Genomic DNA, 576,716 nt, shown 5'->3' with positions numbered 1-576,716 from the left:
TGTAAGCCTACCTTCTCATTAGCTTATTGTTGCTAATTGCAATGCAAACTTTTATTTTTACTCACTGTTAAGAACACTGGCTTTTCATTAAATAATGCTATTGATCAAAGTTTGAGGACCTGGCCTAGATTCAATCCCTCTAAGAACAGGTCATAGAAGAAGGGCACATCAGACTGGGCTCCCAGTGGGGAGAAGGAAATATGTAATGACTTTTTTGGGGAAATACAAGCAGTTCCACCTGGCTCGGGTTCATTCTGTAGAATCAGGCAGAGTAGCAGGTGACCTGCCTCAAATTCATAAACTTAGCCTTTAATTTTCAAGGGCATACAAGGATCTGCATTTGAAAGCAGTCATCTGATGTTTAGCTTCCTGACACCACTGTAAGTGGCTGTGTTATATAAAAAACCTCAGAGAGATATAACTTGGTGATATCCAATGTTTAGCTTTTTCCGACACAGATATACCTGTAAAAACAATAAACTTATTATTCCAAGTGGGATCACAGCAACTGAAACAAAGTCTTTCATTGACTCATTTAGACTGGAAAGGACCTATAAGATTGAGTCCAACCACTAACCCCTCACTGCCAAGGCCACTGCTAAACCATGTCCATAAGTGCCACATCTACACACCTTTTAAATATGTCCAGGGATATACACAGCCACTTCCCTGGGTGGTGATTTCCAAGCTTGACATCCCTTTTGGTGAAGAAATTTATCCAAATATCAAATATAAACCTCCTCTGGTGCAATTTGAGACCATTTCCTCCCATCCTATTACTTGTTACTTGGGAGAAATGACTGACACCCACCCAGCTCCATTCAGGTACTTGTAGAGAGCAATAACGTCTCCCATAAACCTCCTTTTTCTCCAGCCTAAACAACTGCAATTCATCAGGCTTGTGCTCCAGCCCCTTCCCCAGCCCTGCTGTCCTTCTGTGGATACTCTCCAGCACCTTGATACTTTCTTGAAATGATGGGCCCAAAACTGGACACAACACTCGAGGTGTGGCCTCACCAGTACCACTTACGGGGGACAATCCTTGCTCTGGTTCTGCAGGCCACAGTATTCGTGATACAAGCCGGGATGCCACTGGCCTTCTTGGCCACCTGGGCACACTGCCAGCTGTTGTTACAGAGACTTCTTGTCCCATGATGCTCCCACATCTGGTGCCCAGACTGGACAGATTAAAAACATAGGTCATCACACTACTTTTCTTTTAAGTGATTTCTGTCCTTTTAGTTACATGCTGAACCCAAGTAAATAGTGGCCTTGATGGCAGACACCAAGGTCTGTCATCATCACAAGGAAAGTTAGTATGTCATCTTCATGTCAAGGCAATATTAAAAAAGAAAATGCACACCTCTTTTTTTGATGTTATTTGACATGTAAATGAGTATAGCAGTGACACTTTTATGTTTTATTTATAAGACATAAAGCAGAATTAATCTTGAGGGCTATTCTGAAGTATTCAAACAGCATTTTGTTGAAGTAGGCAGTCTACTATCATGTTATAGAGCACAAAATAGCAATATCTACCTTAAAATGTTCACTTGGAATAGCATCAGGATTCAAAATAGCAAACCTCTGGCTCGAGTGATTCCATTAACAGCTCACTTGTCACTTCAGTATGAACTGAGTTAATTTCTCTTATAAAAACTTCTTTTTAGGAAAACAAAAGGTCAGAGAAGAAGAATTGATTCAAAATATATATATTCCCAATTGTAGTTTAGAGTTTATATGTTTGCTACTTTTATTTTTACTCATTTATTCTTATTTTTATGTATTATTTTATGTATTTAATCTCCATTATTGCAAACCTGAACTCAGTCTAAATGATGTGCAAGCATCTTGCAGACTTTTACTACCCTAAATGCAAGAGCAGCTGCTGAATATGTCAACTAAGCCAAATGGAAGCAGCTGTCTAGATTCCACTCCTGGAAAAGGCTACTGGAAAGGCGGCTTATCAGAAAAAAAGAGAAAATCCCATGATATCCAGCTTTTATTCTCTGAATGATTTTTTTAAATCCTACACTGCAGTACAGTGGAAAAAGAAGGCTTACTGAATATGGGGTTTCAGAGTGTCATCATGGAGAATAGCTTTGGTTGGCATGGGGCCTTGGGAAAAAATGGCAGGCTGCATCTGGCAGGGGCGAGGCAAAGAGCAAGAGGCGAGACAAAGACTAGGATAGTTAATGGGAGATTGGGCAAGGAGATTGTAATCTGTAGTTGTTGGAGATGTAAAATATGCAACCCTAGAAGCTGAAGTTGGTAGCTGCTGAACTGTTGGTTTGTAGCAGTATATAAAGATGTGCCTTGTACAATAAAATTTGGCTTTGCATGCACCCGGCGAAGTCCATGTTCAATCACCAACACTTCTCCTCCATGCAGGCACCTTAAAGACACGTGCATGAGCTTCCAAACTAAATCCTGTACTTGCGTGAAACAAAGGAAGAAGCAGCAGGTGCTGAAGAAAAGCAGGGGATTCTGTGGCTCAGTTTTGCTCTCCACTTGGGGAATCACAGAATCCCAGAGTCCTTTGCGTTGGAAGGTCTCTTAAAGATCATCCAGTTCCAACCACCCTGCCATAGGCACAGGTGTGGTGCAGGCACACCTGTCACTAGAATTGGAAGAAAATTTACCCATGTTTACCTTTCCTCCTCCTGGATTTCAAGCTAAGATGAAAAGATCAGCTGGTGAAAGCTGAATTTTGGAGCTCACAGAACTAGGAATAGGAGTCTCCAAGGGGACCTGGTATGTTCTTTCAACCTTTGTAAGATCCTACAGCTGCAGCTCAGCCCTGTGCAGCCCAGGCACAGATGCCAGGTTGGTCCATTTCAGCATCCCCAAGTCTTTGTGGCTTCCTGTGCACCCCATGACTTCTGAATGCATTCTTGAATTACCAGCTACTGCTGTGCAGGAGATGGGAACACAGTGCTTGGAACAGCCTGTTTGGCTCATTCTTGGGTTTGCTGCTCCTGACTAAAGTCATAATCAGGAGTATATGCTGATGTAAATGTATAGCTGACCACCAGTGACTTTTTATGTAATGTCTAAAACCTGTGTGACTGTTCAGAGACTCTAAAATCCAGAGGTGAAAATTACAGCTTTGGCATTCAAAAATCCTAGAAATTTTGACATCTGAATTTTCTGGTCAAGGATTTGAATGCCAATGCGGAAATTACAAAAATATTAAAACTTGTTTTCATGGGCAACCCCTTTTAAATGGCATCAGTAAACTTACAGGGGGCAGGGTATGACACTGGGGACAGACAGTACTTGGCAGTTAATGGCTTCAGATGTGGGAGATTAAATTTTTGCCCGGTTTCACCCAGTAGTTCAAGTTTTCCCAAGGCTTTGTTCAACTGGTCATTGCAGATAACTTTCACTAGATGCAAAAAGATGTAACAGCAGAACTTTTGAAGAATGTGCCGTAGGGATAGGGAGAAAACAGCAGTCTGTTTACGTGTAATAGCGCCCCGATACCCAGCCCCATCGCCCTGCAGCTGGCTGAGGCGCTCCTGCCACTCTTTGACAATGTAAGGCTTGGTGCCCCCAGCCACGGCCACTGGGTGCCTCCTGGACACTCTGTGCCCTGTGGATTTTCAGGCCTGCGCCCAGGTGGGTCTGGAGCAACTGATGCTGAGGTCTTTTTTGCTTCCTTTCATACAGGATGATAGCCAGGTGCAGCTGCTGTCCATGTCCATCTTCCGGACTTTGATGTCTTTTGTGGAAGAAGGAGGAAAAATGCCCCTGAAGACCCAAGTGTGCAGGAGCCTGGTCCCACTCTTTTTCCACTGCCATGATGAGAACCAGCATGTGGCAGAGGTGAGGACTCGTGGGCTGCTCTGGCCCCCCGGGAGGCGGCTCAGCCTCGTGGGTGCCTCGTGGGCTGCAGCCTTCTCCTGGCCTTAGCACAGGGACGTGGGTCCCGTGCCCTGGGGTGTGGTGCCATCTCTGGGTCTCTGCTGCTCTCCAGGCCTCTCAGGCAACGCTGCTTTGTGTGGCCAAGTTCCTGAAGAGGAGGGGTTTCAAAAAGCCGCTGAAGAAGCAGCAGCTATGGAAGTTTGCCGAGTGCCTGGTAAGGACGGCCAGGAAGCCCCAGCTGCAGCCTGGAGAAGCCCCCTTCCTGCAGTGCCCAGTGTGTGGAGCTGGCAGCTGTGCCCCCGCCCAGTGCTGCACCCAGGGGCGCCAGCCTGCGCCCCACACGCTGCTCCTTTCCCTGGGCCGCGCGGGCTCTTCTCCAGGCTCCTCTGGCCCCGAGCCGGGTGCCGATGGAGCCCTGGCCGCGCTGGGCTGTGGGGTGGGGCAGCACGGTGGCTCCCCGGGCACCACCCGGCCCTCGGCCCCCTCCAGAGCCTGGCTCCAGCGGCTGCTGGCCAGGACTCAGCGCTGTGCGGGCAGGGGAGGCCAGGGTTGGGCGCAGGGAGCGCCCGGCCAAGGGGCTGAGCCCACGCCAACCCTTCCCTCCTGGCGCTCTCTGCAGCTGGCAGAGGACAGGAGCCGAGCGGCCAGGCACCTGTACCGAGCCGTTGAGTACGTGGACAACCCGCAAGAGCCTCTGCGAAAGGCAGCCATCAGGTTCCCTGGTGAGCCACGAGCCCGGAGCCTCTCCCTGCCCCGCCACAGCTCGACCCCAGCCCCGGCTGCTGCCCCGGCAGCGGGACCCAGGCCCAGGGCCGTGGAGCCCCGCCTGCCCTCGGGGCCGCTGCGGCCCTCTCGCAGCCGTGCCCTCGGGCGTCAGGATACGGCAAGGGCCCGGGCTGAGCCCTGCTGGGGGGATGAGAGCCTCTGGCCACGGGGCCGGCAGCGCCGCTGTGAGGGAGCTGTCCCTCTGGGGCCGTGACCGCCTCTGTGTTCCCAGAGATCGCCGGGCGGCGCTTAAGAAGGCACTCGGCAGTTTTCTGCTACATCTGGTAAGGTGAGTGAGGGCAGCGAGGCGTCACCAGGGCTTTTCAGAGCGAGCTGCAATCCCTGGGCAGGGAGCTGCAATCCCTGTCCTGGCTGCGGAGGGCTCTGCTCCCTGTGCGGACGAGGGGCAGCGTGGGCAGAGCATAGAGAGGTTTCAGGGGCATGTGGGGCACCTGTGGCCAGCACCTTTGGGCTGATCCCGTTGGTTGCTCCTGCCTGGCCATGACAAGAGTGGGCTGCGATGGCCCTGGCAGGGGGCTCTCCTCGAGTCCCTGCATATCTGGGATCTGACCGTGGCTCTCTTTCTCTCTCTTCCAGCCCTTGAACATATGAGGAGGGACACCAGCCCTGACATCAGAAGCCTGACTCTTCAAAACACTGTGTGACCTCGGAATAGCAGACACCGGTCCATACCCTATATTCCAGAAGTTGCAAAATTGACTCTGCAGGGCATGGGAGACACAGCCTCATTTGCTGGGCCTTTGCTGCCTGCGCTTCTGGAGCTTTGCAGAGAGCTGATCTGGGAGGCTCTCTCTGCTGGGGCCACCTGAGCCAGCAGGAATTTTCCTTTTCTTTAAGGTTTTTCTTTTCTTGTTTTTATTTTCTTCTTTTTCATTTTCTATAGTATAGAAATATAGAGTGTATTATAATACGCAGCCTCTCAGGATCTTTCTTTTGGGGGCCAGTATTTGCAGGGCACGGGGGAAGAGGGGAAAAAGGGTGCCTGTGCTCAGCAAGTTGCCCGGGTGTGCAGTGTGGAAGGGAAAATGGCCAGAAGCCCCTTGGCCTTTGGTGGTTCTGCTGAAGCCTTAACAGTGCCGACAGAGCTGGTGGGCAGGGGCTGGGGCTGCGGGGATCCCTGCGAGACCGGTACCTGGAGATGGCCCCAAGCCCTGTCCCAGGCAGGAACCGCCATCTGTCCTCCTGCCCGTGCGTTGCTGGCTGGATTGCTGAGGGCTCTGAGGTGCCTCTTTGTAGAGGGATTCCTTATGGAACAAGGGCCTATGATACCCCTGGAAAGATTGGACAACTCAGGGTTGCTAAGGAAAAGCCCCTGGACAGGCCCCTGGCTGCAGGCAGGCCTGGAAAGGACCTGGCTGCAGGCACCCCTGAGAGTCCTTGGCAGGTTATACACTGGTTGGCTCCCCCGCTGATTAGAGGCTGTCTAGAGGGACTGGGCATGAATCTTTGCAAAAGTAGATATAAGTTGGCCTAGTTGAACAATAAAGGGAGAACGATGCTTAATTGTATCGGTGTACGTGTCATTTATCCGGCCAGCTCTCCGGACTCAGTCCCTAACACCTCTTGATCCGGCTCCTCTGGAGCTCCGTCAGGGCTGAACCGCTGCCAGGCACGTTGGCCGGGCTGGGTGAGATCCTGAGTGGCCAGGGTGGTGGGAGGCTGTGAAGGGATGAGGTGCTGCGGAGTCCCTGATGGGACAAGGCAGTGGGAAGGCATGAGGGGGATGTGTGAAGGAGTGGGTGGCTACAAGGGGACAGGAGGCCCCTGAGGGGCCAGGGAGGTGGGAAGGCCTGAGAAATTGGGTGTCAGAGGCCATAAGCAGCCTCCAGGCAGTTGCCTCATTCCTGCCATCTGGATGCTCTGGCGCTTCCCTGAAGTGTCTCTCATGCCTGCGGCAGAAGCCCTCGAGGCTGGGCCTCAGCAGGAGGTGGGGAACACCCCAAGGTGCCCAGGCTGCGCTGGCTGGGGACAAGGTTGGCAGGGGGGCCCTGTTGGGGCATGGCCACTGGCTGCTGCCAATAAGGGGCAGTGGGCAGAGGCAGGGCTGGCGGCCAGCCCGGGCCCCCACGGCTGCCCAGGCCACGGAGCTGTGACCGAGGCGCCCCTGACACAGAGCTCGGGGCCCGCACAGCTGCTGCCACCATGGGGAAGGCGGCGATCTCTCCTCGAGCAGGGCTGCCGAGTCGCTGCTGCTGAAGCGGCTCTGGACGCCACGGAAACAGCAGCAGAGCGTGCACAGGAACAGCAGGAGCCTGAACGCTGGCACCTGCTCAACAAGGCATCCGCACCAGCCGGGATGCCAAACGGGGGGATACTGTGGGCACAGCTGCACATGGTTTGGCAAAAGGCTCCAGCAGAATTGGCCACAATGGCTTTCTCTTGACTTGCCAGCCTCATAGCAACACTTGGCAGCTTCAGCTGCAGCCTGTACCCCTGAATGACTTCAGTGGCCGTGCTTGAGGGTAGACTCGCCTTCCACAGTCAGGTGTCCCAAGGCAGCGGCATTGGTGCCATGACAAGAGAGAGACTCTGATGGGACACGAGCCCCGTGCTGCAGCTGCCACCCCTCTCTATGGGGATTCAGAGTGTCGCCACGGAGAATTGCTCTGGTTGGTGTGGGGCCTTGGGAGAGAATGGCGGGCCAAGTCTGGCAGAGGCAAGACAAAGAGCAAGAGGCGAGACAAAGAGCAAGAGGCGAGACAAAGACTAGGATAGTTAATGGGAGATTGGGCAAGGAGATTGTAATCTGTAGTCATTGGAGATGTAAAACATGCAACCCTAGAAGCTGAAGTTGGTAGCTGCTGAACTGTTGGTTTGTAGCAGTATATAAAGATGTGCCTTGTACAATAAAATTTGGCTTTGCATGCACCCGGCGAAGTCCATGTTCAATCACCGACAACTGAATCTGATAAAAGCAGATTTCTGGTTGAGATCAAAGCAGAAGTACAGTCAGAGTTGGAGTAGCAGAGTGCCTCTTCCAACAAGCTCACTTGATGGAAATATCTCCTGTATATTCACAAAATGGTCTGAGGAAAAAGAGCTGATTTCTGAAACAGACTGGACAGTTGAGAGGGAAGGAATTGATTGCTCATTGAAAAATATCTCTTTCTAGGCAGCACTGTAGCAGCAGCCTGGCTGGTGGCAGGACAGACAGACGGCTGCACATCCACCTGCAGACTGAAATAATTATATCACCAAGGATTTCTGAGTTACAAACAACAGCACAATACAAAAACAGCAACTAAAATGTACCCTCACACAATTGTACCAACACATTTTTATAGGTGCTTTAGCTGAAATGTGAGCCTGGCATAAAGCACCCCCAGTGTTTGTGATTACCAGCTGGCTATTACAAGAGACATATATGACTCAACATTCCTGTGAATCCAGGACTCACCACCACTCCTCAGCATTTTCAAATTTGTAACTCAGTAAAACAAAGCCTATGAAACTCTGTCATCAGCTCTGGCTGATACACTTCACACACATCTAATGTACCATATGCAGATTTCCTGACATCCATCAAGTTCTCTGAGACTAAATAATCCTGTGTGCTTGTGTATGCTGTAATCAGGACTGACTTGAGCTTCAAAGTGAAAATCAAAAGTGCTACAAGAATCAGTGCTAGAATGGCTTGATGGAGAAAAATATCTCAGGATATGGAAGACCAAGCAGAAATATCAATACAGTAACATACGAAAAATCTCAACTGCTCAACACATCATGCTTCAGAGGGTTCTCAAATAACACCTTTGTGGTATTACACAGGGCCTGGTGCAAACTGGGTTTAATGCAGCCATGTTGAAGGACTATGATTTCCTAAACCAGAGCCACCTTTTACAAGGATCTGATTTGAACCCTTGCAAAAACAACTACTCTGCAATTTTCTGAAATTTTTTAATGCAAATTATTGTCATCTACAGTTTGGTCATGGATAAAACCTTCCTTCTTCAAAGCATGCTGCTCTGCTGCTCTTCTATTCTTGCTATTTTGTTCTAAGAAAACTGCAGCTGCCACTGTGAATACATTAAGGCTTCATAAAACATCTGTCCTTAAATATCTCATCACACTTCTCCATAGACAAATATGGCATAAAGCCATATTTCTGTTTTCATTCTTTTCAGCCATGTCAGCTACAGATTAGCAAATTCATACAGACATTTTGTGATAAACCTGATGAATCTTGTTACTTTTGCAATAACTTTCACTTCAAAGTGCAATTGCAAAGCACCCAAAAGAAAGAAACTAGGAATAAAAATTAGCAAAGCAGACATTATATTTCTGCATGGTTCCTAACAGTTAAAAATGCAGACTCCTTTAGGATTGCATCAAAATATTAATGTTTATTTCCCTTTTTTATTTCCAGATGAGAAGTTGTTTAGAGATTCTCCTGCAGAAAGCCTCTAAAAGGCAAGTCGGGAAACACAAAACATTAAAAGGCTGGGTTTTATGCCTCATTTGAAGCAGCAACACAATATTAAAAGCAGCTGAGTGCCTGAAAAATTAAGGATTTACAAGAAAATTACTTCAATCAGTTACTGTTTAAAAGACAAACAGAGATCAAAACATAAACTAGATTAAAAGCAAATATAATCGGTCCATTTCTATGACTGCTAACATATAAAACTTATACAAATTGAAGAAACACTGCAAGTTTTTCTACAAAAACAAAGCAAATTTTTCTAAATCTTGTCTAGTATTTCCCTGCAAAATTAGAGAGATTTGACAGGAATTCAGCCAGTTCTATAATGAAAACATTAATGTGCCTGAAAATCTCAAAGAGAAACTATCCTAATAACAAATTTATAGCACATATCAGCAGTTCTAAACACTGTTCTAAATACACCAACTAATAACTTCATTGTTCATGACAATGTGTCAACAAAATTACACTTAGTAACGGAGAATAACCACAGACTGAAACAGTAGGGGAACGCATCTGAATTTACCATTTGAAGGATGTGGCATATGCCCACCAAAGGCCTTATCCCACTCACAGTCCAGAATGACCTACAGATTCAGCTTTAACCTTTCTAACATCCCTAATGAAATAAACTTAGCAATAAGGGGGAGGGGGAAGTTACACTGATCGTGCCATAATCAAATCTCTCCTGATGGGAGAGAGTTTTTAAAGTCCTTGCTAGGAGTTCCAGAGACAAACGGGACTCTCAGCCTTCGCTGCTTCTTGATAGTTGTTTATTAAGTCTTATCAGAGAAACAGAGTCACTAGTGTGATCCAGACACGACACAGAGCAGAGAATACAGGAGAAAGCCGAATTATCAAGATTACACGGCCTTTTTAAAGGTAAATCAACCAATGGTTACTAAAAACGTACATTATTTTTACTTTTCTACCAATTATTTAGTAACACAGACAGGAACTGCGGAATTCTTTGTCCAATCATCCCAAACTACTTTTACTGCAGAATATGGAGTAGTAGAAGAAGAAGAAGAAGGTTTGGAGAACAATAACAATCCTCCATTTTTATGTTTTTTGCTTTTATCTATTTATTACATTAACAAACCCAAAACCTCTAAATTTTTCACCCTGTGACAATCTTACATAGTAGTCTATCACCTAATTTACACTAGTTTAGTTTCTAGTTCTTTTCTAATAGGAGGCAGTTTTTTCCACGGACAAAAGCTGTGTTGTTCTGGGGGGTGAAACCCCTCAAAACAGGCAGAGAAATATTATCTGCACTCTGGATTCCCACAGGAAGAAAAAGGAAAAGGGGGGTGAGGGAGTTACCCACAGACCTTTAAAAATGGATGGAAGCTAGTGAAGCTAGTGAACACAAAATCCTCCAGTCCCCTGCTCAGACCCAGTACCAAGACTGCTAAAAGCAGTAAGTTCCAAATGTATTTATAGCAACCCCATAGGCAACTTTGTATTAAAGAAAATGAAAGAAACAAACAAAAAAGAAGAGAACATAAAAAGATAGGCAGATTTAATGTTCTTACAGAAGTAACCTTCTAGTAACCTTCTACCTTGGTCTAGCTGACATAATCACTATTAGCTATTGTCAGTGCAGAATACTGATTTAATGTGGGCTAACGTGTCCTGTACCAATGTCATTTATGTCCTCTTTCTTCCTTTTAATTTTTAGAAGATGTTTCAGAATTGATGACACATGGCAAGAATTTAATGAGACTTTAATTTAATTTCTGCTGTTATAACTACAAAATTCAACATTTGTCATCTTTTAACTGATCTTAGTTATGATTAAAATGGTTTCTAACTTAATTAGATAATGATAAAAATACTTCATGTATTTCACAACAGATTGATTGAAATCACATTTTCTTTTTCCTCTACATAGCAGAAAAACCAAAGCAAGACAGCATTCTCATACAACTGCTGAAAAGGTTTCTCTTCTGGATTTTTTTACTTCTCTGTCCATCTATCCCATCTTCATGGCCACCAGCTTCATCCTAACCCCTTGCTTTTGCTGGCAGTGTTGATCACAAGAGTCAGAACCATAATTTCCAGAACACAGTTTTCAGATGGGTTGTCATTCAATACAAGGAACTAGCCATGATTAAAGGTTCCCACTTCCTAGTAGAATATTCCCACACCATAATGTGAGAATGAAGAATTCTGTTTCTTTCTCTTCAGCATACTACATCTCTTCTTGCTTTCCAACAGTGAATTTCACACTCAATTCACTCAAAACTTCAGACAAAACTATTCTAAACACTTTCTTCTTTTGCCAAAAAGTAATAAATTTTACCTCATGATGGTCACCTACATTATGTATTACAAAAAATCCCAAAGACAAGAAGTTTAATATGTATTGAGGGTGGGGAGCGTCACTGAAAACTTTTTTATAATTTTCTTGGGGCAATTTCTTGTGTTCCTCCTTTACATTTAGAATAACGTCTTTGGTTCTAAATAAAACATGCAGTAAGGTGAGTTACCTCTTTGGCAGACCAGATGGCTAATTTATATATGAAATGTGATTTATTAAGCTTTTTAAGTACTTCCAGAAGCTCACATAGATTCCATAATATATTTCCATAGATCTCAACCATGAAGGACAGGCTATGGCCCACACACAGGAATAAACAGGATACTGTGACATGATACACAGAAGTAGTCAGGCATAAATCAGAAAATGATTCATAGATACAATTTTCTTCCATCGGTAGTAAAACTCTGAGTAGCTTCAGTTAAAGTAGCAGGTCTAAAAAAATCAGGACCAGAACAGTATTGCACACCATTTAGATACCTCTCCCTAACTGATTTTTGCCTTGAAAAATGAAAGTGCAGGTATGATTTGAGTATTTAGAACTGCTGTAATCTGTTGTCCAATCTCCTCTGTCAGAGGGTAAGAGTACTCACATGTGGTCATTAAGCTACAGTATCTCACCTAAAAGTTAGAATTCACACAGTTGACAAGAAACTGTAGTGCTCAGGATGTAGGTCCTGATATCCAACATTCAGCTGTAAGGTGATTTACATCACAAAAAAAATCCAACTATAAATTTCTATTCCAACAATGTTCCCCGTATTGCCAAAATGAGGAAGTAATAATAATTATAATACACAGCTTCTAAACAGCAAGATAAGTGAGTCTCCTTTTCCCTCCAATTTGTACAGGTCCTTTCACTGTCATGCAGAAGCCATCAACAGTAACTAACAGATTTTGGATAAAATTTTCACAAACAACTGCAAAAATTACAACATGTTAGAAAACCAGATGCAATGTCTGTGGGAACATCAAGACTTTCAATACTTCAATATTCCTCTCCAAAAATTAACATTCAAAATTGTGTCCAGTACTTTGTGCGTTCTGTCATTTAGTACCCTGTCATGTGAAACCTCAGCTTTGCTGAAAGAGATCTTTAATACCTTCTCTTCAGCCTTCCACAGTGAGAGCTCACTTACAACTGCAGTCTTTCCTGCAAACAATAACACTAAAAGCACAAGGCTGACAGCTCGGTAAGAGTAGGTGCCTGTCATATGCAATGACAGATAGTCATCCATCCACCCATCTATAATGACAGAGCTTAAAATTATTATTTTTAAAAATCATTTGGTGGTGTTAAAATGTCTTACAGAGAAGGAAACATATTTTTAAAAAACCCTTAAGGTTAAGAGCCAATTAAAACAGAATTCTTTACAGTACACAACTTTTCTCAAATTCATTTGAAAAGCCAGAACTCCAAGAAAACACACATTTTCTCTCCTGCTTTTGTGAGCCTGAAATGTGTTTTTCCTTCTCTTCTTCATAACCACAGGAGTGATCAGAGTGAAAGTAATATTATATTAGGTTGGCCTGTCTTAAGAACCTTGATTATTTCCATCAGAGTCACTGTTAAACGGTACATGTAATTAACAGACAAGATGTTCAACATTAGCATTAAGCTACAGTGGTTTTGATCTGATTCTTTGCCCATAAAAGAACTAACAGTAGGCCTCCCAGCACTGGTCAAAGGGCACAGGATCACCCTAATAAAAGAAGAAAAACTTTTTAACTAAGGAGTGGTGGTGTCTTCAGTCTATGTTGTCACAGATGAAATAACTGATCTTAAAATATAATTGTGTTTGGGATGTATAACACTCTCTTTAAGACAATGGATGGAGCAACGCCAAAATTCTCTCTGTGAAGGGAATAAAAATTCTGATCATGATTTTAGTAAGATTTCTTTGTAGAAAAACAGGAGCATTAACGCTAAGAATAATATAAACCTGTTTTGGGGAGCAAGGTTGAAGAGGAGAGTATTTGGGCACCTAAAAGCAAAGAGGTTTTAATCTCAGCTCCCTAGAAAAAAAAATACTGCCCTACAAAGCCACCAATCTATCAATGATTTCACTTACCCTGCTATCTTTCATCACAGCTTCACCAGCAATATATGTAAAGAATGTTATAAGTAATATAAGTGAAAAGTGGAGAGGGAACTTTAGATACATCAGAAAGATGAAAACCTACAACATTAGGAATATGATTTAGGTCAGCCAAAAGTCCTGTAGTCATATTTTTCATTAACAGATATATCTAATATATACTAGGATATATAAGCTAATATGGAGATGCTGATTTTGATCAGAATAAAAGAAAAACCATTACTATATTTTAGTCTATAATTAAAAATAAAATTTGAGGCTTCTGCAAATACTAGCAAAGGCTTTTTGTGTATGTGGATGTGTAGGGATGTGTGTGTGCGTGTGTGTACTACCCTTGGTGTCTTAAGTCAGGAATAAATGCTCATTTAAACTAACCATAAATTGGATTGTAACAATGACACTCCTATTTCAGTGTACTACTTTGCCATAAGATGTCCATGACTATACTACACTTCACTGTGTGGTAGGAAAATAATATTATTTAACATTTCAGTATCATTAACGTTGTTTTAATACTGATAAAACTTTGTACCAAAGCTCTGAAATCTTAACATGGAAGCCCACTTTCAGATATTTAACTAAGTAGGTTGTTCTCGCAGCTGAGAAAACTCCACTTTTTCAGACACGGGTGTGAGGCCAAAATTGTAAAGCACAAATGCCACATAGACACCTGGTGTCCAGCCCCTATTTAAATATCCAGCTTGAATTCATGGTGCAACTAGAGGTATTACATTTTAGCTACCAATTCTCATGAAGCACAATTTCATTTTCAAGAGCTTACACCTTCTATTGAATTTTATGAAAGCATTGAATAATATTTAGTTATTTTTTAGATACTTGAATTTGCATTAACTTAAAAAATAAAGAACTTCAACTAAAGAACAACAAGAAAGGATTATCTGAGTTGGGAAAGATCAAAAAAAGAAAGATTAGAATTATTTTACAAGATTTAATAATTACAGCACCTTTGTAGCACTTAGCAAATGCACAATGATTCTGATTCCCTGCTCAAGGAATCATATAGCCTATAGTCACGGCAGATTTGCTTTTCACAGTTGGCTGTCCCAACAAGTTCTGATCAATTAATAAAATCTCTCTGTGATGTTTCTTAAAAGAAGGTACCTATGGGCAGTTGTGAGTGTCCAGGGAACAGGGACTGAGAGATTTATGCTAATGAAAACTCATTCTAATCTTTAACACCCTTAAGTGAGGATTTACATGAAATCCTCTCCTTAATGTTTTAATTCTAAGCCAGGAGGAACAAATTCTGATCCATGGTGTCCATGACACAAATTTAATCCATTTGGAGATCAGGATTCATCACACCTACAAAACACTAACCATGTTACAGTGTGGAACAGCAAAACTTTCCTTAAATAGCATTCTTTGGCAAAAAATTTGACATCAGGCTGTCTGAGAACCTTTAAGGCCTTATACTAGTTTAGTCTATTTTGAAGGGAACCTATTGAAAATATAGCCAATGGAGCCTGACAAATTGCTGATCTACAATAACTTCTGTTGTTCCACAAAGACAATAAAGCACTTCTTGAAGAAATCATCTCCTTGTCACAACCAGCATGGCATTAGCATGGTGTAGTGTAACTGTACTGTGTCACTGTAAGAAATGAGTCTGGAGGAGACTGCCACAACTCAGCATTGTCACATAAACAGAGCACTGTACCGCAGAAACAAAAAATTTCTGAAGCAGAACACATTTGGTATGTTTGACACTTTCTTGTCCTACTTCACACAACCAATCTCCTATAAAATGTTTCAGTGCTGTCCTGGGTTGCAGTGTATTCTATTACCATCCTCATGAGGTGTTGAAATCACGTGCGGCAGTGTTTCCTTGCCTCCTCCCCCCAGACTATCTTGCTGTTAATTGCCCATCATTGTCCTGCCGCCTGACTCAGAGATAACTCCCTCCGGACTATCTTCTGTTAATGAGCCTAATCAACACTTTGCCTCATGACTCATTACCCCATTGTGAGATGCTCCATCCAGAGGGAGGAACCAAGCATCCCATCGTGGATATAAGCTGAGACTGAACACCAGAGACAATACCTTTCCACTGGATTTCCAGAGGACAGGAGCTACACAGCCACCACTGGACCTTCTGAGGAAGAGCAGACCCTTTTTTCTACAGGATCACCACTTCAGAGGACTGCTACCACCACCCTGCCTAACAGGGACTCAGGTTGTATCTTGACTCTGTCAGTTTGAACCAGTGTTTTCTTTTAGTTTTTTCTTTCCTTTTCTTTAACTTCCCCATTAAATTGTTATTCTGACTTGGTGCCTTCCACTGGTTTGTTTTCAAACTAGTACAAGTGCTCAAGTGAATGCTTACGCAAGAGTCTGAAGCTTCACTTTTCATAGAAGTACCATAGTTTGAAAACAAGTGCTGAAAAAATTATGACAGCTGATGGACTTGATGAATTAAACTAGCAGAGACTTTAGAGGTGATTTGTGGGTGGCCTTTCATAAGTAGGTGTGTTGCAGGCCACAGTATCTAGTATGCAATACACACGAAGAATACATCTATAATTCTGGTTCTTTTGTTTTCACTAGGAAGGATCCGAAAACTAAACTAGCAATTCCAGTAGTTACCTAGAAGAAAACACTGCAGGCAGTATCATGAGAAAAAGGGTTGCCTCATAGTACATGTCACAGGTCTCCAGGACCCAGCCTGCATCTCAGAAAAGAGATTCAGCAGTAGTTCACCTAGAAAATAGCTACAGTGAAAGCCCAGAGAAACTGCTGCTGTACTGCTTAAGTCGCCTGCTTGGTGCAATCAGGTTGTATCTCATGTGCCTGGGATTGCCACAAGGCCCCCAAGGCTCTCAGTCTGTCAGGGTCTCCTGCTGCAGGATGCCTGCTAATCCATACAGGTATATTTACTCCCTCACATTTGGGGTTCTATCTCTACCAGATCACCCTACACTTTCTACAGTTGACAGAAAAATGCAGGATTTTACAGTGGGGAATTCTCAGCCCCTGAGCCCCTGCCACAAACATGATAGCTGGGAGACCGTCCCTCTCTCCATAAACAATACCAGGAGTCTGTGCAGATCCAACAGCCCGGCCAGCAATTACATTAGGTGATAATCCCTTTGTTACTTGACGCCTGTTTGCTGATGTGTCTGATGAGGTGCACTGATCATGGACATTGTTGACCTGGAGACACATCTGTCATTAAAATTTAAGTGCCTAGTTAGTTATTTTAGAGGAAATTTACTCATATGAGCAAAATCAAGGCATGTAGGGGGATCCCTGCTCTCTGCTACAGAGAATATTACGTTCTCACCCCTATATTTCTTTGAATATGTCAAGTAGTTTTTGTATTCAACATAAGGCTACTATCAGCATAGGCATAATCTGTCCAAGATAATTCAGCACAGTGCCAATGTGAAAGCTCTGAAGTTTTCATTATCATATTTTGGTGATTAAACTGCTGCAAAGATCAATAAAACAGTGGGTCTGCTCAGTTTACTGAAAAAATTCGAAATATGTTAAATGTCCTATATTGTCTCATTTTTTAAAATTAAACTGCAGAAAACAAATCTAGTATTGGTTGGCTCAGAAATGGATATAATGATGAAGTCTGTAGTGCAGGTAGATGAGAAGTGTTTGCCTAAATATTTTCAATTAAAAACATGTCATTTTCAGAGCTAAAACACTTTGTGAAAAAGAAACACTAACTGATTTCTTGGTTAAGAGAAGTGGAAAAATATCTATGGGTATCCAAATAGCTTATGCTCTTTTTCAAAAACACAGAAAATACTATTTCTGGTTAGAATTTCTTTTTACGTCTGTAAATATAAGCTTAGAATATAAAATGAGGATAAGTAAAGAATTTAATATTTCAAAGTAATTTCAATTAGATGTTTGAGGTTTCCTGACTGCATTTTTCCACAATGTAAGTTCATTAATGTTTTAAAGGGTCCAAATTTCATGATGAGAAAGAAGGTATTTAAATAGTGAATATTTATAGGGATAGAAAAACAATTTCCTGCCCTGCTGTAAAGAAATTGTTTTTATTAAAAATTGCTTGGCTTGCTTTAAACCATATACAAAATCATGCTTTTATTCAGTCTAATTAATGCATCAGTAAATAAGAACTCTATCTCCCCAATCAAGACTTTTGTGGCATAAATGTTATCTGCAGGGGAGAAAATTGTCCCACAAAATCGCTTCATTTCCAGCAGGTAAGTTGCCTGTAGAGTATCTTATACACAAAAAAGCCTTTTAAATTTCTTGTCTTTTGTACTTCTGTAAAATGCACAATCACTGGGAAAAAAAGGTGGAGAGAGATAATGACAGGCAAGCTGGCAGGAAAATTTCTTTTCCAAATCCAACATATTTGGCAGGCAGGTCTATGGAACACACATATTAGCTGGCACTTATATTGGAAATCAGAAGAATGTTCTGGTAACAAGCACAATCTTTTATATTCTGTCAAAGCCCAATATTTATTTTGTTCAGCCTGATCACCTATTTCTCACTTTCTGTTATTATTTCCTGAGCCCTAGCTAGAGAGTCAGCTGGTAGACATAGCAACATTAAAGCCAGGTAGAAGCACTAATGAAAGAGCTGAAAACAATGACAATAGCATCAGAAAACACATGGATTCACTAATGAAGAAAAAGCATGGCTGCATTTTCAAATAATTCCTGATTCATTTAATAGCATGAGAAATTTAGATTTTAGAAATAAAAGGCCAGCTCCCTGCAATCCATAGGTTAATACTTAATCAGCCCAAAGTTCTCAGCAGGAATTTTCCCACATGATGGTAATGATCTCTATTAAAGACTTGGTGGATTAACTACATGGATTTTTAATCATGTCATATCTGTCCAAATCCATATGGTAATTTAATTTGTGTCCAACATGCTATTTTCTCCCTCCAAATCAAGCCTTTTTCCTCCAAATAATTTTTCTTTGATCTTTTCACTACCATTAAAAAAAGATTTCTATACTGGAATCTTCCACCACTGTCTGCACTTGACAGTGTGCCACCCACACAGTTTTGTGCAAGTGTTAAGCCTACAGTATTCATAAGCTCTCTAAACTGTGATTCAGAATATTTTCTACAGCAGATGTTTTTCCTTGCCTCTGCTTTCATATTTAGTAAGATTTTTTAAAAAATAAAAAATCAGCACATATTAAAAATAAAGATGATAGAAATATAATTGCAGCCAGCTGAAGACTGGAAGGAAAACCTCCATTCAAGGACATCTAAACAATCAGCATCCAGGTCTAAGCCTAGATGCCAAGAAGTAAGAACATCTTCTAACCCCCCATTTTTACTTCCACTGAAATGATTAATTGGGTGGGGGCTGTCTGATACACATCTTCTCTGTTTGCATTGCTCCAGTGTTTTGATTTGTGTATACAATGAGTGACCTTCTGTGTACAAATGAAATAATCAGAGATAGGCCAGCATGTTCTATGTGTGCAGTAACATGCATGAACATTTGAATTAGCAGGTGGGGACAGTGAAGCTCCTGCTGTGATAACATGTGCCCTCATGTGATAACAATTTGTTCACCTTTTTTATATGATTAATCTTTTAGTTTCCATTGAACTCACAAATGTTCAAAGACTATTTACTTACTGCACACACTTCAGCATTCTCGAGTAAACATGGTCACAATGCACACATCACTTTCTTCTATTTTGAGGGCAAAGGTTGTCAGCAAATCAGCCAGATTCTGTTGCAGGGTAAGCTTATGGTCTAAGACTCAAATCTACATTAAAATATATTGGAGTAGGGCTTATATATGTCACTATCTTACTTTTCCACTGTTTCATAACTCTGTTTCGTTAATGTATTGCTATATATCAAATTCATCCAACAGATACTGAATTTACTAAATAAATTCAGAAACTCATGATACCACACCCAGTGCTGATTTAAACAGTTGCAATTCATTAATAATAGATGTAGGAAGTTAGCCACTAGTATGTGACTTAAATTAAGTTGTCCTACTCTGATTTCAATATCATTTTTTATAATCAAAGATATAAAAATTTCAGCCCTGGAAGTAACATTATTTCTTATTTGACTGTACATTTTTTACTGAGGAACAAACGGATCTAGAGAGTTAAAATGTAAAGAACTACAAAGCAATCATTACTTTGCTATACTTGAGATCCTAATTTTAAAAGTCAGCCTTATATTCAGGTGCACTCAGTGTGAAAGGGAAGCATTAAGGCTTGATTGATTGTGAACACATTAATACCTCTGTTATGAGAGGTGTTTCACTAACATCCTCTCATGCACACTTCACATCCAGACTGAATGTTAGTGTGAATAGAATTACAAATCCAAGAAAAATAGAAACTTCCCTTTTAACATTTGATTTTGGTTTTGGTTTTGTTTGGGTTTGTTTGTTTTTTGGTTTGGGTTTTTTCCCTACTTCTTCTTCCTTTCTTTCACACACACTCAAAAGCTTGGAAGAAAGAAAAAATACTGCATGCTTATTCCTCCCATAAAATCTGAATTTATGAAAGCTTGAGATTTAAAAATAAAAAATACTCAGGGATGTTTCAATGCATCTTATTTGATGCAAACACTGTTTTACATACTATTATGTAACATTCAAGAGGGACACAGGTGAAATAAACAAACAGTGCTTCGAATATATCTTGCAGTTCACTGACAGACTGCCAGGGCCTGCAAGCAGATTATGGAGGAGGCAGAGCCAGGACCTTTACACCAGTGCACAGCAGTAGAGTGAGAGGTGGTGGGGATAAACTGAAAGAGGAGGGGTTCAGGCTGATTGTAAGGAGGGACTTTACCTCTGTGAAGCCATCAGGTAGTGAAGCAGGTACCCCACAGAGCCTGTGCCATCTCCCTCCATGGAAGTTTTCAAGACAGAACAAAGCCCTGAGCAACCTGGTCTGAGTGGATGCCTAACCATGCTTTGAGGTTAGAATAGATATGTCTGTAATTTAATCATTAGAATAAGATGCTATAATGGCAAGGTCCTTCCTTTGCAGTTGTAAAGATCTGATCAAAGTTTTCATCTCCATACACAATTCAGACTGTAAAGAGAGGCAATTCTCCTACTGTATTTAGCTTTGTTACAACCTCACCTGGAGTGCTGTGTGCAGCTCTGGGCTCTACCATTTCAGAAGGATGTGAAGGTATTCAAATGCATCCAGAGGAGGACAACAAAGCTGGGGAAAGGGCAGGAATGTCCTATGAGGAGCAGCAAAGGATTTTGGGCTTGTCTAGCTTGGAGAAAAGGAGGCTGAGGGGTGACCTCATTGCCCTACAACAGCTTCCTGAGGAGGGCAAATGGAGGGGAAGATGCTGATCTCTTCTCCCTAGTATTCAGTGATAAAACACATGGGAATGGTTGAAAGCTGTGCCAGGGGAGGTTTAGACTGGACATTAGAGAGCACTTGTTTACTGAGAGGGTGGTCTTGCATTGGCTCAGGCTTCCTAGAGAGGTGTTCACTGCCCCAAGCCTGTCAGCATCTAAGAAGTTGGATAATGCCCTCAATAACAAGCTTTCACCCTTGGTCAGCCCTCAATTAGTCAGGCATTTGGACAAGATCATAATTACAGGTCCTCTCCAATTGAAATATTCGACTGTAATTCAAAAGGCAAAAGTTGTACTGGTCTAGTGATCTTAGCTAGGTCACTAGACCAGTACAACCAAGACACACCAGCTTGTACAGCCCACTTCACCCAAAGGAATGGTTCCATTTAGCATCACATCTGGTCACTTTTGCCATCCCAGCCCAAATAAATAGACACCCATTTGCAGATACCTCATGCAAAACAGTCCTTAGCACAAGTCCAGAATGAGGCTTGAGTCATAACAAGAAAAAGTAATTGTTCTGCTTCATGTATTTCCATATGTAATTACTATTACAGACCTGAGCTGAAGGCAGTTATACAATTTATCTACAATTTTTCTCCCATGCCTTCAGTGTCAGCCTTAATTAGAATCCAAGAGCAACTGACTGCATTTGATTTCAACTGCAAACACACTCTGTTTTGGTACTGACCAAGTCCATTCATGTCAGGGAGCTGCATAATTATCCTGGAACTGTAATAGAAAATTTAAGCTTGAAGTCCCAATTGGACAACAGGCAGCTGATACATCCATATAACTGCATTACCTGTGGTCATTTCAGATTACACTAGGTGCTCTTCCTCTCAAAGACACCTTTCTGCCAAAGACATCTGAATATTTATTTGCCTAGAATTATTCAGAGTGCACACTATATATCATCTTGCTCATGTGTACAAGCTGCTGAACTGATACCTTAAAATCCTAAAGGGACAAAAAAATAAAATAATTACTATAGAAACAAGTACTCCTCAAAAGTGCAGTAACCAGCAAAAAAATTATCATTTCTTCTCATTCATGCTCATATGAATTGGCTATGCAAACGCAGGAGTAGATATTTATTCATAATGATTCTGCACAAGCTGCTGTGAAATAAGCTCTAGAGAAAGAGTAGTGAAGCTGAAGTTCTACAAGAAAATCTCATATCTTGTATATTTTATGTCTCAGTAGAGTTACCACACAGTAATGACTAGTAGAGAACTGCACAGAACAGCAAATCTCTCGTGAATATTTCATCAGGGATGTCCATCTTAGAGTTCTTAACGAATTTGGGACAAATGTGTTAAATTAACTTATAAAGTAATATCTGTTAAATGTATTTCAGAAGACTCACTCTGCTTGCCTAAATAAAAAAAAAAAAAAGGACATTAGTGTACAAAACTAAGTCTAGAAGCACTATTCACATTAATGGGTAGTATTTTGCTTGGCTAATAAGCACATGACTACTCACTGGCTGAAAAGAAACCGTTTACCCTACATTTTTTGTACATATTTCAGTTTGGTGAAATAGAATAAAGATATTAATCTGATGCAACGGAAAACAAAAGCCAAGAAAGTTGTTTAGACTAGTAAAATTTTCTGAAGTGGATACAAGTCTCTGTGAGAGTTTGCACTAATTGCTGTCAATCTGGTCTTTTTTACTGCTAAGCTTTCATTTTCTCTCAGAGAGAAAAAAAAAACCAAAAAAACACCAAAACCAAAAAACCCCAAACCAATTCATTGCAAATTTTTCATCAGAGAAGACTTGCCTTTCTCACATAACTGTGAAGCTAATCAGTGTACTGATCCTCTAGCAGGCCATGTCTTTCAGCCCCAACAAAGAGCAGACAATGGCTACTAAACTAAGATTCCAGTTTGTTAACCAATTATCAATTAAAAGCTACTCCTTATCAAAGTGTAAGACAAATAAGAAGGTATATTATGGCAAAACATTATCCTGACAATGGAGTTGAAACCACCCAGCTTTACACTGGTTTTTTTGTATTATTACACTTAAACACAAATATAGTTGCTATACAATTGAAAGAATAGGGGTCCCATCAAGACAGAAGGATCTCATAGGGTTAAAATATTGCTTCATTCCTATGAAATGATATTTTAGAGCTTCTCTTATGACACATAGTCTGGGTTCTGACTGCTTATATTCAGGATTTTTGTAGAGCAAAAAAATCAGCAAGTAATTAGGAAATTACCACTGCAATTATATGCATGGGAATTTGAAGGCAAAATACAGTCAGAAACAGTAGCTCTTTCTTTCCATCTGCAAAAGAATAAAAGGTTTTTTCACAGTGCTGGAAAAGTCTATATAAATAAAGACCTGCAGCAAAACCAATACTGCTGATTAATGCTCTTTTAAAAATTTATTTTTCAGAAGGCTGTCATTGTCTTAAGCCTTCTCTTACCAAAAAGGAGCTTCAAAGCACAATGAGGAAAAATAATAAATGTACATGTCTCAAAGAGTGAAGGAGTCCATCTTGCTCATTGTGATGAAAAATAAAGATTATTTTAATAGCTATGCAGAAGGATCAGCATGGATCTAAGCAGGCTACTGCATGTCAAGAAGGAGTATTGTGATGCTTAAGTGTGCCCTATTCAGGCAGCCAAAATCGTGTATCAGTGCTTTTGCTCGCAGCAATTATTCCCATCAGTGCAAAAGCTTTGAGAGCTAAGTACTCTACATCTTCATAACACTACCATAGGTAACAACAGATTAAATTACCAGCTGCTTAATTTCTTACCACTGAGATAGAGGCTGGCATTCAGGCTGTAACAACATGATATCCTAGAAACTCACACAGATTTACTCTCTTCAGTACTACAGAATGTGCTTCAGTACTCAATCTTCCTTTCACCATGCATGTCAGGAAAGGTTCACAACTCCTACTGCTCTCTGCATTCAGTCCATGCCTATAGGAATGGACCACAACATGTATGGGCATGTCGTTGCATATTTAAGGTATTTCCTTCCATACCTACTCCATACCAGTGTGGGAATCTGAACACATTTTGCACAGGAAGGGACCATATGGGCTGGGTTTGTTTTGCTCTTTTTTTTTCCCCCAGAGCATCTCCTAGGGACAACAGCTTTGTGCCTACTGCTGTTCAGAACAGTCCGTCCCAACAAAAAAAATGACACCAAGGAAGAATTGTTTACTGCCATACACAAGAATTTTCAAATTGAGCTACTTTTAATGAAAGCAATTTTAATAAATATCAGCCAAGATATTTAAACTGACAAAAGCATGGCTACAAAATTACTGAATTTAACAACACATTTTCCTGAGATTAAAAATCAATTGGTAGATGCCAAAGGGGGAAAAAAGTGGTGACACATATTGCAACTTTTTATGACAGATGGTTTCAAATGGATTAATGAGGTGAGTGCTGAATTTCTAGGTTGTGGTTAGTATTTAACCTCCAGCCAGCACACACCTCCAAGGTTTTTATACCTGAGTGGTCAAGTGGCCTACCTAATTGACCTGATAGAAACACTGTTCTAATTTGAAGAGTATCTACCAAATGAAAAAGAAATTAACAAACACTGGAAAATGGGGAGAGGAGTAGAGAGACCTTGTCACAACATTGGTATAGAAACAGAAATGCAATACTTTGTTTTCCTTCTGAGAAGCTGAGGACAGACGTACAAACTACACGAGCTCATTTTGTGCTGTGTCAGTCAGGAAGAGCATTGCCTCAGGCTGAGGGAGGTAATCCTGCCCCTCTACTCAGCCCAGTGAGGCACATCTGGAGTGCTGTGCCCAGTTCTGGGCTCCTCAGTACAAGACAGACATGGAGCTCCTGGAGCAGGTCTGGGGGAGGGAAACAAAAACGGCAAAGGGACTGGAGTATCTCATGAGGAAAGGCTGAGGGAGCTGGGGCTGTTCAGCTGAGAGGAGACAACTGAGAGGGGACCTCATCAGTGGCTGTCAGTGTCTGCAGGGAGGTGTCAGAGGATGGACCAGCCCCTGCTGGGTGGTGCCGAGCAATAGGACAAGAGGCAATGGGCAGAAATTCATGCACAGGGAGCTCCACCTCAATATGAGGATGAACTTCTTTACTGTGTGAGTGACTGCACTGGAACAGATTGACCAGAGAGGGTGTGGAGTATCCCTCACTGGGGAGATATTCCAGAAACATCTGGACACAATTCTGTGCAATGTGCTCTAGGATGGCCCTGCTCAAGCAGGGAGGTTGGACCAGATGACCAACTGTGGTCCCTTCCATTCATTGATTTGTCTGCAATAATGAGTCTTCTCGCTGCATTTAGGATATCACAGAAGTTACTTGCTTGATATAACCAGCAGACATGGCCTGTCTTCAATACCTTCATTATCTCCTGACTTTCACTGTTCATTTGGTTAAGAAGTTACAGTAAAGTGTATCACACTACAGTAGACAGAACCTTTCAGACATTAAAATAAAGCTGAAAAATAGTTGAAGCAAGACCTAAAGTCAGGGTTTGTGGCTAAATCAGTTTGAATTTGGTTTATATCTGTAGAGTTGTTACTTAAACACTTCACTGTGATCACTAATACTCAGTCGTTTATATTTCGAAGAAGCTACTGGAAATGCACTGTACAACAGTATCTATAGGAGTTCAAAGGTGAGTGAAAGCAAAGTCAAATGAGAAATAGTAACATTCTTGGAGAAAATATTTACCATCCTAAAAAAAATAATTATCAGAACATTCCATTTCACTATCTTCCTCCTGCATTTATTCTTTTCCTGGAATATAGATGAAGACATTCTGAGGTGACTTACTCTTATATTGAACATCCTGCATTTCTCTGGCAAAATGGAAAAAACAATGCCTAGTCACACACTCTTATACTGTAGCTATTTACACAGTATCTGCTTCACAGAGTCTGCCGAGGCCATGGCATATCCTAATCTTTAAGTGTATAGGGAGTGTTGCTTGACCTCTAATGAATTAGGAAGAAAGATATGAAGAAACAAATTACTAATTTAATAAAAGAAAAAAAAAGTTAATTAAGAGGATAACAAATTTCTTTTGGTTTCAAAATTCTTAAAAAGAATACTGCCAAGTAATCTGTGACAAAAAGAGAGTGATACTCCTAATTCAAACTGCAGTCCATATATCTGTATACCACTCTTTACAAAATCTTTATACAAAGCATTCATTTCTATCAAAAGCTATCACATAAATTGTTACATAACATATTTTTAAGTCTTTGAGAAGAAAAAAAGACACATGTGCAATATACTTAAATACAATATATAAAAATGTTCTATATATGTTTAGTATTTTATATCAAATGTATTTTTATGTGAATAAAATGCAGACTATGCTCCTTGATGACTAGCAATATCCACAGCATTTGCCAGATTTGTCAATTGTGCTCTGCTTGAGCATATCCCAGGTAGATATTCAAGAAGTAAAATAATTAGCCAAACTGGAATACACAGTGATTATCTGAAATGGTACTTAGAATTCTGCTCTAATAAATGTGATGAAGCCCTTAATGACTTCGTGCAGCAAGGGGAGGGGAATTGAAGAAGAGAGTTTGAAGCTGTTTTCATTATGAAAACCGACAGCTCTTGGTTCCAATTTCACCCCAAACTGCCATAGAGATTAATATTTTTCTTTCAAAGCCACATTTTTATAAGAGATTACATTTTCCTCTGAAAGCAGAAGAGCTCCAATCAAAGACATGCCCATTCGTTGTTGTCAACTTCTGCCTAACTGGGCTGAAAGCCTACTGTAGCTCTGCGGATCTGTGACCTGCACTTCACTCCCTCCAGGCACTATAAATAATTTCCATGGAAACAGCACTGAAGAAGATATCTGCAAGCCAAGGAGATATCTATAGCCTTTCTGTTGGATTTATGTCTTTTATTTTATCCTCTACATTTTCTCAGTTAAACCAACATTAAATACATTTATTTTATAAAATACATTACATGCAACACTAAAGTTATAAAAGAAATGAAAGTTACAGGAGGAAAAAAATAAAGGAGATTCCTACTCCACAATATGTATGCATCTATAGATTATTTTTATATCCAGCATTTCCCTTTGTCCCAAGAAAACAGTACATTGCATCTACATTGCACTTTTTTCACAAAGGGAAGCATTCTCCTTTAGTCATAAGGCATGAAGAGGTATATGATAATATCATAAGGTATTTAATGAAGAGTGTTGTAATTCACACCTTGATGAGGCTGAGAAGAAGTAGATATATGTGAAATCACAGCTGAAGGGCTCTGAAACAGCCACATCAGACCACAAAGGGAGGAACTGAATATAGTGGAATGCACTGCAGTCTTGCCAAGTGCAAATCTGCAGCTCTTCAGGCCTGGATGCCAATTCCCAAACAGTGAGAATCAGCTAACTTCAAAACCATGGGAAGTAATGCTCAACAGGGGATTTAGTAAGGATAATCCAGAAATCTACTGGATTGTGTTCCCCCACGTTCCTCCAGTCAATGAGAGGACATGTTTATGGGAGGTGTGCAGCACTCCCTCTTTCTCCTCCTGGCCACAGGAATACCGAGGCTTTAGGCCCTCCCTGCAAACAGTACAGCCTGGATTGTTTTCCCTGTCTACTGAAGCTGCAGATGACTAGTCCCAAATTATAAGAGTCTCCTTACTCCAAGGTCAGTCTACAGATATGGGAAGAAACAGAGAATTTCTCTCCTTTGACTGGGCTTGTGCAACCTGCCTGTAGCTTAGGGGACGAAGGAAGCAAGTCAAAGCATCAAATGAAAACTCAAACACAAGCATCTAAGGAGAAAGAGTAATCCCTGCTCTGTTTTGGGGTTTTTTTCAGTATAAAAATAACTGCCAGTGAATGTAACAATAAATTTAAATAATTGTTCTTAGCTCTGTTACAGGTATTTTTGGAGCTGCTTTTCCGGTCCATATCCCTCCTGTGGGGTCTGGTTTATCCTCACACAAGTTTTGAGGGCTGACTATGAGGTCTTCCTTCATTAAAACACATCGCTTACATTCTTTCCCATATATTTGTTCTCATAGGAAGAATTCATACAGTTCATAGTAATATCAACACTAGGATCAAAAATAACAACTCAGGCTCACTGCTCTAAAGCAAACTTTTTTTTGAGGAAAGGTTGTCTACTATTATATAAACCCTTAGCTGTAATCATCCTGTAAGGCTTCGCTCTGTATTATAAATGCTAGAAAAATACTTGAGAAGCCAAGACTCTCTTAGAATGTTTTGATCCAATGAAGTTTAGAAAAATATCAGATAGAAGCTATTTCATCATAAGAAATAATTGTATTTATGATAGCTACTGAAATCCAGATTCCTTTTAAACTCAGGCTTGACAGTTTTTAGGTCCAGTAGTTAGAAGAAAAAGAGTATCAAGATTAGAAAAGTTATTTCTTGTTCACAATCTAAAATATTCTGAAGGCATTTTTTTTCCAGATTGTTCTCATATACCAACTCTAACTGTCAGAATTCTCACTTTAACTACTTAAGATGTAACTTAAGTATTTAACATTATGTATACTGCTTGACTTCTCTGTGCCTTTTCTTACCATGAACTAAAATGGAAGGTTCTGACTTGGTTAGGAAAATAGTTTTTGACAGTGAAAGAAAGGAAGCAGTAGAACAGGTTGTCCAGGGAGCCCAAGAAGTCTCCAGACTTGGAGATCTCAAAAACCTGAGGAACCTACTTTGACCTCTGAATAGATTATTCTCTGAGAAGTGGGTTGGGCTGGATGCTGTGTCCTACTCAGCCTGTATGACGTGAGTCTGTGTATACTTAAATGTATAGATTATGAAGCATTCCAGACTCCAGACTTTTAATTTTTTCCCTATAGTTCTGATTTATGAAATGAGAAAAACATCCCTAAGATATAGAATAAAGACACTCAAAGTCTCTGGCATCTTTGGAAGAGAACTGGCAGATGATCACAAACATGTCATTGTGACAGAGGTGCTACTTGACTCCTGCTCTGTGGTGACTTCCTGTAAATACTTTCTTCAATACAACCCACCAACCACCCAAAGCAGTTGTTTAAGTTTTGACAGGGCAGAGCACAGTGTTGAGATTCACAGTTTCAATTCAGAAGGGATAGGTAAGAAATAGTATGTATCAGTCTCCTTGCAGTTATTTACACCCCTCAGCATTCAGAACTTCCACATCTGTTTGCATTTATTCTAACTACCTGTTTGACAAAGCTGACCTACCTGAATAATTTATCTCTCAAGCCAAATGCAACACTGATGCATAAAGTTTAAATGAAAAACAAAAACTCCAGGAATACTCAAGTTATTGGAGTCTTTAATTACAGGTCTCATAGAGAATATCTTTCTCTTAAACAAGGGGGACACTGCTTTGCTGGTAACTGCTTAAACACATTCCTTAAGCCTTTCCTTCAGCAAAGCTACGTGTATTGTTAATTTTAAGCTGCTTTTTCACTTCCAAAGCTATGGTGGATGAAAACCCACTTCCTCTCAGCACAGTTGCTGGTGCCTCACAATTTGTACCTCTGGTAATATACATGTAAAATCATGACTGCTAGCAACCCACAGGTACCTGCTACAGGCTTCACACCTCAGCTGTGGGTTTGGAATGGCCTGGTAACTAGATGACACATTTTTAGTCTCAGATGATTCTCACCTTCTACAGATATTAAATTTTGTGGTGTAATTACTAAAAAGTCTCTCACAATCTTCTTGCTCTCAGATGAGTACTCAAATCATCTGGGATTAGGCTGTAATTAATTATGAACAGCATTCATTACAAGTGCTTCCACTTTCATGAACAAACCTAGTTTTTGCATTGGGTTTTGCTCCTCATAGCTAAGGTTGGGCTAAACAGCCTTTAGTCAGTGATCTCCTCCCATCATAGCACAAGTGGGTCACTGCAGTATCTTAGAAAGTAGGCTGCCTTCTGCATTATTCCTAGACACAAGAAACACTTAAGACGTCAGAATTCTCCTGTAATTGGGCATATCATAAGCCTCAGGCTCTTACTACGTTGTTTTTACAAAGAACAATATGCTGCTACAGTCTTGAATTGCAGTGTCTAGGATTATCTTCCAATTTGGTTTAAGAAAAATGATAGCTAAAACACTGCAGGGGGGATTTAAAGCACTTTTTTTAAAAAAGTGTGAAACAAAAAGATTTATTATATCGCTTTGCATAGTTAAAAAGTGCTTCTGCAAATAGATCATAGGAGTTCAGTTTCTGAGGACATGCAGTATCTCAGAAGCAGTGATATGTGTATATTCACTGAAGCAGAAGCCAAGCATTGTTTACATAACTCCCAAAAAAACCCCTAAAAAAACATAAAAACAACCCAAACACACAGAAGCCTTACTTTCACTTAGATAGTCATACAGCTGCAGAGCTTGTGCCTTTGCAAAAATTGATGTTGAGCACGGATATTGGGTTTGTCGCCCTTAACACTCCTTAATTTTTGTCTCGTCCTGCCCCCTGGTGGGAGCATAGGCCGCGGGTCTGTTGGTTTCACATTTCTACAATGCAACCCCAAACTACACTGCGTTTCTTACATTGCTATTTGTGATAAAGGATGTGTGTCACTTAACATACGAATTATTTAATTGAATAATAAGGGAAATTAAACAGTATTATTATTTAATAAAATAATCTCTTTATCAAAATAATTAAATAAAATAATTGCTTTATCTAAAACTTAAAAGATCACCAGCAGAATATTCACATTGCATTAAATATTCTTTCTATTCCAGAGAGATATTTAATACTTATGAGTATGAAATGAGAATGGATAGTAAATTTTATATACATATATTTATATATAAACATGCAGTGTTTATTATTCAGTGGTGTTTTAGTTGGAGTTCAAGATATAGCAACATCTATAGCATGAGAGTTTCCTCACTTAAAGGTTACATAAATTCCTTTCTTTTATTTCTAGAAGGATCAACAAAGATGATAGCACAGACCTGCAGGGGGTTACAGTTTGGTAGTTGAAAAAATACTTTCGATCTAACAGGTGGGAAGAAAAAAGCAGAATCAAAGGCCTTAAAAGTATTAACACTTGCCATCCATTTAACTGCTGCAATTCTACTCTCACTGAATGATATCTTCTAAGAGTTGCAAACTAAGATACTACCAGAGCAAGTAAATGCTAATTTTAACCTCTTTAGCACATTCTGCCACGTTTAGATTATTTTTGACACTCCTGTATTGCAACCTCAATTCCTTCATCCCATTTCAACTCAAAACAGTTCTGTGTACTCTTAAACTCATTCAGGTAGCCAGGTCACCCACTGGCCTTTCAGGTGTCTCTTGTCCCAAAACCCCAAGTGCTGTAGACACTAATGGTTGTAGGCAGCACATTCTGCTCTTGTCTACACAGAGCTGTAGTGGAGGTGGGAAAAATCATTCAGCCTCACTCAGTTCACCAAACTGACAGTGAAAACAGCAGCACTGCAGTCTCTGAGCACACCTGAGCCATTGAGGTAACAATGTTTAGCTGGGGTGTGACACTGGAGTACACTCCCCATGCTCCAGGAGCCACCACTGGCATCATGATAAACCCGATCAATCTCAGCAGCAGCCAAAGCCCTGTCCACCCCACTTTCTTCAGGTACATCTGTGGTGGTGCCACTCCTTCCTGACAACATCTGCCCAAAAACAAAGGGATTCTTACACCTTTCCTTGGTTTCCTACTGCAGAGAGCAAGAGTTACTTTAGAACATGTATCTATATATGCAAGCTGATAGAAAAGCTCAATCTTGTTTTCACCCAGACAATACAAATCAGAAGTTAGTGTGAAGACATATGTAAGAACAAAACATCAAAGTAGCAGAAAATATCAGAAACTGTAGCAGAGGTTTTATGATTTCCACCATATATTTTGGCCTGGGTTCTCAGCTGGTACAGAACAGCACAATTTCCACTGCCTTCAATAACAGTTTTGCAGTAACCAACAATCCAGCTATGTGTGATGGCTTAGGGTGAAGGGAGATTAGACATCTTCCTGCAGTTACATAACAGTTTGCCTAAATGGTGAACTTACAAGTTGCAATCAAATTGGTCTACCCTGCAGAGGCGTGTGAAAATGCCTCGGGTTATGTGTCACAGAACTACATAATGTCCCTGACTGATCAAAAACCCGGTAAGAAACGGTAGGTTGCAGAAGAAGATGAACTGCCAGCTGCAATCTAAAACCAAAACGTTTAAAGAACAATTTCTTATGACTGTGTATCACCACAGCACAACCTTTTCTCTACTTAAGCATCCAATCCAGACTAATTTGTGGTGAAACACTTAGGGACTATATGTCTTTATGAACTCCAAATACTGGGGTATGAAGGATTGTGGTTTTAAGGCTGTCTGATAGCTTATCTTAATTGTGCTCTAACCACACAATTAAAACCTGATGAGATCTCAGTTTGGATAAGTTCAGTTAAACTGTCAAGGGTACAAGTCAGAGCTGTAAAGCCTAATTAAAAAAAAAAAGAAAGAACTTCACTCTTTTTACATTGAAAAACAGAAAGGATTTTGGTTCACCTCCAGTGACAGTAATTGATTTAGCCCCTGATTTATACAATTTATATTCTCAATCATTCAGATGAGGACCTGATTCTGCAATCCCTGTTTATGTCAAACAGCATATACTCAGTGAATAATAACACTGATTTTAATATTGTAACTGCACACAGGAAATAAATAGGAAGCTTTGTGAGGTGAGAAAGTATCTTTTTGTTTTTTGTAATACTTTGAACATACTACCATGCTTAAAAGTTGTTTGGTTGGGCCATCTACTCCATAAGTAGTTTACTTGACATGATCAGGGAAGAGGCAGATAGTCAAACCCTGCCTACTTACAAACATCCTGGGAAGCTGGAGCAACCTTCCTGAAGTGAACTAGAGATAGCACAGGTCTGTCCCATCTCTAGGCTGCAGAGAAGACTCCTCAGGGCCCAGCCCATGTTAAATTCTGTAGGAGCTGTATGTGGAAATTTTAAAAAACCATTTGCTCTCACATTTTTTTAGGCTGTATCACATCTAACATGTTGTACTTGACAAAGTAAATTGCAAATATTTGTTTTCACTGTAAAAATAACCAAACTGTAGCTAATTAAAGATCACACTGCCTTTGGAAAAGCAAACAGAGTAAGAGGAGGCTGAGGGTTATTTGTACTCAGGCCAGTGACCAGAAACTGTGACTAAGTAAAATACTTCAGTTCTAGTACAGGGCCCCGCTTTGTGTTTTCACTGCGGGCTGTGGTCTGTGGCTGGGCTCTCACTCCCCGTAGCCTGAGGGGCAGTGAATTCACCTTCCAGAAAAACTCCCGGCAGAGATTTTGTGGCAACGCCTAGTGGGGATGGTCAGGTTGACTATCTCATCCAAGTGCTTTAAGAATTATGACCAAAAAGTGAATGACCAGTTCAATAATGAAATATCATTAATACTTTTATATTTTCTGTCTCCTAGGCAACCACTCTTTTTTGTTTGTTTCAGAAGATTTAAAATACAAACACACGTATGAAAAGATTTAGGCAAGAATACACATTATTTCCTTCAGAAGGACACGTGCTCTCCCATGCCCGAGATATTTTTTTTGCCACGGCTTGTAGCAAGCAAGCTCTAGAAAGACATTTACATCACCTCATCGGAGAGACTCGAGGGAACCTGCTGGCTGCGGTATGGAGCTCCAATTCCAATTCACCGCATGGACCTGTGCTCCGCGGCCTGGTGCACCGCCTCCTCCCCGCCTCCTCTGACCTCGGGGGTTGCAGGGCTGTTTACCACACTTTTTCCCTCACTGCTCACCACTTTGATGGCATTTTCCCTTTAAATGCTCTTCCAGAGAGGCACCAGCAGCTTCCCCGAGGGCTCGGCCGTGCCCGGGTGCTGCGGAGCCGGCCCGGCCTCCCCTCACGGCGGCCGCCCCTCAGCCCCGTGCTCCAGAGACACCCGGGACGGAGAGACGCGGTACAGGGAACATTCAGGGCACCTTCGGGAGTCCAGGGACGTGAAACATGCACCGCTTGCCAATGACAAAAGTTTTCTGGTTTTCCTTGATGGTGAGTGCCCGTTTTCCCCACTCACAGAAGGGCCTTTTTTTTAGGAATTTTCTGAAATTTTCGTGATCCCTTACACTTCAAGGAAGTTGAAATTGAATTCTCCATAGTGAAATGAGTCTTTGCAATCTTTCACATTCCTAATCACATCCCACCCTGGCTAACAATTTGAGCTGGTCAAAGTTGCAATGAAAGAAATACACCACCAGCTAAAAAGCACTTGCATGAAAGAAATGAATGGAATTTGAGAAATAAAACCATTCCCAGGTGGCAGCTGTATTGCCTGTTAGCAGCTAAAGAAGCACCAAAATTTCCAACCTGGTTCTCCTAAAACAGTTTTTACTCCGAGAGAGACTGTGAACTGTTGGCTTTTTATCTTAATTCAGAATGAAAAAAATCCTTAAAAGAAAAAAAAAAATCACTTGAATGTTTTCCTGGAAGAAATGTCCATTTTCCAATTTCCTCTCTCCTTTGAGCAGTCTCTCTTTGCAAAAGCACTTTTATCCCAGGAGGAAATATTTTAATGAAATATGTTTGAAAGGCATGGTCATCACCCAAAAGACACAAACACACGTCTTAGCTTCCCTGATGAGCAATGTAATTCTCCTCTCAGGTCAGCAAAACGCTAACATACTTCAACAGAGCAGTAAACACGCTGGATGTTTCTTTCCTCTGCTTTTCCAGCACACATTGCTGGAAAAATGCTCACAGCTCACTTGAGAAAATGCAGGTAAGCAGGACAATAAAAGATAAGTGAATATGCAAACAGGAGTCTAATCTCTTATCTGTGACCTATTGATAAACTATAAAATAGAAGCTTGGAATTAATTGTTAAGGGTACTCAGTATACTAGGAGGGGGAAAAAACAGCCTTGGATCAAATTTTCTTCTGGAAGTTGCCATATAGAGAAAAAACCCTCCATTGTGCAACCAAATATTTTTTAATCTTTGATAGATTTTTAATATGGTTAACACATAAGGTCTATAAAGGGCCATTAAATCCTCTAATTTTATATTTAGAAACTCATAGAATTTCTTCAAAACCGACAATAATCCATTTTTTGCTTGAAAGTTCATCACCCCTTTCCTGGCTCCTTTTAGTCATTAATACCTCTAACTTACAAAAATTTCACCTGAAACACTATAAACCCACAGCAATATAATCATGAGAGCATCCTTCTTTACTGCAGCAGGATTACAAATAGGAATGCTCCTCCTAACATGGCTGTAGAAGTGCAGTCCAGCTTCTTAGCACACAGGGTTAAAGAACTGGTTAAGAGCTTTTGCCTGGGTTTTATAAGAGAAATCATGCTTTATAAATCATGTGTGGCATATCCCCTTAGAGCTGAGAGCTGTCAGGAAGCCCAGTTTCCTTTTCCTACCTTCACCACATATACCATTATTACTGGTTTTATCTTCCCACCAGTACTGAAAGTCTCTTCTGCTGCTCTGGTACATTTATCAGTAGATTTAAAAAGTTGTATTACATGAAAATCTGGACCTTCATTTAAGCAAAGTAATAGGTAAATTTTATACTTGCATTCAGTTACAAAAATACATCTATTTTTAGGAAGTAGTTTATATAGAATCACAGAATATGCTAAATTGGAAAGGTCCATCAACGCCAACACTTATGCCTTGGGGTAATATCATTCCTTCATTCCTGCGACTTCTTCAAGAGAAAAAAAACCATTTATACTACAGTAGTGATTATATCCCCCTAAGAGTGTCTGACTCTGCTAGGCACAAGTAAATGCATGAAACAATAAAGTCACTTCCTGCCTCAAAGAGGTACACTTTAAGCATACATGACAACAGATGGAGAAAACCCTGGAGTATTAATATTGCATGCACCAGAAGGGATTATTCTCACTGTGCGTGAATTAAACTGTACGCTGTTGCTACTTGTACTGAAAGTCCTTGGTCCAATACCACATCTTGCAGGACTGGAGGTGGAATAAAATTTTCTTTCAAAGTCTGCAGATTGAGTGTTCCCTCCCACACATTTCATTATACTGCTGTCAGGGTTCATTCTCACTGGCATTGTCATTTTTATCTTGAAAACGTTTTCAGATTGCAAGAGGCTGCAATGGAAAGAATCACTGACACAAATTTGGCATGCTTTTCTGTAAGCAGTAGAAGAAAACTCTGCCTGCATTGCAGGCATGATAATCAGCATATCCCATGGGTAAGTACTTGCTCCCCTCATCTGAAAGCATCACAGAACATAACTGTACCAACAGTCATCACTTACTTTTGTGTCAGTGCACCAGTGGTCAGCAGCAGGGGAAAAGGAGAACTTAGTAAAATCTAGAATATTGTCTTTTAATATGCAATGTCTGGAGCATTTCTGCAGCAAACTACTGACCTGAAAGTCCAGATGGTTTGTAATCTGTGCCCTTACAAATGATTTTTGCTCTCATCAAGCCACTTTAAAATCTGTAATGCTGGTCTCTACTGAGAACAGTGTTTGGCATATCTGAAATATTGTAGAGTGGGTTTCATTTTGAGAAGCTTGTTTCTTCTTCTGATGCCTAATACATTTGAACTTGCATAGAAGGACTAATCAGACCAAAAGAATACTCTGTCATAGACTGTGTGTGGACCAGATGTGCTTCTGTTGATGTTGCCGAGAGATTTTTCCCAATGGATTTGAATTGGGAATATGAAGAGGCCATATGGCAGCAAAGATAATTTACATAGCACCTTTTATCAACAAATATTACAAAGGACCCTGCAAATCACCTACTGTACAGGAAGAATTTCACTCAGAACTGAAATACAAATACCTTTGGGGTAAAACTTGGAAATACATAATAGCACACAGTAAGGCTATGAAACAGTTTCTAATTAGTTGTGAAAAATGAAGTGATAGAAAACTGAAATGGTGAGAGGAGCACAGGTGGACAAGTTCCAATTACAAATCAGTTGCAGTCCTGCACAGTTTTACCCTATATGTGAAGTAATAATTTATGAAAAGTAGTTTATTCCTTTTGATAAATGCAACTCTGATAAAATGATCTTCAAATATATACACTGAAAATAGAACAGAATTCTAAGTGGATAACTTCATTTTAGTTTTGCAGACATTCACTGTACATATGCAGAGTAAAGGTGTATATATTATCTTGATCTCGCTGTCCCAGAAGGCAATGTGGCCAAGAAATGTTATACTATTTTTTGCGTTTGTTATAGAAAGGAGTTTGGGAGGCTCTAGACATTTTCCAATGTAATGAATGTCTCTACTGAAGTAAGAATAATCAAGAATAAACAGTTGTTTCAAATACAATATAATTTTCTTTCTATCCATCTTGGGGAAGATGAACAGTAGGAGATAGAAAATGTGATAGATTGCAATATGCAGCAGGGTCAGCAAAGAACAGAGTCATAATTTTCAAATGAAACTACGTTAAATTCCTTAAATGAGGTTTAGAAAATGTTACCTTCTTTCAACCTTAATTCCAAGCTGAACCTTGTTTCAGCCCCAAATCTGTCTAATGTTCTGTAGATATATTCATATTATGTTTATCTGCTGTAAGAAGGCAATTCTAAATGCTGCTCAACAAATCAAATAGATATTAAGTAGACATACAACATAATTTATGTTGTATATTTATAGAGCTCCCAGAAGAACTTACTACAAAATCATTCACTGCACTTAAAATGAAATTGGAAAAATAGCTTTATGTAAAGATATTTTTGAAACAAGAATTTTCAAAGAATCCAGAAAGTTCAGGTGCCAGGTCCAAGCTTTTGATTTTCTAAGAACTTCTGTCTACCCACACTAATCCAGGCCTGGTAACACAAAGTCAGAGCAGTCTTACTATCAAGTTTATCTTCATAACCTAGCCACAGCAGTCCTTCCTATCCCAGAAAAGATAAAGACAATGTTACTGATTCTATAGCAAATGACCAGCAGACCTTTTCCTGGTTCCAGCACTGCAGTGTTTCATAACAAAGAGTGCAATGATTTTCAGCATAGCCAGGTGACAGCTGCAAAACTTTTGTGTATTAAACTAGCTGCTAATTAGGAGTAAAGTGTTTTCTTGAAGCTGTTCAAACTCCTAAAGTTGAAAGTGACAAGATCTGTTGTTCAGATATTCCTGTTCACTTCAGAGGATTAACAGCAGAGAGAAACTTTACTGCAGACACACCAGTACTTGAAAATTATAGATTAGGAAAGACACCAAGGATTTCATTAATAGAACTGTAGATCTCTGAGGCGGAGCAGCACAGCCATGTACTGAGGTTCTGTGTGCTTACCCCTGACATACAACTAATTAGAATTGCTGAAAAATGGGCACTAGCAGTATCACTCCACAATTATGATGCCCATTTTCATGGTCATGCTTTGTTCACCCTCCTGATGGCAGTACCTACAATCAGAGATGTAGAATAACATGAACACAGAGCGTTCTTACCCCCAGGAGCAATTTTCCTTTTTTTATTTGTATAGTCATATGCACTAAAAGGATGTGAAAAGACTATCATTAAACTTAAATATGTTTAATGGCACCACATGCTGACTCAGAAATTTCTTTTCTCCACACCCATACAAGCAGAGGGCCTAATTGCAAATGCTTTATTACTGCGTTGATAAATGTACCGTATCATTCATTCCTGTTCAGAAAAATTTCACACAGCCTTTTTTAATACAATGTTGTAAAGATCAAACTCAGTATATCTATTTAGAAGAGCAATCTTAGCTGTAGTAAAAGTAATAATAATAACACTTACTGTACTTTAGATCTTCAAAGCACTGTATGGATATTAAGCAATTTGTCTCTCTTGGCAAGGATTTTAGTTTGCATTGGACAGTAAGTAGCAGCAGGTACTTTATTTCTTCTTTTTCTTTCTTCATTATTTTCACCTTCCTGTTTTATTCCACACAGGCTAGAAGAGTGTCACTTCTGTGTATATTGGAATTCTAGAAATTCCTTGCTATTGCTACAGAATGGTTTGAATTTGCTTTTACCAGCCAGAGCAACCCATCAGACCCCTATTATTTGTAAGATCTCTCAGGAACAGAAATGAGAGTCAACTTTCTTCTGAAGCATGCTCTCTTGCCATAAAAATGGAGCTGTCCTGGGTAGGTTTCACAAGGAATATCCTCCTTTTTTTTCCTAGCTCAAATGCCCTTATTTACTATCACAGCTAATAGAATAAACAAGATCTTGTCTTTTGCAAATGCTGGGGTAGAAACTCACAATGAGTGCAGTTCCAAGGATGGTGTTTCCACAAATACAAGGATAAGTATTATTGTTCTTAGTGCTTTTCAAAGTAGCCCAGTGAAGCAGGGCTTGACAATCTCTGCTTTCCATAGGAGACTACCTCCTTTTTAGGTGGCAGAAGTGCAGTCAAAAGAGCCAGTTCTGCTTAGAAACTAGGGTCAAAGGTACAGTAACTGAGATCTGTAGAGCCAGAGCTGTCACAGCAGCAATGAGTTTGCCATTCCAGAAATCAGTTGAGCTTAAAACATATTGCACTCCAATTCCACCCAGAAACTCAGAAACTGCTACAGTCCCCATTCATCTTTGCAGCACCTCTTCTTTCTGTGAATGTTCAGCATTGTAAAGTACCCCTGTCCTTGAAATTTCTGATTGAACCCCAAGGAGACTGAGGAGTCTGCAGATGTTACAAGCATTAATTCAGTGGTCTCTGTCGTCAAAAAAGCAGTCAATGTTTAAGTGCATTACAGTCATTTATCTTTTGTTTATCCAGGAAACTATTTCTATAAGCTTGTGAAGGGAACATTTTCAATAAACATTAAAATAAAAACATTGGAGCAGTTCGGCTTGTGGAACTTCTCCCAAAATTGAGAATTACCAACAGAGGTGCAATCTCACTTCTAAATTGTATCAACATAGATGTGAGTAATGTTCTCAGCAGCTGTGAATGTGCTATGACTTTGTGTTGCTTCAGTGTCTTCACTTCCTATCTCCTAACAGTATGTGTCCTGGAAGTGCTCTGCCACATGCTTGCTTCCCCAGGACTGCATGGATATATCTGCAGAAGCAATTCTGAAGAGTTAAAAACCCAACTCTCTTCTTTCATGACCAGTAGATCTGGAGAAAGCAATCCCTGCCCAGTGATCAACTTGTCCTTTGCCAATACCACTAAACAGTGCTCCAGGAAGAAGCAGGCTGATATTTTGCCACAGAGACAGTACTTTTCTGTCACACAACAAAAAAAGACATTAGCTTCTTAGATGCCCAAGTCAATCATCTTTGATTCAGACATGTTGTTAAGCTTTTCCCTTGAAAAAATAACATGCACATGGTTTATGTTTCCTATTATACCTAGAGATATATTCTGAATTCTCCTTTGGAGCTTCAGTAGCTATAGATTAAGTCCTGATGACAAGAAATTAAGAAAGTGGAGGGTAGGACTTGCTAGAAGAATTTATGCAGCTGAGGACAGAATACAAGACTTCAGGGTCTGAAAGTGTGAAGCAGAACTGTTTATCTCTGATGCCACATAGAAAAGATTTCTGAGCTGATTTATTGCATAGCTTTTGAAAGATCAACACAGTTACATAGAAAAAAAATTTTCTTCTTTTCAGAACTATAAACCTATAATTCAAAAGCCATTGCTGAAGGGGAGGATTAGATTAAAAGGTTGATCCATGACTCAGTTTTCAAGGGCAGGTCTCTTGCTACTTAACCCAGGAATTTTCCCAGTTTTCTGTTGCATTCTATGCTGCCATCATCTGGCTCTTTTCATAAAACTTGACATTTTCTAAATCTCAGTTATCTCCAGGCCTGAATTTCTCATTGGGTACAAATCTTCAACGCTTTCCATTATGATCTTTCACAGTAAGACTTCACCTTTTCTCAAGCAACAAGCACCTCTCTGCAGCTACCACTCCCAGCATATTTACCCAGACTTCTGGGCCAGGCATCCAGCTCCCTAACTGAGCACTCAAGACAGAGGGAGGATATTAATTTATGTGCCTTTTCATACTCCAACATACTATTCTGATTCTAAATCTCTTCAATCATCTAGCAGAGATTTCTTGATAGCAAACCAGTTACTTGTAGCATGCCAGCCACCAGCATCTATCATCAGACTATGCCCTCCTAACTTAGGGAATGCAGACGTTTGGTCATGGAAACCTCTCCTACAGTAAAAGGGTGTTACCAACTCTCCCAGTGATTTACTTAAGTATACACAGGTTGTTTACTTACTCCAAAGCAAATCTTATCTTCTGCCTGATGGGGCAATGATAAAAGGTGACAGAACTTTCCAATCAGCTTACACAGATCCAAGGCCACACTGCTTCCAAGACATCACAACCTTCACCTCCTTCTCATATGTCTGGCAACCAGAGTACTGTGTAAAGATTCAGAAACATTCTTCTGGATAAACTCTGGATTTCTGATGGCAGGTAAAACTCTGAGGGAACCATGAAAGCATTGGCACTAATGCAGACATGAGGAAGAACAATACATGCAATAAACTTTGCTTCATCTTTAAATTTCAGCATACCACTGGGTTCTGAGGAAAGGCTATTTTCCTTGAGCATTTCCAATGCTTGGCTTTTTACCTACTCTGATCTTCCCAGGAGCCCTCTGTCTGTGCATGCCAGGCAAAATCTGCCTAGCAAAACACGCTCAGCTGCTTTGTCTTCCTGTTAAAGGATTCACCTAACCTGTTTTGTAGGTAACAAGGACAGGAGAGCAAGGTTGCCTCTCTGCTGCCCAGCCACACCCCAGTTCCAAGTGCAAAAAAGAAGGATGCTACACAGAACATTTCTGTCGTACATGAACTGCAAACAAGCAAGCACAGCACATCCCTCTGTCACAGCACACATCAATCAAGGCATGCAGTTCTTGACAGGATACTAATCAATCACCACAGGGAGACAGCAGCATGGGGAGACATGCCAATATGTTTTCCTTCATTCTTTTCCCTGAAACAGGAGAGGCAGGTTAAATAAGGCTCTGCTGGAGCTTATGATGCACATTTTGCAGGGTATGGGAATTACTGCATACAAAGGAGACTTTGAGACCTATAAATTAGAATGAACAAATCTTGGGGCAAACCAGAAAAAAAGGGCATATTTACATAGGGACTGTAAGAGGAGATGAACCTAAAAAGAGAAAAGAAGCCAGGAAACTTGGTCTTAGAAACATGAAAAATGGCTGCTTGGTTTTAATTTCCACATCCAAATCCTAAGAAAATCTACAGAGTCAAAACTGAAATTAAATAGACACTTCTTTAATGAACAAAGTAAAAACATGCCTAATATTTGGATATGCAGAAGCAACCACTTTTTTTGCCTGAGTACTAACTTCAAATGGCAGTGTGCTGGAATTTACAGGTTCTGTATCAGCTATTTATTTTTGTAATGACAGAACAGAAGTGGGACAAGGTTGCTGGACAGCTGTATCAAACCTCCATTCTGAATTCAAATCTGAATTGGACCTGAAGCAATTCAGGTCTTGAGGACCACTGCATGCCTCCCTTAAAAATCTTCACTGCTCTAAGTACTAGATGAATGTCTCCTTATGCATCCTGGCAGAACTGGGCTGAGACTTTCAGATCCACTTGGGAACTGGCAGAAATGGAACTGGGCTCCCAAGGTTTAAAAGAAGTATCAATCCTAATGAAGCAACACAGAAGGTAAATATGTACATCTAAAAGTACTCATGTCAGCACAGTTAAATACTGGAGGCTTGAGGAAAAACATTTCATACAGTTGCTGGTAGAAGAAATGCAGACAAACTCTATATTGGCCCTATATAGCATTGTATTTATTTCTTACACAACCAGTTTTCCTAGCCTTGACTTGTGTAGCTGTAGAGTAAGAAGAAAATAAAGAAGCAAACCATGTAGAAATATGTGCCCTGTGTTCCTCACTCAGGGATTAAACAAAACAAAGAATGCTTCATTTCAATTTTCAAGCAGTCTGTGTTTCTGAAGAGTGCTGATGCCCTGTGAAATCTGAGTGAGGCAGCATTAAGACTGTACACACTGTATTCCTCCTTGCTTTATTAATAAAACAATAATGAACTCAGTGGTGCAGAAGCAACAGTACATGCTGCTATGAAGGAGACCTCAAAGCCCACTCAGCTGCTTCACTGGTGTATATTAAAATTAATGAGTTTCTGCTGCAGAAAGAAAGAGGTGTCCTTACAGGGGAATGAGATCTATGATCTTTATATCATAGCACAACCACTGAGAAGCACAGAAATCTGCACAGCTCAGTCTCAGAAAATAAATTTCTTTTTACAGGAGGAAGGTGAGGACAGGCTGAATACACTTGCTGTACATATTGAAAGAGGGGATAGGATAGTTTTTCATTTGCATCTTAAGCACCTTCCCACTAGTAAAAACTGGATTAAGGCTCTCTTCCTCCCCCCACCCCCATTTTTATAGCTGAGAGAGAAAAACATTGGCAATATTGAATGCCAACCAGCAGCTGAGGCTGCTAACTCAGCCAATATAACCACAATATTTAATAGCTGTCAATTAAAGAGCCCTGAAATTAAAGAGCCTGTGTATTTATATATGGGAACATATATCTGGAGGTCAGCACATTTCATTAATACTTTTGTTTATGATGTCCTTCACCGTGGCTTCGAGCTTTTAATGCTTTCCAGTTAACAAAGCAAAAGTTTGAAGCAACTATTAGATTGGTAAATAATACAATTTTTTAAGTGTTGTTTCATTAAGACAGCTCGGTTTTATTCCCAGTTCTTCAAGGCTTCATTCAATTGCAAAGAGGAGTTAATAACACACTGCTACTATAGCATCTCTGTGAAGCTTATTTCCCACTTAAGAGCTCCAGTGAGAAACAAAAGTTACTAGTGTGCTTCATATCTGAAATGCACATCAAGTATTTTGTGAGCTCAGTTCAAGCCCTTTGCTTGAACTGAACTTGTAAGTGGAGAGTACTTTTACCACAGATTATCCTAATTCTATAGAATAATTGCCTCAAATATTAAGGAGGATCATTTTCTTATCACTTCCTTTTCTTAGGTGCTACAGATACATCGACGTCTGATACATTAATGAATGCTAGCTTCAACCATAGTTTAAAACTACAGTCACTAAATCATGATAAAATTCAGAAAACCAGGATCAACTCAAAACTTCTCTGAACTGTCCTGTAAGTATTCCTATTTAATGAGGATATTTGATCTCAATCTATTCAGATTTGACTTTTATGCACTTTCTGTTCCAGACTTCATTGCAATCTACAGAGAACTGCTACAGAGCAGGGAAAAAAAGGGATGGAGAAGGTGGGGAGGCAGGAGGGGGACACAGACAGCACACAGGGTAGATAGACTGGACTGAACAAAAAACAACCAACCAACCAACAAACAAACAAAATACTCACACCAAAACCAGACTTGAGGAAGCATTAACAATTCAATTTCCTAATGTGTGGCTATGATTTACACCTAAAAATCTTTGCTATGTCACTGGTGTTGAACTTAGTGTTTTCCACAGTATACCTACCTCAGTCTGCAAACTGCTCCTGTTCTAATTTAACCAAGTTCAACATATTAATAGTATCATCTAAAAGCAGCTATTTTGTTTATCTCATTAAAATCCAGAAATTTGCTACACTGCCCTGCCATTAAGTCCTTGTCAGTCCAGAAGTATTCCATTAGGACTGCATGAGTTCATTAATGAAATACACTTTTCTTTTAGTCTCGCTACAGTCAAGCTTTATCAAAAACATACTACGTGAAGAAACATGGTATCTGAAGACCAGCCTCTATCACTTCTCTTTTGGAGAATGTTTTTGGAAAGTCAAGAAAGAATACGGACATGAAAATCTGCCAGAAGACTCCAGACCTGGTTATTTATGTGATGTAAAGAGAGGATGATCTATTTTGTCACTTGCCTATTGCTATCGGGCAAACCTCCCTTTGTGTCTCTTTCGTCTCCCCTACTTTTGTAGATGGGGCAAGCCTGAACTTAAGCTCTAGAGAGTACCTGGGGAATACTCTGATTCTGGGGATAATTTGAACCCAAAACCAGCTGATTCCAGCTTGTCCAGTTTAAGCAAAGCACAACCTCAGCACTGAACTATCTGACATGTGTACAGTAAAATCTCAGTCTGGGCTCTGGCAAAGAATTGATTTCCTTCCCTCCTAATACAGAGAAAGTGCAATTGGGTGTGTTGCCCCACAGAAGAGTAATTGTTAAGAGACATTCCACAAGTACTTTCAAGGCCAAAGAGCCAGAGCCCACGTCTGCTAAAAGGAACCATAACAAGAAGCCAGAGGCCATGTACATATCAGCAAAGACTGGAGTTCACTAGAAACAGAACTGTGCAATGAGACAGTTGGTGCTGATGACCTGCTACCATGAATATTTCTTTAGGGTTTATCTCAAAAAAACCCCAGATCTGGTCCCACTAGGGACTGAATGCAGTCAGTGAGCACTGAAAATGCTCTTGGAAAACATTGTCCTTTCAGTTTAATCTGAAAGACATCCAATAGAGCACCCCAGCACTGCTCCATGATATGAATGAAAGCAGATTTACCAGGAACAAGCAGATTAGCTTCAGAAACACATTCCTGATCTGAACTATACTACGAATCTAGACACACTGTAAATTCTTCTGTATGACATCCTAACAGCACAATATGCAGAGGAAAAAAAAAATACTTTGTACTATGCCCAGAGATGCATCCCTGAAAAGTGGAATCAGGATGCATCTTCCAAAGTGAAGTGATGCTACGTAAAAGACAGATAGGCAAGCAATTTTTTTAAAAATCAAAGATAATGGAAGGAGGCAATTTAAGGTAATTCTACTCCCTTTAAGAGTAAAAATTGCTTTTACATTTCAATCAAATGAGATCATCTATGCAGCATAATCCACAGAGCAAAGCACTGCGCAGTGTCTCCTCTAGTGTCTTGCATGTTTCTCCAGTGACATTCAAGTGACAGAAAAAAGATCAGCATTTTTTACAGGCTTAAGACCTTTGACACTCTCAGTTTATCTAATCACACAGAATTAACCAAAGGTATTTTGACATGCCTCAATGGAAATAAAATTCTTTTTATTCAGACAGAAATTAAATATAGTAACAAAACTCCAAAACAATCTATTCTCAGCACTCTGTGAGAGGCTAGAAGACAATAGCAATTTGTATATATTTGTCTGGAAATGTTTACAACACACTTAAGAATTTCCTTCTTAATTAAGGAATTTCAAAGATACTAATGTCAATGGTGATCCGGTGCCAAATGAAACACAATTTTTATCCACTGCAATTTCTCAGTTCTTAATGGTCATGGGTAATATTTGCAAATCTTTAGAGACTTCAAGTCAAGCTGTGAACTTGCATTTCAACATTGCAATATTTTTACCCAATTTTAAGAAAGTCTAAATATGTGCAGCTCTTAACTGATTTAGGTGGCACTACATGAGAACTACGTATAAAGTTGAGACATCGCACACTTTGTTGCTGCCTCTCAGACCTGGCCAGTAGAACAAAAAATAATGAAGCATAAAAGAGCTGCCCTGGGCTGTTCAGTTGCTTTTGTGTTCTAGTTAAACTGAGCAACAGTAAAAAAGATGATACCATAACAGAGAAGGAAAAGGTGTTCTTTTGCTTTGAAGTGGTTTTGGGTTAAAATTCAGTAGTAGCAAGAGTCAAAAGAAAGTAATCAAGAAATTATCATGACATCTATAATACTGTGTAGCAGTTCTGGGAACAAAAATTACCTCTTCAGACAAACGAAATTCCTGTAGTCCAGCAAATAATATTAATGTCAAGCGACAGACACTACTATATCAAGACAAAAGTCTCAGTATAACGTAAAGCCAAAGTGGTCAGTGATCCTTAATGTACATGTGTGCATAGTTTTGATTGTACAGCACTGACTGCATGATTCTGCTTTATGCATCACATAGGCTCAGGCATTTCTTTCATGAATAAACACCAAAAAATTACGTTATGAAGGTAAATTTTCTTATCAAAACCTGACAGTTCTATCTCCTCTTTGTCCAGTCTTTTCTCAATATTTGTGTAAGTTCATTAAATTCTCATTCTGGTTTTAATGTCATCATTCAGGCATTGTTTTACTCAAATTTGACCAAACCATTCACAGTAGACCAGAATTAAACCTTTGTAACACTTGAACATGGCACGCAGTAAGTCTTTATTAAAAATATTTATATAAAGGATGCATAAAAATTATATAATTATATCATTCTTTAACTTCTGAGCCCCTTTTAAAAAGGCTGATAGGCTTGTAAGAAAAAAATAGTTCCATGTGTGTATTTTTAGAGATCATTAAAAAAACAATTCCAGAGAGAAATATTCCAAAATAAGATGTAATGCTGGAAGCGGCAGCGGCCGCCAGAGGGAGAGCCGGCCGCGCCAGAGCCCAGGGAGCCGGGCAGGACGGGGCTGGCAGCGACTGCAGCAACACCGCCCGCACTGCAAACACACGCGCTGCTGACAGGCCGGCAGGACTTCAAAGCAAAGAACTCTTTCTAAAGAAAATATTTGAAAAATTACAGCATTTGGGTTCCTATGCAACCTAAAGACGCAAATCTTGAATAAAGGAGTTGATACTCAGTGCAGTTAAAGATTAGTCTTTTAATCTCCTTTAAAATTATTTCCTTACTAGTATTTAACATATTTTTCTTATCTTTTCCTGAAGAAAAAATAATTTGGGAAACACAGGAGAAGAAAAGGATTTGTAGGAATTCTACCAGGCCAAGTGAAGAAAGGACACCTACAAAACTGTATTTTCCAGTTCTTTTATGTTTACCTACCCAAAAGATGAGAAGAAGTCAAGAAGGAAAGCCAGGAGGTGGTACCATGACAGAGTTCACCAGCCTTCAGTCTCTGCTGGTAGGAGGCCAGGACTCTGACTAGCGAGCCTCAAAAGCCTGTAGCTCTCCCCATCAGCAAGGAACAGACCTTCTTTCTAGCTGGTAACCTCAGCCATCAGGAGTTACCTCTGGGAAATGGGGTACTCTGCTGGCAGAATACAGCTTGGATCAGCCAAGTTGTGTGGACTTGGTCACAGATTGCCACACAGCTGATGCTCTGTGCTAACCAAAGCCCGTGCCAACCTACTTTTACTGATATTACAAAACATGTAACAATATCCCAGCTGGCCTTTGAATATTTCCACATGGCAGAGACATCCCACATCGCCAAAATGGAAATAATTAAAAAGATCATGCCTTTCTGTTGTAGTTAAGAGATTTGCCAGTCCCTGAAAACTCTACTGCAAAGGGCTATGGCCCCTCACATTTCTGACCTGTTCACAATCTCCCTGCTTCCTCAGCTCTATGTTCCTGACATACCTGTTTAGGGAAGCAGCTTTTCCAGATTATTCAATTTGTCTCATATACATCTTGAGTAGTTCAAAATGAATATTCCTTTGGCTAAATCCCCTGCAGATTTGATGGAGACATTTGCTGTTATGGAAGTGTATGTTGAATCCTGCGGAGTCTGAGGCTCAGAGGGCATCCTGTCAGAAACAGAGCCATGTTTCCTTTCATTCTTCACACACAACTAAATGGATAAATCGATGTGTCATGAAACTTGACACAGGAAAATCCAACAGGTGCCATGAAATTATTGCTTTCAAAGCAGTTTTGCATGAAATAAAATATGTATTGATTACATATCCAATATAGCATTCTCATGGTATCTCTAAGAAAATTTAGCATTCTTAATCACAGAAGTTCCATTTTAGAATGCATTTGCTGTGATTTTTCCTGAGTACTGTCAAGACACAGTTTCATTTAAAACAGTTCATCATATGAAAGTTTATAATTTTTTTTAAAAAACAACCTTTAGCACCTGCCCAGCATTTTTATCTGTTTAGAAATTACAGTAAATCACAGTCTTTACCTCCCCGCTAATTTAGTTAGGATATGTCCAGAACAAAGGGCCACAATAAATGCCAAAGTGAGGGCTACACCCACTTATAAATCACACAGCCCCAGGTCTCTGAGTTAGCAGGTTAAAAATTTACTAGATTATAACTGACGTACAACACAACTAGGTCCCTTCAATGATAACTGATTTATCAGAGGAAAAGCCTTTAGCAAGTATTCCTTAGCTCACCATGGACATTTCTAAAATATCTGTTTCCATCTGTTTATCTTAGCCCCCAAAAAAGACTTCACCTGGATAGATATGTGCACGAAGAAAGCACAATAACATAGCATCAAAAAGGATTTAAAATCTCGGACTGCTGCTTCCAGTCCTCTACCTTGTTGTCAATTGCTAAGTGGTGGTGATAAATGTGACATCAAAATGCAGTCTCACACTTCGGTTTCTGAACATCAACAACAAAAAAGGTAAGGTCACAATTTCTTAAAAACTTTTTAGGCTGCATACTGCTCTTAAGAAATGTGTCTATCAAAATCTGCCATTACATAGTAATTTGATCCTGCTCTTCATTCTGCTTTTCTTACTTACTAAAAAAAAATTTCCTAGTTTATACATCTACAGTTATGATATGGATCTGGAGTAGGAGTTCTTGTGCTTTCAGATCTGGGAGGAAAGGACAGAGAACTACTTGTATGAATGCACTATAATTTCAATGCCTTTGTGCCAGCTCACAATGGATGAGTATCTATTTCAAAGGCAGAGCTACACAAATCTCAAAATGTATGTGTGCCTGTGACTACAGATATTCTTGAGAGACAAGGAGGAAATGGTAAGAGAGGACAGAAAGACAGATGGAGAAGGAAGAAGACAGGGTTATTGCAAAGTAGTTGGATTTAATCTAAACTTTGTAAACCTGCTTCTGTGACAATAAATAGTATTAGAGAGTGACTTTGAATACATAAAAATACGGTGGTCGCTGTGCTGATTTGGCCATCAGCAAAGCAGCAATGCATAGCAATAATCCCAATTTACATGGATACACAGACCCTGTGGTTTGGCCTTAATTTAAACCAGACTTTTTCACTGTCAGAACTAGAATAATTTATTTTCATATGCAAGTCTAATTAGCCAGTTGTAGTTTAAACATTCTATATGATCAGGAAAAGCATTAAAAAGCACTGTGAGGAGAGCCTTCACCAAGTAACAGATATATATGTACAACAAATGTATAAACAAATACTACTTCTTTGCTCTGTGCATATTCCTCAGAGCTATATCCAGCAATTAGATTGCCTTAAACATCCCCCACACTGAGTTTCCTGCTGTTTTATGGGATGATTCCATTATCAGAAGTCACATTCTCATGAAGATTTTGTCTGACCTAACTTCTAAGTCCCTAACCTCCATAAATTACAATTCCTGCTCAGCTTTTCTCACTCTCAAAATTGGTTATTTCACCTTCCAAACACTCTAGCACCTTAACCTTCACTTTAAGTTGCTGAAAAAAGGTAATTTAAATCTTCTCCTTCTTGCCTCTCTAAATTATATCCTCAGATTGAAATAAAAGGACAATCTCAATTTTCTCTGTTGTATTTTGCCCCTCCCCTCCCTAGCCCTGACCTATCTATAGATGCCTGCACAGACAGAGCTCTTCTTTTGCATGAAGGAGACATTTACCCTGTTTACCCTTCTGTCACACTCTGCTTTAATAGTGATACACAGAATATTCATTTCGGATTTAAGTCTCAGAGAAGAAAATTAACCACAGTGATTTTTTCCTGCTTGTGGTAAATTATAGCCTTGGACATTCATTGTTTTGGATCTGTTTTGGTAGAGATATTTGTCTGTATTAGGAAAATATGCAGATGAATTGGGAACTGGTTTAGAAACTACCAAGTTTCTTACATGCTTTCACTCTACTTGTTGGTGTTCATTATTTCATTTAAGTCATAACATAAAATATTGTGTTTTTTCCTTAATATGCTAAGTTACAAATTAAATTAAAGTGTTCTCATGTGGATTACCTAGGAATGTAGAATCTCAGTTCCAGTGTCAATCAACACACCATGCACATCACAATAGAAGTATCAATGCTTACACAAGGCATCCAAACACACTACATGAAAGAACACAAAGATGAGAAAGGAAAATCAAAGCTGATTAATGTGGTATGAATTCTAGGACACTTTGTTGAACTCCGAAATCTACCCTACTTTTACGGTGAAGCTTGCACATGGAATTGGTAGAATGACACTCTTCTACAAACTTCTAAAAAATATTGCCATGAAATTAGTTTAATCTCAGGATACCTACATCAACAAAGGATTGCTCTGCTAACTTCCTGTAAGAGGTATTAAGCAGATGCAGGTTAACATAGTGAAGATTTTTATTGACTATGGTTTTAAAAATATCACTTATTTTAAAAATAACAACACATCCAACCTCAGGCACAGAGAATGCTGAAATCAAATTCTGGCAGCTTCAGTCCAGCAAATGGCCATTGATTTCTATAGCCTTTTTTTCCTGAGGAAAGGACATCATTAAGTTGTCTCAGTATTTGTGTGCTTCTGTTGACTAAATATCATGGTAAATTCCTCTCAGAAATCCATGACCTAAACAAATATAAAGGTTTTCCAGATTTTCACCAGTGGTCTAGTGCCATTCCTTTTCTAGTTAGCATCAGAAAAATGTTTTTTATAAAAAACCTGGTGGGACTGTGTCAGAAGTGACAGAACATGGCTGTACAGAGCAAAAGGCAGAGGGCAAACAGCAGCCCTGCGATTGCCTGGCACTGTCCGTGTCACCTTCAACCTGTGACTTGTACAAATCAGTCACAACCAGCTCTGCAACTGATAGCAAAGTTTATCTGCACACAGGAACCTGTAGGATTTCACTAATTCAACTGCTTGGAAGCAGGAAAGAAAAGGCATAATAGGTCTTGCCATGAAAGTCTGAAGGTAAAAGGGCTCAGGGGAGGGTAGGAAGGCTGGGTGTTGAGGGGAAGTCTGTGCTGACTCAGAGTGACAGCAGTAACAGCCAGTTCGACTGCGGTCTACCAGTGCACACAATTTCCAGCAGCGCTACGGAGCAGGACTCAGCAGTGGTAATCACAGCTCAACACCTTTCCAGCTGTTTCCAGGTGGTATTTTCTGTAACAAAACAGAGTAACTTCGTGGAAGCATTTGAATCAGAGTAAACTGGTACTCACAGAACATGAGAGATGCTTCTATTTATTTAAAGACACTTCAAGTTTTGAAATTCCAGTGGGAATTCACAATCTGCAATGGAAATACAGGGTGAGGTTCTCCAGTACTACCCATTTCCATACATGCCGAAGGACAATGTGACTCCTATCAAACACTACAAAGGTGTGGCTATAGGGTTTTTCCTACCTATAGCTTTCTACATGTAGCACCTAACCTTCACTTGTTATCATTTTAGAAAGTATTCCTTTGCTTATGCTAAAGCCAACACACTTCTCCTATTCCTTTTAATTCCTGCACACCTTGAAGTACCTTTGTCCATACTGATTCTTAAAGAGGTTCCAAGAGCCAAGTTTCCTGGAAGCTGATGGTAGGCAGTGAGTATGAAAGGGAAGCTGCCAGTGAGCAGTTCTTACCTATTAGCCATTAGCTAGGGAGACTCCCACTCCATCTGTTGCCTGAGAGAGATTTCAACAGAAAGATTACCCAGATTTGATAAGGAATATTCTCAGCATGGGAAGGACTCATGCTTAGTAGGTGGTAATAATATCAGTCTAACATTTAAAGTGTGTCAAGCAGTGCAAACGGGTTAAAAATATTTCATTATGGAATCATTGAGGTATAAATTAACCCAGTGGTGCTATGCTGAGAGTTTAATTCTCAAATTCATATGTAATTTTCTACTTTGGATGAGCCAGACATTGATTGAAATAGTCAACATAGACCTGTGAATAAATGAAATTATGGAAGAGGAGGTGAAATTTTTCTGGGTTTACTTTATAACACTGTACTTACTTTCAGTCTATAATATAGTCCCTGAAATGAGCATACCAAAGCAATTTTCAGGCAATTAGCTTGTATGAGAAAGACTTTGGAGAGATCATTGACACAGCAAACACTTGACAGACTTGCCAATGAATGTTCTTAAGAAAACAAACACATTGAAACTACTGAAGTGCTTCGACTTCTCAAAATGTCTGCTGGGGTCCAGACATCAAGTCCTGGATGACTTGTCACACACTATTCCCACAAAGCAACCATTTCTAGCAATTACATGGTCTATATGTATATGCAAATAAACTTATATAAAATAGGACTTTTTACTAGCACTTTCACTAGCTCTTTTCCAACAAAACGCCACATGAAAGCTACAGAAAAGCATGGGTCCCTTTGTAATATATATATGTAAACAGAATTACCATTCAGTTAATAATCCATTTCCATTTTCTAATCTGATTTTAAGACAGGGAGATCACAATATCTTAGTATTTAACAATGAAATGAAATCTGGTGTGTCTAAAGCTTGTTATGGAAAGTTGGAATATTTTTTACATGTCCATTTACTTGTAACTTCATTTGTGCAGTTCTATTTTTGAATGTGCAAAACTGCCTTAACTATACAGTTATTCCATACACTAGGTAAATCTGAGAAATAACCCAAGAAAGAAGCATTTTCTATGCTGAACAAAATACTGTGTATCTCTGGCTGCAAATTGCAGAAAAGGAATAAACACAGTAGCTGTGATTTTTTTGGGAGGTCTGAAAATGCTGCCTAGAGAACAAAAAAGGCCAGATTTGTAGACTCCTGAATCTGTCAGAAAAATTAAAGAAGACTTCTCTTAAATAGGTTGCAGACATCTCTGTCACTGTGGTTGCACCCATAATACCTGACCCACTCCCAGTTATAGAACAGGATCAACCATCTAGAAGTATATCAGGCCAAAGGCTCAGAGATCCTTGTACTTTAACAGCTGTACATAGCCCCTGAGCCCAGTTCTAAAGTTTCTGCTGATGACTACAATGGAATTTGGGTGTGAATCCATTCACCTTCAATTCCTCTATCTAGAATGTGATAAGACCAAGCCAACAATTCAGGCTACAGTTGTGCTTATACTTAAATGCCTTCTTTTCCTGTTTGCCACATTTCCTTTTTTAAAAGGCCATCCTGTGGGAATAAAGAGCTCAAAAGCAAAATGAAATAATAACGTTTTGCATTTCATAATGAGATGTTTAGAGCACTCGTCTTCCTTCACATTATCAAACATTTTTCCAGCTCACAGCTATTTCAAAGATGTATTTGAGGTCTGGGCACAAACAGTGCTTTGTTTCTATATTTATGGTAAGATCTCATTTCTTTGTATGTAAAGATTACAGATGTTTTCCATTTTCAAATAGATGGCATTGCAACTTGCTTCATTCAGAAGAAAGTTTCCATTCATCTGGAAACAGCTAATATTGGCAGTGCTAGCTGAAAAAACAGTAAACTGGAAAATACAGCAGATGTTACATGAGAGAGAATAAAGTAGGAAAATTAACAAACATTTTTCTCCAAGCCTGGGCTTGTCCATCAGTTAGTTTCACCATGATGGCTGCCCAAAAGCAAGTACTTGAAGGCAAGTATTTTTCTGCTACATAAACTGGAATTTCTTGCCAAGTATTTGCAACTTGCTCTAGGTTCAAGTGATGTGAGTCAGTTCTGTTGAAATCATTATAGTGTGGTGCTAAAGGTGGGGTATTGGGGAAAACTACCATGGGGATTATCAGGTACAGAAAATGCAACCCTCCAAGAGAAAAGCCATCACAAGGAGTATAAAGCAGCTAGTGGAAAAAAATCTGAGCATGGGTTATGCTCTTCCTAGTGGGATTATACAAACATTTATGCAAACAAGTTCCACTAATTTTTGTATCAGCTTAAGATACAGATAAAATAAGTCCCTACATTAAGAGTTAGGGGAAAGGAGAAAATATTTTTCCCTTCTAGTGACCTTGACCGCAACTGAGGTGAAAGATTGCAAAGACACCAGGCTACCATGACTTTTTACACACAGCAGAGAGGATGAGGTAAAGAGACAGCAATCTAATAGTAAAAGGAGCTCTATGAAGTCTTTTGGGCATTAAGAGACCTTTAAATGCAATGGCAGAAACAAAACATTGTCACAGAAACACCTTTTACCCTAGCTGACCCATCTCCTCTTTTTCCCACAGCATACTGATGGGCCTAGGCATGATTCTTAATTGTTTCATGAGATTTTTTTCATGTTTCACTGAAAACTGAGAAAAGGCAAAACCACTTCTTTGCAAATGCAGCTTTTGAACAGGCAGCAGCATGACTCATCATGAATAATGAAAAGCCACACTAAATTCTGCAACCATTAGAGATAAGCTCTCAAAGGGGGATCCTCTTGTGAGATTCAGCACAGCCTTTATACTCAGAAGATTGGGACTTAGTACAGTTAAAACTCCTCTGACTGCAAAGATACCCAAAGAATGAATTTGGCCCTGGTTTTTTTGGAATGTCTGACTAGCCAAAAATGAAACCCAAAAGGCTCAGGAAATGCCGGGGTAATCTTATGCCCTTTTCCCCTCATACAGCAAGTGTAGAGCTCCCAGCTGACTGAAAAATACCCAGAGTGATGTGTGTCTTGACTGTCATTTTTCAATGCTGCTGCTGCTAGAAATCAAAGATTTATGTTCAAAAAGAGCTTTTTGGCAGAAATTCCCAATTGTGCTGCAGAGTAATTCAATGTACTGAAGCACATCAATGCAGTTTGTTTTGTATTTGGACAGGGGGCAAATACAGTCCTCTATAGACTTAATACTTAGCTGCCATTTCCCATATTCTCTATCTCCAGGCAACAAGCATGAACTTGAATCTGCCCAGACAGAATTTGTAATTATATGTTTTGAACTACAAATGCTTAATTTCTAGGTGCTCTTTACCTTCTCAGCTCCTGCATTGAAGAGATTACCATGCCCTGGGACTGCTCAATTGAGTCCAAAGAGAGTCAGCAAATTCCTAACAACAAGATGAGACTTTTTTCTAATGAATCCTTGTATTTCAAGACATTGTTTTGCACAGTGAAACATCACTAAACTCTGTCTATCAACATACTACTCTACGTGAGAATTAGAATTCAGAGGTGCTTAAACTAGTAATAGATGACCACTGTTTCGGCATTTGCATTGTGATCCATGCAAAACTGAGCATAAAGATGGAGAGAGTCCATTCCCTAAGTGGAATTTTTGCTTGAAGTTCAAGAACTTTTTTTCAAAATAAACACTTCCTTTTCAAGATGTTCAGAGTACACAGAAATTACCTTATTGAAGTAAGAACTGCAGTAAGAAGAGATTAATTCCCATGTACATGGAGCTTTTCAAGGGCTTCCAAGTAGAGGCTAAATCACGTTATTACTCCCAGCACAACTCTACAACATCTCTCAAAATAACAGACAATGATAATGTTCCTCACAAAGTCAATGCTAGGGGAGTAAAGATTGTATTTGTATTTGCATGCATCTTTACAAAGACACTCACAAGAAACATTGTTTAGAAAACTACCCCCAGGGGTCTATGAATGAGCCAAAACCTACCTACCTTAAGCATGCCACTGAAAATGACTTCTAGCTTTCCAGGCAATTTTGAGCACCACAAGAGTAATGTTCCTTTGGCTAACTACCTCAGCACAGATGAGGTGCTAAACCCTCTGGCTGGCCCCTCCATCAGCCCAAGCTTGCAATATCTCAACGGATGCTATAAAGAAATTGCATTGCACAGCCAGAACCTGCTTTAATAAATTTGATCTCTACAAATAATTAAACTACTCCCCCCCACCCCAAACCCCAGGAGCAAACTTTGTGCTGCACCACAGAGGACAAAAGCTCTTTGGAACCTCATGCTGCTTGACAGTCCCCGAAGCTGCTCAGACCTGATTCTGTGCATTGCTGACAGAAACTTGAAGGTTTCACATCAGTTTTAGGGGACTTAGACTAGACGTGAACTGGTGAACAGACACAGAGGGTCAGGCTCTATAAATTGGGGTTCCATAAATTTCAGGTTCCATATATTAAAGTCCTAGACACATTGAGTTGTTAATAACAATTTCCCCGTGCTGCAGGATGGAAGGATCACAATCAGTCACTATGAAGTGTGTGCTGGTACCCACATGTCTCACAGTCATGGTGTAAAGCACCTACAGACACTCCCTTGGCAACATTAGTTTAATCCAGTATAGAAAGCAAAGGGGATTGCTGGTATCCTCAGAAAGAACCATTATCACACCAGGACTTCAAAAGAGAACAACCCTCTCTTACATTAGATCCCATCTCAAGCAGTGTCTTTCTGCTCTCAGTGAGTTTCATGCATCTGATGATTGTGTCACTGTGTTGTTTCCACACAGCTACTGTGTCATCTCATATTTACCTGTCAGAACAAAACACAGCCCTCTTTCATAGGCAGTGAAGATGCCAGGGTCTGATGGAACATGTCTAGAATCTCCCCACCCACCACAGACAGCCAAGCTCCACAAGCCTTACAGGTTCATCCCAGGAGGAACGCCAGTTTCTGTGTTTCCTTTTTTGAAAGTGCTTCCTTCGCTGCAGCTGAACACGTAATACTAGATGTGTTGTTGGTTAACCTTCCCATGCTCTTACTTCTCCTGCAAACAGTGGTTGGTTGGTAGAAGTTTACTCTACTACTGTTTTTACTGATGCCACACCAACTCCTGATCTATGTCCCTCCTGTAACTCAATTTCTTTGTCAGAATGAGGTATCAGCTGAGCAAGCCCTGCCTCATTCCCAGTGTGGGAGCTGAACTGCTGATCAAAGAGCTTTCAAGCTTTGTTATTATATACCTGATGAAGGCTAGACAAAAGGCCAAACTATAGATCACAAAACTGCTTCTTCAGCAACTTACTTTCTCGTGTATCAGTTAACTTTTTTCCTAGTGTTCATCATGATCTCTGAACCTCATGATCTCTTTCCTGGCTTATGTGTTCTATTATAATTAGATTTCTCCCAGAAGTTCAAGCATGATCTATTTGAATGTTTCCAGAGGTGTTAAGGTACATCTCAGAGTTAGTCATTGACATGAAATTGTACCAAAAATAAAATTAAACCAAATTAATCAAAAGCAAGTAGTGGACTTCCTGTATGCTTTCCTAATTTTTTCTTTTTCTGGTCTGAAATACTCTTTCGGGGGTTAATTTTCCCCTCATCTTGCTCATTGTGAGTACTACAGCCCAGAGAAATGTCCCACTATCAATGATCATTCATCAGAAACATCAGTTTACTCTCATATTTTGTGTGTTTGGAACCGTGACACACTATGTTCTACCCTTCCCATTAAATTTTGTAACCTTTCAGGTAGCGAAATGTTCTGCATCTATCCCAGACTGGAAGGTACTGTTAGGAAAAAACACCATGAACACCCCAAACCAGGCTATTGTCTAGAATAAACACAGACGGGTGAGCTAGAAAAGGAGTTATCTAGTTACAGCTAAAGTTAAGGGAGTAGAAGGCTAAGTAATTCCATCTAGTTTCACGTGAGCTTTGGTTACAGTAAACTTTGAATGATGTTATGTTATTTAAAGTATATTAAACATGTTTTCTAGCAGCACACTTCACCTAGCATTGATAAGGTCTCTAACATCATCAAAAAAGGTAGCACACACAAGGTATCACAGATTCAAAGCCAAGACTTTTATGAAGACCCCTTTCACTTTCTTAGTTTATGAGCTCACCACTGGCACCACTGCCTGCCCAAATGTTTGTAAACACCCAGTACGACTGGACCACAATATGCAACACTGGTGGTAAAAGACTGCACAGACTGCACTCTGCCAGTGGTCAGATCTCTGAGTAAAGGAGCAGTTATTTATAGAGATACACATGTAAGAAGAATATCTGTATTTATGGATTTTACATTCCTAGATACACTTCTTAGTAATATGCATGCCTCATCACCAAACCAAGTACCATCATCTGTTGATGCATGACGTCAGTCTGGTTGCTGATTTAGAAAGGGCAGTAAGATGGGATCATAGAATCATTAAGGGTTGGAAAACACCTCTAAGATCAGCTGAACTATAGCCCTCTGTGAAGATAGTCAGCCTGCTACACTCAGTGTCAGCATGCAATGAACTGAGAAGGCAGCCAAGCCACACACAGAGACCTTTTCTGAGAGGGACTAAATCACATGACAGGACCTCCCCTTGGCAAATCGACAGGGCCAGGCTGCTTTTGGCAAGGACAGCTACTCCTGAAAAAGGATGGTAATGGCGTAAAATGGTTAACATAGGAGACTGTTCAAGGGCAAAGCACATTTGCTAATGATGACTCTAGTACATTAGCCTGCTGCTGGGTCCATGCCATCCAAAATAATTCGTTAAAAGATAAAGTTCTGGAGACCAATAATTCACAGAGGCCTATTGCAACAGAAATAAATTAGAACAGAGACACGCTTTGAAACACAGGCAGCTTATACTTCATGGTGAGCACTTGCTTATGAGTTCCAGCGTTGTCAACAAAAATCAAGCAGCTGCTTGCATTCTCTTCTGGGCTGGGCTGGCCTGAATTTTGGTAGCACAGTTTTAGCAGTATTTCTTTATTACCGTGGTTGGTTGCAATTGTTATTTTGCATGGACATCTATAAATCAAAAGGCTGTTCAAAGTGATTTTTTTTCCCAACATTTATTTTATCAAATGACCAACTATCATTTTAGGTACATTCCAAATTCAAACATCATCTAAATTGCTGTGCAAGGAAGAGTCCATATTCAGCAATGGCACACTTTTCTGGGAGCTAGGAAAGTGCCATTCTCCCCATCTGTCAGATGGGAAGCAGGAAATACACAGAGAAGCAGGGCTGATTTTCCTGACTTACACAGATTCATTCACAATTCGTCTTGGCTCATGAAAAAACAGTGAAAGGACACCATCTTTATACTCACATTTCTTGATTCATGGCACCAAAAAGAATGGCAAATTCAGTCCCTATTTGAAAATCACTGGTTCTGGGTTATAAAAGTGTACTGCTTAAAATGTACAAAGTGGATTCAGCAACTGTCACGTGTCTTGTAAATATGTTCTGTAACTGGTACAGTAGGGCTGTAGATGATATTATAATACTGAAAGCCAAATAACCTTCTACCCAGGATAAATAGTAAACTCTGAAGTGTTAAAATTTTTAAGAATTTCTTCAGGAAATGTGAAAAGTCAAAAGGAAATTGAAAAAATATCAATAAGAAACCTTTTTAAATTGCCCTTGATAAGGCCATTTTTGTATCATCTAATCAGTCACTTTCCTGAGCATGCTAAGAAATTTCTCAGGTTTTGTCATAGGTTTCATCATTTTGCTTTTGTCACTGCCCTGGAATTATTGTCCCTCTTAAAAATCTCTCCTCACATGCAGTAATTTCAACTTTCAACACACCCAATCACTGGATTTTGTTATCATTTTGCCTTTTACTGCCAAATTTCTGCCAGTAAGAAACTGTGTCTTTCTGAAGAACCAATTAACTTTCTATTTAATGAGTTATACTCATTTTACAAAACATATTTTCCATTAAATTCTTCTATTATTCTTCTCATAACATTCCAGTCAGATTTCAGTATCCCTCTTGAAATATTTCCAGCAAAATTGGACAATTTATTCAACAGTTGCACTCATTCCCAAATCAGAGGAACTTTCAAACTCTTCACAGTATTAGCCTTTCTAGTTACAGGCTTGCTCTCAGAGCTAATATTCATCTGGTGATTCAGTATGACTCCCAAGTTCTCCTTGGAACCTTGAGGTGACAGAGCATGCCTTAATCTCAGGAATTACATCCGTCCTAAACACACAGCCCTGCTTTTGATAACATTTTTACACATGTGAGCCTTAACAAAAAGAAATAAGATTCACTTTCTTACAATTACAAAGCACATACAGAGCAGTTTGTCATTTCTGAATTGCAGAGGACCACAGCAAAGGTCTATTTGCCATGTGCAGGCATTATTGTCAGTGAAAAAATATGAAACACTGCTGAGGAAGACCCTTCATGAAGAAGTCCAAAGGAAAATAGAAATCTTCAGCTATTCCTACATAAGGCTTTGTTATTGATATGAGCTTTGTGAACCAGAGTTTGAAAGGAAAAGCCCAAAAGCCTTATTTAGCAATCTAACTTTTGTAATTAAGTAGATTGGAGGCAGATGCCATCAGAGACTCCCTGTAAACTTCTGAAGTGCTGAAATTAACCCAGACATACTACTAATTTAGCCTATAGTTCTGGAATGCATGACAGATCTGAAACTTTATTAATCATCCCACATACACATGGAAAGAGAGAGCACCTGGTTCGTAAATTGTTGTAAATCTTTTCATTGCTCAGGAGGATCCAGTTATTTTGAATGATTAAGTGACAAAATAATTAAATAATCAAAGTTGTACAAACCAAAGCATTAAACTAATTCCTATCCCACCTTCATTTCTGAAACTGAGGGTATCTAGATAATAGAGGTAAACTGTAAATTAAAGAGATCAGTCATTGTTCTCATTAGCTAGGATTGTTCCTGTAAATCAGGCAAAAGTTTGTTGGCTAAAAACTCAAATATTCAGGAAAACTAAGGAAATTAAAGTCAAAACTAGATTTAAAAAATACAACTAAAATGATAATGTAGGAAAATAGATTGTAGAATCTAACTATTTTAGAATTCATTGACAGGATGGAAATAGCATTAAAAAGGGAGGTAAAATGGAACAGAAAAAGAATTCCAAGATGTTATTTTAGCACAGGAGGATTTGTGTCAGCTTCTAGCCTTTTACCAAATGTTTTTGACAAGCTCTACTGCAGATAGCTTTTACCTCCAGGAATTAGAAAATCACAAGTGAATCAGTACATTCAAGAAAAGGTTAATTAGAGAATTTTCTGCAAGAGAAACAAGAAGAATCAACAGTCAGGATGTTTTTCTGATTGAAATCTCTATGTAACCATAATAGAATCCCACTTGCTTGAGTCATGCTTATGATCTTCCGAAGTGTGACCTAGATACCGCTTCTTGTATTATTCATGTTGTTTCCACAACTGGCATTTAAATTTCACTAACTCAAAGACAGTCCTATACTACAAGCATTATACACAACAAAACCAAAAGGACCAGTATGTAAGGAACATTTTCTGAATGTCTTATGAGCACTTAAAGCTGCTCAGTGGATTTCATAACTGCTTGTTAGGGACAATTAAACGGGGAGATTCAAGCTGTGGTCAGTTTTCAGCAGCCGGTCAGTGCAGACGGTGCACACCGGGAGCTGTCACCCTGGACCTTCTTCAGCAAATACTGACAGAGGTAGGCAGATTTGCCCAGGGTTTATGGGATTAATATAGGATAGGAGAAAGACTGAGGATTAGGGTAATGTCTAGCTGAAGTAGGAGGAGGAGGTGGAAGGGGCTCTCACAAGGTTTTTTTGGAAAGCAGGTGTTATCAGTTTGGAGAAAGTACAAGCCAGGACGTGAGGTATTGCAGTCAGTTCTGCTGAAGATATCATAATAGTAAGGCAATTAAGAAAAAAGGTTGCAGTCAAAGGAATAAGGACTTGGAAGAAGAGTTACTTTGAAGCCCCTAATGGGAGCCATCAAAGAGATCCATTCCACCACCAGCATTGTCAATTCTAATTGCTAATTTGCATATGGCAGCACAGAGATCAGTGTTAGATCAGCTCTGGAAAACCCCATTAGTGCCAGTATAGGACACTCACACAGCTCTGTGAACCCCCAACATAATTTTTCAGGTCAAGTCCCTGAGTCACTACCTGAATGTAGAGAAGCTAACTTAATCATAGATAGGAGTTGTGGTCATAACCTGTAGAAATGTCTCCCTTTCTAGTCTGTAGTTTTCTTCTTGAGAACTCATGCACATATTATGGAATTGTTCCAGTTAGCTGCAGAAAGCCAGTGATCAGATCTCCCAGTAACAGGAACTTGTTCCCAAAGTTCCCTGAAATCAAATGGTTACTAAAAATTCTTTACTGCTTTTGCCAAGAACTGCTATCTCCCAAGAGATCTCTCATTTGCAGAAGTTGTTCAATGGTGGTAGAGGGATACTCTTAAAAAATGCAAATTCATTTTATTTTTTTAACCAACCATGATACAACAAGGATTCAAAATTAAAACTTGAAATCATGGCCTGTATTTTATTGAAATATTTACAGAATCATGAAATTAATGACAGTCTAAAAGAGTGTATAAGAAATATGCCTATTTGTTTAAAAGGCTTAAGTACTCTAAATAAGACACATATGAAGTGAAACTGTGACAATCATGAAATACATTCCATGCACTTAAGCTGGTAAAATGAATCACTTCAGAATAATATGACACTGATGTAGAACATTTCTTAGAACTAAGGAGAGATAAGACCCCTCAACTGTGTTTAGGGTCCCATTTCCTTCAGACAGATCATTAGGGTCCTCCAAAGTGCCTCCCTCTGCCAGCTGGAGGTCTAAATTGGTGTTAAAGTTTTTGATCCATCTAGCTTTAGCTCTTCCATTTCTGAGCTACAGCATTAAGCAAACTAACAGCAAACCACTGCAACAGTTACTCAGATTTATGGTATAAATTCCAAGCAATGCTAATATAACTGGCTGTCTCCTAAGAGAATCAAGTACTCATATGAACATACCAATTACTTCATACAGGTGGAGAAAGGGTATTTGCATCAAGAATGTTCCTGAATCTCAGCAGAAAAAAATATACACATATAAATAAATTCATTATTAACTTCTACTGGTTTTTGAAGTGTAGATATCGATACTACTTACACTGATATATGGTGTTCCTTCACTGAAAGGACAGACTGCTGTGCCTGCTACTCATGTTTTGGTTCTTCTCCCATTAATGACAGTCCACTGGATACTGAGAATATAAAACTTGTCATACGAGCACTGGGCAGTCATGACAAAATGACAACTCTTACTTACAATCCTGAGCTGCATTAGCCAAAATAAGAGAACAGACCAACAAAATTAGAGGATGATAGGTGTTAACTAGAGTGGTTGGAGTGTTCCTGATTTTTCTTTCAAACACCAACATTAATTGTGTCCAATTCAGTGTGACTATAAGCAAGAAATGTGGATTAAATTTCTAATTCAAACCCCAAGAACAGGTTTCTTACTGTCTCCTAGCTGCATCAGCTGTATGTCTGACAATACAGCTAGATCCATTTAGCAGCAAGCTATTACAATACTCGGTCAAATGAGAAATTACCTAACAAGCCCCTTTTCCAGATTAACACAGTGCATCAAACCCTTTTCAAACAGTCATTTCACCTATAGGCTATACACAATGGCATTTCCAAATTTTCAAAGATTTTGTTAAAACAGATTATTAAAATAGTATTTAACTCCAGCCTTTGCAGGCCATCACTCTCCAAGAACATTTGGACAGTGAGAAACCTATAAAGACCATAATGAACCTCTGAACCAACTACAGATCTTACTTGCCAGGCTGTAGAGAAATTTGCAAAGACCCTCTTCAGAAATTATATCTAATGAAGCAGTACCATCAAGTGCAGATTAGCTTGGCTTTCCTTAAGTCACTGGGTAAAGAGCCTATTCACATCTTAAGAAGATATGACTAGAAAAGAGCTTTTGTATTCCCCCAAATATTCATTCACACAAGCAGACTGTTCTTTGCAATCATGAATGGTAATAAAATATTAACCTTTGATCTGCCAAAGTGTTTCAGAGGCCTATTTAGCCTCCAGGGGGGAAGAGAAGGAAAAACAGGAAGTTTCCACACACTCTGTTAAATAGTCTGTAAAGGTAAATTTACATTTAACAGTTTATCTAACAGCTTACCACTGTTTTCCCTTTCTTCCTACTTGTCCCTCCTCTTTCCTTTTCCTTTGCATTTTCCAGTAGCCACAGTTTCACCTTCTATGCTCTCTCTTTACCACATATTGGCACTCATCAGGCTTCCCTGGGCAATGATCTGACTCATCAGCACGGCAATATCCACCTTTTAGCTTGGTTAGTTCTCAGCCAGCCGAGTTAGCAGATTCAATGAGTAGACAACCACGTTAACTGTGGAAATATGGGATATATAGACAGAAGCAGGATGCCTCCTGTCAGCACCACAGAGCCAGTATATGGGTTCAAACTTCTCATGAAATTTCACCATAAGTGAATACCAAGCAAATGGTAGGACTAAGAGGATCCACTTCAGATTCAGGTGAAAATAAGGACAATAATATCCTTCTGATGAGAAAATGTAGCTATGAAACAGGTCTGAAATCCTGACAATCAAGACAAATCTTACAAGAAAGATAAGGAAACTGTATTATACCAAGCTTTTTGCTCCTAGTTAATAATCACCACTCAAAGGTAAAGGGTTAAGTAAATACACAGTGCTGTGAGAAGCAGTAGTGAAATATTTGGATCTGTTGAAAAATATGAGTTGGTGACATATTGTCACAGGCATCCGGATGACTCCTCAGGTTCAGCTGCTTGAGCTGCATCGCTTGGCACTCACACAGCTGCCATCAGCCGGCCAGAGCCCTGTGTTATTGAGATGACCTCCCTGGCACTGGGAACGAGCAGGGGACAGCTGATATTAACAGTCTGAGTGACTGACAAGCTGAGAGATTTTTCCTCAGCCGCTGCTTCCAAATAACAAACTCCTCAGCAAAAAACAACAGGTCTTCACTGAGGAAACTAGGCCTGTATTTGCAACACGCATCATCTGACATAAACAATCTTATCACCTCTGCTAACAATAAAGTTTTGTACAATCTTATCATATTTGGCTTTTTTTCCATTAATACTTGGGAAGGCTTACGCAAAACAAATTGTATGTGGGATATTTTTTGCCCACCCACAGCGGAGGATACTGAATATCTGGAAGCACAGGAAGGATTGCCAGAGTCTGAAGTCATCATGTTTTCACAGCAGTTTCAAGCTTCAGATAAATAGCTAAGCATACATGCTTATCACACATGTCAACATGAGGTCTCTCATGGTCCCTGGACCACCCAGTTAAGGTAAGCCTGAGGCCTGCAAGGTGGCTGATTTCATCTCTCTGCTGCCAGAAGTCACATTTCCTATATCTTTCTCCTCTTGCTTCTTGTCTCCCCATCAGAATTAGAGTTCTTATTCCCTAATGCTACTGTTCCTGTCATCTCCTATTGATCCTATTCAGCTCACTGACACAGTGGATATTCATGGATTTGGGGGTTTAGGTTTGTTTCCAAGTTTTCTTTTAAATTACTTTCCTGACAGATTAGCAAATATAATTGCTTCACAGATTAATCAGATGAAGGGAAGTGACAGGGAAATGTGGCTGGAAGTGTGGGAGAAGAAGGCAGTAATTCCTCTTTGCTCTGCTGGGAGCTATCAGATAACGCTCATCTCGTCTTGCAGAAAGTCTGAGCTCCAGTGCTACAGGCACAGACTGGTTAGGCAGCTTCTCAAAGGAGCAGCGTGAGAGCTCTGCCCATGCCTCAGGAGAAGGGAACCAGCTGACGTAACCCACACAGGCTGCTGAATGGCTTCACCACCTCCAGTCTTGTCCCTGCCTCTTCTACACCACACCCTCCCCAGCTCCAGCTGCAGAAAGAGTTCTCTCAGAAAGAATTCCTACTTCAACTCATCTTCTAGAACAAATTATCTGTACTTTTAAGGCTTTCACCAGCAGTACTTGGTACAGTGGCACTGGTACACCTGGCACTAAGTGTTCACAAAAATATGTCTGCAAGGCCCTAACTTTGCTCTGCCATCTTACTGAGGTCTCTTAGACTGAAACACCATGACTGTTCTCTTTGTGTTCCCCAAGAGCATCAGAAAATAAGAATCAGAAGAATATGAGGGGTCATTTCCTTACTATGGACAGCACAGTACCTGTTTGGGGTTTGTTATTTTCCCCAGGATTTGGTCCTGGTTATGGGGTGTTTGTTTTCACTTAATAAAACATAACCAAATGATGGAATAACTAAAGCTGGTTCTCAGAGCCCTGCTAAAAATTCTCCACACAGTTGGCTGGGTAGGATTTAAAACTGCCCTATTCTTAGAAGCACATATCTGCAGCAGTTGGAAAATGCTAGGTTGCAAGCAATGCATTCCACATGTTTAAGACACCGATCCTGAGTATTTCAGATTCTTTGTGGGTTTTTTTCAGTTTACGTTAAAACAAACAAACAAACAAACAAACAAACAAAACCCCAACAAACTGACTCCCCCTCCAGCCCCCCCACCAAACCACCACAAAATGAACACAGTCCTACCATTTATCTGGGCACCTGAACACATTCTACTACGAATCTCCCATTTGATATCACCACAGTAATTACACTTAATCTATTCATTGAAGTGTGATTTTTAAATGAGACACAACAGAGTGTTTTAGAAAGCCTCCCACATCCAGAGGTTCATAAAATACATGAGACTAAGAATTGACAACTCTGGGAACATGAAGAAGGCTACACAAAACATGGTTAACTGATTAAAAAATAATCAATATACTTCAACAAAGTTCACTGAGTAATTTTAGAAAAAAGGGGCAAGATGTTCCATATTTAGAACAATAGCACTTTTGGCCAGGTTCAACCGCGCACGTAAGATACACCCCTAACACAGAAGAGACACCTGAGCCTGTGCTGCATTCTAAAACCACTCCACAGCATTGAAAGATGCCTGAGCAGCAGATGTACTGTAAAATATGATTTTAAAAATAAGTGTGTTAAAAAAACCTGAAGATGATGACAAATAGCTTTTTCTTTACTTAGAGTTTCAAGAATTAATATATTTATAGTTATGAATAGCAACAGGAAGGGAGTTGTACCAACTGAAACATAATAGTCCAAGGCTTTTCCTCCCAGAGATTCGGGGGGTGTGTCTACTCTAACAAGTAAATGAGGTGGAATTTAGCCTCAAAAAACTGTATAAATCAGATATCTGGATATTGTTTTGCTTCAGCAAGAAAACCCAAGAAATTCATTATGTTAAAGGACTTGGCTAGTAGGGCATTACTTCTCCAAAATTTGCCTTCAAAGCATAATTTAATCCCTCCTGAGAGCTGGCAGATGTTTTGTTATGAACTTTCTTTAAGATCCTGAAATATATACACTTTTTAATAATTTCAAATATATAATTTGATGGTGGGACATGAGCCTTATTTAGATTTTCAAACTTCTATTTCTTGTTGGTTTATTTTCTACCTGTAAAATGCAAAATCATGGTTCTAGCTGGAGGAGATACTGTCTCTCAATCAATTGAGGCATCCCCAATAACAGACTTTTGGGTCAATTGACAGGACAGCTGCAGTAAACACTTTTATTGAGAGACCTTCAACGAAATTTATCTCCTCTCTATTCCTGCTGTCAGAGTGTCAAGGCTACATGCAGACAAATGCATAGAGGCAGTACATTTGCTCACTGTAAGAATATAGAATTCCCTTTTGTACTGAGTCCAAAACACTCTTTTCGTGTTTCAAACACAACTACCAAAGGCAGCTCATCAGGAAGCAAAATTATCAAACTAGTTAAGATGAACAAAATGTGAATTCATGAACTCGGTGAACACTCTTTGCAGAAAGCATAGGCTATGTTTTCAGCTGATAACAACCTAATCAACTCCATTCACTTCAAACTCACTTTTTGAAAAAGCGAAAGCTTCTTTTTCCTTTCGTTTAATGCGTTTCTTCTCAGAGGCAATTGTTTGCTACAACAATCTATATCTCATTGTACCTTAGGTTAATTATGTGTTTCAAAAGAAATCCCAGTACAATGAGCAAAAGTAGAAGTGAGGCTGATATTGTATGTAGATCATGGCCAGGGAAAGCCACTACAGTTCTGAAGACCACTCCAGGACTCAGACATTGCTCCAGAAATGAACAACAGAACTTGCATTTTCAGCTGTGAAAGTGCTTCTGTGGTCCTTCTAGATTTTGGCTCATGATGTTGCATTCTTCTCCATTCCCATCCACTTTTCTGTAAGACTTCATAAGGGAACTCTTTCACCTTGTGCTGTAGATTTTCATCATTATTCCTAAATTAGGTACACAGTGCAAAAAGGAAACGAACAAAGAAATAAGTGAAGCCAAAAAATCCAATCTGTATGACTAATTATAATTATATGATACAAAAACATTTTCTGCTTCACTCAGAGAATCTATTCTACCAAAAGAAAAACAAACTTTTTCTTAAAGTTGCAGAATAGGTAGGTAGTTTCCTCTGGATATGTTTCTGGCAGGCAAGTTCTGAGAAACCTTGTTCCAAGAATCCTGAGGACTGGAAACACAGCTGTTCAGATTCACTGCTCTACCCTTTACTCCATGGATACTCCTATCAGTAAGGCAGGCTTAGGGGGCAGACAAAATGACAGCTGGTCCATTTCTTCTCTTGCACATAAATCCCATGCAGAATAGGATTAAGATAACTGGAAAGCAACCTATTGACTGAACAACAAATCCTGCCTAGCTAAGGGATATATATGATTTAAACAATTTAAAATATTTAAAGTGGGTTTCAAATACTTTCTTAATAATTGTCACCTAAAACCAGAAGCAACATTCTAGAAACCTTCTTCAGGTTACGTCAATTTACTGGTTTAGATTAGGGGAATACATGTTACATACTTTTGAGTCTGTAACTAACTCCCACAAGTAGGAGTTTTAAAAACACTTAAATAATTTTCAATGATAAATTTAGGACAATATTTTAGATCATAAGAATTCAAAGTAATGCAATCCCACTGATTTTAATTTGATCTTGAAACACAGATCTAATTCCTCCACCCATTGAGAGTAGATCCCATTTATATCAGAGTACCGATTCTGGCCCAAACCAGATATCCTTACTTCTGATGAAATCACTTGCTGCTTTAAATATTTTTAAACATTCTGAAGTCCATATACACACTTTAAGATGAACTTCACAGAAGACAAAGGTAAAATAAGTTGGTTTTGGTTGGGTTTTTTTTTTTTTTTCAAAGTTTAGTAAGTTAGGCTATACTAACTTATGAAAGCTTAAACAGAAAGACTGTCTCTCTATTGGCTTCTGCAGCAACAATATATTTATTTTCACAGGGTGGTTGAATTTATTCTCAAATTCATAAAACAAACTCATTTAAATTCCCATGTAATCTGTCTCTTGATACACCTAAATACACTTGCCTTTGAACTTTGAGTTTGCTTTAATGTGGTAATTTTTAAAACTTCAGGTGCTGACCAAATGAAACATATATTAATATTTAAAAAATAGAAACAAAATCTTCACTGGAGAATAAAAATGGGGTCTTTGCAAGTTTGAACAAAACCTCAGGGTGGATCAGAGTATAAACAAAACATTAATGAACCCTTAATCCCCAGCTGCAGAGGGGGAAAATCTGCTCTCGTATACAGAGTGATGACATACTAGAAAGGTGGAAACTGAAATTAAATATTGATTTCTATTGAATTATAAGGCTGTAATTTCACCATCAAGTGTTCAATTCTGAAGCATCTTAGAATTTACTAATAACAAGCTTGATTTGCCACTAAGATTCAGGTCTCTGTACCAACATGTAAAATGAACCCCATCACCAAATCCTGCTGAGTTTAGTCATGTCAGTGAACTAGCAGTAAAAATCCAAACCTACTGACTGACTCTTCTGCTGGTGTCCTTACAAAGACTTGAGTTACATGATACTGAATGTAACAAAGGGATTCCAGAGTCACATTACATCTTTATGCTGTTTGATTTGCTTAGAATCTTTTCCACAACTAGATTTTACTAAGGCAGTTCCACTTGTTCTGCAAGTTTCCTAGATTGATTTTGGGTGGCTGACTCTCACTCAGGTAAATGGAAAGGTCAAAATGTGCACCATCTCTTAAGGCACAGAATGCTGTTTTCAGCAGAAGTCCGCAGCAAGTCAGCTGAATAAAAATCCAGCATGAGAGCCACCAGCATTTTAGATTCATCTTGGTAACACTGCAGTGATGATCCTGAAATCCTTACTTAGACAAAGCTTCCCCTGAGTCCCAGATAGCTGACCAGTAATTGCACAGATTAACACTTACATTTAATGAAAGACCTGACTGCTTAAAGTTTATCTTACTTTAGGTTAGCAGTTCTAAAACTCTTCCAGCTATGAATATAGCTTTTCTAAAAATTTCATCTACCAAACTAAATTGAAACTGCCATCTCAAAAAAACTCCGTGCCATCTCCAGGGCTAATATTACAACAGGTTAAAATATAAGGGTGAAATAAGATTAATAATTGAAATAATAAACTTTATAAATTTAAATAAACTTAATCAATTTTAAATATCTGTATATTACCAGAAGCATAGAAAAAGAGAGGAAAGAGAAATAGAACCATTATAAAAGTTTACTTCAGCCGTGGTCCTGTAAGAGTCTGTTTTGGGCATTTAACAGTTAAAGAAGCAGGGGCATGCTAACCGAGCACATTAAAACAAAGAGTTGGCAGCTCTTGAAGGAAAAGGGTTTGTGCTCCACTGTTCCAACTTGTCAGTCAACTCATGCCAGCACTCTCCTTGTCTGCCTCTTCTCCACACCCTCATTACATGTATCTGTCTGGACTGATCTGCTCATCTGTTCAGGGACTCTTCTGACAAGTCAAAAATTCTGCCTCTTTCTGCTCTGGAATTGGATCAAATCACCTCAGCTTTTTTTTGTAGCCCCACCAGGAGGCTTTTTGCTTATGGTCTCATTCTCTTTGCCTTCACTACTTGTCTGTTTTTGATTTGTAGAATGGAGGAAGCCGAATTGCTGAAAGAAAGATTCCAGGCCATAACAGTAAGTGCTCATGGTTATAATTCATTATTAAAAAAAAAAAAAAAGGCTTAGAAGTAATATCATTAATGAGCTGCTGTGTATTTGCTGAATAATGATTTATCCCAGGACAGAAAAAGAAAAGACTTTATGTCTGCTTGAAATTATTACTTAATAGTGCTAGTTTATAAGATACTGCTTTAAGACAGCTAAGTTGACTGTACTGACTTTATTATGGGTTGTATTGCACTTTAAAATTAAATTCAAAGCAGTGAAAGTGTGTGTGAAAATCACTACTGGACAGTCTAAAACACACATTACTGTCATCATACTGAATGTTTGCCTGAAGGTCAAAAGGCAGCTAGAGAATTCCAGAACAAATCAATTTTCACATTTCACAATGTGAGATTAAAGATTTTTCATTTGAACTGTGGAATTAAATACAATTTCTGAGTTATTGATGATCTGTCATAAGTATTGCTGTCTGAAAAGTAAAAAAGGACAAGCTTGGATTAAGCAAATTCCTACCTGTCAGTTTTCAGAGGAAGGACTCAGTGAAGTTTATGCTGAGGACATTAGAAAACATTTTCAGTTTCTCTTCTAAAAGGAAATCTGAGTGATGATTTCTAGTGTATGAAAGGAACAACTAAACTATTTTTAAAGTAATACAACCTGATGTTATAAAAAATGGCTGAATCCAAATTCTCCTCTGATTTGATCTCCATTGAAACTTACTTAGTTACAAAAGGCTTAAACTGAAACAAAATTTGGCCCTCTGATATAAAAGGAAACCTCCAGAAGGATCATTTACTCTCTTAGTTAAACACAAATAAAGGAAACAAAGGTATTTGTCACATTCTTAACATGATAGATTAGTTGGGAAACACTACTAGCAGAATAAATGGTGGGCAGAATTAAAAAATACTTTACCAGGATCAAAATAAATTTTAAAAGGCATAACTGGAAATCTACAGGAAACTAATAGGCCAGGTTTTAATTCAGTTAAGTTTTACTATGGCACTTGATAAAAGCCAACAGGACCATTTATTGTATTTACTTCAGACCTGACACAAGCCCACAATAAGGTAATTTGAAATGTTTTAGAGGGTTTAGAGTACATTTATTTGTTTAACTGCAATGTTGCCTGAACCAGGGTCATAACCTGGACTTTGTCTCTAGTGTATGGGCTCAAAAGATAACAACTGTTTTGGCACTCCAGAGAAGCCCAGGCCTTGCAAAGTTTTATGCTCCCTGGGAGCTAGGAGCAGGAAGAGGGCAGCACGTTTGTCTGATGAGGCTCCTGTGAACATACTCAGGTTGGCATCCTCCAGGTGCATCTTTGCTTCCAAATGAATACTGGAGAAGTATTTTTTTAAGAAACTGGGGCAGCCTCCAGCATTTTGCATTAGAAGAAATACGAAATCATATTTGGGTTCTGCCTATGACTTCATTTATTACACTTCCTGTGTCAAGGAGCTATTTGCTCTCTACTTTCATCAGTCCAGAGCATTTAATTGAAACACTCTGAGTGTTCTGACTGCAGAAAGGAGGTAGCCTAAATAAGGTGAAGTTATCAGCCTTTAATCTGCAGTATGAGTTGTCTAGGGAAACAACACACTGCAGTTACAATAGCAAGCCCTCAGTGGGTCTGGGAAGGTTTGTCTCAAGGAACATACCTGGGAATTTCAAGTGCTACCTACCGGATGTTTGCTGTAAAGGATCTAACACAGGATAGCAAGGGGCACTCAGCAGTCAACAACTGCACCTGCACTAAACCTTATTGGTTTCTGTTGTTAAATACCTGTCTCCTTGACAGCAACTGGCTCTCACAGAGCCAGTAGGATTTTCAAAGTCTTTTTCAAATCTTCTCCATGTAGCAAATAAAAAAGGAAAACATTTTTATTGTTTTTGTTAGGGATGTTTTTGTTATTAAATATTTTGATGCTCCCATGGCTCTGGAAAGGAAACTTTTTCCTTTGTTATGTAGCTACCACCTACTACTGGTGTATATAGAACGTAAAAAGTAAAAAATCAAATGCCTCCATTTTGTTAGCAAGACTTCCATACCGTAAATATGAAAGCTTTAATATTTTTGATGCTTAATGGGTTTTAATACCTGGAAAATTATATGAAAATAAAAATACGTTAGCTAAAACATTAGCTGCTCCATGGAATTTGACAGTATGTGGCATTTTCCAGGGGACCAAGATCACCACCTTTGGCACCACTGTAGAACACTGATACAAACTAATAGACTTGGCAGACAAGATATTTCACAAGGCACTGCTCTATGGATGCAATTCCCTTTCTTTCAGACAGATCCAGTTTAGAACACAGTTCATTTCTATGTACAAAAGTCAGGAAAGAGTCCCACATGTTTCAGTAGGAGTGAAAATTAACACCAAGTCTTACCTTGCATTGATGCACAACAGAAAGGAATGGCCGAAGATGCTCCTTCATAAAAAGCAAATCCTGTTCACATTTAAAAGAGCAGTAAGAGAGGATTCAAGGACTTCTGCCAGCAACATGATTATCTGCATGGGCACAGCACAAAGTTTAATAGAATCATGGCTCCCTTAGCTATCCAGGAATAAACATTTATTCCATTAGATGTATAGTCAAAGCTTCATAAAGCAAGACATGATGTGCAGACAAAGCATAGCAGAATAGACTGTAGGAAGTGTTCTAACAGGTTTTTAAAGTTATTTTTGCACACGAGGTTCAAAAAGATTCCTCATATTTCTTGGCTTCTAGAATTAGACTAAACTATATAGATATATAGACTAGACATATAAAAGACAATCTATTTCAACCTATTTAATCTGGATAACTGTATAATGGATATTTAATACCAACCAGTGAAATTAAAACATTCTAGAACACCAAAGGATACAAGAAGAAAACCTTCAGGGAAAAAGCATTGGACATGAAAGAAACACAGACCTCTTAAAAAAAAAACATTCAAAAGTTTCTTTACTGAATAGGTTCCTTATTATATAGTTAGTTTAGAATGCACTAATTTATGCCTTTATACTCAGATTTCTTTCTGCACAGTAGTTTATGTACAAATACTGATTTCAGACTGCCCAAACTCTTATTACACCTCAACTGGTACAAAAAGAATATTCAAATTGACTTAGAATATTTTTTAATCATATAAACCAAGTAAAAGTTCATTCTCTGGCTAAGAATCTTATCCAGAACTTTAGTAAAGACAAAAAGAGTTTTCCTTAAGAATTGTTATAATCTGTAAACACAAGCTCTTGTCACACTGCTCATCTAATGATTTACAGGCCATTTATACCATTATATCAGTAATATTTCCTAAGTAAGGAAAAGTGTGAAGATCAGAGACCAGATACTATGTCTTCCAAATCAGGAATGGCCAAGAAAAATCCAGAATGGCAGCTCTAGGATAAAGTCTCTCACAAGGGAAATGGAAGAAAAATTACATATTGTACTGATCCTAAATCAGTAACTTTGATAATTGTATTAAAGAGCATTGGCAAAACACAAAACCACTGCACAGATGAAAATAGCATTTGTTTTGAGAGAGAGTCCCACCTATTCTGTTTGGAGTATTAAAAAGGCAGACAAACACCATCAAGGAAAAGTTGTAAAGTGTTTATAAATAATTACTGTACTTAGCAGACTGCGAGAGATCAGTGACACTCTGATGTTCACCTGCTAAATCCCAGCATAGTACCAGTAGTGCTTGGCCAGCCTTCCTATCCTTCAGCAAAGTGTTCTTAGAGCCTGTGGTCCCACTGCTAATTTCTAGTTTCCAGTAACAGTGAAGTGATTCAGCCAAGCATACCACGTCTCTTCCTGTTTCCAAATCCCGGATCCTAGGGAAATGGTGGAGAACAACTCCTGGCCTTATGTCTAGCATTTCCTTTCTAACTTTCTCCAGTCCTTACACACAGCTGGGTCCTCGGGTGGGCTGAAAGGGCACGGTTCTTCCTCTGTTTGTGAAGAAGTTAACTCCTTCCTAAACCATACTTTTCTGAAAGCAGACTCTTTAAAAAAAAGCTATCACTTTTTTAACAGAATCAGGCTGTTCTAATTGAAAGGAAAGAGAGATTAGCTTCCAGTCAACAAACATTACTGCATAGGGCAACAGAAGATTCCATTTACTTCCCTAAAATATATCAAGAAACAAGTACAAATATTTGTTGATTGGCACATGGCAAGAGAATAGCCAATTAATACACCTTATTAAAATTACTTTCCTTTGGCATGATTCCTTTCCCCCTGGCTGCTGAGGACACAAGGTACTAAATCAGTGTTTGGCTGCACACAGAGGAGCCACAAGGTTACCCCATGTGATAATGCTATCCAAAAACAGGAGAGGCTCAAGTATTGCCAGCGTTAAGACATTTTTCACCCATTTCCTTTTTTCTGTAATCTGTATATAAAAAGGATTAAGGTGGCACAATGATATACCAGCACCACTTGAGATTTTTCTTCTAAAGATCCACAGCCATGAAAACAGCCTGTGCACAGGCAATTTTTTTTTTTTTTTAATTGAGAGGTAGCAACAACATATATGAAGTATCTTACATTTCTCTGTTCTCATACTTACTATTATTTGACTAACAAAATAAATTTCTATACCTTTGTTTATTTCAGCTATTAGCCACAAGATATGTAAACTCAGTGCTGGATTCACCAACAGCCCATTTCATTTAGTGATGTATCACAGTTGCTCAGTGCAGACTCTTTCCTCTCCTAAACGATGTGTGGGCTGCCTTAGGAATTTTGGTCAGGACCCATTTTTAGTCTCACCCTGCATGTACAATTCTCAATGTACTCAAATGTACTTTCTTCCTGTTTTCATCCCCTACCCTTCCCAATCATTTTTATTTTGCATCATCCCTCCTTTGTGGTCATTAACACATTTAAATGTACTTTGGAGAAAGAGCAGTGGAAACCATAGCTGTGTAGGATCAAGTTGTTGCTGCAAAGAATTATGCACTGACTAAGCACCACATGAGCTTTAAAATAAGGCTTTATTTGCATGGATTGATTTCACCCTACTGAACAACACATAATAATTTTATTAACAAGTAATTTCTCTAAACAAAGTTTCACTGTTCTTAATTTGTAGGACAAAAGAAAACTGCAAGAAGAAATTACACAGAAACGCCTAAAAGTAGAAGAGGAAAAAATGAAACACCAACATTTAAAGGTAAGTAAAGTGTTAGATTTATGCAACTAAAGATAGCCTTGAGTCACACAGCATGAATAAAGGTTGGGGGATTTTGGAATGCAAATCTTCATACATTTAAGTTGTGCTTTTACTGTCAAATTTTCACAGCTTTCTGGAGTCTTGCCAGGACTCCATTTGACTTTAATAAGCATCACTCTTTGAAAAAAATTACACTGTGGAGCTAATGTTACTTGATCACTTTCATGGCATAAAATGAGATCATAACCAGGAAAAACTCACAGATGAAAATTAAGCCTCACATGTCAGACTGGGTGTGTTTACTCCCTAATCCCACAACAGCAGCCTCACTTGGTTCAGGGTGCAGCACAATCATAAGGTCTAAGTGCACTTTTTTCCCTATTAAAAAAATACCCTATTTATTTGGCTGTAGGCTTTTTTCAGCTTGTTTAATTATTCTTTAGTAAAATAATTAAAATAATTTTGGCAGTACACGTCATTTAGGGAGATAAGACAAAAATCTATGCTTCCAGAAATATGCAAGACTTGGTATTTTCCATACTCTTCATTATGTGAGCAGATAAACAGTTTCAAGGAAGATATATTGAATCTAACACCAGGAGCATGGCGCGTCTCCTTGAGCAAATGTGAGAGAAGCATATTTAAAAACAGACTCCTTTTCAAAACAGACACCAGATCCTGAGCTTCATCCACCCTTTTCTTTTGTGTCAAGCCAAAAAACTGAGAAGCCATGATAAACTAGTTCACTGGGCCAGGCAAGCCAACATACAGCCAGGCCCAGGTTTTATTGGAAGGTAGTTACTCCAAGGACAGGCTTGACCATTTGTGTAACATCTTGTCTAAAAGGGAGGGGAATATCTTTTCCAAGTCCTGTAACCTTTGAGAAGCAAACATGTGACTCTATTCCTCCATCATAGTACATGGCTACATTGAGTACTGAAAGCTGTATTTCAAGTTTCCATGTCTATAAATCCAGATGACTCTTTTGCCCTTCTCTATAAAGGGATAAACTGATCTGTTCTAGACAACCAGCTAATCCTCACTAGTGCTGGGTGCAGACAGAGCCCTAGGGCAGTTTCCTTACAGACCTAGTACATGTTTGTAGCTAAAATTAATAGGTACAATGGAGTTTTAAAAGTTAAGAAATCAAAAACCAACCTTGCACTTACTCTGAAGAAATTTTATGGAGTTTTTAGAGGCTAAAACAGTCCTGGAAAAATACTACTGAAATGGTTTTCCTTTGGAAGAGAACAGAGGATGTGATTTCTTTGCCTGTTCTATGAGAAATCATACAGATATCACACAGAAAAGATTTTAAATTAAATCAGTCCTATTGCATTTATGAGGCAAATCAAGGATCTGTTGAGGAAGCTATTCACTTGGAAAAGAAGGTTCAAGTGTACATTTAAATACTATAAATATATACTTACATACACATGTATGCTGTATAAATACATACATTATTTGGAGCACACAAAATGTAGACTACTTTTCCCAACTCAGGAATAAGACAAGCACCTAATATCAAATACAACATTAGTACATGAACATCTTTTGCTTGATGCCCTAGAAGCTTTGTCCCTTAATGAACATTCATGCTTCAGACTAATTCAGGTATTCCAACGGGGTCAAACAACAAAAGGATCCAGTGCATAAATTGCTTTAAGACAGATTTAGACTTCTAAAACATTTAAACACTACAGTAAATTTTATTGAGGGATTATTTCCCCAGCAATTCAGGTTGATTTCACTCATTTATACACATACCAGTTGTGCATGGTGAAGTCCAGAGCTCCGTGATCTATTAGTGTAACTCACACCTGTCCCCTAGGAAACTATTGCAGGTTAGTAAATCTCACTGCCATAGAGATGTTCTTGTTAGATGGATAACACTATCCTGTTCCTCATTTTGTCCTTCCTATTTATAACCCTTAGCAAAAGGTTTATTAAAAGGTTGTTGCTTTGGTTTGTGGGGTTTTTTTTGATTGGAGCTTTTTTTTTTTTGGTATGTTTTTTGTTTGTTGTAGGCTTTTCTATTTTAAACTTCCATTTTGTAAATAGGAATCCCTGCTCTGGCTTCCCAATGACTTTGTTTGCTGTCCCCAAGCAAGCTTCCAGAAAGACAGAGATGAGGCATCATAACAGATCTTAGTTATCTGGTAGAACTGGAGAAGGAACATTTATTCCCTGCATGAGCACTTCTATCACATGAAGTGATGCATGCAAGCAAATACACCTATGTGGACAGGGCTTCACACAACTGTGAGGGGTATTGGGGGCTGCTAGTGCGGGTACAGGGGAAATTTCATCAAGCATTTCTAGATGCACCAACAACTAATCCTTCCTCCTATCTGGAATCCTTCTCACTGAGGCACAAGGGAAAGGACCAGACAAAATTGTTTTAAAAGTGCAGTCAGCACTGATTTGCATGTACTTTCTAAGAGCTTTTACAGTTTAGCTTATTAAGTATCAGGCTTCTGACATGCCTGAACTCCACTAGTGCTACCTTGTAGGTGCTGGTCACACACCTCCTTCTTCCTCTGGTAGTTAACAGTGTTGAACCACATTTTTTTGTGAAAAAACATGAAAGCTACTTATGCCTTCCCCAAAATGTTGTAAGGTAAACTGCCATACCCCAGGAGAGCAAGACCCACAAACTCAAAACACCTTTGCTTTCCAGTGAAAGATGAATCTTCCAGTGTTAAGCCAGCCTTGTAAAGGATTGCAGTGGAGTTATACCTGGAGCACACACTGTAAATTATTCACAGAATTTGCAGAATATTGTCACAGTACTTTTGATATGTCCCTGAACCACAAAACAAAGTGATTACTTTCCAGCCTTTGGCCCTTTCCAGGGTTTTATCTCGTCACAATGTATACGTATCCCTTTCCCTTAACACATGGAGCCTAACGCAAAATGAAAGTGCTTTCATGCAGTGCTATAACACATGCACAGCCTAGTTTTGAGCTAGAGACACTTTGTCATGGAAGGAAATGCTAGAGAGCAAGAAAAAAAACCTGTCAGGCCCAAAGCAGCTGCTCCTGCACTGGCTTGTGTCGCTGCTTGTGTCGGAACAGACTTGAAACAGTGTTTTATTCAAAGGCTATTTCCAAACTACACAATGTGTCATTCTTTCAAAAATGGCTAATTAAATGAAAAAGATTATATGGCATTTAGTTGGGAGTAGCAGCAAACTGCTCTAGAAACATGCAAAAATAACACTATTGTGTTACACTTGTATTTAGCATGTTTGTTTTCTTGGGCCTAACCTACACATACAGAAGCATTTGCTGATTTCAATTGATGGTATCGGTTTCTGAGGTCTACAGTGCCAGCCCTGCTGTAAATCTCACAAGGAATTATACATTTATTTCTGGAGACATCAGTCCTAGACTAATACAGTTCCAACCAGGATGACAACCTCACTTTTCTAGAAGCCAGACTTATCATTAAAATCTAAACAGCTTGATAGAAAGGGAATTAATAACTATGTGCCCTCCAGCTTGAGAACACAGTATGTTGTGGTCAATAAGAGTTGTGCCAACACCAGACTACCTGCATCTACCAGATCATGTATCACTATCCTATTAAAATCTGCATTTATTTCATTAGAGCCTAAGACACAACTCTCAGGAAGTGCTGCCAAGTGATTCTACAGCTTGAGTCAAGGCTCAGGACATCAGTTTGGAGCAACCTGTTTACCAAGATTTCCTAGAGTCCAGTGTTGAGAGAGACCAAATGCTGTCCTGCAGGCTAAGGCAACTGTAAACATTGCTCTTACATCCCACAAGTAAAATAATAAAAAGCACCATGGAGTGCACAGACTTCTCAACAAGCCTGTTTTAGACATACTTTCTATGACATTATATGTCAAGTGGAAAGTAGCTTCTAACTGCAATCAGGTCCTACATATATATTCCTCTGCCAGTTGGGCCTCAGTAACAACCTCATGGAAAGTACACAATAAATAGAAAAGTGTAGGAAGCAACAGTTTAAGTGACCCAACACAGGATGCAGGCAGGGATTCCAAAAGCCCCTGCAAGCAGCACTGAGGTCCATGTAGCCTTCTCACCAGTGCTGGCCACACTCTGCCTCAAGCAGCAGTAGTAAAAATTCAATTTAATCTGCATCCACATCCTGCAATTAACAAAACCATATGGGGCAAAAAAAGCAAAAACGTAACATGGAAATTAGACAGCTCAAGGAATCTAAATTATAACTGGAACATTCATGTTTAATTAAAGACTTTATATGTGTGCTCTTTTTTTGCCTGTTGAAAGAGTATTTCTATGGAGTCCCAACTCCTTCCCCAAGGCAGCAACTGGATTTATATCCCTGAGTTAGACTGAAAGGAGTAAAAAGGGTGCAAGAAAGTTGGCATGATTTACAACTTTTAGCCTGCAAATATGAAGTTATCTCCAAGAATATTTTTCTTTTTTTTCACACCAGGAGTATTTTTGAGAGCTCTGAAGACTTTCAGGTACCACCTTTCATAGTGTAAAGCAGTTATAGGAAACAATCAGTCCATACAACTGTATTTCAGAATTTGAAAATACAGCTGAGAGAGATACCCTTACCTGTGCACATGCAATACAGCCATTTGTAAGCCACCACTGCACAGAAAGAACTTCACAGGCACTAATCAAGTCAGGACCTAAATACCTAAGCTCTGGATTGCCCCTACAACAGCAGCTCTAAATACATGGCAGGTCTGCTGAAACACTAACCAGTCACCAGCTGCCCATGCTCCATTTTTCCACTGCCCCTCTTACCCCACACATCTTCACCAGTTGAAATGTGAGTTCACGATCATAATTACACAAGATCCTTGTAAGTTCCAGGGGTAGCATTGCATCACTAACTCCCTAGAGATCTCTTACTCCTATACAGTCTTATTTACAGAAACTTTTCATCTTTTAAATCTCCCTTCAGAAGTTATGCAATGCCAGGACCCCAGAAATCAGGGCTATTGAAATAAAACAACTGTGCTTCTGACTGGAGCCTTTCACATGAGTCTGTTATATGTAGGGTTGTACAGCTGGTTTGCTTTATTGGAGACACACACCCCACTGGATCCACTTACCAATATTAATTTATTGTGGATAGCAGCTGACATACTCTACATTTTTGTTGGATGAACTAATAAAATGGGACATTGTTCCTAAAGATTTTGGTTTTTAAGCCAATCTCGAAACGCAAAAGTTGTTTAGTATTTCTCTTCCAGTGGCACTCACTGCAGTCAGATTGCCTTATGCTGGATAGATCACAATGCTGTGGATCACATCTGTGGCATCAAGACAGGTACAGTAAAGGGCTGAATACCCTAACATTCAGCATTCACTTACTTGTCTATTTTTTCCCCATCAGAAAAAGGCCTTGAGAGAAAAATGGCTCTTGGATGGCTTTAGTTCTATGACTCCAAAAGAAGAAGAAGAAATGCAAAAGCAGAATCAGGAGGACCAACAACGGACTCATGAGCTGGAACAAGACATTTTCAGGTAGGGAAGTACCCCTGCCCTTGTGTCTGGATTAAAATGGTTCCATCTTAAAAGTCCTATCTTATTTTGGAAAAGATGAAAATGTCAACAAGTGCTAAACACACACAGAGTAAAGCAATCTTTGTCATGTTTTCAACTCAGTTAGAATTAGAGAATACAAAACACAATTTTCATACTTCAAATTGTAACAAATTGCAGAATAACTATATTGCAGAGGACTTGTTTCTCTAATTCCAGATATCCTTCCCATGCCTTATTCAGTAGGTATAAGCCACAACATATGGGGCTTGTTCTGAGATAGCAATTGTTGAATCAGAACTTCAAAATAACAATAAATTTTGAAAGTTCTTCAGTTTCTCTAGGTCCTGGCACAGCCTTTAATACCTGACTTTCACCATAACAGCACTTCAGAGCAGTACAGGCTCCCTAGCCCCATTAGTAATACTTATCTTCACTTTTCTATGTGTTTTGTACTCAATTTAGTCCCAAAAACCTGCTATAGTAAAGGCCTTTTTTTTACCTTTCATTAGAGTTGTTTCTACAGATCTCATTGCCTAGCGCATCCCTATCACACAGGGCTAACATTAAACTGCAGAGACAGTCTCATGAATGACTCTTATTTACTATGAACATGATTCCAGGTGCTTTTTAGCTTCAGTTAGCACCTCCCAAAGTGAAGAGCTGTGTATACACAATCAGCTCCTTCCCTGGGTCCAGGTATATTGACTGGTACTACCCCTTAGCACCCACAGAAAGGATGAAATGTTCCTGTTCCTCTAGATTCTGGAAAGTTTCATCATCCTTTTTCAAGTCATCTTCCTCTATTTCAATTCAATAGCATTTTCCTCTCTACTTTTCTTTCACTGCCATCCTACACACACTCTTTCAGTAAAGTTGACACCAAGATTACCTTCTCTGGTGATCTCCCATCCTCTTCCCTCCTTGCTCCATCTCTGACACAGAAAATAATTCTCTTGGCTGACAAGTAGCAGCCTAGTGGTAGTTTTTCCTATAATTATGCTGACTTCTTGCTCAAAAGCACTTTTCTCTGCAGAACACACCTCTGTAGGATTCACAGTTGCAGTGGTAGGAGGTAGACAGCATGCCCTGAAAAGAGCCCAGAAAGAGCTGTCACTTGGAAGGCATGCAAGAGGGCTCCATACAACAATGTGATTGCCAGAAAAGAACAGCATCTAGGGCTAGAATGGGCTAAGGACCAACAAGGAAATGGTGCTGAGCAAGTATTTCCCCATCAGACCACTGGAAGTTCAGCTCTTCTCTAAGTAGTAAGAGGAGAGATTAGATTCAAAGTCCTGTTGATTGTGAGAAAAGCCTGAGCTAAGAATTTAGGCAGCTTTATTCACATGTCTTTTGCTATAAATTGTATTTCCTACCATTCTCCAACAGCTGTTTAGCAAGGGACTCTAGAAAAACATCCATGTTGCCTTTCAAATAGCATTACATCTCATTTATACATATCCAGCCCAGTTTCAAACCAGCCAGTGGTGATACAGAAACCTAGGAATAAAGTCCACTAATAAATATAAAATATGCACCATCCAGTACTTGCACAGTGCTTTTGGTATGCCACAGATATCACCAAAGCCAATCAAAGCTTGTCTGACCTTTGACCTGTCCTGTAAATCAAACATTGCTAAACCGGTCATGTAGACATGTCACACAGTAGAAATAACATAAATAGAGAGGCTCAGCAGAATTCTTTCTTCTAAGCATCTGACTATTAAAACTCACTTGATTCGGACATAATCAGTTTACTCTGTTGATTACTCTGTATGTGTTTTATCTTCAGTTAAAAAAAATATGAATCACTTTGAACACTTTTGGATTACCCTTAGACCAGTTTTTGTTTCTTTCTGCTGAGAGGATTTGCAATTGTAGGCAGATTATTTGCAGTAGTGGCAGGGGCCTTGCCATCACCCTCCTAAATGGGACCTCTGTTTTGAAACATTCTCTATTTGGGTGTCAAATTGAGCTGGTGTATGTCTGCTAATCAGTTCAGATTTGAACATTTTTTTTACAAAAGGGAGACTTCCATTCTTTGTATCAATGATGAAACATAGCAGTGTTTAGCAAGCAACCTGAACCACCTTGCAGACAAATGGCTGAATCCTTTGGTTACAGACAAAAAATTGCATTTACATTATCTGTCCTATTTACCCCCTTTACGTGTCAGAAGCTTCAGTGAGCCAAGTAAGCACATCCTTGGTCAGGGTACAATCTGAATGAAGGATTAGGAGTCCTGTTTTCTCACTTAATCTTCAGCTAATAACACTCATTCTTGATGGAATTAGTTGCTAAACAACATATTTAAAAATGCAAAACAACTAAGGTCTATTCAATTGCTTGTAATGTGATGCATGAAGGCAGACTCAGGCTATACCCCAGAGCTGCTAAAGCATTTGACTCACCTCAAAACTTGTGAGGACTTGTTAACCGCCTTTTACCCTCAGTCTGGAATTCTTCAGGGTGGTATCTTCCTATCTGCTTTTCATTTTTAAGCTTTTTTTTTTTTTTTTTTCTGGGGTGGCAGTGATGCCAACTCCAGCAGATCAGCTGGTGGCCAGCAGCACCCAGGCAAAGTCCATAAATTTTCTTACTTCAGCTGCTACTTTGGCAGAGAAATCTTCCATTTAGTGTCTTGACTTCTAAGGTTTATTCTCTCATCCACACCTCCATACTACTTATTTTCACCTCTCATATAAGAAGTGCTACTCAAAAAGAGAAGGACAAATATTCAATGGATTGATTTAATACAGTAGCTATGTCATAATTCCATTTCTCTCCAAAAAAATGCAGCACTGTACAAAAGGTAGCTTCTTGTAACTGCTAGAATAGTTGCTAGATCCTTTCAAGACAAACTGTGATATAATTTCATTAAAATGTCATTGATTTAGAAGTTTCTAAACATTTAAACACCCCAGAAAAATCCTGGCCTAACTTTTCAACTGCATGATATTATAAGGGCTTCAATTTCTTTGAAATATACAAATTGCATCTCTTAGAAGTTTTCTTTCCACAAATTCCAGTGTGCACACTCACAACACACTCTGAAAGTTAACCATAAAAATCTGTTTTTGAAAGTAAAACTGCAAAAGAGATACTTAGAGTCTAGATGCAATTCCCATCATATGGGTATGAGAATTTTTCTCTAAACCCACTGAGCATTGAATCAGGTCTCTTAATTACCATATAAAGTGGGTGTTCATATGAGTGCAAGAGCATCTATAAACTTTATTTCTTGATCACCCAGGTAAATATATGGTGTTTATAATCTTTGATTTATTTGGGTTGTGTTTTCTCTTTTTTTCCACTTCCCTTTTTTCAAGTATCTCCAAGATCTTTCCTCCTCTTCTTTCACCTGCATGTCTAGGAGTGTTTAGAGCCAAGACTGAAATAAACCCACAGTATAAGTTAATGATTTTTCAGCTCATTATGCTTTTGCGAGTTTTTAAATGATTTTCAAATTATGATAATATTGCGATCAAGTCTCATCTAAAAAATGCAACATCTCAAGAGATTAAACAAAGACTGTTCCACAAGAAGTGCCAAAACATGGCACATGGTTATTACTTACTTTTATAGCTGTCCAAAAATATTCATCCCCTCATAAAAATTTTTGTATTTTAGCACTATAATCAGTACCTTTGATCAGGGCTCTAAAGCTGTCTTGGAGAGCTCAGGTCCAAAGATTTAGCAGCTTTAAAATATTTTTTTAGCTTTTACTTTCATCCGGAAGGTATTTTTTTTTCACATCTCAGTTCTGAGACCTGTGATACCTTTGTATATCAAAAAAAGGACGTTGTCACCAACAGATAAAAGTCCACATAGTGCCCCATTAGTGTAGCTCTACATATCTGAGTTTAAATAGAGCAAGAGCCATAATGTTAATTCATATTCCTCAGCCACACAAGGAAATCAATAATGCTTATGTGTCAACCTCCATTCAGCTTTTCTAGTCTGATTACTTTAAAGGGATGACAGACTTTAATCACTCATGGTGATTTTGGTGTAATATTGTGCATCCTAGCACATAGTAAAGAAGTCAAAATACAAAAATACAACACTTTTTTCCCTCAGTGTTATAGGCCAACACTTCTACAACCACATCTGTAACTTTGTCTCAGATCATCTAGTTGTGACTATTCTGACTTCGCTCAGCAAAACATGGTATCAGTTGCAGCTGCCTTAGGTCTACAGTCACTGATTTCCAGCATGGATTCAAAAGCTCCTTCAAAAAAGGAAGGCATATTTCACTCAAATATGGATGCTTTCAAAATTCGCTTTTTTTTCCTCAAGTTAAAAAAAGTTCTTTTAAAAAGAAGCAGGAGACTGAAGTTATACAGCATTAACCTACAGCATAAGACATTCAGTTCAAATCTGACTTCAGAGTTAAATCTGGAGTTAGATCCTAGATCTTCATGGAAAAGTGACCTCCCAACTACTCAGCTAATAAGGCAAATTCTATCTAAAACCCAACAAATACACACTTATGCAGAAAGGAGCAGTCTTGACTAGAAAGAATAAAAAAATAGGATACAGGACACCTGTTTAAGTCACTGCCTTAACTCAACAAAGAACTTGACTGAGATACTTTACAGGTGTGCTTTAACCCAGAACAACGAGCATAGCTTTCTCCCTGTCTCATAAAGAGATTAAATTTTTTATCCTGGACCTTTCTGTCTAGAAGTGTTTGTCATACACTAAGAAAATAAAAACTCTCATCAGGAAAAAAAGATACTTTAATCATTGTACTCAGCTTTAACATGCAAAAAATACAACATAGACTTAACACATAAGGGTAGGGAAGGGAGCTGTAACATATATACCTACAGCAAGTGTCGAAAGCCCAAAAGAAATTTTAACTCCTGAGTCTCAATATTCCTTGCACATAACAATAAAGGTTTTTAAAAGAAAATAATTAACCTATCAGCCAAAACCTAACTGGCAAAATAGTTCATGTTTACATGTGGAAGGCTTTGTTTGTTGTTTGGTTTTGGTTTTTTTCTTTTTAAATGAAAATACTATTTTACACGTATTTCCCAATGTGTGTGAAATTATAAGCTGACCTCATATAAGAGCAAAGTTTGACCAGGTAAGTAGAACCAGCCCTACTAATGTCCATATTCCCAATGCATCAACTCTACAATGTTGTCCTCTGCCTAATATTAAATCAAATGCAACTGTGATTGCAGACTGGAGAAGGAAATTGAGGCTCTGGAAAGAAAAGAAATGGAAGTCTCAGCTAAGGAAGAAGCCATTTTAAAGAGACTGAAGTCTGTTGAGAAAACAACAGAAGACATAATAAAGGTTAGTGCTATATTATTCCAGAAATAGAATTTATTACTCAATCATCATCATAACCAGGGAAAGGGGAACTAGCTGGATCCCATGAGTGGTCACAAGCTTTTATCTTAAGTGACAGCAGTTCAAACACCAGGGGTCAAGATGTTACATTGTTTAAGTGCCCATACCTCTCTATTTGCTTATTTATGGGGGTGGGGGAGTGATTCCTACCTTTACTCAATCTATAGCACATCTCCACAAAACAGCATTGCCACTGACACCCGGCAACTTTGCATCTCAGCCAGAGACAGACATAACAGGTACAGACCAGGTACAGACCTGGTCTACTCATAGTCCTTCAGGTGATGTGCCCAGCTAAGCTGCATCATGTTCTCCCCCGACAGAGGTTATGATGAAACACAATGTTATCAGTCATTAGTCTTTGTCAAAAGGTCATTTTAATATTTTCAAATCATCTTAAATCATCTCAAAAAATACAGCGATGAAACTAAACTTCATCTCTCCAGTTGTTCTCACATACACACACACACATTCTCTAAAGATACACAGGGAGATAGGTAAAACTGGAAAGCCAAAGTAGAACCTTTAAAAAAAAAAAAAATCTTTGAAGCCAACCAGGTTGGGCCACAGTGGGAGGCTAGGTCACTATTTAAACATTTGATAATATTTTTGTCCTTCCCTGTTTGACTTGGAATCATATCAGCAAAAAAACTCACAGAAATTTCACTTTCTCACTCACCATGCTCCAACTGAGCATGTTTCACTTTTAGCCCCTTCTCTGTATGAAGCTGCACACACAAAAGGTTAAAACTATCAGGGAAACCAAAGCACTGTCTAGTTAACATCTTAAAAGTAACTATCACTTTTATTGTTAATGGTTCTCTTTCCCACCTAGTCTGTGAAGACTGAAAAAGCAGGATTTGAAAAAGGTACGTTTAGTCAAAAGAATATTTTTTTAAAAGGTCCTTGTAGAAGTAAGTTAAAACATACTAATGCTTTGTGGATCTGTGGATCTTCTCTACTCAGAGGCAGCAGACTACATATATGCCAGCATACCTGACCTTCCCAAGTATTTCAGACCTTCTGCACTGAGAAGTACAGCACATGCTGATACTGATGATGAAGAAAAGAGAAAAGGTACTGCTTATTAGTAACTCCAGAAGGTGTCAATATGTACAAAAGCTTCCTATATATTGAATCTAATACACTTTAAGCAAAGAATAGACATTACAGATATGAGAGACATTCTCATTTAAGATGTGTTACCAGTTATGTCATCAAAACTGAGAGGTGAGGGAGTGGTGTAAGATATGTGCCACTGAGAATAACACCATTGACACTTCTTTCCAGTGCTTCATTCCTCTGCCTGTCATAACTAAGTACAGACTCCCTTCATATCACTCATTTCACATTTTCTATCTGCACTTACAGCTGTTGGGCAGCTAACAGTACTCTGGTTATTTTCCAACTACTACAAAGCCTCCTAACCCTTCAGAGTGCCCAAGACTCTGGCATCGCAGCACATTGAGCTCTTTCAGCTCCTACTGTCCAGCATAATGCCAGGGGCCAAGGTTAAGTCTGGATTTCTTGGTCTATCCTATACTGAAAACTGTCTCATCAACAGCTGATTTTTTCCTCACAGAATTAGATCTAAATGAAATTTTGTTTCCACGGGATAAAAGCAGACATTCAAAATGAGAATCTAATATAGTAGTTGTGTATGTGATAATTTCACATATTAAATAATGCATTCTGACAGATGTTCTCTATCACTGTCAGAACTCCTGTATTTCTTGCAGCTACTGCATTACCAGTTTAAGCACTTGTTTCTTTCAACAGCATTGTTTGCCATGGAAATTAAGGTTGAAAAAGACATGAAGACAGGAGAAAACACAGTGTTATCAACAATACCTCTTCCCTCAAAGGAATTTAAAGAGACAGGAATTAAAGTCTATGATGATGGCAGGAAGTCAGTCTATGCAGTATCCTCAAATGGGAGCACAACACAAAATGGGATGGATGAACTTGCTCCTGTTGAAGTGGAAGAACTGCTACGGCAGGCAACTGAAAAAAATTCTCAGTCTCCCACAGAGTACCATGAACCTGTATTTGCAAACAAATTCTGCAGGCCAGTTACTCCTCAGAAAGACAAATTAGTCCCTGGACCAAAACCGGAAGGCACTGACAAAAGAGAGATGAATGGATTTAGCAATCATCAGACAGAGATCTCCCCCAAAACAGAGCCCTTTATGGAGCAAAATAAAGAGAATGGGATTGATCTTCCAAAGGTAATACAACCAAAGTCTCCCTCTCCAGTAATTTCCCATTCAGAGAAGAAAGTGCACACTAATCATGAAAACAGGATGATTCATAATGAAGAAAGAAATGCTGCACATGAGGAATTAAAACCTTACCAGAATACAAGAGAAAGACACAGTGAGACAAGGTTTTTAAATCCCTGTCATCCTAATGAAACATCCCCTGCACCTCAAGATGAGGAAGACGTTCGATACAACATTGTCCAGGCTGTACCTTGTTACGTGGATGAGTCTGAACCAGTGACAATGGTTTTCATGGGTTATCAGCGCATTGATGATGACGATGCAGAAGCAAACCAGAAGTTGTCCCAATATGATGGAGTTATCCGTGCAGAACTAGTTATCATTGATGACGATGATGAAGATGACAGCAAATCTGAGAAACCAGCATATCATCCCATAGGCCATTACAGTCAAGTTTATCAGCCACCCAACAGAAAAACCACAGAAGTCCCACAGATGAACCCTGTGAGCAGTCTGGGTGCAAGCCTGAACAAGGTAGCCCACAAAAATTCCATTTCCCTGCAAGAACAAGAGGAACACTTAAGCTCACCGACACACCATGCTCATCTTCACAGCCAGATGTCTGGAGATGGTACAGAAGATCCCTCGCTAACAGGTAACAGAAAAGGAAAATCGTGTCACTGCTGTTCGCTCATGTAGCAAACTGATATTGCTCTTATCTGCTGGCAACTGTTTCACTTCTTGCATTGTTTGGATTGTTTCAGACTAATATGCTATTAATAGTAATTTCTTTGCTCTTTACCAATCTACATTTTGGATCTGTTGAATTATTTTGTCTTTAGCAATGCACTAATTACAGTATCAAAATTTGGAAAATAAACTATCACAGAACAGCTATTCCTGTAACCTTTAAAGATTAAAAGTAGCTCTCTTTCAAGTTCCATTAATGCTACCACAATTGGCAGAATTAGTTTTCATTTCTTGCAGGTAACTAACAGCATTGCTACTTAACACTTCCTCCTCCCTCACTGGCATGTTTTTGTACCTGTCTGCATTCCAACTACTTCCTAGATCATCCAAGTTACACCTTAAATCAGAAAGACTGCTTAATAACTAGCTTTACTTCGTATTTTTAAGGAATCAACATTGCCAACATTGACTTGATAGTGTTTATGCAAGTTTTAACATTTTTTCATTAACCTGAGTTAGATATTTTTCATAGCTTCTGAAAGATAATGAAACAGTTTTCATCACTATACATGGTTAGTCCAATAGTACACAGAGTTATTTTTGAATACTTTTTATATTCTAGTAATACATACAGTATCTATTTCTTACTATAAAGTTTTATAATAGAAGTTTGAAAGCAATAGCAAAATCTTCCAGAAACATAGAAAACTCTTCTTTATGATTATGTTGCACTTTCGTGCAGACAATTAAACTGCATTTAAGTATACTTACAGAGCAGCAGATTTCAGACAGTACTCACATTCCACTCGAAGCAAAGAACACTCTGGCTGAATTACAGGAAGATCAGGGGTCCTGATCCCACATTCTCTCCCTCCAGACAATTTGCAGAAAAAATATAAGTTTGGGCCCTGCCTAAAGCTGTATTGACAGCCCAGGAATTCTTTACACTATGTGTAAAGCCAGGAGAGAGGATGATCATTGGATCATGTAAGAACTTTCAAGTATTTTTGCATCAGTAGGCGCTGATTGGGAAGAGCTGCTCAGCAAGCAGTGCTCTCAGCTTTTAAGAGCATCAATATCATGGAGACATGCACACAACAGCCAGAAATATTCCAGCAGTGCTGCCCAGCATTTCTGATCAAAAAGGCCACTATACTTTATTACTTGAGGACCTTTGCTTTCCTCAAGCACCATCCTGCCATCTGTGCGCTTCCCTGTGTCCTCCAGTACCAAGGGCTGCTGCTAGCAGCTCTTATGCCAGCAACTGGAAGCAGAAGTAGTACAGGCAAGATAAACCACTCCAGAAGCTGGTCCAGCCCATTATATTTTGGGCATAGTCCCTTAATTCCCCCATCATATATGTATAGGGTAATGGAGAAGGGATACACACCCACCCACCAGCAGGTTTCTACTGAAACAGGTCATTTATCCTACAGCCTGCTGAGTGGGTGCTCCTGAAGGTATCCTGGGAAAGAGTTTTCCAAGTAGTAACTACAAGCTGGCAGTATCATTCAGATGGGCCATATACAGGCCATGAGATGTTAGCTGAGCACCTCTATCCGTAACAACCCCTGTTTATTTTTGTCTCCCAGGAGAAGCATCCGAAATATCTACATTTTTCCCTTCCACTCAGACACTTCCCAAACAATCTTGGTTATCTCTCATTTGAGGATAAAGGAAAACAAATACTTACTTTCAGAAAAGGGGACTAAGTGCAAATATAGCAAAGATATTTGAGAATCTGTCCTGTAAATCAGTATTTGGTCTCACCCATTTACTTATAACTATTCCACCAGTAAGAAAATGGCCAGTTGGGAAAAATGGATCCCAACTAAATTACAAGCAGTTTGGCAAGTGCCTCAAAAATTCCCCCAGTCAGCACTGCCTCCAAGTGAGTATCTTAATGGCTAGTAGAATTTGGAACTAAGCCATATTCTTCTTTAGCCCTCCAATTATTTATTGTCACTCCCTGGGACATTTTTGATCAGTGGAAAAAGCCAGGAAGTGACTCAATTTTTCCCAAGCAAACCTATAATCCTACTGAGACTTCTAAAAGGGAAACAAAACCAGGAAAGCCTCTCTACATCTAGAACAATGTATTATACAGAGCTGTTTCTTAGAGAAGTATGTTGTTTTCAAAGCAGCCATTGATGCTCACCCTAGCAGGTTCACCCTAAACACCACTAGAGAAAAGAGGGGAGCCAATTATTTTTGGTAGCTCATCATTCATTACTAAAACAACAAACAGTAAAACAGAAAAACTAATCCTCTCTGAAACTGAAGCTTTAGGAGGCACTTGCAGCATTTAAACATTAAACAAGCACTGAGGACTCTGAAAGACAATGGAAAGCAAAGAATCACAGGACAGACCAGCATGATGGCCCCTCACGTAACAATTGCTCTTTAGGAAAGAAATGAACCTTCAGAACAAGTAACTGAAATAGCTAATGATGGCCAAGGACACAGAAGCAGAGGAATTGTTCCATGTGCCAATCTATATAGAGAAATATCAGATTAAATTAGGAGCTATTCATGCTCACAAGCTTACAAAGATGTAGGACATACGTCTCTCCATATAGCAACAATTTTCCTTTCCCCACAAGTTCCTTTCCCCACCAATATCCCAAAGTATGTGCCCTCAGAAAAACCATACAGAGAAAAGGATGACAACACTAATTGGTACACCTGTATTTGCATTATTAGAGCTTATTTTCTTCTTTAAATTTCAGGCAAATTAGTTCAAGTGCAAATGTTTTGAAGATGCAATACTCATTAGGGAAATGAAAAGTCCTTGTGAGGGAACAAAGGCTAGACATAGTGAAATGAGTAAGGAAATGCAAAACTAAAGCTGAGTAAGCAGCAAAACCTACTGACAGTGTGGAACAGGTTCTCATGGGACACAAAGGTCCAAGGCTTTTGGCAGCTAGCTAGTCTAGATGAGCTTTTTTTTCTCCTTACCACTGGAAGCATTGCAACCTTCAAAAAACACAATGGAGACAGCTCCATTTGTGTTTAAGAAAGTAAAATACAAAAATCCTTTTTAATGAAGATTCATGCACACCATCTGTTCCTGTAATGTACAGAGCAAGAAAAAAAACAGACTATGAGGTATAAGTGAAGCATCAGACTGACTGTTCTCAAACCACACTGAGGACTTGAATCCTTCAGAATTCCTCAGCCTGTAAAAAGTACACAGTGTCTTTGTAAGAGCTAAGGTTAACATCAGTGGTTCTATGATATAAAGTTACACTCAGATGCTTCTATGATTTGCAGCAACTTCAGCATTCAAAACATAACTCAAGTTGGACACTTGCTGACATGTGTAAATCAAGTAAACAGCTGCTTTGACCCCTCATCTCAGCAGAGCCGTATGCAGGGTGAAGGAATGAGACATGCTATTTTGGGTGACTCTTCAAACTAACGGGTCAGAGTAATGGAGATTATTCCCACTGCATTCTCAGATCAACAATGTGCTGGGGGGAGGCTTTTACATATCAAACAACAGCATTGTGTTGCTGTTCTAAAAATAACCTTAACATTAAATCATTTGCCTTGCAGCGTCCCTTTCAAACTTACCCTCACTATACCCAGTTACAGACAAAAGCCATACTGATGTTTACACAGGTACTGTTACTGCATCAGATGAAATCAGAAACATGACTGATTGAACACTGACTCACAGCACCAAGAAGAAAGTTTTCTCTGAGCATCACAGAAAATTAAAAGGTTTCCAAACAGTTACAGCTCCCACTGAGGAGTTTAGTTTAAACAAAGAGTTTGTTTAATTATTCATACATCCTTTTAATCTGTCAGCATCCAGTCAAGGGCAAAACCAACTCTGTGTAATATGCTAGTGAACGTAACAGAGACAAAACAGAAGATAGCTGTGCTAATTTTTAAATAGCTATTACAGAGCAGTTTCTTAATATACTCACTTCATTGCAAAATTACCAGAACTAACACCTTTTACTGATTTCTTTCTATAACACTAAAACAACGCTTATTCTGCTGGATTAACCACCGGAGGTATGTGTAGTCTTCATTTTTCTAAATAAGGAGATTTTGCTTCAGAAATAGAAAGAAAGACTTAAAATGCAATGGCTTTGTTTGTTTATTTTTTCAGCTCTGAGGATGAGAATGGCAAAGCTGGGGAAAAAGGTGCTTTAACAGCTGTAATGACATGGAAGTAAAATTTACCACTCAAAGCAGATAAAGCTAAGAAGACTTTCTTCCACATACTTTTTCTGGATCATAATGCTTGTTTTTCTCCTGTTTCATGGGCTATTTTGCCCTCTGCATAATCCAATGGACTTTAATAGACTTCCAGATTTGACCAACTGCCACACATACACAAATCACATCCTGGATTTTGTTAAAAGTAGTGGGAAGTTACCTAAAGCCATAAATGCAGTGTATATACAAGTATGAAGACATGTGCATACCTGTTCTCACAATCAGAAATATGCTGTTGCTATATACACAGAGCAGGTAAACACCCATCTCCATGGAACTTCATGGGGCACTGTTTCACATTAAAGTGTGCCAATCTAATTTTGACTGAAAATGCTGTTTCAGCCTTCTTTTTGTAAAAGCATTGGTTGATAAAAAGCAAAATGTGAGAGAGGAGCAGGAAGAACGTAAATATAAAAAGTGCTTTCCAATTATACTACCTTGGGTTAAATGTAAAGCATTCCTTTTTAAGTGATAACAGAACAAACCAAAAATAATTAAGCCTGCATATTTAAATATTTAGCCACCTTCTAGAGCTCCATAGTCCATTCACCCTTTTATGTTACATATGACAGTGTAGCCATCCTCACACCCTGCTCTCTTCACCATCCCACAAACATGCTGCCCACCCACAACCTCACAGATAAATCCTGTGTATAATAATACAAACAGCCTGACCTCCTGACCATGGTTTCACCTCCCAGCTTGCTGAGAAAGCCCTGCTTTTCCAAGAAACTGGTTGCCAGACAGGCAACCAGCTCATCAAAAAAAAAAAAAAAAAAACAAACCAAAAAACAAAACAAACCAACAAGCTAACAAAACCCAACCAAAACAAACAAACACACAAAAAAAACCCCAACAACAGAAAAAAACCCAACAACCATACTGTTTAGGTTTCAGCTGGCTGGGGAGCTAAAATCAGGCAAGCCTCCCACCAGAAATATTGAGTTGCCAAGGGCTTGTCCTGCAGATGCAAACAAAGATGTGTTACAGGTGCAGCCAATGCTGGGCACTGTTCTCCAGCAAGTTTCAAGGCTCCCACCAAAGAACAAGTTAATTCTTTCCACATGATGGAGGATGTAAGGGCCCTAAAAGAAGGTACAATCACACCTAGAAAAATCACATCCAAGTGAGATTTTCCAGTACATAGTTCTTGGGCGGAAAAAGTGCCTCATAGCACAGCACACCACACCCTTATACTCAAATCAGTCCAACAGCTTTAATTCACTAGGTCTTAGCCTCATTTGTAACACTGAACAGATAAAGCTCAGGTTGTGGTATTCTGGTATAGGTGACTCAAATTGTGCACCAGCAAAAAAAAAACCAAAAAACCCTACTATAATTTTTTCACTGGTCTTCTTTTCAAAGCAGGAAACTGAAGTTACTACCTCATACTGAGGCACGATGGTAGTAATTGACTGACTTGTAGCCTCTAAACATTTGGTGGCTCCCAGTCTGATGTGGGGAATAATCTCAAATTTTAAGATCTGTCAGAAATTGTTACCTGGAGAGTGGAATAGTAGATAAGAACAAATAAATTTTATTATAGTACACTTCCTCTATGTCTATCCTGTTGCTTGTTGTTGTTGTTCTATGGTGGGCTTTTTCCTTATGCTTCTGCTGTTATTTGCTGTTTGTGAGAGCAGAAGGCTTCACCCTCAACTCTTAAGGATACACTAAAAAATGAGAGTAGGTGAGGGATATGAAGAAGTCAGGAGCAGTTTTTGTAACAGCAGCAGATGGCTATGGATACTCATCCTCTGCCCTCCCCAACAACCTGTACTATTAAACTTGAATAACATGGAAAACGGAGCAACTACCATCACAATACTAGTCAAAGTAGTTTAAAAGAAAGACTGAAAAGTTTTGTGCTTCTGGAAAGCAGGAGTGTTCATCATCTGAGTGCTACAGCCCCAGAGCTTTCCTGCATCCTGTATCAACAAGAACAGAAATACAAGGTGGAAAATATTTTTTCAAATGTCAGTAGAGATGCTATGCAAAACTCTAATCATTAAAGCCAAGTGATTTCTAAGGTCCAGCAAGACAAAAGTCTCTCTGAAGCAAAGCCAAAGCTAGAGTCTTTAAGTGCAGTATCATTTGTGTGGGATCATTATCATAAATAGCTGATTCAGAGTGATGCAATTTTGTGGTTTACATTATGTAAAGTCACTTTTGCACAGCACAAGGAAGACCAACAGAAGCTAGACAGTGGTTGAACTAGGTCAGGTATGAACTAAAACAGGTGGTTCCAAGCATGTTCTGAAAAACATGTCCTGTGCCACTTCCTCAGGGATATGTAACAGTTTCTCCCTTCACTCAAACCCCTTAGAAAAGCTGGAATCAGATTTATGTGAGCAAAGCATTTCTCAGACCTACTAGCAGATCATCCCTGTTAACCATCCTTCTATTCACTCGGATTCTTCTTACTTCAGCCTGCAAAAAAAGGTCTAAAACCACGAAGGTATTAACTTCTGCACAGAAACGCAGAATACTGCAGTTTTTCCGCAAGGATTGCTGTTCATCTTTGATTGTCTGGAAAAGGATATACCCACATGACAAAAGAAAACCATCCATACCTGCTCAAACAAAAGCTTAAGCATAGCTATCAAGCCAACACCCATTCCATAATGACCACCTGTATGAGCTGTCTTGAATTTAAAGATCGAGTTTCTTCATAAAGCATGAAAATTTTTCCAATTAGTTCATTTAGGAACCTTCCTATTTTGGAAAACCTTCACATGTCTCAACCTCTCACTGACAGTTTACAGAAAGCAAGCAAAACAGAAGTGCTGTTATTTGAACAAGGGCGCCACGTAGTGTTACAAACTGTGACAGAATGCACAAAGCAGGCAATCGTCTCTTCAGCCTTCTCCAGGTGAAGGAAAAAACATGGCCATTATTACACTGACCTGGACGTCTCCCCATCTTCGATTTCTGACAAAACAGAAAAAAATGTAGCACTCAGTGTGAGAAGGAGAAATTAAGTACACCTTCCCCTGGTTCTTTCTGAAGCCTGAAACATCAACTAGTGAAAAATTGCTTCAAGAGAAACAAAGTAGCAGTGAATTCCATTACATTGGAGTTGTGTGCACCAATTAATTTTTGTTCAAAACACAGGCAAAGAACATGATTTCTAGCTAAGCCAAGAGCAGATGACCAGTATTTGGAGGCTGCACCTAACAACTTAATTGAACCAGTAAAGTACTTGTGAGACTGATCACAAATTTATACCCGTCACCTATTTTCCTGCCAATATCAAACACTTCCACAGATTTTTTTCAAAGGGGTATACCAAAAACTTTGGAAGACACTAGAATGCAATGCCACATTACTTCCTCTTATTAATCATGCAGGAAAAGGGCAGGGGTGGTGGTGTGAACAGAAATGATGTAAAATTAGCAAGTCTTTCAATCAATTAAGTTACAATACTGCACATAAGGGCTCCCGTAAGAAACTAGACAATATTGCAAGCACTGGGAAGAAAGAAGTTATCCAGAACAACTAACAATTTTTCCAATTTTAAAGTTGCATTACATGTGGAACGAGGAATTTTTTTTCTTCTTGAGGAAAAGAAACTCCATTAAAATGTGAAACTATTTTAACATTCAATTTCAACAATAGTTTCTACAGGAAGGATTTAGATAGCTTTAATTTATAAAACAACATCTACAAAAAACCAGACAATCCATTTTGCTCCTAGGCAAGACTTTTCTAGTTTCCATTTGACAGTATTTTCACATTACTAAAAGGGACAAGAACTTTTATTGAGATATTTACATTCATCTTTTAAAACCCATGTTCATTATCACATGTAAATGAAAAAACCCTCAGTACAGCTATTGTATTACAGAAAGAATCCAGCATTAACCTTAATTTAAAAAGCCATCAATCATGCCTAGGTTGAGTGATTTTTCTTCTATAAACTCACAGCAGACAAAAGAGTCCCACAAAACTTTAGCAGTAGATGAGCCTGAGATTCCCAGGCTTTTGAGATCAGAGTTCTCAAAAACCCCCCCACACCCACACAATTGGCTCCATGCTTCTTGCCCTTCAACCTGGGTCATGACTCACTTCTTCGTAGTCCCCCTTTCCCAATCTGCACATGACTTTTTTAAGGGGGATGATTCAACTTAGACTCACTCGCAGTCAGCTGCTGCTGACAAAGGGATTAATCCCAGCTCCATAACCACCCTTATGGCTAAATCAGATATCTGAGCAGCCAAAAAGATCACTGACTACAGACAAATGTGTCTGAATATTCCTGAATATTACCTGTCCATGCAACAGGCACTATGGACTTGGGAAGGTGCAGGAAGACACAGAACGAGACAGCTTTAGTAACTGCAGAGAACCACCACCTGACCCACACCTACAAGTATTTTAGAGCTAGCCATACTTGTAGAGATGCTGCTGTAAAAGTCTGTACCAAGTCAGGCCTCACTACTTACTATTCAATCCAATACTCCCAACACCTTAATTCCCAGCTAGCTTAGTAGTCCTAGCCTAAAAATATATGTTGAATTGTTACAACTAAAAATCGATACTTTTCAGTAAGAAAAATGAAGATGTGTGGGAGCAAGCTGTTCAGAGCCACAAAACACAACTGCAAAGCACCGTGACTGCACAGCATATTAAGGTTTCATTTCCAAAATGCCACTTCAAGAGTATCCTTCCATACCTAGGCAAACCATGAACCAAAAAAGTTAAGCAATACAGTGCCTTTCCAGTCTCTGTACCTAGTTCATACATTTGGAGAAATCTTTTGTTGACTAAAAGATTACCCTCCATTATTCTTTCAGAATAGAATTGTCAGCAGAATTCTTATAGTTCTGTCTTCTAGATATGCCAGCTCAAAGGGCTCTCACTTAACACTAACAGAAGCTGCTTTTTATGAAGTTAACCTAGCTCCCAATTTACATTTTGCTCAATAGCACAAATACAACTGCAACATTCCAGAGCAAGTATTTTCACTTCCATTAAAGCATCAATTGGCATAAATCCATCTCATTGCAACAGTCAAGTAATTCAGAAGCCACAAGCAACCAAAGACAGTAAAACAGAAATCCATAAAAAGAGAAAGGTTCTTCCAGATTTGAGTTTTGCGTAAGTTACAATAGGTTTTAATGCATTTATATTGAAAACACATTTTCTCTTCACGGTTTAGAAGCACCAAGAGGGATGAGACACAGCAGTATTTTGAGTGAGGCAAATGGCGGTTTTACTAAAGGACTGAAGTTCCTAAACTCCTATGCTTGTTGTGTAAGTACACTGCTCTTAGAGCAGACAGTGGTTTTTGCATTTTATTTTTATCTATTTAGCTCATGCATCAACCTGCATTTGTGACAATTTTTCACTAAGTTTTGTGGTTTGTCTGGTTGGGGGTTTCTTTATGCACAAAACTATCAAGAGCAGGAAGTAGGCCTATCACATATCATTAGAACACAGTAAAGTGGACAGATTGATCTGGATCAGTCATATCTTAGCAGTTCCCCCAATAATATTCACAAAAGGTTTAGGGAACTGTCTACCAAAATAACATTTTCAGCACACCTTCTCAGTCTTCTTTTAACCCATAAGCTTCAATCAAATTAACTAGTGTGCTTAAAAAAAATAGAGATTTCATTCCTTACTCAGGCAAAGGTTCCCATTAAAAGTCCCATCAGAAGACAGCTTTTGCAGGATTCCTCTCTAGATTTGAATTCCAGATCTCCCTAACACTGAGTGTGACATGCACGTGCTGTTATTCTTCAATTATATCTTCAGGGACACGTTGAGAAAAAAGTTGCAATAAAAAGTATTCCTTGCAGATTTTTCAACTGCACAGTATTTCATCACAAAATTCTCAAATACTTATTTCATACTTGGTTGATTGCTATCAGGAAGGCAACAAGGAATACTATATTTCCACAGACATAGATGGTTAACACAATCTGTTTAAACAGACAACCCTGCAAGAAAAGGGAAAGAAAAGTCATTAGTCAGTCTTTTTATTGATTTAAACAAAGAATCATCTGATTTCACAGCAGTTAGATACCAAATTGTGACTCACCTCTGCTTCTGCAGATGTGAGTGACTGCAGTATCTGTACTCTGTCATCCTCTATCACTTCAACTGTTCATGGGAAGAAAAACAGAAGTCAAATCTGCCCTTAAGAGGAAGGGGGGTTTCATTTTTATACTGCAGAAGTCTTGATCCTGTGACTAAGTCTCATGCAGCATCAAATCTGAAAAGGACTTGGAAGCTTCATTTGACATTTCATGACCTGTTACTATCACACTCACAGCACAAATGAAAAATTATTCTGGAGCTGACCTACAAAAAGTAAATTCTGGACATTGAAGTCAGAAAAAAAAATTGTCTCTTTTGCTAGACTGAATAATCAAAACATTGAGTTTTGAGCTAACACCTTTTCCTTTTACATTTTAACATAACTGGATTTAATTAAGTATTATTTTCATTAGCTAACATAAGAACACTTATTGTCCAAAAACTTCAGGGTAATTCCCCTATTTCTCAGAAGTAATTACTGCAGTTAAATTTAAATTCACATCCTTTATAATCACTCCTTCACATGCCATCTTACACAGACTCTTAATTAACCACTCTTCAATTCTGCAGATGCCTCATCTCAGCCTTAGACACAGGTCATTCACATGTGCACAGTCATCTCCTCCCTGTGACACCAGCCACTGGAGCTAACAATTTCCAATGAAGTTACTACCCATCTCTTCACTAGACATACTGGAGTCAGGATTTCACATTTCTTCCCTTGGTCAGTCAAAATGGCAAGCATTCAAGCTTGCCCCTGCAATAACAGCAATTTGACAACAATTAAATGCAGATTAAATCTGCATGAGTTAACCCGGACTTAACATACCCAACTGGGATCAAAATTATGGCCAAAAATAAGAGATTCTCAGAAAATACTTACACATTTCAGTCTGCACATTTCAGTCCCCCATGAACTATGGGTTGAGAAATGAGAAGCTACTATTTTAAATGGCACAAACCCCACTTTTCTAGAACACTTTTGTCTTGAAAACTGGTTTACTTCCATATTAATTTTTCTATAGGACACTACTACTCAAGAGTTACCCCCTTTCAGCTTCCAAGTTAGAGGCCAAACAACACCTCCTGAAATTCAGTCCACACTGGTATTATGCTCAGCAAGCAAGGCAACAATAGGAGTTTTGGTGGGTTTGTACCTTTACGAACGAGACAGTAGCTGTGTATTTCCAGAAGAACATCAGTACCAACATGCCAAGCCACAAAGCCAATCATTGTATAGGTGTCCCATGGATCTGGCAGGTCAAGTGCTGGCAGATCCATTCCCAAGAACATGGTTACCACTAGTCAGTAAAAACAAGATAAAAAAGCCAGTAAGAATGTTGTGCCAGTATACTTTAAAAATGCTCTCAAAGCTTTTGTAAATAGATTTCCCATGTATTACCTAAAACTGCTTGAGGAATGAGGTTAAAGGAGTTCATACAGCAGAAAGTTGTTGAGGGTTTTTTGCGGGGGGGGATAGGGGGTTGTTTGCGTGGCGTTGTTTGCGTGGGGTTGTTTTGTAGTGTGAGGGCCGAGACAGGAAGAAAAGGAAAAGGCCAAGATGGTTTTTTCAACCTGCTTATTGCCCTATCACATTCCAGCCACATAAACACTAGCATTTGTGACTACCAACAAGACCAGTCACCACAGTATTAGTGCTTAAGGTTCCTTTGGAAGCTTGCCTCTATTAATAGAATTAAACCCAGCTTCTGGGTCTATAAGTGAAATTCCTGTCTCCTATTAAATAACACTGAACTATGCTACTGTAAGAACACTATTCTCATATCTTCCAGGACAAAAAAAAAATTCTGAAGATAAGAAAAGGTCCTCATTACAGAGTTATTTCAGATCTATCAGTAATTCCTTTGGTTTTAAAGTTACTTTTTCTCTAAGTTGCATCCAATCGCCCCTTAAAACTCACACAAAACATGGCCAACAAGGAAAAGGACCTTCAGACATGCTTGGACTGGATGTCCATAGATGTTTTAGATGAACAACAGCCCAGACAAAGGACAAAGCTCCTTTAAATCAGTTAAATTAGAGTTACAATTATTACTTCTACTCACCAGCTAATATTCTAGCTGTTGTACCAGTACTCCAGTGAAACCAGTTAAACAATTGCCTCCTACAAAACAATAAAACACATTTTATTGATTACATAGTTGGGGGAAGGGGGCAGATGTCAAAGAATATTTTTGCTTACTTTCAAGTTGCAAAAACTTTCCATTGTAAAAAGAATTTTTAAAGTAACAGTCACATGTAATTCCTGTGGCTGTAACTTGATCAGTCAGTTGTACCTTGGCGCGTGACGAGATGGTCTGAAACCCGCCATAAGTGGTTGAAAGATTGCCAAGGCCATCACAGCACAGCCAAGATAAGGATGAAAACCTGCTTGCTAAACAGAGGACATTTTTCTTAAATACAAATATATAAACAGGGAGAAAAGATACCAAAAAGTTGCAAATTTTATTTATCATTATATTAGTAAGTTACAGTGGAGCAGCACCAGCAGAGGCAACAGGACACAATAAGCTGCCCTGCAGCCAGATGGAGATTGTTTGCCTTGGTAGGTATGTCTGCTCAAGGTTTGTCCCACCTTTTTGCTGTATTGAGAAATTCTACCAGCTGAAGAGCAGACTAATATTACTACAGAAGCCATAGTCCAAGCTCTCCAGCGTCAATCCTGTGTCTTCAGGATAGGCCTACTTTATAACTCATCCCAGCACTGGTCTTCTCTCTCACCTGAAAACATTTTATTTGATTTCCCTAGTTCACACCTGTAACTGTATTCTCCCACCTTGAATTCAGATACTCTCTAGACTTTCCAACTTTTTATGTCACCTTGCATTAGAGTACAGGTGACAGCAACAGGTATACAATCTCTGTCTAGTTACTGCTCCAAACTAAGCTTATCACTGGATGCAGTCATGTCTGATTTCACAAAAACACTTATTCCAGCAGGTTTACCATGCTAATGTCAGCCATCACAGCCTTACTGTCCCCTTCATATTCTCTAAAGAAACAGCAAGACCAAAATAGTACATAAAGAAACTGTGAGTAAGGAATTTATTTGGGGGAAAGAGGAAGGAAGGAAAACACTGAAGTTTTTCAGCTGTAGTTTAAAAGACACAACATTCCTCTTCTGTGTTGGTAGGATTTGAAATCAGCCTTGTTAAGAACAGCTTTCACAGAAATTTGCTTAGAAATAGTTGTAACATGTTAGTTGTCCATGGACCTCCTCACTCATTTAGTCCCACCTTTACCTTTGAGTTAACAAAGAAGACAAAAAGTACACACTTACTTGGCTCCAACCTCCTCGGTATACAAAAGGCAACACAAAAGAAATGCTTGTAAGCATGACTGTGGTCAGCATAAGCATACGATGCACCTAGAAAAGGTAAGTTTGCTTTTAGAAACTCTACAGCTTTCTTAATACATCATTAAAAGACATTAAATAGACCTCCAGTTAAAAGATACACTTAGTGCCCACTTTAGACTTTACTTTTACTAGTAAAGTAGATGAACTTCTGATTTTTAATTGTTCCAACTTTATAAGATTACATGGTAAGATGTAAATCATACCATGCTTAGTCTATTTCTTCAATCTAGTACGTTTATAGTTCTGCTTGCAATAATGCTAAAAAATACAGCTGGAGATATGTGGAGATTTTGCCCACCTGAAACCACAATTCCTTTCCAAATAGGAATGAATGAGACCAGACAGGTTTGAAGAATCGTGCAACAATAACACCAATACTAACTGTGGTAATCCAAGCAACAAACATCAGTGCTCCTGAAAATAGAAAAAATAAACACACAAGAAGTGCAACAAGGTAAATAATAGGTAACTTAAGTGCACATGAATACAACTTCGAAAACTATGTAACAGTTTAGTCCATATGCACATGGTCAGAATTTACCTATGATTAAAAACCTATCACCTGGTTCAGGCTACAGCTTTATAACCTTTATCTTCCTAGAGGACAGAAACACCCACGCAAAAGATAAACATACTTTGCCCACACAGCACAACAGAGCAGCTCTGCCTACTGCACATTTCATACATGCTAATACACTTTGTACATACTGGTGAGAGAAGCCATTCTATCACCAACTCCGACATCAGAGGATGAAAAATGACATTGCTACAATCTGTGTGACAAAGAAGGAGTGACAGTTCTGTCATGGACCTGCATTAAAGTCCAGTAGTGTGGGAGAAAAAATAACCGTTAACTTCAGTGTCTCCAGACTGCCAGTTGAGTGATTTCTCATTTCAAATAGAACTAAACCAAAAATGCAACTATAACACCTTGAAATACAAAGAGATAGAGGTAAACAAGTCATAATTATAAATTTAAGGGAAAAGGCAAGTACAGGTTCATTTTCCTGGGCAAAATGAATCTTACAACACTGTTCTCAAAATGAAAAATTAGTGGCTTCCCTCTGCCACCAGAGTAGCAGATCTTGCTAGCCAACAGAATACACAACGTGAATGCCAGACAGTCAAGAGGGAATACCTATTCTGCAATAACTCTGCAGTCTCAGCAAGTCTAGAACTGGGACACAAAACTAGAAACTGCAGCTTACCATGAGCCTTGATAAGTCGCGGGGACCGGGAACCTCCAATATCCTGAGGAAGACCTGTGACGTTGTACAGTCCATCGGTGACCAGGGGCTGACGACGATGTTTGTGTATTAGTCCGCCTGAGCAGAGACACAAATTGGTTTATTTCCTGCTTATGAAAGCCACTGCACTTTTAAGTGTGCCCATTCATGAATGCAAGCCCTGTTGTGACAGCTGAGCATAATCATACAAGCTAACACACATTGTGGAAAGAACCTAACATCATCTAAGCTATCCTGCACACTTGATGCACAAAACCCAGCTCATTCAGCTATGGGAAATACCATTCTCCACTACATGCACAAGACATGAAGAATAAGTCCCTTTAATGTTAGTCTCCATTTAAAACGAGATGTGGCCAGTTCTCAAGAAGGTATCAGTTCCTCTCATCAAGTGAGCACACATGTATGAGTAAATCTGCAGTAACTTCCACAAGCAAACCCATGATCCAGAGAAGCAGTAAAGGTGACTGAATTAAAGGCCTCAAACTTGGAAACCTTAGTTCAGACACCAATTCTCAGCTAAGCCACATCTTACAGAAGGGTTACTAACTCATTTAGAGCTGTTATAAGAAAAGCAACCATACATAAGTCAAGCTTACCTTCACTAGCTTCCCCATCTGCCAGAAAGATGTAGTAACTGGTATCCAGATTAAATCTCCCTTTATAAGCAGGGAGACGAATACGCCTTCTGAAAGAACATTGAAGAACACCATCTGCAAGCCTCCATGACACGTCTTCAAGGGCATTCTGTAAAACAGGAGATATTTAACACCCAGTGTTTTCAGATTGCCAGAGTAATTGGCTTAAAAGTAACCCTGCAAAAGACAAGAGTGTCACTGTTGTACAAAGAAAGAATGTGAATAATGCAGGGAAGGGGGATCCCTTCTAAATTGGCATACAAGAGGCATGTCAGTAAGTCAACATAGCAACGTACAGGTTGAACTTATTATCACTAATTTTTACAGCTCAAAAGATTAAACAATCTTTAGCCCAGGATATATCAGTTGCAACTGCAGTTCTAACAAAGGGACAGACTAATAATGGGCACAAAGTTTCTAAATAGAATAAGCTCCCACCATGTGACTATCTTTACATATTAAATTTAGACTTCCAAAGTTAACATTTACTAGGAAGTAAGAGCCCAACCAATCTCACCTTCGAGAATTATGGATCCACCTTAGTATTTACACCTGCTGTGCAAAACAAAAGCACAAAGCAGCAGCATACCTTGCTTCAAAGCTACATCTGTGAAAGCATCTGAGTTGTTTTCAAACATACCTCTAAATCCAAGAGAGGGTAACTTCGCTCCTTCAGATGGGCAGTGCTTACGTGAATGCGGTGATCCTCATTAACACACAGATATGCATCATCACCACCCTGCAGAGTTGAAAAGAAAAACATCTGTAGCTCAATAAAAAAACACCACTGGCAGTCTCCAAATGGTCTTTGATTTAATATAGGCAGCAAGACCTGAGCGGTTTCTGTAGTTAGCAGTTATCAAGCTGTTATTTCCCATCTTTCAAACACATCAGCATTATTACTGAGAAACCACATTAAGTCAAAGAGATGACACACAGAAACACATTATGATTCACACTCCCCTCCAGAGTAACAACCACATTATCAGAAGTTTCTTTAATTATTTAGAATTTTAATAAATTAACTAGACAAGACAGAGAAAGATGTTGAAGCTATTTAAAAATCCACTTCAGTTACACGATTTTTTCCTCCACAGCTGTAAAAAAAGTGTTGTTAAGAACCAAGCGTTCCTGCATTAGGGATATGAATATAAATAGCATTTCCTTTGTGCAACTATGAATTTGTCAACAGCATCATCCCTTCACTTTAACGTAAGTTAGAAAGAAGTATCTTTAAACATTTTTTAAGACTGTTTGTATAGGAGTAACATTCCAGGATCAAATGCAAATGGTTTTCAGAATAACAACTCAGCCTCTGATAGGTAAGATTTTTCGGATGGATAAATAAAGATTGATCTAACCAGGAATTTCAGTCAGACAGGCTGAATTCTACCATAAGAGAGATCCATAGGGAAATTCTACTGCAATTATTCACTCCTGAGCTAAAAGTGAATATCCACCTATAAGAAACAACTTGTGTTTTAGCACTATGGGAGAGTCACGCTTTGTGTGACATCTGACAGTATTTCCATTTTCCATATGCATTTCCATTCAAACTTTACTAACATCACAAGAGCAACTACAGAAAACAAAATAGAACACTCACCATCCACTGGTCATGGGATAATGCAAATGCTAAATATCCTTCACTTGGACCACTCATTTCAATAAAAACTGAACTCTCCTCTTGTTGGAAGGAGAGAAAAAAACAGGAAGCACTTCCAGGATCACAATTTGAAGGGTTCCTAATGCAGAACTTCATACTTCCACAACCTGATGCACTAAACTAGACAAGCAAACAAACAAATTGTGAGCAATGAGAGTTTCTATTCTCTTCCTCCCTTTCCACCCATGGTAGAAAAAAAGCATACAAGGAACAACAATGTCATCTATGTCTACACACCAATCTCTTAAACCATGTCTACAATTACCCTAGGACTACTAAGTAAAATGGTGATGAATTCCAAGCTATATTTGAGTTGAATTTTCACTTTAAAGACATTACAATAGAATAACTTTGAAAAGTCAGTAAGAACTTCAGAAAAACTTCCTTCGGTTTAATATTTGGAGAGGTAATACCAGCTGTAAGATGAGGAAGAAAAGAAGGGTACTCCAGCTTTGTGTTTACTTTTTAAAGTAGAAACTTCACTGATACACATTGAGAAAATACATTGATTACAAGTCACAGTTATCCTGGATCAAATAGCAACGTTTGGTCAATCCATTCAAAACTCAGTAACAGAAGTCAGTAACACAGATGAACTCTGAGAAGAAAGCTTCTGAGCCTGCGGTTGCTAAATACGAAGTTATTAGCCAAGACCAGAATAAGTCTTTTCCCACCTCTCATGACAAGTATGCATAATATCTTCTGGTCATTAATTTCTAAATGTTCTGTTAATCTTCTGACCTGTGTGCATGAGAACATTTAACCCTGAGAAGTTCAGGCAACTCAACTAAAACAGGAGGGCAGCTGCCATGTTCTCAGTCTTAGATATCAGTTACTCATCCATCATCTCTCCTTTCCTGTTAATAGGCTGTGTAGCAATGTCATCTCATTAAATTCCATCCATCACAAGCATTAAAGATAGCCTGATTTAGGTTTATCATTACTTACTGGCTTTGATATGTAGGAAACTGGGTATGAAGTTGACATAGCCTCTGATGTTGCATGCAAAGGTGGTGTTGGGGACAGCACATCAGTCTGAGAAACAATGGGACCTGGAATCTTTACCCAGAAAATCCTGTATTTCTTCACAACTGTGGCTCTTAAAAAACACAACACGTACAGAGTAATTACTGTATACATTTATAGTTGACCACTACTTTAAAAAGGAAAAAGAAAAAAAAGGAAAAAAATTCTATAGTTCACACAAACTATTTGTAAAACCCTCATTATTATGGAGACATCTACATTTTAGGGATTGAAGTAGGAAAATACTTTAAATCTCAGTAGAAAAAGAATTTTAAAACATAATACCACATGCTGCAGTGGATAAGAAACATTCATGTATGTGGCATAGATTAGAACTTCAGAGAAGAGTTGCACTGCTTTTATCCTGTAGTTCACAAAAAGCTAGTAGTGTAACAGGAGGGTATACATATCATTTGGTTAAATATAAGCAAAGAAAAAGATTCTTAACACTGTATACTACAGGTATGAGAAGTGAGAAGTTAACTAGAAAGAGTAAAGAAACCTCAGTCTCCAAATCCCCTTATATCCTCCCTGAAAGAAAAAAAAAAAAAAAAAAATAGAAAAGAAAAACCATCACCTTCAAGCTCTCCCTAAAAACAAGTGTCTACATTAATGTAGACTCTGCAGCAAGCAATGGGTGTTTACTTTTCAGTCCATTGGACCCAAGGACTTTTCAGTGCTGGACAGTATTTGACATAGACAATGGTACAGGCTTACCTTGTCTGCATTTTAATAAATTAGAATTAATACTAGGTTTACTTACAGAAACTGTACATGTTTTGGAGCATCTCCAGGAGCAATCCAATAAACTTTTATTTCTTTCTTTTTTGATTTACTTGTGTGACTGACAGCTGAATTCTGGAAACACACACATATCAAGTGTTACACAGTGGATATGCATTTTGTTAGTAAACACCGTCAGCAGAGGCTGCAACTAAATCCTGAAGAGACACTGCACAACCCCAGTGCAACTGCCTTTTCCCCAGCCAGTCATGATCAGCTCAGGTGAAGTGTAGCACTGCAACTTCCGCATACTAACAAACTCCAAGGCTAAAAGGAACAACTTTCAATCTGGAAGACTCCAGCAATGAGACAGAGGTCCCTGCAGCATTTATGCAGAAATAGTGAGGTTTTCTTAGTAAGATAATGCTCCACTTTTTGACAATAAGAGGATGAAGAGACAGTGCAATGACTCCTCCTTTTAATATTAGGAATACACCATGTTCATTGGGTACAAGTAAAAGTTATGTTACAAATGCTGCATTTTCCTGCAGCAGTCAACAGCCTTCTGTCACCAGGACAGTTTAAACAGCTCATAAGAATAGTCCAGAGCTGCAGTTGAGTCACACCTCTGGACTCTGAGCTGGACCAATTTCCCAAGAGACTCAATGAACTTGAACAGGATTACATAGATTAGCTCTGTCCTATTATAGACATAGCCTGTACAAGCCCCTCAGTGGCTATGCCCCATTTTAAGGGGCTGGGCTCTCTCTACCTTGGTCCGACCACATGTCAGCAGCTGAGAACGTCTCCGATCAGCTAACAAAAAAGAACCAACTGCAGGGCTATCCAGGTGTTCTGCATCCCGAGCTTGTATGAAAAAGCCTTCAAAATCTGGTCCAGACAGATGAACTGAAGCAAGAAGAAAAATAAAAGGAAGTTTAACTCTATTCCAGAAGAAGGGAATATTTCAACAATGACTACCAGATGCTCATTTTACAAGTACTGAATGATGCTTAATGGATTACCTATACAAGATTCAATTGCTTAGATAAATCCAGTTTAGAAAACTGAGCAAAGACATACTATAATACAAAGAAATACTTTCAGATATAACTGATACAATACCTTCTATGCTGTCCCCTGGTTTAAATTCAGTCCCATTCACTGTAATGGTGTGCTCAGGTGACAGTTGAGGAGAGCTACCATGACAGGGTACCATGCTAGTGCAGGCTTCTCTTACTTTTCCATTTGGATAGCCACCCACAGATGCAGAGAGGCAAACATACATCCAAACAGCAACAGCAAAACCAGGCAGCTCCATCTGTATAAAATAAGATTTAAAGGCAATTAGATACAATAAATACTTACATTACAGGTCACCATTCATCTTTAGAAATCAGTTGAATGCCTAAAAACAAAACCATGTTTAAAAAAAGTATTCACGAGAAGACACCATTCCCAGCTGCTGAATAACTTCTGCTTCTGATAACTGCCAGACATTGCAAGAATGTTCAGAAACCATATTTCAGGCCATCTACAGGTTGTTGATGGATCTCTCTATACACTGGGCGGATTATTTCCCCTCCATGCATTTTGACAGCATTTTTAAAATGTCTTTTGCCTATCCCTCTCATGTTCTCTCTCCAAAAAAAAAAATAAATTCAAGTTCCTTAAACATCTGCACAGGACAGATGAATCTTAAAACATGCTTCACAGATATATAAAGATTGACAGCATTGAGGAACTACACAGCTACTATCTAGCCCACTTATTAATCACAGCTTCAAATTTTGCAGCATTATAGACTGCCTTTTGTTTCCACAACCTGTGTCTATTTCTTCACATATGACAAATAATTCCCCAGTAACAAGTTCTTCTTTCTGCAGGGAAACTGAAGTTGCCAAACGTCAGAAAAAAATTTTGTACATGCAAGAGTGAGAATTTGGTATGAAGATTTAGACAAAGAAATATGTATGTTTGTTGAAGCCAAGACGTCTCCTTTGAACTCTTCCTTTTGGATATTGGACCTCTAGACCATTAGTCAAACAATGGGTTGCTTGTCACACTCTTGTCAAGGGAGCAGTATGCATGAAAGACATGGGGTAGTAGGATGACAGAGCCTCAAACAGTTGTATGAGCCCCTAATCTCAGCTTTCATCATACAATGTTTTGCCCTGCCACAATACTGTTTTCATAAAAGCTGTGGCAATTGTTTTGCTACTCAGTAGCATGCAGAGCTTACAGCTCTATTGTGGTTTACAGAACACCTTAGCCAACAAAAGAAAGTGCTTCCATGTCCAAAAGGCCAGGAGAACAGAGATAAACTTCCTTTCAATCCTTAGGCACAAGAAGAAAATTATCAGCTCTGGTGGAACATAGACCAAGCAAGTAGGTCTGCCTTCTGGAAGGGCCATGCCCATTTTGCAGCAACTGATAAGAAGTATCAGGTTATGAAGTTCCCTGACAGCACGGATGGACATGAAGATAAGAAAAACACAGAGCAATTTCAGACTGAACTCTTGATACTTAAAAAGCAGTCAAATGAGACAAGGCACATCATTTGCCTTACACAATAGGAGCCATCAACTTGAACTCTTCCAAAGTTCTATACATTCAGTGCTAAAAATCCACTATTTCCAAGGCAATACTACATTTGTACTTCAATGTAAGGGCTCCTCAGAAACTTTACAACAATAAATAGAAGAAAATCAGAGGCAAGAGTGTGTTGAACAGTTAGGTTTCAAGAACTAGAAAATAAAAAACCAAACGCTCAACTCCTCCCAAATATTCAAGATAACATTATGATCATATCTTTAACTGCTAGTTGAAGTATTTCCTTCTAGTTTCAATACTTCTCCAAACTTTTAAAAGTTTACATCAAAATGATTTTATTCATAAGCTAAAGAAGCCTATAGAAAGCTAAAAGTTAAGGCTCAGTACAATTATATGTACCAGAGAAATTCTCAAAACAAGAAGAGATAAGGCTGCATATCACAGAGACAAGGAAAAGACTAGGGTAGTATTCTGCTTTAAGTAGAAGAGGATGTGGTAGGGATGTAAAATGAAACAAGAAATATTCTTTGTCAGATTCAACTGACTCAAAAGCTGGCAGAAGAAAAAGATTAAGCAGAGATTAATAAAATTAAAAAAAAAAGAAATCTGAAAAATATTTGGATAAACAGAGTGTAGTAAGTTACTTCTTCTGGTGTTGAAAATAATCCCTACAGTCCCTGCAGGTATCAACAGCTAAGAAAGCCCTGATAGCCTAATAGCTCATGAGCACAATGCTCACACTCCAACTCAGGACCTCTTCACAGAAATTATCTTCTTTCAGCTGTTTAACTTCATTAGCTGCATAGTGTGAACTCTAAAACTAACTTCAGAGAGGAAGAAGAGATGAGATAACAGGCAAGGCAAACATACTGTCAGTTCAAAGGTACAAAAACTACCATAGACAGAAATTTTCTCCTGAGCACCATCAGATGACGGCAAGCAGAAGAGGAAAGAGCCACCTGAAGGGGAATAAGCTATATTAATATAAGGGGTTTATGACACTTTCCTTTAGAAATATACAGGGAAAGCAGTCTTGCTGTTGAAGAGTCACCCTCCCTCTGAATTCATAAAAAGAGCTTGGGTTGACCTCTTCTGCTTCATTAAAGGAGGTCACATCACATCAGCTGGATTGAGAAAGGACAGAAAAAAAGTAGTGTTCACATTCATAGTAATCCATTACATTTAAAATACAGACACACACACACCTCCCATGCACACAAAATGTACAGCCTCAGCATCTTGTTCTTTCTAGAAAAGAGAATTTCAAGGGCTTATGTGTTTCAAAATTATTTTTATAACCATTTGAGTGTAGGTACTTACCTTACAGGCCGTCCTCCTGTTACAGCGACAAAGTCTGAGTAAAACTGCCATTGGCTCTCTACTTGTAGTAAAACAACTTCTATTACTTTGTAATCCCTTTTATTTGGTTTGCATCTAACTGTATTAACCTTTACTGTATCCAGGAAGCTTGTCTGAAAAAAGGAACAACACACGCAAAAAATAGTAAGGTTTATAAGAGCATCTTTACTTCAGGCAGGTATTTTACACAGCTTACCTACACTTCAGCTGAAATGCATGAAGCTATCATGAAACACTGACCCTGCAGCTTCTTTGGCATTATCAGACATTTACTTCCCCAGACCTCAAAGAGTTTCATACTAAGTAAGTACTTAATTATCTTCTGGTGCAATTAAGGGCAGGGGGAATCTACAACCAACTTTTGATACCTTTTTCCTCCACATCTTAGTTGACACAAATTTGCAGCATGATTTTAAAGCTCATTATGCATTTACTTCCTGTCAAAGAGACACTTTATTTTAAAAGAAGAAGAAATAATCTTAAAAATATGGTAACTTTTGTCTTTTTTCTATGTATCTAACCAAGAATGAACAGGATTTTGCCGTTCAGTTGTTTACTTTAATTATTTTACTTGGGCAGCTGCTCTGCATTTAATCTTTAAGGCCCTAACCTTGCAAATTTTTCTCTATATGAAGAACCCAAAGTTGGAGACTGACCTAAGAAGACACAGTTTGTTATCCCAACAAGTAAATTCAACTACAGCATGAGCACATTTACTGTCACCGTTATCATAGGCCATCTCCTATGCATGTCAATGAAGAAACTAATATCTTCATAACAAGCAAAAAAGATGCCAGAGAAACTTGGTTGGCATGGCTTCTACATAAAATAAGCCATAGCTTACCTTTATTCATTAAGGCACGCGGGTTTAGGAGTTTTCTCTAAAGAAATTCAGAAATCTTGCATGAGAGGCAGCAGCTACAAGGTGCTTTAAAAACGCCACCAGACCTTCCTTTGCTTCGTAACTGCAGTATATGGTCTATTAAGCAAATACAGTTCCCAAAAAGCTTGCAATATCCACACTCTGAGCACTCACTGGCGTGAAATTAACCAAAGCACTCTGGAGCTACAGCAGCTCCTCAGCCCCGCACGCCCTCGCTCCAGGGAGCCCCACTCTCCTCTCCGCCACCGCTGCAGCGAAAAAGGGCAGCGAGGGAAGGTGCGGCTGTACCAGCCAGCCCCTTTCTCTGCTCGAGCCTCCCCCGTGGCCGCGGCGCTTTTCTGGCTGCGGGGACGGCCCGCACACGGTGCCCGAGGGGCGCGGGAGGGCCCGGGGCGGGGCGGGGCGGGGCGCGGAGCCGCGCCCGGGGAGCCGCGAACCAGAGCGCGGCAAACGCTCCGTGCGCCCGCCCGGGGTGCTGCCCGCAGGGAACCCCCGGAACCGGGCCCTGGAAGGGGTTAGGGCGCGAAATTGCTTTGCAGTCTCCCAGCACTGGACGTCTGGATGGCCGTCCTGGTTTAACAACGAGAGTTTTACTGAGAGGTTGTCCTTGTCGAAGCTTGTAGAGCTCAGTGGCGGTGCTATTCGTGCGCCGAAAGGTGGTCACATATACCGGCTTGCAAAATCAGGCCTTTCTTATCGAGAAAGCAAATAAGTACTGGCTGTAACTGGGGCTTTGCTGGCAGAAACTGCAATTGCTTACACAGCCTTCTCTGACTTCTGTATTGTTTAAATCCAAGTTCTCAATTGCTCACAAAGAGGCACAAAAAGACAATTACTTAAAAATCCAAGGGGCATTTTGCCCTCCACAGCATAGAATTATTGCATTTGTGTTAAAAAACACCTTGACTGGAGAGCTGTAGTAATTCAGTTGCTTACTAGCAGTTCTGAGCAGTTCTAGAGATCTTAGTACTATTAATTTGGTAATATTTTCTTAAAAGAACTATCTACTAAAATATAGCAGACTAGGAAATGCTCTGTTACTGTTCACTGTTTCCTCAGTTTCTATAAAAGCAGCATTGATCTTAGAGGTACCCTGTAATAACATATTAAAAAATACCTTTAACATGAAAAACAATAAGGGATTATTTTGCCTAATCAGAAAAATTATTTGACTATTACACTTGTATTATCTTGCTCATGGGAGTCACTGGGAAGCTGAGATCTCACTCAGTGTATGAAGAAACATAATGCATAAGCAATAGCTTGAAGTTAAATATAGCTATTTCCCCCTAGCCAGGGGGAAAAAAAATAATTCTGTTTACAACTACATTCATAAAGTTCCCATATATGAAAGAGTTCGATAAAATTGCAGGCCTAAGTACATACATGCTTTATTATGTGCTTGTGCATTTCTAACTAATACAGATACATTATTAAGAAGACAAATAATAACATAAATACATTCACAGTAAGAAAACTGGTGACCAGAGGGACCAATATTGTTGACAATATTTAGGTTCATAACTTTCACAGAGTATATTGGAAATCATATACAAATATTTTAAGATATTATTTTAGGGTCTTGGCTCGCTGACAGAATGAGGTCTGTATGTCTGAAACATAATAAATACAAGTATATATGGAAGTAATTTCCTCCTTGAGACCAACAAAGAGGGAGAAAAATGCAAGTTACAATTCTGTTGGAAATGGTAATCAGAGTTTAAGAAGAAAAAATCATTTATCTGTGAAAAGCAAAGGGCTAAGGGAGGGAATACCGTTTTGCTTATCATTGTATAGCTTCTCTTATTTCAAAAGATGTTAGCTATTGCTAAAGAGCTTTAAAGCAAGAAAACCAGGAAAACACCAAGAGAACCAGCCGAAAACATCCCAACTCTGTAACTACTTACTACAAATACCCATACTACTTCTGCACGGGCAATCCTCAATCTGTCTGGAAGGGCTCTTTTCAAACATTCCAGTCTCCTTAAAAAAATAATAAAATCAATAGTTCTGCAGCCTTAATGATAATGTTTCTATGAAAAGGTACTGCATGCTAATTTGCTAAGTGTCACATCCAGTATAAAGTAAATAGAATGCATTAGGTTATATGAACTAAAAAAAGTCCACAGCTGCATCTTCCTTGTGTACTGCAACTGTTGTTAGTGCATTCATAATAACTCTGTATTTATTACAAAGCAGATGTTCTAGCTTAATCAAATGAGATAGAGACATAGAGGGCTGGGGGGTGGGTTTGAATATTCCTGTAAGCCTGAAGAGAGATGAAACTGTGTAACCTACTATTGACTTGTGTCAGAGGATGAGGATGTCAAGTGCCAAATGAATGACACAACATCTAACATGAAAAGAAGCTGATGACTCTGTTTGCATAGTTTATTATAGGGACTTAAGGAAGTTAGTGAAAGCTTATTATTTTGAAAGCAACAGGAATTTTGTAGAGGAGACTTCATTCCAAGTATATAAAGGGAAATTTCTCTTGCTTAAGAACCGAGAAAACTATTTAGTAAATACATATAATTTTGGAAATTAACTACTGTGCAGTCCAAGGTTTATACTGATAGCTATTCTATTTTTTAAGCCCAAAGCTATATGGAAAACAATAAGCCATTGAAGCTAGATCTGAAGAGAACTCATGTTACTATGTGATTGCTTCTAATCAACTTTCCTCTTAGGTATTAAGCTAAGTATTCAGCAAAATGGTGGCTTTTTAGAAGGTCAGACCTTGCTCAAGTTTCATACATATGTGCATTGGGCTCTATGCTACTGACAAGGTTATCACAATAAAACGTCGCTTGAGTTCCAGTTGAGTGAAGTGCAAAAAGGCTGCATCCCTACCAGATTGTTTTGATGATGGATAATTTGGATCACAGACTTTTTGCTACTAGTGTTACCTATTTTGAAATACTGATGTGCTTGAAAAAGTGTATTTGGATTTGGCTAAATGCATGCTGGATACTAGGCTTTCTCTGAAGATAACAGTCCTGGCACCAATATTTACTCACCTGTCTCTTGCCTAAACTACACAGAAGAGACTATGCATTTCAAGATTTTTCAAGCCTTCTGCATTTTTCAAAATTTTCAGCATTACTGTCTTAGTTAAAGATGCATTAGGGAATTAATAACAATATTGTTATCTCAGATATGAAGAATTCTTCCTACCAAACCAATTTGTATATGGGGGGGGCGGTCCTCCCAAAGAGAGGGGAATGTTGAGTCATTGAAAAAATCCTGACCATCTAAAAGGAAATAAATGATGATAAAGTCACAATGTAGGATGAGGTATTTTTCTCCAAAATTAATAATTTCTTTTCCCTTAAGCTCTGGCACTGTTTCATACTTACCTGTTTTACCAACTTACTGTTAATTTACAAACTAGATTGAACTATTCCCCTTGTGTTCAGAAATTTCCTTCTACTGTATGCATTTTTTTTTTGTTCTTGTTTCTCTTTACTAATCACATTAATTTTTGGTTTGTTTTTTTTTTTAATGTCACACATAAAATTCAGACTTGGAATCGTATTTATACGAAAATACTTGTTTACCTAGAGGTAAAGCGCATTTTACAGTTTTCAGTCAATGACTGTAAGAAGCCACCTGGTGGCAGTAACCAATCAGTCAAATAAGGTTTGCCAGTCGACTGGACAGAAACCTGCTTTGGCTTTTTTATCTCTACTGTGACACCACAGCTGAACTACCCGCACCATAGCTTTCTACCAAAATACGTATCCACTTTGACTTAAATAGATTTTTTTTTAAATTACTTCCTTGCTTCTCTGAAAGGAAATCATTAAGATTGGTTCCCTGATATCAGTTTGAGACAGGTCTGTATAGGTGTTATGATAAAATGACACACAACCTGTCACTTTTCTGAGAGTCTCCACTTACGCAGTGCACAACACAAATAAATTGATTAAGGACTTCAGTAAAATCATTTCACCCAGTTCGAGTGATGTGGGTCAGTGCTTTATCTGATGCACACTATCAAGTTTTATCTGATAGAAGTACTGCATTATTAACTTTATTGAGTTTTCTATATTTTCTGACCATTGCTGTGATGCTTTTTCAAATTATTAATTTTATTTTATCAGCAAGATGTGGTAAGTTTCTATTGTTCTGCTTTACAGGGAGCAAAGAGCTTGCTGGCAAAGGCATTGACCTGTAAGTGCTTCGGTTTAAGGCACTTTAGACCTGATTACAGAATTCGTAATGTGAAGCTAGGATTAACTGAATCTTGCACAATGCTCTCTCACACACTTATCAGTTTCTTTGCCAGCCAATCTCAATTCCACCTTTGCTCCCCAGCTTTTTTCCTCTTCCCTTTCACTTGGATTAGGAACTAATTTTCCTACCCTTTTTCATCTCATCTCAGAAATCCTTTCACAGACAACCCATTTCCATTTCTCCACCTTTTCTCAGCAGCTCCTAATTTAACTCCTTCATGGCTTCCAAATGCATTCTTTGTGCAGACCCAGTATGTCTGTGGGTTTTGCAGCTGCTCTGAGCTCAAGCACAAGCAGTTCTGCTGGAGGGATGACGGATGCACAGCACTGTTAGTTGTAGCAACACTCTAGTTACTACATGCCCAGTGCCCCTGCGGGGAAGCCATGTGGTGAAGTTTGAGTATGCTCCATGGGAAGGGCTGCAGGGATTTTAGCTCTTACTTTAGCAAGTCTCACCTAAATGTTTGCAGAGACTTTCAGAAGCTAATGAACTGGTAGACCATAACACAGCTGGTAAAAGACATATCCAGCTTCGTGAGCTGTGAGAAGAATAAGGGAAAGAAGATACTTTCATACCAGTTTTCAAGTCCTGTAAGCAGCAATCCTCAATCGATGAGCAGAGGGGAATATCAAGCAAAGTGTAAAGGGACCCCGTCCAGACATACTATGGAAAGCTGCCTCCTGCAGAGTCAGGTTAGTACCTAGTCACTGTGGAAGCCAGTACCTCCAAGGAAGTTCCAAATTTTCTCAGAAGCAAAATATCAAAGCTGTGCTATTGTACGAGACACTAATTCCTCCAGCTGAAATGGAGAGCCAGTTCTTTGTGCAGGGATAGGACACTCAAAAAAACTGGACAGCAGCAGCAGTTTGTCCCAAAATACAGCAGTAATTCCTAGGTCCTGGGCGTTCACATAGGAACCACTGCCCAGTTATGGGCAAAGTACTTCTCATCAGTAATCCTAAACTTAAATTCCTGGATAACCAAAAGACCTGATGATATTAATAAGACAAACACTAAGGACTTTTATCTTCTGGTAGCAGCATTTGGAGATGGTTCAACTGTAAATGTTGAAGAAGGTGCTCTGATTGCTGTACAGCAAAAGATTTGCCAGTCTGAACTCCAGCTTCATAGCTGCAAACCCTAGTGCAAACCACTCTTGTGTCATCTTCCCTGTTCTTGCTGCTCATGTTTAATACCTTTTAAAACAAATGCTTGCTGTCGTTATACATTTGGTGAAATATTCTCCTTCTGCAACATATTACACCGTGTTAGCCTGTTTAAATTACCCTGGCTTGAATTCTGCCTGCACTGAAAGATTACAGAGAGGGCTACAGTCCCCAATATTAGCTTCCAGATAACTTCAGGTAATTACTTCTTTGCCTAAAAATCAGATTTCTAGAACAGAAAAGCACTATCTATTGTTTACTATTTGAACTTAAAGAGCTATCTAGATAAGATTTAAGGATTATTATTTTAATGGACCAGGAAAATATTCATGGTATTCTCAGCATAGTTTGATATATCAGGAAGGAACATCATAAAGGAGACGGAGTGTGCAAGAGACACTCTGAATATTTATTTTTGAGGAGGAAATATAAAACTGAAAGAGTAGATCTGTTTGATAAGACATTGTTACAGTTCCTTTAGGAATAGATCCTCTGAATCTTAAATCTCAGCATATCTCACTACTGTTAAATGGAACAATTCACAGGAAGATAAAAGTGCTGGTAGTGGTTCAGCACACTGGTATGATACGTTCTCCTTCTACAACAAAAATTGGCCCAGTAGATGTGAATTAATTTTACACTTAACTAAGTTAAATGATACAAGAATATAATTCAGATACTTAGTTTTGTTTGCTAAGTCACCACGTTTGCAGATTATTAGTATCAAATTAATGTGATGCTGTTAGCTAAAGCACAGTCAAATGTATCTTAAGCACTTACATGGAAAGCTACCTTTAACAACATTTTATATGCACCTCTTTAAAGATATTTGCATTGAATTTTACAATTTTCTATTAAAAATTAAACTCTATTGAAAATTAACTTTCTATGGATGTTAGAGCATTGATTGTTTGAGGCCACACAGTAAAAGAATGGCCAAACTGGAATTAAAAACAAACCAAAAATGTTTCTGCAATCCAAAAGTTCATGATGATACCAGGTTAATCTTTGAAAGGTCAAACCAACACTGCCTTGCAGGAAAGGCCAGTAAGGACAAATTAAATAGGTTACTGGTCCTAGCCTCTCCATCTCATATGATTTCTGACTTAAATAGACATTTTTATTCCAGCCTATCATTTATTCACTGCCTATCAGGCTATTGCTGTTTAGACATTTAGAAGGGATTTTTGAAGAAAAAAAAAGTTATAGGTGATTAGGTCAATGTTCTCACTAATGTTTTCACTCAATACTGGATTCTAATGTCCAAGAACATATACAAATTTCTGCTGAGCACACAACTGTCTAAGAATAGCACTTGTTTTCAGTCACTGCATAGCAAAGATCTAACTCAGAAAAGACCGCAGTTTAATCAAACTGCAGAGATACAGTTTTAAAGAAAAGGAGCTTTCTTTCAAGTTTGCATTTCTGGTTGAGAAGTCCCCATTAGAAAACAAAAGCTAGACAGAAGACTCAGTATCTCTTAAGCTTCCTATTGTTTGAACAGTAACACGGTGTTAATTCGTGAATTTACAGGGCATGAGTGTGGAGCATTGAGAAAAAATGTGCTCACTTTAAATTTTATAAAGTCTCATATTTCCTGTACACAGGCCAAAGGAATCTGCTTTTCATTTTAGTTAGATGTGCAGTTAAGCTCTCTCTGTGCTAGTTGGCTTTTACTGTTGTTATTGGGAACTATTTTTCTGTTATTAAAAATAAAAAATGAGTACCACCATGTAAGTACTCTAAGTTCCCACACTTTATAGGCATAACCTTTAAAACAGGCATAAGCAATATGACATTAGTGAGATGTGACAGTGAAAAGCTCCCCAAAGTGTATTGACACCACTACTAGGATAAGTGTTCTCTAACACTGTGTTGCAAAACAGGAGGCAAGAAAGGAGGACCACTTAGGAAGGTGTATGTAAAAGGACTGAAGAATTCTGGTCTGAGTACATTTGAAAATGCTGCAAAATTATTTCCTGATAATTAACATTGATATGCTATGTACTCTTATTTTGAAATAACTATTGATCATTTCCTGCTGTGGTATATCATAATCACTCACAGAGAAACTGCAAACTGAAGATAAAATGGCACTGTGAAAACCACCCCTTAGATGCCAGAGTAGCAAATGCACACTTGGTGTTGGCTGTGTCCTAGACAAAAGTACAATGCTCAAAGGTAGCACTTGTGCATTCATGTTTTGCTGGTGTGGTTTCCATGTGGAGAAAAACTGCTCAATTTACATGTGCCAAATGAAGAGACCCAAAGTCTGTAAGGGATGGGCCAGCATAAGAGATTATGCCAATGGAGAAAGGATTAGAGAAGTCTGCTCTCTTTCCTGATTACACTTCATCAAGAGACCTGCAACATTCATTATCTTTGAAACAGTATTTTTTATATGGAATTGAAGGCCAATGATATGATATTGTTTCAATTATTAAGTGATTTCACAGTAGCTAGGAAACTTTTTTGCTGTGTTGTAAATCAAGTCCTTCATTTACACTCTTCACATCTGGTTTAGCTACAGAAACAAATGGTCAAAATAACTGCCTCGGGATTGGTTTCCTAGTGATTTTTGTCCAAGACACTAAAAAAAATCATTTTTCATAAACCTGGGTACATTTCAAAATCTGTCTCAATGCCTAGTATACAAGAGATGTGCCAGTGCAAACCTAGTAATTAGGGTAGGGTGAGTTTCCGTATGGAATAAGGAAATCAAAAGAGCCACGTTTTAAAACTTAGTAGCAGGAGAGAAATAGCCTTCAATAATACTCTTTTGGCTCTTCTCTTGGTTTTCCCAAGGTATTCAACATGCACTTCAGGAAAACTATTTATGCAAAAGACTTGGTTACATAGGCATTATTTTCTCTCCCTCTCTCAGAGCTGTTCTCTGTGTAAGCAGCTCATGAGACTTCTAAATGCCAGCCCATTTGCTGTATGTGACAGGACAACAGCAGGCCTGGAGGAAAGGACGCTTGTGCAAGGCTCTGTGGCAGATCAACTGCAGTCACTTCAAGCTATCGAAGCTTGCTGAGGACCCTAGAAAAGAAGATGGTCCAGATCTCTTTTAAAAGTTACCTCCATTGGTTTTGTTCCTATGACTTCCATAACTGTTGAAGTTTCTTGTATTTCCCATTCCTGTGTTGTATCATCCTCTTTTCGGGGACACATCCAATTCAGAGGAAACAGCCAGCATACCAAGAGAGCCAGGATTCTGCTAGGTGCAAGTCTGTCCTGTACACAAACACAGCCCAGCAAGCTGAGTGAAGAATAAGGAGGCTAAAAAAGACAAGGACAATGGGAGAATTCTACTGGGCACTCAGGAAATATCCATGTGAAATAACTCAGATTGTAAGTATCACATCTGAATCATATCTGAATGAGCCTCAATGAGGTGAATCTTAAGGGAACTGCACTCACGGGGCGGCTTCCTTTTTCCTCCTTTCTGTCTAGGGACCCTAATATTGTCAAGGACATACAAGTTGACATATTCACACCAACATGAAAACCTTTCGCAACAATACCAAAAAGCATTAACTGTAATGAGGAACAAACAGATTTCTGGAAATTTTCAGAGGGAGGAGCAGGTGAAAGAGAAAATAAAGGAAAAATAGCTACAAAATTATAAAAAACCTTCAGTTTGAAAAGGGTAGAAGTGTTTCCATGAATATCAAAAGCCTTTGGACTTTCCCTAAATGCACCGTAATTAGATGAACACCCTGCAGCAAAACACGTTTATAAGGGTATGCCTGGGATGGCTGCAAGTAAATGGTTAAGCCTAGATTGTTTTGCAGATTCCTTCCAATTCCACAAAATATACCACATTTGAGAAGAAGAAAGGAAAAACAAACTCAGTGACTGTAAATTGACAAGCACTTTTTTTTAACGTATTTCTAGGCAATAAAAATAGACTGACCTTCCAAAGCTGCAAGGCTGACCTTTACACTGGGGTGCAGTTAATGACTTCGGTGGTGAGAGGGCTGGAGCAACTGTCCCAGGTGTTCTGCAATACAAAGCAATGGTAAGGGCTGTCTGGTGTCAGCAGTTCGGATAACAGTACGCTGCAAAACAAGAGGAGTGTGGGGGGTTGTTCTGGTGTTTGGGATTTTTTAAAAAACCACGCTACCTCTTGGTCAAAGACAGATCCACGGAGTTTGTCCACACACTATATATAGCACTTAAACCCTGGCTGACATCATGTTTTTTCAGCAGCGCAGCCTATCAGGATGGAGCCGGCTGCCCGGCGCCGGGAGCTGGCCCTGAGGCAGCGGGGCGGCAACGCTGAGGGAACTCGGCGGAGCGGCGTTCCAGTCACGGCAAGGAGCGGCTGGGCCCAGAGGTATCAGCCGCGATACTCCAGGCAGCCTTTAAAGCCACCTCGCCCTCAGCGGAGTGCTCGGTAAATCACACAGAGCTCCGGACCCAGGTGCCCGGGCCCCTCGGGGACACCTCTCGTGCCTGTGCGCACCAGCCAAGAGTAAAGGCGCTGGTGGGGCTGTGCCTGTAAAGGCTGAGACAGGAGACAGGTACCACCACGCCGCGCTGTCCGACAGCCCTGCGGGGCTGCAGGGTCCAGGCTCGTGGAGAGATCAGCCCGCTCGCTGCCGCAACAGCGCGGGGCACGGGAGGCGCCCCTGGGGTACCCCTGAGATATCCCTGAGGTATCCCTGAGGTACCCTCTCCCTTCACGACGCGCTTCGCGGGGCCGCGAGCTGAGGGGCAGGACCGGGAGCCAAGGGGCGGGGTCGGTTCGGCGGGGCGGGGCCGAGAGCGGAAGAACGGGGCTGAGCAGCGCCGGGCAGGGCGGGGCCGGGAACGGAGGGGCGGGACCCAACGGGGCGGGACCCAACGGGGCGGGACCCAACGGGGCGGGACCCAACGGGGCGGGACCCAACGGGGCGGGACCCAACGGGGCGGGGCCAAGGTCGGAGGGGCGAGGCCGGGTGGAGCCTAGAGCTGAGGGGCGGGACCTAACAGGGAGAGAACGAGAACGGAGGGGCGGGGTAGCCCCGGCCCGGCTGCCCTGCAGCGCCGCCGGGGCGGGCCCTGGGCTCTCGCGGGAGCTGCGGCGGCGCCGCCCGTCTCCGAGCGCGGCCGCCGCGGAACCAATAAACTTTGTTTAAAAAAAAAAAAGGCAAGAAAAGGGCAGGAAAGGAGAGGTGCCGCCGTGGCTGTGGGCAAGTGCGTCACTGACCGCCGAACCAGCTCGGGGCGGCCGCCGCGGGCAGCCCCAGCCCCGGCTCCACTCGGCCTCGGCAGCCGTCGCCCTCCGCGGGGAGCGGCGCCTCCGCCGCTCTGCGGGCCCGCTCGTGAGTATGGTGGGACGGCTGCGGCGGGCAGCGCTCCCCGCTGAGGGCGGCGGGGCGGCCGTGAGGGCCCTGGCGGAGCGCTCCGGCAGCGCCGGGGCGGGCGCGAAGAGTGACAGGTGTCAGGCTCCCCCTCCTCGGGGGCACCCCTATAGCCTGGCTGCGGGCCGGGCCGCGCTGTGGGACGGGAGCTGCTCCGGGGTGCTGCCGGCGGCGGTCCCTGGCTAGGGCAGGGCTGAGCGCTGCCTGACAGCTCGTCCTGTAGCCGCCTCCCCTCCGCCTTGCCCTGCAGTGCCGTGTCTCCGCGCTCCCCCGGGACCGGGGAACATGTAAGCGCGCCCGGCGGCGTGAGGCGCTCCTGAGCGGCCGCGTCCTGCCGGGGGTCTCCTCTGACCCGCAGGGTTTTGTCTGTGTTCCCTCACGGCAGGGCTTGCCTCTCCCTTCCCGCACTGAGAGTCCCGGCGCGGCGGGAGCGCCGGACGGGCGGCCGCAGCCATGCCGGGCGGTAAGGAGACGCGGCTGCTGCACCTCGACGAGATGGAGAAGCTGGACAAGACTCTCTTCAGGCTGGAGCAGGGTAGGTCGGGGTGCCGGGGCCAGGTGAGAGGGAAATGGCCGAGACCTCGACATCGTCTTTGGATGGCAGTGGAAAGGGAGCTCAGCCTGAAGTGATGGGATTTTGGGGGTGTATGTAGGGGTATTGTTGGTTTGGTTATGGGTTGGTTTGTTTGTTTTAACTTGCTTCCACTGCAGAGCTCTGTGGGCTCTGCACACAGTTTAATCTGACTCGTTAAGCTCTTGAGAAACGAAGAGCACATTGGCCAAGAGCTGTCAGTCTTCATGGGACTGAAGCGCAAAGCATTTTTTAGACAGGCCTTGTCCTTCTCCTTTTATAGCCTCTACTTCAGTGACCTACAAAAGTCCACTTAAGTCAAGGTCTCCAGTGTTTATCTTCTTATGCAGCACCCCATGTTTTAATATTATAATTTTGAAATCTATCAGTAATATCAGGCATTTTGCAATGTCTGCAGGTTTGAGGTAGTGTTTCAGAATATAAGCTCTTTAATAACTTCTAAATCTTGTTATCAGATTTGTTATATTATCAGAGCTATGTATCCTCCTGCATATGTCTAAGAACTTGATGTTATTTCTCCTTGAAAGTGTTTTTAACTCTATTTGGAGAAAAAAAAAACCAAAACAAACAAAAAACATCCCCTAATTGGTCCACTATTACGCTGGTCAGCAAATTTAGACTATAAAACTATAGGCCCTGTCTTTAAAAACCATTTTTAACAGCACAACAATTTTTATTAAGAGTTTTTGTGGGGTTTGTTATTATGTGTTAGTAATCTAGGAACTTAATATCAAAGTGGTTTAGTAGAGGAGCAAGATTTTGGTTCTTGAGAATAAAAATTCTCTTCAACTAACTGATTTCAAAATTTTCTGACCACCCTAGTGTAAGGAAATGTCAGTAGTGAAGTGCAGAGTTGATCCTAACTTCCATTTTTAACTTATCCATCCAGTTGTGTCAATTTTCTTGGAAGGGGGGAAGCAGAAGTGCATGGCTGTCAAACATTCAAAGTGCTCCTGCTGGTAGCAGTCTCTGAGAGGGCATAGCTAATTTTGAGCACAGCACTCCCGATGTCAGTATAACTCTTACAGGAAATAAGATATCAATGACATATATCCCTGTGCTCTAATTTTAGTAATCCCTGTAACAAAATGTCAGGCCAGGACCGAAGAGAGTGTACTTAACCTTCCAAGAGTGGTTTTATATAAATATATATATATATATATATATATATATATATAGCATTAAGATGAGCTTCATTTTACCTGACAAACATTCAGATCTGAAAACAACTGCTTTGCCTGGTGGATTTTGGTGATGTGGTGATTTTGTTAGTAAGAGAAACACAAAGCTTGATAGCACTTATATTTAAATGTATTCAGACATTAAATTGTGTTGTTAGAGTCCCCATGATACTACTTAATAAGCAAGTGGTTTTTTTCAACTTAAGATACTAGAACTTGCTATCCAGAATTTTTACACTTTCTGATTTATTATCTATGTACTAATAATTTTCTCCTTTTTTGCAAGTACTCAGGTTTCTTTTACTCCCAATTTTGTTGACTGCTAGGGCTAATAGGTGGTTTGCTGCACTTAAATGTGTGACTGGCATGTGATTTATTAAAAGTTACTGTGTAAGAACTTAATCTGTTTCATTCACTTGAAAGAACCCTGTAATTAGCCACTTGTGATGGTGATCCTCATACTTGCAAGTGGAAACCTATTCTAAAGCCTCTTGACTGAATAGAATTTTTTATGTCTAACTTAGTAGACTACATATGCTTTTAGGTTCCAATTTTTTAACTTAATTTTTCTCATTATCACAGGTATCATAAGCTTAAACTTAAGCCTCTTTCTATGTGTGTGTGACCTGCAGCACATATACAAAACTCCCTTTAGTTTGCTGAGTTCTCTGAAAGTTTAACAATTCATATATTGTAGATCATACACACTTACATATAATTTTTCAGTAAAAAGCATAAGGATTTTTAATTGTTTAGTGAACCCTCAATGAATAATGAAGGTATTTGAAATATTTTCTGGTTTTAAATGTGTTCCTAATTTTTTTAGATATTTTCATGGGTCAGCCTACCATATATACTTGGTAAACCTAAGTACTTAAAGACTACATAATCCAAAATCTATGTAAAATTGAATGTAGCCTAATGATCATGGTGTTTTGCTATATTTTGTTTTTAAAACTTTCTATTTAGCAAAGAGAAACAAATTGGAAAGAAGATGAATAGTGCCGTGTAAGTAAAGGAAAAAGGATACATGTAGAGTATGCAAAGAACAATGTTAGGAGGGTAGGGAGAGATGGTGCAGTTTTGAGTGTTACAATATAAGAAAGGTTTAAACCTATTAGACAGCATTCAAAGAAGAGCAGTGAAGATGGTGAAGGGCCTTGAGGGAAGCTGTCTGAGGAGTGGTTGAGGTCACTTGTTCTGTTCAGCCTGGAGGAGAGGAGACTGAGGAGAGACCTCATTGCAGTCTGCAACTTCCTTGTGAGGGGCAGGCACTGATCTCTCCTCTGTGGTCGCAGTGATAGGACCCGAGGGAATGGCATGGAGCTGTGTCAGGGGAGGTTTAGGCTGGATATCAGGAAAAGTTTCTTCACCCAGAGGGTGGTTGGGCATTGTCACAGCCTCCCCAGGGAAGTGGTCACAGCACCAAGCCTGACAGAGTTCAAAAAGCATTTGGACAGCACTCTCAGGCACATGGTGCAATTCCTGAGGAGTCCTGTGCAGGGCCAGGAATTGGACTTGAGTGGTCCTTGTGAGTGCCTTCCAGCTCAGGATATTCTATGATTCTGTGGTGTAGAGATGTATCATTCTGCTGAAATTCTTGGCAGATATGAGGGTGTACTTTCTTATTAACATAGTAGCAAATTAGGAATTGTAATAAGAGACTAGAAATACCTAGTCCTCCTGATCAAGTGATTTTATCTTTTTTCTTTTTCCTTTTTTCTTGAGGTTTTGAGCTACAATTCCGATTGGGCCCAACTCTTCAGGGCAAGTCCGTTACTGTGTACACAAATTATCCAGCTTCTGGAGAAGTTTTTGATCGCCACAAGTTCAGGACACTATCATGGCACAATCCCACAGGAAAAGAAGATGACTCTGACAAATACTGCAAGTTGGATCTCCAAATTTCTGGGTCATACCAGTACTATTTTAGTCTTGGGTGAGTGAAATTTGTATACCTACAGCCAAATGCAGTTTGCTCCCTTGGTCTACATCTTAACCTGAAGAAAAACATTTTTTCCGTGCATTTTTCAAATTGCAACCTTGGGACCAATCAGAATCCACTAATGAAAAACAGTAACTGGTGGTTATTTAATACTTTCTGATGCAGAAATATTCTGGAGAGCATACAGAACCAAGCTGAACAACTTTCTGTGAATGCTGGAGAAGCAATCTATTTTTGCAAGTTTTCAAATTCATCAGCATTCTGGGTATCTCAATGATTAATTTGTACTTTCTTCATTGACTTTCAGGGTTGTTTCTTATCTAGCACAAAGGTTCTGGCATTCTTTACTTGGCTCCTTTACTTCCTCCTCTGTTTTAGTGGGACAACTACAGAAGAGAATGCCACTGTCTGTGATAACTGTAGTCTGGTATTTTGAGTTTCTGGAAGATGGGTGGTTAAATTCTCCAAGCTTAGGACACGTAGCTCAGGTACCTTCCTGAGGATGGTGCTCAAGATGGAGATCTACACGTAATAGATGGGCAGTTGTGCTTTGTGTTTCTGTCCATATGCCAAAAGGAGGAACCAGTGCTCCATCTCAGAAAATAGCAAAGGTATCTCACTTTTCCAGAGTTTTAAGCTCTGTATCCCAGTTGTATTCTTTGAAGTCCGGTAGAGAGATGATGCCTAAGAGATTTTCTTCAGATGTCATGCAGTCCTGTTCCCCCTCTCCCTCCAGCCACTATACTGGGCTAGTGTTTCTGAAATACCTATTTGCTATTTGAATTCTCTCTCTGAAACTGACTGGTACAATGGGTGTTAATTATACCAATTAAAATTCTTTTTTGCTAGAAATGAAAAAAGTGGTGGAGGATACATAGTTGTGGATCCCATTTTGCATGTTGGAGCTGATAATCATGTACTACCTTTGGATTGTGTTACACTCCAGACGTTCCTCGCTAAGTGTCTGGGACCATTTCATGAATGGGAAGATCGGCTTAAAGTGGCAAAAGAAACAGGTAATGCTCATACACATGTTTAAGGATATAAGTTTTTGTTTTATGATCAAAACCCAAAGTTACACAGAAGAGCTTCAGTGTAAACAACTCGTATATTTGTAGATTATGTATTTTCTGCTACATTCAATTTAGTTAACAGAATGAGTCAGTGAATTGATTAAAATATTGGCAGAGATGCAAAAATTCAGGAATTTCCTAATATGGGAAACTACTTATTTTATTGTTTTGATTTCACATAGACTTGGAAGTTTGTTGAACTGACAGGGTGATTTTTAAAGCTTGTGTTACATAGAATTTCAAGGGGAAGATTCAGATAAATTTACATTGGTTATTCCAAACACTAGCTTTAAGTAGTAAGTGTGGCTTATTATGCTTCTTTCGATTAACTTTGACTGATTTTTTTTTTTTTTTTTCCTTATTAAATAAATGGTTTCTTATTACATAGGTTACAACATGATTCATTTTACACCACTGCAGAAGCTTGGACTATCTAGATCATGTTATTCATTGGCTGATCAGTTAGAAGTAAATCCTGAATTTTCAAACCATAATAAAAAGTGCACTTGGAGCGATATAGGAGCGCTTGTGGAGAAATTGAAAAATGAATGGAATATGCTTTGCATCACAGATGTAGTCTACAATCATACTGGTATGACTTTTGTTTGTTAGTAACCAGATGGGTCCTATAATTGTATTTAATTATTTCCCTTAACGTCTCCCTCCTGAACCCATTTTTAGTAGCTCTTTTAAATAATGTAGTTGTCTCTGGTTTTGAGTCTCTCAAATCCAGAACAACTCCTTGCAATTATAACTGATATGCCTCTGTATCAGGTATAAAAAAACTTAGTATTGTTGCTGAAAGAGTAAATAGAGCTCTTCTTAAAAAGAATGATTAAGCTGTGTATCTGTATTTATATAATATGCCTGTCTTTGTGATCTGTGGTGTGCAGTTCCCAAATATTTGAACAGAGTCTGTATTATGAATTGTTTGATGAGCACAAACTGTGTACTTTCTTGTTAAACTTTCTTGTTAAGCATCTAGCTGCCTAAAAGTAACTGCTCTAGGTTGTCTCTAACATGCAGATGATAAACAGTTGGGACAAGAAGGTAGGATTAAGTGATGGGGAAGTGTTACAGCTCAGTCTGTGGGGAAAGAAAGAAGAGAGAGCTTTGTGCTTGGGGCAGGTTTTTTTTTAAGAATAGATGTGTTAATACACTGAAGGTGTTACTTAACTGTGTGAGGGACAGTGGGTTTTCTTCTTTGTGATCTGATGAAATTTAAATTACAGTACTTAATAATTTGCAATTTTGCTGATTATTTGGATAATGAGTTTTCTTTGATTGTGTTTCTAATGCGGTTGTTATTGTATGCTGTAATCCTGAAGATGATAATATTTAGCATTCTCACAGCAGACACTACAACAACTGGTTATGTAGGTTGATGTCTTTTGAGGCTCAAAAACCCCTAAACATAGATAATATGTGAATTTCAAGCTTTATTTGCTTTAGTTCTTTGGTGTTGACTGCTGCCAAACATTCCTATCCAATCAGTCTGCAACACAGGGCTTGCCCTATTTGTTTGTTGAAAAGTTACTAATTATAGTTGTTGGCTCTGTGTCTAAGGGAATTAGGATTTTAAACAGCCTCCCAGTTCTGGATAAAAAATTTCTTACACTGGTCAACTGGAAGTCCAGTTTCTCTTATAGATGCTTGAGATCCACTCATTTTTTAACAGTATATATTTACATGCTACTAAGGAGAATGTATTTTGATGGATAGAAAGACCTAACTATAATAATTACACATTAGAATATATTTGAGAAGGAAAATGTCATGTTATTTGGCTACATTTTTAGAAGGACTTTTTCAGGTTACATTCAGAGTTAAAGTAATCTTCATTGGGATGGATGACTCAACAGTTGTACTATGGTGAAAGGATGTTCAGAAGTGTCTTCTAAGAGGATAGAAGTATTCAGATGATTGTGGTTCTTAGGTCATTAAGCAAGGTATCCTTGATGGCTTTGTTTCCTGCTTTAAGACTTCTAAACTTGAATGTTTCCCCCATCTTTGTTGATTATAATCTAAACTTCTTGGTGTACAACTGTCTCCACACTTTGTTGAATGATAAATTTAGCATTAGCTGAAAGATAACGGTTGATGTTATAAGCCTGTGGAACTTTTAAAGGGGGCCTTTGAAATAAGAAAATATGGGGCGTTTTGGGGTTCTTTGGATCTTGATTAGATGGAAGGTAACTTTTTTTCTTAATTGAGCAGTGATTTCCAGTAGTTAAATGAAGTCATTCCTGCACATTAGGGTGACTTAATTGTAAAACACATTTCATTGACTCATTTGAATATAAAAGAGATAAAATGTATAGTCCATTATTTTGAGCAGATTATGGATAATTGCACATCCTTATTCATTCTGTAGGATGTCTGCATTAAAAGCTTAAGTTGTCTCAGTAAATTTTCTAATGTTAATTCTAACAGGTCATGACCCCTCAGCTTACAGTGGTTCTGTTGGTAGTTTCTGCTTTCTAGTTGAGACCATTGTATAAAAATGGCATCGTTTCCCCTCTGCTCCTGTGGGAGTCCGGCAGCATCACTTGCAGGATTGGGCATTAAGCTGAGGTGTTCAGTGTTCGCTCTGGAGCAGAGCCCACACTGTGGGCACAGCAGGGAACAGTGGGAATCAGCTCTTGATGTCTCCATGAGGCTCTAATGAAAGGCAGCATCTATGGCCCAGCTTTACAAGTGAAGTCATGCGCTGATGTTAAATATCCCTGCGCCTTTGGCATCTTCGCTGGCGTATCACGGATAAACTTGCAAATCCTCTCTGGTAACTGGGTATATTCAAATAAGAAATGTGTTGGCTGGCATTTCCTTTTCACCAGGAGACAGAAAAAAGACATTTGGAGTTGTTTTTCTTTTCTGAGCTTTCAGTGGCTGTAATAAATCATATCAAGTAATAAAAATAAAGTGAAATAAATTATGTATTAACTTATCTTTCACAAGAGGCTACTATTGTATAGTTGTAGTATAGCACTTGAGTAACTCTTAATTTCAAGTACTTAGACATATTAAACACCACCTTCTCCCAGCTTTATAAATGATCAAAAAAAAAAAGAAATCTTGGGCTGTGAGCATCACTGCTAAATATTAGGCTTGTGTTTAATTTGTGTAAAAATGAGTTAGTCACTTAAGAAAAAAATTTCAGATTTTTTAAAGAAGAATATAATGAATTTTAGAAAGTTTTCTGTAATTTCTTATCTTGGTATTTCTTTATTCCTGTACTTACTTTATACTATACACATAATCTATACTATACTTATTTTCTCCTTAGCTGTAGCAAATGTAATCACGAGTGATGTTTTGGATAATTTTTCTTCTGCAGAGTTAGATTTCTCTTGGTGTTACAGTGTGAATCACTGGAGCTTACCTTCTGATCAGGAAACATCTTTCTGTTCTTTACCAGAATTAATGGAAGGCCTGTTGACTTCTCTTTTTTTTTTGATGCTAACCCCTTAGATTTAACTTATGTGTTGTCTTTTTAGAATTAATTGTATTTACGTATGAAAGTCCTTTATAGTAAATTATAGTTCTTGTTAGAAGAATAGAACAAGCTGTTTTTGCTTTTTGGAGAAGAAAGCTTTTTTCAGAAGTAGTAAAATATAAAGAAGGAAAGAGCAGGAGAGAATAATCTGTTTGGCCTAGAACAGCCTTTAACAGCCTAAGCTTAATGTTGCTTTACATAACTTTAAAACATGGTGGGATTAGTTGTAGATGGTATTTAAACCATAAGGATTTTAATTTCCACAAATGGTTTGATCTTATAAACACGGAATTTTGCCATGTCTTGACATATAATGTAACATGGTGCTCAGGAGAGCTGTTCACACTATAGACTGAGCTAGTAGATTTTTTTTTTTTTCCCCATTTGAGATTTCTGTTTAAACTTCTTTGAACTAAGCAGACTTGAGATTTTAAGTATTTTTGTTCTGCTATAATTCTGGACACGTTAGTGACTCTTCATGTTTCTAATATAATAATTTGTTGCATATTTTCCCATGTGGGAAGTACTACTTCTGTTTTTCTCTGCTTTTCTGAAAACCTGGTTTTTGTTCTTAGGCATTCTGTGAGGTTGTCTTTTTATTTTTTGTTTTATAGTTTAGTTTTTCGGTTTGAGATATTCATTCAGAAGAATATATTAGGTTTATTTTCAATTAAGCAGTGTTGCGAATGAGTTGCAAAATTGGAAAGAGATTAACTCTTGGATTTTTCTTTTTAGTCATATCATACTTCCAAAATCAAATTTCTGTACTATGTATGTATTTACCCATACTGCTGCACGCACGCTGTCTATATTAGAATACTACACCTGTGTTCTAGTGAAGGCTCCTTGCCTTCTCTGAGTTAATTTTTAATGTTCAGCATTAATGTTCAGGTGCTGGGTGATGCTACAAGGGAAGCTTGGCAAATAGACACCGAGTGTAGTGTTTGGCCTGAATTAGTGTTCCATTTGCATGCACCAGACAGTGCACTCATCTTGCTGTGTAAGACTCAGTGACATTGCTTCCTACAACTCAGCTTCTTTTTATGTACACAAGTGTCACAGCTACTTCTTTCGTAAATGCCCATTTAACTATATTTTGCATTAATTGTTTTTTGGGTGGTGTGTGTGCACTCTCTCTGGCTGCGTGTGGCATCTGACAGGATGAAGAATATTAAAAAATAAACAACATATATTATAAAGTTTGGGACGTATGTTTGGCTTCCAACACTCAAAGAATATCAGTATCTTATTTTCAGTATTTGTTGTATTTCTGGCAACAAAAATTGGATTTTTTTTTTTTAAGTGTTTTAGAATTGGTGGTACTATTACATATTTTTATGTAACTAACGAAAAGTTTTTCTGCAGTCTCTGCAGCTGTATTTTTGACCAAAAAAAAAGTCGATCAGTAATAACATTTCTGCATAAGACATTATTTTCAATTGACATGGAAAACTTCAGTTGAAATGTGAATGAACTCTGTGTACTATAGTACCTCAGCTTCTTGGTGTTAAGATGTTTACAAAATACAGTGAAGGGTTCAACTTATGTACTTACATTTTTCTTTGGTTTTTTTCTCCCCCATCCCTTTCTTCAAAAAGCTACTAACAGTGAATGGCTCAGGATGCATCCAGAATGTGGCTATAACCTTGTAAATTCTCCTCACCTGAAGCCAGCTTGGGTCCTGGATAGAGCTCTGTGGCATTTGACTGGTATGGTGGCTGATGGAAAGTATATTGCCAAAGGGGTCCCACCCTTGATTGAAAATGATCAGCACTTAAATGTAAGTGAATGAGAACTAAGTATAAGCTAATAAACTTCATAAATAGCTGGATAAACCTTTAATATTTCTAGGGTTGTGGAAATGCACAAAAAGTGATGTATACTTTGCAGATACATTTAGTGAAATAAGCCCTTGCTCCCTATTTTTTTTGCTTTTCTTAATTATATTAATAAACAACCTCAGTAACTAACACATTTTTTATTTTTACAGTGTTTACGTAAAATAATTTATGAAGATATATATCCAAAAATTAAACTATGGGAATTTTTCCAAGTGGATGTTAACAAAGCTGTGCAGCAATTTAAAACCCTTCTAACTCAAGGTAAAGGAAGGTTATGTTGAAGGTTATGCTGAAGCATGTGAATTATGTATTTATAGTTCAAGAGGCATAGGTAAACTTAACAGTTAGATGGAAAACAATATAATGCTATTTTTTGCTATGTGAGACATCCACTGTGCTGATTTAAGCATTCAAGAATGCTTTGAGGGCTAGGAAGATCTTTAAAGACTCTGTACCTCTTCAATGCCTTCATCCCTTCATCCACCCACATCTTGGTTATGCTAGTTATAAAAGTTGCATGTCTTTAAATGTAATTCCTGTTTCTACTTTGAGCACTTGTTTCTATATTGTTCTCAGGCAAAATGAGCAGTAAATCTGATCCAAATCAACATCTTCAAATACTTCAGGACCCTGATTACAGACGACTTGGCTGTACTGTGGATATGAATGTAGCACTGGCAACGTTCATACCACACAGGTACTGTGCTACTGATTACAAGTTAAAATCTAAGTGAAGCTAAATTTATGAAGCCAAAAAAAGACATTGCTTTCAGACATGAGGAAAAAGTTAAGTTTTGATTCCTTTTAGTAATTTATACTGCATGCTTTTAAAATAATGTTTTCTAATTGTTGTTCTGCTTTTAATGTCCTCCTGACAAGCAATGGACCAGCTGCAATAGAAGAATGTTGTAACTGGTTTCGCAAGAGGATTGAGGAGCTAAATGCTGAGCAATTCAGACAAACTAGTCACCATCAAGAACAGGTGTTGAAATTACTGTGTTTTAATGCTGAATTGTTTAAAATTCCAAATAAATGCAGGCATTTCAATAATGCATAATTTAATTACTTCTAGGCTGTCAATTGTCTTGTGGGGACTGTGGTTTATGAACGAATCGCTTGTGATGGTCCTAAGCTGGGTCTTATCAGTAGAAAACATCCCTTGGTTACCAGGTATATACATGTTTTCTTGTTTGTTTGGAAACTTAGAACCTATCCAGGGAAAGCAAGTTCAAAGTTAAATAAAAATATATATTTATATGTACAAATGTATGTTTTCTTTCACATGGACAAATGCCACTTAATGAATTGACAGGGTTTTTTGTAAGCAACAGCAATAACTATTTCATAAGCAAATGTGACCAGAAAGCATGAGACAGTACTCAGAGAACATCAAAACCTTACATAGTGCAAATTGCTGTTGTAGGTGGAAGAGGAGTGGAACTAGGAAAGTTTATACCTTTCACGTTTTATATACTTGATGCCACTCATACCTAAAGTTCTATGGCTTTAGTCTTACATTACCAGCTGACACCAGGATAGTGGCAACATCTGTTCTTGCTCCTTCAAAGCTTCCTTCAAAATAGAAAACTCTCCAGCATTTATGCAAGTTGCTCTCTTTTTTGTCTGTATTATGTACAAGCCAGTTCATAGCAGATACTTTAATTTCAAAGAAAATAAATTGCAGCTTAGGTTACCATATGTGTTTGGTGCTTGTCTCTTTGTTTTCTCTTTTAATTGCCTGTCTATTCCATAGGTATTTTACCTATCCATTCAAAGAACTGACTGTGGAGGAGGAAGAAGCTATGATACATCAGCCAGATAAAGCTTGTTATTTCATGGCTCATAATGGCTGGGTTATGGGAGATGATCCTCTTAGAAACTTCGCAGAACCGGGTGTGTAAAAGAAATTTGAATTCTTACAAACCATTTGATATTCTAGCCAAAGCAAAAAGGATTTTACTTGATCTGTCTTTTTTTCAGATGTATTCCTCTGAAGCTGCAGAATAGCAGATACTAAGCTTATAGCACTTTAATTTCCCATTCAGCATACAGATGAACTGTAAGAACTGGAATTTGAGGTACAGTTTTACAAGATTTGAGAGGCAAATTACCAGCTTTCTGCCACTGAAGCTGGGACATCCTGCCTCCCCACTTTTGTCATTGTCTTTGTTGCTTACTTTGTACTTTGTTCCAACACCAGTGCTTGTTGGCATTTCCATGAGACAATGACAGAGTGGCAGAAAAACTAATGCAATGAAAAGGTGAATAGTATTTTACTGCATTAGTGAGCAAAAACAGGATCCTTGAAAAGTCCACTGAGTGGCAGTCAGGCAGTCAAGAGATGACCCAGTTAATCCAAATTAAGTATGCAGATTACTTGCAAAGGTAAAATAGGGCATGAAATCACCATGCATTCTAAAATACTACATTCTAACTCCTTTGGGGACAGTATTGATATCTAATAAAAGCAAAAAAAGCTTGTGTTCAGAGTAGCCATTCACTTGGTAAACTAAATGAAACAAAGGCCAGTTTAAGTGTAATTAAAAACCATCTAAAAATTTGAGTCTGCTTTACAAGCTAATCTGATGATACTCCAGAGTCATCTGGAGTTAGCAAACAAATATTTAATTTCTGCAAGGTAATCTACACCCCTTTCACTAAATTTTATTTACTTTTATTCTCCTTCTCAAGGATTGAGATAATGTGTTTCAAGAGTGTTTTTGTTCAGTTGCCTTCAGCTTATTACTCTTTCTTCTAGGCAGACTTTTGTATTTTTTTTCTCTCAGTTGTTGGCTTCAGTTAGCATATTTAATTTCCACTACTGAGGTTTCTCTCGTAACTCAGCTACAGGTTTTTGAGTGCTTTGTACTTGTGTTTTGCCTTTGTTTTATGCCACACATAATTTCAACTGAGAACAAAGTGTGAAAATGTGGTACACAAAGGCACAATAAAGGAACTGGAAAAAAAATGCAGCCAGTTCTCTAAATGATCCTTTGAAAAAATCACAGTGTACATCCAAAGAAACACCATTTTTCTGTCCATGTGGCTGTGCTATTAGTGAAGAAAAAGGTTAGCTGTGCTTATGTGAATGTTTTGGGAATTTGTGGTAATTTACAGTTCCTGTTTTTTACTTCCTGGCTTTGGAAATCCATCACAGTCTGCTGTTAATAGAAGATAAAATTGTAAATTGTGGCTGTGACAGATTATGATAACACAGTGAGATTCTTCTTTGAATTTGGCCAGTATAAAAAACCAAAGTACTAATTTTGTTCATTCATTTGATTTTTTTTTTTTTTTTTTTTTTTTTTTGCTTTTTTCTTTTTCTGAACTACAGCTTTTATACTACTTTGAAGAATTAGAAGGAATTTTATTTCAGTCTGAAAAATTGTTTCAGTATCACTACAGAAGCTAAATATTCCGTGGAGGAGTGTGAAATTGTACACCAGTGTCATGTATATAGATTTTTGAGTTGATATGGTTATCGTTAGAATTTTTACTGTTCATTACAGTGTTTTTCTGCTCTTCAGCAGTAGAAAATAAAACATCACCTTTTCATTTTGGTGCACATTCTATATTACATATATACCCTAAAGTGAATTTATTTCCCTTACAGGTTCAAATGTTTACTTGAGAAGAGAGCTCATTTGTTGGGGAGACAGTGTGAAACTGCGTTATGGTAATAAACCTGAAGACTGCCCATACCTCTGGGCACATATGAAAAAATACACCGAAATCACTGCCAGATATTTCCATGGTGTTCGTCTGGACAACTGTCACTCAACACCTATTCATGTAGCTGAGGTACGCAAAATTAAGCATGTTTATTATAAAGCAGCTTCCTGTCTGTGAAATAGATCCTGCAGATTTTACAGCAACAGTGCAGGACTTGTGGCAGAGTTTCGGTGGGAATGAATCTTCTTCAAAGCATAAAAGCAAGGTTTCTTGTCTGGTGATGTTTAGATATGGTTTCAGCTTCATCAGACAGTAGAGGGGTGTAGCTATTGTATCTTTTAATTCTCTACTTTAGCTGAAATAATGTGGATGTGATTGGGCCTGGCTAACTTTTCCCTCACTTAGCTGTGGACTTGGTGAGATGGCTGCCAGTATCCAGTATGTCAGTCTGAGCTGGAGTCCTTTCCAAGACTTGATTGAAAGTCTGACTGGTTTATTTTTTTGCCATATATATTTTGCTGTTGCTAAATTAAACAGGAAGTGGTTCACTTCACAGAGTTTAAAAGCTGGTAAAGAACTCCTGCAAAAAATTTAGTCTGGCTAGTGCTTCTGTTTCCCAGGGAGCCGACTACATACAGAAGTTGTACTTGCCTAATAAATTGGCTTTAAATAGGTTTGGAGTAGCGAAGCTTGTTAGCGCTTAGTCTTAACTAAGAGCTGACCTAAATCTATGAAGAGCTCTCGAAAACAAGTTGATTTGCCCGCACAAGTTGTAAGTGGCTCCTAAAGGCAGCTGTTTCAAAACTTCTGCCATTCTTGTGTTTATTGTTACTATTTTTGGAATGGTAACTGCAAAGGCTTAGACTGAAGTCTTGCTCAGATTTCCTAGTTCAATTGGTATCTCTTTTATCCAACCTTTGCTCTTGTATTTTGAGCAAAGATTTTGTTTTAAAACAAAGTTGTAATTAGCTTAAAGTCTACAGAAAATTCCCTAGAATTCAATCCATAAATAATATCTGTAAAATACAACCATGCTTTTATGAAACTTACATGTTACCAATATTTTTAATGTGCTGCATATATGAATCATGACTCATTTATGTTTGGTTAACATTCATGTTAATGTTTGTGTATACATAGCTGAAAATGGATGTCTTACATTAAAAATGTATTATGATCTATAGGAGATGCTAGCAACAGCCAGATCAGTCAGACCTAATCTTTATGTGATAGCTGAACTCTTCACGGGCAGTGAGTACATTGACAATGTTTTTGTCAACCGCCTGGGAATTACCAGCCTGATTAGAGGTACAATAAGCAGTTGAAAATTATGTAGGATTGTTGTGTATGGTTTGGATTTTTAAATGTGAAACTAACATTGGTATGCTTTTTTATTTTTCTTACATATTCATGTTCTTTGCTTATGCAATTACCTTTGCTTCTTCATGTTCTATTTAACTTCTCCTGTGTTGTATGCTAATTCTTGGTTTTGCTTATGTTTGTGTATCCTCTTCTGTGTAACAACTTGTTTTGTTCCTTAATTTTGGCTTTCTGTTTATCTTTGCTGCATGGCGTTTTCCTATTGTCCAATCCCTGCCTAGCTTTGAAACTTGTCCTTTTTTGTATCTACCTTTCCCCTTTCTGTGGCTTTTTTGGCTGTGCTTTTTGCAGTACATGCTGGACACAGCTAGAAAATTGCGAGCCGATTTGTATGTAGTGGCTGAACTGTTCACAGGAAATGAGGAGCTGGACAATATCTTTGTGAATAGGCTGGGCATTACCTCCTTAATAAGAGGTAGGCTTGCTGTGTGTGTGGTCTCTTTCCAACGAGAGATTATAGATGATGTGCTTTTTCCAAGAAAAGGTTTTCTACCATATTATGGACTTTTAATTTCATACTCTATATAATCAGAAGTACAGGTTCTGTATTGTGACTTTTTTGATAGTTAGCAAAATATACAATACTAGCCATAAAATAAGAGAAGACCTCCTTTGTTAGTTTACAGAAGGTTAAATATTTCACTCTTAGTCTAGTGAAGCAAAAAGGAGTTGTAGCACAGTTCTGCTATGTAAGTCCTGCATCATGTCTGATTTTTGTTGCATGAGTTTTTTAAAGCCTTTGAGAAATAGTGTGATCTCTGCTTTTTTGTCTGTTTTTTCCCTTATCTTTTTCTTCCTTAATACATTATAGTAAATGGAGTATTCCAAGGCTGTGTTTCCGCACTGGAGAATATATATACATGTGTTTGATTGTTTGATTGAACACACCAAAATAACAACTTCTAAATGCCATATTAACATCTTCGTGTGTGCTGTCCTCTGTGGTAGTTATTGTTATGCAAACACTTAGGTATTTTGTTCTTTAGAGGCCATGACTGCTTACAATAGCCACGAAGAAGGGAGGTTGGTTTATCGGTTTGGAGGTGAGCCTGTTGGATCTTTTGTTCAGCCACGTTTGAGGCCTTTGATGCCAGCTATTGCTCATGCACTGTTCATGGATATTACACATGATAATGAATGTCCAATTCAGGTGAGCACCTAAACAAAAAAAAAATTACCTTTAATGTTTTCTGAAGTGATATTTCTGGACTGTGGAAGGGTTTGATGCAATCTGGATATCCTGAACAATATTTAGAAAAAAATGCATTTCAGTTGAAGTTTTTATGCAGAGAAAAAAATTTTGTAACAATACCCTCTGACATTCAAGATTTCGTCTTTCAAGGGGAAAAGTATATAAAGTTACTAAATAAGATATTTTGAGTCTTTCATCCAGCTGCTGTAAGTCGTTCCGTTTCTGCTTGTTGACCTGTTCTCCTGAGCTTGTTTACAGGCAAGAATGGGAGAGAGTGGTGGGCAGGGAGTGCTTATTTTGATGATTTTTCTGAAGTTGCTTTTCTTTGTTCATTTGTAGAAATTTTCTCCAATAATTGTATTGTAATTGTGGAAATTATGATCATGGGATTAGCATTTCCTCTGTTAAGTTGAATATATCTTCTGTATGCTGAATTGGGAGGATCGAACTATCTTTGTTTCACTATTTATTACCTGTATATTTTTAATGCAGCACCGATCTGCATATGATGCTCTTCCTAGTGCAATGATTGTTTCCATGGCATGTTGTGCTACAGGAAGTACCAAAGGCTATGATGAACTAGTACCCCACCAGGTATGTGTCTACAGTTCAACTCCTAAGTTACCTTTAAAAATACCTTTTATTCTCATCCTAGAACATGTATTTTGATGTTATTTGAAATTCCAAGCCGTTCACTCTCTGGCATTACTTCAGATTGTCCAGCTTCATATGCAATTTGAATTTATTACATAGTTCAGACCTCAAGGTGTGGTAGTTTTTATTTCCCAGAGTAGTTCATATTTGCTTAAATTTGGTTCTTTTACAGATCTCTGTAGTATCTGAAGAGAGGTTTTATGCAAAATGGAATCCAGCAGCACATCTGACTTCTGGTGAAGTTAATTTCCAAACAGGAATTCTAGCAGGAAGGCTGGCCATAAACAGGCTGCATCAGGAGCTGGGGGCTAAAGGCTTTAATCAGGCAAGTAGCGAGGGTAACACTGCGATTTCTTCATATGTATGCTCTGAGAGAGCACAGTTGCAATGTTGTGTCTTTTCTAGGTGTATGTAGACCAAGTTGATGAAGATATAGTTGCAGTGACAAGACACTGCCCTAACACACACCAGTCTGTTGTGGCTGTGTGTCGAACTGCCTTCAGGGATCCTAAAACTTGTTTCTACAGTAAAGAAGTTCCTGAAATGTGTATCCCAGGTAAACAGTTTTCTTTCCAAGAGCTGTTGTCATGTACAAAAAATTCAGGTTATTCATGCTTTTTAACTTCAAGCACATGCACGTGAAATCCATATGAGAATTTTCAGTATATAACACTCCTTTTATATGTACTAACATGTATGTTCCAAAAGTGGTTAAAGAAAATAACAGACTTGCGGTGCTTAGGGTTTTCAGAAACATTCATATTGAGTATGTTCCTGCTGCAAGCCTCCCCTTGAGAGTGTGGGGGGTTTTTATGGTCTTTGTGAACTAGTAATATTTAACAGTGAGATGTTTAATTGCACAGTGTTGGGGGAATTAGCATTTATTCTGTTATACTGAGGAAAAAGGCTAAAATTTTATCCTATTTGTTGATACCATTTTTTATTCAGCTTTCAAACATACATAGCTATTTTGTAGCTTGAAAATACATCTTAATAAGAACTCTGTATTCAATAAGTTAATGTAAAGATAATATGTATGCAGTACATACATAATATTAATTAATTATGCAGAGTATTTACTGTACTCTAAAGTAGACAAGTATAAAGACTTCTATACATTACCTGGACGTGTTTCTGAAGAGAAGCTTTCCAGACTGGCTTTTTAGGTATACTTAGTTCTTTGAGTGTATGTGTGTGCCTGTTTTAAGATATTTACAAGACTTGTATACCTTATTGTCTGTAAATTACTTAAAGGATAGAGAAAATTAGAATTTCTATGTTAATAATAAATTGTTTGAAGATAAACCATCTGTTTAGCTGCAGTTTGGAAAGCAATATAGCACCATCTCCTAAAAGATAACAGGAAAACTAAGAAAGCTGATGACCAGTAAAAGACTGGTTGTAATTCTCTCATTGTCTGATTTTATGGTTAATTTATTATAAAATAACAAAAATTGCCATTTTAAATACAATACAGCATATGAGTGCGTAATGAATATTTATAGGATATTTAAATACTTTCCCATATTTTCTGTTCTTTTCCTGTGCAACAGAGACTTGTATCTTGAATATTCAGGTTTTTCATTTAAGCTTTTGCTTCATAATTTCAAAAGAATCACTTTTTTAATTTCAAATATCTTAAGAGCTGCAACATGATTTAACTTTTTTTAGGAAAAATAGACGAAGTAGTACTTGAGGCTAGGACTATTGAGAGAAGTGCTAGTCCTTACAAAAAAGATCCACATTTTATCAATGGATTGCCTAATTTCACAATGGAACTCAGAGAGCATATCCAGGTAATTAGCTTCTTTCACCCATGTTCTGATGTAACATTTCTTGTGATATTTTATATTAGAAAAAAAGACAGTGAATTTCAGTTGCAAATCTCTTTTCTTTTCTAAGATAAAAGACAGTAAAATCATAAAGCAAGCTGGAACTGCCATAAAAGGGCCAAATGAATTTGTTCAAGAAATAGAATTTGAAAGATTGACACCAGGAAGTGTAATAGTATTCAGGTATGTTCTTGTAACTGCCAAATGGCTGTGTGAGTTACAAGAGTGATAGGAGACTGGAGAATAGTTCTTCCAAGTGCTGTATTTCTACAAGAAATGCATTGATATTTACAGAGTTAGTCTGGACCCAAAGGCACAAGAGGCTGTGGGTATACTCCGCAATCATTTGATCCAGTTCAGCTCTCATTTTAAATCTGGAAGTCTTCCTGATGATCAATCAGCACCAATATTAAAAACACCATTTTCTTCGTGAGTATGCTTTAAGTTTCTGACATAGAACCGAGAGAGGAGAGCAAAGAATACAATGTAAACCTAGTGAGGGATTGTTGGGTTTTGCTGGTGATGGGTTTGAATTGTCACAGTGCAGTGAAGACTCTCAGAGATCTTACATGTATAATACTCAGTGGGGTTAATACTGAAAAACTTTGCAGTTTGTGTAATTGCTGCCTAAAGTAGGCTTTCTAACATGGACTGCTTCTCAGTGTTGGGCTGTGATTGGGTTTTTTAATACTGTGTTTCTAAATAAACACTGAGAATATCTTGGAACATCTGAAAAATCAGGCTCTTAATTTCCAAGGTAAGTATTAAGAGAGTTGTATATATTTTACTATTTTAATGTGTGAAATCAAAATCATTTGTGAAATCCTTTCCCTGTTTCCCTACTGATGTTATTTTGGGTTTTATTCTTTTTTTTTCTCCACTGTTTTTTCAGTATTGCATCTAAACTAACTTTGACTGACCTAAATCAAGTGCTATATAGATGTGAGGCAGAAGAACAAGAGGATGGTGGAGGCTGTTACAATATACCAAACTGGTCACCCCTAAAGTATGCAGGCCTCCAAGGTAATAAATAGTTTCAGCATTTTTTTTTCTGTCAAGTAAAAAAAGTAATTGAGAGCTGCTCAATCCAGATCACATAATAATGCTGTTGTATTGCTGCTGCCATTGTTTGGTAAAAAAGGTAGTTATTTTCTGCTTGACCATGCTCTTGATCGGTGTTCTCAGGAAATCTCATACTAGAACAAACCCCCTCTCTCTCAATGCTCTGAAACTTAATACTGCATTCCAGTATGTGTTTTAATGCCCGTGCCTTGACTTTTAAAGTAAAGAGAAAGCAAATACACCTCCAGTGAAAAGTTGCATGAATCTAACCCGAGGCATTGCTAGATTACTGAGAGGCGTCTGTCATTTATCAAATGTACACATTCCATCAGGCTAATTATTTGCAATGGTTTTCATAAGTTTCTAGGAGTTATGCTGAGGAAACTAGCATTGAGTGTCGCTGTCGTACCAAGAACGGCGAAAAACGACACGCCCAGTTTCAGGATAAGTGGCCTAAATGGCTTTATTTAATTATATAAATCAGCTTCTGTAGCTTTGTTCGCAAGGGTGGCCCGACCCCATTGGTCGCTTGACCATCCACCTCCCAGGGTGATTGGCAGAATGCTGGAACACCCATTCAGAATATTTTTCCAGTGTACCATAACAAGACTGTGCATAACACGTTTGCACCTGTGAGATAAGCCTTGGTTTACGAAAACCTAAAACTGTTTCTTAGCTAGCTTGCATGAGAAAGAAAAACTTCACAGGATGCTGCAGCTGCTGGAAAATTCCTCTGCTCCTAGCTTTTTAGTATCCACAGTTGAGTTGTAGCCTAACTTGTTATGCAGGCTGAGAGAAGTAATCCATTTAAAGCATCTGTTGCTATGTACCTTTTCTTGCTGAATTGTTACTGCTGTTTGTGATAATGATGTGTCTTTTAATACAGAGTTGGGTTTGTATCTTCAGGGTTAATGTCAGTGATGGCAGACATTAGACCAAAAAATGATTTGGGTCATCCATTTTGTGACAATTTAAGATCTGGAGACTGGATGATTGATTATGTCAGTAATCGTCTAATTTCTCGTGCAGGAGCCTGTGCAGAGGTGAGTAAAAATACTTGGTAACTTTGGGGTTTTAAATTACTAGTTTGTTTAATTTTCAATTTCTGGTATATTTTTAAATTCAAACTGTCTTTAACATATTTCTTGTCTAGGAAATTTCTTCTAGTAGATTAAACCATTAATATGTTTTTCTTCCCTCCCCTCAATCCTGTTTAAGAATAGACTGCAAAAGGGAAGTGAAAAATACATAGGGCATGAAGGTGTTGTTAGCTCTTGCATGAGTGCTTGCAGGGGTCCCTCCCTATTTTATTTTTTCAAATAAAAAATGAAATTACTGATATTTTTTCCCTAAGTTTTGGGGTGGTTTTTTGGGGGTTTTTGGGGGAGTTTTTTTGGTTTTTTTTGTAAGAAAGTACCTTCAAGAGTGCCTAAATAATACTAAGGCATACATGAGTATGATACAATTATAGTCAGCCAAGCGCTGGGAAGATGGGAATTACTGAGATACAGGGTGCCTTTATAGCTGCATTGCAGTGCAGTCCTTTTGTTTGTCATAGTTTATTTTCCTACATGGAAATGGCTTTATTTATTTCACAAGATGCAGACCTGATTTTTGTAACTTACCTAACAAATTCAATAATAAAAGCTTTAGCATTCTTATTTCATTTTATTCCTGAAGTCAGGTCTAGTAATACAAAGCAGAAGAATGGATAAAACAGTCTAATGTTGTACTGAAGCAAATGCTAAATTTGATCTGAGAAACAGAGCTTTTCTGGAAAACAAGTTAGTCTGATACTTGCCACCTTTACTGCTCTTCAAAGACTCTTGCTTTTTTTCTGTGTATTTTTGAGTTCTTCTTTTGTAATGTCTCATTCTGTTTAGAAGACTTAAGTCATGTGAAAATAAACTTTACAATTCTGCTGTTTGCGTAAGTAACTTTCTCTTCATCATACCTGGGTTAAAAGTATAGTCTCATCATGTAGTATTTTGACAGATACATTCTTTATCTGCAAGGCTTAAATCTTTAGTGACCTTCTAGTAAGTTGCCATAATGTTATTTAGCAGGACTAGAAGGAAAGAGAAATACTTTCTAGATGTCAAATGTTTTGCAATGATACAAGGATATGAAGCTTTCAGAATCCTGAGTTCAAGCCACAGACCTACAGCCATATTCACTAGTGGCTCTACATAATTTAGCTCTGATAACTTTTTATTCCTGGTCTTAAGCTTTCTCTCTTCAGTCCTGTCTTTTTAGCAATGCAAAACTTCCTTCCCATGCTTGGATTATAGTGATGCCTTTTGAGTTGTGACTTCTCTTTGCTACTCAATTTTACTAACAACTTCATGATAGTTCATTTTTTTCTCTTTCTATACTTCACATTTTGGCCTATTAATTTTTGATAGTACAGATGCAATACATGTTTTTCACTCCTCTTAGAGTTCCTGTCTTTTAGCTGAAATTTTGGAGTGGAAGAGTACAGCATAACTGGGGTGTACTACATGTACAAAAACTGTGACAAATACTGTTACAGTATGGATCCTGAAAGCACTGGCTTTTGAACTCTGATGTTATGAAGTTGTAATTGTATTGTATTTTAATAGGTTGGTAAATGGTTAAAGGCCATGTTTGTCTACCTGAAGAGAATTCCACGTTACCTCATCCCATGTTACTTCGATGCCATATTAGTGGGTGCATACACAACACTTCTGGATGTGGGATGGCATCAGATGTCTAGGTATGCTTGGTATATCTGAGTTATAAAGGCATCTGTATATATTGGAACCTTTTAAGTTTTATCTGCTGGAGAATGTCATTCAAATGTTTTCATACTCCTCTAATGTAAAATGGTAAAATTGGGAGAGAATTATCAAATCCTTCTTCTAACAGGGGTAGTTTGGAAGACTGAGAGTTCAGACACCTGTCCAGGGTTTCAATTTATAACTACTGTTGGCATTGTGCAGCAGGAGGAGGAAACCCTAAGCCAGCATCTTTTTTGCCAGGCTTTGGAAGCTTTTTTTTTTGGCTATAAATTTAGTACCAATGCAATGCTTCCTTAAAGTTCAGATAAGTAAGAAAATACCAGATTGTATTTGATGCTGATGCTTTGTTCAACACTTCTCCATTATTACTCCCCATTATCTGAGCACTCTGCTTATTTTTTAAATAACTGTTTAATCTTCAGTGTCTGCTTCTTTGTTTATTGCAAAGGGAAGGGAAATTGATTTAAAGGAGGCTTTATTCTAGCTATGAATGTGCTGAACAAGTGGATATTGTTTTGTAAAAACAGGGACGTTAAAATGGGAATAGAATTTGGTATGGCTGTGAAATTGTGGGACATAATATATTTAATGAAAGAATGCTTGGAGATCAACTAGTCAGGAATGCAGATTGCATTTTTTCAAGCAATGCATTAGCAGATTTTTTTGATTTGCAGGTTTTTTATATATATGTAAAAATATGATTTTTTTGAAATACTGACTAGATTTTACAAACTTCATAGTAAAATATTTATCATATTTTTGAAGTCTTAGGTCTGTATATAAGCATTAACTAAACCAAAACAACTTTTTAAACTGTTTTCTAGAAGTACTTGTCATAAACACTCCCATTGGCATTAGTCAATTAAGATTTTACTCTTAACATTGGGCACCCATTTTAGGAAAACGAGTCATTTACAAATTAAATCTTATGTAAAAAATTAGTTAATGCAAAATGCTAATATTAATTCACTGCTAGTTTTTTATATTTATGTGTAATGTTTGTCATAACCTTCTGTAAATGAAAAAGGGTACATTTTATAGACTGCTATTGTTGAATGCAAAGTTATTTTAATTTAATTATGTTGAATTACAGCTTTGTGCAGAATGGATCAACATTTGTTAAACACCTTTCCTTGGGTTCAATCCAGTTATGTGGGATAGGAAAATACTCTTGTCTGCCAGATCTGTCTCCTTCTTTACATGATGTTCCCTATAGGCTGAATGAGATTACAAATCAGAAAGAGCAATGTTGTGTTTCCTTGGCAGCTGGTAAGTGAGAACAACCTTTAAAAAAAAAAAAAGCCTTCCAAAATAGTTAAACTGTTTTTAGTAACTATGTTAAAATTTTCTGCATCGTGTTTGAGAGCCGTATGTCACAACTATGTATAAAATGTAGCAATTTCACTCACTTTAGCTTTGTGTTTAAGGTAAAGATTTGCTCATCTTTAAAAGTATGGGAGTTTTCTCTAGTAGTACTCTCATGGGGGTTGGGAGGGAGAGCCTTATATATAAATGCTTTATTTAGAGGCTTTTTTTACTATATTTGTTGTTACCATATGTAGAGATCTACAAAAAATGTTTTCCAGAAGACTTGCTTGAGATGAGTATACTTATCATAAGGGATTTTAGTTTATCTTTTATAAATGTGAATTTAAGAAGTTAATTGTAATGGCGTAACAAGAGTGAATTTATGGTTTACAAGTTCTCAGAAAGAACCATTAGCAGATCAGAAGAACTTCTGATCTGCAACTGTCTCCAAAAGAAAAGCGCATAAAAGCAGTCAGCAAGTAGTATTTATACCTCCAAATGTTCTGCCAGCATCTGGCAGTCTTCCTATGGGCATTTTCTTATGTCCAAAGTATTATCTTCTGTGGCTTAGAATGAATTTATTTTGGTTCTGAATTGGCTCATTCCTTTTCTGAAGCCATGGAAACTTGTAAACATCCAGAGATGCAGTGGCATCTCTCTCAGTGGAGTGCTTTTCTTCTTTTTGCCATCACTCTTTCTCTTGTGTAGCTTTATTGCTTTTAGTTTCTGGATTTTAATAACATTCCATTTGCCTGCTTTAGTGTTACCTAGAAGCACAGAGACACAGTGTTCCCTTAAATTGGTCATAAAGATTAATTATACTAAAGGGTTTGGTTTTAAATATTCCTTTCACATACTCACTGGTAGTTGTGCCTGAGATTTTTAAATTGTACACAGATTATCATTCTCGAGTGCTGCTGCCATGTGCCATAAATTCGCAGAGATGTGGAGGCCATATTGGAGAATTAGCAAATACTTTGTTAAAGTAAGTGGTAGAAGTGAAATGTTGTTCTACCAAGCATGCACAAGAGACTGCTGGTTTGAAACTTTACCAAATGGAATTTCTGTTTAATAGATCATAAAAGGAAAAAAATGGAAAAAAAAAAAAGACAAGTATGGACCTTACTGTTGTAATTATTATGTCTTATCAGTTAGAATCATTCTTAAAGCTACCTGTTATAATGTCTGCAGTAAAATGTAGTTCTGTAAGCTGCTGGAAAAGAGAAACAGGGTGTCTTTCTCAGTGTCTGAACAGTCTTACCCCTGTATGCTGCTGAGATGCCACAGCTCTCATACATAAACTCTTGCCTACAAAGTGTTACAATCTTGTCATAGTTCTGATCTTTTTTGTTAGTTTTCTTTCTGTTTCTTTTAATTAACTTTTGGTTAAGTTGCCACATGATTTAACAAAAATTAAAATGTTACTATAACTGATAGGAGAAATGCTTTTGTGTGATCTTGAAATTCTAGAAGATACTGTTCTACTATAGGGTATATTTAATTCTATCAAGAACTTGGTCTAGGAGATTGTTTATTTGAAATACCATAAATCTAGGAAAAAGTTATAAATGAGGATATACTTTTTACTTCTGGTTATTTTATGCATGTGCCTGGAGGTTTCAGCTATATCAATTAATTAGATGAATAATGACATTGCTTTTCAGGTTTACCTCACTTTTCTTCTGGAATTTTTCGTTCATGGGGAAGGGATACTTTTATTGCACTAAGAGGTCTACTGTTAGTTACTGGGCGCTATCTAGAAGCAAGGTAAGGCAGGCTTAACCTTATTTCTTTTTGGCTTCATGGGCAGCTAGGAAAAAGCAATGCTCTCAAAACCTGAGCTGATGCACAAGCTGTTAGAAACAGTTGATGTGCAGTATAAAACTTTAATGGCACTAGACATATTTGGGAGCTCTCTCTAAGTGGTATTAAAAATACTACTCAAATGATTCTCTTTTGCCTTCTTAGCACTGATCCAAAGCCGATGTTCTGTAGAGATAAGGTAGTTTTAACCCCTGCAATGCTACTGTTTGTCCTTGAACAAAGTGATTGTTTCACTAGTACTTGCATCATTGTTGCTGAGCAATAATTTCAGAATTACTTATGTAAAAATTTGAAGTAGCAAAAGAGAATACTGTTTCAATTAGAAAGGCGTGATTGCAGGTCTGTCATGATTTTTTTGTAACTGCTAGTATTTGTCTATTAATACTAGAAATCAGCTAATTGTGCATTGTTACAGTCTGGTATCTATAAACGTTTAACCTGACAAATGAGCCATATGTAAGCCAGATGAATTTGATATTTTGATTAATATTGAGTGGAGCTTGGCACATAATAGAAATATAAAAATGAGTTGGTGTAAATTAGCATGTATTTATGCTGTTGTACATTTGGCCAACTGTTAGCTTTCTCATGCTGAGAGATCTGCAGTCTACTAGTATGTTTATTTTGCCTTTTAAAGCTAGTCGGAATCCATGTTTTCTGCAAGGTATGCGCAACGGTTCTCAAATGAAACTTCTCATAACCTCAGTTGCTGTCACCTCTCTGTATTTTAATAGGAAATTCCCATCTACTCCTGCCCTCCGTCCCCATTCCACCCCACCCATCAGAATGGATACCAGGGTAATCATAAACAATATCAATAAAAACCTTCCCTGTGACCTCAGTGGGATTTGGATTTAGGGTCTATATCACTACCTATAAAAAAGCAAATTATCTTTTCCATATGAATAGGTAATGTATGTTTTGTACAAAGTGATTTAAATGTATTCATATTGAGGAATTTGTAGGGAGTGGGTGGTTTTTTATTGTAAAAGAAGTTCATGCTAAATGGAGTAATTTGTAGCTTTCAACAGCAAGCCTTTGGCCTCTGTCTTTAAAATCTTGTTTGTCTTGCCCTGCCTTGCTATTAACGTAACCCTGTATGCTTTATACTTGATACTTGGTCCAATAATGGCCTTGAAGGCAACTTAGTCAAGACTGTGATTTTCTTCTGTTCTAGAAACATCATTTTAGCATTTGGTGGGACTTTAAGACATGGTCTCATTCCCAATCTGCTTGGCGGGGGGACACATGCCAGATACAACTGTCGTGATGCTGTGTGGTGGTGGCTTCAGTGTATCCAGGACTACTGTAAAATTGTTCCAAATGGATTAGACATTCTCAGGTGTCCTGTTTCTAGAATGTACCCAAGAGATGACTCTTCTCCTCAGCCTGCAGGCACTGTGGTAAAAATCACTTCTAATTTAAGTATTTAACAAAACTATAATTTTTTAATGAAAGGATATAATTTTTTCTAGCTACAAGAACCTCTTGCTATCTGTTGTTCATGGTGAAATTTGATTATAGCGCAAGAATTCCATATTTTAGGCACTTCTTGCATCACCTGATTAGACCAAGTGCAAGGGGTTAGGGAAGGAGGAAAAAAAAATTCCATTAGCTTCTAAATCTTTTCGTTGCTTTTTGTCTTGAAAAAGTGTTTGTATGAAAAGTTGTATACAATGTATTGCCAATGCCAGGGATGCTACTTGAAAATGTTTGATGGTTTGGGAGTTTTTTTGGAATATCATATCATAAACTAGAGGTTTAAGAAATGCTTTCTACTCATTTTTCATCTTGCCTTTCACATGTCATCCAAACACACAATGAATCTAGGATCAGCCACTTTATGAAGTAATACAGGAAGCAATGCAACGACACATGGAAGGCATAAATTTCCGAGAAAGGAATGCTGGTCCTCAGATTGATCAAAACATGAGAGATGAAGGTAACGTACATAGAACATTTGATGTGCAATACAGAAGTTGATTATTATATTTTGTTTTTCCTTTTCCTCTTACTTCCTCTTTCTATTGAGCATATTTTTATTAATGTAACTGAAACTATAATACTTTATATACATGTAATATTTTTGGAGTGCCTAAATAATAGTTTATTGTTAGCAACTGTTCATATGCTTTGGTACAAGTGATCTTTAAAATTTCACTTAAAGAACAGTTGCCTTCAGAAACCTAACTCGGTTTTCTTGTTGGAAGGTTTTTTTGTTTATCTAGGACATTTGGGTTGGGGGAGGGTAATTGGGGTTTTATTTTGCCTAAAAAATGGACTTAACACCTGATATTCTTGCTTGCCAGGTTTTAATGTAACTGCAGGCATTGACCATGAAACTGGCTTTGTCTTTGGAGGGAACCGCTTCAATTGTGGCACTTGGATGGACAAAATGGGAGAGAGCGACAAAGCTCGCAATAAAGGAATTCCAGCTACTCCAAGGTATGAAATCCAGGCTTTAGGTGGGGGATTTTGTAATTTTTTTTTTTTTTTTAACTTAAATTCTTCTGCCGAACCACTGTGCCTTCTATTGACACATCTGAGAGGTTCTCTCTCAAATGTTCTAAATGTTTCTACCTACTAAAATGTTAATGAAAGTTTTTTCTTTTGCTGATTTGAAGTAAAAATCTGTGTTCTTGGCAGGTGAAGCCCGTGGATTTTTTCACAGTCTTAGCTCCATGCTAAGTGTTGAGTTTTGAATTCAAGTGGTAAAATGTAATTTAGGAAATACTGTATACTTGTTGTACTAGCAGTACTTTGTTATTTAAACTTCTCATATGAGTTATATATTGATAATTATGTTGTTTGAATATTTCCTAGTTTGAATTCAAAAATATTTACAACATCTACATTTTTAGAGCTGAGAATTAAGCATTTTAAAATAGGCTCTTTATTATGTGCCAGAAAACTGCTGCAGGCCCTTGCTTGGATTTAGTACAGTATCAGTTTCAAATCAATTGCCCGTCCATGGGTGAGAATTGAGGAAAACATCATCTTGCTTGACAAGTTGAGCACTTTAACTGGGAGCCAAGAGAGGTTGAGGTAGTTTGCAAAAGAGGCTGAGTTGGTGATGCGAGAGAGAAAATTCCATCAAGTAGACAGTAAAGCTGAGTATGATTACAATATTAAGTGTTTGCATATATTGATTACATTAATACTACTTGAAAAAAAGAAGCAAGTCCAAGAAATGCATTTAGTGCTTATTTTAATCCCTCACTTTTGACTTGAGTAATCTCCTATGGCAGAACTATCACCTAAGTTACAGAAGTGTCTGTCAGTTGAGAAGCTTTGTATTGAACATGGTTATAACATCAGAGGACCACCGTGTTTGGGGTCGATCATTTTTTCACGTTCTTAATCACTGGTATAAAATTATCTTCCATTTGTGCTAATTAACTGGGTATGATAATACCACTTTAAGTAAGGCTGATGTACAGAAAAAGGTATTTGCTAGCCAGTTTACAATCAAGTTCATTCCTTGACTGAGAAATAGGGGAATAGTAGAAAAATGAGGAAAAAGAAATTGTCTAAATAAGATACTTATGAATGTAAATTTTTCAGTTACTCATTGAACTTTAACAACCTTCTTAAAATAATGAATGAGGGGTTTTATCATTATTATTTTAGAGATGGCTCTGCTGTGGAAATGGTTGGCCTGTGCAAGTCGGCTGTTCGCTGGTTGATGGATTTATCTGGGAAAAACATATTTCCATTCCGTGGAGTCACTGTAAAAAGACATGGTAAAAACAGGCACATCTCATAATTGTATTACTGGGGTATAAAAATAACTAAAACAATGAAATAGTGACCATATAACCCCCAGAAGAAGGTTTAGGGGTTAAAGGAGGAAAACTTGGGAAAGTATCTTGTATGATTAAGATCTTTTTGTTACTATAAAAATTTATTAAAACTTGATATTTTCTTCTCAGCATTTCAAATAGTTTATTCTGTGGATTACAAAGGAATTTCAGAGCCTGAATACCTTTTCTCAAAATGGATATAAGTGATAAGGTTACAGTGTATTTTGATGATGGTATCATTCATTTACAAGAATGTGAAGTAAAATGATGTAGGACACTTGTCTTTATTTTTTCTTTCTGCTCTTCCTCTCGCCCCCCAGTATTCATAACACAGAAACCCCCTTCTTGGGAATATTTACATAAATATCGTTGGAAGTCCCATATGTTTTAGAGGGAATACTCTTCTAATCACAAAGTTACTTTAAGCTTACCCAGCCCAAGTGAATATGTGTCCTGTGAAGACTGATGTTGTGTTAGTCTCACTAGAAATTTCAGTGAGCTATTCCTCCTGTGATCTGTACAATTGGCCTAAAACTGAGAGAGGTGATGCTAGATCTGCTCCTGTTACATTGTCAGGAATTCAAGAAGCATACTTCTGCTGTTGCTACTGTGGCTGATTTCAGAAAATTAAAACTGTATGTAACATCTTGCAGGAAAGGAGGAGATTATCACCTATGATGAGTGGGACAGGAAAATTCAAGGACATTTTGAAAGGCTGTTCTTTGTCTCTGAGAATCCAGCAGATCCTAATGAAAAACACCCAGATCTTGTACACAAACGTGGAATTTATAAAGACAGCTATGGAGCTTCGAGTCCATGGTGTGATTACCAGCTCAGGCCAAATTTTCCAATAGCAATGGTTGTGGTAAGTGTGGGGGAATGGGAGGAGGGCTTTGCACTTAAATGCAAGCCTAGTTGGTTATAAAGAAAACTTTAAGGTCCATCTGCATTGCATTCTGTCAGGAACATACGTTGCTTGGAATAACTTTTGGAAAGTGGCTTTTTTTCCATGCTTTTAATGTTGGTTCTCTTGGACTACCTCCTAAGAATATATCATGATGGGACTTGCCAATTTGCAGTGCTCACTGTATTCAGAATGTCTTTTATGGCTAGGTCTGGGAGGCTGCTTTTCCCATCAAATTGGCTAAAAAGGATAGATTCTTTGTTTTTATTGGATTTTTAAAGAGCTTCAGTAATACTACTTGGCAAGGGTTTTTAAAATAAAATCAAAATTGAAAAAAGCACTGGATACCTTCTGTTTTCTTGCTTACTCTGACTTACAGGTTCTAGAAGTTGATTCAGTAATACAAACCTCAAGCTTTTTGTTGTCTTCTGCATTTATATACACAGCCTTATGTGTGTTTATGCACAGAGATTATTCATTAAATCTTTATTATTTTATTAGGCCCCTGAGTTGTTCTCACCTGAGAGAGCTTGGAAAGCTCTGCAGATAGCAGAAGAAAAGCTTCTTGGTCCATTAGGCATGAAAACCTTAGACCCAGAGTAAGTACAGTAGAGATACGATCAATGTTAATTCCTAAACACAATAAACAGTAGGAATTACTTGATGTGGGGCAGGGGTGGTGGTGATGGTGTGAAATTTTCATACATACTTATGAAATAAGGCTGCAGGAAGTACTTCCAGAACAATTGGTTTAGCTGTTCTAAAAGTCTGTGCGATTGATTTCTTTATATAGGCAATGGCTGAGTGGTTTTGAATGCCTCACAGTAAGCAAGTCAAATTTGGCATCATACCAAAGATGTTGAATTTGCATCTTGGGACATACTTATGTTTGATGCAGTGTACAGCACTACAGTTTGAGTAAAAGGGTAAAATTATGACTCTTAAGTCCTTTCAAGGCATGGACCATTTTCCTACAAATTTAAACTTTATCTGGAATTCCACTGTCATGTAAAGTACAGAACCTGGTGGAGACCTTCATAACTTAACCATCAATAAATGTAAATGACAAATTATTTGGTTGATTTGTTTTCCGTTTCTGTGTATTTTTAATTAGGCTTTTTTTGCATAATACATTTTTTCTTTCTTGCAGTGATATGGTGTACTGTGGAGTATATGATAATGCTCTTGACAATGACAACTACAATGTAGCCAGAGGTTTTAATTATCACCAAGGACCTGTAAGAGCTACTTCCTTCAATTTTAGAAAAAGTGTTGTCATCTTTTCAAACCTACTGCTTTGATAATCATCTCTCTTCATTCTTTCCATAGGAATGGCTATGGCCAATTGGGTATTTTCTTCGTGCCAAATTGTACTTCTCCAGGTTGATTGGTCCAGAGATATATGCAAAAACTGTAGTTATGATTAAGAATGTTCTTTCTCGCCACTATGTTCATCTTGAAAGGTAAGATAACAACAAACACAGATTCCAAATACTCAAAATACTGGGCTAGTGGTATCTACCATCCAAGTGCATGTAAGAGTACAGATCTTCTGTATAAACAGGATCTCTTTTCTAGATAGGAGGTTGACTGCTATATGTGCAATTGCAGATCTCAAGTCAGGTTTCAAATACAGGTGAGATCTAGTGCCTTTTAGAGATTGCAGAATCCCTAATACTTATGCATGTGAAGACTGGGTGAGATAAATCTTATGTAAAGATTAGGATCTAATTTCATACAAGAAATCAATTTCAGAAAAAAAGTGAGTTTTTTTTTAAAAAATCATAAGTATTTAAAAACAAACTTTAAAACATAATAGTTAAAGGGCTAGTAGTGATATATTAAAATTTCAGCAGATAAAATGATGCAAAATATTGTTAGGACTTATTGTGTTCTAAGTGAGGAAATTAGATTCTGAAGCCGTCATATCAATAACCTTGATTTTTCTAAGGAGACAGAGGAACTTGCATTTTGAGTTTTCCTTCAAACCAAACCACCAAACCCACACACTGTTTCTTCTCTTTTGCTGTCTATTTTATTTTTAATTATTAAGGATTTGAGATAAACTGAAATAAAAAATCTTGCCCTTGATATCTCATCCATATAATCTGTTCTGCAGCACATGAAACAGGTATTTATTTGCACCCAAAAGAGTAATACAGTAGGACTCTTGACAGAAGAGTTTGTCTGACCACATGGGCAAGAAAAGAGGATTTGTTAAACAGCATACTGCCTTACATAGTGTCTTGTCCACATCTCTTGTTTGGTAGTATCAGAAATAACTAGCAGTTTGGTAATGCTCTTTGCTTTTTCTGTCTTAAAGTAGTGTACTTTACTCTGTTTCGATACATTACATTATTTCTGTACAGAATAATTATTGTAGTAACAGGCTCTACTTATATTTTTTAAGTGTGCTAGTTTGTGGGATGTTTTTGTTCCTGCAGAGGAAAAGAAGATTTATGTAATCATGCTGTCTTCCAGCCGTTGTCACCTTTTAGCACTATAATCAATGTCAAGTGTAGTTTGAGTACCATTGTTACCATTTTCCAAATGCAAAGCTACCAGAATGAGAAACAGGAGCAGCACACACCAGTTGTGTAAGTTTAGTTATTATTAGTAGCAGAGAGTCTGCTTCGAAGAAGAGATGCTTCCACTACAATTCCCAGCTGCAGGTGAAAAAAATATTAATTAGATCTCAGTTATTAAAGGGTATACTGTGCTTGTAGGACAGCTGACCTTTAGTCAAGCTTTTCAGTTTCCTACTGAGTTAATCTTCCAAAAGGTTTTAAAATGAAATGTTCTTTTAATTTCAATCTGTAATCTAACAACAGTACTCACTTGTGTTTTCTTTTATCAGATCATCCTGGAAAGGGCTTCCAGAACTTACAAATGAGAATGGGCAGTATTGTCCTTTTAGCTGTGAAACTCAGGCCTGGTCGATTGGTGTTATCCTTGAAATCCTTTATGACTTGTAAAAGTTTCTTTTGATTGATTTGATGAAACTTCTGTGGTCTTACTATTGGGCATAAGTGAACACTTGGCTTACACTGCAAGGGAAATTAACTGTTCTGCACAATCACTCAAGTGGTGTCCTGACTTTCAAAGACGCTGAATGCCAGCAGCTCCTGTGCCCTAAAACTGTGTGGGGCGTAGGTATTTTGAAAATCAGGCCATGACAATAAAATAACACAAAACTGCAGTGCACACTTGATGCAGAAAGTTTTAGTAAGGAGCAATTTTAAGAATATGCACAAACTTAATTTTAAGTGGCTTTGGTTTTTTAGCCTTTTCAAAACAAAATCTTAATGTGAAGTAAATTAGCTCCTTCCTGAGCTAAAAATAAGTAGCACAGCTCTTATGTTTTTTTTTCTTTGTCTCTTAAAGAGTAAATGGATATTTTTGCAAATGCATGCTTAAGGGGGAGTAGACTAACCTCTAGTTTTCTGAGTTTGGTATGCTTTGTGCTCTAGCACCATGCATTAATGAAGGCATAATATGTTACCTCTCCATTGAACGGTATAATGGGGATGTTTTTGTATGTGTTCAGTTGAACACTCCACTAAGCAGCAACAGAAATAAAGTGTATGAATACTGTAATAAATCAGCTTTTGAAGTTACATATAAAATTTTGAAAACTTTGAGAGTTAGCTCAAGCAATGAGGTAACATCCTATGTTAACCTAGATTTATTTAAATACCGTGAGCCATATAGCAAAGCTGTTTTTTCATCTATATCTGGTTTTCACCATGGGTAATTCATAAGAAAAGTGCATACAGTGCACAGCCTATATGTTAGGGAAGGCCAACGTGCTTGACTTTTTATTAATTTCATTTATTGAAGAGATAGAGTCACCTCAGCCCTTCATTCCTGGGAAAATCCTAGCTCTATTAATCAGGTGGAAACACTTAACACAGTGGAAAGACATACTAGCCTGCTATCAGAGAGGAGAATGTGAGGCTTCTGGGCCTTTTGAAATTACACCAATAACAATAAGCATGCTACCTCTTTGTGGTGTCCTTTGGGAGCATATCCAGTGAACATGATGCAAAATGTGTTTTTTCATATTTGGATGCCTGCATGTCCTTCTTAAGTTCGTATCAGGGTTCACAGACTGAGAGGAGTGTGGTTGGTAATTCTCAACTCTTCGTACAATTTTTCCATCTTAGTGCAATAAACAGGCAGAGAGTGAGATTGCCAACACTTCCCACATCACAAGGCAGAAAAGCAAAAGCACTATTTCTTAATGTTAGACAACATATGCTGAAAAAATAAATACAGGATGTAATTATAATGCACTAAAACACATAGATCAAGATTTTATCCTGTCTGTATTTTAAAGTTTCTGTGTCCTGTCTAAAGTACAGTGCACACATGCTGTCTTGTTCAGGGAGATGTATTTCAGGTAGATACTGTAAGGGCAAGTTAACAGGCTCAAGAGAGATGAATTGTAAGAAATGGCTATACTTATATACTATTTATTTGAAAGGTTAATAAGGATTTTAACTCCCTTGCTGAAGTGTTCAGTCCTTAGGAATAGGTAATGTCTATATTATACCTGAACTTTTGAGCTGCTGCAGTACATGGGTTGGGAAATTTTTATTTTCTCGACACAATGCATAAGAAATGTCATTTGATCAAAAATGCTACTGAAATGTCAGCTACAGATTATTTTTTTAATGTGCGAAGGCATAGAAAGTATTTTTCATACTGCACTAAACTTTCCAAATTTCTTGATAATTATATTAAGGTTTATGTCCTACTGTTTCACCAGCTTTACTGTTTTCCTGGATACTTATTTCTTGTTTATTATTTCAAGGTATGTTTTATGGCTCCTGTGGCTTAGAAAACAGGAAAAAAATGGCAGAAAAAAAATTGTTCTTACTTCATGAAAACATTTTAAAATTGGAAGCGAAGCTTAAGAGCTATGACTGTTGAAGATTTCCACCAGGTGTCAAAATTATATACATTGGCAATAACACTCTTTAAGTGTTTGGGAAAAAAAAACATGAGTAATTTTTCATCAAGACCTTCCTATGCTATGTACAGATTGCTTTCCAGTTTTGCAAACTGCACTGCTGATATAGACTGCATATTTGTCACTGCTAGGGTTTTTTTCTAATTTAATAGTAAAATTTTAAAGATAAATCACTACTGTGTACACAAAAATACGTATGTTATGAAACTTCTAAACATGCCCATTTATAATGTTGCTTCTGCACTGATTAGTTGAGCATAGTTTTAGTGACAAATATTTTAAATAGGGAAAAAATATGTATTGGTTGACTTTGCTGTTAAGTAGCAACAAATGTAAGATTTAAGGTTATTAACTTTTGGGGGGGGGTGGTGGTTTTTTGGTTTGGGGGTTTTTCTTTTTTCTTTTTTTTTTTTCCTTCTCAAAAAGCTACTCAACACTTTGTCAAACCAGACAGTTTAAAAATTAAGAGGGAAGAAAACAATGTTAAATCTAACATAACATGAGCTGATATCCAAATAGATGAAGTCATTATCCCCGAAAAGTAGCTGACTTACATTGACTGATCATTATCATTTATATTTTACACTCTAGAACTTCTAGTAATGCAAACTTATAATTGGTAAAATAGAAATAAACTAAATAACTCAGTAAGAACTGTGCATCGACTGTGTTCCAGTTGGTGCTTCTTGATCTGTATCACATTAAGAATTATTTTTCCTCCCAACTGAAATAATTTTAACTGTTACTGATGTTTACACAGTTAATAGCTCTTGCTTATTCAAAGATTATTGAGAATTCAAGTAAACTAATGTACCATTCTCATACTGCATGTTGTAATGTAAAATGGAAACATAAGCTTTACATGTCTGTCTATCACAGCAACGACTGATTTTAGAAAATGTCATTATTCATTTCTGAAATGCACAAAATAAAATTCTTTAATTCAGCATTAACCTTTTCTTGTGATTGTTTAAAAAAAAAAAAAAAAAAAAAGTCGAACTTTCCAGCTGATGTTGCTTGTTCATGTGTAGCAATTTTACATATGGGGAGAGATCATTAAGTCCTCAGGTCAAATGTTAAAATGTGCTAACAACACTTACTAAAAACAGCTTTTTTTAAAAAAAAAAAAAAAAAGCATAAACTTGAGCCTTACACAGAGATTCTTATGTTGGTGTCAGTGTCAGCTGTCCTAGCTGAGTTTGAGTGGGTTTGGGTTAGCAGAGCTCTGCCTGTCCCTTCTGCTCTAAGTGTTTATATATTTAAAGTCATAGTATTGCAAATTCACCAAGACAACAGTCCTGATTAACTGATTTACAGATGTTCAAGTCTTACAGTGATTAACTTTTGGTGCAAAATTCCTGTCACTATGGAGAAGGCATTTTTTGGACCTTTCAGCTCTGCTTTGTAAAATCAAAGTCTCACAGCATAGGTGTCTAGTATACTGAGTATGTTTTGCAGTGTCCCCATTTCATTCCATGCTTTATAAAAATAAGATTTTTTTTCTAATCCTCTATTCAAGCATTTTTGTTAAGAAGTAGTTTATTATTCCACTGTATGCTATTTTTAATAAATACTCTATTGAAAAGTGGTTAAGGAAATCTAGAAATGACCAGTCACTGAGTTGTTGGGGCGAGTTGCTAAGGTCAGAGCTGCCACCTCAGCCCTCATGGCACCTCAAGCAGCTCAATGGAGGAACAGATGGATGAAATGTTAGTGGTGACTAGCAGGCTTCTCTTGAAGGCTCCTTTGGCGGTTGCAGATGCCAGTTGTGGAAGCGCCTGCAGTCAGGACACGAGCTCTGCCCGCGTTGCTGTGGGAGGTGAGGCAGGACCCGTCGAAGAGAGCCCGCTGCTCTCGCCACCGGAGAGAGGGCTTCGCCCTCCCGGGCGGCCGGGACGAGGGCCAGGCGGGACCGCGGGACCACGGCCTCAGCCGGGACGAGGGCCAGGCGGGACCGCGGACCCACGGCCTCAGCCGGGACGAGGGCCAGGCGGGACCGCGGACCCACGGCCTCAGCCGGGACGAGGGCCAGGCGGGACCGCGGACCCACGGCCTCAGCCGGGACGAGGGCCAGGCGGGACCGCGGGACCACGGCCTCTGCCCGGCCGGGGCCCCTCAGCGGCGGGACGGGCGGGACAGCGCCGGCTGCGGGCCGCTCCGCCACACGCCTCTCGGGAAAACAGGCGAAACCTGCCCCGACTAACAGCTTGTTTGCCTTTCTAAATGTGCCTGGAAGCAGCAAGAAGGAAAATGTACTTGCCTATGAGCATCTGGGGTTTTGTGCAAACTTGGGAGCTTATACAAGGGAGAGCTCAACATTCTGCAAGATTTGCCTGTGCATTTGGTATTTCTCAGAAGTTGCTGACTAAATTAAAACAGAGGCTTCCTAGTTCTGAATTTTGCATCAAAGTGCAGGTCACCAAGTGGACCAATGGCCTTTTTTAATGGGGAATGTTGATTTCCAAGCGTGAGCATCTGAACAAGGCACAACTTCAATGCTGGTTTAGCGATTGCTGATTTTTACAGGGTCAGATTCTGAAGCAGAATTAACTTGTGGTGGCACGAAAGTGAGCCTGGGAATAATATAGCAAGAAGACTCTGGCTAGTCAGGTGGCAGTCTGAGCCATCTGTGCTGTTGCAGGCTCTTGTGTTTCTGTAAACACTTGTCCAGTCCCCTTGGCCTGTAACACGTTTGTCTCATTGTGTAATACCTCCTTGAACCTGTTTCTTTCAGAAATCTTAATCTCTCTGATGTGTCTGTTCTGTCTACAACCTTTCAGCCACATGTGGTAGTTCACCCTGTGTAATGATCTCAGCATACTACACAAAGATCACTACCACTGACTGACTGTATTTGACAAATAATAAACTTGTTCACCTCAGTTCACATAAGCTTATGCAATTTGTGAGATTCGTGAGCACTTCCCTTCGTGCACCACAGCAATATCTCAGTACAACTTCAGACAGATAGACTATTCTTTGTGTAGTGCCTTTTTGCAACAAGAATGAAAGCTGGCCATGAAGGAAGAGAATTATGCTGCAGCCTGGCAAGGGTCTTAAGTTGGATGATGTGGACTCCAGGTACTAATGGAGGTAAGTTTCTTGTGGAATTCTGTGTTTCTGAGTTCAGACTGGCAAATTAACTGGTGCTTAATTTTATGTTGTGGTGAGAAACATAAGATGATGTTTTCTAATCAGTTCTAAAGGAAGATATTTGCAGTCACATGACTTACAGACTTATAAGTACAATTATTTTAAAGCATGATTCTCCAGAATGGGATTATATTATAGCAGTGGAAGTCTTTTTTTAAGGTGATTTGTAGAGTCACAACCATTTATAAAAATTTGAGAAAGGTGAAAGATTGATTTATTTTTGCAAGTGACATCTCAAGGAAAAGGTTACTGCAAAATGAACAATCTGTTCTTTTATGGGATACATTCAGGGGCTGATTTTAAAATTTCTTTGTAATTGTTCTTATGGCCATTGTCTATAAGGGTCCTAGATACAGCCTAGACCTGGAGAGGGGTACCAGTTTTAAATGAGAAATTGGTTCTAAATACAGGAGTAAAGCTCACAGCCGCTTGTGTAACATCCTGAAGAATAGCCAAATAATGAGGTAATATTGTCTTAGCAAGAGCAGTCGTTGGAGGGCAATAGTAGGTTAAGTGTTGTCTGGATGTGCTGTAGTATTATACCTAAGGAGAGCTTGGAGTAGGATCTTGAAGTTAGTGTATAAATTTTGTGGATGTGAATGATTGACTAAAGTATCAGGGATGACACGTTAGAAGGGATCTTACCTGAATCTATGGTAATCCAGGGACTAGCACGGTGGGCTGGCTGGAAGTGAACACCTCAGTAGAAAGCTGGGGATGATAGATGTGGCAAGGATAGTGCAGCTCTTCATTATAGATAAAAATTAACATTTCCAGCTTGGCAGCAGAGGGTGGCGCCAGTTGGCCCCGTGGCGCTGCTGCCTCCTGCTCAGGCTGGGCCATTCAGCTCCCCCCAGCTCCCTCAGGGCTCTGCAGTTCTGCACAGCCACACTCGCTTTTCTGGCTTTTAGCAGCTCAAGTCTCCCGCATGTCAAAATCATAATAAGTTTTTAAATGTTTAGCAAATGTTTCCGTAATATATCCTCACGTAGGGGAAGTGGGAAAGAAATACATCTTTGATGGTTTACTGACTAACGAGTATTTCATTATTAAAAATTCCAATAATCTGTTTCTCTGTTTTATTGCAAAGTTCAAGAATCTGTTTATCTCCTAAAGAATGGGAAATGCTAGGATATGAAACCAGGTGTATGTTAGGCATGTATTTATTATTTGCATCATAGTTCATCTAATGCTTCTGTAATTGCTCACAAATTTTTTCTGCTTCCTTAAATGCTTTGTTTATGTACAAAAAAAATTTAATGTGAAAACTGAAAATAATTCTGCTTTGGCAATCTTTTGCTATAACTGTGGGTATTTTAACTTGTGTGTTGTTACATGGATTTTTTTTTTTTTTTTTTAAATTTTTTTTTTTTTTTTTTAGTGGCATTCAGCTTGCACACAGCAGTTTTCTAGGACAATCAACTGGGAAAAGTGAGGCTAAAAAATATGAAACTCTAATTGAAAATTAATATTTTTTTGACCCAGGAAAACTGTGAAGTGCTTAGATTTAGTTGTCGTAGTTTGCTTTGAACACCTTTGTTCTCATGGAGTATGAAAGATTTGGAGGCCTGAGATTTATGTTGTGATATTGTTAGACAAAAGTAATGGTAAAGCTGTAATCTCGGAACAAAGTCCAGTGATAGAGAAGTCTGGAGAAGAATACCAGCAGTTGGAAGGAATATAGATGGAGTCAGGCGTTAAGACATGGTAAGAAAAAAAGAATAAAAAGAGTGATATGAAATACTAGGTCTAAGTCACATTTTATGTGACTTAGAACAGCTTTATATAAAATATTGTAACAAAAGGTACAGAGTCTGTAGCTGAAGAAGTCCAGGTGCTTGTGTCCTACAGCTTTAGACTCCAGCTGTCAAATTTGTGTGTTTTTAACGGGCTGCATTTTCTAGCAGTTATTCCACTTGCTGAAGCTGGGTGGGAACACCCACATTTTAAAGGTAATTTTGTAATTTGTAAAGCCTATAATCAGACCTACAGGGACAGCAGTTCAAGAGGTGGTTTTGTTTTCTTGTGATGGCTGGCTGGCTAGTACTGCTGGAGGTCTCCCTGCAGGCCACTGGAGGGCCATACTCATGTGTTTGGAGCAGTTAGGTTCCTGCAGAGCTTTTCCAAGGCCTCCAGGCACCATTTAGTTGAACTTAAGAGCCAGATGCTGTTATCACCTGGATCAGAGTAAACATAGAGTAAGTTAATTTCCATGCCTTGAATAATTGCAGGTTTATTTTTGCATAATTTTGTCTTTAGACAGTTTATACAACTTTTCAAACAGCAGTTAAAAGCATCAATCAGATGTGGTAATGCAATACACTATTGTTTGTTCCAGGGTAGGGAGTCTACACTGTGATGGGGTTCATTGTCACAGTAGTTTCCTTAAAGCAGTCATGCATAGGGGTTTTTGCCTTCCTTGTCAATACTTTTGTTGGAGTCTAACAGAACATACTCTAAATTCTGTAGTCCCAAAAAGCTGATAGAATTTTGTACTTTGGATTTATCAAATTGGTGCAAACATTCTCTTCAGGAATATTAAAAGCAAATAAAACGTAGTTTGGGGGGGGAGGAGAGGTGGGGGGGTGTGTATGTGTGTGTTAGTAGTAGCAGACAGGTGTTCTTCTGGTTATTTCCATCATGTTTTCAAAGCTGAGCTTACAAAAATTCCTTAAAAACATTAGGGTTTAGAAATTTGTGCTTGTGTTATTCAAAAGTCTTGTTTTGTCTGTGCTGGAAGATTGAGCAGAGAAGTCTGAAAGTTATGTTAAAAAAGTGAATTTTTATTAGTTTAATAGCTGAGATAAGAAGTCTTCAGTTAGGTAATTAAGCATTTCTTCCAAATTTCAGCAGATACTTTTTACTGGTTATGAACCAACTGTTCTAAACTGAATGTTGCTGTTAAATGTCATCTTGCTTCCTATCCTCCCTGACTTTGCTTAACATAAAAGGCTCCGTTTAATTGTGGGAGTGGGTGTTTCTATGTCTACTGCCATTCAAATTATAAAGCACTTAAATATTTGTTTAGAGGGAGAACTGCAGTATTGCTCTTTCAAAAAGAATCTCTTGGAGGGCAGAAATCCAGTGTTTGAATTTTAACTTAAGGTTTGACTGTCTGAAGAGCAGCCTACTGCTTGGTGGTCAGTGAATCCTTCAGGAAGGTCAGCGATGTGGTGATGGTTGAGGCTGGGTTATGACAGAAAGGGAGAAGGACTTCTAAGTGAACACCAGAGAGACAAGGAGGATGTTTCCTCACCCGTGGGGTTTTTCAAAGGGAGGAAGCAGGAAAGAGGAAGTTCTGATGTCTGGTAGGGCTGCAGGCTGTAGTACAGCAAAAATGGTGGAGAGGGGGAAGCTGCAGTTTACCTTAGTGTGGGCCTACAGGCTGGTCTGTATGACCCTGTGCTTCAGTGGAGCAGACAGCACAGCCATAGGGCCCTGCTGCTGTTACACCAAAATGCAACAGTACTCTGACTAAGAATTCTGGGCCACTGAAGGGAAGAGCACCTTGAGGAACTAGCTGTAACCACACATGAATTTCCAGACTTATTTCAATTCTCTTCTGGTTTTCACTTTTGAAAAGTAGATACTTTTTACATATTGAAATCTCATGGGGAGGAGAACTCCTGTAGAGGCTGAAAAAACATTTTCCACTTGGCTGAAGTCAAAATCGTGCATTATTTTGTCAGCCCTATTTCCAGCTCTTCAGCCAGTTCACTATAGTGTCTTAAAGTGGACTCAATTTCTCCATCTTTCACCCTTCTTCAGCATAGCTAAAATGCTACTGTGAATTTCACCCAGAAGTCATCAAAATCCCTGGAAACGTAAGTACTACATCAGACTCAAAGGTTTTATGTGCTTGAATGTAACATTTTAAAGTCTTTTGATGTCATATACAAAAGTAACTCAGAATAATAATTACTGTAATAGTATCTTTTGTCTCATAAATTTAATTCTCGGCGTACTCAATTTGCTGTAATTATATACTCAATGTACTGCTAATAAATACACTCTTTAAACATGTATGTGTTTGATGTATATGTATTTTCAAACGTGGGGGGGAAGCAGTAGAAGTCAAGGACGTTACATCTTTAGGGTTTTTTACTATTAATGCTTTGTTAAATATCGTGTTACGTTAAATTTTTTGTCATGAAACTCATACGAGGATGCTTTGAAATGCTAAATAGTTGTGACAGTGATTAGTACACACCACTCATGCTTGGATGTTTCCAGTGCTAAAAATTCAAGGATTGCTCTGAATTAACTGAGGGGACATTGGCATAGTATGTAGGTGTCTTTGTGTCCTTATCTTTCTTTCTTGGAAAATTGTGCCTGCTGTACTCTGAGAACTTTTGGTCGCTTCATAACTTGTGGAAAGTGGATGACAGGCAGTACTAGCTGTGGACACACCTCTTTTTGGAAAGTTTTGGTCTTTGTTTCCTGCATGGTCATTTTCACTGCCCTTCACAGTTAGTCAGTAACTATTTTCTGCTGAAAGTAAGAATGCTGCTAACCAAAATCCTACTTAGCTGAACAGGTATCTGTCTTCTAAGCTAAGAACCATTGATTTTGCTGCCACTGTTGGATGTGATCTCTAAATGCTGCTTCCATTGCTGGGGGTACTATTAAAAGAGAAAAACCCCTCCTGTTGTTAACATATGGATGAGGAGTGACTGGTAATGGGTAATATTTTTAGAGAGCGTCAAGTTCAGCAGAACACAGTCATTTAAACACAGAAAGTCCAGAGTTAGTTTCCCATCTGTACAGTGTTAATTCTGTCTGCTTAGGTCCCTCCCACCAGCAACACTGATGTTTTGTCTGAGCACTGCCCTCCTCAGGAGCTGCTTCTGTCTGCCCTATCATCAGGATTCACCTGTATGTGCTTGATCTGTAATCCCACTGTACGTGTGCCAGGGATTATACAGCAGTTTATACCATGCCAAATCTCACCATGCTTTGCAGCAGGCCTGCAGGTCTGCTTGTGCATGTGCCTTTACATTGCACTACCTATAGTTAAATATTTAGTTCATAAAAAATAAATACTAACCTCCTGCAAACAGTTCCTTTGTTTTCACACCAGTCACATATGTTTAGCCTTCAGGAAACCTCACAGCCTATGTTCATGTCTGACCTAGCTGTACACAACAGCTTTCTGGGCTCTGTTTCAAGCATGGTCTACAAACTGAGTTCTGAAATGTGTCACAAAACTTTCCAGGACAGTTCTTTCTTTGGATCATCGTATGATTTTATACAATGAAACAGCTCAGATATTCACTGACTACCTTTGGAGATGTTATTCACCATGCCACACATGCAGAAAATTACATAGCATATGAGGAACTAATGCATAAAAGTTATAGTAGTCTATATATTACTTTTATGCAGGCTGATTTTTTAAAATATTATTCCATAATTTAGATGTTCAGATGTGTAGACCACAGGTTTATCTACTACACTAACAACACCTGTTTCTATCACTATTCCTGGAAGCCACACACTCCTACCTTTGTTTTACTTCCACATTGATAGAGAAAGCATTGCAAGTATAAAAAGAAATTACTTAAAGATGAAACTTTTGTTTCTGTGAAGCTTATATTTGAAGCTGAAAGTATCTGGCTCCACAGCTAAATCCTGTGGACTAACTGTCTATGAGATGTTACGTTCTTCCTTAGGTACTTCTTCTGACTTGCGATATGTTTGTATTTTCCCTTTTACCCTTTTCCTATGCTGTTTTGCAGACCTCTCTTTATTCTCATTTAAAATAATGTTTCGAACTATTTCAAGTACCTTCGTGGATGTGGATGTTTAAGCCTATTACAGCAGAGCTGCAAAGGCACATTTGTGCCTCAGCAGTGCACACAGCACTGTGACTGTGGCTGTGGCACCTGGGATAACATAATTTCTTGAGTGGCTGTGGAAATTCTCACTCAGTGCTTTGTGAATCACCACAGAGTGGTGAATCACTGCAAAGTGGTCCCTAGACAACTGACCTTGAGTTGACTCTCCCAAATATTTTCACTTCCTAAACCTAATTAAAAGATCCATTAAGGATATTTATATTGATGTATCTCTATAATTACAGTTGCTATAAGGATGCTATTCTTTTGTGAAAGGGTGATATGATGTTAATAAATAGCCTTTCATACTGTGGATAACATCATACTAAGCTTGAAAATCTTTAAAATAATGGACTGTAGTAAATTAATACTTCTCCATATGGAAGGTTATATATCATAATTTTGTTCCAATGTATTGCAAAAAAATAATGCATTCCATAAGGAATTCATTTAGTAGATGGAACGTCAGATTGGAAGAACCCAAGAAAATTGATTGTCCGTCCTCATGAGCCAAAGTCCCCTGATTGTAGTGATCTGATGTCCCTAAGAAGGCAGGGCAGTAGATTCATAGTGCAGAGCAAAAATTAGAGGATTTAGGAGTTAATTTGCTAGACATGCTACACAGTAACTGATTACACTGGTTTTCTATATGCCCAGTCTAGCACAGCAGTGAGGGACTCTTGTACCCACAACGGCCTTGATGGTCAGCAGCTTCTCTGTGGAGCCATCCTAACAAAAAAATCCACTGAAGACCAGGAGTGGCCTAGACCTGCACTCAGTAGGAACATAAAACATTAGCTCAGAAGTGTCATGGAGCTAAATTTCTGGGTTTGTCCAAATTATTTTGTATCTCATGGGTATGACACACGAGAGTGGGTATAACACGGGCTTTCACATTCCATGCGAAGGGGCTTTTATATTCTGAGGTTAACACCTAGTGCATCTTTGCTCTTCTGATAGAATACTCTGTGACTCTGACCGTTCCCTCCTTAAGAGTCACCTCTTTCTCCTCCCTGACCTCTGGCTAAATGGAGGAGTGGATAACTAGCAGAGGAATGTAACACTTCCTATTTGCCAGGTAGGTGGTAATTGCTGCGTTCCAAAGAGGTTACCAAACCCCTCAGTGATACACGTACTTCATGCACTTTGCTTCCAGAGTTTGTTAAAGTTATAAATCATGTTTAGTGCATACTTGGTAGACTTTAACTTAGCTATTTCAATTCAGAGGAAAACCCAAATAAATAGGTGGGCCAGCTTCTCACACTAGTTTTCCCTGCTAGTACTAATAGAAAGTAATTATTATGATCTCAGCCATTTCCTTTTCCTCACCTTCCTATTTTCCATTACACAACTGTAATTATTATTGATTATACCTAATTAGGATTCATTGTGCTTCAAAGATTTAATACTTGGTCTTCGCCTCCAAAAGGTGATAATCTTACACTTAGTCTTAAAATCATGAGTAATCCAAGACACAAGGGGACAATCAAATGCAAGGACAAGAGCAACCACTTCAAAAACACATGATCTTTTCCTTAGTTAACGAGCTAGTTATCTGCAATTTAGTAAAGTCTAAGTTCAAAGCATTTTCATGACTAGTATATGGAGGGGAATAGTACTAGTGTGAAGCTTATTTATTTATTTCAGAAAAACATGCTGTCTTGAGGGCAGCAGTATTTATCTGTATAGAGCACATGCACTTCACTGGTCTTGTAAACTGCTTGGCTTGCATACACACCAGGGACTCCCTTTTTCCATTGCACTAAAAGGTACCCAATGAGTCATGCTTCCCTGTAAACAGGCGTTTTTAGATTCCTGTTCCTCACCTGTTTGCAGCTCTTTGTTGTTATGTTCTCTTCAGTTAATTTCTGCATTTTCCGCTATGTTCAGGCCTTTGTGTGCACCTTATATCCAGGGTTATGTGATACTGAAACAATGGTAGGACTTTGTATATTCCATTCCCATTGTCTTCCAAAGCAGATTCTCCTCTTCAAAATACTAGGAGTTGTGTGTATTCTCATGTTATTACTTCATCTAGGAAGTCACATTGTTAACATTGTTAACATTTTGCCTTATCTTGGAAAAGGTAGACTAAAGAATCTGATTCTCATGTACCTGAGGAAAAAAATGATTTTGTAGTCTAGTTAAAATTATGTCATCTTGGTCTATAGGATGGAGAATTTTGGCCTGGTAAATCAAGCCTCAGGATTGAAAGATTTTCCAGAAGGGTATGAAGGTTTAAAAATTGACTTTTCTAGTCAGCTAGGAAGTTGGTACAAGCCACAGCTCGCACAGGAAGACCATGTTCTGTATGATGGAAGAGTCAGAAATGTTGTAGGAAATGAATTGGGAATGAATAAACAAGCATGTAGGTGAAAAGGCCTCTGTAGACATGTTTTGTCTTCAGCCTCTAGATCCATTGTCTAATATTCTGCTAACTGTAGTGAGGAAACTTTGCAAATTAGGCTCTAGAGCTACTTACACTACCAAAGCAGGTATTACACTAGTTGTTCTGAGTCTTTATCTGTTAGAAATTCTATCTATTACTATACTTCTGTTAATACTATCTATTACCATGAAATGAGATCCCAAACAGAAGCCAGGTGCTTTTGTTTTGATAAGGAATTTGTGGGCATTGTGGGCATTGTGTTGGGAAGCATTATTAAACTATATCCCAGTCAAACAATTGCAGACTGGTGAAGAGAGAAGTGCCTGAAAATGTAGATATACGAAATATACTGCACTTCTAATTAAGTATTTCAGATATGATTCCAGGACTGCTTACTATTTTCCAACAAAAAGGGGACATTGTCCAGCTGCTAAGGACTGACTATTTATAGAGAGTTGGTTTTTTCCTTGTAGTAGATTTCAAATTCACCATGAAAAAATGTGATAAATACTGAACAAAAATTGCTACCTGACTATTCCGTACAGTGTTAGCTGCTGAAGGAATGGGAATTCACTTGCTGCTGCATTTGAGAGGGAATACTCTGCGCAACACAGGTGACATGAGAACACATCCTGCAGTGACTTCTCACTGCTATGCAGAGTGAAAGGAAGGGCTTGGGAAACAGTCAAGGAATACCTTTAGAACTATCTAGACTCTGATTGACTGACAAGTTCTCAGTGCCAGGACACATGTCCCAGTTCTGGCACATCTGGAGGAGACCTGTAGATATTGAACAATAAACATCAGCTCCTTCTACTGAGAAAGACCACAGTTAAAAGAGTTTCTTTGTGGGCTTCTCTTGGGCCTTCCAAGTGTCTATCAAAAAATTAATATATTTCTATTAAGTTTTTCTCTGGAAGCTCCAAGAAGGTGGTTTTGTGTTGATCATGATGCCATAAGCAGTCATAACCCTTCTTCTGGTAAGCTTACTGAATCTTCTTGCAAACATTTTTTTATTTATTTAATAAGCATCTTTTTATTTTTACAAATTTAAAGAGTCTAAGTGATAGAAATGATAATTCATTATCAAGTGAAATAAAGCCACTTTAAATTAGTCAGCCCAGTAGGAATTCAACCTAATAGATACATGCAGCATCTCCATGTTACCCACTCACTGTAGCTCATCAGTAGCTGCTGCAAAGAAACACAAGAGAAATCTTCCACTAAGTGTCTTTCACTAAATCTTTGTGTTCAGGTCACCAAAGTCAAGGTATTTTAGATTAATGAGTGAAGCAACTTCCAGATTCTAAAATATTTTAAAAGTGATTTTCACTTACACAAAATGTAAAAATAGATTACCACCAGGAATTTATTTAACTTACACATAGGAGAGTCCTTCTTGATACTGTAAGACAACTGTCTCTTAATAGATGAGAGTGATCAGGTAATGAGAGATGCTGACTTGGCATAAATAAGGCCCTGGTGGATCAATCAGATTTGGTCACAGTATAGTTATTGCTAAGGCTAGATGGACTAGAATGAAATCTGCAAAGCACCTTAAAAAATGAGGAATAAGATAGATTTGCAAAAGTAATGAATACCTGTGCTTCAGGAGTGAGGTGAAAGTATCCTCTTGGTCTGAATGATAGCATTAACATAGGTGCAGACAGACCTTGCTCAGAATCAGAAGGACTTCCTGAGATGGAGCTGCCCTAATCAGTTGTCTACTCTGGATTACAGTTCACATTCTCAGATTCCATCTTGGATCATTAAAATCTCCTCAATGATTTTTTTTCAGAAGTATTAGTTGACAATAACACATTTGTTTGGTTTGTTGGACAAAGTTTTCAAAGTGTTTTTGCTCAGTCTTTGGTATTTGGACTTTTAATCTACAGTCAAATTTACAAAACATATTTCCTACATCCAGTCCATGGCAGGGAGACTAGGCCTTAAGGGAGACTTTTTCAATTTTGAGTAATTTCTTCAACTTTAGGGAGTTCTCAGGACAGGAGAGAAAAGGAGTGTCCTTTTATGTGATCACATTCATGCTCTTTCTACTGCAATTCTCAATAGCTCTTTACTAAATTCTTATTTAATTAAGCTTAAGTTAAGCTACTGGTGCTTTTAGGAGTAGAGTAGGTACACCTTTACCAATCTCCTTGACTTATAAGGCTAAAGTTTTTACTGGTAATTTTTAAAATTTTTTTTAAACCAACAACGAAGCTAGCATAACTAGTTTATCAGAAGTAAGCAGGTAACAATGATAATGTTGTTTCCAAAATCTGTAATGTATGAGCAGACCTTTTCTGGATGCTTTCTTTCAAGGACTAATCTGTTGTAATTGGTATTTTGTTCCTATGGTTTTTTCTAAAAGTCATTGTTATTGTGGTGAGAATCAAATGGTTCTCTGAGAAAGGAGGCCATAATAAAAGCATTTTCTTTAGCTGTTCTTCTCTCTGTGGTTCCAAGTGCTGCATCTGTATGACAAGATTTTGCATTTTGCAGAAATGATCACTTAGGTGGTCATTTTTTAAAAATGTTAAGTCAGAGTTTTTAGTCATACATAGTTTCAAGCACCAAAAATTCTAGAAGTAATCCAAGAGTAATTACTGGAAATTAAAAAAAAAAAGTCTGTATATTTGACTTATGTTTGGCTTATGAAAGCTTGCTGAAGATGCAGATAGAAATTTTAGTTCCCAACTAACAATTTTATACATCAAATTTGAAAACATCTCAAGTTAGTGTCAGTATATGATTTCTTGCATAATAATGTTCTGTTGGATAATCTAGAAGTTGCTCACAAGATGAGGATATAAGGAAATTATTGACCATCAGCAGTAGTAAATTTATGCTACACAGTGCTCATACCTAATACATGCAAGTAGCTCACATCCAAGAAATGGCTCTTATTCCAAGTCATTGAGAATGATATATATTTTATTTGTTTATATAAATTACTTAGCTGAACCACCCAGCAAGTTTTTTCTTTCAATGCTTGAGAAAAAGATGAATAAATGGAGATGAAACAGTTGTTGTTTTCAGTTACCAACCTAAGCATATTCAGATATTGGTACGCATCAGACTTCTCATATGTTACCGTTAAAGAATAAGCCTACCATGAGCAGTGTCACTGATCCATGCCACCTGCCTCTTCCTGAGCCATTCCTGTTCCTCCTCATCATTTTCTGAAAGTACATTTTCTCTCATCCTAATCAAGTGCTTTGGGATGAACCTTCTTTTGGAACTGCAAAAATGGTTTGGATATAAAGTAGAAAATGGAGTTCTGATGCAATGCCACCTAATCAAGTCCTGAAATAATTATCACAGGACTGATTTCAGGGCAGTAAGCTATCTGCAGAAATGATAATAGGTGTTGCTCAAGCCTGGCACACCTAATTTCGTGTTTCCCAAGCCATATAAATAAATAGTCTTCTTTGTGTATATACGTGTATCCACACCTCTCCTGTCACATCATTTCTGAGCAAAGAAGGGTCCTTCATCTAGATTAGCAAATAGATTGAAGCAGACACCCTCCTATTTTCATAACACTAAGTATAATTTTGCTAAGCTTGCAAGTGGAGAGCATAATTACCATTATCCTCTGGTACTGTAAGTGACATTGCTGTTACTGGTATCCAAGCTTCATTTTTAGGAACCTGTTTTTATTCAATACCACAAAAAGAAGATACTTTAAACTTCAGCTCAGATAATGATACATCTTCTCTCACATTAAATTCAACCTTTTATTACTAAATACTTTTATTTTATTAATAAACACTTTTTTAAGGAAAAATAGTCTAAAAAATAGCTGATTCTATACTTATTAATTTGCCTCTAGTCTATCCATTACACTGAACATGCTCTACTGATAGTTTTAGCCTTGTTAATGAAAATTACATTAGGCCCTCGTATAGTACATGCTATGCTTTTAATTGTCATTCTTCATTAGCACTTCATTAGTTTTGTATGATCCACTGGATTTCTGCCTGTCAAGCAAACAGTTTTTGAAAAATTTAGGTTTTTGTCATTCTAAGCTCCAAAATAATATCAATAGGTCATAGCTGATCAAGTAGGAAGTAGATCACATTACTAAGGTGTGTTACAAACTCCCCAACATTCCAGGTGAAGACTAATGTGTCATCTAGAGCATTGGAATGCAGCAAATAATTTTCTTTACAGACCGTTGATTGTTGCAGTGGGGATCCTGCAACACGCATATATCAAACCAGGAGTCCCGTGGAAAGGAAACATATATGGACAGACAGATTCTTGCTAGCTGTTTCAGAGATGTTTATTTCTCCAGCCGCATGGCCGGAGCTCTGCCCAGGAACTGTTCCAGTCACAGGACCAAGGGTCCTTCTCCCCGCGCAGGGAACACAAACCAACCAATGGGAACGAGGCTGAGCAGGGGCAGGAAACCCCGTGTCTGTGCCCTCAGGGCCCCGCTCCCAGGGCTACACGGCAGGGGAGGGACCCCAACACCTCACCCGTTTTATTTTAATAAAAGGAGAATGAAAACAACTGGATAAACATAACAAGAACAGTTTCAAAACAAAACAAGCCACCCTCCTGAGTCTTTAAATGTCCAAACAGATTCTCTGGAACATCTTAGGGCTGACAGAAGGGAGACAGAATTCTCTGAGCATGCTTTGTGGGGAAACTGAGGCAGGAGAGGGTTTAACTTCTTCCCTCCCCCTTTTCATCCCCCACTCGGCATTGGAAAGGGATTTTTGGGGAAACAATTGGCAAAAGCATGGTTTTGTGAGGGAAACCATGGGTGAAAAAACGGATTGGGAATACACTGGGGGTAATAGGACATAGGGTAAAAGGGAAAGGTGGGATTAGGAAAGGGAAACTGTAGGGGGGGCTTACAATGGAGATACTGTCTAACATGACTACGATTTTTTGCATATATACTGCCTTTTACAGAAACACCATCAGGCCCAGTGACCTGCGATGCTTGTAACCCTTTTCTCCCTAGTACAATATTAAATTCCACCACCTCTCCATCTCCCAAGCTTGGGATGCATTTTTCAGGGTTATTCTTTTTAATAGCAGTTCTATGCACAAATATGTCTTGCTGGTTGTCATACCTTGTTATAAAACCATAATTTTGCTTAACATTATACCATTTTACTATCCCTAAGGTCTTAGTTGCTATGATCTTTTCCTTTTTCCGAGTGGCTGCTGTTTTCTGTCTCGCTGCGTCTTTGCTCTCTCCTTCGGTCGCTCCCGTGTTGGAATTGTCGGGGCTGCTGCTGCCTGCGCGCTCTTCCCGGGGTCGCGTTCGGGGCTGCGCGGGCCGGGCCGGGCCACGCCGCTCAGTTCTCCGTGCGTCGCCTCCTCTGGTCGCAGCTTCGCTGCCGCTGCCGGGCGCTGCACCCACGTCTCGGCCGGGCCCCCGAGCGACGACCCCCTCGCGCCCCGCTCCAGCGCGCGTCTCGGCCGGGCGCGGCTCCGTTCCACCGCCATCGCCGCCAGCCGCCGCCCGCGCGCCGCCCCTCTCAGTCGGGCGTTCCCGGGGCTCGCTCCACCACGCGCTGCACGCGGCCGTGCGGGTCCTGCCGGGTCCCGCCGCTCCCCGCTCCGCCACCGACACTGCGGCTCGCATGGCTCCGCCCGCGCGCGGGAACTGCCTCGCTGCTGCTCTCAGAGCACTCGGTGCACGTGGCCTGGGCCGCACGGTCCCTGCGCCACGCTTCCCTTCACCAGGACACAGCTGACATTGCTCAACAGTCTCAGTAACTAAATAATATTCACGAAAATATTCTTCCATCGGCATATATTTTGACTCTAGTATTAACTGTGTCCAAACGGTTTTCCAAAAGCCCTTGGTAATAATTAAATCCCAAGAAACATAGAAAAAGTTCTTAAACAACCATGCCAGGAAGTGTTTCAGTTCTTTTTGAGCTTGAATCAAGCTAAAATTCACAAATCGTTGTTCAAGAATCATTTTAAGTTTAAGATAAATGTCCATATGCGGCTCTGAGAGCCAAGAGTCTTCCCACGGTTCCTCCATAGTTTAGATATGGAATAGCAAAGCAAAACCAAGAAGAGGAATCCAAAGTTTCCAGGGTTTACTCACACAAATCAGTCGCTTAGGGATCGGGGATCGTTCTGCTCACAAATCTCCACCATTTGTTGCAGTGGGGATCCTGCAACACGCATATATCAAACCAGGAGTCCCGTGGAAAGGAAATATATATAGACAGACAGATTCTTGCTAGCTGTTTCAGAGATGTTTATTTCTCCAGCCGCATGGCCGGAGCTCTGCCCAGGAACTGTTCCAGTCACAGGACCAAGGGTCCTTCTCCCCGCGCAGGGAACACAAACCAACCAATGGGAACGAGGCTGAGCAGGGGCAGGAAACCCCGTGTCTGTGCCCTCAGGGCCCCTCTCCCAGGGCTACACGGCAGGGGAGGGACCCCAACAGTTGATGAACTTGGAAAAAGTTTATGGCTTAGAATTATCATCAGTTCACTGTGAGATTCTGCAGCACAAAGCCAGGAAAGAGCAGATATCCTTACGGTGCTGCAAGATCTGCTCCTAAAATTAATTGTAGGGTAAGTCTAATGAAACTGTTGAAAACAGGATGTGATGAAACATGAAGCACTGCTTTGGCTCTCTCACAAAACCGTCTCTCCTCTTTCTGTATTCTCTCTCAAAATAAATGGATGTGGCTGGGTTGAAATCAGAGTGCCACTAATGCTACACTTTCCATTTTAGTTTCTGGGTTTCTGTGGTTATTAAGTACTGGAGGCTGAGGCATAAAGAGATGCAATTTTCAGCCATCTCCCATATTTTTTTCCTTTTTTCCTGATTTTGGAGATTATTTCCATTATCCACCATTTGTGTTTGTTTAGACAGAAATTCAGGGCCTTACTGGACTCCTGTTTCTGTAGGACAGTGTCAATTAAACCTGCTCCCATGTTGCAATAATAAACTCATGGTTGCACTGTTCAACTTTTCACTGCAATGAAAAGTGTCTAGTTTAGTAATGCTGCAGCCTGTGTTTCTCAGTCTTGGATTGCACAAAAATTAAAGAAACAATTTTGCAAGATTTCTGGTACTCAAGAGGATGGCCAAAAAGAGTCTGTCTAAAATAAACATACCTAGAAATTTGTGTCTTGAAGGCATTCAAATTTTCCTGTTTTAGCAGTAAGTGGAAAATACTACTCTAATTTACTATTATTCACATTTTTAAAATACATGAGCACTTCTAATAAATTGTTATTTAATGGCGTGAAATGTCTCTCTCAACTGCTTAGAAGAAGTTCAGTTTGTCATTTCCACAAGTGGCATTGCAGATCAATAGCAGCAGCATGGCTGACATCCTAAGCCAAAGCTGTGGGAACCATTAGATTTTGGTCCAACCTCAGTGTTGGTGTGAGGGAGTTCTACAGCAGCAGAGTCTCCCCTTTAGCTAGAAAAGCAAAAGCTCTGAGAATCCAGGATTGCAAATTCAACTATACTAACCTAAGGGGATGGAAAAATAATAATCCTTGTTCTCAGTACTTAAAATACTGACAATATTCTCCTTTTCTGGGGGGAGGTGGGGCAAAAGCCTATGAGTTGGATGTCTCAAAATGAATTTGCCCAGAATTTCTGTTAGTTTTTTTCTCATCTCCACATCTTCTGCGTTCAGCTGCCGCAGCATACTGAGGAACTAGATGTATCCAACTAGATTGTGTTTCTACAGTGAGGTTCGTGGAATCAAGGTTACCATTAACTAAGAGGTCAGAAAATTTTGTGATGTGTCTCCACTAGCAACAAAATTAATTCATAATAAATTAAGAGCCATCCCACTTCCCTAGGGCTCCAGGTCAGTGTCAGCCTTTGAACTTTGTGTTGAACCCTTCCAACAAAGTGGCCCTCTGCAATTAAATGTCACTTAAACTTTTCTGGAATATAAATTATAAATATATAAAACTTCAGGTACCTTGCAGCTAAGCACCTAGACATTACAATTTGAGGTTTATTATATATATATGAATAATAAAGAGAGTTAATTTCTCTACTCTGTACTTAGTAACACCATATATTACAAACATGAATTATACTGAAAGTTAATTTTTATGCTGTGAAATTATAAACTTCCTGTAGTTGCCCATTAAACATTTAATATTGAGATAGGAAAAAGGAGCAAATTTAATTCAGAGGCTAGCTAGGCCACTGATCATTTTGTTGGTCATCTCTGCCTTGCTCTTGTAACTGTCTGCATGGGGGTTTATATGGGGAGAAAATAGAAAGCTTAAGACTTTCAAAGACCTCTACTTGCTCTCAGAAAAAGCTGGCGGGGAAAGAGCTGCACATGAAGGTAATGTCTAGTAGCATTCTCAGTCCTTTAGAGCTACTTTAGGCTTACTCAAACCTGAAGCTTTGAAAATGTTAAGGTGGAAATTGCATATTGTTTGCAGCTCTTAATTTGGGGACTCAGTCCAGTAGAGTACTTGACTTTTATGGCTCCTTTTCTCCCCTTTTTACTTTTCTCATTTCGATGTTTATATGCTTCTGCCTTCTTAGCAAGGGACAAGAGTTTGTCCAATTTAAGAGCTCTGCAATCTTGGCACAGCAGCTTCTGTAGCTGCATGGTACGGTATGTCCTTTATAATTTCACATAGTTCAAATTAGATGGAAAGATAATCACCTGGAGAGTTTGAGAATAAGCTGGCTGGGCTTGATGCACAGTATTATATCTTTTTCCACTCATCTAGCCAAAAAGATTTCAAGAGCAAGATTCAGGGAGAAAATAAGTAAACTTTAACTTCCTTCGATGTTTTAAATGCCTCCCCCCATCTTCTCTTTTTTTTTTTTTAATTCGTAATTTGCGTGAACTCATCATACACCTTCTTCCTAATACTTTTTTTGAAGAGTAGTTTACTTCTGCTATTTTTTACATACCAACTGTATGGTACCTTGTCCCTGTACAATCCTTCTGTGAGCATTTAATTAGAAGAAATAGGCCAAATTTTAATACTCTCGACCTTGCCCATTCCGGTTCGTCCACTCCCAGCTGTGTATCTTCTAATGCCTACCTTAGTCATGGAAGGCTCACATTTTTCTCCACTGAGTGTTAGGTCCTGCTGGCATACACTGCCTTCTCAGTTAAAAGTAGGGCTCTTTCTTAGCTATAAATCTCTGTGTTTTTGTAAGCAAGTGTAGGCCTGTCCAGAACTGTCAGGGAGATCAGCTTAGACAGAGTAGTTACTGCATTCCTTTTGCTGAAAGTAAATATTTGGAACTTAGATGCCCTGATGTAATTTTAAAACTAGAGATTCTAGAGTATAAACACATGCTAGAAAAGTCTCAGCTTTAGTGGATGATCACTTTTAGGTGTTGGATAGTTCTTGCCACAGTTCATCTATTTTTCAGCTATCTGCAAAACAGGTGAACCTTCTTGTTTTGAAATTCAGAGTAAAGTTAATCTGAGAGTTTTCAGAGATTTAATGCTGTCTCCTGTAGCATATCTTCTATCATTTTTCTTGCAAGGGTCTGAATTGAGCACCTTAGTAGAAATCTATATTGAGATTATTCTTGTTGCAAAGGGTTTACTGAGCACGGAACCAGACAAAAAACAGTAAGAGGAGTGGAGCAGTCAGTTCAGGTATTCCTGCATCTAATTTCTAATCTTAACATAATAATTCATAATTTGTCACTGATTTAAAGTACTGATACTAACAGAGTTAGCACTACCAAACAGAAACATTCACTGTCGAACTGTGCTGCACATTCCTATTTCAACTCATTTATGATTGAGTTTTTGAAATTTGCTATAGTAGATGGTTATTTGTTCTTCTTTTAGGGATTTTGACTAATTAGATCATGTGTGTTTCCTAATGTGCTAGTTGCAGAATGAATATTTTAACCTGCTGACTCACTGTAAGAGTTCTGGACACATATATCATAATTGGTCTTTTGTTTTGCTTGTGTTGATGTGAATCAACTAATTTGGTGATAGAAATGAAAAATGCAACTAGCTACAAATCTATTTAAATTACACCTTTTGGTCCTACTCAGAATTATTCACTTTCCAATAATACAGTAGTTCGATAGGCACCAGTGTGGTGTTGTGGGATGTCCTGATCTTTAAGACATGATGCCATGAAATGTGACAGGTGTGAGAGGATCCTATTCAGCTGTGTTGCTGTGGAGAGATTTCAGTAAACCACTGCAAAACGGCGTGCTGAAATCTTAAATGTTGTTTATCTAGCTAGCTGCCCTATGTTTGACCGAATAATATGCGAACATCACAATTGTTCCAAGATCTCATTTTTTTCTGTGGCTGTCCAGCAAACAGATGGTGTTTCCTAGAAGAAAATTCAGTTAGATTTCTAAAGCATTGTGAATTGAATGGACCAGTGCTACAGTTTGTAGTGCCACTATGATTGGAAGACTTTATTTCTGCTATGGTTGTAATACATACCTATAATCCCATGAAAGCCATGTTTGCCTTTGACAATGTCATCTGTAGACAATGACACAAGAATAGCTTTCTCTGTCTCTTACATACTATGTTCTCAATCATATAATTCTGCTATTCTTCCTTGGTATTTAGTAACATGTATTTGGTGAAAGAGAATGCTTGATTAAGTTCCTTTTTCAAGTAAAAAGATGGCTTGTTATTTCCTGTACTCAAGGTACTGGGTGTGGATATCAAGATTTTTCAGTTTTGGGGTATTGGCTATTTATAAACAGTGTACATAAACAGATACATTTCCTTCAGGTGACGTTTTACTTTGAAGAGGGAAACAACACATGGTCATTGATGTTTTACCAACATTAAAACATCACGGAGAATTTAAATGACCAGTATAATCCCTTATCACAGATGAAATGAGGCTTGCTATGGTGGAAGCAGAAGCATTAGTTTCAAGTTGTTGCCCAAAAATATGTTACCAATCATTTTGTCAGCATGAGTTGTTTGAGGTTGTAGGAGATAGCCATCACATTTTTCATGGCCAAAAGCAATTTAGAAGCATATTTGATATCCCATCATCTTCTCAATTAAAGGAACGTAAACCTAAAAAACCCAAACTCCAGCAAATATAGATGAGAAGAAGAGAGATGATGGGACACTGGAGAGTGGTGAAACTTTGGGGAATTAAAACTACTGTGTATGTGTATCTAACATTAGATACCAGCGTCCACAAAGGGTATTCCAAGAAGGTTGTGTGGGGTTTTTTAGAGATTCTAAGTTACTGTGGTTTCCACTGACTGAATGAATGAGATATTTTTTCACAAATGTGTTCAGAATCCACAGATGCATTCCCATCTAAGAGTATGTGAATACCAGATACATTAGTTCAAGTCCCCTTGCTTTCTAGAATATCAGAAGGAAAATCAACAAAGAATCAATATATGTGCTACTGTCTATGACTGATCTGTCACATGGTGAGTTGTACTAATCCATAGCAGATTTCAAAGCCCATAGACATGTTTCTAAGTCTTTTGTAGGCTGATATTTACCGTTAGATTCTAACAGTAGAGAAAGGATATCTTATTTTCTAAAGAAGGTATCTCTTTCCACAGACTTACAGGGCATTAAAAAGTTATCTTGATTTTGGGGTCCAGACAGTATGCACAGGTACCACAAGTAAAGTAAAACACAAATTTCTCACTAAGTGACTCAGTTGATTAGCCAATCTTGTCTGTGTAACGCAGAATTGTGATATTGTTACAAAGTGACTCTCCTATAACCTTACCACCAAACATAATCATGCAATTACTGTTGACTCTGACAGCAACTTCTTTCCATCCAAGAAGCTCAGCAAATTTCACAACCATTAAGCCTGCCAATGAAATAGTTAAATGTCATTATCTCATTTTCTAGATGAGGCGTATAGAAATTAATGACTTGTTAGAGTCATACAGGAAATTTGTGACAGAGCAAGGAATAGATGGCAGCTCCTGCAGCTCTCATGCCTATTTTTTTATTTACAGAATGACTCCTTTTGTCCTCAAATAAAAGGCACTCCTGATTTTGGAGCAGTGCTATGAATGAATGATCTGAAAAGCTCAATTATTGAATAAGTGAAAGAAAAGTACCAAGAGCAACTCTGCTACTTTTCTAGCAATATAATAGAAGAGCTTTGCTATTATTGGCATAGCATTGCTTTTAAGTAGAAACAGATTAGAATGCAAGAATCCTAGATCTCAATTTGAAGAAGGTGAGAGAGGGGAAGGAGGATCTTAGTGGCTTGATGTAGCACCAGAAACCTAGTATGAGCAGCATAGAAGAAATGGTTCTGGTTGACCTGGTCTCAAGCCTTAAACATGCTGATTCATCACTGGGCTTTTTGATTTGCTGTGGCTGAATCTCAGTATTTCTGTTTAAACTGAGCAAAAAGCACTGTTCACTGTATGGGTCACACAAGAGGTTCACTTAAGTTTCTCACATCTAAAGAAATCCAAATGAAGTCCAGTAACTGTTCTGATACACAAATACAAGGAAATAAGATGTGAAATGCAACACATAAGTGCTTACACATAAAATACATCAGAGATTGTGTTTGGAAAGTTACTGTAAAAGACTTTAAGATGTGTGTTTTAATTCTTTTAGATTATCCTTGCTATTTTTTACTCTATACACTTAGATATTCCCATCTGTAGTGTAACACTGTCTATACAGGAGGTATTATGCTATCTATATGTGTGTGTGTGCGTGTATAAATATATGTACATTGTATGGCATGAATTTATGAAACTTTGAGCTGATTTATATTGTATAGGAAAGGATGGTGAAGAGTTTTAAGTGCAGGAGTAGAAATGGGAAGGTTTGTGTCCTGAGAGAAATATGTATGAATCTTTGAAAATAATTACTGCATGTATTTATTGTATGGATATTGTCCTGCCCACCTACTTAGGTTTAAATTAGAGGAGTCCATTAGGAAGAGTTTCGGGCAAAGGTGAAAATAAAGTAGAATCCTGTAGATAATCAGGAGTCCTAATGATAAAGCAAGAAATCATGCTCAGCCTGACTCTGACCTGGGCTGATGAAGTTTCTTCTTTCAGTCAAGGTTAGGGTGGAAGATTATACTTATGAAATCTTAAAGATGCTGGCCTACGCAGAGAAAGGGGTTGAGTGAACTTTTCAGGGAGTGTCACTGAGTGCTGACAAGGACTGACGCATACCATGAGTGGCAGCAGACTTTCTATATGACCTTGGCCAAGTCACTTAATCCCTCTGTGACTTGGTTTCCTCATCTGCAGAATTAGGTATAAACAGTAATACTTCTCTGCCTCACAGGGAGCCGTGGGGATTACTTCATTACTGTTTGCAAGGTGTATTCAGAGACAAACAGGAAAAATGCAGTGGAAGTGTTACTATTTGTTGCTGGAAACCTGTACAATATCAAATGCCTTGTTGATCATGTCCTGCAAAATATATTATTAACTGGCTAATTCTTGGGAATGTGATATTATTGGAAGCCACGGGCCCATCATACCTTCCCTCTCTCCTCTACTTCGTTTCTACTCTCGAGTAGTTGTGCACATGTAGTTAGGCAAAATTAGACAACCTCTCTTCCCATAAAAAAGTATGTCTCTTTCTAGGATGACAGCTTTCTGGCTTCTGTAAATGATGAACTTGGGACTCCCCAGATCTACAGTCTCATTCTCTTACCTAGGAACAACGTGTATAGATTGACGCAAAGATAAGTAATCTACTTCCTTTAGTCACTCTTTTCAAGGAGTGAATAGCAAGTGTTTAAAGTTGATTTTGAATTCCAAAGGAATGTCCACTAGCAAGGACACCTCCCTCTTTGCCTGAAAGATTGGAAGAAACTCTTATAAACTGCAGCTCTATGTTTATTAATAACAGATTCATGCCTTGTTTGATCACACAGTAGTGCAGGTCTCATGGATATCTGTTACAGACATGCAACGATGTGTCTCCCAAATTAGCCAAAATGCAGTTAGCCTAAGCAGCCAAAATTTTTGAATGACTGAGAGTACATCAGCAAAGTGAGTTTATACAAGTCAGTTTTGTATCCTGTACCTGTGCTAGTTTTGACCCAGTACTGTTGGATTGGCAGAAGCTCTAAAGCTGAACTTACATGTCTGAATCCCAGCTGCTCACTCATGAATGGATAGTGCACTGCCTTAACCCCACTATGCAGGGGAATTCTCTAAGCCACAGGGACTTAGAAATAGCCTGTGAACATATTTCAACTGTATTTGAAGTATTCTGGATCTATAAATACAAATTACAATCAAAGAGAATTTTTCAATAATACCAGTAGGTGATGCATGTAAGAGAGACCATTTATCTTCTCTGTGACTAGGGGAACAGTGAATTTTGATTGTTAATATTAAGGCTTCAGTTTTCTTGTGGACTGTATTTCTTGGTAGCGGGATCCCTCTACTACCATTTCTTCCATTCCATTAACAGATGTTTAGGTTTACTTAAATCTGAATATAGTGTCTGGTAAATCACTAACAAAAGGTAGTCACTGTGGCTTAGATGAAGTATTGCATATGTTTGCAGCCACACCCAAGCACTTACCTTAAAAGCACATAGGGACAATACTACTTGTTAGCTTGCACAATGCATGAGATAAAGTGATGCAATGTTCATATGTCATTGCTCTTGTATGTGCTGTTCATGTCAGGTGTTTCTCCTGAGCAGCACATAAGTGCATGGCATCCATCAGCTCTGCACAGTCTTGTTCACCCTCATCTCTACTGTGACACAAAAGGTTTGGTAGAAGTAATCCGTTTGATCACTCCCTTTCTATTCTTATGTCAAGTCAAGTCAAACCTTTTTTTGCTCACTAATTCTCATGTAAGGCTCCCAGTGACATCATCTATCTAGGACTTTTGGGGTGTGAACCATTTTGTTATTTATAGTTACTGGTTTTTGACACTAATGTTGGCAGGGTTTAAATCAGACAGAAAAAGTGCTAATATAAGCAAAGAGAAGACATTAAGGACAACAAAGAGTTGAAATTTTTTAATATGTAGGAAAGGATAATTTTCTTTTTTTTTCCCTAGAAATACATGGTTTGCTGAATTATCAGAGAGTTGAATGTTTATCAAGAAGATACTTAACATATTTCTTTGGGAGTGCAAAATATACTATGTAAATTTTAGTTGGTTTTACAATGGGTTTTTTAAATTTTTTTTTTCTGAAGAATAACACCATATTTATATCTAGAGTTATTTTGAGCAATGTGTAATATTACTGTATGATATGTTGGTGTATTTTCAAGAAGGGAATCTATTTATTGAGCATAGGAAGCAAAGTGTTCCTTTATAAATAAAAAACGTGGCAATACTTTAAGTCCTTGGAAACAGGATGTAAATATTGACCTACTAGTATAAGGCAGAAGACATGCTGTTTCTGAAGGAAGACTAAATAAATCTGTCTTTTCATTTAATCATTATGATACAATTCACATAGCTATTAAGAATCCTCACCACTAAATTTAGACTAGAATGTTTTTCAAAGTCACTTGGGTTGAGTACTCCAGAGTTACACACAGAAGGTATGCTGGACAATTGCAGCAGTGATAACATCCCTTTACAGCACTAATACTGTACACTGAGAAAGCCACTTTCCTTTGGAGATGGAATGTGAGATATCGCAGAAATTTCTCATATTGTCAAAATAGATGTCAGGAGAGCAAATTTTGTTTCTGTCATTTGTAGGGATTATTCTTGTCCTTCCCTGTTTAAGCAAGGAAGAAACAAAGAAAAGGACTGAGAGAGCTTGGGAAGGCACCTGACACTTAAGAGGAGTCAAGGATGTTCAGAAATAATTGTGGGTTTTTTCAGAATTATGAAAAATAATGCTTGGAAGAAATTAAGTTTCTTTCCCTCCCTTCCCACTCACTGTTACTGTTCCATAGAGTCAGTTTGGACTACTTAACAGATGATGTAAATTGTTATAAACTCAGCTCTTCATATCTGTATGACTGCTTGTTATATACATTTTCTCTGAAATAATTTTGGAGCGGCTACTGTTACAGCATTCATTGTGTCTAGCACATGTAAGGTGTCTGAGCAAAGAGTTTGTCAATTGTCCTGCATAGTCCAAGAGTCAGTGGTGTATCTGTCACCGGTGGGAAACATCAAAGCAGTTAGATAGGATACCAGGCCCTGATGAAAATAACACCACCTATTTTACCATGTTATTTATACATGTGTTTGGCATTAGCTGAAGTTTCGTTAGGCTTTCTAGCATTTCTAGTTGCAATGCAAACTGCCAGATTAAAAATAGTCTTTGGCTCAGATGTTGCAGAGAGCAAACAGAAAGCTGTTGAGGGTCATGAAGGCTGTTGGAGGTCCTGATGTCAGTGAGGAAGAAGGAAGTGAGCTGCTTTGTCTGATTCGGTTTAAACAACTTTTAGTAGAAGCAAAGTAGTACTGGAAACTCTGCCAGGGTTTTCAGTCCTTTATTCAAGAAGACAGTCTTTTGCTTAGGTGAGTAGCTGGTTTCCCCTGTGTCCATCACATGCCCTTTAAAATTTTCACCCACTGCCCAGTAGGTATCCTCTTCCTTTCAGTGTTCTGGACTCCGGCCTCTCTGCCATGATCTCTGTCTTGTTCCTAAAATGAATTGGCCCACTGTCGGTGGCACAAATCTAATGTGATTATTTTAAAGAAAGACCAGCTAACTCCATTATGGGCTACATACAATCAGAGATCTAAAAAAAGAGGCTAATATTCCCACGGGAATTTGCATTGAAGGCATTCCAAGCACCAGGGAATTCCATGTGCACACAGTGTAGTGTTGATCTGCACAGGAGTTTCAGTACATAGCAAACTGTGTAATCATCATTTCACTAGAGTCGGGAGTTTACCACTTGTTCAATTGGTATTTAAATTATGATCTCAAAATCATTCTTTCAAGTGTGTAGACCTGAAAAAGACTCTTTTTTTAAACTGGCAATTCTGGAATACAGGTAAATTAATACTGAATCAGTGTCCTATGTTTGATTCAGTGGGAATACTGTTCCTTTGAAATAAACCGCAAGCAGTGTGTTGTGTAAGAGGGACGCAGGTTTACAACTCCCACATTGTAAACTAATGGTCTGAGTCTTTACCAGCTTATTCAGAGTAGTATTTTATTAGTGCTACAGCCAACAAAAGCATATTGCTTGTGTTATCTTTGCTTCTTTATAACCATATTACCGAGATTATAGCAATTCACTGCCTGACATTTATCTATCTGACTGTCAAATCACGTATTCGTGGAGTACTCACTGCTGCTCAAAGTAGCCTGGAGAAATAGTTCTGATCCCTCTGGTTACCTCTCAGTATCTCCTAGCTGGTTGTGAGGGAGGTCTTGCATTATGCATTTGCGAGATCCCATCTCTTTGGCTCTGTGTTTCTAGTATGAGCAGTTGTCATTCCTTTACTGTGTAATTTATTTGATGGTGTTGCTGGTATGCTGTTGCATTTGTGGTGTGCAGAATGATTTTTCATTGCTATTTATAACATTGGTATTAATGGTAAGTTTGGTGGTACAGTAAGAGAAGAAAGATTATGATCTCTTCCCCAATGGATAGCAGTAGATAGGAAAGAATGTATTTCATAATGGAACAATGTAAATAAAATGCTACTCATTAACTCAAGGTAATTAACTGAAAGAGAGTACAGTTAGTTAAATGCACTTAATCTTAAAAATAGATAATGTTCTTAAAATGCTATGGGCTTTTGAATTTAACTACATTTTAAATGCACAAACATTAAGGAGTTGAAGAAGGATCTTATGAACAGTCTTTGTTTAATGGATTTCCTGGTATCATGGACTCATAGATTCACAGAATTCTGTGTGTCTGTCATATTGTTAAGGTCCTTGAAGGTGTCCTGAGGAGGGCAACAAAGCTGGTGAAAGGGCTGAAAGGAATGTCCTGTGAGGAGCAGCAAAGGATTTTGGGCTTGTCTAGTTTGGAGAAAAGGAGGCTGAGCGGTGACCTCATTGCCCTGTAACAGCTTCCTGAGAAGGGGAAGTGGAGAGGGAGGTGCTGATCTCTTCTCCCTGGTGTCTAGTATAGGATGTGTTGGAATCGTTCAAAGCTGTGCTGGGGGAGGTTCAGACTGGACATTGGGAAGCATTTCTTTACTGAGAGGTTGGTCATGTGCTGGAACTGGTTTCCTAGGGAGATGGTAAAAGCCCCAGGCCTGTCAGTATTTTAGAGGCATTTGGACAGATAATTGACAAATAATAGCTAAATAATTGTAGATCCTATCCAGCTAATCCATATCCTATTCTATATGTCATTCAGCCTTTGGACTTCTCCCAATCTCCAGTAGAGATTTTGTGAAAATCCTGAAAACTTAAAAAAAAAGTTTAGTTTTGAGTGTAGGTCAGTCACAATAACTTCAATTCTTCCCACAAGGTGCATGAGAAGAAACATCCTCATTAACTCTTTGCTCTGAGAAAATGCTTGGAAGTACGACAATCATTAGAATTTTCCATCTCTTTCCATCTACTTTCTGTAAGAAAGTAGAAAAGCAAAAAAACAGCAGCAGAATACTCTCTGGTAACAGACTAATAAGACTAATGTAGAATATTTTACAGGAATGGTTTATAAAATATTAGTAAGGGTTTTTGGTATAGCATGATTCTTTTGATTTTAGTCAACATACTGGTTTAGGCTACCAGGCTTCAGAAGCCCTGCCTGTGTCAGATGCCTTGGGAAAGGTCAGAGGGGCGTGACTCACCTGTGAGGATTGTGTTGTCACCGCCAGCTCTGGGCAGGACAGTCCCACCTGTGGTGTCCCAATTTCCAGGCCAGATGCACAGTTGGCCCGGATTGGCTGCGCTGGCTCCTGCCTCAGCACGGATTGGCCGAGCCTCCCGCCTCCTCTGTCTCATCTTGCTGGGGCACCCGCGCTGCCCGGCTGCAGCTCCTCTGCTCTGACCACAGAGGGACCCGAGGATGCCCACGCATCAGCACTTGGTCGATAAGGTGTGTTGCTGGGGATGTGGTGGACAGGGTGCACACTAACTGGCGATACTTATTCTCAAAGGCTAAGAATAAGTCTGTGGCTCATCAGGAGTGTCTAGGAGAAGGAGAAAAATACTCATAAAGAATGGAATAGAAAGGGGTATGCAGGAATTAGTCTTAAACTGTTGGCAGGATGGACTTGCAAGGACTGTGTTTTTCAAATTACGGAAAGGTATTTATCATATTAGTTAAATGCTCTATATTTAAAAGCTTTTAAAACAACTTTTGTCTCTATTCAGAAGTTTGCCCAAGGCTTTGGAGGAGCAAACCACCAAAGTGTCTCTTCCTGAGTCCAGTAGACTTTGAACACAGTAGCTAACTAGCACTCAGGGACTTAATTGTTGGCCTAAAGTCATATTAGACTAAATATGGAAGAGGATTCTTAAGGTGGCCACTCAGGTGTTGGAAAGATGAAGGCCATGTAGACCCATAGGGAAAAAGCTTTGAATCTGTGATTAAAAAGTATTAAGAATTTTTCCATCAGATGAAGAAACTGAGGATATAGTTAATTTTTCATAATTATATCCAACTGGAAGTTTGCAAATAACATTTATTTGCCGGAATTCTCTATGATAGTATTTTATAAATATTTACTTTTTGTTTCTTTACATTTTTCGTGGTGAAAAGGTAAAATATGTGATCCAAGGTAACACGACTGCATTGAGTATGTATTGGAACTCGGAGCCCATAGAAGTTTTCTGCTTCAAGTCTGGACTTGGAATTTCTTAAAATGTTAATATCTCTCTTTCTCATCTAAAAGCTAGTTCCAAAAAAAGGCATGATGGGACTCTTAGAATACCTTTTGAACCATTAAATCAGAGAGCTGATACAAAGAGAAGGCATCTCAGCCATGTTTCAACATGTTGTACTTGTATTTCTGGCTCTTTTCTAGCAAGAAAAAGAGGAAAGATTTCAGACTGGCTTTCTTTCATAGCAGAGTGCAGCTCCAGACAATTTTCCAATCCTAGCTAAACTAGGGCTTTGCACTTTGGAATAGAACGTCTAATTAGAAACAGCCTTTTTTTTTCCATCTCTCCATGAGTCAGACAAAGATTTCAACAACACATAGACTGGTTCATATTAAATCACTGTTTACCACATCTGTTGATATAATAGCACCCACATGCTGTATTTAAAACTTAATTAGAGGTGGGCCACGTCAAAATCATCACAAGAGATCGGATAACCGCACCCAGCGTGCTGATACCAAAACATGATGCTTACCAGGATCCATTAAAGTGACACTTTGATGAGGCTTTAGAGAGGTACAGTCTTCATCTGCTTAAAGACATGATAACTTGCATGTATCACTTTCCTGGTTGCTGCTCTGAGTAGTTGTGACACCATGCAAACCTTCATCATCCTACCTGGAAACCTTTCAGCACTTCACAGTCACCTGTTTTATTATTTGTTGACTCAGTGGCTTTTTAAAAAGTTGTTGAAGTTCAGAGTTAAGTACAGGGATGTTTGGAACTGCATATTTTTCCCCTGCTCCCAGATGCTTCTGTTACTTATTTCATTAGCACGTACAAAACCAAATGATCTTTCACTGTCATGCATGAATTAAGATACACAGGTAGATGGTTCAAATTGAACATATCTCTTACCTTGTGTTTGAAATGCGTAAAAAAATCTCACACAAGGCAATCCTCTCACACAAGGCAATCCTGTAGCAGACAGCATGTAAAATAGCATTATTAAATACTTCTGGAAATTTAACTGTTGTATCAGCATTTTTGTAGCTGGAAGAGTGAGTTCTTCATAGGATTTAATGGCCTTTTAAATTATGTAGTGCCACACTTGAATGTTTAGACTTTGAACATGGGGTGTAAAATCTGGTATTAAACACCTGAGAATACTATTGGGAAATGTTTCCTTTCTTTCTTGGAAACAGTTTACCATCAATGTCAATACTACAAGTGAACTATAAAGAAAATACAATTTTTCTTCACAGACAGTCCTGGAGGAATGGACTTCAGTCCTGTCTCTCAGTTATTTTTTTTTAATTTCTGTACTGGCTATAGTTTATTCTTAACCCATAGGAAGCATGCAGTAGTAATTTAGTATTTTTAAATTGTTTAGAAGTTCCAGAGGACTTTGCAGAGGTCTTTTGTTATGTCCTTCAGGAAACAAATATTTTGAAAAACGTTAAGAGTACTCTGAGGCATTTAACTAGATTTCTTGACCATCCCTTGGAAGTGAGAGTAGGGAAAGCAGTCAAAGGAGAGCATGCTAGTCATGGTTATATCTACAGTTTGGGAGAGCAAGGATTACATCTTTGTTCTTGAATAGCCAAGGAGCTGAGCTAGATCTGCCAATGCAACAGTGAGGAACTCTGTTTAAAGACTTCTCTCGTTCTAAGGTGTAATGCAGCAGACATGGCTGTAAATGGACTGCTGGCATGTAACCTGAAAATTTAAACTGCCATTAAATTATAATATTTGGGTCTCTTATTCCACTTTTCTGCAAGTGCATATAAGTACTTTATTTTAATTTTTTTTTCTTCAAAATACATGAATGCAAAGAAAGTACAGCTTTCTGAGCTTGCCTTTTTTCCTGTCCTGGAGAAAAGCAGATCTTTTTCAAAATGGCAACTACTTAAAAGAAGTTACTATGAACTGTACTGTCTTTTTGTTCCACAGATGAGAAGGCACTCCTGCTTTGTTTTTTTGTTCTGTGGAATATTTTTGCCTGGAATCCTTGGTTTTCCACAGACAAATACCTCAATTGATTGCGATTCCCTGTTACCAAACTATGAAGCTGAACCTCAGACATCTGCACCACCATATATTATTGCTGTATCTTTTGATAACTTTGAGCCAGGAAATGAAGTCCAAGGTAAACAATCTGAATGACATAAAATTTTTTTTCGTGTCTTCCAGAATTACCTATCTTCATAAAAATTCCTCCATTTTCCTCTCAGTCTAGATAATTTATTTTTTAACTTCAATCTTGTTCTTGTATATCTGAGATATTATTATTTTTTCTGTTTTATATCTGTATGTACATACTTGTATAACTGAAAATGCATTCTTTCTTTTTTCTTCATCTAATAAATATATATTAACTTTATGCTGTAATTTTTGTGACAAAATTAAAATTAAGTGGGACAGCTGGCCAAACTGGACTAATAATTAGTTGCTCTTTAACTTTGTATTTGAGTATTTGAATCAGACCTCTGCAATACAAAGGGATCCTACTCATTAGTTCTTCACATGGTGTCATCTTACAGGAAAATAAAAATTCAAGACGCAGTATGAGACAACTCAAGAGTGAGACATTTTGAGTCATCCTTCTAAGAGCTGCATCCCAGATTTTATCAAATTGCAGGAGGTGGAGCTGTTGTGGCCTAAACCACCTTTTTATCTTCCTAATCCCAAATTGCTCTCTGGATGGCACACCTTAACAGCCTTGTTTCTCCACACTATGATGCCACCTCATGGTGCTGTCACACTTCAAGTAACTTGTGAATGCTTCTTTTTCTAGCCATTCATGCTAGAAGAAGCGTGGAAGTGGAAGAGAGTTGTGACCTGTCACATGTCTATTGTTGGATCTCAGTAGCTGAAAAAGAGCATTATTCACTAAGTAGTTACTCCCTAGCTGGGATTCTGTTTTACTTTAACCTAGTAGCATGGATGTACTTCCACAGAGAGTTATGTATAGGGAGAAGAATGGAGAAGCCTTAGAGTCCTGCTGCTGCTGCCGTTCTTGGGAAAACATGTGTGAAGAGCTCCTTCAAAGATGGGAGGGCTCTTTAAATATGGATACCTACTTTTAAAATACTATTGACAGAAAAATGGTGGATGGATTTAAGTATATGCAGACTGTTCAGCAAGTTAAATGAGATTTATCATGACAAAAATATTGAATCCCAGATGCTACTAACCTTGCCTTTTATGTCCCTTTTTTCCCCTAACCGTGCCTACTTTTAGCACTACTTTTCTCATGCTCCCAATTGTAAGCAGCCCGTACATGGTCTCAGGGAGCTGCTTTAGGTCCCCTTCCACTGAGTATATTGCAGCTTCACTGTGATATGCCACGTGCTGGCTCCTACAAGTCATCCCTGCTGCATTTAGTCCTGCATTCAAGGGCTCCATGTCATTGCTTCTGCGACACCTGGGGAAAATTAGTGAATTAGGACTGAAAGTTGATGACATTTGGAAGGCTAATTATGCAGGTGTTTGGAAATGCTAAATTATCGAGGTATGATTGGTCTTTGCCTTCACTTTTGTGTCATTCCCAGTTCATCTACACTTGTTTTTAATGTTGACACATGCCTCTGTGCATAAAAAATTATTCTGATTTTGTTTGCCAAAGTCCCTAATAATGGAATTAGCAAAGAAAAGTTATAATAGTTCATAACAAATTTGGTTATGCCTTTTCGAAATTTAATGTCAGTTTTGATACACACGAAGCATGAAACTGCTCTCTTCCATATTTTTTTCAGCTCCTTCAGTAACAAAATTTGAGTAATATTGAGCAGCTTATATTAAGTTTTCATATTTAATGTAGAACATGGAAGCCAAACTGTAGTTTCTCTCTTTGCAGTTACAATACATTAAAAAAAAAAAGTTTCTGCATTTCAGCCTTACATGAAAGCTAATCTTTTCTTTTAAAACAGAGGTAGAAGGAAATGCAATTCTCTTTCTCCTATAGCAATTTTGACTTTGTAGGCCTAACTAGACAGAAAATAAATAACCTTTTGGTCAGCAGGGCCACTGCTTATTTGGTAGAGCAGAATTCCTTTTAAAATTGTTAGTAAATCATAAATTTCATGTTACTTTACACAGAAGTGCCTTTCTAAATTTTTTCCTTTACCTTTATTGGTTTTCTCCTTATAATTAAGAAATGCATTTTTAATGTTTTTTAGAATTGTACAAGGTTTAAAGGAATTACTGCACATACAGTCTTCTGCCTTGGAGTGAAGCAAATTACATGGTAAACATTCAGGCAGTTTTAGCTGTATATGAAACTTAAATTTCTCAAAATACCTCTTTTCACAGTAACTCTAGAAGCACTTGGAGATGCTGGGTTTAAAGGATTTAATCTACAAGCTCGAGAAATAGATGGAGATGTTCCTGTTGGTACTTTTAAAATTACAGATCCAAACACGAAAGGCTTGGAATGTCACAACATGACGGTATGTGTGCAGTCTTTGAAATATTTACTGACGTTTGGGTTTCTTTTAAATAATAGAAGTAGGGATCATTCTTTATACAGCAAAGCTATTTCATCAGTAGAGTTTAAAGAACTGGGCTTTCTCAAGAACTACATATATCCTCTATATGTGATATGAACCTAATGTAGAAATTCCCTAGCTCTTTTTAGAACTACATCAGTGTTTCCTGTTGTAGTAGAGAAAGTTCCTGTAATAATACAGGTAAAAGTCACTTTTGCATCTTATATAATTATATGTATTCCTTTTTAATTGCAGAATTCAGCAGTAAGTCATGCCAACTCAGATGTGAAACAGAAAGTTACAACAACATGGATTGCTCCACAGGATGCTAGAGAGCTTCAATTTATGTAAATAGTTGTTTTTCAATTTTTTTTTGCCTTGAAATTTTAATTCTGTGTTGAGATGGACCTGTGTTGCTATTTCTGATATTCTAGTCTTGCCATCATCATGGGTTTTTTCATAGTTCACCATAATTTCCCACTGTGTTCATTAAGTAATATGATTTCCATTTCAAGATAAAAAGACAAACACTGTCCAACAGATCTTAATATATCTAAATAATTCAATTAAGCACAATACTATTAATGGATCTCTGAGTAACCAGTTTTTACACTTTGACTTCTTTAATTAAAACAGCAACAATATGAATGTAACTTGTTCCCTGAAAAGATGAAGTTCAGGCTCTATTCAGTTCAGGCTCTATTCAGTTATATCTTTTTTTTTTTATTTTTAACAGTGGCAAAATAGTAATTTGATGTAAATTCTTCTAATATAAATTTTAAAATAAATGCATGACCCATGAACTAAATTTTGGAAACAGGAGAAGACTTATTTATCCTGCTTTTAATGCTACTTTTTTTGCAGATCTGAAGCTTATAAAAATTCCACCTACTCTAACAAATGCATGCTTGAAGTATATTGGAAAATATCTAAATATTTGATATATTGTATTGTTTGAAGTGCATATTTATGGTAGGGGCATCTTTGCCTTGCTTCATTAAATCTTGAGAAATACAAAGAATAGGCAAAAAATAAGAAACCACAATTGCTTCCACTCGTTAATGCCATGAGAATCAGCTCACCATCACAGATAAAGATTGTCAGTGTGTGACAATTCTTATGGACATTTGAGCTGAGACTCCTCACTGGAGTCAGTGCTTCTTCAAAGAGTGCCTACACCTCTTCTGCTTGTTCTCAGCATCTGTTTTAGTTATCTTCAAAATTATGTTGGATGATGATATGTCACTATAAGGAAAAGTATTCTGTGCAACTTGTACTGTGTACACTTAACACCAAAACAGAGTAGATATTCTTGGCTGGGGGCAAAGGGGGAGGAGAGCTTATTAGTATTTTATATTAAAATAATGTTATATAAAAATAATTATTATTTTGTTTTCTTTCTAGCGCAACTGTGGTTCAAAATCTAGAGAATTTTTGGGTTGGAATTCAAAGCAAAACTCTCACACCTATACATTCTGTGTCAGTTAATGCGACAGGAAAAAGTAAAAGGAAGGTATGTTTTGAGGCTGTTTGAATGATAGAAATTAATACAGTAATTAAAGTATCTTTGGCTTGATATAAGACATACATTTGTTGTCATTTATTCATTAACTAAGATGGCCAAAGTCATTAGATGTTTTCAATAATTGTAATTTAACTGCCTAATCCACTTACTAAAATGATGAAGAAATAAAGTAAATATAATTTTTCTCCCACAGAAATGAGGACAGTAATAATCTAGTTATCAAAACAATCCATAACTTAAAGCAAAAAAAAAAAAGCAAATTGTTTATAAGGAGAACTGTACTGTACTTCTGATGAACAGTGCTGTTCTCAGCTGCTGCCCTAAACTCTGGGAACTGTTACTGTGTAGCATACTCTTGAAAGGAGTTGGTAAAATTTTTTCTGCCAAGAATTATGCTTATATGAAACATATTAAACATGATTGGCAGCTTAAGTAAAGAAATTCTCCTCAAATCTATTGTATTGGTCTGTAGCAGCACTGATTTATGTGAACTTGTGATCTAATCAAGAATGAACACCTGTCTTTAATCTCTCACTTCACCAGCTGTATTTCCTGTTTCCTATAATAAGCTGCCCTTTTTTTTTTTGCAGTAAATAATTTGGAAATGCTTCCTCTTCTTTTTTTTCCCCACAGCTTATGATAGAATTAGAATGTAACAAGGTAAGAGCAATTTTTCTTTGATTTCCCAGTTTTCAGTTACCTCACTTTTAGAATTCTTGTTCTACTGTTTCACGCTTGTAGCGTGAGGATTATATTATACCATTCAAATTACTGTCCTAGCAATATCACATTTATGCTTTCATTTTTCTATTCAGTTTTGAAGGTACTTTTATTTTGAATTAGTTAACATTAGTTCTCAGATGAGATTGTTAAAATGTGTAATGTATTGTCAGCAGTGAAACACTTGATTTCTTTGCTGGGACCATCAGTGTGAATTCAGTTGATTTCCTGTTTAAAGTAATATTTTTACACCAGTCAATAAACAGTAACTGGAACCTGTACTTTCTTGCAGCGTGGAGGGACTTACTCAACAGGCCGATGCATCATGGTAAATATTCTTTCTCCAAAGATATTGACATGCTGTTAACTGCCCAAGATCTCAAGGCCTAGTCAAAAGTTGCTTCTAGAAATGTCTTTATACCCTTCGTCACTCAATTTAAGTTTTTGTTAGTTTATCTTTGTTGATTAAAAATCCAAAACTGTCTAAAGGGTTGTCACACTTGCTACCATTCCCTTCTGTAGATTCTCTCTAGCTAATCTGATGTAGCTTTGTAATAGAAGTTTTCTTTTTTTCTGTTTTCTCTTTTTATTCTTACTGTTTTCTTGCTGTTCAAGGTCACTTATTTCAACAGCTCTGAAACCTTGCCTTTTGCAAATCATGATCTAGATATAAAATATAGCTATTTGATTTTTTTCCTCTGAAAACTATCACTTGCAGCTCAGTGAAGAAGCCTCTTTTCCTTCTTTGCTTTTTTACAGCAAATATGCTAATTATTGCATAGTCATATCAGTAAAATCTTTCATCTACTTTTTAATGATTGTGATGGTGTAGGTCTCCTCCTCAATGATGGATATCAAGTGTATGAGGTCAGATAAAAAAGGATACAAGCAGCAGAATTATGTTATTTATAACAGCTGGATTGGCACAGTTTTGATTATTTGTCTTGAAAGATCTCTGAAATAATTTTAACAGTATCAGTTTGGTGGAATGAAGTAATAGAAAACTACTTTGTGTGTTCTTTCTCTTCCCACCAAGTAGAACTTTCTTTCCTGAAAATCACTTATATAAAAGTAATTTTTCAGCAAAGTAATAAATACCAATTTGGTTTCTTTACAGGTTGGACCTTCCAGTTCCTCCCAGAACAGCTATTCAGGCAGTCAGGTATGAGCTCTAAATTCCAGCATTTGTATGTTTTCCTTCAGTAACCTTGAATGACTAAAATTCTGTAACTACAGAGTAGTGAGGTGATTTAGTACAGTACTGAAATATCTTCTCTGCTAGTTAACCCAGAAAGGCAGAGTTATTCATCCAGTAAACAGTATGTTTGTACCTGGGCTAAGTTCAACTACCTCCACTCTGCTGAACTCAACAGCTTGTTCCAATCTAATGTCTATATTGCTTTTAACACCAGATTATATATGCAGTTGAAAATTTGGGGATATCACTGTTTAGTTAGCCTTTTAAAACTTCTGGGGTATGTATGTCTGCATTCTCACCAATTTCACTTCATTAATCACAGCAATGTATACTTGGTTTTTAGTTGATTATGTTCACTACCATTAATATACCTATTTTCTCTTTAACTCTTAAATACTTTCTGGTATGTCTCCAGTTTCTTGAACTGAGCTTCTCAAGGATATATTTCTTACTAATTACTAGTTATATTTATTGGTGAATTATCTGGTAATATTCAATTTATTCAATATTTACTACTTGTAACTGGAATTACCAGATACTAAGAAATACAAATTATTTTGATATATATGCTAAAAACTAGTTTTCTTCCCTTTTTTTCATACATAATACATATTCTTTTCTAAGAGTTGAGTTTCTCATCTTGTCATATAGCTACTTAAAGTTATTAATTTTTTATAAAATATGATCCATTCAGTAAAATTTTGAAAGGTTTCATGACCAGTAACAAAGTTGATGGAAGTTATATGAAGTAAAGATCATTATTAATGTGTCATACTAAATTAGAGTTATTACAGGCCACGACAGTGAACTGGTAGCCTCTTTACTTGCTTATCCCTTGGTTGCACATACACGTTGCCAGCTGCACAGTTTTTCATGCCATAAACAGCATGGCATTGGGTTTTTTCTGTCTTCCCCATTTGAGCTTTTTATATGGAGATAATAGAATTCTGTTTTTATTTCAGGGTGGAGTAGTCTACACAATAAGCAAGAGTGGATGTGTCCCTGTAAGCACTACTTTTACGTTTTCTTTTTTGTCCCCTGCATAACTCTATTTATAGTAACTCCTAGCCTTCAATGGCATTATTTAATAAATGTTCATGTGGGAGTCTCTGTTCCAAATAGAAAATAATGATGAGAAATAACTGGTTTATTTTTTGTCTTAGGGAGGTGCTGCTGGTGCATATGGCCTACAAGCCTGCAGAGATGTAAGCTGGTTATAGATGTTTTTACTGATTGTCTCCTACTATGCTTCTTAACTCATCTCCTTACTGCAAATTGCACTTGATTCTTTTCTGTAGAGCTATTGAAGTCTTCCTAAATATATTCAGGAAAATAGTGTTGGCTTAAGGTATTGTTCTGAGATTAAAACCCAAAATTAAAAGATGCTACCTTGTCAGTTCCTCAAAGCCCAAGCATTTATATTTAAGGGTGTATATGTACACATAGGTATACATAAAATCACCTATTATAAACTCTTAATTTGTTACCCTACTAAAATGTCATAATTCTCATTGTGTAATGTTTTTTATCAGTTAAAATAATTGTCTTTGGATTTTGCATATTGAGCAATATTATTTGGGAATTTTTAAAACATTTGCATATTAAGTCTTTGATTAGTAGACAAATTTTTATTGTCAATCTCATTTATTTCATTTGTACTTGAAAACAGGTTAATAATTAGCAAAGTATTGTATAAATAAATATTTGATTTATGTTTTTATTTCAGAGTGCATCCTTATCCGGCAGTGGTCTTACTTATGGCCAGGTAACTGTGTTTTCCAACATGTTTTTAGCTCCCTAAGGTATTCAAAAGCTAAGCCTTTGTGCCCAAATTTACCAAACAATAATTAAATTTGTGGAAGGGGATAAAGGCAAACTCTCTTCAAATGTTTTAGTAATGATCATATCTGGAAATAACTTCAGCAGATGAGTTGAATATTTGGTGTATGTTGCTATATCCATTTTTTTAGAAGTTACTTCTCTTTTTGCCATACATTTACCTAAGCAACAAATGGATTCTGTATTTTTTACAGTCTGTCCCTTCAAGCAGTTCAGATTCCAGTAAGAAGGTAAGCACTCCTTTTCAAGGCGAAAAGAATTGTTACAGTTATAACTTGGCCTGACTCCTGTTATTTCAGTCAAGACTTTCCAAGGTTTTAACCCAGATTGATTAATATGATTTGATTTGGTTTGGTTCTTAGAGATGGGCAGAGCTTCTAATGAGAAAATATTAACACCTAAGCAGAAGATACAGTTACTGCATTTGGCTTATTTTTTTTTTTAATTAACTCAATATCAAGGGGCTTTTTAGCATAACACTGAATAAAGACAGAATAAATTGATCTTCTAGTTTGGGGTGGGAAGTTGAAGATCAAAAAGGGCACACAGTACAGGCCAGGGGATATGGTACAAGACACGAAATCCTCCTTCTGCCTCTACAGCTGAGGCATTGTGTGGTTTGGGGCAAATCTTTTCTCTTCTTATACTCTTGTGTAAACCATGTGTATATATATATTTATGTGTGTGTGTGTATATATAATTCTTTTCTTGGTAATGTGAATGAATTTTTTAAATAAAAATAATATTTTATAAAAGGGATCTTCCATAGCATTATTATCAGAGTTTGTAAATTTACAGATTTCAGTATTCTTCACTTTTCTAACATATTTAACAATTTAATCTCTGTGGTGAGTAAAGAGATTTTTCTGGTTTCTCTATAGGTCGTGGTCGTTGCCAACAGCAACCCTTTTCCACCTGTGGTAAGCAGTTTTTTCTCTACAATACACATTTTCTCTACAAATAATTTTGACTCAAAAAGACTTTCAAATATCTACATTTTTAATTTTTCGGAAATATCCCTGGAGAAAATTCTTTGGCAGGCAGGATTTACCCTATGTGTATAGTTATCTTCAGGGAAGGCCTGTTGTAAGATAGGTACAAATCTCATGGTTCTGTGGTTGCTGTTAGTTCTTGCAGAGATAATGGATTAGCTGTAGACACCAGGTCTCTCAAAGTATGCAAACTCTGTGTTCCTGAATAGTTTTGATTTTCTGTTTCTACTGCAATTTTCTTTTGAAAATTCACTTCGATTCTCATTTTTAAATGATTACATTCTACTCTGCTTACTTGGAACTAAAAGTAAGTTTAGCCTTCAGGTGCTTAAAGTGAGTTTTTATAACGTAATATTTTATAGATGTTTAATTTCTAATAGAACATGTTGTTCTTACATGAATAAAGGTTAAGATGCATTTGCTCTATGCCATCCTTTTTATATCATTCTTTCACATTCCATTGTGTATTGCATCTGAAATATAAGGGCCCTTTTTCCCTTTCTCTGCTGCAATATTCTGTTTGGGCAAGCCCTTGTACAAAATAATTAAATATATTTCTGTTTCATTTGCAGCGTCACACCTTCCCTCAGGTACGCTTACTTTTTTCTTGTGATTCCTATAGTATTATTATAGTTCTTATGGGATCAAACCAGTTGTCTCAGGATGGTGTGTGCCACGCTTCTACATTTGTCCCTCATGCCCCAGAATTCAGCAAACAAATGACTGGAAGAGGAAATGGATTTGTATGTGTTGATGTATGTCCAGTGGCAGTGAGACAGGTTGGAGGGATGATGATGTCTTAGCTTCCCTCCCCACATTTGGAAAAGCCAAGCTGACTGGTAGTGCAGAAAGGTGGTGCACATAACCTGTGCTCTGCTGCTCTCCACAGAAGATTTAAGAGTAGAAAATTACTTAGTCTGCCTCCCCAGACTTTCAGAGTTGAGAATAACCTAGTTGAATGCTGGGTGTTAAGAACTGATGCACAATACGTAACACATATGACCTTTCCCTTTATTCTCACAAACTAAATTGTTCAACTTAGTATTTTCTGTTTAAGTGCATTACTTTTAAACAAGACAATTAAATTATGTTTCTTTGTTTCTGGATTTTTTTTTCAGAGTTTGGGAAGCTCTGCTACAAGAATCATAGTACAGGTAGACATTTTTTCGCCATTATACTTGAGTTTTAAATGAAGCTTTGTCTTGATAAACTAATAATTTGTCTCTTAGGGAACATTTGTGGGTATGTGGATAGCTTAGAGATATCTTAGATGTCCACGAACTACAGTGGTGGAGTAGGGCATGTCTGTAATTACAGCAAAGGGGATATCTTAGCTGGTTGCTGATTAAAGACCATTGCAGCTGTTTTTGACACTTAAAAAATCTGAAAACCTCTGTATGCAAATTCCATAGTGCTTTCAAAATTGGCAAAAGTTGACCATCTTGGTCTGCTCAGGAAGGAGGATGGAATTCTAGAACTAAAGCTTGAATGTTAGTCAATATCAAATTAAATATAAATCACAACCTGCACAGTTCCATTTTCATTTAAAGTGTTTGTTTTTTTAATGGAAACAGCCAGTTCAGAATTACGTTTTTAAAATCCCACAGTTAATGCTTAGGTGAACTGTATTTGTAATGTTGCTTCTTGATAACCAGGCACTTGGAAAGTTGATTACAATCCAATCTCATTAAGAGCATGCTCATAAAGTATTATGAATATCATTCAGGCATATTTTTCTGGGTTCTTTGCAATTTAGCACGTTTAGCATGTATCCCACTCTTAATGGCTAGCCAGTCCACTAGATGCTAGTCCATTAGACTACAACAACAAATTCTCACTTTCATCAAAAGATCAGTAGCAGGTTACCCCAGCTGAAATTAGTCTTTTGGAAATCATCACTTTCAAAATACATAGCATTATTTTCTTCCCTGGCTAGTGATGAATGCTGGCAAAGAAAGGAATCAGATTTCCTCGTTATTTAATTTATGACTTTAAATGTACAGTGTTTTGGTTGCACAGGTTAACTGTTTTCATTGTGTAGATATAAAAATCATTTTATTCCTCTCATAATCCACATAATTCGTGGGAATCAAAATATTTTCTGCAGTGACTTTCCTTAGATTAAATTGTAACTGTGGCTTTTTCAATTTTTGTTTTGTCAAAGACTTTGTCAACAGTTTGTTGTACCTATTCATGAAAAAATACCAGTCATAATATGAAGACAAAGTTTAAAGGCAATGAGTTTAAAGGCAATATGTGTCGTACATTTGAAGGGCAGAATTATTTTAACTCACTTCAAATACCACAATATTACACCAAGATGTATTATACAATTAATTTTCATTAAGAAAATGATAAGAAGAGATATATATATACTTTTAACACTTTATTTCTGTAGCATCTTTATATACATCTTATAGCACATGGAGATGGCATAAAGTATGAAAAGGTGTAATGAACTCTTTGTGGCTTTCAAACTGTCTAGTAGATAGAGGGACAGAGCTGCTCCTTGAAATGGCTTAGTGCATAAGCAATTTCTCTTAAAATTAAGTAACCTGTTGTTGTTGTTGTTCATGTGTAGAGTGGACAAAAACAGCAAACCAGCAGCAGTACTTATGTTCAGGTAAGTGAACTTAAAAAGTATTATAAATATTCCTGTAGACTTCACTAAAACAGGGCCATCACAACTTAGAAACCATTTTCTGCATTTAAAAATGGATTTCATAGGTGCGGGTATTTCTATTTCCCTGGCTTTTGTTCATAAAAATACCATCTGATGTTGGTGTTCAACTGTTTTTGTTTGTGATGCTCACAAAAGTATTTCTGTGTGTGATGGGTTGACATGAAATGAGTGTATTCCACTCAGAGCATAAAGGTCATGGCCCTGAGAGGAAGTGATTCTAGGCTCACACTGCACCATCAGCCCCAGACTGATAGATTCAGATCCCTTGCATATTAGACCTCGAATTCCAAAAGTTGTAAAGGGTAGTTGCTTAGCCATATCAAGAATGATGAAAAATCATAATTGTGGAACTATGTGCAATGTCTTCCAGGATTGCTTAAAGCTACTTGTGTGAAAAACAGTGTGTGAATTTAACAAATACTCAAATAATGGTGTCATAGATTATTGCAAACTAAAACTTGAGAATATTCATAGTATGAACTCAAGTATGAAGTGTGAAGCCAGTCTCTAAGTGTTTCTCCTCTTGGGGGTTGGGGTTAGGAAGGATGCAAAAGTCTGTCAATATTCTCTATAGCACTACATGCAACCAGAAAAATGTTTCAAAAGGGTAGGTATGACTTTTAGGGATCAAGGCCACAGGAAGCCCACTGCTCTATATCACAAATATTCAATACGCACAATGTTGGCATTCATGGCTTCTGATGAGAATAGGACAATGTATTGCAGAGATGTTAGCATACTGCTCTGTCTACTTTGTGCTTTTAGGGAATCCCACATGCAGCTGTTACTTCCATAAACATCATGCTCTTTTAAAAAGCCTCCTTGTCAAGGTGGTAATTATTTTCTCTTTATTTAAAGGGTTCCCAAGGCAGCCAGTCCTATAGTCAGGTGAGACTTTTTGCTGAAATGTATTCAGCTTTTCTGCAGGAGCTTGTAAATGGACTTCAGGGCATGGGCCATTTTTTACCTTCTTGATGTTTCCTAGTAGTCCTTGATTTTGGTTTGTACCACTGAAATACCATGTGAGGGAAGAAAAGAACATAGTGCAGAGGAACTTTAGGTGGAAATGGACTTTTCTGCTGCAGCTGTGCTAAGATGCTACAGCTTTGTTTACAAATGACTTCTTGCCTTTCTTACAGGGCTACAGACCTCAAAGTGGCAGTTCCTACAGCCAGGTACGCATCAGTAATTTAGCATTTGAGAATATTTTAGCTGTATTTTAGTCATATAGCATTTGAGAAATGGAGCACTGTGGCACTGTAGAGGCACTGGGCAATCCCTCAGATTTTGAACTTTAATGGACATTTTCTCTGAAACTGTCTATTGTCACACTCAACATTTATGCATGTGCTACTTATTGATCTGGAATGCCAGTGTGTGAAATCATCACACGCAGCATCCTCATGAGTGCCAGGAGATGTCTGGCTCTTCATACTGCCCTGTGTGGCTTTAGGGTGTAGGTGCTGGCTGTTGCTAATGCAGGCTGGCTCCCTTACTGAAAGGGAAGTAACCAAATGGTGTCCTTGTCTTAGGGTGGACCAGGTTTTTCGGGCAGCAGCAGTTCCTATGGCCAGGTAAGCAAACTGGCTGTTCTGCAGAAAGTTCTTTACTGACCTTTCTGTGACTGACACGACTGGCACACTTTGGAAGTGATGTTTCCCTTGGCATTCTGTGTCTCAATTTGGGCTGTGGCTTCTGCTAAGAATAGGACAACGTGCTGCACAGAGGCACAGCTGTTAGCATTCTGCTCTGTGTCTTTTGGCACAGGAAGAATGTTTCAGGGAATCCCACATGCAGCTGTTAGTTCCATAAACATTATGCTCTGTAAAGAAGCCTCCTTGTCAAGGTGGTAATTATTTTCTCTTTATTTAAAGGGTTCCCAAGGCAGCCAGTCCTATGGCCAGGTGAGACTTCATTGCTGAAATGTGTTGAGCCTTTCTGTTGGAGCCTGTCTTGTAAATGGGCTTTGGGGCATGGGTGGGCTTTTTTCCTTCTTGGTGCTTCTGAGTGGTCCTTGATTTGGTTTGTACCACTAAAACACCATGAGGGAAAAAATAACATAGTAGAGAGGAACCCTTAATGGAAATGTGCTTTTCTCTCTGGCATTCTGTGATTCTGTTTCAGCTGTGCTAGGACTGCACTTACACAGCTCTGTTTACAAGTGACTCCTTGCCTTTCTTACAGGGCTACCAGCCTCAAGGTGGCAGCTCCTATGGACAGGTAAATGTCAGTTGGAATAGAACAATTGAGAAAGTGTAGGTCATTGTCCTGAAAAGTTAGCAGATTTTAAAATAATTTTTTTCAATTCACACTGAATTCTTAACCAATATATCTCTGACTCCATTTCAAATGTTTTGTTGTGAACATGACCATTGTGTTTTTCGTGGATAGATACAGGAATCCTAGATTACTGCTGCTGTCTTACCTTTTCCATGGGTTTGGAACTTTATAAATTTATGGTAGAAATAGTCTATTTGATGCTGTTCCCATTCCAGTTGATGGTATAATACAAATTTATAGTCAGTTCTTGCTGCCTCCTTTGCTCTCAGCAGAGAAGTAGTGTTGAGGAGTAAAGAACATTGGGTCAGGTTCTCAGCTGAATGAATATTTGGTGTTGCAGCCTGCAACTGATGAATTTTTACCTCCCTTCACAGTTTTTATGTAAATTGAAGCAGCCCTAACATAGCTATGAATTTTGTCAAGATCTCTATGTCAGATAGCAAAGATAGACATGATACTTCAAATACTTTTTGGTAATCCCTATCTTCTTAAGTCTCCCAGGCAGCTGTGGCACAGGTCTGCATGTACATGAAACAACTGCACTTTTTTGAGATTATATTGAAGGCAGATTGCAACAGCAAATTATAACCACAGTAACTTTATATTACTGAGAAATTTTTTTAAGTACAGTCATCCTTGGCTAATTCATTTGACCTGCTACTTTGAGTTGCATTGTTTTGTTTCCATTTTATGAACCTATATTTTTTCTAAGATTCTTTCCTAATTTTTAAAAATTATTTTTCACCCTAATTTTCCCTCAGAGGAAGGGAATTATGCAATTGGGGCCAATGGAAAATACAAATATATGAAATCAATATTCACCTAGTATTCAGCATTAGCCATCTAAGCCCAGTGTCTGAAAAATAAAGGAAAAATAAACATAGTAAGAAATGTTGTGTCCCCTCCTGGAAAACCCTCATAGGATTAGAGTACTGTCTGAGACAGATGTAAAACTACTCTATGATTGTCATTCAATAAACGGGGTGATCACCTATTCCTCCAGAATAGAAAATATCAAAATAACTCTAGTTTAGCCATACAGTCTGTACATTCTCTCTTATTCTGCTTTCTTACCCCACAAAGAGACGTTAGAAAGTCATCTGCTTCACAAATACAGTAACTATGTATCAATAATTAATTTCATACAGGGCTACCAGCCTCAAGGTGGCAGTTCCTACAGCCAGGTAAGCATCAGTCAGTCATCAGTCAGAATATAGCATTTCAGAAATGGCACTGTAGAGGCACTGAGCAATCCCTCAGATTTTGAACTTTAATGGACATTTTCTCTGAAACTGTCTATTGTCACACTCAATATTTATGCATGTGCTACTTATTGATCTGGAATGCCAGTGTGTGAAATCATCACACGCAGCATCCTCATGAGTGCCAGGAGATGTCTGGCTCTTCATACTGCCCTGTGTGGCTTTAGGGTGTAGGTGCTGGCTGTTGCTAATGCAGGCTGGCTCCCTTACTGAAAGGGAAGTAACCAAATGGTGTCCTTGCCTTAGGGTGGACCAGGTTTTTCAGGCAGCAGCAGTTCCTATGGCCAGGTAAGCAAACTGGCTGTTCTGCAGAAAGTTCTTTACTGACCTTTCTGTGACTGACACGACTGGCACACTTTGGAAGTGATGTTTCCCTTGGCATTCTGTGTCTCAATTTGGGCTGTGGCTTCTGCTAAGAATAGGACAACGTGCTGCACAGAGGCACAGCTGTTAGCATTCTGCTCTGTGTCTTTTGGCACAGGAAGAATGTTTCAGGGAATCCCACATGCAGCTGTTAGTTCCATAAACATTATGCTCTGTAAAGAAGCCTCCTTGTCAAGGTGGTAATTATTTTCTCTTTATTTAAAGGGTTCCCAAGGCAGCCAGTCCTATAGTCAGGTGAGACTTTTTGCTGAAATGTATTCAGCTTTTCTGCAGGAGCTTGTAAATGGACTTCAGGGCATGGGCCATTTTTTACCTTCTTGATGTTTCCTAGTAGTCCTTGATTTTGGTTTGTACCACTGAAATACCATGTGAGGGAAGAAAAGAACATAGTGCAGAGGAACTTTAGGTGGAAATGGACTTTTCTGCTGCAGCTGTGCTAAGATGCTACAGCTTTGTTTACAAATGACTTCTTGCCTTTCTTACAGGGCTACAGACCTCAAAGTGGCAGTTCCTACAGCCAGGTACGCATCAGTAATTTAGCATTTGAGAATATTTTAGCTGTATTTTAGTCATATAGCATTTGAGAAATGGAGCACTGTGGCACTGTAGAGGCACTGGGCAATCCCTCAGATTTTGAACTTTAATGGACCTTTTCTCTGAAACTGTCTATTGTCACACTCAACATTTATGCATGTGCTACTTATTGATCTGGAATGCCAGTGTGTGAAATCATCACACGCAGCATCCTCATGAGTGCCAGGAGATGTCTGGCTCTTCATACTGCCCTGTGTGGCCTTAGGGTGTAGGTGCTGGCTGTTGCTAATGCAGGCTGGCTCCCTTACTGAAAGGGAAGTAACCAAATGGTGTCCTTGCCTTAGGGTGGACCAGGTTTTTCAGGCAGCAGCAGTTCCTATGGCCAGGTAAGCAAACTGGCTGTTCTGCAGAAAGTTCTTTACTGACCTTTCTGTGACTGACACGACTGGCACACTTTGGAAGTGATGTTTCCCTTGGCATTCTGTGTCTCAATTTGGGCTGTGGCTTCTGCTAAGAATAGGACAACGTGCTGCACAGAGGCACAGCTGTTAGCGTTCTGCTCTGTGTCTTTTGGCACAGGAAGAATGTTTCAGGGAATCCCACATGCAGCTGTTAGTTCCATAAACATTATGCTCTGTAAAGAAGCCTCCTTGTCAAGGTGGTAATTATTTTCTCTTTATTTAAAGGGTTCCCAAGGCAGCCAGTCCTATGGCCAGGTGAGACTTCATTGCTGAAATGTGTTGAGCCTTTCTGTTGGAGCCTGTCTTGTAAATGGGCTTTGGGGCATGGGTGGGCTTTTTTCCTTCTTGGTGCTTCTGAGTGGTCCTTGATTTGGTTTGTACCACTAAAACACCATGAGGGAAAAAATAACATAGTAGAGAGGAACCCTTAATGGAAATGTGCTTTTCTCTCTGGCATTCTGTGATTCTGTTTCAGCTGTGCTAGGACTGCACTTACACAGCTCTGTTTACAAGTGACTCCTTGCCTTTCTTACAGGGCTACCAGCCTCAAGGTGGCAGCTCCTATGGACAGGTAAGCATCAGTCAGTCACTGGTCATTATACAGCATGTATGTGGTGTTCCCATATATGTATTGAGAATTCTGTTGTTTCTTACTTGAAATAATACAGTAAGTACTCTTTAGAATTAAGTCTCATGAACTTTTTTCATATGGCTCTGGCAATAGGCTCACTGAAGCAGCACTTTCCCCTGTAGAAAGGAGTGCATGCAGGTTTCAGCTTTCTGATGCACTTCAGTATTCAACATACTCAGTACTTTACCAGATAATTCACAGTAGGATGTAGTTGGTCTTCTACCTTGGAAGCAACTTGGCAGTTAAAGCCCTTGAAAATTTATATCTGTGTTTGAAATGGAGAATAGGAATATTTGGATCATGAGCTGCTCTTTTTCTTTCCCAAGCAGGGTGGATCTGCTTCTTATGGTGGCAGCAGTGGTTGTGGACAAGTAAGACTTTTTTCTCCAAACTATTTGAAAACTATACCCAGCTTTCTTTGCAATAGTAGCATGTTTTTAATAATTTATAATGTTTGTTAGTTTGAAATCTGTTGCTTTCATTGTTACATGGACTTATCTAGCACAGAGGTCAAGAAAGGCTGATATTGTTGGCCCTTGTAACCAATATGAAGTGGCTGCTCCCATTTAGAATTACACATGGAAGACAAACAAGTGATTAATCTGTCTACTTAATAAGTATATAAAATCTTTGCTTGGGAATTTTTGGATGTTACTCCATTTATTTCCTATAGAAAATGATAGGAATAGAGAGTGGCTCAAATGGAATAAGAATTAAATTAGTAGTTTTCATCCTGGTTCTATTTCAGCTTGTGTATGTCTGCAATGGTGTAAAGACACTGTCTTTGATTATGAGATCCCAGGTGAAAGGATCATGGCTGAGGCCAATAGTAAACCTATGTTTAAATAAATATATTGAGGAAAGCAACCAGAATGAAAGATAAGTATAAATACAGACATTTTTAGCAGTACTTAGCAGAAATATTAGGATTGATAGAAGTTAGGCATGAATGAAAATGCATGTGAAAGCATCATAAGGAGCATTACAACAAGGACACAGTTACCAGCAATGACACTGATAAACACTGAAGAACGGATTATTTCCACCAAGCTGTGTCATGGGTTGAGTTATCAAGAGAAGACCTGTGCTGTAATAAGGGGAGGGTGACAGCCAAGGCAGAACTCTTTCTGTGTACTGTTCCTCATCCTGTCATCACAAGATATACCCAAAACGGGTAAATGAATGGCTCTGAGCAGAAGCCTTGCCTAAAATGCATGGTGGGTGAATCTAGCAAGAGATTGATGGTCACATTTAGATAGATGGTTACCCAACAGTAACAGTTGCTTCCAAAAAATCCCACCAACAGTTCATCTTTGCCAATCAACAGGAACTAGGATGGTACAGAGAGACATCAATTACCAACCTACCTCTTTCATTGTGGCTCACAAGTAGTCCTTTGATCATCTGTGTGCATGTGTCTTGATTCTTGTATGGGAGTATGAGAGTGGCAGAGGGTAAAGCCACACACTTAAAGGGTTAAATAAAATTTAACTCACCCTCTGTAAAGTTATATGTTGAGTTTTGTTACATTAATTCACACATAAGAAATTTTGAGAAAACTAATTACTTTGCAAGAAAAATGGCATTTACTTTTTTGTTTGTTTGGTTTTTGACAGGGTGTTTCATATGATAGCAATCCCTGCCACCAGGTAAATGGTCTTTCTCCTCGTATTTTAAGATGCATCCACAATTAGTTTTGACACTAACTCAATTAGTCCCAAATTCAGATTCATATTGCACAAATCCATGTAATCTTACAAATTTTGAGATTAGAACTGACTATCTTCCTATACACAGAAGTATCACAGGGGCTTTGGAGTCTTTCTTGCCCCTTTTTTCCTAGTGTTATGTCTGTGAAACATCTAAATCATTAGGACATTAAGGCCAGATACTGGAAAGAAGAAGTCTGCTGCACAGTTCCTTAACTGGCATGACTTAAATCAGGGCTGGAACTCGCCAGCCTCTCTTTTCCTATCAAAAGCCAAAAAATATTTTAGGACTGCCACTTGAGGTTCCTGAAACAAACTGGTTTAACAATTCACTGTTTTTGCAGTGAATTATAGACAGCTACATGTGTATTTGTTACAAATTCAAGTGTTGGAGCTCTACAGACCACTATTTTAAAAGATGTCAACTATGTTTAAAGAAGTCATCCCTGTGATGTTAAAAATTAGGAAGAAAGCAGCAATAGATGATTTCTTTTTTGTTCACAACATTTCTTTTGATTCTTACTGAGTTTTCACAAGAAACAGAAAAATTGGATAGATTCATTGTTTCAATAAATACTGTGTTTTAGCAATATAAATATATACTATATTTATAAATGTGCAAACAACTTAGATGTTGCTTCAATATATAGTTATTATGTGGTACAATATATACAATGCACTGTATATAACTTAGAACTTGATAGAATTATATATTAAATAGGTATATATTTTATAATAGCTTTTAATATTTTTAAGAGGACCTATTTCTTTTTAAGAAAAAAGAAAATGCTTAAATTTTGTTCTAAAATCTTCTAGAACATTGAAAGATAATACTTCTCATTTCATTTTTGACTGTTTTGAATGAAGCCTCAGTCCCATTTTAGCGAATGGAAAATTTCCCACTCACTTCAATAGTTCAGGATTTCACTGTTCTTATTATGCACTTTTGACTTGAATACTTCTACATTTCTTCTGATTTCACTGGAGGGAATTACATTCCTCTTCTAAAGAGGGCACATTGAAACATACTGAGTGCTTTATTTAAAACCTTCTCCTTGAGGCCACTGTATCTCACAGGTCACAGCTTTCTAAGTAATAATGCTACCAGGGGAATCTGTATAAATTCACTCAATTTATATAAATTACGTTTTCTACAGGAGAAAAAAAGATACATTCTCTAGAGAGTGTTCCAGATGGAACTCATCTGTGCAGTAGACATTACTTAAAGTTAAATGTTTGAGGTTCCTTGATTTATGTCTCATCTAGTATTTACCATTGCATTACTGGCAGTGTGTGCTCATTATGTTAGAAATTATATCTATATTGCATATCTGCCTCTGCTTCTTACTCTTCCTAAGCAAGTATACCAAAAATATTCCATGGCCAAACAGTGAGTGTCTAAAGCATTTTTTGTCTGATTTACAGGGTGGATCACAGGGCGGTCAGGTAGGTAACTCTTTATTATCCATTGGTAAAAACTTTTAAAGCAATTCTAATCCACAGTACAGTTTTCTTGCTCATGGGGATATAGAATCTTGCAGAGTCTCTCCGTGTCCAGTTTCTAACTCATTTTCTGCAGGCACACTTTTTATCAGCCCTGAAATTCCACTTATATAAAAGTGGAAGTTACATAGAACTTCCATAGAACTCAGCAACATAGGATAGCTGTATGCACTCAGATAAAATTCAGCTCTCCAGCATTATAACTGTTGCTGTTTTGTTTTCACAGGGTGGTTCATACTCCTCACAAAACTATGGTGGTAGCCAAGTAAGTGTTGCCTCCCACTGAGGTTTTATGATGGTTTTAACTTCTGTGATGGCTGATTGCACTATGGTAATGTAAATTCTAATTATTTTGTTGGTGTTTTTTCTTAGCAGAGTGGATCATCATACTCCCAAAGTTACAGTGACAACCAGGTAGGTAGACCTTGATTTTGTCCTGGTAAGAACTTTTATAATATTTGATAATTTGTCCAGATATCTTGAAAATTGTATTTTTTCAAAGGAATCCTAGTCAATTGTTTATTCCAGCTTTACAGCCTCTGAGCCAAATCACAGTTTCTTCTGAAGTAGAGTTTATATTTGTTTGTTTTATAGGATGGATCCTACTCACAAAACTATGGTGGTGGCCAAGTAAGTAATACTCTATTTCACTACTTGTACATCAGTTCATATAAACTTTAGCCTCTGCTCAAAATCAGGTTTTCTATATCCTAATTTTCTCCAATTTTCATTGCGTTTTTTGTTTGTTTAAAGGGTGGATCATCTTCAGACACCTATTATGAGAATCAGGTAAGTAGTTCTTTCTCCTGGTTACATATTATTCGTAGTCCCTGCATCATTTTTCTCAAAGATGTAATAAAACATAATTGTTTCTGTGCTTTTCTTGGTTTGGATTTGTTTTGTTGTTTTTTATTTCTTTACTGAAGATTGGAACATTCTCTGTCAGCCACTATTGCAGCTATGTATTTGGCTCCTTTTTGCCTTATAAAGATCGCAATTTAATTTAACTCATCTTCTCTTTTGCATGAGCGTCTCTTCTGTCTTGTAGAGGACAACATGAAAGTGTATGTTTAGCAATTCATACTTTTGAGGAAATAACTGGTATCTGATGTCCTTCTAGGACTCACAAGACTTCTCAGATGATAGTAATCCCAATGCCTGTGATGATGTGAGTATGCTGTCTCTAATATATTTTCATCTCAATATTTTTCACCTAGATGAGAAAATGTTGCTCTGCTAGATGCAGTCTTTGGAGCAGAATGATCCAGAAAGAATGCTGAGTTTCCACACTAATAGCTGTTTCAGCAACTGCCTCTTCTCTTGCTGCAAATTGTCATACATATGTTTACGGATACACTTAGTGCTTTTAAATGCATTTAACATGATGAAATGAAATATGAATAAAAATACTTCAATGCCTTTCCTGTAACAGATGATTTTCCCCAAAGTCTAAGGGTACATTTTACATTAATTAAAGAAAAAAAACCAAACCTGAAAGAAAATCTTTAGGTATATACAATGAATGCAAGATATTACAGATATTACACTGCTTTTCATGTTACATTTCTACCAATCTAAGGTTGTTATTAAAATGTTTCTCAGACTAGAACGGTAGAATTTCAAACTAATTTAGACGAGGCTGTGGAGAATGGCAGCAATAAGTGATTTTTGTTATGTCTGTATGCAGTATCGGAAACAATTTTCTGTAAGCTTACTTTATTTAAATAATTCTCAAAAAAGGAAATAATGTATTCTTTTCCAGAATGACACTACCTACAGTGCCAATAATCAGGTAAGTACTTTGTTTGTTCTGTATTATTATAATGATTAAAGACAGTGTTAGTAACTGAACACTTCTATATTAGACCTGTTGACCTTTGGTATATGATTGCTTTATAATACCCTTCAAAAAGTTAATTATTTTTCTGTATTCAAGGCTGCTGCACAATTATTAAAATGGCATAATACTTCTAAGAATATATACTAATACATTCGATTCATAATATATCCACTTTAACGGGACAGTTATTTGGGAATTAATCACCCGTGTACATGAGGCATGTAGCCATCTCAAGCTTTGCTCACTCGTTCAGATTTAAAGCCACTTACATGCTGCTGGTTTAGAGCAACATTTGTTCCCAGTATTACCCAGTATTATTATCTGTGTCAAGACTTTCCATCTGTCCTACAAGCAGAAATGGTGAATTAACATGGATAGATTGTCACCAAGCAAATATACTGTTGTGTAAATAAATTACATTTTCTCCTACTTGTTTCTGTTCATAGAGAAGCTTTCCCATCTGTCACAACCTCCTTTTGTTTTACTGCCATCTAGAGTAACCTTCTGTCATCAACTACTTGCCTTTTCAGTTCTCAGCCATTCACTGTTTTCCCTATTTTTCCTCTGTAGTACTCAAGTACTGCACCAAATGTATTCTAGAAAGTACAGAGGCCTTCTGAAAACATCTTTTGTTTTGGCTTGTATTTACCTTGAATGCGTTGCACTATGTTCAATTCTAAATGTTCTGAAAAAAGACATCCTTCATCAGCAAGCCCTGTTTAGGAGCACCGTCACTTCCTCCTTTGCTCATGAAAGATGTTAGTATTCCCTTGGTTATCTCTCTATCCAGTCCGTATTGCTGGACTGCTTTGTAAAAGAGTTTGCTTCTAAACTTTCTCACAAAGAAGGATGGGGAATGCTAAAAAAACCCCAACAAAACAACAAGAGAGAATCCTTTTACAGATTGTTCTCTAAACTACAGTGGTTCAGCTGAGAGAGACTCCCCTAAGCAGGAACTTCTGTTGAAAGAGATAAAGTGAAAACAGACAAAGAATATGCTTTTTAAGGCTCTTACTGCTAATACAATGAAATATCTGGACATTCTCCTTTTCCAAACATCACCTTGACAAGTAGTAGATTTTTGTTAAAGTATTTCATGTAGATGACTACACCCATAAAGTAATAACAGGCTTGTGGCTTCTTTACAGCGTTCTGGTTGTGCAAAGAAGAAAGTTCTTGTTGCCCGAGTAAGTATCACTTTTTTTCTTGTAGGATTGTAGGCCTGCTTGTAGGATTTTGGTCCAACCTATACCTAATCTATCTTAATTATACCTAATTTTTCCCTAATTAAGTTTTCACTAGTTGATATTCTCCTAAATAAGGGGAAAGTAAAATAAAATTACTTGGGTATTTGCTCTTTGGGTGAATTTCTTTAAAGAAAGTAGATATATGAAAAAAAAGACATGAAAATCATGCTTTGAAGTATAGGGCAGCTCAAATTCTTGTTCTTCATTAAGCACATACAGAGTTGGTCCAAGCTAAAGTTAAAATTAAATGAGTATCATACAAACAAAGGACAGCTAACATTTTAGTTGAAGAAAGATGGAATAATAATGTTTGCTAATTTATTGTGCTCAGCAGCTGTGTAGGAGATACAGATATGTGTATTGTATAGTTGCAAGTCAGACTCAGTAGTAGCCCATAAAAATTATGTGCAAATAGCCTTTTATTTTATAATAATGCAGTCCTACTCAATGTACACAATAATGGGTCTGCACCTGTTATAAACAAATACTATGGAATGAAAAAAAGATGTATCACTGATCGTAGAGTTTTCATCTCCTAATAGTAAAAGTTATTGTTTTTTACAGGACACATCACATGTTTTAAGTAGAAGAGCCTATGATGTACAGGTAAACCATTCTTGTCACTTCTTCTGAACTACTGCTGGTAGTGGTAACCTTGTAGCTCCTTGTGTATTACCTACAAAAAAGAAGAAGGATCCAGTGTCTACAAAAGAGAATTAATTCTGTTTAGGGTTAGGTCATTCTTTCCTAATAGAACTATGTGTTTTATTTTACTACCCTTACAGATAAATGTGTCATTTTTTTGTTTCTTCCCAGAATGCATCTTCTCCTTCAAATAGCAGCCAGTCTGACATCCAGGTAATAACATAGTGTCAACTGAATGATATCAAGGAGCTTTCTGATAAATTACATTTCATTTTGAAAATTAGGTTCCAGTAGTTTTTCTGTGCTGCAGGATACCATTTTGATTTGACAACATTTTCCCTATAAAGTTATAATTTTGCACAGTTGTAAATAGTGATATTGGGCCCAGAATACACAGTTTCTTCTGTTCCTTCACCCCACCAAGCAGGTAAGAATTGCAGGTGTTTCTTTATGTAACATTTTGTAAAATTCATTTGAAAAATACAAACTATACCGTTTCAGATTCTTTTTTTAGAAATATTCATGCTCTAGTGATGGTAATGGCCATACATATGTAATTGTTTTATTTAGCATTTGGTAAGAAGGCACATGTTGGGGATTACATATTTCTGTTACAAAAGTACATCCAGCTTTCATGTTCTGTAGGATTATGTACTGCTGCAGCAGTGTATATATTAGAGAATTATGAGAAATTTAACTGATCCAGAGTGGGACCTTGTTCTGTTTTTTTAGTATCTTATCTTGTATTGGTACCTATCAGCTTCCCAGGGATCTGAAATCCTGGTACACCCAGCATTCTGTAGATTTAACATTAGCGTAGTCCTCTGTCTCAGAGAGTTTGACATTTAGTTCAAGGGTACAGACAGATCTCTGAGCTCTGGAAGGTAACTGTTTTCTTAATTAGTTTTCCTAATGCCCATTCCCTGTGATTTGTATCCAGTCATTTAATTATGTTTCCTCCTAATTTATGTTTTCACAGTAATTCAACAGGTTATGCTTGTTGGTGCAGGGAAGTAATAGAGTTTGTGTTAGAGTTTCTCACTACATAGTTTTATACTTTAGATTCTAATAAAATGCTAATAAAATAGAATTTTTTTCTTCACAGGGTGGATCATTTATTGCAACCAGTGGATCAAGTAATCAGGTCAGGATTTCTTTTATTTTTAAGTCGTTTTGTTCAGATATCTTCCTGGTAATTAAACTAATTAAATTCAGGAGTCAGAGTTTAAGTAGTTTTATGTAGAAGATTGGTGACGTTATCCATTAATTTGTAAATGAAGTCACCCTATTCACATTAAATTTTTCAGAAATGGCTCTCTGAAATCACTTTTTAGCACTGTTTCAATATAACGTGTTTTATTGGTGATAGCACAATGGTGATACTCCTGACTACCCTGATACTTCTCTCGTGCTGAGGCATCTGTCATTGAGACATCACACTTAGAGATGCACTATCAGCCTGGCTTCCAAAGCAAACATTAACATACACATCTGTCCTTTCCTCTCATTTGTTCTACGTACGGGAAAGGTCACACCTACTCTGCAGTCTCACAGGCTTTCTTCCCCTAAACAGTTTTGCATCTGAAATAATTAGATTTCCACAAAGCAATATTTGTTTCCTTTTTTTTTTAATTTGTAGGGTGGTTGCATTTGTCCTGATGGAAGCAGTGGTCATAGACAGGTAATTATTTTTCTAAGTTTATACTTCCTTCTATATAATGGAGTATTTTGAATTAATCACCTTGTAAATACGAACATTTGGTTAACTCTAAACATTAATGGTAATTTCCTTAGTATGGGTAGAACTATACACAATTAAATGAAAGAATGAGTTCCACTTAACTGCATAATTACCATTTGGCCACTTATTTTCTGTAAGTGTGCTTGGTGATCCAGATGCTCTGTCACTTGACTATTATGAGCTAATTATTCATTAGTTTCAAAAAGCAGTCAATATACCTCGTAGTAACCACAGTATTTAGTTGCATCCAGCTTAGTTTCCTTGTCTTTCTCACTGGTACAATAAAATAACTGTGACTAAAAATATCAAAATATGTTGATATTTCAATATGTCAAAATATATTTCAAAATATAATATCTTAAATCAACATTTAAATTGTTCTTTCCCCTAAAGAGAATCACTGAAATTTCATTTTCAGTTGCACTGGATAACCTTTTCTTTTAGGCAACGCCTCTGTGCCAGGAAAAAGGCCAAGGAATGTGCTTATATGGGCATTATAGACTAGTTTTACCAGGCTTCTGGCTTTTAAAGTCATCTTGGATTTTAAAGTCACCTGTCTTCTATCAGGATACATATTTCTTAACCTTTTATTGAAGCTGTATTTACATAAACCCATTTGAATGGTGTAGTATTTTTTTAGTTTTCGATTTTGACAAAAAGCATTTTGTGGATTATTCTTTCTATTAAAAAACCCATTCTATTTAAGCAGACTAATTGTATAAAGAAATTACTGCTTTCTGAACTTAAGTTCATTAACTTAAAATATAGCAACAGTAATTTTGGTCAGGTACAATACCATCTCTTTCATCTAATTGAGGCTAAGCAGTAATCATGACCTACATGCTTTAAAACATAAACTAGTCTATTAAAATAAATTATACTGAAACATGAAGAAAGTAAGACGTCAAAATTGGACACATCAGAAACCAATTCTCAGTGCAAATGTGTCCTCTTTGATACACAAGAGCTTGTTCCAGGTTTGCAATCGTATCAGCAGATCAAATTTAGTTTTGATAACCTGTGTAGCAATAGACTTGATCTTTGCCTCCAGCCAACAGTAAAATTCAGTGATCTTTGCAAAGGAATAAACTGAATTTAAAAATGAACTTCATTTTCTCTCCAGGGCCCTCTACACATGGCAGCTACAGTGCTTAGATTAGAATGTAAACAGACTGGCCATGATAGGTTACATTCTAATAATAATGAAAAAGCAAGCTACAGATAGATGTACATGTATAAATAAACTACTATTTATAAATCTTACATAAAAGAGAGAGTCATCTGCTTCCTAAGGAAGTGGTCACAGCACCAAACCTGACAGGGTTCAAGAAGCATTTTGAAAATACTCTCAGGCACATGGTGTGACTCTTGGGGGCTGGTCCTGTGCAGGGCCAGGAGTTTGACCTGATAATCCTTTTGGGTCCCTTCCAACTCAGATTATTCTGTGATTCCTTGAAGATTCTTCAGCACAGGAGAAAAATTCTTGCAAAAAGCATTCTTCTAGATTTAAAAGCTGTGAGCTACACAAAAGTCTCTTCAAACCTGAAGAATATTATAAATTAAGAGTCAAAGCTATACATATTTAAACCATCTTGTTTCAAAGGAAAAAATGGTTTTACTCATGTGGATCCCCAAATTCCTCACACTGCAATTGTTCTGCTTTTTCTCCAAGCTTCATTTAAAGGCAAGATCTTAGTCTACAAATAGTCTCAGAGGAAGCAGCCATAGAATAATACTTTCCCTGTTTTGTATATAAGGGGGAAGTGACAGTAATAGTGAATGTCATGTACTGGTAAATAGTCTTCTCCTTTAAGTGGTAAGCTGAAAAATATGCTCTCCTAAGTACTCTTTACACTTTGGAAGTTCAGTATTCTGGCAATTTTTAAAAAGACCATAAGGTCATGATCGTTGATAACAACATAGAGTCTGCAAGGTATGACATAGGCTTCTGTAATTAGAAAGAGTAAAATTAAATGTTAGTACTACTTCCAGATGTTTTAACCTGAACAGGAAATAACAGAACCTGCTAAAGTTTTCCTTATCTCTAACAGAAAGTACCAACCAGCATTCTCTTTTAATGGTTGCTGTAATGTTTTATTTGAAAGAATAGAAATTCAGAATGGACTCATTTATGTAAATGTTTGCAAGAAAATAGCTAGTCTGTGTTTTCATTTCAGGGAGCTCCAGGTTCTTCATACAGCACATATTCTGGTAACCAGGTAAACGTTCAGTTAAAATGCCCTATTCAGAAGTTCCATCTAAAACCTTCCCTGAAGGAGTAGCCAGATATAAACCAGTAACCCATTCTGTCTTCTGCACAGGGAGGGCCCTTCTTCTATCCTGGAGGATCCTATGGACAGGTAGTTGTTCTTCCTCTCTCACCAGGATAATACAGACTCCCATCCTCCTGGTTCCTTCACCCCCAATATTGTGGGTGCTATGACATAGTGTAATACAGACCCAACTGTTGTCCTCTAGAGCAGAAAACTTAAATTAACCCTGATGTAACCTGGTGGTGAGCAGCTTCACAGGGAACAGTACAGAATGGTCTTTGCAGTTTCTTTGCAGAATTCAAGTTTCAGCAGGCTAAGAAAATTGCTGCCGGATTTCTTCCACTTTAACAATAATGGTCTTGAGTTTTATTTAGGCACCTAAAAATTAGCTTAAAACTGGGAGACAGGCTATAAAGTGAGAACCAGGTATGCAGGTATTTAAACTCTCATCTGCAAGAAAATAGCTGGTCTGTGCTTTTCTTTCAGGGTGGCCCAGGTTCGTCCCACAGTTCTTACTACGGTAATCAGGTAAATATTCTGGTCACTGTGCCTGCATAGGAGCAGACTAAAAGTATTCTTTGAGAAAACAATTCAACTACAAACCAGTAAATTTCTATGTTTTCTCTGCAGGGAGGGCCTTCCTTCTATCCTGGTGGATCTTACGGACAGGTAGCTGTTCTTTCTTGTTTGTAGAGATAACAGACTTCTTTTATCTTCTTTTCTATATTCCCCGTGTAATGGCTGTTGTGAAATACAACACCCAAAAGCTGAGTCTATAATAACACCTAAGAATTATACCAGCTGTTTGTACCTTACCACATGAAATCTGTTAGAGAAAAAGACACACTTATGCTTACAACTTTCATGGAATGATCTTTCATCTAACTAAAAAAATTAGTGATAAATAGTCCCTTCTTGTTCAACAGTATTGGCCTTGAGTGAGATTCTGATACCTTGGTATTTCCACCATCCGGTTTGCAAGAAAATAGCTAGTTTATGTTTTCATTTCAGGGAGCTCCAGGTTCTTCATACAGCACATATTCTGGTAACCAGGTAAACATTCAGTTAAAATGCCCTATTCAGAAGTTCCATCTAAAACCTTCCCTGAAGGAGTAGCCAGATATAAACCAGTAACCCATTCTGTCTTCTGCACAGGGAGGGCCCTTCTTCTATCCTGGAGGATCCTATGGACAGGTAGTTGTTCTTCCTCTCTCACCAGGATAATACAGACTCCCATCCTCCTGGTTCCTTCACCCCCAATATTGTGGGTGCTATGACATAGTGTAATACAGACCCAACTGTTGTCCTCTAGAGCAGAAAACTTAAATTAACCCTGATGTAACCTGGTGGTGAGCAGCTTCACAGGGAACAGTACAGAATGGTCTTTGCAGTTTCTTTGCAGAATTCAAGTTTCAGCAGGCTAAGAAAATTGCTGCCGGATTTCTTCCACTTTAACAATAATGGTCTTGAGTTTTATTTAAGCACCTAAAAATTAGCTTAAAACTGGGAGACAGGCTATAAAGTGAGAACCAGGTATGCAGGTATTTAAACTCTCATCTGCAAGAAAATAGCTGGTCTGTGCTTTTCTTTCAGGGTGGCCCAGGTTCGTCCCACAGTTCTTACTACGGTAATCAGGTAAATATTCTGGTCACTGTGCCTGCATAGGAGCAGACTAAAAGTATTCTTTGAGAAAACAATTCAACTACAAACCAGTAAATTTCTATGTTTTCTCTGCAGGGAGGGCCTTCCTTCTATCCTGGTGGATCTTACGGACAGGTAGCTGTTCTTTCTTGTTTGTAGAGATAACAGACTTCTTTTATTTTCACTCCTATTGTGTCCTTGAATGATTGAAAACACTTTCTTGGGAGAATCAAATTAATCAGCCTTTTTTATTTTCTGTTCAGGGAGGGTCTTCTGCTTATGATGGCAGCAGTGAATCCTACGGTCAGGTAAATACTCTTTTTTTTCTCTTTGTGTAAATGTTGCTGAGGGCCAATACTCTGAGTGAAGTAAATATACAGCTATATCTGTATTTTGGCTCTCACTACATTCTAATGAAAGTGGTCTTTTCTTTGAGGAATAAGTAAATTTGTATATATTTTTAACTAAGTAGTCTGGAAGTTTACAGGGGAGTAAAAGGTGGGATGCATCCAACCTTTATGGCTTATTCTTCTCAACAATGCTAGCTTTGAATTACCTGTAAGATAAAGGTCTCTTCAAAAGTGGAGTTAGAATTTGAGTTAAAAAGTATGTTACATTAGTGTTTTGCAGGGACATAACTCTGAGTTGCCTAACCATTCTGATAACTAAGTAAATAATCATATTTTTAAATCTGCCAAGAAGGAGATCCCTACAGTAAGCATCCAAAAAAAAAGAGTCTGTTTGCAATATGAAAATCATTTATGTTTTCTGAACAGGGTGGATCTTCCACATACAGTGGTTCTGATGCTTATGGCCAGGTAAATGTTGTCTCCTACATCAAAAGCTTAAGCTTGGTGTATTGGTTCTTACGTGTCCTGGGTTCTATGTTTCAGTTACTTTTAAGTGACCACGACCACAAAAATGCCATTTTAACTTTTGTTTCTCTTTATTTTTGTAGCAACTTAAAATGTTTCCATAATGTAGAGAACATGATGCACTATGTATGCTGTTTTTAACTGTGCCCTGTGACTATTCAATGCTTTAAGTACTTTATTGTTTATGCATTAGCATAACATTTCCTCATTCAAAAGGAAAATATTTTGTACATTTACTTTTACACACCTTACTTATGCAGAAGCTGTTGAAAGTTTAAAAAATGGGATTTTTGAATATAAAGAATTAAAGCTTTGCAAATTAACTTCATTGAAAAGTTTTTCCTTATAAAAATGCATGTTTGCAAGGAGGGGGCTTTTTCCAGCCTCTTCTGCTTAAGCAACAGATAAAGTTACATATTTTTTCTTTTTTTGCACATTCCCTAGCTTAGGTAAAATTGGAGATTCTAAGCAGTTAGTTAGCTTTATTCTTCTATTTTATATTCTCCACAATTAAGAGCATGTAAGAGTCCTTTTATATAAAAATAAATGGTTTTCATTTTACAGGATTCACTTTCCATGGGAGGCAGTGAAACTGAAGATAGTGTAAGCAGTTCTTCTCAACAATATCAATATCATAATTCACTACCTTTTAAAGTATCTAGGTGCTTACATGGACCTTTACCTTATCTGGTGTCACATGATTGTGCTATGCATGATAAGGGCTTCACAAATTAAAATTGCAGTTACAACAGTTCTGACTTCTAACAATCTAACATTTTTTGAATTGGTTATTAGAAGTAGCAATTAAAAAGAAAGCTCTTTTTATTTCACAATTTCCATCAAAATTCAATATTAGTATATGACTACTTCCCTCTTTCCATCTCCAATTTGTGCTACACTTAGTTTGTTTTGCCAATGCCAGATATGTAAGACTCAAGTTCCTTCATCTATATATTGCATAGGAATGGTCTGTTTTCATATAGTGTGGTGAAAACTGCCTGCTTTTCCTAGGAAGATGCCTTTTCTCCTGACTAAAGTATATTTCCTAATAATTCTGCTGAAGCTGTTTATAAAACTTCACAATTTTAAAGTGTTTTCCAGGGTCCTCGTTAGTAGGAAATTGCTCTGTGCAAATAATTATAAATTCAGCTGTGCACTTTAGTCACAAGTATACTGTGTCAATAGCTTCAATGCAGTTTCTATATCAAAATCTTCTTATGGATATTCAAGAAAGCTAAAATATGATACTACAGAGGGCCCAAAAACCCCTCGGAAAGAAACTAAGGTATAACAGTAGATATGCACCACATCTTGGTCTTAAAAAATCAAGACAGCTTTCCAAATGCTGATGTTTTTCACTGAAACATTCTGGAGGAAATAAAATAGATTGAGATATGATCTCATTCCTTTATTTCACTATATCAGGATTCAGCTTTCAAAATACAGAAATGCCATTCTCCAGAAATGAGCAGAGAAAGAACTTGTAGACTGCTTATCCTACAGCCTACATCTTCAACCTTCCCACAAGCAGTACTTTCCTTTGCATTGCACCCCTGCTTAGAAAGAAAAAGTAGTATTTGCCATGGCAATAACTAGATTCTGATATTTTTTAGGATTCTGCCTTGCCAACTGGTGACGGCCAGAGTGAGCGGGTAAGCCCTCCTTCCTTACGTATTGCCAGGTGCCGGCCCTAGTGCTTGGCAACTGCCAGCACCTAAATTTCATCTTGTGTGGAAACCCTGGGGCAGCTTCCAGTGGGGGACAGAAAGTCCTCAAGCACAGAGGGAATGAGGGTATGGCTAAAGAGTTAAAGTTCTGCTAGAAATCCCAACTGATGCTGAGGTGTGCTCTTGAATCTCAAACTTACATCACAAATGCGATAGCACAATTTGTTCGAGTCCTTGCATTTTTTATATCGTTGCTTTACTGCAAAGGGCTTCAATACCATCATTTGTCCAGCACTTACTCTAAATGCAGCCCTTTGCTTTGTTATGCTGCATGACTTACTTATGAAGGCTTCCTTTTTCCTATTATTTTTACATGGCACATACTGTAATTATTCTAACGACACAGACTGATAAATTATTTTGTTGGAGATATAACTCTTCCAACTCTTGTATCCTAAGGAATATCTTCCACCAAAAGAGCAATTAGTCATGAAGGGGCATGTGCTGTTTTATACAGAAAGACAACAGATTTTTTTTGTTTTTCTTGAATAATCCATGACAGAAAAATAAGGAATGTGGAGAAGCAAGAAGGAGTGTTTATCTTCCACTCTGATCTTTGCAGTTTTGGGGGTTTGGTTTTTTCATGTAATTTCAATACATTTTTCCAGGATTTTTATTCCTCAGGAGGCAGCCAGTCAGGTGGACATGTAAGCATCTATTTTATTTATTATTTACAGTTCCCTTCTGTACTATTTAAAAATTATCCCAATGAGTATATTACACCAAACCATTTATTTCCCAAAATATCATGACATCTGGCATCATGTCTTGTGAAATCAAACTGCAAACTGTTTGAATAAAAAAATTAAAAATTGTGTGTGTACAACAGTCTTGTTCTCCAGAAACCATTTCAAACTAAAATAAATTGGGTCTTCTTTTTGCAGGGGTCATCTTCTCAAAGTGGTAGCTATGCCAGTGGACAGGTAAATACTAAATCTTTGTATTTTTGATCTCAAGTATCTGTCATACAAAAGTTTGAGGCCTCATATTGTATTACAGCAATTTTTAATCTGTGAACAAGATTGATTCATTCTTCCTTATATATCTCTATGTAAAAGTCCAAATGCAAGCAGAGTAGTCAAAATACAATTCATGTATTAACTGATGTTTTAACACCAGGAAAAATGAAAGTAATAAATATTTGGCATTAATTTATATATTTTAAATAAAAGTATTTTTATTGTTTTCAGGACTCATCTTCATCTGGAAGCAGCCAGTATGGTGGGCAGGTGGGAAATTTTTTTTCTTTGTTGTTATTGTGAGACATTTTTGCCCCCAATGTACGTATTTCAAGAAAATATTACCAGATTGGTAATACCTAAGTTTCCAGACTACTCTGTGGTTTATTTTATCCTCATTAATCTTTCTATAGATAAAACTGCATTCTCAACCTGATAGATCTTTTGAAACATAGTTAAAAGAGTAAAAGACAATACCTTGTATTTAAATGCACGTGTCAAAGTTTTTAAATGAGAATGTAACATTTATAGGGTTCACCTTCCTCAGGAGGCAGCCAGTCTGGTGGCCAGGTATGATTTTCTTTTTTCACAGTCTTCAGCTGGGCTAGTGTCAGGCACTCAAATTTATTTCTCTTATCCTTCCTTCACAAGAACTGTTTCCCTTCACCACAGTCCTTTTTGCCCAAAGCCTCAGCAACACATTATTTTCTCTTGCTGTGTCATTTGGACATCCTGCAAGCCAGAGTAGCCAGTAGTAACTGTTTGGCACATGCATCTGAGTTTCTGTAGCTGCTTTGGTGCTAAATAAATTTCATGCATATTGAAAGTGGAAAGTGAGACACTGAATGGTGAACTCCTGGCCATCTCACAGTCAGTTTTATCAAAGTAGAAGTCACCTATTTTCTGTATCATCTGTAATATGAAACAGTACTGCATGTACTCTAGGTGCTCTGGCCTGTTTAGGAAAAAAAAATTGCTTTCTGTAGTACTACTCAGTATTTTTTACTCATCCTTTTGATGAGTAATGTTTCTAACATCACAAAAATTGTAAGTAAGAAAATTTGAAGACAAAAAAATTAGCAGTACGTTGCCCCTTCAGAACAATAACTGCAGGAATAGTAGCATTGGATGAAATAGACTCAGTTCTAGAAGTTGGGCAGTTAAGAATGTAGCTTTATGGTTTGCATGCCTGGGATGGTAGAAGTAATTTGAGTTGTAACTAGAACCCACTTCAGTCCTGTGCCCTTGATATCTTAAATAATTTCTGCATTCTTTACAGGGTGGATGTGATTGTTCTGGGGGAAGTTCTGTAAGTGCTCATTATACATTTTCTTTTACTAAACTATTTAACTGGAAAATTATGTGAGATCCTATTTATTTCCAACTTACTTATTTGAATGTACTCTTAATTTTATATTCATTGTTCCTTTGGTGACTTAGATGTTTCTGATATGGTAGGAGTTATTTCTCATTATGCCAAGATTCAGTGTTACAGAATTATTGAATCATTTAGGTTGGAAAATGCCTTGAGTCCAACCATTAACTCAGCACTGCCAAGGTCACCACTAAACCATGTCCCTAAGTGCCACATGTACATGTCTTTTAAATACCTCTGGGGGTGGTGACTCAGCCCCTTCCCCAGCAGCCTGTTCAGTGCTTGATAATCCTTTCAGTGGAGAAATTGTTTCTTGAAATCCAATCTAAGCCTCCCTTGGAGCAGCTCAAGGCCTTTTCCTCTTGTTTTATTGCTTGTTACTTGAAAGAGGGACCAACCCCCACCTGGCTACAGCACCTTTCAGGGAGCTGTAGAGAGCAATAAGGTCCCTCCTGAGCCTCCTTTTGTCCAGGCTAAACAACCCCAGCACCTTCAGCTGCTCCTCACACAGCTTGTACTCCAGACCCTTCACCAGCTCCATTGCCATTTTTGGACACAATCCCACACCTCAATGTCCTTCTTGTAGTGAGGGGCCCAAAAGTGAACAGAGGATTCAAGGTGGCAGCCTCATCAGTCCCCCCTCAGTGTAGGGGGACAATCACTTCCCTACTGCTGCTGGCTGCATTATTTCTTATAAAAGCCAGGAAGCCCCAAAGCTGGCAGTGAGTTGCATTCTCTGAGCAGTGATGTCAGTTACCATACAGTATTTACAGAGATGTGTGCCTCTTCTCAAAAAAACCCAAAAGACTGCATTAAATAGCAGAATTGATTGACAAAAGATCTATCATGAAAGGAAGCTAAAATAATACCAAGTCAAATATTTCTATCAAAAATCAATGTTTACCAAATTTAAAACAAAAACAAAAACTGAGTTACTTCTCACTTGTGCTTTCAAGTCCATATGAAATTATTTAAGGACTATGAAACAGGGTAATCCCTGCTTTCTAAGGCAGATCATATGTGGTCAATCCACATGTAGCATGTAAAGGACATTCCTGCACCTTGGGTAATACTCTTATATCCTAGGCAATGAGTTATGGGTAGATATAATATGATACTTCACGATTTATGATCTTCTGGGCCAAAAAAAGGGGTTTTTTCTCTCTTGGCAAATTGATAAAAATAAGTGTAAGTGTAATTAATTTCAGGCTGGGATATTCTTCCTTTGAAATGCCATAGAACAGGCATTCTAAGGTTTTGTTTAATTTCTAGTTTATGATCAAAGACAAAGGCTAATTTTCCTTTTATTTTTTCCTTTCTAGGGCGGATCCCCTTCTTTAGTCAGAAGTGATTCCTCTGCAAATGTAAGCAATGTTCATTAGCTTTTAAGTGTGTCCTCTGTTTGCTTTATCAATTTAGTGGTCAGAGAGGATAAAAAGAGTCAGTGCCTAATAGAAGTCATACACTTGTGAAAATAACCTACTTTAGGTACAATTAAAAATACACACAGGACATTCTTTTTAATTGTAACTAAAAAATACACACAAGACATTCATGCAGCGCTCCCAGTTTCTCTTTCCATTTGAAACAGTTTTCATTCAAAGAGAAGTCTTACAATGAAAAATGTTGTCACAAACACAGGTAGATACCAGTATAAATATTTCCTTTGGGAGCCAATTCCATTGGCTTCCTTGGAATTATGTAAAAATATCCCCCAAGAACAATGATTTATGTGATTGTATTCCTCTTAGATCATTTACTGCAAGAAAGTTTAGTATTAGTATTTATGTACTACTATCTTTCGAGAAGTTTTGCTTCAAAATACTTCTTTTAGACCAAAATAACTGGTTGTTTTGGTTTGTTTGTTTTTTTCCCCAGGACTCATCTTCTTCTGGAGGCAGCCAGTACAATAGCCAAGTAAGCACTCATTCCAAAAGGAGAGACAGTTTGCCACTTCTGAAAACAATGGTTATTCATTCAGTCAATTAAGTTCAGTTTTTATATGGGAACTGGGTAAAAAGAGCAAAAGCTCAGGAAATGAAATTCATCACTGGGTTAGATATGGACAAAAAATTACAACAATGGGTTTTTTAGCAAAAACTACCCTTGTTTTGGGAAACTTGCAAAATGAAGCTCACAAAAAAAATACGCATGGGGAAAGAATGAATCAAAATGCATCATTTTTTATTCCTATTTGACCTAATTCCACTATGAAGAAAAACAAATCCAATCTCCCCTCTTTAAAGAGACCTCTTATTGTATGAAGTTTCAGTAAATTTTCTTAGTTTGGTTTTCAGAGTCCTGTTAGGTAGCCAATATTTTACTGCTAGCTCTGGCCCAGCATTCAGCTTTCCAAATAAAAAAAAAAAAAAGCCACTCTCCAGAAATGAGCAGAGAAAGAACTGGAAAGAATGGCACTTTAACGTTTCCAACATGTCATACAAACAAAGCACTAGGTCTTTGTTGTCCACCCTTGCTAAGGATCTCAGGTATTTTCCCAATTTACCTTGCTCAACTTAAATTATAGTTATTAAAGCATTCTGAAAATCCTGCTCACCTGTCTTCACTCTTACCTTGTTCTCATGCTCCTGTTGTCCTGGCAGAGTCATGTTTTGCTTTAAGGAAATCCTACTGCAGGTAATTCACTCATCTGGTATTCTTTACAGGATTCATATTCCTCTGGAGCTAGCCAGTATGGAGGACACATAAGCTCTTACTTTTTAATATTTTATATTATATATTTGTTTTATAAATATTTGACTCATATTAAGGACCTCAAGAAATTTGACAGTGGTCTATACTCTGTAATAATATTGTGAACTGGAGAAAGACAAAAACCACAGAGTTTATTCTGGGATAATTATACACAAACATTCAAATAACAAAATGTAGATGTCTTTGCCACTTCTTTTCAGTAATTAGATATTAAGAAATAACTAATTATCAATTTTTTTCCAGGAGTCATCTTCTTATGGAGGCAGCCAATATGGTGGACAAGTAAGCATTAATAGTCCCCATTTTTGTAGTTCGTTTATTGTCCACCTGTCTGTCTGTCTTAGCTTTAATTTAATCTAAAATCTTTTCAGTAAATCTTACTCCGTAGTGTTTGGATGCTACTGTGATTAAACAAAACAAGTTCAGATAAAGATCATTATCCAAGACTAAGAAAAAATAGAATGTGAAATATATGGTTGACTCAATTGACTCCTGAAATTTGCAGGACTAGACATCATGCCTCTGAAATATATCAGTACTTAATGAAACTAACCAGAATTTTTAAAGCCTCATTAAATGATTCTATGAGTCTATGAAATAGGTACAAAAAAGTTTCAGTTTCCACTTTTTGTTTATTTTCAGGGTTCACCTTCCTCAGGAGGCAGCCAATATGGTGGACTGGTGAGTATTTTTCCCTTGTATTCTATTTCCTTGCATTCTTCCCTTGCTACTTTATCAAAGAGATTTGGTAGTTCTCTGTGTAAAAGAACATTTTAAGGAGATTGGGGTTTGGTTTGGGGGTTTCTGTCCGTTTTTTATCTAATTTGTTGCTAAGTATATAATGGTTATAAATGTATGTGATACCAAGCCACAGAAGAGTTTTTAAGATGGAATTTCTCATGCATCATGGTAAATGCAGATGAGTTTCACCCATTTTGGCACAGTCTGGTTTGGTACACTCACAGTTCTGCGGTGAAAGAAACTGGCTACTCCTTCGTATGGAACATGGTTTAAAGGGGTACTATGACATGGATATAGAGGTCATTTAATTCTTTTTTGTTCAGGGGTCACCTTCTTCAGGAGGCAGCCAGTATGGAGGACAGGTGAGAATCTCTTCCTGTGTAGTTCTTATTCTAACATACAGTTTCTACATCAAAAATTGCTTCTTCTATATTGACTGAAAAAAATATTTTGTGAAAACTCTGTTCATCTGATAATAGATAGGTATCTAAAGATGTATGATCTGAAGCAATACAAACACTATGGAGATCTGCTGCTTCTGTTGTATTAAATGCAGTTCTGATCTTGTTCGACCCTCCAACCTGCCCTGCTGTTGTCAAGGTTTCTTAGCTCTAAGAGTAAGGAGTGGCTGGAAGCAGATTTATCCCTTCTCTACCTCATTTCCATCAGCAAAATGCAGAATCAGAGTTGGTGTCTGAGAAGCAGTATGGTTTCTAATTGGAAGAGGGGAGAGGGTGAGGAGTTGCTAAGAGGAGTTCCATGCCGCTGTGAAGTGAAAGATGAGGGATAGGGTTCCCAGTGCTGCCTAGAGGTATAGCCTCTAGTATGGGGTGACACATAAAGCAATAGGCTGAGTGTTTATCTTCCTGTAATTTGTCATTGTGCAAAAGAGGCAAAAATAGTGTTTCTTTAAAAAGCTCTTTAAGAAGCTTTCTGATTTGAGAAATAATTGGCACCTTTGCTTCAGGATCCATCTTTACCAGGTGGCAGCCATTATGGAGGACAGGTGAGAATTGGTTTTCTGTTTCTGAGTTGTTTTTTTCCATTGTTCACTGGTTTGGGGGGGGGAGGTTTGTGAAAAACAGAATATTTTTTGAAGGGGTGTCTTACACCAAAACAGTGTTTAGGCAGAATAGATCTGACTTTCTGCTGTGTCAGCCCACTCACATAAGCAAAACACACAAGGCTGCTGTAAAGTAGGGCAGCAGCACTACTCACACCTGCCTGAAGCTGACTTTGATTCAAACGTCATTGTTCTGTTTAAACTGCAGCCACTGTAAAGGCCTGTGGATTTCAGTGTTGTTATAAAGTAAATGTTCATGTCCCTGGGGCACTTAAATCCATGGAAGACAAATGAAAGTGTGTTTTTCTGTGACAGGTCATAAGTTAAAGAATGTGCAACAAATATAAATGGTTTCTCATTTCTTTAGGGTATAGCTTCTTCAGGAAGCAGCCAGTACAGTGGACAGGTAAAACTTCTACTTTCATGGTATTTGTAGTTTGGGTACGCAGTTCATCAGGAAAACAGACCCATATTTTTTGCAAAAAAAGGAACATTGTAAGATAGAATGGCTTTAAGCCAGACTGACTGAGGATTGCTGAGTAGGAGTCTGTCTGGTATTTCAGATCATGTTAAGAGCAAATGATACAGGGGCCTGTGGCATGGAAATGTTTCTTCAACATATCATGGTTTAAGAAAGCCAATTTTTTTGTGCAATGTTTAAATGCAAGCAATTTGAAAGACTGACAACAACAGAGAACAAGTGAAAAGGCTACCCAGTAACACAGAAGTAATTAAGTTACTAATCTTTTCCAGGGCTTTTCTTCAGGAGTCAGACAATCTGGTGGACAGGTAAGCTTTTTTCCTCTCTGCTGTTCAGTTCTGCTAGTGTCATATACTCACAAATTGCTTTGTATAACTTTCCTTCACAAGAACTGTTTCCCATCACACATTTCATTCAGATTGAATGTGGAAAGTGAGACACCAAATAGTGAACCCCTGGCCACCTCTCCCTAAGCTTTATCAGAGTAGAAGTTACCTAATAGGCCTCCACTGGAAGTCATCTAAAGAGCGCTGTATGCATTCATAGAATCATAGAGTTTGCTGAGTTGGAAGGGATCCATCAGGATCCTGTCCAGCTCCTGGCCCTATGCAGGACACCCAAGAATGACACCATGTGTCTGAGAGCATTGTCCAAATGCTTCTTGAATTCTGACAGGCTTGGTGCTGTGACCACTTCCTTGGCAAAATTCTAGGTGCTCTGATCTCCTCAAGGGAAAAAAAAATAAAATCTGTATTAGTATTCAGAATTTTTTACTCACCCTTTTGGTGACTAGGTTTTTACTGTAAATTTTAAATGAGAAATTAGAAGATTCTATTTAAAAACTTGATCAGTAAGTGCACAGCTAGCCTAAAAGGGCAGCAAAGGGAGACAGAAACTACCTTTTTAAGTGGAGCTTGATAAGTTTATGAGCAGTGCTTTATAGTCCATTTTCTTACAGTAGCAGAATGTGAGTTGTAACTAATTCAGAGGCCTATTCCAATCATAGATCCGGGAAAGTAAGTTTGGTTGTGTTTTGTACAGGGTGGGTGTGTGTGCCCCGGTGGAGGTTCAGTAAGTATTCTTTGTCTTTATATATTTCTCATAGTATGTACACATACTGGAAAATTCCCAAGGATCTCCATTTCTTGAAGTAATTCTGTCTGTGAAGTTGTGTATGATGAAAGCTTTTTCCACATTATGCTAAAATGAGCAATTTTGAATCTGCTAAAAACAAAAATATTAAATGACTTGCAACCATAGTATTGTATTCAAAACTAGCTACTCAGTTTGTAAGACAGGCCTGGGACTTTTTTAAGAATCTGTTTCCCAAATATCTCATAGCAGACCTGTTGGGTTTTGGACTTTGCTGTTATGATAGTTATTAACAGTATGATTAAACTAGTGAAACTTAGATTTAAAATCTTGGCTCCAAATGCTTTCAGAATGGAGCAGAGCAACACATTTGGAAAAGTTAAAGCTATTTCCATTTTTCTGTCTAATTAGTATATTTCCTATTTCTTTGTAAATTCCTGAAAAAAAACCCAAAAAACCCCAAACATACAAAATCCCCCCACTGTTTTGCTGAGATCAAGTTAATTTACCTCCAAAGGAGGGTTCAGTTACCTGTTTTTTTCAGTATAGTCAAAATTGCTTGGATGACTACTTCTCTTTCTTGGTCTGTGTAATCAAGCAAAATGACATGCCCGAGTAATACAACTCATGGAATATATGCCAATTCTGAGACTCAAAAGTGCTGAAAACAACATACAAATTAGAATTTATATAAATAGAAATTATAATAATAATAATTTATATATACATTATATATACACACATATATATTACTTGACATACAAGTCAAGATGAATCAGAATAGTAGCAATCAGTGTAAATGACTTGATCATTGCCATAGGCCAATATGTTCTCTTGGTTTTCCTCTTGTGACATTGAAGTTAATACAGAGTAAACATTGCTGTTTCTGTTGAATACAGGGCTCTTTCACAGGAACCAATTACCATGGTGGACAGGTAGGCAGTTTGTCTCTAACATTTACACAGATTAGTTCCTCAGGAATAAACATGGCTCAGGTGTCATATTTGCCCAGAAGGCATTAAATATTGAGTTCAGTTTAGTCACAGAGATAGGTACAATAATTCCAGGGAGTGCATGGAGCTTTTATTCAATCACTATAGTCATTTCAGTTATATCCTTCTATATACAAAAGCCAAAATTTTACTCTGTAATTACAGAAGCTTTCTTACTTACTATCAGTGTCATCAGTATGATTTATATGAGGTCCAGGATTTTTTTTTTTTTTGCCATTTAAAATTTTTGATGCTATTAAAAAAAGTATTTATCAAAATTTTGCATTCTTTTTACAGGGCTCATATTCTGGAAGCAATCAGTATGGCGGACAGGCAAGCTACTTTTCTTTGTTTTCAAGATCTTTCTACTTGCAATTTATTAAATGAAAAATATCATGTAGTGCAATTGCTGACAGTTTTTTAGAGTCGTTTGCCTCTTAATAAATATTTGAAAACAGGGACTGTTGCTCAGTAGCTGAAATGGAGTAGCACAAACAAATTTCCATTTAAAGAAATTCCATAGATCATAATTCTAGTTGTTTTATGTCAGAATGCCTCTTATCTCAAGTGATTATTTTAATTAACCCTTTTTATGTTTACATGAAATACTTGGAAAATTTGAGACAAAATATAGCAGTAGATACTGCTTTAAAAATATAAATTCTGGTGTGTTGCAGACAATAACACTACTTTCTTCTTCAGCTTCAACTCAAGTCTTCCTGTTAAGCATGTGCCATATGCAGACTGTTTGCCACTGATTCAGAAATGTTACTAGTGCAAATAGCTGACAGATGAAATGGATGACTAATTCATAAGATGGAGCTTATTTTTCATTAGTATTACTGTGTTTGCAATGTCTCACTCTACCATACTAAAAAAAATAATTTCTTTTTACTCCACTGGCAAGCATTGGAGTTCAGTATCACTCTATTAAAAAGATCTTATAAAAAAAAAATCTTATGTAGAACAGAGACGATTTTTAACAGCTGCAAATCAATTTTTTTCCCAAATTATCTCTTTTTACAATAATACACGATGCTCTCTGAACACGTCTGACATAGCAAAAAATCACAAATAAAGTCGATTATTTTTTTCTCTTTAACAGAGTTATATGTAAGACTCTTGTGATCCATTTATTTATGTAACAGAACAGTCTTAGCAGGTGTTTTGTGCCTGTTTGTCCAGTTTACTACTTTCAGCTGTTGAGGAACTTAGAGGCATTAAGTCAGAAGTCTTTCACTACATCTTTTTAGATTAATATACTTTCCAGATTATCACTGAGATCTCATGTCAAGAGTCCTGTGATGTTCCATTCTGCCCAGAAAAAAAAAAGTAACTGCTGTTCATTTTCTGTAATTTTTTTTAATAGGGATCTTATCCCTCAGGAAGCAGCCAGTATGGTGGGCAGGTGAGTATATTCTCTTTCCATCCCATCACTCCTAACTCTTCCCTAACATACCTTCTCGATCAGGTCAGTTACTTGATGCTGAAAGATGCACTAATTTGGCCCTTTTAATAAGTTTAAACAGTGGAGGTAATACAGATCGGAGTCGTTTCAGTAAGGTGAATAAAAAATTTGGTTAAAATTACTCTATAGTAGAGTTACTGCTCTGTGTAAAACATTCCTCTGAACATACTGTAGTTGCCAGGCTCTATTTCATAACACTGCTTTCTTGATTCAAATTGCCATTGTTGTGGTGTGTAGTACAGAGTGTAAATTTTAGGTAGCTCATTTACTTTTTTCTGTTCAAAGAACACCCAAATAAGCTTGTCCTAAGTACTGCAGAAATTGTCTCAAGACAGTGATAGAAGATCTTTCATTCAGTTAATACAAGTTTGATTGTCTTCTCACAGGGAGGCAGACCTTCTGGAGGCCGACCACATGGTAAACCAGTAAGTACAAACCAATCAAATTTACCTTTCTTTTTTCTTATACGCCCGTTCAAAAACCTATATCTAGTTAGTTATGGACTAGACAGTTTTCTGAGAATTACTTTAATATGCAAAGAGTGTCACATGATTTACTTCTCTGGGATATTCTCAACAAATGCAAACGCAGTATTTATTTTCACACAGTTCATGGTTTTGAGACAGCACTTTACTATGTAGCTGAACTTCTAGTAATCACAGAATGAGACCACTGGATTTTTATTTGTCTATGTCTGTGTGTGTGTGTGTGTGTGTGTTTGTGTGTGTAAGGAACTTCTGAACAGCTATTTCTATTCAAATTCAAAATAATCATACACTTTGTGCTCAGAGCTCAGTTTTTCATTGATTTTGGATGCATTGGTCTTAAGTGTTTCTGTCTTGCTTTGAAGAAAACACTTCCTTTTCAAGGGAAATAATAGTTGCCATTTAACTATGCATATTTTCAACTTCTACCATTTCAGACTACTACTTTTGCTATGTAATTTGGACCTTGCTCTTGTCATTCAATGGCAGGAGATACAAATGTTTTAGCTTATCTCTTATAGAAAAGAAGATGTACTTTTTATTAAAAAGTGGCTATAAATGTTACATTTTCTAATACATGAATCCTAAAGGTGAGACATTTTCTGTACCTATTTGATGGCATTTCTTAAAGACTTAATGCTTGTAACATTTCCTGTTGGCAATGCCGTTCAAGTAAGCAGAGCCACTTCACCAGAATACTGAATAAGATGCTTTCAGAACATCTAATTTTTCTGTACCCACTTTTATTTTCAACTACCTTTCTTATTAGAGTTTTCTTTAAGTAGGAGCTGTAGAGTAAAGGACTCTTAACATTTGCCTTTTTTTGTTGGTGGTGCCCTTTTTTTCCCAAATGTAACCATAGACTGATACCAGGTGAATTATTGTTTAATTGGATCTTGTTATTTTTTCCATTCCATATATTAAACACAACTACAAAGCAGTTCTTTCCTCTTGGGAATTTTGTATTAAATTGTCCAATACAACATTTGAAAGAATACTCAGAAAGATGTTAAATATTTGTATTTCAGATAAGGTTTGGCCTGGGATTTTTGGATGACTGGATACAAAACAGTGTTCATTCTTCTGTGGTCTTTTATTCCAGATAGCAAGAATATTTAAGCACAAATAGACTTAAGAGTCAAAACCAGGTATTTTTTTCCAGGGTTCCTCTTCCTCAGGAGGCAGTCATCAAGGAAAGCCAGTAAGGATATTTTTCTTTCAGTATTCTGCAACCAAGTTAGAAATGAGGATATTGGGTTTTAAGATAGGTAACAATAATGAAGGTGAAATTTAAAATTATGTTACAATGGTAAATGTCTGAGAAAAATCACCAATAAAAATTGGTATATTTTGTTCAAACTTGAACCTTAGGATGAGGCAGCATTTATTCCTCCCACAGCACAGTTTTGATATACTCTGTTACTTACTCATAGGAACATGCTTGGGTCATTCTAATAAGAATGATGCATTTAAATATCGGGGCAATTGATTCAGTTTCCAACTCTGTAGTTCAGACAAGACACATTGCTTTGACCCATTACTCTGAAACTGTTCATGCAATAAAAAGGACACAGCTGTGCTTACTTGAGACATGCAATTAAAGTAGGGGGAGAAAGTGCAGTGAAAATGGTAAAATCAAAATCACTACCAGACTCACTAATATCCAGGACATTTTCAAGCTGCTGTGTGCTCTTTGGACACTGTTCACTGCAGTCTTGTATGACAAAATTAAATAGTTCATAATTATTTCACAGGGTGGCTCTGGCTCAGGAAGCACTTACTCTGGGAAACCGGTAAGAATACTTTCATCACAGCACTTTCATCTTTTTTGCTTAGTAAACAAAGAACCTGGGTGGTGGAAAGAGCAATTTTGGGACTAATTGGTCTAAAGAGAATATTCTGTTTTAATATTAGTTCAACTTTCCTCTTAAACAACTTAAAACCATGCTGTGGGTTAAGCTATTAAAATATTGATCATAGGAAAAAAACTGTGTTCAAAACCATTGGCTGGGAACACCTCTATAAATGTATTTGTTTGTTTGTTTTCAGCAATCACCTTACTCAGGCGGCAGTCAAGTGGTAAGAACTTTTCCTCTTTGTAGTTTCTACTGTTTTCTTCCTATACATGTCACAGAACACTGAAATCTGTCACATTTCCTACATATGAATAAACATTTGAGAACACATGTGCAAAATAATAAATGAAATAGTCTTAACAAAAGTGAAGAGAAGTGGGACCACATAGGTGCTTTGTACTTTTGACCCTGATTATCACTGAAAGACACCTGTTGATATAAATGTGGCACGTGATCTTTTCACATCAGAAGTGTCTACATAATAGAAGGGGCTAATAGAAAAAGACTTTTCTGAAAATTTCTACGCTTTTATAATAGTGAAAAGGAGAACTAATTAGGAATGGGTTTATCAAATGTCTCTTTTTTTTTTTTACAGAGCTCTGCTGGGAAACACTCCACTCCTCAACTCCTGATGTTATTCAGTGTCTTGAGTGCCTTTGCTCTCTCTGCTGCTGTGTCAAAATGGTCTATATGAACTTCTGAAGAGTTACTTGACATCCTAAACACGGATTATATTCCGTATTATTAGATTACTGAATGTAAGAAAAAAATACCCTTAAGCCAAATTGGCAGATGCTATTTAGCTGTTATGTTGCATGTCTAGCTGGTATGTCATGCCTCTCATTAGTTTACCTCTGGTTTTAGTCATTAGTAGATATCATTAGCTGTGTCAGTGTTTTAGGCATCATTTTAAGAGAGCATATTGTACCCTACCTATATGATTTCTTTTTATCCAATAGTGAATGCAATGAACACCTACCTGAAATGATTGGTGTGACAAATGAATACTTTAAAAATATCTGGTTATTAACCAAAGCAGACAAGGTGTAATAAATTGTTATACATGCAAACTGAGCACCGTGCCTCGTAATCATCGCATAAAACAAGGCTAATGTAAGCATCTGATAAGCAGTTCTCCATGGGACAGAAGAAAAGATGCTGAAGTGGTATCAGAGTATTGGTTTTAGTCTTTTGTAATCAAATGCAATTCAAAATGGAGATTGTAAAGCAAAAAAAACCCAAACCAAAACAAAAACCAAAACAAAAACAAAAAAAAACCAAACCAAACAAACAAAAAAACCCCAAAAAACAAAAAACCAAAAAAACTCCACAGAACTGAAATTTTTTGGGGTTAATTAAAGTTTAATCATTAGAAAAGTGAAACAGCTCAGAGCAAAGACACAATGAACTCCATTTAAACCAACTGCAAATACCTGGAATTCTGTAGAGAAGCATGTGAGGCAAATGTACCCCAGATTAGGCTGATAAACTAAAATCTGCTGAAAAATAAAGCCTTTTTCTTTAGGAGGAGTAGAAAATTAAATTCATAAAACTCATAACTTCTTGACTCCTTTTTTCAAGTATTTAGTCTAACGCGTTATACCTCATATATCCGAAAGTTTAATTTCATGAGTGATGCGTACATCTGCAAGCAGGTACATCAGTGTGGTCGCTGAAATACCACAGCCCATTTTTGAGTTCAGGTTTCCAGACCCTGCAGTAAACTCTTTCAGAGCTCTCAGAGCCACCTTCTGTTTGGTGTTAACAAAGCGCATTCACCTAAAGCCTACTTCTAATGAATGTCTTACTGAACGTGTGCCTGCTCTTACAGTTACCATTATTAGTAGTGTGCTTTTCTGTCACGGTTTACAATTGTAATTCGTGGGAGAGATTTCCATTCAAGTTCTGCTACCAACTTCTGCGGGGACAGGATGTCACCCGGTTTTTATGTACAGCACTACCCTTTGCCAGCCATCGGTAAATCAACCTGTAATTGAAGCATAAAATTATGCCTATATACGATCTTCAAAATTTGGTGAACAATTTGTTTCTTCGGACAACACAGTAATGTTCTATTGGAGAGGTCCGTACCTTAATTAGAACCAGCCCTGCCATTCTCTAATAAATTGTCATGGGTTTCATACAAAACGCTCGTGTCAGTGGCTGCCGAAGTTGCCCGTTCACGGTTTGGGCGGAAGGCGGCCCGGGCCGCTCTCGGCGCGGAAGGGGATGCAGGCTCCGGGAGCCGCCCGCGCCCCGCGCCGCTGCCCCTCATGCGGCGGCCCCGCCGAGCCCTGCCCGGGGCCCGGCCCGGGGCCCGCCCGGCCGCCGCCGGCTCTCGCTGCAGCCGCGGCCCTGGGAACGGAGCGGGCGGGGCTCGGCTGCAGCCGGAGCCTTTGCGGGACGGGACCGCGGCTCCCGGAAGCACCGGGAGCCGGAGCGAGCCGAGCTGGGCCGGCGGTGAGGGGCGAGCGGGGCCGCCGGGCGGGCGCGCAGGTGGGAGCAGAGCCGGTGCGGGGCTGTGCGTGAGGGGGGAGCCTGAGGGAGGCCTGTGGCGGGGGAGACGCTTGGGGCTGGTGGGTGGGGCGGGAAGCAGATCTGTGGGAGCTGGCTGGGGAGGGGAAAGGGTGGGATTGAAGAATCACCGGGAGAAATGTCTGGAAATGGAGCGGTTTAGGGAAGAGGCAGGAGAAGGTGAAGTTAAAGTTGTTGTGGGGAAGCGGCTGCGTGTGAAGTTGGGAAGGAGCACGGATCTGGCCAGAGCTGTGTCAGTGTTGCTGAGGTTGTGACTCCCTTGCTGGTGCTCTGCTGAGAAGATGCTCACTATGCGTGATGAGGTGCTCATGTAAAGTTCACGGAAATGCTCATTTTACAAGTATTTGCATGGTATCACAATTTTATACCAAGTTTTTGAAATGAGAAACCCTCTAGCAGTACAGTAGTTATGGATTAAGCAGAAACTCAGAGAATATAGAGATTAAAAATGTAATAATGCATATTATGGAATAAACTGAAAGGTAAAAGATAGTTATCAGAAAGCATACCAAATTGTTTCATTTTATTAAATCCTATAAACTACGTTTTAAACCAGAGTGAGGAAGACTTGGATTCAGATAAAATATTTTAAAGGAATGACTGGGTGGAGAAGACTGACACAGCTTTCGGCAACAGAGGGGTGTGTTATGTGGAACATAAAGAACACATGCAACAAACCTTTCTAAAACTGAGTGAGCACCACAGTGGGAAGTGTTATTTTTCACAGTGGCCTCTACACAGGAGGACTGGGATCTAAGACAACCTTTGCTTTTCAGGGAATGTATGTGCAGAATGACAAAGTGGGTCTTAGAATTAACATTAGGTGATGGACTGCTTTTCCTGAAATCTGTGGGATTGCCTCTCTCCATAGGCATTACACTTGACTTAACAGTGTGCACACTGAGTTGAGCTAAAGGCTGCAGGGTGAGTTTGAGGGAGGTGATAGTTGTGGAGAAAGTGATTTACTACAACCTCTCCCTCTGGATACTGTAGTTCATGATTCCCTTGCACATTGTTAGGCATTGTGAGAAGAACTTGTGATTGAAATTCACAGTTCTGGGAGATAAAGATCCATTGGTTTGGGATGTATGATGTTCTGGTTGGTAGAAGTAACATGTGTAGCAAAAATACTGGTTTGGGGAAAGACTGGTTCTAGTAAGTATAAATTTGCTTTCTTTAGAGCAATGTATTGTTAGGAGTAACTCTGCCTTTAACAATCCTACAGGCTGCCTACACAGCCTAATTCCTTATTCTGGTTATGCTATTGTTTGCAATAACAAGAAAAAGGCAGAGATCATCTGAGCCAGGTACCTGTGGAATTCAAGTCACACATCCCCTCAAAACAGTTCAGAAGTTGGCAGTGTTAAGGAAGGACAACACATACTTACCTTTGGGACAGGCTTGCTAGACACAGTTATTCCTCCCATATTGTTCTTGATTTGCTTGCTAGCTGGGCTTATTCTTCAGTGGTTACTTCAGTTCATACCATATTCATGCTGCTTGTGCAGGCTCTGTGCTTTTGCTGGAGCTCGGGAGGCTGCACAGCTGGATCACATCAATGGAGGATGTCTCTAGAGGGGAGGAGAGATTCTTAACATCTGTACTTCTTAGGATCTGGCATGATAATGTCAGATGGTTAAGAGTTCAGGATTTTGCCACTGGATTTCTGAACCTTGTCTTATATTTATATCCCTTCAGTGCTGTACAGCTGTCTAATTTTATTTGTAATTAAAGTGCCTACAGGTTGATTTTCACTATAGGATCTACTTTGTGTTACTCCACTCCAAGTAGGCCACCTTGACTGAGGTGTTTGACACACTGTATTGCCTTAAGCACCCAGATTTGGTTTGTAATTCATAAATAGCTTAAATGTAAGCTGCAGCTGAACCCCAGCTGGACTCAATGTTCAGTCTTTCAGCACCTTAAATCAAGCTCCTTCATTGGCTTGATACATCTGCCGGAGCTGCATTCCAGCAGTCCTTTGGTTCGTGGCCTTGCACTCCTGTGTGCTTGAGGAGGGGTGGTTATTTGAATTGAAACTGAGAACTGAATGGTTCCTTGCTCCCAGAGTCTGAATGTGGCTGCTGGGATCTATCTATACTGTGATCTATACAATGAATACAGTGTATGTACTGTGTGAAAATGAGAGGCCGTTCAGGCAGCTTGTATCAAATTTCTGTGCTGGCAGGCAGAGTCTGGCTTAATGACTGTTATGTCAACATAAAACTATTGCACTACTGGGCAGAGTTGAAGTCTTCCTCTTGTAAGAAATGCTGGTGTTAACATTTAGCTCAATGAGGGCCTGAATTTCCTGAATGCTGAATATTTATACTCAGTGTGTGATTTGTATAATATTCATCAAACCAAATTTTCATCAGTCAAAAAATATGATGTCTGGATTCTTAGGTTTGGTGTAAAGGATTAAGGTGGTGGGCTTAAAGAACATTTAGCCACAAATTTCACACTTTAAGATTCACAATGCTTTACTCTTCCTCCCTGATACATAGATTAGAATGGTACTTTTTTTTCAACAAATGAAAGAAAGAAACAAACAGAAAACCTTTGGGAGCTCATGAAAACACTCATCCAAGTTCCCTTTCTGCTCAGTTTTCTGTCAACATATAAGAAAACTTTACCTGAGTCCCAAGCAATTTATAACATTCTCTGAAATTAGACTTTAGTTAATAGTTAATATGTAATTGCATTCCCTTTGTTAGACTTGGCAGTGATGGAATTTCCTGGTTGAGTGATATATGGCTGGTGAATCACTGATACAGCCTCCACTATCTTTGGCAGAAGCCAAGGTTTTGAAGCAATCATTGGCTGATCTTTAATGGTTACCATTTAATGTGTAACTGCTCTGTACTTAAGTGCACTTGCCAGTTTTAAAAACCATCTTCATGATTTTAAAATGGCCAAGAGTTGTGGCTTAACCCCAGCTGGCAACTAAGCACCACACAGCCACTTGCTCACTCCCCCCTGGTGGGATGGGAGAGACAATCAGATGGGTAAAAGTGGAAAACTTGTGAGTTGAGACATGGACAGTTTAGTAGGTAAAGCAAAAGCTGCACATGCAAGCAAAGCAAGCCAAAGAATTATTTTACCACATTCCATGGGCAGGCAGGTATTCAGCCATCTCCAGGAAAGCAGGGCTCCATCACATGGAGCAGTGGACAGGGGAAGACAAACAGCATCACTCTGAACCTCCCCTCCTTCCTTCTTCTTCTCCCAGCTTTATGTACTGAGCATGACTCCGTATGGTCTGGGATATCCCTGTGGTCTCCTGAGGTCAGCTGTCGTGGCTGTGCTCCTCCCAGCTTCTTGTGCATTCCCAGCCTCCTCACTGGTGGGGTAGAAAAGGCAGAAAAGACTAAGTCCTGCTCAGCAATAATGAAAACATCCCTGTGCTATCGACACTTTTCAGCACAAATCCCAAACACAGCTCCCTATCAGCTACTGTGAAGAAAATGAACTCTACCCCAGCCAAAACCAGTACATGAGATACGGTTATGCCTAGGGAGCAAGATGACGTTGCAGGAGCAAGGTCCACCAGTGATCTTCTGCGTTCTACTTGATATCTTTGTCTTTAAAATATTACTTGAATGCAGTTATATTTTTAATTCATTTCACCAGTTAAGATTTTTTTTATGTAAATGGAGAAATTGGAAATACTGCCTGAAGGAAACCTTCATGTGAAAAAAATCTTTGTTCCTCAGTTTCTGCTAGAAGAGTAAGGAAAAAGCTTTGTTAGAGGATTTGCTTTTAACCACACTTCTGAAGAAGTGTACAAACTTTAAGAGAAACACAGTTTTGGTTTTTTTCATAGTGTACTTAGTGCACTTTATAATGTCTCCAGCAAGAAAAATGAGTAAGAAACTGGAAACCAAAAGAAAGAACAAGGTAAGTTTTAAAATGATGAAGTGATTTGCAGTGATTTAGTTGAAAAGTGCCATGTATTTGGGGAGGAACGTCTGAAACTGTAGATAGCTTAAGGGAGGGAACAAAAAAGAAACCTGTTTACAGACCTGTTTACAGTATGAGGAAAATGGAAAACATAGTGACATTTTAAAGTGATAAATGCAAGGTTTAAGATTATTAGAAATATTTAGGACGTGCCTTATTAAAATTACAGTGACATGACAGATTACATCTTGTGGTGGTGAGAGGAGAAAGAAATGTATTGTTAAATATAGCAGTCCAAATGTAGCAGTTAAATTATTTGTATGTATGTAAAAGCTACTTCAGGCCCCAGTTCAGCAGCACTTAACTAGATTTCGAGAGGTCTGTGCGCCCTCTGCACCATGTGGGATATTTGTCATAAAATCATAGAATGGTTTGGGTTGGAAGGGACCTTAAAGATCATCTGTTTCCAACCCCCTGCCGTGGTCAGGGACACCTTCCACTAGACCACATTGCTCAAAACCTGTCCAACCTGTCCTTGAACACTTACAGTGACAGACTTTCTCCAGTTCTCTGGGCAGCCTGTTCCTGAATTACCCTAGCCCACATTCAGGCCCTTGCGCTTGGCCTTGTTGAACATTATGAGGTTCCTTCCTTCCATTTATTTCTATACTTAAAATATTTGTTGTATTAGATACTACTTCTGGTAAATACAAATCTATATTCACTCCAAAAAGAAAGAGTATTTATGGAACAGAACTTTCCTCTGAGGAATGTCATTGTGTTGCAGAAAATGACATGTTACTTGTGTGTTACCCAGCACAGGGAAGAGGGAAATGCATGTAGAAAGTATGAAAAGCATTGAAAGAAGCCTTGTAAAAATAGGTTCTTCAAGTTCTGTGAGTTAGCTCTTACTTCACCTTCCAATTGGGCTTTTTCCTTTGTTGACGGCTTATTATATTTGTATAGGTGTAGCATCAGCAGTAGGTTCATCTTTCACTGGAGAAATCTGAGAGCACCATCCTGTTTCTGTAATCTGTTATCCTGATTTCCAAGCAAATGCCCAGGAAGTCTATACCTGTACCACTGGGATGACACAGTGTACTTTACTTTCCACAAGGCAGACTCAGTCTGTTTATTTTCCAGCAGATCCCATATAGAGAATTTGGTGTAGTGGCACAGAAAATTTAAACTTTGCCTTTGGCAGTTTTGAGAGGCTGGTTGTCTACTTCTGTGTTGGGCTTTGCATTTTGACTAATACACAAATGCCTTTTGTTTGGTTAAGCAATGTTAAACTGAATAGTCATAAAATGGAATAAGAGCTAAGAAAAAGAACTCCTGTAACTTGGCTTTTTTACTCTAAAAGACTGTCAGCAGTGGAAACATTTCACAGCTAGGCTGGAAGGTATTTAATTCATATAATGACATCATTGTGAAGATTTGGAGCATGATAGTTGTTACTTTTTTTCTTTTTTTAAATTAAACTCTACTTGTGACAGAGTATGGAGGAGTAAAGAAATAGTTTCCAGTAGAGGTTATTTTTGTCAAATCTCTTGGTGAATTTAACCTGCATTTTTGTTACGAGACTTGCTGGAATTTATTGTTAGTTTTTCTTTTTTTGGTCTGTCATTTACCTCAGATAGTGTCAAGTGCTTGGAGTTTTTCTTGCAAGTTTTCTCTGATACTCCCTGTAATTCTGTCAGATTTTGAGTCCTTCTACAAACTCAAGACTGTGCCTTAATTTTGCACAGAAGTTTGTAATGGTAGATACTTAGCAGCTGAAAAAACTCAGAAGTTTATACCATCAGATCTTTAAAAGACAAAATCTTAAGGTTAAGGAAAGTCCTGTAAACTTATTGCTCTGTAGTAAACCCTGATTAATATCAATGAGTTTTGGTGTGCTGTTCATTAAGTCAAATAGATTATGGCCTAATTTCCTCTGCAAACATTAGCATTTACCAGCATTTTAGGAGGGAAAGTGTAGGGACAAAATAAAATGCAAACTATTAAATTTAAGCCTGGGTTGGAGGTATTACAAAGGGAGACGAAAATCTGCAAGTCAGAAAGGTATTCATTTTTGAATTAATATTATGAGATGGAAATATGTGATTTTCCACTTTAAAAAATCTGCTTCCTTTGAAGAGTTATTTTTCAGACTTTGCACAGTATGGCACTTTGAGCTGAAAGTATTACTTCCTGTATAGACTGCTTTGCTTTGGTTTGTGTTCTGGAAACCTTTCCAGGATCCTTCTCCTTTTTACTTTGAAGGAGAACAGCTCTTCACATAGACTCCACCTGTATTTCACCCACCTGTGTGTACTGAATTCAAATTTTACGTGGCTGCAAATCCCATCTTGGCTTCCTGCGTGTTGGCTCCTGTATAGGGCTGCCTTCCATGTGGCTGCAGGGTGTGTCCATTGCTTACTGAAGAAATGACGCAGAAGCGGCTGACTTTTTTTTTTAACATAAACTAACAGAAGAAAAGAGTAATGAGCCCAGTCCCTGAGATAGGTTATTCAGTATTATAGTCAGGGAAGTGCAGGTCCTTAGTGCACCCCACTGTAAGATACAGTTCAAAAGACAGAGTTCATGTGACCACCCACCTTCCAGTCTTTGAATTAGCAAACCTAAATCTGAATTTTCAAACAGATGCATCCTTCAGAGTACCAAGTAGTGCATCCAAAGCCCAGTAAGAAATCTATATTGTAACTCTGTACAGGAAATGCATTGGGAACGTCAGTGTCTTTATTGGTTTAAGACAATCCAAGGGTGGGCTGTTACTGAAGACAACAGTTCATTTGTTCTGTGACTGCACAGGCTGTTGCTGTGAGGGTAGCAGGAGCTCATGGCTACAAGTGAGTGCTTACACCTCTGGTAGTCACCTGTAAATCTAAAGCTGCTGTGAAACTGCAGTTGAAGACAGCCCCAACTGTTTGAAGTTCAGTACTTTGCTCCTTTTCTGGATTGTCCGTCCCCAGTTTGCACAGAGGCCTGTGGGCTGATAAGCAGCTCTTTCAAAAGAAGGAGAAGGGACCAGGAGAGCTGATTAAATGTTCTGTGTGCTTAAGAGAGAGTATTTATATTGTTGGCATATGTACGTTTCAGGACTCTAGTTCCTGCTCTGTGAACCAGTTTGTAAGTCCAGCACAAAACTTCATGCACTTTCTGTCTACAAGGCTGTCTTGTTGACCAGTGACAGGACAACTTTTAACAAACACCCTTATTTCAGCCATCACGCTGGATACTTAGATTCCATTTTGTGTGAACTTTTGAAACTTCAAAACTGCATTAGTGACTACAGTAAGGAAATATTTCCTGCTACTGCTGCCTTTTTGAGATACACTGTCTGAGGAGGGTTCCCTTTTTTTTCATGACTACTGAGGAAGACAAGACAGAAGTTCAAGATAATTACGTGGTTTGTGTTCTTTATGGCTTTCCTGATGGGCTTATCAAAGTGTTGTGCTTTTTGGTTTATTTTCATGCTGATTGCTTTGGTACTTGCTCATGAACAGCACACTAGTGATTTACTTTTAAAATTACATTTTAAGCTGCTTCATAAATAGGTGCTTGTATTTTAGCAAAAAAGTTAATGTGAACTTTGTCACTTCACAGGCAGACAAAATGCAAAAGTTTGGGTCTGAGTCAGGAGGGATATGTGTGTTCCCATTATCTATATTTTGTTCAGAAGCATTTTGAAAACTGAAAACCAAAAAGTTTAAAATCTTATTTATCTGTATGTGTGCTTTCATGAAATTCACTGTTTTTCATCTTAATATATTGCTCTTTATTTCCAGTTTTTAAGGTCTCAATTCTAAAAAATTAGGTAGATGGAAAAGGTGAAAGAAATTGTTTGTTCAGGCAGGCTCACACAAATGTCACTTTTCTCCAGTATCATAGACAAGCCTTTTAGTGAAATTCAATTCTTGTACTTCTCTCAGTGGTTTTTTTTTTCCTTTACCTTTTTGTCCCTCTGTCTTCTTTGTGTTGCTGGCATTTCTCCAGAAAGCATTGTCTCTGAACATGCATGTCCCTTCTTTGTCCCTCTGCAGGAACTGTTCTTTTTCTCTTCCTTGTTCTCAGATGTAGCAAATTTATTCTTCAAAGTTGTTCTTCAACTAACAGATCATCTCAGTTTTGTTGTTGGGGATGCATAATTCCACATTAATTAATTAATTAATTAACATTGTTGTGTAATGGATTGTTCCACCAGAACCAGTAAAAAACATCAAGTCTTCAGTATTGTCTGCAGCTTTCTTCTCCTTCATACTTTGTATTTCTGTGTGATTCATATTGCTCGGTGCAGTTGCAGCTGTAGTATTTGTTTCTTCAGAAGTTACATGAGATTGTAGTTCATACAAAAGTATCTCCGATTAAGATTCCTTAATGGAACTGTGTGTGTTTCTTCCTCAGTTTCTGCATCCTGGCATCCTTTTCTTCCTTATTTGCCAGTATACTTTTACAAATATTTTTACAATGGCATGATTTTTGAGATAAACAGTTTTACTGTGTAGGATACAAGTGTGTACTTCATATCTTCGTGGCTGTTGGTAATTCACACCTATTTGCAGGTTACTTCAATGTCTTTTAAGTATCAGTGTCATATAGGTAATAATTTGACTTTGAATACTTGACTGGGGAAAAACTATAAATGCTTAGAGACAAGATAAAGGCAAGTCAGAAATACTTGAAGAGTGCAGCTCTCCAAATGTCTACAAAAACAGCAATAAAATGCATCTTGAGCTAGAGAAATGCAGTCTGCAAGAAACAGCTTCAGTTCAAGCTACGAATATTTCGAGGTACCAGCACATCCTTGAGCAGTGTGAACAGAGCTGGATAGTTAATGAGTCAGAAGTTGTGTGCCTGCAGGTGTAAAACACAGGGACAGCTCTGCCATATGCACCCAGTGAGTGTCTAGACTTCTGAAATTGAGAACCATGTGCATTGTCTTGGCTTGTTACTGTTTTTCTTTTGCTTGTAAACATAGTCGTAAACTCTTAGTTATTGACTTAACTTCAGCATTATAAAAAGTGGCTCTTTTTCTGAATAAGTGGGCAGTGAAGGGAGCAGAAGGTAATCTTTTATAGCAAGCATTAGTTTGTGTGTATAGAAGTTCTTTATATGAAGGATAGCAAAAATTATGTGATATTCTGAGTAGCAGCAAGCTTTTTTCAAATTTCCTTGTCATATATTTTGCTTGCAAAATGAAAATTACTGTCTCTATTAGTCTTCTGCGATAAGTTAATCCTTTAAATTGATGACAAATTGTAAAGAAAACTGCATCAACTTGGTGGAAGTTCCTAATAGAGATGAGGATGGTACAGCTTTACTAACATAAGGTTTGTGGTAGTCAGTGCAGTCTGAGTAAGCAGTTGCAGTCACCTAGTCATCTATAGTCAATGAATGTTTTTTGAGCAGGATAATTAGCAGGATAAGCAGCAGCCTCCCCTGCAGCCCCTCCATACCATGTCTTCCTCTCCAACTCTGCTTTCCCACAGCTCTCCCTTCATTGCCAGGCATGCCTCTCATTCTTATTTAAAGCAGCCCAACCCTCACCCTTTTTTGCTGGGACGGTGTCGCCTGGCAAGGCAGAGACTGCAACCTGACAAACTTGCCAGAGGTGGAAGAGTGGGAAAAACTCTTCAGTCTGGGAAGAGCTCCTTGCAGCAGGAGTACTGGGCATTGTGCTGTACCACAGCAGAAAACACCTTCAGCTTGAAAATACCTTGTGAGCCTTCACCTACATAAAGAAATCTGTGATTCCCAATATCTGCAATATTACCTTTGGGTTCGTTTCTATTTTTCTGTTTCAGAAAGAAAAAAGTCAAGAAATGTCTGCTAATTTAAAGTACCTTTCCTTGGGCATCCTGGTTTTTCAGACCACAAGTTTAGTGTTGACCATGCGCTATTCTCGGACACTGAAAGAAGAAGGACCTCGTTACTTATCCTCTACTGCAGTAGTTATTGCTGAACTTCTGAAGATTTTGGCCTGTGTTCTATTAGTCTACAAAGACAGCAGTATGTGTCAAATTTTGCACCAAGTAATTTTCCTAATCAATATGCTGTATTGTAGTGGCAACTGCAAAGCAGCCATGTGAGTACAGGCATACAACAAAGCATTTCCCTTCTCCTTGTGTAAGAAATAGTCTTGGAAAGACAATAATTATGCTGTATATTTACTTAAGAGAATTTGGATACTGAGGAGTGCAAGAATAAATTTTATGCTAACATCTCAAATTTTGCATTTGCTCAGGCATTTTAAGAAATCCATATGTAGAAGTAGCTAAAAACTAAAAGCTTTAAGTGTGTCCAAAGCATGAATGATAATAGAAACCTGTGATAAACAGTAGATGCAGAACGGAAGAAACAATTTCATTGTTACAGGAAGAATCATAGTTCTAAGCTAAAAAAAAGAAAACTGTATTCACATTTACACCAGTTCTTATTCTGTACATTTTAAACTGAATTTATCTGGTTTCTATTTGATTTTCAACAGCTTAAAAATGTCATTGTCTATGCATAAATATTGATGACTGTAGGATTCTACATATGGACTTTTAGGTGGTACTCTTTGATATATTATCTTAAGTTATTGATATGGTTTCAATAAGTTTATCTCAAATTATTTTGAATAATTGTTTTCATTCTGATACTTCAGGCTGTAAGAAGGTATTTGCAGCCATTTTTCCTTACATATACAAAACCTGTTAAAGTCAAACATAGTATTTTCAGGTCTTGGCATAGTGATAGCTATAAAAAGGGGCAACAGTTTAAGAACAGAATATTGCTGTTTCTCTTTCATTCCCCACCCTTTCCTTTTAGTGAATATCTATTTCTTTTACTGTTTCTTTGGGTAGAATGCAATTTACGGACTCTGAACAGAGTGCTACATGACGAGATCCTTAACAAACCCATGGAAACTCTTAAACTTGCTATTCCTTCAGGAATTTACACTCTTCAGAACAACTTGCTATATGTAGCATTGTCAAACCTAGATGCAGCCACATACCAGGTATTGCATATTTGGAACTCTCTGTAAGTTTCAAAAAACCCCCATGAATTATGGGGTAGTAGTAGTAACTGTTTCTGGTTCTTCTAGGTTACGTATCAACTGAAAATTCTCACCACAGCATTGTTTTCTGTGTCCATGTTGAGCAAGAAACTGGGTGTATACCAGTGGCTGTCACTGGTAATATTGATGACAGGAGTGGCATTTGTGCAGGTAAATATTAGCAGGTGATTTGTGGGGTTTTAATGTTTATTCAAGAAATATAGATTTCTATACTGATTATTCAGCTTTCTGATTCTACCAGCTGTACATGAGCACCAGAGTATAGTCAGGAGCTACCAATCACAACTGGCCAGGTCTGGAGGACACCAGAAATGGTTCAAAAGCAGAAGATAACACCTCTTTTGCAACCCAGTGCTCTACTGTAGAATGTTAAAGGGCCTCTGGAGCAACCTGCAAGTAATAATGATAGCACTGTTTATAGCACATTTCTTCAGACATTAGGAATTCACAGATCTTCCTTGCCAGTACAGGCTGTGTTCACTTTGTCATATGGTTTCAGCATGGCACATTTACTTTGGACTATTTCAAAAAGCAAAATTGGCCTCAGTTCTAAATAGTGCAAGTACCAGAGTTTGTAGTTCTTAGAGGGCATGATCATGGGATAAGAGACTATTCTAAGAATTTTTAGCAGATTTTAGTATATCCTAGAAATTTTTATTTTAAAACTTAAGGATTTGGGAAAAGATATGGTGATTAAATTCAGTAATGAAAAATGAGAACAAAACACTCTGACAGTATTTAACAGACTCCTCAGAAAGTTTCTGTCTATGGCATTGCATTTTATTCAAATAGCATTTGACACATTGCCAGATTTAACTAGTCTGCACAATCACCAAAGAGGGGCACATGAAAAAGACAATTCATCCCATCTTAAAGACAGCTGGTGTAAGAAGTTTTCTAACTGTGCTTATATTTGTAAGGTAACCAACTGTTGGGTAGCACAAGTTGGTGGCAGATAATGATAAGTCACACTGTGATTCAGAACCAGTTCTTGCTTATAAAATGTAAATCCTGCACCTGTTTAAGTTGATGAGTATTGTCCCAGTTCAGGCACAATTTTACTTCTTACAAATATGTAGAAAGAAAAATTGTAGCTTTGCAGTCCTTTAAAAGTATTTGTGGTCCAAAATACAAAGCTTTACAGGCATGTGATTATCTGTATTTAGTAATTGTTACTGTTGGTAGAAAACAAGTTTGCATTTTACAGATGCTCATGACTTGATTTCATCAGTGAATTTTGTGTAACTGTTTTTACATCCAGTGGCCTTCAGACTCTCAAGCAACACCTGCTAAGGAGCATTCAGCAGGATCACAGTTTGTAGGCCTGATTGCAGTTCTCATAGCGTGCTTTTCTAGTGGATTTGCTGGGGTTTATTTTGAGAAAATTTTAAAGGAAACTAAGCAGTCTGTGTGGATCAGAAACATTCAGCTTGGTAAGTTTAATTTTAGTCATCTGTTAGAGATATTGCATTCTGAAGCATTACGATAATTGTGCAAAATGAATGTATAAATTTTAAAAAATCAACATTTTAGTATGCTGCATATATGTTATTTTAAAACTGCAAGTTAAACTCTGCTAGATGGAATTATAGCATTTACTTTCTGATTTCAATCTAGTTCTTGATTTACTTTGTTAATAGAGTATCTGTACATTTGTACAGAATCTATCAGTTGAAATTTTTTTACTATTTTTTAGAGAATATAGGAATATTAAAACAAAATATGTTTCCAAGTCAATGTTTTGAGATGTTTTAAAATTAATGTATTTTTTCTCTTGTGCCTGGGTAGGCAGTTTTTTCTATTAAAAGTGCCAAGCCATAAAATCTGCTTTGTTTGTGAATAAAGTTGAGGTAATTAATTACTGTTATTTCAATACAAAGGTCAGTTTCTTTCAGTTGTGTGCATAATCACTGGAGAGAGGCATATGCAAAAGACCAGTTCATCTTAACTATTTAAATAGGTGTACCTACTGTGCACTTACCAGTAAGAGAATATCTTTTATTCCCAAAGCAGTCTTGGATCTTCCAGACCCTAGATATTAAAGGTAACATAATTGATCTGTGTTCCTGAGTGAGTTTTCCCTCACTTCAAAGCACTCTTGTCCAGTTTAGAGGGTTGGAAATGTGACATCAACAATATCCTTTTGTTCCTTTTCTGCAACAGGAACAAAGCTTATTGTTGCCTTTGTTTCTCTAATGGAATCCCTCTGGTCTTCACCTGTAGGCAATAATTATTTATGACATATTTGAATGGATGTGTTGAGCAGAATTTGACCTTCCCAGCACCTTAGACCAGACTAGTGATCAAATCCAGTGTGAAGTTAAGTCATGAGATGACTTAGTGGATCAGAGCTGGGTATTGAGTCTGGTAGAATGTAGTGCAGTACTGCAAGAACAGGAGATGGTGTGGGTTCTTTAGTAATTAGATAGTTGGTCAATAAGCCATATTTTTTTCCTTTCTTTTCCTACTACTGTGTTTTAATTATAAATGGTTTCAGTTAAAAATGCAGAACTTAATTTTGAATATAACATTTTTACGTTACCATAATATTTTGAAACTGAGTATAGCTAAAGGAATCAAAACCTCTCCTTACTATCTGCTTGTGTGTATTCAAACTAAGTTTTCCTGAACAGGGTGTAGGAAATACATCAGGAAGCGTTATGTTAGGGAATTTTGGGGGGCAGAGAAGGGTTGCTAGCTGGGGCTTGGTCCAGGATTTAAGGTAAGATGTGGTGTTTTGGGTGGAGCTGCAATATAAAATCCATTACCAAGGAAAGCTGATGATGATGATGATGATTATTATTATTACTATCAGTTTCCATGCTAAAAGTGCTTTCATGGGCAGCAGATATCTGAAATAATTTCCAGTAAGAATCCATAATTGCTGAAGAATCGATGATCTCTTCTAAAACATTGTTGAGATTTTTCTACAGTACACAGGTGTACACGTAGTTTGGTAGTTGGCCTGGTCATATATTGAATGTTCCAGTAATTTCTTTGTGAAACAATGAGATCAGAGCAGGCTGTGTCTAAACACACTCTTCAAGGTTATGAATAGCTAGAACAGTGATATATGAAGACATAAATGTCTGATTGTAGTGAGAATCAGATCACCTGTGTTTTGTATTTACTTTTTTAGTGAGCTTGATCTGCCTCAAGAGGAAGTTCAGTAGAATGTTTATTATTGAGGTTGTTTTCTGTTCAAAAATAAAGTTAATGTTGTCATATGTCGTGAAGATTTTAGAAACTATTTAAATACATAAATACATTAAACAATATATATTAAATACATACAAAAATAAATACAGCTTTTGCTATACAGCCTTTACAAAATACATAAAACATGAAATCACATTTTCAAAAATACATTGGTGTGTTCTTTCTGCAAGTGCAAGGTAGTTGCCCGCTTCAGACATTGTATTATTCAGGAGCAAGTCATTCATAAGCAAGAGCTTTGAAATAGAGCTTTTCTTAAAACACAAACCAAAAACCCTTATGTCCAACCAGGTTTTCATTTTCATATCCATAGAGAGTTATTAAAACTATAGAAAATAATGGGAAAAGAAATTGTTTAAAATTCCGTTTTTAATGCATACCAATATCATAATAAGGATGTATGAATAGTCGATTTTATTTCTTTATTTTAGCAGATCAATTGGAAAATATAAGTAAATGGTTTAATCTGAATTATCTACATTTTTAATTCTGCCTACAAAAAGCATTATTTCTTATCAAGCAGAAGGTGTTATTTTGTTCAAAACAATGCTGCCTTTTTCAGATGCTAAGAAATGTGATGAAAATCAGCTTTTCACAGAGAAGGAACAGAAAAAAGTGTTCCCCCTTTCCTGCTCAGAACTAGGGGAGACATCAGTCACAGAGTAGCTGCTTACATTATGCCATGTTTGAAGGATTGAGAAAGCTTTCCCATTTGATAGAAGAACACTACTCGCCAAATTAAAAGCTCCACAGTCTTATCCCAATTTCAGCTTTTGACATTAAGTCTCTACTAGTAAACATTCATTGTGTTTGAGACTGGCTCAGGAGAATCCCACTTCCAAGATCCTTGTCTGAATTAGCAAACTGCTAATTGCTGCTCCTGCTGTGCCAGGGACCTTCTCCTCCACTGAGTGTTTTCCTGGTTTTCTCTCCAGGTTATAGGGTTACTTCAGCCTTCAGTCATGACTAGTTTCAGGAAAACTGAAATTGCATTTAAGTGAATTTTACTATATGCCATAAACAAAAATCACTCCATTCCAGTAGAAAATAATAGAAGATAAGTATATAAAGATATCTTCATGGAAACAATCAAAACTCATTGTATGTGTGGAGAATAGCTTTTAAAAGAGAACAGGACTGATTGCATTTGGATGTGATGGTATTGCAAGTGACAGTCCAATTTTAAAATCAGAAATACACGAGCAGCCTTTAAGGATGAGGAATCCATTTGCATGTTTTTCACCTGAAGCTTTTAATCAATCTTGTACTTTCAGGATTTTTTGGTAGCATATTTGGACTGATGGGTGTTTACATTTATGATGGAGAACAACTGTCAAAGAATGGATTTTTTCAAGGATACAATAAACTTACGTGGGTGGTGGTTGTTCTACAGGTGAGATACCTTGTGTTGCATGTTTCTATGAAGGTACTCAGGGATTTACTCTTCTATAAATAACGGGGGAAACTAATGGGTGTCAGTGAAGTTATTGAGAATTCTATAGTCAAAAGTCTGATATATCATTTTTAGCATAAACCTCTCAGTGAAAAGCTGGAAAATATATAGCAGGTATATGATTAAGTATTGTGCATTATTAAATAAGCATTATTTATTTTGTAATGTTTAAAAATATCTCTCTATATGGTCTTTCTCCTGTGGCTAAAAATGTTGAGTACAAGCATTTCCACTCATTTAATGGTGGTGATACAATCAACAATTTCTTTGATGGGGAAAGAACTACTCGTCCAATATTTATTTTCAACAGTGCAAATCCATAATATAAAATAAATGTATTGCTCTTCAACACAGACAATAGCTTCTCCTAAAGTAGGTGCATGGTGTTAAAATAGATGCTCTCAGTCAAATTATCTGTTTATGAATCCAAACCTCACTATTTTTCCAGGCACTTGGAGGGCTGGTGATTGCTGCTGTTATAAAATATGCAGACAACATTTTAAAGGGATTTGCAACTTCTCTCTCTATTATACTGTCAACACTGATCTCCTATTTCTGGCTGCAAGATTTTGTCCCTACAAGGTAAGAATTACTTCCCAAGTATACTAAAAAAAAATAGTTGAAAATTTATTGCTTACCAGATATAACTGCGAAAATAAATAAAAAACCCAATCCCGTCCAAGCCACACTTTCAGAATGCTTAGGTACAACTTGCACATCAAGGTTTAGCCCCATCCGGTAGCTAACAGTGAGTTTTCCAGGCGGGCGAGGGTCCCGCTCCCTGCGGGCTGCTGCCGGTGCCCGGTGCCGCTGTTCCGCCCGGTGCGCCCCCTGCGGCCCCGGGTGGGCACTGCACCCCTGCCGCTGCTCCGTGTCCCGGGACAAGGGGCGGGCGCTGCTCCGTGTCCCGGGACAAGGGGCGGGCGCTGCTCCGTGTCCCGGGACAAGGGGCGGGCGCTGCTCCGTGTCCCGGGACAAGGGGCGGGCGCTGCTCCGTGTCCCGGGACAAGGGGCTTGCACGGGGACATCGCCTCTGTGCTGCCCTTCACCGACCGCACCGCACGCTCCAGCACAGCTCACTGCAGTCACGGCACTCACGGAAGTGACGCTGCAGCACTGAGTTGCCCAAGGGCACCCAGAAGCCCAAAGGCAGAGCTATTTCTAAAGGCAACACCATATTCAGTAGTGAGAAAGAAAGAAGAGTGCTTGCTCCATTCTTCTAGGCCCTGTACAGTGTCCTGATGTTTTGGGGATGAGCTCTGTGTACCACAGGTTTTGTACATGGGTAGGTTCAGAACACTGCTTGTCTTGCCAGTGCTCTTCCTGTATGGAGTGTAGAATTAATAATCCCACTTCCAGATGTAGGAGTAGGATTTTGCTTGTGACTGACCAACACTCCTTGCATGTTACATGTACTCATAGCATACAAATATTTTGAATAATATTTACGACTTTTGTATCTGGTACAAAGAAACATGTTTTTATCTAAAAGTATATATTTGCAATACTGTGTTCCCTTCTATTCCTGCCTATTCTGTGATTCTGTATTATCAGGGCTTTACTTAAACATTCAAAAAAGGAAATGGAGTAGCTATCTAGGCTTAAGAAGTGGAAGACATTGAGCTTAAATTATAAGTAGACTATATTTGTCCCATTAAAACAAATGTCAAAAGTGGTTTAAGAATTTCTGTGTGCTCAAATGGAAAATTAATAAGTAACTTAACAGCTTCTGCAAACATGTTGAAAATTAAATAGAGCCAAGTAGCAGCATGTAGAACTTGAAGACATCCAATTTAATAAAAATTGCTTGAGTTAATCAAATTTAATCTTTAGTACCTTGCTTATGCTAACAATGTGTTTGAACTGAAACAGTATAATTGTTTCTGTTACATCAACATTTTTGATTAGGGTAATAGATGTCAAGTACTTAAATGCTTGAATGGGTTGCAAGGGGCCGTGTCCCAAAATAGGGTAAACGTATCCTCTGAAGGATTATCGTGTCATATGCCACAGTTTTTTAGTATTTGGTTCAGAAGATGAAATTGTTGATGTTGTCATGTCTATGAGAAGATTCGTTTCTAAAATGTGTACTGATTGTCTGCTGGCTTTGGTTATTTTGTATCAGACTTGTAACTATCAAAACAACTTGAAAGGCCAAAATGCCACAATAGAAAAGATGCCCTTATTGTGTTTTCATGAGACAAATCTTTCTGTATCTGCCAAAAATTAGATTATACTGACTTGCAAACTGGTTCTTAGGCAGCAGTAATTTGTTTTGACGTAAGCTTAGGACTTCAGAGCAAACACAGCTCCAACAACATGATGTATGTAATTTGTTAAAAACCGGTAGTTGACCACAGTAGCTGCTTTTCTTCAGCTCCTGCTTCCATTTTGCCCACATCTTTAGGTAAAAAATTAAGGAAAGAAGGATTGATCTGATGCTCTTGACAGTTGTTCCGTGAAAGTATAGTTTTAATTTTCAGAATATGTTAATATAATGATACATTAATTTGTAGTTACTTATTTCAACAACTTTCTGCATCCCTCTAAAAATAAAAATGTACAAATTATTGTGTTCTTTATACATTGGACAAATATAATTTATCTTCCTGTTTTCCTCATGGAAGAATATCCTTTCTTTTGATTGTATTGCATAAATAAATTTGCATCAACTAAAACAAACTTTTTTTTTTCATCCCTATTCTATCCAGTGTCTTTTTCTTCGGAGCCATCCTTGTAATAGCAGCTACTTTCCTATATGGTTATGATCCCAAACCTGCAGGAAATCCCATTAAGGCATAGCAGACTTCCTCATCAACCTGCTTCTCGAGATCATGCACTGGGGGCCTTGCTAGCACGGGCATGTGGAAGTGTCACTGTGCATTGCAAGGGAAGGATGACTGCCCTGAATGTATTGAAGAAGTGCTGATGAGTAGTTCTGAACAGCCAGAGGGGCTACAGGTGGAGGATGATGCTGTCTGTAACTGATGGGGGGGAAATGTCAGGGGAATGCCCAGTGCAACTTGCTAATAAAAACATGAAAGGAACCAAAAGTTTCCAAGAAACTACAATTGGGAATGTTTACAGCTTCGACTGAGATTGCATCAAAATAATTACTGTATTGACTGCTGCAGAAATATGTCCTATGCACTCTTTGAAAGAGCACACGACAACATTGTCAGATTGTATGTTTTTGGGATTTGATTCTATTTAATCTTAGTAAATATGTTTTTAACTGTTTGTCTATTTACGTGAAACGAGCTGAATGTCATAGTACTAAAGTGATGGTTCTAATTAGGTACTCCTTATTAAAACCGTGAAAATTGAAATATGATTGAAAGACGCTTTCACAATATCAAATATTTTTATATCTTTAGAAGGCAGATTTAATAACAGAAATCTGTTATTAAATGATAATACTATAATTCTGTTGCTGATATAAAACTATTGTAAGAATGTTAACATTCTCACCGAAGTACAAAGAGAGGAATACTGCAGCCTTCATCAGCCTGTAGTGTTGTAGCAGATGGAATAACTCTGGGAACACCAGTGGGAGGTTACCATGCTAATCTGGGAGTAAGAGTAGGGTTCTGATGGGTGCTTGTTCAGATGTAATGTTCATTCTTGTTATTTTACTGATTATAAATCATCTTTTTGGTAGAACCTTAAAAGTAGTTTTTGTGCTTTAAATAGCCTCTGGAGATTCTTTTAAACCACAATTAAAAAAAAACAAAGAGCCCATAGTAAGCATTTTAAAGGCATTATCATTGTCTGTAACAGCTCCATCTGGAGATATTATGGTATGGCATCTGTATACTGTACTGTACTTTATTACAGAGGTGTTTTTTAAACAAGTGTTGTTTACTCATGAACTCTTCAAGGCTTTTTCTGTATATTTCTATGTAATGGCTTAATTAGAGTTTTGATGGGGTTTTTTTAATTATTATTTTGTTCTGGGAGTCCTTGAGCCAACAGACCAAAATGGGTTCTCTGGAGCTATTCAGTCTAGTAATGGAATTACTTTAGTAGGAAACATAATTAAAAAGCAATTAATTGTGCAATAGATAAATATAAAAGCATGCTGTTGTTCTGTTTCAAACAAAGAAAAAACTTCAAAAAGAAACCTTGCTGCAAGTAAATCAATTGGACTGTTATGAACACTTCACTTGAAGTATTTGCATATAGTCAGAAACACTAAAAAAATCTGGAACAAATAAACAAAAAAAACTGTCTTAAAAATCGTTGATTTTCAGGAGACTGTTCACAATGGATGTTAATGTTGGGTGACTTCGTGTGACACCCGTGATGGTGCATTTATACAAAAACGTATCAGGAGTCCCTTACCAGTAGAATGGCAAATGGTAAAAATGTCTTTCCCTTTTTCCCCACCACCACTCCCTTCATGTTCTTTTTCATATCTGTCTTGTGCTAAAGAAAACGTGTAAGAGAAGGGTGTTTTAAAATGTTTACCAAAGTACCTCATCTGATAGACGAGGAGATTCTGTAAGAGTGCTCTGAGATTTCTTAATGAAGTGTTGTAAACACGAAAGGAAGAATTCCAGTTGTATCAGTCAAGTAAAAATAGTGTTTTCCTTCTGTTGGTAATTACATGTTTTATCAATGTTTTGTTTGTTTATGTTATCAGAGAAAGACATTAAAGAAATATCAGAGCTATGCCTAGGGCTTGCTAAGCTTTGTGAACTGTGAATCTGTCCCAGCACGTTGTAATTGTAGGAGCTTTGCTACTTGGTGGTCAAAACTATCTAAATGGGCATTCTATGTTAATATTGAAACTTTTACCTGTAACATTCAATGTGGCACAATCTTTGAAAAGTCACATTTAGCCATTTGCCCCCTGTGTGCAGCATGAGGTAAGATGTGTGTGTAGGGCAGCGGCTCGCAGCAGTGCCGAGTGCAGAATGGGAGCCACTCAGCTCTGAAATGAGGCGGGAAGTGTTGCTAGTAATCTCTCAGTTGGAGTTTGGCCTACACAATAATACTTTTGATTTCATGAATCACAGCAGTGGAAGTGTTCAGGTGATATAACTGGTTACTTTCCTAAAAAAAAAAGTGTCCAAAAAACGTAAGGGTTGAGAACACTTTAAAGCCAGTTGTACAGGAAGGGACCAAATAGACCAAATAATCACCATGTGGTTGGAGCTCTGTGACATGTAGCCTGGTTTTAATATTTCAGGTGCACCTGTCAATATTTGTCAGTAAGGATGTTTAAAGGAAAGACCAGGAATATGTGCTCTTTGCTTTGGAATAGGATGCCATGCAGCTTTGGAATGCTGTCTGCTGTAGTACGGAACAGTAACTCCTGTCTGTAAATCAGTGACTTCCATGCTTTCATTTGACAGTCCAGTTATGTTTTCCAGCAAGATAGATCTCTTCAAAGACTTGTTGCTGAAAAGGAAAAGTGAATTTGAATTTTTAGCTGTGTTTCCTTAGCCTTTGGCAGGCTGAGGAAAGGCTCTTGTCTGAGGTGTTACTCTGGCCAAGGGGAGATAGCACGTGTTTTGTGAGAACAGAACGGATTCGAGGAGGGCTTACTGATTTCTTTAATCTTTGCAATCGGAGAGCATATGCACATTTTCTCACTGAGATGCTTTTACATTTGGATTTTTTTTTTTTTTTGAGTAGTTTTAAGTCTATAACTCATTAACTAACCAAAGAGGAATAGCTAGCACAGAGCTTTGGGAAGTAGTGGATAATGTGCTTTGAGTTTGCCCTAAAAGCAAACTCTGTAGAAGTCTAAATTCCCAAAAATAAACTTGCCTTTCTGAACTACTCTTCTGACTTTTAGGCAGGCAATGGTTTTGTTAGTTTAGTTGTATATTTAGGAGGCTAACCTATACTTAGCAGAATTTTATTTAAATATTTATGAAGTTACAGAAGTTATAGCTAGGTATTTATTTGCAACAGCTTGAATTATGTGATTTTTTTTTTTTTCTAGACTTACATATTGGGTGTACTAGTATTTATTGAATATTTGGGTATTTGGTAGTTTTATTTGAGAATCTCTGGGATACATGATAAATGGTCAAATAATGATAAACTTAAGACTATCTTCAAAGCAAAATAAATCAGTTTAGTGGTGAAAAACCTTGAGTCTAATAAAGTAAGATAAACTTTTCTTTCCACAGTGTATTTCTAAGCAATCCACAAGTGCCCAATAATGTATTTTCTCAAAGAATTCAGATAATTGTATAGTTTTATTCAACTTTATTGTTTTAGACGACCTTTAAGAAAACCTCCCTTTTTATTTATGTCAGTAGAGGGTAGATTAATGTTCTCAATTCAACTTCTCCAGTATAACACCTTTGGTTTTTTACTGCAATGTTTTAGTAACTTGTCTTTTTTTTTCCTCAAAAAGACAAAACAATCTCATTTTGTTTGTGTTTCGTGTGCATACAGGCCTCTCACAGACTTTTAGTAGTACGTAACTGTTTTGTGTTTCTGACTTATTTTTATGGCTGTAATTCAAAATACTGTAATAGATTTTGTTGAATTTTTTAAAAATTTATTACTGAAACGTTGCATTTCTTCTGGTTTTTGTTGTCAGCAACTTTCATATTTTAATGTATTTCCTAATCAGCCCTGCGTGTTCTGTTGTATTTAAGCGATCATCATTTTCCAAATTTGAATTTGTTTCTCATTTTCCTGCTGGTGACAATGTTTCTTGCTGGATATTGTGTTGAGGAGGATTATTCATTCCTTTCATATCTGAAATCTATGTTTTGTGAGAATGAGTTATTAAAAAACGGGGGGTTTTTGTGTATTAGAAAGGTAATATTTATCTATAATATGATATTATACCATATATGTGTAATGTGTCATTATGTAAGGTGGTGTATTACTATGAGAAACTCCAAGTAGTGTTTCCTTGCCTTAGTTTTAATTGTTCTTTTCATTTTTAATGCTGATTATTTTCCAGAGGAAGAAAGTCCTGCTCTTTCCAGGTAAGCTCATGGTATGGTTTTAGGTATCTAGAATTAAGACATTTTACTAAAGAAAAATGCAGGTCAAAATGCAGCAAAATACATGGAATTGATTAAATTATATCTTCTGCTTCAGTTACTGTCCAAAGTTCTGTTCAGTTGAATTTTTAACTTTTTCTAAGTATTTCTCAGCTGAATTTATAACTCTTCCTAGAAGAAAAAAGAACCTGTCCTGACTTGCCATTCAGTGCTTGTTCTTGAATGTCTGCTGCACATTTGCATCCAAGAGTAGACATGGAACATTAACTCATCTTCAACCTTCTGGCATCATTCTGACTGTAATTAGCTATATTCATTTCATTAGTGATTTATAGCTCAGTAAGAATTGCTTATATGTTAAGCATAGTTTGCATTTGCTGCCATGAGTATAATTCTTTTAGATTTTTTAAACTTTGTCCTTATTGTCAATACATGCGCCCAAATATAAATCATTTATTCAAACATTGTAGCAAACTTTTTAAGGTAGTCTTAGGTTTTTATACCTTGATGTTGATATTTGTGTGTGATTACACTGAATACAGTTTTAATATATGGTGTTTCCAGGCAGTTTGGAAAAGGTTATTTTTTTTGGTATATATAACACTGCTGAACACTGAATGCATCTTACATGACTTAACACAGTCCTTTTTTAAATCCACATTGAGGTAAAATACTGTATTTTTTTTCTTCTGTATGTGTAGATAATGTCACTGTAGTAATAAACGGATTAAAATTAAGCACTGTCTTTATTAAGAATGTGATAAAAAAACTGTTTGAGAGCTTTGTTAAAAGGAGAGGGTTGCCTTATGCATATTTCAGCAGAAATTAAACGATGTTTTAACTAACAGTTATTATTATTTCACTATATAATTTTAACATAGTTTTCTATAAAATCTAGAAGGCTGTTGTAAGATGTTTGTTAATGGTATCTTTTAACATACATCTTACTGAATTTTGCCAGCAATTTAATTTTGACTGAGACATGGTTCTTTTTGACCACTGTGTCATGACCTCTTGTGAATCACGTTCAAGAGCAGTGTTCTTGTGACACTCTCTGCTCTTCTGGTCTGAAACCCCAGATGTGCCCTGAACCGGGGGTGGTAGGGAGCACCTGGGTATCAATATCAAGTTATAGCATGGGGTGTGGTTGTAAAACATTAACACTGTAAGGAGCTATGTATAGCTATAATTTACAATGTATCAAAGACCTTAACAGAATTCACAAGCAATTGCTATGTATGATGGAGGACATGTTTCTCTGCCCTTTCTGGAGATAACCTATAATAAAACTGGGTCATTTCACAGCAGTTTTCAGGGCATTTAATTTCTGTCAGTTCCTTTTGTCAATTTTGCCCTGTTCTTAATGCTCATATGCAACATGATTTAAACTGAAAATTTTATGCCATTAGGTAACAATTATTCACCGTCTAAACAAAGGAGCATAGCTGGTTCTGCAGGGGACAGTGTTCTTCAAGTTTGGTGTAAAAGCACTCTGGGAGGAATCTTATCTGAAACCAGTGAAGCCATCATCTGCCTATGCCTTGGAATCCCCCTAGGGAGATAAGTATTCTGTGCTTTTTCATCCCTCTTCCAAAATGATGGTAATGTCTTCTACAGTTAGGAAGTAGTAGTATGCATTTTCATAGTATAGAGGGTTGAGCACTGCAGGTGTTTAGATATAACAGACAATTCTTGTTTCTTTTCTTCAGGAGTTTGTGTTAAATAATGTTAAATATTAAGATTAATGTTATGTTAATATACAAGTTAAATAATGTTAGAGCAGATTATGTCAGAACTTGTGTAGGTAAGTGGAGTTTGATTTTTGAAGACATAGCTGGCTGAAATTGATGACAGCAAAAGCAAGTTTATTCTACATTCTCATTGTTTGAATCCTCTGCATGAGGAAACTTGATGCTTAAATGCATTTATTTTGAGATAATGACATCAATAACAGGTGTTGGTCTTATATGAAGGTGTGGATAGAAAACTGTCTTCTCAGCCTAGTTACCAAATGACTTTGCTTGCATTGTGTAGTTGTGTTGACTTCTTTTACATGAGTCCCTTACATGTCACATACGTGTCTGTGTGACTTTCTCACCAAAATCTAACAGCACTCTGAGGAACAGACTTGAAACTATGTCAACATTTGAAGACCCCTCTCCTTTTCAAGTAGAAGTGGGACAGAATTGTCAAATACTTCATGTGACACCCTAATACTTGTAACATATTCCTGATAATAGCAAACATCTTGGACCCGCTAGACGAACTCTTGTTTTGTGAGCTAGAGTCTGCTTGTGGTTGTCTCACTGTGACATTGGCGTGAGTAGGGTTGTGCCTCAGCAAGTTCTAAATTCCTTAAAAAGTGCATTATGATAAGAGGTGCTTGATCTTAAGGCTAAGGGTTTAACTTAAGCCCACACTATCTGAAGTGGTGAGTGATTGGCAGCCCTTTGGTAACAAGGTGGGAGCTGCAGTGCCAGTCTGTACCTTAGGGATGAGGTTCCACTGTTGGTAGGGGCAGAGAAGCTGTTCATTTGCAGCTGAGGTTTTGGGGGAAACAGGGATGTTGCAGGAGCTGGGGAAGATGGAGATAAGCAGCAAGAGGGCTGAAAGGTGGAGGACTAATAACATAAAGACTGATATGTGGATACGGCCATGGAGACTTGTGTCTGTATCGTGAATATGATAGTACAGGATGGACAGTTGTTGCTCTTTAGTGATGCCAAACATCAACAGTGGATGAATTTATAAGCCACAAAAAACCTAATAATGCCAGCACATGATTCTAAAAGATTTTCTCCATTAATTGGCATGCTGCCCCGGGGAAGCTGATCCCCGGGCGTTGTGGTAAATCAGAACCTGGGATGACCTGCCCGTTTGAAGGTGTCGGAGCTTTCATAAACTAAGTTTAAAACTTGACAGTAAGAAAGTAGAATGTCTGTCTCTGGATCTTTAGGGTGGATTATATCTGTGTTTGTGTACTCTGGCTCTGGGAATGTCAGGTATATCCCGTACGAACTGCCGTCCTTTGCTCCTTTTTTCCGCGGCGCCTCAGCAGTTCCGGGAAGGAGGAAGCGGGGCTGGTTGTTTCGATTCGGGTGGGAGGGACGGGTGATGTTTGGGAGGGCGGATAAGAACCTGAGGCTCCCGCGGGACCTCCCGAGGGGCCGCGCTCGCGTGCTTTAGCCCGCGGTGTTGTCGGGCTCGGGGTGAGCGGCGGAGGCTGGGCGGGGCCCGGCCGTGGCAGCGGCGCCGCCGCCCCCGTTCCTAAAGGCGCCGCCGCTTTCCCATCGCCAGCCCGCGCTTCCCGACGCGGACGGGGCGGGGCGCTCGGCGCACGTGAGCGCGCGCGGCCAATGGCGCGATCGCGTGATGCGCAGCGCCGAATGCGCGCGCGGTGGGGCTGCCCAAGATGGCGGCGGGCGCGTGAGGGGTGGCGGCGGCCGCGCCGGAGGGACGGAGGGAGCCGAGGCCCGAAGGGAGCCGGGAGCGGCCGCTGGTGCCGTCGCTGGTGCCGCCCCCCGGGGTGCGATGGTAAAATGACCCAGGCGGGGAAGAAGAAGAAGCGCGCCGTGAACCGCAGCATCATGCTGGCCAAGAAGATCATCATTAAGGACGGCGGGACGGTGAGGCCGGGGGCGCGGGGCGGCCCGGGGGACGGCTGGCGGCGGCGGGGGGCCCCGGAGGGCCCCGACCCTCCGCGGCGGTGCGGGGGCCGGCCCCGGGCGGGTAGGGCCCGGTCCGGCCGGGTCGGTGGGCCCGCGGGCCTCGGGCGGCCTCGCCTGTGTCGGTCGCGGTGCCTTCACGGCCGCCGCAGCCCCGATGGCCGCGCTCGGCAGCCCGGGCCGGTGTCCGCGGGGCGGCTGCCCGAGGAACACCTGTGAGCGTGTCAAGCTGCTTCGCTCCGCCCGCAAACGCAGTTTGTTCCTCGCGTCGGCCGGGTTTTGGGGCGCAGGAGCGGGAGCGGCCTCAGGCGCGGGGCCTGGGGCACGGCGGGTCGTTACGGCCGCCCGAGGTGAGCGGAGCCTGTCCGAGCCTGCCCTCGCCGAGCGTAGCTCCCGTGAGCGAGGGCACGCAGGGCCGGGGCCGTGCGGGCGGGGCCGCGGAACGTGGCTCGGGTGCGGGGCTGCAGCGACCGCTGTGCCCGTGGTCAGACAGAACGGGCCCGCGAGGAGGACAGACGCCGGCGCCTGAGCAGTCCCGCAAATGGCTCCCGGAAGAAAGGTTTTTGCAGTTCTTCCCACTATTTTGCTTCCTCTTAAATACATAAATTTGAAAAATAAAGGAAGTTAAGTGTTTGGGCTGCTGGAGCTTGGATTTGGTTTGGGTGGTTTTTTGGTTGGTTTTTTTTACATTGATGAGTGCCATTACTTGCAGTGTATCGTTGCCCCTGGATTTTTTCCACTGTGTAACACTCTGTAGCTTCGATGTGCCCTGTTCTAAATACAATGCCATTATTTCAAATAACGAGACATCTTGACAGACTAAATTGCTGATGGCCCTTCAGTTTGTCTTTTTGGAACAATAATGGAGAAGAGACAGGTGTTAGAGTCTCATTACTTGTTCATCGAAGTGGCCAACTGGCTGGATTACTTAAGTGCTAGGAAGCAAAACGAATTTTGGTGATGGTTGTTGGTGTTTTCTAGGATGTGTTCTTGCTCTTTGTAAAGATAGAAATATATGAGATTACCTTGTACACATGTTAAATGCAAGTGTTTTAGATTGAGTAGTACAAGCAGAGTAAATGTTACTCAGGGGACACGGTGCTTCATAATTTCTCTCTGGAGTATCATTGATTAAGATACAGTGTGTTTCCAAGTGTCCCTAACTTCTCAACTTTAACTTTCTTTTGCCAAGAGAGGAGAAATATATATTACAATTAACTGCATTCAGTGATACTTGTGCTACATCATTCGGTGCCTCCCACCAGTTTCAAAAGCTGAATGCAAACGCCCATTCTGTATTAATTTAATTTACACTGGAAAACAGTGGAAAAATGGGCCATAAACATTAGCTGAAGGTATGTAGATTGTTGTTAGGCTACAAAAAGTTCAGCTTGTGATACTTTCTGCCTTTAAATAAATGGGAATTTGTTTGTGTTAAATACATTTTTTAAGTTATGAAGTCTGATATAGCAGAGTGTTCTTTATAACAACAGCAGAAACTTCATGCATAGAATTTTGTTTAATATTTGCTAAAATGTTAAGTTAGTCTTCAGTGCTCAGCATCCTCATCTGCTTTGTTCATTACCCAGCATGGTGTGTGATATTCTGGGAAACAGGTACCTGAAAATGGCCCCTATGTCTTAAATGTCTCCCACTGGCAAATCAGTAATTAATCAAGCATCTTCATGTGCACTTTCCAGCCTGACTGGTTTATTTTGGAATTGTTTGACATCAGAGAAAATTGTGTGAGCCAGAAAGAGTGTACAGATGGCTAATGAGGCAGTGGTACAGGCAGAAAGAGTTTCTGATGGGAAACAAAAAAAAAAAAAACCACCAAAAAACCAAGCACCAAAAAAGCAAAAAGGAAAACCCACCCATTGTTTCTGCAAAGGCTCTCTTCCCACTGCAGTTTCTGCTGGGTCTCCTTGACAAGGCAGTGGGTGGTGCAGGAGCTTGGGTTGGTGCATGGTGGTATTTTTGTGTTTTTCTATTTGCAGCTTTAGTAGCTGTATCACAGAAAAAATATGTAATGGTGTGTTGTACTCAAGTGTGTGTTGTCAGATTTCACCAAAGGAGAGGCAGTAACACCAGTGAAGTGATTTCATAGAATCACAAATGGTTTGGGTTGGAAAGGACCTTAAAGATCATCTATTTCCACCCCCTGCCATGGGCAGGGACACCTTCCATAGACCAGGTCACTCAAAATCCCATCTAGCCTGGCACTGAACACTTCCAGGGGTAGGGCAGCCACAACTTCTATTTCAACACTTTTTTTTCCCCCCCCAACAATTTTAATTTTTCCTTCCTTTATGTATTCATCTTACATAAAATAATGCATTTTTGAAGCAGTCATGAAACAAATTAGAGATTAAGGCTTCATTTGGTGCTTTTTCCTTTCCAGCAGAGAAGCAACAGCTGTGGTCTTACATAGAATGCCTTTGTTGCTTTGATAGTTATTCTGTTGTTGTCAGATGTGTGTTCTTAGGCTTGTCTGGCATGTACACTTTTTATCACTGTCATGACTGAGAGTACAAAGTGTTTGATTAAAAGATATCTTCTCTATAACCAGAGGAAAAGGCATTGTTGGAGCCCTATTTGTGCTGCAGGTTTAGCCAGGCAGAAATACGCTCTGGCTACTTGTAGCAGGAGGGTTGCTGTTATTCTGGTTGGAACATCTCAGTTCCACCTTGTTCTCACAAGGCCCCTGTGTCTTTTCTCTCCAGGGCTAGGGCCTTCTGATTCAGTTGCACTTAGGCCATTGCATTACACTGTGTTAGCCCCTTTGGAAAGCACAGGGGGCAGGTTTGTAGAGTAGGGCAGGGCTGAACACCCAGCACCTGCACTGTACCTGTTGGGTTGGGAGGGTGCATCAGACTGGTACTGAAACCTTGTGGACTGAATGCTTATAATGTGTCTTAATACACTGCAGTGTAACTGCTTATTCATCTCCTTCCCTTTCACCTCAGAAGCATCCTTGTTACTTGATAGTTTCCCAACACCTTTAAAAATGGCTATAGAGATGATGATCTAAATGTGACTAAATTACTTCTTTTTTTTGTCGATAAGAACAAATAATCTGTGATAAGTACCTGTGATAAGTGAGCATTAGCAACAAGAAAGCAGGGAAGTTGAACCCTAGTGATCTAAATGTCGCTTCTGTTCGTTTTTGCCAGTGTGTTGGAAAGCTCTGTTGGTGTTGCTTACAGCTGGATGACAGGGCAGAGGGCAGCACTCACCCACCCGAGGCCGCTAAAGTCAGCAGCAGTTCTCCTGTGCAGAGCAGCCGCTGCTTTCGTTCTGCTGTTTCGCTTTGTGCAGGTGGTCTCAGAGCTGCCCGGAGCTGGATGAGGGCAGCCTGGGCACAGATGGCCTTTGCCTTCGTTCGTGTTTGCTGTGAATGGAGGTGCTCTTGACTCCCATGCTGGAAGGGGTGGGATGGTTTGTGACACCTCCCTCACTGTCTGTCATGCCTCGAGGGGCCATGTGCCAGCAATGTGACAGGAATCTGGGGGCTATCAGAATGAACCTGATTTTATGAGACTGAGTCAAACAGCTAACAGCTAACATTGATACTTACAGTTTGTGCAGAGCTGGATAAATTTTTAACCCAAAGCTAAAATAAGGATTGTGGGTGGAAAGGGAAAAGAATTGTAGGAAGAGATGATAATTATAGCCACTCTCTGTACCTACAAAGACTGTTAATTTACCTCCTTAGGCTGAAAATATAGCAGAAATATCTGTATGGTATGTCTGTATTTACTGAAGAGAGCTTGGGAAAGAAAAACAGCAGTGCTGAGGTACTTCTGTAATTCACCTCTTACAGATTGATATGGTTACTTTTGAAAATTATGATTTTTTTCTAGCAATAGGGGTGAGTAGGCAGTGAGGTTTTCTGTATTTATTTCCTACATTTGTTCAATAAGCTCTTTTTTTCTATGTTGGAAATACTGGAATCTGGAAAGAAAAGTTAGGTGTGGCTTGCATAAATCTCCTAATAAAGACTCCAGTATTACCTAACTGCAACTTAAAATTGTGTTGTATTTGAGGTTGGAAGGCACCTCCAACATCATTAATCCAACTACCCCAGTGTCTTACCCCAGACAGGGTCAGCTGGAGCAGTTTGCTCAGGGCTATGTCCACTGGGGTTTGGAAGATGGAAACTGTTTCAGAGGGGGTTGCTTTTTTGAGGTACAAGTATAATTTGTTGTATTTCACTATGAGCCTCCAGTCCTGTCACTGACACTTCTGAGAAGAGTCTGGCTCTTGTCTTTGCTCTTCCATTAGCTACTTACACACATTGATAAAATCCCTCTGAGCCTCCTTGGGAAGCAGCTGAGGTCCTTAGCCTGTGTGTGTGTGCTCAGTGTGAATGTGGGGTCTGATCACATCAGGGCCGCTCTGTTAGTAACTCACCTTTGCACAAAGCAGGCAAAGTAGATGTTAAGGCAGCACTTCTAAGTTGAAATAATGCATGTAAGATTTCTGAGGAGTTATTCATACTGCTTTCATATGAAAATAATTAGTGAGCCCTATCCTTAATTTGCAAATGTTGAACTATGGTATGTTGTTTGACAGCATTTACAGAGTCTACGAGATGAGCAGGTTGTCCCACCCTTGCTCTTTTTGTTCTCTTCAAAAGCTACCTCTGCTTCTACTGAATCACTGAACAATTTCGAGTTCCCTTTGTCAAACCTTTTATCTGCATCTCTTCCTCCATTTGAAGCACACTGTAACTGATAGGCCTGCACTCAGTATTTGGGAAGTGATCAGTGCTGTTCCTGAGATTTGCTTCTGGTGCTCATTATTTTAGTTTCTTTCCTGGTTTAGAGCCATGTTTTGTATGTAGCAGTGGTGCCTTTTAGTAACAGAAGAGCTGTTTGATAGACCAGGTAGTGAGACTTGGGGATAGCTGAGTGTGACCACTGCTGTGTTTTGAAACCATGGAATTTTGGTTCCATGCAGCTCTGCGTAGACTTAAGCATTTTTTCAAGGAAAACAAACTAATTCTCTGAAGAAGAGTCTGTTTTCCCTGTAGCATCCTTGTTTCCCAGATTGGCAGTGTAAGAGATTTATTTTTTGAGATGGCAGTGAAGGATTCTGCAGAGTAAGAGTAGGACACTTCAGGACAGTAGCATCAAAGGGTTACTCAGTAACTCTGTACCAGTTAGCTTGGGTAACTATTCCCAAGTTTTGAGTCCTGTTTCATTATTAATCCTTCTGTTTATAGTGTTCAGATGCATTTCTCATGACTGATAGATGATCAGATGTTTTAATCACCTGTCTTTTCTCCTGTTTCAGCCTCAAGGAATAGGTTCACCTAGTGTCTACCATGCTGTTATTGTGATCTTCTTGGAGTTTTTTGCTTGGGGACTCCTGACAGCTCCCACTCTAGTGGTAGGTAATCCTCGGGAGCTTTTTCTCACTCTATGGGAGGTGGGACAATTACTGCAAAGGCACTCAGCATCTTCTGAATTACATGAAATGAAAATTACATATGACTGAGCTGCTCTGTTGTGCAAGTGAAAAAAAAGTTCTGTAATTTTGGATGATACCAGAAATTTCAATTATTTCATTATAGCAGTGTAATGGTTGTAGCACAGCTGTTTACATGCAAGTCTGCTAACACTCAAGCTTACATGTAAATATTTTCTGATTGAAACCAGTAAGGTGGTAATGAAATTATCCTTCCTTTCAAGATGCCATAAAACATTGGCACATTACAAATGTAAGGGCAAAAATACACTTGAAATTTAGTAACATTATGCAAATGTGTGTGTAGGTAGGGAGGTCTTTGCTGACCTGGCTGTGTTTTAAGCAGAAGCTTCAGAGCACAGACTGTGTTACACCAGTCAAAGCATCCCTGTGATTTGTGAGACAGTCATATCAATGTGTTTGTACCAAAGTACTTTCTCATGTAGTCAGTTGCTTTTAATTTGGATTTAATTTGTGAGTGATACATGCAGACAAATTAAGAGGAGTTAAGGCTAAAAAATCTCCCAAGCCAACTCCACTTAAAATGCAGTCTTGGTGCTGCTCTGAAAGCTGATGTTACCCATGAACAGTCTCTTGGGTATGAACTGCACATTGTCACTGAATGAAATCCCTGTCATCTAAACACAAATCAGACTGAGGCAGCTCCATTTCTGGCTTCTGCTCGCCAAACTGAGAGCCACTTCAGGATGGTGATGTCTCTTCTCTCTCTCTCCCCAGTCCCCGACAGATGACACAGTAACATGTGGAGAGTCTGGTCTGAGATAATTTTCTAGGTTCTCTGTGGTTTATTTACATTTCAGGCACTGAAATCTCAAAATGCCTTCCTTGCAAATGAAAGATTAATCACATTGTTTGTAGTTTGCTTTTTTTCCTTTTTTTTCTCTGTAATCTATGAAAATAAAAAAACTACTGTGCATCATAAAGTTGGATGTGTCATGAGCAATATTTGTAGTTGATATTGTGTAAATGACAGTATTCATATTTCTTCTCCAGGTTTTGCATGAAACCTTCCCAAAACATACATTTCTAATGAATGGTCTAATTCAAGGTGTAAAGGTAAGTTGACAGAAGTTAATCACAAGTACAATTTAAAGTGAGTGGTGGGAGGAATATAGAAATAACTGCCAGCTGAGAGAAACAGTCACGAGGTTTTTCAATATGGCTTTCATAGTATAAATAAAATGGGAATAAATTACTGCTAAAAAGGCAAGTGTGCATCTTTTTACTTTCAACAAGGTATTGCTTGGCCTGTATCTACTGATTGGGTTCAGCAAATAAAAAGGTAGTTGATTAATCCCAAATGATGCATATGGTGTTAAAAGTGGATAATTTTTTACTTGGAGCTTGTTGCCCCAGTAGGGTATTTTCCATTACTTAGATTCATGTGAATTTTAAGAAGACAATAACACACAGTTCATGAAACTGCTAGTATGACTGGATCATCTGCATTTTGAATTTTGTGTAGTTCTGAGGTAACAGACCTCAAATTTTATTTAACCAGACATGGGAGAGAAGATGAGTGATGGTTGGTCACATTGCTTTTGGTGCATTGCACTGTAGCCCTTGACTTGAGTCATACCAGTGCTCTTGGACTGTGCTCTGGTCAGCTATCACGAGTCTGACCACTTAGTTCTAACTTCAAATGTTTTGTTTCACCTAGGGCTTATTGTCGTTTCTCAGTGCCCCACTCATAGGTGCCCTGTCTGACGTGTGGGGACGAAAGTCCTTCTTGCTGCTAACGGTATTTTTCACCTGTGCACCAATACCACTAATGAAGATCAGCCCATGGTTAGTAAATTGTTTCACACCAGATTGGCTGTTGCTTTTCAAGGTTGCTATCTAATGCTTATGTGTGTAGCATTGTTGATAAAATGCTGTTTGTGCTTGATGGAAGGTTGAGGCTTTTGTATTACTTCTGTGCAAAGCTGGGGGAACAGCAAACCTGAAGCAGCTGCCATGAGGCCAAAGGCCTTGGTCAGAATTTCAATAGCTGCTGATTTTGATCTGTGTGCTGTAAGCCCTATGTCCTGCTCCAGCATATCTGCCAAAGCTGGAAAACAGTCCAGTGGACTGTGCAGGCATGGATTGTGGCCACAGTTCTCACTCAGATACCAGCCAGCAACACTGAAATCAAAACCTTACGTAATGCGGGTGCGTGAAATAACCATTTGTAACCTACAAGTTGCAGAAGTTTTACACTTTGTTTCTCAAATTCTAAAATCGACCTGCTTTGATGCTGTGTGCGCCTTATTGACCTGTTAACTGGCTGGAACCTTGCCCAGGTATGGCAGGAGTCAGAGGCCTGGGCTTGCTCCCTGACCCCTGTGCTGTCCCTGAGGGTGGAGCAGCAGTGGCACAGCCTGCACTGACACAGGCCAGTGCCATCTGCTCAGGTCAGCCTTTTCCGTTTTCCCTCTGGTCACACAGGCTGCTCATCTCTCTTCAGAAGGAGCTTGTTTCTAAGTGTTTATTAAGTTTCAAATGCCAAGTGCTAGTGTCTACAGCATAACGATATGGCAGATGTTGAGGCCTTTCAATGACCAGGTTCTCAAAATACTGAAGTTCCTAATTTGCTTTGGGTCATAGACCAGTTGAATTTATTAGCTGAACACCTTGTTTCCTGGTAGTACTTAATCACAGCAGCTTTTTGTAGACGTTACAAAATCATGCTGTTTGTACTTGGTGCACGTAGAAGTTACACAGTTCTATCAAGACACGTTCACATCAGCTTTATCCAAGATTATCTCAATAAATTGTCAGGATAAGTTGGACAAGGTGATTTATTGTTCAACTGCACTTGGATTGAATAGACTTTTTGGTTCTATTTAGCTGTTCTAATTTTTTTTATCGTGTTCTTAGGTGGTACTTTGCTGTAATCTCCGTGTCTGGAGTTTTTGCAGTGACATTTTCTGTAGTTTTTGCATATGTAGCAGACATAACCCAAGAACATGAGAGAAGCATGGCCTATGGTTTGGTATGTATTATTTGGGCTCTTTTCCTGTGGTATTCAGTACTAAGCCCTTCAGTTTGTAATGCTTTTCAAAGCTGCTCCTACGGCAAGTTGTTTTTAATTTGGAGTCAGGTTTTTCTGTTTAATTGTTCCTGTCATCCAGTCTTGTATCTCTTGAATATTCTGCTTCTAAATGAAACAAAACATGATGGTATTAAAAGCTATCTTGAGTGTCTGTCTTAACAGCTCTTACCAGTCTTAATGATGTAATTTGAGGAGCTTTAGTTATTCCTCCTTTGTTGTCCACAGTGGTACTACTCTGTCATCTTTTCAAAAATCTCACCTGTTGTGTTGGAACTGCCACAGTGTGGTACTTGACTGCACCTGCCTGTGTTTCCAGTCACTGTGCTGTGCTGCAGTTCAGAACAAACTTAGCTGAGTTACTTGTCTAAGTTCTTACAACTCACCTCTGTTTCTCCATTATCTCCCGATAACGTGCCAGATCCCAGGAGCCTTCACAGCCTCATGTTATTATGGATTAGCAGAATTATTTTTTGTGTTTAAATTACAGAATCCATTACCATTCAGCAGGAAGAGCTGAAAGCAATGGATATAGAACTAAATAGTTTCTTTGTGCCTGTACACATCAGGGATTGAGATATGTTGAGAAAGTTCCTTCAGTTTTTAAGTTAACATCTTTCACAAGGCCAGCTGGTCAGCTGAGAGCTACTGAGTTGGATTAACCAGCATATTACATTTAATATACCCTTTATACATGTGATTTTTTTTTTTTAACAGACATTGCCTATTTCACTAATATGGAGATTAAATACAGCTCATTGCTTCCCAGAGGTATTAGTAGAGTCTATAGTTAATTAAACTTAATTATGTCAATACATGCAAGAGTGCTGTGAGCCTCACATTGCTGTCCAGTTATCAGAAAAAGAAAGTTTTTCTTGAAAAATTGTGATTGTCTAAAATACACAGGTGCTACCACATAGGCATAGGAAAAAGGTTACTTTTAATTACTATGTGATTAAAATGGTTAGGCTTCTGAAAAGGAAGAAATGTAGGTAGGAACACTGCTGACTTGTCTCACTGAAAATCTTACCAGCTGTTACCTATTTCAGGTTTCAGCAACTTTTGCAGCAAGTTTAGTCACCAGCCCTGCTATCGGTGCCTACCTTGGCCGAGCGTACGGAGACAGCCTGGTGGTGGTGCTGGCTACAGCAATCGCCCTGCTGGACATTTGTTTTATCCTTGTTGCTGTACCGGAATCGCTGCCAGAGAAGATGAGGCCAGCATCCTGGGGAGCACCCATTTCGTGGGAACAGGCTGACCCCTTTGCAGTAAGCTACTAAAATAGGGAATATTTTGTTACTTGTAGATACTGAGTTTGGAGACAGGGAAGAGACTGAATTTACAATAGTTCAGGCTTGAAAAACAAAGCCTGCAATTTCTTCAAGCTTGACCTTGGTGGTTCACTGGTGATACTTTTGCCAACAATCTTGCTAAACATAAAGGGAATGCTTTGGTGGTGTCACGTAACAATTTCATTGACAGGCTTTTCAGAGCCCAGCTAGGAATGCTTTTTGGAAATGAAGGTGGAATATTTTTTAAGTCTTTTTTCTTGCCGTAGTCCCTGAAGAAAGTCGGCCAGGACTCCATTGTGCTGCTAATCTGCATAACAGTCTTTCTTTCCTACCTCCCAGAGGCAGGCCAATATTCCAGCTTCTTCCTATACCTCAGACAGGTAATGTAACATTTTGGTATGAATTTGAACAAAAGTAGATTTCCGGGATTAAAGAAAGTTTTCAGTATTACTGAACTAGTATGGAAAGTACAGATAACTCATATAATTTAGAAGCTCCCACGAACTGGTTTAAGTCCCCTTGTTGTTCTGTTTTTCTCTTTTAGACAGAGAGGAGAGGGGAATGATGAATGAGTTACAAAACAGTTTCTTGTACTTAGTAATTATTTGCATTATTCTTGGACTATTCTTGAGGTTAAATATGTTGAACTGGCTTTATTTTTGAGGGAACAATTTAATTGTTTTCTATTTATGCCCCTTTATTTTCATTTACTTGTTTGATGTAATGAGAAAAAAGATGAGGAGCTGAATAATACTGGTCTTCTGCATTGTGTGTTCCCTCACTGGGGTTTGTGACATCATGACATAAGGTTTATGGTTAATAATCAAATTGCCTTTTTTAAAATATAGATAATGGGATTTTCATCTGAAAGTGTTGCAGCATTTATAGCAGTCCTTGGGATTCTTTCCATTATTGCACAGGTGAGTTACTGCTGTGTGTGTTATTGACTTGGCAAGCTGAAAAGAAGGAAGCACTGTGGAGAATGGAGAACACTGTGGTTCCATAAATGTGATACAGCTTTTCTGTGTCTGTTTTTTATTAAATCTCTAAAAATTGGTTAAGATTCTTAAGTTAGATGAAAACACTTGACAACAAGGGTTTGGTTCATTAAGGGAAAACTAAATCCTTTGTGCATCAAAGAAGGGGTGATGGTTTGGTCATATTACTTGCTAAACGACTGGATTTTTTTGGTAGAGGCAAATACTGCTTTTGAAGAACACTACTTAAGAATTAGTTTATTGCATGTATTTGACATTAAGTATAAAATGTTTTCAGGTTTTTTGTTCTTTTTTAATTCATTAACTCATCAACTTATCTGTGTTTAATATTTAGAATAAGATGTTCTTTTTCTGACACTTTACTTTTCCCTTCTCTGTTAGACAATAGTGTTGAGTTTATTGATGCGGTCCATTGGAAATAAGAACACCATCCTGCTGGGCCTGGGGTTCCAAATACTGCAGCTGGCGTGGTATGGCTTTGGATCAGAGCCATGGTACGCACATTTCTCTTTGGCCTGGCTGGTGGGGCCTTGGTTTGCATTTATCCCTTCTGCATAGGGTGTGAGTGCAGGATAGCCAGTGGAGCGTCCCTGCGCTCCCAGGGCAGAGCTGCAGCCCCAGAGCAGTCACTGCAGTTTGTGTTTTGCAGGATGATGTGGGCAGCCGGCGCTGTGGCCGCCATGTCCAGCATTACTTTCCCAGCTGTCAGCGCCCTGGTCTCACGAACTGCTGATGCGGACCAGCAGGGTAGGTTTGCTCCTGGTTCTTGGAATTCTAGTCAAGGAATACTGTGCAGGCACACTGGGCTCTGGGCTTAGTGCTGTCAGCCAGGCTGAGTCTTGGCAGGGCAGCCCAGACACCTGAGCTTAGGGCACCACATGTTAAATCTAGGTTCCTTGGAAGTTGCATTGTGTGCATACCATGTACTTCTGGTGCAGAGGGAAGACTTTGAACAAGGCCCTGTAGTAGCAAAATACTCAGCAAACTCGGTGCACTGTTCCTCGCTGTTGCACACAGTGCTCTCTCTCCTGTGTGAGACAATGACAGCAGGGATAGCATCCTTCTCCTGGCCTCTCAACTAGCTCAGCGTGGCAGGCACTGCCCTCTGCTAGAGGCAGATAGAAAAACCACTCGAGTACATGATAATGACTGGCTCTTTGCACCCCTTGTTTACTGCTACCCAGAGTGCAACACCATTTAGAGCTTTCCTGCCTGCATCAGTTTTTAGGTGAAGTCAATAGAAATAGTTAATTATCTATGTATAGCTACAGCTAGGTAAGAACATGTATTTCACTTTTCCCAGGTGTTGTTCAGGGGATGATTACAGGAATTCGAGGACTCTGTAATGGTTTGGGACCAGCACTTTATGGTTTTATATTCTATATATTTCACGTTGAATTGAATGAACTGCCCATGCCCGAATCACCATCAGGAGGTAGTGTGGTTGCACAATACCATTTACAACAGGTACGTTTCTTCTGTACTTACTGCTTCCAAAAGTTGTTAGGAAGGGCTCCTGTGCCCATCAGTTCGATGCTGTGTTACATTTTGTTACACTGACTGCAAATGAAGGGTGTAGCAAGAGGTTTCTAAGTCCTTCAGGGAGGGTTATTTAAGTACAGTTAATTACATGCACTGGTTTAGTTTAATTTTCAAATAGCTACAGCTGACAGTCATAGACAACTGTGACCCTTGTGAGGAGACTACCTTGAGGGAAGGATGGACAGTTACTAATGGTGTATGGGTTTTTTTGTTGTCCTTTTACCAAGTGCTCAGGGGTTTTTTATTAAGCTTTTGGGGAAACTCAGCAGGAAGAACTTGCACTAGAAAAGGAAGTTGGCAAGCCTTAATAAAAACCATGTGCTCCCTTGTCCTAAATCTTAGGATGTAAAGTTCCTTCTCATTCCTTCTAAAAGCCTGCACTGTATTCACTAGTGTGTCAGGCAGCAGCTCTTCCCACTTTTGAATATGGGTAATTAGCAATTGTAGGCTGTTAATGTGTGTCTAAAGGCTCATTAACACTTCATGGTGTCACTGTTGTTGTTTTCAGAATTCCATAATTCCTGGACCCCCGTTCTTATTTGGAGCATGCTCTGTGCTGTTGGCATTACTTGTTGCCTTGTTTATTCCTGAACACACAAACCTAAATGTAAGATCCAGCAACTGGAAGAAACACTGTGGCAGTCATGGCCATCCCCACAGCCCACAAGCTCCTGGTGAAGCTAAAGAACCTTTACTGCAAGATACAAATGTATGACAAAAATCCCAGCAAGACTGTTTGGACTCTTCTTTCATCAGCAGTTTGGGATACACATTCCAACTCCACCAAAATGTAATTTCTTAAGGTAATCTTAAGAAACATCTCTGCATGAAATCTGTAGGAATTGAAACAGGAACTTTCTCCAAAGATGTTGCCATTGAACTAAAAACTAACTTGCTTTTATAAACAAACTGTTACATCCTTGTCTCTTGCCATGAAATACTGTTACTGCTAAACTTTACATTCTAGTTCAGAGACAAACAATAGTCAAGGCATGAGCATGTGTCCTTCTGTTTCCTTACGGTGGTGAGCTTTAATTCTAGTCATGCTACGTCTCAATGAGACAGACTGGCATCCATGTGGACCCATTCGTTTTAATGTTGTAAAATCTTGGGTCAGATGATTCAAAGCCTTAATGTAAATGTACTTAAGTAGGGAGGTGAATTGGTATCATTTCTTTTAATAGTCACATGGCAGTTTTTTTTTAAGTTTGTACTAATATAAAAATCACATGAGCACGCTTGCTGAACAGTAAAAGTTATTTTTATGTAAGTGCATTTACTCTTTCTATTTTTGAATAAACGGTCATATCAAACACTTGTTGAAATATGAAGTGGGTGTTTTGGGCCTGCAGATTTTAATACTGGCTCTAAACCTCTGCTTTCCTCTGTACCGTTTATTAAACCACTCTATTTCTGATGTTTGCGTAATCATAAAGGACCTCAAAACTTGAATACACAGACTGAACTCTACAAGCTGATAGCCTTGAATCTGTCCCTGTGCTATATAGTGGCCTTTGAGGACTGTCACAATAACCCTTTTGCATTACAGAGCTAAAGTTTTAGTCCTAAATTTTCAGGACCCTTAGTACAGAAGAGAGCTTTATACAATTACTGATGTGAATTTCTCTAAAAGTGTATATTTTTGTGTCCAGTTGTATTATTTAAGTGTTCCTTTGTATAAATTTGTGTATAAAGTATTGTATAGGTTTAAAATGTTTTCATCTTGTGGTTATTGCTTAATGCTTTTTTACCTTTGAACATTCACCATGGTTGACCAAGAGCAGGAAAAAAAATGTAAATATACTGTTAATAAAGTTGAATATTTTAATGAATTTTTAAATAATTGTGAATGTCTCTTCAAAGCTTCAGTGACGTTCAGTAGTTGCATGTGTGTTATACTTCAGTAGGTGTGAAAAGTCAGCTGGAGTAGAGGTCCAGCACGGAGCTGTATGTGTTAGCTGAAGCAGCCCTGAGCACAGTGAAGGGCTCTCTGCTGTCCAGCAGCACAGGGTCCCTGCAGTTGGCTCCTTGTTTCCTGGGGCCTCCAGTGGAACAGGATGGCCACAGATCCAGGCTCCAAGGAACGAGTCAGTTCCACACAGCCAGCCTGGCTGGGGCTGCCCAGGCCCACAGCACCAGTGGTTCACTTGATTTAAGAGGCCTGGGAGATGCTGGCACACTCCTTTAATCACCACAGCTTCAGTCACTGACACCTGAGGACAGCTGGAGAGGAGCTGCAGGGCTGGGCCTGGGGCACTGCACTGCCTGGGGAACAATAAGCAACAAGGAAAACTGCAGAGAAAGGTAAACAAAATACAGCTGTTCTGGTGGTTACCTCAGCTGGGAATTGCAGTACAGTGGAGAGGGTGGTTTAGTATTCCTGAAACATTAGCTAATCAGAGCTTTTGATAAAAACCATTTAATATTTCCATTGCAACACACATGACAAAACTCGACACTACACATTAACATGGTGCTAATTTATAAACAAACTTACACATTTCACACAGCAAAACAAATCACTGAACAATCCTCTGGGTGCACTTGAGTAACTAAAGTAAAAGGAATGAAATACCTTTAACAAAAATAAGGAATAGTTATTGTAAGGGTATTTGCCTGGCAGAAGTCTGTGCATGCTCGTTCTGCAGGGGATACCAAGTGAAAGATGGCACAGAACAGAAACATTACATGATTCTAGCATTTGAACCCACACAGCAGAACAAGCTGAATACGTGTAAGAGAATCTTAAATTTCTTTGTAGTCTTACAGTTGTAAAGTATGATATATAAAAATAAAGGAACTTTAAAATGTTGATACTTGGCAACAGTTAACTATTCAGCTACCTCATCTTTTAATGTTTTAACGTGGTGGCCTATGGAATGGAATACTGAGCAATTCACAGAAAAGTTAGGGGAACCAACAGTGAGAATTTTAATTTTATACCTTCAGTGAAATAATTTAGCATTTTTTGTATGAGATTTGTAAGTCTATATGCACTTCAAATAAGCTGGTTCCAAAATTAAGCAAGTTTTTAAAACCGAACTGTAAGGGGAAGGTTAGTGAGGCAGTCATGCCAACATATGAGCTTGACCATTACTGAAAAGGACAGCACAGCACAGTTTTCTTGTGCTTTCCCTCTGCCTCATCCTTTCTCTGAAAGGAGTCAAGAAATAGAAATTCAGGTAAGTGTTCTCACTCAGGGAACGTATATTTCACCTGTTACAAAAAAATCAGAGAACTTAGGTGGGTTTTTAGGAGGATTTACAGTGTCAACAATATACTAAGGAAATTCTGCACAGCCCTGGTGACAGCAGTGTTGTTCCCACTAAAGCTCCTTAAAGCTTTATCTTCCTGTCCTTAGGCTCAAGCACTGAAACATCATCCAAGTCAGTCAAGCTCCCTTCCTCAAAGAAAACTGGCTCATAAAATTGTGTCAGTTCACACTGATACTTTACTAACACTCTATTGCAGGACATTCAAACATCCCCCCCCAACAGTTAAAAGAGGACTCTTACTGTAAGAACCCTGTCTATGATCCAGGAAAATAGGCCGAGGCTGGTGTTCCAGCAGCTTTTGGTGACAGCTGGGCTTTGGTTGGCAAGTAGGGTCTCAGGTACTCTGCAGAACAGCACAGGACACTGCATTGAACCATGGCTGTTACTGCCCTGCAAGTACATTGCAAATAAGGCCTTGCTCTATTGTTTCGTACTTACCCGAGTTAAGTGTGTTTTGACTAAGCCCTCGTAAAGGAATGCTGTCATCTTTTCTCTTGAAATACTTGGATTCCAGACCCAGCTGATCACCACTAGAAACAGAAAGGCCAATTACAATTTAAAGCAAATGCAGTTTATTATCAGTGCATTACAATGAGGGCAGCTACAGACTTGCTCACGAAAACCTTCAGTAAGAAGTGTGACTATGTTTCTATGACCTTTACCATTTAAAGTTGAACTATAACTGAGTACATTAAGAACAGCCTAGAACTATTTTTTTCAGTGAGCCAGCACTGGCTGGCTTAGATCTGCCAGCAGGAGCAACGCTGAACTGTTGTTCTTTGGGGCCCACTCCTGAAAAGCACAGCTCTTCCTCTGGTTTCGACAGACCACCACAAAATTCATTAGCATGGTAACGAAGAAAGGCAGACCACAGAACTAGGCTTGGTACTAGAACCATTTTACTCGGTTCCAAACACACCAAAATGACAAAGGGCTTTATAAATATAATAATGAAAATACTAAATTGCAGTAGATGACACTCACTTCTCCTTATTCGCTGGGTGACCGGCTGCAGGCACTGTGTGAGCATCCGAACATCGATTCAATTTCAAAAGCTGTGAGTTCAACTGAACCTGCAGCGACAAAGAACTGCAGGTTAAGAGTTACTCCAGATCTGAGAGTCCCCTCCCCCGACAGCATTCCCAGAGAAAAATTCCCAGGGATTTGTGTTTCTACACCTCACTGGCCCTGCTGTGCAGCAAAGCCTGCAAGAACAAGCAGCCTAAAGACAAGCATTAGCTGTAACATAGAATATACAGAATAACAGTCATAATATTCACGGCAAGGAGCCTAGGAGTAAGTACAGTAAATATTTATGTACTTTGAGAAATAGTCAAAATGTTGTGCTTTGATAGTTTGTATTGTCACATTCTTAACCAAACAAAAGAGTCAAAGTGCCTGCCTTTGGTACTGGACATTGGGAATTCCCATTTTTGTTGTGTGTCGGTTCCAGAAAGTTCTGGAAGGCATAGAAAGGAGAAATGGGATGACTGATTCCCGAGCTGTGAAAGGATGGTCGGTCAGGCTGTAAAAGAAATAAAAACACATCTATAAAGGAGAAACACAATTCTTCAAGTAATTGTAGAGATTAAAAATTCCACAATTAACAACTAACTGCCATTACAAAGCCAACACTTATGTGAGTCTTCCTGATGGGAAGAAAACATCACTTTTCCAAGTTTTGTACATTTAAGGAAAACATAACTTTAAAAAGGTTAGATGAGGTGAGCACTCAGCTAGTAAAAAGCTGCACACCCTGTAATTGATTAAAGTATTAAATGTATCCATCTACAAATCAAGAGACCTCTTTGTATGAGCATGCCCTTCCACTATGAACAAGCAGCTCATCAGTTCCTGTTGCTGCTTTGTGACAGCAGAGATTTGTACAACACAGGGTGAGAACCAGCAAGTTACGTTATTCAACAATGATTGCAGGCAGCGTTCTGAAAGTCCCTGACTTTCCTGTTTCTGAAAATCACTAGTAAGAGTATTCAAATAGTACACTTTGAGTTTTAACCTTTACAAAGAGAATTAGTAAGTTAACCTCTCAACACAAAAATGCCTTTTTTTTTTTTGCCTTCACACTGCACTTCATCTTTTCCAAGATAATTCTGTATTGCTTTGTGTATTTTATGTAAATGAGAGCTTAGAAGATTCTCACCTACAAGGCCCAGGACAAGAACCACCCAGCAGGGTATGACATTGCTGAAAAACAAACTAACAACCCCAAACCACACCCACCCAAAACTGTAGGCCCAGAAGAAGATGAAAGCACTTTTTTTTTCCCCTCCTTTAAGGCCCTGCATTGTAGCAACTCATGACCACCTCACCAGCCTGGTATTTACAGCTCTACCTTACCATGCTGTGAGGTGAAACAGCAGCCCTCCCACCACCATGGGCACTGGCAGAGGTGTCCAGCTTCTTTGCCATCTGAACTTCACTCAGCTGTTTGTTCAACCAGGTGATAACTGCAGAGAGGAAGAAAAAGCTCAAGTCCATTTGCTACCTCTTACAAGCTGTTTGAAATGGCCAGTAGCCCTTCCTCACAAAAAGTGACAACTCACTGGGTGTTTTTCCTCTCTAGTCCCATGCAAAGCCATTTGTTGAAGCTTCCTCCCCATGTCCAGGCCTCTGAGCACCCACCCCACCCCACAGCCCCAAGGGAAGGCTTCCCAGCATGCAGCTCTTGGCTATTGCATGACCTCAAAAGCCAGAGGCTTGTTTTCCATACACAACAATAATTGCAGGTCTTCACAAAAACCCCAAAAGCTGCTTCCATCCATTTCAGTAGCAGTGAGATCACTGGGTCATTTTTACAGAGGGAGATACCAAACTGTATAAACCTACCATTTTCATTGGTTTTCAGTAACTGCTTGCTTTCTTCGAGTTTTTGTATTGTACTTTCTAGCTGTTCTTGTAGCTTGCAAACCTGTAATGCCCAGAATAATTATAACACCATCAGGAGTTATACTACTAGTGTTATACTAACTACAAACAACAAAAAAAGCACTCATGAAGTTGTACTAAAATCAAAAAAGTTTGAACTTAGTTTTTCACAAAAGCAATATGGTAATTCTTTTAAAGGAAGGCCTACTTTTAGCTAGGATTTCGATAAGGTGACAGCCAGAATCCTTCCTGACCTTTATTTTTCTGTGATTAAATAGCGCAAGGACTCTAAACAGGACAATGTCCTTAATGGAAGAAAAAGGTTCACTCTGTTCCTGTTCTTGTTCCCTTCAGCAATTTCCACATGAACGTGCCTTCTATAGGGTAGTGACTCATCCATTACATTGCTTTGTTCTCTTAAAACAATTTTAGTTTTCTTCCATACAAATGGAAGGCCTTTACAAATCAGGTTAACATTAAAAAACCTGGAAGTTGATTACACATTTAAATAAACATGTTAACTAAGCAAAAGAGTATATTCTATTGCATGGAAAGATTTAAGACCTTATTGCTCTAACTAAGTTAAACCCCACAAAACCCAACCAAGTCCATACAACAGCATTTCCAGCACAGGTTAACCCATCAATACCTCCTGCTCTTTCATCTGAAGGGATTGTCCCATCTCCTGTGACTCCCTCTGCTCTTTTTGAAGTTTCTCTTCTTTTTCTGCCAATAGTTTTTCTTGTTGAATTGTTACTGTATTTTTCAATTTTAATTTACTCATTAGAGTTTTCAAATCTCCTTGTAATTTCTTGATAATTTCATTAGCCTATTAAAAAAACCCAAACCATATATTACAAAAATAAACACCTAAGAAGAAGGGAGATGTTGCACAAGGGAATTGTCATGTTCAAACAAACCTTAAGGAGTTCAGCTGACAGCGACTTAATTGTTGTCTCTAGTTTTTCAATATGCCTTTGCTTTTCCTCTGTACTCTCTTCCAGTATCACCTTGAACAGAATGTTACACAATAAAGCTGTGACAGACATTGCTTATGATTTCAAGTAGAATGTTCATTAATTCTTTGAGAACTATCCTTACAAGAAATCAGTCAGTGTTTTTCAGTCAAATTTTATAGGATCATTAATCCTTTTTTTTCTTACCAGAAATACCATAAACTGTAACTCCAGTACCACAATATTAAATCTGAACTATACTTTTGATGCCACAATTTAGAATCTTAACTACATTTGAAAGCTGACTTGCTGTATTCATAAAAACTGGTCAGCAGCTACTCTGTGGAAACCACAATTAAGAAGGTTCTACCAAGTTTAAAGAAAATTAATGAAGAAACCTTTTGCTCTTGTGTTGCATCCAAGACTTCTTTTGTTCTGGTGACAAGCTGATCTTTGTCTTTGATCTCTTGTTCCAGGACAGCAACTCGTGTCTGCAGCTGATTAATGAGTTTCTCTTTTTCATGACATTCAGCATCCAGAGTTGTGTTCTCCCGGCGCAGGGACAGCACCTCCTGCTTTGCTCTTTGGCATTCCTAATGTTGGGAAGGAATTGAATTTTATTTTTCAAGAAAACCTGTAATTTTAATTTAAAAAGACATATTTAAATAGTAAGCACAATATGGAATGAAGAAGAGATTAATAAACTTAATATGCTATATTTCCTATGCAAGCTTACTACTGTTAGAGCATGGTAATGCTCTAACAGTAGGAAGCTTGATTTTGGGTATTGGGAAGCCGTACATCTTCTAATCCAGAAAGCTTTGCTTTCAGTTCTCTGACTGTGGAGTCTCCTTTGTATCTCCTCTCTGTCAGGTCCTTATTGATGACCTCGAGTTCTGAGAGTCTGGTCTGCAACTGCTGAATACTTTTCTGATGCAAGTTCTCCAACTCCTTTTTCTGTTGTTCGTGCTGTTGTTGGTACTGAGTTTGTGCCTGTGAGAAGCAAAGAAATGAAGCAGTTATTCAATGAATCTGACCATTCCCATACAAGAATCCTGTTTATTCTTTCCAACCACTGTACCTGGAGAGCTCTTTCCTTTTCACTTGTCAGCTCCTGTGAGTGTTTGTTGCTCAGAGCTGTAGTGTAGGACGTCCATTCATTTTTCAGTTTGTCAAGTTCACGGCTCTTCTCTGACAAGTTCTGCTCAAGTTTGACAAAGCACGGAGTTTAAAAATGTATGCATTTCAGTCAATACTGAAGGATTCTTTACTGTTTCTTACTAAGAGGACATGGAACTATTAAAAAAAGTCTAAATTTCAGCACCAGACGCTGAAATATGTTAATTTTGTAACCAGGAAAAGTAAGGCACTGAGAAGCTGAAGAGCATTTTTCTTAACGCTGTGAATAAAATAATTCTAATTTTTAATTGCATTTTTTTTCCCAACCACTATTTAAGAGTGAAAAAACAGCCTGCTGATGGTGCCTACCCTTGTAACAGAGAGAACTCTATTAGGGGAAAAAAAGAAATAAAAGTTCTTAAGCAGCATCTTTTCCTCTTTTTGGTTTGTAATTCTGCATTTCAATTCAGCAAACGCATTCCAGTAACTCAAACTGAAGCTGCAGACATGAGGCAAACAAATATTCCATTCCAAAAATAATTCATAGCAGTTTTAATGGAATTGTTCTGTTTCATTATAGTCAAAAAAGTCACCTTGATAATTGTAGAATCTGACCCAAATCATTCTCTTGAAATACAAAAGTGATTACTATGCTGACTGCAAAAATCAAAAAGAAGTTGAGTAATTAAAGTCCAAGACTTCCAATTTATTTACCTTTGTTTCACAATTTTTCCAAATAAAATGATTTTCCATGGAATATATGAAGTATATTTATCATTTATCTTCACATGACCATATATTTAGTATTCAATCTGTGCGTGCATACACAGACAGACCTCTGCACAAAATAAAGTAGAATTCTCCTTGAGCAGTGTGAGAACTCAATTTAACTCTTCAGCTGCAGGCTTTACTCACTCTCTATAAAAGCTACAGTAGACTGTTCTTGTCTTTTCATGCACTCTCACATCCATTATCTTGGCTAGGTAGTGGCTAACCAACCAGCCTACAAAAAGGGACATTTTCCACAAATCAAAAAAACACAACACACAAAAGTTAAAAATTTATGTTACCTGTTGAGTGTAGCTCAGTTGCCTGGTAAGATCCTCTTCAGTTTTTTTAAGCTTTTCTTCCAACATCATTTTATCCTCCTACGTACAAATTGGCACCAAGTCAAATCCTTAGCTCCCAAAATACCATTAGTATTTAGCTTTCATTTAACCAGCACAGCCTGCCTAAGCACCCAAATACCCACTGTATTTGTGAAAAGATCACCTTATTAAATAAGTGTCATATTGAATAAGACATAATTAGTAAATTTAAAAGAAAAGGCATTAGCCCACAATGTAAACACTCCAAATTAAATTCTTACCAAATTTCTACAAGGAAATAGTATCTTATCATGAAAACTTGTTTACAAAGAAGTTACCTAAACAACAAATCAACTGAAATACTGTAAATCTATATTAATAGATATATTAATAATAAAATATATTAATAATGTATTAATGATCTTAATAATTATTATATTAATAATAAAATGGCTTATTAGGTGCCTAGAAACATGACAGCACAGTAGGAAAAACAAATCCCAGGTTATGAAACTGACAGCAGTCATACTATGAGACCTTTATTTTTCATGAAATCAAACCTAGCATGCTATGAAAACGCATCAACATTCCAATTTTAATTTCCTATTTCTAGCCATTAGTCCTTTGCAGTCCATCAAGCCTCACAATTACCAGCAGACCACGCTTTCCTACAGCCAAGTGCAGAATAAAGACTGAGAGGTTGCAGCAAGTCACCCGTGCAGCTGCTCTGGCCATCAGCACAGGCTGTGAGCAGGGGAGCTGCAGCAGCCAGAGCACTCAGCAGCTGCACACTGTGAAACACCTCAGCTGCTGCCACTCCAAATGCCTCCTGAATGCACTGCTTTCAGTGCCAGGGTCACAGTCACCATTTAGATCTTACAACATGCACCCAAGTGGCTGCATGCAATGACATATTTGGGCTAAAAGGAAAAATAAATCAGTGCATACAACTTGGTACATTCTTCTGAATTACTGAGAATGAAGAAAATGCGTAAGTATATACAGCATCAAGGTTTAGTTGCAGTTAATGATAAACTTTCATTTTACCTTAAGGCATTTCAAACAGTTGGCTAAAAACTTCTTTATTTCCGCATCAGTTCCTGGCAGGAATTTTAGAGAGAGATGGGTAAGGTGTTTGAAGGGGTTGGTCTCCACTACATTTAAAGAGACAGGTGTATGATCTAGCGCAGGTGCTGAAGAAACTAACTGCAGCAAAAACCTAGGCAAAAACCAAGACAATCAAATGTTTCGCATATTTTTTTCCTCACACTACCTGTAGATCCTAAGCTATTTCCCAATAAAATATATTTTTGCATGTAAAAGGCTGTCCAGTTTTTGCTCAAGAAAGAATTCTCCTCCCAAGACTCTGGTTTTGCCAGTTACATCCACCAACTTATATTCAGGTCAGGGGCAGGTCAGATTATCCTTGTTCTACTGACTCTTCTCAGACTGAGTGACTGACAAGCACTTTAAGAACTCAATAGGTACACACAGAGTAACATGGCACACACTTGTGACCTACCTTGGGATATCTTTGTTCTGCTCCTGAATGCATTGCTGAAGCAGATCTATAAATTTTTGCGGGAAAGCAGAGAAGTCTACCAAGAGACCTTGTTGGGACTTCAAACTATATAAACAGACAGAAACCAGAATGTCAACAATACAGAGAACCGTAATTTATTTCCTATAAAATATTTTGTTTACACTAGTAGAAAGAACCAGTTCTGATCATGTCATTCAAGTTTACTAGCATGTTATTTTCAATCAGAAGTGTGTCTACATATCACAAAATCACGAAGTGGTCAGGCTGGAAGAGACCATGATGGGTCAGCTAGTCCAACCTCCCTGCTTGAGCAGGGTCATCCTAGAGCACATCTTGGTTAATAATCCCCAGAGGATACTTCTGATCACAAGAGTTCTTGCACATGGGCTGCACTAATTAAAAACCAGAAGTTGCTGTGGTGTAACAAATGTGCCCTTTGAGTAGGCATCATCCTCACGGCACAGCCTGGAGCAGTTATGGGACAGGGCACAGGGAACAAGCACAGAACAAGGAGGGGAGAGACAGCCATCACCTCTATCACCTACTCACTCATTCCTCTGCCCCGCTTCTCCATAGACAAAGCAAACTCACAAACATCCAGCAGCGCATGCACAAAGCTGTGCCTCTACAACAAAACACTTCTGCATGTCTTTCTTGCAAAACACTATTTTGCTTCTGCCTTTTGATCCACACACTGATCACACCTCCCTTTTTAAAACCACCAAAGCCACTCCCCCCAAAAAAAACCCCAAACAAACAAACCCACGCCAAAAAAACCCACACCAAAACAAAGCAAAAAATGAAATAAATAAATACCCAAAGAAAGCAGAAAACTGAACTGTTCATCTGTTCATGCCTGAAATCCAAATTCAATGATTTGCTCAAATTCTGAGCAAGTAAATGAGACCCAACAGTACAATCATGCAAGAAACCCCTAAGACACAGACTCAGGTCTGTGAATCCACGTTCATGCAAACACACCTCTCGTAATTATTTCCCTGAACTAGTTCACACACACACAACAGTCTGTAAGAAGCAATTAGGATAAACAGAAGATACCAGCAGTAACATGAACTGTGGTACAGTGGCACTGTGTCCCTGCATGGGACTTAACATCGGGATCCCAACGTTCCTGTGTGTAATCTGAGCTGGTCACCCTCCGGAACCTGGCTGCTCCACCGGCTGGTCAGAGAACGATACTGACCAAACCCCACAACTGAAAAATGCCAAAACCTGAATTCTAACATAGACCACTCTAAGCTAAAAATATTCCCTTGCTCTTTTTTGCCATTTAGAAATGCTTCACAGAGAAAATACTGTAATTTCACTTACCTTTGAAAATCTTCCTCAGATATGACAAGGTTATAAAGGAAAAAAGGATCAGTATCATCAGTCAATCGAACAGCTAAGTCCTGAAAAGATGTACATTTAAATATGATTAAAATACTATAAGCTACCCAGGAGTCTTTAAATATTTTAAACCAGCACTGCAAACGGTATTGAATGTTTTTGCTGTTTAACCAAAACCACAATAGAATTGTGGCAACTAATTCAGAATGTTTAAAACATTGCCATTTAACACAACTTCAAATACTACAGTGGGAAAGCAAGGAAAACCTTTATGCAGTACATTAGGCCCAAGCAGCTGCTCCCTGTAACAGTGCTCGCCCCTGTGGGAAGGATATTCCCTAGCAGAAGTACAAAAGTAAGGAGAAACATGTCAGCTGTTCCAACATAATGAAGTGTGACCACAGCACATGTACATACACACAACTGCAACTTGTTTCAGTAATTCAGGTGCCAGTAACACCAACAAAACTCTCAGCTGGAGACACATAAGCAAACTCAGGGATTTATACACACAGTTCAAGTTAAAACTAATGCTACCCCAAGCCAGCTGGGGTGGATTAATGGGTGGGATAAGAATGCCTGCTAGCTCTAATGTCCCATCAAGCACTGGAAGCTCTCTCTTAGACTGATCACTCCCTGCTGTACTCAACTGCATTTCCAGGCTCCCCCTGACACAGGCTGCAGCTCAGTACACACGTCTAACTGAACTGCTCCTGCACAGTGGGAAGTAATATTAGCACTGCCACCAGCAGCAGAACCTTAACAAAAGCTGCTGTACTGCTTCACAAACAAATCTTTACTTAGCAACGCTATAACCAACCCATGACCAACCTTAACATCATGCCAGGGGAAAGAACAGTTTGGTGACAAATCAGACGTGCAACAGAAGAGATTAAAAAATCTCCAGTAGTGGTCTCATTGCTATTTTCCCTGAGAAAGACTTTTTTCCTTACTCCCAGTTTCATACCTTGAACTAAAGGTACTCTTAATCTCTAACTCATGTTCCTCTGAGCATCTCCAAACACTTTTAATATGCAAGTTTGCTAAGACCCACCAACAGCCAAACTAAAATAGAGGACTAAAAAGGCTGGGGGGGGGAGGCAGAGGTGGAAAAATGCAATACCAAACCAACTAAGTTACTCAAAAAATTACATAAAAAATAAAGTGAAATGGGAAACACTAAAATCCCATTTTGCTTTTCCTTTTTCTACTTATCCGTTTATACAATGAAATTCAGGTAATACCTAATGAATGACACAGATATGATTCATTTACAAACCTTTTTATGAACAGGATTAGAAATTGACAGTAGTTCAATATTCACTCGAACATTTAATCTCCTGTGTACAAAAAGATGAAACTCAGTAATAAAGCAAGAAAACATTCCCCAAATAACGTGTTCACAGCTGCATTACAGCAATCAATGGCATTTTAAAAATAAAAATTTAGGCAGAAACATTATGAAAGTTCACACAGATGACTACAACTAAGATATAAGTTTCAGTCATTGCAGCTCCTCAGTCAGAGCTGGATTTTTGCTGCTTGCTTGTTATCCACCAGGCTTTAAATAGCAAGGCAGAAGTTTCGAAACTTTGTCCAGGAACTAGAACTTTTGGAAAAGCCTGTTGAAATTTATTAATTTCAAAGTTCTGATAATCATTTATACAGCGCTACCTTGTCTTCAATGACTTCTTGTCGAGTACAAAGTCACTTGTAATACAACACACACCACGGACATCAGCCTTTCCGCGGCTTCTCACACAGGTGAGTCAGGCACACACTGTCTCATCCAGACAGGACCCATAGTGCCGAAATTCATGCTATTTTGAAGAGACACTTCACATACAGAATGTCTGGCTTCTCCAGACACCACCGCCGTGCGCACCCTCGCACGAGTGGCTCAAACCCGCGGGTCGCTGGGCCGCAGGGCGCTGAGGAGGCCGCGGTGTGCCGGGGGGAGGCGGAACGGCCCGCGGGCAACGCTGCGGCCAGGGCGACGCCAAACACCGCGCTGGGCCCGGCAGCCGCCCAGCCCTCGAGTGGCCTCGGCCCCGGGCACAGCGGCGCTTCTGCCGAGCCACTGCGAGTTCGCTCCGCTGCAGGCGCCCCGCCGGCCCCGCTCCCTTGGCGAGGCACCCACGGCGACCGCCCGGCCCTCGCCGGCTGCCCCGGGCCTCGCCAGACCCGGTCCCTCCCTCACCGGAGGATGCCCGCAGCAACCCCAAAGCGCAGGTACCGCAGAGCTCTGCCCGGCAGCGCTCAGAGCACAGGGCAGGCAGGAGAAAAGCGCCTGTGGCTCGCAGCCCCTCTGAGAAGCGCAAAGAGGCTCCTGCACGGCCGGCCCGCACTCACCGCTCCTCGCAGCCGCAGCCCCGCACTCGCACCGACACCGCCCGGTCGAAGATGCGCTCCGCCGCCATCTTGCTCCCGCCCGCGGGGAGGGGCCGCAACATGGCGGCGCGGGGGCCGTCGGGAGCGGCAATGGCGGCGCCGGAGCCGCAGCCGGGGCGCTGCGCTTACTTCGTGCTGAGGAAGAGGCGCTTCTGCAGGATGATTCCGGCGCCCGGCAGGCGCTTCTGCGGAGAGCACGGCCACGAGGAGGTGCGGGGACCCTTCTCCGGCCGGGAGGGCGGGCGGGCGGGCTCGGGGTCTGCCTCGCTCTGGCGGCACGGGGGGGAGAGGCAGCGCCTGTGCCTTCCCTTGAGCCTTCGTGTGCCGGGCACTCGCTTCAACCCAGCAGTAGCGCTGCCCTTGCATTAGGGGTTTATTCTTTTAGGATCCAGTCGAGTATTAAGTTGTCGTCTCAGTTTCTCTGTTCCGGTTAACCCACCTATTCTGAATAGGTGTTTTATGAAGCTGATGCCCATCAACAGCTTTTTTGAAACAGGACGCTGAATGCATGCTGAAGTGTTTTCTATAACTTTTCTAACTAGGAACAAAATGACAGAAAAAGAATTCCGTGCCCTCTTGATCCAAAACAGTGAGTATATGTAAATGCTTTTCCTGTGCTTTGTCAGTACTCCCATGATACTTACTTTTCTCTCCATTTGGCTTTTAGCACTGTATATGAAGATCAACTACAAAAGCATTTAAAAAAATGTAACTCAAGAGAGAAGCCAAGGCCCGTAAGTGCACTGTAATTTCAGCACTTCCTCTCGGATTTTAGACCTTAAACATTACAGCCCTGCAGAGGATTTCTGTGCTGACAGCAGCTGTGAGCTGCAGGGCAGCAGTTCTACCAAAGCACTACTGTAAGGCAGGATGGAAGCTCGATAAGTACTTGCTGAAATGCAACTTACATTCCAGTCCCCTCATATTCTCTGCCCCTTCTCATTGTAATTTGGTACAGTTTTTCAGTTCTTAGTTACAAATAAAAACGTTTAATTCATTTTTCTCAGAAACACACCCAGGGAACAGGCTCTCACAGTGCCATTCATTTCAGAGGCTGGGTAAGAGGTTGTCCTGGGAAAGTAAAACCAACAGGGAGGCTCCAGGTATTCCAGCCAACTGCCCGCTCCAGTCAGGCTGGCAGTGAGACATAGAAACCTTGGCTGACAGCTGCTGAGTGAACAGGACGTGTTTAAACAGCTCTTGCAAGAAAGCAGAGGATGGTTTCTTTATTGCCTGCCTTTCTGCCTAATTAGTAATACCTGGGAAACCTTGGTAATACCCAAGGTGTATTACTTTAGTAGTAATACCTGCATCTTTAGTAATACCTGGGACACCTTAAAATGGTCTCTGGAATCTGTCTAGTAAGCACTGACTGTGTAACTCTTATTAACGTGTTCAATCGTGTTAAACTGTGTCAGAAGAGTAATTTCTGGCTGGGATTCAGGATCAGACTATAGGAAGAAAAATTCTTGGAAAATCTTACTTCAGTGGATTCCTATTGCTACATACCTTCTTATGAACACTGAAGAATTTAGCTATTTGCTTCCTGGTAATTAACTGAATCAAATTTATTTTCTTTTGATTTTTTTTAAAGGTCTACTTTGTTCAAGATATTAATGCTGGTTTAAAAGATGTTGCAGAAATACCAGAAAAACAAGTGAGTACATTATTTGGTTTTAAGTTCAGTCCTTACATGTTGCAATTTGTCATATGCCTATAAAGATACAGAAAAATTGAATGGTCTCATATTTATTGGTGTCGCTTTCTTTTTCCTTGAAAAGGTTCCTCTATCTTCTCTCTCTATCGAAGAGCTGCAGAACTTAATTATCAAGTTGAAAAAAGCAAGTAATGGTGAGCTTAGTACTAAATACTAAAAATAAGAGGTTTTAATTGAATGGATTAAATATTTCATTGTTATTTTTGTGGTTAGATACCTGTAAAAATATGAGACCAGTGGCATAAAACACATCTGAAATAATGATCAGGCAGACTTCCAGTAGCTAAATTTTACTACAGAAAGTAAAATAGATTGAAAGAATGATGAAACACCAATCCTGTGTTCCCTTCCTTTTGTTTTTCTTTTTTTTCCACACTCTGATATCACTACAGTTAACAATACAGCTCTGTTATAAACATACGATAATAGATTTATGCTCCCAACAGACTGTTTTGTTAGTGCTACAAATTGAGTTCATATCACAGTTGTAATGTGTGTTACAAACTAGCAACTCTTGGAAACTGGAAAGCTATACCTAAAAGTTTTGCATTTGCCTACAGGCCTGGAACTTTATCTTAAGGAACAAATACTGTCCCACCAGGCTTTACAAGAAGCCTTAAATGACCCAAAGAATGGGGAATCTGCTTTCAAACACCTGAAACAACAGGTTTGGTCTGATTTACTCATAACTATAGAGGGGTTTGAATGTGAAATTGTGCTGCTGCAAATTTGAGTGACTAGGTGCATTGCGCCCATTGCTTCCTGCAGAGGAAATCTGATATGATAAAACAAAACACACATCCTCTGTACACACATCATCTTTTCCCTAATCCCTTACTGAAAGGAAGGCTTAAAAAAGTCTTCTGCAGTTTGTTGAAGGAATTATTTTTTCTGTAAGGCATTACAATACACAGTGTAAATACTTGCTTGGTTCACAAATAATCTTTTGATGTTTGTAGGCTTCTATTTTAGGTAACATGGAAAAATTGCATTTACTTGGTCCAGGAAGGTGTTTTGTTGAGTTTGGAGCTGGGCGAGGAAAGCTGTCTCATTGGGTTGATGTTGCCTTACAGAATGTTGAAAGTGTTCAGTTTTTGCTTGTGGAAAGGGCAACCACAAGATTCAAGGTAAGAGGATATTGTCACATTAGTAAAGTATAGTTTTTAAACCATTGCCATTGAAGCTGTTAGTATTTATTTTTTGTCCTCAATAAATTTAAATTTTACAAGTTACATGTTCCGTACTTCACCAATAGCAAATTTATTAGAAAAAAATCCTGGTGTTTAATGTTGGAAAGTCACTTGACTTGACAGGGAAAAAGTCTGACATTAACACCTGGAGAAAAATTATAATTATTTGTGGCCACTCCTACTTAATGATCTTGTCCTGTTTAAATAGGTGGATGGAAAACATAAAAGGAGAGATTCTATATTTGAGAGACTTCAAGTAGACATTCAGCACTTATGTTTAAGTAAGTTCCTTCTTGGCCTTTGTCATTCTGAAATAGAGGCTTATTTTTAAATTTCAGATACTGGGGTTCCAAGCACTTTGTATGTAGCACACTTAAATATACTTGTATTTGAAGATTATTCTCAGTGGTTGCTTGGACATGTTGATGCTGTGTGTATACACATATATACACACAGGCATGTGTAAATATACATAGATGCATACATATATATTAAATGGAGTTTTAAAGTTTTCTGCTTTTTATACACTCATGGGACATCATTACAGATGAGAAGTAGCAAAACAAATACATTTTAAAAGTTTTTTAGCCCTTGCAGGAATAAACATGTTTGCATTGTTTGTTCTATGTGTAGAATTAAGCAAGTCATACACCATCAATGATACAGAATTTGTGGAGGCACCTGTCAGCAGGAGATGCATCAATGTCGTATTTACCTTTCATAGGCCGTGTAGAAAGGCTGAAGTGGTTAAATATGCTTCCCAGCCTCAGCATCCTATTCTTTTAATTTGTCTTAACAAAAGACTCTTTCCTTTGAATAGCTTATAACTGAATGTACCAATCATTTTTAGTAGTGTACCATGTACATGAAAAATACATGTACCATGTATTTTTAGTAGTGGCAAACATTTATTTCTAAGTGCACTGAAATTGTATTTTTAAAAAAAAAAAAACATACAGGTGCTGGGGTAGTTGTGGACTGGATGGGGGTTTTGTTGGTTGTTTTTTTTTTTCCCCTCCAGATAAGGTACCTATTTTGGAGAAGAAAAAACTACCAGTGGTAGGAATTGGGAAGCATTTGTGTGGTGCTGCAACAGGTATGAATTACAGATGTAGGAACTACAGAAAGTCAGGATACTAAACCTTACGCTCTGGACTGATCTTCCAAACTGTCCTTTTAAGCTGTTCTTGCCCTCTAACCCTTTGTTGGTGAATACAGTAATTAAATTCTAAATATCTGTCAACTCCAGTGGAATAGTAAAAGGATCATAGATGTAAGGATACTTTAGGCAGAAGTGAAGCTTTTTTTGGCTTTAATAGATTAGAACGGAGAATAGTGTGTGGGTCATGCATTTGAGAGTACTTTTTTAGCACAGTTGCCTCTTCTTTGAAATATTTTTCTTTCTAAATTTTTATTGGCTGTCTGAATATGTATCCCAAACACAAACAGGATTGTGTTTCTGTCCTGAAAACTTTAAACAAATACAGTTTTTTTAATGTTAAATGGTTACTACATAGAGAAAGAGATAAATATGACACCTTTATAGGTATGTGACAAAGATGACACAGTTAAGCATTTAAGAAGTACATGTGGATATTAAATAGATGGTGTCCTAGATATCAAACTTCTAGAGCAAATACTTGTGTGTTTTACAGGGATGATATTCTCCTACAGTATGCCAATTTTTTAACCAAACTATTTTAAACTCACTTGTGCAGAACAAATATTCAGAGGATAAGCCCTTAGAAGCTCTAAAAGGTCTCACAATATTAATTTAGCATTTAGGGTTTTAATGTTTTCAAAGCATGTTTGTAATTTTTAGTTATCATTGAACTTGCTTTTTGGCTTAATTTGTGATCTATAATTTTATTTTTCTTTGTGGGAAGCATTCCCACATTCCCAACCATGATACAGCCTGTATAAATAATGGCATGGTGTTTATGGATATTTTTTGGTGGGGGGGGATGTACTTGTTCATTCCCAGATCTTGCTTTGAGATGCTTGGTTGAAAGTTACACCACTTGCTGTGATGGGGGAGATGAAGAGCCTGCACCAAAACGCTCCAGGGCTGCTCAGACAGAGGTGGCTCCTCAGAGATCTGCTGGTAATGAAAGCACCACAGAGGACCATAAGCCTGTAGCTGGAATTGTTATTGCTCTGTGTTGCCATCACAAGTGTGACTGGACACATTATGTGGGCAGAGAGTTCTTTAAATCAGTAGGACTGGGACCAGTGGAATTTCATTATTTTCAGAGAATGAGTAGTTGGGCCACTTGTGGTATGCGAGAAACCACAAGCAAAGCTTCTACAAGTGAAGACAGTGAAGATCAAACTGATGACACAGAAGAACATGAGCAAACACTCAGCAGGACAGAAAGTGGTTCAGATACTTTACAAGGGTATGTATTTTTGGTTTTCCTAGCAAATGGACTCTAGCAGAAAAGCTGTGTCTAGTGGCACATTAAATTGTTTTGGGTCCTCAAATGGACGCATTTTGCAGAACCATTTAATTACTAAACTTATGGAAATACTTTAAAAATACAATTTTCATGAACATACATTTCAAAATATTTCACCAGTCATGCTTGCCTGACTGAAATGAACTTAGAGTGATTTCAGTAGTTTTTCTAAGCTTAACTACTAATGTTAATTAACAAAACTATTTCCTGACAGCTGTTCATTCTTTCCTTCCTTTCTCTGAAACTAGGATACTGAGTGCTGAGGAACGAAAGGAGATCGGCTGCCTCTGTAAACGGCTGATTGATCATGGCCGGATTGAGTATTTACAACAACAAGGATACAAGGCTGCACTACAGTATTACACAGAGTCTGCTGTGTCCTTGGAGAATGTGCTGTTGACAGCTGTCCCAAGTCCTTCTTTGATACCAGAGCCAACTATATGACAGAAAATAGATTTGGAATTGGCAGGGGAAAAAACAAACCCTATGAAACTCATCTGGACTTTTTTAAAAAGCTAATTCATTTCTTACAAAAAAACCCTTTTGTCATCTTTCCTGTACCCTGGAAAAGGTCTTATATTTTTCAGTTTCACTGGGAATTACAAATATGCAAACCAGTTCACATCAGTGGAAATATAAAATCCCTAAGAATATTTGAAACCTGTTGTAGCCTCTTCGCTGTGAAGAATTGTACTTGATATTTTCTTCCATTCACAGTTACATTCTTTATTCATTTGGATTCATGACAGGAGGAGAACCAGAAGAACCAGAAGAACTTTCCAGATTTGCTGAAAGACAATAGGTTAAACTAAGAGAAGTTAACATATTTTATTTTCACTTTGAAGTTCAGAATAGCTTTGTATTTCCTCTTAAAATGCTTAAGTAGACCTAAGTACTTTCATCAGCCTGTGCTGCTAAGGAATCTAGTCAAGAAGAAAACTTATGTCTAAAGTGTCATCGTGGTATAATTTTGTAATGAAATATAGATAAGAAAAAAGTTGGCTTAGTGTTCTAAATCAAGAGCATTTCAATCATTTTTTAAGCATTCACAAAACACAGAATGAAGATCACAGAGAACATTTTATATCTGCAGTGAAGTGCTCTCTGCAAAATACAGCTGCCACCTGAACATCTGTTCCAAAGTGCTTATTTGGGTCTCTTAACTGCAACATTTAAGCTGTTACTTTGGAAACTATGAATAGCAAATATTTGTCATGTTTTAGAAGTGGGATGAAACTGTGGGGGTATTTTGTTTAAGTGACTTTATTTTGTGTCAGGGAAAGCAAGCTGTGACAAACATCTGTTTATCAGGTATTGATAGTTCATTGCTAAAAGACATATGTTGGGAAAATAGGCATTTCTCCCTTAATCCTCCTCTGGAAGTACCATCTGAACAACGTCCAAAAATAGGAAAAGTTGAGCTTCATGAATTAAAGGGTGCTAGAAGACCTTCACTATGTAAACTGATTATTTCGCAAATACAAAAGACAGTCATCAGCTTCTAGTTATTCATGGTATAGATAACTCGGGCACATTTATTCCAATGCTCCATGGTTCCAGTATGTTCCTATGCTGTTTGTGGTGAAGACCTACTGTGCCAACTCCTGTTAGAAGTGCCCCTGCCCTCAGTAAAAGCCTGTTTACAGATTTTTTTGAAAAAGCTACTCATTTATTAAGAGGATTATTCATGTTTCATTTCTATATATATCCTAGATTTTATTTATCCAGTTCATTCCTCTCTTCCTCACTGTATTGTGGAGAGATCAGAATTAATAAAAAAGCCTTGCCTGTTTTCTTGAGTGACTCCTGAATATACATGTGCATGAAGTCAATGCCAAACATTTCCTGTTGCTCCTCCTCATCTGTGTTCTCACATGGAGGGAGTGTTACCTCTAGCTCCAGTGGGTTGTCTCTGAAGTTGACAAATCTAGGAATTCACCAGAAAAGGTTACTCTTGCAGTAAGTTTTGTCCAGAGAAAAGAACTCTTTTGAAACTGAATTAAGATTTCTCAAGCACTATTTTTAGCAAAATGAAATTAAACTTTTGTTATACTAAACTCACTACTCTATCAATAGTATTAAATAAACTAAGAAGATGCTATCTAACAGTAGCTGATTGTGGTGACAAAAAACATTGTGGTCCTCATAATTTTCCATCAGTTTTTGACCCCATTGTCAGGTGTATTGAGCTTTCACAAGCAGGTGAGTGGATGAGAACAGTGCAAATGCCTCCGCCCAGCTTTGCAAGGCAGGAGCCAGTCTTGTCTCTCTTTATTCTTGGTCCATCCTTGGGCCTATGTTTGTATATATTTAGTTAAGGAGGTGCTTCCAAAAGAGCTGAGAACAGGAACTGTCTTACTGGTTAGGCATGATTTATGCAGACTAACATTGTTTCTCTAAAATGGCCAACATCCAGCAATCCAAATGAAAATGCAAACAACAGGAAAGTTTCTGTCATGGTATACTGAGGAGTAGTTCAAATTCTACCAATTAAGAATTTACATTATTTTTTATTTTTCATATCAAGTACAGGACATGTCCCTAAACCTAATCTTTTTTTTTTTAAATTCTGAATGCTTGATTTCTCAATAGCAAAATTCTACTTTTTGTCACTTTTACGCCTGCCATGTATTTTTCTGCAAGCTTTTGCCTTTAGAGAGTGATATAAAAGGGCAATTATAGGGGGAGGGCTATGAAATGAGAAAATGTGTTTTAGTTTACTTTTTCATGTGAGACTGTAGCTATCATAATTAACTTCTTATTACTAAGTTTCACTACACTTGCTTGACTAAATCCTTAATTGTTGTTAATCTGTGTAATTATGCTGATTTATTGTGTCCATCTCTACAACTGTGGTAGTGTCTTTTCCTCTCCCTTAGTATCACTATGATACACAACTCAAGAGAGGCTTTGAAAAATATTTTCTAGTATTTTCATTTGTATTTCTATTGCTTTTTCTTACCTCAGATTTGTCATGTCCTTCATACAAGCTGGAATATCCTTAAGTTTGTTGTTGCTAAGAACAAGAGTACTAAGATTTTTCATATTACCAATGGTTTCTGGTAAAGAGTTTATTTCATTCCTTTGGAGCCATAAAGTGTGGAGGTTCTCCATTCTGAAAAATAGGTATTTGTGCAATAAATCAAGATTTAGAAAATAGATCATATCCATTATTACCATAAAATAATTAATTTTTCAGTCACATAAAGGACTCATAAGGCAGCAATTATCAAAGGAAGCCCCATATCCAAGATAATCACCTAATCCCTGTTCAAAAATATCATTGACAGTAAATATTTAACCTTATAGTTGATACTGAATTTATTGTTAATTGAATGGATTATTTCAGCTCATCCAAAACATCACACTAGGGCTGATAAAATCTTGAGTGAGGTTAACATAAAAATTACCTATTGAAGTAGTATTTATTAATTAGAATTTCAATGCAGTGGAATTGTGACCAAGATGAGCTTTGAGCTTTACTTACCTGTCAATTGCATCAGGGAGCTCCTGGAGTTTGTTTCCCCCCATATCTAACCATTCCAGATTTGGCATGTTGAGAAGAGCTGAAGGGATGGTAGTAAACTGATTCATGCACAGATCTATGTGTGAAAGCTTCTTTAAATCACTGAGCTGAAAAGAAGGGGAGATTTAATCCAACTTTGTGTAGCTGTTGCAGCAGTACAGCAGTGCTCTAATAACGTTGAGAAACATTAAAACACATTCTGAAGCCAGTAAACACAGAAGGGTTTTGAGTTACAATAGCTGATAGTACCTAACAATAAGGTACCTTGTAAGTTTTGCCTGGAGGGTAGGTAGGTTTGGGACTTTACCTCCCACCCAGTAGTGAGTGCTCTAACTGCTGACTACAATGCAGCTATGCCCCAAGCCTCAAGAAAAAGAATTTTAAAGACAGCACTGTCCTTAGTATTTCATACTCCATGCAATATGCCATTTTCATTAGTCAAATATTCAGATTTTTATGTATCAAATTGCATGGACTGTATTTTAGAGTAAATCTTGACACCTTCCATGCTGTAGGTCTACTACTCTGGCAAGACATTCTAAAAATGCAACATAGCATCTAAGTGCTTTGGTGAATCGTGCCTTCAGGTGCTTTTGCGATGTTCAAGTGATGTTTTATGGCAGATCTGGTCCAACTGTTTAAACACTGAATGCCACTCAAGTGCACATAACCAGAGCTTCACAGTGTTCACATTGCTGCAGTCTCCATAGGACAGAACCACAGATTTTCTACATTACCCCATGCAACCTGTATCCACATAGATTTTGTAAATTCTGGATTTTGGCTAATAGTGTATATTTCCATTTGAAGATTCTGTGTTGGCTATGGCTGTTTGAACTCACTCAATTTTGCAAGGCACTGACTGCTGTCAACTATTGCCACAACTCGCCTTTTAAATAAATTAAAACAAGCAAATATGGTTACATACTTGTCATCTCTATCTAAGAGACTAATAGTTACAGATGCAGGTCTCTCACATTTAGGTGAGTTCAAATTAAAGTTCCATAGTAGGCGAGTAGTTGTCTTTAGTCTCCCATAATTGTTTTCAGCATTTGAGAACAACACTTGTTCAACTCTGCACAGACAACTGTATAAATCACACAACCCCTTTTCAGAGCTGGCTATTCTGGTAAACATGCTTACAGTTGTGCCCCAGCATATGGTACCAATTTATACTCTCAAAAGGGAACTTCTCTGTGCTAAGGCATCAGACTCTTAGTGGGGTAAATCAGTGAAGATAACCGGCCTAAACAAATTGATACGGCCTGTATCACTGCCCTCCCAGCACTGCCAAGTCATTTATCTGGCCGAAATAAAGACTGGCTCCTTCAGCTACTCAGGTATGTGCTTCTCATGTGGCTTCAATTTGACCAGTCATAGAAAGATTGTTCACATCAGTGTTTCTGGGTAGTACTGTGCAATCACAGTAACACAGCAAATCTGAAATCAGAAGTGCAATGTGTAATGATAATTGGCTTTGTATAAATTCAAAATATGCATTAAACAAAACTAAACAGTCTGTCAAAACCTGAGGAGGAAGATCACAGATACTTCTGTTGACAGCCAGTTCCAGTCTTTCCAGACTGATGCAGTTACTTATTTCCTTAGGAACAGATTTTATTCTGTTGTAGCTGAGAAGCAGCTCTTGGAGATTGGTCAGCTGGCCTGTAGAGAGCACAAATGAAAAATGTACACGTTTATTCTATTTGAGGCACAGCATTACTTGTTTAGTCTTATCCTTTTACTGTTATATAAATGCTCTGTGTTCTCACAAAACAAAACAAAACAAAAATCACCAAACTGCAAAGAGTAGCACTTCAGGACTCTTTAGTACAGAACTGAACTGTAGTTAAGTGCTTCAAGGAAAAACCCAAATCCAAAAAATTATGACTAGGCTACTCATGCTGTGGATTCAGAACATGAAGTCTGTTTTTCAATATCACTTTGCTAGCTGCATTATGATGTCTAGTCCCTGCTGTGCAAACAGGCTCTTCTTCTGTCATGGGGAGCTTTCATAGAGAAATGTCTCTTCCATCCAGCCCCATTTTTAGTTTAAAGGGAATCTATGGTTTGGAGATCTCTATCTCACTGTCCCATTTAAATAATCTGTTTTCTTACTACCCAGTAGGATTATGAGACCAGCAAAGGGCACAAAAATGGCACATTTGTGCAAGACCAATTTTCTTAGAAAAGCAGCTTAAAATAAAAGAAAGCACAGCTCACCAATTTCTTTAGGTACACTTTCAATTGAATTCCGGGATAGATCCAGAACAACAAGACTGTGAAATCTTCCAATAAACTGAGGAATTTTCTGCAAACTAGTTCTGTGAAGCTGCCATTCCTGGAGATGGATTAGTTTCAATAAGCATGAAGGTAATGTCTACAACAAGAAATATGAACCGGAAGAAATTCAACTTAGTATGCAGAAAGAATACAGGCTGAGGCAGAAGTTTTGCTTGAAACACTAACAGTCTGTCCTTCTTCTTAAGCTATACTGTAACATGTGGGTTACAAAATGAATCCTGGGAACTGTTTTCTAAAATATGCTAAGAATAGCAAGCATAATTGATATGATTTTAATATCATACATATTAGGATATGGTTTATATTTTATAAAGGTTTACATCAATATATTAGGAAAATGTTCTTCCTCCAGCGGGTGGTTGGGCACTGGAACAGGCTCCCCAGGGAAGTGGTCACAGCCCCAACCCTGACAGAGTTCAGGAAATGTTTGGACAATGCTCTCAGGCACAGGGTGTGACTCTTGGAGATGGTGCTGTGCTGGGCCAGGAGTTGGACTCTGTGAACTCAGCATGTTCCATGATTCCATGATCCTGAAGTGAACACGAATGTGGGTTGTCATTCTGATCACAGATTTAACCTGCCTACTTTTGGCTTCCAGGATTTAAATACCTGCACTTCTGTCATCGACAAGTTTCAGGCTTGTTTTTGTTTCTTTCTTCCTTTTCTTAAAAAAATTCAATATAACTGAAGATGAAACTGCTCTAAATGGATTTTTGCACATAAAGGGAGATCTAAATTCTATTCCTGTTCTGTCAATAAAAACAGTGAGCAGCTGAGAGCAGAAGAGCTGAGAGATAATAAAACTACAATGTCTGTATGCAAAGAGTTCTGAACAAGGACCACTGGCCTGCAGACCAGCAGAGTTTGGCTGGGTCTGGCTGTCATGTTCTCACTGGCCTCAACACAGACTAATTCTCATCACTTTCTAGGAGCTTGGCTGTGTGTTTCTGCATGGCTCAGAGCACTGGTGACCTTCACTCTGCCAGAATTAACAGCAGATTACCTCTGTGCATGAGAAACAACAATAACAGTGTTCTGGGGATCTACAGGCTCATTTTCACTCTTAGATAGAGAAAATAAACAATAAGAAATATTTTCATGCACCCAAATACGGAGGGGGGTTTTCACCTTGATACATTTCAGTAGTTCTGGTGTGTGAATGTTAAATGAGAATTTACATAATAAAAATCATAATTTGCCGTGTAAATAATTTCTAATTCAGAAAAGCCTTTTGGGCTTTGTTTTTACAGAGTAATGCTTAATATTCAGGACTAAAAAACACCCAGCTTGCTTTTACACTCACAACAGTGTGTCCCAATTCACTGTTAGCAAAGCACAGTGAGCAGTTAATAGAACAAAAATAGTACCACTGTAAGTGTAAAGTTGTAAATAGTAGTTTTCTAATGCATCAGTCATTCCTACCAACACTACCTTCCATTCTTCTTCCTCTATCCTTAAAATTGCTCTTCCACCTTCATTAATAACTTTTTCTTTGAGCTTTGCTAAAGCAGCTCTCTCCTCCCAGACAAGCAGTAGCCTACAAGGGAAAGAAGATCTGCCAGTGGTGCCACAATGAATACAGCCAATAAATAATATCCTATTTGCTGGAAATAAAAGAGACAATTGCCTTACTGTCAAATAACACTAATTATATCTGGATGTTAATATACTACCAGTTGGAGAGAAGACAAACACTTAATGTTCAGCTGAGGTAATTTATAGGAATTCTATTTACAGTTCTTCAAATTTACATTCAGGAAGAGGACATAATTCACTTTCAACATGTTGCAGGAGGGCCACAGAATATAAAGTCATGTGGAATTAAGTTCCAAACCACATTTTGAAGCAGTCTCCTAAAATGAAAGCCTTCCATTCCACCATATATAAGTGCAACAAAATAAGGTCAATCAGCTTCTTTTAGCTTGATTTCCAAAGGGAACTTAAGCAAGAATTCCAACAACAAAGCAATTATCTTTCTTTCTGCTTGTGTTCTCCAGTAACTTTTGAATTTGTTGTTCCATTTCAAACACATCTGATTAATTAGGAGTTCCAAAAATAGAATGCTAAATTTCTTCAAATTTCATAAAATTGCTGGCAATTTTTTGACCAAGCAACCCTGCTAATAACTGTTAATAACTCAATGGAGAAGAAAGCATAACAAATCTTCACTGGTTAGAATATCTACACAGCAGAGGATTTTAGTATCTGACTTCAGGGCATTTAGTCTACATACTAATATTTTTATCATAGACACTAGATAAATTCTAATCACTGGGAATCCTGCAGGAGTAACAACTAAAGAATCAGAGTCTGGATGAGTTTGAAGAAACCAATTACAGTCTTCTGAAATGTAACATATGGTCTAGCTTTTCACATACTTAAAGATCTACAATTCACCTACCTTCCTGCAGACCTCTGCCTGAATTCCTTTTCTTTCTGTAATTCTTCATTTATCTTGTGTATTCTCACTTCCCAGAGTGTCTTCACAGCAGTGAATGTTCCCAGGCAAACTGCAGTTTCAGCCATGATCCTTTACATGTTCAGATTCAGTTGCAGGAATCTGACTGAATTTCAGGCTCAATGCACCACCTCATGTATCAGTTACCAGATGGGGACAGTGATGTGAAAACTAAAATACTGCAATACCCACTTCATTATGTTATTAAATTAATGTAAAGAACTGACAGGATTTTATTGACTGCTTTCTCTTTATAAAAATAGATAATTGCACCTAGATAAATTTTATTATAATAAGAAATGGTATTTTTTGCAGTCTCTGCATTCTTATCAGTGAACAACTGCTTCTCTCAGTTCCTTCCAATGGTAGGCTATGCATTGACCTTAATAATTATTAAATGCAGATTTGAGTACTCATTCCCATCCCAGGAAGAAATTAAGCTGTTACCTGCAATCTAAGGCAGTTAAATTCTGATAGCTGCATTCTGGCACCTACCTGATATAAATACTTGCAGCTACAGGAGTTTTGCACTTTATAAGAACTGAACTGTTCTTGGAAATTAATTAGTATACTTTATTTGCATTCATTTTCTTCATAGCTTAACTCATTACATTGTATTTTATAGTTAGTAATGCATTACCTTTAGGAAAAGGCTTTTAAATTCTTCTGATTTCTCTTTGAATGTTTGTGTAGCCCTACTGGGTGTCAGAACTCACATTTAAAATTAAATTCAGTCTAAACTTTTAAAGTTATCTATCCTTTAGTGAGATAATTAATACATATTGTCCTGAAGAGCAGCAAAATAGGATACTCACTCATCCTAATCAGTGCATACCTCTAAAAATCATTGTTGTTTTCATTACTGGAGCCAAGACACTGATACTCGGATAAGCTTGCAGGGCTTAAACTTCATGCCAGCAGCAGTGTACTCTGAACATTGATGATTGGAATGTTCCCTTTCTAACTTTTTACTGATACTTGTAGGGGCAAGTAAGAAAAATATCTTACATATGCTTCAAACTAAAAAAGTAAGGATAATTTTCTTCCCAACAAGCAGGTAGGTGACAACAAAAGAGGAATTTCATGTCTTTTCATACATGTATTTCCCTACAATAATTGCTGCAGGTCTGTCTTTTCGAACCAATCTTTTCTTTTATATTTTTTCTGTTATAATTCTGTATGGCCTGGATAAGCCACAATTGCTTGGTGACCATTTTTGTGTTCAAACTGTCAGTCATTCTATTTTATGTTTACGACATCTTTTGCTAACATACTTATTTGTAAAGCCTGATTATACTGAAATCAAGTTAAAATCTGTAAGCAAATAATACGTAAAATGTCAGGATTCCTTCCTCTTGCAAAAACAGCATAAAAATCAAATTATAAATCTTGAATAAAGAAGAATGTGGTCTAATACATTAATATTTATTATTCTTAGCTGTTCTCTGTTTGGTAGGGAAAAATGGCAGGATTTGAGAAGTGACACAAATGGCAACCCCAGCGTGGCACAGTGCAGTCTGGCCTTTGGGTTCCTACAGAGGAATTGGATTTTTTTCCTGTAAAGAGAGGACTGTATCCTCTTTCCCTCCCCCACATAAATGTGATCACATTTACTAATTTGAAGGATTAACTTCTCTTTCAATGGTCATCAGAGTAACTACCCTTCCCCATCCCCATCCCAATATGCAACAGTAATGCTATGTATGCATGAGGTTTTTTTGCTCCAGTTAGTGGTTACTATTCAAACTGCATGATTTTTTCAAGGTTAAATTTCTACTGAGATCAAGTGATTAACTAATCTATAATTTCTTGTTGCTTAGAGACACTTTTTGAACTACAAGCCTTTTTAGGTAGAAAACTAGAAATATTTTTATACAAATTGTGCAGAAAAGAGACATTTGTTAATAGTTGTACTACTAAACCCAGTGTCATACTATACAGTCAAACCAATATTTATTTCCAGTAAAGCTTACTCTGGGCAACTCTCTTTTGCTGTGGAAAGTGTACTATTCAACAAGTACTGCCTTAGAACCATGAAATACCAAAGGGCCTAAGTATATGACTATTTTCAGGAGTATTTCATGATATAACATGACTACCATCAAAAAGTTCTTGTTCTTAGATCTTATTATTTGTCAGGAAAATAAAACCATAATAATCATGCCATCACAGCCAACAATTCAGAAGTGAATTCCCAAATATGGCTGTAAAACAGCTGCAAATTCACTCCCAAGTAATCAGATCTCCCAAAAACTTCACCTCCAAGCATCAGAAAGAGTTTAACAACAACTTACCTCAATTATTTGGTGTGTTCAAGGATTTTCTGTGATTCATTGCTTTCTGGACAAGAGCAGAGATAAATTATGAATCTTGTCTGTATTACCAAACCCATTTAAAACCCTCACTCAGACTCCAATGCAATGTCAGTCTAGTTCTAATTTTAACCTATGCTGAGAATAGAAGGCATCACATGAGGCACTTTTGCAACCCCCCCAAGCATTTACCACTGTTAAAGTCTTCCCAGTTTGCAGAGTGTGACTGGGCTCCCCTAAACTAGACTCCCTTTAACAGAAGTTTAAAAATTGTGAACAAGTAGAACAAAGGAGTACTTGTTATACTACACAATGAGTTTGTTTTGAATTAAAAATTATAATTAAAAATAAAAAAGGTTAGTATTGAGTTAAAAACAGCTGCTTTCTTTAGTAATGCTTCTCTGCAAGGTAACTGAGCTTCAAAGTGCTATTAAACAGCAACATTGACTAAATAAACTAGAAAAAGTATTACATCAGTAAGTATTTCACTCATTACTTTTGCCCATGCTGAAGAATTCTCTTGCTGAAGAATTTAGTGCAAATTATCAAAGTCCAGACAGAAAAATAATCTTTATCGGGATGTGCAGAGGGGTTATTACTCACCCCTTTTCATGCTTCCTCATGAAACATATTTAACATTCTATTTCTTCAAATAGCCCTTGGAGAAGATAAAAGGAGAACAAGTCTGTCAGAATCTTTTCCTTCAATCAAATGGAAAGAGAGACAACAATAATCACAGGTGACTATTTAAGGCAGAAGCCATAAAACTGGATAGTTCTAACCAACTGCACTGGAGTATAAAATGTGAAGAAGATGAAATTTTAAAAGTAACATCAATTTGGTTATAACTCTACCACACAGAACTTTATAACAAAAAAAACCCTGACCCTCTCCAGTCCACCACAAACTAAATACATGAACACCAATACCTACTTAGAAAGACACTAAGTACTTTAGCTTTCAATCCACTCCTTGTGTAAGTGAAATTATTCTGTCTTAAATATCTCAAAGTAATTTTATTGCTTTCTTTCATACACTTATATTTCCTCAATTTATTTTCTCAATGGTCATCAGATTAAAAAATATCCTAAGCCTTTATCCTAAGCCCTTACCACAACAACATACTTGTAGGAAAGTAGATATTAGGCTGTGTTCTTCTGGTAGCCTTGAGCACAGTATGTTCTTTAAAGCTAGAAGAAAGAGTTTGAGTCACCTGTACAGGATTGCCTGCATAAAATTCACAAATAAAAACAATATTACTACAATTCTTTGTGGCTTTATATTTTTTATTAGGAATAAATAAATCTGATAAAAATGAAATAGGTGATAAGCATGATATATTAGTCAAACTTTGCAAGAAATGACCTTTATATAAAGACCCTTATACCACAATAGAAATATTAATAGCACCTTACATGGATGCTCCACACTCCCCCTCCTACATTACCAGCTTTCCTCTTATTCAGTCTCAGCATCATGGATAGCAGGGATTCCACCTCTGGCAGCCTGTCTCAAATCTTCACAGCTAAATGCAATAGACAACTTTGGTCTACAATTTTGGAGAATGCTCCTGTTTTTGATACATCTAAAAAAAGGAGAAAATGTCCATTTTGTGCATTACAAATTCATTTTTAAGGCTATGTAACTGTCTTTTCTTGTGTCTGTGTGAAACTTATGTGTCTAGAAGGTATTTACATCCAACAGTTTTCTTCATATCTCCCACTAAATCACCAGCGGAATCCTCATGATCTGTTAAGTTACCTTAAAGCCACATAACAGTTTCCTGTTCTAAAGGCATTAACTTGAACCTATTCATTATGTGCCTTGTATCTGAGTTTAAGAGTCCTTATCTCACACAGTATTTTTAATGTCCATTCTTTGTTGAATCTGATAAATCCGTCAAATTCTAGTATCTGAATATCGATAACACAATGCAAGCTTGTAGATCACGATCAGCTTACTGTCAGGCTTACCTAATGACAAAATAATAAAACAAGATCCTTCTTTTTTTATTTTGTTTTCTCTTTCTTGTTTGGTTTTAACAGACAGATGCTTTCTATAAGAAATAAAAATAACTGGAAAGCATTAAGGACTGAAACTACTTTCAGCCTGTAAAAATACAGGATATTCTAGAGAGTATTAAGGCCTTGATAGTTATCAATCAGTGTTGTCAGTAAGCATTTGAATAAATATGGCCTCTTCATTTATAGTTTGATAAAGAGTACCTGAGCAAGTACTTGCCAGGAAAAAGTGGACTAGCAACAGACTTAAGAGGTTTACTCAATTAAACAACAAAAAGCTCTCTGAACATCTTATGGCAGAAGCATTAAAGGCATTTTATTTGTACATGATTTTTGCATAATCCCTTTTGGGAATTCAGATATTATTTGTTAAAATAAATTTACGTGTCCAAAATGGAAGAACTATGAGTATGCCCCTCCAGAATTCCCCTTCAGATTATAAATACTGCAGGTGTAGAGCAGTGGCACTCAGTCACACCAGCCTGACAATCATTCTTACTACAAAAGGCAAAATAAAGACATTCCACCACCATATTCAGAAGCTGTGACCTATTTAGTTTGACAGTTTGCTGTAGAAGAAATTACAGCAATACTAATTAAAAGAAGTAACAACTAACTGAGACTGGTATCAGCTGTTGAGAACTTTTAACCACGTAACATTACTATATAATGCACGTAGCAAAGGGCACATGTTAGCAGAGACAGCTTTTCTAGCTATTCAGTCTAATCCACAGTTTAAAGGCATATTCTAGCCATGATTTCCTTTATTTAAGGTCCAGCAGCATCGAAGCAGGGTTCTCCAAGTAAGATTTCCACAAGTTAGAAAACCGGGCCATTGTAGCTCCGTCAATGATGCGATGATCAGCTGACCAACTCACATTCATTATTTGTGCTTTAAATACTTCACCTTTCCCATTAAAACGAGGAAGAACCTAAAAATCAGAGGAAGGACAAAACCAGAAATAATAGATACTTCCATTAGCAAATCTGTATTTTTTTTGTTCTTGTTAATTTGTTCATCTAAATTTAAACATTTTGCTGAATTAGATAGACAGCAGTAGCACCACACTAAAACCCAAGACCTTTCCATTACTGTTTGTGCTGTAGACTAGAATATATTGCAAGCCTGCATAATAAACAGTCATAGTCCTTTTCCACCACAATGGAAATACTGAAATAGTAACAGCCTTTCCTGACTCAAAAGTTTCCTCCTGAATAGTTTATTGCACTGTTAGTTCTCAACATGTTTGTTTCTTTAAAGCATCTCTAAAAAGATGCTCAGAGGAAGCACATAGAAGAAGTAATTTCAGTTAGTACTAATTTCATTTCCAGCATTGAGCTCAAATGTCTACATTAAAGACTTAAAGCCTGAAATTCAGAAAATATAAAACGGCCTTCACATTCAAAATTCTGTATGGATTCAGCTATCTGGCTCATGAAATTAAACTTCATTTTCGGAATACTTCTTAAGCTTTTTCCCTGATGATAGCAAAATTGCTATTGCCATGCTGGTAAACTTGTAAAACTATATTTAGATTGTTTCTTAGTAACTAGCAGGCTAAACACAGATGTGAGTGAAATATAACAGGATTCTAGAAAATTAATATAAAACTTTGGCGTAAGAGACTTCTAATTAAACATTTAAACGTCTAAAAACACCACAAACTTTTCAACCATGAGTTATGCAGTTTCTCTGCAACAAAGAGAGACTCCATGTTCCATTTTCATGACCTTAGCTAACATTCACATCACTGAGATAAAGTTAATATACCTGTATCTTTCCCAGTGCTCCAATAGCTACTTCAGGAGGTAGTATCACTGGTTTGGCATAAGTGCCACCAATCTAGAAAAGGAAAAGGTGGGGATATTATTTAACAGTTGTTTTTAAAGCAGATTGCCTTTTGAATTATTTGCTACAGGTTTTGTTCTCTGCATATTAAACTTCAGTAAAGTTTGCATTTCAGAAGCAGATTTCAGATGTAGCTCTCATTTTTCCTGTACTTACTGTGCCAATATTTGAAAGGGTGAATGTTCCCCCAGTGAGGTCACTTGTTCCCAGTTGGCCTGCAGAGCCCAAGGACTGTAGGCGATTCAATTCCACAGCAATGTCAAACACACTGCAGACTTGAACATTTTTCACGTTTGGGACAATTAAACCTTGCTCTGTGTCCATTGCAACTCCAATGTTGTGTGAAGCCTGCAACAAGTGTCATTAACCAGATATTAATATAAACTGTCAACACAAAATGTATCTTACATAAAAAGACACTTAAATGACATTTTTCTTATTTATCTTTTTAACCTGAAAGTGCTGTATTTAGTAAGCAACTCCTGCATACAACTCTGAGGAGAGAAAATGATGTAGTTTTTTTAATATTAGCCTCACATCTGCAAACTGTAAATTGATGCTAACAGTTTCACCTTCAGAGAATACAAAGTCCTGGAATCAATTTCACACTGAAAACATCGCACTTTAGGATGATCATATGTGTAACAAAACATGCATAGCAGATTTTAAAGAGAACACTAAAATTACAAAAAAAAAAAAGAAACGGAGTTGCTTTTCATTTGTTGGAAGGAATATAAGGATTCTGAGAGCTATTTATAAAACAGCACAAAAAGAGTTTGTACTTCAAGGAGCAAGTACACATAACTTAAGAAAATAGATATTTGCTGCCCGGAAGTATCAATCCAGCAGCTTGTATGAAAATGCTGTAACTTTTATCAAGACTGTACTTTAATATATAAGGGTTGAGTGTTGGAATAGTAGAATCACTGTGCTATTACTTAAAAATTGTTGTATTAGATTTGAAATGTTCTCATTTTAAAAGCTTGGCCTATATTCAGGCGAAAAATAGGAAATCAACATATCAGTATGCATTTTTGAGGCAAGTCTGAATAACAAAGTGACTCTTATCTAACAAACTGAAACTATCTACTGAAACAAGACCAATAATAAATCAAATCTAGATCTCAAAATCTGAGCACACAAATTATTTTCCTGCACAACACCATAATTTTGGTTCTTATAATTAGCTCAGGCTTCTGAAAAGCCCCTGTTAGACATTACTGTACACTTTCTGCTCACAACGTTTATCCATAGTTTACAAACCTTATATGTGACATTTTGACAGTTCTCATCCAAAGAAGTGTTAAGAATGGGATACTGCAACAATCCCAGAGAGGCTGCCTGGTTAAATAAAACAAAAGGAAACGAAATAAGAGGTTTATATTTTATAACCAGAGAGCTCCATGGGAAAGAAGTAATGGTAGGAGAAAATTTAGATTAATAACAATATGGAACGAGTGTTTAGGTAGCACTCGGAGTGCAACAGCATTATGAGAAATTTCAGACTAAGCTGTGCATTCACTGCACAGCTTAGGCAGCACATCAGCCTTCAGCGAGGCCAACAGTTGGAAATGGAACCATGGCAACTAAATGAGTGCAACTGCCTGCTCTTCTGAACAATAGAAGGGACAACAGTGAGAGATCTAAGGGATTCATTAGCAATACAAAGATTATAAAAATAACATCAACAACAAAGGTGATGCATTTCATATGAGGTTCATTTTAAAGGAGCTCAAAAAATACAGACAATTTCAAAAATTTGTTTTGTGCGATGCAAACACCTAGTGATGCTTACCTCCATATTAAATGATGCTGAAGGCACTCTACCCTTTCCCATTAATATTTTTAAAAATTTCAATTATATTGCATAACCCTAGCTGCAATTCCAACTGTAAATTGGTAAGTGGCTCAATAAACAAAAAACAAGTTTAAAGTTTTCTTGTGATCTGCCATAACTCAGATGATAGAGAGGTGCTCCAAACTTACAACAATCATTGAACAGATTTTGGCAAAACCTGTGTAAGTACTCCCTGCAGGGCTCTGCTGCATGCCTCACCTTTATGAAGAAAGGCATAAAGGAAAGCTTAACTCCACGGAGTTCAGCTAGAGGTTTCAACTCTTCTCGCAGCTGAACAAGTTGAGTCAAATCAATCTCATCACAATAACCAAAGTGGGGAATCTTCAGGGCTGCACTCATAGTCTTTACCATGGCCTTCTGAAAACCTGGAAAATATTCATTGTCTTCTTAAACCAACAAAAGGAGCTTCTGTGAAGTTATGGTGAAATTTCATCTGTTTCCATTAAACAAATTACACAGCTTACAAAAACCAAACTAAAGCCAAACCATAACCAGAAAAGAACAGGGTAAACAGCACTTACTGAGTTATTCAGTTCACAGAACTCAATTTTGATGACTGTAACATTTCAGACTATATTACTACATCTCTCTCCTATGTATGCATGAATGTGAAATCATAATATGATAATCTGCATTTCTCTTTCCAGCCTCTCCCAATAAACATTGCTTGAAAGGCAAGCAAAAAACCTTAATCTTCCCCTTTTAATGTGATTTTTTGTTACTTTAGTGTCTTTTATGGCACTGTTCTCCTGAACAAGTGTGAATACTGTTCACATAATAGTGCAGTATGCTATTATCAAGCACTGATAAACCCTTAAATTCGCTGCACTTTGCCATTATCATTGCATAATGATCCCTACCATGACAAATCCATGTTTCAGAATTCCTACCTGTTTCAGCATACATTTGAAGAATGACCAAATGCAATTTGCAGCCCAACTCCTTCCAACCAAAACATCAACAAATATTTCGTAAAATAATTTCAGTGGAGATGCTTCTTATAGAGAATGTTTTCCTAAACGCTCACTTGCATAACACTAACATGAAACACTCCCATCAAAAAGAATCAGCTTTTCACAGAGCAACATTTACTGGTAGCCTACTGTGACCATGGTCTCAAGACTCTGTATTTCATGATTTACCTGTTACAGGTTCAGTTTTATCTTTTCCTGAAAATGCAATGGGTCTGGAAACAGGTACAGGGATTTTCCGTGCTTTGTCCTTTGGAGCAGCTGGCACAGTCTCTGTTTTTCGCAGAGGTGGGACAATTTCAGCCTTCGGTGATGGAGGCAGAATAGCTCCTGTTTGTTTGGCCAAGTAGTTGAGTATATCTTCTTTAAGGATTCTGTTATCTTTCCCTGTCCCAACAACTTCACTCAATTTAATCTGAAAAGTACATAACAAGCTGTGACACTTTAGTTTCACAGCACTATAAAAATATCTTATATTGTGAGCTAAGGTTAAAATTGCTCCCATTTCTGATCCAACATATCTGCAGTTTTCTTTCCCTTTCTATAATTTACTAGGTATTCAACATTGTTCAAATCATCCAAAAGTCCCACTAGTCCCACTATGTTTGATTGCATACTTCAAGGAGGAACTGAAAATACTATTAACCTCTTAATTACCTCACAGGATCAATAGTGAAGTATTCATTTGAGTTAATTCTCTCCTAAAAATGCATCATAAGCTTTCAAAACCAATGGAACATTCATAGGGAAAAAAAGGCATTAGAAAAGCATGTAAAACATCACTTAGTATATCCTCTGCTCTAATACAAATCTAAAAAACAAAACAAGGTTGTTTTGGTTTTTTTTTCCCCTCCTTCTTTCTCTGCAGAGATTCTCAGGAATCTCCTCTGACAGTTTCTTATTTTTATTCTAAAAACGTCTTCTCAATCTTCAGCCTAAAGCTTCCTAGCTGTGTTTTAAGCCCAGTAATTCTTTTTCTATCCACCGTAATCATCAGAAAGCACAATCCTCTTCATTTCTACAACAGTTTTCATACATGTAAAATGTATTTGAAAACAAGTGTTTCATCTAGATCAGTGTTCTTCTAGACAGTCAAACTGCCATATAAAAGCTGGGTAAAATGCAGCAGGACCTTATTCAGCAAACCTACATTGTTCTCCATGGCCAGGCGACGAACTGCAGGGGTTGCTAATGTTTTGTGACCTTTTATTTCTTGGTGAGTGTGCTCTTCATGAGACATAGGAGGTGTTTCAACAACATCTTCTTCTGGAGAAACACCTGCAAACAAAAAGAAAGTAACTAACTTTACTACATTATAAGCATTTGTTAAATTCCCACCTCAACCATTCTGTGATTCTGTGACAGCTGAAGTTTTTACTATTTACTTTGAGTTAATATGGACGGGAACACAGTTTGTTAAAGGCTGCTGCTTAAGCTAAATATGCAATAGGAAATGTCTAGGAGATTTTAAACTCTAATAAAATATTGCAACTTTCTCTATTTAAATTCCTTGAGTTTATAAAGGGAAAAAAATCTTTTAAGATTTTCAGGAGGAAAAAGTAAGCTTCTCTGTCACTGACTGTTTTATGGCAACAAACATAAAATATTCAAGAAAAAAAAATGGCTTACAGTACCTTTTGAAGCATCAATTTCAATGTCCACTAGTGGTTTTCCAACAAAAGCAATATCATCTATGCTGTAATGGAGTTTTCTAATGATGCCATCGTAACGACTGGTGATAGTAACAGAGGCTTTATCGCTCTGTACCTCACAGATGCTGTCAAACTGAGACACACTGTCACCCTCCTTTATGTACCTAGGAGGCAACACACAGCCTACTGTGAAACACAGTCAGTGTAAAAATCTGTTCTGTGTATTCCTTTGCCAAGTTCAGTAATATACATCCCCACAACATGGAAATGCATTCCAGATGAGAAGACAAATTCTACATACTGGATGTGTCGGCTATATGCATTTTGCCTGACTGCTGCAGAACCCTTTGTTGGGTGAAATGACACAATGATTATGAATATCATTATACACATACTACATCTACTTTAGTAAAGCAGAGTTTTCCTGTCAGATTATAAAGCATCTAAAAATAAGAATGAGCCCAGCTTAATCTGAATGCAAGGAAGTTCTTAGTTTCAAATTGTCAGAAGTACACGATCAGTTTCAAGAAAGAGATGGATAGTGGGGAACACTGTCTTCCATGCAAAGAGAGGTATTTGTGCAAAGAACAAGGCCTTTCAGCACTGCCTTCATTCACTGTGCACATTGATTTTGTTTAATCCATTAATCGCTGGCTTTCTACAAACAATTTAAAAGTTCAAATCTTTTACTAAAAGCAATAGAGAAGGGTTATAGGATAAAATTATGTGGACTCTCCAGACTAGTCATTTGTTTCTAAAGCTCAGTCTAAGTAAACATAATGAAAGACAGGTCTCCTGAACTTAAAAAACATTAATCACTGAAGGAAAATCCTATATACAGGTGCATCCCACTCCTTCCACTTTTTCCACTCACAAATATACCAGACTGCAAATGAACAAAATGTGAAGCTCCGTATGTACAAGGTTTTAAAATGTGGAAAATGAAACCAGAACAACTTCACTAGTAACCCAGGAAATGTTCTCAGATAATGAATTGATAATATAACTAAAGCTGCTAAACTACCTGCTGATTTCTTAGTGGATTTCCAGAAAAGCAGAGCTTACCATTCTTTTACAGTCACCTCTGTAATTCCTTCCCCAATGTCAGAAAGCTTAAACTGGACAATTTGGCCACATGAAACTTGAAACAGAGAATAAGAAAATACAGCATGTTTAACATTAAATACAAGATATCAGGCAGAAAAATCTGAATTCATCAGAAATAGTCTACACACCAGCCATATGCAAACCTCTAACATAACACTCATAAAATAGCAAATTAAAATGAATTATTTTATTATGAAAAGGATTACCAGCAGATGTTCTGAATAATCGCTGTTGATGACTAAACTTGAGGGCAGATTTGTCAAACACGCACACATATTTTGATTTTATAAAGCGAATGCTGCTGCATGATCTAATGCGATGAGTGCAAACCTGGGGAGAAAAGTCTCAAGGGTTAATACAATGGACTGAGGATGCAGAGCTCATTTAACATTCCTGATGTAACATCAATACTGAAATCGTTTCATTCTAGTCTATATAAGAGAAGTTCTTACCGAAACACAATGATGCTGAATACATTCTTGAATATACAATAACCCTTACATTAGCAAAAGCTTTGCAGTTCTTTAACTTCTTTCACTAACACAACACATGGGGAGATCAAAGTCACAGTGACATAACTGATTAACAAAAATCATGACAGGATTTGGTGAGTGATTCACTGCTATTGTTTCTCTCAGGAATTAGCTTAATCAGGACAGGCACACAAAAAGCACACATACTATCAAGTACATCAGCCATCTGAAATATTCCTATCCAGGATGAATGCTGGAAGATTTTCCTAGACTGCAGGGAAAACCAGCATATTTTTCTTCATCAGCTCTAATTCCCATCAGAGGTTGATCAGAAGTACTAATCAGAAAGGAAATTCACACCAGAGGGCACAGGGAGTTGCCCTTTCGTTTTTGTTCCTATATAGGAGGCAATAATTTCCAAGTAAACATCATTCCAAATTAGCTTCAAAGATATTTTGTAAGAACTGGGCATGAGATGGTTTCCTTTTATGGTTACAATTATATTTATCCAGAAATCAATTTAAAACAGTCTACAGAATTTTCTGAAAGATTCTTCAGACAAAACTTTAAGCTGTAATCAGTCATGATTGTGAACAAAAGCAAAGCTGGTAGCGCTTGCATTGACATAAACAGGTATTTTATTAATCTCAACACAAGTTAGTTTAGATCTGTTCTTGTCTAGTAAAATTTATTAAATTTAATGTAATTCTGGTGTTATATTGTATTAAAAGTGCTGTAAAAGTTATAAAAATAACAGTCTCTCTGTAGATACTATCTCTAACTTACTCAGAGATACGAAAAAAATTCAGGTGCTACAATGTACCTCAAGTAGCTCAAAACTGTAAAATTTAGAAATTATCTTCTTAGAGGAGCCAGAAAACAGCACACCTGCATGGGAAAGTTCATTTTAACTTCTTGTTTAAAAAATCCTTTCAGTAACTACAGAGCATATGAAACTTCCTGTTTCCCCCCCCACACCCCAAACTGTTCAACTATTTGCTACCACATTTCACTCTTTAAAAAGTACATTATTCAGCAGGCCATACAATTCTGAACCGACAATGTACTCATTTTCTGTATTATTTCACCTAGTACTGCAAGTTATATTTAATATCACCTTTCTTTAAGGAACAAACATTTATACAACACAATCCATCATAACGGACACATCAAAGTTGTATCATATGAGTTATCTTTCAGTTGCCTGCTACTAAGATCATACCTACTGATTTAAAATGAGTATTTTTCTACTTCCTATAACAAGCAAACACAAAATTTTTCCATTGGTCCTCCAAACAACTTTCCATATTCAACAATCAGGTAACATGGCAATTTTAAGCTATGAAAAGTCATATTTTAGGAATACATTTAAAGTTCTCCTTAAATTACAGAACTGGTATATAACATACCTCTTCACAATCCTATTTTCTCCTATTTTTAATTCTGCTTTCTTCCCACTTGAAGGGTACATGTTTACATAAAAATGTTACTGAAAAAACTGTTCAACTAGACCTTTTTGTCACAAACTTGCAAAAACCCTCTTTTCTCTTTATATGACCCTAAATGAAAAACATTCAGTATTTACCTGTGAAGATGATCACAAGGAGCACATCAAATCTCTGAACTATTTCTAAATGTGAAGTTTCACAATGATTTCCATGTGTTTTTAACCTTTGGTTACCAATGCAGGTAGTGAATTAGTAATGTCACTGCCAAAAAAAGAGACTGGTGTTGTTACAGAAGAGTTACCATGCTGTTTCATATTATATCTGTAGGAATAATTCAAAACTACAGCAGTTTTAAAAACGGAATCTTTCTGGTTTTCAGTTTTGCACATTCTCTACCAAAAAGTTGGTGTGCTAGCATGTTAAGAGTAATAATACAGTACACAATCTCTTCACAGAACAGTGTTCCTTACTAACAAGGAAAACATGAAAATCCACTAAACAAAGAGACTGTGCTTACAATTTCAGCATTTAATCACCATAATACTGGTGTAATGCCAAATAAGGAAATAAAAACGGTACCTAAAAGACAAAATTAGCTCTAATATCCATAGCATACCCATCTACATATTCCCATGTCTGGAAAGATCTATCAATAAACCCCAAACATAACTGCTGGTACTGAGCTTGTTAATGTCACTACTATTACACTATACAGCAATTTAAAGGCAATAATGCCACAGCAAGGTAACACCTTTCCTGTGCAAGTCTTCGATGTGCAGAGTGACACTGGCAAAAAGAAACTGAGGGCCCACTCAGTCTCTTGCTGGGACTGAGGCCACACCAGCCTGGCTGACAGAGCTGTGGTTTGACCCGAGCCAACAGCGGAGCTGAGTGCACTCTGGGGGAGAACTGCCTTGCTCCTCAGGTTCAGCTCTGGTTGTTTCCTCAAAAACAAGCCAACTCTGGTTTTCTAAGTTACCACTGATCCTGAAAATGTATGCTGGCCTCAGAACAAAATATTTTTAAGCAGCCTGCAGAGAACTGATTACCTGATTGAGTAACACTAAATTTCCAAGTCAAATTGAACAGTACATGCTCACAGGCAATGACTTTGCATTAAAGGATACTGCCCTGCTGAACTCTCTTGACTTCTGTCCCATTGAGTCATTTTAATGAGCATTGCATCTGTTTTGCATACCTATTCTATATTTCCAAGTATATAGTTACCTATATACTAGAGCAACACCCCTCGTAACATGTTTTAGTCCGATGTCATCCCTTATTTAAAAACCTAGCACACGTCCCAGTGTCCTGGTAACTGCCATTTCCCTACCACTTAACACAAAGGCCCCCTGGCTCAGACTGAAAATGTGCTTGCAAGAAACACGCACTATAAACCAGCCAATTCTATAGTTCAGCATGTACTTAGATAAGGTGGATAAGATGAGCATTCTCATCAGAATCTCCCTCTGGATTTAAGAGTAGATGGTTAGAAATAAAACTAAAAAGAAAGCGTTATTTTCAGTGCTCCTAATTAGTAAAATTATTAATAAATACTTATAAATTACTAGCTTAAAACTAGATTACAAAAGTATCATTTAAAAATTCCTCATCATCATGCTTTAAAATTACAATATGAATTATTAAGAGGAAAAAATAATAGAAACTGGAACCGATCCTTAATTTTGTTTCTAAGTTTCAAAAGCTATTTCTTCTCTGACATCCCACAAAATAGGGGTGATATAATTGGAAGCCTACACTCTTCATAACAGCAAAAAGACTGTAATACAAGAAGACAGAAGGAAGCATGAACTAAATCTATGTTCATGAGATTGTAAGTATCCTAAAAGGCAACCAAGTAGATTCACTTCTTATGGTAAGGTATCTCAACTACTTTTTAAGTATCAAGGCTCCTGGGATTCAAAGAAACCCATTTCCCTTTTTTGTACGTGTAGCCACACCGTCTCCGTGCAGATGCGGTATGCAAAGGGAGGAGAAGCGGTGATGGCACAGCAACGTATAGGCAAAACAATAATGGGATGACTTAGAAATAACAGAAGAGGAGGATGTCACTGGCTTATTACAGAAAGGCACACGTTTCTTTCACAGAGAGCATGGGCAAGGGCAGGGCACTCCGGGGGCTGCGCGGGGCGGAGGGTGTCAATTGCGGGGCTCCCTGTGCAGCGCGGGGCGGGCGGTCCCAGGCACCGCCGGGGACTCGGTCACCTGCGCGGAGCACGGGGAGCGCACAGCGGGGAGGGGAGCTGAGGCGCCGCCCGCCTCCGGGCACTGCCGAGGCGGCAGGTCCGCGAGCGCGTCGTGTTTGCAGAGGCGCGGTGCTCGCTGTCTGCCCGCCGGACGGCAGCAACAGGCCACGGGGATGCCGCGCGTTATCCCTCCCCGCCCCGGCTGGCCGGGAGCGCCGCCGCCCGCGGGGCCCCCGCTCCCCTTACCAGGCGCCCCGCGGCTCGGCAGCTGCTCCTCAGCGCCGTCACGGCCGCCATCTTACCCGCGCAGAGCGGCCCCGCACACACCCCCGGCACAGCCAACCGGCGGCGGCCGCGCCGGCACAGCCAACCGGGAGCGGGCGGGGGCCGCGGGCCGGGCGGCGCTCGGGGCCCGCACACGCCCACGGGAGGGACCGGGAGAGCGTCCCCCTGTGCGGGGGCTCCCGGAGCAGAGCCGCTGGTGGCGGTGCAGGGCGTGAGGCTTCCCCGAGCCGCACTAGCGGGAGGGGCAGCGCGAAGGGCCCGGCCATTCCCGATACACGTGTAATAAAGTCCTGAGCGCGCCTGCCAGACCAACACGCCCGTGTCTGTGGTTCTACCTGAAAGGAGGTTGTAGCCAGGTGAGGGTCGACCTGGTCTCCCAGGTGACAAGCGACAGGACATAGTCTTAAGAGGCGCCAGGGGAGGTTTACTTTGAACATTAGTAGGAAGAATCTCTTCATAGAAAGGGTGATTAGACATTGGAACGGGCTGCCCAGGGTAGTGGTGGAGTTACCAACCCTGGAGGTGTTTAAGGAAAAGACTGGACGTGGTACTTAGTGCCATGGTCTGGTTGACATTGTGGTATTCGCACAGGAGTCTTTTACAACCTAATTCATTCTGTGATTCTGAGGAAAACTCGCTTTTAACGGGGAAGGGCAGCAATCCGGCCGCTCTGCTCCGGCGGCAGCGCTGCACCCATGGCTGTGACCTCCTAAGTGCCTCTGTTGTCCGGTCCCCGTGCTCCGCGCACCGTGCAGAACAGGGGAAAGGCACTGCCTCCTGCAGAACGCCGGGACGCGCTCCGTACCGCCCCGCTGCCCGGCCGCCGGGGCCCGGCGGCTGCTCCTCCCTGCGGCGGAGCCGCCCCGGCGGGGCGGTGCCTCTGCTCTGCGCCTGCCCGGCACCGCCGCCCGCCCCCAGCCCCGGCACCCGAGCATCCCGGGCGTGCCTGCATCGTCAAGCGCTCTTTGAGCTGGGGCTGCTTCGCCGAGGGCTCGCCGTGTTTAGGACCCCGCCGGGATCCCATCGACGCGGCCGCTCCCCGCCAGCCATGGACGGGGACATGGTGGAGATAGATGGCGGGATCATGGAGGGGGTGAGAGCCAGCGGGCCGCGGCTTACCTGGCCCCGGGCAGCGGTAAGGGCTGGCCGGGTGGGCGGGAAGTGCCGTAGCGCCTGACGAGCGCCGTTTCTCCGTGCAGGGCGGGCAGATCCTGCGGGTGTCCACGGCGCTGAGCTGCCTGCTGGGGCTGCCGCTGCGGGTGCGCCGGATCCGCGCCGGGCGGAGCCAGCCCGGCCTCAGGTGAGACCCTCCCCGGGCGGTCCCGGGCCGCTCAGCCGGTCACTTACGGCGTGTGGCGCCCTCCGGGGCCGGGACACGGCCGCTCAAGGCCTCGACTGCTCTCGTCTGAAACCGCTGTGTTTCCATTGCTTTAAAAGAGCCTTTTTACCAGAAAATCCCGTCTGTGGCTCACAAGGAATGAGTGGGAACGCTGGGGCATGAACCGGGCTGGGTTCCTTCGCCAGTGCCTTCAGCGGCTCCCGCCTCGGGCTGCAGCCGGGGCAGGTGAGGGCCCGGCCGCCGCCTCGAAAATGGTTCTGAAGATGCTAAGAAGAACACGGTTTGAAACACGAAATACAGTCATGTAATGCCTGAGCAAAACATAGCTTACCGAGCGTACAGCGTTAAGAACAGCTAGTGCATATCCTAGTGTTGCTACAGTTAGTGTATTTCCAGTGTTAAGAAGAGCTGGTGTATTTCCTATTTAAATTACCCTAACTAATGGAAACAAGCACAAGGCAGGTACATAGAAAACCTGTTAAGTCTCTTGTAGCGCTGCAACCGATTCTGGCTCAGCCAGTATTGCCATCATTATCCCCCTGCATTTCTGTCCACGCATTTATCACATTAGGACGAGCAACTGCTCCTGCATCTCATCTATCTGTCTGGACCCATTCTAGTGGAAAAGATACCAGAATCCTGCGTATTCCAGAATGGCCTGAATGCTGCTCCTTTGGCTCCTGTCAACTCAGGAGAAGTACTGTAGCAACCAGAGTGAATTTCTGATCCTTGTCTGATCGAAATTTGCAATTGTAGTTTTTCTTAGTTGGTGTTTACTGGTTCTTTTAATGTAGCATGAGCATGTAGTCTACCTGCATGTATCTTTAACTTTGTATTGTCATTCTAAGACCTCAGCATCTGTCTGGATTGGAGATTGTTCGAGATCTGTGTGATGGGAAGCTGAATGGTGGAGAAATTGGCTCAACAGAAATAACCTTCACTCCTGGGAAGATCAAAGGTGGAACCCACATAGCAGATACAAAAACAGCAGGGTATGTCTTTGTACACAGCTTCTGATAACTTTAAAATTATCACAATAAATGGGGGGGTGGGGGGGATAAGAACATTTATGCTTTGGTAATGACCCAGGATATGTGCTGCCTGAGCCAGATTTATGTGACCAAAGAACCTGTAGTATAGGCAGGATATGCATGAAGTACGTGCAAAGTTTAAAAGTGTGATTGATTTAAAAGCTGAACACTTGGTCCATGTTATGCAAAAAGCAGCTGCCCATGTATTTAAAACTTTAGGTGTTAATTTCTCACCTTAGTATGTTACATATTGGACCAAATGCATTAAATTTGATAAATACCTCACATCCATGAGGTCTGAAATCATCACCATATAATAAGGTAAATTTTGACATTTTACTTACACTCATAGTGGCACAGCGTGTTATACTTTTGGAACTGGGAACATATTTCATCCACGATCCTTTCTATCTGTTTCTTCCATATTTCTGTGTTGGGCCCTTTGTTCTTGGAATCTGTTGCAAAACTGACCAAGTGGGCTGAGCTGTGGAAGGCTGGTGTTGTTTGGAACAGCTGTTTGGAAGCATAAGCCAGAGCAGGCATAAGTTAAAATTTTCTTTAAGTTAAGAAATATTTTTCTGAGCTGCAGTAGTATGAACAACTAAGTTGATGCCTTTTACTTAGCACAAAAGAGCTTGCGTAAGGAACAATGCAGTAGAATTAATCATTAAGCACAAGAAAAAAAGAGACACACTATGGTTCACAAATATTTGAGAGTTACTTAAGAAAACAAACCCATGTTTATCTTCAGTTCTGTGGTGATTACTGTTTTTATTATTCAAAATTATGTTTGAAACCCCTATGAGATAACTGTTTTGTTTTGCCAAACAAACTTTCACTTTTGCAAAACTTATTTTGGAAGTTTTTTTATCTCTGTGATATGTGGAGAGATTCAGTGATAGAGGAATCTTGTATTTAAAAGCATATTCTCTATGCCCCTGAGCTCTCTTGTGCTGACCAGCTCCTAAGCAATTTTGTAGCTTTTAGAATTATTTTGTTATTGAATAAGTATTAAAATGTTACTGCTGCCTAAGCCTTTTCTGCTACCTAAACCCGCAGTTTTCATGGTCCCATCAGTATACTAAGTAAGATACATAAAACTTTTATTTCAAACAGAACTATTAAAGATGCAATTATTGTGAAATGAAAACTTTCGTATTTAGGCTTGCTAAGGACATGAAGTTTTAAATTATTTTTTTTTAAGACTAATAAGTTTATAGATAATTTTGAAAATAAAATGCAGAAGTAAACACTCTGGAAAGTCATTTGCCTTTGATATATAATGATTCTATGGAATTCTATGGATTGTGAGTGTATGACATTTGAGTATCTTGTAATTGCTTTTAGGAGTGTGTGTCTACTGATGCAGGTAGCAATGCCCTGTGTGCTGTTTGCTGCTTCCCCATCAGAGCTCCATTTAAAAGGTGGGACTAATGCGGAGATGGCTCCTCAGATAGACTACACAGTCATGGTAGGGAGAAATTCCTTTGCCTTAGTGCATCTTCCATGAATATGTGTGCAACGTAACTGCTGTTCTCTGTTGCTCTTACTGCAAGTCTATTTGTGATTATGGAATTAGGCATGGGAATATAACACTATTAGTGTACTGGGTGTAGAGAGCAACCAATGTTTCATGGAATTTCCTGAAACAGCAAATGGTCTCTTTGGTTTTAATTACTACAGAAAATTTCACTTAAAATGTATTCTTTATTCTAGAAGTGCTGTGAATTACTCTTCTGTTTTCCATAAGAAAATCCTTTTACACAAAGTGACATTGAGAATGAAATATGAGGAATGTCAAATAAGCTATATGGATGAGACTGGCTATTGGTTTTTTTAATAATGTAACTGAGATTTTTGTGTTGATTTTTTTTAAAAATAAGATTGCATTAAAGAGTGGGAGATTATCAATGCAAAATAAATTCACTCTGTGTTTTTATATGTGTTTATTTTTCAGGTGTTCAAGCCAATAGTTGAAAAGTTCAATTTCACATTTAATTGTGATATAAAAAGGAGGTGAGTTGTGGAGATGTGCAGCAGAGCTGGGCCTTACTGAACGTATGTGTGAGCTCAGGGGCACACACAAGGTGCTCTCAATCAAACTGAGCGATGAAATTATAATACATGAACTAATCTGCATTAGCTGCCCCTGTGTGTACTGTCACCGTATGATGAATGGGATGTGATTCCTTCCTGTCTTATTTTTTCCATGCTGAGTCTACAGCTGCTGTGTAATGTTTCCCGTTGGCTCCCCTGAGAGGAGCACATGCTGGACAGGCAGTGCATTACTGAGCTTTTTTTTGAGGTGCCTGGTAGGTTAGTGTTAGGAAGTTAATAAGATGTGCATTACAAAGGATTACTGTTAGAGAACCTAATTCCATTATAAGGGTTTCTAAGGCACACATCAAGAAAATTTGTATGTACGATAACCAGGAACATAAAAATGTATAGTGAAATATACAAAGAGTCTTCTGGCCCTTTTCTTAGTTTCCTTGTGATCATTGCATTTAGTTATATCTGATTACTGTTTCTAAAAAGGGGCTACTATCCTCAAGGAGGTGGTGAAGTTGTGGTCCAGATGTCTCCAGTCAAAGAGCTGAGCCCAATAAACTTAACAGAACGTGGCACAGTGACAAAGATATATGGAAGGGCATTTGTTGCTGGAGCACTGCCTATCAAAGTAAGTGCTGATAACAGCTCTGGTAGTATCCAACTTTGTATGCTATATAAAATTGCATGTAATCTGCTTAACATTCCTCTACTCCCCTGTTTTCTGCACTCTTACACAAGATAAGCAACCTTATTAAATGGTTTCAATTGTTCAGGCTGTAGAATATTATATTGGACATATCTAAAATTCGTTCATTGCACAGCAGTGTAAAGCTAAAACAGGAAATGAGAATAGTATCCTCATGATCCTTCATAGGACTATTCAAAAGTCTTTAGCATATATTGAGGGGTATCTCCTACCTGATTTATGTATTGTTCATGGGAATTATTTTAAATCTGAAATTAGGGCCCTTGTTCATAGATGGTGGACACTGTTAATAGGTGGAGGCCAGATTACAACAAGTTTTTCAACCACTGCTAAGGGTATTGGAACAGGTTAAGGGTGGGTATAGCCAAAAATAAAAAGGAGAGAAATTTTCTCCTTTATATCTCCTTTGTATTCTTTCTGTCCTGAGTGGTGGGATCTTCTTAGGGTTCCTTCTCACAAACAGGCTAGGAATTAGTAGAGGAAGGAAGAAGAGAACCTTAATTACTTTTTGAAGAGCTGTGGATTGCTTGTTTTGGTCTTAAAATCTCCAAACCTATGAATATAGCTATGATTAGATCACAGGAATGGGATAAGCTTCATATGTCCCCACTTGCCTGTCATTTAAAATTGTTATTTTATGTATTCGCTCTTACAGAGTGTATTCTGTACATAACAGTTGTGGGGTGGGGTTTTTGCAGTTGGTTTTGGGGTGAGTATTTTTTAGACTCTAATGTTTTGGGGTAAGACTAAAATCAAATCTTTTTATCTATAAATGAAGAAAAGTTCTTGAATTTCTATTGAGACTGAAGTTTCTACATACATTTCTATAACTGTAATTTGTACAGCATTTAATGTTACCTTAATTTTGTAGAAAAACTGTCAGAAAAAAATCATGTTCAGTTCTTGCTTGTAGGGGTTTTATAAAAATTCTTTGTTTTTCTAGTTAATAAAGTAGCCCCTTTATTTGGGTATTAACTGTAATAATTAGATTTATGAGGAAAAAGTATTGCTATAGTTACATAACCTAATTACTGGGTTTATGTCTTGTCTTGTTAGCTGGCAAAAGACATGTCAGCAGCAGCAGTGAGATGCATCAGAAGAGAAATCAGAGATCTTTACATTAACATTCACCCTGTCAGAGAACCTGATGATCAAGCCGTTGGGACTGGAAGTGGAATAATGTAAGATGACTCCAAGCTTTCTATTGATCACTCTAATCTTGCTGATTGATTAGCTAGATCTTGATTACGTTTCTGATAAATAAACTGTAATATGAGTGATTTTGTTCTTTTTTTTTTTTTTTTTTTGCGTAGCATTGTTGCAGAGACCTCAACAGGTTGTTTGTTAGCTGGATCATCACTTGGCAAGAGAGGTAAGAATTCCATTAATTCTTTGAGACTTAACTGAATATACCAGTAGCAAATAAGAATCTGAGATATCATCTGTTTAAAGATCTGATGCTTTGAATGTTGCATTTTTAAATGTATGTTGTTTGGTAATAAAGGACAGCAGAAGTGAGCAGATTTAAAGCATAGTAAATGGAAATTTATAAAAATTACAAAACTGTTAACTTTACCTTTTATCAGAATGGAATGTTAAGGATCTCTGGAGAATCACTGGAAATATTTGTGAACTTTAAGAACATAGACTTTGTGTTTTACATGGGAAGTTTTTGCTCAAGAGTGAATCTTGATTAAAATGAATAGAAGTGATCTTTGTTTTAAATTATTTGAATCAAATGTTTTTCTGACTAAATGAGGCTACTTTCTTTCCACTGCTTAGGAAGTATGAACTGTATATGAGCATAAGATGGGAAGGGGTTTTTTTTTAGCAGACATTTGAGGCAAGAGCATGAAAATAAGGTTTAAAAAGTTGATAATTTCATGGGGCTTTTTTTCTTTTGTATTTTTAAAACTTTAAATAGTAATTTTCAGCTTTCTAATTTCTCTGTTAGGAAAGAATTCTGACAAGGTTGGCATTGAAGCAGCTGAGAGGCTGCTTCAGAATCTTAAACATGGTGGAACTGTGGATGATTCTCTGCAAGACCAAGTAAGGTTCATATATTTGTTTCCATGAAGTTGAGGTAGCAAGAACATGACTGCTTTACTTGTAAACAATATAGATCTGAACAGGGAAGGAACAAGATGTTAGAAGTCTCAGAGATGTGTAGTCACAACATCACAAGGATTAGCAAATCACATACAGTTCTTATGAACCACAAGTGCTGTTGGCTTTGCACAACACCCTCAAATTTTTCCCGTTTTCTAACCCTCAGTAAGAATGGAAAAAGACGCAGGAATTTGTTTCTATTTGGCATTCCCTGTAGTACAGTGATAATAGCTCCCTGCTTATATATATAGAATGATACTAAGGAAAGGTATTAGAGGCTATCTAGGATGTGCTCCTGATTATCTTGGTCACCTAACTGCATTTGAGAATGAAGGCCCTCCACTGCCTTATCTTAGCCTGATAAGGATCTTGGGCTGGTTTAGTTAGGATGATGTTACCTCTTAGCTGTAAAATCCTGGGCTCACGTTGGTATTGTGTAGTATAGTCAGTATGTAGGTGTTGGACTCATCCTACTTTTTTCAAAGCATGCAAGTACAATTGGTGGGAACAAGCCACAGCCAGAGTTGCTGTGTATGGGAACTGTACAGAGTTACATCACACCTTACAGTATTCTTGTCATGATGATGTTTGTAAGTCAAATCAGAGGTTTCTAGGTGTCTGTCTGGTGAATATGTGATCAGGAAGTGTTAGAATTAAAGTACCTCTTCCCAAGTTTCTCTCCATATAGGTAATCTACTAATCTGGAGTCTGACGTGACTTTGGGGAATTTTGGGGCAATACAGTGAGGGAGAGCAAAGTTAAATGTAGTGACAGGAATTCAGTAACAAGAATTCAGTAATAGGAATTCAGGGGCAGTCTCCACTGTGGAAAAGTAGCTCTTCTGTAACAGGCATTACAGTAGTAATCTCCAAACTTCTGGAGCTTGGATCACTCTTCAAACTCAGCTTCATGAACTTTTATGAAACTTGGAAAACCAAATTTTTATATCTACAGACATTTTGCATGTTTTGGTTGGGTTGTTTTTAATCAGTAAATTCCTAGAATCTGAAGAATGGCTTCATAATTACCTTTCCCTCCCTTTCAGCTGATCATTTTTATGGCACTAGCAAAGGGCGTATCTAGAGTGAAAAGTGGACCAATTACACTTCATACTCAAACAGCTATACACTTTGCAGAGCAGCTAACAAAGGTGAGTCCAAAATTTCAGGAAGTTTTACCTATCAGTTGTTTTCCTGTAACCTGGCAATGTACAGTTCATCAGGCAGTGAGCTGAACTTGATCATGGAGGACAAGCATTGATAAAACAATTGCTATAGTATTAACTGGTAGTTTTCCTGTAGAAAGTGAGCATACTCTGGAGTTAAAAGCTTTTAGAATGATTAGATAATTTTACCACTTTTATTTAAATGTTTTTTTGAATTAAATCTGTCAAAGCTGTAATATACATAAACACATGGCAATACAATTATTGGACATCAGATATTGAATATTTAAACTGCTGTGTGTGATAACTTAATTAGTGATACATTTCTAATCCTCTTTTAGGCCAAATTTACTGTGACAAAGTCAGAAGAGGAAGACCCCAATAATGATACCTACATCATTGAGTGCCAAGGAATGGGGATGATAAACCCAAACTTATAGGGTTAAAAAAAAAAAAGGCAGCAAGCTGCCAAACACTCAACATACCTCAGTGATGTATTGCACTACACTTCAATGGATGTATAATCTGCCTGAAGAGGAGGAGCCTTCTGTCACATCAGAGTGATTTAACTTGAAGGTTGATGCCAGGATTTCCCTTGGTATGGTGAGAACCTGTCATGTGAAAAATGAAAACTTTATTTTTTTTTTTACTATTAGCAGCAAAATGAGTAGCAACGGGACAGCAAATAGAATATATTGTAGGTATGCAAGACCTTCAGTTAGAAGCTTTGAAAACTCAGCTTTATCTAAGTAGAAAATAACTATTTCAGTTCAGTATTTCTTTCCCTTTTAAAAAAATAAAAGTTTTATTCTCTGGAAACCTTTATGTTATGAGATACATGGAATGAAATGCACCATCAAATCTGTACTGCTGTTCTTCCTTAGCCATTTGGTTAAATAATAAAGCAGTATCACCCTATAAAAGGCTGGTATTTATATGTGCTGTTATCTCAGCAGGTTGTGCTTGAGAAAGGTGGATACAAAATAACTTTCCAGCAGCATAGTTTCTTGTTCTCCTTAGGGAGAGAAGACTCAATGCGTAAGATGATCTTTTATATCTTCTTTTTTCATCTATTTTAAAAAGCCTTCTCAGGCAAGCTAAATCCATGTACCACATTACAGCCCAGACACGAAGTACTAACCTCATGATACAATTTTATTTTCTAGCTACAGTTGTCCCTGTCACTTAGCATACTAACTTAGGCTACATTTTCACTGAGGTGGTGGTTTGTTCTTTTTGAAGGGAGTACTTAATTTCAGCTGAGATTAGGGTGCTTTATAGACACAGATGTCTATGTGTATGGACATGGAACACTGTAAATACACACAGTTTGTATAGGCATATGAAATCAAGGTGTGTTATCCCCCATCTGGGGATTAAGTAAAGAAGACCTTCTACCAGGCTGGCCTTGATCATGCTACAAAAACTTCTTCTGAAGTAGAAGGAAAGTAAGAGGAGAAATAGGGCGCATATTTTTTTCCATATGAAGACCTGAATCACAGAGTTGGAATCACTTAACCAAAACTGTATAAATGCACTCTGGAAGCTTGAATTGATTTCCAAGTTTTCCAGCCCATCCTGCAGCCATTGCTCTGAGACCATTTTTCCTCAATTGTGACTTTTGAACCTAACTGCTCAAGACGTAACTTGAGGTATTGTTTGCTGTACTAATTAAGTTAATTGCATTACCGTGCATTTCTAATAACAAGAAAGACCTTTGCTAATATCTAAAAAATGTTCACCAACCATCTACTTAACAATATCTTTCTTCTTAGGGTTTTTTCCTTAGTGGAAAGGAAAGGAATGCTATTAATTTCCAGCTAATTATTTTTCTCTAGTACTGGGACTAGTCTGAAGGGGGCAATAGACACCCACTGAAGTATGTTTGGGACACAGACAGTCAACATCCTTTGAAGACCCCCTCTCTGAGTTGCTATCATTGCTGTGCTGCTAATGATTTTCAATGTTTCCTTTTTGAAGAATTCTGAATGTATTTAAAAAAAAAAAAACTTGAAAGAAAATCCCAGAGAAGTTGCTGTCTGTGCTTAAGAAAACAAGCTCTCATTAACCACATTTGAATGGATCTTTACCTGTTTCCAGTATTCAGAAAATTAATATACTTGACTTGGTTTTCAAATGTGCAGATTTTGTTACCAATGAAAGTTAAAAGTCACAAAATAAAATTCAGACGAACAAAAAAATTCCATTGAAAAACTGAAGTGCAATTTTTGTCTTCCAGACGTAGAAAAGCATGTAAATGCTCAGCCAACTCATTTTTAACAAAGATTAATAAAACCCAGGATACCAGAAATAAACCTCCTCTTGGTAAATGTACAGTAAAGAGCAGCTCAGCAACCCTGACACCTCTTGCTGCATCTCCCTGAGCTCCACCAGTCTGTTACAAAGAGCAGCTGTCATTCAAAACTGGCAGTCCTTGGTGGTTTCCTGGCAGGCCTGGTCAAATACCCAGCCCTCACTCCTGTGACCCGACCTCAGGGGCCAGCAGTGGGCAGAGGAGAGGCTGCAGAGCTGCTCCTTCCTTGCTCGCCTTGTCAATGTGAGGTCTGTGCCCTAATGCCATCCCTGCTGTGTTGCCTGCACTGGAGAACCTGGAGCTGATTTGATAAGGATATTCATGCAACCTTTTTCTCCTCAGGATTAGAAAATCTCTAGATGGGAGTCATCCACAACAAGTTTTACTCCTTGATGGGATTAAATTCCCCAAATAATTGTTACCTGCTGCTACACACATACACACACTTAGACACACCCACACAGAATTTTGTTACCCAGGTCCAATTCACATCCTATCACCTCATGGTAACCCCTTATTTATTATAATTCCTCTTATTTTTCTATATATAATGATTAATTACTCTTCATTACATGTAGACGTTAACTGAGGTGATAAAAACCATAAAATGAATTTGAGACTACTGGTATTCATATTTACCAAGTTCCTACCTTCCCTTTTCAGTGGGGTTCTGCACCATAAAACTTAAATCCTCCAGGTTTACAATTACTTTCAATTCACTTGATTTTAAATCTAGAAGTCAAAACACAGGTTGCAGACCTTGTTACATCACACTCCTACATTGCACGTGCTGTATGTACTTAAGCTTAAATTTTACAGCATAATTAATTCTTAAAATTAATGCAATGTGTGCAAATTAGTTGTTGGTAGTAGTGGTGTAACTTTTCTTTTAAACATCCTGTCCTTTTTGAATACTAACTGATATTTACTTTGCATTACTTGAAGCTTTTTAATTTTCATTTTTATCCATTTACAATCACATAATTTTTAACTATAAGGTTGGATTAAGTCACTTGTGAGAATGTATTAACCTTTTGTTCAGGAAGAGATGAGACATTGCTTGCACCTGCTCCACAAATATGCACAGGGTTTTCTTATGTTAATCAGGCACATTTGAATCTTATATAAAAACTTCAGTGTGGGTGTATAGATACAACTAAGATGCTTACATTTAGTACTGCTCAAACAAGTAGTGGCAATGACTCAGAAGTTCTATGTACCAAGGAAATGGGATAAATCCTCTCAAACTGTGTGTCTAGTGTACTTGCATGAGAGAGAATTGTGTTTGGATGAATGCAATGATCAGAGGCACTGCACTCAGGTATGTGGGGACTGAAGTTGAAAGATAAATAATAAGGGCATCATATGCAGCCAGTTACAAAAATTTCTCCAGGAAATACTGTACTCTGGTTCTGACTGTTACTATCAAAAAGGATATTTTTGAACCTTTTCTCCTCTCATGCCCTTAGATCAATTGGTGACTGTTCGTCTTCTGAGCCCAGATGTCTCGTTCTGGTCACTAAAATGTTACTGACACATTTACTATTTTCTAGCCCATGCTGAGAATACTTCATCCAGTTTTGAGCCCCTCCATACAAGGAGAACACCGGTGGTGAAGTCGGTCTGGGGCTGGAGCTCTGTGAAGAGAGGCTGAGGGAACGGGACTCGCTCAGCCTGGGGAGGGGATGGGTTTGGATACCTGCCAGCAAATGGCCAGTGCTTGCACAGAGGTGATGGAGGAGATGGAATCAGGCCCATGGTCCGTGGCAGAGGGTGAGGAACAGAAATGAGAGATGCTCAGACTGGCCAAAGCCCTGACTGACACAGCTTAAGCTCATGGCTCAGCCTGCATTGTGCAGCAGTTTTGACCAGAGCCCTCCTGTGATCCCTTCCCACCTTATCCTATGATCCTGAAATCCCTGTCTGGCAACTGATGTGGAAACATAATGTGGAAGAATTCTCTAAAATATTCCAGCACAGGTTATCTATAACTGACGATGCTGATATCAACCACTGGTTAAATAAAGCACTACACTAAACAAAGGTGCATGTAGGAAAATATTGCCAACACAAATTCTTTAGAATGGGAACAATGAAGAAATTTTTTTTAAATTAGAGCTACATCTTGAATTCAAAAGAAGTAACTGCAAGCACAGATGTCAAATCTGTTGGTGATTGGAGAGAATAGGAAGTAACATCAATATCCAATAATCAAGTAAAATAGATCAGTTGAAAAGTGCTTCCCTAATATTTGACTGCAGAAAGGTCAGGAAAGACAGGTAAAACAAGTGAGAACACAGACTTGCATAAACATGGGCAGAACCAGAATTTTTGTTTTAATCCCAGATTTCTACTGCCTTGAAGACCAGAGTTCAAAGCTTAGGAAGCCTACCGATAAGTGTACTTAAAAGCTAAAAGCTCTTGTGGAGTGCGCATATGGAGAAGGTCCCAACACAAGCTGTGTGACTTTTTGTCCCACCCAGCTGCCTCTCCTCTGCCCAGGAGGCTTTCTGTGCAATGCTTTCCAAATCCAAAGTATTTGGGGTCCCATAGTGATAGGACATCTGCTAGAACAAGGAACTCTTATTTGAAAATCACACTTTCAAATAATAACTGAGTCTTTTTCTTTTCATAAAACTTTTTTAGGATTAAATTTTAGACATTTTCTGTCACACCATACAAGTTTTCAAAGATCCATAAAAAGAACAAGTATTAGCTCAGAAAACATCTAATGTTATTTTTATTTCTCTCCTTCCAGAGATATTTTTCTAGCTATTTAAGACCATCCTTACCTGATAAATTGTTCCTGTATAAAAAGACAATTTGTGAAGGGGTTTAATGATTTTTTTTCATTTGGAAACCTCTCTAGAAACAGAATTTTACATGCACTGCACTATATTAGTTTATACAATGCCAGCTGACTTGAAGTTTGTGCAACTCTTGTAATCCAGAAATGCTCTAGGAGATCATTTATTTTCTCAGCTATTAATGTTTGTAGCATCAGAACAGTCAGGCTTACAGTCATTACTTCTTTCTTATATTGGTATTGCATTCCATTTAAAAATGTGATGAATAAAGAATTCACTTTTTAATAGAATGGGGTCTTATACAAAATGTCTGTGCAGACTAAGACAAATCCCAGTATACTGTGTTTTAGAAACAGCAGTCAAGGCTTCATTGCAATATAATAGCAAATATTTGCTTTTAATATGATGAAACCATGACTATGGGAATTTACATTTATTTAACTGAAGATGGATTTTGGGCTATAGACATAAATAAAATGATTATTAGATTATATCATTTGGCAAAGAAAGGAGGGGAGAGTAAGCCATGAGTCTGAACATAATTTCCATCACTTTTATTCCACCATCATCTCCCCCAAATTTTCCACAGACAACTATGATTTTGAATTCTACTTTGCCATAATGGCTTGCTAAGAAATACTTTACAGCAAACATTTTATGCTCACTCAATATACCTTTCTGCCATGAAAATTTACCAATTACATTGCTTTTTACAAAAGTTAGTCCTTTCTTCCCTTGCTCTGTTTCTCAAGATTCCTTAGATTTTTCTTTTCTCCCTGATCAAAGATAGGTTAAAATTAGGTCCTCAATCAGCACCTATCTGTTCTAAGCTGCAAGCATAAAGAAACAGTCTCAATTCACAGCAATTAAATGCACAGAATATCCAAGTAAGTCAAAATTGTTGCCCTGAAGCAGCACTGGAAAGCACTGGCCCTGACTGAACAGGGAATATCAACATGTGCTGACAAATCTTAGATAGCTACAGTGGACTCGTCATCAGACATGAGGATAAACACATGGCCCCCTTATGTTTAAGTGATTTGGTGGTGCTGTATAAATATCTCTTATCAGAACAGGATTGCTAGCATTCTCTGCTATGTGGGAGAGTTCATTTTCATAATCAAATTATCAGATGTAAAACGGTAAAGAAAGAAAGACTCTCTGAGTTAAGCTGAACTGTATGAACTCAAAATAGGACTTAAAAATTAATTACATTTTGTAAAGACCAGCAAATCTTGGGCCTTCTATCTATTCAAAGCTTTCATCTTTTTATTGCTTCCCACATCATAGCTCTGGGCTTTGAACTTCAGTTCCTCAGTTTTACCAATGATTTTGTTATACACCATTGAGTTCTCAGCTGAAAGATTCTTAATATTACCACTGCTGGGGTTTTTCCTCTTTCCATTCCAAAGTGTACAAGTCTCTGTTCTCAAAAGCATTCAAAAATAACTCTCAATTCTGTATTTTTATTTTATCTGTTTTTCACTTCTGAAATGGAATTATTTCAAAAAACAACAACAAGAACAACAACAAAATCTGTCTAAGCTGCTGATTTTGCTGAAGGGCAAGGAAAAGACCTATGCAGCCATTTGATGGAAACATTCAAATGTGCTAATTTCTTTCATCTTATTAATTACAACTGGAGCAAAATTTTTAAACTTGACAGACTTCTGGAGAAAATCAGTTAACTGGTTTAGAAGTTTATATCTTTCAATAGGACAGAGCCTGCTCCCAGGTAAAGTTGGGAATATTTACATACCTGTATGAAGTCTTGTTTCCAGAAGTGGCTTCTTGTATTTCCACTGAAGTTTATGATTCTTGCAGTGTGCTCATCTCCTCTGAAATTGAGGACATGTTTATTTTTTTTTGCCTTCTTTTTTTTTATAATCAGTTGTAGAACCTGCACAGCTGAAGACAGATTTGATTATTAACAATGAAATAGACTATTTAGAATGGGTTAAGATAGTACAAAACTCATATACTAAACAAAATACTTTATATAGTAACCCTTTGTGCTTGCAGTAAGAAATTAAGGTAATCTGACACTGAATCAATGATAGCCACCTTCATAGAGAAAAGGTCAATGTGATGTTGAACTAACTTCCTTTTAACATACTTTGGTCAGTCAGCACAAAAAGTTTTTAAACTGTGCTTTTAGATAGATTTGTTTGCTTCCGTCTCATAGGATGGTGACCTCCAGGACAAGATTTATGTCCTCTGACTGCAAGCCAGATTCCTGTATCCTGTTTATTATTTAATATGTGCTCTGTAAAATAAGCACAATTCAAATGCCTTGCCATTCTGTCAAGAGTCAAGCCCAAGCCCACATTTAGACAGAATTTAGGTGTTTTATCCAATGAAACAGAAATCCTGAAACAGAATCAATGAAACTTTCTTCCATATGAACACCCCAGTCATCCTTGTTATCATGCAGGAAAAAAGGAGAGACTCTGTCCCACAGCAAATTGGACAGCTACGGATTGTTGTAATTTGGAGGGAAAGGTAGTTAAACCCATTCTGGCAGAGGAAGAAGTTGACACCTGGATCTTTTACTTCCTGGGAGATACTTTAATGCACATACTGTGAAAAGAAGGAAACTTTACCACCTCTGTTCTGACTGTTAAATGACTACTGGGGTTTTCTGATGAAAAGGCTGTTGGTCCCCACAATACAAGACCACAAATGGAAGGAATGACATTCCTGCAGAAAGAACTGAGTTTTGAAGTTACCCACATACCACTTAGGGCTCAGTAGCAGCCTGCAAGAATTCCGATGCCTCCCTGCTCCACTCCTCATGGGCTGCATAGTGAGCCTGGGAGCACAAACCAGGGCTCCCACTGTCCAGGAATTTGAGTCTCAGAGCCAGCCACCACCATCCAACCATTTTTACTTAAAGCTTCTTCTCCCACATCTGACTGCATGAAATTCAAGTTTCTAGTAAATCATAAGCAGGCTGTTTCCAAGATCCACCACTCCCCTGAGCAGGTGGTACGGGCAAGTGAAACAAGGACAAAATTCAACAGAAGACGGTAAGAAAACCTCAGCAAAAAGTGCACAATTTTCCATAGGATCTCATGACATATTACAAAATTTCTGACACTTAGCGGGTTTAAATTACCCTACTTGTCTAAGCTTCTCTTTCTTTCTTTCATTAGTTCGTTGTAGCATGTGAGTCTGTGAAGAAGTGAGCAATGCCCATTTCCTGCACTGCAGACTATCAGTCTCCATCTTGCAGACTCAGTTGCAGTTGAGCCAAGTGCTTATGACAAATAGAAACAATTTTTTTTAATTGTCTTTTTTACGTCTTGTTTTTCTAAAATTTCCTTTTCTGCTTCTATTTTTATTTTCTACATTCTGCTTTCAAGTTCATTTCTTTCCTGCTTTATGTGCATTTCTCACCTTCTCTCCAACTTTACATTTCCCTCATTTCCTTTTCCCACCTTCCTCTCACATTCACATCTACTGAGAGAAGCGTTACAATATCAAAGTATTGTTAGACTACAGATTTAGAAGTACAGTCTGGCTCCAGTTAACCTTGATCCTTGTAAAACCACTTCACTTCCTAAAAACCACAATTGGAGATGCAGAAAGTGTTCAAGGACATCTCTGTAAGCCCCTCCTACAGTTTAAACGAGCAGAGGCTCAGTTCCCATGAATGCAGCACCAGCCTCTCTCTGCAGAGACAGCTGCAGAAATGGTGGTTCGTGATGTCTTATGAAATAAAAGGAATGCTATAACATGGGATTCACGTTTTTTCTGCATAAATAGAGGAGAGACACATCCTCCTACAGAGCTGGGTTGGAGTTTTTTGCCTCAAACAATTTGTTATTTAAACCACATGAGACTGAGGCAAATTAGGCTCGTGCATATAATGCTGTAGCTGAGCCTACGTTTATGGTCAAGTTCCTGGAGCCAGCTGCACCCACAGAGCCTGGAGGGAGACTTGCATGGGAACCTGGCTATCCCCATGTCTGAGTCACTCCTCCTGGCAGGATCTTGGCTCACCCGCCTTAGACAAAGTAAGATTTAATGTGTAGGCAGCATGAATTATCTGGGAGTTATGGCTCAAGTAAGCTAAAAAGGAAAGTCAGTCAAATACCATTCTAGCAAAACTGGATCCCCACTGTATACATGGAGATTTGTGAGGTCTTGCAATTACCTTTCAGTCCTTAGCAAAATAAGTTATTGGCCCATAAACAAGAGACATCTTTGAAAGAAGAGCATTTTTCTTTTAGTACTCCTTGTTTAGGTGGCAGAATGTTCCTCAGAGTATGTCTAAGACTGCATATAAACTGCTGGGAAGCTGGGATAGAAATTTCACAAAATTACTTGCATGAGATTCCTGAGGTTTCCCAACTTCATGCAGGAAAAGAACAAGACTGATTTTTCTCACGTAAATGTAAGACTGATCTTCAGTTAAACCAAGATATGCAATATCCACAAAAGCCCAGAAATAAAAGATTAAATAAAATGTGTTCAAATTTTAGAATGGTCTCTTTCCCAGCATTTTACTTCTACATATGCTTTATCTACCCTGCACTAAAATTACCACTGTATGAGGAAGAACACTCTTCTGCCTCAGCAGAAGTAATAAACAGAGCAAAACCTACTCTGGCACAGCTTTACAACCCCATGCAGATAGAGACACTATTTCCCCCTTTAATCTTAGAAGCAAATAGTAGTAGTGTTGGTGGTGGTGACGACAAACACCCAAATTTAGGTCAGGGGATTAAATAGCTGCATGGATGGCTGGCAGATCACATTGTAGTTACACTCCTCTAAAAAGGCACTGCTGTTGGTTGACATGAATTTTGATGTTACACAAATATGTGTGTAAAGCAGCTGACTCTAGAGTATCATGAAAAATAATTTCCCAAGAAATTTGTTTATGAGAAGAGAGTAGGAAGACAAACAGCAACTATTTGCAGATTTATGTTCTCAGCTCATGGATTTTGACGCAAAGTTTCAGGGGTTTTGGTATTTTTCATTGTTGAGAAAGTGAGTCATAATACAAGACAACAGGAACAAAATGTGTTCTTAACCAACTTGCTGTTTCAAAACAATACTGGGAAGATGCTGACATATCAATATGTATCACTCATACAACAAAACTGCTGAAAGCGACTCAGAGCATACATTCGTCTGCAGCTCTGTATCTGCTCCCGGGTTCCTTAGCAAAAGGTTCTAGACTGCAGGCTTTCTCCAGGGGCAGTGGACACTGAACCACCATGATGCAGCTCACAGCCCTGGGTTTGTGCTGGTGTCCCACTGTTTCACCCAGCTGGACTCTTGGCTAATGCAGTTGCTGAGGTGGAAGCCACTGAAGAGGTTTTATACCAGTAACACAGGGAAGCACTTACTGGAGTTCATGGGATGTGACTGAAATGGTCACACGACTGGAATCCAGAGTGGATGTACAAGTGAGAATTTTCAAACAGGAAATGAGCAGAAGAGGTGTTTTCTGTAACTAATACTGAACAAGAAGTGAAAACTTCTCTTTTACTCAATGCTTATTCATTAAACCAAAATATTCTGACCTTACCCTACATCAAAGCTTCTTAGAAGTTTTCAAGGTGAGCAAATCTATACTTCCGTAGGTTTTTGGTGATATTGGTGATTTATGGATGGCTGATCCTAAATGCCATTTGCAATAAGCTGGAAAGGGATATGGCTGCAAAGCACTGCAGGGCAATGGTAGGAGAGATATAGTCCATCATCACATCTTCCTTTGTAAGGGCTGAATTCTTCATCCTGTGTGACCTCTGATGGTCTCATTTATCTTTACAGTACAGGTCTTCACACTTAAAAGAAAGTTAAGGCAACCTTAAACTCTTTCTGGGAATACAGATTTACTTGCATAATCTTTTCAATCAAGGATACTCTAAAGGAAGTCCTAAATGTGGTTATCAAATACACCAAAACTGTTCTGGGAAATGGAAAATATTTTTCAGTCAAATTAGTTGGAAAATCCAGGTCAGGCTTTATAAATATCAAAGTCTTCCAGAGAGCAGCCAACTGCTTTCCACTTCCTACAGGAAATTTTTCTCTGTGACATGTTGAACAATGACCATTTAGATGAAGTTATTAATAAGTAGGCAATTAAAAATCACTGTTCTAGGAGCAGTAAAATTTCTGCTGAGTGTGCATCTATGGTTAAATAAAGGTCAGCTAGCAGGAGTAATCGGTCACAGACACTTTCAACTGATGCAAGAGTGGGAGAGATGGCTCTGTCTTCATCCTGATGATCAGCATCTCTGCCTTGGTTGCACTAGCCTAAACAAGTGTGAGATTCTACAGCACTTTCAATTCAGGACCTGATCCAGTCAGAAAATTAATCCAGAGGAAAAGAAAAAAAGGGAGGGGTGAATGAGAAACTAGTTTTCTGTAAGGAGCAGACCCTCTCTTTGACTTAATTGGTGTTTGGGATTGGAAACTATGGCTATCAGCCAGACCAGGTCACCTTAAGACAACAATATCCCAAAAATATTACAATGCAAAGAATAAGATGCAGAATAATCCAAGAAACATTATAGCTCCCTTAAGGTAAATAAATGATGGAACTTCCTTTGGAATAGGAAGTACTGCACTGATAATTGCTTATGAAAGGTGACACTGCACTAGAGGTTTTAGAGAGGGTGATACAGATTACTCAGAAAAAAGAAGACAAAAAGGAGAAGTATTTTAAACTGATCAAAGGAAACACTCTTCACAAAGTGTCTTATTAAACTGTGCAACTCTTTTCCACAGGAAGTAATTGGGACAGCACTTTTAAAGGAGTCATGAAATTACGGGACTTTTAGACTTATGACTATGCCATGGATTTGGAAGATAGACTGAATCTTATGCCTACCTTTAGGCAATATATACCAGATGGGAAAAACCCCCTTAATGCTATAGAAGCAGCTGGTCCTGTATCTGTCTTCAGGGATGTTTCTTGCATCCTCTTGTGAAACTTTGGTTGCTGCTTATTGCCCAAGATCAGTGTCTGTTTGAATATTTTTCATCTGCTCTTATACGGGAATTACACTGCTCCTTATAAAAAAACAATGGTATCTCATGGAAGCCTCTGTCATGCATAGTTACAGAAAAATTTAGGCAGGGATGATCACTGGAGATCATCAAGTCCAGTGTTTCACTGAAAGTAAGGCAAACTTTACAGTTAGATTAGATTGATCATGGTCTTTTCCAGCTGAATTGCAAAAGCCCCAAGGGCAGAGGTCCTACAGCTGCTGAGGTCCTGTTTTGGCTTCTGAAAACCCTCACCGTGTATTTGTTGCTCACGTACAACAGGAACTTCCCTTATCACATGTTTTGGCCATATCCCCTTCTCTTTTTACTGTACACCTCTGAGAAGGGACTGGCTCTCTGTTCTCTCTAATTTCTGATGACTGGAGGGATATGGAAAGGCTTCAATCAGTCCAGAAATATACTTTTCCCTTCTAAGATACATTTTTTTACCTAGCATCAGTATTTAGACATATCTGCAGCTTAAAAATTTCAAATTGCAAAACAGATTAAATGACATGGAGAAGTAGGCCTGCATTTGCCACAAAATTTCTCACACTTCGATTTTTAAACCTGCCATCAGAGTATTTTTGAAAAAGTCATAGCTTTAACTCAGTCTGCTTGTGATCTCTTGAATGTTAGGAGATCAGGTTATCAAGAACTAGATTGGCCAAGCATATTAAATGAAATTTAAGGTACTTCTTTGTACAATTTTTGCTTGGGCCATTATATCAGGGTGACCTAGAAGGTGCACTGCACTACATTCCTTTAGACTGCAGACTTCTGTCTCTTTCCATCCTGCGGATGGCTCTTTTAAGACACTCAAAAAACATGCTTTCAAGATGTCTGTTCTTGACAGTTCAGCTGCAGGAAAGATAACTGAAAAGAGGTATTCATCTTTTAAGTACAGGCAACGAAGTTAATCTTGTGGTTCAAAACTGACAGTTTTTCTTTTCAAGTGTCATAGACTTGAGCTCTGATTACACACTCTTCAGAGGCTCCAACAAAAGAAGCTCTTGTTTCCTCTGTGCTTCATGCTATTGGTCTATTGTTTCACATATTCATTTTGATAAATCATACAAAATGCTACCTTGAAATTAAGTTTTTGTCATTAACAGTGGAAACAATACCTACATAAACAATCTTTTATAAAATTCTGTTTGTTAAAATGTTCTACTAATTCAGTAAGATTCCTAATATTTTTCTCTTACCTGTTTTATAGTCCTTACCATGTTTTATTATTACTGTTATTAAAATAAGTGTAGGACATTTAACAATACATCAGAAATTCTTTCATACCCTCTGGTCCAGACTTCTACATACCAAAAACCTTAGTCTCTCCTATAATCCAAGTAATCTACCTCAAAAATTTTCCCAGGGTTTTTGTGGAAACGATTGGGAAGGCTTTATTTTGTTTGCAATGAACAAAAGCAGGTGTGGCGGCCAGTCTTGCTCCTGCTAGTCCTGACCCTGACTGTCACAGTCATCCCCTGCTTTGTTGTATTTGAATATTAAATATCTAAATGAGAGTTCTTCAAATGTGAAAGTAATTGATTACTCACCTGTACTGTGTTAAATACAGCAATTGGCAATATAAATTGCATGCAGAATTACTCCTTAATAGGTCTGGAACATGCAGCTCTCCAGCTAGGTTGTGGGATCACTGCCAAATCCCTCTCTTCTGCTGTTGACAGCTTGTGGCAATGCTGTGCAGAGTTCTTCACACTGCATTCTCTTGTGCCCCAGACATTATCTAGAAATCTAGATAGTTCAGTGTTGAAAGATGGCTCAAACTTTTCCCCACTTTCTTCCATTTTGAAAAAAACACAAACCAAAACAGTACAAGGCAGAAATTTCAAAAGCTCCCAAACATACCACCATAAGATCTCAAACTCAGCAAAGCAGTACTTCATCTCTTGCAAACAAGGATGTTGTGCATGCTATGGATTTACATAATTTCAAGTGTCAAAATGAAAACAAACCCCTTGCAAGTTACTAAATGCAGTAAAGGAAACTCTGACTCAGGAGACTCCTGAGCTTCAAAGAAGCTGGAGGTTGGGAGTGCATTTAGAGAACATATTACCATGCTTGTTGCTTTTACAGCATTTTTTTTTAGGCATTCAGTTTTATCTGATGGTGGTTAAAAGCTTTGGCTTGACATAGTGTGGTCATTCTCACGCTCTGCATCAAAATGAATGTCATTTTCCTTTCACTGAGTCTTCCTAAAATTATCTTGCTACCTTCTTAATTTGGTCTCATTCCAAAATTAAGCATATGCATCTATAAAAGCTGCAGAAACCTTGTGGGTGATTCAGCATTAAGCTCACACAGAATTTATATTCTCTTCCCTATTAAATCACGCCCAAGGCTAAACAGGTGCCTTGATCATAGCTCACATCTACTCACCTGTTTCTCATTTTTGCAGCAAGAGAACTTTGCTAGTTAAAAATCACAACAGCTTTTATAAAGTTGATTTTCATGTCTGAAGAAGTGCAAATATTGGAGGTTTATACCTTCTCATTTTATCGAATTAACAGTGAGTTAGACACAGGAAAGAAAACAGGAATAATCACACTTGCAGCCTACTGGTAAAGTGTGCTCTTCAACTGCTTGCTGCTACAGACACTACTAAACAGGAAACAAGAGAAAGAAGAATTATGTTCTGACAGAAAGTTTATATGTATCATAAAATAAATGGGATATTTCAGTACATTTGTATTTTGAACACAGAATTTCAGCCTAGGAATTACTTTTAGATGTCAAAATACATTCTCCTGTATTCTGTTAATTTCCTTATCTGCTTCTACAGATACACCACTTTTTTGGCTGTCAGAAAAAGCACGCAGAGCCTGATTCTGCCATGTTCTTGTTTTTTACTTCCCCTCAGACAGCTTGGGAAAAGTGCCAACATTGTCATGATTTCTCAAAAGGAGTGATCTTTAATCAATACAAACAAAATCTTGCTATCTGCTCCATCCCTGCTCAGTTATCAGCACCAAGACCATTGTGACTATGAACTAGAACAAAAGCCTCAACAACCATGTGGCACTGGAATTGCATTTTGTTTGTAAGAAGGAAGTTTTCTTTCCTTCTTCCCAGAGCTTATCTACAAAACCTAAATTACATCACTAAAATATTTATTTCTGTATGCTTCTCAGATAGGAGTGCCTGAATGATTACTCAACAGTGAAGAATCATGCTGTCTTGCCTCACTCTCTGGTTATGAAGCTTGGATATAAACAAAGGGACAAATATTCATTTTTAGTTGAACGGGAAATCAATAGGAAAAATAGTAGATACATTTTCAATGTAATTTTAAAAATGGAATGCAGTTGTGTTTTAACTCTATTTTATATGTATTGCTGATATTGAAACAAGCAGATGAATGCACCATTTGTGGTAAGATTTTGTTGTTTAAGCCCATTAGCTGTAAGTCAAGTAAATACCACAGCCCCATGTTCTGAAGTTCTCCATTCAGCTGCATGTTATCAGTGGTGCCAAAGGATCAAGGGCTGTTTTCTGCCCTGTACACCGTGTGCCTGGGAATGTAAAAAGCTAGTTTAATCTACCAGGTTTGACTAGCGAAGAGGCCCTGTAGCTCAACTGGTAGCAGTGTCTCAAAATTACCTCACTGTTAAAACTGATAATCTCCATCACTGGAAATCTCCAATAAATACGAAAGAACAACATGAAATATAACAGTTGGAAATACGTGGGAGTGTTCAAGACATGACATCTGTGTTGGAACATCCTATGCCACCATTTCTTTCAGCTGCTGAGAGCAGATGTCCCATATCTGCCTCTCATTCAAAGGAAAGGAAAAATATTTAAGAGAAAAAATCAGCACCATTAGGACAGAACATTTTGGCTTTTACAATCACACACAGCAAAGAGGATTAAAGTCAAGTGATCTTACTTTCCTCATATTTCCTCCTTTCTGGCTCCTTTAACACATATGGATATAGTGTTTATTACTGCAATTTAAAAAAAAGAAAAGAGAAAGAGAGTATTTGTTGTCCTACTTCTAGTCACATAAGCACAGAGTCACAGACTGTCTATCACATCTGTTTATAAAATACATATTTTCCTTTTTTAAAAATAAATGTTCAGATTTAAACTTCCCAATTTCTTCGCATTGCAGAAAGTAAAAGGTGCCCTTGTAAGGGTAAATTTTCAACCTGTCAAAAAAACTGTTTCCCTTGTTAAACATAGCAGAACCACTGAGAGGAAAAAAGGACCTCATAAGCAAGGGGAACTTCCCACTCCTGTGTCTCACAGCCACACATTTGGCCATTCCATGTATTTTAGCAGCACCAGAAGGACTCCTCAGGCGAGAAGGGCAGAGGGACAGACAGGAGGTTCCCTGCTTTTGTACCCACTGGGTGCCCAGATACTTGCAACAACACACTACTAAGATGCCTGGTAGCTAATAGCAAAGACCATCACTCTTTTTACAAGCATTTCCATATTTCTAGTAACATAACTTGCACCACTTTGGTGGCAGAATATGTAGCACATGGATCCCAAAAGGTTGTGAGACTTAAAGACTGTTGAGCTGCACAAATGACAATGGAACAAGAGAGGGAGTTTCCCTGACGTAACCACTTCTCTCACTTCTTCCTAAAATGTGAAGTGGCCTTCAAACTGAGTATGGAGTAGTGTCAAAAACTCTGTCAGGTTTTGATTGGTAAGTTGAAAGGTATAGGTAAAATTCCGACTGCTTAGTTTGACAAAGTTTTTTTGCCTCAAGTTAAAAGGTATGTGTAGTGCTGGAGAGGATTTAGAAAAAACCACAAGGATTATTTATTGCTGTAGAAAAGACAAATGTAGCTACCAACAGCCCTATGGCTTTAGTTTATCAAAGAAATAAGAGATTACTTGGTTGCAGCACGCCCAAATTATCAGTTGGGGGAGAATGGTGTAAAAGGATAGAAAAATCCGATTAGGAAGTACGCCATGGATGTATGACTGGAAGGGCACCACTAATTACCAAGGACAACTGCATATTCTCTGTTTATGATGAATTTCCAGATCAGATCCCTTACAGGGGAACACACTCTGCTTAAAGAAATTATGTGGTCCAGCACAGCAGCAAGTCCATGAAGCTGAATGGCCTACCCCATTCAGAGATAGGAGATCATCATTTGCCCTTAAACATCCTGATCATGCCCTGATCATGCCCTGAAAACAGGAGGAGCCTGCCCCTTCAAATACAAGGCCAACAATGTTATCTCCAGCACATAACAGCACTTGTCTCATGGGATATATTAACTGTTCCCTTCAGGATACCTAAAAATTATTTGAAAGCATTCTTGGAGATGTTTAAAAAATGTATCTTTTTCTGTTTGAGCTTTATATTTTAAGAAAGAATACATCCTGGACTGACTTGAGGGAGTGAGATTTTGCAATCACCTGTTAAAATCCAGACTCATATTAGCATTGCCCAGTGGTATTTTTGGGCTAAAGTCCTGAGGACAAAAAAGCAACAGCTATTCTTGAGCACAGATCAGACAGGGGAAAATGCATATCTGTAACTTGTGAAGTGACTTTATAGAGAAAACCTGAGAGGACCCGTCACAGCTCTTTGCTTTACAGACCACTTTCTTGATCATAAAGACAGGCCCTGCGGCAGGGACTCTTACCTAGACCTCAAGGCAGCTCTGAAACAACTTGCTGGGCTGGAGCTGCTGTTCATGACTTTTTGCCAAGGCAGAGGCTCTGCAAGTTGCTTATGAGAAATTGTGCAAGGAGAAGCAATATTCCTTCTGTAATTTTGAATAAAAAGAGAAGTTATTAGACTGTGAACTTTCAGCCTCCACAGGACAAGTTTGTACTGATATCATTTAGTTCCCTGGAAAATACCGAGAACCAGACAGTAGGGAAGGAAATCCCCTGGCAAAACCCTTCTTTGTGATTTCACTGCTAGGAAGCTCACTGCCCACACAAGAGCAAACTCTCCTAAAACACGAACTGGAAGTTCTATCTATTCACTTAATGTTTCTGGGGGAAAAGCTGGCCCTGTTGAAATCACAGAACAATTCCTATCCACTCAAGTAACTTAATACCCTAATAGAGGTCCTGAGAAGGCAGACAAGCCAGGTGGACATTAGCATCTGTATCTGTATCAGAAATACTGATGAAACCAACAGCTGAAAGGATACTGGGAACTCATGGAGGAATTTCCAGTAAAGACTACTCAAGTACCAAAGCACTGTTGCAAGATGACTCCTATTTCTCTTCCACCCAGGTTTTGTCTTTTCAGTCCACAGGAGAGGGAAAAACAGCACAGGAACTTTCATGCCCCTTCTGCAAGTAGATCTGGCCCAAGGCAGCTCAGAGGAGGAGTAAGAAGACAAGGCATACCTTGGTGGGTCTCACCAGCAACCCAGCTACCCCAGGATGTCTCCAGCAGTGAAAGACATTATTTCAGGACATCATACACTGGCCAGTTCCTTTGGTATACATTCTGAGTATTGCTCAGCATCAATGGCCATTGAATTAGGGATGCTGTACAACACATTTCTGCCTACTCCCTTTCGTTTTTGTTTATGGACCTTCAGCCCATTATTTTTTCCATTCTGCTTTTGAGCCAATTGACAGTGTTATCCCCCATGACCCTTCTGCAGCAGCTTCCAGAAGATTAACACTCACCCTGTAAAGAAGTACTGTTCTATTTTATTTGTTAAACCACTTTCTCCTTAGTTTGCGTGTCTTGTAGTTCTGGAATTGCATGATTTAGCAAAGAGTTCTGCATCTGTTGTTTTCTATCAGCTGTCTTCACATTTGGAAAACATCAGTCAGAACCTCTCCTCCTTCAGCATTCTCTCTCCAACCTGGAAAGTCCCAGGCATTTTAATTAGTCTCATTTTCCAGTTCTCCTTCTCTGTGTCTTTCCTAACTATCCTTCCTGCAATACAGACACCAGAACCTCACTGAGTAGGCAAAATGTGTGTGCACCAAAGTTTTGCACAGAGGAAAAAAATCATGCTTTCTGGTTTATTCACAAGGCAGCATTGAGACAGGCCTGACATTATTCTGAATAAATATGCCTGGCACCACCTCCAAGAAATTTATGTCATGGGCCTGTCAAAGCTCTCCTCCTCCTCTGTCTTCAATCTTTTCTTCACCCTCCTACTGCATGCTCACATTCCTCCAAGCCAAGTCCACACTGCTCTCCATTTTTCTGCTACACCCCCACTTTCCAAGCCTGCCTTTCCAATCTAGGTAGACATCTTGCATGAACTGATTTACTGTGCACAAAACACTGCTGAACACACTATGAAAAGGATATGGGAGATGTGCACCACTGCCTCATCCCAGAGCTAGCCTCATCCCAGAGCTAGCACCTGCATTTGCATTGCTGTTGGCGGCAGTTGTTACCATGTATATAATGTAAAGATATATTATTTTCACGTATGTCTGCTTGAGCTTCTGTGTGCAAGTTTGGAGGGGCCAGGCTCACCTTCCTGTGCCTAGAACGATGGATCAGGCCACACTGGACCAGGATACATTTCAACCTCTCAGCCACAGAGCCTGCACCTCCCACAACTTTGCCTTCAGTGCTGAATATCAGCACCCAGATGAGTCAAAGCACCACTGCTAGTCAGAAGAAGAGAGGTAAGGATAAATACTATCAAATTCCACCTCTCCTTCCTTCTGTCTTTGCCTCTGCACAGGAAGTCCACACTTTTCACAGCCATTTTGCCAACACTGGCAAGTGTGTGGTGAAACAGGCACTAACCAGAGTGAAGCATGCAGACACTGGTTCTCTGTTAAAGGGAAAGTAGTCAGGCAAGTGGTTTAGATTTCCACAGTGAGCAGCTTGGGAAGGGCATTTCTTCAGGAAACGACTCGCCCACCATTGCCAAGTGCACAGATTTTGCTTGTGCCCCCTGCCTGTGCATTGAGGTTGCTGCCAGCCTTGCTTGTGCCTTTGCATCTGGGGCTTCCCACAACACCCACAGCTGCTGCTGCTAAGGACAATCTCCTTCCATAGTAATGTGTATTCTGGCATCATCTTAAACAAGCATCACTAGCGGGATTTAGTCAAAGAAATCTACTGGCAGTTTTATTTTGCAGTGGAAATTGGTAAAGTATATTTAAAATCAGCTTAGATTTTACAAGAAGAGTCTGATTTGGCTCATCACAAAATAACAGAATTCTGACATTGATCTAAGAATGATCAAAGCCTACAAAAATACCTTGGCAGTCCTAGAATTTACTAGATTATAACCCCAGGCATTTTTTGAATAATATTTAAAATAAAACATTTCACAAATGAGCCTCGAAGTCTTAAATTAGTTTAAATTTGTTAGAAATGCATAGCCCAGTGATTGCATAACTTCATTGAAGATGCAGTTTATGGCAATATCAGTGAAAAGAGAACATTTTCCAAACATTACCACAAACAGACAAATTATATAAAAAACATTCGTACTGCAGAGTAATACAAAATAAAAATCACCTGATCAGCTCAAGAAATATTCATTTATATCTTTGAATTAACAAAATTACTCTGTACAGTTGCAACAAGACTTCAGTTTTACAAACTGATATTTAGTTGAACATATTTATGACACAAATTATACACTATGTACAAACCTAGTTCTTCACAGAGCTCTTTGTTCAGCATGCTTCAACACAGAAGTGATTTACCAATTTGTAGGATAGGATTCTAGCTCTTCCTTTAATTTAAATACCAAAACACTTCTCAAAACATGAAAAAAAAAATCCATTTGCTATCACATGGTGCTGTTCTTAAGTCACTTGTTTGTTACCATATGTTACAGAAGAGTAGAACCAGTCACAGCAATAAATAAATGTGCTTATTATCAACTAAAGACTTGTATTCACATGATCACACTTTCAACCTGAGTGCTTTTACAAGACTGTAGGATCCATTGATCTTTGCTTGCCTTGACACGTAGATCAAAATTGCAACTGCAGGTACTGCTACTGCTGCTACAGATGAGAATGCAATAATCAATGGTATCATCTGATCTGGTTCTTCCAATCTTGCTGAAAATGGAGACAAAAGGAGAAAAAAATTGTGTAAATATTCTTTGAAACAGATACATGTACATCACTGTAAAAGCAGTGTTATTAATGACCTTCATTTGGAACATATTTCTGTTGTCATGCACAAAGCATGTTTTTTGTGTTTTCCTTACATTTTCTCCTTTAGTAACTTCATATTACATACTTTAATTTCTAGCCACTATCTCGATCTTAAATTTGCTTTGCAAGTTCAAACCCATCTGATATCATCTACAATGAAGAATACCATGAAATTAATGAAGAATACAAGAGGAATACCACATACTTTACAGGAAACGTTTGAGTGCATTTCAACCTCCTGGAATTCATCTTTCAAGGGGAAGACCATGTTTTAAAAGTCCAATATTTAGTTATTTTTGTGAAACAGAACTTTCTCTGGATTAATCTCACTGTTCACGCATGTGGACAGAAATGCAGCTGGGATCCACATTTTTCTGGCCCTATCCCTAAAGCTACCACACCAACTCACGTAAGAGAGACAATGACATCCACACTGAAAGGAGGTTAAATACAACTTATTCGGACCAGGTTGTTTGGTTTGATTTTGGGTGAGGGGTTTTTTTTAGGTTAACTGCAGTACTGTCATGCAAGGATCAGCTATGAACTAGTCGTGCTCACCTTGACAAAAAATTCACTAGAAAGTACAAACAAAGTAGGATTAAGGCAATAGACCCACCCATCTACAACAGCTATCTCGATCTCTGAAATGTTGTTCCAACCTTACTGGAAATATGAAGTACATATCTGTTTGCATAATTTTTGGTGACAGTGCAGAGTATAAATTTCCATTCATTGATGGCAGAATAATTTCTCCTGATGGGCTTTTTTTCAGGACAATCTCTGAGGGTATATATGCTACATGTAATAGCGATATTTTCTACTTTAACATTTTCTGATGGATATACTAACACAGCAATATTTTGGAGAGGAACTGAAAAGAAATGCAAGGTAGGATTTAGCAACAAACAGAAGCAAAACTCGTGAGGCATCAGCAGCTTTTACAGGCAAAATACTAATCCAGTCAATGGGCCCACTATAGTAGTTGAGCACGTGGCTTTAGGCACTACTCTGTCACCAGCTATCCTTCACACACTGAAGCCAACAGCAGCTGGCAAAAAGAACATTTTATCAATTGATGGAGTATGTTGCATAACTTTTACATTATATGGAGCCTCTTCTTCTTTTCTTATTTCAAATTCACTATTTATTTGTTTGAGTTCATGAAAGGGCACAGACCAACAAAACCAGAGGTCTATGTCCACTTTCAACACAAGAGAAACAGAAAAGGCAAAGGAAGGAGTCCTAGAAGTGTATTTTTTTTCCACTAGGTTCCTCAATTTTATATCCTGTTTTCAAAAGATGGAAGTGGAAATATGAAAAATGTTGAGGCAGCAATTATTTTGCGTATCTACCATTTTGGACTGAAGTTTTCACTAGCATTAAGACCACTGATGACAAAGACCTGTACAACTTATCTTAGTTTTTTTAAAGACAATTCATTCTTAATGAAACTGAAGATGTCACTCTATCTGCATAAAAGAAATCCTAATATGAACTCCGTAGAGCATTTATATTAACTAACATTTGACATAAGTACTATGTGCTGAGACTACTCTCCCAGTTCATTAAAGGTATGCATGTGTATTTTCCTGCATCCCTTAGCCAAGCCCTGTCTGCGGTATATTTGCTATCTATTGTTTCAAGGGTTGTGAACCCATCAGCAATTTTCTTTTATAGAGTACTCCTAAGAGATGTAACATTTGCAGATATGCAAGGAATGGTAACACTTTGTCCTTGTTTTGCTTTGCTTGAAGGGGAAATCAAAAGTGTATTTTTTGGTGCAGCTATTAAAATAGTAAAGAATAGGGAAGAGAGCTGAATTGGTGGCAGAAGTGATCCCAAAGCAATACCCTTTTGTCATGCAAGAGGCAGAAGCAGCAGAGCTAAAGGAGAGAAGCCTGATTACTATTGAAAATGAAACTTTGCTATCATTTCATTTTAAGTTGAGGAACTAGCATTTTGTGTAGCTTAAATGCAGATTGCAAGAGGAGGAAACAGAGTTGTAACTTAGGGAAGAAGCAAGGAGCTGTAACACAGTGCTTCCACAGAGCAGTTTCAGCATGCACTTTCTCCTGGAATATTTTGTATGCAGATTTCCACTGAGGCCTGTTTGGAAGGAAATACAGGCACTGCATACCTTCTTTACCTCAAGCATACATTCGTCAGTTGGAAGGAGTGATGGAAGCCCCGCTGACTTACGAACATTTCATAAGCTGTCTGTACTGAGGCAGACTTCATGCTTCATTGTTTAAAGCTTCCTAAATGACTTAGTGATGTTAGGGCCACTTTTTAATTCCATTGACATCAAAGACAGAATTACCTCATCCTTCACAAAGAAGATCTGGACCTAAAATATATAAACCAAAAAACTTGTTTTCTGGCTCGTTCTACAAACCTTGAACATGTAATTTCACAGATTTTTCTTCCTTGCCAAATGGATTATAAGCTTCACATTCATAAAGCCCCAGATCTTGACTTTTCAAGTTCTGTATAGTTAAAGTCGCATTTCTAAAAATTTTCTCAGATTCCCCAGTGGCCTTCTTTTTCTTCCAGGAGATCACAGGAGCTGGATTACCAGAACTAGTACATTTCATTGTCACAGTTTCTCCTTCTTTAAGAGCAGCAGTAGGGATAACAGTGATCATTGTGTTCTTTGGTCCATCTGAAAGGAAGAGTCCTATAGTAAATCACCACTGGATTTTTAGTGATGGATCCTACATGTCCTACTGGATGTCAGCCTCCCAACATTAATTTCTTTTTCATTCTCAAAAAGAAAAGTAAAGCACACAGTATCAGAGATTCCATACAAACCCTCCATAGCCTAAACATACTAACCAAGTACTTCTAACCATGTAGATCAATTTCTCACTCATTCAGATCTGGACTTTAGAATGTCATTATATTTAAGATTTCATGACTTTGTTTTGTTCGTCAGCACTGCTCCTTTCTTAGGGAAGAGCAGAGGACAACGTTGATTTTTTTGTTCTCACAGGGTTTTGTTTAATTTGATGGTTATATTTATCACTGAAGAACTAACTAATTAATTTTAAATTACTGGGAAAACTTTACACATACTTACATTTCACATTAAGTGTGATTTCACTTCTACTGTTCCCAAACTTATTTTCTGCTATACATTCATAGTCTCCTCCATTTTGGAATGTCACAGATGGAAGAAGGATACTCCTGGCACTGTCAGGCCCCATGTCTGCGTTGTCAGATTTTCTCCTTAAAATAATCTTGGGAGGAGGGCTACTTTCAGCAGAACATTGTATGGAAACATTTTCTCCTTCTTTAACTGTTGTAGAAGGTTCAATGGAGAATTTTGTAATGACTGGAGCACCTGCATGACAAAAGAAAAGGCTGTTAAACTAACACAAGGTACTAAAGATGGAGAGGTTTTTAAGAAAGCGGGAATTGCTTGCTCAAGGATCTGTTTATTTTGGTTTTGATCCCAGACAATCTAAGACTTTTGGCTCTATCAAAACAGTAGCAATCAACCAGTCAATCATAAAATATTACAACAACAATATTATTATGTCCGAAAGATTTTTACCATTAAATTACTATTACATTTATTACTAATGACTAAAACTATTAGTTCAAAGAAGGAGACTGTGATGTCCCTGTGAAACTGCTACATACATTGTATTTCAAGGAAACAAGTGTGTGTCCCCCCACCACTTTCTCAGATTCTTTTGTGACTTTCAATGTTGCATTGTGTGAAATGTATAGAAGTGTGAACATACAACAGCAGTACAGAGAGAATTAGCCGAAAATTAACTATAGAAAGAAAAAGTCCAACTCATGAAGAGCAGCCTTAAATTGAAGCTGCATCCTGAATATGTAACAAGGAGGGCCCCGTATTTTCCTAATTTTCAATATTTCAGCCTCCTCCAACCTAACAGAGATCTGCCAGTTAGGTACTGGATAATACAAGTGAAACTCAAGCAGAATTGTACCTTGTATAATAATGTCCACAGTTGCTTTCTCTGTTTTATTGGTTACCAGATTAATTACTTCACAGATATACAGTCCTGAATCATTGAAATGGACATGGGGAATAGAAAGAACATTGTTATTTGTCAGATGCTGAATGCTTTCTTCAGCCGAATATTTATTCCAAACTATTTGTGGTGGTGGGTTACTCTGAGTCACACAAGTAAGGTTTAGAGAGTCTCCTTCCATTGGTGAGTTGCCTGGAGATGCAGTAATGATAGTATTTTGTGGACCAACTGTAAGAGAACAAAAGGAAGACAAGATCAGTAAGTAAATGAAGAATGACATGCACATCTCTAACACTAGCTATTTTAGAGGTACATTTCACAGAATACTAAGAAAAAAATGAATAATGTGTATTGCAGTAACGCAGTGGAACAATTCTTCCAGGCTTAGTAAGATGTTTTGCTTACAGCTTTGAAAGCTAAGCTAGACAAAATGTGTACAATTTTTGGTTTTCTCTTTTTTTTTCTTCTAATTATCATTTATGACTAAAATTGGAATTCCTAAGCATACAATACAATTTTGAAAACATCTAGCAGTGTGATACCATTTTTCTTCTGGTCCTTACTTTCTGACAGACTGTCCAAGGCAAGAGAAGAGAGTTACTAAAGCATTGCCTAACTTCTGCCTAACTTCTGGATATTTAATTACTCAGTGAGTGCTACTGAATACAATAGAATCCAGTATATTATTGACATAAATAATATAGGTAAGAAGTGCAGATTATAAATTTTTTATAGTACACACTTCATTAAACCATTTCACAAAACTCAACATTTTTTGTGCGAAAGCCCTAGTACAAAAATACTTACAATTTGCATTAAGTTTCTGAGAAGATGTTCTTTCTTTGGGTTCAAATTCCATATCAGGAATTAGTAACCTGGCCACACAGGTAATCTCTTTCCCAATATCTTCAGCCACAGGATGAAATGTATATGTCACAATTTTGGTCTCTGTATTTGTGCTGCCATCTTCAAAGAAATTTTTCTCATGAAGAACATACTCATCTTTCTTTAGGAAAACTTCCAGGCCATTAGAGGGATACACATCAGGAATTTGACAGATGACAGTGGCTGGTTCTCCAGCAACTAAGGATGAGCGGATCTCAATGATAGGATCACTGGGGAAAGCTAAAAGAATAAAATCAACTTCTTTAGACTAGCAGAGACGAATAGTAGGGTCAACATAAGAGCAAGATCCAGGCATTAAACATCTTGAGTTTAGAGGTGCTCAGAACATGACATTCTATCAACTTTATTACAAGACATATCTTGATCTGAAGACCTACAAGTCTTTTATAAGCAGTTCTTTTACTAAGGGGAATTTTATTTGTACAATTGCTGAAATATGATCACAGAATATCTAGTAAGATTCAGCATGGCACCTGGGCAGTGATACAGCTGCCTAAACATAGGCATTCAGAGCAATCCATACACTAGTGCTATCCTGTTTTCTGTGCTGGTAGGTTTAGACATCTGAATCACTCCCCTGCAAACTACAAAGGCTTTGATTCTTTTTCCCCCCCAGCTCTGTGAACGCATTCAGGCAGTTTTCGCTTTCAAGAATTACCAAAAATAAGAAAAAATAATACTAGTACATACAATCCTTCAGTGCAGAAAGCTAAGCAGAGAAGGAGACATATAAAAGGAATCTTAGAAGGAAGTATATGTTGAGCTATAGCAGACTCATTATCCTAGAATTAAAAGCTAACTGGTAACCACAATATCTAAAACAATTATTGAGTTTTCTATCAACACGTACTATTTAAAGAGAATTTTGCGTGTTTACTTACAGTAAGGTTCAACTTGGACCTGCTTCTCTTTTTTCTCTTTCTCATCACATGTGACAGTACAAAGATAAGCATGAGAATTCACACTGCTAACTGGATTCATAGTCAGTGTAGAATATGTCCTGTGGTTGCTGACTTTTCCTCCAAGGGGGTTGTCCAAATGTGTTCTCCAGGAAAAACTTGGTGATGCACAGCCAGTAGTATTGCATGTGAGTATGAGTGTGTCTCCAATCTGTGCAACAATTCTCTTAGCAGGTATAATCTCCATTTCAAAAGCTTTAACTACAAAAGGAAAAACACACATCAATTCAGCATTTTCCTCAACTTTTATCTCCCTATTTCTTCTCATGTTCTACTGTAACATGAGGTCTTTCAATGTTTCAATTCTTTACTTTATAGTTGTGTGGAAATTAAACTAATGAAGCTCATGCAGTGGTTTACATATTCAAAACACCCCATAAACATTGCTATTTTTGTCAAAGATAATACAGACTCAGATGACTAACAGATAATTTTCATGTATAAAATGGCATAAACCAAATGCTGTCAGTGAAAATAAATGCATTGGCACAATATAACTTTTTTTTTGTCAGGTGGAGCTGGTTCTAAAACTTTGTAACATTTGAGGGGAGATGTAGCAGGTAGATAGCAAAGACAACAGCAGAAACACTTCCAACAGGACATTTAGTACCAAACTTGACTGACACTGTCAGGAATGACAGTAAAAAGTCAAACATGCATTGATATACTGCAGTTGTCTCCTAGACTGTCTTTTAGCAAACTCATTAGGAAAACGACTGAGTCATTGCAGAGCACAGAAAAACTCAAAGTAAATGTCAAAAAAAGCTTCCTGACATTTTGACGGAACTTCTTAATTGACAGTTGTATTCACTGAAATGAAAAGGTAACTGGAGCAAAGTGAAATAAAGATCGAACAGCAAATTTTAGGTCAGTTTACACTTAACATAGTTAAAACAAATAAAACAAGCAGCACCAACCCCCACCTTCCCCAACTTACCAGTCCTTAACACACACAAAATTACTAGCACAGCCTGGCTTGTTCTTCCCATCTCTTTAAACATTTGTAATTGCTGTTACTGGGTAAAGAAAGTAAATTCAAGAGTTTTGCTTTCTATCTTCTGTGAAGAAGCACAGCGAGATCTTGCTGCTCTGCAACAGTTTATTACAAGAGCTCCAGAGTGCTCTTTATAAGGGCTCTGCTCGAGGTGGAGTGGGAAATCCCTGGACGGGAAAAACCAGAGCAGGGAGGAAGAGACCCATATCGGGCCGTGCCCATTGGCTCAGCGCCCTCTGCTGCTTCTGTGAAAGCCCAGGAAAATAAATGGTAACACTCATAGATACAGTGCCTACTGCATTTAAAAAAATCAGTTTCAGATCTGATCCTGCAAACAACTGATAAAATGAAAGAATGTGCGTAAGTCCAAGTAATTGAATGCAACTATATCCCAGATAAAGCAGTTATTCAAATTTGCTTTTAATGAAAATATTTTTGTGGGTCTTCAGAACACTTCTAACAATGCTCAGCTCTGTAAATAACATTACATGACTCAGTATTTCCTTTGAAAACTGTGCCACCAAGTATGTTTGATCTCTAAAAACGAAGAAATATCATCAGATAACAGAAGTCTGGAGATCTGACTTCATCAGCTTGAATCAGGCTCATACTGTTCAAATTAACTGAATTAACTAATATTCCCAATACCACTTTGCAGGGGATATACAAATCCAGTTTGGAATATTTCTGAGGACAACTGTTAATGGCTAATAAGGCAGCAATGTTATGAAAAAAAGTAAAATAACATTTTCAATGTATAATTTTCAATTGGAAAATGCTATAAATGCAAAGAATGGATAAAGGCTTCTAAATCTCAGTTGTTTATATATTCAACTACTTGAGTAATTTAGGCACTACAGAGGGATCTGGACAGGCTGGAACAGTTTGCGGAGGCCAATTGGATGAGGTTCAACAAGATGAAGTGTCAGGTCCTGCACTTGGCTCACAACAACCCTGTGCAGCACTACAAGCCCAAGGAAGAGTGGCTGGAAATCTGTCCAGGGCAAAAGGACCTGGGGGTGCTGATTGACAGTGGCTGAACATGAGCCAGAGTGTTCCCAGGTGGCCAAGAAGGCCAATGGCATACTGGCCTGTATCAGCAATAGTGCAGCCAGCAGGACCAGGGCAGGGATTGTCCCCTTGCGATCCACACTGGTGAGGCCACACCTCGAGTGCTACGTCCAGTTCTGGGCCCATCAGCTCAAGAAAAACATTTAAATGCTGGAGAGTATCCACAGAAGGACAATGGAGCTGGGGAAGGGGCTGGAGCACAAGTCTGACAAGGAGTGGCTGAGGGAGCTGGGATTTAGCCTGGAGAAAAGGAGTCTCAGGGGGAACCTTAGCGCTCTTTACAACTCCCTGAAAGGAGGTTGTGCTCAGGTGGGGGTTGGTCTCTTCTCCCAGGTAACAAGTGACAGGACGAGATGAAATGGCCTTGAATAACACCAGGGAAAGTTAAGATCATAGATTAGGAAAAATTTCTTCACTGAAAGGGTGTCAGGCATTGTAACAGGCTGCCCAGGGAAGCGGTAGAATCACCATCCCTGGAATTTTCAAAAATGTGTGGCTGTTGCACGTGAGGAGATGGTCTAGTGCTGAACATGGCAGTGCAGGTTTAACAGTTGGATTTGACCCTACAGGGCTTTTCCAGCCTAAAGAATTTAATGATTCTATATTGGTCAATTAAAAATCACTAAATAAATGCAGCCAGAAATTCAAAATGAAACATATATGTTTTTAAAATGTCTCTGGCAAACCATTTGGTATGTAATAGTTTGGTCATTTGATGTCTGTATTTTATAAACAGCACAGATTCAAATATCTAGTAAGTGGTTAATAACTTGGAAAAAAAAAGGCTGAAGTAGCAATGCTGTAAATGTTAAAGAAATGTATTTGCTGAAAAATTGGCTCTCCACTGATATATGTTTTAAGTCAGTCAGAGTTTATATCGTTAATAACCTCATGCTAGCTCCAAAAATACCATGGTCAGGTGAGAGTTGCATCAGAGGATGTGAGGGCCCTGCTGTCCTGCAGGAAGCATGTCTTCTACAGAAAGTATTTTTTAATGCTTTTTACATGACTGTAGATGCTGCCATAGCTTTGCATCCTCATCAAAGGATAGCTGGAGAGTATAAGCTGCTACAGAAACACACTGGGTAAAACAAGAAGCATCAACGAATTTTTTCATGCACTCATCATAAACACATAAGTATAAAAGGGATGTAAAGATCGTGAAAAGATAAATTGTGATCTCAGGAGAAAGTATGTATTACTACTATTAATAATAATAATAATTGTAAATAATGAAAAAAAAAAAAAAAACAAACCAAAGACAATCCAAGAATTGCCCAGAAGGCAAAAAAACCAGGGAAATCTGAAGCATCTAGAAATGCCTAACCAAAAGTCACTAAAACTAAAATTAAATTAAATTGCCACAGTGCATTCTACCATAATATTTTATATTTATTATCACCATCATAATTTTTTTGTTAGAGAAGGAGAGAAAGGAGCAGAAGGAGGAGGAGAAGGTGGAAGAGGAGGTGGAGAAGGAGGAAGAATAAAACACTCTTAAGTGTCACAAAATGCAAGCAGAGTACTGTTCTGGAAGTACTGCTATCAAACCCAAAACCCCAAAAGCTATCCCGGATAGGAAACAACACATCTACACAATGTGATTTTACTTCAGAGAAAATGGTTTTGTTGAAGAAAAGTGTACTCTCTCACTTACGTTGTAAATAATTACTTTTAAACCATAGTCAGAGAGAAGCAAGAAACGAAACTCTTCTGCTTGGCCTCCTTAAATAATCATCAGAAGCTAAGCTGAAAGAGAAAGGGCAATACTTCCTTGTTTCTGGGAAATTAGTTTCTAGACAGAAAAAGATTTAAACATAGGAGGTCATGTCTGCATGCTGGAGAAGTTTTAATCAAGTCCTTCATCAGATAACATGAAATAGGAAATAACTCTGATCCTGCTCTCAGTAAAATAAACTGGACAACTTTACTGGAGTTGGAGCCTTACCAGAGGGACCGCTATACTGACTGATCGGACAAACTGAATTCAGACAGTTTAAGTAAGAGCAGAGTTAGCCAACAAATATTACTAAAGGAAGTACAAATCTGCTAAAAAATTTAAAAGTTTCTTAAAACTTTCTCTTTACACAACTTCAAATGTGAGCCTTCTGTGTATTTTAAAAAGAATGTGTACTTTACTGTTGCTCCTGCTACCCTCAGCATCAACCTCAAAATAGGAAAATGGGCACCAAGTTTGCTTATTTTCAGAATTGTCTGTTCTGTCTGTAAACAAATAGAGATCAGCTGACAAATTCTAGCACTCGACCTTGAGAGTTCAGATAATCTAGCTTTTTATTCAAATAGCAGAGAGGTGGATGCTGGGGGTAAAAATAGAGGATGCATCTACATCCACAGTGAGATAAGTATTATAGGATCAACTGGAAGAAATCTTGACACATGCAGAGTGTAATGAAGACTGGAATGAAACAAATATTACAAGAATATTACTAAAGGCAAAAAAGATTAAAAGAATTAAGCACAGGGATGTAACTACATGTTTTTCAATACATCTAGTAATCAAAAGAGACTTCTAAGGCTTTGATGGACAAAGATAAAACAATTGTGTGTTGCAAAAGGGAGTTTGGAAATACTGAACACAATTTTTGGCCTGGCATAAGAAAACACAAGTGTCCTTCAGGATATTTACATCAGACTTTCCTGGAATTTAAGAAAATAAACCATTTCAGAACTGTGCTAAGCATTTGCTTTAACTCATACTTCTGCAATCTTGTTAAATACCTATATGATGCATTTTTAAGTTTCTTCTAAGCAAAAGAGATAACAAGTTCTTGATATCTTAATGAATTATTTGAACAAAATGAAGATTATCCAACATGTTAGTTATCCAACATTTATACACCTCTTCCTGCATTTTTAACATACTGCATTGTCTCATGGAGGCTATTAGGGGAAAGCTGAAAGGCTAATCTTTTGCAGAATCTGGACTCTTAAAACCTTCACTACTGATTTTGTGATTCATGGCCAAGGACCTATGGTGAAGAGTGATGATCCTTTTGGCAGAGGAAATTTTAAAAAAAAGAAGGTGGGAGGAAAGTCATCTAACATGATATTCTGCTTCCTGTGTAGCAATAAAATTCTTCATGGCACTTCATTCCTGTATCTGCATCTAGAGCGACAATTTGGGACTTCTGCTAAAAATACTCAGTTCTGGAATCATAACTTCTCTACAGAAGCCCAGCACAGAAACATGTGCAACGTGTTTATCACTAAAGATGATTGAGAGCTTGAGAGGTCAGAATCCTTCTGTGGAAAGCTTGACATTCAGGTGAGAGGATGCAGCAAAGTCTGACTCAACAGTTCTTCAGCCTCATATCAAAGAGATGTTAGAGCAAGTCCATACTTAGGTCCCCCATTTGAACTGCAGCCCTCACACATCTCAGGAAGGATATTCTTGGAGTGTGCACTGGAGGTCTGAGTACAGAAAGCCTCTTACAGAGTTTCTGATGCTTTACGGAAGCATCTGGGATGAAGAGCTTCCACCCCATGCAAAGAGTGTCTGATACATCTACAGGATGATCATGCCTAAAGAAAAAGAGCCAGAGGACTGTGCTGTAACTCAAATGGGAGTTAATCTCTGAGAGAAAACTTACAGGCATCAGCAAAGAAGGAATGCCCTCCAGGCACCACATGCAAGGTAGTACCTGTAATATGGTCACATCTTGATAATATAACCGAAAAAACATGAAGCTGGAGGACATGTATGAATACTGCTGACTACATGGATAATACAGACGGAAATGATCTGCCAGCCTCAACATTTTCAGTTCTCAGCAACCTCAGTAGCCCGCTCTGTGGGTTATACACTGTCTCCTTCCTCAGAGCACCTGGGGTTTCGGTTCCCAAAGCTTCCCCAACACTTTGCTTTTCCTGACTCCCTCCACCTGCTTTCTCACCACCTGACAATAATACAACCTCTGTATAGCCCCAGGAGGGGGAGGAGAGCATCACTGACTCCCTATAATTTTCATCTCCGGATGGGAAGGATGAGATCTACATGCAGATCTATTTAAAGGGTTGTGTCTGTTTCAGGAATTGTAACTTTGTACCTAACTACAAAAAGAACACCAACGCGTTACCCTGTAACCCACATCACACCTCACAATTGTACTCCACATCTAACTTGTCATCTATTGCAAGAAGGAAAGAAAAAGAAACATCTTAAGAAAGTCTCATCATCTGCTTCTTTTCCTTTTCTGGAATTTCTTAAATACTGTATGTAAAAATAAATGCATCTACTTCCTGCATTATCTTTCTCAGGCACCAGCTTCTCAGTTAGGACACTTCCTGTTTGGTTAGTTCCAGAATCCACAGAGGTGCCAGATAAAATAATACAGAAGTGTGATAACTTGTGCAGATTACAGAATAGCTAATTTCTTATTTTCTTCTGTTCAGAGGCATTGTCCACTTCACAGAATGAACAAAAATTTCATCTAATAATAAATAAAAGTCACTAGAGAAAAAAGTCCCTACTTTTTATCTTAGTCTTTTGTTGCTGGCAAGAGACAAGCTGTGGAAATTCCAGACTTAATTTCTATAAAACCAAAAGTATGATTTTAGTGATTCTGGATCTAAAAACGAAACTGTTGGATAGCCTTTAAATCCACATACTTAAAGTGCCAAGTACTGTATTCCAAGCCAAACTTTATTAGCTGAGCTCCTATTTTCTTCATAGTGACATAGGCAAAAAAAAGTTTCCCTCCTGAAATATTATCTAGTATATAACAAGAGTCAATTCAAATATGAGCCTTGGAGCATTCAAAATCTCTTTGGGAATTCTGAAGTAAGACTTCAGATCTACTTTTATTTTGCTCTGAGTATACTAAGGCATATAAAAGTCACTTGTTCTCACAGGGGAAAACAACAAAAAAAAACCCAGACAAAACTCATTTTGAATGGACAGAGTAAAAAAATAGAGTGGGCTCTGGGTCAACATGCAGATGATAGCTAGAACTTAGGATACAGCAAGGTAAAGTCAGATAAAAACATTTAAGAAGGAATATGAGCAAGTTACTTAATTCCCCCAACATTCCACAGGAAATTCCAATACCATTAAATCTTGTTCTGTACTTTATTAAGGCCAGTATTTCACATGGTCAGAAGTTTATCAAGACAATGCTGCAGAACTTTTTGACCAAGCTTTTTATTACTCACCAGCAGCAGCTCTCCAATGCACTTGTAGACCAGTCACTTCCCTGTTTCCGACATCCTTCCTGCCCTTCAGTCATGAAGCACATGGATGTCCCTGTGGACCAAGAAAGACAAAGGGGAACGATGAGAGCAAGGTCCGTGACACACCATTCCACCTGCAAGAAATGCAGAACTTGGATTCTCCTAGACAGGCTACTGAAAACTGCACTGCAACTACTTGATTGTCCTTCAACTTGTCCATCAGAATACATTCTTTTTTATTCTCTTACAATGGTTCATGTTCTGAAGAACTGTGCTTGGCTGTGTGTTTTTGCTGTCTTGTGTTATAGAAATGTTATCTTTGTTGTCCCACAGTGGACTGGCTCACCAACAGGTAGAAATATTACACAGATGTCAGAAAGAAATTAAATGACTTAACATTGCAGGATTCAAGATTCATAATTTTTAAATCCTCCATATAGGTAAGAATTACAGGGATTGTTCAGTTTATTTATTTTTTTTTTTTTTAAAGACATGCACAAAGGAAGTCTTCCTTTTACCTAGATTTTGTCACCTTCCCGTCTATGGAAGTGGACTGAAAGTCCTGAAGAAACTGACCTTCCAAATAGAAACAAGAGGGAATGAACCAGTTTTTATTTCCATCAAGCCAGAATGACAAGTATTCAAGAGAAAGCATTTTACAGTAGCAAAATATATATGTTTGTGTTTCTGTACATATACTGATAAATCAAGTGATGCTTGAAACAAGATGCAAATCTATTAAGGATCTGGCACCTTTCTTTTATCTCTTGAATGTGCTCTACCCTAAATAAAAAACATGCTATTTTGTTACTTGAACTATTTCTCTCTTTCTTTTTTTTCCCCCAGACAGTTAGGTATCATCTTAACTGCTTTGTTTGTTAACACCTCCACGAGAAGAATATGCCAAAGTAGGAGTGGCTAAGTGCTAAAAACCATAAGCAGCTGAATTTTTCTTGACAGGCAAGGGTAAGAAAGATGCGAGTTACTGGAATTTATTTCCCCTCCCCAGACAATTACTTGGCTAGGCATCAAAGCCCCGGCCCTTGTAGTCCGATATAGACAACAGAGCAAGAATTACTTTCATAGTTGTGTCACCCTCTATCACAGACCATGTTACTCTCTAGTGATAAGAGAGGCAACTTGAGAAGTGTGACACATGTTTGAAATTGCTGTCAGGCAGGATAAAAGTCTGTGCTGAATTAGTATGAGAAATATCTGACTTCCAACATTCCCGTACCTCTTAGCCAAGCATCTCTCCTGAAATTTCCCAAGAATTGTAAGTGAATACCAAACCATAAGTAACAGATTGTTTAATGACCCTCTTGGTTGGATAAATTTTGCCCCATTTGACTTAATTTCTTACTGTCGTTAGCTCTGCACCATGAGGAATGGGTACTGGTAGCTCTCTTTCAACAGCTCAGCTTTAGACAAACCTATATGGTTCTCTTGCAGCTGAATAAAATCACTACTGACTAAGTGAGATGACCATGCAGCTATTGCCAGGGCTTTCTCTTGGAAGCTGGAACATCCTAATGGGAAAGGGAACAATTCTGTGCAACCCACAGTTTCTAAAATATAAAGACATGAATGTTTCATAAGCAGTGTTGAATCCTTTTGTGGATCCAAGATCAAATCCAGTTAAAGTTCTTGTAGGCTCATGAGCTCGAGATTAATCTTACCTCTGTAGTGCCTTTCAGTACTCAGGATATCAGTAGCATGGTGACTTGGGATCTGCATGACCATCAGGATCCAGGCACAGAAACTTCCAGAGGTATATGAGGGTGAATTCAGTCAGATTTTAAGCAAATTCTCTTACACGGAGTTTCCTAGATTATTTGAATGAATATAACACAACCATCTCACACAAAAAAGAAATACACTCTAGGAATTCTGTATTATTGATTTAAAGTATTTGACATAAACCCATCAGCCTGTAAGTGATTTATTTTTACATTTTATCATATTGATTCATCTGCTATGGCACCAAGATCCAGCTGCTGTCTTTGCTTTTCTTGCACTCTTAGGTGTCTTGTATCATGGCTATTGAATTTTTGTGGCATGAAGAGATTTTCATTCTACCTCTAAGGTCAGCATATGCATCCTGCTGTAGCTCATGGTTTCACAAAATGTGCTGCTACATAACAAATACAGTCTATTAACAATTTAGGATCTCAGACGATTTAAGAAAAATTGTTTCTCTTTATCCTGCATATTTTATTTATTAATGGGAATGTTTATTTTAAATTTTATTTTTCTAATTCATTGATTGGAAAATTAATAATTGAAAATTTATTTTTAAAGATTACCAGAAGATTTGCACATTTAACACAAAGGAGGGAAAATTTTCAGGTGAAGTCTATAGTACAGAATGATTACAAGAATGAAGAGAAATTTATCACAAGATTGAAAAGTAAGCAGTGTATGTGTTCAAAACTCCATACTACCCAGGACGAAAGCAATTACTGAATTAATCTGCACTATTTACTAGTTCCTACTAGCCCATCATATTCCTTTCTTAATGAAAGAAATAACTGTTTTTTAAGTTTTCAGAAGGATTGTACAGTACAGCTGAAAAATGCTATTAATTTAGACTAAAGCTGCAGATGGTTATAAAGATGAATAATGAGGAGATGACAATCCTGCACAACATTCCTTGTGAAGTTAGTTTTGGTTTCGTGAATCATTAGTAAACTTGCCTTGATCTTTTATTTTCTTACTCTTCCTAATAAAATCTAATGTTTCAGTGAATGCATTTCATATTACAGCATTAAGCTGTTTTCATAAGGATTTCTATAGTGTGCCATTTAAGATTCAGTTTATCCTTCCAATGCTGTTCTAGACAGAAAACGAAAGGAAAAACTCAGACAACCATGTTAGTGTTTTGACTGACAAACACAATTATTTATGGACTTGAGTGTGGATAGCACATAGCTGGCACATAGCTGTAAAGCAAACCATTGTGAATAACTGGAAATCCTGTCAGGATCTAATTAGAAGAAATAGGACATGAAACCAAGAAAGAAGTCATCTGCAACTTCTTGGTAATCTCATGATTACCGAGTGACATCAGTTGCAACAATTTCATAGTAACTCCTTAAAGTCACTGAGGGTTAAACACAGTGCAAGCCTAACTGGATATGTGATTGGAACTTCAGTTTCACCTTGGCTGTAATTACTGGCTGTGTCTCAAAAGCAAGATCTCTACATTATTCAGAAAGCTCTCTAGAGTTCATGGAATGTCAAGAGTCTGTAGGGAAAGTGAGTATAGTTTGGATTGTCACGTCTGGGTTTACAACACGCAGAAGTGTTCAGTAAACAGTGAGAGCAGCTTGATGCTTCCCATATGAATATGCAGGAACTACCCAGGAGCCCAAGGCAGCTTTAAAATCTTGCTGTTAAAGAGAAATGAAATCTACCATTCCTGCCAATGTAACAGCTCTTTACATAGAGGTGAATTTCACAGGTTCTTCTCTAAGAAACCTACTACTCAAGGTATGTGTGAATGTCAGACCCTGCCACATATTAAGAGGCTATTTGAAAGAGTGGTAAAACAAATTCTTTTAAATATCATTAAGTTCTTCTTATGCTAAAACTTAAAATCTTTCTTGTCAAACCAGGAATCACTTACCATTGCTCCACAAAACACAATAAATAATGCAAATAGATAAAAGAACAAAACCCAGAAAAAAGAGAAAACAGGAAATAGTTATTACAGAAAATCCTGAAAATGTTATTGAAGCCTTGCTTCAGTATCTCACATACTTCAGGAAAACTCTTTTCTTATGAAGTAGCTCAAATGAAAGGACAAATGGTGCTAACACATACAGTGATGATAGATATTATAGATAATATTCCTATTCTCTTATTATTATTTCCACATATTACAGAACACATTACATGTTTTGGGTTGGAGGCTACACTTTTTTCCTTCTTACACCAGAAGGAAACCTTTTCATAATTACATGCTGCTGCTGCTGCTGCTGCCTTACATTTAGAACTATTTTCTTATTATCTTTTCCAGCATATATTAAAAGAAATGCAACTGTACACCAAAACCTTTAACAGAAAGGTCTGCTTTTGCAAGAGAAAGAAGGTTTTTCTAGTTAATTAAATATTCCTCAAAACCTTGGTGAGAATCACAGAAAGTAGGCCAGAAGCTGGCTAGTACCTGAGATCTCAGTCCTATTTCCCCATTTCCAGTATTTTGGAATTCAAGTCCTGTTTGAATGTGCTCATCAGTGTAGCTGTTACAAGGAGACTGAGATGGACAGAATATACCTACAGTGGATCAGTCAGAATTTTTCAAGCCAGAATCCCATCCCTGACACTGGCCAAAAGCAGATTAGAAGATAAAAGCTTGAGAATGGTGGAAGCACAAATGATACAACTGCTTACACAGGGACTTTGACAAAAGGTCTCTGCACTGTGTTTTTGAGAGTGTAATTCATTACAAGAAAAATATACGAGCAAATGAAATTTGAGAAATATCTAAGAGATTTGGAAATACAAGTTGTCATGTATTTCTAAAGCTTGCAGCCTTTAAAATCTTATCCTAAACAGCATAGAAAAATAGAAATTAATAGTATTACCTAACACTATTTCAGTTGGAACTAGGAATCACCTGCTCTGTTCTGCCACGCTAAAACCAGCTCTGCTGTTTTACTTTCCCCTGCACTACTACTGCAAGATCTTTTTCTCCATGCTACTTTAAAATAATCTCTGTCATTTCTGAATCTAGAATGTCACTGAACTTTATCAACTGAGCTATTAGCATCCCAACTTTGCACAGAGCCTCTGTCAAAGTTTTGAATTGTCCCACAGCTGCTGCTGCCTGCCAGTGCACTGCTCCCAGGCCACCTCAGTCCTGTTACCAGTTGGGCCATGTCACCATCTACTGACTTTGCACTACAAGTGTCACAGAGCTGCCTGTTGGTAGCTGTAAAGGTAAGATTTCCCTAAATTAATAATGTCACTTTCTTACTTAGGTTTCCATTCTGACCTAGTCTAAAGCCCAATGGACTCAAACAGAGAATCTTCTAGATACACTTTTAGACTTTGCATTGTCCTCTTCAGCTGTGTAATGACTTACTAAATGATTTTTTAACCCTGAAAGCACCACATTTACTAACACTACAAACCGGAATGACTGAAAGGCTAAGGAGCTACTTTGCTTGCTTCTTTGCAACATGGATTAGTGTAACTGAACTCATGAGGACCATGAAAATTTATAGAGCTCCTGCTATGCTGGGCCACTCAGCATGAAGCATGGATAAAATTTAGAAGGCTGTCTTTGCCATAGCATAAAAATATGCAAATTTTATCACAAGAATACATGTTCTTACCTAAAGAATGGAAGTTGGCTTTGGAAAACAGCTTGAAAATCATGTCAAAACTGATCTCAAAATGCAAAGATGTTTCAAATGAAATATATGAAATAGTAAACCTCTAATGCATATAATAAAAATCTCTTTTCTTTCTGTGGTGTTTCTTTCCATTCTCCTCGTGGGAGAAAGTTGGCATTTATCATTTTAGTAGCATCTATTATCTCTCTTTAAACATTTCTCAGTCTTATCAGAAAAGCCTCCACCTTCTGCCAGTACACAATAGATGAAACCTTTCTGTGGCTACAGCCCTTTTCAAAATCCCAAAGCCACACATGGGATAAAGAAAGAAACAGGATGTCCAAGTAAATTATACAAAAATAGGAAGAAGGTTGTTTATGAAATGGCAACCAGAGTCCTGACATACACAATATTTTCACTGTTTTTTCCTTTGCCCTAAGTTTTCTGACCTTTCTGGGGTTTTGTTTTGTTTTGGTTTTTTTCTGGCTGATTTATTCATCAGCTTTTCCTATCACTATGGCAAAGGCAAATATCCTCTGGAAGGAAGACCATTTTCCCTCCTGCACAGTTCCTCTGGGACAGAGAAGAAAGGGCATCGATTTATTATCCTGACAAAGTTGGCCACCTGGACAGAGACACCCATCATTCTCAGAAATGCAAGAGTAGAGAGTGCTCTGGCAAAATCTTCCTGAGGAACAGATAATTTCCCATTTTTGCATTTACTGTAGGACCACTGTCTAACTTACAGCAATAGTCAATAGCAGTGGCTTCAGCAGAAGATGAAGACTGCACATAACTGGCCAAGTTCATCATGCAGTTCTTTAAATAATGTCCTTATTTGCTGAGATAATGTCTCCTTATTTGACGTATGAGTTCCTTCTTTAGCTTGTCTTACTTTACTGCAATTATTATTCCTTCAATAGTGAAAACCACAAAATTTTTTGAGAAGTCCAAACCCATGTAGAATGAACAATACATAGAAAGACTGGTAAATACTGGAGCATATAAATTTGTATAATTTAAACATTTTATGTCTGAAGACAGCAATAAACTTCCCGAAAGTTTTCCACCTACAAATTACTGTATAATCAGACACTATCAGTTTCAGAAATCACAACATACTTAAATCAAGGAAATGCGAAACATTGACTGGAAATGAGAGGAATTCTCACTTATTAAATCACAGTTCATGCTAATCTTCAGAGTTAAAAAGTAATTTTCCTCATTTCATCTATGCTGTGATATTTATAACATTTGAACTGCCTGTATTTAGTCTGTGACCTTTATATTTGACCTTTAATTGAAGTAAGTTATAGAAAGACAAAAAGATATATTTTAAAAAAGGAATTTAAGGTTTATGATGTTCTAGAAGTTAAAATCATTGCCATGTAAAAACTGATTTTTTAGTTTTTATATATTCCAACTAGATGTAGGACTTAGACCAGTTTTACTGGACTTCACTAACTGCATGAGTTGACACATGGACACCTACAAATATCCTACATGTCAGTGTTTATATCTGCAGTTTAACCCCACTGGAAGGATATTCTTGCCCAGTTTTAAAACTCCTTACAACACAAAACCTTATGGCCTACACTTGTAATACGTAAATGCTCTGTGTTATGTGAAACATATGCAAATACATCAATATAATGAGATATTAATATTAATATTAATATGTAGCATATAGACTAAATAATTATATGCAAAGGAGAAAATACATAGATCTTTTTCAATATGTTATAATTTCTTTTAGAAAAAACTTTTTACTTAGTGATTTATGTGCATAATGCAGATTGCGCCTGAAAATGTCTTCTATAAGCTACCTTTATTAAAGGTACATAAACACAAATTTGTTTTCTGGTCCCACAAAAATGCTATAGTATTTTGTCAGGATTAAGACTCATTTCAACAATGAATCTATTAGTCCTATTCTCCACAAGACAGGGAATTTATAGCTTAAATCATCTCAGGTATATTTAAATCTCAGTTAATTTAAAAATGTTTTTCTTGATTTGCGGGTGAATGCCAAAATCACCAAGTTGCTTGCATGCATACAAGTGGAGGCCAAGGACTACTGTTTCTGATAGAAACTGTCATTTGACTTGTCTAATAAGCTCAAAGGAAATGGAAAACACTGTGAGTGAACTACACAGTAAAGGTAAAGACTTACCTGTTGTAGCAAAAGGAGAGAAAATGCTACAACATTCCAAGTTCTATTGGAATCCTTGTAGGCAACTCAAATGTTGAATCAATGTACCTATATGTTGAATTACATCAATCTTCAAAAGTACTGTATTCCCTACAGGGCACATTAAACCCATATACAAGCAATTAGGGAAGCCATTATCAATTCCAGTTCTCTTTAAAAAATGGTTGAAAAACATTTTTAATTAAAACCCAATAAATATTTATGCATATATTCTTTTGAGTCTGGCTAACTGTCATGTGTGTTCTCCGACAGAACACAGAATTCATCTCCCTGATGCAGGTACCCAATTGCTTTCAACATCCTGGCTGACTTTTTTACTTGTGTAATACATTCTATTTCTTACCATATTACTATAGTTGGGTTATTTTCATTTGTATTCTAGTCATATATTTATAAACGACTACCAGCATTGTTATGTAGTAAAGCATCAGAGATAATATAATAATAGTAATAGAGATAGTATTAATGTATTAATTTGGGAAAAAAAGATTAAGGCAGTTGAGAGGCACTAAAATTTCTTATTTGTTTCCCTGTGGAGAAATGTGTGACCAGAATGGTTTGGCCATACAAAAAATCCATGAGTCTGTATGCGGGCCCTGTAAATCACGCCACCAATCAGGTTTTGCGAGTTCTTTATTTGCAGTAACTTCAGAAAATTATTGGCAAGAATTAGCACTAGCCATTGAATTTTGATTCTTTTGGACCAATTCAAAGAGCTTTGTCTTCCTTTGGAAGGACTTCAAAATTATGAATGACTGCCGAGAAAAGCAACCTTTGCTAGGAAAAAAACAATACAATGCAATAGGTCACTGGAAGTTTCCCTCTACATTTTTTTATATGCAACCTTTTAGGGAGAAAAGGGAGGTAGGGCCTTCCATTTGAAATAATAAACCCCAACTATGTTATAGAAACCTATGGTTACAGAAACACAGGCATTCACACAATTATATTAAAGAACATTAGGTGCTTCTGAAGTCTCCACCCTGAAACTGTTTCCTGTTTTTCAAAACCTCAGCTACTGATGCTAAATGCTAAAAGATTACTTTAATGGAGCTCATTCATTACAGCCCCTACATCCTGTTTGTAAATCTGTCACTGAAATTAAGCTTTCATACAGCTGTGAAATCTATTCAAACTAACCACTGCTATGTGCCAAACTAGAATCTGGTGTGAGCTTGAGTTAAGAAACCAGTCTTCTCATTTTCACTGTGGGATACCTCATGTTTCTGAGATCCTACAGGAATAATTAAAAGTCTTAGAAATACACATAAAAAATAGGAAAATTGAACCACTGAACTAAACTCATCTTCTAGTTCTTGAAGAGTTTGTTCATACAGCTATACGGTTAGTTTTAGACTTTAAAAACACTCATTAAAACCATAAAGATACATTTACAGAAACACAGCTTCACAGGATAAAAGCAATTAGTCATGGATCAAATACTGTTAATAAAATGGAAGTGCTTTGTACTTCCAAACTTGTTCTAGTGAAGATGACTATTGATCAAAACACTTTCTTAGAAACTCCCACATCAATAGCTATATGTAGAAACAAAAAAAAAATTACATAGTCAAATCTGTATTGACATCACTTGATTAAACAAAATCCATCTCAGGGTCCCTTCCCAGGCATATCTCTGTTCTAGCCCATTTTCTCTATTTGATAAAAAGAGAATGAATCAGGCTTTTAAGAAACCTGGATAGTAGATGCTTAGGAAGTACTGCCCTTCCGACTTATGTCCAAGATCTTAGGAGACTTTCAGATTACCTCAGACTTTTTTTTCTTGTAAAATATGAATTCTCTAGATAAAGATGTAAAACAGCATTTTCCTAGAATCTCTTAATTTGCTTAGTGTACTATTTTTTCCCTGATATCTCAAGCAATAATTTTCAAAGTCCAGGCTGCAACAGCATGGAATCCACTTAGACCTGTACTCCTGCTTTACTGCACTGATCTTATTTTCAGACTTTCATAAAACCTCTACCCCTCCTCAAAGAAAGGAAAAAATTGATCAGAAAATACAAAGCCTCACCAGTCCTCACTCTTTGTCTTTACAGTTCATGAGTTAAAGCACATTGATGGGAATTACTGTATTTTTCCTATAAAGGCTTTTTGGCTTCGAGATATCTCCAGGCAATTAAGATTATTTTGAAAATGTCTGCACTCCTAACTCCACTTGATCGTGTAAATTTTCCATACTACTCACATCCTTAAAAATCACTAGAGAATAACTTCCTAGGCAAAATCCGAAAATAGTTGACATTCCTTTTGGTATTTTAAATTTTTTTTTCAATCTGGTAAGCTTTGAAGCATGATCATTTCCTACACGTATGAATGCCTGTGTAGATTCATATTTTACAAATACAGCAGAAAATGTGTTTTACAGTTCTTGCTCATTCAGCCATGACGGAGTTTAAAACTACATCACCAGTATTTTACAAAATTTTGTGTAAAACAGACTGGTCATTGCAAAGTCCCCGGTAGATGTCATGGTATAAATGCTACTCTTACAAAATAATTTTTAATATCCTGCATCCAAAACCATATAGTTGTTCACATTACTTATTTTAAAATGTTCCTTAAAATGCTCACAACTCTGCAAATTTTTACTGTTTTAATTTTTTTTTTTAATCAAAAGCTTCAGTTATTTCAAATGGAGGTATTATCCAAGTATGGTGTATGACCAGACCATACACACACACACACACCATCATCCCTTCAGAGCAAATAAACCTGTCTCAGCTCTTGCTTGCATGTGCTCAGGATAGTCCTAAATGCACCTACATTGTAGCTCAACAGGACAGATGGTCTCCTGCAGCTGCATTCCCATGGTCTCTGTCAGTATGACATGCTATGAAGGAATTTCTGCAATGAGATGTTTTATTTTAAATTGTTATTATGGTTGCAAATCCACATGCTATAAAATGGGAAAGAAGATAATTAAAACTTGTATGTTTGTATGCTCCCAGATATATTTTTTTCCCCCAGGAAGCCTTCCATTTCTTTACTAGAAGAGATAAATTGATTGTGGTAATGAGTGAGGGGTTGGACTAAAAAGGAGACCCTTTGTACCCAAAGTTTGTCTCATTTAGCCACAATTAAAGTTACTGAACACTGCCATTTGCCTAATTACAGTAGTAAGGAATGTTTATTACTTGAAAATTCAGGTGCTTAACTTAGGTAATCGAAGTTAATAGAGTTGAGGTGCTCCAGAGAAGTGGGTAGAAAACACCAATAAATTAATCAGTGGCATCTGTCTTTCATGTTTTGGTGATCTACATCAAGTATGTTGGCCTAGGTACAATATAAGCACATGTGTCCAGCTCAGTACATCTATCATCCTTTGAATAAGCTGCAAGGGAGGGGAAAGTTTTTAAATCCTGTTATTAATAGGAATTGCCGTAATATCCTCATGATTATGAGGAAATGCTTTGAGATTACAGACTAAAAAGAGAAGATATAATAACAGAGCAATAGAAAAAAACAGCTTTAGGCCATATCCAGCTTCTAAACAGTTTTTATATGAGAAGTAACACCCATTTTGTCCCATTTCCTACATCTACAACCACTTCTACAAGGGAAGAACACCAAGCAAGACCCAGATCCTCACAGCAATTTTCCTCGGTATGTTTTGCTATACTAAGTGAACCTAAATTCCAGACAGCTCAAGGGAAATGACACCTCCGAGCAGAAACTGTGATTTTAGTCCCTGGAGCAGCACACCTGTGGAGTCCTTGAGTTACAGGAGGAAAGAACTTCATTTATAGAAATTGGCCTGATAAAGAACTGTTCTGTGACAGGCCATCTTATAAAACACAAGAAATCTGAGATCAGTGAAGCTTGGATGAGGAGTGACTCACAGATAACAACCCAGCACTTGTGGAGAACCCAAGTGCCTGAACCCAGCAGCCAGCAATGTCTGCTGTGAGCCCCTCCACAGCACAGGCTCCTCTGGGTTCCCACAAGAAAGTCTTAAAGTTAACCATTAAAAATCTATCCAGACAGCTTATCAAGCAAAGAACAACAATTAGACTATGGAGAGAAAAACCTCATGCAGAATTTAGACTCAACAGTGATTCCTAACTGTGGGGATTTTGTGTGGCATAACACTTGGAGTACAGAATTACAACAGAAAAAAGTACCAAAACTGAGCCTGTTTAATATCAGACAACTTTATATTTGTTACCATAAAAAGATTACAATAAACATACAAAAGCATATGCTCTGGAGGTTTTAAAATCTTCAGAATATTCAATGGTTACATTTAATCTTGGAGGTACTTTCCAACATTAAAGATTCTGTCATTACTATTATCTCCATTTCCAAACTCAGATGGGCCTATGCTATGAGACAAAACTTTGCTCACGTTAGAATCTTCTGCTGCAACTAGTTGTGGTACCAGTCATTGCCAGCTAGATGTCCCATGCACAATAGGGTACATTATAGAATGGCAAAATTAAGAGTCTGCCTTATAACATGTTCACAACATGCACAACTTTATGCACAATGATTTCCTTTTGTTCTTTTCCTTTTGGACAGTCTGTAGTTGTGCAAATGCCTTCCAAGTATGGCAATGGTCTCCACTGATGCAGTGGAGAACAGGAAGTCAAAGTATACATATCTAATGAGCACAAACACGTAAAAACTCTGTCTCTTATGAGAAGATAGCTACAAAGAGAAATGCACCTTTGGGAAGCTCTCTCTCTGCCAAGTTTTGCAGTACTGCAATGGCAAATGCCCCAAGTTATTTTGGTGAGGTCAAAATTGGGGAAGCCCCACTGTGCAAAGCACTGGAAAAATTTACATGCTACTGCTTGAAAAGTATCTGCACAGTGCTCACACAAGCATTTAGATCTCCAGATAGACAAAATTGTTCTCAGACTCAAAGGAACTTAAAATATTTCCTCCTTCACTATCACATGTCTATACTTCCTTCTTGATTATTGTAGGCCCAGCATCCTCTGGTTCCTTGCAACTCTTGGGCACTTTTGTCCATACAGACAACAATAACCTAGAACGATGAAGGCAATCTGCTGAATAAGGTAACTTGTTCTGACATTCTGTTTTTACAAGGCTGTACAATACCAAACACTGGCTATTCTCTGTGGTAGAACAGTTCCAAGTATTAGCATTTAAAGTCACAGCAGGTATATAAAACTTCTGAACCTTTCTTGCAGTAGCATCTCTTAAGTACCTGCACTCTCCTCTTTCTGTTTCTTTCAGTTATCAGTAAATTAAGAGTTATTTTGAAACTCTTCTTTCTGGTAATTAGTTTTTCATCTTATTTTCAGTAGTTCAGTTTGACTATCTTTCTTCTTAATTATGAAAGCACCTGCACCTTTATACACTGGTTTCAGTATACCCAGTTTTCCTTTGTATATTTATTTTCTCTTCCCAGGTAATCAGAGGGTAACTTCAAAACTGCTTCTACTTTTTTAAAAGACTCTCTTCTACTCTGACAGGTCTCACATTTCCTATCACCATAATTGCTCTTGGGACTTTTTCCAGTCATCTCAAAATCACACACTAAATGTTCTCATTTCCTTTCCAATATGCCTTTCCAAAAGTCAGTTTCTTACACTTTGAATTACAGCCAGTCTCTCATTCAGTATGACAAATACCTCTCTTACTCCTTTGTAAATATTTCCTCACTGGCACCTGGAAAGAGTTAGCAAGATCACTCAGATGACTACTTTTTCACAAGCCATTAATGGCTCAAGGCACTACTGAACGGAGACTGCAGTTGCCCTGATAGTTAAAACTAGCAGAACTATAAGATATTTTATAGCAGGTGTATTTGCAGACATTTAACCTCTTTGCATGTCCAATACTAGCTAAATTCTCAAAGTCCTTGCTTCCAAATACTTCCCAAATCTGGTCCTATGTTATTTCTTGGTATTGTGTGCTCAAACTATTTTCTTTTCCCACCTAGTTCCTGCTCTGTCCCTCGGTTACTTCATTTGTACAAAATCAGTACAATTAATTAAGATTTCCTGCTATTCTTTCCTTCAGTTATCTTGCTAGAAATGCCCCCACTACTTGGAAACATGGAAACATTTCTGAGATATCGAAACTGAAACTTCTCCAAGAGGATAAAGAAAAAAGAAAAAAGAAAAAAATGGATAAAATGTGGTATTTGTGAAATGAAACAAAAGAAGATAGGATTAAAAAAATACTCATCATACTAAGTTCAGTGTAGGCTCTTGGCATGTTGCACAATCTCAAAACTGAAAAAATAACTAGATGTTACTTCACAGGAAAGTATTTCTGATTATTAGTTGTGTAAAATACTGAAATATATACATAACATAAATAGAGTGTACTATTTCCAGTTAACTATGTGATACAAGCCTCATATAGGCTTAAATGTTTTGCTAGAAGAATCCTTACTATCATTAAATAAGAATTGTAAATGGAGGTATAAAAATGCAAGAAACCACCCCTTTAGCTGGTAGAGCATTCAGCAATGAACTCAGAGGCTCACAGGCTTTGTGTAAAAAATCTCTAACAAACTTTTTCTACAGCAATCACATCTTAATAGCTCTGAACATGTTTTGTACCTATGTAATAAAGTAAACACTGTTCAATGAGGGTTTTAAAGCTGTGGAAATACCCTTGTAAAAGAGAGGAAATGGAAATCCCCCTCTCATCCATTATTACTTCAAAATATTTTATATAATATTAATATCATAGTCATGGATGCAGTTGAATGTTTAGGAATATGGAAAAACCTTCTTGCATTCTGGATATTTTGTGAAGATCTATAGAGGCCTGTATGGTTCCAAAATCTCCTGCTTATAACTATTCTTTCTCAGTAAAAACTTAATCTCTGTTAGATATTGGTCCCTTCCTTAACTTAAGTTGGAATAGCTCTTGTATTTCGCAAGACAAGACTAGAACTGAAATAAAAAGAAAAGGAATGTGCGGGTCAAATTAACTCCTGCTTCAAGCAAATGCTGCAGACAGACCAGGCACAGGGAGGCTTGGCTCCTTACTCTGGCTTGTTGCACTGGTTTTGAACGTTCTCAGCTTTTTCTTTAGTCCTCACCTGTGCTGGAGTTAAGTTGCTTTTAGACATTCCTGCTCATAATAGAAATACTGCAGCTTAGAACTGCAGTACTGGTCAAAGTTTACACTCAGAGAGAAAACAGAGAGAGAAGAAAAGCAAAAAAAGAGTGAGGGGCAAGCGGGAATCTCTATCGTTCCCCCACACCATGGGCCCTGGAAGGAAGGCTTCAGCTCCTGGGAAGGCAGCTCATGGGTTAGGAACACTGGGGAAGCTGCATTTAGTCCTTGGGCAGGCAGACAGGGGTCACTTGCACATAAACTATGACAGCAAAATTACCAATTGCAACAGAAGCTGAAAAGGAGGATGTGTCTTTCCACAAGCTGTCCCTTAACTGCAAATGCAGTAGCAGGCCTGGGTTTTAATCCTAAACTGAAGCAAGCAGAAAAATGCACATTTGGCCTCAGCTCCTACTCTGTCCTCCAGCCTGCCTTCTTCAGCAGGCAGCCTGGAAGACACACTGTACCTGAATTAGGGCAACTAACCTAGGGTGTCTCTGGAAACACTGAGCCAGCGTTGGGAATTTGTTATGTAATTTGCAATGGAATATGGCAGCAAACATTCACAGATGATTGAAATAAACAAACATAATTAATTTGGCACCTTCCAAGGATGTTAAACAAATTAATTCATCAGAAACTAATAAGAAGAGTCATTTTCAAGTGACTATTGCAGTATAAATGTATTTATAATCATCATCTGAAATTCTGATCTGCTCTTCAAATCAGTACGTCGCAAAATGCCATGTCAATGAACCTATTCAACACCCCATTAGAATGTTGTGTATTTCTAAAGCACTCCTGGTATTTCCAAGAAACAATCTTCATTGTAATAAATAACTGTTGATTTATTCAGAGAAATTAACAACTTTAAGAAGTTTTAATGTTTTTCTGTACTGCTAGAAGACTCACAAGGCCCTAGGCGTATTTCATAGGCCCTGCTTGGACTTTCTGTGAACAGTCACCAGTCAAAATTTAACTATCCTGATACTTTTAGTATTTTTAAAATATATAGCCCTTATAATGCACTGTTTTGATGAACCATCTAGTGAATAAGTTCATCCAGGGTTAGTGAAGTAAAATAACCAGTTTCAATGTGTGATAAGCAGCTTAAAAATACATTATTTTTTAGAACTTATTTTTAAACATATTCACAGATTTAAAGTACATTAAATTTATTATGCTTTCTTCAGTTCACCTATTACACTAAATCCAAAACACAGTCATGTTAGATTTCTTGCTGAGTGTGCCTATTTTATGGCTGTTGCTGCAATCCAAAATTAGTACTTTATTTAGTATCAGCACTTTCTTGAAAACAAATACAAAGTTGACAGTTATTTTTAAGAATGTGCTGCATCATACATTTAGAAAACACAAATAATGCCAGCAAACATGAAGGAGATGTACCTTATAGAGTGTCACAGGAAACAGAAATCTCACAGAACAAAAAGATCTTCCTATCACCAATAACTAGAATTTGGACTTGCTATTGTTTATTTAAAACATAGGGAAAACTCTGCTTCCTGTCACTATACATGCATTTTGCTCCGTATACAACATGACCCTTGACTTATAAGAGACATTAGAGAGCTTTTTGGCTTCCATTCAGTTTAGCCACTATAGACTAAACCTGCAGAAGGTTCAGCCAACATCCACACTACTCTAAAAGGATTTGACACATCATCAGAAAAAACAAAATATGAGTTTCCTTGAATTCTAGGGGGACAGCACTTGAATGGCAAAAAGAAAAAAAAAGAAAAGCACAGAAATATTGTCAGGTCAGACAGTCCTCCTCCTTGTTGCTGAAGCAGCACAAAGCAACACTCCCAGCTGTACAAATACTGTATCAGCCCTAAAGTATTTCTTAGGGTTTTGAAGGCTGAAACCTGCAGTCAGTTCTCCAAAGTCCAGAACCAAGTGGCAAACTGCATGGTACAGTCCCCACTAAGGGAAAAATGTGTGACTCCCAAAGAAATAAAATAATAAAAGAAATTTAAAAATTAAGGCTGGTTTTAAACAAGGCAGCAGGAATCCATGGTTAACTAAGGACGAGGCTCATGATCTGCCATGTCTTAATATAAGTTAGAAAAAAGGTAGTACTACCTGGATGATGCTCATCTTCCTGGGTAATCTATGGCATCTCTGTATTCCATGCAAATGCGCAGATCAGCACCAGGGGTTCTTTCTAAAAGGTGTTAACAGGAGCTATAGTTTTTCACATGTTGCTGATAGAAGAGAAAGATTTAGTAATTGGTTATAATTTCTTCTGAATCTTATTCCTAAATGCCTCCACCATTTTTGTGATGGAGGCCTATCACGGTTTCCATTTCTTGGAAAGTATCATTTTTCCCATTTAAACTTGAAGAATGTCCTTCTAGAATACTGATACTAAGCACAGGAGTTAAGAAGGACTCTTGAATCACCATATACACAATAAAGCAGGAGCTGGCAAATTCAGTGTATCTTGAAATGCGAGGAAGATGTAAAAAAAAAATTGCTGTGAAATTAATTTCTTTTATTAAATTATTTTTAAACAGACTGCCATATTAAAAGTAACTGATTTTTTTGCTCTTTGCTAACCTAAAGGATATGTTTGCTGCTACTACTGGTTGTTTTAATAGCCTTCTACTAGGTTCTTCAAATCTGCAATTCCACTGCCCAAATTAGTATGCACCTACCTCTGCACACTTTTTACAAACTTTTGAACTTCCTCCACTGTGCCTCCTGTCCACAGATGATTCCTTCTCTTCTAGCCTCTCCTGAAGCTTTGATAAACTTCCTGTTTTCTTGACAGTGTTGACTATGTCCATTATCTCATTTTCACTTCCAAAGAGGTGTCTTGCTCTCTCTCCCATTCCTTCCGATCCCATTTTCTCCTCTTTGTTCCAACTCCTCTATTTGTTTTCCTGCTTGTTCCTGAACACTGTCCTTGTAGGATTGCAGTTCTATGAATTTGCTTCAGTGACTTTCATATGCTGTCTTGCAAATGTGTAAGCATTAAAATTCTGTAATTACATTAAGCGTTTGAAGTCATCTTGCTCATCCTTTTTTGCAGGATTTGCAGAAGTTCTGCAAGTGTCTTCCTTGCAACTACTAACCTTGAAGATTTCCTAGCATTTTCAAAGTAGTTACATGCTCATCCATAGCTCTTACTGTCACATTAACGACATACTGAACTCTGAAAAAACAGTATGGTATTTTTTGGTTACCTTCTGCCATAAAATCCTACTAAATCTGTTATTTTTTGCATCTCTTTTGTGACAGATGCACACTTGTGTAACTTGTACAGCAATACCTCACCTCCAAAACAACAACTATTGAACTCCCGAAAAAAGAAAAAAGGACTCTTCCTTTAGCAAAAGACCTTGGTTCAAACATGGCATGCTGCAGTGCAGACCCTTCACTGCATAAGCAAATGATACAAACGAAAAAGCCGAGAGGCTGGCTTTACTACAGATGCAAAGTTGTTTGTCTGACTGGGGTCTATTTACTTTCAAATATTGAGACTTTAAAGTAAGTACAAAATAAGACCTCCCCAGACTTCCAATGCTCACAGATGTTTTTGTTTATTTGTTTTGTGTTTTAACAACTTCTACATTCTCTTAAGGAATTCTTAAGCTTAAACTGCCTACCTGTGCAGACTTTCAAAGATTCCAGATGTTTTTATTTGTTTTGTGTTTTAATAACTTTGACATTTTTCTAAGTAGTTCTTAAGCTTAAACTGCCTACTTGTGCTCTTAAATAGTAATTACTGGTTAGGTAAAGACTTTGGTTTGCCTTATAATTTTGATAAAAACTGTATTTATATATTCTTGTCTGACTTTCATTTCTGATAAAAATACAAATGGATTAATTACATATATTTGTTAACTAAAAAACAGTAAAAAGTAGAGATTAGGGAAATTGACATGTCATAGTGAAAATATACGTATATACAGACAACTTAGTGAATGTCTTACAATAACTACACTAGACATTTGCTTGAACAAAATGTATACTTTGGCAGTGTAGGTCCCTTTAGCTCTATCCTTAAAGTCATTAAAGGAAGGTTTAATGAGGGCTTCAGGGTGGAATATTTTTCCTCTTTAGTTTGCTGGACCAAATCAGATGAGCGTGTTGATTTCCTGTAATTGCACACATGTGGTACATAGCTTATCTACTTCCATAAATAATAACATATATAAACAGAAATAGCTGAGCATATGTTTAAAAATCACAAATATGTTTAAGTTATGTTGAGGCAATGATGCATAAACTATTTCTCACAGCTTTTTCTGTGTAGGCAATCTTAAAACCATTTTACATCTGCATTCTTTTTCATGTCTACATGCTTAAGTCTGTTTGTATTATAAAATCCAAAAGGTAACTAATTGTATCAGCCTCTTCTCTCCCTAATTCCACTCCAAAAATTATGATCCTGGTTTTGCTGATGTTTATGGAATTCTAGAGGCTTTTTAGAGCAGATAACTTGCACAACTTCACCCTGTTCACCGGCAGCACATGATCCCTTTGGACCATAGTGCCATCTAGCTTCTCTTCTCCTGACCTCAGTAATTCCATGTGTGGACACAGTTGAGTGATGTAGCAAAAGTAGGGCCAGGGAACAACCACTAATAGAGCTGTCAAGTTATTTGACTATTTATCTAGACATACAGCTGAATTAGGGGAGCCTGACAATAAACCCCTCTTTGATAATACAAATGTGAGACAAAAGCATGTATTTTCGTTTAGAATAGGTCTTTTTGCTCCCCTTCAAAATGGGAAAATAAAGATCCTTACTGATGGTCTAGGCAAGCTACCAATGCCTTTGGAAAAGCTCTGGCACCATACCAATACTAATACACACTTCACAGGACAGCAAGGACAGCATGACTAAATCCTCTCACATTGCTGAAGGCATTTGTCTCTTACAGAAAAATCTCTGCTTTCAAATGAATAAAATTTGAAGAGACTTGGAAAATTCCTGGAGGTGCCTAGAAAGGAAAAATGCTAGAGAAAGTAACTTTCCCCTCACCTGATGTGGTGGGAGGGTAATGGACTTCCTTGTATACACATGGAATCTGAGATCCACTCAAAGATGCCTGGTTTTCATTTGTCTTTGCAATGTATGCAGGACCTAACTATATGTAAGCATACCACAAATCCAGTCCCTTTAATGAGGGTATGACTTCAGAACAAGAGCTGCAGTAGTAGAACAGATAAAGTCTCTTCCAGGTCTGGGTCTGACTCACGTCTTTGGCAGCTTCTGGTGAGCCAGGACTCACAAGATTCAATCTAGTTTGCTTAGTCTTTCTTTCTAATTCACTGCTGTGCTCCTCACTACCAGGAGGGATAGGTATTTCCTGCTCTGTCCCATGAGCATGGTTTGTTCCTCCACTGGCACCATACAGGAACTTCTTACTACTGGAGTGCCAAGTAGTTAATGCTGTTAATGCCAAATAGGAAAACAGCTGAATCTTCAAACATTTACTTCAGAATGAATATCAAGATAAAGATTTTTCATGAAATCCTACTAATCAACCAAACTTCTTAAATGATCAGGGTATATTAAGTCCTTAATACCTAAATAATTAACAAATTAATTGAGATTCCACTGGTCTTATTCCTTGAGTCTGTGAAGAGATGAGGATAAATCTGAATGATAAAGATAAGAAGATGAGGATAAATTACTGAACGTGTAAAGGTGGCATAAATGTGCAGCTTTTAGAGAGATGCAGTAGTTGTGGCCTTTTGCAATGGGCTTGTATGAGGGAGAACAACTCAGATCACTGGGTGGCCCCTGTCAGAGAGCAGCTGCAGCTGAGCAGCCTTCTTGTTCCTAAAGAGCTGACAGACACAGCGGTCTGCACTGTGACAGCATCCACCAGCACCAGACACCCTTGGTTAACAGCTACAGACAACCTTGGCATCATTGAATTTTTTCATGGACACTCTTGGCAAGAGCTTGTCCATAGATTATCTGAATAAAAGTATTTATTTAACAGGTACCTGTGCCAGCCTAAGAATGGCTGGCGCATAAACAACTTTGTACAATTCTGCTTGAAACCAAATACTGATGTCAAAATGTTACCAAAAACACATGAAACAAGTCACCAACTTTGTTCCCAAAATCAATTAATAGAAAACAGTATTTCAATATAGTACTGTGTAAATGATGAGAATAAGAAAAAAAAGAACACTTCAGTATTTCTACTGGTATCTCATTTACAGATATAAACGTGTATGGGCCATTCTACCCTGGTTAAGTTGATCACAATTACTTTCAAATTATAGATAAGAATAACATATAATCAGCTATTTTATTCATTAGGTTAACATAATATTTATAGTGTTAGATGTTACTAGATGAGATAATGGTTAGAATGCTCTTAGTTTCCTGTGTAGTGGGTTTTTATTCTGAATTATTTGCTCCACAAGTTGAATTCACACAGATTCCTCAATATGCTTTTCCTAGAACATTTTTACATTTGAGAAGAGACTGTTTTATACGTTTGTACACTTATCAGACAATATTTTTTCTTTATAATTAAATGAAAATTGTCTCTGGAATCTAAAAGAAAATAGGCCAACTGTATTAATAAAATCTGAAGAAGCTACCAGATAATGACTTAAATTTTTTTCTCAGACTTCTGCCATACATTCTACAGAAATCAGACCTATTTTATCCTCTGGAAAGCCACACTCTCTCTGCCACCCACAACTTGCAGTCTTGTAAACATGTGTCTCCCAGGAGTCCTGATCTCCAGATCAGCTTCTGGGCTTTGGGGGTCACCAGCTTCTGCCATGACAGAGACCTTGGAAGGAGCAGCCAGAACACCCAGTGCATCATGTGCTCTACTACAAAAGGGTATGGGCTCATCTACCACTCTGATATATGCTGCCAAACAAATTTTCACATGATTTCTCTGAGCAATAACTTCATTTTTGAAATATTCTTAAATTCCCAAACTCAGCCAAAGGGATGCTTGTCAAGGGACATGAAGTTCTGACAAGTTTTGTCTATCTCAAATGAAATAAAGCCATAGTTCAAAAGGCTACATATTACATAATTACATACACATGTATGTACATGTCAGTACATAATTCTTCTTGAATGTTAATAACTTAGTAACAAAATATCTTCCCCTCAACAATCTCAAAATGTATTTGTATTTGGGCTGATATCAAGCATGGGACACTATCATTTCAAGGATTTTTTTAGCATAGTATGACTACATTGCAGAAGGGACTATAATTATAATCTTGACATTACCATAACGACCGTGGTTGCTATCAGGTGACAGGTATTATATAGATAATCAGTAGACAGCAATATTTAATGATGCATGAGATAAAAGAAAATTAATTCATGCCTTTAATTCAGCTCAGAGCCATCATTTGTTAAATCTGCATGACTTTTCTAATCCTGTTCATATGTACATAACAGTTAACAATAAACAACAAAGAGCCAAGCAAGATATTTGCTGGGAAATCAGAGAGCTTATATTTACTCTTTATATACAATGCATAAATTTTGTGTTCCTATTTATCTCTATTTTTAATACAATATAGTTCTACTGCCTTGATTTAATTAGCATATAAAAAAAAACTAGTAGCCACAGTGAAAGGTATAAAAAATGTCTTTGCTTGAAACCAAATAGAAGCAGTAGTGAGACTGGCTTTTTTTCTTTCCATATTGCAACCTACCAACACTTTCATTTAATCTGTCTGAGAGAAATAATGCCATAAACTGAGAAAAACTAATCTAGACCAAGGGGAGATGCTCGGTTGAATGAAAGAGGGACAATTATGTTCACTGAAGGAGCTAATATGGCTGAACATTTCAAATCCTGCAAGATTTTATCACTACCTTTATAAAAAAGGATTAATTGAAAGAGATATTTTTATGGAAAAGGACACTCCTGCAATGAAGCTATTCCAGTATGTGTAGATGGCCATGGGTGAAATGCAACAGAACACAAAGGAGTAATACTCAAACATAGATATGAAGAAGTACTACTCACATATCTTCACAACATTCCTGGTTACTAACTCTGTTCAAACCTTGGTGCTCCTGTCTCCACAGCGACAACACTGCTACAGCCATTTCACTGAACCTTAGAATGGAAGATGCAAAGTTTATAGAGAATCATAGAAACAGTGTTTAATGAAATGACATCAAAGTCAGGGTCAGAGGTTCTAGGCTGAGGAACTGGCTATCTCAGCACTATGGTACACAGAGGCAAGGCAGACAAAGGGGTCAGAAGAAAACAGAGGATATGGAACAAGCATGAAGCAAAGTTTGCAAAATGTTTTACAAAACTGACTATTTTTCAATTCATCATTTTTGTCTCTCAGGCTCTCCCTTTCACAGTTTTCTTCTGTTGCTAATGCTCACTTTGTTGCTTTGCAACTGACATTATACCTCCATCACATCATCAATTTCAGAACAGATCAGGGGGGATGCAGCTCTCACCTGAAACATAGCTGTGCTTTTAATTCTTCCCTGAGACTCTCACACAGCAGGTGAAGACAGCCTGAACACAAGGCATCTTTGGTCTTAAGGGGAGCTTTTCAATAACAGGTGCTCTGTTCCTGTTCTGTGTGCCTAGGTTGTTGAACCACCAGAGCTGATTCCGTCCAATAAGGATGAGACTTACTCTTCCTTCCTTTGCGCTTCTTTAGTAATTAATACTAATTATGGTTTTCATCAGCTGTCAATTCTACAGCAGCAGAAAAACTTTGGAAGCAGGGGTGGATCTCACAGAAGTACAGAAAAAAAAGACATTTAAAGAATGATGAAAAATTTTGGCAGAGGCACATTTTTATTATTCGTTATTTCAATCCATTGCCTTACAAGAGGGTAAGTTCAGCCTGGTGAAGTCTGTGGTGCTACACAGCTCCCTTGATTGGCTTGAGCTCCCCTTCCAACTGGCAGTTTGCTTTCCTTCTGAACAACTCTCAAAAGCTTGGCTTTAAACTCATAACAAGTTTGATGTTTGGGGTTGCAGGTTAGACAACCTAGTTTTCCCTAAACACCAAACAGACAACCTTCCTGGAGTGGTTATTATGCCTCTTCAGAAACCCACAAAGCTACAGGCAAGAAGGCAGCCACAAGTGGTTTTTTCTCGGGATTGTTTCCAGGTCTTTAGTTTCATTAATATCCACCCAGACTTTTTGTAGGGCAGGCTCCAAAGGGACCCTTATCATATTGAACTCCTTGACAATAAACAGACAAGGTGGCCCACACTCTTAAAGCAGAGCTATTTTCCTGTAAAGTCACGTTTTCCACACCAGAAGAGATTGTTAGATCACCATGTATGGTAATAGATTGAATACCTGCATAAAGGTGCATATTCTGTAATGATGTCACTTTTGCTAAGTTACTAATATTGAACTCTTAAACCACAAAGGTTTTTTTCTCCAGCCTTCAACTCATTTTTGGATTTTTTTTTCATATTACCTTTTTTTTTACACAGCCTTACTCAAATGCAAGTATCTGTAAATATAGACACAGAATTTCTCCACTGCCCTACACAGGAAAAGCCCAACTTCAATACTTACTCATTCTTTAAACAGAAATTTATGTATGTGGGATTTGTCCATCATTTCTTTAGTCTTAGTTTACAATTGTCTCCCAAAACTTACACTGCTCAAGCAGTTGTGCCCTGATCAGCAGAATTAAGAACTTTTCCCTTAGTGAAGAAAATTACAGAAGATACTGAAGAAAGGGAAAGAGAAGGAAAGAAAATAGACTATTACCCTGGTAAAATGATGACAGTGCATGGGAAGGATTGACATAAAAGAGCAAAAAAAAAGTAGCTTTCTTAGAAGTTAAACAGTCACGAGAAAAGCTATTTTCGCTGCCATTTGAGAAAGGGACTTCTGAATTTAAAGAATATTGCAATAATCTAGTTATGTGATTTAAGATGAAATAGAAAGCTAAAGTATATGTTGTCACTTTTTTCTTTAATGAAATGCTACACTTAAATGTCTTCATTTGAAAATAATCTGTATGTGGGTTTTTTTAAAAATAGCATCAACTTGGTAGTTAGAAAAAAAAGGTTCAGAGTGTGCTTATGGCTGACTGAATCTGGAGGTTAGCTAAGATATTATCTCTGCTTGTCAGTCCAGTACTGCTGCTGAATGCAGTCTCCACAAGAATGCTGACACAACTCACACCTTTAGTCTTTTTTGATTTCAGAGTTTAAAGAAAATTTGCTGGTGTATGGAATGCTTTGTTAAAGGAAGAAATTGAGAATACAATTGCATGCTTTTATTTATTAAGAAAAGCATAGAATTCTATTTCCTCACATATAAAGAATCAAAGAATCTGAGATGGGTAATTTTATCATAATCCCAGGCCTCTTCTGGCTTCCAGATTTTTCTCTGTGTTCTCTCTCAGGATCAAACTATTAGTGCCCCTGTCCTGCCATCTTCATCTCCCCTTGTCATGATTTCCCAGCTTCGCTTTGCTGCCTGTACTTTTTTACAGACCTTTATTGAGGGCAATGATTGCCCAGTTTTGGTGGAGACTCCTACTGTTGTAGCTACCTAATTCTGCAAAGCTGCTCTTTATAACGGCCTTTTATAACTATTGTAAATCAAGGGTAACTTCAAAAGATTGAATCCAAACTATAACTTCAGGAACACCCTCTACAAGCAATTTTCACAAATAACCCATGCCTTACGGTGTTATTTTGAGGCATCACAATTTTACTTTCAAAAAGCAGATTCCCATATATTTCTGCATGGGCAATCCACAAACTGAGTGGCAGATTTATTTGGGCCATAATACACCAAATGGCACTTTCCAAGCACATCAGTGCAACTGGCCACAATTCATCCAGCCTATTACTATCTCCTACATGCTCCTGTTTCCAGAAGCCCTGAGAAAATAGCAAAGGAATAGGCAACTATTGCACATGAGCAATGTGGCTGATCTGCACTACTGTATCACTACTGCAACATAAATTCAACGTTTTAATGAGCTCACACCTCCCATCTAATGCACATGAAGCCAGCTAATACATGTCAATGCAAGCCAGTCTAGGAAGGGCAGCTTTAGGCCATGCTCAGACAACTTGCTTGGCACAACACCAGAGAAAAGGAGCAACTCAGTTCAACAAAACCTCATTAGAATTGCTGACAGGATTTTCCATCATCTTCACTTACACCTCTTGAAATACTGTTTGGTTGAGACATTTTAAAGGACAATTGGCAACATATCCCTTGTGTCTGTAAATTAGTTGTTTGAGCATGACAGAAATTCACATCGAAAAAAAGTCACCATTAAACTAGCAGAGGACATGTATAAATCATCTATAAAAGTAAAGCATAGAATGACAAAAACTGAGAATGAGATCCATTTTCTTAACCAAGAAGCAGTACCACAGAGCCAGGAGAACTTAAGCCAAGCCAAGCTTCCATTGCAATTTACCATGGAGTATTTACAATGTGGAAATACAACGATTATGGCTGTAGAACAAGGCATACAGGACTTTTCAGAGCAGTAATTTCTCAGAGAAACTGATCTTGAGACAAATACTCTTTCTTAATTACTTTAAATTAATTTTTTTTCTGCGTAATGCTATTTAGGTCACCTGAGTATATTGAAACAGTCAAAGATTTACAGTCAGATGTAATTACATCAAACTTTCCAAGGGATTTCCAGTTGTTTTCTGGAATTGATGCATAGCATAAGGATAGCTGTCTGGAGTTTTGTACATCATAGCATTTTTATACATGCTTGCATTTAAAATGTAGTCTATATAAAATACAGGCATTTCAGATTTAACTTGCATGCTATTTTACAAGGGAAGAAGCCCAGAAGTTCCAGTTATCTGATGGTTTGGACATTGAATTCTGAAACCTGTTATTGCTTTAATTCCAGACTAACGTGTTCCATAGCCAAAAACAGGGGAGAGGAGTTGTCTAAGTTTTTATTTTAGAGTTTGGGGGTTTTTTTTGCTTATGGGCCCAGTATTGAACTTCACCAAGTGTCTTGAGTTCTTCTAGCCATGGTGGGAGGTGGCAATATACATTCTTCTGTGGGTTCCAGCCTAAGGATTATTTTATAGTTGAACAGGGTCTTACCCTCAGGTGGCCCTTGGTTGAGCTTTATTTTGGAAGTGAACCAGAATATTCTCCAATATTGGGATAGGTGAGGTTGAAACAGTTTTTCTTCTCCATTTGCTACACAAAGAAAGCTAAAGCACAGCCACTGCGATTAGGATGAGATATTACAACAAGGATATAGTGGCTCCTTCACTCTCCAAGATATGTGCACAGTGTTAATAAAATAAATCTTGCATATCTTCTATGTTCAATATTTCCTTACAGGCCCTCCCTATCATTCTGATGCTGTCACTCAGAACACTGTCTCCAAGATGAAGGAACAAGTTTTCTGTAAGCCTCAGGCTCTACAAAACTTCTCTTACTTTTCCACAGGTCCTTGCAAGTAGCTAAAGCTGTTTTCAAGATGTTCATACATTTTCAGGATATCAATTAAAAATCCTTTTGAGGCCTTTGTTCCTTGTGTTTTTCAAATCCTGACCTTAATAAGTATCTCTTCCGTGATGATGGAGATTTTTTTTATGGAGGGAAACAGTATTGGCATGGGGCTTTTAGACACATCACTGTATCACAGATACCTAACAGGTCCCAGTCATGGGAAAAAATTAAATTATTCCCTTTCTCTTAAAGCATTTTCTGTGGAAACTCAAACCCCATCAAGTAAAGCGAGCAAAGTGTGTAGGGCATCATAAAATATGGCCAAAGGGCCTTTTATGTTATTACCCATCACACAAGTCTTTTCCTTGTTCTTATCCCATCATTAAAATATCTTCCTGAGAGCTGCTAAGTTTGTGTCACCCAGTGCAACAAACTCTTGTTGTGACAAAGTTTCCTATGTTCCCATGAGTCCATTCTTCTCAAGACAGCACAATTTAGGTGATACTGCTTGCAGATGCCCATGGATTCAGAAAACAACCACCTTCTTCCAGTCGTTTGTGTCAAAAGGCAAACACAGCACTAAGTATCATCACCATGAGAACAAGAGCAACCGTGTTGTCAAAGAAGAAGGAGGAAGTCAAGCAAAAGAGAAGGAAATACAAGGATTTAAAGACCATTCCTGAGAGGAATGGGCCTTCAGCACTCACCACCGCAGTTTTGGTGCGAGGAGCTGTCTCCTTTCCAAATGCCGCACAGAATCTGTTATTTTGTATCTGGCAGAGGCTGTGAAATCATACTTCTGCAATAATATATTTAAGAGAAGCACAACAAACTGGTAACTGAACAGGTGACAAGGTTAGATGGACAATACCAGTCTTCATATTGCACTGTATTTTATTGAGTACCCATGGGCAGAGGCCTTTGTTAAAACAGGCCTTAAAGAGCTTTCAAAACAAAATATCCAAACCAGATCACCACAAAGTTGCATATGTTTTTGTTTTTAACAGTTTCCACAGATAGCATCATCCTGAAGTTTGTCAGAGAAAGCTGAAGGAGGGTCTTGTATGGAGTACAGAGATCAGGTATGCTGGGGGAAAGGAAGCAGCTCCCGGTGTCTGTGTGTGAGTGTGTGTGTAATGAGACACCTGCCAGTTCTTCACAAATGAACCTTGTGTTCAGGGAGCTCACTTCAAAGAACTACTTTAAATGCTGAAAGAATTACATCGATTTTATAGAAACAAACTTGCAGTACGTCTCAAAAAGAGCTGTCTATGTGCCTGTCTCATACAGAAATCTTTAGAGCATAACAACAGTTACGTGCGTTGCCATATTTACCGGTTATCCCAGATTCCTAAATCCACCGCTTTGGCTGGAGTCCTGGCCGGCTCCCGGGGGTGGACAGCAGCCGTGCCGGGAGCGGGGCTGAGGGCACGGGCGGGGGAGATCCCACCCCAGTGTCCGTCCCGGTGCCTTGGGAAAGCACCCGGTGCTGCCCAGCTGTGCGGTGGAAGAGGGAGCGAGCAAGAAGTGCACGGGGTCAGAAAGGAGCAACAGGACAATGTGCAGAGGAAGAAGCGCTACCGGGGCGGGGGCCGAGGCCGCTCGGCTGCCCGGCGGGCGGTGACCGCCGGCGGAGATAGCGAAGCGGCCTCAGGGGCCGCGCCCGTTCCCGCGCGCGCGGCCGCCGCGGTCCTTGGCGCTGCCCCGGCCCCTCAGAGCGGCGCGGCCGCGGCGCTGGCGCTGCTCCCCGTGCCCCGGCGCCGCGGCAGCTGCGGGCAGGGCGGGGCGGCGGCGGGGCCCGCGGCGGCGGCGGCGGGGCGCGGAGCGGCGGCCGGGCCCTCGCCGCGGGGCAGGACGGAGCGGGCCGCGCGGCGGAACTCCTCGCTGCGCCACGTGTAGAGCAGCGGGTTGAGGGCCGAGAGCGAGCAGAGCAGCAGCCAGCTGGCGGCCTGCAGCGCTGGCGGCGCCGGGCGCAGGAAGAAGCCCAGGAGGCTCACCCAGACCAGGGGCTGGGTGCCCAGCAGGAACACGCAGCAGAGCAGCAGGACGGAGACGCTGCTGAGGCGGCGCTGGGCGCGGCGAGGCGGCGGCGGCGCGGCGGGGAAGGGCAGCTGGTGCAGCAGGTGGAAGTTGAGGACGCTGACCCGCTTGGCGCTGCCCCGCACCCGCCGCACGATGCCGAGGTAGCAGTGGAGCAGCAGCGCAGTCTGGCCCAGCACGGCCAGGGCGAGGAGCAGGGCGGTGTAGCGAGAGCTGCCGTCCGACTGGGCAGAGCCCAGGGTCCAGAGCCCGGGCAGCAGCGGGACCGGGAGCAGGGCGAGGGCCCAGGAGAGCCCGATCATGCAGCCCGTGTGCCTCCGCTGGTAGAGGGCCTGGTACACGCTGGGCAGCTTGGTGATGAGCACGTACCTGTTGAAAGCCACCAGCAGGTGCGAGGCCAGGGAGACGGTGAGGCCGAGGCCCAGGAGCCCCCCTCGGAGCAGCCGGTACTCCGCCGAGCGAAGGGAGGAGGAATTGGGGGGCAGCAGCCCCAGCACGGCCTCCTGGGGCATCCACAGGGCGCACACGCTCAGGTCTGCCGCACAGCCGTTCACGATGAAGGCATTGCTGGTTGTCTGCAGCTTCTTGAAGGAAAAGACTAAATAGATGACCATCACATTGGATAAAGTCCCTGAGATAGCTAAGACTGCGTAGAGCAGCGACAGAAAGATGCGGGTCCCGGAGGAGTCCTCCCAGAGCAGCAGCAGAGGCGAGCTAGCACTCCAGGAAGAGGCGTTGGGCATCTCGCTGAATGCAGCTCAGTTTTGACTTTGCCCTGTAAATCCCATCCTTGTCTGGGTCAGAAGTTCTGCTGCAGGAGTCCTCACCAAGCACACGGGAGGCTGTGCTGCTGAGGAACTCTAAGGCAGGTTTCAGTCATACAAGCTGCAAGGTCCAGAAAATGCTGTTTGCAAGTAACGATCCAAAGAACAGCAGTGTCCAAGGCAGGTATGCAGCAAGAGATTCTACAGATTGTAGCTGGTGAAGGTGGGTCCATAGGGAGGCAAATGGCTGTTGGCAGACCAGAGCACGACTGAGGTTTCTGTAGCTGTGAAAACAGCAAAAGCAGCAGCACCTTGCAATCCGCAGCAGAAACGGCAGCAACTGATACAAAGCTTTGCAGTTTCTCCTGTGCCACAGTACGTACACTGTATATCATTCCAGGAAGATTCAGCCCTTCCACTCTTCATGAATTATTCAGCAGATTTTCAACTTGTTAAATCAAGAAGAAAAAAAAAAGAAAAAGCCAAACCCTATCACGCTCCAGAAATACTCCAACTACACAGTCTGACTCTTTTCTCCCTGCCTTACCAGTGTTCTGGGTCTAACCCACTTACACAACTTTCAGTTGAAGAAAGGTTTTAAACCAGTGTCAGTCACTTCTGTCTGAAATACAGTCTATATACTGTAGAAATCCCTCTGCTGGATACTCACTTTTTAACAGTTTTTTTTCTGATCTTATTTTTGTTAAGAGAAAGCTCAGTATGCTTCTGCAATCTTAGTTAGAACTGGTCTATAATAACAATATCCTTTCTGAATGAAAATTTTCAAACACAATAAATAGACCAATCCTTGTAAGACAGTACGTATTTGAGGAAGCTGGTTCTCGATCTGAACATTTTACATCTCTTCATAAACCTCTCAGCCTGTCTCAACTCACAGGAAATCCTGCATTGCCGACCTGCCAGAGGTGAACACTGGTGTTGGTGAGGACACAGGTAACACAGAATTGGTGTAGTATTTAAAATGGTCTCACTCCAAAATCAGTTCCTGCAGAGATGAACAACAGCTCCTGAGGTGGACTAAAAACTGGCTGAAGGGTAGGCACTAACAATCCATTCCCAGATGGAGAATAATTAGTCATGGGATTCTCCCAGGAACTCTACCCTGCTTTACTCAAACAGGGACAAAATGTTAACTGTCCTTACCTGGACAAGACTTAATAAGAAACTCAGTAAAAGAACTTACATTTACTTTGAAAAGCTTTTCAGATATGGAATGCTGGTTAATTTTGTGATGAGTTTAAGGAAAAAAGCTGCTTTTACAGGTAGGTTAGATACAGGCTACAAAAGCAGGAGATCACAGCTCATAATATTATCTGTACCAAAGACCTTCGTAAAGCATTTTTAGATACTGTTAAAACCCTTGATGCTAACAAATGGCAATACCAAAATAATATATTAGGTGGTAGTCATAGTTGCAACATACATTTTTTCAAGTCAAAAAAGTTAGTTTGTGTGGGTTAATGGATGCTGCAATATAGCACATCTCCTATTTTACAGAAAGGCTTACGTTAGCAATTGACAGAAATATTGATCCAAAGGTGAATTTGTTACAAACAGGAATATCTATATTCATTTTTAATTAATTAGATGGCTCATGTGCTTAAGGGTAAAGACATACCTCAGTGATTTACTTGATCAGGTCCTTAATTACCATATTTTTTGCCTGCTGCACTTTACAGTGTAGATCTAATCAAGTGTCAAACCTTTTGAGGCCTTTCATTGTTTAGCTGTCAGTAAAGAACAGTTATTATAGAAACTAAAATCCTCCTCTTTCTGCAGTACTCTAATTGAAAAATAGTCTCTGAATTTGTAACAAGAAATATCTCCCTAACCAAAAAGCTTCATAAAGCATACTTTAGAAGAGATGATTAACTGTTTCATAAGATGTTAGCCACAGAATAATATGCCCAGTAGAGACCTTTAGATTTATTTGAGCCATCCATTCACAGTTTTAGAGATCTTGTGTGCTACAGCTTGTTTTCCCAGAACCAGATATGTTCCTATAAGAAGGAACAGAAATGGTAAAGTTCAAGGACAAGTGAACACAGGATATGAAATAAATTTCAGGCTATTTCTTAAAAGCTACAAGGTTCTAAAAGACCTCCCTGACCCTTCAATGTCCCAGCACTTTTTGTTGCTGTTAAGAAGTTGATTGTTGTAGAATACTGACTTATTCATGAACTAAAAAAAATACTGTACACGAGCTGGTATGTATTTCATCTAATAAATCAATAAAAGTCTAGAAAAAGACCAAGGGAGAGGTTGATTCCTATGTACTAGAAACATTTTAATTAGCTGTTCTTGCTGTATATTATTTACTCTACCCATCCAAATCACCATCCATTATTCATCTGAATGCAGTGACAGAAGCCTTTTGTTGACCTTTTAGATCAGACTGTCACCAGAATTTGGGTAACTTGGAAAGCATCTGCTCTATTCCCAGCTTTCCTATTCCTTTAGAATGGCTGTGTAACAGTTACACACTGTCCACATCTTCTATTGCAAGAGACGCTGACAGGAATATTAAGCACTAATAAATAACAGATAAATAATCATGCAATGCAAAAAAATTGCAGAAAATCAGCAACAGAATTAAACAAATGTTAGAACCATTTGTGACTAGTTTTTAATTGAAGGAAGGAAGGACAAAAAGCTAAAGAAAGCTAAATTGTTTCGATTCTTATGCGCAGAGAACCTGCTGGTGGTGGGACTAAGAAACCTGTTGCACATGCAAAAAAGTCAAGCTGTATTATACCTGTAAAAAGGGGCCTCACCCAGGAAGGATTCCTCAATTCAGTCACAGCTTTGAAATTACTGTATTTTGAAATATAACTCCATCATCATAATATCAACATGTTGATTAAATACCTGACATTATATAAAGCAAATATGAGAAGGTTTAGAGAAATTGTTAAAAATGGTATCTATCATGCTAATGGCCTTTTGCAATGTCATCCTACTTTTAAGTATATTACATGGTTTTGAAGAAAGGTGGTGATTTTGAAGAGTTACCTTCAATTAGAGATCAAATAATCAAAAGATCTAAGAAAAAACCAAGAAACAAGGAGGCTGGCTTATAAAGGCATTTTATTATCAATTACCTGAATGTGTGTGTATATATATCTATCTATCTATCTACATTTCAAAATTAATCAGTATTTTATTAAGGAAAACTATTTATAACAAAGTACATGAGAAAATTCTTTATGAGAGGTAGAATTACCTTACCATTAATCTATAATTCATATACAGTATACTGTATATATATATATATGCACACACACTACTTTGTGTGTGTATATGTTACATATACACAGTTGCAAAAATGTACAATATTGCATGTAAATTTTATTCAGTGATTTTGATTTTTATAGCTGCTCTCAGTATTGCTTTTTAACACTTTCAGTACAACTTTCCATAACAATTTGTGATCTGATCTTTTAAAAAAATGATGTAGCACTTAAGGTCAGTTTTAAAGCAAATGCAGGGTATTCACAGGTTTTCAGGAACAAAATTGACAATTCAACCAGGTTTTATTTTCAAGTTTCTGCAGATACTGGAAAAGCCAATAGGTAACAACTCTGTTTTGTTTTTGTCTTGTAAATTAGTGGCAAATCAAATCCTTGGTTGCTTACGTTCTTTTCCCTACCACGCACTTGTGGAGTTCTGAAAATTTTACACACAATCTTTACTGCCTCCCTGTAACACCACTTCATCCTACGTCTCATTCCTGATCACATCTGACTAAACTCTACATTCCATAGATTAAAGGGCATCTTTACTACTGACAAACATTCCATGACACAGGAGGTTACTGCAGCCATATGCTCAACAAATTTAAAGGTTTATGAAGCATCCAATTGATAGATGAAAATTTAATATACTTCCAACATTTACTGTGTGTTGCTAAGGAAATTGTACACATACCGCCAAATGTAGGTTAAAAGCATACAAGTATGCAGTGCTACCTAAATTCATTGTACATTTTTTCCAACTTCAGTTTGGTCTGCCTTCATTTTTGCAGCATATATTGCATAGCAAAAGTTAACATTCTACATTGAAAACAAAACATAAATCCTTTAAGACATATTGAAAGGGTGTTAACTGTACAACTGAATCATCACATAAATTACCTTTGTTGTAGTAGAAGATGTAATTACATCACATCTCAACAAATATTTTCCCTTTATTTTTCTTTCATAGTGTTTCCTTAAGAAACGTTAGCAGCTAGAAGTGGAAAGCAGGCAATGTATCAAGTACTTTTAGCTGATATTGTGATAACAAGTCTCTCACTAGTTAAGACTTTTATCAAGTTACCAGAAGACCAATTAATAAAAAAGTAAATTACATTAGGCTCTAAGCAATAATGATGGACCCATAAAACAAGAAAAATCTCTTGTTCATAAAAAAATTTTATATCTTTGATAAACATATACAAATTCTTTAAAATACACATTTTTGTAGCAAAGTAGACCCTAAATTAAAATATATTCTAGTTTTTACATAATTTTTATATATAGTTTACCAAAATATTCTCTTAATACATATTTTAACACTGTACACAAGTTAATAAATGTCTTAATGAAACTCATTAGAAATATATTCAAGCTGTCTCAACATAAAAAATTTAAATTTGTATATAACATGGGGGTAGTATTTTCCATAAATTCAACTTCAGTGCATCTGCAGTAGTCATTAATGATAAATTTCTTCCTGTTAAGAAGTCTCCTCTTGGTGTTAAGGTTTTAAGACATCTTGTATTGAAGGTTCCTCCTTTTAATGAGCAGCTTCCTTTCTTCAGTTCTTCTGCACCATGAAGGACATAGATTCGAAGAGCTCAGCAGGTTTCACCAAAGCAGCAAGGCTTTAGTACTGAACATACTCAGACTGAAGGGACTGTGCGGAGAAGAAAAACTGATTAAAACTCACTGGAGAGGTTTTATTTATACATAACATGTATTTTTCACTTAAGCAGTAGAGGAAGGACAGAAAGGAGAAAAATAAACAGTTGGAGGGGGACTTGAATCTCTGCATAGGTAAAGATGAATAAAATAGAAGAAATTAAAATCTGAGCACAGTAAAGTCCATCAATTTGCCTGTTCCTACGCTTACTTTTCCAAACCAATTTCTTGAGACTCTTGAAGTGTTATAAGTCCTTTAAAATACCACTGCTACTGTAATTGAATTGTTTCCACTTATCCTGAATGAGAATCCAACTGCTACTGTAAAAGAGTCAGCTTACTTTATATGTTGATTCAGAAAATGATAAAGGAAACATATGGTGTAGCTCATTATTGAGGAAAAAATCTACATTAGCAATTTTATGCACATGGATAAATTTATGTCTGATTACCAGAACCAGATGAAAATGAAGCTCTGCAAATGGTTAATCTGGATTAGTAACAAGTCACTATAATTAAGAGAAAACCATAACTTTGTCTACTATATTTATTTACATTTCTGTTTCTACTAAAGTCTGAAGTTTTATTAGAAACTGATTAATCAGTTTAGACAGTATCCAATAATTTTATTAGCTCCTATAGAGATGTGTTTAAGAAGTCACTCTCATGAATAACTGGTCTTGTATAGTGATGAGCTGTCCCAGATTAGTATGGTTATAAACAAATAGCAAATAAAAAACCAAACATATTTTAAAACTGCATCAATTCTTCAGAATTAGAACTACTGGAGACCAACATGACTCCTAAGACAGATTGGAACCTCACAGTTTTCCATTTTCCTACTATTCCTAACTAGTCATTATAGAAATGCTCTTTGGTACCCATAGTGAAACCTATTAGCAGAAGTGCACAATACAGTTATATATACCTTTATAGCTCTAACTAATATCACACAACCACATTTCCCCTATATTTTAAGTCTCAGTGTGTATTTTCAAAGTTGTCTTTTAAATGCATTTTCACATCTTGAAGATTTGAGACCATCTGGATATTCCTTCCTAGAAAAAGTGCTGTCAGCATATAGATTTGAATACCACTGACTAAAAAGGGTCTGGTTGTAGTAAGAGCGAGGCAGAAGGAATAGCCCTTTGCTGATGAGCACTTGAAGCTTCTGCTCTCTTAATGATCCTCCAGGGTTTCTCATTGTCAGATGTGTATTTTAACAACTGGAAAGATGGTTACACTTAGTAAGTGCAGTATTTGAAATGGATCCATCAAAACTGAATCCCAAGTAAAGTTGATAACCATTAAAAATGGCATGAAATGTAATTATATACTCCCATATGTTGTACAGCAATAGATTACTTTAAGCTTGGACAGATGAAAGATGACCAGAAAGCACTGTACACTCAAAGCCAGCAAGTGTTAGTTACAAAGAACTGTGAACGCCAGCCCTTCACTCAGCAGACAGTAGTAACCAGGAATTCTACATCATGATTTAAATAAAAGAAGCAAACCATAAATTAAATTTAAATTCTGAAGTTCAAACTGTAATTCTTAAAATTGTTAGTAATCCAAGTTCCAAAAAAAAGGAAAAAAATCAGGGAAACAGATAAAAAAAGAACAAATATCTAGCAGCATATATTGTTTGGAAACAGGATACCATGTTTTGGTAATTTTCATTACAGATGGGCAAGCAGAGTTTATTTACTTTCAAATGGAGAAATATGTTTTTCAGTGTGTTCCCACCCTCACCATAACTCTACTTCACATTGCAATGATTTCTTCCTAATGTTTCAAAGTATTTTCTGAATACAGAGAAATAATTAAATCTAAACAGCATCTTTCCCAGGTTAATCTATGTGACTTCACAAAATTTTTATTACTAAAAACATGGTGACAGCTGTAGCAACTGAGCTACTGTGAAACATACAGACTCACATTTGAGTTTGAAAAATTTAAATATAGCAGAAGAAGCTTGTTGTTTTGATTTTTTCTGCATTTTCGGGGAAGTAATTTGTGCTCTTAAATCTCTTCACATGTCTGAAGAAATTGACTGTAATGTTTCAAAGCCTGTAATTGTGGTTTTCTTCCTTTTTTTCTTTTAAATCTTTTGAGTTTTCTATTTTAAAATTTGTATCTGCCATGACTCAAAGTATAGCCTATGCCTCTGAAAGCTTTATTAAGACCAAAAAACCCCAATCCACTTTTACAAGTAATTTGCTGGATTTAACAAAATCTTATTTAAAATAGAGGTAAAAATAGAAGAAGAAAGAAAAACCAAAGAAAACTGACTGCTGAATTGCAAAGATGAGAGTATAAAATCAGTTAGTGGAAAAGAAATCTCAATGTGTATTCCTACAGTGATCCCATGCCATGTCAAGCTTGCCATTTTATACCCAAGTAACAGACATTGAAACAAAGAACTCATAATTAGATAGTTTCACTACCAATAAGGATATCTAATGAAGCTTATGCTGAAACAACTGCTTAGATCACTTTCATTTTTCTTCTTCAACAGGAGGCACGGAAAGCCTCCTGGAAGAGAAAATAGGCACCAGATCCACCAAGGCACAAGAACTGTATTTGCAGACATGCAACTGCAGGACAACGTCAGCCCGAATTCTCTTTCAAGACAGAAAAACCCTACAGCATTTAGGGCTATTTGTTAGGATTTGAACATGCACTTTCCCCAGATAATTGCAAAAATGTAATTTAAGTTTTTTGAATTGTGCATCAACTGTCCCAAAACACTGTTGCAATAGGAATGTTGCTGCAGGCAAGAACTACCATGAACACACAAGAGCCACTAAACTAACTCAGGATGCATTAGAGAAAACGCACACACACTTGAAGTGATCCTGTGGGTCTGCTACATTTACACATCAGCATGATGCACTAGTGTTTGTCTGTTTTTTGCAAAGCCTGTCCTATCTTCATTAATGGTAAGTTCTTATTAAGAAAAACTATGTTACAGGTAAAGATGATGTATATGAATTTTAAAACACTGCTAACACTTCTCAATTTTTTGGAAATGTTTCCATCTTGCCGGTTTCCATGACAGCTATAGAAGCAAAAGGTGACTCATCTTGAGACTACCCAGTTACATATTCTCCAATAAAAATACATACTAAAGAGCAACATTTGGATTTAGAACTATTCTAAGAACAAAGCAAAAATCTTATAGCAGTACCTTAAATGTGATTATACTTGAAGGGAGTAATTCTGCAAATTGTAATTTTGAGAGATTCTATTTAATCAAAATACACACTTTGTAAAATTTGTAAATAAAGTATTTATTCTAACTGAGTAGAACAGCAAGTTTTCTACTCTTTGAAAATCAAACTTTTCTTCTAGTTCATCAGGATAAACACAATAAAGTGGATTATAAGCTTGCACTTATGAAGGACAAAAACCATCTGAGAAAAATATGTGGCTGGAGACAATAGTTACAGCTGTGGTTATTTTTTATTCTTCTTTTTTATTAAATGGAATGTGGAACAGCAGTATTAATGCCGTTTCATTGCAGAACAGGGGAAAAAAAGATCAGTGAATAACTTTCTCTTCCATACTGGGGAAAAAGCTCATTAATGAGTTCACTGAACACAAACTAGAACTGAAAAATTGCTGTCCTAACCATCTCAAAATGCTCCTGAACCACTCATGTTAATAAAGACAAACAAATAAGAGGGATAAGGTGATTTTATAAAATAAAAGTACTGCATTACTACAGCTGGTTAGCTTGATATCTAACTCAGGGAAAAGGAGATTTTGGCAATAAAGAGAAAGAGAATTCATCAGTATCATTCAAGAGTCCTTTGATGAGCTAAGTGAATAAACAAAACACCAGGACATGTAATAGACTTCTGTCAGGTCCATCATCCGATGTGCTCCAATTAGAAAGAAGTGCAGGGTTAACACAAACACTCCAACAAGCCTAGGCTGGGCTGTCATGACTTCCAAGTAACTTCATTTTGACTTCACTACTTCAGATGCTGATTAAACAGAATTCTGTTTTTAAAAGAATTCTGCCAGTACTTGTACTAAGGCTTGATACTAGTCTGTACTTTGCTGATGAGCTTCAGACCACGGGTAAGTGCCATGAAAAGCAAAGCAGCTGCATGTCGGGGCTGAAGCAGTAAGAAAAACCAATCTTCCTTGGTCAGTTATGAAGAAGGGAGGGGGAGGAGAAAAAACCAACCAACCAAATAAAAAGAAAAGAGATTATACTTTTCCATGGAGTTCCACACAAAAAAAGAGAAAAAACCTCAAACCAAACCACCCTCAGGGAATGCAGGACATGGGACTAAAATACAAGAAATAGAAGTCAGTATCATCAATGGCAAGAAATTTTTTTTTTCTTCTCCTCCTCAGCTTCCAGTGTATTACAGTAAAAGAAGATAAAACAAGCTGTGTATTTCTAAGCAGGATAACACTGAGTAGCAGCTCTTTGGACCAGACAGATTTTCAAACACTAAAGAATTTTAACACTTTTCAAAAGGATTTTTGAGCTAACTTAGCTTATCAAAAGAAAATCAAGTTGAGATGACTAGCATGAGATATCTCCATGACAAGAAAATAAGATAACAGGGCTGTAACACTGACATAAAGAGATACAGAAAGTTTCAGCTTAAAAGTGAAAGTTTTAAGCATGACTGTGTTCAATCAGTGGAAATCATCTTTCAGAAAGTTTATGTTGTCCTCAAAATAAACCATCTGAATTAGTCAGTGAGATGCTCATTATCAGACACTCCTAGCATTCAGAAATTAAATGATCAAAAAATCTACTCTTGCCTTAAACCTCAGAATACCACAGTAACTCCACTCAGTCAATTGTGCATAAAATGGGTAACAATTCAGTGCACTCCTCTGTGACTGGGATAGATGCACAGGGCTATAGGGTGCATTTAGAAGCAAATGCATTAATCAGAACATATCTGAAAAACATTCCAAACAGGAACACTTTTTAGCCATTATTATATTGAAAGAGTATTAGTTTACAGGTAAAACAAAGTTGCACGTTGCTATTTGGCTTTGCATGGCATCACTCTTACTAAGAAACGCTGCTTCTCATATCACAGCATATAATATATAAAATAAGAGTATTTTTAGCTCACCTCACTCTTCAGAGAAGACTGGAGATGGAATCTCATTTAAAGATTTTGCTGCATTTGATTGTGTGTAACCTCTACTCAACAGCAAGCAATATCAAACCAAGAATTATTCAAAGGTAACACCCTTATATCCTTCCATGCATTACTAAGTCATTGAGATTGGTAGGAAAAAAATTAAAGATGTTCTTAAAACAAAAGAATTGTGCATTTTAGAAAGGTTTTGTTTTCTTTAAAAATGTTTTCCATTCAACCTAAAACTTTACACTATGCCTAGCATATTTCATTTAAATCAATATTTTAAATCACAATAGTTTCACTGCAAAGAGACAAAAATTAATTTCCTTCTCCACTGCAATCAACAGAGCTGTAAGTGCCTCTCTGCTGGCAACATGGCTGTTTTCACCTGTTCATGAATTGCTCTTTTCCCGTTCCTTAAACTACACAGTAACCACCACTCCTTGCTTTCCTCCCTTTTCCTAAGTCATCCTTATCCAAGAAACAAAGGCATGCTACACTTCTGGAAGAGACTTGTTACATAAACCACCCTCCCTCCCCACATAGATTTGGGGAACTTTTGTGTCAAGCCAATTATGTTGAACCCTGGAGGGTTTATGAGATGAAGGAGAAACACAACACTATCCTAGAATTTTGTAAATATCTGCATATAAAAAAGAAACAAAGTGTCACCAAAACTTAATTTCCTGTCCTATGCTTGTGGAACAAGCCCACTAACTTGGCCTCCACTGCTAAAAATCATTTGTAGCACTAAGTTATGGCAAGTACCTCTCCAAAGGAGGTGACAGTTCTTAGTTTTTAAGATATTATATTTACATTCAACCTTTTAAGCTGCTTGAGGAAACAGGCTAATTGTTTCTGTAATGCTTTATATTATGATTTGGTACTCCTGTAAATTTTGGCCCATTGTGAATAACGTCAGCTTATTTTCATGACTAAGTCACACTACAGTTAAAAGGAGTTTCTTCCCCTTAGGGTGCCTCATGAAAATTTACATGCATATACTTTATGCATAATATGTAGCTGTAAGAAAAATGTGAAAAAAAAAAACCCTCTAAGAAATGCTGCTGGCAGCATATAATTTACAAAAGAAACAACTGAAAAGAATGGGAATGGGCTGACTCTCCAAAGAATTATTGTTCGATACATTAAATATGAGACAGTACTGAAAGTGAGACTTTAGGAAAAAAAAAAAAAAAAATCAGCCAATTTACCACTTACTATTCAGATGAGTGATTTTTCTCAGCCACTGTTGGTATATCGACTTTTAGTTCCAGTATACTCAACAGGAGCTGAGGTCTGAACTCCTGTGGACTGAAATTCTGTAAGCATCTTGGATTAAAGACTGGGAACACGTAAAAAGGATGACTTTCCAGAGCAATCAGAATGTATGAACAAATGAAAGACTCATCAATGTGTCTCAAAACAAACACTCCTGGCTTGTTATACAGCTTTTCACCTCTCTCTTCATCTCTATGCCTGAAGAAATTAAACAAATTAGTCAAACAAGAACAGTCCTCTTGTTCTAGAATTTGTTTCATCATAGAAAACCTGTTATGGTTTCTGTATCTCACTTGAAAAATCTCAATTATACATAGTTTATTTCAACCACACGTAGTAGGGAAAAACACAGTCAAAGAGGTGAAGATGTGGCAACATTCAAGAACTCCCTTGCAAACAAGTTACTGCTGCTGTTTAAAGTTTAAACTCAATTTCAAACTCAATGCAGAACAGTGGTTCTAAGATCATGGAATATCAGTACTTATTTCCAGATAAACTGTAGTGGATAAGAAGCTACATTTTTTTGTAAACAAGGAGTCTGAAAGCATAAAGTATTTCAAAGACCTGCTTTAGGTCAAGCAGATTTTACCACAGTAGGAAGAACCCACTGAGTAAGAGAATACAGAATCACATTCCCTCAACTAACTTCATTTCCCAAGTTCTTTCTATACAGGTTAGGTTTCAGTCACATGGCAGTTTAATTCCATAATGGAACAATGAAATTTTATTTCCTACTGTCATCTATCCTCAGAAAGTGCAATTCACACTCCCAAGCTACAAAGATGTGGCTTCTGAACTGTAAGTGGTGCCATATCTGAGCTGTTAACAAGAGGGTAGGTCCTCCACTTCCACAGGGAAAAGAGAACACAGCCCAAGGAATGATCTTTCTCAGGACAAACTAGTTACATGCAATGTATGTTATTAGCTGTTTTAAGACAGACTCACCACACTCAAAACCAGTAGCAGGTATAGGAACAAAACTTTCTTTATATTGAAACAATTTATCAGTGGTAAGGAAACAGAAGAGCAATGCGCAATACTCTGAAGTTAATTTTACACACAGCCAATTTTATTTCCACCCAGTAAAAAAAAAATAAAAATTGTGTCAGTACTAGTCAAGAGAGGCTGACAGGTTCCCTTAATCATAGGCAAAATCTATTAAAAACAGTGTACTATTTTTTATAATTAGTAGGCTATCAAATCCTTGGAAACCAGGAATTTTAAATTGATTTTAGATTTATAGTAGTAGATATGCTTATTTTTTTCCCTAGGATAGATGAAGCTATTTCTGATTTCATAATTGAAGTTTCTTTAGTCTCTCTCTCTGCGTTTTGTATAGAAACACTTCCAAGTTGCATTAGTTTATCTGTACATCCTCTTCATACAGACTCTTTTACACAGAAAAAGAGCACACAATAAGCCCAAGGCACCAAAGTTGTTGAGAATGAAAGCTGCAATGTGAGACCTTGCTTATAATACTTTCCACATTTGATGTTAGAAAAGGGAGTAGGTTTCAAGTGAAGAGCAAGTAAGTCCTATCTTTAAGGATGTTCTACCTTGTATTTACTGTGATACATACAAAGGCTTCTTGAAATCTGTTACTGCACAAAGATAAAGTCATAAAATTAACTTGTGTTAGACTGTTATGGATAATTTGAAATAAAATCTAAAGGGAAGAAGGTCCATTAAAAAAGATATCAGAAAAGGTGTTAAAGTTCAGGTGTGATTTATTTTCATGAAGCTTCCATGTACTAGATGCTTAGAAGAGATGGAAAAAAAAAGCAGCTGAAATGATAGGTAACAGACAAAGGTGCAATTCAGACACACTAGAGGAAGTTGGAGAATTATGCTGAGTTAAGAATTCTTTTTTCAACAGTTTTGCTCACAGAAGCAAGAAAGAAAAGCATCAGTGAGCTGCCTGAAAGTGCTGTTGTGACTGTGACTTACAGGAATTGACTCTGGGATCGTGCTGGAAGAGTTGTAAGGCCCATAAAGGAAGGCTGGTGTGTACTCATCTGTCACAGCGCTGTGAAAGCTGCTTTGGCTGCTCAGGTTGTTGCCACTACTGCTGCTTCTGTTGTATAAGTTGTTGTTCAGTTCATGGTTTTTCCTGTGTGGGAGCTGCAAGCTGCCATTCAGGTGACTGGAGATATGGCTTACAGAAAAACCTGTCCTAGAGGACGATGATGTCATTTTGCTCTCATCATCATCTGAAGCAGCATACAGGTTCCCTAGAGAACTGGCTAGTCTGGAGCTTATGGAAACGCTGAATGGAAAACACATGCAGGGAAAAAAAATATACACAAGGTATGTAGAGATATATACAAAAAATGTAACAGACAATTCAGAAGACATTAGGTGAATAACACAGATTCTTCTGAAAGAATCTGTGTTTGCACACAGGCTCATTTTTTAGCTCCCAAGTAATGAAAAGCAGAATTCTTTGTCAGGGTTTTGCTTATTCAAGCACTACACCATGGCCAGCTTTCACCTCTGTCAAACCATACACACATGCAGGAGATGGTGTTAAAAGGTTTAGGCAGTATTTGATTAACCCTGAAGTACTTTGTGTACATGGAACAGTTTAAGAACTCCTCCTCCGTTTCTTGAAATCAGTTTTGTGATACAAGCCTCCAAGTAACCAAGAAATTACATGATAAATAGAATAGAAATAGGGTGTCCTGAAATATCTCAAGCTGGTTATTCTCTTCAGGCAAACATTTCTGCACATAGTTATTAAAAATGCACCAGTCATTCTGAGTGTCATTTAACACATATAATTACTTAGAACAATAGTAATAATGGAAATAAATAGTAATAAAAAAATGGTTCATTAAAAAAATGGTATTAATTACCACTCAGTATTCTGAGAGTACTAGTATAGAGACTTGTGGGAATACCTGCAAAACATCTATAAACTGAGATAAGTAAAAAAAACCAAAACAACCCACTTGAGCAATGCAATACTGTGTCTGATGACACAATCTCAATAAAACTCTCAGACCAGTGGGATAGATTTTGGGTTTTGCTTGTTTTTTAAATCTGTAGGCAACTAAAGTTTGGCTAGTGGAACAGCACATCATTCTGTAAGTAAATTTAAGTCTTCTTATAGCCAAGAACAGCAAGCGCTTCATAGACTGCAGATGTGCTGACAACCACTGCAGGATACAGCAAGCATTTATACCAAAATGAGAAGAAGAAAAAAAACCTTTTAAGGTTAGAGCCTGAGGACGTGGAAAGTCTGCTTATTCTTTCTGCAGATGGTGAAGTAACTGCCATCACTCGGGAGGCCTTCAGAGGAGATATGGACCCTTCTGGGCTACCTGAAGTATTCAGTCTAAAAAGAGTGCAGAGTTCCAGTGAGAAGCAAGATTTTATAATATACCTCTCAAACACACAAGCCTTTCAGTACACAGACTGGTATTTTAAAAAGTGTGAATTTTCAAGTCTGAGAGCTCAACAGCAAAAATTCAAGTTTGCCTTTTAAAACATCTTTTTTAAAAAAAAACTTTGCAAATATCCCACTCCAAGTATTTCCACAGCTGCACCTTATTAAACAGTTACAGGCTACTTTTCGCCTTGATAATTTATGAAGGCCAAGTGTCCATTTTTCATAGATTTACTGTAAATTTTATCATAAATTTTAGAACTTAAAATGTAAATTTGAGTAGGAGTACTTTTTGAGCTTATAGAGCAAGTATGAGTAGAAAAAACCAAAACTGTAGGTTTCAAGAGGTCATCATCATTTCCAAATGAACATTTTCCCTAAGTTGCACAGAACATGCAGCTCTTTTTAGGGTGGGATTTTTAATGACAAAATGCTCCATGTGTTGATAATAAGCTGTATGTACGTTACACAGGACTACTCAAATTGTTACTGTTATGGCTGTCCACATTAATTAAAAAAATTAATTTTCTCCAACCCTAGACCAGGAGATACAACAATGGATGAAAGGATGAAAAAACTTGGGTACAGATCTCCAACTACAAGCACGGAAGGAAAATGACATTGAGCAGCTTTAATTACACACCAAGAAAGGGTAAAACATTCATTTCCACTGCTAGCCATCTGGAGTAATTCAACTCAAAAATTCAGGTCATGAAACTGAAAAATGTGCTCTTTTTAGTATTAACGCTTGATAATGATAGTAATTTTGTCCTACATATTGTATTTTAGATTCAATGGGGTAAGGCATGCAATTGGCAGGTGTTTAAAAACGTTTGTTACCTGCCTGTGCTCAGAAGCCTGAAATAGTTATCACATCAATTGATTAGCAATGATCCAAAACACTGGAAATTAAGATCCTAGTCAAGTGATACACATTTAGAAAAAAATTTTAAAGTCAATACCTGAAGGGTTGTGATATTGACCTGGTGTGCAGTTTCATGTCTTGCAGCCTGAAGAAACAAAAGCAGTAAACTTTATCCAAGGATAAAACGCCTTTCCCCTCTGCCAAACATATCTGTATGTCTCAGGTTGGCTTAAAATATAAAAATAAGAGTTAGAATTACTGAAAATCAGTGTTTTAATTTACAGTTAAAGAACAGAGAGTTACTTCAGGTTTAATTTCACAGTTCACATTTTTACTGGATCTGAAAAATTCTAAATTTATATAAGCAGTATAGAAAAGTAATTACAGAAAGACAACTAAGTTCGATTAAAAATATTTTGTTCAAGTCATATGTTCTAAAATGCTAGATTTAAATTCGAAGATTTTGAAGTATTTTTTACATTATCTTTTAGTGCTACACAGTAAGAAGGTACCCCTAAACAGGGAGACAGATGGCAAAAAAGGAGAGAAGGAAACGATTAACAAACCAAATCTGCAACTAATAGATACATACCTGGAGTAATTTCCACCACAAAAGGTGGTACAGGTAGTACCACTGCCTTAAACAAGATCATGTACTTGCCACACAGATCTGATAGCATGGACTGAATTTAAAATTGCACATCACTTCAGAATGGTATCATTACCTCAGAGCTCCAGTTGTAGCAGAACAAGGCCGTCTCCGACTTTTTAAGGCATTAAGCTTATCTCCCTGTGTCACGCCATTCTGAGCTTCCACATCTGCTTTGTCTTCAGAATCATTCTGGGAAACACAAAAGTATGCAAGCAAGGGAATCTATCAAATCCTAGGAGCAGTGTAGTTTCAAAGTACTGAGCATCTCCTTCACAAAGATGAGAATCCAGAAGGCTGATCTACCATCCTCCGCAGATGCGGCACTACCCTTTGCATAGTTCTGGTACATTTACTGTGCCTCTGTACAAACATACTCACACAGGACTTTTGCAGAATCTGACCTTAAAGACAGTTCAGGATGCTCAAGCCTAATGCCAGCATTCGTTTACTTCAAGGAAGTTTGTTTTTATAGAACATGAACTTTCTTCATAACTATTTTTAAAGTTGTCAGCAACACGCAAGGGAAACAGTAACACAAAATTTTGCTATGCACAAGGAAGGAAGAAATTTAAATAAAGCTGTGTCCCACAAGAGGAGCTAAAAAATCAACTTAACTAAATTACTAGATTTAAAAAATAAAAACCTGAAAGTTCTTATGTTCTCTGCAAAAGTAAGTTTTGGAAAAAATTTCCCCATGTAAACTTAATAAGGAATATAGGATGAACACATTTTAGAGTTTTATCCTCATTTCTTCTAGCTTTAGAAAATATTATAAACTCTAAGATATATTAAAAGTGTATGCCAACACTGTTTCAATACCTATTTATAATTTCAGATTGGTCTCAAAACACTTTTCTAAGACCCAACTATTATGGAGAGACAGTATCTTATGTAGCAGAGAAATACAGAAGTAACACAAAGCAAGAGAAGAACTGATTTTCTTTTTCCAGATGAAAACAAACTTATACCAGTTACACTTCATTTGACCTCAGATGGAGTATTTTTATTACTGCAGTTCCTTTTGTACTTAAGTGAACTCACTGCTCTGCATAAAACAGAACAATAGTTTCTGCCATTAACCAACATAAAGGACTGACAGAAGTAGTATGATAGAAGTTAATTAAATGATATGATAGTCTAACTGTAGGAAATATATATTAATTATATATAATATTTCACTATAGGAAAACATAAATAGCTTAGCTAGATTTCATTGCAGATTACATGCTAGGCCATTGTTACCTATCATCCAGCCACAATGCTGATGAATTTTGTTTCACTGTCTCTACCAGCCCACCAGTTACTGCATTTAGCTGTCCTCTCTTCTGATTCTTTGACATCACAAATTTCTGGGACTGGGAAAATTACTTTGTTTTGAGATTCTAGAGTTACTAGAACTAGATTCTAGTTAATGAGGTCTTGAGATACAACCAAATACCCAAAAAGATAATAAGTTAAATGTTTTGAAAACTGAATGTTGAACAGCTTTAATATGACATCTGTAAGAAAGTGAAATACAGGGAAACAGCATCTTTACAGAAATGCATTTAAAATACTCTTCCAGATTATCATATATGCTTATTTTAATTTATACTAGTAACTACATGAAAAATGTGCCCACTACATGCCTGGTCTTCTACATCAAGCAAACAGTTCCATCAGGAACCTAAAACCTCTTTCGTCATTACAGACCTCAGGAGGGATTAACCAAATGCATAGTTCCTCTAGACTGTTTTTTATACATAATGTAAGAAACTACAGTTTTAGATTTTTACTAGTCTGGAAACAAAACTATGTTCACTTCAATTCAGACTTCATGCCTGTGCTCCCAAAATATAACTGTAAAGTCCTTAACCTAAACCTACACATCACCTCATCTTTAACACTGTGATAAAAGAATCGACATTTATACACTCCCGCATTATTAGTTAAAAACTTGGACTACACGGATTTTTTATTTCCGGGAGGAAAGCTGACTTTTTGTTTTCCTTCATTCTCAGAAAAACAACTTAAAATCCTGAGAGAATGACTTGGAATAATGCAAACCTTCTGAACCCTGAAAAATTACCTGTAACAGTTTTAAATATTATTTATCTTTCTTCTTTTTTTTTTAAGTGGAGATTTGTTCTAATTATGACCTCTAAAAAAGTTAATCTGAGAAAAAGCAATCTAATACTAATATAAGCCTAAAAAAGCTGAAAATCTAGAAGTTATCTACAGCTAGTTATTAAAAGCTCAGCTTCAGTCTGCTTGAAATTTTTCCTAAGAACACTTACCTCCTTGTATTGATCCAAGTCTTGCACTTTATTCAGAGTGTCACTGATGGAAATGTCATTCAAGCTACAAAGAACTCTGTTAATGTTTGCATCAATTCCTCGCTGGTTCTGCTTTGATCGGATGAGATCTCCCTCCAGCCATAACATTGCTTGCTTCCTTCAGGATACAAAACCAAAGCCATTCATATCAACAGATGTGCATACACATAAAAAAACCATATGAAAACATGCCACACTTACAGATTGCCAGTATTTGAACCTTCTGTACATTTTCATCTGGAAAAAAATCCACATGTCTATCACAAAATTTTTAAAAACTCCAGACTTAAAAACAGCAACAAAAAACCCTCCAAGATCACCAAACGAGTCTGTAGTCACCACACAGTACTAAAACTTCATTTCACCAAATCTTTCTGGAGAAAGGGGTTAACTAAACAGGAATTTGCAATCATATTTTAAAGGCCTTTAAAACACAACTTAAAAAATAATATTAAACAATGCCTTTATATACATCACGTGTAGCACAAATGATACTACAGAACTTTGCAACTTACTAGGGTCAGTTTTCTGGATACAGATATTGTGCAGTGAAACTGCAGCTGACCTGTGATGTGCAAGTGGATGTATTCATGTAAAGTTCAACAGGATTCCAATATTGACTCAGAAACTGAAAGAATATATCCTTCACACAGGTGGTAAAATAATAACAATTTAATTGCTACAATGTGAATGGGCAGAGCAGACTTTCTGGATGAGGCTGCATTATTCCTTGTCAAGGATGCTTGCTGGGTAGGTGGTACCAGTCGTGCTAGTTCCATCCAAGAACTGAGACCCTATTACATACTATTGAAACAAAATTAATTCCTACACTGAACAGAAAAAAAAAATAATGAAATCAGAATCTACTTTCACTGGAAACTTTTCTTGTTCAGAAACAAAATATTACGTCAAAGCTTAAGAGCAAGGCGATCTGAGCCAACTGTCTTAAGCTTGATCAATAATAAATGCAAAAGGTAAGCACTTCCAGAAAAATTCCACTACATCCCAAGAAAACATCATGAGAATGAGAACAAAAGGGTGGGGGGGGGGGGGGAGAGGGAATACCACTTAGTCCACCTAACGGAAGTAGCCTAGAAAACATGCTTGAATTTAAATACCTTTGAAATCTGTCACGATTAATTGCATACACAGTAACAAATTGATTTGATACACACTTAAGTGGAAGAGTTTCTATAAAAAAACCAAAACTAGTCAAACTTCCCTTATCGAACCTCAAAGAACCTAAGAGATTAAGCTTTGACACCTATAAAGTTTCGGAGATTGAAACTGCAAGATTTTACCTTTTTGTCAGATTCGACTTTGCAGCCCTGAGGGCAAGACATTTGATACTAGGAAGATGTAACTGACACTCTTTTCCAATCCCATGCTGACACCACTGGTGACATTGCTTGAATTTTGTTTGATTTTCGAAACAGGTATCTACTACCCTTAGGAGAGTAGAAAATTCTTACTGAACAACACTACAGCTCTTAGCTGTGAATAATGTAGGTAGATCTGAAGGATCTTTGCCTATCTATAAAATCAAGCCAACTATTCATTCAATCAAACCAACAAAGGACATGAGCCTTGTTTTTCCTATCTTGTAAGTAAACAGCACTTACGATTTACATTACCTACTACCTTTCTTGTAATTTTGCTCTATTGTGCAAATTATTTTTAAGAGTGTATCCAAGCATCAGCACTGTCTGAAGAAGACTAATCTGCCTCCAGTAAACACCTGTGGTTTGTCAAAGTTTGTGATCTGCAGTATTTGGAATAATGGCAGGCCACCTCTCAGAGTAGTGTCCATTTAGTTGCACTGGAAATTAAATAAATTTATGCTCATTCATGCTCAATTTCTCTTATGAATTACAGTAATACCTCTTTCTCTCCAATATCCTATGGATTTTAAGATGCGAGTGCATCGATGCATCTTTTACTCTATTTACACAGTATCTAGCAGAGCTGATGAATTCTCTTTTTCCTACTTGGAGTGGGCTTTCTTAAATGTTTGCTCCCATAATAGTGAAAATTCCTCCAAGTAAATATCATCCTGCCATCAGCTCAAATGTATCAGCATAACCACTGTAACAGTAAATGCACAACACAGAAACCACTGATACTAAACTTACTGTCTACATCACTATCATTCATTTCCAGTCAGGATCAAATCTGAAGCTGTATTAAAACCATACATTTGTTTGGCTACAACTACCAGCTCCAAATCAGAAATGTATTATACAACATCCTAAAGAATCTGATGGAGATCATAAGCTTTCTACGCCAAGTACTTACTTAATCTTTAGTTTATTATTAATAAAGAAAAAACATACAAATTATACCATTTTAGGATTAATTTTAAGTGCCACACATGATAAAGTATTTAAAGACTATTCTTTTGATGCTAATATTTAATAAATCCTATCTGTTGATTTAATCTTTTGTCCACATCTGTCCACTTCCAACACATTTGTCTAAGTCCTAAATTCCCCAGAACAGAAACCTGCAGTCTTGAGGGCCTGTGCCCCTTTAAGGGGTCAAAATGAAAAGTTCTGGTCTAGAACTCCAGAGAAGCTGACTGCTTCTGAGTAACTCAGATTTCAATCCCCCATTAACTAACCTTAAATATATTGAACAGGCAATAACATACAGATGTCAGTGGACAAATCAGATCCTATAAATAGTGCAAGATGGATAGGGATGGAGAGGAGCAAAGAAGGTGTGTGTGTGTGTATATATATATATACATACTCTTCCAAGAAGTGTTGCTGGGGTCCTATAATAGAGCCTGGGCGACATATTCTTATCCAAGCAATGGCTTCAGCATGTGTGAACTTGTAGTGCTTCATTATGTAGCAGGCAATCAGTGTTCCTGTTCTCCCCAGGCCAGCTATAGAAACACAAGTATCAACAGCCACATATGAAGTAATGAGCATTCCATAATTATCAGATAAAAGTATAGGCTATAAGAAAACTTCCATGCACTGTTATTCACCATATTAGTATCTGAAGAAAGAATTTCTGATTCAGTGTCCTATTTATCACATAATTCAATTTCAATGCTGTAGATACAAATATTTCATACTTAGAAAAAGTGTTTAAAAGAACACCTACAACAGCAATCACTCGTGGCACTTGAACAATTCTACTCCAAACTTTGTTTAAAAAAAGGCCAATATTTTTAAAAAAAGCTGTGATCAAGCTGGATACCCGCTTTATATTTACAATACCAGTAAAAAAACATAATCAAAGTACCTTTGAGGGGCCAACACACGTACCTAAAAACTGTGGTGCAAATACAAGTCACATCTCAGAGCGACCTTTTTCTTTTTGAAAAGCAAGCTTTTTCTTTTTGAATCAGTTTTGTTGTGAAACCAACACATAAAACTATTCACTGCTACGTGTATAAACAGCAATGACTGTTGACTAGTGTATAATTTTAGGTATCAATAGCTTAAAATAATTTAACTCATTGCCCAATGTTTTCAAGGGGACAGAGACACAGAAAAATTAGCTTTTACTATCAGTAAAATCTCAAACTACAGAGTGAGAATTAATCTCTTTCTAGCTCTGTGTCTCATCTACTAGTAAAGTGTTTCCCCATTTAAACTTTTTCCCACAAATACAGTATTTGCAATTTACAGTCTCACAGTAGCCTACTATTTATGTACCAACTATCCAAATGGAAACTCTCTAAGCAGCCAGACATCTCTGCTGACAATTCTATACACAACTACAAGCTCTTCACATTTAACCAATAACTAAATCTTGCTCTGACAAAAGTAAAAATGATTTAGATAGAAGGATGAAGGTAGAAGTTCACACATAGTGAGCTTCCATAACTGTAGCTTGGAAGACAAGCTCTGAAGATTCATTTAAAAAGAGAAGTATTGATTTCAGTTCTTTGCTACAACATTCTGCTAATGTACAAACTTTCCATTACAATCCTTTGCAATTAACTGCTCTATATCATCTGAGACAAGCACTTTCTAGTGTGAAAGCAGTGCTCAGAACACCTCCGCAATGTAACTCGGCCTGAGTTAACTGTTGATTTAACACCGCAGAGGATTATTTAGGATGGTGTAAAAACTAAAAAAACCAAGATTGCTGGTTTGCTTACTAAATGGTCAGATAAAAGACCAAAAATATTTCAGTGTAAAAAGCACATCTCTAACTCACTACTACTACGTTATATTCCCTTAGCACCTAACCCTGGAGAGCAACAACCTACTAATAACCTCCTGCTAATCAATAGTTTATACTCTCATTTAGCCAATTAGCAGATGTCCAGCTTATTAATGCCAGAATTTCTGGGTTCTACCCACAGTAACAACTTGTTGGCATATAAACCTATTTATCTTTCGTATGCATATTTACTGGTCATGGGAAAATTATGAATAACATTATTTTTGCTTCTGATCAGGCAAGACATTCATCTCCACAATGTCCTTACACAATTCTAAGCATAAATCAAGCTGAACCCTTAAAAGCCTTTGTTAATCTCTCTTGATTAAGCATGTTTTGTACATTTTCTGGCTGGTTTGCTGAATTAAGCTGGTTTGAAATGCTGGCATCACAATAACTCACATCAACTTGAAATTTGGAATTCATACTCCACAGAAAAATGTAGAACAGTCAAAAAGCACAAAGAAAACCTTTTAGTGTTTTGCATTTCCTAGCCAATTATCATAATGCTGTGAAAGCATAATGCAAAAAAGAAACCTGCATCAACTAAATCTCAAGTTTTCAAGTCATTAAAAAAATCACAGAACAATGAACAACAGATTGTCAGTTACGGCAAGTAACAGTGTAGGATGTAAGGACTTCATATACATGGGAAAAGAACAAATATTTGGCATACTTTCAGTCAAGTACCATAAAGCATTATTACTCTCACAATCTGAAAGTGTTCTTAAATGCTGTGGGATTTCTGGGATAAACTCTATGGATTTATACTTATTATGAATTTCAGTCTGAGAAATGAGTAAGTGCACAAACCTTTACAATGTACAGCAATGGCACCATCAGCATTTTCACAGATATTCAGGAACCTCTGAACTATACTGTCACTTGGTGTGCTGCCATCTATGAAGAACAGATCATAATGCTCAAAACCAGCATCAGTAAAGCGTTTTGCCTCATAAATTTTTTTGTTTAGTCTTATGATTGATGTGACGTTATGCTTCTTGAAATAGGGAAAGTAGGATTCAGGTGCATGAAGAGGATAACCTATAAAAAAAATAAAGCCACAATCATTTAATGTCATAGGTTCATGAAGCTCAAGATCTCACTACTCAAAATTGTCCCTGAAACCTGTTTTGAATGATAGACATGCTAATATTAAAAATGCTTTTATACTTTATTCATAACAGACATGTTAAGTGATATAAAAAAATTGTCCAACAAATGCTCATGAAGACCACTTTTACTAAAAAAAGTATTAGGAGGAAAAAATTTAAAACACAGCCTATGTGAAATGCTGTACTGTCTCCCATTAAGTCCCCACTCCTCTCTGCAAGGAGGATTTATACATAAAGCTAGGGACATATATGAACTCAACACTTCAGAATAGCTGTTTATCTATAGTCAAGCTGCAGATCAAAGAATAAAAGCATGCTTAAAGAGCAAACACTGTTCACGAGGAAAATAGATTGCTGATCTATATTATGGACGAGAGAAACAGTCAAAGGATAAACTGCAGTACCAAAAATATTCTTTCTTACTGTCTTACTGTGAAGTAAGAAAGCTTTATTGCCTTGATTCTCAGTTGAGAGACAAAAGGATCCTCTAGCTGAAGACAGGGGGACAGGGAAGGGGGTCAATGACCAACCACAACACAGCTGTTCAGGACAAGTCACATATACATTAGTAAATGCAATTTGAGTCACAACATAATGTGAAAAATGTAGCTTTGTAATGTGTACTTACAAACACCTGGGAAAGGGTTACTTATAGTTATGTAACTGGATTTTAAGTGTGTTAATTTAGTAATTTTCATTTATATATGTTATAAATAAAACACAGGTTTTCCAAATTCCATGGAACAATTTAAGTAAATTTAGAAAAAAATCTGCAAGAAAGGACTGCAACAATGATTGGGGAAGAAACCCAAATCAACCTGAATATTTGCTTTCTGGATTTTGTTTAAATTTTCAGTGGACACCATGAAACTGGCAGCATTTCAGTCATAAAAGAAACATGAGAGAATAGAAGAAGGGGGTGGGGAGGGAAGGTAGATATTCAGAAAATATGCTCACATAAACAGTGGGACATGGCACAAATAATACAGACAAATTCAGAAAAAAACTGATTGTAGTATTTAAATGACTGATTTTCCTTTTAGCTGGACCAAATCTCTACTTCCCCTCTGCCAGTCAAGCTTCTCTTTTCTTTTATTCCACTAGAATCACATTCCATAGGTTCTGCACATTATCCCAAGTATCTCAAGTAGTAAAGGCAAGCTTCCTTTAAAAATCTTTTCTGGTCTGTGTTACAAAACTCTTTAACGGAGTCTTCTGTGTTTAATGCAACTCACCTTTAATTCTGCACACTTACTGTATCAGGTGGCAGGTTCCAGAAGAACAGTAAGGGACCTGAGTCTCTCAGGCACCTTGTCACTGACTGTTAGAAAAATTGAAATTCTTCTGGCAAAGAAGAATTCCAAAACTTTTTGAATTAAGTTCTATGATTGTATATAAAATGCTCACTGGATGATTATTTCTGAAGATTAAAACGGATCTATAACTCTCTATTATCTTCTGCTCATTTGCTGTGATGGTTTTACATACTGGAAAAATAAGAGCATAGCACAGCATTAAAACATACACCATACCATTTTCAAGTTTGCTTTTTGGGTGTGGTCCACTAAAAGCCAAAAATTTTCCTGGAATAATCCAGTTGAAGTCACCATTTTCCACTCGCTACAAAAATTTCAGAAGAGAAAAACATTTTAGTATCTGTATATACAAGGTAAAAAAAATTACTCATTATTTTATTTTACTCTTTATTATGTTCTTGTTGCATTAAAATGAAACACTTCAAATGTAATTAGCTAGCTTAACTCTATGGGACAAATTAACCATGAACTGCTTCTCAGATCTATCTTAATAACATGAAACGTAAACAAAATTTGCTGAAGCTTTCCAATAAAAGCAGAAAGATCCTTTATTTAAGATATTTCTCCTTGAGAAGGTTCAGTGATTTGGGACACCTATTAATAACATTGACAAACACCAACATTCTTCTATGTTTTAATCAAAAATTATGGAAAAGTGCTTGCTCATGAGGCACTAGCTAAAAACCCAGCTCACAGAAAACAAATTAAAAACCAATTAGCCTTCGAAACAATTACCCTTTCCCTGTAGAAACTGAAATTTACATATTTGCATAAGGTCTGATGAGCCGGTAATCACAGAAGAAAAGTGTAAATGAAATTAAGAGACTCGATTTTAATAAACTTTCAAACTCTGACATTTTGCATTTCTTGCTCACTTTTAAATGAAAACCTAAAAAGGCTCTTCAAATTCTGTCACTGCTGAAAATGAAAGCTTCTTTGGAAATACATAACATGAACTGTAGTTCAAAACTGCCTTCTTTTCTTTCTTTAATTGAAGACTGCTCATTCCTTGTTTGGCAATGCAGTTATTCTCAGCATGACTTTTAAGGACAAAGCACTCAGTTCAGCTGCATTATTAAGCTTGTGTTTTTAGCTCTCAGCTCATCAGAACATCCTAATGAGTGAAAGGTTCTGATAATGGACATCACTGTAATCAATTCAGCAACTGTTTGTTAGCTGAGCCCATTAGGCTTGCTCCCAATGTCCTTGCACAATGGAAACTCCTGGAGGTTACCCAGGTTGCATAAGGACTAGAGAACCAACCTTAGTGCCAAGCCAGGACCCCTGCCCCCCACTGGTAGCACAGACTGCCATCTCAGCACTGCAGCACCCCTACTCCCTTAAGGGAAGAAGTCCTGTTTAGTAAGCTAAAAATATTTTTGTATTTGTATCACCAGTTTTATTTGTGGATTAAGTTCTTTATAGTTACAGGGGTCGCAGCAAGTAATTTTAATTTTAAGCAACATGAACTACAGGTATCTCTGTATATATGTGCTCAACACTACATGCAAACACCATTATTATTAAAAAACCCAATCAGTAATTTACTTCCAGTCCAACAAAAGGGGAATTAGCTGCCTTGATAACACAGCAAGATGAAAGAACTATAAACATGAAATAAAATTTCCTTTTAGCCTGCTCCATTTAAGTCGTATGCAACTTTTGTCTACATAACCACACATTTGAAGACCTAACATAGCAAAAACCTGTAACATTTAAAGTTTTTGAAATATAGCACAGGACATAACTAAACATAAAGCTGACCACCATATGTAAAAAAAAAGAAGACATACCAAAAAATGGACAAAAAATTAAAGATGATTCCAAGTTCTTCCTTCTTAATCTCAGCAAGCAGCCTACTATAAACATCATTCACATATATGTACTTTTCACAAACTAAAATAATGTTAAGACTTAAACAAGATAATGGGATAGCTTTAGTCAATTATTTTAATATTCTTTTTCAAGCAGACTAATGCCTACCATGTGTACAGAATCCCAAGAATTCCTAACTACCATTTGTTTTTAGAATAAGCTTTTTCTTTTTGTACATAGAATAAACAAAAAAGCAGCAATTTCATACTTTAAATTTTAGTTTTGTTCATTTAATTTTGGTAATCCAGCAAAGGCTATACCAATCCCTCAACCTAATCATTAGGGAACATTACAGATACAAAAATCCTTCTATAAATGCTTTCAAGTTTAGTGAAATAGGCAGTTTTGTGTTATAGACTGCCTATTGCAGGCATCTACTGTATAGATGTGCTGTCAATTAACTTTTTCCACATTTTATTCCTCTTCTGACTTCATTTTCTTGATCATTTATGAAGCATTTCAGTATGTATCTGAAATACATACAGTTATAGGAAATACTTTTAAAACTGAGATTTTCAAACTAAGCAACTTTATTCTCATTACTTCCAAGTTTTCTGACAACTGCAATAGAGGGGAAGAATACTGGCTACAGTAAAGCAACTCAAGTTTAAAAAGAGGGTTTAATTTATATCCAAATATTTAGTACACCTCTAGTTTATATATCTTTCCACTTAACCAATAAAACTACAGGAATTTATAGTTGTTCCAAAGACAGTGTCCAATAAACTAAACGATTGTCACTGATTTCAGTAAAAACCCTTTCCCTTCCTTGGAGTGAGACACGGTAGACAAAGACCATGCAACTATTTTGGACCAGATGTATGTACACCTTCTGTGCCTGAGATTTTGTCTGCACACAGCCCAGCCCACAGGTACAGCATGGCATATTTTAAAGCTTTGCTAAAGCAATGTAGCTTGAGATAACTTCCTACTACTAGCAGATAAGGGTGCGCACGTTACGAAGTCCCAGAAGCATCTAAAGCCACAGTATCTTTGTAAGAAAGCTGGCAGAACAATGAATGACATCTATTAGCTTTCTGGGACTTTGTTAGGGAAGTATTTTGGATGTATTTCCTTTACTAGAATTCCACATAATGCATCCTTACTAAAAAAAACCCTCAAAATCTGCTTAATCTATATGGCTACAAAAATCTGTCATGTTTTTGGGACTAATAGGAATGGAAGAAGGAGGCTAGCAAGTGCTGAAAGAAAACATATTCTGTGGGTCAGCTGAGAGACTGTGGATCATATCCTGTGAGAATGTTGGGAAAGCATAACAGAGATCCCAGAAGGCAGAAATGCTACAAGAAAACAGTAGATTTATGATATGATACACTGAAATTGCAAGGATAGTAATCCTGCATGTTCTTCACAAAGAGCATATAGGTTTCCATGTACATACCTAACATATGAACACTGGGTTTTACTTGAATTAAAATGTGTTTCCAGTAGGTTTTAAGCTGGGGGATACTGTATACTCTTATTTTAGGTAACTCAAACACATTTAATGGATTATTAAATGTACAAACCTCATAGTGTTCATATTCATCCACATCAAATGTCTTAAAGTCAAAAAATCCATGCTGCAAGGCCTAAAAGGCAACAAGGTGTCAGTTCACACTGAAATACAATGTATAATCTCATTTTATAATACTTTTTTGAGAAAAACTAAATCCCTAAGTGTTTGTGGTTGTGGATTATTGAAGCTTTTACATTAAGACAACATTACATTCTTCACAGATTAACACCACAGACAACAAGAACTCCAACAATGTCACTGAAACACAATAGGCTCATTATTTCCCCTCTGAAGACATTAGGATGGGACATAAGGTTGTTGCATATCACTTAAATCGTAACATTGATTCTCCACACCCCACCACGTGGGGTTTTTTTCTGTAAGGCAGACAACAAGTTAAAAAACAATTCCCTTTTTGTCATACACTCATTCAACGATTCCTATGCCAAATGTACTTTCATACAGTCGGACATAACAAAACATCGAACACAGAGTTTATCGATTTTCTGCACTTAATATAATAGTCTGGTTTCACCACCATAATACCTAGGCAAAATGGCATATACATGCAGTACCATGTATAATCTGTATTTTAGTATTTCTTTTAATACACATTTCACAGGCAGAATAAAGTCCACTAGACTACATTAGACAGTATTTATTACAGGACTAAAGAAGTTTTATATTTGATTACTGTACTGTTATTAATTATGCCACTTTTGTACTAAAGATTTGTGTATAACAACCATATTGAAAACAATTCTATGAATATGAAATTCATAGCCAAAATTTATTCCAAATTGGTGGAAGACATTTCTGCAGTGTATATTTATACTGAACCTATTGCATTCTGAGAAATACAGATATTGCACAACATTCTGGAATTAACGTGTGATAAGAACACATCACAGGTCTATGATTTAAAACCAGTAATCATCAAACTGCCATTGTTTGCTACATATAGAAGACCTTTTTAGGACAAAACCAGCTTTGTTATAGACAACATAGGCTCAGTGACTGGACCTGTCACGAAACCTAAGATACTGAGAGGTTTGTCTGAACAGCTGATTTTGAAAAATGTATTTCATTTAAGCATGGCTGGCTGGCTGCACTCCAGAACTCAGGCCCCCTGAATTACATGTATATGATATACACACACATAAACACCAAATTTATCCAGGTAAACTAAAACTACTTTCAATTAAGGCACATGTTTTCTGCCCAAAGTGTTTTTACCTCTGTAGGTGAACTAGACAAAATTCCAGTAATAAATTTCATAAGAACAAAGGAGGAAAAACTGATTCTCACCGTCCTTTTGATGTATTAGCTGCAGATAAATTACAGTGACTGCACTGACTACTTCACATCTTCAGGATCCGTAGAATGCCTCACAAATTACAGTCTTGCTGGTAACTGACAGCTCCTTTCCCACCCCCACAGAACTAAAAATATTAAGCTTGATCTCTCTTTCTCCAATTTTTAAAAAAAATTTGTTTTGCCATATTTTTAAGAGCTTCAAATGGTCTATGAAGTGTCTGTACAGAACTGTTCCTATAGCCTGCTCCCTTCATCAAGGCCAATGGGAAATGAACAAAATTTAAAGGTCCCCAATTAAGAACTGATGTAAATTTTTTAAAGAAAACAATACTGGAGCTAAAGTGACACATCAAACCACTAGTAAGATACTTTAGTTTTCATGGGTGTTAAACAATTCTGAAAAGATCAGTGTCAAACACTGAACCAAGTGTTTTGGGGAAAGCTGGGGCCAAGTACATGCAAAAACTCTTCAGATTAAGCCACAGTACATCTAGGTATCTGTTTCACTTGATTTCATCCACCTGTCATTCCCTCTCACCAATGGTTATAAATGATCTATTAGCAGACCTAGCACAGTGTCTTGCATTAGGAGCTGTCCCCCAGCCAGGGCTGGTGCATTTGCATGTTCCAATTCATGAGGTGAAGTTCAAAAAGCTGTCAAAGGCCGGGCCAGACAGGTCAAAATGCAACCTTTCTCAGCCATCACTACTCAAACACAGTCTCAGTAACTTAGGCTTCAGGAGAGCATGCTACTCATTCACACAGTCTGCTCTGAAACCAGGTTTTATAATCTATTTTAACAGTATTTTTCTTCATGTTTTAAAAATCAATTTAAACCTGTTTTGTAAGAAAAAATGTTATTACCTTATTTACTCCCTGTAAACAGTCCAAGATGGTAAGATTGTATGTGCAGTTCCCAAATGAAGCATCCCTATAGATTTAACACAAATGAATTTAATGTACATAGAATTTTTTTAAGAACTAGGGGAACAGCAGCACACAACAGAATACATTCAAGCTATTCGATCCCCTTTGAGAACTCTGGATTAAAGTTTAAAGACATCTTTTTAGAAGCTTGTTCAGGCTGAAGTACTCCCCTACCCAAGATGCAGCTCAGAGTAAATGCAGCTAGATACTGCAAGCTATTTTAGGTGCATATTTTACATGAAGTAACTACATGCTTTTTGCCAAATTATTTATGCTTTCCTGGAACAGGAAGGTTTGCATCCTCTCTGGATTGTGTAAAGATAGTAGCAAATAAAGCACAGCTTACTTTAACCATTATTCAAGTGTCAACTGAGTTACACTAACAGGGGCAGGCAAATAAGACTACTAGCTTGGAATTAATGTACAGGCTTTCACTTTTGGTGCCTCATTACAGATGTGATCAAAAGTTATCCCGATACAATTAACTTTAAAATTACTTAACCTCAGTTCTACCACTATGAAAATGACAACCTGTCTGTAAAAGATGAAGTGAGACTCCAAATCAAAACATATTCAAGTGGTAAGAGACAGCAACATTAAAAGAAGAAAAATAACACCACTAAAAAAATGCATTGTGAAAAAACAAAAAAGTACTTTTTGAAGTGTGCTCCAGATCAGTTTGATTTTAACGAAACTTTGCCTGAGCAGACTATTTCCTTATCACTCATAAAGGAAATCCTTTGTAGCTTTTCTCTTAGCTATCTTAGACAGAGTCCTAAGAACTGCAATTTATCAGAATAGCCAAATTTTAGGTTCAGACAGATACATATTTAATCTATAAAGGAATCAAAATTTCAATCTTTCATTGAAAACTTTCCTTTTTTGATAAAACTTACTGTAAGTACTATGAAGTTTGTGATACACTCCTTCAATCTCAAGTACTTAAAGAGCAGAAAATTCTCACCTGCTCTTTAAGAGCAAAATAAGTTTAGCAGTTTTGAGCAAGCACTGTTTGTAGAAAATGCTTTAAAGAAAATTAAATCCATAATTTTGGTAGTGTCATAGTGCAGGCAGGCCAATCTAAAAAAGCTTTCAAATTACTAGATTATTAAAACACACTTAACCATAACGTTTTGGAATGGGAACTTTGAAGTGTGTATCAACTTTCCATATCCAAATCCCACACAGAAGTTTTAAAAATGAGAAGCCATTTTCATTACACTGAATAAGCAGAACATATCAAAACTTAATATATGAATTTTACAGACAATACATTTTTGACAGATAATGGATTAACATGATTATTTTGAACATCACATTTTATCAACTGATCATTTTAATACAAAAGCATTTTAGCAAACAAAAAGGTCTTGTGAGCAAAAAAAAAATTAAGGGCCCAATGGGAACACATACGTAGCAGAAAGGTTTTAAAAGCTGTACCAGTTTTCTGGAGGGGCTGACAGAAATGAAATCCAAACCAATGCAAACCACAAAATTAAGTATTTAGAGAAATATGAACAGAAGATATGATTGTAGCAGACAGGTTCTATTTTACACGTTATTTTGCTGTAACAAGAATATAACTTCTATTTTATCTGTATGCATATAATTACCTCTTTGACTGATAAGGCATCTGACAGGGCAGTACATAAAAACAATACTGGGGAAAAGCTACATAATCTCTAATCCATTAATAAGAAATACTATGAAGGAGGGCGGGAGGCTGGTGAAGTTGACCTAGATGTACAATTCCAGGTGTACAGTATTCTCAGCTACAGTTCCCACAGCCAGCTGTTAGCAGTGACATGCACATGGATGCTGGCAGCTAACATGGATTGCCTCCATCACCCATGTCTCAAATGTCTCATTTCTGCTGATGTGCACGTGACCATTAAAGTAGGTTGCTGATCACATTTCATTACAGTATTCTTACAGTCTTTTATGCTCAAATGAATAGCCAGCTTACTTTTCAAACAGTGTTTTACCAGCTATTACCTGATAGAACTCTATTCACTTTCAAAGCAAGAAGGAATGTGGATATTCCCAGGAGATACTGATTTAGTATGAATCTGAGCTGGCAATACAGAGCTGCACATCTCACATCCGATTTCACAGTTGTTGTAGCTGACCTCAATACTGCATAATGCTTTCCCTTTCACCAAACCTCTAAACACCGTCAATAACAAAACAGTTTGTTTCCCCAGCACTTGCCAACAAAGAAACAAACCCTAGAAGCTATAAATTAAAATCTGTCTCTGAAATTCATGTCATTATTTAGAGACTGAACACAATAATAATAAAAATATAGTTGTTTTTTCTTTTGAACATAAAATCAATACAGAGTAGTTTGAGGTAAAACTCTGAAACTCTGCTTCTCAGTAGGCAACTGGTATTCATGACAATTTTAAATGGTTTTAGCACTGTTTTTTAAATGAAAGTGAGAAGATACAGTATAAGATCTTCAAGAGACTAGAGCGTCACCAAGTGACAGTGAATCAGCCAAAAATAAGTGTCTCAAAGACAGCAGTGCCTTATCCTTCCAAGTTATCTTTAGCTTTTCTATTATAAAAACAAAACAATACAAATTTCTATGAATTTTGTAAGAGGAGTGATGTGATTTCCTTCCACCCCTGAACTGTATTTGCTGAAGCTGTCTTTAAATGAAATACCAGCTGAAGACCTAAGCCGATTAAGGCTTTTTGAGGTCACCAAGCTACATGAAAGTAGATCAGTTTCCCAGCAATCACTTCATGTAAACCTACCTCAGTATGTCACAAAGAATGTGACAATGCTGCAGCTTCTACCTATTCAAGGTTGTCTTTTTTTTTTAAATAGCAGACACTTCAGATATCAAATTAAACTTGTTAAATAGTCCAGTTGTAACACTTAACTGATCATTGCTCACTGATAAACTCTTGAACTATTCAAACAGAGATGACCTATATTACAGAAATTATGTATTATCTAAATTCCACACTGCCAGAATAAAATCAAGTCAATAAGTACTGGATAGCAATGATTAATATCTCCAAATTATTTCCTTCATGGACCTTAGAATATGAGGACATTTGGTAAGACATTTGGGTTATGTTTTGAATTGTAAATAAGAGTTATTTTAGTCTTTTTCAAGACACTAAAGGTGTGGAAAGAGTGCAAAATTCCTCATAGCACCAACCTTGTTTCTTCATAGTACAGCCTGATGCCAAGCAGACACACTACGTAAGGCAGAGCTACTGCTTCCAGCACAGGTTCAATCGCTTGAGCCTCTGTACTATGCTACATTTTGCAACAGAGATGTTCCAAATGTCTCGGAATGGGGGGGAAGGGGGAAATATTTCTAAGGCCTTGAAAAACCAGGAAGGAGGATTAAATTATTTCTTTCCCACTCCCAGCTACTCTAGACTGTCCCACTGCAGACCCTCATCAGATCTACTTGTCCTTCTCTCAGCATCAGTAATTCTTAAGCTCCTTATATATACACCAACCTCTACCTATGAATTCAATACCCAAATAGCCCCTCCCTATCAGACTTCCCAGCTCTCATCTAGCTTCTTATCTTATCACAATCATTCAGTTTACTTCCTCACTCCTCTTTGCCTCACCTCCAGTACAGCCAGATTACACATTCATCCTTCCCATCAGGACAAACTACACCGCAGGTAACAGAATTTGCTTAGGCTCTAATCCAGTGCCAAGACCTGACGTAGTCCAAAGCAGATCCGAAAGACATTTAAGTGCTTTCCAACCCCACACCATGCAAGAATGCTCAAGAAATCAGGATGTTTAATTTTTCTAGCAAAAGCTCCTAACACTATATTCCTTCTAGAAACAGCAAGGCTCAAGAAGACTGCCTCCCTCTAATATTGCCAAAGCTTTGTGTTAAAAAAACCAAACCGAGCAACAAAAGCCCAAACACCTACCAGATCCCATCCACACCAGACAAAACCCACCACAAAAACCCCGTAATTGTCAAAAGCTTTAGTTTTAGACAATCATTTCTCTCACAGCAACCTAGGGCTTGAAGCACATAGAAGACGACTGCAAAGTAGTTATGTTTTAGAATATCCTACTCTATAAATTTATTGCTGTCTTCTCCTGAAGCTGACAAATGGAATTAAGCAATTATTCTTTCATAATCATTCTGCCAACTCACACATCAAAACCTGAGTAGCCCCTTTGCTGGACTTTGCCTTCTTCGATGTTTTTGGTAAGTACACTCTTCCCAAGGAAACATAAAAAGCTCTTTTGTACATAATATAAAATTCTCTCTAGAAAATCTTGCTGTTTCTTCTATTTTTTTGATCCCTCCTTTGCTGATTCTAGAGTAGCTAACTATTCTATTTTGGAATAAAATTTCATGAATTCAAACTCACAAGGATTACCTATAATCAATTAACACTTAATAGGAAATTGTTTTGTATCATTAAATTTGTTACTGTGGTTCCAATCAGCATTACAAGAAATCACAGAGACACTTTCATTACCAGTCAAGCAGAAACAGCATTTTCTTATTATTGCTACTACTATCAGTATTATAAGGAATCAGTTGCAAGGCAAGAATCTATAGCCTTTGATTGGAGCAAAGTCCTGTGAGACTGTTCTGCAAACACACTATTCCTCCCAAGTTTTCTATCTTACAATTTTGGGATCTGACAAGTTAAGTTTCTTCATTTTGTCAAAACCGCTTTTCTACACACCTTAATCTTCACCTTGGCAGGGGAGACAAAAACCCAAAGACATATCAATTTACTATAATGCCAAACAGCAAATTTCTTTAACTGGTCAACAAGAAACAGCTATTCAGCTATGGGGCCTGATGAGATGTATCCCAGGGTCCTGAGGGAACTGGCTGGTGTTGTTGTGAAGCCACTCTCCACCGTATCTGAAAAGTCACGGCAGTCAGGCCCAGTCCCCAGTGACTGGAAAAAGGGAAACATTGCTCCTATTTTTAAAAAGGGTAGAAAGGGAGAGCCAGAGAACTGCAGGCTGGTGAGCACCATCCTCTATGCCTGCCTGGGAGGATCATGGAGCAGATACTCAAGGAAGCAATGCTAAGGCACATGCAAGGCATTGTTTAATGTAAATCATGACACTTAATGTAAATCTGTATCTTACACAGAATTTGGAGATGTTAAAAAACACTGACATGTTTAAAATAACTGACTTTTTAAATGCATTGTACCAAGTATCTTTTATAATTAGCTGAAAAAAATATGGATACCAGTAGCTCAGTAAACTTCTTGGGCTCTGGAGAGCTATCAGTGACCAGGTCAGTGAATAAATTCTCTGTCAATAAAAGCTATCACTGATTTAATACCTTTTTTTTTTTTAAAATGTAGCTGATGGTTTAAGATTTTGTAGTCAAACTGGTCTTGACATAAAAAAAATCTACCACCCCAACAGATACTGCATCTGGCTTCTGTGCAAGGTATGAGAAGCGACAATCTGATCTTCCTTTGCTGAGTGGCTGAACAATCAGATGAATTAGATATAGACAAAGTAGGTCTGCATTTACAAATGCCTTGGCTGACAGTGAACACTACTTGCAAAATGCAGATTCCCCTAAAAGAGAGGGTATTGACCTTCTTGCAGTTGCCTTTTATTGTCACTGTTTGCAGGAGAATACCATGAGGTAGTCACATTCATCAAGCGTAAGTGCATTTCATAGTGCACAGCATGAAAAATATTTGGAAGTCTCTTTATTAGATAAGCATGATAGCTAAACTTCCTTAGATCCAAGCCCCAATGTGACCGTAGTACAGAGAATAAAGACAGATAGTTTCTATCAATCTATGATTCACTGAAAACATTCAGTAACCTTAATATCAGTACTTGTTCTGTAAACTAGAGAAAATGTAACAGCATAAAACCCCCTTCAATCCTGTAAGTCTCACTAGCTAGGGACTAGGTAATTTAAAATATTTTAATGACTTCCAAATAGTAACACATGATGCATTATGAAGAAAAGGTTTAAGTGCTAAATCACAAACATGCTAAGAACTATTTTCAAAACCTGACAGTTTACAAGGTTAAGAGTCTTATGTAAGACTTTTAGCAATCTAAATGATTTATTATTCCCCAGGTAATTACACAAAATGTAAAAAATATTTTTTCTGGAGATCAGTCCTTTTGGTACAATGTCTGTATCAGACATGATACACCTTTTCAGGAGGCAATCTAAACCCAAATTGTTTAGCAAATTCCAAAACAGAAAAGGTAGCCTCATTTCTTATGTTCACATACCTAAATGGAAGATATGGTGGATTAGATCCAGACAAAAGCATCCTGTAAGCTTCTTCTGGTGTTTTCTTCAAGTATATAACCTAAAAGGGATGGGGGAAGAGGAGGAAAAAGAAAAAATCAGCCCTGAGTCTGAAAAGTCTTTAACCATATAGTAACTTCCTCCAGCACACTAAACTCCTAAGAATGCATGTTATACTCCTTTCATGACATCAGAAACAGACATACCCATACAAAGGAAAGATTCAGATATCAACAGAAACTTTGTTTTCTATCAGTCCCTTATTTTAAAAAGGGAAAATTGGAGAAAAATGTCACACACTGCTGCAACTTAAAGACTTTAATGTTGCATGAATTACTGTAAAATAGATTACATTTAAAGCCTAAATTCTTGATTATAGACAAAAGATCCTTAGAGGGTAGTTCAGAGTACTTCAGGAAAAAGATGAGTTTCCATCTTATCAAGGACCTGTGAATCTGAAGTAGGGGTGAATTCGTACTACATGTTTTCCCAACACTGCAGGTTTTATTTGACAAAAGTTATGGCCCTTCAAAGCTGTGTCTGCTCAAAGACATGTATACATGACATCTTCAACCAAACACTGTCCACACAGCTCATAAAGGCTCATAATAAAAACACCAGGAGGAAACACAAAAAAAGGAATTAAGAACACGAAAGAGGAGAGGGAAAGAAACACTGAACAAGCTCCTGAAAAAATCGGAATTATCTTGGATGTCAAGAGCAATACACTAACTGAAGGAGAAAGGATCATGAAATGAAAAGGAAAAGATCACAGACATCTTCAGCACCTAAAAAGTAGTGAATTCCATTAAGAAAAATCAAGGAGACATTTTCCGACTCATCTGTATCAATGAAGCGTCAGCAACCAAATCTTAGCTTTGTTTTTAATCTAACAAATCTTTGGAGTGCTTTCTTTCTGCAACATACACAAAAAAAATCCCAACAACCCAAAAAGCCCCTTGTGAATAGTTTGGATAAACTGAACTGGTATTTAAAAAGCAATGTGAGTAAAAGCTTGAAAAAAAAGTACTTTATAGACAGTAACTATTCTCTTACAAGAGTTTTTTTACAAGGGACAAGGTCTTCTTCCCTTGCCCCACTGTCACTACTGTAAATCTTACCATATGGCACCACTACTTGTAAAACCCCGATTCAATAAATACTGAACATTTAAACCTTTTTTTCTCTCATGTTTTCATTTTTATGTTCTCAACCTCCTGAGCGATGATGTGGTTGAAAGTTCCCCACAGTTAGGGCACTCTGCAGGCACATGACATGTAGCACTACTGGCCACACACACCTGCTGTCAAGAAAACTCATATCGTATTTCCTAAGAAGCTTACAGAACAAAAAGGGAATCAGTCTTTTCCAAGTCCACCTTAACACTTATCCACAGTATTTCAAGTGCAATTTAGATTCATTTTTTCCCACCTGCACCTGCCATTTACAAATCAGAAGTATATGCAACAGACCCCCTCTAGAGCTGCTTAGATTACCAGCATGTTTCAGGTAGGACTGAGATGTGTAATTTAGATTTTTAAATTAGGAAAAAACACTCATGCAAGCAAATTAACTGGACATGCCCTAGTAGTTTGCTATTATCTGGTCATTTGCTGCCATTAGAACTACAAACTTAAGAACTTAACAGCTTTTCTCTCTTACTGGCATTACAGAAATCTAATAAAGGTATTACTAACACACACTCAAAGGAATCATGAGAAAGAAATATGTCCAGTCTATCTGCTACCTATAAGGAAAAGGAAAAGGAACCAGGACAAATAAACCGAACCTCCTCAATTAACTCTCAAACACTGGTAGAGTTGTGGCACGCTGTCTATTATTCTGGGTAGGCTGTGAAAATTAAATGAGAAAAGAAATCAATTCAATAATCACTATGCCTCTGGTCTAATAACTTTTAGAAGGCTGTGAGAAAAATCTTTTCTCCTTCTCACTCTGAATCTCACTAATGACATGAAAAGCAATTGATTCTAGTATGATCAGTTAGAGGTCAGTTTGTGTTTCGGATTTTCCACATTCAAGAAATTGGTACTCTATGGAAAAACATGCAGAGGATCTGCCAAAGCCATTCCCTGTGCAGTAAATAAAAGGAGTTAAGGGACGAAGACAGGGTTTCCCTAAAACTCATACCACAGAGTTTTCAAAGACAGCTTAGAGACAAATGAAATGACCATCTGCTCACCTCCCTAAAGGAGCACCCCTAGAGAAGCCATTTCACACAAAGCCGAAGTCTCTTAAGGAAGGTTAAAGTATCCATGGGATCAAAAATACTTACAGCATATGCACCTATTAGAAACGCTGCATTCGCTCGCTTCCGCTGGTCAAAACTGGTGTAGTACACGATCTTCTTTCTTGATAGACTGAAATACTGTTTAAAAGAAAGTAAACAAACAAAACAGCATATTTACTAAGAAAAGAATACACTTTAAGAATACTTTAGCCAAACCAGTTTTCCAAAACTGCAAAATAGGTCAGAAAAAATTCTTATAAAAGATTCTTAAAAGTAAAGGAGAAAAAATTACTGATACTCTGAACAATCTTATATCGCAGATAAGTAAGAGTGCAAGGAAATAGCCACTGTTTCCAGGCAGATCTCTTGGTTAGCTCTACAAAAACATGCTACAATGTGCAGATGAACCAAAATCTTCAGTATAAAAAACTGGATTTTTTTCCCCCACGTTTAGATATTAGAAACATTAGCTTATGAACACTGATTAAAGACATTGACATTTTCAAACTAAAACATCCTCCTGTATGTTAAATCTCTTTAGCACACAATTCTGTGGAGAAGACAGAAGAAAAACTCAAGCAATCAACCTTACAGGCATTTTTTAACTTAAACACTTCCATCTATACTATTTTAAAATGGGGTGACAGACATCTTTAGAAAGCTTCAACAGCAAGAATTCATTTTAAAAGTAAGAAAAAAAAGATTGCATAAGAGAAAAGCCTGAAGAAAAAAGGCTAGGCAAAGACAAAACTCGCAATTCTTGTTTCTTTAGGAAGAAAAGAAGCCTGTGTCAGAATCCTGCAGACAAACCTCTCATTGAAAACAAAATCAACAAGCACCAGAAAAGAACAATAATGACAAGCTGCGGCAAAACTATTTAAAGCCAGAGAGAGACAAATATTGTCAAGTTGGCAAGTTGGACAATTTACCACACCAACAATTTTTTAAACTTCACAAATTGCCACACTTCCATTCTGCTACACAACTGCACGTTTTTCCTGACTGATTTTTACAGTACTCCTACAGTTTTGAGGAAGTGATCAACAGACATACTAGATTCTGTTTCTAAATATTTGAAGCATTTTTCTAGTTTTAAAAGTTGCACATTCTATAAAATGCCCTAACACCGCTGCTATTACCCAACTTCAGGTTTCTAACTCTTGACACTGTTGACACTTGGGGAGGGGAGATAAGGTAACTGCTTCAGAACAGTGTTTCTTTCATTTGTAGTGCCAACTGTATTTCACTTCCAGAAATCTGTCAATGTTGCTCTCAGCTCAAAACTTGTTGCAAATTTTAGAACAGTTTTATCAAATTTTACAAAAAAAAAAGTATCAAATAGCCAATCAACTCAGGAGAAAACTGATGTAGGTACAACAGTGAGTTTCTTACTCCCACCCCCCACAGAAACAGCACCCTTAGTCACAGCTCTAACTGCACCTTCCAGTCTGGTCTTACAAGCCACAACTTCCAGAGGTGGAAGGAGTGAGAGTTAATGCAACTGAGTGTATCTAAATAGGACTGTTAATTCCTGAAATAGATGGTTGCTGTTGATTGGAAGAGGTTGTATCTTGAGGCCAACAGCAACATCTCTCAGTGTATATGCAAACATACAAAGCACAAGTTGTTACTTAATTAGTGAAGCATTCAATTATTATTAAAACTTGACAAAATGAATCCCAGTACTTTAAGATTCCTCCCTTCTTCCCCCTCCTCAATTTTTTAATTTTAGTGTTCTCTAACTGCAATTCCACCCATGATGTGTAGGTGGGATAAGATTACAGTAGTTATGCAACAGTGACAGAACTTCAATTATAACTTATTGACTACTACTTATTTTAAAGCAAAGTTCTTTGCAGCAGTTTACAGTTCACCTAAAACACTATTTTAAACTGCAAAGCTAGCTAGTGAGAAGTAAGTTCTATGTAATAAGACCATATTTCTTATTTTATAGAATGGATTTTTTAATCATATGGGTATATCAAGTCATTCCAATTTTGAGACACTTTTGTACCCAAAGCAGCCATAACCTGAAGTTTCCAGAATATTTAGATGAAAACAATGTATCAGTTTTAGTGTATAATTTTCAAAATGTAAGGGTTTAATCCTCGTTATATGAAACACTTAAATGTGTTTTGAATCCTGACTAAAGCTTTAACACAAAATTGAAAACCGACATTAATGCCTAATAGCATAGAAAGCAGTGGAAAACAGCAGCACAATTTAACTTTTCAGAAGCCTATAAAACAGATCACTGTTTTTATTTACACACTAGTATCAGAAAATTAAGTTTTACAGTAGGTGTTTGCTGAAGCATCAATGTAATGCATCTGTTAACATTAACATGCAGTTTGTCAACTCAGTACACTTTCACTATCAAAACTAAGCTATTGGATCTATTTTTAAAAATACAGATTTTCTGACCATATTTCATAAACTACATCTACTCCCGTGGCCAGGTCCAATGACAAGCTTTCACAACAGTTCTGGGAGGTGACTGTTTTTACAGCTCCAGAGCTCCACCTGAATGGATTAGGGCTTTAGTTCCCTTAGGCACTGCACAGCTCTGAAGAACCAGGAATGTTTCAAAACAGACTTTTTCAATACAGGTCTTCTAGGGAATAACTATAGTTGCAGATAACTTAGTTGCCAATAAACTTTTTTTTTCCGCAATAAAACTGAGGTGCACACGCTATAAAGCACAAAAAATATCCTTTACCAGTAAGAAAATTTTATCAGTTTCACACATCATTAAAAGATAAAATTTTAACAGTATAACACAACAGTATCTGCCAAGATATACCCCAGAGGAATATACTGAAAGACAATCTTGTGAATTAAAAGCAGAGGTTACACAGAAAATGTAGCAGTTTTTGCTTTAGGTGATAAAACTAATTCATGAAGTGTATGAGAGCGTTACAGAACATTTACTTTCACTGTAAGATTACATTTTTCTTTTTTAAAAGTTCCTTGTAAATCTCAAAATAGATTTATTTGCAGAGAAATTGATGACAGGATTAAAAAGTGCCGTGGACAATTACTGGATTGATAGCTGTGTAAAATTACCATATATTTGACAGCATTTTATAAAATGGCATGGTTTAACACAGTTGTACTGTTCAAGCAAGAAATTACTTCAATGTGTTTAATAAGCCTACATCTACGCAAATTCTACTTTTATATATATACAGGTGTGTATATATAGGTAATATGTGCACGTAAACAGCAGTGAATACAAGACTGACAAACTTAATAGAAAATAATTAAACACATGCATGCAACCCTGCCTCAAAATCTAGGCTGTCCTAAAGGAGATGCTTTGCAATTACTATAGTTCCATGTGTATGCCCAGCAGTTTATTTATATTAAAACAAAACAATTAGCCGAACCCCTCTATGATTCAGCAGCAATACAGTTAGCATACAAAAAATGTGAACTCCATAGTTTATAAGCCTGCCAGTACCTTTTCTCTCCTGCCATTGATCTTCAATACTTGTATCATTTTTATCAGCAACACTCCCTGATTACCCAGCCAAGTATACCAAATCATCTGGGCTTAAGCAGTATGATTGCTTCAGGGTCTCAGATGTATTGCAGTATGGTAATAGCAACCATCCCATGGTAATCTGCAGTGTCTTTTACTTCCTATGATCAAACAAATCCTGCTGCTGGTCACTGGGCACCCTTTCGGCAAGGGTGTGCAAGCAGCAGTTGCCCAATAGGACTCTCTCTCTGTCCTTAGTCCAATCTGTACTTTCCACCTCTGAAACGCTCATCCCAGGCTGCTTACACATCACCTGGTGCCACACGAGCATTACCATACTTTTGCTGCTGCAGGGCAGACAAGGCACAGGTCATGAACTTGTGAACACACTGGTTCAGGCCCCAGAACTCCTCTTGGGGACGTGTGAAGGACAGACACAAGATGAGGCGTAGAAATGATGACTCTGTAATTCTGGCCTGGGGAAGCTAAGCAGCAGCCACTGAAGCTAGGCCTACAGTCCCCAGCAGATGCACTCCTCTGAGGCATGTAAATACACATGCAGAGGCAGGCTTCAGCCCAGGGACTCCATCTTACAAGCCTACTTACCCTCTGCAGATGGTATCTAAATTAGGACAGAGTGTGGCACGTATTTTAACTACCAGAAGCTTACACTAGCAGTGCTGGCCTACCCCAGGAGCAGTGCCAATCAGCCAGACAGGAGTCTATTCATATTGAAGTTTCTATACCACTCTGGCAGTATTCCAAGCTTTAGCTGTTTGATTCCAGGTATTACTTTCAAGTGGCTGCACTATCAGGTTACCCTTCTCTCTCATGCATTAGGAGTTTAATTTAACCTATTTGGAATTAGCCTCTGGCAAGCCAGCAGCAACACACTGCACTTCCTCCCAGTGGAGACTTCTCTGTCCCAGTCCCAGCCAGCTGTACCCTTCACCCAGCAGCACAAGTACATTCACTCTTTTCAAAAAATAGAGAAGTTACATTAAAATGACATTACAGTTTGCTAAACCAACCCTGCAAATATTGGGGTTAATAGTTCAGTTCCAATTTAGCTCCCTTATTTTTGCCATCATAACATCCAATCTTCACCGTCATGCTTACAAGCCACTTCTGACAATTAGCTTGCCTCATTCAATGAGCAAGATGATGGTCTCACAACAAAAATAAAGACTGCAGACACATTCCTGTTTAATATTGAACCATTAAAAAAACCCCCAAGATATTTATTAGTTGCATACTTCTTTTCTGGGTGAAACTCTTGGTACCTAGGTTGAAGACTGAAGGCATACAGTAATACATGAGACTATATTAAGGTTCCAAACTGATCAGTGTCTCAATCCAAACCTGGAAAAGACACAACTGATATCTCTAGTTCCCATGGGCACAGTGAAGTTAGAACAGTAGGTTTATTATTGGTTCTTCTCTGGAGAAACTGCTTCACAGAGCAAACATTCTTCAGTTTTTAATAACTCAAATATAAGGTCACACGCAGCAGAATTAAGGTGAAAAAAAATAGATTCCTACTGAGTAAGAATCATTGGTCATGCATTTGAATGGGACAGTGGCACTGCAGAATAGGGTGATAATGTATTTATAAGGTCTCTGGTGTTATCAAATGGCAAATCCAATGTTTTCCCAATATGAGCACAGGCATTCAAAATAGCAAATAGCAGAGTTTAACTTTTTATCTTTATAAATATCTTTTTAAACTAAGAAGCAATGTAAATTTTCACTAGAAGCACTTCCTTTTTTCCCAAGAAATTTATAGCACTCTACAAGTCCCTCAGTTTGCAGGGCCTCCTCTTAAGAACACATGGAATTCAGCATGCCCCTGAAAGCAGTAGATAGCATGAGTCATCTTAACTAAGGGTTTTATTTGTGCACCTAGACATAATGCCATTTTCCATAAAGGGACCCTCTTAACAGTGGCCAAAGCAATCACATCTGTTGTCCTATTTTCCCCTTCTTTCAGTAACAGGTCTAATATTTTAAATCTGTAATATTTAGTGAAGGGCTTCCTCACTATTTGCCCACAAGTTACGTTAATTGGCATTTTGGAATTAAAACATCTTTCGATTCTTGCAGCTGATGGATTTTCTATACACGCTGAAAATCACTTCTTCACAGGTATTTGGAGAAGGTTAAGTCTGCAGCTGTACATAACATTCAGTGGGTCTGGCTGAGATGGAGCTGGGGTTTAGCCACATCAGCCGTGCTTTAGATTTGTGACCAAAACTGTGTTGATAAGACACCCATGTTTTACCTACTGCCTAGCAGTGCTCTCATAGTACCAAGGCCTTCTCTCTCTTGCTCTGCCCCCCACTCTCCTTTCCACTGAGGCTTACTTTAAAAAGTGTGATTTCAGGACCCATGTTTTCTTCCTTGAGTACCTGCTTTTTCAGTTATTCAGACCAGCATACACACTTCATTAGCTGAAAACCCGTGACATGAGCAGAAGCTTTTGTTACTATTGTCTTGAAGGTGTTAAGGTTATGCAAAAAGATGAACAAAGCCTTCAGTCACCTGCCTCACCTCCTAAGCCAAAATGAGAGCATATTATTTTCTTCCACTCTTCAGAGGGAAACAAACTTGGAACAAAGAACATCCTTAATAATAATCCTTAGCAATAACCATCTAGCTAATGAGCACCTAACAAACACTTTCAAACTGGCAAATTTTATTTCAATTTGAAAATACAAAAATACAGGAACATTGTTTTTAAATGAAGCTTACCTTTAATTTCTTATTTAGTTTACAGCAGTATCTGTATAGCATTGCCAAATTTAAAGGTCCAAAATCTCCGTAGAAACTGGGGAAAAAAAACAAAACCCAGAGTTATTAATACAAAAGAGCTAAGCAAATTTCAACATGCATGTCGTTGATAATCAAAGCTGGAAATAAAGGATACTGAGTAGCCAATACACACGGAACAACAGATAAGTCCTTTCTTGATTAATTTAAAAGGACAATAGGAGCAATTAATTTAAACTTACTCATAGCTTCAGTTTAAGGTATTCCAGTAACTATTTTTCCCATTATATACACACACTAACTATAGAATTTTTTTCTTCATCCCATGACATCCAGTCTGGCTTTGGCCAAAACCATAGACTGAAGAATTTGAAGACATGATATACATTTAAACCATGCTGATACCATCCTAAAGATTCTACAACTGCGTAAGATAAGAATATGTCATTACATACTCTCAAGAATAAGCTAAATAGAATTTCTTATGGGTGATAAAATTTATGTAGTAACATCTAGTCTTGATCTCTGTCTGAAATTTAAGCTCATTTCTTTATACCCCTTCCTTCGCTATTCCAGAGATTAGATGTTACATACACACTTTAAATCTAATTATGTTTCCTTTTTTCCTCCCCTCACCTATGGGCTGCTCTTCCAATTTATTATTTCCTGTTCTAAATATCAACTTCTCATTGTTCTTGTTTCTCTCTTCTACATTTTTAAACTGTGTTGTATTTGAAGCAACACTCTCTGGCCTTAAGGTAAGAGTTAGTAGCAGTAGTCTGTACAGGAAAATTATTGCACAACAGGCATTCCTTGCAGTGATTCACAGTGCTCTTCCTAGCAAACCCTCTATATAGGCACCTTTACAAGTAACAGAAGCCTTTATGCAAGCAACTTACAGCAAACTCTTCTAGAGCTCCCTCTCCATCAATTGTGCAAAACTGGTCAAAATTTAAGCTGCAAATGTCGTGTCCTCCAGTAATTCTCCTTTTGTGCATAAAAATCTTAATCTTGATGGGCTATGCAAATTTATTGAAGCACACGTTATGAATTACAGTGAGAATGGACAACTACTTAAACTGCTTTAATCTGATCTGCCATAAGCCTTTTTGATAAAAGAGACAGGAAGCTTCTTGCCTACTGACAAACAAAACAAGCCATTGGCATCTGAATGCATTCTATTTGGGGAATCACGAAGGAAAAAGTTGTTCTGGACTTACGGTCTTTGAATTGTAATTCAAAGACCGTATGTCCAGAACTTACTGAAATTACAAGATAGGATAGATGGCAGTACCTATCAAGCTTTCTTCCCTGTGGCAAAGGGTTTATTTTTCCAGTTGAATATAAAAAGAAAATTTCCACTTTGAGAGCAGTCAAACACTGGGGAGCAATTGCACAGAGAGGTTGTAAAGTCACAACCAAGTTGTACAAGGATCTGAACAACCCGCTCTTCTCAGCCTTGCTTTGAGCCCATAGGTTGCATTACGTATCTGCAGAGGTGCCTTCTGGCTTCACCCCTTCTGTGCAGACACAAAACCAAATTAGGAGTGCTTTATCTTTTTAGCGCTTATAACGTCATTGATATCATCCTCCCTACATTCTCTCAACCAAGAAAGCCAAGACCAGTGCAAAAAGAGACAATCATATTAGTTTGATCACTAAGACAAGCAGCCTTCCTGCCACACCAATGCTACTTCACTATCATCTACTTTACAACATCAAGTAACAATACAAGTATCAGTTAATATTCAGTTCAGCACAAAACACTATGATGTAATTACAGAAGCTAATTAGCTGGGAAAAAGACCAAGCTGTTCAACTACTAGAACTTAATTTGCAGGTTGGACAGAAGTTAACTAAACCAAGAGAAAACTGCAGTAGCAGTAAAGCAGGGTTTAACTTCAGAATTCCTCATCTTCTCTTAGAGATAAGTCTGCCAGATACGGTCAATAGTTATTTTTAAAAGAAAACCCTCCATACAGTTTTTCATAGAGATGAAATAAAAAGTTCTAAGGACAAGTATGAGTTAGGACAAACAAGAAGTTAAAACTGGAGCTCTAACAACACTGGAGTGAATGTAGCTACTAGGAAAGTCATATAGAAAGCTTCCTAACATCTCCACCCACACAGCGGCACTAACATGAATCAAACACCCCCACCCTATCTTACTCCATCAATTTTAGAGCATTCTTTCACTTAAATATATGATGAAGAGTAAAACTTACGATATTAAAATTATTTTGGAAAAATACTTTTTAAAGTCTTGTGGAAAAATATGGAATGGGATAGTTACTGTAACACAGAATACTTTTTTAAAAACCATTGTGAGCAAAGTATCTGAAAGATGTAACTGAATACACAGCTCATCTAAAGAACTGAACAAGTACAGCCATGTTTTACGATAAGATGTATTACGATTCATTTGAAGTACATCAATATGAAGTCATATCCACTTCTACTTTTCCACGTGATTAAATTAATTCAAACATCAGTGTAGGAAAAGTACATGAAAACCAATTTACAAATTTATCCACAAGACAAATTACTATTTTGGGGGCTATGAGGATAAAACACATTTGAGTCTATCCAGGAAGTAATTGTATTTCTACAAAATGAAACTATTCAGCTTCTCTCAGCCACCAAGTTAAAGATGGCACAATCTTTGACTATTTCTCCATCACTGATTACCATTGAGAATCCAGCGCTTCTCTTAATATGGTGGAGTGGGGGTAGAAGTACCTGAGTTTAAGACTCTCATACTGCCACTGTTTGTCTATGCTGCAGAAACAAGATATTTCTCAGAATCCAAACACAATCAAAGGAAAGGCACTTTTGGTCACTGCTGCACCAGCATTACTACCCATACAGAAAACCACTGGCACTTCCCAAGTTATTTCCCTACTACCACAGAGGCAGTATAAACCAGCCATTGACTTTGCTGATAAAACATTGTGGTTGACATGTGAGGCTGAAAGTTAAAATAATGCATGTAACATAATCCTTCTCCATTTTATACCTCTAAACTGAATAAGTTAATTATCCCTTCTTTATTTGGGCTAAGTTAAAAATGTGCTTTACAACCTTCAAATCAAAAGAGTTCTTTGAAAGATAATACAAGGCTCTGTACTGAAGTCAACGAGCTCTGATCTACAAAATCTTTCTTCAATTTACATCCCTAGACCTAAATACAGTTTCTGACATGTTTAAGCAGAAGGATTTAATCCTATGCACCCTCATTACTTTTTCTATAAAAGGCCATTTTTATACTTGAATTAGTGACACTTGATCCTGATTCACCCAAAGGATTTTCACGTTAAGACCACAACTTTAAGTGAATGTAAGTGGAACATGGGAAATAGGCAGGGTATATATAGGGAATGGGGATGAAATGGCATACCAAGTCACCATCTGAATAAAGAATTTTATTTGGCAAAAGTTGAAGATCAACATAAGAGAAGTCAAGGAGTCACTGATAACAATTAATCCAGTATCATTTTACTTCCATCTCTTTTACCTCTAGATATTTGAACAAAGCATTTAAATACAGTAAGAAATTGGAATGTCTCTGAAGCTTAAGCCAGTTAGAGAGACAGTCATTTACAATGGAGGTGGAAATCAGAGGAACAAAAGGCAGGTATGGTATTAATTAACATTTAATTGTATTTTGTTTTAATCAAATACTTAGATGATACCTTAAATTATTCTTCCCCCTCATCCCATGGAGACTTGCTATCATTACGCTTCTCAAACCAAGCGGCAAAACCCCAGAACATACTAGATGACATTTAAATACTCTACTTCAAAAATACCATCATGATGCCACCTGGAAGCAGTAGCAAAAGTTTCTGGTATCTGTTTTCTCTGTAGATTAGACTCCTAAAACCATTTCTTCCTACCTGTACTTTGTTGCAGTATAATATCTGAGGCACTTGCTGTACTGTATCAGAGGAATGGTCTTTCCCCTAGAAAGGCCAGCCCATGGGTATACTCTGCCATGCAAACAGTTACTGTAAATTCTTCCAGGGAATTTAATGGTGAAAGAAATGCAGCCCACACCCCTTAGTAACAAGTCGTTTCCAACTGCAGTTCCATGGGATGCCACATGAAGGTGCCATCAGTCAGTTCAAGCCTGAACCAGCACTTCGGAATGCCAACACCACTTCTTACTAAGCACTCGACCCTTGTGCCAGAGAAAAATGAAACAGATTTGCCATCCTGAATTATTAGATGGTGCCATTCAATGAAGGAATACTATAGCCTAGCAGACTTTTAACTGAATTGATAACCTCCACAGAATCATAGAGTACGCGGAGGTGCCTCTCTGCAATGTTGCTCTCCAGCTTCTCATTCCCCAGTCTGCCCATACACCCAGGGTTGCCCCATCCCAGGTGCAGAATCTGGCACTTGCCCTTGTTAAACTTCATACAGTTGGTGATCGTCCATCTCCCTAATTTGTTAAGGTCCATATTAACATCAGTCAATCTATCAGGCCAAGATACCATCTTTCAAAGATAAAATGCATTACTTATACTTTACTCCACATGCCTGCTACTTTTTCCCTACAGAGCAGTAGTTTTGTACTGCCATTCACTTCCCATCAGGGCATGAGGTTTCTTGCTTGCCACCTTATTCAGTCATTGGTTTGGTAACTTGAAAACAGAGGCATCATTTAATAACTGCAATCATTTTCTGGAGCACATATCCCTGAACTAGAGCACAAGGACTCCTTAAAGTATAATGTTTGCCTTACTGAAGGCTTGCCATCATATAAAGCCACTTTCCTGCCAAAACAGGAGCCCCTACCAAGCTTGCAATTACTTAAGTCAAAAGCTAAAACCTAAGAACCTGGTGAAATAACTGCAAAACTTCTCAAATTTTTCAGCATTTTATAAATGTCCAGATTCCTATTAAAATTAAGCAATGAGATTGTTTCTCTTATAGTGATTCATCCTTCTTGCTCCTCCCTCCCTCTTTTCTACGCAGGAACATTCAGGTTACTACCCTCTAAAGGCCTTGCTGCATCGGTTCTGAGCCTGGCCACTCAACAATACAAGAGCCAGGTGTTGCAGAAGTGGCCAACTGATTAGCACAGCTACTTGCTTCAAATCACAAGATGAGCACATTTCACATGCAACAAAGTCTCTGGGTGAGAGAGGATCAGTGTGCACACTCATTACAACCTAACTGCTGGTTGGGAAATCTTACCAATTCAGGCTTTTTTCTCCAACTCCAGTTTCCTGGACTGTGTTTCTCCTCCCCACTTCTCAAGCACATGAAAAAAGGTGGCCACTGTTTTCCTCCTCTAGTCCACTGATTCCAATAACACGTGAATTGTTAGGAGCTTTCTTAATCGGGCCGAGACAAAATCCCTAATGCTTAATGCTACTTAGGGATTGCACGCTTCTGAACAGACAAAGGATGATACAGCAAACATAACCCTGGACATATCTAAAGGTAAAAATAATGCAGAGGCCCTGGATTATGCAAAAAAGCCCAGGCATTAAGTCCATTTCCTCTTGGAAGTTCCAAATCCTCCTCAAGATCCTGACTCTTCAAAACCCAACAACTCACAGATCTAAGTTACACATAATTAAATACTTATTCCAGATACATGATTTTTTAATCCAATGCTCCTTGATATCAAAACCAAAATATCAATGAAGAGGTTCTCCCATAGAAAGTTTCCCTACAGAAGAACCTTCAGGTCATGTCAGAAGCCTAGTCTCTTTGGGAAAAAAGTCATCTTAGCAGAGGCCAAGATGCACCTAAGCGGTTTCCTAAACAAGCTACATTCCCATCCAATATAAAACTGGAGCTTAGAAAGCTGCTGTTTTATCCTGGTACCCTTTTACTGCAAACAAAAGAAAAAACTCCTCAGTACTACTGGCAAATGCATTTTATATTTTACTTATAAAAAGCAAAGACAGAAATGGTAAAGCAACGTATAGGTACAAAATTAAGGAAATTCCCTTTTTTTAATTTTGGACTTCATCTTACTAAGCTATCTTGGTCATCCAATAGTCAAGGTCAAATCTTCAAAATTACTGATGCAAACAAGGAATTCCCTGTTTTCTGTGTGAAGTGACAGCTCTGACTGTTGTAACAATGCTAAGTTTTCTTTTTCCTTTCAAATGATTTAAGCCACAGAAAGATGGAGAAGTTCAGGTTTCCTATGCAAGTACTGTTACAGGAGAGGCACAGAAAAGCAGCATTTAACCAAAGCAAAACCCGATAGGCTAACCCTTACTCTTCTCACAGGAAAGATAAACTGCTTCTTTCCATATACACATGCAGTAGAAGAAACAGTATTCATTTAATATTGCTGCAGCTAAGCACTTGAGTCTTGCTCTGTTGCTACATAACTGAAGTAGCTATCATGAAGACTGCTGTGAAATGGGCAAGTAGCATACCATAGCTTGAAAGAAAGTTTTAGTGTAAAGCACGATATACAGAGACTATCATATTTACTACTTCTACAGCTGCTTACACAATGTCAGAGATTAGATCTGCAAAAACTGTTTATACAAGAGATCCAAAGTCAGAACAAATGACTGAATAAAAGCAGTATGATTTATGAAGGCTGCCATTATAATTCATCAGTAAGAGATTTCCATTTTACGTTATTTAATTCTGATTTTGCTTGAGAAAACTTCTCAGAAATAAAAAAGACATTAAAAGTTGCTTTGATAAACTATGTGAAAGCCAAGTTAACCAGTCAAGTGTAGTATTCTCAACCCAGATCTGCTTACTGGAAGGTGAAATGTGAAAGACGCTATTCTTAGAGAATAAAAAGCTTCTTACTAGTGCCTAACTCATTAATTGAGCTCTTGCCAAGGCAAGGTTTGTCTATTTGCCAAATGACAATCTTCATCAAGATGGATTGTTTCTCATTAACTCCATTTTTCTGAAGTAATAGTTACCTGTAGTACACAATCCTGAAAGACTGTGTTCCCTTATAAGAAGTAGTGCACTTCCTCAGGAGGAACCTCAGAGAGTTTGAGAAAGACTCGGAGAAAATCTTACAGAAACAGAACCATCAAAGAAGATATTTCAGAATTGTATCATTCCATTCAGGTTTCCTGTTCTCTTAACAGAGGCATTTGCATACCATTTCCCTGGCATAATAGGTTCAAGGTTAAATTGCAGCACATTTAACTGAAATAGTGACAGTTCTACTAGCAAGTTCCTAGTCAGCTAGCATTTGAGATAGGCTTAAATGGTTTTAAGAATGTCTTTATTATCTTTTTAAAGTGTGAATGTTTAAGTTAGACAGTGTTATGAAGTCATTAGAATGGTTAAAAACTTCAAGTGAGAACTGAAGGCTAAAGTGCTCAAGATTACATAACCATACTTTGTGTATAATTTAGTGATAAATCACATGACAAGCTACAGGAGCAAGTCAACCCCAAACTTCCCAAACCATCAAATCTAGCACTACAACTGTTTTGTTTAATAAAAGGGGTATAGTACTAATGTACAAAATTGCTTCCTTATGTCTCTTCAAGAGTGGGGGGGAAAAAAAAGGGAAGCAAGGCAGCGAGTTTTTAAGTACTCTGTGATCCAGTAGCAGGCTCTTTGTAATCAGGCAACTCCAAACCTACATATTCATGAGGTTTTCAGATCAGATACTGCTTCGTGAAGCAAACTGACACCTCTGTAAAGTCAGCTAAATAAAATTCTGTAACAAGCTAACAGAATAGGAGCCCAAAGAAAAGCAATTTAAACAGAATAAGAGCTGAAAGAAAAGCAGTTTACTTCCAAGCACAATGAAGTATCTTTGTCTTGTCACTATGAAGATGCATCTAAGCAAAGTTAAGTCAATAAACAATTGTATGAATGTAATTACTTACATACCTCCCAGGTGCTCAGGATTTAATGCCTGAGTAGACATCTCCTATCCTCCTCCTTGGAACTCTCTGAACAACTCATTTGATTAAAAAGCGAAAGTGGCTGTGGAATTCTGACCACAAGAACCACTCAGGCAGGCCATTTCCATGAAGACTCTGCAAACCACTGTTCTGAGCTACAGCACTTCAAAACTCACTTCCAAATATTTATTTTGCTATCATGCAACAAATACTTCTAAACACTTTCTCAGAAAGAAGACTGCATTTCTGAGGAAGTGAGGAGACCATCTGATCTATTGTACTAAAGTTACGCTCTACTACTACTTACAGACCAGCCCTATTGTCAGGCTCCCCACTTTGTGTGCAGCCTGGGAAAGACAATAGACTGATGTCAAGCTTCTTGATGAGCATAAGGGAAGCTATAGAAAAATTAGTACTTCCCCAAGAACTGAGTCTTGCATTCTATTCCCCAATTTACCTCTAGATTTCCAAATTCAGAAAGATATTCAAAATATACATTAAAATGGTAACTCTACTGACACCTGCCTTTACTTCCCCGAAACCATATAAACTTCCTTGGATATGAGAGGGCGAAAAAGAAAAAAAATAAAACCAGGCATGGGGTTATTACCAAATATTGCATACACTGATAGGGATGGGTGCTGCAGTACAAATACCAGGGGAAAGGTTAGCAATGATATGTAAAAGGTTATTACACAAGTCCTTGGTACCACCTGGTAACTGTCACTTATTTTCTACCTCATATCACATTTTAGCATTTTATGAGCACAAAAGGGAGAGTATCTTTATGGTATCAGATAGAGGACAACAACTTTAAAATGGGCCAAACAGATTAGGAACCATCAATTCAGAACATACACCAGGAGTTACGTGTTCAAAGTCTTTAGATGTGCCCTAGAAGATAAAGGAAACTTTGCTTCTTTCCATTACCTGGTAACTATATCTGGCATCAGGTTACACCCTCATACGTAGTTAACACTGGGTTAAGGAACATACCTACAGATTTTCCTTTACATGCTAAAGAAAATTACTTTCCTCCCCCTTCAAATTTCTCAGTACTTTTTTTTTTTTTTTTAATATGACACTATCCTCACACAAAATACTTCAGTTACAGGCCTTGGTTAGTACAGTCATCTGTAACTAACAGTACAGAACTGCTCCCCCTTCCTACCCACAAGATCAAATGCCACATAAGATTCCTTCACACTTCCTAAAAGCACATTAAGAATTAAAACATAATACAGAAGTCTAGAAGAGATACAAGTTTCCTTTCTTAAGGAAAGTGGAACACTTTCATACAACACAAACTACTCAGGACCTTCCCCAGCTGCATTCTGCCTTTAATATTAGGTCAATCCTCCCTTAGGATACTCCCAAGGTCCCTTCCAATCAAAATTCCTTAATGATCATTAAGGAACTTACTCCCAACCCAAGCAGCCCATTACAAAAGTCAACTTTCAGAATGAACCATTGGGAACTCCAGTAGATGACACACAGCTTAACATCAGAAAGACTCAAAAACGTGTAGAAAAGATACCCTGAAACTACAAGCTGTGCACAGAAAGTAAGCTAAAAACTAAGGAATATTGGTTTACATCTTCACAGAAGCAGTACTGGTCACTGGAGAAAGGAGGTAAGAATGGCTCATGCTCACAATTGCTTCAAAACATATGGAAAGCAAGTTATACTTAAAATAGGAACACACTTTTTGTTTCACTTCTGCTGCAGCAAACCCCGTGTCAAGCAGATAGACACATATCATCACACGGGAAACAGTTGATCTGGGAACGCAGTGCAGAGTACCAACTTTTTAGCCACAGCATACAGTGATTATTTAATTTTTTTATGTCTTTTAATAGTATTCACAACTATAATCACTTTTTCTTTTTACCTTCTATGTGCAGTCAGTGTCTTACAAACATATGAGCCTTTTACTTCACATAAAAGACTTTTTCTGCTGTTCTAAAGATAGCACTTCCTGATGGCTTTTGTAGCTCAAAACCCTCTAATAAAACCAGAGTTATAAAAAAAGTTGCAGATGCTCTTCAAGAGCACATTTAAGCATTGCATTCTTATGATTCTGTAAACTCCATACTCTTTATACAGGAAAATACAGGAAATATAAAACAAACTACTGTTTATCTATTCATACCAAATAAGTCTTCTATTTAAGACAACATTCAATAATGTGCAATTAGTCCTAATAGACCTCCATGTTTTAAACACATCCTACAAGGCTCAGATATCCTTGTTCTAGCTCACCCACAATTTAAGCCATTAAACTGGCCTTGCAGCTGTTTTTGTGGGTCTTTCTTTAAAGAGTCACCTTGTTAACCTAGTTTCAGCTAATAAATAAATACATTCGGACAAACTTCACGCTCATATTCTATGCAAGTAACTTAATGGGGCAAAAATATTCTATAGAATATATATCAAAGTGTGCTGGGGAGACTCTCAGGTGATTACTTTGAATATGCAAACCACAACACTTACTTTTCATAGACCAGTTCCTCATCGGTACAGAAGTAGTGGGTATTTACAGTACTTTTCGGTTTATTTCGTAAAGTAGCGAAGTACAACCGATCTGAAAGACAGATTAGAGGAACGGCGTGGGACAGGGAAGGCAGCCGGCCACCGCCCCGGGGCACGCCTGTCACCGCGGAGCGGAAGAGGCTCTGCCGCTCCTTTTTCTGCTGCGTGAGCGGCGGCGGGAGCGCCGGGACCGCTCCGCCCGCGGGCCCTGCCCCTGCCGGCCACCCCTCGGCAGCGGCTCCGACCCATCGAGCAGCGCGCAGCAACAGGTGCCGGCCCCGCGCCTGGCCCAAGAGAGCGGGGAAAGCAGCACCGGGGGGTGCCCGCGGCAGCCGGGGCGGGCAGCCCGCGAACCTGCCGGGCAAAGGGGCCGGGGCCGAGCCGGGCACGCAGCAAAGCCGGGGCGGGGAGGGCGGGAGGGAAGCCAGGGGGTTTCCTCTCTGGGGGAGGCTTCGGGACCCCGCGGGCAGGGGACAGGGCGGCTCCCGCCCCGCTCTCACCTTTCACGAACTCCGAGGCTCCCCCCAGTACTTCGGAGGCGGCCGCCGCCGGCTCCATCTTAAAGAGGGCGCGGAGCAGCGAGGCGCGGGGCGGCTCCGAGCTCATGGCGCTCCGGGGCAGCGCCGGCGGGGCTGGGGCGCGCTCGCAGGGACGGGACCCGCTGCCCGGAGGGGCCGCCCGCCGGGCACGGTGCTGCGAGCACGGCGGCCGCAGCCCGCATAGGAGCGGGAGCGGAGCCGAGAATGAGCCCTGGGACACGGCGGGCAAGCGCCCGCAGGGACTCCAGCTCCACCCCGCCCCCAGCCAGGAGACGCCCCCGGATAAAGCGGCAGCGGGCGGTTACCAAGCGACCGGCGGCGCTCTGGCAACCGCGCTACGAAGCCTTTGTGTCGGCCGGCCCAGGGCTGGCGCTGCGAGTGACCGGCCCCCCCGCTCCCCAGCCCAGCAGCGCCCCTGCTCCAGCAGGCAGCGGCCCAGCGCCCGGAACAGCCCCGCCCTCCGCCCCGCCTGCCCGGGCAGCGCCGCCGCTCCCCGCTGCGCTGGTGCTGATTTTCCCCGCCCGGGGGCGGTCCGTGGCAGAGCGCCCCACGGGCACCGGGCGAGTGTCGCGTACAGCTCGGAGCGGGGCTGAGCCGGAGCGCTGCCTCAGCAGCGCGGGCGCGCTCCGGACGGGGGCGAGCGGAGCGGCGGGGCCGTCTCAGGCACGGGGGAACCGGCAGAGCGCGCGTTGCGCTACCTGGGGCACCATTTGTCGTGACAGACAAGCCGGCTGACCAATCAGAGGCCGCCCTCCTACGCCTGTAGCCAATGAGCTGGCGGCGCGCCGGGGAGCGCCCCGCCCCCGGACCCCCGCGGCGGCCGCTTCCCGGCGGGGCAGTGCGGGCCGCCCTCGGGCGCGGGGCTGGCTGTGCTGGGGAGCCGCTTGCGAACAGCAGCAGACGCTGCGCACGCCTGAGGCACGGAGTTCTTCTAACGCGCTGGTTCGGGCTGTGGGCGCGTTCTTCCGCCTCTCCCCTTTAGAAAGATCTGGTAAGTGCCAAACGGGGCAGACGGTCCGCCTCAGTTTTACAACTAAAGCAAAAGATTGCAAAGGAGAGGTTCCTTGAGGAGAGAAAAAAGGGGGGAAAAAAGATACTTTTCCCCCTAACAAGCAAGCAAACAAAAAAATCCACTCTTGAAACACCTTTAAAAGATACTGTTTAAAGGCATGTGCAGCCCTGAGGTTCACATTAGTATCACCATCTTCCCCTAACACTGTAAATAACCTACTGTAACCACAGTTCATATAATTAATCCTGGTGTGTCTGCTAATGAGGCTAAACATGAGTGTGAAACACTTCTGACTCTTTAAGTTTTTTATGTGGTGTCGTAAGCACTGGATAATCTTTAAAGCTTTACAAATAAGGCGAAGGACACAGGAAACAGTTCAGCTGTTTTGTAGTTGCTTATTTAATTTTTGTGTTGATTCTAATGCTTCGTACCTATGTTCTTGCACTGCTTTTTTTCAACTTTTTTTGAAAAGCTCCAAAACGAATATGCTAAATATGCCCCTGTTTGTGCCTGATCCTGAAACCTGAGAAAACCTCATTCTCAGTAGTAAGTACTATTCCATACAAGATGCTTACAAGAATGAGACTGCAATATTATGTAGCAGCAAATTAAATAAAGGTTGTTGGAGGGTATTTGCTTTCCATGGAAATCAGTGTTTGTTTTTCTTTACGACTTTCACTTGTGTGTAACCTTTAACAAAATCAAGTATTTCATTGGTGTTTTTTTATTCACAAGCAATTCTCTAAGGGGTACTATATCCCATGAAAGAGAAGGGATATTAAGGTATATTGTCCAGAACTGCAGTTTTTTTAATGCCCTTTGTTACTCAGACTTTCACTACAGTTCAATGTAACACATTTCTCAGTCAGTGCTGCACTCTTCTTAAGGGGAATTTGAATGAGCATAGTTGAAACAGCCTTAGCAACGCTCTCTTCGGCAACAGAAGCAAAGATGGAACAGTCTACAGCCTCCTATCCAGTATCCAGAATCTCTAGAAACAGAGTTTGTGTTAAAGCCTAAAATATGTAAACCCATCTAGCTAGACTGGTGAATCTAGGAGGCAAATATGATTAGAAACTGAAGCCCAGCTGTAAAATGTTTGTATACTGCTTATATGTCTTCTGCAAAGTTACAAATACTGTTTTTGTTGCATTAAAGCTCTCATTTGTGGCAATTAGCTGCAGCCTTTGTAAGCATCAGAAATAAACTAACCTTTTCCTCCCTGTAAAAATATGTGCAAAATAATCTGTGTTTTTTTCAATTCCAATATTGTGTCTTGTAGCTATTAGTTAATGAATTTCACTTTGTAAAACGCTAGCTTTAAGAATATTTTCAACTAGTATAACTTTGGTATTCTAATCAATACTATGTACTCATTTTGAGATCAAATATCAAGGCTGCAGTGACATCTTGTGGTATTTTTTGTAAAGAAGCAATTTTCTTGTCCTGTTGTATCATTTTAGCATTATATCCTGAGTTTTTGTCAAGGATTTTTAAATATATATTTTAGATACCATGTTTAAAACCCTGTGTTGCTTTAACAGTAATTTCAACAGAACATTCAGAGGCGGTGATGATTGTTTGGACTCCAAAATATTTCTAAATGACATATAGATAATCTCTCAGAAGAAATAATCACATGCATATAATTTTGTTTAAAATACAATTTTTTGGTAATGTATTTTCACTAAAGAATCTTAAGGCACTTTTATAACGACTAAGGGATAAAAAATCCACTTTTAAAAAATAAGCAAACAACCCCTTTTGGTTCCAAAGTACAATGAATTATGGCTGGAACTTAAGTCTTATCTTTGTATTTCCTTTCCTACCTGAGACTAAATTATTAAGGCTGTTGGGTTTTTTTATGTCTTTTCTTCCTTCATAAGTAGGCCTCACCTAAATTAAATGAATGAATGTGCCAGAAAGTACACTTTTTTTTAAAAAAGAAATCTTGGTGCTGCTCATGAGTATGCAAACTGTGAACTTACTTTACACATCTTAACACTGAAAAATTTGGTTAATAGTCTGAAAATAAATACATCACAGGTCTGCTTTCTGTACTTTATTTGACAATGGTGCAAATTAAATTTAACAGTATAATTAAAAGCTTGTTCTATTAATTCTTTCACTGACACAGAAGAACAAAAGACCATCCCAAAACCAAACCAACTCCTTCGCTCCAACAAAGAGCCCAATACTAAGATTTGGCTGGGTTGACAGTTTGTTTCACATTTCAAAAAAAAGGTTAACAACAACTGTGAGTCTTCACAACTCTAGCTGATATTGCACAGAACAGAAATCATGGAAGATGAGTAAGTAAATGAAATACAGTAAACTACCACTGGGAAATTTGCTTTTCTGGAAAGATCTGTTTTATACTGTTTATACCTGTTTTATACTACTTAGCACTACAGCACAATAATTAAAAACTACTTTTCACTATTACAACAAAATTAAGCAGACTTTACATTGCCATGTTAAAGATTCTGCCCTTTAAAACTTAAAAATAGTACTAGGAAGACTTCACTGAACAGAAATCAAATCCTTTAATACTGATAGAACAAGGCAAAAGAATTCTTCGTTCCCCCCAAAGACTCACACCCTGCTGTAAAGAACTTGTCACGTTTTTCACTGTTTGTTCAGCTAACTTATTACAAAAAATGATAAAATTATACACCATTTGTGCAGATGCTATTTTTATACTAGGTATTAGCTGTTACTGGTTGCCCACAGTTACCTTTGAACTGATTCTAAGAATCAATTAAAAGCTGATGCAGATGAAACTAAATCTGCTTTGGATGCCAAATCTGATTCTGTGATCCAGGAAAATCATTGTTTTTTATTCTCCATACCACAAAAAAAAGGCCCAACCCTTCTGCAACTTCATTGGAAAAGGTTTGCCCTGTCTATATCAATATCAGGTTTCCAGAATTACAGAGTCCTAATCTAACTAAAGTCATTAACAGCAGCTCTGTTTCTTGCTATAAAGTCAGGGAATTCAGAGACTGATAATAGTACATCCCTGTCAAATATCACTGTACCTTAAAATACTTTTTTTTCCGTAATGCTTTACCCTTTTATTGTACATTTTAACTCTGTTGTCATAGCCACCAGAAACAGAGGAAAAAAAGGAACTATAAAGTAAATACTCATTTGAAAGAGTAGCTAAAAACCCAGTAGACCTGTAAAATTACAAAATGTACACTGTAATAAATGTTGAACACCCTGCTCTTACTAGGAATTGTAAGTAAGAAATTTTTAACAAATTGAGGATTTTCCTGGGTGGATGTTTGTAATAACATATATGCAAAATATTAAAATAAGACTAAGTACTAAAGAGAATATTAATAAGTAACATTCCGTCCATTTCTTCTGGCTGCTTATAAGTTTTGTATTTCTTGTATTCATGTTTCTTTTATTTCCAGCTACTAGGATTTACCTTTCAGCTGCTTGCAGTGTTTCAGCAACTCTAGGCAAATCAATAAGAGAAAAAAATGCCACATCAGAGATCATTTTCCATTATCTCAGCAGGAGTAGATATTGTAGGCAATGGTTTAAAGACTATCTGAGATTAAGGTGAGGTACTCTTCTGGCTTTCATAGCAGCTTCAAGAACATCTCAGAACACTGAGTAGCTTATATACAGATTTCAAAGGGGTTTTGTACACGAGGCCAGAAGCCTGGCCAGCAGTTCACTGTAGCTCTTCTACAGCTTCACTGGAAACTGGGTAGGAGGAGGTGAGGAGTGGGAAGGCAAGGAAGCATCTCAACATATAACTGTCAAAAATATGCCTAGACCTCATTTGACTAGATCTGTATATTCAAGGAAAAAAATCCAAACGTTAAGATCTGAAGAGTAGGATTGCATTTTTGTCTGCATGTTTCTGAAGAACTGGCCTAATTAATTAGAGTAGCTTTTCAGGTTTTAAGGAAGGAGTATGATTTTACCACAGCTAAGCATGACTATATATTCTTTAAGTTTTCTCAAAACTTACCTTTGTGAATTAGTTAGAAAAGAAAGAAAATACATAAAAAGCCTAGTGGAGAAAAATCAGAGGCTACAAAGAGGGATGGCCAAGATGCAGTAATTACACCTTCTTCTCTCCTTGAACTCAGTACAATTCACTGAGTATTGTTTAACATTTAACACCTTAAATTCATTTGCTTACATTTTATTTTTGTGATTGGCATAATTAGGAAAACCAAACTGAGAAATCATGATATTAGAATATTTTAAGGGCATGCCATCATAAATATTAACCAGTTTATTTACACAGTAGGATCTCTGTAACAAATGCTCTGCTCGGTGCCACATTCCAGAATAGCCACTGTTAGTGTCTTTTTCTAAATTTCTTATATCAACAGGCTTCACAAACACTCCTGAAGGCTTTCCAGTATGCTTGGCTACCAGAAAATTCATGGCAATATCATCACAATTTTGAGTTTCATCTATTAAGGCGTAAACTGCTTCTGGCTGCCGTTGAAAGTCTTCTAAATACCCACTGTGAAAAAATGCTGCGCCGATAAGCACCATAGAATACTGATCTCCGTTCCCAAATCCAGGGTTCTGCAATTCAAAGCTGCCATAGCTGTATACGCCTGAAGGAGTAGAAATGTGCTTTCTAGGAACAAATCCCACTATATGCTCTGGAAATTGCTGAAAGAAAAAAAGAAATTCAACACATATTTCACAGTGTGGGGTTCACTTAAGTATGTCATAAGAGAGATATATGCATTTTTTAAATAAAGGAGGACAACATTATTGCCAGAAAAGAATTAAATTGTTGGCATATGGTCCTTTGATCTGCATAAATGTTGCAATTAAATACAGTTTCACGAAACTGACTGTCTGCCTCATTCCACATCACATAGTGCCAACAAAACATCCAGCCACAATTGGCAGCTGTGTATTTGGCACTGAAAATAACTTTACAGACAATTTGTTGTGTTTTGCAAAACAAAACACACAGACTACTGTACATTTAAATAAATTCAGCAGTTAGCAACTTCATGGTTTTGTAGAGTAAGAGTTAAAATTTTAAAGTTATAGATTACAGATATAGCTACTACTAAAGAACATTCTTGTAATTTCTACTATTCAACGCTTCGAACTTGCTAAAATCTAACTTGACATCTAGAAAACCAATGGCAAAACAATATGATACAGTACTACTCTAATTAAAACTATTACTCTCAATTGCAACTCAAATACTGCCTGCCAAGATGCCAAACATTACCTGCCAAACGGAAAAGGCAAAAGCGAGGTCATGAGCACTGACTAGTGTATCATCATCCATCATTAAAACAGCTGAAGGGAGGAAAAAAAGAGAAAAACTTTTAATTGATCAGAAGATTAAATACATGAGCATGATATATGGCACAATATTTGAAAAACTGAATATAAAATTTCTACAACTATTAAGCTGAATTGCAATTCCTTGAAAGTAGATTGATAAAAAATAATTAGACTTCAAAGCTAAAGCAAGGTTACAGCTTTGTGGTGACTGGAACCAAACCTAAGTTTTAGATTATTTGCCAGGCTGTTACAAGACTCAGCAACCTTTGATCATCTGTAGTACAGCTGGAGAGATAGGTGTTAGAAAACTTGGGAGTGTTTGGCAAAGCAATTTAAAATTCTACTAATCTTGTGTAAAGATACAACTAGAACAGAGTTAGATGCTTTTCTTTAGCATATGAGACTTACAAGGGTTCCTTAGTATAAAATTTTACTCATCTCACTACTTGAAAGTTCTACATAAGCAAGTTAAACAAATTACCCAGGCAACATTCACTATTATTAACTACAGAAAGAAGACTCTTTCCCTTAAGTTTTAGATAAAAGACTACCAGGAAGTGGAAAAGGAAGGATATTCTTAGATCTGAACTGCAGACGCATTAAAGCTTTGAAAGTTTACAGTCAGCACAGATCTTACTACAGTAAGTAAAACACTTGGGCAGTTGGAAGTTTCCAGTGTCTTCCTTGAAATCATATGTTTGGACTAGCAGACATGTTAGGAAGGGGGCAGTGAATAGAATTACCTTTACTAATCATGAGTAAGGTCAGGTCTGTAATGCAACATAGGGATTTTTTTTCCACTTGAGACAAACAGGATTTATTGTTGTACACCTCCTAGAAAGAGCTTAGGAAGAATATTTAGATGAATACCCAGGAGACTGGGGAAAGTACTCTTAACTAAAAGGATGCATAATTTGAGATAGAAAGCCAGACAGCTAGGGAGGGAAGTTTCTCGGAAGAGCACAACACGCTTGAGAACTTAGTCTTAAGAGGAATGGACTAAATCAAGTCTTTACCAGATGACTTAAGTCCAGATTAGTGCAGAGACTCAACAAATACATGCATTATGAATTTCAGTTTATGCTACAGAAGGAAGAGAAGCTGAACTACCCATGTCTGCCTCACAAAGGAAATTGAGAACTTGCAAAAAGCCCTTGAAATGCATTTGACATTCCTCTTTTTTTCCCATTACTCTTCACTGACAGCCTGGTGGTGGTGTGCATCTGATCTCCTAACACAGGTTTCCTCTATACTACCCACATTCTATTAAACGACCCAAAAGATCCATTGATTTATTACACAGTGTGACTCAATGACCTCTCTTTTAGCACTCAGATTTCAAACGTGAAAATATTATTAGTAATAGTGATATGAACTGTGATTACCTTTTGTTTCCAGATCAGGGAAATTCTGCAGCCTGTTTCTCATACGATTTACAGTTTGAACTTTGAAGACAACAGGGACAGGATGAGGCCCCAAGGAATTCCACATTTCCTCTGGTGTCTTCTCACCAATGTTGTTCCACACAACAATTACTTTATGTAGGTGGGGGATTGCTTGATAATGATTTAAAAGCTTTAGCAGTAAGTCAGTTCTATTGTATGTCTGCATAATAAGAGTGAATGAATCCAAGGCAGACTGACTCTGGGTTTTTGGTTCCCTTCTTGAATTGGGCAATTTGTCATCTTTGATAGTGGGAAGCAAAGCTGTTAAAGCACCTGCCACAAGAAGCAAGACGATGATCACCACAGAGGTGAAACGCAGTAGGCGGATTCCCATAACTCTTCCTGGAAGCTTACAGAAGTGAAAACACCTTTAAAACAAGTAACAGGAAAGGAAGTCATTAAACCCGTGTACAGTTTTCTCCCTTGATCAAAACTCCCAAAACATTAGGTAGATTTTCATTTAAGTAAGTAAATAAGGAGGATTTCAGCACTTTGGCAAATTACTTTCAACTATTGAGACAGGTGCTTCTGGTACTCAGTTTCTATGTTCACTTGCTTTTCACTTTTTTTGGTTAACTTTGGATTTCATTGTTTTGTGAAAATAAATCTAGAGTAGTTCTTCAGAGTGTTCATTGTTTCCTGTTTTCTTAGAACTAATTTTTGATTGATCATTTATGTACCTCACCAAATCTATCCAGCTGAAAGTAGAAAGCAAATTTGTACAGAGATTCAATGTTTTCAGGATTTGCAGGAGCTCTACCTTAACTGGGAAGCAAAAAGGAGAGAAGGTGCCTTCTCAAAAGCTCTGGCAGAAAGGAGGAAACAAAATGCTCACTCTCTTTCTGTTGCTCAGGCACCACACAGAAGGAACAATCTTTATAACTGATTTGCTGGACATTTTGTCAATAGTTTGTATATATGCTTGATAATGATAGTACAAAAAATGTGATGCTGATCATACTAAGGTTAGAACACAAGTGGAACAAAAGAAACATGTCAAGTGGAGTAATACAGGAATGCAACAATCTCAGCAACAGCTGAACTGTTACATCTAGAACTCATGAGAAAATGGCAATGTCAGATGCTAGGTGGTACCTACCAGCTGTAAGGGCAGATTTAGTTTAAGGCAGAGGTTTCTGGATCCTTGTGATCTTGGAACTAAACAGAAGCTCTTAAAAAGCAGCTTCTAGAAAGATAGCCCCTCAAATGTTCTTCACAGAATGAGAGGATATCCTGAGTTGGAAGGGACTCATAAGGATCACTGAAGTCCAACTCCTGGCCCTGCACAGGAGAGGCCCCAGAATCCTGCCGTGTGCCTGAGGGCATCATCCAAACACTTCTTGAACTCTGTCAGGCTGGTGCTGTTACCACTTCCCTGGGGAGTCTGTTCCAGTGCCCAACTACCATCTGGCTAGGATGGTTAGATATTTCCTAATACCCAACCTAAACCCCCTGACCCAGCTTCATGCCATTCCCTCAAGTCCTGTCACTGGTCATCAGAGAAGAGATCGGTGCTTTGCCCCTCCACTTCCCCAAGTGAGGAAGCTGTAGACAGCTGTGAGGTCTCCCCTCAGACCCCTTTTCTCCAGGCTGAACAGACAAGTGACCTCAGCCACTCCTCAGATGGCTTCCCCTCAAGGCCCTTCACCATCTTTGCAGCTCTTATTTGGACACTAACAGCTTTATATCCTTCTTATATTGTATTCTTTTATTCTTATAAAACTGCACAGAACCACCTTGAGGTGAGGCTGCATCAGTGCAGAGCGGGACAATCCCCTCCCTTGCCCAGCTGGCGATGCTGTGCCTGATGCCCCCCAGGACAGCCCCCTCCTGGCTGCCAGGGCACGGCTGACTCATGTTCAATTTGCCATCGACCAGGACCCCCAGGTCCTTTTCCGTGGCACTGCTCTCCAGCCTCTCATTCCCCAGTCTGCACATCCAGGGTTGTCCCATTCTAGGTGCAGAATCGGGCACTTTTCTTTGTGGAACTTCATACAGTTTTCCTTTTCTCCTCCTGTACTTGCAAGATTAGTACGAATTGAATATAAGATGAACATTCTAAGCTTGCTACTAACTCCTCTATACATATTATTGTAATACTGTTACTCATCTATACATACTACTCACGTTATTCTGTGAGTAATTTCTAGGCTTTCAGCAGGGAATTCTGATCAAATTCAGTGATCCAGGACAGCCAAACAAGTATAGTTTTTGAGAGAATATCTGTGGGTTTTTTTCACAGAATTTTGAATCATTTTTTTCCAAAGTGCAAATACTATGCCTGAAAATATGAATGTAAATTATTTTAATCTAAAAAGCCTTGCAACTTACCTCATTGTTGACAAGTAGGATTGTTTTTGCCTCTTGTTTTTACAGGGCAGTTGTGTGTGATCTTTGAATCTGTTGGAAATTAAAGGGACTCTATAACTGAAGATCAACAGTTATCCACATGCTACCCAGCATTCTTTTACAAGTAGAAGTTCCTCTCAGTTATTGACTGATACATGCATTCATGGCAATTATCCCATCCCTTTTCCTATTGGTCAGTTGAATAATTGCCTCTGCCTTTCAGTGAACACTCCAGAAAGAAGTTAGTACACCAGATGGTTAAAAAGAAAAGAACACTCTGTGTCTCTGCTTTTAAAATTGCTGCTTTGTGCCAGTGTTCCATCCAGTCTGTGTTCCATCCTTAAGTTCCACTCTGAAGATACAAATAGGTCTCCAGAACCTGACAGCTGTTGTTTTGTTCATCAGGCACCACTAAAATATATATTTGGTTACCACAGTCAGGCAAATAAAATAAAATTTTACCCCACTAAAATTATTTTATTTCTGGGTTATCCCCTTCACACTCCCCTTTCACTAAGATTATCAGTTGTATCAGAGGTTCAAGACACAGGATTTTGGTCTTCCCATGAGGTTTGGCAGCTTGGAAAGTATGAGTGCAAGCACATAAAAGAGGGATACACAGGATGCAGGACAGCAGTATAAGAAAGCTGTGCTCCTAGGTTGTTGGAGGGATTTTTGTTCCTTTAAAACTGGCTGAATAACCAGAGTCATTAATTTTGATTTGAGAATGGTACTGTGAAAACTTAAAGAACAAGAATTTGTTGAACTTGTTGAATAATTGAACCTGTGTGAAATTCCGTAAGAGTAATTTGTTTGGGCTATACCAATTTGCTTTTTAAAAATACAGATTTGTCATTTGCGTGCATACCAATCTGAATATGTCCCCATATACAGGTCTTCCCAAAGCTGAGATCAAATCTTACTATTACTTTGTGACAAGAGGTCACTGAAACTATTTCCAGAAGCTAATTGCTTGTTCTGGTTGCTTCATTTTATAGGAACAATCAATCATACCTGACTTGTAAAAATTATTAGCAGCAGTGGCAACTCAGCATTTATGAGGTCCACTATATCTCCATCAAATGTGCTTTTGAAAAGCACTTGAACTTTAGGTCCTCTTTCCGCAGTTTGCAACAATACTTACCAGGGCTATTATAATCATTAATTAAAATCTAAAACCCTACTTAAGACGAAAATATAAATAGTGTTTGCTGTTTATGAGACTTTGCTTACCACACCATGTAGTGTTTACATTAGGTGTAGTGATAAGCAATGACGACATTATTATATAATCTCAAAATAAACACTTATTTAGGTGTTTTAAAATTAGCATCATGGCCCTTTCCAATAAGCAGATGCAGATCAGTTTTGCCAATTAAGTTATGAAATTGCAATGCCAGATTGACCTCTTTTTAAAAATCATACAATACTCCCTGCAGACAACACAAAATTGACGGCAACGAAACCCCTGTATCAAAGACCAGTATTTTAATCCTCGTTCCAAGAAAAAGAGCTCTCGAACGGGGTCCCCTTTCTTGGCGGACAGGACTTCTTAACAGCACCCCGCAGTAGTTGGGCGCAGCCAGGCAGCAGCGCAGCACAGCAGCGCTCAGCATCGCCCGCCCCGCTCGCCGCCTCTCCCCCACGGCTTCGCTCACGTTCTGCAGGCGCCGCTATCGCCGCTTCTTCCGGCCGTGCTGTGCTTCTCTGGGGTCACCGGCAGCACGGCACGGCAGGGCAGAGGAGGTGCCGGCCCGGCCCCGCCGCTCGGCCCCGCACAAGCCGCTCCGGTGACTCAGGGGCGGCCGTGCGGGACCGCGGCAGCGCTACGGCGGCGCCGCCGTGCCCCGCTTCCTGCGGGGCGTCCCTGCGCTTCCTCCCGGCAGGCCCCGGGTTGTAGTCCAGTGCGCTGCGGCGGGCGGGGCGCTCCGGCGGCTCTGGCTGTCACACGCCGAGCGCGCTGCGCTGCCGCCCCCGCCCCGTGCCGGGCGCTGCCGCAACAGCTGCGCCGAGAGCACCCGGCATCGCAAGCAGAACGCGAGCGAGCGGCTGGCACGGGACGGATACGAGTTCACGTTCGGGGTGTGTTGTGTTTCATTAGCGGGCGGCGCAGCCCCGAGACCGAGCAGCCTCCGCAGCCCCGGCCTGGCCCCCGGCGCGCCCCCTCAGCCCCGGTGCCCGGCGGCGCAGGCGCGGTGGCGGCCGGAAGCGGCGTGTGGGCCGGCCGGGCAGCGCTCCCGATCCGCCTGCCCGTTCTGCCGGCCCGGCGCGCCGCGGCTCCGCCGCCGGAAAGATGCTGCCCCTCTCCATCAAGGACGATGAGTACAAGCCGCCCAGGCTCAACCTGCTCAGGAAGGTGTCGGGCTGGTTCAGGTGAGTGGCCCAGGGCGGGCGAGGCCGGGCGCTGCCGGCGCCGCGGCCGAGCCCCCGCGGAGGGGCTGTGCCGGCTGGTGCCGAGGCGCCTGGGCCGCCCGGCGAGCGGGTCCGGCCTCCTGGCGCTGTAGCGGCGGACGGTGACCCGCGGTGTGCTCCGTGCGCAGGTCTATCCTGGCGGACAAGACTTCCCGCAACCTCTTCTCCTTCCTCTGTCTCAACCTCTCCTTCGCCTTTGTGGAGCTGCTCTACGGCATCTGGAGTAACAGGTACCGGGGCGGGGGCGCGGCGGGGCGAGCACGACTGCAGCGCGCAGGAAGCGGCGCGTCCCGCCCGGCCAGTGCCACGTCTCCTCTCGGCGGGGCCGGGCCTCCTGGCTCGCCGTCCGGAGGGGCCGCTCGGCAGAGCCTGGGGGCGGCTGGGCAGCTTCCCCTGACTGGGACCGCTCTCGTGGGCAGCGACCGGTGCCGCCATCCCCTCTGCCGGGTCCCGGCGACGCGGGGGAGGCGCTCCGGCTGGCGGGCGCGACTCGACGCGTTGCGGAGGAATGCTGTTTGGAATTGCTGTTATGCTCGGTGCTTTGCTGAGGAGGAAGCCTGGCTTTGGCCTGATTTACGGGACTCGGGGGCTGTAGCTGCCGCTTGCCGCAGAGATCCTCTGTTGGGGAGTGTGGCTTCGTCTGTAGGTTGATTCCTGGATATCGCTGACTCAAACATCCTTGTCTCGAGGGCAAAACAGGAATTGATGCATCCTTGTATAGCTGAGTGGTACTTTACATAGCACAAAAATTCACAAGAAAATGGAAGAGACTTGACTAAATTGCTCCTGAAAAATCTGTAGCAAAATAAAAGTGGAAATGCAGAATAACTTCAGTACTGGTGTATAGTATAAAGGTAGAGAACAGGCACTGGTGCCAGTATTTCCATCATGCTTCATTAGTGATAGAGAAGTTGTTTTATGATGATATTTCAGTCTCTGTTAATAGTTCAGTTCAGAGTGGACTGGCATGGAAATGTCATTTAAGTCCTGCAGTGTCCTCTTTACCAAAAGCTGTACTATAGACACAAATTACTGGAGCTCTTAAAAGTCTTGAGTGACTGCAGCATGTGAATTCGGAAACGGTTGCATCCTAATATTTGCCATGTTGTTCTGAATCTCTCAAATGACACTATAAAATCCTTAACCTTGATTACAGTAATTGCTACTGTGGCACCAGTGAGCATGCAGCACTGTCATGGGTACAGACTATCTTGGCAGCACCCAGATAATTTTGAATGTGTTTGGTTTAGGCTTTGATGTTGATTCACTTTGCAATTGTGTGAGGGTTATTGTATGCATAGTCTGCCTATTTGAGTATGGATTTTTTTTCTAGTAACTCAGCAGATGTAAATATTTTTCTTAGCTGTTCTGATACAAAGAGCTTTGTGTTCATGTGACTTTGTTCTGATGTCTGTCTTTTTAAGTGTAACAATTTTTTTTGGTAGTATGACCATAAAAAGTCCTGTATATGAGAAAACTAAACTGAGAAACTTTAGTGACACTTAGAGAACTTTGTCACTGAAGAATCTGGCATATTGGAATTCAGAAGGCACTTACTTATTTTTGTTCATACTTGAGATTAAGAATTAGGATTTGCTGCATAGCCATTAGTTGAACCTTTCATTTGTATTTCAAGTCACTAGTGTTAAGTATCTCTAAGCCTAGATTTTGGGCTAGAACAAAACAGTGTGTTAGTAAGCACTTTAGTAGACAGGGGTAGCAGAGAACATAATGAGGAATGTCTTCAGTCAAAGCAGACAGGTCATGCCTTGGAAGAGCAAACATGTAACAAGCAAACAAGGAACCCCATAGGGAAAATTATTTTGTCATTTTGAAGACACAGTTCCATTGCCCTTACAGTTCTCCTGAGCTTCTGTTTGCCAAATAGGTTATTTCCTGAACTCACATAAGAGTGTTGTCCTTCCTCTGTCAGGCTTGGCGCTGCAACTACTTCTCTGGGGAGCCTGTTCTAGTGCTCAGCCACCTGCTGGGTGAAAAACCTTTTCCTAACGTCTAATCTAAACCTCCCCCGACTCAGCTTCATGCCTTTTCCTTGAGTTCTGTCACTGGTCACGAGTTTGCTGGCTGAGAGCTTGTTTGCTTGTTTAAGGTTGAAATTTGCTACATGTGCGCATTTGTTTAATTTGATGTTAAACTAAATCAGCTGTGGAAGTGTCTTTATTTAGACACAGTGTGTCTGAGTACAGGGTTTCTACTAGCTTATACTCTGGATGATGTGTTTGGTTCTAACAGGAATTCTTGCATGAATCCCATGTTGCTGTGGTTCACCGTATTGCTGGTCATTGACTGGATCGCTTGATTACTTTAGTAATCACTTTGCACCCCTTTTTTCTAAGGTCTTGTTACTGTACAGGTCACTTTAAAAAAGCCTCAGATGAAATGAGATTGGTCTCTTACCAGTCTTCCTGCCATTTGTGCAGCTCAATCACTTGTAGCTGTACCTATGATACAGAGCATGGTTATGCCAGGAGGTGAATTGCATTGCAGATGCAGTCTGCTGACCCCTGCTGATAAATCCACATGCCTCTGGCCACCTGCAATTGTTAGCTTAGGTCTTGAAAGCAGTGCAGGTGTATTGGTGTTGCCCTTAAGGTAAGTCTTGCCTTAGTGAGACTTGGCAGGTGTGAGCGCTGTGCCGTGATAACTTGCTGTATGATTTCTGGTTCTAGAACTTGTATGGGATTTTGTTAGAGTCGCAGTTCTTATACACTTCTCTTTCCCGGAAGGCTTTATAAAAGAAAAAAGAAAGAAAAAAACCCACCAAAACCCAAATACCTCAGAAAGCAGTAGCTCTCTCTGTTTAGCCATGCTTATTCCTTCCATTTCATAATCATTACAACTTAAGTTCCTGTCAGTAATTGCCTTCTACCTGAATATTTGGTGTGCTTTGTGGTGTTTTTTTTTTTCCTCACTGGATCTTCTTAACTGCTCAGAAACAAACCTAAAATGAGCTGTTTCCCTAAAGATGTCACCTGGTTTTGGGAAGGGGGAAGATGTCACTAAACCCCTTTAAGAATTCAATAGCAAATTCCATTTTGGTGCTTTGTAGGCATCTAGCCTATGGGTCTTGTTATCAAGTTTGTTCAGAACAGCTTCATCTCTCCTGCTTCGGTGGCCATAGCACCTAAGGACAATTTACCATGTCATCATTCCTCTGCCTTATATGTTACAGTTGTGTGTATGTATAACTCTGTATGTATCCATAAAGTATATATGTAACTATATAGAGCAAGACACTTGTTCTCTTTCCTTTCCTTCAAATCTACTTCCAGTGTTGAGTGTTTCATCTGGAACACTTAAGATTACTGTTGTAATTGTTTTCAGTAAGGCTGAAATGGTTTGGCTTTTTAATGTGAAGTGGTGGAATTTTGGCTAATGAAACTGTATTTGACTTCAATGTGAGTATGCAACTATCCTCTAGAACTTGTTAAACCAGTACTTGCTTCTTGTGCTTGAGTTTCCAAGAAGTAAGTTGTGTATGTAATGTATTTATTCTTAGATAACCAAATGACTGGGAAAATTGAACTTTTGGGACTATTGACTAACAAGTGCTCAACAGTACCTCTGTATCAAATGTCTTTTAAAATATGAAGCAAATTTTTTTTGTTTCAATGCATGTACTTCCCTGCAGACTTACAGAACCTGTTCATGAGTACTTTGGTAAACTTTGGCAACTCTTGTGTGTGGTGTTAACCCCAGTTTACCTGTAGCCTACAAACTGATACAAGTTCTACTGACTGGCTAACTCATGAACTAATTTAAGTTGCTTTGAACTTTTTAGCATGCTGGTTTCCTTTAACTGTGTTCGTCAATCAATATTGACATTGGTCTTTGAAATAAGCCTCTCAGCCTCTAATTCCTTCAGCCTCTAGATCTCAGAGGTGTGTATCTTCTAGTCAGTGCCTTGCCACTGCTAAGGCAAAGATTTAAGGTTGAATTATATTGATGAGAGATGTGGCTGTGGGTACATCTACTCCAGGGATTTTGGTTTGTGTCAGTGGAAACCACCTTTCACTATCACCAAAATCATATGCTAGGAGGATATTTTTGCCAAGCACTCTTCCAAAGTGCCTTCCCTAAGCTGACAAAAGCAGTTTTGGCATCATATTTTTGTTGGTGATGAAGTGTGGATGTCTCTTTCTCTTCTGTGCTAGCAAAACCATGCCTGAAGCTTAGAAACAGTGTATTTTGCCAGTGTGTAAAAGATTAATGTCTGTGGGGTTTTTTTTTATTTTTCATACTCAACATGTAGCATATGAAACATAACACTTTTCCTGTTCTCTTCCAGTTTAGGTCTAATATCAGATTCTTTTCATATGTTTTTTGACTGTACTGCTCTATTGGCTGGATTAGCAGCTTCAGTTATTTCAAAATGGAGGTCAAACGATGCTTTCTCATATGGGTAAGAAACTCCAGGCTGTTACCTTCATGTATTATAGTAAATGTTTAGATAGTCACTTTTCACTGTACAAACAAAAGCTTTTTGCAGAATGTGGAAAAACTTTGTTGAAAGTGAAGGGTTTTTTAAGGTGAGCTATGTCAACATGTAAGTTAATATCCCACTAAAAAGGATAAAAATATGAGGGCATTGCTTTTGGGAAGAAGGTTTATCACTTCCAAGATCTCTCTGATCATGCTAGTGGAAACAAGTTACAGAGCAGAAAGTTGCCCTGCCTTGTCATGTTTTAATGGTACCAGTGAAGAACGAGCAGCCACATCCTGGGTTTGTCCTCACAGTGCAGTGAGGAGTGCGACAGCGATTCCCAGACTGCTGGTGTCCCACTCCTTCTTTGGAACAGGAAGTTACAGCTGAAAGGAGCTAAGTCTCAGTGATGCTGCATTGGAGATTATAAACTAAGATCCTTGGAACCAGCAGGATTTGGAGCTGTGACTGCTGTTAATACAGAGCCTCAAAGCTGAGGTGTGTCATCCCATACTGCCTTTGGTGGATTTACCTGCTGCAGCTGGCATTTGACAGGCACTTGGTTCCACTGAACGTTGCAATTGTGCCCCATAAAACAATACTGGTGGTACAATATTATTAGTTGGTAATACTGACTAACAGCAAGTGAGTTGCAACATGGGCATTCCCCACAGCATTATTGACTTGAGTGTCAGCACTTAGCTTCAGCTGCCTTGCTTATGTATGAATCATATAGTTTGAAACTTAAAGCACAGTTTAATTTAGGTGGAAGCTCCAGTGTGCATAGAAATCAATTTAGAGAGAATCGTACCATGAACTAATTGCAGTGAAAGCAAGTTCTGTATTCATTACTGCTCAGCATTTAAACAGCTGGTGTTCCATTTATCAGATAACAGCCACACTTTGTTAAGTCTGATGTTTGCTACAGTGAAATTACATGTTGTTCTAAGCTGGCAGTTTGTCATTGTCAAAATTTGATGTTAGAATGATTAATTTCTACTTAAAACTTTTACTAAAATTTCACCTTTGAGAGGGGAAGCAAATTAATATATGTCTGTTTAATATTAAACCTAACTTGACATCAGAAAATGTTGATTAGATTTCGCATGCTTATCTTAGTTTGTGGCTTCCAAATATGCGTTTATACCATAACTTCGAGTAGACGTAATCTTAAATGGAAAGGTTTTGACACTGGAAGATTTCTTTCATCTCGGTCAGGGAATGGCTGATCTGGATCAGGTCTCTGTCAAAATACAACGTGGCCAGTTTTATATAGTCATCCATAATTTATATGCCATCTTCCATGTAGCAAATCCCTGTGTAATAAAACTGTTTGAGAGCTAGAAGATTGCACTCCAGTCTCTTAAGTTCTACTTCTAATTTTTAGCGTTTAAACGAAGGTGGAAATATCTGCTATTGCTTTTTTTTTTCTTGAAGGTATGTTCGAGCAGAAGTACTTGCTGGTTTTGTAAATGGTTTATTCCTCATCTTTACAGCATTCTTCATTTTTTCTGAAGGTGTTGAGGTATGTTATGAAATCAATTACACTATTTCATTCTATAATTAATATGGATAAACATTTCTATTTTTACTAGGAATAAATTATTGAAATTAATGAATTGAAAAATTAAATTATGTTCATAGTTGATTAAAAATCTGTGATTTGAACAGAGAATGGGGCCATCTGAAATTGCTGTTTCATGACAGAGAAGCCCAGCTTTTTCAGTTTATTGGTACTAGCTTCTTAAATAGTGTATTTTGTTTATGTGTAAAGATTCTGTGAGATGGAGCCTGTCCCTTTTTTTCATCCAGTTAAGGATATTTTAGAAGGATCTTCACTTCTCATTGTTAAAGAACAGATGAGGCCAAGAAAGAAAGGCCCAAACTAGTCATTCAGAGGAGAGAAGTTAGTCATAAGTAACATTCTGTGAGGTTGGACCAGCTTGTTAAAGAAAGAGCACTGTTTTCCAAATCTTGAAGTCTGATATAAATGGCAAATAGTGATAGGTTAAACATTTACAAGGGCTTTTTTCTTGAATTTGTTTTACATGATGGTTCAGGTGATAATTTCAAGATTGAAATTTAGACATTAAGGGCAACATCAAGGATTAAGAGCTAATCAGCTTCAATTAATAATTTTACTTTTTAATGGGAAATACACTGTAAATTTGTTTAGACTTCTAGTTCAGAGTAAGTCTCTTGAATTTTCCTTTTGCTAACAGAGAATTGGGAAGAGCTTTCAGGAACATTTTTCTACATTGTTAGGCCTGTAAATACTTCACAATCAGTTAAAGCTGGGCTGAAATTGCCTAAAAGCCTGGGAAAACTTTACTCCAAATCTAGATACAGGAGCAAAACTTACTACAAAAATTAAAAACAATGACAGGGTCAAGGGCAATGTTGAAACATAATTCTCTTCCTGCTGATCTGAGCTCCCATGCTAAGTATTCTCTTTGCTTGTGAATCTCTCTCAGTTGCTTTAAAATTTTACATCTGCTAGAAGTTTTACTGTCTTGCTATTTACTGCCTGCACCTTTCATCCTTGTGGAGAGATGGTGAATGTTTTTCTCTTCTGCCAGTAGTAATTTACACTCATCAATACTTAGCTCCAGATGCAAATTGTATTAGGTCTATAATGTCTCATGGGGAAAAAAATTCCAGAGGAAGTAGGGTAAAAAAGAATTGAAAAAAAAAATCAATCTAGATTTGAGAACTTCTAAAAAATGTCATAATTTGTTCTCAGTCTTCATTTCATTGCCCTCATTGCCTCACCTTTCTAAGGAGAAAGGAAGAAATGGCATTCTAGTCTCTTGGAAGTCTTACAGATGGTGACTTAAGCAATCCACATACTGGAACAAACCTGAATGTTTTCAAATGGTGTTGAGCCACATCCCACAGCATAACTCAATCTTATGATAAAACTGAGCTAGACTCTTGAGAATATGCTACTGTACTTTCACAGCTTTAATAATAGAACTTTATTTTCAGACAGTGAGATTTGGTCTGTGTATCATCCCAAAAACCGAAAGCCCAGAATAATTTTAAAGTATGTCTATATATATGTTATGTATAAGAATGCTCCTGTATCTAAGTAGTTTTTTGGTGCCTTTTAATAACGTAAAGAGATTGTAAAACTCTATGTTTGCTTTTTGGTTTGTTTCATTTTATTTTTTTTTTTTAGAGAGCACTTGAGCCTCCCGATGTGCATCATGAGAGACTTCTTCCTGTTTCTATACTAGGATTCATTGTAAATCTCATAGGAATATTTGTTTTTCAGCATGGAGGTCACGGGCATTCACATGGCTCTGGTAGGATGTAACTTCCAGTACTGTTTCCTTTAGTGGCAGCCTGTGTTCCAGGACCTTATTTACCCCCAATGAGAACCCCAGTATTACATTTGATGTCTTGTTAATGGCAATCCTAGCCAAATGTGTTTGTGACCTCTTCTTGCATTGTTGACTTCTGTATTTTATTACTAGCCCTGGTGTGCCACTGTTGTACTTCTCATGTTAATATCCATTAACTGGAACACCTAGAAGTCCAGAATCTGCTTTCTGGAGTTAATGCACTCTTCTGCACCTTACTGAAAGAGATTTGCAGAGCATCTTTTTGGACAAATTTAAGCTGTACTTAAGCAAGGTTGTTGCTGGAAAATTTAGAAAACAGTATCTGAACCAAACTTTAAGCATGAGATGATTCTGCTTCAGATGCTTCTCAGCTTAGTGTCTTTTGAATTGAAATGCAGAATTTATTTGTCTAAATACACGTGGTAAACACTCTGGGGTTTTTTTCTGCAAAGCCTATGGGTCTCTCTTTGAGCTTAACATATAAACTTACATATACTGGTGAAAGAACATAGTCTTTGGTCTTTAAGCAGCAATCTAAGCTTGAATTTTTAATCTGTGAATGACAGTCAATTTCTGGTTTCTTAAAACAGCTATTTTTAAAGTGCTTATATTTAATTAGGTGTACATTTTTCAAATTATATTAAAAGTCTAGCACAAGTCTCAGAAGTGGGAATGTATAAAAGCACTTCTCAAATCTGGTGTATTTTATGTGTACATATATATATATAAAATAAGTCTGCACAGCAGAGCTGTAGATGACAAACAGCTTGTGTTAAGTTTCTTAACTTATTTAAAGGCATACTTTAAGATGACCTAAAAGATGAATAGGTTTGAGTAGCTGAGAAACAAATGTAAGTGTACTTTTATTCATCATTTATGTATTCATCATGCTCTGATGGTGATATTTCTTTATAGGGCATGAGCACAGCCATTCTCTATTTAACGGTGGTCTCAGCCATGGGCACAGTCACGGAAATCATGGGCACAGCCACGAACATAAACATTCCCATGGACACACTCATGGTCACGGCCATGGACACTCTCATGGTCAGGATTATTGTCATGGTAAGTACTGAGTTGATGCCACAGACCATCCTGACTCAGTCTAAATCTGCTATTAATAATTCACTGAAAAAAAAAAAAAGAGTGTGCTGGCAGCTTATTGTGATTATACCTGGACATAGCTTCATTAAATGTTTGGTGTGCTCTGCAACTAGCATGTTTTGTGGCTCATTTTGTGTTTCACTTGCAGTAATTTCAGTGTTAGTTTTTAAAGATTTTGCTTTACCTCTGGTTTTTGAATGTTCACCGTAATGTTATGTGTTGGCAAAAGATGGAACAGCTGTATGCTATTGCAATATAGTGAAATTAGTTATTAAGTGCCCTGTTTCATTTTTTTCATTAAAATCAATAGACAAAGTTAAACTGCTTTGCTGGTGTTCTCCATTTGAATAATTTTACAGCTCAAGATATTAGAAAAAATGAACCAATGAACTTTGGGTACTTAGGGATTGTTAGTTGTACTTGGTTTGTGGTCTCAAGTGAGACTTTCCCCATTTTGTGTAGTTGTAATCTCTTTTAAGATGGTTATGAAAAAGATACATGTTATGTTAGCTATGCTTAAATCTTTTCTATGAAGGCAAACAATCTGAGAAGAGACATTCATGCAAAATATGATCAGAAGCCCTCACTATGGGAGAAGAGATTGTGTAGATACCACCTATTTGAAACAGTGCAAATGAAAGCCTTGTGGTAATGCAGGGTTGTCAGTCCTTCCTGCCTAAGCCATAAGCTGGGAGCTGATGTGACTCAAAATGTGCACATTCAGAGCAGGGAATAGTGTGAGACGTGGCAGACAGGAGGTGAGAAGGAGTGTAAAAATATTTACTTGTCCCTTCCCTGCTATTCTTAGAAAATTGGCATTTGTTTTCCAGTAGTTCTCCTGGAATTTGGTTGGAAAGCAGGAGTTCCCTGCTGCTGCCTCTTCCATACTTTCCCCATGGCCCTCACCCTTGTAGACCAGTGAATGTAGCTCTCTGTTTTGTGCAATTTGGTGTTCAAATCATCTGTTGTGTAAATTATTGTATATCTTCACGAGAAGCCTTTTGCTATCCCTTAACAAGTTTTTCTTAAAATATCTTTCAGATTAATGCTACAGAGTCATTAATCTGCTTGGATGAGAAGATTTTTTACTTACTACTTCTTTCTCCAAGTCTTATCCTTGTTGTCTTACATTAGGTATAAATGCTTGCTTAAGTGAAGTATTTCTGGTTAGCAGATTTATTTAAACCTACTCTTCTCACTTGTGTACGTGCCTTGGTTTCTTGAGGGGGTCTTATTTTGTTATATACTAGCAAGGTCTTCCCTCTCAGTTTGTTTTAATTAAGAACAAATGTATATAATTTATTTTTATATATACATAGGTAGAAATCTATTGTGTGAAGTGATGTTTTATTTAAAAAAATGCATTTTAAGACTTAATTGCTGCATTAAAAAACAATAGCTTGAGTAAAAGCTGGTCATTGTGAGCAGCCTCTGTTCAAGACATTTCCAAAAGGAAGAGTGTAACAGAAGGACCACTAGAGAGAGCCTTTGTCTAGGTTAATATGTCAATAATTGTCTTCCCAGATGACCATTCTCTTGAAGTGATGGCTGGATCCAGCAAACAGATTTTACAAGGTATGATGAGAATAAGTATGATGGTTTATTGGTTTTATCAGTCTGCCTGCCTGGGTCTATCACACGTGTTTTAGAGGGTCCCTCTGGATAAATGCCACGTTTTTCTTAAAGGAGCTATTTAATGAAGTTCCATTCCCCCTGTAAATAGCTCTGCTGTACTCTGTGCATGACATGTCAAGACATTCACAGAAGTCTAAATGTAGTGCAGTGTCAACACAGTTTAAAAGAGACATCCCAAAAGTTGGGATTCAGCTTCTGTTATTGATGCTGAAAAATCAATGAAAAACTAGGAAAGAGTGGTTAAAAGCAGAAACCTAAGGAGCCTATTTGCAATATATGTTCTGTAACATGAAGAACAATGTGATTAAGATAGAAGGTATTTAAAAAATGCAGATTGATGTAATTGTTAAAGAGTACCTGAGCTTAAAATATGCATTTCATCAAGCTCTTAGAGTTGGTTTAGAGCAGATGGTAATGCATCTAAATTTCTTGAAGTAGTATTGGAGTCCCTGATCTCCTGAGCATTAGTTATGGATAATTTAGATGTTGGTTTTGATCTTTGGTTGGCTGTTTGTTGGTTTTGTTTTACTTTTTTTAAATGTTCAGAAGTTGAAGGGAGACAATTATGAGAGGTAGGAGGTAGTAATTATTTGGCATACCCAAATGTACGTAGGGTTTTCTCTCATGGGATGATTTTCTGGCTTGTTTGTAGTCCTTGAAAAGGAAACATTTACACGTTCTTCCAGAATTTACAGTACACCATAGTATGTATATGTATACTCAGTATTTCAGTTGAAGATACTCAAAAGTCAGTCTTTTTGTGAAAGATTCATTTTAATTGAAGCATTTTAAAAAGACATGGTTTTATTTTAATTTTTCAATATTGAGTGAAAAACCTCACCAAGTGATACAAAGTCCATCACTCTTGAGACAGTCACTCACAAGCAATTACCTCCCACCAGCAGATCACTGCCTAGGGAAGTCTGACCGACAGCTACTTGGAAAAGACAGCACTCTAGTCTTACTGGGGAGCATGGTGTTGGGTGGTGTGGAATATCCCTCTGGTCCGTTTGGATCAGCTGGCCTGGCTGTGGTGCCCTCCCAGCATCTTGCCTGCCCCAGCTTTCTTGCTGTGGGGCTGTGAGAAACAGAAGGCCTTGGTGCAGGCTGCTTTGGAGAAACCTGGCTCTGTCCCAGCCAGACCCAGTACAAATGTAGACTTGGAGAAATCCCCAAAGAGCTGGTTTATAGTCGTGTGTTGTTTTTAGGAGAGGGGATTATCTGTCTGGAGAATTGCATTCAAGAAGCTGTTTCTGAATGACTTCCAGTCACTGCCAGCAGAGAGCTCCAAAGGCTAAACTTTGACTAGCTGCAAAGTATGTGTTTCTTTGTACTTGAAGGCAGTGTTATTCTTCAGAGTAAGAGTAAAGCTTTTCATGTCTGCAGCATAGTTTAATTCTCAAAACTATTTGTCTTGGATTTCTTTGCCAAGTAACTTCTAGAAGGTGTTGTCAGTTAAACATTGGCATGTGTCAAAGCTTCACAGAACTGTTTCTTTTAACAGTCTGGCCATCTTATACAGTACTCACTACTGTAGGCATCAGGGACTATGAGTTTCTGTGCTATAATATGAGTGGGTATTGAATGAGAAAAGTCTAGCTGCAGCTGTTAATCACTGTTTAACTTAATAGCCTTGCTATGAAATACTTATTACTGCTAAGTGCAGAAAAGAATGTAAATTCTTCAAATGGCCCATATTCCACAAATACATTAAAATCTTTGCGTGTTGGACCCAAAACTGACCACAAATTTAACAAGTATAGATTGTATTATCTAGTTCTTGAGACTTCTTTTTGTAAAACATCTCTGAAATGCTGCATTAGCTTTAAGAATAGCAAGTTGTAATGGTATCACTTAATCTCTTACAGGTGTATTTCTGCACATTGTGGCAGACACGCTGGGAAGTATTGGTGTAATCATATCTGCTATACTGATGCAGAACTATGGTCTAATGATAGCAGATCCTATTTGTTCAATGCTGATAGCACTACTTATAGGTGTAAGGTAAGTGTTGCTATCACTGGTATTTGGTAGTATTTTTGATGCTAGTTACAGCAGAAATTACAGCTCAGAAGAAAAAGGGTTTTTGTTATGCTAATGACTTATAACATTTGCTTTTCTTCCAAGAGTGGTGTGTTACCTCTGTTCTATACAGCCGTTCTGGTGAGCTCTTACATGAGCTGTCTTTCTTTCCCTTTTCCTCAGCTACAACTTCAGCTCTTAAATCTGCATATTTTGTCCTTCTTTGCATAATAATACAAAAACGTCTTTCAGGTTCAAACTGTAGAAAGATTCATCTCTGTATTTAGTACATGCTTATATAAACCAGTGTACTCCAGTAAATGGAGCAGAATGCTTTCAGGGCAGCAGAGTTGAGACTGCTGGCACAGGATGTGCCCTTGTCCTTGACAAATCAAGGCTGGTAGGTTTTAATTTTGTTTTCTTACCTCAACAAGAACTTTTTATTTGTATTTGTACACTGAGACATCCTTATTCCTTTTAAGATCTGATGGAAATGCTTCAAGTACTCCTGGACAAGATCACTGTAAATGTGAAGCTATTTGGATTAGACTGGTCAAGAAAATATTTCATTCAGTGATGCTATGAGGCTTTTTTGGCAGCAGTTTCAGTGGTGGCATAGGGTAGCATACCACAACTCCAGTTACAACCTAATAACTGAACACCTTTGTCTGTTCGGCAGTGGTGAGTGTCATCTGATGAACTGCAGCTGCTTATGCTCATACCATGTATGGCATGTTTATGGCTTGTGCATGGCAGCATTCACAGGATTGTTGATGTGAATCTCCCTGTTTGTCAGAGTAGGGCAGCAGGCTTCAGACACAACACCCACAGAACTGTCGGTGATAGAAATCACTATTAAATCACCACTTTAATATAAACTTCGGAGATTTTGACTTAAACATTCTGTAATTTCATAAATGACAAATTATTACAAACTACTTCTGTTACTGAAATCTCAGAAAATGGGAAAGAAAATGTGCATGTTTCCAAGGGGGAAGGAACTATTGCTGAGGTAGAGGTAGTGGCTGGCTAAAACACAGGTTTTCATACACTTTATATTTAAGGGTCTAGCTTTGTGTACAGCAGAAAATATCATATGAATGACAATTCATTTTTTTCTTCCATTCATACAGTAGTTGAAATAACACTGAATTCCATAACAGAGGTGTCATAATAATGCTGTTGATAGGTTTTCTAGCACAGATAGAAGGAACATTTGAGACCCGTGTTCTATGCTGAAAATGCTGGAGAAGTTCACTATTTGATGTGTTTTTTGATCTGATGCCAGACTTCAGCCTGTGATGTTATTTTGTTGGTCCTTGATGCTATAAATGATCAGTAGAATAATTCTGCTATCAGTGCAGTCAGCTGCATCTTAGCTGATAGAAGCAAGCCTGCGTTTCTTGCAGACTGACACATCCTGGCACATCAGCGGAGCGAGCACTAATTGCAGGGTTGGGTGGTTTTGTGATGATATTTTGTTTTCTAAGCAGTCCAACAGACTTAACTATTGATGGTTTTGCTTGAAATGCACTTTAAGATTATAAATTAGATAACTGGCAGTTTCAGATGGATATTGAGAACTTGAGTGCCTTTCTATGGTGTTTGACTTTAGTAATCTTCGTTTACACTTCTGGACATAAAACCACTGTTAATTTTGCCTATTCTTCACTATGCTGTGTTTGAAGTGTTCTTTAAGAATTAGCACAAAAAGATTTTCAGATTTTCCCATAAGGTGATCTTCTGTAACAGTAATATCGGAGCCCAGGTGATGCTTGCTAGGATATATAATAGTTTTGTACTTAATCTTTTACAGTCACCTAAATCTAACCTAGAGAAAAAAAATTTACTGAAGTGCTGTGAAATTTAAAATTTGAGGGGAATAACACTGCAGAAATACTTTAAACTGGTCATGGCAAGAGCTATGTCTAGTTCAGGGTGTGAGGGGGATTTTGGGTTTTGTTTGTTTGGGTTTTTTTAATTGTCTGTCTGCTCATGGGATACCTGTGGGTTTGAGGTGGGAAGGACATAATTTTTTGGGGTAAATCTGGCTTCAGATTGAATAATTGTCTGCTGTTTCAAATGAATATTTGTCAATTTTGTTTGTATCCCTTTTACTAGTTAAACCAACTAGGTAAAGTGGAGTAAGACCATGTGTGTGCCCCAACAAGCAGACCACCCATCCACGGGTGTTTAAAAATCAGGATCTGTTCTGTAATCAGGATCTTTGTGGCTGTAATAAAAGAAGCATAGTTTTGAGCCAGAAATGCAAAAGCCAGTCTGATAAAGTCATTCAAAAGTTTTAATGGTGTTTGGGGACTTTGCCCTAGTTGGAACTGTATTCTCCAAGTTACTGCTTAATGGTCTGAGTTTGACTTACAGAGTGTGCAGGGTATGAGTAGGGGGTAGGTTAGATCCAGGATTCCTGTTTTTCTGTTGTCTTGTTGGGGGTTTTTGTTGTTGTGGGGTTTGTTTTAGTTTGGTTTTGTTTAGGGTTTTGGTTTTTAATCTGTATTCTTTCTATGATACTTTTGTATAAAAAGAAGGAATAAAGGCAGAACAGAAATCCTTATTCTCTTTTATGGAACTATGTCTGGTGAACTGATAGCATATCAAATCTGTTGGATGAGAATGCAAAGGAAAATCACGGTTCTTAATCTAGGATTGCTTGTGTCTATGTGAGATAACTGTTCATTCGTTTTCGATTGAGTGTTTGCTTGCTTCAGTGTTGGGCAGCTCTCCCTGGTTTATTCAAGCCTTGCCTGCTCCTATTAGTGGGTCCTCTCCATTCAGTTGTTTGAAATGATGGCCACCCTTGCAAAAGAAATCACAAAAATACCTGTATAAGATGACTGAAAAACTTACTGGGGCAGTGTAAAGCTGTACAGACTCCACGTTGTAACCTGTTTTATCTTGTGTAAGTGCAGAAGGGTTAAGAAATGCTTCTTCAGAGAAGTCAAGCAGTGCGTTTAAATCAAATGGTTGAGCCTTTTTGTAGACAGCATCTCTAATTAGTGCAAATTGTCAGCTGCTGACACAGTTGCTCTGTTGCTCTTGTGATTCTCTGCTAAGACTGCTCTAGGGTGACATTCTCTGCCTAACTCCTCGTGAGTTAGCACAGAACATTCTGACTGCCCAGTGAAAATCCTGTGTGGGATCTGAATTTTCCTGGATGCAACCACTAATATCTAATGACTCTTTCTTCGATTATTCTCTACTATCTTATGCAAGTAAAGCATAAATAGGACATGCTTAAAATAGACAAGTCTGTCTTACCACCATTTAAAATTTTTTTTTAACAAAAGCTTGACTATTTCATTGTAGTTCAGGCTGGCACTCTTCAAGTTTTTTCCAAGGTGTTGTCCACATAATTATATATGCATTGAATCAATAAACAATTTCTCAAGTCTCTAAACTGCTTTCAATATTTAAAACTAAATATTCATTTAGTTTTTAACCTTGGTATTCTAAGCCTTATTCTGAAATGTTGAAGCAATTTTAGTATTTCAGTCAGCTATGTGAAACTAGTCACCATGCAAAAGCCACAACTGGTATAAATCAAGTTTGTCCTAAACCACTATTAGACCCACATGTTTCTAGAAAGGCACAGTAGACTAAATCTGATACTAGATTGCATAGAGCATGCAGACTGCATATTAAGTGGTCAAAGAAATGAGGCAATTTACTTCAGTCATTTAGTGAAGTTGTTTCCACGGGTTACATAATTTTTTGCATAAAATCTAGAGCTGCTTGAACATGATACAATATGAAAGAGCTTCAGGGGAAGGTGTGCCAGTAACATTTGGGGTCTTTCATGTTTGAGGCATAACAGTATAAAAAAAATTACTTTTTTTTAATGAAGTGCTGCATTCACTAAGATTCAGAAGGAACTTTCTATAGCAAAACTCCTCCAAACTAGTACGTTTACTGGTGGTGTTATTTTAAGCCATTTTTGCTAAATGTCAAGCACTACCTTTATTTACAGGGTAATGGTACCTGTCAGCCTTGCTTGAGAATCAAGGTGCTACATTGTTATGAGAACAAAGAATTCAAAATCAGTAAAGCAAATGTTAAACCTGTGGTCTTTGTCTTAAGCAAAGCTTGTAGTCTGATTAAAATTGCCATTGCCTAATAAAAAAATTTTATTAAAGTTCTGAACTAGGCCAACACTCTTCACACTGAGGATATGGATGGTGGCTGGGGAAAAACCCGGAATTTGGAAATCTGGCTGTAGATGTTGAGCTATGGTATTTGAAGAACCATAGCTGGTCTTGATCCTTAGCAATGTTTGTTTACCTTCCATGAAACCTGTCACAAATACCTTCTATTTTCTGTAGTGCTGAGAGCACTGAATGAATTTCCTGCTGTGCTCTGCATGCAATGTCTGTGTAAAGGGTTCTTTACCCAGAGTTGTTTTCAGCTTTGCAGTCCAAGATCATGACAATGCCAGGGTCTTGCTAGCTATGCCTACAGAAACAGTGGCACAAACAGGATGGCACTGGAAGGGGTATGAGTAGTATCTGAATGTGATGCAGGTTAATTAAGAGTTTGATGCTTTCACTCTTAACTTTTAATCAATCCATGTGTAGTAGTGGCAGGCTGGATTTATCATGTTCATCTCAATAGTTAGTTTGTTTTTATTTGTTGGAACACCTTTCACTTCTTCTGTAACAGTTTGTGTGGGAATGTGATGTGCTGTAACATTAGCTGCCTTTGCTTTTCTGGCTTTTGTAGAGAGTATGTTTTTAACCCAAATCTTGCTGTGGGTTGGTGCCTCTTTCAAATTTTATTGTCTTGTAAAAGAGTGTGGTATTTTAGATTTAAGGCTTGGTAATCAGAAAGCAATGGAATTGTCTCTAATAGCAAAGCTTACTGACTGCTTATGCATGAGAATGCTTTCCACTTGGTGACAATTCAGCATTATTTGTTTTCCTCAATAATCTTATAAATTAAAACAAACAAGGGGGGAAGCACCAGTGCAATAGTTGCTGTGGAGGCAGCCGCATGGTTTTTTTTCACTAATGATGAAGCCAAAAAAAAGAGAGAGCTTGGTCAAAGTCTCTAACCATATTTTCAGCCTGCTTGGTTTTGTCATCTTCCCTAACGTTTTCTTCAGTCACATGAAATGGAACTGATATTTCTAGTGCCTCTTAGTGATTAAGTAATACTGGTTTTAGTTAATGTTTGAGAAAAGAGCATACTCTCTGGAGTCTTGGTTTTTAAATTAAAGGTTTTATACTTCAGTAATATGCATGAAACAATGGAAAACATCAGGCGTCATAAAACAGGATTCTGTTGTTTGTTGTGTTAGTTTGGCTTACAGTAAGACTACCACGTAAGTTAGTATCCCTTGGATGCAGAGGGGCATCCATGTCCTTCTTTGCTCTGAACAGCATTTGTGAGGGCCTGTCCCGTCACTGCAGCTGTCTTTTGGCCTTTTCAGCTTTGCAAAAGATAAACTTTGTATCTGAACACTGGCTCTAAGATAGAGGAAGAAGGTGTGACCCGGGTTGTGCGTCAACTTTCACTAACAGCATCAAGCCACATCCTGGTTTACCTCTATTCTTTGGACTTTCAAGGTGTTCTTAGCCTGTCTCTTCAAATCTACTTGACAATTAATTTCTCTTCCATCAGATAATGTACAACAGTTTTATTAAATGATGTAAATAAGTTGTACAAATTAGACATTTTTGTTAGCTTTCTTTCATGGCTTTTCTCACTTTTAGTGGTATGTTTCAATAAAAAGGCAGACTACTATGTTCTCTATTCTTTTAGTTGATTCCCTGGGAAAATAATATGCAGCCTGTATGTGTGTGGTTTTTGAAACCTTTGGATGCATAAGTTACAGAGGCTTTGTTAAATTTATGGGAATGGAGTCAGTGTTCAAAACTCTTGCATTCAGTTTGCATCCTGAACTTGTGTATTGGTCTTTCAAGGTTTTTATTAAGAAGCAAACGTGCATTTTAAATAGGGAGTTAAACTGAAATCAATTCAGCAGTGGAGTATGTTGGCAGCTCCACCTCCCTTTGATGTAGTGCTTGTGACACGGACATTATTTAGTGAGATGGGTTCATTAATAAGAGAACCTTTTTTCCCTAAACTTCTGTAATCCACTGTAGAATGTGACACTCCAATTAAGCTTCCTTTAGACAGATTGACAGTTATTGCATTGCTAACTGTTTGTCTTGGTGACAGGTCCAGTTCAGGCAACTCCTGGTCCTAATGCTTGCCCCTAATTGCTTCTATCTCTGAACCGATGCCTTGGTGGCAGTGCAAACGTGGGAGGCCATGTGCTAGAGAGCACCAGGCAGTGAATTTGGCTAGAACAAGCATTGTGCCTGCAAGAAGACTTAATTTTAGGGTGGTGGTTTTTCCAGGGGTTCATTAGACAAGAGTCACGCAGCCTCTTGCTCCCTCCCATCCCTGGCCAGGGTTTAACCAGGGAGTGAGCTGAGCAGTCCATCAGCCAGCACTGCTCCCATGTTCAAATGGAAACACCTTTTTTAAAATGGTTAGGTCATTTGTTCACATCTGCAAATACACAGCTGGTCTGTGCTGTGCATTCCACATCACTTCATGAGATTTTAAACAAAGCTTCTGCAGTGTCCTTTAACAGCTGGTCCAGTTAATCTCTTACAAACGTTTTAGGTGTGCTTTTAATCCCATAACTCCAGGTAGTGTAGCTGTGATGCCAGTGCTGAACTCTGAAATGCAGCTTACAATTTCTGAAATACATAATCACTTTCGGTCCAGAGTGTTAGGTGACTTGTATGCTCTTGAAATTAAATTGCTCTTTGAGCTTCAGTGTTGGGCTACAGATATTTGTCATCCACTTGAAAATTTTAGAATGTGCTACTGAACCAGACATGATGCACTACACCTAAACAAAAAAATCACCATGCTGAATGCTTAATAAGAGTATAACCTTTTAGTGGTAGCTTCAGGGCATAGGCTTACTGCTCTCCTGGTTTTATTAAAAAACAAAAAGTAATAATGACAAAAAAGGGTATTAAATGTCTTCTTAGTTTGCTGATTAAACAAGACTATTTGGCCAGGAGGGAACCTCTAATTGCTTCCAAATGTTTAACCCTTGAGCTTGGATGAGACCCTACACTTAGTTTACTTCAAGAATATGCCAAGTTGTCTGTTTCTGACAAAATAACTCTGTTGTAGCTGGACTGTTCCACAATAATTTTGTTTTATGATTGCCCCATTATTATCTTAGTTCATAAGAAAAATATGCCTTAACCCAAACACAGAGGCAAACCCCATTTCAGTTGAGTATTTTTATGGTTGTTTGTGAATGATTTGCCATTGAAGTTGGTTTTGAGCTATACAGCTGCTTTGTTGTATAACTTCCAAGACACTAAGAGATTTCCTCTCAAATCCCGTGATTAAACCATTAATCTTTTGTGACTAGCCACTAGTTAACTCTGTGGAAACTGTGAGAGAGAAATAGTCTTGCCTTTGATAGGACACCATAGCAATTTTGTCAATGCTTTTATTTTCTGTACTGGTATTTCATGGCAACTTTCTCAGCTTCTGGTGGAAGAACTGAAGAAAAATTTTTCAGCATTAAGGAATCTTAGGTTGCTCCTTGCACCTTTTGAAAAAGTAATAATAGCTAATTTCCTTTTTTCTTTCTAGTATTGTTCCACTTTTAAAAGAATCCATTGGGATTTTGATGCAGAGAACTCCTCCTTCTCTGGAAAATGCCCTGCCTCAGTGCTACCAGAGGGTGAGCTGTTAAGCTGTTTTTGCTCTGACTGATCAAGCTGCTGACTGACTGAGCTTCAGCTGTGTGTATGTTTCATGGCAAAATTCCCACATTTGCAAAAAGAGCAGTTTTAATTGAATGCCATCTCAAATCCAGTAACTGACTTTTCTCTCTTGAACACCTCTATTTTCAGAAACAGTTTCAGTAAAACACATGTAGAATGTAAATGCAGCAGAGTACAAAATCACAACACATACACAAAATCATCACACAGACACAAATCCTCTGTATGTTTTCATCTTCCTTACAATAACAGAGATAGTAATAAGAAGTTCTGGTAAAAGATCACAAAATGCCCAGTGAACTAGAAGTAAAAGAATGCATTGGCTTTTATAATATTTTCTATTAAAAAAACATAGTACAGACAAATATTTTCTGAAATACACTTTCTAAAATTTGCCTCTATTTTTAGGTGCAGCAGTTGCAAGGAGTTTACAGTTTACATGATCCACATTTCTGGACCCTCTGTACTGATGTTTACATAGGGACTTTGAAGTTATTAGTAGCTCCTGATGCTGATGGAAGGTGGATTCTAAGCCAGACTCACAATATTTTTACTCAGGTATGTCTTATCAGTAGAAATCACATCTCAAAGTGTAAATTGCTTGTCATGTGATGTGACGTAATTCTTATCAGGAAAGGTTGAATATTTCTGAGTTTGGTATCTGTTTTGAAAAGCTTCTCTGCTCCAGCTGTATAGAACAATTTCAAAATACTCAGTTGTGTAGATGGAATTACTGTACCTCTCTGCATTAGTTTTTCATGCCACTTTATGGAAATAACAGATGTAATTGTCTCAGGTGTATCCAGTTTGGTTGATCTATATTGGCCTATAAGGAGCTAAGAAAATAGATGAGGCTTCTCTTAGCTTAGGGTTTCTCACAACAGACTGGACCTACTCAAAGCTACTCATTGGCTGCTTGCACATGTGATGGCTTTCTGGATAAAATCATAATGTAGAACTGGTTTGAACAAGTCCCACGTTACGCTCTTGTGCTTAGCTCCATTTTAACCTGACAGTTCTTCAAGCAGCTTGCTTTTCAGGAAGTGGCACAAAAGAAAGTAAGAAGTGCTTTTGTGCAGCTTCACGTGTGGCAGTTATTTAGGATGAATCAGAAGAGGTAATAATGGCAAAGCTAATGTTAATACATCATTATGTGTGTGCACTTGACTGTGTGAAGAACTCCATGCTCTCTGAGTGATGTGCTAAATGTAGGAGATGAATTACAGAAAAATAAGACATTGAGGTTTTTTGCTAGGTCACTTACTGATGTGGGCTGATGTTCAGGACAGGAAGCTGCTTTGGCTTTACAGCATTTTTAACCCTCCTTCCCTTTTCCACAGGCAGGAGTAAGGCAGCTTTACATACAGATTGATGTTGCAGCCATGTAGTGAACTTCTGGAATGGTGCTGTTGGACCAAAGTTTTCAGTACTGTACTGGTGTACCAACACTTCTTGAAACAGAGCCTGCCTCCACCACGTCCGGAATCGACTGAATAGATTTCTGCCCTCGGGCTATGGATGGAGTTCACTTCTAAGGAGTAAATATTGAATGAATGTTATGGACTTCGGGTCTTGTTTTTTTGGGGGCCCCTAAACTCGTAAGTTTTTGAGGGTTTTTTACTTAATAAGATTGTGGTACTGGAAACCCTGTCATGTCTTCAGTAAAGCTGCTGAAACCACTGCTCATTCCCATAAAACCAGTGTTATCAACAATTGGAAACTTGTTTTGTAGACAATGTCACAATGGCTGACATGCTTCAATATAATTGTATGTTTGTACAATTGTTTGTACTTTGCAAACTTAATGAACCAAACCATATTGGGTTTTCAAAGTGCCTTTTATATCAGGAGAGCTATTTGCCAGCATAAATACGGAGCATCAAAGGGTTTTATTACTTTTACAAGTAATCTTGTATGCAGTCTGATTATTTACTAGTGATGTATGTGGGGGGGTTGTGTACTTGCATAACTGTAGATGTTAGACTTCCATTATATTTGCATCTTACCAGACAGAAAAATTCTAAATGTAAAAGACAAAGCTATTGTGAAGAGACTTGCTTCTGAGACAAGCTGGGTATTTTGTTGCACATGTCTTGTGAAAATTATTTTAGTCAAAATATTAGATTTAACTCCACTTCTTAGTCTCTTCATACTGTTGAGAGTAATGAGACATTACATGATGCTGCTCATGGGCACAATGGGCAGTTGAAGGAGGATGCTGGTGATGGAAGAAATGCTTGAAGTTTTTTATTTTCGAAATTATGTGGTGGAAAAAACTAAATCCTGAAATTGTGAAAGCTTAAGTCTCCTTGATTTTAATAGGTTGTAATAATTTTTATTAAAGTGATCAAATTCAAATTTTGCCTTTCCAAATACTGAAAATGGTTGTTTCTGGTGGTTATACCTGAAATGGAAATAAGGACCACATTTCATGTTGTTTAAGCTTATGCTTTTTCCAGGTTGACAAATCTTACATCTTTGACTATTTTACTGTAGCCTTGTATGTTTTCATAGGGGAGAATGTTCTCAGTGCTGTAAGGGTTATTAGATTTGGGTTTTTTCCAGAAACATTTGTCTGTCATATATTTTCTAGCATTTATAGTCATTTCACTCAGATATCTGAGTGTCTTTTTCAAAAGCAATCTGCTATGCTTGATATTACAGATGATAGTTCCACTATGCTGTAGTAGTTCACTTAGTAATGGAAGACTTTTTAAGAGGACATTTTACAAAGAGAACGTGGTGGAGTAAAAAGCAAGACAGGCATTCTTCCGAGAAATCATAGCTTCCACTGATTGGTATGGGTTTTCGATTAATTTTGGTACCTGTTAAAGGTAATAGTAAAATCAAGGCCCTGAGAAGCTGACAATGTCTGTGTAGTAAGTGCTAGGCACTATGAAATTACTGAAGATTGATTTGCAGAAATGGTTTGTTTGCCACTGATATTGTTGAATTCATCACAGGTATTAAGAGTTTCTTGCATTCATTCTGTTGTTCCTATATAGCACCTGATTTCTTTTTATGTGAAAACACAACACTTGCCAAATTTGATACGTGATTCCTGAATTTTCCAGCTGAGATTTTGAAACATGAATGTTGATTTTGTCCATATCTTGGGGGTGTACTCTTGTGCTTGGAACTGGAAACCGGGTGCAAAATAAATGGCACCTGGTTTAAAAATGGTACAAAGTCACCTATAATATTGGTTTTAATCTTTGCAGTCTCTTCCAGTCTTCAGATCCTTCCATTGCCTATTTCTGATCCTGTTTGTTTTCCCTGCAGACGCAGGTGCAGTGTCCTCCCAGCAGGCTGCATGTTCCACATCTCTCTTCCCTGGCCTCCTGCCTGGCACTCTGTCAGGCTCTCTCCCTGTCCCACCTGGAAGATGCTGTGCCAGGCCCAGAGTTCCTGACTGAAAGGTGGAAGTTACATGGCATGGGGTGGGGTGCAGCAATCCGTTGAGCAGATTTGAGCGCTGCAGTTTAAGATACCGTGTGCATGTATGTTCACAGACAAGGTGATTAAAATCTGGCTGTGATTATAGGGTGGAGGTACTGTTTTGTAGTGTGGTGCATATAGACTGCTGCTTGCTGGCTGCCAGAGGATTTCCTCATTTTTTAATAGTTACTGTTACTGCTATTTGAGGCTAGAGAAGATCAGTTGATACCACTTTAAAGGCAAGCACCAGACAGATGCATTGCAATTCTGTCATGATCCAAGAGCAGGCTTTGGTTTAAGTCATCTTTATACCAGCATGTTTCAGGACAGACTATTCCAGGACTTGTTGAAATACTGTAGTCCTGCCCAAGTTGCTGAGCTTTGCCACTATTTTAGTTTCTTAATGAAAAGTTTCCAAGTGAGAACCTGGCAGAGTGGCAGTTTGTTTGGTGGTGGTGATGGTATTCTTTTAAATGTACATCTGCAAACTTTTTTAATATGGGAAATGGAGTGAAACAGCCTATAAGCCTGTTGAATTATTTTAATAACTTTTTGCTTATTATGATTTAGCTGATTGTTGGAAGCATATGTACAAGTCTGAGTTTTCTAGCTAAGAAAGATAGCACTTCATTATGTTTAAACTTAAAGAAATGAATCATTTATTTGTCAAATATAATTGGGGATAGTGTAGAGAAGTTAGATTCAAAATAGACTTTAAGCCTTTTTAGGCTTTCTGATAAAGGGTAAGCATCACAAAATTCTGCAAAACACAGTGTATGACATGTTTAGTCAGTAACTGCAGTCACATCTAGTATGGCAGTAAACAAGGGACATCTGATTTTTTTTTTTTCACCTACTAAGGGGATACTTGCTCAGGTTTTAGGAGAGTACAAAACATGCAGTTGAAAGCACAGTTTTCCTTACCCTAAAAGCCAAAGCACCATTATTTGTGTTTTGCTAATTACTTAACACTGGCTGCTTATGTAACACTTTGCTATTGACACTTTATTGGAGATGCAAGGCATGATTTGAACAAAGACTTGTGTGAATGATGGACATCCAGAGATGGAAGAATGTCTGCAGATCATGTGCTAAAACTCAGCTTCCTTGTATCCACCACTGAGTTTTGAATCAAGTTTTTAAAGTGTGGTTTTCTCATGTTCTCTTGTAGCTCATACTTTCTGTGCTTTTACTGGTCTGTCTTTGTGGGTTATTTTTTTCTGTGACTGAAACCAGTAACTTAAAACCCTATTGTTCCAAAGACCAAGCCTGCAAACTGCATGATTCTTAACACACCTACAGCAAAAAAGAAGATAAAACAAATGTTACAGAGTGTCTGTGTTAAAATGCCTCCATGTTTTTTGTGCTAAGTAACAGTGGAAAACTCTTAGGAATACGCGCAGTAAGGACTGGTCCTTTATAGGCTAATTGGGTAAGTCTACAGCTCTGGATGGACTGGCTCCTTACATCAGGAGGGTCCCCACAGAGAGCTGAGTTACTCGTGTGATTTGCTACCCTAAGATGAAAAGTAAATAAATGACTCTGCTTTTTGTGTAATAATGCTTACTAAAGCGAAAGTTTAGTTGTGTCATTAGTAAAAGCTGCTGACACTATTTTTACACAAAAATTGAAGCTGCTACTAATAAAATAGACCTTAGTGACTTAACAGTCGTAATTTACTTTTTTTTTAAGAAGTAAAGCAGCATTTAAAGGTGAAGGTAGGCTAACGGTTTCTCTTTTTAACTGTTGTAAGCGAACCTGTTTTGGGAATATAAACAAGACACAAGAGGGGAGAAGCTGCTGCTGAATTGCAGTTTTCTACCCTCTGCACACAGTCTGCAAACAAATTGTAAAGTCCATGGCTTTTCTTTCACAGTGCAGATTTCAGTTGCAGTTACACAGTGCAGATGTTCAGTTGCATGCTTCTATAAAATGCACTTATCCTTCTTCATGAAACAAGGTCTCTAAATACCAGTTCAGAGCAACAATTTTAGTTAATAATTAAACCCTGTCCTGTTTTCTCCAGCAGCCATCAGACTGCCACTCACTACAGTTCTTGGCTATCCCACCCCTTTAAACAGGTTTTTCTCTTTTTCTTTTTTCTTTTTCATTTCTCTCTGATCCTCAGTACAGACTCAGTAGTTATTTCCTCCTTTACAGTTCTGTGAAAATCCCTATCTGCAGCTTGCTGGGGTTCCCTTTTGGATTTGTCCCCGTTCAGGCTTTGTTGCAATGCCTGCCCCTGTTGGGACTTCCTTGGCCAGACACTGCTATAATGTGAAGCAATGCCAGCCATGCTGCGCCTGGCACGTGAAGACTGAGTCTTGCTGTGTGCAAATACTGCTCAATCTACTCGTCTGTCTCAGTGAGCCACAAAAGGTTCCTGCCTGTGTGGTAATTTGGCGGAAATAATGTGTAAAAGGAGCTGGGTATTTCACTTCCCATGTGCATTGGAGCCTCTCACATATATGCTGGGATCTTGTACAAGAGTTAAGTGAATCGCTACAGTATCTTGGCTGAAGTGTGAAATAATGTGAATAAAGCAATTGCCAAAGTCATTCCTGGTAGCATACAGCATATTGCTTGCCTTTACCTTTAAATTACAGGAATTACTCTTAGCAGTGAGCTTCAGTTGAATAGCAATGTGTGTGAAAGCACCTGTGAAGAAATCTTGCAGGTAACACAAGGCAGCTCACTAAAATTCTGAAGACTATGTATGATTTTGTTCTGGAATGCTAATGTTAGTAGCTTAGCCACGGCTTGTCCCAAGTGCAATATTAAGAAATTTTTAATGTAATCTTTTCTACTTGAATACAGTCTATATAAAATGTTAACTATCCTATATTGCTGAAAAGATATGGGATCAAATGTCTTTCCAATAAATCTTCAGTTTTAAAAAAAATATGCATATAGGTCTGCTTTGTTCTCATCATACTGTGAAGAATAATTGAAATAGCAACCATCATCATCTACTAGCTGATTTAAAGAGAATTCTTGTAGTCTGTTTGCTGAGACTTGGCTGGAGGTTAATTGTGGTTGCTGCAGTTGAGTCCAGCCCTTCATAAATGCTAGCAGAAATCCAGTTCTATTTTATGTTGCAGTCTTCTGAAATAAGAAATTCTGTGCAGCTTCTCACCCTGTTTCACCAGCTCTCCAACAGGAAAGTTCTTGGTTTTCTTTGGTTTAAAGCATTCTCACCTGTCTGTATTTACTCTCCCAAGGCAAACATGGACACAGACCTAAAAGGTTTTGCACACTAATGTTTTGTATTGGTAAGAGAACTCCTAGTTCCTGGAAAATTGAAAAGCGAAATTTAACATCTAATGCACTTATTACAGTGTATGCAGTAAGTTTGGTTAATGCACTACAGCAAGTGCTGCCACACAGATACCTGGTACTCTTCTTACCCTAATCAGCAGCCCAAGACTGATGTGGATGTCAATGACCTGAATCAAAGATTTAAAAGTTTCTGGAGGTGTCTGCATGGTAGAAGCTGATACCAGCAGGTGCAGTTTGCAGCCTCGGGTAGAAGCAGGTCCATCTTCCTGCAGTCTTGTCTTCTGAAGCAACCGAGTCTAACTGCAGTTAGACAAGTCTTAAATAGTCACAGCAATAACTTTATGCTGTTTATGCAATTAAATATGGAATAAAAATGTAAATGCCTCATTTTTATTTAAGTAGTCTTTTGACATGCATTATTTCCAAAACTGGAACTATCAACAGAGAAAAGTTTAAGCATTTCCAATTCCAGAGGATGCATAGTGCCTGTAACAATTAAGGAATGTAGTGGAGCACCCAGTTCCACAGTGGACATCTGCTGTAGTGTGCCTGAAGCAATCTTCTCATCTGGAGCACCCACACGAGCAAGGCCAACACAAATTGTGTTTTCAGTTATTTCTGTAAGAAAGAAGATTAAATGTTTAATTTATTGACTAATGGTCCTACCATATGGAAAAAAGTACTCAAAATGCTTAAACCTTAACTGCTTTCTTAAACCTCCAATTATAAATTATTGGAGTGGTCTAGAAAGAAGCTTGCTCTTCAGAGAAAATAAAGCTTAAGGATGTTGATAAGGAAGAATTCATTCAGGAATTCTGTTCACTTTGAGGAAACCGCTGCTTCTGATTCATTCTACGTAAAGGATAAAATTAAGGGATTTTCATTTTAATAGTATTGAAGGAATAAACATTTTAAATGAGTAGACCTAAAACAATTTCTGTTAAATTTCTGTGATACAACTGCGTCATCTTTATTAGCTGCTGTGATTTTACCCTTGGTCTCAATAAACATTTCACAGTTTGCTCTTGACTAGTGTTAAGAATTCAAGGTAAAAATCACAGTTCTGCATCTTTAGGTTAACCTAGCGTCAGGCTGGTGTTCATGTAGAACAGAGTGTGAGTAAAATATAGCAGAGATTTTGTTGAAGCTTGACTGATCTAAAATGCTCAGAGTCCTTCTGCCTCCTGCAATTCCAATGGACCAAAGAGCTCACAGTTAAATGTGGATAGTCCAGGGTTTCCAGACTAAGGCTTCGACTAAACTTCCAGGAGCCACCAGCACACCTTCATCGATGCTCACTGAACTATGCTGTTGAAACTTGGCCAAATCCATCTCATGACTAAGATTTAAGGCAGCCCAAATCCACTGCAAACAGAATTCTGAGAGTCAGAGGAAGGGAGCGGAGTTCAGCAGCTCATCAATAGGTGTGACTGGAGAGGGGTGGTAGCAGACAGAAGCACTGCAGTCATACCTGGTTTTTCTCCTTGGAGCCTCCTGTTTTGAATAATGGCAAGAAGCTGTTCTGCAGCTTGATTTACACTCATGTAGCGTGGTGGCTCAAAAATCTTTCTTCCTCTGCAGGGAAGGAAAAGCAGAGAAATTTCACATATAACTCATTTTGTTATCCCCAGCAATCTTACAGCTTATGTCAAGAGACCTCTAGACCAGCAGGTTGAACTTAAACAGGCACAGGCTCTCAGGCTGGGCCTTTTAGACAAGAGTGGATTTTTAAAGAGTACAGTAATCTGTTGTGCTCTCATCACACTTGTGATACAGCTGGGCTCCAGCTGGTAGATCATTTAGATCCTAAAAACAAATTCAGCTGCTAGAAGCAATGTGCAGGTTTTGCAGCTACTCTGGAAGGATGCATTAGACTTAAATTCAAGGGCATACAACTGTTTTTCTGTTAAATGCCCTGTAGACAGATGATTACAGACTAGAAATGTATTCTTAAATGAAATGCTGCTTTCTTTGCCAACTGTGGATTTAGTCAAACATTTTATTTTGAAACTACAGAATAAACAAACCTCAATGATACTGTGAGACTTCACAAATGTCAATTTAGACCAGTTCCAGCATGTGTATAAAGGAGCCATTTATATTCACTACTGTCAAAACATACAGATTGCAGAGATGACTAAAATGTGGCAAAAGCTTTTTGAATACAGTTAAACAAACATAAGAGCATATATTGCTTATTTAACTCTTTAAGAAGGGTGTTACGTATTATGTACTTCGCACTGTTGCTACCCAGTGTACAGAAGAATAAATTTATAACACTCTCAGATATTAATCTGTTTCAGGAGGCACAGAACAGTAGAGAAATAACACTTCATTCACCAAGAGGAAAGTCTACCCCATTCTGACTTAGTGCTTCTCACAGGGACAGTTATATAAAGGATCATGTTCTGCTGCAACTCCATTCAGTTACTTTAAATAAAGCCAGGCCCTATTGCAACGAACAAAAGAGTTTCACTCCTTCTAAGAATCAAAAGGCCACTGAAAAGCACAAGAGGAGAAGGCAGGTAAGTTCAGTATTAGACTATGGGCAAAGAACCGTTGTTCCTTGTACAAAAAAACCCCTTCTTAAGTGCACTGTGTGTTTCTATGAATTTTCAAAATGGTGACTCACTTCATGAGATTCTCCAGAGACTGCTCCTTCACTTTAATATCTGTAGAACAAAACACATTAGAACACAGGTTCCCTACAAGTTCCCCACTTAGTTTTCTATGTAGGTAAAGCTTTAACAACATTTTAGCTGTTATTAAAATTATTACTATATTTAGCTATTAGAATATGGATCACACTGTACTGTTTCATGTGTTAGTTAATTTCAAAATCCTGTGACTTTATGCACGTGATTTTATCCAAAGATAGGGCAAATTTCACAGATTTCAGAGCAACACAGCCAAATAAAAATCCTAGTAAATATACAGATAAGCATATTTACCATAAGACAGTTAAATACCAGCACATTTGAGCACACCAGTGCATTGGGACTACTCTTAAACCATGAGCACATTATGTCACAAAAGGTAATACAGTCTGACTGCTCGACAGTGATTACATCACTGTCATGCAGGAATCTGACTTTCGTTAGCACTTCTTTCCTGTCCCAATGAAAATTTAGAACAAACTTCTGTTATGGGAAAAAAAAGGATTTGAAATAGAGAAGAGGTCAGGTAGGTAAGACTCTGCACAGCTGCAATTTTATGAAATAAATTGACCATAATCTCTCCAAGAGGAATTCAAACGTTACCTGTACTCAAATGCCCTCCCCCCCAAATTATCATACTGAAAGCTGGATACATTTTAAACCTTGAATAAGTATTCCTTGTTACATAATCAACTTCTAAACCAAAGTGACTCAGATGAAAGGGGTTTAACATGCAAACCCCCAAGATTTTAAGTGTCCAGTTTACCAAATTGCTTCTACATCCATGAAGTCACTTTGAATTCAAAAGTTTATCACCACTCATCTTTTTAATGTCACATTTGCTTATCTGGTGATCTAGACAGTTGGGTAAACACTCAACACATAGACTAAAATGCAGGAGGAGTGGCTGCTGCTCACCGAGTAAGCACAGGGTGTGCATTCCATTCTGCCTGTTCTTCTCAATCTTGTCAAAGAAGCTTTCTGGCTTCCATGTATCTGTCCAGAACACTATAGAAACCATCTCTCCAAAATTGTACAACTGTAAAACAGAGCAAATGCAGTAACATACATGTGCAATAACAAAAAATAAGAGCATGCAATAATGTTAAAGACCAAGTCATGAACTACCTGTAAAGTTTTTACCTATCGCTGCAGTCACCTTTCCAATGCATAAGTAACTTTCAATATACTTTCTATCATTACTTCATTCTGAAGTAATGCCTTTTAAAGGCAAAAACTTTGTAAGATTAGCACCAAAATTATTATTTGTTATTTCTTACTTTGATTAAGGCTAGACAGCTTCGAATAGTGCCATAATTCAATGTTTTGATTCTATTGATACAGTAGTGTTTATATTAAAATGGCATTTTGCTGCAGATGGAAGCTCTAGCAGGCAAAAGAAGTTACAGTTAAGGAGACAGTGGATATGAAGATCTGAAGACAGATTGTGCAGGAAGCTGAGAGGTACAACATGGTTTATGTACATATGGTAAGAATACTGCTAGCAGAATACTGCTAGCAGATTCTATGTCAAGCATACTCACTGACTCTATTCTCAGTCTTAATATGTTCATTGCTCTAAGTCCCTAATCTTGGTTAAGACATTTGAAGCAATAGTCTTGCCAATCATCTCTGGTGATGCAAAAGTGAAAGTCATATGTAACTTAAAGCAGTATTTGGCTTGGAAGCAGATTTTGCCCTGCAATAGGGGAAAACCATGCATCAATTTTGGTCTATTCAGCTCTGGAATGGGGCCATCCCAGATGGATTTTATGGCTTGCCGATATCCTATCTGCTCAAGCTCACCACAGAAACAACACCTACATGGACTACCCTTCCCAGTTTCTCTGTACTCCTGGAAGGAAAAACTGCTTTGCCAAGCCCACAACAGGAGACAAAGGCACTTTGTGTCCTTTGGCAGAAGACCCTGTGTAGAAGCAGCTCTGGCAGCCCTGTGCCATGTGGGGATTCTCCTATACATATGTATGTTACTGTGGCATTAGGCTGTGGTTTTAACTCCTTTATGCTGGTAGAGCAGAACTTGAATCAAAACAGAAACATGTTTGTTTTCAAGGGACCAAAACCTCAAATTTTAACCATTCATGCTGATAAAACTTATTCAAAGATTCCTGGAATGTAGCTGAAAACATTTCCTCTTTTAAGTATTTCATTCTAGAACAAGGACAAGAACATGCTGTGTACATTTCACAACCTAAAGGTTCTTCCAGTAAAGTAAATACAGGTTGAACAAAATAAATTGCTCCTGATGTAACTTGTTAGCTCTTTCAATGCTGTGTTCTAGAAAATGAAAGAAAAGTCAAACTGTGCTTTGCCCATTTTCCATGTGGCTGCCTAGAACTCTTTCCCATTTTGTACCAAATCTGTAAAAAAACTATTAGTACAAAAAGTTTCTCCTTCTCCCCTTCACTGTTAGAGCATCTGGGAGCAAGATACCTTTAATCTCACTGATAGTATTCCTGCAGTCTTCCCTGAGTGCTGCAATGTCTGGTGCCAACCTAAGTGCTTCCCATCAGCCACCTGAAATCCCTGCAGCCACTTCCCAAAAGCAGCAGTCCTTGTTCAGAACAGAAAGTGGCCTCAATTAACCTTAAATCTTACCTTGTCCCTTTGGCATTTTGATAACCCAAGGAAGAGAAACTTTCACCTCTGTCCTTTAGGAAAAAAAAGGATGTGCAGAAATGGGCAAAGTGTTACTATCTGAGAGGTATTTTGTTGGGAATCAGAACTTCTAAGCCACTCTGCCACATGTTAAGAATGAGTTGGACATTAAACTTGATACCCTACAGTGCTTGTTCTGATTGTTATCGTTCTCTTTTCCATTATTCATTACAAAGATTCTCCATCCTCTTTGCCAACAAGAAGTTAAGCAAGCTATCCTTTTTTGTACAAGCCCTGCCAGTCAGATTCACTAATCTGTCCTTGGTTTACTGGGTTTTGCATTAATACTGAAGCCTGGATGTCAAACAGAGTAAAACATTTTTGTTGGAAATTGCCTGTCTATTCAGTAGAAATACCTTCAGAACACCTTCATGAAGTATTGATATCACAGAAAACCTTACAGTCTCAAAAAAATACACCTGTTTTCTCAGCACCTGGAAAGCACAGAAGTAGCCAATTAAGATAGACTGGGGCACATTTTATCAACCTCCTAGAAATGTCTTTGCAGTTTATGCCCCTCTACTAACTAAACTTGTGAAGAACAGATTTCCTAGCATTAATGCACACATATTTTTACTTTAAATTACAGAGGGCAGAATACTACTTTGGAAAGTCCCTGGTACACCATCAATCTGAATGCTGAGGAACTGAAGCAGTAAGTAGATACCTTTATTGTGCTTGAATACTTATAACCAATTACCTTACAAACACTTCTACAGACACAAACCAATATTTCTTTCTCATCCAGTATTTGATCTCTGCAGACATGTGACATTTAATCAAACATAGGAACTGCTCTTCACCAGGGCAAGCCTGCATTAAAGAAGGAACACATGACTGTATCAGAACTTACACTTTAAATGCTCTCCTTGTACCTCATGCAGAATTCAATTTGTTCCTAATTAAGTTTTCTCTGCTGTGTTCTAGTTTCTACCTCTTGAACTTCTGCATGAAGTATCTGACTTTCAAGAAAAGCCTTGCTGCAAAGAAAGCAGGAAATGTCTAAAATTCCACTATTATCCTAAGGATTCAGGAGTTACAGAAGACAGCAGGTCCACTAAAGACAAAACCCACTGAAATTAAAAAGCATTCTTTCCACCAACCATAAAAGGCTGCAGAGGGTCCCAAAATTCCAGGAATCATGCTTGTCACTGAAATAAAACTGTCTGACACGTTTGTTAACCAAGGAGTGTTACAACACAACTAAGGATTACTGCCATGCTTTTAGACTGTTCCCAAGTTTAGTAAGATGATGAGCTGTGTGTATTTGCAGTGACAGGATCAGGCTGTACAGTGGCTGGCACAGCTCTAAAGAGAGGCAACAGCAAATTAAATTTCACAGCCAAATTCTGTGTGCTGCACTCTCCATGAAGCACCTGGGGTTTAGGAGTGGGCAATGTATGTTCTGTACAAGCCCAAACATCTCAGGCACCACACGTGCACTGATGAGCAGATTTGTTACAGTGCCTACATTCTGCTCAGGCACAAAACTGCCAGAATTTCAAAGGCGCGCAATGAAATGGTTGGACAGATATTTCGTGTTTTCAGCTTGGAAACCAAACTTCTTACCTTCTCCTCAATGCTCAAAAACTTCACAGAAAGGTTTCAAAAGGTCATTTTGAAAGACCTCAGTCTTTGGAAATATCCCTTTCTCCCCACCCTCCCTCCAAGTAGTGACTGGCTTAAGCAAAACTTTGTGCACTTAAATTTTGCAATGCAATAGCTCAGGTCAGCAAAGGAAGCCAGAATTCTCTACTCTGAGGCAATGCCCTGCTGCTAGAGTTTTCTGCCTCATACTGCAGAAAGCAGTTCTTCAACTCACAGTTACATCACCTCAGAACAAGATATAACTTCCTATTTTATTTATACACGATATGAAAGAATGACAACTTCTGGTGCTTGTTTTCTGTTAGTATTTTAACCCTTCTATTAATGCTATTTCTTATTTTACTTCTTGTTTATATAAGCAGAGTTGATTGCAAATTGAGAGGCCAGAATGAACTGTGAGAGAAAAAGTGCTGTACCATGATCTCACCTTGGAAAATCTGAATGCAAGGGGAATTTCAATGAAACTGCTGAGCTACTTTGTTAAAGACCAGTCTGAATGATATCAGATACCTGAAACTGTCCTGATCAACTTGAAACAGTGGTGTGGTCAATCACCACAAAAATTTAGGCATAAAAGATGGAACAAGCTGAGACTAAATAGGGAAATTAAAAAAGGAAGATCCACCATCCCCTCTAAAAAGTACTAAAGCAAGCAGGAGAGAAGATGCAAAATAATATTAAAGGTCAGTTGGCCAACAGCTGCAGAGAAACCAAGAAGTAAACATTTCAAAACACAGACATCTATTTTTACAGCATCTTTCCCAGAATTATTGCTGTATCAGCTGCAATAATGACACAGCAATTTTTCACTTATGAACCTACCTACTTTCCTAACATTTCAAACCACTTCAGAACTGGTCACATGTCTGGGGAAGAAAGTAAAAAAAAGGAGTCACTGCATTCTTCAGTCCTGCCACCATACACAACCAAATACCTGAAAACCCTGGAGGGCTGAAATGCTACCGAGCTATGTTCTGTGTTGAGCTGCTCACAGGTTACACTGCAGATAGTTCTCAAAGGACAGGTGAATTATGCAAATTCAGACTCTTCACAGCCTAATCACAACTCACTGGTAGGAACTAAGAGGCTTTTTCTCCTAAGAGTATCCCTCAATGGATTTGGAGACTGCAGAGCACCTTGCATTATCCCAGGTTACTTCCTGATAGATCCCAATGAACATACCCAAAAAAGCTAAGACATATTTTCTTTATCTTTGTCATAGGGGTTCTGACATGATGCTATGCAATGTTCATGCTCAAAGATAAGGACCCTAAGGAGTCAGGTTTTTCCCTTTATTCTCCCTAACCTGTTAACAACCCTCCAGACCATATACATCAGATTAAAGGGCTCCTACTGTTCTTTGTATTACATATTGTTGCTTGATAGCAGCTTAAGAAGTAGTGCAATTGCCAACAAAGAGGTAGCAAGAATCACTCAGTCTGTTTTTGCTTGGAATTGGTCATATGAAACAACCACAAGCCTAGCTCTTGCCCTTTACACTACCTTATTTAGTACCACAGACCTTTAGCAACTTCAAATGCCTCTCATGAGAACCTTCACATGAAACTGAAATGTTTTACCATTCACATATATGTGGCTTTCACTCCTTTTTGTACTGCAAGCCAAGAAATCGCCCTAGCTGTCCCAAAAACTTCCCATCTCCATAGTACATGCCAGAGAGAAAGGAACTGTGAAAAAAATACATTTGGCCATTTTGCTGAGGGAAACCCACTCCACATAACTGCAGTCTTCAGAAGGCAGCTGAGACAAATCACATAAAATCAGTTGAAGGGACAAGCACATTTTTCCATGGCTGCCTCTTGGATCTGCTTAGGAAATAGCCACTCCACAAGCAGAACAAAATTCAGCTCTCAAAATACTGTGAAAATCCACAAGCAAGTTTGAATAGGAGAGGATTCTCCCCCAAGGTAATGTCACCTTATCTTTAATAACCTTCTAAGATTCTTTCCACCAATATCAAGCAATGTTCCCTTCCTACCCTGGTGACTTCAGTTACCAATATGAAATGAAGATATCTAAAAGAAAAAAAAACCAAACCTGATTAAATACATGTTTTTGGGTCATGTTTGCTGGTGACAAATGGCACTAAGTTGGACAGCAATTGTGACCCACGAAGTAGTGTGACTAGCACTGATTTAACCTTTAATTGGCTTGAGAAACAAATGCCAATTTCTTAAAGGCTCAGAAGCTGGTAGTAACTGAAAAAAACCAACTAGCGACAGAAGACAGTTCAACAGTCAGTCATTTTGTGTAAAGTCCCTCCTGTTAGAGCAAAGAGTGGTTTTGAAGATTAAGGCACACAGAGAGGGTGGGACGCAGAGGCTCCGCTCCTGCAGCTACTACAGGGTTTCTATTTGACTACGAGCACAGTGATTAATGATAGCATCCTTCAGCTTCCTCATCTTTAAGTAATATTTTTCAACTTGACACTGGAAATGTACTCACCTGTTCAGTAAAAACTCAAAAATAACACAGTAAGCATGGCTTTTATGTTTAAGTGATCAGCTGGTAGCAAAAAGGCTATTTTCTATTTTATAACTGTAATTGTCTTCAAGAATTAACTGGACTGCAAACAAAAAACCCAAGATGCGTCACTGAAAGACACAAGGGCACATGCAGATGTTTGTTCTGAAGCTATTCAGGTGGAAAGTGGGTACATCTCAAAAGAAAGGCAGCTCTTTGCTATAACATGTTTTTTTCCTAGCTACCCAACCAAAATATAAAGCCAATGCTTTCAAAATGAACACCACCACTCAGAAATGAGTGTCTCATTTCAGTCCTTTCTCCCACCCTGTGACTTGCCTCCAGCTTTGCACTTCAGTTCTCAATCCTCTTTCTTTATGTTAATGCCATTACCTCAAGCCATTTCAAGTGGCATCATTCCTTCATGTGCATCACAGGTCAGCACAATGTAGAATATTCCTGATGTGTTTGACCACCAGTAGTTCTACCTCAAGGACACATTACCAGCACTGGGTCAGAGAGAATTCTGTCTTGAAAGCACCACTCTGGCCACTGATCTTCCCAAACTAACCCAGATGTCATGCAGATTAGATAGGAATGAGAAAGATGCAAATTAGAGATCCTCAGTTTCCTGCCTCTTTATTCTAGGGCTAAAAGCCGTAGCAATCAGCACTATTCTGAAAAACTGAGTGTGGGCATAGGTAAAGTCTGTGCTTCCCTGGCAGTGTGTGCAGATACCAAAGTGCCTGACTGTCCTCACTGGTGGTTATTCCCCACTGCAACAGGAGTCAGAGTGACAAACACACCCACATGGCAGACTCCAGAGAAGGGAGGTGAACCTGCAGAGAACATGCTAAGAAGCACTAACATAGGAGCACTTTTCCTGGCTTATCTCCCATAACCATATTCATTTGTTTTAAGGGAAAATAGCTTCAGCCATGGAAAAAGAAATCTGGCACGGTAAAGCACAGCAAAAACAGTGTAAAAGAGGAAGGCACAGCAAATCACAGAGCATTATGCACAGTCAGACTACCACTTTGCTAAGTTATACTATCCCAGCACAATTTATCAATGTGAGCGCTTCCAAGAAGTTCAAGAAGTTTAATTTTCAAAATTAAAACCCCACTCTTTTCTTCAATATTCAAAAAAAGCTGCACTAATTCTGTTAAATGGGAAAGACAGTTAAAAAAAAGTATTTGAAAATAGCACCCCTCTTTATTATTTGGCAAGAACTACAGCTATGGAATGAAGGTAACGAACCATTACTGATGCTCTATTGACTTCATTAAATCATCGTAAAGGAAAATTGCGCAAGTACCCAAAGGTTGTTGGCTGCACAGAAACATTGCTCTGATGACCAGAGACATTCTTTTGTGACCAGACTGTGCTGTAGCTGCATTTCACTGACAGCCTAATCAGCAGTTACAGCTCACTACGCACATGGCTCTCTGAACGGCATATAAAGGTGTTTCCTGTTTTTCTCTACTAAGAAAGAGAGAAGGTTTGTATCACAATCACATTAAAACAAGAAAAAAGGCAAACCCTTTTCTGTGGTGAAGCAAAAGAGGAATCCCTCCTGTACTTGACAGGAACTTTGCAATTTGAGACACAATAACTCCAAAACTAAATTGATGGCAGCAGACAGCCATGAAAGTAAAGGCTTTTGAAAGAAACTATTAACTTCCAGCACAACTCTAACTAATCAAAGGCTGCTTTTTTGTAAGATAAAACCTCACTTGCTGTTTATGCCAGTAAGGAGCAATCAAGAGTGAAACATACAACTGGTTATATTCTGTCTGGTAATACAATCACTATTTCCTAAAATGCCTTATACGACAACAGGAATGTTGATTTATGAGAAGGGAGCCCCTCCCAAGCCAGAATGGAAAAGGGGACTAATGCCAGAGTGAATAACATCACATTTCCTTTATGGTCTGCTCCCTTCAGCATGGGATAAGGAAATAGCAATCTAATCTCCAAAACTCTGCATATGTGAAAGACTTTACAGACTGTTTATAATATACCCATGTTAGGTTTCTGGTCTTTTTTTCAATTTACCTAAAAGCTCTATACTCCTCCTTCCTATGCCTGGCTGAATTGTGAGGGAAGCAAACTTTCAGAAAACTTAGAAAACTCTTTGGGCCTTGCATCTTCCTTACTAATGAATGTAAAAGAACAGTAAAAAAAGAGAGCAAGTAGTAGAAACTACTTATCAACAGCCTGACAGCAGGAGCAAATTTTGCACCACCATCCAGCCAAAAGGGGAAGGGTGAGCCCCAGCCCCAACTCTTGTTTTACCCACCCTAGTAAGTGCAGTCATGCGACAGCTGCCATCTGTCTGCTGTACATGTAGATTTTAGGCACCAAGAAGCCTGTTTCCTTCCTAAAAGATAATTTTGCCCAAGTCTTGCAGCAATAGGCAGGTATCACTAAGAAAATGCTCACAAGAAGAATTATAAAGAATGTGACTGCTGTCTAGCATTCCCTTTAGCATTAACTAATGGGACAGGTGTCACTGCACTGAGCCAGGTCAGACAGGGCACTCAGATTTCAAATCAAAACCAAAGATAATACCCAAACTCATTGCAACAGATTTTCTGCTGTTGGTCAGCATTATTATTTGAATGGAGTTTGGAGTATTGGAGTTTGTCAGTGCAAATTTGAAGGTATCAGGTGTTTACTGAAATTAAAATAAATTGTGTTCTTTTTTGTATGGCTAGGAAGGAATTCCTCCTTCAGTGACAGAAAGTTATTGTTCAAACCCTCAACTTGTCTGTAGGACATTTACATTCCTGTGCTTGCTTTTGGCTTTTGTAAAGTGGGAACCTGGTTTAGTGGTTCCCGTACACAGGGAGCTATTCTGAACCTTGAGAGGCCAGGTTCTATGTTAAAGTGATGAATGAAAACAAGAGGGGGAAGCTTCATCTAATTTATATGTGATTAGTTATGATTTATACACTGCCACAATATCTTTCATGCAGGAAAAGTAATAATGGACCCATACATGTGTAAAAGGAAGTATTTTCTTGGGGAACACTAGACTTTTTCTACTTTAGCCATTCAAGATACACAAAAACTGTCATTTGTTTTACTAGTCCTTGGCTAGGCAAGTCCCTCCTCATCAGATGGGCAGAAAGTGGAGACAGATCAAACTTAAGAGTGCACCATATTCAAGACTTTGGAATTAGTTATGATCTGAGTTGGACATATGTGCAGGCTTGTGCATGTATTTCTCTTATGACAAGATCAGCATATTTCTCTACAGGGTAACAACCTTATTTAAGAGTAAATTTATCAGGTATTACCTGATACCTAATACTACCATCAGTAGTAGAAGGAAGCCAACATGAACAAAGCTTTATCTGTAAAATAACTTTAAATACCAAAGGCTCCTGGGGCAGAGGGAAGTTAGAAAGCAGAGAACAGAAGTGTTACTATTCATTTTCATATGAGCTCATCAAAAGGGGCTTTTGCTGACATGTAGCATGCTAAAAGGAAGTGTTAAAAAATTCTAACATTAAGTGTACAGTTGGTACAGATCTTCAAAGTTGAGATTGCAACATGCACTGCCACAGCAGAAGAGCTCACCAATTCTAAGCTTAGCAGTTGTGAAATAACATATATTCATATACAAAAATATTACCTGCAAACCACAGCAGCCCACTGCATTCATTATTGAAGCATTATGAATGACCTTGTAAGGAATCCCCAATTTTACTGCACGTAGCACTAAATCACTGTGTGTCGTGGCCCTGTGGTAAGGAAAGGAAGGAATTAAACACTGAAAACGTGATGTTACCAAGTGTTACTAGCACTACAGATTGTTTTGAAAGTAAAATGAAACCCTTCAAAACAAGGGCAATGCCGAGGTGGGAAGATGGCAACAATATCCTAATTGTTACAGGAAAGTAAAAACTCCAATAAGGCTTCCATATGTCATCTTCCCCCGCTGGAATGCCAGGCATCCTCAGTATGGTACAGCTCTTTGCAGCTTCCTGGCATCATTAAAACTGTAACACTATTACAACTGTTACTTCATAGAGCAGCCTTGGCAAGTACTTGAAAAGGAAAGTTCCATTTATGCTTTGTCTTCTGCAGTATCTGTTGAACATGTGTTGAACTGTAAATGTCGACTCTATTTGGCACTCACTTACACAAAACTCCAGGATTTTGTTACTGGCTGCACAGCCAGGCCCTCTCCCACCAGCACCAATGTGTGCCAAGAAAGCCCCACGCTCAGACAAGAACTCTGAACAGACAGAGGGAAACTGCATGTTTACATAGAAAAAACACCCTTAGACTGAATCAACGTTAATAATATTTAATGCAGATTACTCAAATTAACAATACCTAAATCTGAGTGATCAAGTTCATTCTGAAAGAGTTAAGAATATTCTAGTTTAAGTTTCAAACAGAGCTAAGTTTGGTTCTAGGTCTAAGGCTTGCAGTGATTGACTGCTGCAAGAATTACTGGGTTTGCAGGTAAGCAGTTGAGATTAGAGCCTTTCTAAAATGGTAAGTACATATAGATTGAGCAAATATTTGAACTGCAACATTGTTTACCTATTTTGCTTGTATGTATGCTTATATGTTTGTGAAATATAAAAATGCACCTGCCCCTTGCCTAAATTTATCAAACCTGATCAATGACCTTATCAATTTCAATCTCAAGATGTACCACACACTTCTGTGTGGCCATTCCAAAGAAGGAAGAAAAGAAATAACATTTGGCCATCAGAACAATGAACTAGGAAAATTGCTTTCACCCTGGCCTTGTTCAGTTACCCTAACAGAATTCCCTTGATCTTAGCCTGATAATTTCGATGCCTTGTGTCTGACCAGCACCCAGTCAGCAGATCAGGTGCTTCAGACTGGAATACAAATGTGGCATCAGCTGGCAAGGATCAATATTTTAAAAAAGAAATCAATTTCAGTGGAAGAAAAAAACCCCGGAATTTGAATTTGGGAAATCTGAAACGCTTATACAAACAGGCTCCCAGACTGAGGAGAAGGCAGTAAAGTGATCTAAACTAATATTTAGCTACTACACAAACATTGCTCCTGCCTTGCAGAAGCAAAGGTGAATTAAAAATGTCTGCTCTAAGAGAAGAGGAGACTAGTTTTACAGCCTTGTGTTAGTCCATGCACATACGAAGGACAAGGAGCACTGGAGGATTTTGTGGTTATGCTAATACTGACCTAGGGATCAGCTGGCTTTATTCACTGAAATTTGCTCCAGCCAATATTTTTTTTCACCCAGTAGATTTGTTTATAATGACTGAAAAGCAGAAGTGCCCTTATGAGCACTCAGCTAATACCAGGAAAAGTTTCATGGAGTCATCCCTCTACACCCATAACTATAGTAGTATTTTCTGTCACTGATACAGACTTTAAGTTTTATGGGTAGAAATAACATGAATGTTAACACCAGCCTGGAGTGGTGGGCTTTCCACTGTACTACTAAAGTTGTCAGGTTCTTGTAGCACATCCATGGGTGTTACCACATACACAGATAAAAACTTGCAGAGAACAACAGTGAGGGTGACAGAGCACAGCCTGCTTAATTGCTTTAACCATTAACCACCAACACCTGGCATTTCCTGTGGCTGCCAGGTACTCTGCTCACCTACAAATATACTTGAAAGTCTGTGATCACCTGCATGTGGCCTCTATCCTCCTCCCCTATGGTCTCTCTTAGGACAGAAACAGTACTCTGTCCTAATAACCTCCTTAGGGCTCTATGTGATCATAGGAGCAGTTCTAGCTGCAGTATTAAGAGCTAAGAACATAAACATATAGAGAGAAGCAACTCATTCAAAAAAAGGGTAGTTTTTTAACTGAGCTTTTTCAGCTCTCCAGTTGTGCCACCTAGAAGGCAGCTCAGATAGCTATGCAAGTTATTCTAAAGTGATGAAACCCCTTTTGTAGTATCTGAGAGCCAAATTAGGAGACAGCTAATGCACATCTTGGCCAGAACACGTTGCTCAAAAGGGTGCAACAACACCCTGGAATAGCATTCTATCAAAAATATTTCTTCTTCCCGTTCAAGCTTCAGTTATCAAAAGGTATTTGTGATGGTGGTTTTATGGTTTGGGTTTTTTTGTAAAAATGGGTTTCCATGCCACAGCTTATTTGTCATTTGCATAGAAGTTCAGTAAGTTGGTCCAGGTTTGATGCAAAAGGGGAGATGAGGGGAAGCAGGTTAAGTCTTTCATTAGGTTACCATTCTCTTTCTGGGGTTCTGTGCTCTTACATAAACTGCTCTTAGTGATGAGGATCCATTTCCATTAAAATCTCTAGTGAGAAAGATGAATTTTTTTTACACCAGAGAAGGCCATGGAGTGTGCAAAATTTGTGTTCTATCTGAAGGATTACTTTGAATAGCATGCTGAATTCTGTACGTGCAAAATTTCCTATCTACTTAGATGCATATTCATAGTGTCTTGTGTCTGGCAAAAGACCAGTCTGCTAACAATGGTAAAACACACTGACTTTTCTGAGACACAAAGCAATTGTTATAAGGCAGCTCACTTTTATGTTAGAAATATATTGTATAGCTAACATTTTCATTAACAACCAAAAATTATGTAATACGTTGACCAGAACTAAAGTATTTGACACTGAAACTGAAGATAACTGAGGCAGATCAGAATACTGCTTACAAGTAGCAACTACATTTCAATCCATGTAGGTTTTTTTCATCTTGTGTACTTAGATCAGTCACTGGATCAGAGCACAAGGGTACAGGTAACATGGCTCTACACTCTGCACGAATCCTTAAAGTAAACATGGACTGCAAGTATAATTAATATTTCTGAAATACAGGGTCATCTGCCCATAATTAGTTTAACATAATATTCTCTTGCCAATTGCCTTTAACCTGTATTTACACAAATTATCTGCTTTTGACAGATGTGCACACTGCTCCTTTTTTTCATGAGCTCCATTTTTTCACTCACAAATAAGGTGCTCAGATTTCATTTTTCTTGTGCCCCTTATACTGTGGTATAAATCTTGCATCACCAGCTGAAGATGAAAAGCTTTTCTGCATGGCTTGACATTACAGATTGATGATGCCTGACCAAAGAGACAGAAGGAGATCCCTCTGGTCATAGAAAAAGACCAAAGCAAATGTACTTTCCAGCAGGAATAAAAAGTGGAAACAAAAGTCCTAATAAACCAACATGAGAAGACATTTATAATGACATAAGTGATTTTAAAAACTAGCATAAATCAAAGCGGATGCACCATACAACCAATAATCTGTATTCATTCTAAAACAACTGAGTATAAAAGCTGCAGTTTATAAATACAAACAGCAACTAAAAGAATACTCCCCCCAAAAACCACATTTCTTATTTATGTGATAACCTAGAATTTCTTCTGTTAGCAGACAAATAATGAGGCAAAGCATTGTTATAAAAGCTAGCACAGAGAATGATAACTAATGAAATTATGAATGTCTGCTGAAGGAAAGATTCATACATCATGCAGAGTCCACATTATCTATAATGAACATCTGGGCAAAGAAACTCCAAAGCAAGATAAAGTGTGGAAAACTGTATGTATATTTTTAATACAATAAGGAATATACAGACATAAGAAGTGTTTCTGGTCTGAAAATCAGTTTCCTCAAAAAGAACTACAGTAACAGAATTGGCTTCTTCCTATTGAAAAAAGAGTGATCAAGCTACAACAATAATTAAAATGTTGCTTTGTCTTACCCAAAAGGATCACCAACTACAAGAAATGCAACATCACAAACATCAGCTTCTTTTAAAAGGCTATCTGCTTCTTGTTCCACCATTTCTCGGTCAGCCAAAATCAACTCTTTTCCATAAAACTCTTCCTAGAAATTGAAATTAAAAATAACCATCAAAATAAGACACTTAGGAATGCTTTTGTATCTCTCTGGGTGCTCTCTCAGGAATACAGACAATGGACAGTGGAATAGGTAACATTATTATTCTTCCCAGCAGTCTGCCCCATGTCCTGGAGAACCTCACCTCTGCTTGCAAGAATACCTGAGCTCCCCATAAGGCAGCTCCTGAGCTGACAAAAATTGGTGAACCACTTTATCCTGATACTGACTTGGTTTTTCATGCCTTCTGTGTCAGTTGAGGAGCTGCACCTAAAGCAGCTCAATCACACCTGCACACTGAGGGTACCTGGGTGGACTCCAGGTAGAGTTAATTTAACCTGCTGCTCTATGTAAGGTATCCCCTCTCAAAGCCTGAGCCCAGCTCTTAGGCTACTTACAATACTGGCACCCAACCAGATACAAATACCACACTAGCTACACCACAACCTGTTCTCTCAAGTTTTTCCTTAGTACATTTTAGCTAACCACATCTAAGGAATGACTTCATATTAATCCTTCATCTTGAGTTCTTTTTAAGAACTTTTTAAGAAGTACTTTACCATGTATACAGGTGAACATGTATTTGATCATGTCCTAATTTTTCTTCAGCAGCTTAGTAATCATGTCTCTTTGTACATTTTAAAGGCCTTTATTTCCAGAATCAACTTCACACATGTAATGAAACTTCAGTTAGTTCTAGAACACGTTTTCTGATCATACTGCCATGTCATGTGTCACCGTGCATTTTATATGCTCTTTACATGATTAAAGTTTTTTTTGTAGGGCGAAGACCAAGAAAGGTGTTTTTGTGCTAAGTAGTAGTCAGCAAATTTGTGTGGTATTATGAATATTAATAAATTGATAAAACTATTCAAGTCAGTTATGGCCCAGAAAGGTTTTCCTCTGACTTCTGTGCCTTCTTTGCCCACACAGTGAACTGACAAGAGAACTATCACACCTGTACAGAAGCGGAGTAGTGCTTTCACTAAAAAATCCACCCCATAGCTAGAGTAATAGGTATGGGACCTCTGTTACCAGGTTACATTCCCGTTCCTGAACATGAGTTCCTGCCCATTTTGGGTAAGTTTTCCTAACTCCATAAAATCAGGATATTATTTTCCTCGTGAAACAGACTGCAACCTTTACAGATTCAACGGAAAGGGGACCAAATAAATGTGTAAGCAACTCTTGTACCTGTGATTTGGAACGACTGACAGTCACCCTGGGATAATGCTGAGATTGATACTAAGCTAACTGCAGCAAATTTTGACACCCCACAGGTTTTCATTAGGTACCTTAGCCCAGATGCACATCAGCACAATGGGAGCTGGTCTCTAAAGCAAAGCACTCCATAACTATGCATCCCTTTCCGTGGGCTACCATTGCACCAGGCTGGCTTTGGCCCCACACTGTGAGCAAATGCATGCTCCAGAACAGATGGGGTGCAGTCCCAGGAACACATCTTTCAGTTTGGCTTCATCCAAGGGAATCTATTTGCATGCTTTGAGACTGCTCCACAATGCTAATCAAAGCAAGCTAAGTAGAGAATATAGAAAAAGCAATCTCCTAGCAAGAAGTAAAATGGAGACTCACTGGGAGGCCACTGGGTCCAAACAGTTCTTTCACCAAACTCTGGGCCAATTTGGATGGTCAACATCAAATAACTTTTAATATACATTTTAGGCCAACCAGATAAACTAAGCGAGTCATGTCATTTGAATTTTAAGATCTGATTTCAATACCATCAACACAGAAGGATTTCTAGGAAGTCTCTGCAGGAAAAGATCTCCTCATTACTTCTTGAGACTTTTCCTCTAACTTTTCATGGTGCTTAGGAGAGATTGACCTTCAGATTAGTAAATAAACTATTCAGCATTGTCACCTGTATGTAAACCAGGCTGTATGATAAACCCTTGGTCATTAATTCCTATGTTCCCTCTTAGGTGGTTTCAGGTAAGACCATATCTTTTACTTTGTTTTTATTGATCTCTTTTCCCAGTTATCTCATCTTTGTGATTTCAAGGTTTGCAAAAGACTTAAAACGATAAGAAATATACAACAAGAAAACCCCAAATAACCACATCAAAAATATTCAGCATTTATCTATTATTCAATGTTTTATGTTCGGATGGATAGGAATCCATTAATTTTTTTTTTTATAGCAAATGCACATTTTGAGAAGTAAAAATCTCCAGGTAATCCTTTCCATGTAGCAGTTTTCCAACTATCAACCATCCATAAAAAAGAACATTTTGTTTTGAACAGACTGACTACAATTTAGATTGCTTCAGTGTACTGAAAAGAAACATAAAACCACAGAGCATATCTTCATACAGCAGATAAACCAGAGATGGCCCCAAATATTCTAGCCTACCTTGTATCTGGAAAGCATGTAATGCTGATTACAAGCCAAAACTCTCACATGCTCTATGTATATGCAGGTCTGCATACAGGTACATTATGGCCATACAGCACCCAAGACCCAGATAGCATCAGCTTATTCAGAGGCAAGATCTCTGGTCTGTGGGCAGCTATGCTATTTTTCTGGTATTATTTCAGAACTACACCGTATCCTTCTGTGACTATCTATGAACCCCTCAGAGTTATGATCTGCACATTTTTACTACTGTTGTCTTCCATGGGGTGTGTTTGCTAATGAAAAGTTTATCTCCATGTTGTTCAACAGCCCATCTCCGGCTGAACTGTGCCTTTCTGGGAATCCCAACACGGTGAGGCAGCTTGGCCCACGTGGAAACGTGGAAATGTGAGATAATAAAACTGTTATTCCCAGCAGGCACGCCGTAACACCTCAGGCTGATACAGAGGTTCAGGGCTTCAAACCATGTATTTTTCTGGTATGACTTTTGTTTTTTTTTTTTCTTTTTAAAACAGATTAGACACTTTTCCAACCAAGTCCTCCAGTATCTCAAGGCCTGCACACATTGGTAGGTTTTGAGATGAAAACTAGTGCCAACAGTTGTAAGAAGGAACATTTTATTTTTGCTGCAGTCTTCTTGCAAGGTAGCAAGATTTCTCCTATAAAACAGAGTGAAGGTCACGTCTCCCGAGAACGGGCACCGCCAGTTTCTCCCACGGACCCACCAGCCCCAGCACGCCCCTGGCTCCGTGGTACGAGAGGCCTCGGGCCCTGTGGCCAGACCTACCAGCGCTTCCTTGCCCACGGTGAGCACGGACGTGTAGGCCTCCAGGTACACCCTGCGGCACCGCCGCACCGCCTCCAACCCCTTCACCGTGATGTCCTTGGCATCCCCCAGGCCCAGCCCCACCAGGTACAGCATGCTCAGGGAGCGCGGCCGAGCCGCCACCTGCCTCAGGAGGGACACGGAAGCGGGATCGGCCGGGGCGCCGCACGCCCCACCACTGGCGGGGACCCGGGCCCAGGTCCGGGGGACAGCCTGGCCCCCGGCTGCCCGTTTCCCGGCTCCCGGCTGCCCGTTTCCCGGCTCCCGGCTGCCCGTTTCCCGGCTGCCGACTCGCAGCTCCCCGTTTCCCGGCTCCTCTCGCCCGGCTCCCGGCTGCCCGCGGTGCCGTTGGGACGCAAGGGACGCCGGGAGTTGTAGTCTTGGGCCGCAGAGAGGCCATGGCGGTGGCGGACCGGCCAGGGGCGGGTAGTGTCCCCGTGGTACCAGTCGCCAGTGGCCACAGCATCCCGGTGCTGGGGCTCGGTAAGTGGCGGCGGGCCCGCCCAGAGCCCGCCTCCCTGCCAGAGGCGTTGTGAGAGGACGGGGGTCACCCCGGGGCCCGGCCCGGCCAGGCCGGCTCGGCAGGTTCGGCGCTGCCTTTGGCCCGCAGCCGGACTCGCCCCAGGGCAGCCCGGACCGGAGCCTCCTGCCGAGCTGCCCGCGCTGAGCCTGGTGCTCCTCCAAGAGCCCCTGTGCTGCCCGGTGAGGCTTCGTGCTCCTGCCAAATGCGACCAGCTAGGCCTGCTGGGGAGCGGTGTGCTCCCAGCACCACTGCACCGCTCCCCTCCCACCTGGCCCGGGGCGATGTGCGGTGGTTTGGGTGTGTTTTCTTACGAGGCTTGGGAGCAGACTTTTCTTTAGAGCAGACTCTCATGATAGAATTAACCTTATTGCACCTGTTGGACTGAGAGCCTGTGTAGGAATCTCAGCATCTGTGAGGCACAAGGGAATGGTGGTTGATGATGAAGGATACTTGATGCAGCTGTCTCTTAGTCACTATGTAGTGAGCAAAACGGCTTATGTTGTTCAAAAATTACTATGTAGTGAGCAAAACGGCTTATGTTGTTCAAAAATTACTATTTTTTTTCCCTTTTGCTGTTTTTTGGTTGGTTGGTCGGTTTGGTTTGGGTTTTTTTGAGGGGTTGGTTGGTTATTTTAATCTGTAACACTTACTGCCAATTTACTTTTCTTGGAGACTTTTTATAAAAATAATAATAAAAAAATAATGTACATAGTCTGTTTTAGAGAATGGACTTGGTTGTCTTATGTCTATTGTTTCAGTATATGCTGAACTGTGCTTCAGACTGTCTACAGAACCACCTTTTTTATCGAGGATGTAATGCATTTCTTGGGTTATGGGAAGAATAAACTGGCTAGAAAGTAGACATGCAGAAAGACTCCTTTGTACTCTCCACCCAATAGCTGCTCCCTGTCCTTTTGCTGTGTTGGGAAGTCCTGAGCAGCCTGTTGTTAAGCCTGAATTCATACCACAGTAAATGGATAGTGGCATACAGGAAAATCAAGTTGAATTTTTCTGGCCCAGTAACTTCTGCCAGGTATGGCTTTCAAGGAGCTTCTCTTGGTTTTCAAGGAGCTTCTCTTGACTTACAGTGGTGGTGTTGTCATGAACAGGATTTGGTTCTTTGGTTTCACCTACCTATTCTTGTCTTGCTAGAGGAACACTTTACATAGTGCTTTATATATTCTGCAGATCTTTGACAATTATATAACAGACAGGAACCAGTCAGGTCATTTTAAGGAGTCCTTGATATACACTGCAAAATGCTGAGAATTTAAGAAAAGAACAGAGAAAAAAAAGTTGAAGACTTGCCACGCTTGCATTTGTGGTCAAGCTGTAAATACCACAATATGCAGCCCAACACAATGGGATCTTTGTGGTAGTTATTCTCACTTAACTGCTCTTTTCCACATTAATGGCTTATTTTTGTTACAGTCTCACTGCATTAACTAATATTTGCAGTGCAAAAGATTTACTCAGATATGAAGTAGAGGAGAACTTTCTTAAATGAGAATGCATTTTCTGCAAGGCCATTTTCTGTAGGATTTAAGATTTGTTTGTCCTTTCTTATCCCTCTAAACATGCAGACCTAATTGTTATCTGATCCCTCAAAGACAACTTTAATAGTCACAGATGTTGCCTCTGTTGCTAGATAATCTTTCTAAAAGCTTCAGAGAGATAAATATGCTAAATACGCATAAAGATGGTTCCAGCTCTCCAGTTGTGCCACCTGGAAGGCAGCTCAGATAGCTATGCAAGTTATTCTAAAGTGATGAAACCCCTTTTGTGGTATCTGAGAGCCAAATTAGGAGACAGCTAATGCACATCTTGGCCAGAACACGTTGCTCAAAAGGGTGCAACAACACCCTGGAATAGCATTCTATCAAAAATATTTCTTCTTCCCGTTCAAGCTTCAGTTATCAAAAGGTATTTGTGATGGTGGTTTTATGCTTTGGGTTTTTTTTGTAAAAATGGGTTTCTATGCCACAGCTTATTTGTCATTTGCATAGAAGTTCAGTAAGTTGGTCCAGGTTTGATGCAAAAGGGGAGATGAGGGGAAGCAGGTTAAGTCTTTCATTAGGTTACCATTCTCTTTCTGGGGTTCTGTGCTCTTACATAAACTGTTCTTAGTGATGAGGATCCATTTCCATTAAAATCTCTAGTGAGAAAGATGAATTTTTTTTACACCAGAGAAGGCCATGGAGTGTGCAAAATTTGTGTTCTATCTGAAGGATTACTTTGAATAGCATGCTGAATTCTGTGCATGCAAAATTTCCTATCTACTTAGATGCATATTCATAGTGTCTTGTGTCTGGCAAAAGACCAGTCTGCTAACAATGGTAAAACACACTGACTTTTCTGAGACACAAAGCAATTGTTATAAGGCAGCTCACTTTTATGTTAGAAATATATTGTATAGCTAACATTTTAATTAACAAATAAAAACAATATGCACCTTGTTTATTGTATGATTATGAAAACTGCTGGTAGCTTTATATTTCATATGGTTTAATGCTAACAGTTGTGTTAGCCAACATTATTCATGTGCAGAGGGTCAGGCATGTTTATGGTCAATTTTCATTACAAAGGCTGCTTTCTACTGGAGTAGGCTTAAGTCTAAAATGAATTGGCATTTTGGCCCTAATGCTTGTCTCGAGTGTAAATCTATGCCCTCGAGAGTGCATTACCTCATAGTGGCTTTAGATTGCTTTTGAAAAAGGATACATTCACTATCTTGCTAACAAGATAGTTTGTAAGACCTTATTAGTGTTTTAGAAGTGCATGGCAAATAACTGATATAAAACGTGACACTGTTTAAAAGTTACAGATATAGTTACACTTTTTCATAGGAGCTACATGTGTCTGAGAATCTGCTGGTGAGACTTTGTACTATAGTAGAAAACTATATTCTTTCAATTTCTTAACTGCAGAATAGTTGGTGCTTATCTAAAGGAGCATCCTCAAAAACGTATCACTTGTCAAAATGGTACACACAGTATCATCCTTGCCAGGTTTTGGAAGAAAAATGCGTAATTTGAACTGCTCATGCTTACTTCTGTTAAGTAGGAAGCTCTCACTTAGAAAGTTGTCACTTCCTTTTTTTGTAAGTCTGAGGAGTGAAAATGCCACTCTCTAAAGCATTTGATTATAATTCAGTAGCACAAGGGCTTTTCTTCCTGTAACTGAAATATTAGGACCTTTGTCAAGCTCATGTGCTGAATGGTTGACATCTCTTAAGGTTTTGGCACTTTCTGTTGAAAGGCTCTTCATCCTCTTTATGTGGTAGTTATATTCCCATTAGAACAGGGTTTTGTGTGTTTCTTTGTGTTTGCTGTTTTGTTGGGGTTTTTTTAGGGATGGTAATAATTGCATTCAGGTGGGTTGGTCAAGTAGCCAGTGATTTCTTGGAAAGATGTGCTGGTGATACCAAAAATACATAGAATGTTTTTGTGTGAAGTTGCTTTCTATGTAATCTTTGGGGCAGCTAGAATTAACAACAACTTGATGAAATAAAAAATTCTCTAACGATACCCTCCTATGAAAGAATAAAATTAATTGCATGCTTGTTAGGGAAGGGGCATCAGGACAGGCAATTAATAAACAAAATAATCAAGTATTTATACTCACCGTGCCTTGCTCATGTCACACACAGTGAATATTTTATCAGTAGTAATAATGGTCTGTACAGAACATCATTCAAGAATGCCCAGCACCATTATTGTAGGTACTGCAGCTGGGAAAGCAGTCAGGTACTGCTCTGGGCAGCTTCTGATCAAACAGCCAAAGCCTGGGGAGAAAGTAATACACACACACACACACACACACAGAGTCCTTCCAGACTCAAGGGAAACCATTAAAATATCTCTGGCCTCATTTCAGGGTGTTTGATAGATAACGTTCCTGATACTCTGCTGTACCCTTGTCTAAGTAAATAAACCGTAAAAGTAAGTTTTTACTGATTTTTAGTTTGCTGATTGCATTAAGACATTGCATCATTTGCATTGCAATCACTCAGGACTTCTTGTATTGTTCCCAGTTCTTTTCACAACAAATAGGCCTCCTGGCAAAAAGCACAGCATCAGATTGCTCCATTTTCATTGCATCAGGTTGTGTTGGTTTTTTTTTCCTCAAAATGCTACATAAATTTTAATCTTAATGCTGAATGGAAATACTTTAACATTCCATTATGTTTACTAATCCACTAATTACCTACTTTTAAATTATTAATCCTAAAGTTGCTTATTTTCATTCTTAAACTTAGCTGTGGTCAAAAGAAGGCCCAGTCCTGCTGGACTGGAATAAAATTAGATTTTGCTTTTCAACTCAATGGCAGTAGAATCAAGCCTTCGCTTATTTTCTACTGTTACTGCCTTTTTTAGAATTCATGGCTCTTGTTTCTTCATGGCTTTGGTTCTTAAGGAAATTTATGGAACAGTGGTCCTGGTACCAAGACCTATGGCACTCCCTGCTATTAATCTTACCCTGTAATAAGAATTGGCTGTTTATTTCTTCCCTTTGTTTTATGTCTCAACCATTTTTTTTTTATTCTCTTGGGGCTCTGCTTCTCACCCATGGTTACCAAGTTGCCTTAATAGCCTCTTGTGATGAACAAAATGCCACCTCTATAAATCTTTCTGTCTCAATTCATCCACTGTTTCGGTAGATCTGACCTTGAGAAGTTGTACTTGATCTTTGAGGGCCTCCAGATATTTAACTTCTCTCCTGTACAGAATGTGGCCATGTCCCAGGCAGCTGGGTGTTTGCAGACAGTGGAACAAAGCAGTGTCCTCTCCCAACCTGACTAAACCTGGTGAGCTCCTACCTCCCTTGCTTTCTTCCAGCTTCACCTCCTTCCATCCTGGTGCTGTTTCATTCCTTAAAAAAACCTGAACACTGTACAAGTGTTGTTTTAAGGGGTACTAATAAATGCATCTGGGGAAAAATGCTGGGCCAACTTTTGCTTACATCAGAGTCTACAAGGTACAGAAATACGCTCTTTTTTTCTGACGGAAGTTGCTGCTTTGTCTCTGCTCTCTTGTACACCTATAAATCTATGAGGTCAGCTTTTTATATGTTTGCTGGGGATTTTACCTTATATTATGGCATACGAACTGTGATTTAATAGCAGAAAAATAGCTTCATTTCTCATGCTGGATTCTTTTTGGTAAACACTGTATTGCTGATATGATACAGATGAATTTTAGAGGTCCTTCACTAATTCTAAGTAATAAATCAATTTAGGTTTCTACCACTGTTTAATAATTAAGACTTTTACCAGTATAAGCAGAGGCACTTCATGTGTATGCTTTTAACTTTCCTGTTGCCATTAAGACTTTTAAATGTTACAAGCCTAATTGCCCAAGAGAAAAACAAATTATTTGTAAGCAATTTGAAATCAACAGAGAAGCAAGCTCCAGTATATATCATTTTTGTATTTCAGCATGGCTTTTTGGTGTAAAAAAATTATACCAAACTTTGTGGGGGGAAATAAAAGAAAGCTAAACTTTATCTTTCAACCTTCATATAGCAGATTTTAGTCATCGTACCTTTTTTCTTTGCCAGAGCTTGCTAGCATAGTTTTGGCAGCATTGAATGGTGATGTCACATGCTACTTTAACCTGAATTGCAGTAGTTCCTCATGCCACCAAATGGGGAGAAAGGAGGTACTCATTCCTGAACTCTCTTCAGTTCTAACGTTTATGCAAAGTACAGCACAAAAAGTGATACAAAATCCTTGTTGTAGGGGAAGAAGGGAGAGAAAGGGGAAAGCCATCTTTGTGGCTTTGCACCAGTTTCATAACTTTAAGGTCTGTTTATTCTTCCTTAGTGCCTGAATGGAAGTGCTTTGCATTGTAATGCATAAAGTTCTAAGGCTGAATGTGCAGTGTGAGAGGAGGGGCTAGACGAGATGTTATTTGTCTCAGAAACTTTTAGAAAATGCGTTTTAAATTGTTAAGATAAAATTTGCGGGGAAAAATAAGCGTTTAATCAGAAACATTCTTTATTGTTCAGCTTAGTTTGCACTAAGGGGAACTGGGTTGTTGCTGTCCTTGGAGCTCATGAAAGCAATTAGTTACCAGTGGGACATGGCAAGTCTCAGACCTCACACTGCCACGTGGTAGTGCAGGAGGAGGATCTGTCATGATTCACAATTACACTTTGCAAGTAAAGGGCACTGGTATGATGTCAGAAATTACCCATCAGCTTGAATTAGGATGTCACAATGGTAATTATTGTACATACATTTTCATTGTGTAAAGCTATGAGTCACTACAAATCACAATTCTTTTTATAATTTTTCCTATAATATTATCTTTACAGTGTTTTAACTGGCTTTGAATCATTGGTCTCATGTTCAACTACACTTAAATTTGCTGTCCCTCTACATAATTGTATGTTGATTATACATAATTATAAATTATTAATATAATTTATTTTTAGGTCAGCCTTTCACAGCAGGAATGATTATGATAATGTTCTAATTAAGTACAGAATATGGGTTTAATATTTTATTTTCTTTTGATCATTCTTTTTTGTGAAAGTTTCATGCAGGAGAAAAATATTGGGTTTATCTCATTTGTAGTATTTGTCTTATTTGTAACGTATCTCCAAATGTCTAACGTTAGTTAATTAATGTCATCCTCATCAGGTAGAGCAGTCTAAGGACATATTTGAAACAGGAAGGGAAATAATACTTTTGTTCAGTCTGTTTATTTGCTGTACATAGTACATATCCTATTAGTTATGAAGTTAAACGTTCTATCAAGGTACGGTAAGTATTGGAAGTAATTTCAATTGAGTTAAGAAAGAGAATAGAATGAAAATAATTTAAAACTGGTTCACACCAGCAATTCTTCGTGCACTATTAACTGCTAAGATCTAGTCACAAAACATTATTCTGAGGAGAAAAGGTTTAGTGAACCCTAGAAATTGGATTTGATTTATGCCAGAAAATCTGCCTTTTCACTGCTTGAGATTTCTATGGAAGGAAGCCACAGTCTTTTACCAAATGGTTTCTAAGGTAACATCTTATAGCAGAGCATCTGAAACCAATTTGGTTGTTAATGAGAAATAGTTCTCACGGTGGTGGGAAAGTGTGGAGTGAAAGAGAGGCTTCAAGATTTGGCAGTCTGTCTGTAAAGGCATTTAAATAAATGTGTGCTGCTGCTCTGCTTATGAAATTTCTACGTGAATTGCACATTCATAATTGCCTTTCAAATGTATAGGTCTCTTTTCAGGTTTTATTGATAAGTTGTGCATGATTAAAATGTTTGACTTCTACAGATGAATAATTTAAATATCTGGCACTTTTCCAGTGGAAATCTCTTTACTATTGCTGAAAAAATACTTGCATTTTTGGGGTGATAGTTATTTCTGCTGCCAGAAATACATTAGTGAATTGGTGCCGTATCAGAGCAATAGCATCCCACTGATGTCAGATGCCACTTGCAGACTTTCTGGGATTGCTGTGAGACACTTTCTGAGAAGTTGCTCTTGAACCTACTTTCCTGTCTAAGGTTCTGAGGAGATAAATGGTGGGTCAGTGAACAGAAATGTGTGGTCATTTTAAAGTAGATGATCTGAATATCCTTTACAACCAGAGTCTCTTTGGGATGGAGGGAATAGAGTGCTTCTATCAACAATGGCTCATTGCTATTTCTTCCTTCCTCTCAGGAAGAGAGAAAACCAGCAATTCTGGCTTCCCTTTCCCTGGATACATAATAAACATGTAATGGCTCTCTCCTACCCTCTTTCCTTGAGGCAAGGTTGTATTCCTGCATTTTGTTTCTTGGTGCCTGTGTAGACTTGCCTGAGTAGAATTACGGAGTTTAAAATCGTGCTTGCTTACTTTTTTTCTTCTGTTACTGAATTCTGTTAGTGTGTTCTGAGTCGTACAGGGGAAAAGCAGTCCCAGAGTGACACCTTTGCACTAAGCAATGCATCATCTGTTTAGCAGACAAATAAGCAAACAAACAAAAGAATAAGAAAGAGAAGCATTGCCAAAGTAAAACTTACATACTAAAAAAATTAAACCATTCATAATCCAAATAACTTTTACAGAAGCAGGAGAAACTTGCCTTAAATGACTGAGTTTTAGATAAACCTGTGTGCTGTTTTCATTCTGACCAGTTAGAGAACCATTGGTTATATAAGGGAGTGTGCTCAGTGTCTCTCTGTTATTGTTGATGGGGTCCTACCAGTTTTTCCAGAAGCCGATTGTGTCTATAGGCTCCATTCCCTCAGGAGTAGCTGCTCTGTTTTATATACACATTGGGTGCCAGTCTTGTACTCTGAATAAATTATCCAAGTTATTTTGTAAAAGTAATTGTTATTAAATTTGGATCTCTTGGCTTGAAATAGTCTCTAGTTGCCCCATGAAAATGGTAGAGTGTAGGAACTTCATAGTGAGGTTGACTTTGATTTCAGCTGCTGCAGAGGAAAACCCTACACTCCAGAAGAGAGGGGATGCTTGAATACTTTGTCCTGTGATGCTACATAGGATTTTCAGAGTAACTGACCCTGTTAAGATAAAACTGTGCCAAATAGTTTACTATGGCAGTAAGAACACCTGGGTTGTAGTGCTGTGGTGATAGAAAGTAAGTGTGACATTATCTGCTTGTCTGAGAGCAGCTGTAGGGATGGTGTTGGGGAATATAATAGAAAGAAAGGCTCCAGGAGACAAGTTCATGGAGAAGGTCTTTCTGATCGTTTGCTGATTGGCTGGGACACAGCCGTGATTTTATTTTTTTTTTAAATGTGAATAAAAGCATTTATTAAATCAAATTATTTAACTGTGGCTGCCAAGGGGGGAACTTGTTTTGCTCCATCCCTGGCCCAAAATTTAGTGGGTTTTCACCTCTGAGGAATTATTCAGGTTCATGAATAATTCTGAAACTGTACTCTCTCTTTTTGGCCATTTAACCATCTGAGTCAGCTTGTCAGACGATCATATGAATACAAAATTAGGAGGAGGATGTAAGATGGACAGCAAGTAAGGATTGTCTGTCCTTGAGCCTTTCCATAGAAGAGGCATGTGGTTTTGTGAGTGGATTAGCAGTTAACCTTGAAATGTGTTATATGTTCATTTGCATTATGTATGGCCATTTTATGTTTTATCATCACATTTGCTCATAAGGTAATTAGGAAATCAAACTATATGAACACCAAAAAAAATCAATATATTCATAAGATGTTACATTGATGTAATGTTGAACTAGTAGAAATAAAACTAATAGAATGAGGTATGTCAAGCTTGTTATGGCATACAGTACCAAATATACACAATGAGTGTGTAAAAATTGATAAAAGGATGTTTGAGCTTTTGCTCTTACTTACTTGGAGGTAAAAAAATCAGCAAGGAATGGGCATTTTTGCAGGTGTTTTCTTTGTCAACTCTTTTAATTTAGTACTGATGTCAGAAGATCATTAATCTCTGACATGATCTCTAATTATTCTGGCTGGGGTTTCACCAGCAGGAACTTGCCTAAGTGTTATTCCACTGAATTCAAGTCGCCAAAGTTATTCATATCACTGGACGTTTTTATATATGCAAATGAATAATCATTTCACATTTCATAAAGAACATGAAGACGTTTCTCCATAAAGGGAGGGAGAAAGCAGGGAGAGAAAGTAGATCCTGGTTCTTTTTGAAAAACTGTTGGTGCTTTGGATCTCTCTCTGTAGTTCTACAGCTTCACGAGGGAGAACAGAAAGTTTAATGAGGCTGAGAGCTGAGCTGGTGCATAAATCTGGGAGGGGGGATAGCGGGTGGTTTGTTACTTGTTCCACATATTTGGTGGTGTCAGAGGTGGAGGTGTTGCTGATTTTCTATTTTTGAGAGATTGGGGGAGGTGTTGCTGATTGGCATGTTGGGTTTTTGTCCCCTGTAGCAACTGCATTATGAAAAGGATTCTGCCTTTCTGATAATCTTTGTATCATTTTATGGGTTGTTCAGAGCATTTTCTCACTCCAGTTTTGATGGCAGTGTTCTTCAGGGTACCAACAAAGTGATGAGTAACTGTGACAAAATAACAGCGTAGCTAATTAAGCCTACTTTCCATGGATTTGTGTCCTCTGACCTATCCGTATTTTCACTGCAGTATCCTTGTCCCTTACAACCCCCAGTTTTTCACAAAATCCATAGGAATGTAATTGTCTTGCACATCTTCCAATCTGTCAAATTTGGCTTAGTTCAGTCAGTGAGGTAACAGTGCTCTTTCCCTAGGAAACAAGTTAAAATACTAGCTAAAAAATAGGAAGCTTTTCCAAACGTATGTATATTTGACATAGTTTCTTGAAAGGAATTCCTATTTCTTATCAGCGAATTCTAGGGAAAAAAAAGTATTAAATATTTTTAGAAACAGGACGGGGATGGAAAGGGTGCAGGTCCATACTAGTTTTAAATGCATGATTGAATTTTGTCTTTAAATATACATGTACAGTGTGAATTACGTCGCTATGAGCAAAGGGGAATCCCAAACCTGTAAGAATGTTAATGTGTTGAAATAGCATTGTTTGAATTTCTAATATAAAAAAAATTAGAAAGTTCAGTCATTCCACCTTCTTTTGTCATCCTTCTGCATCTATGACTTGTAACTTCTTTAATCACATGTGTAAACACAAGAAAACTGTGATTTCTAAAGTCTAGGAGTGTTATTGTAGTAGCATAATTAGCTTATCAACCTATTGTTCATGATTAAGTTGGCTTGCAAAGTGGTAATATTAAATAATTGCTGATTTCTTTTTAATTACTGTTTAGTGTACCAGGACTGTTGTAGTTCATTTTTAGGCATAGAAATTGAGATAATTTCCTCCAGATTGATCTTGCTGTCTTTATTTCTTGTGTAACGAGTGTGCGTGCCATCACTGAATGGGGAACAATAACAAAATTCTTCTGATTTTTCCTTCTTAACCCCTCTCTCCCTTTAACTTAAAGGGTTAAATTAGAAAAAAAAAAAAAAAAAGTTGTTTGTCCTAAATGTTCTTACTGAAATCCATTATGCATGAAAAGAGTCAGAGTCCATTTGCAAGACCTCTAAATGAACTCCATTCATTCTGTGCTTAGAAATGTCCATTCAGCCAGAAACAGACACAATAGTTACAACCTCATTTATTTTGCACCAGTACCAGCATATTAAAAGTGAAGGGTTTGTTATGAAGAAGTATAGTAATGTTTCTATGCTAGTTATATAATTCCGTATTGAAATTCCTTTTGGACTTGAATAATGTAAAATTGCATATATATTCTTAGCCCATAATTGTAATGTAGTAGCATTGCAGTCATCTAAAATTCTTAAACATTCATGAGGATTTTGAAATAGCTATTTTGAAAACCAAGTTGACTTAGCTTAAGTTATTTTGATGTAAAACAAGTTGTAGAGACATTTATTTTTAGTTGGCTCAGAAATTAAGCCAGTTAGTAATCATATTTAGTTGCTATAAAAAAAAGATTTAAAGTTTTGTCTTTTAGAACATTAAAAACTTTATTTATGTATTTTTTAATTTATGAAAGTAAATTACTTATGATATGCATGTCAAAATTATAGGAATATAGTATTATAATTTCATCACTTTAAAGTCTATGAAGGTAAGTCAAGAATTCACTACTCCACATTTTGTTGGTCTCAAATATAAAGTGGAAATTGTCCTACTGTGATCAGCAGGATGTCATGATCCTGATCTCTATGGATGTGACATCAACCATATTATATCTTAGTGTAAATGACTTTGAGTGTTGGGCAAGACTTATTGGCTTTCCTTCTAAGACCAGGAATGAGCAATAAAGATAAGCATTTAGGAAAACCTGGCTTGCCTTACGTAAGTTCTCTGCCTTGTCGCGTGCTGTTAAAATGAGTGAGAAAGTCCTGCAGCCTCCCCTGGGCATTGTTGCCCCATTGGGGTTAGGAAGCTCTGAGGAGGAGCACCTGTGCTTTCATTTGTGCCCTTTTCCTGGCAGCCTGGGTGGCCATTTGCAGGGGTAATTTCATAATGTGCAGGTAGTCCTTGAGGTACAAATAAATACCATGTTTGGAGGGAAAGAGAAGGGTAAGAACAGACACAAATTTCACTTTAAATAATTCTTTGACCTGGAGTCCTTTATTCATTTATTTAGATTTAGCAGTGGCTGAAGCCCGGTTGCTGTGGCCTGTTGAGGACTGTGCAGGGCCATTTCTGAAGTCAGCGACAGAACCACTTTGTGCTGCCTGTTGTTTATGGCATGAGGGCCTTTAAGTACTGTTATCAGCTTGGAAGGAGGTGACTTGGGAGCTGACTGGAACTAACTGAGCATTTCCTCCAACAAACTAGAAAATACTGTTTGTGGGAAGTGTGTGGAGTGAGGGTGAATGGGTGAGGGGCTCATGGCAGGAAAAACAACTAACAGGAAAGGGTAAGTAGAAACATCATCCTCCTTGCTCTCAACCAGTTCTTTATCTGAAGTCCTCCTGCTGGTTGCTTTTCCTGCTGAGTCTCCTCCTCCTTCCGTCCCCTTGACATGCAAAATACACGTCCAGTGAATCCCCACACAATGACAGTAACAGGATTTTGTTACTGAAACTCCTTGCATATGCCCATTCTGTAACTCCTGTGTAGGATTCCATTGTTTTGGTTACTGCTGAGTTTTACATTATGTAAATGGCACCTGCACTATGGCGCAGCCTGGGATTGTACAATGCAATAATAACTTCAAGCTACCAAGAGTCCAACAGAATAAAGGTTTCAGGATACGCTTTTTGCAAAGTAAATGGTTTTAGAAGTTGTTTGGTGTTGCTGCCTGTTTTAGAGCTACTAAAGTGCTAGATCGCCCATGCTACCTCTCTAGGCTGCTCGAGGCTTTCTAAGGCATTAAAGTACTAGCCTAGCCGGTATAAAGCTGAAAAGATACCTTCCACAGTTTGGGGTTTTGGTTTCTTTAAAATATTTTCATCTGCTTATGCTTCTATATGAAAATTAAGAGACATATATTAATTTTCCATAAAGTATGTGTTTTATCTTTGATGATTTTCAGCCTAACTCCTTAAATCACTTCTTTATTGCTAAATGCTGTTGATATTTGATTTTGATGGAGTTACTTCTGATCAGCACCAACTTCTCCCTTTTCATGTATTTTACAAGCCTAAAGATCAGTCAGTTCCCATTCCTTTACTATTAGGAAATGAAAATTAATTAAGAAGGTTTTGTGTCAATATATCAAAAAAAAAGAAGGAAAAATTGAAAACAATGATAAAATATGCCCCTCATAATTCACTGCTGACAATTCACTTCTGCTTTCGTTGTTTAGGTACTTCCCACCAGGGTGGCTATTCCCACACTGCAGTGGTCCATGCCCTACAGAAATGCGGCATTCGTCACATTGACACAGCAAAAAGATACGGCTGTGAATCCCTCCTCCAAAGGGCCATCAGAGAGAGTGCTGTGAAGCGAGAGGACCTCTGGATAACTACCAAACTTTGGCACAGTGATTGTGGCTATGAAAGCACAAAAAAGGCCTGCCTGGAGTCATGTGAAAGGCTTGGTGTTGAGTATCTTGGTATGAATCTTTCCATATAGCTCATTTATTGTGCCTTCCATGGGAGTACTTGCAAAGATGAATGAGTTCTGAAAACAATTACGTAGTACAGATGGGTCGAAGAAACCAAATTCTGCCTTTATTTACACATTTGCAGGTTTCTTGTTCTCTTTGTTCTCTAGGAAGTTCACATGTGTACAGTTGAGAGCACAGAGTTTTTTCTTGTTGCAAATGTTTTGTAAAGGTATTTTTTATTGTAAAATTATTTGAGGAACAACTATGTGAGTTTTATATATTTTGCTAAAAAACCCCCAAAACCTATGAAATAAGGATTTATAAACTTTACAATAATATATTGGCAACAGGGTGACAAAGATGCCTGGTTTCTTCAGTGGTCTATTTTCTTTTTATCAAGGAATGGGAGTCCTTTCTAAAACTTACTTTGTAGGTCTTTTAACTTTTTAAAATTCTGTATACTGCCTTTGGTTTGGTCTGTCTGATGGAATATGCTTTGGGGAAAATTTTAGAAGTATCTACAAGACTTTAGAAAACTAAAAGCTTAACTAACACTGCATTTGTAAATTTACCCTGATCATAAACTCCTTGTAGTCAAAGATGTAATATTGCTACTACCTTATTACACAGGCAGAGTTGCAGTAATGATGCCAATTAATTCCTGCAACAAGTCATAGGAGAGGAGGTACCTGAAAATAAACATATTTGCTTATTTTAGCAATAAACAAACTTCAATGAGGAAGTGAATTTTGCTGAATTAATAATGTATAATATTAATGGCAGCTGTGTGCTGTATTCACTGGCTTTTTTTTTGGCTGACTACTTTACAAGGTGAACAAGGAAAAACTTGTATTTGTTAGACAGAGATTCTTGTATGCACACCTTTGGCTCCATTCTTTTTGGAAATGTATCCCTTAACTTCTTCCACAGGTACAGAATAATGCAAAATGAATTAAAATTCCTTTCTGTTTGTCCCGTGCAAATGCAGGTCTCAAAATTTCAAGCCCTGACTTTCTCCTTTAAACTGAGAAATAACATTATTCCTCCTCTCTGTTTTCTGCTTGTTATATTTTGTGTTTGCTTTCTTTTTTCTTCTGCTTGCTCTGGCACTGGTGCTGAATGTTGATGAGAGGAAAACTTGATTCACTTCCAAGAAGTCATTTGCACTGATTCCTTCTAGTACTGTAAGTTGTTCTTATTTTCTCAGGTAGTAGATTGGAGTAGATGCTCACAAAAATACTGAGTTTGTGTATTGTTGCTAAGCAGAAATGCCTGAAAGAAGAAGAAGAATATCTGAGAGCAAGAAATGTACTAATGCTGTCACCATATGAGTGAATCCTTGGAATGGCATAAACAGAACTTGTTTGTCAGATGTGTTTAGAGCTGAGACTTCTTGTGCACATACTATTAAGACCAATTAAGGAATGTTACAGCTCCCTGCACAATTTGTCTCCATACTACATTTTTCCTTTTTTAAAAAATATTTTTGTTTTGGTTTTTTTTAATACACTCACTCATATTCCCTTCTTCTTCACCTTTCTTCCACTGATGTGGAGATGTCTGAAAAATTTATATCGCTGTTCCTGGACAACTTAGTCAGCCATAGTGACCTAAATCAATGCTGATCCAGATAAATCAGAATTTCCTGATTTCATTCTATGGTATTAACCAAGTATGTGGGGGTTCACATCTTTTGTAAAGATACATAGTTCATAAAGAAAACTGAAAGATCCTAAATAATACATCTGTGATGTTAGATCTTTCTGTTGGAGGGAAAGTTAGTAATTTAGAAGAGTACAAAAAGAAAAAGCTGCAGGAGCCCTGGCAGCTAAATGTGCAGCTAGGCTTTTTGTTCATGTTCATTTTCTTGAGGGTCTTTATGGGTTACTGAGTCCATCCATAAAGACTGAATTAGAAACCTGGGAAATAATCTAACAGGAATTAATAAATCTGTGCATTATCAATATATAGAATGCCAGCTGTTGAAACAGATGAGCTGTTGAAAGCAGTCACAGCTTTTTAAGAGAAGAATGCTCCATGTAAAATACTTATTATGAAGCCTTTTCAATAAACACTTCTCAAACAAATGGTACTAGGAGAGCAGTGTTGCAGGATTTTTATTTGAGCTGGTAGATTATATATCCATGACATGATGGAAATTTATTGTGGGCAGTGGTTGTAACAGATACTGTGCTCCTTCCATTTTCTAAATGTGATCCTCAACTAGCAGTCACAGTAAACCAATATGAAATGGCAGCAGATATTACAGGTTTGGCAGTAGCAGAATACATTCCTTGGGATTTAGATCCAGCCTCTAAAGTAACTTCTTGAATGCTGATGTGGGTTACCGAATTCATAAACAATTTTATTTTCCTTTCGACTGTTCCGAGTTTGTCCCATTCAGGCAAATCTGGCCTATGACAAATCCCCAACTGGAGCTGGAGAAATGCGCTATCAGCATCTTCACTGTAATAGATGAGCCACATGAAATGAGTGTGTTATCGTAATCCAGATTCTGTATTGCTTCAAAACACTTTGGAGGTTGTTTCACATTGATCCTTGTTCAATGGAAGGAAACACAAAACAAAAAGGATTGAGCGAGAAAGAAAAATACATCATATCAATATTAAGTGCAGTGGCTACTGAGAAAAGCAAGGAAATATGATCACTGCATTAAGACAGCTGGGAAACATTACAAAATATACTTTTGCTTTTAGGCTTGCTATAAGGCAGGGCTTGTTTTTCATACAACTAGGTTTGTTTTAGTCAATTTTGACTTTTTAAAAAATATTGTATTAGGGATTTGAATAGAATTGCAAACTTTTATTTCCACAACATCATGTTGGCTTTTAAATGTGTAAAATGGCCCTGTACTTTCCAGTTAAGAGGAAGTGTGTTCATTGTAGGTGCTGCAACCACTAAGAAGCAATAAGCCATTCTATTTTAAATGTCTGTGTGAAAGCAACTCAAGTGTTAGTTTTAGCTTTCCTGCACCACTGTGCATTGATACTTAATGACCTTTAGGCCTTCGCTTATTGCTGCACCGTTACAGCCTGACTGTCTGCAGAGGATGTTTTAAAGAGCTGGTAAATACAAAACCAGATTGTGAATGTTTGGAGGCTTTTTCTTCTTTCTAAAGTGCATCCTGATACTGTGATTCAAGGTGGATTTTTTGATTCAAGTTTATTTTTAAAAAGTACGTGGTTGGAAGGCATCTCAAGATACTGATTAATCTTTCCCATGGTACAAGGCACAACCTTGTTCTCAACAAAAATGTAGTCTGTTCTTAAAAAACCCCAGTGATAAAGTTATATATTTCTTGATTACTAGAGCTTTAAGCTATTTCAATCAATGATTTAAAGCTAATTTCTTGCCTCCAAATGGAATTTAAGAGTGTTTGTGTTCTCACAAACACAGTACCCCAGGAGGGAAAATAGTTTAAGCAAAAGAAAATGTGTGTGGGTGTAGGGTGTGAATGTGTGTACAAATAAAAATGAAATCATAGACCTTGTTTTGTGAGGTGCTTGTTTTTACTGGCCTGCAGGTATGAGGGAAAGTTTTCTATGCAGTAGAAGTAAGATCCTAGCTGTGCTGAGGTGCTTTACACGTGACTGGCAGGAGGACTATTCTACTCTTTATGAGATAAGGCACCTTTGCTCCACATCTTTCATGAATACTTCTTGCAGTCAGGAAGACTGTACTTGCTGATTTAGTAGATTGCTTTCTAGCCCTATATGCCAATATTTCTAAAAGTGAAATAATTTTTATTTAAATGAGAAAGCCTAAATTGAAATAAACATAATAGGATGATATGGACATGGTGTACCTAGTAACAAAACCTTCCTAAATTAAAGGACCAGCAGCTAGTCTTGTTTGCATCAGAGGCCTCAGACACTAATACAGAGACGGGAGATGTGTTGCATTTTTTTAGATGTCCAAAGCCAGAGATCATTCAGTTATCGAATCTCTTAAAAGTCTTTCTTTGGAGAATGTTTAAGTTTCCTGAGCAGAGTACAATGCATCTGTGTCTGTGGAAATCCATGATGTAACTATTTCTGTGAGCATTTGCAAACTGTGGTGTCTCACTGAATAGTCAGGCTTTTGGAGAAGTAACTGGTGGTGAAATTCTGCTGAAGTTTGATTATTTTTGCTAAATGACATTTTTCTGCATAGTTAAGCAGTTCTTATTAGTCTGGTTTGGAGAACACAGCAAGCAGCAACTAAAAAAATAAAATTCTTCCATTTTTCTGTGAGGTAGATACTTTCACTTACTTCTATACGACACTTGCTTTATACAAGCAAAAAAGTTTAAATACAAACATGGCAGTCTCCATGCAGTAAGTAGGTCCAGTAGCATATGTAATTTTGGATCAAAATGAACACTTGATGTTAGCAATTCCTAATGCTAATCCTTAGGTTGATGTCTAATATAAATTAGTGGAAATTTTATTTGCAACAGTATTTCAGTAGTCCTGAGTTTTGAACATAACCTCACCGAACGTTTTAATCAATATCCCAATACTAGTTTTCAGTTAAATATCACAGAATTGGTATTTATTCCAATGCCATACATTGGTATATATTTTTAATAAATACAACTTCGTTTCTCAGAGAAATTAGTGAAGAAGTAATTATTCATAGATTGGTGATGAATAAGAATGCATGTGGAATTGGATGTGGACTTTATGGATAAAAGGCCAAAGAGCGAGCAACATTCTCCTTATATGTGATACAAAACCAGATGCTGCAGATGATTATATATAAGTGATTATTTGCTTGTCAGAGCTATTGTATTTAAAAGCCTAAAAGTTTAAAGTTGTATTTAAATGGTTATTGATATCAGAAAGTGCAAATGTAGCTTGTGATTTTTGTGACACATACAAAATGTTTGCCTTGCTATCTCTCTAGTGTATTTTACTATACAGAATTCTGTACTGTTCTAATTAGATTCTTAAGGTAAGTAAAGCACTTTTAATGTGCTGCATTGATGTACCAAAATTGGAGCTGGTGTATTATAGTGAATTTCATGTTAAATTTTCATCGTAAATCAAGGTTGAATTTGTATTTTTAGAGGGAGAAAGCTAATATACCAACCCCCTGATACAATAATCATTAGTGCAGTCATTAAATTGTGAATAAAAGGAATTTTTTTCCTTTTTTTTCTCCATTTTTTCATTATTCGCAATGCAGAGGATCTGTATTTCACAAAGAAGTGCTGTAAATGAATGGTGTGGTGTAGTCAAAGAGCAAAAACCTCTTCTTGCAAACAAGTTGGGTTTTTTTCTTAACTCTATCTGAACTGCCAGAAAAGGAATATTATAAAGCACAAAGAAAATGGCACACATCTCAGTCATCTATTTACTTTCTTTTCCTGTTTTTCATCAGACTAATATATGCAGCAAAGGCCAAAACCTGTTTGACTGGGATACCTGCAGTTACCTGTTTAATCTGCAGTTAGAATTTGAATAGAAATGTAATTGTCTTCCAAGTATCTCTAAATTTCTCCTTCAGAATGTCTAGCAGTGTCTACAAACTTACAAAGGAGTTAGAGATCCTGTCATTTTTAAAATTTAAATCTGATTTGGAACTCTTGAGTCCAGTACATGTACATTTCTCAGTTTATGTTGGAAGTGCTTCCTTTTTCAATTGATGGAAGTCTTTTCTTGCAGGAAGACAGCACACAAAGAGCCTCCTCACGAGGGGCAGTGGAGGGGCAGCACTGGTACCTTCTCTCTGGTGACCAGTGACCTGAGCAATGGCATGGAGTTGTGTTAGGGAAGGTTTAGGTTGGATATTAGGAAATGGTTCTATGATTCTATGGGAATTTCACCAGTGGTAAATCTTAATTGTGTTTGAAATCATGCTAATTGTGCCAAAAAATGTAATAAAGCATAATTTTCTCACCTTAAAATATTGCTTTAAAAATTTCTTTAAAAAAATCACAAAGGCTGCCACAAAACTTAAGACAAAAAATCTGCATATAGACTGTGCTGTGGTTTCCTACAGAAATTCATAAGTGGAAGTATTCTTTAGAAAGGAAAAAGACAGACCCACTGCTGAGGTTGTATAAAATATCTGCAGAACTGTCAAATGTATTTATCTTCCGTGAAGTGGAAGACTTGCAGCACTTAGTAAGTAGTAGTCCACTCATAATTCCAGTGACCAAAATCCTTTTGATTTAAATGGGGCTTGTTATGAGTGGAAAGTTTATTAAGTACATATGTAACCATGAAATTCTGATTACAGTGACCTAAACATGTGGAACATGTGCATGTTCTGCTACCCTCAGTTGTTAATGTGATGTTATAGAGTTCATTTATTACAGCTGGATATATACAGTAATGATCACTGAATAGTAATTGGAACTATTATGATGATAATGTGTTAGGGGCCATTGTGGAGGTCAAATGCTGTCTCATGTGCTTTGATATATTTATTTTTTGGACACTTTAATAAGCAGTCTGGTTCTGTTTCTGTTTTAGATCTTTATTTGATACACTGGCCTGATGCACAAGTTCCAGGTAAAAGCAATCGAGAGGTCCGAGCTGAAACCTGGAGAGCGATGGAAGAGCTCTATGACAAAGGTGATAAATAACAAAACCTACCTTAGAAGAAGGAATTATAGTGTGCTTTGGGATTGGGAAACTCATAGTGAGAGATGTTTAAAAAACTCTAATTTGAACTGGATGCTCATATTTCAGTGGAATTTGGGTGTGTAAGTTATGAAAATCTCTTTGAAAATTGCAGCATTAGCAATTTGGTGCTGCTTGTAAATAATACATTGTCAAATTCTGTCCATGAGATTAATAATGGTGTGCATGCTTCTTGAAGAAATCTACTGATTTCTTGAAATCTCTATGCCACTATAGAACACCACTGAACACTATAGAACATCTTTGTAGTAACCTCCTCTTTTTTAAGTATAAATCATGCCAAATTTTATCTCCTTTAGATATTTTTTAATAATTGTATGATGCCATTTTCCAATTTATCATACATTGTGGTGTTTTATAACTGCATTTGTGTTTTAAAAGTTAACAAAATAAAATGGCTAAATGAGGAACGAATACTCAACTGCAGATTCTTTGGTGCTAACTTTTGGGAAGAATTGTCAAAGAACAGAGCTACTCTCTCAAGTTTGGATAACTCACTTTGATTTTCAGTGCACAGCAAACTTCAGTTTATGCTCATAGCAATAGGAGGAGTAGACTGTAGATTGAGTAGGATGATTTTGCTCCTGAAGTATGCAGAATTATTAGAAACGGTGTGAGAGAAGATCCTGTCATGCCATTCTTGGGCCATGTGGGCCACCCTGTTCATAGCTTCAGAGAAGTTCCACAAGTGAGGAGAAGACTTCTTGGATAAAATAGCCTATCCACTAACCCAGAGTTACTGAAATAGTGATTGTAGCAGGAGAGTTGTACAAAGGCAATTACAGGCTGTGTTTCACTACCAGCTTTATCAGAGCCATGCACCTCTTACACTTCAATCCTTCATTTATTTTTGCTCTGGCTCTGCAAAAACAGAAGTAAATTATCTTTGTTACATCTTTTGTTCTTTCTTTTTATACTGAGCATAAGAGAAGTTGCTAAAAGTGTTTTCTGCCATGTAAGACATTACAACATTCAGTTTTTAAAGAAATGCTTCACTGACCTAGTATTTCAAAGTAGGAATGACTCTTGCATCCAAAGATGGGTTATTCCACAAGGTATTTCATCTTTCCACTGTGAAGTTTTTTTTCTGATGTGTATTTAAGTTACTGCATGCCCTTTGTGCCTAGATATGCCATCCTAATTTGCTGCAAACAGGTTGTATTTTTCACATTCTATTATTATTCCTATCCTATCCTATTTATTCTGCTTCTGCATGCATCTTTGTGATCTTTCCTATCTTATGCAACTTCTTCTTTCTCTACATCTTCCTAATGGAAAAAACTATGAGCTATTGAGTGGTCTTTTAATAAGTCACTGGAAATACTACTGCTGTTCTCACAAACAGAGAAAAGTTGCCTTTGATTTTTGTCCCTATGTATGATACCTCTTTACAGACATCCCATGCTGTATTTATGTTTCCTGTGGTTGCATTTCTTCAACATTTTTGTTCAATTTGCGTGTTGCTACTGTCAGTCATTTTCTGAATTTAAGCATTCTGTAGACTCATGATTCATTTAGCTGAGGGTAAGTTTTCCAACTCTGGTTGTCAAAATTACCTCAGATCAGTTACAGGGGAAGGAAAATTTAATAGTCTGGTTGAGTCAAGTGCCTTAGAGCCTTAACTTCCACACTTTTGCTTTAGTGGATACAGACTCTGGATGTCCTGACCATAACTATGTGTTCCTGAAATGACACGCAGATGTTAACCACTCTGGAGTTGGAAATGCAATGATTCCTGAGCAAAATCTTAAATAATTTGTTTGCATGGTTAACCACTAGATTTTCCACTGAAGATTAAACACTTGCTGCATATCTTTGTGACTTACTATGTGTTATGTGAGCAACATGTTTGCCTTGGTTTGAATTGAACATAGGATTTGGTCAAAATCCTTACTTGAGGAAAAAAATAAAATCTTCATTTATTAGAGGAAGAAATTTTAAGTCCTATGAACAAGTGAATTCTTTGTCTACTCTGAACTTGACATTAGTTCAGGTAGTCATTGGTTCCTGTTTGGAATTCTGTTAACTTTTTTTTTTTTGAAATGTTTATTCTGTAAAAAAAAGTTAGAAACTAAATGCTTCACATTCAAAGATTGACGTTTTAAACAAGTAATTTGCTTCTGCAGTCAATTCACAAAGGTAATACTGAAATTATTCACCTTGGTAGTGTGTCTAGTAGCTAGCTGTGTCCATCCTGAAGAGTATCTGGAAGTGCAGAGATAATAACCACTGTCCTCTGTAGAAAGACAAATTGGTTTGTGTTGTGGAACTATCTGCAAGAGTTGTGTGAGGTGGTTAAAAGATGTAAGTATTGACAAAGTCTTTGATCTGGCTGAAGTTACCAAGAATTTCTTTAATCACTTCTCTGTATTCTCAGATATTTTGAATGCACATATTTGTAAATCTCATTCCTCAGTTTAAAGCCAGGTTAATATTGATTCTGCAAAATTGCACCTACCTGGGGCAAGAAACATTATTTTAAAATAATGTAAATTATTCATAATCTATTATTATTATCAATTACACTAGAAGGAAAGTAAATAAACTGTTAGTACTCAAGACTGTAAAAATTTATAAAGGTTTTTTTTTAAAGATTATATTAACTTTTAGATTGGTCACATTGGTCAAAAGTTGACACAAGCAAAATATCAACTCCATCTATATTCATAGCTCTGAGAGAATTTTTTTAAGTCATGTCTACAAAGATTCATTCAGGTTCATCTGAGAGCCCACACGGAGCTGCTGGGACACAGGGCTGCAGTAACAAAGGACTTGCAGGACTCTGGCCTCAAGTGTCTTCCCACCCAGCTAACTGAGGAGAGACAGAGGTGCTGGGTCTCTGCCCATTCCAGGTCAATCTGCACTAATTTATAAGACCCTTTCCCCAAGAAATAGGAAGTTTGTGGAATAAGTTTTAAAAAATCTGAATATTTGTCAGAATTATTAAAATAAATATTTTAGGAAGCAGAAAACTTGCATGAATAGTTAAAAATCATACTCTAGAGTCTGATTTTCACAAACTCCCAAGTACCTCTGGCTGTAGAGGGTGTATTGTTCAGGTTTATTGCTATTTGAATGCAGCAGGTGCCAATGAACTTGGTGTGGAATTGGTAGATGTGTGTTCATTGAGATGTGTGGGCATCCTTAAGTTTACTGTTTCTTAAGCCATAGCTGCTTCGTAATGCTTCTTATATATACTCCTAATGAAGGTTTGGAGTTGAGCTGTAACATCAAAATATGATCATAAATAGAAAATAGTAGTTTCAAGTGACAAGAGAGATCCTTTGCTATCTGAAAAATGATAAAATCTGAAAAATTTTCTAAATTGAAAAATCCCTGCTCTGGCTTACCACTACTCTTCTATTTCATCAAAAGGAATTTGAGGTTAGCGTTTTGTGAAAGACTCTTTTGTCCTGATATGATGTGAACTGGAAACATGAACTATTTGAAATGAGAATCTAAATAGTGTTTGTTGGGGATCTGGTTACCCTCTCCAATTGATTGCTCACCATACTGAAGTTTTGGGCTGCACTACTTGGATCCAACATGCTTTGGAAACTAAATGGAATCTGGTTACTGCCCCAAGGCTGGAATCTCAGGAACACTTGAAAGAAAGCTTCATGTTTTAGCACTCTCCCTTGTGCTTGAGTACACTGTTCAATTGCCTAAGGCAACTGAGCAGCTATCTCAAGATTGCACTTCAGGTTAAAAACAATTTCCCAGAATCCTAAGGGATATCATGACAGATATGCCCAAAAACACTCCTAGGCATTCTAAAGCCATTGTTGTCTTTTACTGTAACAGTATGACATGCTACATTAATTATCTGTGTTAAAATAACACACCCTGGAAGTTTTACCTTCTTCAGGTGTTTTAATACATCTGAATTGCATCTGGAACATGGTCCTGTGTCTTTCTGTTTTGCCCTTGAGCTAGACAGTCTTTGGCTAAACATACTCATCTTTTGTCCAGGCTAAACCCTTCAGTAGGTTCCTTAGAGTCTATTAAATGTTCTACCAGCATCTTTCCCTCTTTAACATGAAATTTGTATATTTATGCCCTCTATCTTCTCTTTGCTACAAAGGCAAGATTATACTTTTTTTTTTTTTGGTAGTATTCCTATTGTATAGACAGAGCCAAGTCATTAAATTTGCTGGTTTCCATTAATATCTTTTCAGGGAAAAGTGTGATACAGTTCTGGTCAGCAAAGGTAGATAGGTATTTATGGTGGTACCCAAACCTATAGCAGTTGTATCATTCCATACCATGAACCAAACTGACAAATATTATGAACATTTCCCCAAATCATACAGAAAGTATTAGAATGCTTATTTGTCATACTGATGAATTACAACTGCTTTATTCATGAGACATTCATGTGCTGGTTAAGAAAGAATTCAGTGCAGACATTTCTGTTTTGTCCTACAGTCTGCTGTCTTCCATATGTCTTCAGACCCTGGGATTTGCATGCATTTAGGTCTGACCTTGCTTCCAGAGGGAATTGTGCCAACTCTTACAGTAGCTCAGGGATCAGAATTCTGCACCTGGTCTTGGTATTCAGCTCCAGTGATCAGAAGATTTTTTTAATGAACAACGTCCTGAGGAGTTTCTACTGATCAGCCATTGCAACTTCTTTATGTTGAGGATTAGGAACAAGTGAATGGGAAAGGAGAATTATTATTTTCTTTACTGATTTTAGAAAATTTTAATAGTTACCTGAAAGTATAAGGTAAAGGATTTGGAATGGAATTTAGGATAGTGTTTACCTGCACTAAAAACTGCCATTAAAAAATCCTGTGTGCCTTGTGATAGACCAAACCGATAGCTTTCTATTCATAGCAGAAAATATCTTGTTGCTAAACTGATTTCTACTACCTGAGGACAACACAGTTTTAATAATTAGTTTCTTTAAATGCTGTTAAATGCTTTTTAAAATTATTGTTATCTTCTCTGACTTGTTAATCTGCTCCTGTTAGATTGAAGCTGTTTCACAGGAGCCAGATGACTCAGGTCACAGCCAGAATAAAGAAGATTCTCTCTGTACTGCAGTGCTGAGAGGTAGAGAATTGCAGACATATATCTTTGTTCAATAGCCTGCATTTGTGTTTTCCTTTAAAGAGTTATGGGATAAACAGTGCTGAGGGAAAAGAGAGCAAAAAAATTCTAAAACTTGGTCAGTGAGACATTTGTGCATAGTAACTGGTTATTTCTGTTGTAACAGCTGAAATCAACTAGAATTCTTGTAATATCAAGGCTATGGTTTGAATTTTTGTGGTCTCAAAATTGTCCTTTTGTGGAATTATCTTCCCCAGTACCTCAGAAGAGAGGCCAGGCTGCCTACAGAATCCATTCCAAGATACATACATTGAGTCATATATTCCCTTGACAGCTGCAACATTCCTGTATAGGCATTTGTTGGCTGGCAGAGGAAGGCAGGATGGCAAACTGCTCTGATATGGGGAATAGTCACTATATGTGCTCACTGGTAATTGGGCTGTTCCTAGCAGAGTGAGCCTTTCCATAAGCACTGTCTTTAATGACCTTGATTTTGGCACTGTGGCTAGCCCATCATCTCAGCAAGCTTTCATATATACACATGCACATGATTAACTTGTCCCTCTATCTAAAAATGCTGGGAAGAATGAGGGCTTCTAGCCAGGGCTTTTGCCTGAAGTTAGCAAGAGTAGTACTGTGGTGGTTGTTGTGGGTTCACATCCCACTTGAACTCACTGCCATTTTACTAAAATTGTTTGCTTATCTTTTTAATGTTTAGCAGTGCAGCTCATGCTGACGTGAAATAGTCTTACTTGCATCAGAAATTCCTTGATGTGTCTTAACACATGTTTTTGTTATGATTATGTGTGCGATTTGAAGAGAGCCTCAGAAAGTTACAGAAATTGTTTAGCCCAGTAATTAAAGCCATGTAACTTTGTTCTTGGGAAAAAAAAGTTGTTTTTTTTAATTCCAAGTGAAAGAAGATATCTAATCAACCTTAATAATATTCTTACCATCTTCATTGTTGGGCATAGACCAGTTCAGTCATCGTATTTTCTTCCTCCATTTTCTATCTGTTCTTAAAAGTGGGCAGGAAAAGGGTTCAGTGAACCAAATACAGTTCTTGTGCAGGTGGCACAAATTTCTAGCACATCCTCTGCTAGGTGACATATTTTAAGTCTATATGTATATTGTCAAATGATGAACACCTGACAATTCAAACTGTTGTGTTACAGCTCCACAAAATGTTTGTCTTGAGTGTGTTTATGGTGGTAGAAGTCATATGTGAATGCTGTGTTCATAAGTTGCACTAAAGTTTTAATAAGCAAAAGCAAGTAACTTATTTGCCTAGAAACGTTTTTTTTTTCCACATTGTTGATAATATTCTGTCTGCATAGATGAGGATATCTTGTGGGTTTGTTATTATGAGAAACACAGTTTAGAGATGTGTTTTCATGGGTTGGAAGTGGTTGGAGGTTGGTGAAGATTTTGGTTGCACCACACCCTCTTCATCAGATAAGAGAGCAATAAAGACATATGTAAAAAAGAATGCAACACTTATTTATGTTAAAGATCATAAAGAAATTTAATATTTTAGTATCTTATTTAAAAATAAGAAATTGCCATAGAAAAAGTCCTTTTGGTATAGATGTAAAAGTGAGAATGAGTCTAAACTTGCATTAACATCTATGCTCATTTGTTTTGCTAATTTTTCTTTTTTAATGTCAAGGACTTCATGGGTAATTCTAAGTGTAAAAGTAAGTCCTCAGAGGACTTTGTTTCATCACTTATTACAGTGAATGGTTTGTGCCTTTTCTGCTAGCAAGTGAATCCTTTTTGTCAAAACTGTAAATATCAAGCTAAGCAAAAAGATTTAAAGCAAATATACACAGCTGTGTACCAATACAGATGTACCAAGAGGTCCCAGTGTGAACACAAGAATTCTTGTGAAGAAGGCAAGGTTGAAATATCTTTCAAAGGAAAGTCCTTGTCTAAAATAACTTTTTGTCTCAATAAATGATGTACGTGATTTGTGGAAAAGGCATAATTTATCTGTTTTGCATATGTTGAAGTAAAGCCTTCGATTCTTAACTATTTTAAATCAGTATTCATTTATTAACATCAGTTAGGTTGCTGTTATTCATACCATTAGGAAGGAATCATTATCTTCTCTGATATGGAAGCCCAAAAAGTACCCCAGTTTATGAAACTGTGTCATCATAGTTACAGGGGGAACAAACTATTTAGAATCTTACTTATGTGCTCTCTGTAATACCTCCAAAGTGCTACTTTTGGGGGTACATACTCTATTAGCCTCTAGGCACATAGCTGAGTTGCTGATAATTTTGATCACATTTTCACATCACAGTGTGTGGTGGCATTATTGAATTAAGGTATAGTGCAATTGATTTTGTACCTTGTAGTGGATTGGGTTTTTTTAATCTGGTCTCATTTGTAATGTCAACTGTAAGAATAAAAATATGTCAACATAACTAAGATAGCATTGCACTGAAAATAGTCAGAATGAGCAGCCAGGGTCAGAGACAATGTGCATTAAGCCAGTACTATGCTGCACAATGCTGTTTAGGTTGCCATATAACAGTTGTGGAAACTGGCTGCTTGTAAAGGGTTTTCAGTTAAAAAGTTAACAATTTGACTTCTATTCATGCCTGCTCTCTGTTGTCCTCATGGTTTATCATGGTTCACAGGTGATGTGTAGCAGGAGTAATGGTCACAGAATTGCAGACAAGCACCTATATTGTGGCAGTGAATAGACTAAAAAGAAATCCTTTGGAGGAGGAAGTACGATTTGTGTATTTTCAGTTTTGCCACAGTCTTCCTGTGTCTCTCAGAGGGGGCACTTAGCCTTCTGGCGTCTGTGTATTTTAGCCTGTGGTATGGGAACACGTGTTATTTCACAGATCTAGAAGTTAATTCCCCATTGATTCTGTCTAAGAGTAGTCTGCTTTATTTATCAAGGCTTTGGCTTTCAGTCTGCATGTGGGGCACTCTCAGCCTACAGCTTAGATTTAGCAAGATATGCTGAAATCAAATCTTGTACAGTTTCTATGAGTAACGTGATTTACGCGCAGCGTGTGTATCAGAGAGAATATGGACCTTTCCAACCTGTGCAACCTTCGTTAATAAAGATACAGTGACTGCAGTTGACCTCTTGTGAAAAGTAGATCCATTTGTGTTTTTATTCTGTGGCCTGAATAGAAGATGTAACAGAATGGGCACTGTTCACTGGACGTGGGAATTCTCCCTTGCTATGACTCATGTAGAGCAGCAGGGAGGGGGAGGAAAATGGGCCCCACAAACCCCGTATCCAGTTTTGTAATTTAAAAAATCTTTTTGATCTGAACTTTGTCCATTTAATATTCCAGAGAGTATTTAGAAGTTTGATAAAAGTCTGTAGTAGTGCTAGAGAAAGATAAGGCTCGCTATTGTACTACAACAGTGTTGTGGTGCCAAGACAGTATATTTATGCTTTTCTGTTGCAAGACTAACAGTGCCCATCAAATTTTGTATAATTTGGTATTATACAGAATAAAGATAAAAATACCCAGTCATTCTCTAAATTGCAATAAAAAATGCTTGAAGCTTAATACTCAACTATATTGCAAACCAGTCCTTTAGCATGATATAGTGCTTCACAGTAGCTGGGAGAAACACAGTGTGGTGAAATTACCAATGTGGTGGGGGCCAAGATTTTTTTGTGTAGAATAGAAAAGATCTCATTTTTTCCCCATTATAATCAGCTGTTCTTTTGCCCATATGTTTTCTGATGTGTCTTGCAGAGTTTCATGATAGGCTTTCAAAGCTGGATGAAATTTTCTGTTCCAATATTGTGGTCAGTCAGTTTTTTGCATGCATAAAAGAAGCAGTGTTCCTAAGTTTTTCTTTGAGCCTATGAAGTCAGAGTCGTAAGGAATAGAACAAAGCCTCAGAAGATAGAACAGGAGCCTTTGGGAGCTGATGGGGAATTGCAAACTGTTTGTTGCACCTGGCACTTTCTCAAAATCTGCTTCATAGGGGCCAGACCAATCATTTCCTGAAGCAGATGAGGAGGATGCTTTCTCTCCCTGAGTCAAAACTCTGTGAGTTTGTAAATAAGACAGTAAAAATGTATATTTTAAGGGTACTTTCTAGAGAGCTTATAGCTAATATATTGCAAGCTCTTATCTCAGGAAACCTGAACTTCAGGACTTGTTAAAATGGTTAAGTTAAAAAGAAGTATAGACTTTAAAACCACCTGCAGTCACAACAGCTCTAACGACATGTATGGTGCCTGAATGGTCTGAAATGAGATTTTTAAGCATTCTAAACAGGTATTAAATTGAAACAAAACAAAACCCTCCTACCCCCCCCCCCCCGGAAAAAAAAAAAAAAGCCTGCCCCCATTTTCAAGAGCATTCTGGTGTTTTTAAGACCCATGGCAGGAGCTCTGGGGAACTTACCCTCTGTTGGTACTCCATTAGAGAGGAAATATAAGGAAATGTGCCTCCTGCATCTCCCAGGTTATTTCAAGGCAATCAGTCAGGACCATTTTACACAAGGTACTCAATATGCAGGTTTTTTATTTCTACTGTTGATATGATTTCATGGATCTTGTTTGATAGACATAGTCACAAATGTCAATCTGTCAGATAAGGCCCAGGAGCTAACCAGACCTTCTGTTTCATATCCATGTTTTTGTAAACCTTCATTCTTAGGAATTAATCCAGAAGATGTAAATGTGGAAATAATTCTGTATAAGCTTCTTCTTAAAGGCAGTCTTTCTGAGATTTGGACAATGCAGAGCAACTGTGTTAATCTTCCATCAGGCAAATGGAAGCAATTCTCTAGAGTAGAATCCACTGATTGATTATTCAAATTCAGGTTCTATTTTTCAGGAAATTCCAGTGTTTTGAATTCATGTTTCCACCATGCATTGGAATAAGATTTTTTTAATGCAGTTAGACTGTGCAATTGTTTTAATACTTTTTGTATTTTACATTGTAATTTAATGCAAAAGTCAAAATACTTTAACTGTCATGTATTAACCTGTAACTAACACCAAAGCAATGGAGTTAAAATGAAGGGTTCTAACTTTACCCAAACTAAGTATGCCTATTTAATGAAAGTGAAATGTTTCAATTGTATTCCCTTAAAGAAAAGTTCTTTAAAAAAAATTTCCCTTAAGAAAATACTGGTTCTGCAAAAGCATTGAAATTCTAATTATTTCTCTGTTTCCTGGGAAAATGTTTACTTTCTTGGCAGCTTTGAATTAAGCTTTCTCTGTGGGACATCAGTCTAAACACACGAATGCTGTCATACTGATTTTAGTAGGAATGGCTCAGATGACTTTTAATGCAAAACATAGATGACCTGAAATTTCTTGATGGGAAATCTAACATGATGGAACAGACTTCAAAGTCTCCTATGAGAAATATGTTAGAAGCAAAACATCTTAGAGCATACTGTAGGGGGAAAAAATGGAAGCTTTTTGTGGAAGTGTACTGTTTCTTGTCTGCGACTGAATTTTGTTTTATTTCAACCTGAAATGAAAGCTTTATTCTTCAAGGGCAATAATGGCATGGTTTTTGTAACTCCTTAGCTTTCAACAATAGTGTATAATATTTTGGTTCACCATTGTGCTAAAACTGTGTTTTTCTGACTGCTGTGGCATAATGATTTATTAGTGTTGACACTCCAGGGTTGTTTGTCAAAAGCTCAGCTTTTGCTCCTTCTGGCAGATTACATACAAATTATGTAAATCACTATAGTGCAGGTTTTAACCTAATTATGTTATACATCTGGAACATTGATAATTTCTGTAAGGGAAAGATGTCTGGCATTTTTGATGTTAATATATTTTCATTCTTTTGGTATTCCACGAAAGAAGCCACATTAAAAAGTGTCTCTGTGTGTGTGCAGGTTTTGCTGCAGTGCAGCTTATGCTTTAGCTTATGCTGCTGAAGTATGTGAAAGCTGACTTTATTTTTTTTAGGACTTTAACAATCTGTTTATAAGAATTAGAAGTAAACTAACTTCACTTACAGAATTTCATAGAGGACTAGAAAAATGTAATTTCTTTCCGTGTATATAGATACGCACATGTCTATGCATTTTATAGAATTGGTCAGCTCAAATAAATACTGGATTAAGAACAGTGATCAGACTTCTGTGTTCACACACAGAGACAGACTTTTCATCTGTAGAGTAACAAACTGAAATGCAGCTCAAGTCAATCCAGACAAAGTTCACGTACTGGAGAAATTAATCTGAGTCGTGGTCCACAGAATGCACAGCCTAAGGAGACCCCTGCAGCCTAGCCCCAGCTGCCTTCCCTGCTAGCTGTGTTTAGCACAGCAGAAGGACCAAAGCACCCCAGACGAGTCAGGGCTGAGGGGTGGTGGCAGGCCAAGACTGGGAGTTGGCCTTTATCACATCTGAGGTTTGAAGGAAGACATCTGATTTCAGGACTGTCAGCTCTTAATTTATACACATGCATGCACACTTGAGGTTTATTTAAAAAATAGCCTTCATATCACCTAGGTCCCATTTAACCTCATTTGCTTGTCAACAGGAGCTGAGAAATCTAGCTACATTTTTAAGCTTCATGATTCTTGCTAGATACTGCTCATTTAATTGAAGGTTTTACACTGAGTGTTACGTAACATCTTGTAATGATCTAACAGAAATATAGGCAGTGTGACATGGTTCATTTGGGCTGTGTGTCCTTGGGTTGTATTGCTCACACCTTATTAGTCCTCAGCAAATGTTCCACTTTCCTTTAGTTTTGGCAAGTGGCTTGGAACACCATTTCCTTCTTTTCATTCTGGTGGAGTCCAATTGTTCTTTGCTTATACTACATTAGCCTTTCCCAGAATTTAGCCTGGAGTTTTTATACACTGGGGAGTTTCCAGTGTGTTTAGATTATAAAATGATTTCCTAATGTGACTGTGACAGAGCCATGCTTTCAGATAACACTGTCAAACTAGATTTTGGTGCTGTTTTTCTGTGTTTCTTTGCAGTATTTTACTCTACGGAAATGATGTGAAAAATCATTTTGTCTCTTGAAAGTGATTATTTTTCAAATCATCCACCCAAGTAGTTAGGATTGTCCCAAAACTTTTTCTTGTTCTGGTTTTCTTTAGGTTTGTGTAAATCTATTGGCGTAAGCAATTTTCTTATCAGCCATCTTGAGCAACTAAAGGAGGACTGTGTGATTACTCCACATGTTAATCAGGTGAGTGGATAAATGTATTTAAAGTATCTGGGTTTGGGTTTTTACTCTGGTTTTTTTGGCTAGCAACATCCTCCCCACTCCTATGCATGAAAGGCTACACCCAAACTGTTGCCTTAGTCATACAATTTCTTCTTCCATTTCTATTCACGTATTGAAAACCATTCAGGAAGATGACCCGAAGGGTAGGGAAGTCCCTCCTCCTATTTCCCCCACCCAGTTTCTCCCAGGCTACTTGTTTGTGTCTGGATTTAAGACAACCAAAAGGTCCCTGTGACAGTTTATTGATGATAAAACAGTTTAGAAATAAAATTCAAGAATCACAGACCATTGAGCATCTTCAGAGTGAACAAGTTTTTAGAAAGCCTGTGTTCAGATACTTTTGTACTTCCTGTCAACAACACTGAAAGCCTCAGTTAATTACAGATCCATGCAAGGGTGCCCTTTCCCTTGCTCCCCCCTCATTTCCTATTTCATGTAAATTCAGTGAGCTCCTCATTTAGGCAGGTGCTGTGACAGCCCTGGCAAAATTTTTTTTGCTGCCCTAGGCAGATCTAGGATAGCCACCTACGTACCGGCAGGCTGCCAGGACACTCGACAAATGTTCCCTTGTTGCAGGTTTCTGCCTCCAGCTGTGCTGGAAGTTCATGCTCCCGTTCCTTCCACCTCCTGCCAGAGAAAGTGTGCTTATGCTGACATGGGATGTGGGAACTGGAATGGATGGAGTGCAGGCACGGGCTTTTCCCCTTTGTACAGGTGGTCAGGATTTCTGGCAGCTGTTTATGGTTTAATGTCATTAACAGCCATAAAAATGTTGCTCAGAGTGTGACTGTCAGAACCAAACAATTTTAGCTGTCCACTAAAGGTTACTAAAGGACAATTAAGTAATGTTAAATTGGCATAAAACCATATAAAATATTTAAATTCAGTTCTTCAAAATAAACCATTGAAATATACGTTAAGGTGGGCAGGTTGATGACTGTTTAATAGTTGGTGACTTTACCAAGGTTCGAGACATACACACCTACAAAGGCTTACTAGAGTTTGGCAGGAGTTGTTACTGCCTGTTAAATGATAGTAGCTTTTCAGTGTTCTACTAAGTCACTGCAAGGAAAAAAAGTGGTTTTATTTTTTGAAATTTCTTCTTACCCACAGTGTCCAAATGTTACCAGTCTTACTGTTTCAGTGGTACTGTTTCATGGAGACAAGCTGTTTCTTGGTGCTATTTGACAAAACTCTTTTTCTGAGGCTGAAAAAGAGGAGACAAAAAGTTGAGGTGGTGGTGATCCTGAGGGGTGGGAGAGGGGCCCTGCTAGTCATTTCTTTGAGGTGCTGCACAGCATTGTTCTGAATTGAAAACAAAATCCAACAATGAATTACCCATACCACTGCAAAGTGCCCCACCTTGAACACTTTTGTTATAGCATTAATTTATACTTTTCTAGAGTTAAAGGAATCTTATAAACTATACTTCAGATTATCCTCAAAAGAGTATTTATTCTTTTTTTGCTTAGTGTTAGAGAGTTACTGAATCTGACGGTGAGATTACTTAAGTACCATCAAATAAGTAATGAATTTCTAAATTCAAATTGGGACTGGAAATGCTGTGTTGAGTTTGTATTTCACTGTCCACAATTTATAATACAGTTTTTTTGCTATATTTATGCATAAAATAGTGTACTATTTCAATGGACTTCTAAATGCAAAACATTTGCAAATAGTCATTGTGTACAAAGTCTAAATATTGAAGAAACGAGTGGAGGAAAACCACTTCCCTTTTAGAATTCAGGGTGTTCTTACAACTACAACAGTCCTTTTAACAACAGTTAAAATTGAAAATTGGGGGTGTTCTTCTGTGAAGAGGAAAAATGAGGAAGGCAGGAGAAGTAAGCAATACTTCTATTTTACAAACCAAGTTTTAAGTACTGCCTTTCTTCTCAGTTCCTGGAAAAAAACCCCAGTATTGTCATATCTTTTAAAGAAGTAGGAAAGGCCTGTCTTTTCAAGAATATTGTCTTGCTAAGTTATTTTTTAATAAATAATAATAATCTTTTAAAATTTCAATATACTATTAAAAGTACTGGTAAACACTGTAAATGATGGTACTTTATTCTAGCATCACATAGAGTGAAACTTACAACCTAGAAGTTCTAGGTTTGTATGCCAGAGTTTATAATTGACTTGGCAGTAGGAAGTTTGGATTATGCTCAAAGAAATCTTTGAAGTCTCTCTGAAGGCTCATAGGCCTGTCACTCATTACAGGAAAAAAATACATTTTATAAGTATTTAATAAATATATGTTTCATTTACTAAAGCAATGTACTGAACCCAAATATAAACTGTTCCTCCATGAATTCCATGTAGGAATGCTCATCAATATTTTTCCAGTCTTGGAGAAGTGCAAATTACTGTGTAATGACCTCAGAGAGACTTAGTTATGTTGTTGATATTGCCATTAACACTGATTTCTATTGTGTAAATTTGTACAAGGTAGAAATGTATATAAGACATTAGAAAACAACCCCTTTGTACATAAACTCACCTGAACTGTTCCTCTATATAGGAAATATTTACAGGCTTGTATTTCAGTTTCATAAAAAGAAATAATTGTAAGACAGCATTCCCGCTGAGAAAATTACTGAATTCCAGATGTGCAGAAACTTTATCATGTGAAAAGGACCACAGCAGGGTGGAAAGAGTAAGGCCTCTGTGCACCATCATCTGAGGTATGACTTTCTAGGGCCATGTGTCAGGATTGTTAGTGGGCTCAACTTTTCCCCATTTGCTATGACTGTTGTAAAAAACCAGCCCTTTGGTTGGAGGTCCCCTGTGGCTGAGCAAGTAGCAGCTGTGAAGTTCTGTAATGTGAACTGCAAACTGTTCTGTTAAACAGATGCCAGTTTTTACATGCCAATCAATCAGGGTAGGGAGCCAGAAAAGATCAAGATCTTCCTCTGCCATCATGTGACAGACAGCCCTTGCCTGAGAGAAGTCTGGTGATGAAAATAGCAAGGGTGGGGCAAGGCAGGAAGTAGGAATTGTTATTTTGAGGGGAAGCAAAGTTGACCACTCACCTTATGCCTCTTGTAGCTCAGGATCCTAGTCCCTTGCATTGAGATACTGCTAGAACCTTCCAGAACGTTTTTATTTTTTAAAAATAAATTTTATTTTATGCATTTGATTATTTTAGTAATATATCTATCTAAGAAGAAAAATACTTGCTTCTACCAACACACTACTCCATGTGACAAAATCTGAATCACAAAATTTGGGAGTCTCTTGATTCAGAGAAAGGCACAAAATATGATCTTTTCAGGTGGGAAGTAGTTGTTGCTATGTATTCTGCTTGTGAAGCAGGCAGGTGATATCTCAGCATACTGCTCTTGATTTAAGCATTTCTGGTGTAACCTGGAACTGTGCTGCCTGGAATCTTACTAAACCAGCAGGTAAATTCTGCTTGCAGTTTAATTAGTAGTAAATGCTGAATAAGTCACATGATGCCATAGAGGCACTGCAGATGTTTCAGAATTTGATCCTAAATATGTAATTCTTTATTTAATATTTTCTGAGCTACATTATTTGCTATACTTAGTGTAAAGAACAGCTGCTAAAATTGCTTATTACTCTTGTAATAATCCAGTAATACACCCTGCATGCTCTTTCTTTTCTCCCCTCGTAATTTTGCATAGATACAATGAGAATATTTTGTATTCAGCTCAGGTGCAAACAAATGAATAACTGTATGACCTAAGCACTGCTCTCACACATTTAAATGTGAAATACAAAGGGTACTCAAAGGTCAAGAAACATCAAAGGTTGAAGACATGGATGTCTGCTGCTTGAACCTTGTTCCCGAGTCCACCTAGTAATTTAGATCATAGCAGCTTTAGGCTGACTCAGCCCAGCCTTCCAGGGGCACAGTTTTTTCTTAGCTCATGTTGAATGACTGCCAGCCTATTGTTCCTGACTATTGTTGTCTGCAAAGACAACATGTACTAAAGATGAGAAACAGGAAATGTTCATTTGTCCTCTTTGTGGCAGAAGAAATTTTCCAGATTCCACGTGTTGAGGTAATTGCTCAGAAGAGTATTTTTCTTCAAAATGCGCAAGAGTTCGATCCCTGGAACAATGGTGATGAGCGGTCACAAAAATCCATCACATGATTACGTATTTTGTAAAAGAAAACACTACCCACTTTCATCAAAATGCAGAGGAGTGTATGCTTCTTACAATGTATAAACTGTGAAATACTTATTTAAATAACTTATTAAAGAATATTACAGAGTTTCTCTTTTGGCTTTAGCTACATGCCAGAATACGTCTCTCCTCTGAGATCATTACTGTCCAATAACAACTTCTTCGTTTTGCTCCCAACAACTGTGTCTTTGTAGCTTGTTACTTTTCCTCTTTTAACTGGTTCTTGGCAATTTGTGATCTTCCTTCCTACAAAGGGTCTCCTTCACACTTCACTCCACAGCATGATTGCTTCCCTGCATAAGCTGATGGTGACACCACACACAGAATACAGGACTTGCCATGTGCAATCCATGCCAACAGGCTTTGCTTCCAAGGTCAGGTCCTCACCCTAAGCAAACTGTTCTGGTTGGTCTCTGCAAACCCAGCCCCTGCTGAGCCCCCTCCCCTTGCCTGTGCAACTCAAAGATCATTAGAAAGAATCATTAGTAAAGAAACAGGAAAGGACATAGATTTGAGGAAGAGAAAGTAGTCTCAAAGCACCAATAAAAAAGACCTGATGCTGACTTCCACTGTGCATCTGTATATATTTCTTAAAAACAGAGCAGTATTGAAAGTCCAGCTGCAGGTCAGGCAGACAACTGCACCTTGTTTCTGAGGGAAACATAAAATAAGGTAACTGTTGTGCTAATTACTGGTAAAATACTTGTTGATTAATACCCTTCATGTGTCTTCTAAAACTAATACCTTACACCTACTTCCCAGAAGCAATGATTTCACCCATTTTATTTTTATTATTATTTATTATTATTTATTATTCACCCATTCTATTTTTAAAACAAGAGAAAAATTATATTCATTTTCATTGATGTTTGCTATGAAACATACTCTCAGGGTTTTTACTAAAAGTTTATTTCTGTTTATCTAAGGTTGAATACCACCCTTTCCAAAGACCTCAGGAGCTGGTTGATTATTGTCGGAGAAGAGATATTGTTTTTGAAGGCTACTGTCCTTTAGCCAAAGGTGAAGCACTCACACATCCTACTATCATTCAGCTGGCAAAGAAGTATGGCAGAACTCCAGCACAGATTTGCATACGCTGGAGCATTCAGGTAATGGAGGGTGGTAATAAAAATGTGCCTCCTTTCTCAGGAAAAAAATGCAAATAGTTTGGGGTTTGTGCATCAAACCAGAATTTATACAGAAGGTATTTTCTGCTTTCAGTATGTTGATATTGTGTGAACTGATGGCTGTACTGGAAATTCAGAATGTAGTTCACAAATCATGCCAGTATTTAAAATATTAATTATTTTAAATAATCTGGTTGTAGAGAATAAGAGCCACCAATAAGAGATGTTTCCAAAGTAAATGTTACAAGCAGTATCCCTCATCATTCCATTTCTGTCACCATGATATTTCTGTCACAGTTGATATAAACCACGTAATGTGTGTTGGAAGTCAACACAGTGTATATAACTGCAGTTTCAAATGGCATAGAGAAATGTCAATGTCCCCAAGAAAATGAAATTAAAACCTCAGAAGATGTGAGGAATTTATCGTAATGTTTCAAAGACAGATAATTTTCTTAAAAACTGCAGATTTTAATGATGAGAAGCATTATTCTTTTCAGAATGGAATTGTCACTATTCCAAAGTCAACAAAAGTGGAGCGGATAGAGGAAAACTGCAAGGTAAGATTTGGTTATGCACTCAAGTCTGACTAAAGTAAGAGTTTTTAATATTTTGGTCTGCCTTCCCATTTTCCTTCCCAGTTCTATTCTGGGGTAACTCAGTCAAAATTGGCAAATGATGGTACCATAAAATGACCACAATGTAGGAAAAAACCATAACTCACAAATGTCAGAAAAGAACTGGAGAACTAATCACTGTGTATAAAGAAAAATCCATAGAAGACCTTTTGTAGTTGATTTTTTAATTAATAGTTCTATTTACTACTTGTCTGCTTGTAGAACATCTAATCTGCTTATGGTTACATTCTTTTTGTGACAGGCACGTAGGTCAAGTTTGGATGCTATGCATAACAGTTTTATGAAAGCTTTAACTTGGGGATAACTTCCAGGGGAAGATGGGACCTTCCAGGGAGATCGCAGTCCTGCCAGAGCTGCCTCTTCCCCTACCTTCTCCTTCTACTCAACATGCAGAAAAGGTCCCAGCATGAAGGGGCTGGACAAAGAAAAGTGGGAATGAATGAGAATTGGCAGCATGATTCCTCCTCCACACCTTTTTTAAATTTCCTTTTCATACCAAATAGTTTTAATTCATTAATTTCTTTGGCTCTCTATTTCTCTAATCTGAAAGTGTTCTTTCTTTAGGGGAGGCAAAACCACAACTTACTGTTATTGTATGAACTGTTTTAGCAAATCAGGAAAAAACTTTGCAAGAAGACAGGAAACTTCTGTCTGCTATTTTTATCCTTCTCTGTGTCTGTGTGTGTGTGTGTGTGTGTATATGTGTGTAGGTGTAAATCAATATACACATAATGAGGCTTTCTGCTGGTGGCCATGCCTGTTTATATAGCTCCTGCCTTGACTGTTTATTCTGACATACATACTGCCTTCTGTGGTACAAGCACAGCTGCTTGTGGTACTGTATTGGGAATCAGATCAGAGAACAAAACCAGTTTAAAAATCCTTCCTTATGCTTTATTTTCCCCGGTGATATTTTAAATCCAGATTAATTTTACTTTTTACAGAGTTTACTCTATGGCACCACCAATTCATTTCACACAACGGAGGAAATGTGTTACATCCAAACGTAAAACACTTAAGATGGAGAGAGAAAGAAACTGGCACAGTTGTTTATCACATCTCCCTTTTTTTCTTTCCCTCGTGTTTCTGTGTTGGCTTGAGTCTCTACCACTTCTGGTCAAGCTGGTCCTCATTAAACCCTCAGTATATAATATATAGGGTTTCTAGTTCTGTAACTGGTCCCTGGTTTAAGCTTAAAAGGCTTGAGAGAGCACTGAGATTTGACTAAAAGGATCATTCCAGAAAACAGTGGTTGCTGGATAATGCAGGATGGGAGGAGTTCATTTGGCTACAGTTCAGGCTCCACAGAATCTTTTTATTGAGCACAGAGGAGCTCTGACAACGAGAACAGAAGCAACTTCCTGATGATAATGTCTCGATAGGACACCTGCTAAGAAAGCACTGACACCATCGTTCACATCGCAGGTCTGGCCACAGGAGAAGTCAGTGGCTGTAAGAACCTGTGTTTGAAGACAGGTGATTGCTTTCAAGTTTGAGTTAGTACTGAGGCACTGTAGCACTCTTTCTGTATTTAGCTGATTGGTAAAAGTTTTGTCAAAGTAGAGTCATAGAAAAGATAGACAGCCTTTGGTTTGCTAGCTTTGTGAATGTCCCGATATCTTCTAAGAATTCTCTTTGTCTAAAGTCTTAGAAAGAGAACTGTAACACTCTAAACTGAACATTGGGATATAAGTGAAATACTGAGCTCATTCTTTCAAAGAGATTGCTATCAGGGTATTCCTATACCTCTAGGAGTGACAACAGAGAGTGCTGTCAAAACCAGCCCAGACACTACCCTTGTCTTGGGCCCTTGCCTGAGGCATGAAGGCTACAAAACCATCTTAACATAGTCTGCAAATAAAAATAAGTCACTAAAGGAGCAAAACACCCAGTGGAGCCTGTCATCTTGATGGAGTACTTTTCTATGACAAAACATAAGAAGAATTTTCCAAAGGAAAAATATATAAAAATTCAGCCTCACATTTAAATGAATTTTGGTCAGTTAAATACTAGAAGATATATCAGGTTGTTGATTCTCATCATGTGTTCATGATGTTAACTATATATGCATTCCTGCAGGTGTTTGATTTTACAATAGCAGAAGATGATGTTGAAATTCTGAATGGAATGCATGATGGGAGACATGTTTCCTGGGATCCAAGTTTCATTGTGTGAATCAAGGTTTGAGCTATTTTTGCTTTCTTGGGGATCAGCGAGTCATGCCATGTAATTTAAATTCAGAGAAGGTTACAGTAAGAATCTAATCATGATAGTGATGTCTGCTAATAATGATCACTGATTTGAAATCCTTAACACTGGCAACAGACGAAAGGTATGTTTGAGGGTAGCACTTTTGTACAACCCTCAAGAGATTTTCTATTTCCATCTCAAATGCTTTTCCTTAGTTCAGTGAAGGCCATGCGAAGACTCCTATTTATACCATGGACTCTGCATCAGGCTGTTTAATTCAAAGTGCACGAGGAGATACTCCGTGAAAAATGTAGGGAAAAAATGCTACCTGTTAGTGTACAATATAGGTGTTGAATATGAAATAATTTTTCAAGTACTTTGTAAGACAGATACAATATATGACGAAGAAAAATCTGGATTAAAAAAATGTTACTGCCATTATCATAACAGTATTTATGTTGTACAATATACTGCAGATCTCCATCAAAAATATAATCTCATTGTAATACACAATATCTGAGCATCACCAAAAATGTTTTATGCATATCACAGCATTACTATGGCATTACTCAGATAGTTCTATGCATATTACTTACTAGCCTGTAGATAAACCAAAGTAGAAATCTTTCCAGACAAGTCCATCTACAAATAAACTATTTACAGGGCCAAGAGGTGAGCAGTGAGCTCCAAGAGCCAAAGAGACATCTTTGTTATTACTTACTGGAAACTGGGGTGAGTTTTGTGTAGCTTTTTGTGAGAACTAGTTTAGCTTTCATTTTGGGTTTGTTCAGGAAATCTCATTGAGAAACTATACTGTTGTTCAGATTTTCTTATAAAATAGGTGTCTATATAGAGAGATAAATATGGATATATGTAGCCCACAGATCTGTTTTGAGAAATACGCCTGCAGAATCTATTGGCTTAGTATTCAACTTCTAGTCGCATTGGTTTGATATTTTAGGAGTTCCTGTGTCTAGAAAGGTATGGAAAATCTGATTATGATTTATATTGTGTGGACTTCCTGAGGCAGTTTTCCCAGTGCTGTTCTGCTTTAGTCATATTGGGAAACAAAGCTCCTTAGCTTTTTATCAAGAAGTGACTTACAGCAATCATATATTTTAGCCTGCATTGTTTGTCCTCAAAGTGTAGAGCTTCTATGTAGCTTGGCTAAAATCCAGACAATTTTACCTTTTGGATAACAGCTCCTCAGAATTATTGTCTAGTTTTTTCTGGTAAACTTTTCCACAAAAATTTGGCTAGATTTGCCTCTAGAATCATTTTTATGAAAAACAAGGTATTGTATGAAATGCTGTTCACTAATACCTGCACAGTGTGTTGTTCTGAGAAATATACACAATCTCCACAGCAAGGTTATTTTCTAGTTTCAAGCATGGCCTGCAGTCTGGGGAGCTCCAGTACCTGGGAATGCCACTTTAGGTGTCTAAGAACAGCTCTGTACCAGGCTCTACTGTTGTGATGAGGGGTTCAGTAGTCAGTCTAAACAGTAAAGCTCATTTATAAAACTAATGTAATTTTTAGGCTTTTTTTAGCTTTTGCAGAAAACTATGGCAATGACTAAGTGAAAGTTGGAAAGATTTCAGAAACAAACCTTTCTACCAGTGGCTATCAGCTAATACTGCTTTTGAAAAGTCACTTTATAGAATAACACCTTAGCAATATAAAAAAACCTCAAACTGTGCTGTTGAGGTACTCCTTACTTCACAGTGTATCTGAATTAATAGAACAAGGACTAGAAGTGAGTCATGTGCCTAATATTCCCTAAATATGGCTTTTGGCAGTGATGACTTTCTAAGAATTTAAAAAACACAAGTTGGGAGTTTCACTTCTAGTTCTCTCTGAAGAAACAGACATCACATCAACATACTGCTTCCAACATAAACGATGTGCAGAAGGAACCAAATCCTTATGTAGGTTAGCAAATTCTAGCTCCAGTATTACCAGAACAGGGTCAGTTAGGACTAGCTACGTGGCTAGAGCTCCATAATGGTTAGAACACTTTTGGGGTTTTTGCACTTGACTCTGGCTGGTCACCTCCCTGTTCTGAGCTAATTGGAATTAAACCTGATTTTCTTGCTAATGCCCCACATAGGTGACCTTAGGCTACAGTGAGAATGGCTTTGAATTCATTAATATATTTCAGTGTTCCTTCTGTCTAAGAGATTCTACAATGTTTCTGGTGTCTGCACCTGCTTTTGTGAGGAAGGCAAGCCACCATTTTCTCAATCTAGGTCATAGTATCTAAGCAGTTCAATGAGTAATGAGAGGAATAATCAGAAGTAGTATTACTAAAAAAGCATTCTTCTTAGGGAGTAGCTGTGGCAAGTTACAGTTTTAATCTGATACTTTTCTAATTACATTCAGGGTGAATTGTTGTTGGTTCAGGACTTTTTTCTGTGGTGGGATTTTTTTCATTATTATTTTGTTATCTTTCCTAGCATTTCCATTGCTGCCAATTAGTGGCTTTATAACTACAGAAGAGTTTAATTTTAGCTGTGTACAAAGTGAGGTGTAATTTGAGACTATACAAGCTGGGACTCAGCTGACCCAAGCTATCTTTCTCCCAGGTGTGATGAGCAGTTTTGCACATTGTGCCTCACTAATAGCCATTGTTTTCTGCTAGAAGCTATAATGGCCCAAGAGACTGAAACCCTGTTATTTCCTGTGGCCTTGGCATCTATCACTGAAGCCTCTTTCTTTGAATGTAGTGGTATTCACAAGCTTTATACCATGTTTGTTAATTTACAATCATTGAGCAAGTCCTCTTTTGGTGAGGTTGCAGAAGGAAAGACAGACTTGGTGGATTCATATTTTATGCTCCTATCTTACAACTACATTGGCATTACTCTTGCAGTAATAGTTTTCTTCCTAAGCAAAGGTGGCTGAAGAATAAGTCCACATCACCCCATCCAAATGAACCTTTCTAAAGTACTGCCAACACTGATCAAAGAAATAAGACAACTAATAAGAAATTGGCAAGTGAAGATTTAGGAGTAGCAGGGAGGAGTGATTTATGGTAATAGAAGACCAAAAGGATACAAAAGTGCTGGACATACAAAACCAGGAAGTTGATTTCCATTTTTTATTTCTTCTTCAGTTAGCCTGGAGGTGCTCATTTTTTAAGATTTTGTTTTGTTTTAAACTCAGAATTTATCTCTCAAGTGAATTCTTGGAATTATATTCTTCCCCAGGGTTGAAACTCTTGTTCTTATTTCTGTAAAACAAACTTCCCCTAGAGAGAAAAGTTTTTCACCTTTCTACAGTGACCCTTTTTAAGATAAATCAATGCATCCATTTCATCTGTGTAACCCATCATCTTGCCAGTAGGATCAGGGAATACACCAGAAAACTGAAGGCACTTTTTCTTCCCTATCATTATGTCATTTATGGTGGTGACTGATTGGGACACTCCTTTTCAGTTGAGATAAACCATTACTTAAAATAAGATGCAATTTATCAGTGCTATCTACCTAAGTGCAGTCAGCTGCCTTTGCAGGAGCTCTGTGACTCCAAGTGGAAGGAAACTCTCTTGAAACAAACAAGGAAAAGAAAAATATAAACTAAAAGTCAGTGAAAAGGGTGAGGCCATTTTCTGTGCAGCCAAGTAGTTTCCTGCCTGACTCTGAGTAGCTTCCTCTCTTATTTTTCTTGCTTCTTTCTGCTTTTCATCTCTTATAGTACAGGAGATGAAGGCACCTAAGAATGTTACATTGGAAAATAATGGAAATGGCTTTTTAAAGTGCATATTCAGGAATTTTTTTTAATCAGGCTGCAGAAGTGTTTCTGTCACACCTGTCCCCCCAACATGACTTCCAAGGCATTATTTTCCGAGTAGCATGTGTAAAAAAGAAACTTTAATACTGGTAAGTTCACAAATCTACTAGGCCAAGCCAACTGAATAATATTCACACCTCTTTTTGCACTGCGGTTAACCCATGCTCTTGAAAATGGGGTAAAGGTGGTGTAGCTCTTGCTGCTACTGATTGAATCCAAGGCAGTTAATTCCTTCCACATTGCCACACCCCTTCCAAAGCTTTGAAGCTCACCTCTCACTACTGTGCATTGGGTAAAAATAACAGATAAGCCAACCTTCTGAAAATTTTTTGTGTTGCTGTGTTGGGAGACTTTTCACGTACCTAGTTTGTTTTTTTTTTTAACTTTTTGCACCCTCCAGTAAGATATCTACACACTTGAAAGAAAACTGACTATTTGCACTGTATTTGCCAGTGCTGTAATATGTATCACTCTATAGGGCACTGTAGGTGTGGCCAAAGCTGTGGGATGTGCTGCTCCAAGGAGCCCAGCACCGACTAACTGTAGCAGATCTCAATGGCTGTGCCCAAGAGGAATGTTTGTGATCGTAATAGTGGCCTGGCCAGCCAGTGCCCTTTGAGAAACATTCCGTAGTTGAACTACTAATAGGAAGTTCAAGAATATATTAGCAGTTTTATCATCCAGTTGTTTATCAACCAGCAGTTGATGATTGCTCCAAATATTAAAGTGTGTTACAGTTTCGGGTACAGTGATATCCATGCAAACTATTGCATGTCACTTTCTCAACTACTTCAATTCTTTCCCTTCAGACTTGAGCTTTTCCTAATAATATTGTCAGCTTAGTGATCTAAAAATAAAGTACAGATTCTCACAAAAATGAATATAGTAAACTTCTTAAAAATTCCTTTTAAAACAAAAAAGGCCACTTAATTAATGTTACTTATCAGTATCAAGAACTTAAAACCAGACCATCTAAATTAAAGAATACTAATACTGAACAAATATGTGTGCTTTAGTCTTTGCAATGTTCTCATGACTTTTTTTTTCTCCAAACCAGGTTTTTGATTCTAATCTGAGGAAAGAAGATATGGAATTTTTGAACACTGTGAATATCAACAGAAAATTAATTCATCTAACCTATTCCCTGTGGAAAGAATAATTTAAAACCAGATTGTTCTAAACGGGAAACGTGATGCAACTGAAATAATTTAAATAAGTTTAAACTAAACAATAAATCTGAATTTTTCTCTTAGGTATTCAGTATCACTCAAGAATCAATATAAATGGTTTGTATTTACTCTGATGTTAACAAATTAATAAAGTAATTTAATTTACTCTTTGTAGCTTTCTTACAGATGCAGAAATACTTCCAGTGTCTTCTCTGCTCTCTTGGAACTTTCTGGTATAGTCTCTCAGTATGAGTTATCTCACAATATTATCATTTTCTTCTGCCTTCATGTACTTCATTTAAGGTGTCATTTGAACCCATTTGAACAAATTAGGGTTTTGGGTTTTTTCCTTACATATTTTGAAAAGTATTAATTACTTGAAGGCACATCAGAGCACGCTACATTGCAAGTAAATCTTGACAAATGATTTAAAATACAGAATATTTGTTCAGGGATTTTAGCAGAATAATGAATCTGACTTTATATTTCTTCTAGTCATGTGAATTTTGGGGGATTCTGCAGGCCACTCTTGATATTTTCTTGGTGACCAAACCTGCACTCTGATACTGTTTCACGAATCTCCTGTCATGACCCAGCACTTCAGAGAGAAATGGCTCCCTTTGTGACCTAAGTTGCATCAGAATGAATAAAAGTAGTTTTTGCTTATATGGACAAAGACTTTTTAAAGTTCAAAAGAGTGATGTGTTGGAGAAAAATCCTTTGCTAATCTCTCTTGCAGGAATTGTCACTATCTTTTCAAGATGGATAGCATTCAGACACTCTGATGCAATTGTGAGTTATCCAGCAGCACTGGCAGAGATCGGGCTGGTAGTGTCAGAGGCCATCAGTCTTTTGGTATGCAGGCATTGGGTGGACCCCAGCTTACAGCTTCTTTTCTGACAAGATCAAAACATTTTCCTGCAAGGAAATTGCTCTGTGACTAGCCAGGTTTCTGCAATCCCCACCACACTAAATTCTCACTGGAAGTTCCACAAGAACTTTGGCTGTCACACACAGTCAGTATTATTTTGTTGTTCTCGACATTCCCTAAAACATGAGTTTCTGCTCATCCTAAAAACTACCTAAGAGCATGTACGTATTCAGGATCCCTGTGAAGAATGCATCTGCCCTTTATGCTAGTAGACATATTGCAGAACATTTTTTTTAACCAGTTTACCCAGGTGAGGCATCTGTAATGTGTTGGTTTGGTGTCCTGATGTGTGCAGCCTTCCTGCTGGCATTTGACCAAGACCTGCATTCTGGTTATTTCTGAAATGCATCAATAACACTGTGTTGCTCTTTCTCCTTATTCTGACCATAGGCAATTCCAGAGTCAAGTTCTCAAAGGAGCTATATATACACTGGATTTCTGTAGTAGAAGTACAAGCTTCCTTATCATTGGACCAGGCAGTAGGAGAGTTACTGAGAAAAAGAGTTCTCATTCTGTTGGTGGCTTGTTCTCTGGGTGAGGCTGGAGTATAACCCTGATGTAAACCCCCTAACTAAACACTTACCAGCAACTACAGTTTTGGTAGAGTTGGCTGGACCAACCTGAGTTCACCTGTGTTTGTGTTTGAGCCCTTGTAAGCAGGTTAGAACCTGTGCAGTTGAGCCATGTTAACCCATCTTCTCTGAGGGTTTAGGCAGCCTTCAGTACAAATCCAGCTGATCTGGCTTCATTTGCCTGTGAAGAGTGAAGCTATATTTCAGTTTCCTCTCTGCAAAAATGGCAAGAAGGCTGTAAATGTGTGTGGTCGTCTAAGTTGAATGATGCTTTTTGTGATACAAATACCCAACATTTTTGGAGTGCAACTGAAATTGCCTGCATATTTTGCCCAGTGCTGCACCTCAGTTGGGGCAACTCCTTGTATAACTATAGGCTGAGATGAAGAAGGACTTGGGGGTGCTGGTGGATGGGAGGCTGGACATGACCTGGCAATGTGAGCTTGCAGCCCAGAAAGCCAGTTGTATCCTGGGCTGCACCATAAGCAGTGTGGGCAGCAGGTCAAGGGAGGGGATTCTGCCCCTCTGCTCTGCTCTGGTGAGACCCCAACTGCAGTGCTGTGTCCAGCCCTGGGGTTCTCAGCACAGGAAAGACATGGACCTGTCAGAGCAGGTCCAGAGGAAAGATGCAGATAATGATCACAGGGTTGGAGCACCTCTTAGAAGGAAAGGCTGAGAGAGTTGGGTTTGTTCAGCCTGGAAAAGAGAAGGCTCTGGGATTACTTTATTGTGGCACTTCAGTATCTAAAGAGGGCCCTACAGGAAAGCTGGAGAGGGACATTTTACAAGAGCATGTAGAGACAGGACGAGAGAATGGCTTCAAATTGAGAGAGAGTAGATTTAGTTTAGATATTGGTAAGAATTTCTTTGGTGAGTGTGGTGAGGCCCTGGAACAGGTTGCCCAAAGGGTGGATGTCCCATCCCTGGAAGTGTTCAAGGCAAGGTTGGATGGGGCTTTGAGCATCCTGGCGCAGTGGAAGGAGCCCCTGCCCATGGCAGCAGAGTAAGAACTTTAAGGTCCATTCCAACCCAAACCATTCTGATGGTTCTGTGATTTTACACAGCCTCTGACAATTAATTTGTTGGATGTCACATCTCTGAGTTGGTGTCCTCTCAGTTGGTAACCAGTAGTTTGAACATGAAAGCCTGCACATCTGACTAATGAAACCCTGAGTCATTCTATCCTTTAATTAAAGCATGTTCCTTTAATAAGTTCCTCTTACTTAAAATTATGTGAGAATTATTTCCTAGAGGAAAATGCCTAATGAATGCACTTTTATTTAGTATTTTCTGTATATTAGATAAATAAGGGGGAAAGCTTGAAATATCTGGGGTATGTCAGGCAGTTGCAGGGGATGCATATGTCAACCTCAAGCATGATTTATCTTGTGTGCCTTTTCTGACAGTTGTGACTTAACGGCTGTATTTTCCTCCAGGCTCTCAGGAGGCTGAATATATTTTCAAGTTTCTAGCTTTGCGGTGGAAGAGTAAATGTCTGTTTGCTGGTGTAATTTATCTGAGTCATTCTGGGAGAGGCGTGGAGCAATTGAAGCATGACTATTAGCATAAATAGGAGAGGGACCCTCTTCCTGAGGGTACAGTACTCATACTTTCAGAGGAAAGGTGCTTCCCCATAACAACTGCTACTGCTAATTGACAGGCACTATGCTATAAGCTGAAAGACCTAATATATTGAGCTCTGGCCTATTGTGATATTCTTTTGCATTTCAGTTTGGAGTTAACAAAAGCAGAGCAAGGAGGGAAGGGGAAAATTTCTGCAGTAAGTGCAACAGTAGAATACCACCAGAGCTGGCATTTCACACACACCAAAGGTGGTTTTTCTTTTAAAAGTTTGAAGGGAGAAGGAATTCTAAAATCTAAAGTCACTTCTGTACTTGTCTTTATGTAATACAGCGGTAACAGTGTTACATAGTTGCCATTGCCAATTTTGTTTCTAAAAAAATGTATTTAAAACTTCCTACTTTCAAACATGTAGGTATTTTACAGCATTCCCTGAACACGTAGAGGTTGATTTTGGTTTGGGGGGGTAGGGGTAGGTGTTTGTTTTTGGGGTCCTTTTGCATGTGGGAACACCAACACCTGGTGCTGTTTGACAGTGGCAGAAACTGAGCTTATCCCCCATGGGCCAGCTCTGGCTTCTGCCCCGCAGCGTGCAGCCTGGCACCATGCTTGCCCCATCGGGCTGCTGCCTGCCCGGGGGGAGCCGCTGGTGAGTCACTGCAGGCCACGAGTGCGGGTGGCAGCCACCGGGCCTGCCAGGGCAAAAACACACCTTGGTGGAGGGAGAAAATGGAAGAGTTCTCCCAGGTGTTTCCTTAAACATGACTTACACTGTCCTCTAAGAGAGAGAACGGAGGTAGCATACCTCCAAAGGGATCCTGCCTTTGGCCATAGCCTTTCTGTGCCTACCCAGGGGGCAAGAAAGACGGGCGGGCGGGAAGCTGCCCCCGGCACCCCGCGAGGCGCAGGAGCCGTGCTCGGAGCCGGCCGGGCCGTGCCAACACCTCCTTCCCCGGAACGCCGGGTGCGCCCGGTAGCGGGAGGCGGCGGCTCCCAGGTCAGGGACGGCTGGAGCCTGGCTGCGACGTCCCCTCCCCGCGTCCCCCGGCCGGGCGAAGGGTCCCGCGGGGGAGTTCTTCGCCTCACGCGTTCCTGTGCTGCCCGCTGCGGCCCCGCGGGGTCTATTCCGGCGCGGGGTCTATTCTATTCCAGCGCGGCACAGCAGCGGCTGCTCACGCTCCGGCGGGCGGGGCGGGGCAGGGCCGGGGCGGCGGGCGGGGGTGTCCCGGCGGCGGCGGTGGCTGGGCCGGGCTGGGCGTGCAGGTCCGTGCAGGGAGGAGACAGGGAATCGGAAACGGGGTGGAGAGTGGCAGCTGCAGAAAGATTAAAACCACCGAGCCCCCCAGCCCGCCCACCGGAGTTGCTCCGCGGGCACGCAAGATGTGCGGGGCCGGTCTGGGCTCCGCGTCGCGCCTGAGCGAGGTAAGGCTCGCAGTCCCCCCAGCGCTGCAGTCCCCGCTCGGCGCGACCCCCGGGGCTACGAAACAAAAAAAGAAGGGGTGGGGAGGAGGCTGCCCGGACCCCGGCGTGCCCGGCTGGGTGCCGCGTCCGGCGGAGGCAGTGCGGGGCGCGAGCCGCGCGCGCTGGAGACCGAAGCGGAGCAGGAGCGGTGCGGATTGGAACCCGGGAACAGAGCAGGGACCTGAACCCACTGGCCTCGCACCTCTTGCTGTGCCCCGCGTAGGCTGCAGTTTAACAAATCTGCCTGTTCTTCTTTCCTTGAGTGATATTATGGGTTTAATTCTTTTAAAATGTCCACTAAAAACCTTCATATGTAAAGGGAGTTTTCTCTGTATGTGTATTCCTTAATTATGCCCATTTCAAAAGCTTGCAATACTAGTTATTTAAATGCAAAGGGTTTTTTTGACATTCTTTGTTTCAGACCCATGGAATGGGCTTGCTCTTTAGCTTAATTACATATTTTTCTTGCTTTTCTAAACTTTATACTGCTGTGGGTTTTGTAAAGCATGTTCTCACTTGCATTTAGCAAGGGCACCCCTTACCTGTTTACAGCTTTGAGATGATCTCTTGTTTATATTTACACCAGTGAATTTATCACTGAGATGGCATCAGTAAGTTGCGTAACTACCCCCTTCCAAAGTGTATTCTGACTTTATTAATGGAGGAGAATACGGGTCTCTTGTCAAGTAATTTCTGTGTAGACTGTCTTACATTTGGAGTTAAATTTCATCAAGCAAGCCCTTTCCCTTTCTAAATCTCTGCTATTGTATTTTCTGCTGAAGAAAAAAGACTAGAACTAACTGCTGGGGAGCTTTGAGATCTTTTGTGTTGGAAGAAGTCCAGTAATGCAGTCCTTGCTGACTCCAACTTGTTCAGTTCTGCGTGACAGAACTTTTTTTGTCCTACTACCTTTATCTATTGAATATGCCTAACCACCTTTTAAATGTATTTTACCAGCTGAATGAAACTGATTCACGTGTGAATATATTTATGACTGTGATGCACAGTTAAGCTAGCCGATTATCTTAAACCCTTTAGCATTTGCTACACTGTTTGTCTTCCTTCTTTTAACTCTGGGTTTTGTGCCTGTTGTTCTCAGGGCTTCAGTTTCTGAGGTTGTGCAGCAGTGCCGGGCAGGCTGTGGCGCCAAGGAGCTGCAGGGCAGCCACCGGGTTTGCGGTCGGCGTCACTGTCCGGTGGCCGCTGGGGGAGCAGTCCCCAGCCGGGCACCATGAACTCCGGCACCACTGCCCCGCAGAAGGTCACCAGCAACCCCACCAACACTGATGTCAACTATGTCATCAAAGAGCATTATAATTATACGGGAAAGCTAAATGAGAGTGTGGACACTGGAATTAAAGTGACGTCGGTGGTTTTTATCATCATTTGCTGCTTTATAATCTTAGAGAACATTTTTGTCTTGCTTACCATCTGGAAAACCAAGAAGTTTCACAGACCCATGTACTATTTCATTGGGAACTTGGCTCTTTCAGACTTGCTGGCTGGTGTGGCTTACACTGCCAACCTCCTGCTATCTGGACACAAAACCTACAGTCTGACCCCCAACCAGTGGTTTGTAAGAGAAGGCACCATGTTTGTTGCCTTGTCAGCTTCTGTGTTCAGCTTGTTGGCCATTGCCATTGAGAGATACATCACCATGCTGAAGATGAAACTCCACAATGGCAGCAACAGCTTCCGCTCCTTCTTGCTGATCAGTGCGTGCTGGGTCATCTCTGCGATCCTAGGGGGACTCCCGATCATGGGCTGGAACTGCAAGAACCTCTTGTCCAACTGCTCCACTGTGCTGCCTCTCTACCACAAGCACTATATTCTCTTTTGCACAACCGTTTTCACTGGCCTTTTGTTATCTATTGTTGTCCTCTATTGCAGGATCTACTCCATGGTGAGGACTAGGAGCCGCAGGCTGACATTTCGGAAAAACATTACCAAAGCTACTAGGAGCTCAGAAAAGTCACTAGCCTTGCTCAAGACAGTGATCATAGTCCTGAGTGTCTTCATTGCCTGCTGGGCTCCTCTGTTCATCTTGCTTTTACTGGATGTGGGGTGCAAAGTGAAGTCCTGCCCAATCCTCTATAAAGCAGAGTATTTCTTAGTACTGGCCGTGCTCAATTCAGCCACGAACCCTATCATCTACACCTTGACAAACAAAGAGATGCGCAGGGCTTTCATCAAGATTTTGTGCTGCTGCAAATGTCCCCCAGCAGATTCTGGGACCAAATTCAAACGGCCAATCATTGGGGGGATGGAGTTCAGCCGGAGTAAGTCTGACAACTCCTCACACCCACAGAAGGAGGACGGTGACCATCCTGAAACCATCATGTCTTCTGGCAATGTTACCTCATCTTCTTAGGAGTAACCATGGGGGTGTATTTCAGAGCCTTCCTCTGAAATCAGGGAGCTGGGACGCCTCCTGCTCACAGCAGCAGTGTTGGGCTGAGTGAGCAAGTAGCATTAGTTCTAATGAGGCAAACGGTGCACTTGCGAGGCTGGAGTTCAAGAAATGGGACAGACTGTTCTGGCTTGAAAATCTTTTTCCCTGGAGCATGTTTTGTCTTTGCACTGAGGCAGCTCAGGATTGTCAGGCGCATTCATATCCTGAAATCTCCTTAGTAACTCTGAAAGACTGATGCCTTGGTGAAATGATGCCTGGTGTGTGTGAGAGAAAGAGAGAGGGGGAGGAGGGAAAGGGAGAATGAATCTTTTTTTTTCCCCTGTGAGAAGAATGTGAAGTTTTTTCTCTTCACAGCAAACCACTGACACAAAGATCTTTCTGTACTGAATTTAGTGGTGGCCCTGGTATCGTTGGTAAGAAGTGTGTTTGTTTAGCACATAACATGGAAAGAGATCGCACAAATATAACTTAGACCACATACAACCATAATTGGCATAATTTTGCAGAGCTTTTAGCTATGTCATAAGGTTGTATTTGCAGAGTCCAAAGCTCTTGGGGTTTTTCTTAGCAAGATCATAGCTGTGAATTTTTGCTGTCAGTCTGTATTACATTTGAAGACCATGAGCTAGATTCTGCAGTTACTTTCACCTGTACAATTCCACTGGCTGCGTCAGATTTAATGGAGTAGCTCAGAACGGCATTTGGCCCCATATTTTGATTGCCTTCTTATTCTATAGCATTAAATACACAGCATTATCATGACAAATGCAAGGTAGAATTAAACAGCATTTCTCTTCAAGATGACCGAAAGTCTACGTAAGAGTAAAAAATACTATTGGCAACAGTAGGATTTTTGCCTAAGTAAGAAGAGCTAAAAACTGAAAGTGTATTTCAGTGTCAGGTTCACAGTCTTTCCAAAAGTAAGGATCAGCTGGAAAATCAGAAGAGTACGTCAGGTTTCAGAAAAAGAAAAAGAAAGTTGAAGTGAAATGACTATAGATAAATGCACTTCCATAACAAAATGCAATACATTTTGGCACATTTTATTAATGTTTATAATTTCTGCAAAGATGTCTGTATTTTATCATGGAAGAAGTACCTGTCATTAAATTGAATGTATTTGTTTTACAGCATCATTTTTACTTCTCTGTTTTTCTAACCTGTGCTAATGGAGTTGAATGTGTACAATGTAAATAAGATACAGGAGTTTTCATGCGCCTAGAGTATTACTATAACAAAAGTGGTATATCTGGGATAGCTGAGAGCAACTGACTGATCTACAGTCATTGGCAACTCCTAGGACTGGTATTTTGTAAAGAAAATGTACTGCCTTTGTAGTAAAATTTCCAGTGCAATTAAACTGTTGGGTTTTATTTTTTTTTTCTGGTTTAAAAAATAGTATTTAAAATGTTTCTGACTTTTATTGTTCAATTTGCACATAGCTTTATTGACTTCTAAACATTAATAAACTGATTTTTTAAATGATTCTTTTATCAGATTACTAGCAGTTTTGTACTGTTGTGGTGGTTTCATGCCAGGTGTGGTTTCCTGTTGACAGAAGTCAGTGAAAGAATTCCTTGATTTTAGTACATACTGGGATTAAGTCAATTCTGTGGGGACATAATGTGTAATGTCACAGGATCATGTAAAATACAAAATTAATTTTGAACTGTAGCTTTTTTGTCAGCATGTACTGTATGGCTGAAATGCCACCAGAAGAATCTCTACAGTAGCAATCCTCTGACAGCCAGTGAAGTACAAACAGGAGGAAAACAAGCTGCCTGCCAGTTTTACCTTGACTGCCTCGAGTAGAAAAGTGAAGTAATTCACTTGTATCACCAATATAATTTGTAAATTCAATTCTTAGCTTATTGCAAACATCAGGGAAGTTTATGAAACGCAGCATGATGACCTCAACTGCGCAAGTGCTGCAGCTCCACTGGGGCTGCCAGTGAAGACCGTGGCAGTGTAGCTGAATGGGTACTGCATTACTTCTTCCAAAGGTTTGACTTCCTTTCTTGGGGCTGTTCCCTCTCAGTATTACTTTTAAGTTCCATGGAGCTCATACAGGATGCAGTCGGAGTGTGAAGATAAACCTCACCTTCTCGTACTGTATGTCATCGCTGTGCAGGGTTTACTGTGGGAAATGAGAGCCTACTCACTGAGGAAGGCTCTGGTTCATAACCTCACTTCCTGAAGGAAATTCCAAAAATGCCCTGAAGACAAAAGAGTGGAAACAGGCTGGAATTTCTCTCCATCTGTCTGCCTGTACGGAAGGAATGATTTCATGTGTGCTCACTTCCTAGCCTTTTAGTTAGTGACCTGAGCAGGGCTGGAAAAAACGTCAAATCCGTATTTGTGCACAAGATAAAATGTCTCTTGGCTCAGGCCTTCATTTGGGCAGGGATGGTATACCCTGGGTGCTGACAGTCATGAGAGAAAGCACTGCTTTGTCACAGGGATATAGTCACTTCTGTACAGAGCACCAAAACTGTACAAACCATGAAAGTCCAAGTTAAACCCTCATGCTACCAGTGAGTAAATAAAGGCAATGTATGGGGATGAGGCAATGCATGGGGACATCTGAATTTGTTAGGGGTGTTTTTATCCAAGGGACAGGAGCCCTTCTGTTCCTGCAGCCTTACAGGCATTAAGGTTGTTTGCCCCACACATCTGAGGTCCTGTGACAAGGGCTGAGCTGTGTCATCCCAGATTGTGCCACTGACCCCTTGTGACAACCACCCTGTATCTGCACTGGGAGCTGATAGCCCACAGGTGAGTCACTTCCCTTTGCCGATGTTTCTGTATCCCTTTCTTATCTGTCTCATCTAAGCACTGTGGGCCTGTGTGGAAAATGACAGTTTCCCCTATGGAGGTGACTTCGTGATGGGAGCCCAGTTCTGGGAGGGAACTCAAAGCCCTACGTAATTCACGCAATAAAAAATATGCACGCACCAGAATGTGGCACTGGGCCATGGGAAGCATTTCCTACACTCCTGGTCATGATGACTGAAATCTGCTTCCTCCACAGACACGCCACATCTATGCATGGAGACAAGATTTGGACAAGCAACAACAACTGTAATAAACCAATAAAATTAATAACAGTAAGGGTTCCTGCTGTGAAAAAAAATAAAAAGGCCATTTTGTCCTGCTCCTTGGGGGGAACCCTGCAGCTCCTCAGTCATGGCCCCGCATTCCCATACACCAGCAGATTAGGCCAGAGGTACAGCGCAATTTGAGGACACAGTGTACAAAGCACCCTTCCAAGCCCTGGCCTGCCTTCTGTGTGCATGGAAAGAGCATGCAGCTTTGTCCTCGTGATGGCTGTGTGACAAACAGGCAGAGAAAATGATCTGAGAACTGAAAAGGTGCATTATACCAAATGTCTATGTGAAATAGAATGGCCTGAATTATTTGGAGCAACCTGGTCCTTTGATGTTTGTTCTTTTTCTTAGCTGTTCTTCCAGTAATAGCAAGGAAGCGAGGAATACAACAGGGATAGAAAATAAGCATAAAATCTGTCTGTTACTTCCCTGGCAACTCCCTGTCTAGGTGTTCCTGTGTGAGAGCCAGGTATAGCAGGGTTTATATTGAGCAAGAGAGGGGCTGTAGCCAGGATGCCCCACAGACTGCTCAGCAGGAACTAACCTTGAGCATGCTGTACACCAAGCCTGCCAGGACTAAAACTAGGGAACAGAAAGGTGTAAAAATACTGTTATCCATCCTTTTCTTACCCTGTCACCTAAGAAATACAGGGATTGCCCAACTGTAACATTTCTTAGTTCCTAATCTGGCCTGCAATCTCAATACTGGTTGCATTTTGTATGGGCTGAGGCATTATCAGATGTTGTAAAAAGGGTCAAACTGACAAAGCATTCAAAAACATGGATATGCAAACCAGAGCTATGTAACCTGCTCAGCTCTGAAATGCTGGAAATTCCCCAAGGTTCTGAAGTTTGCCAGGAAAACATCTATTGTATTTCAATAATTCCCCATACTGTTTTGTTGGGATTTTTTCTTTTGAAAATGAAATTAATAGAGCTCCCCAAGCCTGTTCTATACTGCCAGATCTCTTACTCTGCTGAAAAACCCTACACGGGGAGCAAAGCGGGAAGTGTTTCCTTGCACTTGGAGTTTCCGTGCTACCTTCATGAGACAAAAAGGCAGGAAATCCCATCAGCCACACCCAGGAATGCTCCAGCATGGAAAAGTCCTAATAAAGCAGAGCTCACAAAGCTCTGTCAACCCTCTGTGAACCTTCCACTGAGCCTGGGGTAGCAGTCACATAATGGTAACCTGATACAAAGGCTAATATTTATTTTGAACTTTCGTGAATGATTGCTTGGAGAAGACCCATATTTAGGTGCATGGTACAATGACTGTACATAAAAATGGCTCGTCAGAAACGTGTGTGACCCAAGCCACATTAAATATTAAGATGTGTCTGTAGCAATTGCAGTGTTTATTCAGAATCACTCGACTCAGCTAAAAGTGGGATTAAAATACTGAATGCACAGCTTTGAAAACAAATGGACATTTGGAAAACACGGGGTAGAGGGAAATCACCAAATAAATACTGGGTTAAAATCATCGGCTGGGCTTTGTGAAATCATGGATGAAAACTGTTTCACTACCTGGGAAAAATCTGGTGTGAACCACAGCTGACAGCTGACACTTACAGGTCCTGACCTGAGCTGTCTGCAAAAGGTAGTTTTGCTCTCTTAAACACAGAAACACTTGGCATAAACCAAGACTTCTTGACTTAGCAGCACAGTGGTGTAAATTGCTGGAATACTGTCTCAGACACATTCTTGCCCACACTGAGCAGCTAGAGCTGAATAATATGAAGGTGAGGGTGTGAATTACTTTAAACAATAGAAATAGAATTTATATGGTTACACAGAATATGTAGTAACAATTTTCATTATGTAAAAATTGTATTTGGCACAAGACTGTGATTGAGAGTATATGGGAGAACAGGTTTCAAGGACAATTTGGGATTGTTGGGGGAGGGAGCTGGACTACAGTGTGATATTTTCCACTTGAAATGAAAGAATCCTCTGTGCTAATGCAGACACAAAGCTGAGGATTTTGAGGATTTTCACTTGTGAACTCTATCCTTAGATCTGTAATTCTTTCCTGAGCAACTCTGGGCAAGGTCTCGTGAACCCTCCCACATAGAGATATGTATAATAGACACACAGGGATGTTTACAAGTGAATACTTCGAATTTTGTGGCACTGTTCAAAGAGCGGGTATCTGTGGCATTTTGAATAAGGGGGAGAGTTTGCCAGGTCAATTATTACCCAGCTACTTGCAGTATTTCCTTGTGCTTTGATGAGCTGGATGCTGCTGTATCAGTTACTCTAAGGTGGAAGAAAAAAAAATTCTACCAACATGTGCAACTCTATCCTCGTGTTTGGGAAAAGGATGAAGATGTTAGCTGGAAAAGACATTCTGATGAAGTGCTGAAAAACAACTCACCACAGCCTGCATTGTTATCTTTCTTGCTTTCAGGCAAGACACAACTATGGTCTAACGATTTCTGCTAATCTGGTGACCACTTTGATGCCTGCTGCACAAGGAATCCATGTAAGCCATTTCCCAAACACCAGGCACTTTAATATGTTTTTTATTTCCATCACAACTCCCACTTCTACTGCTGGTTTAGACACAAGATAAGAAATTGCTTGCAGCTAGTGCGTATTTTCTCTCTCTGATCAGGGTTATATGATCCATGCACCTTTTGAACAAATGCTTTATGTTGGCACAGAGACATTACTTCAAAGCAGCCTACAACTCTGTTCCAAAAAGTGTAACAACTTTTTTTTTCCCGCTGTTCTCAGAAATTCAATACATTTTGCATTTTATCAGCTCTCCTACTATTTTTGTATGTCATATTGCAAATGTTGTTTAAGGAAATCTTACAGATTAACCTTCCTCTCAGAGACTGTCCATTTCCCAAGCAAAAATATTTGGATTTCATTTTTTTAATAACATAGGTGTGAGAAAGAGAACTTGTTTGCACAACTAAGGTGATAGTGAAGGAACAGTGACTATTTCAACTTGAAATGGTTCATCAGTGAATGTGGCTCTAGTCAGAACGATTTAATGATACAGGGTGAAGTTTTTCTTTTCACTAAACTTGCTGAAAAATGCAGAAGCATTAAAGAGGGTTCAGAGGACAACAAAGCAAGGCGCTTTAATAGGATGAACTAACATAAAAGGCTCAGTGAGCAAAGCCTTTTCTCACCACATCGGCGAGAATGGGGAAACACAATACTCAGCCCAGCAGCTACGCTATGGAAGTATGCTGGGTGGTACAGAAAGAAAACTTTTTAAAGCTCCAGACAAAAAGCAGTCTGTCTATAGAAACTAGAACCAGTTAAAACATGTAAAGTATTTTAGAGTATTTTCAGAGTATTTTGATGTTTGAAGATTCAAAGTACCTCAGTATTTCAGAATATAATTAAGGGTGGTTGGTCTTTTTTGTTATTTTATTTAAGAAGCACAACTCCTGCACTTGAGTACGGGCTCTTTCCTGCGGCACCCGCAGTCACACCCCACCGCCCCCCAGCTCCGAACACACCGCCCGGGGCCGGGAACGGCGGCTCCCAGCCCTCCGAATTAGGCCAGCAGCGGCTCCGAGGGGCACGTTCGGAGGCGAACACCACCCTCCCTTCCTCTCCAGCCCCCTTTCGAGGCCACCGAGACGGTTCCCGCTGCCCTCGCCCTCGGGCCCCTTCCTGCGTGCCGTTCCTGCGCTCCCCACGGTTTTCCTGCCGGCCCGGCCCGGCGCTTCCTGCGCCGCGTTTCCCTTCCCCAGCGCTTCCCGGCGCTGTCTGGGGCCGGGGCCGCGGGGAGCCCCGAGCCACAGCGCGGGAACCGCAGCCACCCCCGAACCGACAGGACAAACCAACCCGAACAGACAGAAAAAGCACTGAAAAACGCTTTTATCTTGGTGATAAGCACATGAACAGAAAGCTGTGACGGGGAGAAGTTTAAAGGGTCTCGCAGAAGTTAAAGGCTGCCCCGTTCTGCGGGCGCGCTGCTGCAGCTGCAGCCCCCGCGCCTCTCAGCCCTCGAAAGGTTTCAGCAGCGCCTCAGAGACCGAGAAACGCCGCCCGGCTCCGCCAGTGCCGGGTTACGCAGCGGGTGTTAAGCCCAAGCCCAAAAGCTGAGAAAGGTGAGAAGCCAAGCGCGGCAGCTGTAAAGCTAGCCAGGCTATCTCAGAAACAGTGTTTTCATTGGTGCTTAAGTACTTAAGTCTATTTACTGCAGAGTATTTCACAGGAGCACCAAATCACCCCCTTCAGAGCAGCCTTTGAGGCGCGGCGAGCGACCGGGCCGAGTCCGCTCCCCTCAGGCGGAGCGCGGGACCCCCCCTGCCGTGGACACCTCCAGCCCCCGGGCAGCCTCTCCTCCTGCCGGCAAGGGGGAGCTTTGTGGCAATGTGAAAACAACCAGAAGTCTTTTCTCTTCTCCCGTCCTTCTCTTGTCTTTTTTCTTACACCCCCTTCCCCCCATCCCGCCCCCCTCCCCCCCCCCCCCCCCCCCGAAGTGTACTGCTGGTCTAGGATTGTTTGTGAAAGGATTTTTGATGAAAGCTCGAGTTTTATTTTCGCTCGGCTGAAGCAGCACCAGCTCAGCCGCTGGCCGGGGGAGGCGGTGGGGCCGAGGCCGTGCCCAGGGGGGCCCCCAGCCCCGCCAGCTCGGGTGTAGCTCAGCGTGGGCGCTGCTCCCTCCCCCGAGGCGTGGGGCAGTGCGGGGAAACCCGCGGGCCGGGGGCGGGCAGGGCTGAGGCCCAGCGCCGGGAGCCTCGCTAAGGCAGGGAAGGGTCTCTCGGGCATTGTGTCCTAGAGAAAGGAAGACCTCTGGTCTAGCTTGATTTGTCCCCTCACATTATGGGGGGCTGTGGTATTTGTGTGGGAGCGGTGTAGATTTACAGTGTTGTGGTGTGTATGTGTGCTCGTGTAAGTATTTGTGGCTACAGGACAATTCCCCTGCTCAAGTGCAGGCAGAGTAGATGCTATTTGAAATTAAAGCCCAGACTAGTGAAGTCTTGGTAGCTACAGTTTAATTACAAATTCATTAAGCACACGTGCAAAAGCTGAGGCACAGATCATAGACAAAGTGTTTATTTCAGTTTTGCCTTTACTGTGGTCCTTCAAACTTACCTGAGTGTTATCTTGATCCACCTGTGGGCAGCCTTCTGGGAACAGGTTACTGAAGATGCAAGACACAGAACAGGCTGGTACTACCCCAGCCTGACACCTTGGGAATTATGATACAAATTAATGCTTGCTCAGAGAGAGGACCCAGCTTTCTCACGCAGGTTATCAAGCAACCTTCACACTGGCCTTTGTTGATCTTGTGTGCATTTATGCAGATACTTCGTTGACAAAATAACCATTGTTTTGACGTTCCTTCTTGAAAAAGTTTCCTTGGGACTGGTTCGTTTAATCAAAGCAATTATTTGTAGGTATAAAAAGGACTTCAAACAAACGAAGTCACGCAGGTACACTGGAGAAAGTGTAAGTATTCCTAGAAGTCATGCTTTCTGTCCTGTTTGACTGTGTCCCTGCCTGATGTGAGGCTAATATGGCTCTGATCTACACTTGTCTTCAGAGCAAAGTGGAACAAATAGCAAAGCATTTTTAGCTGTAAAGGCATTTTGTGCCACTTGCAGCCTCAGCCTTGTGTGTGGCCTCTACTCTCTTTCTGTTATGGGAAATCAACGTAATAAAACTGCTCCTTCCCTTCTAAGTGAGTGTCATTGTTATAATACAATGAGTCAGGAAAGAAACAATATTAACCTCAAAATAATGGCAGTCAGAACTCACTAGCACGAGTTCTCCCTCCTTCCGTCAATCAACTGGAATGCCTTAACTGTGTTTCCTCATTGTGATCAGAATTTGGCAATAATTTAATGAAACTGAAAGTGGAAAAGTTCCCACAAATCAGAAGTGGGATTTTCACTGATAAAATTGCAGGCGTGAGACCTCTTATTCAGAGTCAGGGAACTGAAAAAAGCATGTCTCCTGTGAGCATTGCTTGGGTACATCAAGCAGGTGTGCTAGGGTTTTGGAAATAATATAACTTGAACATGTTCTGAGTCTTTATGACACTTAAAAAGCTTGAAAAACTTGCACATTCAGGCAATACTGTAATCCCTACATTTTGTTGGGTTATAGGTGTGAAGAGGATGTCAAAAAATGAACTCCTTACATTAAGAGAGAAACCAACATGTCTTAGGTTTCTGCTCAGTTCTTTTCTAGGGTGGCTAGCTGCTGAGCTGGCTTTGGTTGTGATTGTGACCCTCTTTGGCTCACGGCGTGCTGGCGTGGAAATACTGCGTAAATTGACTGCCCCTAGAGGTTGTTTGTACTCTGCCATTAGCCCTGCTGTTAGACTTGGAATTTTAGACAGAGGTGGAGGTTGTGGAGCATAAATAAGTCCTGCAAATGAAATAAATTTTTGGTCTAACAGAGATGGTCACAAACATAATTCATAAGGGGTTCATGAGCAGATTTCCCATGCTGTCAGGATGATACCAGGGGTGCAGTCACTCTCACACATATTGTATGTTACTGCTGTGTCCATTACAAAGAAATGTCTGGCCTGTTTGACTAGTTGTGGTTGAGGTACAGCAGTTTCTGTCGCTGATGATATATGAAAGGAGAATGTAAACACTGTCATTAGCCTTTGACTCCCCGTTCTGGGTGGCTGTGTGTGCGTTTGCATTTCAGTTAAACGAGCTTGATCCGGAGTGTGATTTAGGAAAGAGGCTTGGACTTTCGTCTGCCTTGATCCCAGCAATCTCTAAAATGCTGCTGCAGTATCTGGTGAATTTATTAGTTGGCAAAGATGAAGTTTGAAGAGTAAGTTAGATGAAAAGCAAAAGAAGACCAGAAGAACAGGCTGCCCTTCTTCTTTCCATTTGTAGCTACACGTTTCTGGAGGTTTGTGTTTGAATTTAATTTACCTTTCACATGGAAGGTATGTCAAGTGCGGACACGTCTCCTGTATGCTTTGACCTGGTCAG

General features: G+C 38.6%; 19 protein-coding genes and 1 long non-coding RNA gene across 94 annotated transcripts; 10 read left to right on the top strand and 10 right to left on the bottom strand.

The window, feature by feature from the left end:
* The first annotated feature begins 48,897 nt into the window (after nucleotides 1-48,897).
* PALMD (palmdelphin) lies at nucleotides 48,898-96,195 on the top strand. Its single transcript, XM_048313079.1, has 9 exons — nucleotides 48,898-49,171; nucleotides 71,404-71,449; nucleotides 76,536-76,616; nucleotides 81,985-82,115; nucleotides 87,329-87,443; nucleotides 88,336-88,369; nucleotides 88,467-88,577; nucleotides 89,280-90,377; nucleotides 94,536-96,195. The coding sequence occupies exons 1-9, from the start codon at nucleotides 49,128-49,130 to the stop codon at nucleotides 94,577-94,579; spliced, it is 1,704 nt and encodes a 567-aa protein (XP_048169036.1). The 5' UTR covers nucleotides 48,898-49,127; the 3' UTR covers nucleotides 94,580-96,195.
* On the bottom strand, nucleotides 95,926-123,836 carry FRRS1 (ferric chelate reductase 1). Of its 6 annotated transcripts, none has more exons than XM_048313077.1 (19): nucleotides 123,699-123,836; nucleotides 123,489-123,633; nucleotides 122,651-122,851; nucleotides 113,243-113,394; nucleotides 110,495-110,690; nucleotides 110,142-110,278; nucleotides 109,410-109,504; nucleotides 108,569-108,719; nucleotides 107,561-107,740; nucleotides 106,595-106,693; nucleotides 105,916-106,063; nucleotides 105,278-105,394; nucleotides 104,368-104,483; nucleotides 103,992-104,078; nucleotides 102,988-103,085; nucleotides 102,757-102,815; nucleotides 101,848-101,991; nucleotides 100,692-100,753; nucleotides 95,926-100,590 (listed from the first exon to the last, which is right to left on the bottom strand). In XM_048313077.1, the coding sequence occupies exons 4-19, from the start codon at nucleotides 113,291-113,293 to the stop codon at nucleotides 100,498-100,500; spliced, it is 1,833 nt and encodes a 610-aa protein (XP_048169034.1). In that variant the 5' UTR covers nucleotides 113,294-113,394; nucleotides 122,651-122,851; nucleotides 123,489-123,633; nucleotides 123,699-123,836; the 3' UTR covers nucleotides 95,926-100,497. The 6 variants fall into 6 exon arrangements, with proteins under 6 accessions (XP_048169034.1, XP_048169029.1, XP_048169032.1 ...); XM_048313072.1 differs by having other exon boundaries at nucleotides 123,489-123,575; XM_048313075.1 differs by having other exon boundaries at nucleotides 122,651-122,806; nucleotides 123,489-123,575.
* A 48-nt stretch (nucleotides 123,837-123,884) lies between these two features.
* On the top strand, nucleotides 123,885-161,363 carry AGL (amylo-alpha-1, 6-glucosidase, 4-alpha-glucanotransferase). 4 transcript variants are annotated; one of them, XM_048313071.1, is made up of 34 exons: nucleotides 123,885-123,971; nucleotides 125,306-125,455; nucleotides 128,422-128,632; nucleotides 129,488-129,654; nucleotides 130,100-130,303; nucleotides 134,806-134,987; nucleotides 135,198-135,309; nucleotides 135,625-135,745; nucleotides 135,928-136,030; nucleotides 136,121-136,218; nucleotides 136,802-136,941; nucleotides 138,662-138,849; nucleotides 140,392-140,515; nucleotides 141,087-141,250; nucleotides 141,785-141,886; nucleotides 142,119-142,271; nucleotides 142,352-142,502; nucleotides 143,618-143,742; nucleotides 143,849-143,961; nucleotides 144,073-144,207; nucleotides 144,671-144,801; nucleotides 145,747-145,883; nucleotides 147,444-147,577; nucleotides 148,696-148,871; nucleotides 150,575-150,677; nucleotides 151,912-152,137; nucleotides 152,565-152,676; nucleotides 153,044-153,179; nucleotides 154,365-154,477; nucleotides 155,191-155,402; nucleotides 155,943-156,040; nucleotides 156,592-156,679; nucleotides 156,771-156,904; nucleotides 158,299-161,363. In XM_048313071.1, exons 2-34 carry the CDS (start codon nucleotides 125,374-125,376, stop codon nucleotides 158,414-158,416), a joined length of 4,593 nt encoding a protein of 1,530 aa, XP_048169028.1. In that variant the 5' UTR covers nucleotides 123,885-123,971; nucleotides 125,306-125,373; the 3' UTR covers nucleotides 158,417-161,363. The 4 variants fall into 4 exon arrangements, with proteins under 4 accessions (XP_048169028.1, XP_048169026.1, XP_048169025.1 ...); XM_048313069.1 differs by lacking the exons at nucleotides 123,885-123,971; nucleotides 140,392-140,515 and adding exons at nucleotides 124,646-124,881; nucleotides 139,905-140,028; XM_048313068.1 differs by lacking the exon at nucleotides 123,885-123,971 and adding an exon at nucleotides 124,647-124,881.
* A 29,224-nt stretch (nucleotides 161,364-190,587) lies between these two features.
* Nucleotides 190,588-240,426, top strand: LOC125330509 (hornerin-like). Of its 50 annotated transcripts, none has more exons than XM_048313681.1 (75): nucleotides 190,590-190,712; nucleotides 193,394-193,589; nucleotides 195,755-195,891; nucleotides 196,186-196,277; nucleotides 197,335-197,443; nucleotides 198,089-198,115; nucleotides 198,468-198,503; nucleotides 199,293-199,337; nucleotides 200,336-200,377; nucleotides 200,537-200,578; nucleotides 201,100-201,138; nucleotides 201,407-201,442; nucleotides 202,094-202,132; nucleotides 202,777-202,794; nucleotides 203,323-203,358; nucleotides 204,786-204,827; nucleotides 205,746-205,775; nucleotides 206,027-206,062; nucleotides 206,420-206,461; nucleotides 206,762-206,791; nucleotides 207,072-207,107; nucleotides 208,316-208,351; nucleotides 208,676-208,717; nucleotides 209,018-209,047; nucleotides 209,299-209,334; nucleotides 210,034-210,063; nucleotides 210,344-210,379; nucleotides 210,766-210,810; nucleotides 212,056-212,088; nucleotides 213,574-213,594; nucleotides 213,878-213,916; nucleotides 214,027-214,065; nucleotides 214,246-214,281; nucleotides 214,405-214,440; nucleotides 214,772-214,819; nucleotides 215,414-215,443; nucleotides 216,640-216,678; nucleotides 217,303-217,344; nucleotides 217,555-217,596; nucleotides 218,489-218,527; nucleotides 219,023-219,064; nucleotides 221,302-221,343; nucleotides 221,446-221,484; nucleotides 221,884-221,925; nucleotides 222,028-222,066; nucleotides 222,409-222,450; nucleotides 222,553-222,591; nucleotides 222,991-223,032; nucleotides 223,135-223,173; nucleotides 223,302-223,346; nucleotides 223,815-223,856; nucleotides 224,478-224,516; nucleotides 225,527-225,565; nucleotides 226,249-226,287; nucleotides 226,525-226,563; nucleotides 226,831-226,869; nucleotides 227,131-227,169; nucleotides 227,879-227,908; nucleotides 229,297-229,338; nucleotides 229,853-229,891; nucleotides 230,933-230,971; nucleotides 231,332-231,370; nucleotides 231,754-231,792; nucleotides 232,398-232,436; nucleotides 232,861-232,899; nucleotides 233,247-233,282; nucleotides 234,016-234,045; nucleotides 234,966-235,001; nucleotides 235,356-235,391; nucleotides 236,428-236,466; nucleotides 236,913-236,951; nucleotides 238,174-238,212; nucleotides 238,766-238,804; nucleotides 239,061-239,090; nucleotides 239,463-240,426. In XM_048313681.1, the coding sequence occupies exons 1-75, from the start codon at nucleotides 190,683-190,685 to the stop codon at nucleotides 239,559-239,561; spliced, it is 3,255 nt and encodes a 1,084-aa protein (XP_048169638.1). In that variant the 5' UTR covers nucleotides 190,590-190,682; the 3' UTR covers nucleotides 239,562-240,426. The 50 variants fall into 50 exon arrangements, with proteins under 50 accessions (XP_048169670.1, XP_048169671.1, XP_048169666.1 ...); XM_048313680.1 differs by having other exon boundaries at nucleotides 190,591-190,712; nucleotides 210,769-210,810; nucleotides 214,024-214,065; XM_048313679.1 differs by having other exon boundaries at nucleotides 190,591-190,712; nucleotides 214,024-214,065.
* Nucleotides 238,086-244,778, bottom strand: LOC125330519. The gene is made up of 3 exons (XR_007205569.1): nucleotides 244,507-244,778; nucleotides 242,791-242,973; nucleotides 238,086-238,237 (listed from the first exon to the last, which is right to left on the bottom strand). It is a non-coding gene; the product is annotated as an uncharacterized LOC125330519 (long non-coding RNA).
* Nucleotides 241,250-264,757, top strand: SLC35A3 (solute carrier family 35 member A3). 3 transcript variants are annotated; one of them, XM_048313743.1, is made up of 8 exons: nucleotides 241,250-241,327; nucleotides 251,113-251,317; nucleotides 252,157-252,311; nucleotides 252,399-252,521; nucleotides 253,633-253,804; nucleotides 256,862-256,980; nucleotides 257,489-257,622; nucleotides 259,752-264,757. In XM_048313743.1, exons 2-8 carry the CDS (start codon nucleotides 251,131-251,133, stop codon nucleotides 259,840-259,842), a joined length of 981 nt encoding a protein of 326 aa, XP_048169700.1. In that variant the 5' UTR covers nucleotides 241,250-241,327; nucleotides 251,113-251,130; the 3' UTR covers nucleotides 259,843-264,757. The 3 variants fall into 3 exon arrangements, with proteins under 3 accessions (XP_048169700.1, XP_048169701.1, XP_048169698.1); XM_048313744.1 differs by having other exon boundaries at nucleotides 241,258-241,363; XM_048313741.1 differs by lacking the exon at nucleotides 241,250-241,327 and adding an exon at nucleotides 244,925-245,302.
* A 2,652-nt stretch (nucleotides 264,758-267,409) lies between these two features.
* Nucleotides 267,410-281,873, top strand: MFSD14A (major facilitator superfamily domain containing 14A). The gene is made up of 12 exons (XM_048313737.1): nucleotides 267,410-267,646; nucleotides 272,984-273,079; nucleotides 274,172-274,234; nucleotides 274,839-274,966; nucleotides 276,038-276,152; nucleotides 277,259-277,477; nucleotides 277,768-277,881; nucleotides 278,350-278,421; nucleotides 278,881-278,993; nucleotides 279,149-279,246; nucleotides 279,803-279,966; nucleotides 280,550-281,873. Exons 1-12 carry the CDS (start codon nucleotides 267,560-267,562, stop codon nucleotides 280,754-280,756), a joined length of 1,476 nt encoding a protein of 491 aa, XP_048169694.1. The 5' UTR covers nucleotides 267,410-267,559; the 3' UTR covers nucleotides 280,757-281,873.
* SASS6 (SAS-6 centriolar assembly protein) lies at nucleotides 281,852-294,716 on the bottom strand. Of its 3 annotated transcripts, XM_048313735.1 has the most exons (19): nucleotides 294,611-294,716; nucleotides 293,538-293,598; nucleotides 292,241-292,320; nucleotides 291,890-291,934; nucleotides 290,888-290,992; nucleotides 290,413-290,584; nucleotides 289,348-289,425; nucleotides 288,240-288,359; nucleotides 287,960-288,151; nucleotides 287,557-287,751; nucleotides 287,123-287,212; nucleotides 286,852-287,031; nucleotides 286,164-286,245; nucleotides 285,675-285,784; nucleotides 284,719-284,841; nucleotides 284,301-284,389; nucleotides 283,755-283,846; nucleotides 283,557-283,659; nucleotides 281,852-282,306 (listed from the first exon to the last, which is right to left on the bottom strand). In XM_048313735.1, exons 1-18 carry the CDS (start codon nucleotides 294,709-294,711, stop codon nucleotides 283,571-283,573), a joined length of 2,004 nt encoding a protein of 667 aa, XP_048169692.1. In that variant the 5' UTR covers nucleotides 294,712-294,716; the 3' UTR covers nucleotides 281,852-282,306; nucleotides 283,557-283,570. The 3 variants fall into 3 exon arrangements, with proteins under 3 accessions (XP_048169692.1, XP_048169691.1, XP_048169693.1); XM_048313734.1 differs by lacking the exon at nucleotides 281,852-282,306 and having other exon boundaries at nucleotides 282,445-283,659; XM_048313736.1 differs by lacking the exons at nucleotides 281,852-282,306; nucleotides 291,890-291,934 and having other exon boundaries at nucleotides 282,445-283,659; nucleotides 294,611-294,715.
* Nucleotides 294,662-301,662, top strand: TRMT13 (tRNA methyltransferase 13 homolog). 2 transcript variants are annotated; one of them, XM_048313740.1, is made up of 11 exons: nucleotides 294,662-294,859; nucleotides 295,192-295,238; nucleotides 295,317-295,383; nucleotides 296,244-296,306; nucleotides 296,431-296,500; nucleotides 296,927-297,033; nucleotides 297,440-297,493; nucleotides 297,765-297,837; nucleotides 298,578-298,652; nucleotides 299,541-299,955; nucleotides 300,264-301,662. In XM_048313740.1, the coding sequence occupies exons 1-11, from the start codon at nucleotides 294,662-294,664 to the stop codon at nucleotides 300,457-300,459; spliced, it is 1,365 nt and encodes a 454-aa protein (XP_048169697.1). In that variant the 3' UTR covers nucleotides 300,460-301,662. The 2 variants fall into 2 exon arrangements, with proteins under 2 accessions (XP_048169697.1, XP_048169696.1); XM_048313739.1 differs by having other exon boundaries at nucleotides 297,326-297,493; nucleotides 300,264-301,035.
* Nucleotides 298,852-312,151, bottom strand: LRRC39 (leucine rich repeat containing 39). Of its 5 annotated transcripts, none has more exons than XM_048313748.1 (12): nucleotides 312,063-312,151; nucleotides 311,741-311,842; nucleotides 311,219-311,273; nucleotides 310,598-310,643; nucleotides 308,247-308,434; nucleotides 307,268-307,382; nucleotides 305,765-305,921; nucleotides 305,070-305,206; nucleotides 303,503-303,648; nucleotides 302,978-303,130; nucleotides 301,803-301,942; nucleotides 298,852-300,803 (listed from the first exon to the last, which is right to left on the bottom strand). In XM_048313748.1, the coding sequence occupies exons 5-12, from the start codon at nucleotides 308,369-308,371 to the stop codon at nucleotides 300,742-300,744; spliced, it is 1,035 nt and encodes a 344-aa protein (XP_048169705.1). In that variant the 5' UTR covers nucleotides 308,372-308,434; nucleotides 310,598-310,643; nucleotides 311,219-311,273; nucleotides 311,741-311,842; nucleotides 312,063-312,151; the 3' UTR covers nucleotides 298,852-300,741. The 5 variants fall into 5 exon arrangements, with proteins under 5 accessions (XP_048169705.1, XP_048169706.1, XP_048169703.1 ...); XM_048313749.1 differs by having other exon boundaries at nucleotides 307,277-307,382; XM_048313746.1 differs by having other exon boundaries at nucleotides 298,852-301,942; nucleotides 308,247-308,482.
* DBT (dihydrolipoamide branched chain transacylase E2) lies at nucleotides 311,881-324,550 on the bottom strand. Its single transcript, XM_048313738.1, has 11 exons — nucleotides 324,448-324,550; nucleotides 320,280-320,403; nucleotides 320,032-320,107; nucleotides 318,949-319,130; nucleotides 318,465-318,592; nucleotides 317,486-317,729; nucleotides 316,542-316,708; nucleotides 315,749-315,826; nucleotides 314,642-314,833; nucleotides 314,408-314,479; nucleotides 311,881-313,568 (listed from the first exon to the last, which is right to left on the bottom strand). The coding sequence occupies exons 1-11, from the start codon at nucleotides 324,496-324,498 to the stop codon at nucleotides 313,401-313,403; spliced, it is 1,482 nt and encodes a 493-aa protein (XP_048169695.1). The 5' UTR covers nucleotides 324,499-324,550; the 3' UTR covers nucleotides 311,881-313,400.
* An 829-nt stretch (nucleotides 324,551-325,379) lies between these two features.
* On the top strand, nucleotides 325,380-333,811 carry RTCA (RNA 3'-terminal phosphate cyclase). Its single transcript, XM_048313282.1, has 11 exons — nucleotides 325,380-325,579; nucleotides 325,686-325,786; nucleotides 326,674-326,817; nucleotides 328,204-328,327; nucleotides 328,814-328,872; nucleotides 329,395-329,536; nucleotides 330,671-330,795; nucleotides 330,928-330,986; nucleotides 331,569-331,663; nucleotides 332,769-332,873; nucleotides 333,230-333,811. The coding sequence occupies exons 1-11, from the start codon at nucleotides 325,535-325,537 to the stop codon at nucleotides 333,326-333,328; spliced, it is 1,098 nt and encodes a 365-aa protein (XP_048169239.1). The 5' UTR covers nucleotides 325,380-325,534; the 3' UTR covers nucleotides 333,329-333,811.
* Nucleotides 333,812-353,055: 19,244 nt separating this feature from the next.
* VCAM1 (vascular cell adhesion molecule 1) lies at nucleotides 353,056-395,934 on the bottom strand. 4 transcript variants are annotated; one of them, XM_048312773.1, is made up of 9 exons: nucleotides 389,881-395,934; nucleotides 368,938-369,084; nucleotides 367,241-367,331; nucleotides 359,926-360,204; nucleotides 358,946-359,263; nucleotides 358,094-358,366; nucleotides 357,211-357,474; nucleotides 356,527-356,793; nucleotides 353,056-354,032 (listed from the first exon to the last, which is right to left on the bottom strand). In XM_048312773.1, the coding sequence occupies exons 4-9, from the start codon at nucleotides 360,188-360,190 to the stop codon at nucleotides 353,872-353,874; spliced, it is 1,548 nt and encodes a 515-aa protein (XP_048168730.1). In that variant the 5' UTR covers nucleotides 360,191-360,204; nucleotides 367,241-367,331; nucleotides 368,938-369,084; nucleotides 389,881-395,934; the 3' UTR covers nucleotides 353,056-353,871. The 4 variants fall into 4 exon arrangements, with proteins under 4 accessions (XP_048168730.1, XP_048168732.1, XP_048168731.1 ...); XM_048312775.1 differs by lacking the exon at nucleotides 389,881-395,934 and adding an exon at nucleotides 374,774-374,906; XM_048312774.1 differs by lacking the exon at nucleotides 389,881-395,934 and adding an exon at nucleotides 367,777-367,834.
* An 87-nt stretch (nucleotides 395,935-396,021) lies between these two features.
* GPR88 (G protein-coupled receptor 88) lies at nucleotides 396,022-397,785 on the bottom strand. The gene has a single exon (XM_048312939.1). The coding sequence runs from the start codon at nucleotides 397,090-397,092 to the stop codon at nucleotides 396,022-396,024; it is 1,071 nt and encodes a 356-aa protein (XP_048168896.1). The 5' UTR covers nucleotides 397,093-397,785.
* A 3,796-nt stretch (nucleotides 397,786-401,581) lies between these two features.
* Nucleotides 401,582-454,016, bottom strand: CDC14A (cell division cycle 14A). 4 transcript variants are annotated; one of them, XM_048312801.1, is made up of 16 exons: nucleotides 453,583-454,014; nucleotides 453,044-453,134; nucleotides 442,665-442,740; nucleotides 436,475-436,567; nucleotides 434,163-434,242; nucleotides 427,857-427,923; nucleotides 425,686-425,748; nucleotides 422,498-422,585; nucleotides 420,664-420,894; nucleotides 418,417-418,555; nucleotides 415,627-415,783; nucleotides 413,424-413,539; nucleotides 412,796-412,843; nucleotides 411,654-411,782; nucleotides 410,393-410,711; nucleotides 401,582-402,030 (listed from the first exon to the last, which is right to left on the bottom strand). In XM_048312801.1, the coding sequence occupies exons 1-16, from the start codon at nucleotides 453,686-453,688 to the stop codon at nucleotides 402,001-402,003; spliced, it is 1,833 nt and encodes a 610-aa protein (XP_048168758.1). In that variant the 5' UTR covers nucleotides 453,689-454,014; the 3' UTR covers nucleotides 401,582-402,000. The 4 variants fall into 4 exon arrangements, with proteins under 4 accessions (XP_048168758.1, XP_048168760.1, XP_048168759.1 ...); XM_048312803.1 differs by lacking the exon at nucleotides 410,393-410,711 and having other exon boundaries at nucleotides 453,583-454,015; XM_048312802.1 differs by lacking the exon at nucleotides 425,686-425,748 and having other exon boundaries at nucleotides 453,583-454,015.
* Nucleotides 454,017-456,680: 2,664 nt separating this feature from the next.
* Nucleotides 456,681-465,586, bottom strand: EXTL2 (exostosin like glycosyltransferase 2). 2 transcript variants are annotated; one of them, XM_048312499.1, is made up of 5 exons: nucleotides 465,381-465,580; nucleotides 463,705-463,773; nucleotides 461,314-461,741; nucleotides 459,870-459,940; nucleotides 456,681-459,289 (listed from the first exon to the last, which is right to left on the bottom strand). In XM_048312499.1, exons 2-5 carry the CDS (start codon nucleotides 463,707-463,709, stop codon nucleotides 458,798-458,800), a joined length of 996 nt encoding a protein of 331 aa, XP_048168456.1. In that variant the 5' UTR covers nucleotides 463,710-463,773; nucleotides 465,381-465,580; the 3' UTR covers nucleotides 456,681-458,797. The 2 variants fall into 2 exon arrangements, with proteins under 2 accessions (XP_048168456.1, XP_048168457.1); XM_048312500.1 differs by lacking the exon at nucleotides 456,681-459,289 and adding an exon at nucleotides 460,672-460,772 and having other exon boundaries at nucleotides 465,381-465,586.
* Nucleotides 465,587-465,652: 66 nt separating this feature from the next.
* On the top strand, nucleotides 465,653-493,237 carry SLC30A7 (solute carrier family 30 member 7). The gene is made up of 11 exons (XM_048312497.1): nucleotides 465,653-466,095; nucleotides 466,263-466,364; nucleotides 470,444-470,557; nucleotides 472,016-472,103; nucleotides 473,760-473,886; nucleotides 474,841-474,990; nucleotides 476,554-476,604; nucleotides 478,533-478,668; nucleotides 486,334-486,424; nucleotides 486,876-487,025; nucleotides 487,808-493,237. Exons 1-11 carry the CDS (start codon nucleotides 466,016-466,018, stop codon nucleotides 487,853-487,855), a joined length of 1,137 nt encoding a protein of 378 aa, XP_048168454.1. The 5' UTR covers nucleotides 465,653-466,015; the 3' UTR covers nucleotides 487,856-493,237.
* Nucleotides 493,238-493,560: 323 nt separating this feature from the next.
* Nucleotides 493,561-513,895, bottom strand: DPH5 (diphthamide biosynthesis 5). The gene is made up of 7 exons (XM_048312502.1): nucleotides 513,638-513,895; nucleotides 510,337-510,461; nucleotides 506,256-506,364; nucleotides 496,760-496,880; nucleotides 495,817-495,856; nucleotides 494,656-494,759; nucleotides 493,561-493,802 (listed from the first exon to the last, which is right to left on the bottom strand). The coding sequence occupies exons 1-7, from the start codon at nucleotides 513,770-513,772 to the stop codon at nucleotides 493,579-493,581; spliced, it is 858 nt and encodes a 285-aa protein (XP_048168459.1). The 5' UTR covers nucleotides 513,773-513,895; the 3' UTR covers nucleotides 493,561-493,578.
* A 148-nt stretch (nucleotides 513,896-514,043) lies between these two features.
* Nucleotides 514,044-560,376, top strand: LOC125329942 (uncharacterized oxidoreductase ZK1290.5-like). 2 transcript variants are annotated; one of them, XR_007205324.1, is made up of 9 exons: nucleotides 514,044-514,159; nucleotides 527,476-527,724; nucleotides 534,201-534,302; nucleotides 546,509-546,600; nucleotides 551,721-551,903; nucleotides 552,422-552,481; nucleotides 554,639-554,740; nucleotides 555,413-555,481; nucleotides 559,886-560,376. XR_007205324.1 is itself a non-coding variant. In XM_048312501.1 (8 exons), exons 1-7 carry the CDS (start codon nucleotides 514,075-514,077, stop codon nucleotides 554,732-554,734), a joined length of 867 nt encoding a protein of 288 aa, XP_048168458.1. In that variant the 5' UTR covers nucleotides 514,045-514,074; the 3' UTR covers nucleotides 554,735-554,740; nucleotides 559,599-559,875. The 2 variants fall into 2 exon arrangements, 1 of the variants encoding a protein (XP_048168458.1); XM_048312501.1 differs by lacking the exons at nucleotides 555,413-555,481; nucleotides 559,886-560,376 and adding an exon at nucleotides 559,599-559,875 and having other exon boundaries at nucleotides 514,045-514,159.
* A 3,715-nt stretch (nucleotides 560,377-564,091) lies between these two features.
* On the top strand, nucleotides 564,092-568,153 carry S1PR1 (sphingosine-1-phosphate receptor 1). Its single transcript, XM_048312496.1, has 2 exons — nucleotides 564,092-564,216; nucleotides 565,355-568,153. The coding sequence occupies exon 2, from the start codon at nucleotides 565,487-565,489 to the stop codon at nucleotides 566,624-566,626; it is 1,140 nt and encodes a 379-aa protein (XP_048168453.1). The 5' UTR covers nucleotides 564,092-564,216; nucleotides 565,355-565,486; the 3' UTR covers nucleotides 566,627-568,153.
* The last annotated feature ends 8,563 nt before the right edge of the window (nucleotides 568,154-576,716 follow it).

This window comes from Corvus hawaiiensis, chromosome 9 (genome assembly GCF_020740725.1).
Source record: "Corvus hawaiiensis isolate bCorHaw1 chromosome 9, bCorHaw1.pri.cur, whole genome shotgun sequence".
NCBI lineage: Eukaryota > Metazoa > Chordata > Aves > Passeriformes > Corvidae > Corvus > Corvus hawaiiensis.
This window is presented reverse-complemented; position numbering and strand designations above follow the sequence as displayed.

Bases quoted from the DNA above. Each gene is read 5' to 3' on its own strand.
- EXTL2 (XM_048312499.1), bottom strand. The intron at 459,941-461,313 runs GTAATCACAGTT...TCCTCCCTTCAG, and splicing joins CCCTGATCTGGAAACAAAAG to CTGTTTTAATGATGGATGAT. The intron at 459,290-459,869 runs GTAATGTTTGGC...TTTTTCTTTCAG, and splicing joins TTGCCTTTTCCGTTTGGCAG to CAATTTCCAGAGCATATAGT.
- SLC35A3 (XM_048313741.1), top strand. From the start codon at position 245,249: ATGTCTCCAGCAAGAAAAATGAGTAAGAAACTGGAAACCAAAAGAAAG. The intron at 252,522-253,632 runs GTAAATATTAGC...TTTTACATCCAG, and splicing joins CAGGAGTGGCATTTGTGCAG to TGGCCTTCAGACTCTCAAGC. The intron at 257,623-259,751 runs GTAAGAATTACT...TATTCTATCCAG, and splicing joins CAAGATTTTGTCCCTACAAG to TGTCTTTTTCTTCGGAGCCA.
- MFSD14A (XM_048313737.1), top strand. From the start codon at position 267,560: ATGACCCAGGCGGGGAAGAAGAAGAAGCGCGCCGTGAACCGCAGCATC. The intron at 274,235-274,838 runs GTAAGTTGACAG...TGTTTCACCTAG, and splicing joins GTCTAATTCAAGGTGTAAAG to GGCTTATTGTCGTTTCTCAG. The intron at 279,967-280,549 runs GTACGTTTCTTC...TGTTGTTTTCAG, and splicing joins CACAATACCATTTACAACAG to AATTCCATAATTCCTGGACC.
- LOC125330509 (XM_048313679.1), top strand. From the start codon at position 190,683: ATGCCCACGCATCAGCACTTGGTCGATAAG. The intron at 222,451-222,552 runs GTAAACATTCAG...TCTTCTGCACAG, and splicing joins GCACATATTCTGGTAACCAG to GGAGGGCCCTTCTTCTATCC. The intron at 223,033-223,134 runs GTAAATATTCTG...TTTTCTCTGCAG, and splicing joins GTTCTTACTACGGTAATCAG to GGAGGGCCTTCCTTCTATCC.
- AGL (XM_048313071.1), top strand. From the start codon at position 125,374: ATGCCGGGCGGTAAGGAGACGCGGCTGCTGCACCTCGACGAGATGGAG. The intron at 144,208-144,670 runs GTGAGTATGCTT...CTGTTTTTTCAG, and splicing joins TTAAAAACACCATTTTCTTC to TATTGCATCTAAACTAACTT. The intron at 144,802-145,746 runs GTAATAAATAGT...TTGTATCTTCAG, and splicing joins AAAGTATGCAGGCCTCCAAG to GGTTAATGTCAGTGATGGCA.
- TRMT13 (XM_048313739.1), top strand. From the start codon at position 294,662: ATGCGCTCCGCCGCCATCTTGCTCCCGCCCGCGGGGAGGGGCCGCAAC. The intron at 295,239-295,316 runs GTGAGTATATGT...TTTGGCTTTTAG, and splicing joins TGCCCTCTTGATCCAAAACA to CACTGTATATGAAGATCAAC. The intron at 299,956-300,263 runs GTATGTATTTTT...CTCTGAAACTAG, and splicing joins GGTTCAGATACTTTACAAGG to GATACTGAGTGCTGAGGAAC.
- SASS6 (XM_048313735.1), bottom strand. From the start codon at position 294,711: ATGTTGCGGCCCCTCCCCGCGGGCGGGAGCAAGATGGCGGCGGAGCGC. The intron at 288,152-288,239 runs GTACAGTGGTTG...TGCTTCTCACAG, and splicing joins AAAAGGAAAGAGCTCTCCAG to GCACAAACTCAGTACCAACA. The intron at 287,752-287,959 runs GTACGGCTTCCC...TCCCAACATTAG, and splicing joins AGCTTTCTGGATTAGAAGAT to GAATGCCAAAGAGCAAAGCA.
- LOC125329942 (XM_048312501.1), top strand. From the start codon at position 514,075: ATGGCGGTGGCGGACCGGCCAGGGGCGGGTAGTGTCCCCGTGGTACCA. The intron at 534,303-546,508 runs GTGATAAATAAC...GGTTTTCTTTAG, and splicing joins GGAAGAGCTCTATGACAAAG to GTTTGTGTAAATCTATTGGC. The intron at 552,482-554,638 runs GTAAGATTTGGT...GCATTCCTGCAG, and splicing joins GGATAGAGGAAAACTGCAAG to GTGTTTGATTTTACAATAGC.
- LRRC39 (XM_048313746.1), bottom strand. From the start codon at position 308,371: ATGGCTGAAACTGCAGTTTGCCTGGGAACATTCACTGCTGTGAAGACA. The intron at 305,207-305,764 runs GTGAGCTGTGCT...TGCTCTCTACAG, and splicing joins AAGTGTACCTAAAGAAATTG to GCCAGCTGACCAATCTCCAA. The intron at 301,943-302,977 runs GTAAGAAAAAGC...GTGAATTCCTAG, and splicing joins AAGGACATGACAAATCTGAG to ATTTGTCAACTTCAGAGACA.
- GPR88 (XM_048312939.1), bottom strand. From the start codon at position 397,092: ATGCCCAACGCCTCTTCCTGGAGTGCTAGCTCGCCTCTGCTGCTGCTC.
- SLC30A7 (XM_048312497.1), top strand. From the start codon at position 466,016: ATGCTGCCCCTCTCCATCAAGGACGATGAGTACAAGCCGCCCAGGCTC. The intron at 473,887-474,840 runs GTAGGATGTAAC...ATTTCTTTATAG, and splicing joins CGGGCATTCACATGGCTCTG to GGCATGAGCACAGCCATTCT. The intron at 486,425-486,875 runs GTGAGCTGTTAA...CTCTATTTTTAG, and splicing joins TGCCTCAGTGCTACCAGAGG to GTGCAGCAGTTGCAAGGAGT.
- DBT (XM_048313738.1), bottom strand. From the start codon at position 324,498: ATGGCGGCCGTGACGGCGCTGAGGAGCAGCTGCCGAGCCGCGGGGCGC. The intron at 320,108-320,279 runs GTAATCCTTTTC...CTCTGTTTCAAG, and splicing joins ATTATTCAGAACATCTGCTG to TTTCATGTGGCCAAATTGTC. The intron at 319,131-320,031 runs GTAAGCTCTGCT...GTTGCCTCCTAG, and splicing joins GAGGTGACTGTAAAAGAATG to GTACATAAAGGAGGGTGACA.
- VCAM1 (XM_048312772.1), bottom strand. From the start codon at position 361,004: ATGTTTAAAGAGATGGGAAGAACAAGCCAGGCTGTGCTAGTAATTTTG. The intron at 360,205-360,940 runs GTAAGTTGGGGA...TTCCTTTTGTAG, and splicing joins TTTGTGTGTGTTAAGGACTG to TTAAAGCTTTTGAAATGGAG. The intron at 354,033-356,526 runs GTTTGTAGAACG...CTCCATTTTCAG, and splicing joins TGTGAAATTACATGTTCAAG to CAAGATTGGAAGAACCAGAT.
- S1PR1 (XM_048312496.1), top strand. From the start codon at position 565,487: ATGAACTCCGGCACCACTGCCCCGCAGAAGGTCACCAGCAACCCCACC.
- CDC14A (XM_048312801.1), bottom strand. From the start codon at position 453,688: ATGAGCTCGGAGCCGCCCCGCGCCTCGCTGCTCCGCGCCCTCTTTAAG. The intron at 418,556-420,663 runs GTTTGTGCACTT...GTGTTTCTATAG, and splicing joins CATTGCTGTACATTGTAAAG to CTGGCCTGGGGAGAACAGGA. The intron at 415,784-418,416 runs GTATGTATATAT...TGTATCCTGAAG, and splicing joins CAGCAACACTTCTTGGAAGA to GAAGCAAGCAATGTTATGGC.
- PALMD (XM_048313079.1), top strand. From the start codon at position 49,128: ATGCAGTCTCACACTTCGGTTTCTGAACATCAACAACAAAAAAG. The intron at 71,450-76,535 runs GTAAGTGCTCAT...CTTAATTTGTAG, and splicing joins AAAGATTCCAGGCCATAACA to GACAAAAGAAAACTGCAAGA. The intron at 76,617-81,984 runs GTAAGTAAAGTG...TTTCCCCATCAG, and splicing joins TGAAACACCAACATTTAAAG to AAAAAGGCCTTGAGAGAAAA.
- FRRS1 (XM_048313077.1), bottom strand. From the start codon at position 113,293: ATGGCAGTTTTACTCAGACTTTGTCGCTGTAACAGGAGGACGGCCTGT. The intron at 110,691-113,242 runs GTAAGTACCTAC...TATTTTATACAG, and splicing joins ACAGGAGGACGGCCTGTAAG to ATGGAGCTGCCTGGTTTTGC. The intron at 107,741-108,568 runs GTAAGTAATGAT...TTGCTTGTCTAG, and splicing joins TTTCCTACATATCAAAGCCA to TTTAGTGCATCAGGTTGTGG.
- RTCA (XM_048313282.1), top strand. From the start codon at position 325,535: ATGGACGGGGACATGGTGGAGATAGATGGCGGGATCATGGAGGGG. The intron at 330,796-330,927 runs GTAAGATGACTC...TTTTTTGCGTAG, and splicing joins GGGACTGGAAGTGGAATAAT to CATTGTTGCAGAGACCTCAA. The intron at 331,664-332,768 runs GTAAGGTTCATA...CCTCCCTTTCAG, and splicing joins ATGATTCTCTGCAAGACCAA to CTGATCATTTTTATGGCACT.
- DPH5 (XM_048312502.1), bottom strand. From the start codon at position 513,772: ATGCTGTACCTGGTGGGGCTGGGCCTGGGGGATGCCAAGGACATCACG. The intron at 496,881-506,255 runs GTAATATTTTTG...TCTGTTTTACAG, and splicing joins TGGGCTGCTGTGGTTTGCAG to TTGTACAATTTTGGAGAGAT. The intron at 493,803-494,655 runs GTATGACTGCAG...TCTTTCTTACAG, and splicing joins GCTCCAAGGAGAAAAACCAG to AAATAACTGAAAACACAATT.